The 542,914-nt window shown below is 41.2% G+C and overlaps 4 protein-coding genes, 5 long non-coding RNA genes and 1 pseudogene across 31 annotated transcripts in view; 4 read left to right on the plus strand and 6 right to left on the minus strand.

Annotated features, from left to right (window-relative positions):
* Nucleotides 1–328: 328 nt before the first annotated feature.
* Nucleotides 329–95,543, minus strand: LOC144291737 (uncharacterized). 6 transcript variants are annotated; one of them, XR_013359204.1, is made up of 8 exons: nt 95,416–95,491; nt 90,516–90,708; nt 78,974–79,119; nt 77,487–77,607; nt 55,049–55,177; nt 12,824–12,867; nt 4,220–4,300; nt 329–595 (listed from the first exon to the last, which is right to left on the minus strand). It is a non-coding gene; the product is annotated as an uncharacterized LOC144291737 (long non-coding RNA). The 6 variants fall into 6 exon arrangements; XR_013359203.1 differs by lacking the exons at nt 78,974–79,119; nt 90,516–90,708 and adding an exon at nt 2,243–2,378 and having other exon boundaries at nt 95,416–95,518; XR_013359205.1 differs by lacking the exon at nt 90,516–90,708.
* Nucleotides 95,544–95,691: 148 nt separating this feature from the next.
* Nucleotides 95,692–134,931, plus strand: SLC35F5 (solute carrier family 35 member F5). Of its 5 annotated transcripts, none has more exons than XM_077861460.1 (16): nt 95,692–95,949; nt 96,690–96,780; nt 97,141–97,282; nt 101,170–101,313; nt 104,055–104,117; nt 106,439–106,520; nt 107,300–107,490; nt 112,103–112,184; nt 112,817–112,904; nt 115,174–115,238; nt 117,894–117,998; nt 121,166–121,325; nt 125,846–125,936; nt 130,903–131,057; nt 131,592–131,685; nt 134,090–134,931. In XM_077861460.1, the coding sequence occupies exons 1-15, from the start codon at nt 95,910–95,912 to the stop codon at nt 131,665–131,667; spliced, it is 1,575 nt and encodes a 524-aa protein (XP_077717586.1). In that variant the 5' UTR covers nt 95,692–95,909; the 3' UTR covers nt 131,668–131,685; nt 134,090–134,931. The 5 variants fall into 5 exon arrangements, 4 of the variants coding, with proteins under 4 accessions (XP_077717586.1, XP_077717587.1, XP_077717584.1 ...); XM_077861458.1 differs by lacking the exon at nt 95,692–95,949 and adding an exon at nt 96,469–96,566 and having other exon boundaries at nt 96,667–96,780; XM_077861459.1 differs by lacking the exons at nt 95,692–95,949; nt 101,170–101,313 and adding an exon at nt 96,469–96,566 and having other exon boundaries at nt 96,667–96,780.
* A 30,934-nt stretch (nt 134,932–165,865) lies between these two features.
* On the plus strand, nt 165,866–174,766 carry LOC144291963 (uncharacterized). Its single transcript, XR_013359504.1, has 3 exons — nt 165,866–165,969; nt 170,941–171,025; nt 174,252–174,766. It is a non-coding gene; the product is annotated as an uncharacterized LOC144291963 (long non-coding RNA).
* A 34,125-nt stretch (nt 174,767–208,891) lies between these two features.
* Nucleotides 208,892–217,346, minus strand: LOC144291746 (uncharacterized). Of its 3 annotated transcripts, XR_013359216.1 has the most exons (4): nt 215,273–215,424; nt 214,349–214,492; nt 209,606–210,525; nt 208,907–209,002 (listed from the first exon to the last, which is right to left on the minus strand). It is a non-coding gene; the product is annotated as an uncharacterized LOC144291746 (long non-coding RNA). The 3 variants fall into 3 exon arrangements; XR_013359215.1 differs by lacking the exon at nt 215,273–215,424 and adding an exon at nt 216,849–217,346 and having other exon boundaries at nt 208,892–210,525; XR_013359214.1 differs by having other exon boundaries at nt 208,892–210,525.
* GPR39 (G protein-coupled receptor 39) lies at nt 216,057–418,203 on the plus strand. Its single transcript, XM_077861475.1, has 2 exons — nt 216,057–217,068; nt 415,674–418,203. Exons 1-2 carry the CDS (start codon nt 216,213–216,215, stop codon nt 416,093–416,095), a joined length of 1,278 nt encoding a protein of 425 aa, XP_077717601.1. The 5' UTR covers nt 216,057–216,212; the 3' UTR covers nt 416,096–418,203.
* Nucleotides 242,816–291,931, plus strand: LOC144291747 (uncharacterized). The gene is made up of 4 exons (XR_013359218.1): nt 242,816–242,950; nt 283,699–283,847; nt 289,442–289,655; nt 290,310–291,931. It is a non-coding gene; the product is annotated as an uncharacterized LOC144291747 (long non-coding RNA).
* LOC144291744 (methylsterol monooxygenase 1 pseudogene) lies at nt 333,831–335,258 on the minus strand (annotated as a pseudogene).
* LOC144291748 (uncharacterized) lies at nt 414,767–415,959 on the minus strand. The gene is made up of 2 exons (XR_013359219.1): nt 415,820–415,959; nt 414,767–415,379 (listed from the first exon to the last, which is right to left on the minus strand). It is a non-coding gene; the product is annotated as an uncharacterized LOC144291748 (long non-coding RNA).
* On the minus strand, nt 416,331–460,519 carry LYPD1 (LY6/PLAUR domain containing 1). Its single transcript, XM_077861476.1, has 3 exons — nt 460,168–460,519; nt 458,790–458,927; nt 416,331–416,752 (listed from the first exon to the last, which is right to left on the minus strand). The coding sequence occupies exons 1-3, from the start codon at nt 460,217–460,219 to the stop codon at nt 416,517–416,519; spliced, it is 426 nt and encodes a 141-aa protein (XP_077717602.1). The 5' UTR covers nt 460,220–460,519; the 3' UTR covers nt 416,331–416,516.
* A 1,468-nt stretch (nt 460,520–461,987) lies between these two features.
* The window catches only part of NCKAP5 (NCK associated protein 5), a 964,576-nt gene continuing 883,649 nt past the window's right edge, over nt 461,988–542,914 (minus strand). For 11 of the 12 annotated variants that reach the window (XM_077861464.1, XM_077861463.1, XM_077861465.1 and 8 more), the window contains 3 exons: nt 519,418–519,732; nt 516,513–516,643; nt 461,988–463,520 (listed from right to left, as the gene is read on the minus strand). In XM_077861464.1, coding sequence (XP_077717590.1) covers nt 463,239–463,520; nt 516,513–516,643; nt 519,418–519,732 — 728 coding nt within the window. In that variant the 3' untranslated portion in view covers nt 461,988–463,238. Of the gene's footprint in view, nt 463,521–513,539; nt 513,673–516,512; nt 516,644–519,417; nt 519,733–542,914 lie in introns of all 12 variants that reach the window. The other variant, XM_077861474.1, reaches the window with a different exon arrangement.

Genomic DNA, 542,914 nt, shown 5'->3' on the forward strand with positions numbered 1-542,914 from the left:
ACCAAGGTATTTTTCCTCCTTTGATTCAGGGAGTTTCTCCCACAGCAGCTGCGCTCTAAAATTCCCATTCCAGGCCCAGCCAGGATCAATAGCTCCAGGGCTCTGTTAACCCTAGGGATGGAAACGTGAGGCTTCCTGCTATGACTGTTTGCTGGAGTGCCTATCCTTCCCCAAGTTGGCTTTCCAGTCCTTCCAATGCCTTTGTAACTAATTCCTGGTGTTAAATTCCCTCAACTGAACTACCTCCCTTGGGCTCTGATTTCTAGTTGGGCCCCATCTCATATACTGAGGTCACAATACCTAGAAAGTGGCTGAGCAAAGAACAAAATGTTCATCATCACAGAAGAATTTATGTAGGTACCACAATGTTCACATCCCAAAATGTCCAGCAGAGATATAAAAAAAACTAATGAATGTGGTTGAAAATATATAATACAATGGAAAGTTATTTCATTTTTTTTTTAAAGTCACTTTCATTTAGTTCTCTTCGTTCATTAGTAATCTCCCATCAATAGTGAAACCGTAGGGAATGGAGCAGGGTGAACAAAAAGAATCATGCCCACGCCGAGCCCAAAATAATTCCAAGTAGATTTGCCTGCACAAAAGAAAGAAAGGGGTAATCAGCACCTAGGGTAGGTAACAAGACGCATTTAGCACTGTTACTGCTAAATAACAATGAAGACCTCTCTGAAATCCCCAGCAGCTTTCTCCCCAGACACTCTTTTCTCTCTCTGCATTAATTTGACCTTCCCACGACACAAAAGCAGTCAAGCTTAATTGGATGGGAGATTCTAAGATAGTTGTCAGTGGCCTAAAAGGCCTGGGGGTTGAGCCACCCTTTGAAATAAGTTTTGAAATCAGATTTTGTGCTCTTTGCAAGGTTGAGGCTGTGGTTTCACCATCTTGGGCAGGATTCAGTTCATAATATCAAGCTTCCAAGCAAATCCGTTTCTGGTTTTGTTGAGATGAAGCCCAGCTGGAAGCCACATAAGGGACTAGTTTTATTCTCCAAGGAGCGATGGGCCATGTGTTATTTTCCTAGACTGCTGTAGCCAAGTACACAAACCAAGGGGGAGGAAGGGAGCTTAAACAACAGAAATTTACTGTCTCACAGCTCTGGAGGCTGCAAGACCAAGACCAAGCTGTGGGCAGGGTGGCTCCCTTCTGAGGGCCACGGGGGAGAATGTGTTCTGTGCCTCTCTCCTCACTTTTGGTGGCTTGCTGGCGATCTTCTGTGTCCCTTGGTTTGCAGAAATATCATCCTTGTCCCTTCCTAGCATTCTCCTCGTGTGTGCAGGTCCATCTCTACCCAAATTTCCCTCTAATAGGGACATAAGTCACTTTGGATTAGTGCTTACTCTGATGATCTCATTTTAACTTGATTACCTCTGCACACGACCGTATCTGTAAATAAAGTCATATTCTAAGGTACTAGGTGTTAAGATGTCAGCAAATCTTGTTGAGAGGAATCCAGTTCAACCCCTAACTCATCACGTACACAGATTAGATCATTGTCTCTTGCTAAACTTTTCTTCCCACACCCACCTACCCATTTCTTTCCACCACAGCCTTCTGGCAGAAGTTAGTGGTCAGGAGCCCATTTGGTAAACTCATTCACACTGAAGCATAATTCATTAGAATTGCTTTTATCTACTCATATAGTGTAACAGTCCAAAAGGATATGAAGCAGCAATAAGAAACCAATAAAGTTCAATATATTGTCCCTCCTGGAAATATGTACCTTTTATCAAATCACAAGGAATCATACCCATTTTTCACTGTAATGTGAATGGTAGCAACACTTGGGATTATAAGTAAAAACTTGGCTAAGCAGCTCTTGGTCTTCATTGGAATTAACATAAAAATGGCATTTTCTATTGATGGCAAAATAAGGTTATATACCATGTTGTGGATACAATGATATGGACTTGTAATTTCTTACTGAAGATTACTATAAACTTCTTCTTTAACACTAACAAAAAACATACACACTGCTGAAGGAACTGTAAACTTGGTAGATATGGCTAATTATTTATTTCATAAGTGGTACAAAATCTACAAAATTGGGAAGATATTTGAACCCCTGAAACCAGAATGGCTTTCTTTTAAGTCTGTGCGCTCCTATTATGCCTCTACCCATGCAAAAGCCACGTTTGCACTCAATGAAAGATTTGATTTTTTAAACCGAAAAATGTGGGATATGATGGCACAGCTATCACATTTAAGAAAAACTTAAACTGACACTAAGAACTAAAAGGTAAGGTAGGAAAACTTCATGTGTTGTGCTCTGAAAGAAGCTGATTCTTAATTTTCACATGCAGGATCGATCTTCTATAGTCTCTGCCAACATGGAATTAGCAAATATGGAGCCATCGTTCCTAAGGGAAACACAGGGTAAGGTACCTGTGAGGCTCAGGTCACATTTTTGTCAACCCAATACAAAACTTTGTTTTATATGTGTTTCTATCTAAAGGCACATTCCTTAATATACATTGTTGATTAGTGAATATCGAGCTCATGGCCAACAACACTATAACTCCTTCCTGAATGAAGCTTATCTGTTTTTTTCTCCTTCAGGGACATTACAGCCTTCTTGCACTTAGGAACAGTAAGCAGCATTTCAGCACTCTGCTTGGGGCCATTTTAAATGGCAAAGTTAACAACGAAAACACAAAAATGTGAAAAATTAGCACTAGATAAACCACAAAAGGGATATTTATTTTCAGTATCAGATCCAAAATAAGAAGGCAAAGTATCCCCATGCTGGACCTTAGCTGGGAACATGCACTATCAGCAACTCAAATATTTTGTCGCTCTGTTCATACCTAGGAATGACCATGAGAGTGTCTTGAGTATTGATTTTGGGGGTTATAAAAATTTTTTTTAGCGAGTAGGAGAATCCCCAAACATGGGAGTCATGGACAGTGAGGTCCTTTAATCTGGCTTGCATTACCCATAAATTAAAAAAAAAAAAAATGACTCTATTTGTCTAATAAAATAGCTATTTAAATTTGAGGTTCATATTTGTAATGTGAGATATTGTAATGTGGTGGATAAGTATAATTAATATTCAAGCCCTATTACTGATTCTCTAAGTGACCTTGGGCAAAAAGGCTGGATTTCTGTGGACCCTGTGGGCCTAGGCGTCTTATTCCTTAGCTGATAGGCTGCGACTAGAGTTAAAAACATGTGTATGTATACACATGCATACATTCATATGGAAATAAATACAGATACTTTTTAAAGCTGTCTTAGAATTCTAATACACACAGCAATGTTCATATTTAAACGTGTTTACCATCAGGAAAACATATAAGAAATAGTACCCTGTATTAGTATAGATGGAGAACAGTAATGTGATGGGAGATGTTTCGCTGTATTTCTTATGGTGTTTGAACCGTGAAAACCTATTAACTATTTAAAAAATTAAACTGTATAAAGAAGAAAGAGAAGAAGAATTAGACTTTAAAAAGAAGGAAGGGAAAAAAGAAAAAGAAGAAGAGGAGGAGGAGAAAACGGAGGAGGAAATAGTGAAGTCGTTATTACGTTGAATTACACAAAATTGCTGATTTTTAAAGATTCTGACCTACCAAAATGTCTGTTGCTTACATTCAATCTAATATTAACATCCTCATTTTAATGATAAGGAACTCAAGGTTTCCAAAAGCCGAGTAACTGCCCAGTGGCGCACACAGCTTCAGGAGACTCTTGTCCTGAACAGAGACCTGTTCCCACTGAGCAGTGTGTACGAATTTCAGGCCATAAAAATAAATGTACAAGGACTGTTTAACTCTCTTTTTTCTATATGTGACCTTAAATGCCACCAAGTGATAGTGATATGATATCAGTTGAATCAGGATTTTCTCCTCTCACCACTTTCCACTCACTCCCTAGGATTGTGCTAGCACCAGACTCAGGGGCTCTGGTACTCTCCCAGTCATTCCTTCTGCTTTCTGCTCCTTATTGGCGGGGGAAGAGATCTCTGGGATCCCACTGCCTGTACGTTGGCCTGGGGGGCACATGGCCCCTCTGCTCTCAGGAAGTATACGTCACAGACCACTCCTTCTGAAACCACCACTGGCTTCCTTACTGGCTCTGCTGGATCCAGACCCTTACTAGGCTTAAGAAACAGAAAAGTCTAGCTCTGACCCATTGTACACAACCCAAGCCCTGAGTCCTTCAAGTCATTGGCTTTGAAATTTCAAAAGCTTTATCTTACCTTCAACAGACTCTTCCCTTTTTTTTTTCAGACTTCTCTTAAATTCTTTCTTACTTGTAGTTTCAAAGTCTATTTTTCTAACTAAAAACAAACAAAAAAAAATCAAGAGTTTGTGTTTTCTTTCATTCTTTTCTCGAGGCAATAAAGGCAAAAGAATTAGGAGCCTAAAGGGTGAGTGTCAGGGAAGGGATAGGGTAATAAGAAAGAATGAATGGGAAAAGAGGAAAACATAATTTTCAAAATACCATCCTGCCACATCTATGTGTTCTTCTTTCAACACAACTTCTCAGGTAGTTCTCAAACACGAAAAAGTGGCACCTGAGTGGCTTAGTTGGTTAAGCATTCGACTCTTTTTCAGTTCAGGTCATGATTTCAGGGTCATGAGATCAAGCCCCGCATAGAGCTCTGTGCTGGGTATGGAGCCTGCTTAAGATTCTCTCTGTCCCTTGCCCTCTGCCCCTACCCCTGCTCTCTAAATAAATAAGTCCAAGAATTGTCTAAGAAAGTTACACAGACCCTGCTTTATTTGAAGAATACTAGTCTGGACCCATGGAAATGAGTTAACCCATATTGTTACAGTAATTTTCATTTGTGACCATGTCCATATTAAAACAAGAACTTGCCAACTTTACTAAACAGAAGGGAATTTTTTAGGCAAATAAAACCCACATTTACTTTCCAACCGAGGGTTGAATAGCAACCTGGCACTGATTAAATAGGAAAACCCATTGTGGCTGCAGCTCTGTGGCCCTTTTGCTTTGCCTGTGAAGTAGTTCTTTTAGACACAGATGGGGTGCTGGGCCATTATCTAAGCAAGAATTTGCATAAAATGAAATCCATCAACATGATACGACAAATCAGAGAGGAGAGTCAAGCAAATGCAATTTAGACGTTATGCTGCATCTAAATCACAGAAGAGAAGAATGAGGCAAACAGTGCAATCAGAGGCATTAAGCTCTCTTGTAGAAGGAACAGCAAAATATACTATATATTTCAAGTTGTAGTGGGAACTTGGAGTTTTAAAGAGATAAGGATAGGAAAAAAGGAAGAAAGAGAAGCGTAGAATAGAAGAAGGCACAATATGCACTCAGAATCACAGGAAAAGTATTTAACCAGACACTTCGAAGAAGCAAAGAAGGAACAGCAAAAAAAACCCCACATTTCTCTGACAGAGAGAGATGTAAAGTTGGAGAGGAAAAGAATGAGAGGTAGCGGGGAGGATTTGACAGGGCACTAAGAAATGTAATGGAAGAAGAGTGAATATTTACAAGGGATAAAATAAAAATTGATTTTTTAAGTAAAAATATTTCACGGTACAAAGTCCCTAGGCATGCCATTAATGTTTAATTGAGATCATACAACTTTATCGCACTCACTATGTATTTTTCTAAAAATAGTTTAAAAGGCGCTACCCAATCTTGGCCACAGTTCAGAATACAGTTATGGAGTATCATATAGTCCCAGAGAGTTTCTTCTCCTGAAGGCTAATTCTGTTCTCTACCTGCCAAACTGAGAAAAGAAACACGCCAAGGAGCAACTGTTAAATCTGCTCTAGTTCCTGAAGGAGAGGCAAACATAATGTTTCAAGTTTCTCTTAGAAAGATTTCTCCTTGGGGCGTCTGGGTGGCTTAGTAGTTGAACATCTGCTTTCAGCTCCCTGGGTCCTGGGACCGAGTCCCACATCAGGCTCCTTGCATGGAGCCTGCTTCTCCCTCTGCCTGTGTCTCTGCCTCTCTATGCGTCTCTCATGAATAAATAAATAAAATCATAAAAAAGAGAAAAGTTTCTCCTTGCACAAACTACCTCTAATAATTGTGGGGTGCTTTATGCTTTTAGAACACTTTCGGAGGACCTCATTTGAATTTCAGTGAATTCTATCATAAAAGGCATTTCCTATATCACGTGTTTTTACATACTGCTTTTCCACTATCAAAACCAATAAAACATTAGACCTGGTTAATTCATTAGTTTCTTATACTCTAAATACTCTCAACCTTTCACTGTTTTCACTCAATTTTTCCTTTTTCTTTCCTTCTGACTACAGTTATTTTTATGCCTCTGGTCAGTTCTGTTGATGCCTCAAATTTCTAGTCTTTCACTTAGCAAAGTAACACACAAAACCTACAAGGCTTTAGAAAAAGTTCACAAATATCATAGCCAACTGTTCGGCCATTTATTAGTGCTCTGAGAGCCACTGTGGCCTTTTGAGGTAGTGGAAGGGCATCAGGGACTATCTATTAAAGTTTTAAAGCCAGGCTAGACCTGACTTTGAACCCTGGATTTACCGCTCAATAGCTAAGTGACATCCTACATAAAGTGGTGATATCCCCTTGATATCATTTATAAGGTTTCTAAGTGCACCACAATTCCTGCCATATAGTAGACATTGAATGAATATTCCTTCCTCTCCCTTACCTCCTAGAAGGACTGTTGAATTGCTGAGTCACACACAGTTTACGTGACAATGGCTGGGGTTTGATCTTCCTGACAGAAGTAGAGGTGTAACTCAAACCTCAGTGTAACCGTGTGTGCTGCTGAACTCTGACCAGCCAGTTATTTTTGTGAAACCAGGGCATCTGCTGACACTCAAGGGGATGACATAATCTCCTTCGGGCAGGTCATGAGGCACCTGCATACCATAATTCTGAAATAGCCCAAATGCATCACATAATTCCAAAGAAAACCATGCTAATTAGCCCCGTAACTACACAGCAAATGCAGATACCACCGGCCAAACAACATCACTCAGACCTTCTAACTTGTTAATATGGGACAGATACTGTTCAAGTTTTGGGGTCTAGAAGACCTACCCCCTTTCTCCTTTCCTTTTTTTTTTTTTTAAGATTTCATTTATTTATTCATAAGAGACACAGAGAGAGAGAGTCAGAGACATAAGCAGAGGGAAAAGCAGGCTCCCGGCTGGGGAGCCCCATAAGGGAGTCCCCAGCCCAGGATAGTGGGATCACTCTTTGAGCCTAAGGCAGACGCTCAACCACTGAGCCGCCCAGGCGTTCCCCTTTCTCCTTCCCTAAATCTCATCTGTGAGGGGCTCCTACACCTCTGCCTCAGTCTGGACAGAATTCCCTTCTTTCCCACTACAGCACTTAATCTTAGGTCTCTCAGTCTTATTTTTTCTTAGCACATAAGAAAAATTAGTGTTCACCTTTGTGGAAAAAATTTGGCCTTTTTTCCCCTATAGAAGAAAGTAGAAGAAAGCCCCTGTGAACATAACACAACAGGTGTTGATTCTCTGCATAAACAGGAGAACAAAGCTGGGAGAACTGAACTAAAAGGTAGGAAGAAGTTGCTTTGACAGTGCAACTGACCTCTGAGACAGTGGCTCAGTTTCCCAGAGGATGCAGTGTGCATATATTGGCCAAATACTGCACAAGCTACCAGAAATAAGAAGATAAATAGAACACGGTCCTTGTCCTAAGAACTTCAAAGCTTAGTGGGGAAGGACAGATGAAGCACACAGTAACACATCATGATTGCGACAGAAACTAGAAAAGACTCAAAGTGAAAGTATTCTAGGGTCATAGACAGGGGTAGTCAACTGTGATGGGGGGCACAGAGGGGAAGAGGGGACAAGAGATTTCATACAAAGGGTAATACTGATACTAATTAGGATCACCGTGTTGGTTCTAGCCAGCAGTTATTTTTGTGAAAATGAAAACATTACAGTTTATTGATATTTCTGGTCTGTCCTAATTCTTGTATTTTTTCTTAAGGAGTTTTTCACTTTATTCATAAATTTATATTTTAGAAATATATATATTTCTGTCTATGTGTTTGTGTGTGCTTTATATATTGTATGGATATGCATATATGTGTTTGTACATACGTGTATTAAAAATATTGTGCTTTCTTTTATGACTCTTGCTTGCTCCAATTTCTCTAACGTATGTTAAAAGTATTTACATATGCTCGAACCGATGCTTCTCCATTGTAAATATTAATGGTGATTTCTTCTAAATAAGTTGAAATTGGAGTCAGTATGCATATATATGTATGTGTACCCCTATTCACATTAATCCCCCCAAACCTTCCTTCTTTTCTTTTTAAAACTTGCATCTTTGTTTTCTGTTCTGTATTTTCTTCACCATGTTTGTTGTCAGTATCATCCAGCCTGTAACTCAGCAACATGCCTCAGGATTCCTTACAAGAAACACCTGGAGAGGCTCAGTATTGTGATCTGAGCATGCAGCCTCTGTTCCTGCTTTCACACCTGCATGGATGCTGCAACTTCCAAATAGGTGTGCACTTTGCAAAGTGTCACTGTCTTTAGTGTGAGGAGATGCCCTACATCCCTCATTGTTCTCTTGATAGCTCTCAAGAGTTTTCCTGTTGATAGTATATTTGCTGGAGCTTTCAGTTTCGACCTGTCGAAAGCTGTTTCCCTTGATCTCTCTCTGAGTCACACTGACCTAAGGAGAAGGGATTTATCATGTTCACATTTTAATAGAGAGAGAGCTTGAAGTAGTATAACCTGATAAGTATTCCTTAAGTGGACCAAAGACTACTTTCTCTACAGCTGAGTAAGCCCTCCCTTGCTGCTGTTACTTCATTCCATACCCACCCCTGGGGAGTGGGGCAGCCTGAGTTGAAGCTTGCCTCACAGCTCCCTATTCTACAGGCCATAAAAGCACTTTGCAAACTCTAATACATTATGCAAACATACTCTATTATGGTGATTACATTAGAAACAGCAGCCCATTAAAGACTGTCTTTTATTGTAGATCACACCCACCCCTCATTTCTTTATCACCATTTACATGAACTGCTTTGGAACTAAGTTGTCTTATTTTACCTTGGAGTCAATAAGAGGATACCCATGTGACTACAGAGGACCCAAAGAAGACTTCAACTTTTCAGGAATATTTCTTTATGAAAACATATGATGAACATTAATTCTGGATACATTATATTTTCATATCACCTGCATTTTTTCTGCATTTATACTTGTCTTCAAAATAAAAAAATTAAAGTACCCTTGACCAGAACTGCATATGTACTCAAACACACACAACTAATGTCCAAGATCAGGGACCCAATTCTGCTAAATCAACTGGCTTCTAACTCTGCCACATTTACCTTTCTCCTTCTAAAAATACTCATTTCCTAATTTTTCTTAGTATCCCCTCCCCTATTTATGGTGAGAATACCAGCTGTGCTTATAGCAGCATATTTAAAATAGGCAGCTGGAAATAAGGTGCTAGATGCAGACATTAAGAAGACTAAATTGGGGTTCCTAGCTGGCTTTAGTCATTGGAGCACGTGACTCTTGATCTTGGGGTTGTGAGCTCAAGCCCCACACTGGGCCTAGAGCCTACTTTAAAAAATAAAATAAAACAAAATAAAATAAATAATTAAACAGATGTTAAAAAAAAAACAAGAAGGGTAGATCTAATAACAAACTGTGTTAATGCAAACATGAGATTTTAATACTGGCATATCGAATTGTATATTATATTAGGATTAAAACCAGGTAAATACTGCATACATACTGTGTGTGTGTGTGCGTGTGTGTGTGTAGAGGAAGTTGGATAAAATTATGAAGGAATCTGAAGAATCAAAGCATTACTGTACAGTAATATGGGAGTATAGGTGGCTTAAAAAAATCCCTTGTAGGGATGCCTGGATGGCTTAGTTGGTTAAGGGTCTGACTCTTGATTTTGGCTCAGGTCATGATCTCAGAGTCCTAAAATGGAGCCCTACATGGAGCGTCCCCCTCCGCCATAGAACCCCCCACCATGGAACCCTGCATTGAGCCTCTTGGGTGGGTTCTTTGCCAGCAAGCCGGAAGTCTGCTTAAGATTCTTTCTTCCTCTCCCTCTGCCCCTCCTCCCCTAAAATAAATAAATAAATCTTTTAAAAAATCCTTTTAACAATTTTAAATTTGTTTAGTAATAAAGAAACATGAATGTCCTTATATTTATACCTTTATGGCATTGAGTTTTCCTTTCTCTCCCCTTCTTTTAACTCTGTACCTTGTTCTATGACAGTTGCTTCTGCTTTTCTGGCATGTGCTCAAGTGTTCAAATGCTAGATGGTATGCTTCTTCTGTTATACATTCTAGCTATAATGGATGATTTCTTCTGCAGAAGCTGAAAATGGGGTCAGTACACAGATCCCTGGCCCTTCCTTAAATTTCATGTCTCTGAAGTGTGATCTGTACTGTTAAGCACCATAAAGATAAGTCTTGCCTCATGTTCCCTGGCACTCCCTTGCTACCTACTCAGTGTGTGCAGTGAGAAAACTCTGCTAGGAAATGTCCTCTCCAATGTCAGCTCTTCGTTTCATTCATGGATTGCCCAAACTTATGTCTGCATTGGTGCAAAATTAAAAATCACTTTCCCAATTTTCTCCTTTGGTATATCCCATAACCCCTCTTAAGTCACCAAACTATTCCTTTTTACTCTTTTTACTCTTTTGTGGTATACTTTGTCCCTTGTGAGTCATGCTCTGGGAAATTTCTCCTTGCTTAGCAATAAAATATGACCAAAAATCTGAGAATTTAGAATTACTGGTGCTTCCCAATTCCCAGCAGTTTCCATGTTACTTTTGCAAATGTCCCTGTTAATATAAAATGTGTATATGTGTATACAATATATATGGATGCCAAAGTTTGTGTCAAAAATATAAAATCGTGTTAGAATGACAAACACTGAGTTAATGAGACAGATTTTGAAGCAATGATAAGCACTGAGGTAGAAGAGAAATAGGGGCAGTATTAGTATAGGGGCCCTCAATGAGTTGGTAATGTTTTCTCTTTTAAAAAAGGGGAAGAGGGCAGCCCCGGTGGCGCAGCGGTTTAGCGCCGCCTGCAGCCCAGGGGGTGATTCTGGAGACCCTGGATCGAGTCCCGCGTTGGGCTCTCTGCATGGAGCCTGCTTCTCCCTCTGCCTGTGTCTCTGCTACTCTCTCTCTGCATCTCTATGAATGAATGAATAAATAAATAAAATCTTAAAAAAAAGGGGGGGGGAGAAACTATGTTACAATGTTAAGATCTGATAAAGCTGAAAGGTGAATCTGTTTTCTCTGTATCTATGTTTGTGTTCCCAAATTAGTCTCTATTTTGCCTATGTGCATGAACTATTTCAGAATTTTAAGAATGTCATTAAAAATTTTTATTACATTGTGCTGGTCATTTAATCTTCTTTACTGATATGTTACAGAAAACATCAGTAAGAGAATTTTGGAAGGGGAGGGGACTCATACAAAATAAAGAGTTGAGAGATGTAGGTTATAGTTACTAGAACAGGAAACAACGGTACGTATGTTGAGAAAGGTACAGAGAGGAAGTAAAGTAAGGGCATTACCTATAATTACACAAGAGGAATTAAAAATAGTGAGACATTCATATTATGGGGGACGGTGTAAGTGAACTCTGCACTCATTTATCAGAAGGAAGTCCACAGATAGAGTCAGTCTGATAAATGAAGAAGTGGCAATTTAACTATATTACTGAGAGATAACAGAAGTAATCATGCAGAGGAATTAAGAATGCTCTTAAAAAGTTAAACTTGGTTGCTTCTCAAGTGTGGGTCCAGTGTCTGGGTGGAAAGCAAAGAGGGCGTAGGGCTGGGATGTAGCAGCAAAGTGTTCTGACCTTTTGCAATAAGCTCTTTAGCACCATTGACTTTTTTTTTTTTTTTTATAAATGTGCCCACGTACTGCTTTGCTTTAACAAATAGCACAATGTTAAGACCATAGAACCCAAGAAAATGTTCCTCACTTCAGTCATCTGATCGAGTTAGTATTTACTTAAGTTATGTTGCCTGCAAGCTAATGAATTATTTACATCTTCATCCTTCAATTGGTATCCTAGAATGATGCTTTGGTTTTTTTTTCTGTTTCTTTTCTTTCTTTTAATCTGTACTCTGCAAACGTTTTAGAAATGGTTTCTCTATACAAAAACTTAAAAACTATTTATCCATTTATAGAAAGCTTGTTTCTGATAGACTATTAAGTGAAACAAGGAAGCCTCCTCCAATTCAACTGGCTTAAAACATGCCTATGACAACAAGTGGTGATGGTTGCATGTCTTTGTGAATATACTAAAAGGACTGAATTGCACACTTTACAGGAGTTAATTTTATGGTATGTGAAATATAGCTCAAAAAATATGCCTATGAAAAAATACTACCAGGGAATAAACTGAAATGATAGCCATTGTGTTATATGTAGGGGGTGTTTTTGCTTTTACTTCCCTTAAGCTTTAGTAATGCAATATAACTTCCATCATTTCAGAAATATTTTAAAGTAGCATCATTAACATTAGTGTGTGGCATCATCTCTATGTGTAACTTTTCCTCTTAATTCCATAACACTTTTTATTTTCTTGTGCACTCTTAAGTGCATAATCATTTGCATTTTAGTCTATTTTCTTTATAGCTTGGGACTTGGTGTTACTCTCATTTTTGTTTGATTTTTTTCTTTTCGTCACCTTGATGCTGCCAAATCTTTACTTGTCATTTGCTTTTTCTGCTCTGTTTTCTTTACTCACTGTAACACTTTGCTGCTTTTCTTGAGAACTCTCCCTGAAATACATATAAATGCTTTAACCAAACTGTGACTTCATGAAAGAAGAACTGGACTTGCCTGCCTTGAATCTTTCTTCAGTCCAATCAAAGCTTGCAGGCAATCTGAAGGAGGGGGTAAGAAGAACAAGGAGAGTAAGAGGAGGAAAAACATATTTACTGAACCCCTTCCATGTACCAGGCTTGGAACATTCATTTCCTTGATACTCCCCCTCAAGCCGGGGCGGGGGAAGGGGGGCACTGTTTTTCTCTTCTTTTATTATTATTTTTTAAAGTTAAATTCAATTTGCTAACATATAGTATAACACACAGTGCTCATCTCATCATGTCCCCTCCTTAATGTCCAGGGCCCAATTACTCCATCCTCCCACCCTCCTCCCCTTCCACAACCCTTTGTTTCTCAGAGTTGGGAGTCTCCCATGGTTTGTCTTCCTCTCTAATTTTTTCCCACTCAGTTTCTCTCCTTTCCCTTATGATCCCTTTCACTATTTCTTATATTCCACATATGAATCATACTGTCTTCTTTTAAGTTCAGACTCTGTGACTCTGATCACCTAAGCAACTTGCTCAAGGTCATACAGCCGGTAAATAGCAGAAGCAAGTGTCAGACCTGATTCTGGCCTAACTTCAAAACCAGCACTCCCTTGCCCTACACCTTCACGTTTAGTTAGGTCAATTCTGTTGAGACATATTGCCAAGATGGCCTCCAAAGGTTGTGCCAACTTAGACTAATGATTAGTGAATTTTCATGTTTATTGGCCACATATATAGTTGCCATTAGTAGATTTTCTGATGTATATCAGCCATTTATACAATTCCTTCTCTGAATTTCCTCCTTATTCCCTTTTCCTGTTCTCCTACCATGTTATACATTATTTATAATTCTTATTGATTTGTTGCACTTGATCTGTATCATGGCTAAGGATTTTTTATTTTCTGTATACCTGTGATTCCTAGATTGCCATTCACCTCCTGACTTTGTTTATAGCACTTTCAAATATAAATTATAAAATACATAATTGTTCACATCTTACCTTGTTCCCTGTATAATTATGTGTCTAATGTTACTCCCAAAATGATTTTACCACCCCTAGGTTATAAAAACATTTCTGTGAATTTTGGTTTTAGTAATTTTATAATTTTCTTTTCATTAAACAATGTTCGGGTCCTTAATCTATCAGGAATTTAGCAGATGATATGAAAGGAAATGAACATTATTCTCTTTGTCTTAAACAATAATCAGATATCCCAAATCAATTCATTTCACTTTATATTCTGAATCTGTATGCCCCCTTTGTGATTTCTAAATATATACACACAGCATACATAGACTAAATTGAGATACACACAGACACACGCACACACACACACGTCTGTCTTTAAATTTTCTAGTCCATTCTGTTGACTTACTGCCTATTCTTAAACCAGTAGCATGCTGTTAATTTTGAAATTCAGTAGAACAAATTCTATCTTCTTATAGTATCGATTTTATTTATTTACTCATGAGAGACAGAATCTTAATTATTATTTCAGCATTATATTAAAGAGTTAGTCTTGCACTTCATATTTCATAGCCTCTTTTTCTTGCATATAAAATTTTCAAACTTTACAGTTTCATTTCTCTTTTTTAATGCAAAATAGTATCTCTTCTATATCCAAGTTTAGTTTTTAAAAACCTCTTTAAAGAGAATTCATTGTTAAGGAGCTTAAGGCTTTGTGAGGAAAACAAGGTTTAGGGAAATCAGGTCATAATTCAACTAGAAAATATATATATATATATATATATATATATATATATATAGTTTTCTTAAATGTTTATTAAAATAAAATAATACATCCATTCTGAATTAATTATTAAATTCATCTTTTTTTTTTTTTTTTTGCTTTAGGGGGACTTTCCAAGACTTCTCTTTTATGAAATTTCAGCAAGATGCATGACTATTTTATCACACATGATATTCATGAGTCTTTTCCTATTAGTTTTGATCACTACATTTCCAGTTTTATCACTTGGAGTAGTGGACTCCCACTCGCTAGTCTCAAAATGACCCTAAAGAAAGTCATTTGATAGGAGTTAAATATAACTATATATTTGGGATCTGAAGTTGTACAGGTCTGGAATCAGAATCAGCTTTGCCTCAGAATCTCTATGTGACTTTGGGCAAGTGAGGTAACCTCTCTACATTAGGTTTCTCCATCTATAAATGGGTGAGAAATAATAATAGTGCTTCATAGATTGTTGAGAAAAGTAAACTGGAATATGTAAAGTTAACAGCCAGTACTTTCCATGTGATATGTGTTAAATAAATGTTAGCAATATTTTTATTGAGATGGTTGTCAGTATCCTTACACTACAAAAAACAATGGTTCATTTGGGTGATAGAAGCAGGGATATTGTGAGGATATTCATGGAAACAGGGCTTTCAGAACCTCCCTGGAATTCAGAGAGAAGCTATGGGGTTAGGCAGGATTGTGGATATTGGCATTCATTCAGACACCAGAGGCATCCTAGGAAGAGTCACTGACCTGAGTCATTTTGGCGAGTTCAGGGATCCCATAACTGCCCTGACTCAGCAGCCCTCCATCTGCACTGCTTCATCTCTGTTCCTACTCACCAATTTCTCATCTCCCCTGTGAATACCTTTTGATTTCAGCTTACTGTAGTTTCTGCTTGTTCATAACTACTTGCTCACCTTTCCTAATAATGCAAAGCTTCAACTTATTCACAATTTGTCAGCCCCATGTCAGATTTCCAGGAGATAGAGTCTGCTTGACCTGATGATGCCCCTGTTTGGATACACTTTCTATGCCAAACCATTTCATAGGCCTCAGACACATCTAAAAATCGTTTGGGGGCTAACGCTGAGGTGGGAGAACTGGGGGTTAGGGATTAGGCAGGGGTAGGAGTGGTCATGTGGTATGGAAGATGCCCTACCCCCTCAGTAGGAGCACAGGCCTTGTGGTTCCCCCATGGGGCTATGTGGTGACCCGTTTGTTCATAGCAATACCTTGAATAAATTACATCTAATCTATTCAACATAGCCCAAAAGGAATCTATCACTGCCCTTCCTTCCATCCATAGGATTATAATTATTTAGGTTGGTTTCCAACTTGGTGTAAAATGGGGAAATTTTTGGCTCAGAGGATCTAGCAAGAATTAAAACGTAGATGCCCAACCTAGCCTTTCTTCCTGTATTACTTTGTTCTTGTTTTAAAATTATTCCCTGGGGAAAAAAATAAAATAATTCCCTAGGGGAAGCTGGGTGGCTCAGTCGGTTAAGCCTCTGAATCTTAATTTCAGCTCATGTCATGATCTCGGGGTCCTGGGATCGAGCCCCATATCAGGCTCTGTGCTAAGCTCAGAATCTGCTTGGGATTCTCTCTCTCCCTCTCTCTCTCTCTGTTCCCCCCTTTTGGTACTCAAACATAAATAAATAAATCTTTAAAAAAATAAATAAAATTAGTTCCTGTCTCTTTCCTTTCTGACCTCCATAAACTATAACTCTAAATTTGAGGGATCTAATACTACCAGAATGACCTGCTTCTGGTTTATATAACACTTGGCCCTTATGTGTATGGTTTATTTTTAGCTCTTCCAGGCTTCCTTTGAACTCCTTTTCCTTCCTTTGATTCTTAATTTTTTACTACCTTTAATCTCAGAGCTTGTGTTACTTCCCCTTCCTCTATTCTTCTGTCTTTTATAGCTTAGGCACCCTCCACAGTGCCTCTCATCTCCTTTGGGCTTCACCTCAATGGATTTCCCTGGGACCACTTTCTTCCCACTTCTTCCTGCCTCTTGTCATTGAGCTCATGAAGTTTTCTCCTCTATTGACTGAAAACAAAGGAATCTCTAGTGGTCTTGCTACTCTTCCTCAGCAAAGGTTCATCTTGGCAATCACTGTCCACTTTTTCTTATTCATTTAGTTTTATTTCCAGCATTTCCTGAAATTTATCTTCTTGTTTTTATCCAGCCCTCTTCTATTGCCCCTATATATCCTTTTTCTCTTATGAAATCAGTTAATTCCCCTGCATTCAAGGGCAAGTGAAACCAGACATTGCCTGTATTAATTTTCTAGGGCTGTTATAATAAAGTATTATGACCCACAGTTCTGGTGGTTGAAAGTCCAACAACAACATTGGTTTCTTCTGAGACATCTCCTTGGCTTGCTGTTGGCCTCCTCCCTGTGTCCTCACATGGTCTTCACTCTGTGTGTCTATGTCCTAATTTTCTTTTCTTATAGGGACAGCAGTTACATTGGATTATGGCCCATCTGAATGACCTCATTTAAAAATTACCTTTTTAAAGATCCTATCTTCAAATACTATGATATTCTGAGGTACAGGAGGGTGAGCACTTCAACATATGAATTTGGGGAACAGGGACATGATTCAGCCCTTGATATTGCCTATTCTTTAAAATACAGATCTACATTTTTCTCCTCCTCCATGTTTTCTGATCCCAAAAGTCCATAGTGACACTGTCCTTATAGAACTTGTGTGGAAGTCATTATCCCTACCATCCATCTGGTAATCAGTCGTGAGCTGTCTTGTACCATCTCTTGTTTTGCTATATTATTATGTATGATTTGTGTTGTTAATTTCTTATGTTTTATTTCCCCAAATGGGCTAAATGAAGCTGAACCATACCTCTCACTCTTTGAATCAACTGTGATATCAGGTCCAGTACTTTACATGTCATTTGTTTTCAGTAAGCAAGTGTGATAATTTTCGTCAATGTTCTCCTAAATTCAAACCACCTTAAAGCTTGTCATTAATTAATTGTTATCAGTCAACTCCAAAAAATATGTTGTCAGGATGCCTGGGTGGCTCAGCGGTTGAGCATCTGCCTTTGACTCAGGGCGTGATCCCGGAGTCCTGGGATGAAGTTCCACATTGGGCTTCTTGCATGGGGCCTGATTCTCACTCTGCCTATGTCTCTGCCTCTCTCTCTGGGTCTCTCATGTATAAAAATAAAAAAAAAAAAAGTTTTCTTTGAAAAAGGGCCCTGTTTGCCCAAATTAGTCAGAACTCAGTCAAGTAGGACCAGGGCAGTGATGAGACATGTTTGAGACTGATTTTATAAGGGTCAAAACCAACTGAGATTACTGGTAAGGTTTGGATAGGGTCAGTTTGGAGCAAGGTCCTTTTTTTTTTTTTTTTTTTTTGCAAGGTCCTTTTTAAAGAAAATATATTTTATTTTAAATTCAATTTGTCAATATATAGTATAACACCCAGTGCTCATCTCATTGCGGGCAATGTCCTTAATAAGACTGTGGTCAGGGAGGGCTGGGTGGCTCAGTGGTTGAGCATCTGCCTTTAGCTCTGGTCATGATCCCGAGGCCCTGGGATTGAGTCCCACATCATGCTCCCCACAGGGAGCCGGCTTCTCCCTTTTCCTATGTCTCTGCCTCTCTCTCTGTGTCTCTCATGAATAAATAAATAAAATCTTAAAAAAAAAAAAAGACTGTGGTCAGAGGGTGGGTGATGGGGTTCCATTTGATTGGCAAGGTGAGTATGGAACAAAGGACATGCCTAAGTTGCAAGTCAGGCTTTTGTTGGTGAAGCAGGGAGAAATCATCACTAAGGGAACAGCACCCAAGGTGAGTTTGAGAGAGAAATTCTGTCTCAATGCTCAACTAGTCAAGAATTCCTTCACTAACAGGGTGCATGGTTGGAATAATGACCCATGTATAAGATTTCATCTCTCTAGATGGCCCAGTGAGTGTAGCCTTCCAGAGACCCTTAGCTTCTATCTTACTGGAGTCTTATTCTACTGGTGCCTCACTTTCCCTCCCACCAGGCCTTGACACATCATCTCTCTGATATTTCCAAATGGCCGCCAAAGACCAGAGGGCTTGATGCCTTCTCCCATCTTGCCACATCTTCATCACAAATCCTCTCCAAGCAACATGTAACTTCTTTCTCAACAGAACCCTCCCCTCTAAGTAACCCTGGGCTTACTTTCTCAAATCTGGTCATCCAAAATCATTTCTAATGCTTTTAAGTTTATTAAGCATTTACTAAATGGTAAGCACTATGGTAAATACTTTAGAAGCATCTTTTCATTACAACCCTCTGAGATAGCGTATTGGTTTTCTATTGCTGATATTCTACAACAAATCATCACAAACTTATGGCTTAAAACAGCACTAATTTATTTTCTCACATTTTCTGTGGGTCAGGAGTCTGGGTACAGATTAACTGGATCCTCTGTTCAGGGTCTTAGAGGCTAAAACAATGTGTCTGCTGGGGCTGTGATCTCATCTGGGGATCTGGTCCTTTTCCAAATTTACTGATTTTTGGAGGAGTTCATTCCTTGCAGCATGATGACCAAGGTCCCGATTTTTCTGCTATCTTCCAGCAGGGGACTATTTTCAGCTCCAATTGGTCACCCTCAGATTCTTGCCATATAGCTTCTCTACTCATGGGTTGTTAGATTTCTTCTATGTCAGTAGGAGAGTCTGTCTGAGGCCTTATCTTCTTCTAAAAGCTTATCTGATTAGGTCAGGCTCACCCAGGATTATCTCTCTTTGATTAATTCCAAGGCAACAGATTAATAACCTACTCACAGGAGTGATATTTCATGAGATTCACTGGTGCCACCCAATATTCAAGGGGGATGGGCACGCACACCATGGGGCAGAAAACTTGAGGCCATATTTAGAATGCTGCTCATCACATGGAGGTACCACTGTGACACCCCATATTACAGATGCAAAGAACAGTCACACAGCTTATAAGTGGCACAACTGTAGTGGAATTCCAGGCATTTGGATTCCCAAAACACTGTTCTAAATGAGTGTATAAGACCACTTTTATTAGCTCAACTTCTGCCTGCAACACTGTCCTTATCCCTATTTCTCCCTGTAAAATTACATTTGTTCTGTCAATGTTCAACTGAATTCTCATGTCCCTGATAAAGTCTTTTTGATTTACCAAGCTTGATGCTGACCACAGTTTACTATCACATCTCTCATATGTTTTCAAAATAATCTGCCAATTAAGTATTTACAGGGCACACTAAGTATCAAGAACTAATGCTCCGTGTTTATGCCAGAAACCTATTGACTGCTTTCTATAACTGACCGTGGTTATCAAACTTACCGTAAAGAACACTTTATCCCTAGGCATACTTAGAAATAAAAAAATAATAAAAGATTTATTTGTTTCCACCCCCTCAAAAATACAATAAATGTTATGCCCTTAGGCTAAGAGATAAACTATATTGGAAAGAGTAAAATGTCTTTTTGGGAATTGGACCAACATGTTGTAGTATCAATGCAACTAAAAATTCAATTCCAGCTAAGTGTGTCCAGGAAAGTGGGTCCAAGAGTTTTGTTTTTTTAATGCAGCAGTTCTCAAACTTGAGTATATCAGAATCACCTGAAAGCTCATTAAAATGTAGATTGCTGAGCCCCCTTCCCAGAAGTTTTGTTTAGCAGGTCAGTAGCAGGGCCTGAGGATTTGTGTTCCTAACAAGTTACCAGTGGGGTCTGGGGACCACACTGAGAAACAGTATTCTGGAGGGAAAAACAAATAGGCAAAAACTAGAGAATAGCTAATTTTAGCTAAAGATTTAGAAGAATCTTTTCTTTTAAGCGTTGTTACTCTCCCCCAAAGGGCACTCTTTAACAAAGAAGGGAATTTTCCTTGAGTAGAAATAAGCAGACATTGGATGATTGCTCAGAGGGGAAATTGTAAAACTGACTGCTGCAGTAAGAAACGGTGTCCTGGGTCCGATCCACGAGGCCAGGACTGATCTGGGGGCATTGGTAGGGCAGAGGGAGAGGGGTATGGGATTTTTGCCAGGACACAGCTAGCAGGAAGAGAAGCCTAGGGGCTGAATCAAATGACTTTGGCACTACCTGGAAGAGAGTTTTAATTCACCAACAAGAATGGGAAGTTAAAACAATGTAACTAGGAAGCAAATATTAGACTGAGCAAGGAATATCAGACCCGCACCAATCTAGAAAGGATTATGTGGCTCATAACTGAAGGGTGGGTAGAAATGCAAAAGGTATTTCAGGATGGTAATCCACAAATGCTGGGCATCCCACACAGTGATCCTATTGCACAGGTCTGGTCAAATATTTTGAGATTGAGACAACAGGTGGAAGACTGGGAGGTGGAGAGCAATCACTGCACAGAGCAGAGTTGCTCTGGAGTTTCTCCTCAGACTCACCTGATCGTCAGTCACCAAGGGGAACTTTTAACAATGCCAGACCTCAGAGTCCCAGTGGGTGTAGGGTCGGCAATGGAGGGTCACATGTGGTGGGAGAGAGACAGGAACCTGCCATTCCCAGACATCTTCAGGTTTGTAATTCATTAGCCCTGATGATCTCTATCAACATTAGTGTTTGGTAGTCGTCCTGGAAGCTCTTTCACAACAGGAGACTTGGCTCTGTGAGTTATTAATCCTTAAGCAATTCCATCCAGTTCTCTTGCTAAGAACACACTTATTTTTACAAGCAGGACACTGAAGGAAATCATAGTGCTTCTAGTTTTACCTTTTTTTTTTTTTTTGCATTGAGCTGTGATGTGATAATTCTATTTTCATTAAAAAAAGGCTTCTGCTTTTAATAAAATGAACGGTTTGGAAACAACTGGGTAATAGTGGAGGAGGGAATGTCAAACTTTGAAGACACACAGATCAGGTTTGAATCCCAGCATTGTCACCTTGAGGGAATTGCTTAATCTCTCAGAGTTTTGCTTTTCTTATCAGTACACGGAGAAAAATAGGCCAAGTCGGTGGTGGTTCCGAACTCTGAGGTCACTGTTGTATTTCTAGTTCTTGGCACGTACGAGTTGTTCACAAAAACATTTGCTGAATGAGCTAATAATTTATATGTAGGCAGTCTAGCACAGCACCTACTTACTAAAAGGGAGTTAGTGTTATTATTGCAAGCTACCCCAACGCCCCCTCCTTTTTTCAGACTCATGCTCAAATACTACAAGTGCTTACACTTCATATTTCAGAAAAATATCATTTAAGGAGGTGTTGAGATTTGGATGTGGTACAGTTGAGATGTGGCCAAAAGAGACTTTATTTTGACCCATAATTTTTGTAATTTTGGAAAAAATATATCCGTGTATTATTTGTTCAATTAGAGAAAACATGGAAACATTTCAAAAGTAAAACTAAGAATCTCCTTCACATTACTCCGTATATGGTCTGCCAGCCAGCTTAGGGGATCTTGGATATTTTTACTTACCGCCCGCGTGTGCACGTGCACGTTCGCGCGCACACACACACACACACACACAAATGTGCACACATGTGCACAAACACAACCACACACAACCTCAACTTTCCATCTAATCAACATATTTTCCTTTTCATTGAACAAATTGCTTTGAACGTGTCTTCTACTGGAGAGACTTGTATATCTCTTCCTATTCAATAGTTTCCTCACCCTCTGCCATCTGAAGTTCCTTATCATGTTCAGAACAATTCTGATCAATTTATTTAAGTCTTTTATCTTAAGAAGGACTCTAGTTAACTAGTCTCTCTCTCAGTGCTGTACGCTATTGTATGCAACCTGGGCTGAGAGTGGTCTCTTAATCCTTTGTTGTCTGCCCCCAAATTCTCCATTTGACAGCCATCGGTCCTGGCAGGGCCATCCAGGTTGGGTCTCACTTGACCTACTGGTCTCTTTCTGTCATGCATTGACTCCTCAACTTCTCCAGCAGATGATGAATTCCTTGGGAGTAGAGCCTAAGCCTGTAACCTGCTTACATCTCTTTTGCCCAACAGTGCTTTAGTCACGTAGGAAGTGCTCCTTTGGATGGCAACTGGAGTTTTGCTCTTGTATTTTTTTTTTTTTAATAATTGATTTAGTCACTACTTTTAATCTACAATAAATAGAAGTTGTGCCCAAGGAGCAACTTTCCATTTTTATAACAAGTAACTTCTGTCTACTGTTTTTCAAGATCATTTCTGATCAAATTTTAAAAATGTGAACATTGTAACTTCCATTGGCCATGTACTTAAACCTGTCCTGGGTTTTATTTGAAGACTCTTTTTTGTTTTTCTCTCCCTCTATTAATTTGGTTAAAGACTATCCTTAACTTCTGATTTGTTCTTGCAGAATATGCTGATTTTGTAGCTTATTTTTCATGACAACTAAGTCATTGGATGACTTGGAAAAGTATGTATATTGGAGAAATTTCAACATCTTCTCATCCACAGTGTTTTTTGTTTGCTTGCTTGGTTTTTGGTTTTTCTTAGTAAAGAAAGAAAGAAGGGAGACTTCTTTAAGAAGAAAGACTTCTTCTTTCTAAAGAAAGAAAGACTTTGGGAAGTCCCGGGTTTGAATTCTAGGTCTGCCATTTAGTAGTTGTGTGGCTGTGGACTACTTATTTCACTTTTCTAAGTCTTAATTCCTTGTTTGTAATAGTAAAAGAAAAAAAAACACTGCCTATTTTTAATTATTGTGAGGATTAAATGAGAAAATGACATTAAAGACTTAGCTCAGTGGCCAGTCCACAGATAATGCTTAATAAATAGCACCTATGATTATTAACCAGTTGGATATTGTGGACTTTACTCACTCATTTATTCATCCATTAATCCATTATTATAGTGTACCTGTTATAACAAAGCCATTTCCCTAGGTATTCAGAGAAAGAATTTTTCTTTCTCAATCAAGACATTCTTCCTGGTATTACTAAATGAACATACATTTGTGTGTGTATATATGTAATGTCTTTTACTACGTCCACATATTTATGCAAACAATGGTGATATAAGTACTGGCAGTAAACATGCTTTTTTAAAAATTTAAGTATAATTAACATACAATGTTATATTAGTATTAGTTTCAGGTATATTCATGCAACAAGTCTCTATACTCAATACTCAATACTCTGAGGAACTCAGAGGTGCTACATATATAGCATTTCTTATAAGACATTTCTATGAGCCTGTAGAGATAAATATAACAAAGAAGGACTGCATATAATTAGGATATCAAGACACAAAATTGCAGATTAGTGGCTCTCAGCCTGCTCTTAGCCAGGACACATCCGAGGGATTGTGATTCACACTCTCCAGTTAATCATGGTTGTGCCAACATCTGCTCTGTCCCCTATTACTCTTGCTCAACAGGATTGAATGAGTAAGTGCAGTGCAGAGATACGCATAGTTCTGAACTAAATCTTTGGAGCTAACCGGTACAAATTATTTTGCTTAGGTTGAGAAACAGTCAGAAAAGGACCATAAACTGAAATGGCTGCAGTAAGTGGAATGAGCTGAATGTGAGAACCCACAGAAAGCTGTTGGGAAAACCATGGTGCATAGGATTACATGCCTTCTAAACAGGACTGTGCTCATGTGGCTCTATGAATCACAGGACTGATACAGACAGCAACTCTGGTGTCTCAAAAAACTCAGACATCTGGAATCCTAGGTGAAGTTTTTGGACCTGAATGTTGTTTGTTGTTTCAAACAATTTTAAAACACTGTGAGACAAATAAAATATGTCAGTTTGTGGCCAAATTTACAGACCAAATTCTATTGATTTTATACCCTCAGTAAAAAAAAAAAAAAAAAAAAAAAAAAAGAATATGCAATTCAGAATGTAATTTATAAATTATTTACATGTACTCAAAAATCTACAAATTCAATGTGAATAATGCCTCCTTTCTTTTAGGAAAAAAGTAAATCTAAATAAATGTTCTCACATTTCCCTTTTGCACCAAGGTACTTGTATACCTTGGTAAGTGGTCCTGAGGAGACCACTGCCTGAACCCTGGCTGCTGGAGGAGTTTGAAGGTTGTGAGACATAGGGAAGTGAAAAGTAAGTCTCTCTTGCTCTCTCACGCCTGACACCCAAGTTCCCAATTTCCTTCCCCAAAGCAGCTACTATAAATAGTTGGGGTTTTTTTTTGTGTGTGTATTTTTCTTCATTTATTAATTTATTCAAAAGAGATGTATTAATAGCTGTCATGTACTAGATCCTTCTTTAGGAGCTTGGGGATAAGTGCAATAAATAAAACAGACAAATATAGCTTCTGTCATGGGATTGTAGTGTAGCGTTCCTCATGAGACACTTATTACATTCTGTTGGGGGAGACAGCTAATAAACAACTAAATATTAAGTATATAATTAAATGTCAAGTGGTGCTAAGTGCTATGAAGAAAAATAGAGGAGGGTGGGGTGATAGCTAATGATAGGTAGGTGGTGTGTAGGGAGGGAGGGTCCAGAGACAGGAACTAAGAAAGTTTCCTCTGGAGAGATGAGATTTGAGCACAGATCTGAGTGAGTAGCCAGCCTCATAGTATCTGGGAAAAGCACTCTAGGCAAAGTGGAAATGAGTTGCAAAGACCCTGAGGTGAGAATGAACTAGAACAAGAAAAGCATGAGGTCAGAACCAGATCACATGATGCTAGGAGCTCCGGTGAGGAGTCCAGTTTTATTTGGTGGATTGAAAAAATGCTTTAAGGATTTTGAATAGGGGGAGAGTATGATTTAATTTCTCTTTTAATTGGATTCCTTGGGCTGCTGTGTGGAGACTAGACCAAAGGATGGAAGCAGGGAGGCCAGTCAAACAATGAGAGGCTGCTAACCTAGTGTAGGTATTGGATGATGGCTTTCTGAAGGATAAGCACAATGCAGGGGAGAGATATGGCTGGAATTGGGGTTTATTTTGGAGGTAGACTCAACAGAGATTTTGATGAATTATTCTAGGCATATAAAAACATATTTATATTTGCCACACTCTCCATTTCTAAAACACAGATAATTCTTTAGTATACAAGCTTTCTCTACTGTTGATTGTGAAATACAGCAGGTCCTCTTCCCCTCACTTACCATTTCTTCCTTCCCAGAGGCAGCAGCTTCATATTCAACCCAAGCTTGGATTCTCTCAGTGACTTCCAGAGAAAAGGTATATGAGAAATAATTTTTTAAGATCTTGCATGCCCTTTAAGTCAGCTTGTGAGCCAGCACAGAGGCCTCTCCCTCAGAATACTGACATAACTCCAGCATATTCCAAGTCCATTGATTAAATAAAGCTCCAAAATATCAGGTTCTGGCTTAATTTCACAAACAAATAAAAGCATTCCTACTTAAGGGAACAAACTTTCCCACTATCAGCAAGGAGGAACTCTGTAGAGGAAGGACCAATGGGAAAGAGCAGATAAAACACAACAGCAAACTGTATGCAGCATATACCAGAATCACTCCCTAAAGATGTTGTTGTTGTTATTATTATTGCTGTTTTGCTGGGGGGGGGGGGGGTTCCTTTTTTTTTTTTTTTTCTTTCTCATTCTTTCCCCCTTCCTTTTCTGGACCAAATGACTAGAAGGGGTAATTCATATCAAAAGAAAGAACCAGGGATCCCTGGGTGGCGCAGCAGTTTGACGCCTGCCTTTGACCCAGGGCGCGATCCTGGAGACCCGGGATCGAATCCCACGTCGGGCTCCCGGTGCATGGAGCCTGCTTCTCCCTCTGCCTGTGTCTCTGCCTCTCTCTCTCTCTGTGTCTATCATGAATAAATAAATAAAATCTTAAAAAAAAAAAAAAAGAACCAGAGATAATACTCTCTGCCATAGATTTAATCAATATGGATATAAATAAAATGTCAGAAATGGAATTCAAAACAATGATTAGAAACATACTAGTGGGTGGAAAAGCATAAAAGACACTAGAGAATCCCTTAGTTCAGAAATAAAAGAATTAAGATCTAATCAGACCAAAATAAAAAAATGCTATTACTGAGATGCCATCAAAATTGGAGTTTTTGGGATCCCTGGGTGGCGCAGCGGTTTAGCGCCTGCCTTTGGCCCAGGGCGCGATCCTGGGGAACCAGGATCGAATCTCACGTCGGGCTCCCGGTGCATGGAGCCTGCTTCTCCCTCTGCCTGTGTCTCTGCCTCTCTCTCTCTCTCTCTCTCTCTCTCTGTGTGTGACTATCATAAATAAATAATAAATAAAAAAAAAGTTAAAAAAAAAAAAGAAGTTTCTTTAAAAAAAAAAAAATTGGAGTCTTTAACTGCTAGGGTAAACGAGGCAGAAGAGAGAGTCCATGGGGCCCTGTCCAGTAAGATGGCGCTGCCCACATTGTTGCACCTGTTCTCCAAGCTCCTGTCTCCTACCATTCTCCCAGGTGGCTCTTCAGCGAGATCAAAGTTCTATGTTCAGGAGCTGCCACAGGACAGACTTGACTGGCTGAAAGTTGGACTGACCTTGGGCACCTCTGTATTCTTGTGGATCTACCTCATCAAACAACATAATGAAGATGTTTTAGAGTATAAAAGAAGAAATGGGTTGGAATAAACTATTGAAATACTAATACAAGATGATCCATGTTGTAATTATACCAGTTCCTTTGGATTCACCAACCTGTTGAGTTGTAAATGTGAGAGAAAAAGTTATATGTGAATATGTGAATGTATGTCAAATGAACATTTGTGTTTTGCATCTTTAAATGAAAAAATAAAAATACTTCTGTATTCTTCAAAAAGAGTGAGAGAATCCATGATGTAGAAGACAAAATGATAGAAAGTAAGGAAGCTGAGAAAAACAGAGAAAAACAACAACTGGATCATGAGGAGAGGCTTTGAAAAATCGGTGATACCATAATATTTGAATAACAGGTGTTCTGTAATATGAGAAAAGAGAGAGAGAGAGAGAGAGAGAGGCAGAAAATTTATTTGAACATATTATAACTGAGAACTTCCCTAATCTGGGGAAGGAAACAAGCATTTAAGTCCAGGAATCACAGAGAACCTCTGTAAAATCAATAAAATAGATCAACACTCCAACATATAATAGTGAAACTTGCCAATTTCAGAGATAAAGAGAATATCCTGAGGGCAGCTCAAGGGAAGAGGTCCATAACCCACAAGGGTAGAAATATAAGGCTGGCAGCAGGCCTGTCCACAGAGACCAGGTAGGCCAGAAAGGACTGGCATGATATATTCAAGGTGCTAAATTAGAAAAACATGCAACCAGGAACACTTTATCCAGGAAGGCTATCATTCAGGATGAAAGGAGAGATAAAGAGCTTCCAGAACAAATAGAAACCAAAATAATTTGTGATCACTAAACCAACACTGCAAGAACTATTAAAGGGGATCCTTTAAGCAAAGAGAGCCCAAAAGTAACACAGACCAGGAAGTAACAGAGACAATATACAGAAACAGGGACATTACAGGTAATACATGGCATTACATTCATATCTTTCAATAATTACTCTGAATGTAAATGGGCTAAATGCCCCAATCAAAAGACACAGGGAACAAAATTGGGTAAAAAGTAAGACCCATCCATATGCTGTCTACGAGATTCGTTTTAGACCCAAAGACACCTCCAGACTGAAAGTGACAGGGGTGGAGAACCATTTATCATGATAATGAACATCAAAAGAAAACTGGCATAGCAATCATTATTTCAGACAAATTCGATTTTAAACCAAAAACTGTAATAAGAAGGCCATCATGTCATACTTAAAGGGTCTATCTAACAAGAATATCTAACTATTGTAAATATTTATGCCCCTAACTTGAGAGCCACCAATTATATAAACCAATTAATAACAAAATTAAAGGAATACATTGATAATACAATAATAGTAGGGAATTTTAACACCCCACTGGCAGCAATGGACAGATCATCTAGGCAGAGGATCAACAAGGAAATAAGGACATTGACACACTGGACCAAATGGACTTCACAGATATATTCAGAGCATTTCATCCTAAAGCAACAGAATACACATTCTCCATGAGTGAACATGGAACATTCTCCAAAATAGATCACATACTGGTCACAAAATTAAGTCTCAACCAGTACCAAAAGACTGGGGTTATTCCCCATGTATTCTCAGACCTCAATGCTTTGAAACTTGAACTCAATTCCAGGAGGAAATTTGGAAGAAACTCAAGTATTTGGAGGCTAAAGAGCATCCTACTAAAGAATTAATAGAACCACCAGGAAATTTAAAAAGAATTTAAATAATTAATGGAAGCAAATGAAAATAAAAGCACAACAGTTCAGAACCTTTGGGATATAGGAAAGGTGGTCCTAAGAGAGAAGTGTATAGCGATACAAGCCTTTCTCAAGAAACAAGAAAAATCTCAAATACACAAGCTAATCCTACACCTAAAGGAGCTGGAAAAAGAACAGCAAATAAAGCCTAAACCCAGCAGGAGAAGAGAATTAATAAAGATTAGAGCAGAAATCAATGGAATAGAAACTAAAAGAAGAGTAGAACAGATCAACAAAACTAGGAGCTGATTCTCTGAAAGACTTAATAAGATAAAAAAAATCCTAGCCAGATTTCTCACAAAGAAAAGAGAAAGGACCCGAATTAATAAAATCATGAATGAAAATGGAGAGATAAAAAAAAAAGAAAAGAAAAGAAAAAGGAGAGATCACAACCAACACTGAAGAAATGCAATTATAAGAACATATTATGACCAACTATAGGTTAACAAATTAGGCAATCTGCAAGAAATGGATGGATTTCTAGGAACATAAAAACTACCAAAACTGAAACAGGAAGAAATATAAAACTGAAATAGACCCATAACCAGAAAGGAAACTAAAGCAGTAATCAAAAACTTTCCAATAAGCAAGAATTCAGGGCCTGATGACTTCCCAGGGGAATTTTACCAAACATTTAGAGAAGAATTTAATACCTATTCTTCTGAAGCTGTTTTTAAAAAAAAGAAAAGAAAAGAAATGGAAGGAAAACTTCCAAACTCATTCTATGAGGCCAGCATTACCTTGATCCCAAAACTAAAGACCTCACCAAAAAAAGAGAATTATAGACCAATATCACTGATGAACATGGATGCCAAAATTCTCACCAATATACTGGCCAATAGGATCCAACATTACATTAAAAGGATTATTCAAAAAAAATAAAATAAAAGGATTATTCAAAAAAAAAAAAAAAAGGATTATTCACCATGACCAAGTGGGATTTATTCCTAGGCTATAGTTCAACATCTGCAAATCAATCAATGTGATACATCATATTAATAAAATAAAAGACAATACCATATGATCCTCTCAATTGATACAGAAAAGGCATTTGACAAAAAAAAAAAAAAACCAGCATCTTTTCTTGATTAAAACTCTTCACAATATAGGGATAGAGGGAACATATCTCAATATCATAAAAGCCATCTATGAAAAGCCCACAGTGAGTATCATTTTCAATGGGGAAAAACTAAGACCTTTTCCCCTACGTAGAGGAACACAACAGGGATGTCCACTCTCACCACTGTCATTCAATATAGTACTAGAAGTTCTAGCCTCAGCCATAAGACAATAAAAAATAAAAGGCATCAAAATCAGCAAAGAAGGAGTCAAACTCTCACTTTTTCTATATGCCATGATACTTTACACGGAAAACCCAAAAGATTCCATCAAAAAATTCTTAGATCTCATATAAGAATTCAGCAACAAGGAAGGATATAAAATCAATGCACAGCAATCAGTTGCATTTCTATACACTGAGACAGAAGAAACAGAGATTAAGTAATTGATCCCATTTACAATTGCACCAAAAACCAAGATAACTAGGAATAAACCTAATCAAAGAGGTAAAGGATATGTATTCTGAAAATTATACATCATATTACAGAAATTGAGTAAGACACAATGAAATGGAAAAACATCTCATGCTCATAGATGGGAGGAACAAATATTGTTAAAATGTCTATGCTGGGGAACCCTGGGTGGCGCAGCGGTTTGGCGCCTGCCTTTGGCCCAGGGCGCGATCCTGGAGACCCAGGATCGAATCCCACATCGGGCTCCCGGTGCATGGAGCCTGCTTCTCCCTCTGCCTGTGTCTCTGCCTCTCTCTCTCTCTCTCTCTCTCTCTGTATGACTATCATAAATTAAAAAAAAAAAATGTCTATGCTACCCACAGCAATCTACATATTCAATGCAAATCCCTATTCAAATACTATCAACGTTTTTCACACAGGAGGAACAAATAATCCTAAAATTTGTATGGAATCAGAAAAGGCCCTGAATTGCCAGAGGAATGTTGAAAAAGAAAAACAAAGCTGGTGGTATCACAATTCCATACTTCAAGCTATATGACAAAGCTGTAATCATCAAGACAGTATGATAGTGGCACAAAAACACATAGATCAATGGAAGAGAAGAGATAGCCCAGAAATGGACCCTCAGCTCTATGGTCAAATAATCTTCAACAAAGCAGGAAAGAATAGCCAATGGAAAAAAGACAGTCTCTTCAACAAATGGTGTTGGATAGCCACTGCAGAAGAATGGAACTGGACCACTTTCTTACGCCATACACAAAATAAATTCAAAATGGATGAAAGACTTTACTATGAGAGAAGAAACCATCAAAATCTTGGAGAACAGTGACAGAAACTTCTTTGACCTCAGTCATACCAACTTCTTACTAGATACATCACCACAGGCAAAGGAAACAAAAGCAAAAATGAACTATTGAGACTTCATGAAGATAAACAGCTTTTGCACAGCAAAGAGAACAGTTGAAAGAATCAAAAAACAACTGACAGAATGGCAGAACATATTCGCAAATGACATATCAGATAAATGGCTAGTATCTAAGATCTATAAAGAACTTATCAAATTCAACACCCAAAGAACAAATAATCCAGTCAAGAAATGGGCAGAGGGCATGAACAGACATTTCTCCGAAGAAGACATACAAGGGGCCAACAAACACATAAAAAATGCTTGACATCACTTGGCATCAGGGAAATACAAGTCAAAACCACAATGAGATACTACTTCACAGGGGTCAGAATGGCTAAAATTAACAAGTCAGGAAACAACAAATGCTGGCGAGGATACAGAGAAAGGAAAACCCTCTTACACTGTTGTTGGGAATGCAAGCTGGTGCATTCTCTGGAAAACAGTATGAAGGTTCCTCAAGAAGTTAAAAATATAGCTACTCTATGACCTAGAAATTACACTACTCAGTATTTATTCCAAAGATTCAAATGCAGTAATCCAAAGGGTACCTGAACCCCAATGTTTATAGCAGCAATGTCCAGGATAGCCTAACTATGGAAAGAGCCCAGATTTCCCTTGACAGATAAATGGATAAGGAGGATGATATAGGGATCCCTGGGTGGCTCAGTGGTTAAGCACCTGCCTTTGGCCCAGGGCACGAACCTGGGGTCCCGGGATCGAGTCCCACAAGAGGCTTCCTGAATGGAGGCTGCTTCCCCTTTGCCTGTGCCTTTGCCCTCTCTCTGTGTGTTTCTCATGAATAAATAAATAAAATCTTTAAAAAAAAAGATGTGATACACACACACACAATGGAGTATTACTCAGCCATCAAGAAGTATGAAATCTTACCATTTACAACAATGTGGAAAGAACTGGAGGGTATTATGCTAAGTGAAATAAGTCAATTGATCAGAGAAGGACAATTATCATATTGTTTCCTTCTGATGTGGAATTTAAGAAACAAAACGGGATCATAGGGGAAGAGAGGGAAAAATAAAATATGAAATCAGAGAGGGAGACAAACAGTAAGAGACTCTTAAGTATAGGAAACAAACTGAGAGTTTGTTGGGGGGTGGGGGGGATAACTGGGTGATAGGAATTAAGTAGGGCAAGTGATATAATGAGCACTGGGTTTTATATGGAATGGATGAATAACTGAACTTTACATTGGAAACTAATGATACACTATTTGTTAACTAATTGAATTTAAATAAATAAGTTAAAAAAGATCTTGCATGCCCTTTTAAAAACTGTTGTATTTAAATGCTAGTTTGGTTGGGTGTGCCATTCTAGGTTGTTAATTATTTTCCTCAGAATTTTCAAAGCCATTCATCATTGCTTTATAGCTTTCTTTTATTTTTTCAAAGATTATTTATTTAAATATTTATTTTTTGAGAGGGAGAAAGAATCTGAAGCGGACTCTGCTGAGCTCCGAACCCAATGTGGGGCTTGATCCCATGACTGCAAGACAATGGCCTGAACTGAAATAAAGAGTTAACTGAGTCAATCAAGAGTCAATCAAGAGTCATCAACTGAGCCATCCTGTCTCCTTACTTTGGAGCTTTCAATGCTCCTGTTCAGGAGTTAAAATTCAATCTATGTCAAAGGTTGAAGAGACTCAATATCAGAAATAAAAGGAGAAAGCTGAAGTAATTGCTTGCTATAGTAAGGAAAAGCCATGCTGACCAGGCACATCTCTCCGAGCAGAGTAGACTGCCAAGCTTGTCTAGGTTTCGGGGGAAACATGGGGTTCAGAGACTGGTGGGCCTTGAAGGCTTCAGTTGCTATCATTTGTAGTGGTTGTCCTAGTTCTTTGGGTGTGCTTACTGGAGCGAATCAATCCCTGAGTGGTCAAAGGTAAAAAATGAAGGATTCATCTGATTTGTTGGCTGGGAAAGACATGTTCACTGGAAGGAGTGGACTTGGATCAATTAAATGAGGTTAAAATCAGTTTTAAGGGCCACTTGTTACCATGACTACAGAACAATAGCCTTTATTGTCTTTGCCTTTAGTATTTGACAACGTAGTTACACTAGATTGATTTATTTTTACTTGCTAAATGTTTCAGTCTGGAAACTCAGATCATTAACTATCTCCTCCTCTCTATTTTCTCTTTCTGGCCTTTTACTTTTAAATGCCACTATTCCCTGATCAATTTCCTAATTGTCTTAGTTTTTTTTTCTCGTATTTTCCATTTCCTGTTCTTTTTTTCTGGTAAAATTTCTCAGCTTTATGTTCCAATCTTTCTATTAAAAATTTTCATTTCAGGACGCCTGGGTGGCTCAGTAGTTGAGCATCTGCCTTTGGCTCAGGGCATGATCCCAGTTCGGGGATCGAGTCCCACAATGGGCTCCCTGTGAGGAGCCTGCTTCTCCCTTTACCTATGTCTCTGTCTCTCTTGTGTCTCTCATGAATAAATAAAATCTTTAAAAGAATTTTCATTTTTATTCTTGTATTTAATTTTTAAGACCTTCTTTATGTTTTTGGAACATTCCATTTATTTACCTATTTATTTTTGGGTAGAATTCTGTTCTTTTTTTTCATAATTATGGTAGCTTCTCTTTGTGAGGTTTTTGACATTTGGTTTTTCTTCAAAACCCCTTTTTTTTTTCGGGGATCCCTAGGTGGCTCAGCAGTTTAGTGCCTGCCTTTGGCCCAGGGCGTGATCCTGGAGTCCCAGGATCGAGTCCCGCATTGGGCTCCCTGCATGGAGCCTGCTTCTCCCTCTGCCTCTCTCTGTGTGTCTCTCATGAATAAATAAATAAAATCTTAAAAACAACAACAACAACAACCTTTTTTTCTCTTTATTTTATTTTCTATCTTCTCCTTTAAAGGTTTTCCTTGGATATCTCACAGTATTTGTACCTGATAATGTTTAAGACTGAGATACTAAAATAGTATCTGGAAACTCTGAGGATATGAAGAAGGGATTGGTCTGATGTGAGATTTACTATAGGAGCATCAAGGTGGGCTTATTGAAAGAGAAACCTTCCAATGTCAGTATCTTTCCAATGTTTCTTCATGGGCTAGCCATATTTCCCAGAAAAGGCTCTTTGAGTGTCTTGCTGGAACAGTGAAAGTTTAGCTTCTGGTGTCTTAGAGCAGAGAAAGACAGATGTGGCATGTTCCGTCTCTGAAGTTTATCTGTATACATTCATTTAATCCCCTATTGTTAGTACAGTTCGTTCACCCTCCACCGTGCTGGTATTCCTCTACACAAGCCAACTACTTTACTTCATTCTGAAAATAAACCATCCTTCTTTGTCAGTTAGGGAGGGGCAGTTTCTGCGATGCTGCAAAGATTATTGATGTCTAGGGATCCAATTCATCCTAAAACACATTTTCTAACAATCCTCCTTATTAAGACCATACTTAGTCTACTATCCTCACTTCCACAAGGTCCTGCTGCCATTAGTGCCTAGGTCTTTGGATACTCTATCAATCATACTAGTTCTTAGTGTTCTCTGTTGCATGATTAGATTCAGTTTCTCAGTTCTGCTTATTCTATTACTATGTATTCATCTGCTTCCAGGCTACCAAAAATTAGCTCTTCTCCAGTTCTCTCCTTTCATGAAGTTTAAGCCTTAAAATATCCTGTCACTGGTTGTGTTAGTGGGGCTTTAGGAAGATGAGAGAGTAGAAGTGCGTATTAAATCTCCTATCTTCCTACAGAACTTGCTTTGCATTTTCTATTCATGTGAAGTATGTTAATGGCTTCATAATTGAATCTAGCTTATAATTTATTTGTGATAGATCAAAAACTGGTTTATGAAAGATAGCTCCAATTACAGTAAGCTTAAAGCAATGCTTTCCTCCTTAACAATACAGAAGAGAAAAAGTAATGCACTAACCCAGGGAGGGAGACACAATTTTAAATCAAGATTAATATGCCTGGGAATATTCTTTCTACGCATTTGTATGCCCTTGCTAAAATGCATATTGCATAACCACCTTAATAAAAAAAAAAATCCCTAAGCCTGTACAAACTTGCAGGAGAGATGTAGTCATGCATAATCTCACACTAAAATCTGCCAAGGCAGTGTATACTATAGAATTTATAATTTCAGTTTTCATTCCACACAGTAGCTCAAAGCTGGAAACATATGTGCTCATGAATCTTTGTCAAGTTAATCACTTTCCCCTGCTGCACCAAAAGTTTAATACAGCCTTCCTCACAACCTGTCACTAGAGTAATCTGCTTGCTAATCATAGGATAAATCACACACAAGGTAAGTTAATGTTTTTCTCTAAGTAAATGTTGCTCTGTTAATTGCAGTCATTTTTTCCAGAACTCTGCTCTTCAGCAGCCTTTGGGGGATGACTGACTTCCTTACCCAGAGCCAAGCCAGAGAACAACACACTGTTAACACTGTACAACAAAAATAAACAAGAAGGTACGTGTAGGCAATTGTTCCTTCTCCCTCTGAAATAATAGTTCCTTATGCTCTGGCTGAGATCGTGATCCAGTCTCCCCACCTCAAGAAAATCTTCCCTGGTTGCTGCCACCTTCTGAAAGTTGCCTCTGACCTCCCAGATGTCCTTTTTTCCCTGTTTACTTCCATCTTCTTTCATCCCTAAGCAGTATTTTCCAAGAACACTTAGACCCTCTTTGTTAAAAGATAACTTCCAAAACAACTCAAACATAATTAGCCTCAGTAAGACATCTTGCTTTCCCACCTCAAATCCAAACCTTCCTTCCTTTAACCATATCCCAGGTGGTGGTAATAAAAGCTATTATTGAACAGTTTTTTGTTATGGTGCTAATTACTTTATACCATCATAATAATACAATGAAATACAATCTAGTATTATTACATGCAATTTTATAAATATGGTAACTGAGTCCAGAGAGTTCTGTAATTTGCTGCAAGAAAAACACTGGTCAATGGCATGCATGTATGGACACACGAGTGTCCAAGCACGTGAATGGTACTTTCATTCATCCAGTTACCCAAGCCAGAAACCTAGGAATCAGTATCAATTTCTTTCTTTTCCTTACTGTCCACATTCTTACCATCTTAGGCCAGGTTGCCACCATTTCTCACCTGAACCAGCTTTCCAACTATTTCTATTCATGTTCCTTATAGACTATTGTCCATATAGCCAACATGTGAATTTGATAAATTCACAATCATAATAAGAGATTCTTAACAAATTTCTTTCAAAAATTGATTCCATGCAGTCAAAGTAGTCAGATGGATAAAGATGTATCTTTATTGTGTAGCTAATACAATTAACCAACCTAATGTGTTGAACATACTTGGCAATAACACTGTCGTACCCCATGCCTGCCTCAGGCATTAACTTTATGCTGGTTGGAATACTCTAGAACTTATATCCCTTGCCCTGGCTTCTCTCCTGAACTCCAGTCCCATGTTTATAGTTGTGTACAGGACATTTCTACTTTACATTTTGAGAATACCAAATTTAGCATGGCTAAAACTAAATTCATCATCTTGCCTCCCACCTTCTAGAATTTGCTGTTCTTAATCGTCTGCCTGACCCACTCACTTAAAACACCCATCCTTAAAAAGTCAGATAACTTTGGGGGCAGAGGCTGCATCTCTTTCATAGTAACGACTTTTTGGTCCATGCACAGAGCCTGATGCATAATAGGTATGCAGTAAATATTTTCAGAATCATTGGAAGATTCTACCCTCTTACTAATTCCATATCCTTTTCTATTTTTTTGTAACTATAATTTCCTCTGAAATCCATTTTTTTTTAGATTTTAGTTATTTGAGAGAGAGAGAGTGAGAATGAACAGAGAGAGTGGCAGGAGAGGGAGAAGCAGGCTCCCTGCTGAGCAGGGAGCCTAACGTGGGGCTTGATCCCAGGACCCTGGCATCATGAGTCAGGGGCAGATGCTTAACCCGGGTGCCCCAAATCTGTTCTCTTTCTATTTTTATTGCGACTAGTCCTCTTGACCACTCACCTGCAGAGGCAGGAGGACAGGCTGAAACTCCAAGAGTTAAAATTATAAGGAATCCCAGAGTAGTGTTTAACAAAAGCCACATTAAAGGCAAAATGCTTCCTAGTCAGCAGGAAGAGTGAGACCTGGCTGCAAGGTTCTGAAAGCTGTTAACATAATTGGGAAAGAAGATGGTGATCAGAAGAGGAGCTGGTGTAAGGAAAATACTGCATAAGTTAATAATGCCAGCAGAGCCCTGTCAAGCTGTGTTCAGGATACTTCCCAGTCCCAAGGTCAGTGCTTCCTCTGGGGGCGGATATTGCCCAGTTGTTTGCAATTGTTGTTGTTGTTGTATTTAACTTTTCTAGAGCCAAATCTAACCAAGCTAAATTTCTGAAAATCCCACAACTATTCCATTACCCAAGCTCAGATTATAAAAATCATTGCTGACTCTTGTTCCCCTCTATTCTTCATATCGACGTGATTGATCCTTTTTGATTCTCTTTCCTTTCACTCTTTTTTTTTTTTATTCTTGCCTCCTTCTTACCAACCATAATTTATCAGGTGCTTGCTAAAACACAGCCAGATTAGCCCTTCATTTGTTCCTTTCCACTCATCCTGAGAATGCTGCCCATGGAGCCAGATTCCTCATCCTGGTATTACCTTTCATTATGTAATGACATAAGAGCCAGGAGCATACAAAGATACCCAGGGGCCTCTCCATCCTGGTATTTAAAGCAGGCACAACTTTCATCAGCAAACCCAGTGCTTGCTCTTTTGCTGGTATCACTAAAACTCATAGCAGTGGGTTTCAGTCAAGTGGAATTCTCTACCATTCCCTGAACAGATTATGCTCATACCTGCACACACACACACACACACACACACACACACACACACACACCACTTACCGCTCCTGCCAGGCATTGCACACTGGGTGGCAAGATGAGAGCCATTCTTCAAAGTCCCATTTCCTTTTTCAAACCTTTGTCGATATATCTGCCTTACCCTGATTCCTTCCTCCTCTGGTCTTCTTTTGGCCCAAGGGCATCTGGGTAAGGTTATTTACCTTGAAGTTCATTAAAGCTTACATTTGAGTGCCCTCTGCTTGGAATAGCTCCCTCCAAGACTGTGCACCTAATTTTTACTTATAATTTGTATTTTTCTCTTAAAAAAGATTCTTCAAGTTGCAAAAGCCTTGGGTCCCACGTAATCTGGATCTACCCCTGCATTTAGGCATTTAATTGTATTCTTTCCTTGAGATATTTTCTAATTGGCTAATGTATGACAAACTTGTTTTCTTAACTTGACCGAAGCTTCTTGCCCTGCAATGTTATATAGTGTATAGTGTGGCAGTTAAAAGGGTCATGGGTAGAAGCCCACAGATCTATATCCACAAATCACCTCTGCCACTTCCTAGGTGTGTGGCAAATTTTATTTCTTAACTTTATTGGCTTCATTTTGATTTGTTAAGTGGGAATGATTATGGTAAGGGCTGCTTTATGACTTCTAGAGACCTAACTGGAAGCACTTTGCCTGGTACAGATTTGGCATCCAATAAATATTAAGTATTATCGCTAGGGAAAGTGCTTAACTCAGTACGTGGCATGTAATAATTGTTCAAAATATGGTGGATAGTCAAAACTCCCCGCCAAAACCCAAACTATGGTAGGTATTGTTACTAACCATATTTTAAATTTCATTTTGCTTATTTTTTATACCTATAAAGTTTTCCTTGTTATTTGCCTGAAATTATTTGCAAGTATTTCTGTGTTTTAAAGAAAAGATAATCCCAAATTGAAGGGTAGTCTTCAAAATTCCTGGCTTAGACTCTTCAAAAGTGTTACTGTCTTGAAAACAAAGAAAGATTGAGACCTACTAATGCTAGTTTTGTTTTCTGATGTTGATAATCAAATATTCCTTAGTCTGAAATCATATTAAAATAATTAGTTACTAAATAAATATAGGTAATTTAGAAACACCGTGATCCATTTCTAATAGCATATAAATTGATATGACTTCCCTGAGGGATAATTAGGCAATCCCCTTCAAACACAGAAATGCATGTACCCTTTGATCCAGAAATTCTGCTTCTAAGTAATTATCCTACATAGATGGTTCCATATGTGTGAAATGATTCAAATAAAATGGTATATTCGTTGTAGGTATTCATTACAAGAGAAAGGTTTTTTTAACATTTTTTTAATTTTTAATTTTCATTTATTTATGATAATTTTTATTATTTATGATAGTCACAGAGAGAGAGAGAGGCAGAGACACAGGCAGAGGGAGAAGCAGGCTCCATGCACCGGGAGCCCGACGTGGGATTCGATCCCGGGTCTCGAGGATCACGCCCTGGGCCAAAGGCCCGCGCCAAACCACTGCGCCACCCAGGGATCCCAAGAGAAAGGTTTTAATAGAGCATATGTGCCTATCAGTAATGGAATGCTTAGGTAAACTGATATACTCATGCCGCAGAGTAAAATGAACATAATAGACTGTTCTATAGGTACTTTTTGGAAAGAAGCTCAAGAGAAGAAGGGGAGTTGAGAGAATAAAGTTTAGAAAATTGGGCAGACTATGCCCCCTGCATGTGGGGCAAATGTATGTGCGTATGTATGTGTATTGATTTTATATGCTTCTATTTGTATTTTGTGTGTATAGCACATATATTTTTATACTTCTATATGTTTACATACATATTTTAAAATATAATCATATATGCGTACATTTATAATGCATACATTTATATGCATTTATAAATGATAGAAAGGCTTTGCAATATGCTTAAGAAAGTTGAGAAAATTGTTGGCTCTAAAGAGAGGACTGCATTGCTTAGAGACAGAGAATGAGATAGACTTTCTAACATTGGTATGCCATTTTGTTTTTTTGTGTTTTGTGAAATATTCAGGCATTACCTATCAAAAAAAATCAAAGATAAAAGAAAATGTAGTGTTGGAGAGCTAATCTGAAATCGTTGAAAGGAGTGAACATTTGTTAATAACATGAGTACAAGCAGATGGAGAAGGATCTTGTACCGAACAATACTCCAAATATAGAAATAGTGTACTTTTTCCCCCCAAAGGCAGAGGAACAATGGGACAGGAAACCAAAGAAAATTGGACAAATATGGCATGTTCAAAAATCTGTTTCCAGCTTAAAGGTTATCTTTGTATGGGGTGAAGATTATCATAGAACGCATTTCTCTTTTTTGCAAAACTTAAAGTGATTAATTTTATTGGTATGTGAATTAAATCTCAATTAAAAAATAAGTTAACTTTCAAGAAGTTAATGGTAATGACACATCCATACCATGGAATACTACTCAGCAATTGAAAAAAGGAAGTATTGATGCATACAAGAACTGGATGAGTCATAAAGACATGGCCCTAATTGAAAGAAGCCAGTCTCAAGAGGTTACATGCTGTAAGATTCCATTTACATGACATTCTCAAAAATACCACTGTAGGGAGGAAGAACAGATCAGTGGTTTTCAAGGGCGAGGCATGAGTGACTCTACAGGGATAACAAGATAGAGTTATAGGGGATGATGGAATTGTTCTCTAATCGAATCATGGTGGTAGTTGTGAATATCTATCCATGTGTTAAAATTCATAGGAAAACAATTTAAAAATGTACTGTATAATCATTTTTTAAATAGAGTTTAAAATGTTGGAAAACAAAAACACTCTAAAGCGTGGGGGCTTTTGCAAGAGAATAGTCCCAAAGTAGAGTTTATAATTTTTGAATTTAAATTTTCCTTCTATACCAAAGGTCATCGAGGTTTTGATGGTGATTTGATTTTGTGGCCCTCATTATCCTGTCCCCTTCCCATGATAACCCTCTCCATGACTCTCAGAGGGAGTTAGGGAGTAATTCTAGCCCTATGTTTATAGAAGCGTAGCGGCTGCATACAGTTAATTGTCATCCCCTGTGAATGAGCCAGCCAAGTAGACACTGGTGGACGGTCACAACACATGCAGTAATATCCTTTTACAATTCACTGTCACAGCACATCATAGATGCTGATATGAGGATGGCACAAAAAATAATGACCCAGGGATTCTCAGAGTGTCAGATCTAGAAAAGCAATGCTAGTGCAAGTTCCTTTCCCCAGAGCAGCTTTGCAAGGAAAATCAAGTCAAACAAGCCTTCCTGAAGAGAAAGTGTGAATACCAGGGGCCATCTTTGTTCCTGGTGATGCTACTAAATAAGTACGTTTTGATAGGAACTATTATACAACCTCCCCACATCTCACCTAAGCAATCAAAAGTTATTATCTTCTTGGAGATGTAGATAGAGCAAAATACCGACCTATCATTTTTTTTTTATTTCCCCTGCTGGTATCTTTTTCATGTCCTACTTATTTCACACATTTACCTCAGACTTCATCCCAAATAACGCTAGAAGAAGCCACTTGTATAAAGCAAGATGGGCCGATGTTTGAATCATTCTTCCATGGGGGGGTGGGGGGAAGAAATCATCCTGAAGAGGAGGCTGTGGAAGGAACTTTTTGAGGTTGAAAGGGAGGGCTCTGGAGTTAGAAGTCTTGAATCCTAACTCTAAAATGTATCAGCTGTGTGACTTTAAGTTAGTAGCTGAACTTATGTGGCTTTAGTTTCCTTTCTGTTAGTTGTAGGTGCTAAGAATGACTCCTTGAACTGTCAGAAGATTAAAATGGAAAATATATGTAATGCACCTAGGGCCAGGTCTGAATCTTAATGTGTATTCAGGGAGTAGGAACCATTTTCATCATGCTAAGTCATTTTCGCGTGTGTGAACATGAAGGGGTGGGAAGTTCTAGGAAGGTGTTTAAATCCCTTTGGTGCCCTTTACTCTGCTTAGGGTGACCTACAACATTCTCTGGGCAACTCCACCTGCTTCCCTGCCTGGCTGGTATCCCATTCCCTTGTGGCCTTTGCTGATCTGTCAATCAATCTGGTAAATTAATCATTGCAGAGATACTAGTGACTTTGACTTTTTAGAAACTGATGATCTAAGAAGTATACTTCAGGCTAGGGGCAGCTGGATCCATTCAGCAGCTTTCAGGTAACACCTCTTCCCACACAGAGCCTGGGTTGTGGCCTCTGTGGGAGTTGGCCACCTTATACTAGTGGTTGTTTGGGTGTGTGGGTGAGGTCCTTCTTTTCATACTCCAGGTACCTTATGCACGTTCATGGCACCCATATTTCTGTTTCCCTGCCTTTCCTCTCCCTTTTCTCCCAGATCAGAGTGGAATAAGGCTCATTAAGGATTTATGGGGTAGGGCCAATAAAGAACGTCAGGAGCTGGGCTTGGTCTGGAGAAGAACCATTAGTAAAGATCAACTGTATGCTCTGGGAGCCTTTGGACAGCCACTGCTTCCATTGGTGTTTCATATTTGTTGCTTCCTCATCTTTCAGCTGTTCTGTTGTTGATTTTAGGAAGACTGGGGGAAAGTCTTATGAATATTTATTTTCTGCCCTACAATATATTTACTATTTGGCTTGAAAGTTTAAGTCTTGCATTTCCTACATAAATTATGAATAAAAAATAAAAATCATCACCATGGCTTTCAGGCCAAATATATATTATCATGGGATGATGTATTATGTACAAGGATATCACACAAATTGCGAAGGTGGGTCTTAGAAGAATTTGACACAACACAATGATAACAGTATTAACGTGTAGCTATGGATGAAAAAAAGAATCCTTACAGCCCCAGAACCCATGAATATATTAGACTACCTGGCAAAGGGGAATTAAGGCTGCAGACGGAAGTAAGGTTGTCGATGAGTTGACTTTAAGATATGATGATGGTCCTGAATTCTCTGGGTAAGCCAGAGAATGACAAAAAATTCCTTCAAGTGGAGGAGAGAGGCAGAAAAAGAGGTCAGGGAGAAATTTGAAGATACTGTACCCATGGGAACTACTGCTTTCCTATTCTCTCTCCTTTCATAGCTTAACTTCTTGAAAGGGTTTCTGAAACCCTTCTTGAAAGTTCTCTGACAGGACTTTCTTACTTCTCATTCATGACTTAGTCCATGATGCCTGACTTTCTCTCCATGGTCTACTGAAATTGTACCCCGCAGGTCACCAGTTACCTCTCAACAGCTAAGTCCAGTGACCGTTGTTTCAGCTTGTCTCTACAGACCCCTGAGAACCCCACTGTCCTGAGATACTTGCACCCATGTTTAGCTTCTCTGGTCCCACATTCCACTGCTTCTCCTCCCACCCCTCTAGCTCTTTCTTACCAGTTTTTTTGAGGCCAACAGTTTTTCTGGCGTTTCCCTAGATGATATTTGTTATGATGGATCCTCGTCTTCTTCTGCATACTCATTTAAAAATCATCTACATCCAAAAGCTCATTGAGAAAGCATATACTGATGATGCCCAACACACAACCTTTACTCCTGAGCACTAGACCTCTGGAAGCTGTACATGGTGGTTTCACAGTCACTTTTTTTTTTTTTTAAGATTTTATTTATTTATTCATGAGAGATACACAGGGAGAGGCAGAGACATAGGCAGAGGGAGAGGGAGAAGCAGGCTCCATGCAGGGAGCCTGATGTGGGACTGGATTCCAGGACTCCAGGAACATGCTCTGGGCTAAAGGCAGGCGCTAAACCACTGAACCACCCAGATATCCCCACAGTCACTTTTATCTTAGGCTCTGGCACTCTGATTTGGGAGCATGCAGTTTATTTTGGAGGGAGGTGACCCCAGGAGGCATTCTAAGGGTGTGGGAAATAAGGCAGAGAATGGAGGAAAGCCAATAGGCAGTGTGTTAATGAGCAGGTTATCCCTGTTGGCCACTGGGGCTCAGTCTCCTTGGGGACCCTCTGAGACACTGGATGGAAGACACCTCAGAACTAATGTATAGAGGGACAGGAAAGCTGAAGTACTCATTCTTCAGTTCCCAACCCCTACTGTTGAAGGTCACTCCCTGGACATTAACTCCCTGGAATTGCATGCCTGACTGTATGTGTGCTGTGGCCAAGCTTACTCTAGTGGCCAAAGAATGACCTCAGACAGAAAGATGAGGAGGCTGTCTTCATCTGTAGAAACTATGTGCAAACTTGCCTGCTAAAAAAACTATTCATCCACACTGTCCATGGAGATACAGGCCACACTTCCTAACACATTTTGCTAGACTGTTCATGACCTTGCATTTGTTTGCCACTTTTTGTTTCTCTCCCTTATCTGTGCAATTACTTTCTACTCAATCCTTTAAATATGTCATGTTCTCTCCAACCTCAGGGCCTTTGCTCATTCATCTTCTTCTGGTTAAGACCAAGTGCTACTGAGGTCACAATTACAAGCCGTTTCTTTCCGGAAGTCTTCCCTCATCTCCTCTGTTATAAGATTCCCATACTACCCTATGTGTTCTTGTTATGGTATTTCTCACACGAAACTATAGGCTATTTACCCATGTAGACCCATCTCCTGTCCCCAAGACTGAGAACTCTGTTAGGCAAGGAGCTTACATCAGTCTTGATCATGGCTCTATCATTGGCACATAATACGTATCTGTCAAAACAGGTCTTTCCTTCCTATGGCAAAAGCAATAAATATGTAAATTTGGCTAGCTGTTGACTCTTTTCCAAATACGCGAAATCTGAGAGCCCAAAGCAGTTTCTATATTTGAATACCACATAGCAAAGAAAGGCCTGTCTTTGAAGTCAGTGGGCCAGGAGAAAGTGTGAGATCAATAGACTTACCTCCCACCTGCTGCTGGAGGAATTTATCATAACTCTGAAGAGTATCCAAGAAGATATATTTCCCAGAAAAATCAAACCAATGATCTTTCCAGAGCCACTACTTTTAGTAACCCAGTACAATCAGTCTATTCATCTTTCTGGTAATGATTTTTTTCTCCTCAAAGCACTCAATTCATTTTCCATTGCTGACATGTAATCCAGAAATAATAGAGGTCGGTTTAGTATAACTCATATCCAAAAGGGGAAAGTGCCAACACCCTGAAAGAAAAGCTCTGAATTAAGTATTCCCGAAAATAATTCTCAGCAATTCAAGGGATATAAAAAGGCCTATTCAGTTGTAGATGATATTTCTCTTTGTTATTTATTATAAATATGGTTCCCCCATAGAAAATTATGTTTGAAAATACCACTTTGGCACAATCTTTATAATTACATCCTAAGTTTCAAATGTGAATATTTTTTTCTGGTTCTGTTTATTAACAAAGTCCTACCCAGAGGTGCTAAAATTTGAACCAGTCTTTATAAACTGTATATATTCGGGTGCGTAGTCAAAGCCAATGACCAGAGCCCCAGTGAATGTATAACATGAACAAGAAATAAACCTTTGTTGTTTCAACCGCTAGGATGTGGGGCTTATTTGTGTCTATAGAAGAAGTGATAATTTCCTGTCCACTCTCTGAGTTCAAAAGCAGCTGAAAATGAACACAAGAATCAATTTGAGAACAAAATACCCAGTCTTCTGACTCTGAGGGACAGTTTGGAGAACAGACACAGATAACAGCCACAAATGGGTTCTTTAATAACTTTCTCTCAGAATTGACCCTACCCATCCCAAATTTCAGCCTGCCCATTACAAGGCCAGATCCTGATGTAGAAAGCTCACTTCATGGAGAAACTGAGTGAGAAATTCTCGACAAGAGGTAGAGAACCATAAAGCACAGGGGCTAAACTGAGCATGTTCAGTTCCTTCCTCTATTCACCACAGAGATAAGGCACATCTCCAAGGGAAGCGTTCCCACACTTCCCTGTCCTGAGGAGAGGAACTTCTTTCCCCAGGATGGAAAAACTCACAGTTGAAATAATGAGATGTTAATCCAATAAATCCCAAGAGCAAACGCTAAAAAGGGACTTAACAGAGTCTTCTTTTACCTCAAATTCATTTTAAAAATGACCAGCATTGTAGATACTAGATTTGTGCAATGTGGCATCTGTCCTGGGACAGAGAGAGTGCAAGACCATCTATCTTCAGGGAAAGCAGGATCCTATACTTCCGGGGATTGTGAGATGCTAAGTCAAATAAGACCATATCTGGGTGATAATAGGTTCACCTGAGCTCCAAGACCAGATCTGAAGGAAAAAAAGTCCTAAGGGACAACCTAGATAGAAGAATGTGGAAGACAGTCCTATTATTTTTACTTAATTTAGACAAAGGGCTCCAGGTCTGATTACAGGCATATCAGCCTCAAAAATTATAGTAGCTGATGATAGAAGCTCATTTTACTCCATTTGCCTTCCTCAGTGGCCTCCTTCCTCATTTACCAAATGAATGATGTTTAAAACTATTAATTTAAATCGGGGATTTTATTGTAGATTTCATTATAGGAGTAATATGGATTTTGCCTTAGTTTATGGCAAAGAAGTGTCTTACTGAGGAAATGGGCAAGACTGAAACTGAGCAGTTTTAAGCTAGGGGAAAAGAAGCAATGATGTAGTGACACCTTGGAAAAAACAACCAACTAATCCTATGATTGTCATGTGGGATTTATCAATTGAGTAACAAACATGTGTTTGACTTCCAAAACAACAGAATGACGTTGGTATCTGCCAAGTTGTAAAGCACATTCAAACACACACACACACACACACACACACACACACACACGCTTGTAGAAAGTCAAGATGGTAGATATAGATTAATAGATAAATAAATAGGAAGGAAGAGGAAAAAAGAAAGAAAAAAGGGGGAGTGTTTCTCCTCCTTTTAACAAATTTGTAAACCATTTAACAAATTGAGTCATTTTTGGTCAGATGCCTTTTTTATGTGTAACAACTAAGAAACCACGAGGTCATCATGTGAAAAGGAAAAGGAAGACTCTGGCATTACATCTTCAATTGTAATTATCTTCTTTGCATGAATAGTGGAGAAAAGTTTTTCTTATTAGTTTATTTTTGTAAAACAGTCTGCTTCAACTGATCCTAAGACATCACTTGGATGAACTACACTGAAGCTAAGAAACTGTCAGGGTAGGCCTACATCATTGCTATTGCTCTTGAAACTTACTCTTTCTTTTGTGTAAAACTTTTCTACTCTTTGTTCATTTCCTTTACAGTTTTCTTGTTTAGTACGTGGGGGTCTGAATAAAGTTCCCCAAAAAGGTTGTTTTGTACCTATTTTCAGACCAGTAGGTTTTTTCTTCTGAGGCTTCACAAACTCAAAACATTAATGTTTCTCATTGTAAAAGAAACTATATGTTTTATTAAGTGCTGGTTGCTGATTATGAATGGATGTTTATTTCCTGGAGAATATAAATAGATTAATTTTGATAGATAAAATGGCAATCATTTAATGTTATATTGCCTCATTCTGTAGGTCAGATTTGGGTTTAGGTAGCATTCATAAATTCTGTTAAAAGGATGCTTCACAGAGCTCTGATTAGCTTCTGGGAAATTTTTAGCCAGAAAACAGCAGCTTGGAAGTCTCCTTCATTAGAATACCTTCTATCAATAGTTTTGATTTCAGGTTAGAATTTGTGGTATATTTGGTTTCTGCTTGTTGGCAAGCATTCTATTTATACTACAAATTTCCCTGTGGATTTCTAGCATGGCTCTGATATGTGAGTGACACAGAATCCTACCAGTGGTTTCTGGTGCTTTTAAACCTGAACTATGATTTGCTGTCTTGGATCATTTCTGTGCTCTGGCCATTCTCTCAAGGTGGGTAAGGGCAGCAGTGAGCCCCAGGACTCCAGGGAAAAAGAAGGGAGTCCATTTTCTGTAGCAAAAGAGATTATAACATTTTCTTGCCCCTGTTTATTATAAGAATTAATACAGATAGCCGCTTTCCATGGGCCATTTGCTCTAGATGGTGGTCCTAATTTGCCTGGCACTGACTAGGTTGACATGAGGATTTCAGTGTTAAAATCTATAAAAACCAGAACAAGCTGATCACTGTACATAGTCCCAAATTCTGAAAGATTGCAATCCCTAATTTGGAGAATTTAGAGGTCTACCATAAGGGAAATGCTGTGGCTATGCAAATTCAGCTCATTGGCTCCAGGTTTGCCTTAAAAGGACACAGGGAGACCATATCTATTCATGGCTCAGAGAGGGTTGGGGTCTTCTCTCAAAGGTATTTTCATGTCCTAACTGCTGCCACAAAACTAAGAGGTTCATTCTTGATGTTAGGAGTCTGCCCCTACACACCATGCAGGTCGCCTTTTGCTCTTTAAGGTTTTCATGGGTTTCTGTGGTAAATAATAACATTCTCAGCAATCTAATATTTACATAAGCAGCTTTCTTTTTAATTTGTAAATGGCTTTCCTAAGACATAATTCATATACTGTACAATTTACTCATTTAAGAAATACAAATCAAATTTCAATATATTCACACTTTTGCAACCATTATTACAATCTAAGATTAGAATATTTTCATCACCCCACCCCCACAAAAAAACTCTATACCTATTAACAGTCACTCCCCACTCCTCCCCCAACCCAGCCCCTGGCAACCACTAATCTGTATTCTGTTTCTGTGGATTTGCCTGTTCTGGACATTTCATATAAATGGAATCATACAATATGAAGTCTTTTTGAGTCTGGCTTCTTCCAATTAGCATAAGTTTTCAAGTTTTATTCATTTATTAGTATTTCATTCCTTTTCATAGCTGAACTGTATTTCATTGTATGCATTGTTACATTTTGTCTATCTATTCACATCCATTGATAGATATTTCATTTGTTTTCACTTTTTGACTATTATGAATAATGGTGCTGTGAACATTCATGTAAAGGTTTTTGTGTGTATTCAATCCTTTTGAATACACACTTCTAAGTAGAATTTCTGGTCATATAATAATTCAATGTTTAAACTTTTGAGGAACTTCCAGACTTATTTTTCAAAGTGGCTGCATCATATTACATTATTATCAAGCAGTGTATAAGGGGTCTGATTTCTTCACTCTCAAAATAACTCTGGTTATTTTCTTATTTTTTATTTTAGGAATCCTAGAGTATAAAGTGGTACCTCATTATGGTTTTAATTTGCATTTCCCTGATAACTAATGGTTTTGAGCATCCCTTCACATGCTTTTGGCCATTTGTATATCTGTTTTAGAGAAATATCTATTCAAGCTGTCTTCTTCTGAGCAAATCTAATCAAAGAGAAATCAAAAAATATAACACATAAGGTGAGCTAAGTTTCTAGGTACAAGATGGATAGATTTAGGTCCCCTGAGTATCTCCTTTTCTGTTACTTCTGAGATAAGTTAATCTTCTGACAATAGCACAAGTATCATGGATTTTACCTCTGGCAAAGGAGATATACAGTGAAATGATAAGCAAAAAAAAGTCCTTCACCCAGCAACTCCACCCCACTTCTAGGCAGGGTGACATTAAGAATTCTTGCAGAACTAGTAGGATTCAATTAACTTGGCCCTTGACCCCTCACTCATTGGTCAATCCAAACATGTAATGCAATCATTCCTCCAATGGCAAGTCATCAAGAAAGGATTGGGGATGTCAGCTATATGCTAGATATTAGAAAGCAGAAGATGCCTATTGTTCATCCTTACAACCTTAGTTGGTTGCATTTGGACCTGGTAGGAATAGAGAGGCAATATTGTTACTGGGGAGAGGCAATATACTAAACCATTCTTATCCATCCATTCTTGTGATTTAGTTTTTCAGCTTGGTAGCAAGCGTTATGAATACTAAGCCAAAAATTTATAAGGTGCAGTGAGGGATTAAGAAAAGTCCTAGAATACCGACTGGTTGATGAACCCTACTGGGGAAAACTTTAGGTGCCTCAAGGTGGCTTAAAATTATTGGGACACATTTCAAGGGAGACAGAAGATGTAAGGTAATTGTAGCCATTGTTGATTTAGTCAGTGACCCAGAATGTAGACTAATAGAGGTCTTGTCAGATGTTCTCTTACCATTCTGTTCTTGCTCAGAAAAAGGCAGGAAGAAGCTGCTTCTAGAGGAAGGGGATGTCTGGGATTCATATATCAATAGTATACAAAGGCCTCTTTTGGGGCACATCAATCCTGGAGTCCTCAGTTTGTAGTAGCCTGGAGGTTAATAAGTAAGGGTCCTTCAAGAATTTCCCCCGAAGTTGAATTCTTCTGGACCAAGACAGCCTGAGCCTTGGGACAGCTCAGAAACCTCTTATAAGAGATGGATGGCTTTAATCAGTATTTGTTTCCTCCCTCTTATATAGAGAGTACAAGAGTACCATGAAAACAAAACTCTTTAACTATAACAACGATTAACAATTGGTTGAAATTTTATAACATTCCAAATATCCCTAGTTTTCCTAGAATTCTTCCCTAGTTTGCTTTCCATTTCTCTGTTGATATTTTGAAATCCTTAAGGAAAAGCCACCTGCACACCAGACAGTAGGATTTGGTTTCCATCTGTATAGGACTTTCAGATGGTGAACTAAAAACAAATAGAATACCGGGATCTATGACATAGGATCTCATTCCTTCTCTTTTTAAATGTCAATTTGCAGTGTTTCTCCCTGTTTTCTGCCCCAAACAAAATGTTTGTTATATATTCTGTGGTTTTTTACTTACATAATATTAACTTTGTTAGCTATAATTCTATGGTTTAAAGCAGAAAAAGGTCATGGGCAATAAAAGTACCTGAGTTAATCTGAAACCTTAATCTATTATAATGATTCTTTTGGCATAACACTTCAACTTAATGACCTGTAGTAAAATTTTTAAATGAAGAGTACTTTTATTCCAACAATCTACCTTTATTCCATGAATCTATTTTATTCCAAGAATTTAGTAGATTCTTATTAATTTATTTTAAAAATTTTAAAAATTTACTGAACACCTAATATATGCCAGGTATTTTTCTAATTGTTGGAGATACAGCAGGAAAACAAACAAACAATGAACAAAATGGTCACCACATTAGCAAGCTAATGGACAAAAATCACATGGTTATATTAATAGATACAGAAAAAGCATTAGACAAAATCAACATTGATTCATTAGAAACAAAATTCTCAACAATCTAGAAATAGAGGGAAATTGCCTCAACTTGATTATGAACATTAACAAAAAACCTCAGCTAACATCATACTTGATAGTGAGAAACTTGAAACTTTCTCTCCAAGATCACGAACAAGGCAAGGATGTTCCCTTTGACCATTACTTTTCAATATCATATTGAAAGTCCTAGCTAACACAATAAGACAAGGGAAAACAAAGATATATAATTTGGTAAGGAAGAAATAAAGCTTTCTATGTCCACAAATGATATGATTATTTATGTAGAAAATTTGAAAGAATTGGCTAAAAAACTTCAAGAACTAATAAGCAATGATAGGAAGATCACAGGATTCAAGGTTAATATACCAAAGTCAATCACTTTCCTATATGCCAGCAATAAACAAATGGAAATTAAAATTAAAACATTTCAATTTACATTAACGTCCTCCAAAAGCAAATACTTAGGTATAAATTTAACTATATATATATATATAACTATATATATATACACACACACACATATATATATATAACTATATATAACTATATAAATATATATATGGCTATATGAGGGAGATTAAAGATTCTGATGAATTAAATCAAAGAATTTAATTAATGGAAAAATATTCTATGTTCATGGATAGGAAGACTCAGTATTGTCAAGATGTCAGTTCATTCCACCTTGACCTATAGATTTGGTGCAATTGCAGCAAAATCCCAGCAAGATGTTTTAGGAAGAAATCAAGAAAACTGATTCTAAGGTTTACATAGAAAGCAAAAGACCCAGCCAAAGTCCTGCACTTAGAGCCTAAGTGCAGGACTGACATTACCTATATTCAAGGTTTCCTATAGGCAGTATAGGTGAAAGAACAATTAGATGAATGAAATAGAATAGAGGGGCCAGAAGTAGATCCACAAAAAGTATAGTCCACTTTTCTCTGACAAAGGAACAGAGACAATATGATAGACAAAAGGCAATCTTTTCACAAGGGTGCTGGAACAACTGGACATCCACATGGAAAACAATGAATCAGACACAGAACTTATACCCTTTACAAAAATTAACTCAAAACAGATTACAGATCTAAATGTAAAATGTGAAACTATAAAACTCTACAAGATAATATAAGAGAAAATCTTGGTGATGAATTTTTAAATGTGACACCAAAAGATGATCCATGAAAGAAATAATTGATAAGCTGGACTTCATTAAAATTTAAAACCTCTGCTTTGTGACAGACACTGTTAAGGAAAAGAAAAGACAAGCCACAGACCGAGAGAAAATTTTGTAAAAGACACATCTGACATTTTGTCCAAAATACACAAAGAACTCGTCCAATTCAACAATAAGAAAACAAACAAGTTGATGAATAAATTAGCCTTAGGAGATACCTCAGTAAAGAATATTTACAGATGGCAAATAAGCATATGAAAAGATGCTTCTGGGACGCCTGGGTGGCTCCGCGTTGAGAATCTGCCTTTGGCTCAGGGCGTGGTTCCTGATTCCTAGGATCAAGTCCCACTTCGGGCTCCCTGCTTGGAGCCTGCTTCTCTTCCCTCTGCTTGTGTCTCTGCCTCTCTTTATGTGTCTCTCATGAATAAATAAATAAAATCTTAAAAAAAAAAAGAAAAAAAAGATGCTTCACATTGTATGTCATCAGGGAAATACAAATTAAAATAAGAAGATATCACTGCATACCTATTAGAATGGTCAAAATTTGGAACACTGGCAACACCAAATGCAGGTGAGGATGTGGAGCAATATTTATTGCTGGTGGGAATGCAAAAATTGTAGTCATTGTGGAAGACAGTTTGGTGGTTTCTTATAAAATTAAATATACACTTACCATTTGATCCAGCAACCATGCTCCTTGGTATTTACTCAAAGGAATTGAAAATTTATATCTACACAAAAACCTGCACGTTTTTTGGCAGCTTTATTTATAATTGTCAAAACTTAGAGCAACCAGGATCCTTCAGAAGGTTAATAGATAAATAAACTGTGGTACATCCAGACAATAGAATATTATTCAGCACTGCAAAGAAATGAACTTCCAAACCATGAAAAGGGAGAAACCTTAAATACATATTACTACTTGAAAGAAGATGATCTGAAAAGTCTATGTTCTATATGATTCTAACGATTTGACATTCTGGAAAAGGCAAAACTATGGAACAATAAAAAGTTCTCTTATTGCCAAGGGCTGAGAGGAGGAAGGGACAAATAGGCTCAGCATAGAGGATTTTTAGGGCAGTGAAACTACTCTATGCTACTACAGTGGTGAATACATGTCATTATAAACTTGTCCAAATGCATAGAATGAACAACACCAAGAGTGAACCCTAAGGGAAACTATGGGCTCTAGATAACATGTACCACTGGTGAGGAATATTGACAAAGGGGAAGGCTCACATGAGTGGAGGCTCAATTTTGCTATGAACCTAAAACTGCTCTGAAAAATAAGGTGTATTAAAAACAAAAAAAAGAAAAACGAAGGCTAAACCCTTGCCCTTGTGACACTGTTGGGAGCTCTGTTGAGCTGGGAGAGAAAGAAAGGTCAGTCTAGCTTTTTAAAGCAACAAGCCAAAAATCAGAGTTAAGTCTTTAAATCCCTTACTGTAATAGAGTAAGCAAGAACCTAAAGCTAGAGAAAATACAGACTCACTCCTGTTTCCTTTCCCTCACTAAATGGCACACCATTTAGGGTCTTTAGCAGGTTAATGGATTCTGGGATTGAGGTGAGAGCAGGGGGATGGGGAGAAGATGGTTAGGTAGGGGAAGGATAGGAGTGAAACAATACTAGGTATTGAGTCAGAGAGGGGAAAAGTGTCTTCAAGTTTCACCCTCCCTTACCCCCCCATCAGGGGGACTCAGCAGAAGCCCCTTGAAGCTCTGTGCCCATGTTCTTAATAAAGAGAAATTCAAGAATGAAGACCCCGGACTAGTAGTGCAGATCTGTGAAAGAGCATGTCTGGCCAGGGTCTCTGGGTCCCTGATGGCACCTCCCTTCAGAGACCCCCAATGCACTGGTTGTGAATCAAGTCTGCTGTAGATATAGCAGCTTTTCCCAGTGAGCCTGCCAGGTTGGAGCCTTTGGCCAGGCCTGAAAAATCACCCGTGGTTTTGAAACAAGAGCTGGACTCTTCAATCACCTTCTCGTTAAGGGGATGAGCATGTACAATAGTTGCTATATTACATAGTGGTAAGTGCTAACTTACTAAATAAATAAAGCAGAGGGGCAGATAGGGAATAGATGAGAGTTTGGGGATGGGAATGAGATAGCAGTTTTAGACAAGGGAAGGCAAACAAGGTCTCATGAAATGGTGATTGTGTCAAAGACTTCAGAATGAGCCTTGCGGATACCAGGGAGAAGAGCAGGTCGTGCAGAGGAAGCAGCAGGTACCAACTGCCTGGGCTGGAAGACTGTGTGGTGGTATTGGAGGAGGCCATTTATCTCAGTGGAGGGAGCAAAGCAAGAGAAGCTGGAGATGGGGTTATGAGAGTGAGAGCTAAGGAGGAACCAGTCCCGTGGGGCCTTGTAGCTGGTCTGGGGGTTTGGGTTTTTTCTCTAAGTGAGAGGAGAAGCCACAGGGGATCTTGTTTTTTTTTTAAAGTAGTCTCTACACCCAACATGGGGCTCAAATTCACAACCCAGAGATTAAGAATTGTACCCAGAGACCACATGCTCCAGCAATTGAGCCAGCCAGGCTCCCTTCACTGGGGATCTTATACAGAGGAATGACATGTTTTGGCTCTATGTACCTGTTGAGAATGGCTTTAGGAGAGAGGAGGTGGAGATGTTAAGGGCAGAAGCAAGGGGACCTATTAGAAGGTTATACTATCATCATCTGAGAAAGAGATGATTGATGGCATGGACCAGAGTGGAGGACTAGAAGGGAGAAGTGGTTGGATATGGGATGTGTTTTTAATACAATGCTCCCTTTGCATCCATTCTAAACACACATTTTAACATACCTGAAATCAGAATGCATCTTTGATGGGGTAGCATCTCATGATTGCTATCAGCCAAGTGGCAGTCATGATGTAGTGGCTCAGTTAGATAAAACCTTCCAGTGACATGGTATGGTAATTGCCAGCATCAATCTGTAGGTATAGATATGTGGCAACAATTTCTGATTTTAGGTGACTAAATATCAAAGTTCAGTATCTTTGCTCAGAAACACATAAGTGTGGATTCTCCACTTTATTTATGGTCCTCATCCTTTTGTACCTGGACATTCACTTCCTCCAGTTTTCTCCAAGCTTCCAGTCTCTCACATCCAATAAGCATCATAGACTGGTGCTAGAGTTATCTTCCTAAAAATCAGGGCTGGTCATGTCTCTCAGTGCCCGTGTCTCTGAGGCTGTAAGGTGCTTACAGAATCCATTCCAAACTTTGTGTTCATGCAGGACCCTCACAATCTTCTACCTATTTCTCCAACTTTATTTCCTACCATTCTCTAACTTGTAGTGCCTCCATAAACTATGCTGGACTCTGTTTCCTGTGCAGCCAGAGCCTTGCCTAATTGTACTGCTTGCACCTGTTTTTCTAACCTTTCTCCCAACTGCTGCTCATCCTTCAAGCTCCAGCTCCAAGCAGACTTAATTATTCATCTTCTCCCACAACATGCCACATTGAAGTTCTAGTCATCTGTCCATCTATTTCCTCCAAGAGGTTGTGAGTTGGGGACCTCATTCATTTATTGCCGCACAAAATCCCCTAAACACAGCAATACACTTGGAAGAGAACAAGTATGCAATATTTGTAAGAGTCTGCTTGTATCTGACAATCCACAGTTTTCTCTTTTGTAAGATGAAGAAAACAGTAGAACCTAAGATGTTTTAGGACTTTTGAAGATTATATAAGATAATGCATACCCCAGGAACAAAGAACAGTGCTTGGTACATAGGCGCTCAATAAATATTTGCTCTTTTCAAAATGTGTATTGCATTGTGAATATTACTATTATGTTTTAATTATCATAATGCACCTTTTTTTTATTTATGATAGTCACAGAGAGAGAAAGAGAGAGGCAGAGACATAGGCAGAGGGAGAAGCAGGCTCCATGCACCTGGAGCCCGATGTGGGACTCGATCCCGGGTCTCCAGGATCGCGCCCTGGGCCAAAGACAGGCGCCAAACCGCTGCGCCACCCAGGGATCCCCTCATAATGCACTTTTAACCTCATCTGAAAAGTCCATTTTTAAGCCTCATAGTGAGATTTGTCCCGTCACAGAAACTTCTGGTGTGTGCGATGAAAAAGAAAAAAAAAAAAAAAAACAGTGAAAAGAGGAGGTAACCCCATTTTATTTCTCTCTTGGTGACAAAGTGCTAGAATCTATGATTATTTGAAGATTCTAAATATAGAGCACTGATGACCCAAAAGCTCTTCTCAAATTTCATTTTTTTTCTAATAGCTTCTGAAAAAACACTCCCAGGAGTGTCAACTCATCATAATGTCAATTTAGGTAGTTGATGTGATTTATAGCAGCGTATTGCATTTTATCGCATTGACTAGATCTCACAAGAGTCTATTCATGTCCAGTCTGCTTTGGTCATGATACATGCATCATCCAATTGCTCCTTTAGTCTGTTTGCTAACATGGAAATAAGCAATTTGATGCACTGGTAAAGTCACCAAGCAGACGTCATCGGGCCTCTGTTAACTCTGTTAACTCTAACTAATATGCAGGACTCTGATCAATACTTTAATGTCCTCTATGACTTAGGAATTTTCCTGATATCTAAATTGACACTGATGAATTTCAATACATGATTATTAAATTCTTCTAAGGCTTTTAAGTAAGAGTCTTCAGTAAATTCATCTTGATTGGTGCACAATTGTTCCTGATATTCATAATGGCTCCTGCTTTGCTCTTTTTTCATGTTTGAGATGTCGAGAAACTGTAGAGTTTATTGAGTGAGAGTCTACATGTGCATAAATTTCAAATTAGTGTGATCAACATGAGATATAAAGTACACTTGGGGAATATGTTTTTAATCTCTTCTTCCCTTCCTGCTTATAGATGACCTTGATTCAGTGCTTCATGTGAAATAAAAGCAAACAGGTACTTTCTCCTCTTCCTCCCACTGCATCTCTGCAGCCTCTTGAATCAGGACCCACTCTCCACCTTTCATCTGCTACTATAGGAGGAATGTCCCTGCTCCTAGCTAAAATCAACCCTTTCCTTGAGTTCTGGATCTCATTCTCTTTCACCTTCTCTAGGACTTTTCTCCTACAAATAGACCACTCTCTTCTGCATTATTGATTTCTTCCTCTTGGGGTTTCTGTCCATCAGACAACAAACCTACATTTGACCCCTTTTTCCTCTCTAGCTGCTGCCCCATTCTCCTGGTCCCTCATGGCAAAATTTCTCAAATGAAGGCTTCCCCATTATGTTACCTACTTTCTTTTCTCAATCTATTTCAGCTAGATCTTTGTCCTCCCCTCTAAGTCTGAAATTTCATCAGTGACCTCCATGTCACCAAATGTAATGGTCACTTTTTGCCTTCATCCTACTCAGCGTTTTAGCATTTCTTCCAAGCAGCTACTATCTTCTTGAAACTCTCTATTTTGGCTTTGATGATAGCCCACTCCCCTGATATTTTTCTTATTTTACTATTAATTATAGGCTGATAATTCCCAGTATATATATTCATATCTAACTTTTCTCAGGATCCCAACCTACATATATAGATACAATTTGGCATCTCCACTTGAGCGTTGATAAGCGTCTCATACCTGTTTATTATGATCACCTTTCCATGTAAATATATACACTTAGAATCCTTCTGCTGTTCACTTTTCCCAATATTCTCTACCCTCCTCTTTCCCTTTATTTCCAGCCCTTTCTCCTAAACCAGCCTCCAGTAGAATTGATCCCTTGGTGATTCCATAGCACTCAATAGTTCTCTTTTATAATAATTAGCACACTTACAGTCAATTACTCAAATGTATTGTTATCTGCTTAATGTGAATATTTCCCCTTTACACTCTAAGATTCTTGAAACCAGAGATTTTCTGTGTTGTTTAGTATATTCTAAGGTCTCAACATAATGTCTTGAGTATATCAGGAGCTCAATAAATATATTTATTTTTTACCTTTGCATCTATGTTGTTTCCTATTTTTGACCATTATATACAATTCTACCGTCAAAATTCATATTCCTAAACATTTGGTATGTCTTTAATCACATTTTCAGAATAATCCCTAAAAATAGAATTACCGGTAACACTGATACACATTTTCTTTTTTTTTTTTTAATTTTTATTTATTTATGATAGTCACACAGAGAGAGAGAGAGAGGCAGAGACATAGGCAGAGGGAGAAGCAGGCTCCATGCACCGGGAGCCCGACGTGGGATTCGATCCTGGGTCTCCAGGATCGCGCCCTGGGCCAAAGGCAGGCGCTAAACCGCGGCGCCACTCAGGGATCCCTGATACACATTTTCAAGTCTTTGTTATAGTGCAGTAGTCTGCAAAGTGGCCACCATTAACTTCCTCCCTCCCTTTATGAGCAAGTCACTCATTCATTAACAGGTGATGTCTCCTTATCTTATTCCTTGAATGACCTACTTTGACCTTCAGAATGTAATAAAAATAGGATCATCAGAAAAAAAAAATAAAAGATGCCCAGTAAAATTAGAATGTCAACACACAGAAAAAAATGGGATATACTTATACTAAAAATGATTTGTTATGTATCTGACACTCAAATTTAACTCAGCATCCTGTTTTTTGTTTGTGAAATCTGGCAACACTAGGTAAGTATGATGATACTATGTTAGATTGGTATGATGATACTATTCCAGTTTCAGGCCTAGCCTTTAAGAAACCTGGAACTTTCTACTTTTCCCCTCTGGAAGTCAACTACCATACTATAAAGAACTTTGGGCTGGACTTCTAAATGAAGAGAAGTCACCCAGAAAACTCTAGGAGGATGAGATGTCATTTTGAATGTCCTAGCCTTAGTTGGACTCCCAGTCCTGGGAAAGGAGGATCTAACAGCATGAGTACAAGGTAGATTTCAGAACTACTACCTTCCTGTTGTTGAATGAGTGTATCTATTTTAGGTTTCCTGTTCCTTCCTCACTGTTGCATGCCTGGTAGAGGGGGAAAGAGTGAGAGGGAGTTGGGGAGGGGCAGAAAGCAGTTCACAGTTCTCCAGATCCAAAGTTACTGCACCCATATCTGGACATGATGCAGATCATGAAATATTGAACTTTGTGTATGAGGCTTTCATGGGATAAGATTTTGAGGGATCTTGGGAGGTAGTGAGTTGTTTCTCTTTTGTTTTTGCTTGTAGAAAGGATATAATTTGTGACCAGAGGGCAGACTGTGATGGATTAAATATAACCACAGATTCTTTCCCACTTTTATGATCAAGAGATGGAGTCTATTTCCCTTCCATAGGGACCCTGGGATGGTCTTGTGATTTAACTGAAAAAACAGAATGGAGCAAGTATTAAGCTACATGACTTTCAGGAAATAGTGTTCTGGAAAATCAGCTTTGACAGCTTTTTTTGTTTGTTTGTTTTTTTGTTTTTTTTAAGCCCTGCTTTATAGCATTTGCCAGTTTCTGTGGTGTAAATTCTGTCATCCTGACTGATTTCAAGCTACCAATGGAAGATCACTGAAGATGGAGTTGGAAAGAGATATTGTATCATTGGCTCTTAGGAGCCTGTGCAAGTGGGCTCTTATGTCAGCTTCCCTTTTTGCTTTCCTGGCATCTGGCTGACATGAAGATCTGTGGGCTAGTGTCCTGAATGAGGGGAGCACATGGAGAAGAAGGGAAGCTTGGACCATTCCAGCTGAGTGCAGCTACACGAGTAGCCCTGGACAGCATTACATAGTGATTGGGACGATGTAGCCAACTCAGAGAAATGTGAGGAAAAATACATTATTGTGGATTTAGGAAACTATATTTTGGAAAGATTTATTAGTCAGCAGCAGGTAACTGAACACAAATATTGCCAAGTTGGCATAAAAAAGTTATTTCAAGTTTTAGTGCCACTAGCAATGTATACGAGTGCCTTGCTCTGTACACATTCGTCCACTCTCCTCATGACTATTACTAGGCTTATAAGTTAGAAAAAGGTACATTGCTGTTCAATTTGCATTCTTTGAAAATGAGTTTGAACATCTTTCAAATGCTTATTGGCCATAAATTGATTCTGTCCATTTTTCTCTTAATTTTTAAGGGCTCTTTATATTTTAATAATAGTAAAGCAAATGGGGAATATTTTGCAGTATATTGTGGCTACACAGTTTGCTCAGAGGTTCTTTGAAGTAAAAGTTTAACCTATTTATATAAAAAATAGTGACTGGACAATTTTCTGAGTGTTTCTTGTAACAGGAGCATATCTAATTTTTGCCTTGCTTGCTTGTTTTTGGTATTCCTTAAATTATTCTAATATTTTCTCTGGATCTTCTACTAGTGATTTTCTTCAAATGAAAATTTCAGCTGAAACCCAGTACAACACATTCCCCCCTTCTTGTCGCCATTCCAGTATGAACAACACTGACTTAGGCTAGTGCAATAGGTCAAGTCTTCAGCCATCCTTGGGTTAAACCTTGTGAAAAGTCTTTGGATAAACTGAAGTTATATTTCATACCAATTTTAATCTTGCAAATTTGAAAGAGCATGATGCAAAAATGTTATTAGGTTTTTAAAAAAGATTTTATTTATTTATTTGAGGGAGAGAGGAAGGGAGCACGAGCAGAGGGTAGAGAGGCAGAAGGAGAAGGAGACTCCCTGGTGAGCAGGGAACCCCACTCTGGCCGATCCCAGGACTCTGGGATCATGATTAGAGCAGAAGACTGATGCTTAACTGGCTGAGCCACCCAGACATTCCAAAAGTGTTACTAGTGTGCACAAATTTCAAATACAGTTCGTTCTTGAACTGTATTTGTTGACTCCAATCCCTGCAGTTGAAAACTCCCCTTATAAATTGAGTCCTCTAAAACTTAATAATAGCCTACTGTTGACCAGAAGCTTTATTACTGGTAACATAAACAGTCAACTAACACAGATTTCGCATGTAATATGTATTATATGCTGTATTACTACAATAAGTAAGCTAGAGAAATGTTAATAAGAAAATCGTAAGAGAAAATACATTTCCAATACCATATTGTATTTATTTTTAAAAATTTACATATAGGGGCACTTGGGTGGCTCTGTTGGTTGAGCTCTGACTCGATTTTGTCTCAGATTGTGATCTCAGGGTCCTGGAATCGAGCCCAATATCAGGCTCTGCCTGGGTGTGGTGGAGCCTGCTTGGGATTCCTCTTTCCCTCTCCCTCTGCACCCATCCCCCCTTCCCTGCTCTCCCTTTCTCTCTCTCTTACTCTGTAAAAAAATAATAATAAAAAAGAAAAATCTGTGTATAAGTGGACCCATCCAGTTCAAACCTGTGTTGTTCAAGGGCCAGCTGTAATGTGAATCCTTCTAAAACTAAAAAGTACTTAAAATTGGATTGGATTTTGGAATAAAAAAAAGGAGCAATGGAAACTAATATTTAATGGAAAAACTGGTTGAAATATGAATAAAGTCTTGAGTTCAGTTAATAGTACTCATGCTCATTTCTAAGCTTAGGCAAATATAACATGGTAACATTTAACAATCAGGGAAATTGAGTGAAGTTAATACAGAAAGTCTATACATTATCCTTATAAACCTTTTTTGTACATTTTTTGAATTATTTTTTTAAGTGCCTAAAAATTCGCTCTAAGAAATACCATATAATGTTATAAGCTTATGTTTTCTGAGAATGCCAATTCTTACATTATATTGATTTCTCTGGGCTAATAATCCTTCTAGAATGATGCAAAATTTGAATTTTGTGAAGTTTTTAGGATCTTATCCCATGAATATAATTCACTACCGTGTGAATTATATATTTACATCCTATTTTGTAAGCTGAAATAGGAACAACTGAAGATTTATTCCTGAATCATAAGCTGAAGGAAATCCCTCCTCCCAATAAAAAACCAGAAACCAAAACTAAAATTCTGTATCTTCCAGTTTTTCACATCAGAATTGTGGCAATAAAGTCTTACCACTTCATGTGACCTTTGGATAAGTATGGGATCAAAGACCTGGCTTTAAGTGTGGAATCTGGTAACCAGGTCCCAGATAGGGCTCCATCTGACTGCATCAGGTAGAAATGTGAATGTAGGAATCCAAATCTTGTAGGCACAATCGTAAATCTTTATGAGAAATTTATCTTTTGCCCATGTAGTTGGTAGGATCCACTCTCTTTCCCCACACTCACTTTGTGTTTTTCATCACAGCATGTCTTCATCACAGCATGTCTTTGGAGTGATGGTAGTTGGGGGGGGGGGGGATGTTTGTCATCATTTCACATCCTTTGTAGGTTTCTTTGCAGATAAAATGTGTCTTTTTATAGACTCACACTTGTAAAAGAAATTCCAAACATTTAAATTCAAGATGTTTCAGGGTTGACAGTTTCTACTTTTTGCCTCTCTATTTAGAGTCTTTATCTTGAAACCATGTAACACATTCCCTATGCCTCATTTCTTATAATAGCATCTCTCTGATTTTGAGTGGCCTTTGGAAAAACAGTGTAGTCAAATTTCACACTAATTTGAATTAACAAATTTGAAACAGCAATAAAATATTACTAAAGTCTTACTTTAGCATGTATGTTGAAATAATGAGTACCCCCACACTAATACTTGTTTATTATATATTAAAGAGTAACTTTGATGTAAGGAATGCATTACAATGGCCTAGGTTTATGTGTACTGGGGCTGTTATTTCTTTCTTTCTTTTTTTCTTTTTGGACACTGCATTTATTCTTAAGGGAGATATTTGGATGTCTTATGAATATTTTGAGTTATGTGAAGTTTTCAGGAGCTATTCCTAGAGTGGCTCTCCAGCGGCTTGGATGATCCAACTCCCTACTGTGAATCTGTTTTATTATAGTTGCTGATGAGATTGCTAATGATAAAAGTTATCGATTGCTTAATACTGTGCCACGTGTATTAATCCATTATCTATGAGACAGACGGTTTACTATAATTTACCATCATTTCTATTTTGTAAATGAAAAAAAATCTCATGTTTGGCAGATTTAAGGAACTAGTGTCCAAAGGAGTATCTTTGGATTTAGGGCTGGAATCAAGATTTCTTTTTCTGTCAGTTCCAAGATTTTTGTTAACCAATCTAGTATAAAATATTTACCACACTTGCCTCCGTTAGTTCAGTCCTACGGAAAGGTAGGTAGGTCTTTGTTATTATTATCTTACAACTTTAAGTTTGAACCTGCTTCTTTATTCTTAGGTCACTTATCTGCCTTTTTGGAAGGCAGCCCTATTCCACTGAGGTGGGGATGGGACAAATAGAGTACCACTTTACCTCTGGAATTGTTCAAGACTGAAGAAGCTGTTTCACCTATTTTGTTTACTTAACTTCTTTTTGCCTGGTTCTTTTCATGTGTAACCTTTTTTTTTCACATCAGTTAAAATCGCCCAAAGTTTTGTTCTTTTCTAACGGGTGATACCCCTTATTGCTTCTTTAAACAACAGTGTCTGGAATCACTGTTTTCCTGCTTCTTAGGAGTAGCTGATATTGTTGATTATAAAATGGTAGTAAATAGCATTTCCCCCCTAAAACCTTTTAGGTTTCTTTTAGGATTAAAAAACAAAACAAAACAAAAACGGGACACCTGGGTGGATCAGATCATGATCCCAGGGTCCTGGGATTGTGCTCTGCATCAGACTCCCTGTTCAGTCTGCTTCTCCCTCTCTCTCTGCCCTTCCTCTCTGTGTGCTCTCTCTCTCTCTAATATAAAATCTTAAGAAAAAAAAAGTAAATCTACTCATCTTGAACTGAGACAATTTGGCTCCAGTGCATCTGAGGCATTCCATGGCCTATGATATAATTTCCTCCCCTAAATCTTTCAATTCAGGAAGACAGAGTAACCCCAGGACAGGGAAGAAGCTACATTTTTTTCCCGTGCTAATTTTGGTGTATGGTTAAATATCTGGAGTAAAGGAATGTGAGTTGAGCTGGAATTGGGGCTTTCACACTCCCTGCAGTTTTATATTTTCTATTTAGAAAGGTGTAATCACTTTTGTAAATTCCTCTAACCAGAGAACTAAAGTGATACTCCATTAGTGTAATAATCTCTGCAGAATCCTCATTATCATTTCATTTTCTGTCACTCATATGTGAACTTCATGAAGGCAAGGACTTTGTCATAGAAGACTGCCTGACACATAGTAGGAGTTAAGTTCATTTTCAATGAATGAGTCATGGTTCAGTAACTGAGATCTCATTAGAGAACCTCATGAAACAAAGGAAATATGTAGAGAACAGCAAAATAGAAGGAGCTGGAAAAGGAGGCAGGTGGGCTGGGTTCCTCTTTCATCTTTGCTTTCAACTGATGAAATGTATAACCTTGGTTAAGTCCCTGAACCACTCTAAAAATCGAAAAATTAAACCCTTTGTATAATGAGCTATGCTTTGCTTTAGTTTACTTTCTGAGTATTAGTTCTGATTCAAGATTTTTACAGATATGGTTTTAAGATATGGTACACTTAAACAGTCTGTATTTGAATGGCATAGATTATACATTAGCATATTTCTTTCTTTTTCTAAAGATTTTATTTCTTTATTCATGAGAGACACAGAGAGAGGGAGTGAGGCAGAGACATAGGCAGAGGGAGAAGCAGACTCCATGCAGGGAGCCCAATGTGGGACTCCATCCCGGGTCTCCAGTATCACGCCCTGGGTGGAAGGTGGCGCTAAACCCCTGAGCCACGCAGGGATCCCCATTAGCATATTTCTTAACTAACATATTAAGGTCTGTGACTTATAGACTTAGTAAACAATGAGTTTAAAATTTTTTAAATTTATGTCATATTAAATAGCAGCTGTTAAATAGAATCTAATATCTTTTTTTTCCCAATATCTTTTTTAAAAAATACATTTTCCAGGGTCTTCTATATTTGTGAGTATAACTATGTACTTTAAAAGATTTCACATTGTTCCTTTGCTAATTTAAAGGCTGCTCATCTTTGTGGAGGTTCCTTGTTGTTGGAAGGCCATGCCCAGTGGGAAAGTGTTGGCTAGATTCACCTTACAGATAAAGAAGCCAAGCCTGTGATTCAGACAACCTATCTACACTTGTCAAGCAGCCAGAGGAGAGACAATGTCCCCATTGGAACACAGCATCTTCTTATCTTCACGGTCCAATCTCCTGAAAATGCCAAAGGCAAAGGGCAAGTTGAATCCTGCTGCTAGACAGACACAACAGTGTCTATTCTGCTCTAAACTTAGAAAAGGAGGTAACAGGGACTCTTGATATCTGGCACTCCAGCTACCTTTATCCAACAAGCACATTCCTAAGAAAGGCAGGTCATCTAAAGGAAAAAAGAAAGCAGTCTTTGATGGTTTATTTATTTATTTATTTATTTATTTATTTATTTATTTATTTTTCATTTATTACCTATTTTGAGGGAGACGCTGTATTTTCAAGTCAATGTTTTACAAATTTATTTGTACATTTATGAACTGTAGAATGTTAGAAATACACTTTCAATTTCAGCCTAGTACACCTGCATATATACCTGCATGCATACTTGCACACACATACACACATACACATGGACTTGAAAATGAAACTAAGTTTCTCCCAAACAATGTCTACCCTAACTACCTTTGAGCCATCTTATTTTTTAAAATATTATTTAGTGTCGTAAACTTTTACATTGGAAAAAACACTGTTCCATATGCTTTCAAGGGATTCAAAGAGAAATTATGGCCCTTGACCAACAGAGAATATATGGTTCACCAAACAATCAATGGAAAGCTAGACATAATGAATGCTAGCTATCCTGGGTGCTGGGATCAATGGATATCCACACACAAAAGAATCAAGTTGGATCATTACCTACACTTTATATAACTCAAAATGGGTCAAAGATATAAGAGGTGAAATTATTAAAGTTTTAGAAGAAAATGCAAATCTTTAAAACCCTCGACTGGGCAGTGGTTTTTCAGGAAAGGCACTTTAAAATACAAGAAACAAGAGAAAAATGGATAAATTAGTGTTCGGAGTACAAAAGTTTCTAAGTTTGATGAAGTCCAAGTTTTCTGTATCTTCTTCAGTTTTCCTGTGCTTCAGGTTCTCAAATCTAAGACCAGTGCTTAATTAAAGTTCATGAAGAGTTAAGCCTGTATTGTCTTTTAAGAGTTAAGTAGTTTTGCATCTTACATTTAGGTGTCAAATCATTTTGAGTTAAATTTTGTATGTGATGTTAAATTTTGTATGTGAGTTAAATTTTGTATGTGATGTTAAAATCTTCATTTTTTTTTTTTTGTATATGGATATGCAGTTGTTCAGATTTGTTGAAAGACTACTTTTCCCTCATGAAATTGTCTTGCCATCCTTGTCAAAAATCAATGGCCCATAGATATATGACTATAAATGTGAGGGCTTAATTTTGGACTTTCATTTCTATTCCATTGATTTATATTCTATTTTTATGCTACTATTATACTGTCTTGATTATTGTGTCTTTGTAGTAAATTTTGAAATTGGGAATTACTAGTTCTCCAAACGTGTTATTTCTTTTTTTATTTTTTATTTATTTATTTTTTAAATTTTTATTTATGATAGTCACAGAGAGAGAGAGAGAGAGGAGAGACATAGGCAGAGGGAGAAGCAGGCCCCATGCACTGGGAGCCCGACGTGGGATTCGATCCCGGGTCTCCAGGATTGTGCCCTGGGCCAAAGGCAGGCGCCAAACCGCTGCACCACCCAGGGATCCCAACGTGTTCTTATTTCTTGAGATCATTTTGGCTACTGGGATCCCTTGAATTTCCATATGAATTTAGGATCAGCTTATCAATTTTTGCAAAAAAAAAAAAAAAAAGCTATGGAGATTTTGATAAAGATTATGTGAAATCTATATATGAATTTGGGAAGTACTGCCCTCTTGACCATATCAGGTTTTCCGATACATGAACATGATATTATTTTTCATTTATTTAGGTCTTCTTTAATCTCTTTGAACAATGTTTCATAGAGTTCAGTATGTAAGTTGTGCACTTATTTTGTTGGAATTTATTTTTAAGAGCTTTATTATTTTTTTAAGATTTTATTTATTTATTCATGAGAGACACAGAGAAAGGGAGAGAAGCAGAGACACAGGCAGAGGGAGAAGCAGGCTCCACACAAGGAACCCGATGTGGGACTCCATCCCGGGTCTCCAGGATCACGCCCTGGGCCAAAGGCAAGCACTAAACCGCTGAGCCATCTGGGCTGCCCAAGAGCTTTATTATTTTTGATGCTATTGTAAATGAGATTATTTTATTCATTTCATTTTTAGATTGTTCATTTATGGTGTTTAGACACACAATTAATTTTTACATATTTATCCTATATCCTGAAAATTTGCTGAACTTGTTAGCTCTAATAGTTTTTCTGAGGCTTCCTTTGAATTTCCTATAAATCAGGTCATCTGCAAACAGATAATTTTACTTCTTTCTTTCATCCTAAACGCTTTTTTTTTTTTAAAGATTTTATTTATTCATGAAAGACACAGAGAGAGAGGCAGAGACATAGGCAGAGGGAGAAGCAAGCTCCTGGGGATCCTGATGTGGGACTCAATCCTGGGACCCTGGGATCATGACTTGAGCTGAAGGCAGATGCTCAACCACTAAGTGTCCCTCATTCTGAATGCTTTTTATTTCATTATCTTGCTTAGGGACAATATTGAAAAGCAATGGCCAGAGTGGACAACCTGGTTTCATTCTTGACTACAGGGAAAGCTTTTAGTCTTTCACCACTAATAACACATTAGCCATGATTTTTTCATAAACACCCTTTTTGAAGTTTAGTGTGTGCTCATTGCTAGTTTGTTGTGTTTTTATCATGAAAGGATGTTGATTTTGTCAAATAATTTCTCTGCATTGACTGAGATGATCATATAGTTTTTATCTTTTACTTACAAGGTGCGTTATATTCATTGATTCTCTTATGTTGAACCAACCTTGCATTGCTGGGATACATTGCACCTGGTCATGGTATACAATCCTTTTTATATGTTGCTGGATTCAGTTTGCTACTAATTTGCTGGATCAGTAGCAAATTAGTAGCAAACTACTACTGGAAGGATTTTTGTGTCTACATTCTTAAGGAATATTAGTCTGTAGTTTTGGGGGGTTTTTTCCTGGGGTTTTCCTTGTTTGGTTTTGGAATCAGGTAATACTAGCACCACAGAATGAATTGGTCAGTGGCTCTTTCTCTTTTTTCTTTGAAAGAGCTATTGAAAAATTGGCATGAAGTCTTCTTTAAATGTTTAGTACAATCCATCAGTGAAGTTGTCTGGGTGTGGGCTTTTCTTTGTTGGTTGACTTTTTAAAAAGATTTTACTTTTTTGAGAAAGCAGGAGAGAGAGAGAGAGAGAGAGAGAGAGAGAGCTCAATTTGGGGAAGAGCAGAGGGAGAGGGAGAGAGGGAGAATCTCAAGCATACTCCCGGCTGAGTGCAGAGCCCAGAGTGAGGGTCTTGATCATGACCCTGAGATCATAAACTGAGCCAAAATCAAGAGTTGGATGCTTTAGCCGAGTGAGCCATCCAAGAGCCTTTGTTGGTAGATTTTTGATTATTTACTCTATTTCTTTTTTACTTGTTATAGGTCTAATTCAATATTCTATTTCTTGAATTTGTTTCAGCTGTTTGTGTTTTTCTAGAAATTTTAGTAAGTTGTCTTCCATCTTTCTTGGTCTGTCTAGAAAAGGGTTAACCCAATTTCTTGATTTTTTTTCCCAAATAACCAACTTTTGTTGTTGTTTTTGACTTTTTCTATTATTTCTCTATTTTTTATTTTTTTCTACTGTAATTTTATTATTTCCTAACATCTACTTGCTTTGGTTTTAGTTTGATTTTTTCACCCCCAGTTTCTTAAGGTGCAGGATTAAGTTTTATTTGAGATCTCTCTTTTCTTTAAGCATTTATATATACATTTTATTCTGAGCATTCCTTTTGCTACATGAATTTATTTTAGCATGTTCTGTTTTCATTGTCATTCATATCAAAGTATTCTCTAATTTCCCTCATCAGTTAGATTTGGGGGGGGATCATTGGTTAATTGAATTTCTTATTGTGTATCTATGAATTTTCCAAATTTCCTTGTGTTGTCAATTTCTAACTTTACTCCATTCAGTTGGAGAATATATTTTATGTTGTTTCAATCCTTTAAAATTTCTGGAAACTTATTTAGTGGTATATACATATGGCCTATCCTGGAAAATGTTCTGTGTGCACTTAAGAAGAATATATATTTTGGTGTTGTTGTGTGAAGTGTTCTATAAATGCCTGTTAAATTTCTTTGGTTAGGTCTTGTGGTGTTCGTTTCTTTGTTGATCTGCTGTCGTTTTACCGATTATAGAAACTGAGATATTGAAATATGCAACTATTATTTCTCCTTTTGATTCTGTCGTTTTTGCTTCATATATGTTAGGTCTGTATTTCTAGGTTCATATATGATCATAATTGTTATAACTTCTTATTGATTGATCCTTTTTCATTATAAAATGTGCATTTTTCTGTAACAATTTTTATCTTAAAGTCTATTTTGTTTGCCATTAGTATAGACACTTCAGCTCACTTGTGGTTACTATTTACATGATATCTACTTCCGTGCTTTTCCTTACAACTTATTTGACTTCTTAAATCTAAAGTATGCCTCTCATAGATAACATATAGTGAAATCATATGGGTTGGTTTTTATTCTGCCAAGTTTTGCATTTAAATTAGATGGTTTAGATCATTTATATGTAATGTAATTTCTGATAAGGTAGAATTTAGTCTGCTATTTTACAATTTGTTTTTTTACATCTTATGCAGTTTTTTTCCTGTATTTCTCCATTGCTGCTTTCTTTCGTATTATTTTCTAGAGTACCATTTAATTCCCTCATTATTTTTTTTCTTTTTCTTCTTTTTTAAAGATTATTTATTTATTTATTTATTCATGACAGACACAGAGAGAGGTAGAAACATAGGTAGAGGGATAAGCAGACTCCCTGGAGGGAGCCCCAAGCGGGACTCAATCCCAGGACCCTGAGCCAAAGGCAGATGCTCAGCCACTGAGCCACCCAGTCATCCCCATCCCTCATTATTTTTTAATATGTATTTTTAGTCACTTTCTTAGTGGTTGCCCTGTTGATTACAATTAACATCTTAATTTAAAGCATCAAATTTAGATTAATACCAACTTAATTACAATGTTGTACAAAATATTGTCCTATAAAAATTCATTCCCTCCCACCTCTGCAGTTATTGTTATCTAAATTACATCTTTGCACCTTGTATACCCAGCAACACAGATTTATAGTTATTGTTCTATGCTCTTGCCTTTAAAATCAGATAGGAGAAAAAGGGAGTTATAAACAAAAAAATACATTTATACTGTTTTTTATATTTACCTATATAGTTATCTTTATCTATGTCTTTATTTTCCATGTGGCTTTGATCTACTTACTGTCTGGTATCCTTTTATCTCAGCCTGGAGGTCTCCCTTTATTATTTCTTATAGGACAGTTTTGCTGAAAACAGATTCTTTCACTTTCTGTTTCCCTGGGAATGTCTTAATTTCTTCTTCATTTTTGAAGGATAGTTTTCATGGAGATAGAATTCTTGGTTGATAGTCTTCTTTTTTCAGCACTTTGAATATATCATTCCACTAATTGTAGACTCTGTGGTTTATGATGAGAGATCAGTTTTTAATCTTATTTAAGATACCTTGTATGTAATGTATCACTTCTTTCTATTTTCAGTATTTTCTCTTTGTTTTTTCAGTTTGATCATGTGTCTTGGTATGTATCTCTTTTAATTCATCATACTTGGAGTCCATTGACCTTCGGGGATGTTTAAGAGTTTTATTTTACTAAATTTAGGATGTTTTTAGTCATTGTTCCTCAAATATTCTTTCTGCCCCTTTCTCTTTCTCTTCTTCTGGACTCCTCATTATGCATATGTTGGAATGCTTGATGTTGTCCTACAGCTCTCCGAGGTTCTGTTCATTTTTCTTCATTCCTTCTATCTTCCTCAGATCGGATCATCTCAACTGATCTGTATTTAGCTGCTCTGAATCCTTGCTCTGCCTGCTTAAATCTGTTGTTGAGCTGATTCAACATGATGCTGTTCAATGTAATGATTTGATATTTGTGTATTTTATGAAGGGATCACCACAATAAGCCTAGTTAATATTCATCACTCTACATAGTTACAGAATTTTTTTCCTTATGATGAAAAACTTTAAGATCTACCCTCAGCTATTTTCAAATATACAATACAGTATTAACTACTGTCATCATGATGTCCTTTACAGCCTGTTATTATAATTTGAATTTCATAGTTCCTACTTGATCTGCTTTCACAACTTTTATCTTTTTACTGATATTCTATATTTAGCAAGACATCATTTTTATACATTATTTCCTTATGCCTGGACTCCCTTAGTTCTTTGACTCTATGTAAAATAGCCGAGTTAAAATCTTTTGTCTAGTAAGTCTAACATTGGGGCTTTCCCAGGGACAGTTCCTATTGATTTCTTTTGCTCTGTGTATGGGCTATAATCTCTTGTTACATTTTTTTTCTTCTTGTTACTTTTTATAACCTGTAACTTCTTTTTTAGCTTTTTTTAAAAATTGAAGTTCTATTTGCCAACATATAGTATAAAACCCAGTGCTCATTATATCCTGTAACTTTTGGACTGAAATTGGACATTTAACATGGAAACTCTGGAAATCAGAATTCCCCGATTTACCTCCCTCATCTCCCATGGGTTTACTGCTGTTACTGTTTGTTAGGGTTATTGTTTATTTGTTTAGTGACTTCTGAACTAATTCTGTAAAGTATGTCTTCTTTGTTGTTAGGGTCACTGAAGTCTCTGCTCAGTTAGCTTAAGTGACAGCTAACAGACATATTTCTTGATTACCTGGAAGAGTACATATTCTGATATTTGCTAAAGAGCTCCTCATCCATTAAGTAGCCTATAGTTGTTTTTGACAAATGATTTTTGCATTAGGCAAGCACAGAGTTAGGTCAGATACAAATAGCACTGCAGGTGGGGTCTTCTTGGGGACCACTAGACTGGCCAAATAATGACAATTCTTTGAGAGTAAATCTTTGAAGGAACTCTAACTTCCACTTGCTACTTGGCTGCTGGTTTTCACTTCAAGCACAAGCTGTTAATGTTTAAGACTACTTTAGAGATGAAAGCAGGGGTTGGGACTAGGGCAAGTTAAAACCTCACAAAACTTTATATTCTGACCAAGATTCACCCACTGTTCTTGTGTGATTATGGGATTTCTACAAGCCTTTATTAATTTTCAGAGTTCTGAACAAGTTGCTTCTGACAAGTTTTCCATTGCTTTAATGGAGGACAAAGTTTTAAAAAAATCAATACTCTTTTTAAAATAATGCCATCCATATTGCTTATTATTTGTGTAATACATTCTGAGCATTTTTTAGTGTTTGTGGTAGTATTAAATTTGTTTTTTAATATTGCTAAGGCAGTATCTTGGGCACTTATCTTAATTTCTTATGGAGATCTTTTCCATAAAACTTTTTCCAAATAGACTTCTCTGCAATGTTTCTTTAGAATATAATAGAGAACCCACAGAATGCAATATAAAATGTTTCACTGTCTATATTTGGTATTATTAATTGACACTCATGTGTTAATCTAACTTGACCACCTTGTTTAAAATTGCAACTCTTTCTCTAAAATGCCTGAATTACCTTCCCTGATTTTTATTTTTCCACAGCACACACCACCATTTAACTATATATTTCACTTCTTTATTGTCTGTTTTCCCCCAATCCCATGTAAGCACCATAAAAGTAAGGAATTTGACCTGTTTTTCATTGTTTGTTTATTTTTCACTGCTTTAGTTTCAAGACCAAGAACTCTGACTGGTTTATAATTACTGGCACTCAGTAAATGAATAGCTGAGCTAATAATAATTCTATTTGGGGTGTATACTGAAGACTTTTTATTTCTCAAATGCTAACTATCCTTTAGACCCACAAATATTTACTGAAGACTTGTCTGCTAGATTCTGATATGCAAAGATGCAATTGCTAATCTCCATGTGGTAAACAAAGAATAGTAATACAATATGAGTAAGTTTATAAAATAGGTTTTTACAGAAGCAGAAGTAGCTGGAGAAAGGGAAGAGAAGTTGATGGTCAATTGTATCTGAGGGCTTATTAGAGAAGGAAGGAGTGAAATTTTCCTATTTGGGCTGAAGGTGGGGCTAGGAGAGCAAAATACCTAAAAGAATTAGTATTTGAAAAAAAAAAGAAAAAAAAGAATTAGTATTTGTGTTTAGGACAGTGCAATTTGTTGGAAGTTACTGGGAGGGTGACTGTTTAGATGGGGTAAGAAGTGAAGTTATAGGGTAAACCAAGTTAAAATGTTAAAGGACTTTGCCTATCATTTTAAGGAATATGACCTCTCTATCAAGGGCCAGGGATGCCATTTTATTTATTTGTTTTTAGGGGAGTGATGTTTTTATTCTTTTTATGAGGTGGTCAGTCAGGTATAGTCACAGAGGAGACAGTAGAAAGACTCAGGGAAAACCCCAAGGTTTATTTTACTCACAAGTCCTAGAGACAGGAGTATAGAATGCCACAGAGTCCACATGGGAAAGCCACCATGGTGATCAGGAGGTAGAAGTTAAGGATGAGGGGAAGGTTAGGTCATGGCTTTCATTAGGGATTCTATGGGAAAGGCAAGACAGGGCAGGGTAAACACTTAGGACTGGCTAATTTGAATTATTTTGGTGGTCTCTAAGCTATAGGTGTGAACCTGGCCCTGGGATGATTAAGGCAGAAAAGTAGCGCCTCCTGAGGTGTGCCTGCCAGCTAGAGGAGGTATGAATCTGCATTGGTTAGTTTGCCTATCAGGGACATAGTCCCAGCTGGGCCCTTTGCTATCTCTATGAATTGGCTAGCCTGGGGGAAGGCAGTGTCTCCCAATAGAAAGCTTTTTTAAGTTGTAAATACATCATAATATAGGGAAAATTAAAACCATATATAATATAGTTTTGTTTGGGTAATGTGGAGAATGGGCTGCTCCAGATAAAACCTTTGGGTATTGGTTAATGGTGATTATTTCTGTCTACCTTTCACTTCTGATAAAAAAAAAAAAAAAATGATTGTTTTCTATCCCCAAAAGGAGTTTTGTGCTCCCAAGTTCTTGGAAACACTTATAAATAGCAGTTACATACATATAAAGCATAAGACACATAAAATGTAAGCTGATCTATTCTGGTTTTGTGGACTGAGGCAACCACAAATCACTTCAACTGTTCAAAGTATTTTGCAAGCATGTGTTACAAAATGAAACCTGTATTTATTGTGCCTTATGGTAAGAGCTTTGTTAAGAAAGGAGCACATAGAATTTTGGATAGGAAGAACCATCATTCTCATATAGAAAGCTGTATTGAATATTTGTATCATGTTAAATATTTGTATTGTTTCCTGTGTTTTAAAACGTGGCTGAAAATCTTCCGAAAAGGCAGGTAATTGATGAGTGTAGGTAGCACCTGCTACACCATGAAGATAATAGTGGCTGTTCTCATTAAGATCACTGTCATCAGAACCAGGCGACCGTGTACCTGTTGGTCAGATCACTGTCCTGAACACAGGATTTGCTGGGCTTAGGGATTATTCCTGAGCCACATTGCCATACCTCCTAATGTTGTTTCAGCCTTTTCATCTGTTCTTTCTGTACAGTACTACTTTATTCAAATCCCAAGAAGGGGGAAATAAAGAAAAATGACTTCAGAGTTAGCCACTTACTCATGATAATTTAAAAAGTAGCTAAGAATTATCAAGTGCCATGTGCAAACCTCCTTACAAACCTTATCCCATGCACTCCTTGAAACTTATGAGGTAGATGCTATTATAACACATTTTAGGAAACTGAAGCATAGACTCCATTACTTTTGGTGAAATTTCAACCTCTTGTCTTTTCTTTTATAAAATGGGGATTATATCTATGTTCACTAAATTTCCATAAATGAAGAAATGTGTGTAAAGTTTTTAGCATCTGATAGGTGTTTGGTGAATAGTAGTTGGATTGAGCACAAGCCTTTTGGGTGATCATGATATATACATGATAGAATTACTTCTCAGAAGGATAAAAAATTCCCTCTCTAGGCTCCCAAGAATTTCTATATCTTCTCATTACTCATTCATTATGTACCCTGAATGCATTCTGAAGTTGGTCTCTACGGTGGTGGTTTTTTTTTTTTTTTCTTTTCATTGAAAGGGACAGTGTTATCAAACAAAACAAAACAACAAAAAACAATCCTCAGAGGACCTCTCCAGAATGAAATTACACCCAGAGACATGAGTTATTTGACTGTGAGGAAATAAAAGGAACCCACTGTCACCAGGATTCCCAAAGCCCCAGATCCTACTCTCTTCCCAGGGGGGTCATGTGGACTACATTTACATGTGAACTCTAGAATGATTGAATAAAGGTGATGGCCAAAGAATAAAAATCAGAGGAGAGTAGACAAGAACTTCAGTGATATCGAACCCTACCAAAAAGGGAAAGCCCAGAGGACAGCTCCCCAGGGTAAAAGGGCTCAGTGTCCTAGTCTTCAGTCCTAATCACACAGATGTGGGCTGAGGAACTCTATGGTTGGCTCAATGGCATGTTAATCGAGGCTCCTTCAATGACAATGTGAGTGGCTGTCCCACATGGGCCTCTGCTCATATCTGGTTTCACCAACCAGATATCCTGAATGATTCACTTTCCTGAAGTTTATCAAAAGGAAACTCTTTTTTTCTCAGGCTTCTTCTTGTCAGATCCTCCCGGTGAAGTTCAGTTATGGGAGTGTAAACAATATATTTGGATAGTTATCATGTTTCTCATTAATAAAGAGTTGGGAAGACAAGAGGAGAATAAAACTAGAAATAACCTTAATAAAGACAATATTAATAAATATAAAAGGAAAGATAAGGAGAGGAAGGAAAGGAGGGAGGGAGGAAGAGAAAAAGAAAAAAAAGGAAAAAAAACCCAGGCACAGATACAACTCTTTCTCAGAGTCCTTGTCTGGGAACTAGGTATTTTTTAGGTCAGAAAACCGAGGTTGCAGGAAGAAGAACCTTAAGTGAATTTTAAGATCAGTCTAGTATGGTAATTCATTAGCATAGAATCACCATATGTTGGAGGAGAAGAGGACCCTGGGATCCAATTCTTTCGCTGAGTAAGGGAAAAGACAAAACCTCAAGAGGTGCAGTAACTTTCTCAAGACAACATATTCTGTTTGGAAGAAGAAGCTAGAATTCAAAGGGTTCAAATCTTTAATGAGCCAGAACAATTTCAGAATTATTATAAAATAAGAGAAAATATAGAGAACAATAGGACAAAGAAGCAGAGCACAGGGGGATATTAAAAACACAAGATATACATTTGCCATGATGATGTTTGGTCTCTTGGACATAGGCATGGGTTTTGTAGTGTTGTGAAATAAGCATTAGGATGGGAATAGCACGTGTGGATGTGAGGCCAGAATCACTGCATGAGTACTATGGGGGTTAATAATTAGAGAAATATTAGAAATATTAGAAAATAGAGAAATAAGAGAAAATTTTAAAATCACCATACCCCACTATCTAGATATAAATACTAGTGATATTTTAGTATATTTCCTTTCAGTCCCTTTGGGAATTTTTTATTCTGATACACACATACACACACAAATACACATTTAAAAATAATTTAAAAAAATAAAAATAAAAAAAACAAAAAAAATAAAATAAATAAAATAAAATAAATAAAAATAAAAATAAAAAATTGAGATCAAGCTATATATATTATATTGCCACTTGATGTTTTCATTTGTGTTATTAGCACTATTTTAATTATCTCAAATATTCATTGTCTAAAGTACCTCAATTTATTTAAATTATTCACGCTAGTGTGAATATTTTTGTTGCCTACAGTTTTTTGCTGATATAAAAAAGATGCAACTCTGAATGTCATTGGAGCTAAATTTTTGCACACATCAAGTGCTGATTGCTTACTCATGATAAATTCCTAGAAATAGGTCAAAGGTAATCACATAATTAAGCACAAATAATTAGCATTTAATTAAGGGCTTTGATAAATACTTTCAGATTGCATTCCAGAACAGTTGTGAAATTCTACAGTCCCATTAGCAATATAAAAAAAGAAAAATGTATATGTGTATTTGTGTATATTTGTTTGCGTATATAGGTGTGTGTGTTTCTTCTAGGAAGGCATAATACTAATATTTACTTAGGTGACTCTATTGAAGCAACTAGCTGTTATAATAAATAAAATCTAAAATTACAATGCTTAGTGTAACAGAAATTTCCCTTTTTCTCACGTGGCTGTCCAATGAGGAGTTTCTGGTCGGGATGGCTTTCCTCTATGGTTTGATTTAAGGACTCTGGCTCCACCATCTTGCGGCTAGGAATTACTTATTGCCTCATCATTGTTGTATCCAGCTGGTGAGGATATAGGAAAAAGATAAAGCATGACTTCATAGTCCGTTAGCTAGAGCTTAGTCATGTGGTCAACCTAACTACAGGAGAATATGGGAAATGTGTCAGAGATTACTGTTGCGGGGGCCAACAAGGATGAACCTATGTAGAACAATACAGCAAGTACATGGAATAAAAAAACCCTAATGTTTACCATATTAACATGACAGGCCAATTACAAGTTATTAGCACTGACACGTCCATGTATACACTGAAGTTGAAATTTTAAAATTTTAATTAGAGCAATTCAAGTTCTCTAAAGGTTTTGTACCTGCATATTTATAAATATATGATAGGTTTTTTATATCAATTTTAAGTTCTTCCCATTCAATATTATACTGTTAGTTTTTCAATAATAATATATGATAATAAAAAGATGTTAAATGCCTAATCAAATAATTAATCGTGCACAGAGCATGACTTTTCATTTGACAACATTCAGTTCATTTATCTGCTTTAGAGCTTCGAATGACAGGCAGGTAAATTTGCAGGTTCACCGAGTGAGTGAACTGCCTTAGATTTCACTGATGTGTTTCCTCTTGTCCTCTTCTAGAAGACAACCCATGGCTTAACAATGATATATTTAAGGTCAAGTTGTAGACGTATGACTGGCTTTCTATTTTTTCTGCTTTCACATTCAGCAAAAGTTAAGCAGTCTGCCAAGATAATCATTAAATAATCTCAGAAATGTCCTTTTAGGAGATCCAGTAAAAATTTCATAAACTTACAACACCATCCGTCTCTCCCTAGATAGTAGCCTTAGTATATAGAATGGTATATAGGAAGGTAGCATAGGAAAATTTAGGGAGAATTAAATATAATTTCAAGAGACAAAATATTGATTCTTTGCCCATCAATTCTCTGGCTTCATTGATTATATACATTTTATCCATCTGAGTTGAACTGTGATAGAAAACCATTTGTGCCCTTTATCTCAGTCACCAAGGTCTTTGCTGTGAACCAGTAGCTAGCATATTTATTCCTGGAAAAAATCTAGGTGTATGATTAAAGTAGGAAAAGAACTATCAGAGTATGAAGTGGCAATAGAGTATGCAGAATAGAGACTTAAGTGAATGGTGAGGAAAATGAGATAGTAAACTCAAAGAGAAGAGCCCATTCATTTATTTAACAAATATTTATTGAATACATACATGTGCAAGTCATATGGTAGGCACTGTGGATGGAGAAGAGTATCATCCATTGAGATCTTATTAGTGGTCTGAATAATTAAGAAGAATCAACACCTTAAGGTAGATGACTTAATAATTTAATTAACAGTAGAATTTCAGACTGTGTACTAGTCCAATAGAGGAGGTATTTTTTGACATACTTGTTTTTCCTGTCATCTCAGATGATCCCACATGTTCACGCCTATACAACACCCATGCGTTATGCCACACTTGAAAAGTGAGTTGACCTCCTCCAAACTGTTCATCTCTTTCTGTATCCTCTCATATTCCTGGCCTTTAAGAGCTCCTAGCAGAACAAGTGAACAGTAACAGCAAGAGTTCTGAAAAGTTGAGGACAATGACTCCAACAGCATTAACTGTAGGCTAGCTGCTCTGGAGCAGGGAGCTTCTTCAGGAAAATTTGTCAGTAAGCATATGTCATGCATTCATTCCATTAGTTAACATTAATTTAGCTCCTTTCATATTTTAGACACTGATCTAGATACTGGGGATGCAGCAGTGAACAAGACAGAAAAAAAGTTCCTGCACTCATAGGGCTGATAATCTGGTGGAAAACAAAATAATAAATCATACTAAGTGCTGTGAAGAAAAGTATACAGTGAGTAGGATAATGAGAAGTGATGGAGGGGATCCCTGGGTGGCTCAGCGGTTTAGCGCCTGCTTTTGGCCTAGGGCGCTATCCTAGAGTCCCGGGATCGAGTCCCACGTCAGGCTCCCGGCATGGAGCCTGCTTCTCCCTCCTCCTGTGTCTCTGCCTCTCTCTCTCTCTCTGTGTGTGTCTATCATGAATAAATAAATAAATAAATCTTTTTTAAAAAAAGGAAAAGAAAAGTGATGGATATATATATGTGTGCGGTGATGGGAGGACAGTGGATTGGGAAAAAATGTTTCTGAGGAGATGACTTAGGACATTTCAGGAACAGTGTTCCAGGGGAAGGGAATGGCAGATACAAAGGCTCTAAGGCAGGAAGGGCTAAGAATGATGGAGGAACTGCAAGAAAGTGGTGTTGTGGATGAAATCTTGTGAGTGAGGGGATAAATGGCATGAGGGGGGACAGGGGCCCCTGTATTTAGGGCCTTGTAAGTTCCATCAGAATATTGGATTATTCAGTACGATGAGAACTATGAATGGTTTTGAGAATGGGAATGATATGATTTGATTTACATTTTTAGAAGATCGTTCTAAATACAGTTTGGAGAAAAGTATGTACAGGCAAATGTGGAGGCATGTCCACAGGAAGTACTTCCTGTAATCAGGGTGAGAGGTGATGGTGGTTTGGACTAGGGTGTGGGGTGGAGGTTGTGAAAAGTGCCCCAGATGTATTCTGAAGGTGGAGCTGGGAGAACATGTTGATGTACTTGGGTGTGAGAAAGAGGTGAATAAAGGGTAATACTCTCCAACCCCAGGGTGGATGATATGCCCATTTACTGAGATGGTGAAAGACTGGGAGATGAGGAGGTCTGGCACTTATTGAATATCTGTTGAATGATCCAGTGAATCAAACAATCAACAATGCTCCAAATTGGTGTGATGGGGATGATGACTAGTTTACTTTTTCACTATGGTGAGATGATAAGTCTGTGTAATAGCTGGGAATCATTCTAGATCATCATAGAATTTCAGGCATTGGGTATAGAAACTTTTGAAAAAACATATAGGGTACTTAGGACTGTCGTGGCAGAAAAAAAATTAACCAGTAGTCTACAAGGGCTACCACTAGACTAAAGCTCAGAACATTTTCAGGGCTTGAAGTAAGGGATAGAGGAAAAAGAATTAGGCATTTGCCCTTAAGGTCTCTGATTTTTAGCTTGACCATGTTCCTCCACTGACCTGCCACTTGAGAATTTCAAGGGGGAATGAGAAAGTAAATTTTTTCTTGACTGTGCAGGAACCAGCAATTGGAATAGGGAGCTAAAGAATCTCTCCACCCAAGTTTTACAGGCTTTCATCCAAATGTAGCTTTGGCATATGTTGCCTAATAAGAAAAGCACAACACTTCCTGAATCGGCTTAACTCCATCTCACAGGTGAACCTTACTGTAGCCTCATAAGTAACTCATGCTTATAGCAGATGGTAAAGGTGTCATTTCCATCTAAGGAAACTGTCTTTCACTCTTCTTTGTTGTATGCTTTCAAGCAACTGCCAAGCATATGCTGATTTTCTTCCCAATATTATATACATATGAAATTTTTAAATTTTATATTTTGAAAACTTTAAACTTACAGGACATTGCCAAGAATTGTACAATGAATTCTTATATACTTGTCCTCTAGACTCTCTGTTGACATGCTGCTATATTTGCTTCATCACCATCTCTTTATATGTATATATTCATATAAATGCACACACATATATATTATTATTATTTTTTGTGCTGTGGAATCATTTAGGTGTAAATTATAGGTATCATAACCCTTTACCTTTTCCTGATACCCCCTTATATAATCACAGAACAATGACCAAATTCAGTAAACTTAAATTTGATACCCAGTTCTATCTAATGTACAGTCTATTGTACAAATTGTACTGGGTGTCCCAGGAATAGCCTTGATGGCATTTTTTTCTTCCGATTCATTGCACGGTATTCAGTTGTCACTTTATGACATATTTGATGTTCTCCTTCTTTTCCTATCTCTACAGTCAGTGCCTTTATGTTGATATGGGTCTTTCCTTCCCTTATTTAAGTCACTATGCATCTGTTAAATGGTTAGCATTACATTAGGCCAGGGGAGGACAAAAAAGAAGTAAAGAAGAAATTTCCTATAATGTCATTTCTTGAGAAGACATTTCTATTCATGAAATGACAAGGCTATAGTTTCAAGGATATGCATAGTCATGTGTAAAATAAGGTATATGTAAGAGCTCTAGAAATTTAGAGAAAGGAGGATAAAGAAGGGAAGAAAGGAGGAAATAGAAGGAAAGAAAGGAAGAAGGAAAGAGAGAAAGACAGTGTAGGGTCAAGGTTAGCTTCCACCTCCCTGAATTGGGCTGGGCATTTCTCTACTGGACGTGAAGTAGGAGTGTAATCTATCACCAAAGGTTTACAGACTCCACACGTAATTCTACCTTGGTCCTTAGGTTGAGCATCATTGTAACAGAACCTGAAAACATCACAGTAAGCAAAACAAATTGCTCGTCCTGTGCATTCTTCTTGTGTTGGCTGGACCTATTTCTGTTTGCAGGTCTGAGATGTCTACATTAACTTCAAAACACTCCATTCTAAGTAAAGAGTCCCAGTAGGGGGAATCTTTTGGCGAAAATTGAGTTAACTCTTCAGTAAATCTGTGAGTAACATATTTCCATTCATTACAGCAAAGTATCTCAACCTCAGCACTATTGACATTTTGAGATAGGACTCTTGTTGGCACTACCAACGTTCTTTTTAAAGGGAGTATACTAAGTATTAAAGGTTTTAGCAACACTATCTGCCCTCTACCCATAGATGTCAGCAGCACCTCCCCCATTGTGACAACCAAAAATATCTCCAGAGGTTAGCCAGATGTCCTTTGCAGGGATAAAATCAGCTCATTGAGAACCACCACATAAGACTGAACTCCTCAGGGATTAGGGGCCTTTTCTGACTAACTTATTATTGTGTGGCAAGCACTATATCTGGCACAGAATAAATATGTGATAAAGAACAAGCTAATGAATTAAAGCACTAGGTTTGTGTTCATTTGCCCAGTATCCCTATCATGTTTGTACTCCATTGTCTCCACTACAGATTTTCTTAGGGATTGCAAAAGGAAGGGTTGGGTTGGCTCCATGTAATCTTTATGATGAAAATACATTTTGATTAATGTTCAAAGCCCTATTTGACCCCTTATAAAATGCAGACAGGTAAATATAGTGCAGCATGCAATTACAGATCTCCTTGAACTTACAACAGAGTTATAGTCCAATGATAAGCCCATCATAAATTAAGACTGTAGTAAGTCAAAAATTCATTTAATACACCTAGCCTACCCAAACATCATATCTTAGCCTTGGCCACCTTAAACGTGCTCAGAACAATTACCTTTGACCACAGGTAGACAATATTATATAACACAATGCTTATTTTATAATGAAGTACTGACTATCTTATAGAATTGATTGCCTGAAAGTGAAAATCAGAATGGCTATATGGATACAGAGTGGTTTTAAGTGTATTATTGGTTGTTTGCCCTTGTGATTGTATGGCTGGCTAGCAGCTGCAGCCCGTTGCCTGGCATCACAAGAGAGGATCCTACTGCACATCACTAGTCTGGAAAAAGATCCAAATTCAAAATTCAAAGTATAGTTTCAACTGAATGCATATCACTTTTGCATCAGCATAAGAAAAATTAGAAAATATGACATACAAAATATCCACCCATTTTAGGTTGGGCACTATCTGTAGTTTCAGATTTATTCATTTCATTAAAAAAAAAAAAAAGACCACTGACAATTTAAGTCTGGTAGAGGAGGTGGTGGGATGAAGGCAGCTGACATCTTTCACTGAAAATTCCTGTGTGGGATATACGGAGGGGGAGGTTTTCATGCCTTGGGGGAGTGATCAACTTGGTCTGGCAGGAAAAATGAAGGATCAATCATCTAAACTATGATTTAGCTGCAACAGATGCACAATGTGAAAAGAAACTTTTGTTTATTTTTGTCAGACCAGAGAGGCATGGAAAAATGGCTTCTATGTAAAATCACCACATTTAATATACTATCTTAATCTGATGCAGGATGCTGGTGGAGGGTAGCGGAAGGGCATATATGGTAACTCTATACCTTCCACTCAATTTTGCCGTGAACCTAAAACTGCTTTAGAAAAATTTAAAAAGTCTATTGGGGAAAAATAGATCTTAACATTTGCTAAGACGTTATTGCTAAGTCTAGTGCTCTGCATTTTTCTGATTTTCCTATTTTGTATGTCCTCATAATGACCTCAAAAATCATACTGTTTCAGTGATAACAGCTGTGCCAAGGAGACATTAATGATTCATACTCCTGGCAGGAGAAGCTGAAGTGAAGGTCATTCTAAGATGAGGATTTCCCGACAGCTTTGGCTGCCTGGTTGGCTCACCACCCACACCTTCCTGAATTTCAAAGCACTTATTTTATATCTTAATTGAACTGCAGTTCAAAACCCTTGAAAGCACAACACAGAGGACTTTGGAAGGCGAAGCAGTACTCTAGGTATTGTAGATTTTGCAAGGTTCAGCTTTTAAAACCTAGCCTAACAATTACCACATACACGATAGCTCACTACTTAAAAAAACAAAACAAAATAAAAAATGAGACCTAAGATATAAATGCATCTTTTAGGAGGCAAATTCAGGATATTTTCAACGGGATTTCTACTCCCTCACCTCCCGCAACACAGTTTCCTGGTTGCTATACCCTATCATTAGTTGGTTCTTGACTCCTCCCATTTCCCAGCTTAGAGCAGCACTCTGCTTTGATTCTTTCTTTTCTTTCAAGATCTTAAAGCATTTTATCCTGAATGAATTTGCGTTTTAAACCTGGTTTGCAGGCCGATTTAGCCAAGTTGGCCAAGCAGGTTTCCTTTATCATCTATTATTTGAATAGTATAATAATCAATTTTATAATTTTGATAAGAGTAGAAAATCATCTGCTATGTGATAGATTAGCACTTGCTTAACTATAGGGATTGAATTGGATTGAATTTTAACTTTAGTTATTTTGAGTAGTAAGAGGAAGGATAGGAGAATGAGCAGGATATTTTTTTTAAATTTATTTATGATAGTCACACAGAGAGACAGAGAGAGAGAGAGAGAGAGGCAGAGACACAGGCAGAGGGAGAAGCAGGCTCCATGCACCGGGAGCCAGACGTGGGACTCGATCCCAGGTCTCCAGGATCACGCCCTGGGTCAAAGGCAGGCGCTAAACCGCTGCACCACCCAGGGATCCCCGAGCAGGATTGTTATTACAAAATTGAATTGCAAGATATAAAAATGGCACATTTTCTTAATTGCTCTGTCATAAATTCACTGTAGTTTGAAATTTTAGGCTTTGATAAATTAAATGAAGATCCAAAGAAGATCAAAGAAAATCACTTTGCAGATGGTTAAATGACATCTAGATGATAGGACTTCTGAGGAACTGTATGGTTGAAAACATAATTCGTCATTTGAAGTTTTGCACACTACTGAAATCAAACATATCAGTATGGGGAGGCAGAGTATCTTAAGCCATCAGGCATTTAAGTCTTCCTGTAAATGGTTGATTCATTTGTTTTTGTTTGTTTTTAATTTTTATTTAAATTCAATTAATTAACACATAATGTACTATTAGTTTCAGAGGTAGAGGTGATTCATCAGTTTTAGATAACACCCAGTGCTCATTACATCATATGCCCTCCTTAATGTGGATCACCCAGTTACCTCATCTCCCCACCCGCCTCCCCTCCAGCAACCCTCAGTTTGTTTTCTAAGATTAAGAGTCTCTGGGGATCCCTGGGTGGCTCAGCGGTTTAGCACCTGCCTTCGACCCAGGGCGCAATCCTGGAGTCCTGGGATCGAGTCCCACATCGGGCTCCTGGCATGGAGCCTGCTTCTCCCTCCTCCTGTGTCTCTGCCTCTCTCTCTCTCTCTCTCTCCCTATCACAAATAAATAAATAAATCTTAAAAAAAAAAGAGTCTCTTATGATTTGTCTCCCTCTCTGATTTTCATCTTTATTTTTCCTCTCTTCCCCAAGGACCTGTTTTGTTTCTTAAACTCCACATATAAGTGAGATCATATGATAATTGTATTTCCCTGATTGACTTATTTTGGTTAGCACAATACTCTCTAGTTCCATCCGTGTAGGTTGCAAATAGCAAGATTTCATTTTTTGATGGCCAAGTAGTATTCCATTCTGTATATATAGCACATCTTCTTTATCCATTCATCTGCTGATGCACATCTGGGCTCCCAAAGACCCCACCAAAAAGGAGAATTATAGGCCGATGTCCCTGATGAACATGGATGCCAAAATTCTCACCAAGATACTGGCCAATAGGATCCAACAGTACATTTAAAGGATTATTCACCACGACCAAGTGGGATTTATTCCTAGGCTATAGTTCAACATCTGCAAATCAATCAATGTGATACATCATATTAATAAAATAAAAGACAATGCCATATGATCCTCTCAATTGATACAGAAAAGGCATTTGACAAAAAAAAAAAAAACAAACAGCATCTTTTCTTGATTAAAACTCTTCACAATATAGGGATAGAGGGAACATATATCACTATCACAAAAGCCATCTATGGAAAGCCCACAGTATCATTTTCAATGGGGAAAAACTGAGAGCTTTTTCCCTACGTAGAGGAACACAACAGGGATGTCCACTCTCACCACTGTCATTCAATATAGTACTAGAAGTCCTAGCCTCAGCAATAAGACAATATAAAAGAAATAAAAGACATCAAAATCAGCAAAGAAGTCAAGCTCTCACTTTTTCTATATGACATGATACTTTACATGGAAAACCCAAAAGATTCCACCAAAAAAATTGTTAGATCTCATATAGGAATTCAGCAACATGGAAGGATATAAAATCAATGCACAGCAATCAGTTGCATTTCTATACACTAACAATGAGACAGAAGAAACAGATTAAGGAATTGATCCCATTTACAATTGCACCCAAAACCAAGATAACTAGGAATAAGCCTAATCAAAGAGGCAAAGGATCTGTACTCTGAAAATTATATACCATATGACAGAAATTGAGTAAGACACAATGAAATGGAAAAACATCCCATGCTCATAGATGGGAGGAACAAATATTGTTAAAATGTCTATGCTACCCACAGCAATCTACATATTCAATGCAAATCCCTATTCAAATACCATCAACTTTTTTTTCATACAAGTGAAATAAATAATCCTAAAATTTGTATGGAATCAGAAAAGACCCTGAATTGCCAGAGGAATGTTGAAAAAGAAAAACAAAGCTGGTGGCATCACAATTCCATACTTCAAGCTATATGACAAAGCTGTAATCATCAAGACAGTATGATAGTGGCACAAAAACACATAGATCAATGGAAGAGATGAAAGAGCCCAGAAATGGACCCTCAACTTTATGGTCAACTAATCTTCGACAAAGCAAGAAAGAATAGCCAATGGAAAAAAGACAGTCTCTTCGACAAATGATGTTGGGAAAACTGGATAGCCACAAGCAGAAGAATGGAACTGGACCATTGTCTTATGCCATCCATACACAAAGATAAATGCAAAATGGATGCAGGATCTAAATGTAGTACAGGAATCCATCAAAATCCCAGAGAGGAACACAGGCAGTGATCTCTGTGACCTCGGCTGTGGCAACTTCTTCCTAGACATGTCTCCAAAGGCAAGGAAAACAAAGGCAAAAATGAACTATTGGAACTTAAGTTAAAAAGGTTTTGCACAGCAAAGGAAACGGTCAAAAAACCCAAGACAACCAACAGAATGGGAGGCTATGCAAATGCCTTATCGGATAAAGAGCTAGTATTCAAAATCTATAAAGAACTTGTCAAATTCAACACCCAAAGAACAAATAATCCAGTCAAGAAATGGGCAGAAGACATGAACAGACATTCCCCCAAAGAAGACGTACAAGTGGCTAACAGACACATGAAAAAATGCTCAACATCACTTGGCATCAGAGAAATACAAATCAAAACCAGAATGAGATACCTCCTCACAGGGGTCAGAATGGCTAAAATGATCATATCAGGAAACAACACATGTTGGTTAGGATACGGAGAAAAGGGAATCGTCTTATACTGTTGGTGGGAATGCAAGCTGGTGTAGCCACTCTGGAAAACAGTAAGGAGGTTCCTCAAAAAGTTGAAAATAGAGCTACCCAATGACCCAGCAATTACCTACAGGATATTTACCCCCAAAATAGAAATGTAGTGATCCAAAGGGGCACCTACACCCCCAACATTCATAGCAGCAATGTCCACAGTAGCCAAACTATGGAAAGAGTCCAGATGTCCATTGACAGATGAACAGATAATGAAGGTGTGGTCGGTCTATCTATCATCTATCTATCTATCTATCTATCTATCTATCTATCTAATCTATCTAATCTATCTATCTATCTTTCTATCTATCCAATGAAATGCCTCTTAGACTCCAGCTAGAGCTCCTGGTACATAGAGATAAAAAGATTCACAGTTAAACCTTCAAAAATGGATACACAATTGTCTGAAATAACTTGATTATAGCAAATACATAGGCTATTTATTCAGATATGTTTATTGATTGTGGTAGTTTTAAAATATGTTCACAAATTTGACACTTCCCTCTATAAAAGGTGGAGCCTAATTCCCACACCCCTTATTCTCTCCATCTCCCCTACCCCTCTGGTATATGAGCTGGACTTGGTCATTTGTTTCTAATGAGTAGAATATGGTGAAAGTGATGGTGTGGCTTCCAAGGCTAGGTCAGTCATAGAAGACATTGTGGTTTCTTCCTTGCTCTCCCTCCTACTGCTTGCTCTGGGGGAAGCCAGCAAGCCACATGTCAGGAAGACACATAAGTAAACTGTGGAGAGGCTCACCAAGGGAGAAACTGAGGCCTCCCGCCCTCTACTGTGTGAGTTAGATATCTTAGAAACAGAGACCCCAGCCCCATTCCAGCCTTCAGAAGTGGCAGCCCAGCCTATGCAAATGCCTCTGGATTGCAACCTCATGAAGAAACCTTGAGCCAGAACCACTGAGCTAAGCCACTCCCAAATTCCTTACCACAGAAACTGTAAAATAGTAATTTTAAAGCTGTTAAGTTTTCATTTGTTATGCAACAATGTATAATTAGTATGTTTATTGAATGAGCTGGACTTTGCTGGATGCAAACAAAAAATAACATTATTCTTTCTTGCTTTTTCCCTGTAGAAACTTGCTTTCTCTCTTATTCTTTGCTGCCCAGGATGAAATAATAGGCATGTTGCTTAGCTTTTCTGGACACTTATAGATATTAAAAAGTCCTTTTTTGTCTAATAATCATATAATTTGAGCTAATATTCAATTTAAGTTTCATCCCTCTGCCAACTCAAAGATATGTTTCAGGCCTGCAAGCCTGTGGCTGGGAGGGAAGTGTGGTTGATTTATTTCCCATCTTGTTCTACTTCCTCTCCCCTCCTCCCTAGGCTGGCCTTAGGATGCCACTGCAGGTAGGCAGTGGGGTAGAGGAAGGAAGCCAGGTAAGGAGAAGGACTTACTTGACTGGTTTGGCTCTAATATGACATTGTGACTTCTGGGAATGCTACAGCAGTATGCTAGAGTTTGCCTATACCAGCTTGCAAGAACTAATTGTTCAATGATCAGGAATAGGCCTGATGATGGCTAGGTTCCTAAACCTAGCCATCATCAAAAATTAAGTTATATATAAACCTACAATTAAGTAAATGTTTTAAAATAAATAATTAGGAGGCAATGAGCATTATCTTTTAACTACATTTTACTATAATCTATGTTCTTGTCTTGAGTTTACTTAGGTCCCTCACATCTGCATGGTAGAAGTACTTTATTTATTTATCTATCTACATATCTATCTATTTATTTATTTACAGGATTTTATTTATTTATTCAGGAGAGACACAGAGAAAGGCAGAGACACAGGCAGAGGGAGAAGCAAACTCCACACATGAAGCCCGATGTGGGACTTGATCCCGGGACCCCAGGATCACGCCCTGGGCCGAAGGCAGGCACTCAACCGCTGAGCCACCCAGGCGTCCCTAGGAGTACTTTATAATGGTGTTCTACTGTGCGTCTTTTTCTGATGCCATGTAGATGCCATGTGCGTAGCCTGAAGTTGCCTGTGGTGGGAGACTGGAGTCATGAAATCATACTACGGAAGTCAGAAATGCTACAAATCTGGGCCTTTTTCTTGAAGATCTAGTTGTTAAACCCCTACCAGAACATCATTGTTATGGTATATTCTAAATGCACATCTTTATTCTCACAGTATGTCTCTGGTAATAAATGTGTTTCCTGCAGTTACCTTGGCATGGTCCTGTCTCATCCACTTTACTACTTACAATTTTCCCCTGAGGAGTTCTCTGTAGAGATACCTCATCCCTCTAAGCAGCCCTAGTAGATAGAGTCATCCTTACAAATCCCAATTTGGTCCTTCCTATGGAGTTCCCTTCTGGCCTGAGAGAAACTCCCCTTCTTTTGCACCACCTCAAAATACAGGGTGTTCCCATGAGAATTCCCTTTCTTTTATCTTGCAGTCAGAGCAGCAAGCCTTCTGAAGGCTCCAGCTGCCTCCTGTCATTCTGACTTGGGCACCAGGCCTTGTGCCCCTTAACCTTGAGAGAACATGTGCCAGGACCTTTGAGTGCTCCCTTTAAATGCCTGCCATCCTTCCCTCCCTTGGTTGGCTTGAAGAAGAGAGAACCATACCTCTCAATTCCCCGTGGGGATGCTGATGGGGCTATTCAGAACACGTGATGACTCTCTTCAAGCAATTATTTTCCCATCTTTTGAATCCTTTCATGGATTCTGAGTCTATATACAGCTTGGCTATGAGTGGTGTGCCGATGGTAAGATTGGAGTAGGTTACCCTCTTTATCAGTCCCCCATAGACTAAGACCCCACCTTAAAACATAACTGTCTTTTGCTACCTATTCTTTATTCTGTGTTTTGGGGCCTCTGCTCAAAGCAGGAGAAAACAAGAATAGTCACATCTGTTTCACATGTCTTACCCTCAGTCTGTTTTTACTTTCAAATCTTCTCAGTTGGGAGTTGAGGCAACCCAGGCTGTACATGGACCACATGAGCTGAGGAAGGGTTCCAGGGACTACGAGGCTCAGGCTGGGTTGCTTACTTAGTGTCCAGCAGTAGATGGGAGCTCAGGTGTTGATACAAATGATAAAAGAGGAAAGAGCCAAGGCCATCCTGGAGGAGTGGTATCAGATATCAGACAGGAACAGAGCACAAGCCAAAGATGGGAGAAAAGAGAACAAGTTAGAAGCTGAGAAGGTCAAGATTATATGGGGAGGTGGGTATGGATCCAGGGTCTGGTCAGCTGGTAGAAGGCACAGGGTGAGCATGGACAATGCCATTTTAAGTTCCTCAGGATTGGTTAGATGGCCTTTAGTTTCTTGTCTAGTACCTTGCCAATTATGCTGGGAAGATATGAAAGGAAGTAGTATTCAAGTACTTTTCATTTCTTTTTGTTTGTTTGTTTGTTTGTTTGTAAAACCCTTTTCAAAATGAACATCAGTTTGGTGGCCAGCACAGTACAGAGAGCTAATGGGATAATAGAGAAGTACATTTAGATTCAGTATCTTCCAGCCTAGGAAATACTTGCCTTAATTACATAATCAGTTTTGCCTATAACATGAATTCCTTAAAGGCAGGCTCCTTGTCTTAAGCTGTGTCTCCAGAGTACCACCAACACTGATAAATGTCTAATGGACAGTAATTTTTTATTTACTAGAAGTGTTTCTCTCTTATTTGAAATTCTTAGGTTCCACTATATACACAATAAAAGTCCAATCTCTCTGGCCTAGTTTCCAGAGCATGCTGCAACCCAGAACTCACCTGATCTGTTTCATTTCCCATTGCTTCTAAACATACATGCTGTACTCTACCCAATCAGTTTTGTAACGTGCCTCTGGACACACTTTTTCCAGTTGTTCATGTAGGGGACCAGACTCTGCCATTCCAAAACATGCAACTTTGGCATTATTTTCAGGATTATTTTGCACAAATGAGAATTAATAGATGCAGAAAGAAGCCTCCCAGAAGTTTCCTTTATCTGACTAAACTCTGAAACTTATGAAAAATGAGGCCTGCCAGAAATCCTCTTGCCCAAGGAAGTTTGGTGACCATGAAGAATATCTTCAGATCAGTGCTAAGATGAACCTGCATGAACCTTCATTCCATTACTTTCCCTCATATGTTTACCTTCCAATGATTTAGTGCTTTTGAAAGTTCAAAACGTTTTCTGTTGTTATTTCTCCACAAATTATTGTTGTTTTGTCAAGATGCTATATTAGTGGTGCACCTGGGTGGCTCAGTGGTTGAGCATCTGCCTTTGGCTTGGGTCATTATCCCAGGGTCCTGGGCTCAAGGCCTACATTGGGCTCCCTGCAGGGAGCCTACTTCTCTCTCTGCCTATTCCTCTTTCTCTCTGTCTCTTTCATGAATAAATAAATAAAATCTTTAAAAAAAATAAAGACACTATATTAGCCCAAGTTCTAACGACCACTTTGAGTCACTCTTCATGGAGGTTTCTCCCGAAGTATGTGTGCTGTACCTGTTAACAAATGGTTTTTCTTTTGTCAGTGTTGGTTGTGTTCAACAAATGCTCATACCTGAGATATCTCAGAACCTCCCAAGTTTATGACTTTCCCTGTAGCACATGATTTACCTCATAAAATGCAGGAAGAGACACATTCAAAAGCAGTCTTTCATATACAATATTTTTTTTAATTGCAAACCTCAATCCATTAAACTATGTCTTGGAAGCAAACAAAATCAAATATTTATTGAGCTATGTGCCCAGCATTCTGATAGGTACTGCAGAGAATAGGATACTTAGACTTTTGTCAGAGACTGAAAATAAAAAAGGACAATGACCAGAGCCCATATAAAAATAGAACTCTGACCCGCAACCTCTGCAGTAGTCAGTCGAGAAAGGCAATCACAATCTCTGTGGCAACTGGCCCCAAAAGGCCAGGACTTGGTCACTCACTGCCCGCTTCCTTAGTTGTTGGTCTTTCCAACCTAGGGCCACCTAGAGAGAGGCACTTACTCCTAAACAATCACATAGGATGTCTTGCTTCTGGTTAGTCTTCCTTGTGCCAATAATCTCTTATCAGGGTATACCCGAAGCCATTTACTACTGTAAAGCTTTACATTCCCTGCCTGCTTTTGGGTCTTGGCTAAATTCAAGTGATGGTGGCTGACTACTTGCTATAGCAAGCTCCGAATAAATAGCCTTTGCTTGTTCTCATTTAGGTATTCTTCATGTATTTCTATTCTTGGAATTTATAGGTGGTTTCAATTCTTAACTAGACACACGAAACATCCATGATATAATCATTTACAATTTTACTAGAGTTTGAAGTTGAATTGTGGTCTTTGAGGCTGGTGTACAGGAGAGTTAGCTAGTGACTGCTCTGTACACAGACAACTTTGCTTTCAAGCTCATATTGTGGCATATGTACTTTACAGGAGAAACTATATTCCTTGTATTTTGGTTGTGTTTTGAAGATGTCAGACTTAATACCGGATGAATCTTAGGGATCTACTACTGATAGATCGTGAGGAGTGATCAACTTTGAAGAGTGAAATGGAAATTGATAAAAATAAAAGATCAACCTTTTAAGCCTGTGACACTAGAATAAAGGTGGTATAGACAGTAATGCAGATTTGAGAAAGGAGTTAGGCATAAAGGTCAAGAGACAGCAGAAAGTTCAAATTCATTCAACAAATATTGACTGCCAACTCTGCTAGGTATTATTTTAGTTGGCAAGGATATAGTGGAGAATGATATTGAAAAAAAAAAAACCTTGCTTTGTGGAACTTTTGAAAATGCAGACAGCTGGTATTTAGTGCAAGACCTTGACGTTACTGAGGACTTATCCTTGAGCAAGATAGGCACTCGGGAATCCAAAGAAGGGAAGGCCTGAGATCAGGATGGTGTCACAGCACAGAAACCACACTAGAGTCTGTTGTCATACAGCAATATAGTGAAATTTCCTTCAGTGGATACTGGAAATATATATATATATTTTTAAGATTTTATTTATCCAGGAGAGACAGAGAGAGACACAGGCAGAGACAGAAGCAGGCTCCCTGTGGGAGAGCCTGATGTGGGACTCAATCCCAGGACCCTGGGATCACGATCTGAGCCCAAGACAGAGAAAATGTTAATGGAAGATTAACCTAGGTTGGAGATACTTGAAGACAGCTCGTTTAGAATTACCTTATCTTCATTATCACAAGAATATCACAGCATTTGTTCCTTAGCAGATGCTCTGGAAATAGGTGGTAATAATGGTAACTTGCATTTACCTGTATTTATAAAGTGTTATCATTTACATTATTTAATTAAGAAAAAGCAAACAGTATCCCTATATTTATAGATGGGAGAACTGAGGCAAAATTGAGAGTAAAATAATCCTTAAGATTACATAACAAGGGGATCCCTGGGTGGCTCAGCCAAGCGCCTGCCTTTGGCCCAGGGCGCCATCCTGGAGTCCCGGGGTCGAGTCCCGCGTCGGGCTCCCTACATGGAGCCTGCTTCTCCCTCTGCCTGTGTCTCTGCCTCTCTCTCTCTCTCTCATGAATAAATAAATAAATCTTTAAAAATAATTACATAACAAATTGTGGTCAAGTTAAGGTTTAGAACATGGTCTTCCTGCTCCGAGGAGGTATTTATACTGCTGTTATTTTTTTCAGTCTATGTATCCTATTATGATCTTGACATTCTAAACGATGTTAAAGAAAGAAAAGAATAAAAAAGGTGCTGGTAAAGGTATGCAACCAAATTTCCCCTAAGTAGTAATTTCAAGTATAATTTAGTTGAAACAAGTAGTTTCAAGGGGTAATTTCAAGGTTAAGATTTTTCTAATTCTGAATGATAGTTTTCTGAATGATTCTCTAGAAGCATGATCATTTATTAGAAACTGATCATAGGGCAGCCCAGGTGGCTCAGCGGTTTAGCACCGCCTTCAGCCCAGGGCCTGATCCTGGGATCCGAGATCGAGTCCCACGTCGAGCTCCCTGCATGGAGCCTGCTTCTCCCTCTGCCTGTGTCTCTGCCTCTCTCTCTCTCTCTCTCTGTGTCTCCCATGAATAAATAAATAAAAATATTTTAAAAAGAAACTGGATCCATACAGAAAACGTCCATTGGTATTATTTCATTAGTCATTTGAATATGTATTTAACTTTAGTGAAACAAGATAGGATTTAAGAGAATTAAGAAACGCACTATATCGTCAGTATGAAAGTAAGGAAATTTAAATATTTTCTGTGTGTGTGCCATCCGAAAATGTTAAAAATGCCCTGGTGGTGGGTAACTTCGGCTAAATTACAGAACCTTTTAGTCTTGTATTTGTCTTCTGAATACAAATTAGGACTTAGGCCAGGCATTTTTTTTTTTCTCATAGGATATTCAAAAGACGGTTAAAAGAAAAAAAAAAAAAAACCTATACAGCTCACTCTTTGTGTGGAGTTCTTACTATGTGCCATGAACTGCTCCAAGCCCTTCACACTTGGACCCTGCTGTAACCCTGGCACGTACAGGTGTGTACACACGTATGGGCGTGTGTGGACAGACAGACAGGCCCAGGAGGCGGGTGCTATCATTTCTGCCCGAGGAAGCTGAGGGCCGCGGAGGGAAGCAGCTTTTTCCCCCAGACACAGCGTCTAACTCCGGGGGCTGAGAGGTCCCAGAGAGTAAAAGTTCCCCGGAGCCACTTTGCTTTCCGGTCTCCTCCTCGAGAAAAACTTACGGAGAGCTTCGCGGCCAACTTCTGCAGAGCCGGAGCTGCCCGCCGGCTTCCGAGGGCGGGGCCGCGCGGCTCCCCGGCCCCCGCCCCGCCCCGCCCCCGCCCCGCCCCCGCCCCGCGCGCAGCCCCAGCCACTCACTCGCGCTCCGCTCCTCTTCCAGCGCGCCCCGGCCGGGCTCCTCCGGTCTCCGCTCCTCCCCGCCCCCCGCAGCACACGGAGCCGCGCCGCCCAGTCGCCCTGGAGACGCGCCCACGCGCGGCCCGCCGTCGCGCCGCCGTGACGTCACCCCGCGCCGCCGCCGTCGGGCCTGGGGGCCGGGGGGCTGGGGGGTGCGGGGGCGGGGCCGCGGGGCGGGCGGGCGGGCTGGCCGGCCGGCTGGGGGCGGGGCCGGGGTCCAGCTCCGGGCCTCCGCGGCCATCGCTGCCTGCGCGGCCCTTTCCCCTCGCCCGCTCCCCGCCCTGCCGGGCCGAGTGGGGCCGGGTGCGTCCGCAGCCTCGCCCCGAGGGACACCGAGGCTTCAGGGGCCGGGCCTCCGGCGCAGCGCCGCGCCATGTCAGGTACCGCGACGGCTCTGTGAGGCCGAGGCCGCGGCCGTGGCGCTGGGCGGCGGCGGGGCCGGGCCGAGGCCGCTCATGGTGCCGCCACGACGCCATCGCGGGGCAGGAGGGCCAGGTAGGCGGGCGCGGGGAGGGCCCGGAATCCCCCCGCAGCCGCAGCCGCAGCCGCAGCCGCAGCCGCAGCCGCAGCCGGGGTCTCCCCGGGCGTGAGGGGCAGGCTGACGGGGCGTGGGAGCCGCTCGGGCGCCGGCTGCGCGCTAACTGCCGCTCGGGCGGGGGAGACCCGGGGCGGCCGCCGCCGAGCAGCTGGTGCCTCGCTCGCGGGAGGCGCCTGGGATCTGAGGGAGCCGGACGCGGTGACAGGCCGCGGGGGGGGGGGGGGCGCCGGTGTCCCCGGCACGTGGGCGGCCGCCAGCGCCGCGACCCCAGGTCACCCGCCTCCCGCCCGAGGGATCGGCCCCGGAGACACGCCAGCGAGGCGGCCGACTGCAGGCGCCGCGGCTGAGGGGGGCTCCCCGGTCGGGAGAGGCCGATAGGGCCGCGGTGCTGGGGAGGCGCGGCGGAGCGCTCTGCCGGCGGCCAGCCTCCCTCCAACGTCGCCGGTCCTTGAAGATTTTTGTTGTGTTTTGTTGTGTTTTGTTTTCGCACCATGAACTTTTCTGAGTATGACTTGAAATACACGGTGAATAACGAGGCTGGAGAAGGAGGGTCAGCCCTACGCAACCTCTTTTGGTGTCTTTCTTTGATCTGTTCACTTTGAATTTCAAGAGTTTTTTTTTTATTTTAAAATATGCGATGGACCTTATTTTGAGGGGTTGATGTTTTTCATCAGCATCATTTCGCGGCCCTTCGTAGGTGCGCTGGGTTCTTCACCCCCTTTGGGACGGCGATCTGCCAAGGTTTCAGGCGCTGCCCTTGAAGATCTCAGAGAGGCCTTTAAAGTAAGGTAAGCGCCGCTTTTAATTTATTGTGTGGCTTTTCAAGCACAAACGTCAAATCTTTCTCGAAGAAACGTGTGGGAAATATCAGAAAGGGAGACAGAACATGAAGACTCCTAACTCTGGGAAACGAACCAGGGTGGTGGAAGGGGAGGAGGGCAGGGGGTGGGGGTGACTGGGTGACGGGCACTGAGGGGGCACTTGACGGGATGAGCACTGGGTGTTATTCTGTATGTTGGTAAATTGAACACCAATAAAAAATTAATTAAAAAAAAAAAAACCCGCAAATCTTTCTCGAGTAATTTTCTCGTTTTCTACGGTCATTTTTTCAAAGACCTTCTCTAATGTCTGTGTTTTCTGAAAAACAGACTGCAAATGGTGTGTGTATTTATCATGAACCGGATGAACTCCCAGAGCAGTGGTTTCACTCAGCGCAGGCGGATGGCTCTTGGGATCGTCATTCTCCTACTTGTTGATGTGATATGGGTCGCATCCTCAGAACTCACTTCGGTAGGTAATTCTTGTCGTGGAACGATGTTGCGTTACAGTGACGTTGGTGTTAATCTATGGCATTGCGCTAGTCATTTCTTTTGCAGTATTTTTAATGTTGAATTGTTTATATTTTCTTTGATGAGTGAATTCATGTCAATTCATGTTGACACAAAAAATACTTTTTCTTTTTTTGTACAAATACAAAATTATTTTTTGTTTTGCGTTTTGTATTTATGACTTTTTTCAGTCCTTTAGGGAGAGTTGCTTTAAAAATGAGACTATATTGCCTATTTTCTTAATATTTAACTGTGCATTTGTTGTTTTCTTTGTTTTGTTTTCTTTGTTTATAAATATACTTTCTAGAGGAACAAGTGTCTAGGATACAAAGCCATTTGCCACCATTTAGTGGAAAGTAAGAATGCTTTTGAACAGATGCATGAAAGTGATCAGAGCTTTCGTGTACAACTCACTGTTGTGCATGTGCATCGGTGCATGCACATTTATACATCTGCTGATTCAAACATTGTGAGATATGTGGTATATGGTGATTGCATTCAGTTAGATTTTATTTTACCTTTATCAGTATCCTCTTGATAGTAATGTGTTATTTTGAGTGCACAAAATAGTTTTTCTTTCTAATTATATATGTAGTTACTTTATTCTGTTTGGCTAACAATCTATATAAAAAGATGGGCAATTTTATTATCAGAAATTACTGCTTTTCAACTTACATGTTGTAGTCTTAAGGCCAATATACAGAAGGAAACTAGCATTTATAAAATGAACTTAAATGTCAAAAGGAGCAGTTTGCTACTGCTGGTCATCTCACATCATAGTTAAGTAAATAGTTGACACTGACGTTCTAGCCAATGAATAAATAAATTTTTAGCTGTTTTGGAAGTAGGCTCTGGAATACAACAGCCCGTTTATTATTTTTCACTCTTCTGTAACTTTTTTTTTTTTTTTGGATGAACATTCTGTAGTTCACAAATCTCTTTAATATTGACAGGGAAATAAGCTTGTCTGTGAAACTTTATTTTTGTTTTAAATAAATGGTTTGGTTTTTATTTATCAGTTTATAAAACTTAAGATAGAAGAGGTCCTGATCAAATTATAATTTAGCAATCCATATTTGTTAGAGGATAATTTTGTTATCTAGAGCATATGTAATATGTCTAATTCTTCAGCCAAATATGAGCATTAAACTTTTAAGATATAGTGTATATTTCAACAAAAAAATCAGTCTTTTATAGAAATTTTCTGACATATACAAAGTAGAAACGTTGGTATTATGGATCTTCATATGCCTAACAACTATTAAATTTCCAATATTCTCTTATCAACCCCTCCCCAGACATGTTTTCCTGGAGTATTAATTTTTTTATTTTTTATTTATTTATTTTATTTTATTTTTTTTTTTTAAAGATTTTATTTATTTATTCATGATAGTCATAGAGAGAGAGAGAGAGAGGCAGAGACACAGGCAGAGGGAGAAGCAGGCTCCATGCACCGGGAGCCCGATGTGGGATTCGATCCCGGGTCTCCAGGATCGTGCCCTGGGCCAAAGGCAGGCGCCAAACCGCTGCGCCACCCAGGGATCCCAATTTTTTTATTTTTTAAAAGATTTTATTTATTTAGAGGATCCCTTGGTGGCCCAGCAGTTGGGCGTTTGCCTTTCGCTCAGGGCGTGAACCCAGGGTCCCGGGATCAAGTCTGGCATCGGGCTCCCTGCATGGAGCCTGCTTCTCCCTCTGCCTGTCTCTCTCTCTCTCTCACATGAATAGACAGAGAGACAGAGGCAAATGCCCAACTGCTGAGCCACCCAGGCATCCCTTCCTGGAGTATTTTAAACCATATTCTAGCCACTTGTCATTTCACCTGTAAATTCTTTCATACTCCTCTCAATCTGAAAAGGTCCTAATTTTTAAAAATCTAATCATGCCATTAACATATGTAATAAAAGTAATTATAACTTCTTAAAATTATCTGATACCTGGTCCATCTTCAAATTGCTTTTAAGTTACTTTCATTCCTTAATTGTATTCTGCCAAGCCCTGCCTTTTTTTTTTTTTTTTTTTTAATCATGCTATTGAGTTGTTGGAAAAACTGAATCATTTTTCCTGTGGGATATATCATGCTGTCTTTGTCCACTCGGGGTGCCACAAGAAGACTGTGATTAGCCTGGGTGGCTCAGACAACAAACATTTATTTCTCACAGCTCTGGGGGAGAGATTTGGTATCTTTTGAGGACCCTATTCCTAGTTCTTAGGTAGCAGTCTTCTCACTGTGTCCTCAAAAGGCTGAAAGGTCAGGAAAGCTCTCTGTGATATCTTTATAAAGCACTAATTCCTTTCATGAGGGTTCTACACTTGACCTAATCACCTCCCAAAGGCGCCATCTCCTAATGCCATCACATTGGGAGTTAGAATTTTAAGATACTAATTTTGGGAGGACACACATGTTCACTCCATAACACATCCACTTCAAATATGGCTGGTTGTTTCCTTGGAGTGTCATTTAACTTGCTCCTCCTTTTCCCTTATTTCTTGTAAAATGGTAGTTAGCTGTAAAGTCCTGATTTGATTCAGGTTCAGTTTTAGGAAGAAAATACCTTGGTGGTACTGGGTACTTCATGTGACAACATATGAGGCACATAATGGCTGCAAGTCTTACTTTGGGTGATGCCAACTTTTGCACTATAAAATTTTTCATGAACTTTTAGGTAGTAGTCAAATATCTATATGATTATTGCCCAGATGGAGTATTTCATTAGGAATTGTGAAATGAAAAAAGCTAAAAAAAAAAAAAAAAAAAAAAAAAAAGGAATTGTGAAATGATGACTTTTTTTAAGAGTCATTCCTTGTGCATTTATTAATTGAATTCTTTAAGGAGAGGTTTTCACCACTACTGTTTAGTTATCCTGAAACATGGTTTTTGTAGGAAGGGTTGCATAAATCTTGATTCTTTGTTCGTTTTAGAGTAATGCTACTTAGCAACTTCCAGTAGTAACCATAGAGTATCATCATACATCCATGGATTTTTGTGTATTCGATGTGTTTCAGTCGATTGTAGTTACTCCTTTTTAATGCTTAAACTGTACTATCTTTGACCAGTGGGAGGCTCTTCAGATTGGCTCTACTGTCCTCTCAGTATGACCCTATTAATCTTTAATATCCTATTTGCTTTCTGGTGCAAGATGGCCCAGGCTGCATGTTTTGATTTGATCATTTAAGATTCTATGGTTCCTTTTATTACCAGATGATAGAGATCACCATCTGGATTCTATAGGTGCCCATTCCCCTTGGATTGTCATTTTTTCTGGGCCTTTCAATGTATATAGGATTAAATTTTATATAACTTACTAAGAACATAAAATTTCATGCAGTTTTATTCATACACCATTCTGCTTTACTGCCTTTCTTTATCCTGTTCCTCTGAACTATTATTCAGCCCTATACATACAGCTCCAGAATACCTTTACTTAGAAGACTTCCATAGTCCTTAAAATGATCTTTCTCCTTTGGTAATCCTATGGAACCTATATAACCCTGTTGTGTTACATAACATATTATACTGTGTACTTTTCATTCACACACACACACACACACACGAAAAGAAAAACTGTCTTATTTTTCCTTAGCTCATAGCACAAATATTCTTGCACAGTAGGTTTTTAATGAATGTTAAACAAAACCTCTTTTGTAAGTTGTGTGCTGGTTTGCTTGGGAATATTATCCTTTGTATACAAGCAAATATAATGTTTAGAAATAAGTGTAAAATATTTTTGTAATCCCTTTTGATCTCCCTTCCACATGAACTTTTAGAGTTAAAAATAATGTGATAGCCTTATTTTGTTGGAGATAATTAAAGTCATTTCATAGTTTATATAAATTTTTCCTCTACAGTATGTTTTTACTCAGTACAACAAGCCATTCTTCAGCACCTTTGCAAAAACATCTATGTTTGTTCTATACCTTTTGGGCTTTATTATTTGGAAGCCATGGAGACAACAGTGTACAAGAGGATTTCGAGGAAAGCATGCTGCTTTTGTAAGTTTTGGACTTTAAATTTTTGTTGTTGAGGGAATTCATTTTTTCAAAGTTTAAAGTTATTACTTTCTTGAAGGATAGTCAGATTTTAAGTTATTTAGTTAAGTGAGTGAGGATAGCATGATACAAGAAAGCTTTTGTCCAAAGTTTTAAATTTATTCTTCTAACCAACTTGGTATCAAAATATCTTATGAGAAATCAGAGGTACATAATCACTTTCTCTCCCTTACCTCATACTATCCTGTGAGTTGTTAAAAATATTGAACTAGCCCAAATCATTAATGTGGAGATGAAGATGAAAGTGAAGAATATCTGGAGTCTTTGGTCATTTGCATACTTGATGAGTATCATTAATAGTTGTAAAGTTGCTTGTTAGAAATAAAGTAAATAAAGGTTTAATTTATTAAAATGAAAATAGCTTATTTCAGGCCATCTTTCAGATGTTTGGCTAACCAAATTATATTCTTTCCATGATGTAACGTAACATGCTGATTCATAGTGTTGAAAGAAATGGCAATTTATATAGTGATAGTATCTTCTACAAGTAGAAACTAAATTTTTGAGAATGAAGAATATAAAACTGCCTCTAACTTTTTCCACTTTCTTATTTATTTATTTTTAAAGATTTTATTTATGTATTCATGAGAGACCAACAGAGAGGCAGAGACATAGGCAGAGGGAGAAGTCGGCTCCTTGCAGGGAGCCCGATGTAGGACTCGATCCCCGGACCCGGGATCACGCTCTCAGCTGAAGGCACACGCTCAACCACTGAGCCACGCAGACGTCCCATCCTTTTCTCTTCTTTGAAAATTGTGATAGAATATACATAACATCAGATTTACCATTTCATCCTTTTTTTCCTTCACCTCCTTTTTTTATTGTAGTAAAGTATATATGACAAAATTTAGAATTTTTACCATTTTTAAATGTATAGTGGCATATAGTGAACATTTTAAATGTTCAGTGGCATTAACTACATTCACTTTGGTATGCAGCCATCACCACTGTCCATCTCTAGCACTTTTTCATTATCCCAAACAGAAACTCTGTACCCATTAAATAATAACTAATTCTCATTCCCCATTCCTCCCAAATACTTTCTTTCTCTGTTAATTTTTTCTTTTATGTATACATTTTTTTGTACATCAAACTAGTATTATTTCTCATCTTTTCTAATGAACACTTTCTATTTTTTACTTTGTAAAAATAATACATTATAGAAATCCGTATATATTATAGTATTACATTTAGGGGCATATGTATATAATATGTGCATATTATTGACCATTTAGAAAATACAGAGGAACAGAAAGAAGAAAATAGTAAATTCCATCTTTCAAGGAATAACCCCAGAGTATTTTGACATGTATCCTGCCATTCTTTTCCGTGTGTGTGTTTTTATTTTATTTTTTACAAAAGTGAAACTATACTATTATTTTCTGTTTTACAATTGGCTTTCTGTTCTTAGTGGTAGGTGATGAACAACTTTCTGTGTAATTTAGTATTCCTAGAACATTTTTTAATGCTAAGTTTTTTTAAATTGTAGTAGTGATGCATGTTCATTGTTGAACACAAATTATGGTAACATGAGAAATAAGACTGGTCTGTCCATATATATATATAGATTTGATACTTTCTATAGCTATGTGTTTATGTGCATATATTTAAAATTGTAGTAGAAGTAAGTTTAGTCTATATCATTGTCTAACCTGATTTTACTTTTCACTTAATATATCATGAATACTTCTCTAGGCTAATACATAAACATTTGTTACTGTCTTTTTTCTAATTAATTTTCTGATTTATTTCCCTGATATATTGTTTTCACCTTTTCTTTTGATACAAGTAAATAGAAATATCTTTATACACACCTATAGTTATTTACTTGGGATAAATCTCCAAACCATAATTGTTGGGTAAAACAATAGTGCCATTTTTCAGGTTTTTGCCTCCTCCTGTTAAATTATCGTCTAAAGTTCACATCTGTGTTAGCAGCGCTTAAGATAGAATCCTTACCACAACCCCCACGTTTACCACTTTGATAGGTGAACAATAATATTTTGTTTAATCTACATGCTTTTGGTATTTCTTTATATATTTGTTGCACAATAGAATTCTTTTTAGAGTTGTCTATAGTTTGTTAGGTTTTGTATATTGACTTTTACTGACTTACAGGAATTTTTTTTAGAGCCTGGATTTTGGTATTTGAATCTTGTTCTGTCATTTGCTGATTGAGTGACCTTGAACAAGTTATTTAACCTCTTCACACTTTAAGCAAGGATAATGATAGGGTAACTGGGTGAATAAAAACGTGCTTGTACAGCACTAGCCTAGGGTTCTCCAAGTATAATCCAGTCCATTGATCCATTTAGGGGGCTCTTGATGTCATCACTCTTATCACAATACACTAAGATGTTATTTGTCTTTTTCACTAACCCACATCCTTTTCCTTTTCATCTGAAATGTTATAATAGTATTTTGAAAAGGTCGTAAGTTTTATATTTAGACAGACTTGGGTTTTATCCCTGGCTCTGTTACTTAGATGAAATCTCAGCCTGTTTCTTTATCAGTAAATAGAGATGATAATACCTGCCTTGCATGGTTGAACACTCGGCATTAGCTGCTATTACGATCCTATAGGTCTATTCTGGATTTTTGGTTCTATTCCTTTGAGCTGTGACTGACAGCAGCCTTGCTTTGTAACATGAATTTAATTGAATTTTATGTCCTATTATCTGTAGTTTGCAGATGCTGAAGGTTACTTTGCTGCTTGCACAACAGATACGACTATGAATAGTTCTTTGGTAAGTGCTTTTTTTCTCATCAGGAGTGGAACGGGTAGAGTTGAGCCATGACAGGAAGGACTGAAATAGCTTTATAACACCACTATATTAGGATGTAGATAAATCCTAATATTGAGTGCCCTCTGTAAGAATTGTAATTTGGTACTTTCTTTCCTGGGACCTAGAAGTAAGCAGTTCAACCTTCTGGGGAGAGAGGGGAAGAGGACATTGGTTAAGGAGTGAAAATCCTAAGGTGTAGTCCTTTATTGTTTGTTTCTCACCAATTTAATCACTTTGTTTCATTATTATTATCACTTAGAAGCAAATATACTTGCTTGACACTAAGAATATAAAAGCAGATTGTTCATTCCACAGGTTTTTTCCATAAATTTTTAAGAGCACTTTTTAAAAATTTATTTATTTATTTATTTTAGAGAAAGAGAGTATGAGCAGGAGGAGCAGAGGGAGAGGGAAGGAGAATTCCTGCTGAGCAGAGAGCCCGATGCAGGACTCCATCTTATGTGCGACATGACCTGAGCCTAAACCAAGAGTCAGATGCTCAACTGACTGCACCATTCAGGCATCCCTAAGAGCTCTTAATATGTGTTAAGCACTTGTTCTAGGCTCTGGAAATATATAGCTTATGTTCTAATATGTGAGAGATGTGTGGGGCAGAAGAGACAGATAATAAGTGAGCAAGTAAAGTAATTAACATATTCACTTATTTTCAGCATTTATAATCTAGTTGGAGAGAAAGTATGTAGAAATCTGTTTTGTTTGTTTGTTTGTTTTTTGAAGACCAAAACTAAAGCACCTCTTTAAAATGTATTGTTCCAAATGTGGCATTCTGAGAAAAATTTTAAAGTTACTCAAAAGTCTAACACCAGTTTATAAAGCATTAGCTTGGTGGCCTTATTGCCAATACAGTTTTTGGCTTGTTGGTATGTATGGCTTTTAGAACTATAGTTGGGGGCAGCCTGGGTGGCGCAGCGGTTTAGCGCCGCCTGCAGCCCAGGGCGTGATCCTGGAGATCTGGGATCGAGTCCCACGTCGGGCTCCCGGCATGGAGCCTGCTTCTCCCTCTCTGCCTGTGTCTCTGCCTCTCTCTCTCCTGCTCTGTATCTCTCATGATTAAATAAAATAAAATTTTTAAAAAAAAAAAAAGAAAAAAAAAGAACTATAGTTGGATGTGAGGTAGGTTACCAGATGCTGTGAAGAGTTTATGAAGCTTAGGGAGGATGTCATTCTGTTTCTCTGGGATCTTAAGAAAGCAAAATTCATATCAGTTGCTTCTGTCAGTATAGAAGGCAGAGTTGAGGTGACAGGCTATTCTTCTAATACTCTTCTGCTAACTTGCTATTACCAGTAAGATGGATATGTCAAATTGTTCTAGGCCAAATGCTTTAATGAGAAGTTCAGTGTAATGAAGAGACTGTGTCTGTTTTCAGATCCTGTTGCCTCTTCATTTACTGAATAGTTTTCATTGGCAGAGTTCTATGCCAAAAGCTAAAAGAAAATTAAATAAAAAACACTTTTTGTTAATTTAAGAAACAGCCTAGTTGGAGAATTGTGCCTTAAATATAGATTATTTAAAGAACATTTATAAAAACAGTAGAGGAATTCAGAACCACTTAAAAACAAAAACCTTGAGAGCTTGGTTAGATAAACCTGGCAATTCTGTTGTCTACTACTTGATTATATTTCTGTTCCTAGGGGAGTTTTTTAAAATACCATTTTATGAGCTTATCATGAGGACTAAAGAGAAAGACATATTTAACTGCCCCGGAGTTGGTAACTGGTACATTGTAAGAACTGATAAGTGGTGGCCCTTTTTTTTTTACCTATTAATCCTGTAATGGTTTTCAGGAATCTTAATCTTTAGTTGAATCTAAAGTAGTAAGAAGAAACAATTTGACAAATACATACACATATTATCTTGATAGTCTCTTCATTGTCTGCCTTCACCTTTAAATTACACCATCATCAAGGGCAGAGATTTTGTCTTCTTTCAGTCTTATATCCCTTAGGATCTAGAACAGTTTCTGACATAGTAGAAGCTCAGCATGTATTTGTTAAAAGAATAAATGAAAAAAAAAATAAATGAAAAGGAATTGGAGATAATCTGTTCGCTTGAAAGAGGTCTGGTTTTATGACATTTAAATGTTTAATATATAATGTACCAATGCTGTTTGATACATTTTGGAAAAATTCTGTGTAAACGTGGTGGACAGCTGTGTTTTGAGTGGTGTTTGCCATCAAAATGGCATCAATTTAAATTTTAGCCAGTATATCAGCTATTATACTTGCTGTTTATATTTGTTTGTGTTTTTGTTACATTCTAGAGTGAACCTCTGTATGTTCCTGTGAAATTTCATGATATTCCAAGTGAAAAACCTGAGAACACAAACATTGATGCTGAAAAAAGTAAGCAAAACTTAGAATTTTATAACTTAGAATTTAAGCCATCCTCAAACTTAGTGATTTTATGGGTTGACTGGGATAACCTGGCATTTTTTTCTTTTCTGTGTGGTATTGGCTTGGCTTGTCTTCCAGAAGTTTGACCAGAAGTTTTTATTAATTAAACCAGAAATAATTTCCAACTATCAGAAATCCCTATGGTTTCATCATAAAAATAAAATATTAACAATATTTTCTTCAACCGTGCCATTTGAGGCTCCTAATAGTTTTGTTGGTTCTGTGAATGGAGTAAAGAATGTCAGCTTCAGTGTAAGCACAGTATTTATCCATAATATTCTCTTGCAAAGAATGGACCTCTAGGGGAATGTTAAGCATTCTTGACCAGGAACATAATTCTCGTAAATTGAGTAGGAAGAAAAATCCACATAAAATTTTTACCATAAATGCTAAAACAATAATCATAGTATAATCCTGAGCTAGGCAGTTGTGTATGTACACAATTGCCAAACCCTTCTTTGAATATTGGTCTCATTTTAAAACCTTTAAAACATTTTTATGGATGAAAATGTTTTTTCTGTTAACTCTTTGAGCAGAGCTGCCCCAGGTAATAATAAAACTCTGGTTTAAAAAAAAAAAAAAAAAAAAACCTCTGGTTTTTCTTTGCTGTCCAAGTCTGATCATATATGAATTAAAGAATATGCATTTATCAGTAAATTAAAACTTGTGACTTTTATTGGATGTGAGGGGAGACGTTAATGATTTTGTATTGTACTTTTCCTTTTAAGCTCCCAAAAAGTCTCGTGTAAGGTTCAGTAATATCATGGAGATTCGGCAGCTTCCATCAAGCCATGCATTGGAAGCTAAGTTGTCTCGCATGTCATATCCTACTGTGAAAGAACAAGAATCCTTACTCAAAACTGTGGGGAAACTTACTACAACTCAAGTAGCAAAAATTAGCTTTTTTTTTTGCTTTGTGGTAGGTCTTCTCTTTCTTATATGTTTAGAACTTGAATTTTAAGATGGTATATACATACCAGCAGTATGCTATTGAAGCATAGCACTTTTAGGTTGCTTAATCGTAACTTTAAAACTCAGCTATCTGGCCATAAGAATAATTAATAGTTATTTTACACTGATATATACAAAGGCTAGAAAATATCGAGATAAGAGTTTACCGTATGCATTGATTTTGTCAAATAAGTGGTTTTGTAGTAGTATAGAAAATTTGTGTAAATGTGGTCAGATATTTTAGCAAGTACTCGAAACATTTCTACAGAATTTCTTGTATTGTTAATAGCTTTTCTATTATGTTAATGTAGAAACTAAAAATGTGCTAAAGATTTCACATAGAATAATCATACAGCAAATATTATTTTGCAATAAACTGGGATTAGACTTGTCTGAGTTAGTGGAAACTGAAGTTTAGAATTTGTTAATGAATTTCAGGGCTCTTTCCTATATATGCCATTGAAAGCAGCCTAATCCAAGGTTGTTTATATGAGCCTTTAAGATTTAAATTTAGGGCAGCCCCGGTGGCCCAGCCTTTCGCCGTGGTGTGATCCTGGGGACCTGGGATCTAGTCCCCACATCAGGCTCCCTGCATGGAGCCTGCTTCTCCCTCCCTCCCTCCCTCTCTCTCTCTCTCTCTCTCTCTCTCATGAATAAATAAAATCTTTAAAAAAAAAAGATTTAAATTTATACTGAGCTTTTTTAAACACCAGATAATACAGTGCTAATGTCAGTATCATTAGCTTGATGATAAGATTATTTTACTACAGTTTTGCCTGATTGCATAGCCCATTTTTTTCCATTCTCTTCCTGAATAACATCTAGTTGAGTGATACCTTGGTTAATATCAGAAAAAATTTTGGTGAGTTATGATAATTACATACATACTAAAATTAAAGGCTCATACATTTGGATTATGCTATTATTTTTGTTTGCTTGTTTTAAATGAATGTAAGGCATGACTAAGATTTATCATATGTTACCTAATTTTCAAATGAGACTTGAAGAATAATAAAAGCATCTACATAGTAAAAGTCAAAAACAAAGTAGAAAAGATAAGAAATTAAACGGGTAGTATGTGTGTGTTGGAAGGAAGCTGACTGTGGAATGGGATGACTATATCAGGAAGTCCAATTTAAAGGAAGAAAGCTACTTCAAATGAGCATGCAGTTCATCTCTAGGCAAATTGGTAAAAGGAAAACCTCAATTATGCAGCTTATGGCCTATTAAAAGTTAATATTTTCCTTCATTGGATAAAGCAAACTTTGTTGCAACTCACTACTCTGAGAGAATATATTACATAAATACATAGGTACTATTCCATATAATGTGCCGATTTACAAATAGATATGTGCATATTAAAAGCCCTTTAAAAAATTGTGGTAAAAATATACATGCTATAAAATTTGCCGTCTTAACCTTTTTTTTTTTCATTTTAACTATTTTTAAGTGTACAGCTGAGTGGCATTAGGTACATTCACACTGTTGTGTGACCACCACCATCTATCAACAGAACATTTTCACCCTGCAAAACTGAAATTGTATATTCATTCAATAATTCTCCTTTCCCCTAGCCTCTGACAACCAGCATTCTACTTTCTGTATCTGTGAACTTGACTGCTCTGTACCTTGTGTGTGTGGAATTATAGACTGTTTTTCCTTTTATGACTGGCTTATCTCAGCATAAAGTCTTCAGGCTTCATCCTTATAGCATGTGTCAGAACTTTTTCTTTATTTTTTTAGAACTTTTAAAGGATAAGTACCATTTCACTGTACAGATATATACTACAGTTTGTTTATTCATCGTTGATCTGCACTTGGGTGCTTCCACCTTCAGTAGTCTTAAAAAGAAAAAAAAAACTTCTAATAAGTTATAAGAGTAGAAAACTATTTTAGTCTTTAGTAAAGGCATTTCTTTAGAAAGAGTAATATAGTCCAGGTATATAGCTTTTTGGAAACCTAACTTAAGAATGATAAGCTCTGATGCGGTTTAGAGCAGTACTGTTCAATAGAAGTATAATATGAGCCTCAATGCAGGTGTCTTATGTATTTTTGAATTTTCTACAATTAGAAAAAAACTTCTAATTACATTTTTAAAATTTTTTAAAAAGTTGGGGGACAGGGCAGCTCCAGTGGCCAGCAGCTTGGCGCCACCTTCGGCCCTGGGTGTGATCCTGGAGACCCGGGATGGAGTCCCACGTCAGGCTCCCTGCATGGAGCCTGCTTCTCCCTCTGCCTGTGTCTCTGCCTGTGTGTGTATGTGTGTGTGTGTGTCTGTCATGAATGAATAAATAAAAATATTAGGGAAAAAAAGTTGGGGGACAGGCACTAAGGAGGGCACTTGATGGGATGAGCACTGGATGTTATAGGTTGGCAAATTTAATTTAAATTAAAAAAAAGTTAAACACATTAATTTTAATACTATATTTTTATTTAACTCACTATATATGAAATATTTTGATATAAAATTTATTGATGAGATAGTTTATATTTTTTTAGTACTGAAATATTCTAAGCATTTCATTTCCTACTTTATTTCAGTTTCCATTTCATTTCAATTTCAGTTTTTATTTCAATTTTAGTTGCTAAACATTTCGATTTGGACTAGACACATTTCAGTTCTTTAGTAGCTACATGTGGTTAGTGGCTAATGTATTGTACAGTGTAGGAGTTCATGATTACTGCATTTGCCAGTCCTCCTTGAATATCTTTTGTCTTGTTAGGGCTTATGATGTTTTAATTTTTCTCTGTAGAATAGAATTTAGGTCATACAGTGTTTACCTAGAATATTTTTTATGATAATTTTCAAATAATCTACCACTCATGAAATAATAAAATATATAAATTATTTGTGATAGACTATTTACTATAAATGGTTGTCCTCAACTGTGGAATAATGAAAGGAAACACTGTAAGGTTAATTTTTGGAGAATAATTGAGATGGGTCTTCTTTTGTAATGAGAGTGCCGTGTATAATAGGGTGTAGAATAGGGTGGTCTTTCCAGAGTTTATAGGTAATGATGATTTCTTGTGATTTTTGAATGGCTGTTACCTGAATGATCTGTCTTTATTTTTTTATCGTGTAGTAGCAGAGACCAGTAAGATTGTTTGGAAAATGAGCACAGTATTTATGTGTGAAAGTTGTAAGGACAGTGGGTCAAGAAAACTAATTATCACCCTATAAGTATTATTTGTTCTTGTATATAAGTCTCCAAAAGATAATTAAGAGCAGAATCTTCTACCTTTTTTCTAGCACCTCATATATGTTTGGTATTGTTCATCTTAGATTGCTACCTCATTTTCTTGTTTAGAAAGTCCAGTGAAATTGCCTAGGAAGTCAGAGGTCTAGTGATGGTGTCAGAATCACTTTACCATACTTTTACCCTGGCTTTCATCTTGAGTACAGTATAGACTAAATAGAATTGACTAAACTCAGCTATCTGCTACCTTCTAGCAGTGCTCTATGTCTTTGTTGCTTAGCTGAAATGTAAATGCTAATAATTATAGTACTTAACTACAAGTTCTGAGACAGATCAAAAGATGTCCCTCTCTTAAGAGAGGATGGATTCCTCTGTGGAGTATGAATATGTTTAAATATCAGTGATGCCAAAAGCAGATAAGCAGTAAATTTACTTTGGTACTTTGGTTGACTCAGCAGTCTGCCTCTTAGTGTATATATTAGTGACACTCGAGCACATGTGCACCAGGAGGCATGCACCAGAATGTTCATAGTAGCATTGTTTGAAATAGTCAAGAAGTATCATCGACAGGAAAATGAGTGAGTTGTGGTAATATGTATTAGAATATCTAATATCAAAATAAATGAATTTTGCAACCCCTCCCACACACCTACACCAGGCATCATAAAAAAGAAGTCATCTTTCTTATTCCTTAAATCACATTAGGCACAATATTGAGAATATAAGAATATCTTTGCCTAGATGAGCAAAAGAAAAGAAAATAATCCTTGTAACTAGAAAATTTCCTCTAATTACATCCAGTTATGAAAACTCTTTGTATTGTGTCTCCAAACTGAGAATCAGAGAAACAATCATAAATAGCTAGCAAATTAACAGTTTTCATTGGACATTTTTAAATTTCCAAAGTGCTTATGTCCTTCTATGTATCAGTCTACCTAGCTAGCTATTTTGATTCATCCCCATAGGTGTCATCTTGCTCAATAGATTTCTCATCGTGCTGTATTCATCTGTACATATTTTAATATTTGAGAATTTCCTCAAATTTAAATTTGGTTTAGATAAACTTTAATAGAATGCTAGAAATGCTTGGATACAGCAAATTTTAAAATTGATTTGATATTGTTTTATCCTCATTTTTAAAAAAACCTGAATGCTAATTTTAACCAACTATTGTTCATTTCTTAAGGGAAATTGAATAGCAAAGATCTTAGATCTAATTATAAATGCTCTCTTTTTAAGCCTGTGATTTTTCAATAGAAAGCAACTTTTTAAAAGCTCTTATGTTAAAGTATTTAGGGAGGAAAAAGAGGAGGGGCCTATAAATTAGGACAGATATAAGCATGTCATTCATTAGGTTTCCCTTTGTTTTCTTTTTTTTAGTGGTTTCTGGCAAATTTGTCGTATCAAGAAGCACTTTCAGACACACAGGTTGCTATAGTTAATATTTTATCCTCAACTTCTGGTAAGAAATTTGTCTTCAAATCTACATTATAAATTGAGAACTATTTTTGTTTTTATATATATATGTATATGTATATATGTACATATAAACATAAACACGTACATTTTTATCTTATTACAAATTATTACATTCATTCTAGTGTACATTAGTGCATTGGAACTATATGATATTTGTAGTTTTATGCTGTGGCCTTGTGCTATTTATATTCCTTTGCTTATTTTATGGTATTTTTTATTTAACAGTATTTAAAGTTTTTATAGACTGGTTCGTTGTATTGTAGTTGTCATTCCTTTCACATATTCTTTCTGAAGCTCTTTTTCTAGACCCTTTGGCTAGATGTAATTGCTTATTTCAGAACCATAATTTACCCTGTGAAAGATGTTTTATTTTAAAAATCGAATCACCTTACTAATCTGGGAGAGGAAAAGTATTTTTGAAGCTATAAAAATAACTTGAGCACACATGCTTGATTATGATGAAGTCATAATGCTACTCTGAGTGCTGAATTTAACTGTCTTATTAGTTTACAGTAAATAGGGATATATTCTATCTGTATTGTTGAAATAAACATGATTTAGTTTAAAGGCTGTATTTTGACAGTATTTAAACTGATGAATCTTTTTTCTTTCTAGGACTTTTTACCTTAATTCTTGCTGCAGTGTTTCCAAGTAATAGTGGAGATAGATTTACTCTTTCTAAACTATTAGCTGTAATTTTAAGGTAAGAACATAGCATAATAGCTAGTTATTTCTGCTTAAAAATATGATGTTTAAAATTTTTTCTGGTAGTGACATAGGATAATATATATTATAGTATACTAAATAGGCAGAGAAAGATGATAAAAGTAGGTTTAAATGGACATCATGCTACTCAGCCTGTGTCACATCCTTAACTAGTTTTCTCAATGGTCTTGGGGGAGAGTAACTGGAGGGAAGGAACCCCAAGGCAGCTTTGGCTCCCATTCATAGGAGGACAGACAGTATAATACTATATATTGTACTGATTCTTATGTTTGATATAATGTGGCAACTTAACCCTCATTACCTTCCAAGTTCCTATTTCCTTTTCCTAAAACAAATTCCCTTTTTTGTTTCAGTTTTGGGTTTTACTTCTGTTTCTGGAAGTCAAACATGCAGTCTTCTCTGATTGACTCAGCCTCAAGTGATACTTCAGTTATTTTCTGTATAAATCAGTTGGCAACTTTGCATTACCGTATAACATCAGTATTGTCAATAACTGTATTTAAGTCTTTTATTTTTATGTAACTTTGTGTGTGTTTGTCTTGTCTTTTTCACGGTTTATAAACCTTTAAAGGCCAGAGCCTTTTTTTGATAGTTATTTGTGCCACCAACATTCTAGCCTAGGGCTTTGCTTACCAGCAGTACTCAAAAAAGATGTGTCGGTTTGATAAAGCTGTTGTTTTTACTGAAAAGAAAGCAGAATCAGAGAAGGTAATAGAATGATTTAATAGAGTAATGTTTAACTGTCAGATCTGGGTTTAAATCAGGGCTTTTGTTCTTTGTTTCTGTCAGGTCCCTTAAACTCTCTGAGAGTTTCTTAATGAGAAAATGATTATAATATCTACTTTCCAGCCTCGTTTTAACATTTGGTGGAAATGTATATAAAAAATGATTATCATGGGGACTGAGGTGTACTTGGCAAAAAGCTAAAAAGTCTCACTTCATCAATCGAGAGACAAAAAAAAGTGTAGCCTCCATGTAAACTACCTGGAATTTAATCCTGCTTCCATATTACTAGTTTTGCGATTTGGAGCAAGTTTCTTGTCAGTGTCACAGTTTCCTCACCTGTAAGTTGGGAATACTAGTAAGATTTGTCTCAAAGGATTCTTATGAGGATTAAATGAGTTAAAACTTCTAAACCGCTTGTAACAGTGTCTGGTGTATATTAAGTGCTCAATATATTTAGTCGTTGTGATTATTATTATCTAAATGGAATTAAAACTTCTAATTTCTAGTATGCTATGGGTGCTCAATAATTAACAAAAAATTATAATATTTGAGACATTTGAATACTTAACATAAGGACTAAATTTGAATGATGCTGTAATTCCATTAAGGGAAAAAAATTTTTTTTTTTTTTTTTTTAAGGGAAAAAATTTTTTTAAAAATATTCCTCTCCCATGCCACTTAGGTTTTTGGATCATTAGATGAAAGAATTAGACTGGCTTTAAAAAAAATTAGCACTATTTTATCTGCTTTAAAAGTATGTACAATTACAAGATGCATGGAAATAGAAAGATGATATAAGCTCTGTGAGAACAGGAACCAAATCTGTTTTGTTTGCTGCTGTAACATGGTACTTAGCTCAACAAATACAAATTAAAAACTTTTTTTTTCAATAAATAACAGTTGAATGAATGATCTCTGATTTCTCTACACTTTTAATTCAGTCTTTTTTCATCCATTAATTTAATTAATTTAATCATTTTAAATATTTAAGGAGAGTTTTTTGCTATTTTAGATTTTACCGGTAGGCAAGAGTTAGTGCTACTGCTAGTGTGGATATACTATATGTATATCTTCAAAAAAAAAAAAAAAGTTTGGAAGAGGACTGACAAGTTGGTTACTTCCTTAACTGAAAGGCAGTAGGTAGCATAGGAGGTAAGAATACTTACCTAGAAGCAGACTGGCTGAGTTCCAGTCCCAGCTAAGTGATTTTGGTCAAGTTACTTTGTATGTTTGTACATTAGTATAAAATGGTAATTTTATAAAATAGTAGTTTTATACTAAACAGTACCTTTTTATGAGGTAATTTGTACATTTTGAATTAAATGAATACAAGTATAGCACTTACACTGTCCTGTTAATATTGTTAGATATTATTAATTAAATCACTAAATTCTTTGACAGATATAGTTTTACCCTACTTTGAGAGTAGTCTACATCGCTTATAAATAATTTTTATCTTTATTATTAGCTCCTTTAAGGAATTTATTATTTGCTCATCAGTATTACTGTTATTCTCATAGCATTGGAGGTGTTGTGCTGGTAAACTTGTCAGGGTCTGAAAAATCTGCTGGAAGAGATACAATAGGTAAGTACTGTGACTCCACATTCTTTCTCTTAAGAGTATACAAGAAGATTTTGTACATGTCATTATTTGTGTCCTTGTGTGCATGTGTGTGCACACACACACGGTAGGCACTAAATGGGGCCTTTTTGAAACTTTTCCTTTGGAAATAATGTAAAAAATTTCAAAAATAGTTCACAGAATTCCCATGTAGCCTTCACTCAGATTCTCTGCTAGGTACATAACTGCAGTACAGTTATAAAAACCAGGAATTAACATTGATTATAATATATATATATATATATATATATATATATATATATATATTTTTTTTTTTTTTTTTTTTTTAGAGGAGAGGGAGGGAGCCTGAGGAGGGACAAGAGGGAGAGGGAAGGAGAGAATCTGAAGCAGGCTTCATGCCCAGTGCCAACCCTGATGTGGGCTCAGTCTTACAACTCTGACATCATGACCTGAGCCAAAATCAAGTGATCGTTTAACCAACTGAACCACCCTGTCGCCCCAACGTTGATGATAATTAAGTTATTTAGTCTGTATATCCTTTTCAAATCTCACCTTTTTTTCCTCTAATGTTCTTTTTCTACCCCAGTATCACTTGTTGCAGTTAGTTTTCATGTCTCTTTAGTTTCCTTTAATCTGGAACTGTCCCTCAGTCGTCGTCTTTTTTTTTTTTTTTTTTTTTTAAGATTTTTATTTATTTATTCATGATAGACATAGAGAGAGAGAGGCAGAGATACAGGCAGAGGGAGAAGCAAGCTCCATGCAAGGAGCCCGACATGGGACTCGATCCTGGGACTCCAGGATCGTGCCCTGCACCAAAGGCAGGCGCCAAACCGCCAAGCCACCCAGGGATCCCCCCTCAGTCTTCTTTTGTTTTTGTTTTTCTTTTTGGGTTTTTATATCCTTAACACTTTTAAGGGATACCGTTCCAGTTGTTTTGTGGAATGTTCCTCACTTTTGGTTTGTCTGGTACTTCCTTAACCATAAGGAACCATAAGTATGTTGTGTACTTTTGGTAAGAATGCCATGGAAGTGTATCAGTAGCACATTAGCACATTGTATTAGCACATTGTATTAGCACATTGTATCAGAAGGCACAAGATGTTGTTCCGTTACAAGTGACTAGTTAATTTTAAGATGGTGTCTGCCAGGTTGCTCCAGTGTAAAGTTACTAATTTTTTTGTTTGTAAGTAGTAAGCATCTTGTAGGGAGATACTTTGAGACTATGCAGATACCCTGTTTCTGTTAAACTTGCACCCACAAATTTTGTGATTCACTCATGCTTCTTGCCTGCAACATTTACTGCTATGGTGCATACACAGTTTTGATCTGTTGTTTAGATTAAACCAAAACAAAAATAATCAGAACCCAGTTTAATGACTTCCTTATGGATATTTTGTTTAAATATTTAAAGTTTGTTGAATGGAAAGGTGCTTTCTAAACTATCCCTGGTCACTGCCCAGTGAGCCAGCCATGCCTTGAACTATATCACTATATCATCTTCTCCTCTTTCTAAGAACAGCTTTGTATATGTAAAACAATACATGTATTTGTTGTGTATGTGTGAGATTTTTTTTGATAGGCTTTCTTTTTGCTTTTTAAAAAATGTTTTAAAATTAAAAGATAAGATTTCATAAAACACTGGACTTTTGGATAATTAAAGTATTAAGTGTGGTCACTTGGCAGACAGCACATTAATTTAACTGTTTTTAAAGGCTTACTTAAATGTTTTTGAGAGTGAGTTAACACATTAAGAGAATCAGTATTTATTATGCCTGTACTATAAAGCCTGTATTATATTAGATATTTTAGAACATTAAAAAGTATAAGTAATGTGTTTGCAGTTTTCAAGGGAGTTCTTGATTTTAATTATTATACGAGCTTTATAAAATGAAACCACTAGAGAATAAATAATACTGTGTTTAGGGACACCTGGGTGGTTCAGTGGTTGAGCGTCTGCCTTTGGCTCACGTTGTGATCCCAGGGTCTGGAGATCAAGTCCTGCATCGGGCTCCCTGCATGGAGCCTGCTTTTCCCTCTGCCTGTGTGTCTGCCTCTGTGTGTGTGTATCTCATGAATAAATAAAATCTTAAAAAAAAAATAATACTGCTGTGTTTAACCACGTAAGTATTAAATCAGTCTAAAATAGAAGACGAGGATGAAAATTTAGTGGAGGAGGTGGAGGATGCTTTGTGGCAGAGGGGGATGCTTTAACTGGGCCTTGAAGATGGTAGAAGAATATATATTAAAGATGATACGTGGCAGGAGAGACTTGGCTTAGAGATGGAAAGAAACCAGTGTCAGGTGTCAAATTGTTTATGTAGAGAAAAATAGGAAGTAGACTTCAAAATTAAAAAACAATGTGCTACTTATATGAGTTTTAATATTATAACATGCATGTTTGGCTAGATCATTGGCTGTTTTTGCATGTGTTTATTAACTCTTTAAACTTCTTCATAAAAAAAATAAATAAAAAATAAACTTCTTCGTAAAAAAAAATAAAAAATAAACTTCGTACTGGAGGAGAAGTAGGCTATACTTTATCTTTCCATATTTCTGAACTTCTTGAAATAGCATCTGACACATTGTTAGATTTTAAGTAAGTGTCTGTTAAATGAGTTAATGAACAAATACTTTAATTCATTATGTTGATTTTTACAGGTTCCATTTGGTCTCTCGTTGGAGCCATGCTCTATGCTGTCTATATTGTTATGATTAAGAGAAAAGTAGACAGGGAAGATAAGTTGGATATTCCAATGTTCTTTGGTAAGAATATGTTTACCTGTGAGGCTACTTTCTTTGAATGATTAACTTAGGGTTTTGTTTTTGGAAGGAATAAAGAAGCCTTTCTCTTCTCCATATGATTCTTTAAAACACATCATATTTTAACGATTATGAAGTCCAAAATCAGTGTTTTTCTCATATCTTGCCCTGCAAAATTGTGCGCCTGTGATGGGATGCTGGTTTCCTCGGTGTGAGGTAAAGAAAGAAATTCTTTCTAAAGCCTTTTTCACATTTATGTTTTCAGCTTGTGAATTCAGATATTTTCTTCATTGATATCACAGAATTATGCTGTTATAAGAATGTGAGAGTATACCTGTTGTATTACATATTTTGCTATTTTTGAATTGTTAGAAGCATAGGATTAGAGAAACTGCCCCCAAATGATAGCTTATAATACTATTTCTAGTGTATCTACTGTTCATTAAAACTCATGGGCCACTTAAAGGCTTTCCTTTTGCACTTTAAGATATAGACTCTTAGAATATTTTCAAATTACCCAGTTATAGTTTCTGGCATCAATTCTTAATTTTGATAAACAAAATGCCTAATATGATTTATAAGTTCTGTTTGCTAATATCAGCTCAGTAGCTCAGTAAAAACCTTGTACTCTGTCGGATATCTGTAGATGCCTTCCAAAAGATACTTGAGTATCAATAGATTAAAAAGCCTGGTGATGAAAGTTCAAATTACAGCTTATAGGGAATCAGGAGACCAGGAATATGGCGGTTATAATTTCATTTATTTCATACTCATCTGCAAAATGAGGAAATTGGACTAGATGAGTATAGCTTTCAAACTGATATGCAGAGGATCCTGGGAAGGGGAGGAGTAGGTGAAGTTGCATGCATGGTTCTGGTTCTTGGAGTCCTTTGCTACTTCAGCTGGCACAGCTCTGTTTTTTGGCCTTTTGCATTGTAATTGAATTTGTAAAAAGATTTTTCTGCTAAAAAAAAGTTGAATATCTTCACCTAAAGATTGACAGAAATAAAGCATTTGGAAAGCCTCAGACCAACTAACTGATCACTTGAGTTTAAGTATGGAATTCAATAAGTATACTTTAAATATGAAGTTAATTTTAGTGATGTTTTATTTTAGCATAGAAAATTCCACTTGGAATGAAATGAAATGCCAATATTTTTTGAGTGTGTGTGTGTGTGTGTGTGTAAGATTGGCAATTTTCAGGAAAATTTGTTCAATTTGCTCTTATTACAGTATACATAGACATGTAACTTGATTGGTTTTCCTCATATGTGATGTGATATATAGCACATTATTATTTTGACCTGGGCTTTGCAATAGGCAGGACTAGAAAAGAAGTTAAGATTGGGTTGTGGAGGGTTCTTTAGGCATAGGGGTGTGAGCAGAGGGTAACAGGGAACAGTGTCGATCTGTGTGATTGTGGTGGAGGTTCATTTTAGAACATAACAGGAGGATATATAGGCCAGATTCTGGGGGATCTAGAGAATAGATAGAAGCAATTGAGACCTTTGTTTTTAGGTCCAAAGGTTGTTAATTTATGTGGGATTCCATAGGCTTGATAGTTCAGGGACCCCAAACTAGATTGGATTTTTGGTAATGCCAAATTTTGGTGTTATAATTACAATAATTTTTTAATATTGTGTAGACTTTTCAGGTCATGAGTCTTTTCTGTATGTCATTTTATTTGTTTTTATTTTTATCACTAGATGTCTTAAATTGGGTATCCTAGAAGAAGCAGGATATGAGACCAGGATTTCTTATGGGTGCTTTATTGAGGGGGTGCTCTCTAGGAAAAACTGACAAGAGAGTAAGAAAAGAGGATAGGGAAGGGGAAAGAACCATGTGGTCTCACGTATAGTGAGGTTTGGCCCAGTTTGTGGCATGGCAGGGGGCAGGAGGTAGAGGCGGGGGAGAAGAAGTGGTTTATTTCTAGGTATTTCTCAGAGACCTTCTGGCCCTGAGCCATTAGGATTTCAGCCATGTGCATCCTTCATGGGTTAGTTGAGGGCTGCAGAGGATGTGGGCTCATCAGGTTGTGAACTTCATAGAAAGGGCAAGCTTGTTTACTCTCCAAGACAGCTCTTCTTCAGAAATGGTGGATGGCTGTGAGTCTTTAGCAGCAGATAGAGAGTGGGTGTTCCAGTCCTGTTAAGATTTAAGTAGGCATCCCAAATACTAGCTTATTATTTAGCAACAAATATAAAATATATTTTTACTGTAATGTAACTTGCTTTTAAGCAAGCTCTATAGTTAGCTAATGGATTTGTGATGTTCAACTGTATAGGAAGTGCACTAAAAATGACTATAAAATTGTAAATATTTTCCTTTATGGTGTTTGTATTCACACGTAGTAATATGTAAACTTACATTTCTATAATGATAGCAGCTTACCTTTACTAACTTTTTATCAGGTACTGTGCTATATTTAAAATGTTTCATCTAATTTTCCTAATAACCTAATTAAATATGATTTTATATTTATGGCTTAGGAGTGGCTTTTGCATCTTGCATAAGGTTTATACTTCTAGTGAATGGTGAAATGGGATTGGAACCCAGGGCAATCAGATTGCAGAGCACACGTTTTGAACTACTAAATGTTACAGCGTACTTTACAGGTAGTCAGTCTGCACTTAGTTAATATGCTGAGTCATTTGTGTGTGTATGTTACCTCACCAACTAGTTTATGAGTGCCTGGAAGGCAAGAACCAAGAATGTATCTGGTTTGGAAACTTCGTCCATTATTTCCAGCAATATCACAGATGCTTTAAACATAAATATAAGTTGAATCAGAGAGCAGACTACTTCCTCATAATTAATTTAGATTACATATCCATACACAGACATATTTCTTTTAAGTTTGAAGATACTGAATTATTAGTAGCTAAACCTAACAACCTTTCTTTTTGAATTAAGTAATTTATTCCTTAGTAGTTGCTCCATGCAGTATAAATAGTGGAACCTTGAAGACTCAGTGATTGCAAGTTGTCAGTATAGTTTTTTTCTGATGTTGAGCTGTCCATAGGTCTGACCAAAAGAAACAGAAGTTTCAGTTAAGGAAATCTTTTGGAGCCCTTTGTGTAAAATCTGTGTTTTCTAATTGTAGAGTTATAAGATTGAAGAATTTAAATAAATTTCAATTACTAACTGTTGTCTCTTTTATGCATATCTAGGTTTTGTAGGTCTGTTTAATCTGCTGCTCTTATGGCCAGGTTTCTTTTTACTTCATTATACTGGATTTGAGGACTTTGAGTTTCCCAATAAAGTAGTATTAATGTGCATTATCATTAATGGCCTTATTGGAACAGTTCTCTCAGAGTTCCTGTGGTTGTGGTATGTACTATTTATTATGCTATGATTTATTAGATATCAGTTCTTGGACTTTTGGATAGGTTAAGCATTTTTATTTCTTCTGTCTTCAGATGGCTCCTCCTGTGCACCTTTCCACCCCACACACTTCACACTTTTAATAAAGTAACTCCACTAGAGCAGGAACTTTGTGTTGTAACTTCTGTGCACTGATTGTATAGAATAATACCTTACATATAGAAGGAGCTCAATAAATATTTATTGAATAAATAATTTTAATGAATAGATGCGTATAAATTATCTAAATTTGTACAAGGGTTTTAAAAGAATGTTATATAAATGAAAGGTGTCCTCTATTGGAGGTTTATATTCTAAATATGAACAACGTGAGTTCTTAGTGAGAATCTAGGGAATTTTGCTAATTTAAGAGACTGGAATATTTGATTGTTCATAGAGTGTTTTTGTTTTGTTTATTCTTAAGACTTTTCATATAAGTGAGCTAGATATGTTACCCTAAACCCTGATTAATTTGAGATGTTACCATGCTTGAAAGGTTATATCAAATATGTTGATCCATAGATCAACAGATAGATAATGATCCGAAAATAGTTAGACGACAGTATCCTGTATGGAATTTAAGAAATCTTTCAAATACAGATTTTTTTTTTAAGATTTTATTTATTTATGATACACAGAGAGAGAGAGGCAGAGACACAGTCAAAGGGAGAAGCAGGCTCCATGCAGGGAGCCTGATGTGGGACTCGATCCCGGGTCTCCAGGATCACGCCCTGGGCTGAAGGCAGGTGCTAAACCGCTGAGCCACCCAGGGATCCCCTCAAATACAGATCTTAATACTTAGTCCTATTTCCATCTAATAGGAACTGAAAAACAACCTACAAATTGTACTTAAACTCCTAAATGGATTTTATGATATGCCAATTAGAACTGCTAACTAGTTTTCCTTTGCAAAACACTGTGACAAAAGTAGCCTTTCCATGAACATTTCCTTAATGCTCTGCCTGTACTTTTTCCCCTCCTTAATTAAGGAAATTTCTGTTTTCTTGATATTCTTCCACACTTACTCCCTTTCATGTGGTAAAGATTTACTTTATTTTGTAGTAATTTTTACTTAAATTCCTTTGCCTGATCTAACATTCTGATATTAGAATCTCTACATTTACTCATTCATTCTTCCATCTTTCATTACATGGATTTTAGGTATTCAGTTTTTTTAAGCAAAGAGTTACATACTTTATTTTCTATATTAATTATATCATATACTCTCATCCTATTGCTTCCTTACTAGTCTGGTATTTCTTTTTTTCTGTCATTTCTCTACTCTTGGTTCTGGACAGATAGAACTACTTACTGATTGTTTTTTGATTGAACTCAGTTGAATCATGAGGAATTGTTCATATTCAACCATTTTTGACTACAATTTAAATAATTACATACTCCTTGTATTTTAAAGATTTTTTTTTAATTTTTATTTACTTATGATAGGCACACAGTGAGAGAGAGAGAGGCAGAGACACAGGCAGAGGGAGAAGCAGACTCCATGCACCAGGAGCCCGACGTGGGATTCGATCCTGGTCTCCAGGATCACGCCCTGGGCCAAAGGCAGGCGCTAAACCAGTGAGCCACCCAGGGATCCCCGAGAGCTTTAGTTTTAATAAACATATACAGTAGAGTTTTCTTATGTTTTGCAGAATATAATGTAGGCTTTAGGGAATGATCAAGTAGGAGTTGTGACATGTAATCTATGTGAGCTTTTTTAGTTTGCTTCCTTGGAATACTTTACATTTAAATAAATAATAATATATATATATATATATTTTTTTTTTTTAATTTTTATTTGTTTATGAAAGTCACAGAGAGAGAGAGAGAGGCAGAGACACAGGCAGAGGGAGAAGCAGGCTCCATGCACCGGGAACCCGACGTGGGATTTGATCCCGGGTCTCCAGGACCGCGCCCTGGGCCAAAGGCAGGCGCCAAACCGCTGCGCCACCCAGGGATCCCCATTTAAATAAATAATAATATATTTTGCAACTTTTTATTTAACTTTTTTAGAATGAAAAAAATAATAATACATACAAAAGTCTACAAAGTATATGGAAGGGTGTACAGTGAAAAGGAAATCTTATCCCTCTTTCACTCTAAATCTCCCTTCATTTTTCCCAGAGATAACTACTATTAGCTTCTAAACCTTCTACAAAATTTTCTGTACAGGCAGAAGTATTAATCTCCTAATAACCCCCCTCTTTTTTCTTATTTTTAACACGCAAATGGAACATGCTATGGATATTGTTTTTTTTACATTGCCTTTTTTTTTTTTTTTTTTTTTACTGATTGTCTTGTAAATCTCTATATATCAGCACTTAGGTTCAATTCATTTTGTAAAGCCTGTGTAGCATTCCAATACATTATGTTTCTCAATCTATTATGTAACTAACATACTAGATAGAATATAATATGTTTTGCCTGTTCCTTATTGAGAGACACTTTAAGTTTCCAGTCTTTTGCTTTGTAAATAAAATAGCATTGAATATCCTCCTGTATCTCTTTGCATGTATATGTAAGCATTCTATAAGATGAATGCCTGTAAGTAGAAAAGACTGAGTCAGTCATATGGACTTCAGATTTTGGTAGAGAATTGCAGTATCATTTTCCACAGAGGGAGCACAATTTATATTCCCAACTGTGTATATGAGTATGTATTGTTGAATAGTTAAATTGGACACTCAGGGTACTATATTATGATAAAACTATGTTTATCCTTACCTAAGATGGTTTTTTCAGGACCTCAAGAAGGTTTATTTTTCAGATATACTTCAGTATTCAAGTGTTTAAGAGTACTAATGGTAATAGCTCAGTAGCAGTAAATCAGTCAGTAATGAAACAAACATATCCCTTAAATTCTGGGAGTTCTTGACAACAAAACAAGCATAAGAAGCATATCTCTGTATATTTCATATCTTTTTAAATCGTAAGAAAATGCATCATTTTATATCAGAAGTCATAATCAGCATGTATGATGGATGATTCCCTTTTTTGGGGTGGAGGAGCTGAGTTATTGTGTGTTTAGCTATAAATGGAACAGTAAACTTCAGCATACGTAATCAAGTGCTGAGTAGTAATAAACTACAGATTTTAAAGTGTGATTGTGAACTTTTTTTAAAGATGTGTACTTGACACTCATTGTTTATTACTAAAAAATGAGGTGCACTGTTAAGCCCATATACTATACCATTTGTATAGATGTTGAATGATAGCATCTAGTTCTCTGTCTCAGCATTTCCTAAAGTGTGTCCCTGAAATGATAATAGATGACAAAAGGATTCAACCATCAGCTAAATTGGGAAAAGCTGGTGTAAGTCAAATAGTTTTCTTTTTAATACTTCATCTCAGACTCTTTATTATTGTACTTTATATTATATAAATCTCTAAGAATATATGCCGCATTAAAAAAAATTTGACCTCCTGAACCGTCTTTTCACAGAGCAGACCTTATGTAGTAGGAACCACTAATGCTTGAGTTCCCCTTATTGCATTAATAAGAACTAATGGTACAGCCTCTGTTGAATATGTTGAGTGACACTTTATCAAGAGATAGGCTCTTTAATTGCAGGACAGCATTATTAATTCTAACATAGAATTTACTAGCCTAGAATTTCCATGAGTCTGTAATCCTAATTATATACAATATGGTTTTATCTTTTTTTTTTTTTCAATCTGCAATGTGGACTCAATATCATGACCCTGAGAACAAGGGTGTCATGCTCCACTACTGACAACCAGCCAGCCGCCCCTGTTTTCTTTTTATGCACCCAAATTAATTCTGTATAAATGGTTCATCTACTTGGTATAATGCTTCCCTTCATTTTTTTCCTTCAACTAAATAAAAGCATGCCTGGAGTGATATTTCAAAATTTGATACAAACATTGGTAGTTCAAGGTGAAAATAAAATGAAGAACTTAGGTTGTGGTTAGGACAATTGCTAGAAAAAAAGGAAAGCAACAAGGAAGTATCCTTAAAAAATACTCAGTTATTTTCAGTGCTAAGCCAAACCAAAAGAGCAACACAAATCTTAAAACTATTTTAGTTTTCATGAGGGTGAGATATTTTTGCTTTAGTGGCAGACTCACAGGTTGGCTTATCACTTTCTTAAAAGCCTTTGTTGTGAAATATCATCCTACAGTTTAATAAAGCTATTTCCTTTGTTAGCTAAGGATCATCACAAAACTATAAGAACTCTTTTGAGTTTTATAAAAAACGTTAATGAAATAGAAGCTATATATCTGAAGTTGAATAATATCTGTAAGCAAATCTTGAAAATAGCATAGAGCACTTAGAAAGTTTTATTTTTATATGTTTGGATTTTAAATACTTGAGGGTAAACTTTAGGAATTCTCCTTAATTGCTTTATTGTGTCTCAGTCTGTTTTAAGCTTTTGTCCTTGTGCCTAATCTCTCATGCCTATATTTTCTTTGGTTGTTTTACTTTTTTAATACGAAAATGTATATTTTCTTTTTTTCCTTTTTAGGGGCTGCTTTCTTACCTCATCGTTGATAGGCACACTTGCACTAAGCCTTACAATACCTCTATCCATAATAGCTGACATGTGTATGCAAAAGGTAAGGCAAACTCTTAAGACATTTTAGATGAATTTTTTTTTTTTTCAGAGAGCATGATTTAGGGGAGAGGGGCCAACAGAGAGGGAGAAAGAATCTCAAGCAGACTTGCCGCTGAGTGTGCAGCCCCACACGGGACTCAATCTCTAGGCCCTGAGATCATAACCTAAGCCAAAATCAAAAGTCAGATGTTTAACCCACTGAGTCAGGTTCTCATATTTTAAGATTGATTGATTAATTTAAAAGATTTCATTTATTTATTCATGAGAGACACAGAGAGAGATGCAAAGACACAGGCAGAGGGAGAAGCATGGAGCTCCCTGCATGGAGCCTGACGTGGGACTCAATCCCGGGACTCCAGGATCATGCCCTAGGCTGAAGGCGGCGCCAAACCACTGAGCTACCGGGGCTGCCCTAGATGAATTTTTTAAATGGAGATAATGAAAGTTAGGGCATGTAATTAAATTACAAGCATTGCAACCATGAATAATTTGATGCCTGCTCTGCCTCTCTAATTTGCTTTACTATTTAGAGATATAAAAAGTACCAAAGAAATGGATAGTCTTACATTTTTAGCTTTTTTTCCCCTTAATTTCTAAGTTAAGGACAGTATCTTTATATGTATGTAGTTCTCCAGTATTGGAGCTGATTATTCCACATGTTCATTGGTAAGTCAGTGGTATAGAATAGGGGATAGGATATATTTTATTATGTAAGTAGTGGTGTTTTAATTTTGTAAGATAATTCCAAAGAGTCCTTAATACCACAATACTGTTATAGATAGGAGCAGCACAGGAATAAGGTTTCTCAGCAAAAGCCCATTTCTGTCTGAACTTTGTAGGGAAGGTTTTCTGTCCCTCTTCTATGATGTCCTTGTCTGGATGCGGGATTTTTATGATAAATAGTGGCAGTGGTAATATAGCAGAACAGAGAACCCTTCTCCACATCTGAAGGATGGAGTTTCTTTAGTGCTTCTGTGTGTAACTGAAAGAGGCAAGCCATATGTACACTACTAAAGAGGCAAGCCATATGTACACTACTAAAAGATGTTGGGTAGTCATTTATCACTCAGCTCAAAGTTTACAAACTTTTTTTTTTTTTTTTTTTTTTTAGTTTTTTTGGCGTTCTTGTTTTTTGTTTTGAGAGTGAAAGAACAAGAACAGGGTAGGGCAGAGGGAGAGAGAATCTTAAACAGGCTCCACACCCAGTTGGAGCCTGACACAGGTCTTGATCTTGACATGGGACTACGGGGCTCAGTGACAGCCCTGAGATTATGACCTAAGCCAAAACCAAGAGTCTTAATTGACTGAGACAGCCAGGCTCCCCTCAACTCCCAAGTATTAAGTAACAGATTTGGGGGTGGGGTGTGGTTTGGTTGAATAAAATATGAAGAGGAAATGCTTGAAAGCCCAAAGGCTTATAATGTAGAGAAGTTATAATCCGATTTTTAAAGCTGTTTTTCTTTAGATCTTTGTGCAGTTCTTAGGATAAAGGCAAAGTACTCTCAGTGATATGTAATCTCTTTATTTAAAAAACCATTCTATGCTGATATTTACTTTGTTTCATGGCTCAGTAAATTCTTATTTATTTGTCATGGTTAAAAACAGAGAACTCCTTAATTGAGAATTATCTTACGTACCATACATTATTAAAGAGTATGAATATTATAAATGTACATAACACTAAAGTTATACATCATTAGATTCTTTAAAGATTTAACTAATATCTAGGTCCTTCTACATCTCAGGATCTTGAATATCAACCAAACTTGATCTTGTGAAACTGGGAAGTGCTGTTATTAGAGAATTTTGGTAGATTGCTGTGTAAATGAACTTTTCTGTACTGATATTTTGAAAACATCAGCTTTTACAGATTTGAAAAATAAAAATTTAAGGATTTATTTTAGGATTTTTTTTTAAAAACTGCCACAGGTCATCTAATTTTATTAAATAATTATGTAACTTCTTTATTTATTTATTTATTTTTATTTATTTATTTATGATAGTCATACAGAGAGAGAGAGAGAGGCAGAGACACAGGCAGAAGGAGAAGCAGGCTCCATGCACCGGGAGCCCGACGTGGGACTCGATCCCGGGTCTCCAGGATCGCGCCCTGGGCCAAAGGCAGGCGCCAAACCGCTGCGCCACCCAGGGATCCCTGTAACTTCTTTAATCAAATATTTTAAGATAGGGTGAAACACAAGAAAAGGGAAAATGAAAATAAATGATTGATTGATTAAAAAAACATAACTAGGGATCCCTGGGTGGCTCAGCGGTTTAGCCCCTGCCTTCAGTCTAGGGTGTGATCCTGGAGTCCCGGGATCGAGTCCCACATAGGGCTCCCTGCATGGAGCCTGCTTCTCCCTCTGCCTGTGTCTCTGCCTCTCTCTCCCACATCTCTGTGTTTCTCATGAATAAATAAACAAAATCTTAAAAAAAAATTAAAAAACATAACTAGTCTTTTCTTGATTGTCTTCACATCTAGAATTAGACAACCAGTTAAGTAGTTTGGGCCTTTGGTGGGTAGGAATCAAGGGTAGGAAGATACCTTCTGGGAAGAGTGGCAGGATGTGTTCCAGATGTGTAATAGAAACAGGAGAGGGACGCCTGGTTGGCTCAGTAGGTTAAGCAGCTACCTTCGGCTCAAGTCATGATTCCATTGTCCTGGGATCCAGCCCCCAACATGAATCGCTTCTCAGCAGGGAGTCTGCTTCTCCCCCTCCCTCTGCTCCTCATCCCCCAGCCCTTTTTGTGCGTACTTGTGCACATGCTCTCTCTCTCAAATAAATAGTAAAAGCTTAAAACAGAGGAGAAATCTACTTTCATGGTTTTTTTTTTAATTCTAATATAACTTCTGAAATTTTAGCATGTATCAGCATCTTTTATTGTGCTTAAAATAAATTAACCTATTTATAATTGGTATATAATAAGAACCTCTGATTATATTCAGATTTATATTCAGATATATTCAGGTTTTAGGTATTCTTTGTAATATAGACAATATTTAATTCATTTTGAAAAATTGTCTTCATACCTTGTTGGAAATCAAATTAGAAGTTTTTTATTATATAGCAACACATAAATAACTGCATTGTTAAAGGTGAACTTTGCTTTTAAAAGTCAGCTAGGAAAAAAAATAAAAAAATAAAAAAATAAAAGTCAGCTAGGGTTTTACCTACCTTTACAAAGTTTGCTTTTACTCAGCTATAAAATAGGGTTTTAGTTAATATTCATGAAACTATCCTTGTCAATCGTATGAACATTTTTTAAAAAAGATTTTATTAATTTATCATGAGAGACATAGAGAGAGAGGCGGAGACATAGGCAGAGAGAGCCTGATGTGGAACTCCATCCCGGGACACCGGGATCACAACCTGAGCCGAAGGCAGACGATCAACCACTAAGCCATCCAGGTGTCCCTATTTCTACATTTTTAAATCATTAGTCATAAGTTTTCATACTTTTTTCTGGTCTTGGGTCATTTAAATGCATCATGGCTTTCCTAGATTATAAATATTCTGGCAAATATTCCAAGAGTATGGTATACCAGTAATCTGATAACAGTGTGAAGGCTTTTTAGTTTCTTTTACTGACTGCTCTGTGTGTATATCATACAAGCAGGACCTGCATGTTAAAAGTTGTCAGTGATTATTCTTGTGTTATGCATTGTAAGTCCCTCATAAAAAATATTTTCATAAAACCCCTTTACTCTGACTAATGGTGATATGAAATGGAGTAGTATATGTTTCCCACCAGAGGGAGTCTTGCCTGTGATTATAAACCTCACTTTTTTTTTAAACACTTAAAAGGGCAAGCATAGTTTTTCTTTCCTATTTTAAAGATAGGAGTTACTTTCATCACTATTCGAAAGCACATCACACCAGTGGGTTGCAGTAAGTCAATCAGTGCAGCCTTCTTTGACAATTATTTTTGATCCTTTGTTGAATCTCAATGGTAAAGGTAAACTCATGAAAAGAAAGAATTTTTTTTTTTTTTTTACTTTATGGCATCTCATGATTTTTAATTTTCTTGACAACCCTGATAAATGATGGATTGATGATGTCTGAGGGGCTCTTTACCACTGAGGCTCTCTGCTTGCTACTTGTCTTCTCTGGTTCACATTTCTTAGTAAAAGTATTTCTATTTGTCATCTTTATTTTATTTAGCCATGATTTGCTTTTGAAATTTTTCATTTGTTACTACAGAAACAAACTAGTTTTAAACTACTACAGAATTATAATTTGTTGCAAATTATTAATAAAAGGTTTGTAAAAGTTGCACTTAGAGTTTATCTGTTTTTGATGCAGTCTTCAAGAAGGAACTGTAACATAGCACAACATATCACAGCATATTCTAAAATAACTTTTAAAATGTGAGTTTTTAAAAACTTGAAAGGAGGATTTACTTGAATCAGCAGTAATCACTAAAGAAAAAATGGACAAAATGATGTGGAAGACAAAATGTTTTATAATTCTGCTCCTGGATGTACTATGCCTAATAAATGAAGAGCATGCCTCCTGGCTTTCCTTTAGGCCCTTTTCTTTTTTTAACAGATTGATTGATTGATTATTTATTTATTTATGAGAGAGAGAGAGCATGCTCAAGGGGCAGAGGGAGAAGAAGAAGCCGACTTGCTGCTGAGCAGAGAGCCCAATGCAGGACCTTGATCCTAGGACCCTGAGGCCATAACCTGAGCAGAAGGCAGAGGCTTAATCGACCGAGCCCCTCAGGCACCTGGGCCCTTTTCCAAGTCATATTTTTGTTGGGAATTTAAGAAAGTGGAGTCATATGTTGTAGTTCTGAATCCTCATATTTGATAATAATGCACTTAATATACTGCCAGTGCTTAATATTATCTTCTTGGTGTTTTTAACTTAACCTATGTTTTCATAAATGGAAAACTTACATTAAAGGAGAAAATTGTCTCAATAATTGTGGGCTGTTTTTGTTTTTCTATCTTTTATTTTTAGGTGCAGTTTTCTTGGTTATTTTTTGCAGGCGCTATCCCTGTATTTTTTTCATTTTTTATTGCAACTCTCTTATGCCATTATAATAATTGGGATCCTGTGATGGTAGGAATCAGAAGAATATTTGCCTTTATATGCAGGAAACATCGAATTCAGAGGTAGGCTTGGTTCTAATATAAGTTTTAAAAAGTATATTCCTTGCAAAATAAACTGGAAATCATATGCTGGCCTAATTTTCATATGTGAGGAATTATTGAAATACTATAATTTATATATGTACTATAAAATTATGTATCTATGTACTGTAAAATTAAACTAAGTTGTTCAGACCCTTTGGGTGGTAAGACAGTTTCTTCACAACTACTTTAAAAAAATGTTTTGATGCACAGGTTAAACCAAAGTGCTTACTATTTTGTGATAATGAATTTAAATGTAGAAAACTTTCACTGGTATGAATAAAATTTATAATAAAATAATGATAATACTGCCTCAGATTCTTTCAGTTTCTTTCTTAAGAGGGAAAGATTTTTATGTTTACATCCTACTGAAAAAGAACTTGGGGCAAGTTTTTGGGAAGTCTTAATCTTAGTTCTGACCTCACAGATTCAGCCAATGAAATAGATAATTTTTAAGGATTCCTTTCAGTTCTAAAGCTGTCTTTAACTATTGTCTTAAAAAAAATTTTTTTTAAGGGTTCCAGAAGACAGTGAACAGTGTGAGAGTCTCATTCCTATGCACGGTGTTTCTCAGGAGGATGGAGCTAGTTAGCTGTTGTCTGTAGTCCAGGTTTGTATGTCAGCTAGTATTATTATTGAATAAGGCTCTTTATTCCTGTAATGCTCAAATACAGAATTGATTTTCCATAATTAGCTTTTTCAGAGGCAATATAGTCTAGAGGTATGGAACAAGCTCTGGAGTCAAACTGCCTGAGTTCCAACTCTAGCTTCTCCATGTACTAGCTGTGTGACTTTATGCAGCGTTCTTAACCTGTGTGTGCGTCAGTTTTCCTATCTGCGAAATGGGGTTACAGTAGTCTCTCTCTCTTAAGATTATTGTAAGTATTAAATACTTGGTAAATTTATATTGTGCAATTGAAGTGATCCCAAGTTTAACTCGTCATGCTGAGAATCATTTTACGTAATGATATACTTTAGAAAATTTTTTCCCTCTAGCATAGAAGTAAAAAATAAATGTATATTTTAAGATTTTTATTTATTTATTCATGAGAGACACAGAGAGAGAGGCAGAGACATAGGCAGAGGGAGAAGCAGGCTGCCTGAGGGGAGCCTGTGACTATGCTTTTCAACTTAATGTTTCAGGAATATTCCCCATTCTTGAAAAATTTTAAGAAATACTTTATATTTCTGACATGACAAATGAGTATATGATATTTTATCTTTCACTAAATGAATGTTTAAAATACATCTGACATATATATTTGGCATGTATTAAAGTGGTCATGTATTAGAATCAGAGGTTACAGTAAATTACTGAAATTTGAGAGATTCAGGTCCCTTTCTTCTGAGATAACTTTAGGTGGTTTATATTGAAATATTTCCTGATTGCAACTGGGCTTCCCTTCCTCACCTAGAACATTGAACAACTCCTCTCAACTCCTCACACTCAAATTAGTCTTTGAGGCTTAAATGTCATTGTCTTCATGGCAAACTCACCTCTAACCTAGGGCTAATTGTCTTCGTTTCATGTGTTTCTTTGGTAATTTTTTATTCTAGCTTTCATTGTTGTGATGATTTTACATGCACATAGTTGAGAGAGAATTCTACAAGATTTCTTGTTGTACAAAGCAGCTGTCACTGCCTGTCCTACTTTCGTTCTTTTTTTTTTTTTTTTTAATTTTTATTTATTTATGATAGTCACAGAGAGAGAGAGAGAGGCGCAGAGACACAGGCAGAGGGAGAAGCAGGCTCCATGCACCGGGAGCCCGATGCGGGACTCGATCCCGGGTCTCCAGGATCGTGCCCTGGGCCAAAGACAGGCGCCAAACCGCTGCGCCACCCAGGGATCCCCTCGTTCTTGTCCTACTCTAAGGAATCATTTTAAATTCGTAGTCAGTTGTTACTGATCTGTGTTCCCCACCCCCATGCCACACATAGTCTCTATAAGTACCCTGCTTCTACTTCTGTATCTTGATTTCTGAGTTTGAGGCATCATCGGTCAGTTTTTCCACTCTCATTGATAAGGATAGATTACTTTCAAGTTTCCCTCTTCTCTGTCCCCACCTCACTTGCCTGCCTTCCCACCTCCTCCTAATTCCAGTGTAGTTATTGCATAATTCTGGATAGATCTATAAGTAGTGCTAACGGTGTTATGACTATATAAATGTTACTTTTATCTAAATCCTGTTGGATGGTGCCTGGCATTTCCCCAGTCCAGAGACCCTCTATTTATCCTTCTTAGAGAATACACTTCACATCTTCTGGGATGGAGAAGAGACACTCGACCAGCTGGGAAAAGTAAAGCATCTGAACGTCTAACTGCTTTTTCTATAACCCATTCTAATTTTCCTGTTTTTAGTTGTTTCTTCACCCGTCCTTTGAGAGATATCTGGTTGGCTGTTGTATTCTTATGTGTCGTTTTTCTTTTTGTGTGATTTATTCCTTTAGAAAAATCCCTTTATTGTCCATTTACTGTGTTTTGGGGACAGAGTAGAACTAAATATGTTTACTTGCCATCTTCAAATTAAAAATACATATAGTTATTCTTTAAAGCTTTTTAGTACTGTAATTTATGCATGCTGTCCCCAGCATGCCATGCCTTATTCTCATATTCACACTCATACCATACCATCCCCACTTAGGCAAGGACTCTATGCTTTTGGAAGTGAGAGCTGGATAAAGGGGAAAAGTGAAGATGGACTGCAATAGCATGTAAAGAAAGGGTGTAGCAAGAGTCTTTGTCTCCATGGGGTAATGGTGGGGTATGCCATGAATGAAACTGTTACTGTGCGGTCTTTAAGCAGTGTTGTCTTTCAGCCTTTGACATTAGTATGAAACTCACTTCCATGGGTTCTTAGTACTTCTAGTTCCAGTATCCAGTTGTTAAGAATATAAACTGTATTTGATACATATTTCAATGTCGAGATTATTTGCTTTTGCAATACAAACTATAGATAATTAAAGCTATGATAGTTGTAAACTAATGCTGATTTTGTGTTTGTTTTTATTTTTAGCTTGATAATGGAACATTATGCAGCGAAGAGACAATCTCTGGCGTTTTTGTAGAAAATGTTTCAGTGCCTAGTCTGAAAAATAATGGTTTCAGTTCTTTGGAACTCTAAAATATATTTTCTTCATATCTGTTTTCTTCATTTCATAATGAAGTACTTTGCTACGTAGCCGTGTACATATCACTACAGTTATAGGAAGTTCCAATCCACAGTCCCTGTAATGACCAACCTGCCTTACACATCTCAAGGAATTCAGCTGATGAAATAATTTGAACTAATCAAGGAATAAAATTCTAATGTTCTGCAGACTATTTTCACATATTATTTGTTAAATGCTGGACTATATTATGAAAATGTTTTCAAGAAATCATTTAAATGTATAGATCAGTGTTTCTTAACAGATTAAATGATAAAATAAGCTACCTATAATAGGTACAGATTATATTTTTGAGTTTTGTAGAGTATTGCAAATTAATAATACAGAACAAGTGTTTAATTTTATGTAGGTGTGTCCATGTAAATTTAGTGGGACTTTAAAAAGAATATTTGAAAAGCATCTGTTTCACTTACACTACATAAATTGTATTATCCTTTCATAGCATTAGGTGCCTTGTATTTTAAATCTGTGACACACTATGACAAATTTTTAAAGGGGAAGTATTATGTAAAATGAAGAATTATGTATTTCTAAAGACTGTATTGCTGTAAATTTAATTGATAAAGCTCTGCTTAATTTAGAGTTTGAAGAACTATTCTCTCTTCAATTAAGACATTTTCATAATGGAATGATTTAAATTGAAGTGATAAAGAGTATTATTAAAATAAAATGTTTATATATATATGTATTTGTGTATGATACATCTATTAATTGGTTTCCATTATTTTTTCATACATAAATGTGCCAAATTACTCTAGAACTGGATGCCTCTAGTTTTCCTAAATAAATGTTTAATGGCTAAAATACCAAAGAAAGCAAAAAAATTCTACTTTAAGATTTTCATTTAAATTTTTTCTCTACCTAGCTTAAATTAAATATAAAATACTTTTTTTTTTAAGATTTTATTTATTTATTCATGAGAGAGACAGAGAGAGAGGCAGAGACACAGGCAGAGGAAGAAGCAGGCTCCATGCAGGGAACCCAACGTGAGCCTCGATCCCGGGGCTCCAGGATCATGCCCTGGACTGAGGGCAGGAGCTATAAACCACTGAGTAACCCAGGCTGCCCAATGTAAAATACTCTTAATAACAACTCTTAAACTTTTATATGTACTTATTACACAATTCCTCTATTTACTGCAGGCATCAATGGATGAATATATCTCAGGATGCATATAGAGTTTTGATGAATTACCCATTTCCTTTTCAAGTTACGTGAGCACAGTTCATTTCTCTTCAAAATTTTCTGACAGATTTGACTTTTTAAATTCTCTTTGCAGTATTTAGCTTCAGTTTGTCTTACTCACATTCTTAAAGTTGCTTTGGTGTGACCATGAGTCTAAAATGGAGTTTAGCCATCTTTTTGCTTGTCCTGAGAACTTCTATATTAATTTAAAAGTCTGTTTTTTTATGATAATAAGTTTAAAAAACAAACAGCCATTCTTCTATTTGGTGCCACCAGTAATTCTTGTTAAGCTAAAAGTAATAATAATTTTGTTACCTTGACTCCTGGGAAAGGCATGCAAAGAATGTGGACTTCTAAGGAATTTTTTCTTAAAAAGAACTTAAGTAACATTTCAATTGCTCAGAGACAAATTTCAGTTGTGGTTTATTATCTGGATACCTTTCTGTTTTTGCTGTTGACAGCTCATCAAAACCTTCTGCAAGTTCCATGGTAAAGTAGCTGTAACAGTGAAAGTAGAATTCAACCTTTAAATTATTGTGTAAAAATGGTAGGAGACGAGGTTGAACTCAGGGTTTTTTGGTTGTTCATATTCTCTGTGTTCATACAGATCATGTGTTGTCACTCAGGACTCAACCATAGTTACCGCATAGATCGTGCAGAGGACTTCTTCCACTAGGCTGCTGGTTTCTATCTAAGAACAACCACTGTGGAGGAAAGGATCATTGAATTAACTGGAATTATGAATTATTGCTGCTTTGCTCACCTCCCTGTTAATTTCAGGTTTTATTTGAATGATTTTTGTTTGTTTGAATGTTGCAGCCATGAAGTAAGTGTAAGCAATTGACTTCTTTTCTGCACTTTTGTAGTTAAGGGTTCATCTTCTCAAGAAATAAAGTTGTGGATTACTCCCATTCTGTGATTTCCCAGAAATGTAGGTATCAAGGCTCTCGGATCACAGCAACCACAATGCCAGCCTTTGGAAATGTTGGGAGGGTTACATTCCCCTAACTACTCATGTCCTTCCTCTGTTAGAACAGTGTTGGCCCACAGTCCTATATTTCTGAATCTTAAGACCAAATAGTGATTTCTGATAGCTGCTTTCTCTCTTCTACTTTTCTTCCCAAATGTAATTTAAATCCCACTATTGAATAATACTTCAAATTATGACCGTAATTGAAGGAAGATGGTTGATTTGTCAGACTTTATGTTTGATGAATCAGACTCTACTAAAACAAAACTAAAAATGAAGCAGCCCTACAAGTGCTTAGATGAATGCTTTTTGGAACTCAGAAAAACTATAGGTGTATGCAGTGCATCTATACTTACTCGTTTAAGTAAATTTTGAGTTTTTAAGGAATTGATATATTGGTTTCTATCAGCCTAGCTTAATTAATTCCTTACATTAAACTGATTCTCCCCTGGTAGCTGGTGAGTAAAGTTTATTGTTTCTATAGAAGTGAGCTCACAAGGTTAAATGTGAATGTTCCCAAAGGTATACAGCCTTGTTTCAGGAAGAATGCTAATAACCCCATTACAATCAATCATGCAGAGCCAATTTGACGTTGCAAGGTATGACTTCTCTGGAAGCCAAGGGTTTTCATAAGTCAGTATAGTAAGGTATGTAGCACTAATCCTTAGTGTGCTGGTTGAAGAGACAAAATATCTTTAAAGAAGGATAAAGTAGGAATTAATTAGAAAATGTTTTTTTCCAGAATCATACTAGCAAATAAACGTTATTTTTATTTTTTTATTATTTTTTATTTTTTTAATTTTTATTTATTTATGATAGAGAGAGAGGGAGAAGCAGAGACACAGGCAGAGGGAGAAGCAGGCTCCATGCACCGGGAGCCCGACGTGGGATTCGATCCTGGGTCTCCAGGATCGCGCCCTGGGCCAAAGGCAGGCGCCAAACCACCGTGCCACCCAGGGATCCCCATTATTTTTATTTTAAGCAAGTTTAGTTGTTATAATCCTGCTCCATTTCTCCCTCCATTCCTTTTGAAATATTCTTTATTACTAAATAATATTTTAGGAAGAATTCACAGAAATACATAAATAGTATTTATGATATCTGCAGATGTAATTTATATACCTAACGTGTTTTTTTTTTTTAATGGTGACATGGCTAATATAAGACTTTCAGTTTACAGAATTAGAAATTAGGGTTCTGTTTTATTAGTATGTCTGTAGTGTACCAAAAATTTCATTTAGATAAATTGAGGTATATTTTTTTACATAGACTTGGAAATTTTTAGACTGCTCCCCCATTTCCTTTTTTAAATTGTATCAGCCTCATCTGCCTCTACAAAAGTTTTGTTTTGTTGTTCATATATGGTATGTACACAGGAAATGTCCCTTTAAATCTTAAGAGCTTTAAAGAAACTGGGGGCAGAAGAGCAGTTCATTATAAATTAGAAGCAAATAATGACTGTTGTGAAATTTACTGTTAACACGAAGCTTTTCTGTTTTGCCATCAGGCATTAAGATTGAAATGTTTACTTTAACCCTTAGTAGATATCTTATTTTCATTCTGATTTTTGGTTATATAGAAAAATTGTGATTTATTTTAATGTCATTATATTTAATTTTTTAAAAAGATTTATTTATTCATTTGAGAGAGAGAGTGCAAGTAGGGAAGTGGGGGGAGAGGAGGAAAGGGCAGAGGAGGATGGAGGATCTCAAGCAGGCTCCATGTTGAGCATGGAGCCCAAGGCAGGGCTTGATCTCCGGACGCTGAAAGCACAACCCCAGCTGAAACTAAGTCAGTTTCTTAACTGACTGCACCACCCAGGCATCCCATGTCATTGCATTTAAAACAAAGCTTTCCCATAAAATTTCTCATGTGCAATATACATTAACTATTGGAGTGTCAAACAATGAAATCATTGACATATTCTTTTTTTTTTATTGACATATTCTTAATTTTTATTTTATTTTATTTATTTATGATAGGCACACAGTGAGAGAGAGAGGCAGAGACACAGGCAGAGGGAGAAGCAGGCTCCATGTACCGGGAGCCTGACGTGGGATTCGATCCCGGGTCTCCAGGATCACGCCCTGGGCCACAAAGGCAGGCGCCAAACCGCTGCGCCACCCAGGGATCTCTCATTGACCTATTCTTAAGGAAAAATTACTTATGGAAAGTAATTAGTATTCTCTGGTTAGGCATATTTGCTGAAATGCTAAAAATACCTAATGAAAACATTTTGAGTTTTTGGTAAGATGGCTATGATTTTTTTTTTTTTTTATTTGGGAGTTTTCAATGGAGAAGTATGCAGATGAAGACATTTCCTGCCTGATATTTCAAAGTTGGAAAAGAAAAATTTCCAAATTGGAACTTTGGTAAGTACCTTTAACAAGGTATTCTATGAAATTTTTAGTTTTAAATTTTATAATGGTTTCATTTTTCAGTTACTTTTATTAACATTAACTTAGATTCTTATATACTAAGCCGTCAGTATTTCTCTGCTTGGTTTTTCTATATATAGTTTTAATTATAGCAAGTAATAATAAAGTCAGGCAGGTGAGAGTATTTATTAGTTTCAGTGGGTCCTTGAAAGGCAGATTTTCTGTTTCAAGAATCTTATTTTTGATACAAAGTGAAAACAGTTCTTGAGAATCTTACTACCGGTATTTGCTTATTTGGAACAGCTTTCACCTTTTTTTCCTTAGGAAAATATCCAGTGTCAGCTAAACCATGTAATATTAAAACAAATTTTAAGGCTATCCTTGTCTTAATTATTCTGGTATAAACGATAATAATATGTTTGTAATCGCTTGGTATAAGATTATTCTTTATATTCTTCAAATTAAACTTAGCCACTGCTAAAGAGCAGTGACTCTCACTGTGCATGTGTCAGATCACCTGTAGGGCTTGCTGCCCTCCCCAATGCATAGGTCTGGAGGGAGGCCTGGACTTGCATTTCAAATAAGTTTCCTAAGAATACATCTGGGACTGGTCCCAAGGCCACCCTTTGTGAATACTTATCCTGAGAAAAGAGCACTAACTTTGAATTTGGATTCTCCCCTTTACCCATTATCAAAATCGGGGAGGAATTACATAATCTGAAATAAGATAGTGAAGTCAGAAGTGCCCAGTCGTGTGTACCTGGGTGCTTTATAAATGCTGACTTCCTTGATTAGTACCCAAACACTCTTCTCAAGTGGAAAGTGAGGAGTTACATTAGTGCCTTCTAAATTCTTCCCAGCTCTCAAGTCCTGTGATTCTAGAAGTTCTCTAGTTCAAAAGAGAATGCCAAACACCTATATATATGTGGTACTTGATAGAGTAGTAATATCAGTAATACTCTATAGACCATAGTTTGGTTTTGCTTTTGTAAGGGCTAAGCAGCTGGACTCCAAGAAGCTTTCAGTTAGATTTATAAAACAGCATTACAGAAGTTAAATTCTAGCACAGTCTGCATCCATGACCATTTTACAGAGCCTGAGTATATCAGATAAATGTGCTAACTTTTCTGAGTGACTGGCCTTATTAGAGTCTCACTACATTGCCTCCTATAATGCATGTTCAAAATATGTAGTTTTCATTACCTGCTTGATTTTTAGACAGCATTAAATAGGCTGCGAAACAAATCCAAGCTGAAATTGTAAGCATATGATTTTTATAGCACATAATTATTGAGTGTTTTATTTAAAAGTAGTCACTAGTGTATTCACTATTGTGAATTTATAATCTTAAAAGCTGGGATGCTTAATACTGAGCTAAAGTACTATTAGGTTTTCTCATCTTTTATTTCCATCTTGTTAAGGAAAATAATCACAACTAGGATCCTTCTTCCTCCACTATCTTAATCTGCTATACCATAAATATGGAGAAGAGCTTGTGTAACTAATTGGTTGGGGTTTGGAGACATAGGTAGAACTTGAATAAAGCATTTGCATCCATCCAGCATGGTCTCCCTAGATTATGGACTGCTGAGTGTCTGCAAAATGAGCCCAAGGGGCATGGGTTGGGAGGGCTTTCTCCACACAGTGGGTGCTGGAACTGCATTTGAAACCCCTATTTTTGAAAACCCAAGCTAAAGAGGCTAGAAAGAATGCAGACAGGACATTGAAAATGTTAATTGCTTTTATTAGTATAACATGAAGTATGTGATAATGGCTTTCAAAAAACCATCAAGATATAGGGTAGGGTAAAGTTCAACTAGATACTCTAAAGTGGGTCTTAATATTCAGATATTTATGTGGGGGCAGGTATGTATATTTAGTTTTCATTTCTTCATAGTCATTCTGGTAAATTCTTGTGCAAGTTGGTTGACATCTGTCATATTTCCTATACTAAAATTTTATAGTATCTTCTTAATCCCTCTAGGCTAGTAAATTAAAGCTGAAGTTATTGAGTGTCAGCATATTGTGATTTGTATTTTTATGTAAGGCGAGAGTGCATCATTCTGATCAAGTTGCAACATTTAATTTTATATGATAGGTCTGTATTGAGCAATCAGGAGCTATGTGGAAATACTCCCAGGGAAGTAGTAGTTGGAATAGGAGTGATTTTCTATAAAAGATTCACTTACCAGACCCAGAAGGCCAGATAGAATGAAAGAGTACTTTAGAAAGATGAAATGTTTTTGATAAATTAAGAATACACTTTCTTAGTTATATTTTTCTTGGTGTGGATAATTTAATGTAGATTTTTACCTGAAATTTGTTATTTTAAACTTAGTAATTCTATTCCTCCATCTCTTTAATTAAATGAACATTTTAAGATCATGGAATATTTGAAATTAAATAATTATAGAATAATTATAAAATTAATTCTAATTACTGCTTATGTAACTAATTCTGATACAATATGGGGCCCAAATTATCCTGGTTTTGAAGACCATTTGAAACATTGCTTATTTTTATACTGTATTTTTTGGGAGAGATGATAGATGACGAATTAGCCTAATGTAAAATAGGTGTGATTTCTTTTAATGCATTTTTTGTGTTAAAATTATTTGCATACTCACAGTGTGTGCCCTCTATTTCAGTAAAAATACATAGAATGTTTGAATCTTTTCTTGTGTAGACAGGTATTTGATTTCTAAAGCTTCCTTTTATTAAAACATTTCTACTCATTCTGTCATAACCTAAATCTCTAAATGTATCTCAGGTGTTTGATAAAATAGATCCTGCTGTGGAACAACATGGTTCAGCTTGGAGAGACCACACATTAAGTAGAGTGAGTTGCATCTTATGCACAGTCAGGTCTAAAGCCAACATAAAAGGTGAAATTTTAGAATAATCGGATTACTCTGGGGAAGGTTCCAGGCAGGAGACCTACATTCTGTCTCACCATAAAGCCCTTCCAGTGAGTTTTTCCTCCACATTTAGAACAGCTCACTATTTTATTGAGTATAATAGCAGTCAGGGTTCCACCAATAAAATAAAAGCTATCCTTGAGTATTTTAAACAATTTAGGACAGAATTGATAGTTTAGGTATTAAAACAGTTGAGAGGACAAAGGACTGAGGCAACTCGTAAATTAGCAAGAGCAGGATGCCAGTGTGGTCCCTAGGCTGATGGGGCGAAGGGAGGAAGTGGGGCAAAGCCCAAGGCCAGGGTCACCCAGAGGAAGCCAAATCACAGCCAAGAGGAGGAAGCTTAGAGGTGATGCAGCTAGAGGCAAAGACGGCAAATACCCTGGTTTTTTGTCTTTCTGCCATTCATTCCCATTGTCAGGACTTGAAGCCAGCAACCAAAGGAGCTGGAAAACAGCTTTCAGGTGTCACCTCCTCAGAGTTGGAGAGGAGCGCATTGGTAAAAAGCACTGAGTGGCTAGCTTGCATTTGGTGGCCAAATTTTATGGAAAACATGCTTAAATAATGGAGTAACAGCAGGTGAAGATGGCATAGCACAGTACAGGAAATACCCAGGAGCTGCTGTTGGTTTTTTCCATCTCAAAGTGCACTCCACAAAGAGAAATGGAGGGAAGATGCCTGCCCTAGACTTCTATTTCTCATTCCCATTCCTCTTCCTCCACTTCTCACCTCCCATTTTCCTTTTCTTCTTCCCCTCAGACTGGGCTAACGGCAAAGATGAGCAACAGGGTTGCTTTTTAAAAACCAAATATGAAAATAGGACATGAAAAATATTTTTTAGAATTTGAGAGGAAGAGCTAAAGCACTCAGGATAGCATCTTCATGGAAGTGTTGGGAAAGAATAAGAGCAGTAATTTAATAGAAAACTCATGAAAGAGAGATAGGGACATCGTGTTCTAAACCTTGCTCTTAGTATATAAAACTTCTGTCTTCATCAGCCTAATAATTTTGAAATGTCACTTAATCATTTGTTGACCCTAACCTTTAGATATAAAAATTTAAAACAATGAGATCACTGTTTTGCAACTGGTAGGGTCTCTAGAGAATATTTAGGGGCAGAATTTGAATGACCATGTGTCTCAATTTGCTAAGGACAGTTCCAGTTTACAACCGCTGTCCTGGTATAGTCACTGACGGTGTCTCCTATCACTTAGGAGTCACAGTTTAGATAATTATGCGACCACCCTAATACACATGTTTCCTGACAACTAGGCTGCTGACAAATTTCACATTTTGTGACTCCAAATTTATATTAGACCTGTGTGCTTGTATAAATGGGAATCAGTATTGGTCAACAATTAATCTTGGGTCTTTTGATCAGGATGTTGAGTCCTACCTTGAATGCATTTTCCTCCTGGAATGGGTTGCTAGGGTACTTCATGGATGTAAATGAAGAACCAGATTATCCAGTTTACTGAACTGGCTTGAGTTTTCTTTCCTAAGGAAGGCCACACACCAGTTGTTATTTTCAGGAAATAAAAGTTAACAAATTATTTTTTTGTTTTTCAGGTATAATTGGCAAAGTAAGTGTTAATATATTTAAAATGTAGAACACGAGGGCAGCTCGGGTGGCTCAGCGGTTTGGCACCACCTTCAGCCTGGGGCATGATCCTGGAGCCCTGGGATCGAGTCCCACGTCAGGCTCCCTGCATGGAGCCTGCTTCTCCCTCTGCCTGTCTCTCTGCCTCTCTCTGCGTGTGTCTCTCATGAATAGATAAATAGGATCTTTAAAAATAAATAGTAAAATGTAGAACATGATAACTTGAAATATGTGTACATGATAAAAGGGTTTCCACCATCAGGTAAATTAACACACCCAACACCTCACATAGTTCTTTTTGTGTGCGTGAGAGAATGCTTAAGCTCTATCCTCTCAGAAAATTTTAGTTACACATAAACTTATTAACTATAGTCGCAATGCTATATGTTATTAGATCATTAGAGCTTATTCATCTTATAACAAAGTTTGTATCCTTTTAACAACCTCTCTCCATTTTCCTGGTCCCTCAGCCCTTGGCAATTACCATTTTACTCTGTTTCTATGAGCTTGACCTTTTTTTTTTTTTTTTAAGATTCCACATATAAATGATACCATGCAGTATTTGTCTTCTGTCTTATTTCATTTAGCCTAATGCCCTACAAATGGCAGGATTTCCTTTTGTAAAAAGTCTGAATAATATTCCATTGTATAAATATACCACATCTTCTTTGTCCATTCACATATCAACAGACATTTATGATGTTCCCACACCTTGTCTATTGTAAATAAAGCTGCAGTGGACATGGATAAGAGTACAAATACCTCTTTGAGACAGTGATTTCTTTCCTTAGGACATACACCTGGAAGTGAGATTGCTGGATCATATGGTAGTTCTATTTTTAATTTCTTGAGGAACCTCCTTACTGTTTTCCATGGTGACTGTCCGAGTTTACATTCCAACCAACAGTGTACAAGGGTTCTCTTTTCAATACATACCAGCTTTTGTTATCTTTTGTCTTTTTGTGAATAGCTATTCTAACCGGTATGATTGCTCTCCTGATTGTAAGCAGCTGTGCCGCGGGTGGGGTTTATGGCAGGAGTGTGTCTCAGCCTTTGCTCATTACAATGTGGGGATTTTCTGTGTCACCAAGTGTGTGTGGGCCACCAAATTAGTTTCTGGACCTCATTTGGAGGGAATTGATTCTTTGTGTAGCTTATATTTGGTGCATGATGGGAGGAGGGAACACCGAGAGTCTCCTATCTAGCCACCTTGGTGGTGTCCTCTATATGGCATCCTTAAGGGGAAATGTCTCTTAATTTGGGTCGTGCAGTCTTTCCCCTTGTCTGAGCACCTCTGTGTGAATCTTGTTGGACACCAAAAATATTTAGTGTCAAATTAACATTAAGGAGAAACAACTAGAATCAAATCTAATCTCATAGACCCAAATGACCCCAAGAGCTAAGAGAATCCAAACGGTACAACACATAACTGCTTCCATAAAGGTTAAGGAAAAAGTCCTAACAGATAACACTGTACCTTCAAACAGAAAATTAGCAGGTAGCCATGATTTTGTCAAATGACTCAACTACAGCACCACCTCAGAAATGTCTTGCATTAGTCTAAAATGACCTGAGATCTAGTCAAAATGACAAGTCCTAAAACAAAACAAACAAAAAATATGACTTTGGTAGATGCATTTGAAAAATCACTTTAATGTGGGAGCCCTATTCACTTCTTGGTCCAGAAAACATTCCTGGTGTATACCCCCAAATAAGCAAGTAGGTGGGCCTGTGTAGGGAATGATAAATTATGTGAGCATAGGCAAAGAGCCTGACAAGGAAGGTACTCAGTGAACAGTGTGGAGAATGTGATAGGGTGCTTTAATGAACATCGATTATGAATGTTCTATAAAGGTGAGGGAGAGAAAATGAAGGCTGGTCTTGACCAACAGCATCCACCTATGCTGCACTAAACCTAGTCTGAAGATATCCCAGAAGTTCAACTGAAAGTACACTGAAGCACTTCAGCAACCAAAGTAAGGCTTTAACTATGCGACCTTTTCTTTTGGACATGCATGATTCAGAACTGTTAACCCAATTTTTGTGGATAGTGTTGAGAACCACTCCATCTTGGATGTCCTTGTGTGATTCTGAATTTTCAATTCTGATCATTTTTTTTCTTGACATTTATTTTAAATGGATTATTTGAGCATACCTGCATGAAACTATTCCAAATCCTGCTGAATATTAGTGTCTCACAAGATTAACTTAGGAGCGGTTTCCCCTCAAAAATTTGTAAAGGCCGATTCCATGCCTTCCTAAAAAATTAGGAAACATGTTGCTATGCTCCTGCTTCACTGCAGGACCATGCGAACTATTCAATATCCTATAGGAACTATGACCCCCAGAGAGGATGAGGTCCAACTTGCATGTTTTTTTTTCCAATTTATCCAATCACTGATTCCCCCCCACTGATTTTTAGTTAAATCCTTATCCCTATATGTGGAGACCCTTACATTCCACAGAATATGGTTTGGAAAATGCTAATATTGAAGACAGAAAATGGCTGACAAAAAGTCAGGAATCCTTAGGTATTTTTGCTGGCTTTGAGTTTTTGCTGCAAGAAATGTTTCCCCTCCTGAGATAATGAAGAAGCTGAATGGATGACATGTTTTCCCAACACAGACAGCCCATTTGAGGATTTGAGGTGCTCTGGTGAGCAACTTTGTGTCCCTAATAAATACAAAGTATTTTTACCTTCAGCTTGTATTAAAACATCACACAGCATGAGATTGATAAGCAGTTAAAAAATAACGTATCCTATCTTTTTAAAATTAGATTCAGAAAAACCTAAAGAAGCTTTGCAATTACTGCTAAAATATTTCAGAGGGTGTTAGGTTAGCTGTAGCTGGATGGGAGTGGAGACAGAGTCAGGTGCTTGTCATCAAGAATAAGGACCCCATTTGCTATGAGGATTTGCAGCAGCAGCACTTTGTCACTGAGATTTGGTAAGTGTATTTGTTTTGAAATTGGAATTTCATTTTGTTGAATTTTAATCAGAGGCAGGCAAGTGCATTTTTCTTAGTATAAGAATATACATTAGCTAATTTGGCCCAAAATTGTAAAAATCGCCCTTAGTACATGGAACGCAACAGGAAAAATAATAACTTTGTGATACATTGTTTTCCTTTGGGAAAAGAATTTTGCTTCAAGACTTGTTGGGCTTAGCAAGGGATAGAAAAGGATGAAGATCAAGACCTGGTTAATTTCCAGATGACTACAAGATATACACACAGGTTTACTGAACTTTGAGTTTATTTCATCCAGCAGGAACCTTTGCTATTGGAAATAATTCCACTTGCATCTTAATTTTGCTTCCTCAAGGGATATGTTAAGTGTTTTGTAAAGTCTACCTTTAAAAACATCATAAAAATATTAAACAACCATTCTCTAATTGAGAGTGCTAATTTAATTCAACAGCTACTTGTGTGAATAGCTAACTGTAAAGCTTCAGTGAATACACTAATCAATAAAATAGTCTTTCAAGGAGTTTATGATCTTTAAGGGGGAGATAAGAAAAGTAGAAAGAAAAAATGAAAATCAGCAGGTTACAATGGTTGCCATTATGGAGATCTGACAAGAAATATGACTTCTAGACCATCAAAGAATGAGGAAAGGCTTCACACTAGAAGTGGCATTTGAGATCTTCTTTGAAGGTTAAGGGGTATGGCAAGTTTCTGGACCAGAGCTAAACAACCAGAGTGGTTTTTATAGTATGTGTGTGTGTGTGTGTGTGCGCGCGCGCGTACATAAGAATTCTGGCTCTCTAGGGTATTTGTCATAAATGTAAGTTCCAGGATTCCAGAAAGTGATTCAGCAGGGCCCAGGAATCCACATTTTAGGCAAGCAGCCAGGTGAATAATGTGTAGATGTTCCGCAGACCTCAGTTTAAAGAAATTCTGCAATAAAGAATGAATGGGAAGCGAGCAAGGGGGGTCAGGGAGGGAGGGAGTGGCGGGTTGTGTGTGGGTGCCAGTCCAGGTGCAATGTGGGCAACACAGATAAGTGGCCAATGAAAAAGCCAACAGGCAGACCAGAAGAGGAGAACAAGCAGAACCAGAATTGCGGAAGAAAGAGGGAAGGAAGACAGGCCCAGGCAGCCAGGAAACCGCAGTGAAAGCAGCCAATCTCTAGGAGGCGAAGTATGGAGGGTCTTTGATCTTCACTGAGAAGTAGGAGGCAAGCTTATCTGATAGAAGAAAGAGTTGAAAACTCGAGCAAAGAAGAGAAATAATCAGGTAACTCTATATTTAATGTTTTGAAGACTTGCCTAACTGGCAGGAAGTGCAATGCATTTAAAGTGGCTTTTTGGGGAGGGGGGAAAGAGTCGACAAAAACCTAGCACAGAAATTCGTTTTGCATTGGGTCAGCAGGGGGCGCTATGGCAGCACACAAGCTGATAATTGGCGATGCCAGCGCTGCTTGAAAAGGCTTATTAACCTGACCCACAGTGCAGCATTGGGGGAGCTTCATTTATTACATTTATAGCTGTGAACCTTCATAGAAGGAACTCTGAAGGTTTCTCTTTAATTATTAAGGCATCTCGTGCTTTTTTTTTTTTGAACTGCCAATTCCTATAGTCAAAATGAAATTAATTCCACAGTTTAAGGGAATTATTACCCATTATTACCCATTTTTTGACTTCACTTGAGGGGCACAGAGCCTAAGAGATTAGGAGAGCAGAAAAGACTGAGGAACAAATGGAATGTAGCATGAGTCCCAGAAGGGGGACCGCTGGGTCACAGGATATGGGCAGCGCATGTTGTGTTAGATGCTGTCCCATTGTCTTCCAGAAAGACTGTACCAGTTTCCTTTTACACCAATGATGCACAAGGGTCTTATTTCTTAACACCTTGTAAGCTTTTTAATATCTGTCACTCTGACAGGAAATACGGAATTTGGGGATACTTTTACCTTGCATTTTTCTCTTATGAGAGGATGGGCCCTTTCTCACATTTAAATCTTATTTTTACATCCCCCCCCCCCCCCGTGAACTATATTGTCATGTTCTTTTCCCAGTAGGTCACTGGTCTTTTATTTACTGATTTTTGTAGGAGCTCTTTTTATGAGGTCAATAAAAAGATTACGTTAACAACAGAATAAATAAAATGTGTTTTCCACAGATGAGCAATGAATGGCCTTCCAAGCGTTCTGCTGCCCACCTCCTCCTTGACCCACTAATCACATGACTTGTTGGCACCTGTCTAAAACTGTTTTAAATCACCTTTGGGTAGTCTGCTCCGTGGAATAGTTTGCTCCAAGAATGACAAATTTCTTTCATGTTATAGTTTACTTCAATCTGGGGAAAGGCCAAGAGTTAAATGGTGATGAACTGGGTGAATGTGATCTAAAATCATCAAATGGCAGGTGGTGCTTGCAGATCCCCAGTGGTTCAAATGGAGCATTTTCATAGAATGTACTGAACATGCTAGACTGTGATAAATGTCAAGAGTGATCTGGCCCTCAAGCGAGGGTAATCATGAGCCTGACCATTGATATACCCATTGCTACTGGGCATTCATTCCTTAGTAGTTAGATTACCTTTGTTTTGTGAATTCATATACCACACAGTTCACCTATTTAGAGTATACACTTCAACAGTTTGTAGTGCATTCACAGAGTCGAGCAATAGTCACCTCAGCCAGTTTGACGACTTTGTCATCATTCCCAGTCTTCATCCCCTCCCTTTGCTGTTACCTCCATGCCCCCAACCTACTCAGCCCTCAACAACCACTAATCTACTTCCTGTCTCTATATTTGCCTATTCAAAACACTTCATATAAATGGGATCATTTGTGGCAGGTTGTGGCTGTTTCCCTTCACTTAACATGATGTTTTCAAAGTTCTTCCATGTTATAGTGTGTATCTGTGCTTCTTTCCTTTCTATGACCAAGTAATATTTCATGGTATAGATATGACACATTTTGTTTATTTATCAGTTGATGGACATTTGGGTTGGTTCCATCAGTTGTCTGGTATAAACTATGGTGCTATGAATATTTGTGTATAAGTTTTGGTGTGGACATATATTTTCATTTCTGTTAAGAGAATTCTTGAGTCAAATGGTAACTCTATGTTTAATATTTTGAGAACTGCCCAAATGTTTCCTACAGTGCTACACCACTTCACAATTTGACCATGACCATGAATGTACAAGTGTTCCAATTGTTCAACATCCTTACCAACACTTGCTTTATTCTATTTTTTTTTTTTTCTGTTATAGCTATCCTAACAGGTTGAAGTGGTTTCTCATTGTGGCTTTTTGTTTTTGTTTTTGTTAGTGTCTATGCTTTAATATTTTTAATGCAGTAAAATATTCATAACAAAAAAATTACCATTGTAACCATTCTAAGTGGATAGTTCACTGTCATTAAGTACATTCACATTGTTGTGCATTGTTATGGCTTTGATTTGCATTTCCCTGATGACTAATGACATTAAGCATCTTTTCTTTTGCTTGTTGGCCATTTGCATATCTTTTTTTGAGAAATGTCTTTACAATCCTTTATTCAAGTTTTAATTGGATTTATTTGTCTTTTTGTTGCTGAATTGTAACAGTTCTGTAAATATGTTCTGGATATTACTTGCTTGTGTTTGGTATCATATCTAAAAATTCAGTGCCAATTTTGAGATTATGAGGATTTACCCAAATGTTCTAAAGGATTCATAGTTTCAACCCTACATTTAGGTCTTTCTTTCATTTCTAGTAAATTTTTTAAAAAGAAATTTGGGGTTTTTTTGGTTCTTCAAATTGACTGATTAATTAATTGTGGATATATGTGTGTAGGTATGTAATCTCTATACCCAACATGAGGCATGACCCCCAAGATCAAGAGTTGCATGCTGTACCACCTGAGCCAGCCAGCTTCCCCTTAAATTATTTTTTTATGTGTTATGAGGTCAAGGTACATTGTTTTTAAAAATTACATGTTATATGTTGGGTCACCTGGGTGGTTCAGTTGGTTAAGCATCAGACTCTTAATTTAGGCTCAGGTCATGGTTTCAGGGTTGTAAGATGGAGCCCTGCCTCAGGTTCTGCCCTTAGCACAGAGTCTGCTTGAGATTCTCTCGCTCTTCTCCCTTTTCTCCTTCCCCCCAACTTGTGTGAATGCTCTCTCTCTTAAATAAATAAATTAATTAGTTAAATAAAATTGCACAATATATGTTAAGGAAGTAAGTAACTCCTATGAGAGGTAATTTCGTGACCTCTATTACAAATGTATATCCCTCCCAATTCCATTTCTAGGATTGTATCCTACAGAAACAGGTGAAGGCTGTTTCTGGCTATTCATTACACATTGTTTTCAATGCAAAGCATTTCAAATAACCCAAATGTCTACCAATATAGGCTGTTAAATAAATTGTGGGACAAATGAAATACAATGAGGCCATGAAAAAGAATGAAACACTCTATGTATTCATTTGGAAGTCTCCCCCCAAATCATTGTTCAATGAAAAAAAAAAGATTAGAACCTAGTCTTCTTTTGTATGTGTAAAAAAATGGGACAATAAGTATCTATGTGCAAGCCTTGAAGTTTTGCTTGGATTCCTATGAAATCAAGAATTATAGATTATTACAGGGAGGTTTGATCTTGGATATATAAGATGAGTGAGGTAGAGTTGCTCCTTCTACATTTGACTTACTGTTCTTAAAAGAGGGAAATGTATTTTTTTTAAAGATTTTATTTATTTATTCATGAGAGAGGCAGAGACAGAGACATAGGCAGAAGGAGAAAAGCAGGCTCCCTCCGGGGAGCCAGATGCAGGACTCAATCCCAGGACCCCAGGATCACACCCTGAGCCAAGGGCAGATGCTCAACCATTGAATCACCCAGGTTCACCATGTATTTTCTTTTTTTTTTTTTTTTAAGAGAGAGTGATTAGCACATGTGCATGTAGGGGAGGTGGAAATCAAGAGTCTTGACACTCAACCTACTGAGCCACCCAGATGTCCCAGAAGATGGAATGTATTAAGAAACGATTGCAGAAATAGGTATTAAAATTTTAAAAGGACCTTTTGAAGAGGAAAAGTAGAGGCTGGGTTAAGAAAGTCACATTCTCCTGGGTATTGCATGTATTTTTTTCCCCAATTAAACACAAACATTTCCATGTAAGGAAATGTTTCTTGTGATTACTCACATACAAAACACAGTCACACTCTTGCTGACTGAGGTTAGAGCTGTGGTCTGTGGACACCGAGCAGGGCAGAAAACTGGTCCCCACGATGCTGAACTAATGGCCGTGACCTCATTTACAGGGTAATAAGCCAACATCACATGGGAAGGTTTACACATCAAGAAGTCTAAAGGAAAGCCTGTTCTAGAACCTCTCTCACTGAAAGAATACAAACCTGTACAAATACGTAGTTTCATTCTTTTACCGGTAAGGATCTTGTCACTGAATTATGGGCTGTAGGTGTCCTTGGAAATGTCTGTCCTTTAGCCTGGAGAAATCAGACACAGGTGATGTCCACCCAGGTTGACTCTAATAGCAATTTTGTAGAGATTGCTCTTTTCTTTAAATGTTGCAAAAGTGTCTCTTGGCAGTTTTTTCGTAGCCCTTTGAAAAACAGTTGTGGCTATAGTTTGTTTTTGCTGAAAGAATGTTCTTCTCTTCCACATAAAATTCTCCAATGAAAATATATTTCCCCTTTCTTTTTTTTTTTTTCAAAGATTTTATTTATTTATTCATGAGAGACACGGAGACAGAGAGAGAGGCAGAGACACAGGCAGAGGGAGAAGCAGGCTCCATGCAGGGAGCCCGATGTGGGACTTGATCCTGGGTCTCCAGAATCACACCCCGGGCTGAAGGCGGCGCTAAACCGCTAAGCCACAGGGGCTGCCCATATTTCCCCTTTCTGACTCCTGTGGTTAGCTGGTCAACAAGAGCAAAAGTGGTCTCAGATATGTGAACTTGAGACAGGAAATCTAAAAAAAACACAGTGGTCACCATGTGCCTTGAACCTTTTCAGGGCATGCTACACCAGCAGATCCGTGTTCATATGCAGTTCTGACGGATACTACAAACAGGACTGGCATTCTGGGAACAAATGTCTTATGTTCAAAAACTGGAGGCTCACAGTGTGAGGAAGGAGGTGAGTCAAATACCTCCTGTTTTGATCTTCCTTTGAGTATGGACCAAAAATATCAACTCCTTAAATAGGAAACCATGAAGAAGCACAGGCCTCAGAAAAGTGGAGAAGGAGGTGAGATGGGAGAAGAAATGATCAGTATAATAAAATCAAACTTGAGAAAGAAAGAGAACTGCAGCAGAAAGAAAAAAAAACTTAGAAATATAATAAAAATAAATAAATTACAAATATCAAATGCCACAGAGTCCCCCCCCCCCTTTTTTTCAAAAAAACTCTGGACAAAGACACATCTTCAAACAAAACAAAACTCCAGAATGAAACAGAGTCACCAGAAAAACTCTCAACGAAATAATGGATTCTTATCGCTTCTCGACCTTTTGGCTAAGATCAAGTGCAAAATAATGGATTCTTTAAAAGACCCAGGATGCATCTGTCCAATTGTAACTAGAAGTTGAAAGGAGAGCCATCTGGCTCAGCCTGAAGATGCTGACCTTGGCATTGCAGAAGCACTGGACGCCCTCCACTCCCCCCATCGCGGCAGTGAGGACCAAGAAACTAATAGATGTTGAAGTCTTGCTTTGCTGCTGCTAGGAATCCCTTTTCTCCTCAAAAAATGCAGGAGCTGTGAAGGAATAGAGCTGCTGTGAGCCAGGTGACAGTGAGAAGCTCCGTTTTGAAAACTGGGAGGGAGCATTGGATGCAGCGAGGCACGCAACCTTCCTGTGTTGCTCCTGTCTTGTGGTGGGAGCAAGACATCACATGCACTGTTTCTACTTCAACTGGAAGTAGAATTGGATTTTCTACTTTATTTTTTGAAAAAGCCCAACCATTAAACTTTCACACTAGAGACCATTTTACCAACGGTATGCCATCCTCTGGGTTTGAGAACTTGGAGGCAACTTAGAAACATTTCTTCACCCCTGTATCTCCAAAAGCCACTAAAGTGGAGCTAGTTCTCTCTCAGCAGAGTTAAGCTTTCCTTCTCAGTTTTGCAGAGGCTTAAAAGCGAGATTAAAGGGATTCTGGTTTAACCTTCTACTCCTTGCTGGCTCCCTCTTATCTACCTTTCTTTCTTTTCTTTCTTTCTTTCTTTTTCTTTCTATTCTTTTCTTTTCTTTTCTTTTCTTTTCTTTTCTTTTCTTTTCTTTTCTTTTCTTTTCTTTTCTTTTCTTTCGATTTTATTTATTTATTTATGAGAGACACACAGAGAGAGGCAGAGACATAGGCACAGGGAGAAGCAGGCTCCCTGCAGGGAGCCCGATTGGGGATTCAATCCCAGGATCCCAGGGTCATGAACTGAGCCAAAGGCAGATGCTCAGCCACTGAACCACTCAGGTGTCCCTCTCTCTTATCTTTAATAAGAAATTGTCAGCCTCTTTTTAAAAGAGGCTCACCTCTGCCAAAGAGAAGTTCAGTTCATTGTTAGGTAGCTCTTTGGTGTAATGAGCTTCCTTGCAGTTTGCTAATATTTGCTTCCTTAATAACTTCGTGTTGCCCCACTGAACGAGACTGATTCCTCTTTCTCATGACAGCCTTGTGATAGAGAAGATGGTTCTCATCATCTGTCCACACTGTGAGGTATTTACAGCCTGGGCATGTCATGCCTCTCCCTATGATTGGGGTCCCATCTGCCACACTGGTTTTCAAGTTGCCAATCTCACCTGCAATCAGTCTTGTCCAAAAAACAGCATCATCTTTGTTAATCACTTGTCAAAAAAATCCCACAGGGTCCCTGTTTAATTAAAACAAATTTCAAGCCAAGGTTTTATTTTGTTTTGTTTTGCCTTGGTGGTGGTGGTGGTGGTGGGGGTATTGTCATTGTTTTGTTTTGTTTTTTTGCAACTAACCCTAATTGGTCTATGAAATCCTGTGCCTCTATTTCCCAGTAAAGCCACTTTGCTCTGGTGAGGCCAGCATTTGCAATGGTTCCCCCCACTTATTTTGCCCATCTGTATTTTTAACCTTAAGCTTTCCCGGTGGCTCTTCACCTGGCAAACTGTAAGTTGGCTTCTCCAAAATCATCAAGTTTGTGTAGGCTTAGAGATTTGCCTTCTCCATAAGGGCTACCCTAGACAACATTGGCTTACAAAGATGCAGCATGTATTTTGAGTTCTTTCTCATAAGTAAATGTAACGTCTTAGGTCAGATCCTCTGAGAAACAAACTTTGAAATGGAGCTTTTCATACAGGAGGCTTATGGGGGACGATTATCAGATATAATACTTGGGAGGGGATTAGGGAAACAAGACTGGACAGGGGAAACATTTGAACTGTGTGCAGGTTCAACAAAGGCTTCAACCAAATCATGGGGTGCCCTGGAACTGGATTGAGCCTTTAGCATGGTCCCCACTGATGCAGGAGCCAGCCTTTGTATCCCTGTATGGACCAGTCATTGGATGTAGGCTGCCCCAGGAAGGAGCCTAGCCCTGAAAAGGTAGCTTCATTCTGCAGACAATAATTCCTAGGGCCTCTCTTTCTTGAGTCCTCATCAGGCAACACTTCCTGCACCTAAGGAAAGGAGTACTTAAGCACTGGACTGACTCTAGGTGGCAATCCATAGCATCTCTTCAATGTCCAACTAATAACAACCTACCTAGTTTGCACTTGCGTAGGTGATTCTGGTAAAATCCCTGGTAAGAACCATTGTTCTAGTCCTTTGGGAGTCATTGTAGGGGCCAAGGATTGGGATATTCTTCATTATTACCATTGCAATGCATATTGAGAGGAGACAGATGGATATGGGTCAAAATAGTTGAAGAGGGTTAAAAATGGAAATGCTACTAATATAGTATGCAGTTTGGATGTCATTTTGCCTTAAACATTAGGAAACTCCTATAATTTGTGAGAAAACAATGTCTGAATATAATCCACTTGATTCTAGGCTTTATTGTAGATCAGTTTAGTTTCATTAGTAGTATTACTGCATGTAGTATTTTTACATACTGACGTACAAATACAGAAAAATGCACATGTCTAAGGGCCCAGCTTGATAAACATTCACTCAGTGAATACATGCATATATCCAGCACACAGATCAAGAAAGAGAACTTTGCCATACCCCAAAAGTCCCCAGGTACCCATGGCAGTCCCTATCCCCTGAGAAGGGTAGCATCTATCCTGACTTTGCTTGCTCTGGATGTTTCCTTTTTATAAATGGATAATCTATCATCTATCATGAATAATGAGGCTATCTATGCTCATTCTTGTCCCTTTGTTTTAGTGAACACAAATATGTACTTCTGTTGGCTGTCTAGCTAGGATTAGAACTACTGACCTCTATGCATACATATGATTAGTTTTAATAGATAGTGCCAAATAGTTTTCCAAAGTGGTTGTACCAATTTACAGCCAACAAGCAATATATGAGGGTTCTGCTGGCTTCATATCCTTGCCACGACATGCTTTTATCTGTCTCATTCATTTTAGCTATTCTGGTGGGCAGTCATGGTTTTATTTTATTTTATTTTATTTTATTTTATTTTATTTTATTTTATTTTATTTATTTTATTTTATTTTATTTTATTTTATTTTATTTTATTTTATTTATTTTTTTGCAGTCATGGTTTTAATATGAATTTTCCTGACATGAGTAATGAAGCTGACCATTCTTTTTATTTATTTGTTTGTTTGTTTGTTTTATTTAGAAAGAGAGAGAGAGAGTGGTGCCTGGGTGGCTCAGCGGTTGAGTGCCTGCCTTTAGCCCAAGTTGTGATTGTGGGGTGCTGGGATCAAGCCCTGCTCACAGGGAGCCTGGTTCTCCCTCTGCCTCTCTCTTTCTCTGTGTCTCTCATGAATAAATAAATAAAATCTTTAAAAGAGAGAGAGAGAGAGAGAGAGCAAGTAGAGGAAAGGGCAGAGGGAGAGGAGAGAGAATCTCAAGCAGACTATGCACTCTCTGTGCCAAGCATGGAGCCCAGTGTGGGGCTGAATCTCATGACCTGAGCTGAAATCAAGAGTGGGACACTTAACCAGCTGAACCACCGAGGCACTCCACTGAGCATTCTTTTAATATTTGCTGGGCATTGTCCTCAAAAGGTTGCTAAGGTTGTTGGCCTATTTTTCTATTGGGTTATTGAACAAAGATCTCTCCGTAGGATGACATCATGAATTTATATTTATTAACATGTAAAGATGACCTTGATCAAGTAAGAGGAAAATAAAGATCGTAATGGCTATAAAGCAGCTTCTTTGGTATAATCATATTTTTATTTATGATTATATAAACTTGAAGGCTAATGGACTAAAATATGAACCCTAGCCTTCCCCGGTTGGGAAGGTTATAGAAAATTTTAGCTTTCAACTTTATAATTGTTTTTGTCTAAAGTTGCCTTAATAACAAGCATAGATTCCTTTTATATTCCAGAAAAACAATGAAGCTGTTTTCATCTGAAGACAAATAATCAAAGCACAAATGAAACAAAAGCTTCCCAGCATGTGCTAGTTGGGCTCAGCTATCGGCCTTTTCCCATCTGAGCTACTGAGAGTCACTGAGGAAAAGTGTCCTCTCTGGGCATGCTTTGAAAGTTTGAGTTAGAAGATGAGAGTGTAAAAATGAAGGATAGCTTTTATTGCATAACAGCCTGTGCTCCCTTGCACCCTGCAGAGGCTGGGAGATGATCCTGCCATAAAGACTGGCTAATTACTTAAATTGCCTTTCTTTGTGGGAGCCAACCTTCCCAGCGCCATTGACTAGGCTTATTTGGTCTGATTACTGGAGTCCTGCTGTTAGCTGGGATGAGGAAAGCACATTATTACCCTGTGCAAGTGTAATGCCTTTGTTTACACTTTCAAGGCAAACAGGGTTGCTTCCAGTCTTACATAATCCCGACTTCTGCAAAAACCAGGGCTGGAGGACATGTACCTCCCTCCCTTTTTCCATTCCACTCTGTTGGGTTTACTAATCCACAGTCCAAAAACATAGCATCAAACCAACCTACGCACTCACACAGAGTCTTTTAAATATTTTGAAAGAATTTCAAATGTATAGAAAAGTTGCAAATATAGTACAAGAACGTTTTCCCCCAAAACCATTGAGAGTAAATTGCCCCCATGATTCTCTATCACTGCAAATATTTTAGCAGTTCCTACAGAGCAGGGAATCCTCCTGTCTAACCACCATATTACCCACTGAAATTGGAACACTAACACTGACACGTTGCCGCCATCCAAATTCAGGTGTCTTCAATTATCCCAATAATGCTCTTTATAGCATTGAGATCCAGTTAGAAGTAGGCATTACATTTAGTAACTGAGTTTCTGGTGACTGTGTTGAAAACTAGCACTTCTTGGGTACCTGAGTGGCTCAACGGTTGAGCGTCTGCCTTTGGCAGATCATGATCTTGGGGTCCTGGGATCAAGATCCCGCATCAGGCTCTCTGGGGGGAGACTGCTTCTCCGTCTGCCTAGGTTTCTGCTTCTCTCTGTCCTCATGAATAAATAAATACAATTTGAAAACTAGCACCTCTTTAAAACCTGAGCTGCTGTTGCTCTGGCCCCAGGGAGCGAGGCCACAGGCAGAGATGGGGGTACCCACTCTTGAGGGAACAGATGCAGGAAGAGGATCAATGTCGCTGTCCCAGCAAATAAGGTCAGGCTCTGCATGGGGAAAGAGGGTAGAGAATCCTCCAAGGATGGGACCCAGGGAATGTCAACTAAGCCTCACCTAAAATTCCCCATCTCCACCATTTTGTTTTCTCCATGTCCTTCTTCTATCCCTGTCTCCCCTTCCCTGTCCCCTGGACTTCTTCCTTCAATTTCTTTTTATTTTCACCCCCTTTTCCATAAGTTTACTCAATTCCTGTGTTTCTTCAAAATTTCTTCCCTAAGAAAAGGAGGGAACTATTGCAAGTTGTTATCTACTGGGAGGTGGGGAGGTGCTCTGGCTTTTATACATTGTCTTTATTTTAAAAACCACATTAATTAATGTATTACCTACTTAGAGAGACAATGCATACAAACAACAAAACCAAACTAAAACCAGAATGTTTCTTCAAAATAAATCTATTTTATGAGGTTAGGGAAAAGGGCAAAAGCTATCACATTTTCGATCTTTATTATCTAGAAAATACTACAGCATTGGCATGTGTATTGCCTAACGCCCGCCTGTGTCTCTGTGCGAGTCTGCCCTCATGAAGTGAGTCTCATGAAGGCACAGATTTTTTTTCCCTTTTAAATTCCATAGCTAAGTCTGTTCTAACTTCCTCCTCAGGCTCCTTAGGTGTGGGTGTTCTGCAAGGTTCTATCCTGTCCTGCTTGTTCTCAATATTTTGCCTCACACCCTCATTCACCTCCATGATTTCAACTCTGTGGATGATTTCCAAATCTGCATCCTTAAAACTGACATCTCCCTGAGTTCCAGGATTGCATTTGCAATTACCTATCAAATTCAACCAAAATTAGTAGTAATATTTTACATCTTAGAGCAGCTTAGGCGGCCAACTGTGGTGTGAACACCGGTTGTACCTTGAATTCCTTCTTTTCCTTCGCCCTCCCGTTCCAAACTTTAGCAAAGTGTCAATTATTTCTTTAAAATATTTTTTTTCTTTCTGTGTTCATTCCCACATTGCTTGTTCCTGCAGTTCTTAGTAAACATATATTAATATTCCTATTCCTATTCTAGTACTTTTTTCCTTTTAAATTAATTAAAGGCTTTGTTCAGATATAATTTATAAGCAAAAATTTACCCAAGGTAAGTGGGTTTATTTTTGCAAATGTGCAGAGTTGAGTTGTGGAACTATCTAATTTTATGACATTCCATCAACTCAAAAAGTTCCCTTCTATCCATTTGTTGTTATTTTTTGCTCTCACCCTCAGATTCAGGCAACCACTGAACTGCTTTTTATTTTTATAGGTTTCCATTTTCTAGCAATTTCATATAAATGGAACCAGGCAATATATCGTCTTTTGTGCCTGGCTTTTTTCATTTCGCATAATGGTTTTGAGGTTTATTCATATTATGTCAGTAGATTGTTTCTTTTTAGTGCTAAATATCATTTTGTTGTATATATACAGATACATAGATATATCACATTTAATTTATCTATTCACCAGTGGATGGACATTTGGATTAATTCCAGTTGCACAGTAAATAAATGTTACTTAAAAGGTTCATAAGTCTTTGTGTACACATACGCCTTCATTTCTTTTTAGTAGATACTTAGGAATAGAACTGCTACATCACTTGTTAAGTGTATGTTCTACTTTTTTTAAAAATGATTTATTGATTTATTTGAGAGAGAGAGAGAGAGAGAGAGAAATTGAGTGCTTCAGCAGGGGGAGGAGCAGAAGGAGAGGGAGAGGAGAAGTAGACTCCTGCTAAGCATGGAATCAGCCCAGCTGGATCACAGGACCCCAAGATGATGATCCAAGCTGAAACCAAGAGTCAAACACTCAGCCGACTGAACTACCCAGGTGACCCTATGTTCAACTTTTTAAGAAACTTCCAAACTATTTTCCTAAGTGGCGGTACCATTTTAGAATCTCACCACGACTTGGCACTATGAGTCTCTCAGTTATAGGCATTTGTAGTATATGGGCAGTGAGTGGTGTCTTGTGATTTTAATTTGCATTTCCCTAATGATTAATGATGTTGAACCATTCATATATTTCCTTGGTGATATGTCTACTAAAATCTTTTGCATATTCTAAATTGCCTTCTAACTACTGAGCTATTAGAATTCTTTGCCTATTCTAGATATAAATCCTTCATCAAATACATGATTTGCAAATATTTTCTCCAAGTACAGGATTTATCTTTTACTCTTCTTGATAGCGTCTTTTGAAGAGCAAAAGTTAAATTTTAGTGAAGTGCAATTTATCAATGCTTTCTTTCATGGATCATGTTTTTGGTGTCAAATCTAAGAATATTTGTCTAACCCAAGGCCACAAAGACTTTATCCTGTTTTCTCTTATAAGTTTTATAGCTTTGGCTCCACTTTGAAGCCTATGGTCCATTTTAGGTTAATCTGTGTATGGTGTGACATAAGTGTCTAAATTCATTTATTCACATATGCATATTCAATTGTATTAGCACTGTTTGTTGAAAAAATGATCTTTTCTACAGTTGATTGTTTTGGCATCTTGCCAAAAATAAACTTCATTAATGTAGGGGTATAGTTCTATACTCTTTGTCCTGTTCTATTGATTAATACATCTATCCTTATAATAAAACACTTTTTTGATTACTGTGTTATATAATAAATTTTAAAATGAGGTAATGTGATTTTTTCTTTTTATTCTTTTTTCTTTTTAAGATTTATTTATTTATTTGAGAGAGAAAAAGAACATAACAGGGGGAAGGGGAGAAGCAGATTCCCTGCTGAACAGAGAGCCCAATATGGGACTTGATCCCAGGGTCCTGAAGGCAGACACTTAACCAACTGAGCCACCTATGTGACCCTCAATTTCCATTTTCTTTTTCAAACTTATATGGGCTAGTCTAGATCCTTTTGCATTTTCATACACATTTTAGGATCAACTTGCTAATTTCTACAAAAACAAGTTTGCTGGAACTTTGAGTAGGATTGCATTTGAATCAGCAGATCTTAATAATTTGAGTTTTCCAATCTATGAATATGGTATGCTTCTCCATTTATTTAGATCTTTTAAAAGCATTGTTTTAAAGTTTTCAGTGTATGGGTTTTACACCTATTCTGTTAACATTTCTTTAAGTGTATTATTCTTTTTCTCACAATTGCAAGTAGAATTTTTTTCTTAATTTCATTTTTAGATTGTCACTAAAATACAGAACTAGGTTTTTTGGTGTTTTTTTTTTTTTTTTTTTTTTTCGGTCTTGTACCCTACAAACATCTTAAACTTACTCATTATTTCTAGGAGATTTTTGTAGATTCCATCAGATTTTCTATTCACAATATCTGAATAAGAACAGTTTTACTTCTTTCTTACCAGTCTGGATGCCTTTACTTCTTGTTCTAGAATATTCCTAGGTAAAAGCTTCAGCAACGTTTTGAATAGAAGTGGTAAGACTGGGCATCCTTGTCTTGTTCCTGATCTTAGGAGAAAACTTTCAGTCTTTCACCATTAAGTTTAACACTAAGCTATAGGTTTTTTAGAAGCTTTTTATCAGTTTGAGGAAATTTGGTTTTTGTCTACTTTGTGGAGGGTGTTGATATTTTTTTCTTTCTATCATGAATGAGTATTGGATTTTGTCAAATGTTTGTCCTATGTCTGTTGAGATGATCATGTGATTTTTTAAAAAATATTTTGTTTATTTGAGAGAGAGAGCACATGCAAGCATGAGTGACAGGGAGGGGCAGAGGAAAAGGGAGAAGCAGGCTCCCCACTGAACAGGGAGCCCAATGTAGGGCTCAATCCCAGGACTCTGGGATCATGACCTAAGCTGAAGGCAGATGACTAACTGACTGAGCTACCCAGGTGCCCCAATGTTCATGTGATTTTTACCCTTTATTCTATTTAGCATATAATATTAATTTATTTTCAGATGTTAAACCAACCTTAACTTTCCTGAGGTAATTTCCAGTTGATCACAGTGTATAAATAAAAATATAAACATATTTATGTATTCAGTTTGCTAATACTATTTTTTGAAGAGTTTTTCTATCAATTTTCATTAGGAATATTGGTCTGTAGTTTTCTCTACTTCTTATACCTTTGCCTTGCTTTGTTATCTGGATGAGAATATGGCCTTCATAGAATGACTTGGGAAGTGTTTGCTCCTCACCTATTCTCATGAATTAACTTGTGCCCCTCCCCCAAACTCATTTGTGACCTTACTAACTCATATCATTTTCATTCAGCCTGAAAGTCTTCCATTAGTATTTTTCATGGGACAGTTCTGATTGCTATACATGTTCTCAGTTGTGTTTATCTTTGAATGGCTTTATTTTGCCTTTACTGTTGAAAGATAGTTATGCTAAATCTACTGGCTAACACTCTTTCAGCTCTTTTATTTTTTCAAAGATTTTATTTATTTATTTGTTTGTTTGTTTGTTTGTTTGTTTATTTGACACAAGAGAGAGAGAGAGGCAGAGACATAGGCAGAGAGAGAAGCAGGCTCCATGCAAGGAGCCCGAAGTGGGACTCCATCTCAGGACTCTGGATCATGTCCTGGGCCAAAGACAGGCGCTCAACTGCTGAGCCACCCAAGCATCCCTCTTTCAGGTCTTTGAGTATATAATTCTATTGCCTTTTAGCCCCTGTTTTTTTCTGATAGAAAGTCAGCTGATATATATATCATATATATATTGTCTTCTGTCCATGACAGTCATTTTTATTTTACTGCATTTGAGATTTTATCATTGTCTTTGGCTTTCAGCAATTCCAACTGATGTGTGACTCTCTTTATGTTTATTCTACTTCAGTTTGTTGGGTTTCTTGAACCTGCCTATGAATGTTTTCAGCACATTTGGGAAGTTTTCAGGAATTATTATTTCAATTGTTTTTCTGTTCCTTTTTCTCTTCTCTTTCAGGATTCCTGATACATGTATGATGGTATTCTTCATGTTGTCCCAGGGGTGTCTGTGGGTCTGCTTATTTTCCTTCAATCTTTTTTCTCTGTGTTCCTCAGAGAGGATAATTTCTATTAATCTATCTTTAAATTTATGGATCTTTTTCTTCTGTCATCTCACATATTTTCTTAAGCTCATTTTTCATTTTATTTGTTATATTTTCAACTCTACATTTTCTTTGTTTTTTTTATAGCTTATATTTTTATATTCAGAATCCCTATTTCAGTTGTTATAGTTTCCTTTAATTCTTTTGGCATATGTTTCTTTAATTCTTATCCATACTTCTTATAATAGCTGCTTTGATAACTTTGTCTGCTACTTCCAACATCTGGACACAGTCAGAATTAATGTCTATTGACTGATTTTATTCTTGAATATGGTCACACTTTTCTATAACTTTGTATGTTTCATAATTTTTGTTTAACACTGACATTTTTATTTATTTATTTATTTATTTATTTATATATTTAACACTGACATTTTAGATAGTATTTTGATAATGTTGAAACTCTAGGTCCTGATTTTCTACTCCGAGTTTCTCTTTTCTTTCTTTTTGTAATTTTCTTGTACTTAATTGTAGAATTTATCTCCTTTTTAGTACGTGGCCACTAATATCTTTGCTCAGTATTTTACACACTTTAACAAAAATTTTTTAGCTTAACTTCCTATGTTTATATAGCTTAGTTATCAACCAATGATTTATGCAGAAGTTGTGCTCAAATATCTTGAGTTTATAAAAGTTCAACTCTGCCAATGAATCTGTTCCTGGGTTGGAGAGTTCATTCAAAGTTCAGCCAGTTCTCATGTATACCTTGGCTTTCCTTTTATACCAGGTTCTCTCCAAGGATGTGGAGAGAGTTAATGTAGCCCTTCGATAGCTTTCTCATTTCTAGGATCTCCCCATAAATTTCTGGCTGGCCTGCCCCTTGCCCTAAATGGGACCACAACCTCAGGCTAGCAGAGCTTTAAGTTTTCCCCATTCTTTTTGTAACAGCTATTTTATTTTATTTTATTTTATTTTATTTTATTTATTTATTTTATTTTATTTTTAAAGATTTATTTATTTATTTGAGAGAGAGAGAGGTAAGCAGGGGAAGTAGCAGAAGGAGAAGGAGAGAATCTTTAAGCAGATTCCCTGCTGAGTAGGTAGCCTGATGTGGGGCTTGATCCCAGGACTCTGAGATCATGACCGGAGCTGAAATCAAGAGTCTGATGCTGAACCTGCTGAACCACTCAGGCATCCTCCAGCTTTGCTATTTTAATTAACAACACTGCCAGCGAGAGTTTTTGTTCTCTGCTCCAAATTAAATCTGGGAGCAAGGCTGCTGATGTTCTGAGCTAGACCTGCTCTAGTAGTAAAACCTAACTAATATTGCCAAATGAACTAGGATGGGGGTTAGAGCCCCCCTGGCAAGAAACCTCAGACCTCTGCCATCATTATAAAAAGTTTGAATAGGTTTTCACAAATAAAAACCTTTCAGTTACTTGTCTTTTGGGGAGAGGATCTTTCAACCTTTTCAGGCCACCATAGCTAGAAGTATCATCTCTAATATATTTGTAGTTTTTTAAAAAATATTTAAGTCTGTAATCCTCCTGGAATTTTAATTTTATGTATAGTTCGAGGTAGGCCTTTAACTTTATTTTTTCCCCAAATGACTGGACAATTTTCCAAACAACTTTTGGCTGATTGACCTGTCTCATTTGGTTTGAATATAATTTTTAAGTGAGACTAATGTTTGAATATGTGTATGTCTGTGTATGGTTTTTTTTTTTTTATGTCTGTATGTTGGTGCAGCTGTGGAAGGAAATGGCATGTAGGTCCTCAAACTTAATCACCTCAATATGTCATGATAAGATATGAGAATCTGCATATGATAGATGAAACCAGCTTGCAGAAAACTTCCCAGAAATTACTAATGTTTAGACTATATTAAGCACTGTATCATATCTGAATTTGACCCATTTATGACCTTTGTACTTGGATTTCATATCCTGTCTACATCTTTTCCTGTATCTAACCTCAGCCCCACATTTTGGTTTTCACTTTTCTATTATTTTGATATACTTTTGATCACAATGCAGCAGTCTTATTATGAATCCAATATCTCTTTCCCAGCTAATTGAGCTATGGTTATTTTTTCCAGTAGGAGGAATGAGATAGAAGCTAGTCTTGACACTCAGATTGCATTGGGCCTTCTCTATTTTTTGATCAGCATGTTGAATATCTCCATACATACATCAAGTGTTTCCATGGATCCAGAGCCAGTTCTTGGAAATATTTTTTTCTCTAGAGGGCATAGGAGGATGGATTTATATTGGCACTTTCACTCTTCCTTATTTTGCCATCTTTTAGAACCAATGGCTTCTAATTGAAGTGCCACAGTTCATTCCTATTGTCATGATCTTGCTTTACAGAACCATCGAAAAGAGGCTAAAGGCTGCGAAAGAGTGGGTGACTTTTGACTTACTTTGCAAAAAGTTCCTATCTCTACTTTTTGGAATGAGGGATTTTGGTTGCTGATATAGATAAAAAAAAGATGTTGCTGCACTACATAGTAAGAAGTGATATGGCTCTCTTGGCCTAACACACTGTTTTTTCCCAAAATACCAGTACAAAACATTGTCAAAATCAAGGTGCCATACCTAACTGCTTAACTCTTCCCAGTAGTAACACATATTGTGATCGAATTTGTAAATAACTTATTACAGGATGACACACAAGATTTCTCAAAATCTTACCAGATTGTTGCCTTAGGCATCATAGCATAAGTGTGTGGCATCACTATTAAGGAGTACCAAAGGGGGAAAAAATAGCCGCTCTAGATTTGAGTACTGATTATCATATTACCAGCTCTGATTTTAGACAAAGCTGTGAAACACTTATAAAGAAGAATAAACTTTTGGAAATTATCTTTCACTAGGGAATATTCACTAAATCACTGCAGAATGAGGTAAGACCCTTACCTCCTCCATAACAGTTCTTTGTTCACTTTCTTTAGGATACTCTTAAACACCACAATTCAACATGAGGCTGTGTCTTAAATGGAAAATGGGTTTTGTCTCCTAGGTAAGAAGATCTATCTCCATAATAATTAAAGGTAATGACTGCAAAACACACCATACATAACATATATTCAATAAGCAATGGTTATCAGTATTATCATAATTCTTATATGATTATTATTTTGTGTTATGGCTAATGCAAATTTATTTTTAAGGACACGAGCTACCCTTGATAGAAATGGCAGGGTTAGGTTTTTGACGCTGACAAGCTAGCGGCCAGACAGACCCAATGCAAAGTTGCCTCATGTGGCATCACTGTAATAAATAAAGCTCAGCTCCACCTGGAAGCCCCAGCTGACTTTTACTAGTTGCAGTGTCTTTGGAAGCAGCTATCTAATGCTGTGAGTGGGATGTTCTGTGGGAAAGATAGGCCTGCTTGAGGGGCCCATATCTGAAACGGTGTGTTTAAGTTGGAAGAACATCTCTGGCTGTCTATAGGGACAGCATTATAAGGGGAAGTACACAGGCTTTGAGATTTGAATCCAGCCCCATCATTTCTTAGCTATGTGAGTTTAGCAAGTTGCTTCATCTCTTAGAGAACCAAGTGTCTTATCTGTGAAACAGGAATGATGATACCTTGCAGGATTTTTGTGAAAATCAGAGATAATATATAGGAAGTGTTCAGTACACCATAAGTGCTACATATGGTATTATTTAAATGCTTTAGCAGCATCTATCTATGATCCTTATTTTGGAGGTTTTATGTAAGGATTAAAAGAAAAAATATGCATGTAAAGTACCTGATACATAATAGATCCTTAACAATCAGCAAACTCTTATGTAAATTTCAAAGAATACAGTTATTTAATGGGCTCCTTTAAGTATAACTCTCAATTTGGAGTTAAGAGGCTTATTTTAGTCTAGGCTCTAGTGGTAATACATTCTGTGCTCCTGAGCAAAACACTCTGGGCCTCAGTCTCCTCGCTTGAAAGTTAGATATTTGGATAAATAGGAAAGCAAAATGTCCCTTTTTCTACCGAAAATGATACTTTCTTATGCCTTTTAAGGAAGAAGCATTATGATATTGGGGAACATTCCAGAAGCCCAACTAACACTAACAAGTTAGGGTCATTAACTTTGTGAAATGAATAAATTCATTGAAAATGAAAGTGAAAGCAAATGGTTTATGCACAGCCAAGTTCATTCATTGAGATGTATTTGCTGTGCATCTGAGTCCTAGAGAAAATTGCACTGGGTTCTGAGCTCCTTCAAAAGAGACGTTTGAAGGAGTCGTAAATGTTTTCTCATATCAGAATAGTTAGCTTTACTTTAAATTTAGAAGGAGCCTTTTCTCTGGGTGTTAAGGAAGCAATAAACACGTCACCTGAACCTTCTTTCTAGCAATATTAGCTATTAGCAATATTATTCTGAACCCCACCTATTTTCATTTAAAAAGATTTTTAAGAATAACACCTTTTTGACAAAGATCAAGATTACCTTTAAAGAACCTTTCCTCTTAATTAAAAGTCTATTGATAACATACTCTTCCAAGCGTTTCTTTGAATTAAATATTGTGGGGGTAGGGTGGTGGTGAATGAGAAAACTTCTCTGCTTCAGGGATTTTTTTTTTTTTTTTTTTTTTTTTTGCTTCAGGGATTTTGAAACAAATGTTACTATTGGGTTACACAGAGGCTTTAGCAAGCAGATACAATCTTCAGTCTTCATTTATTTGTTTTAGTATGCTCAGTGCCAGGCACATAGTAGCCACTAAAATGTTTGTTAAACAAATGGAATGAATAAAAAAAATATCTTTTCACAGTCTCCAACAAGAACAGTATAAACTGTCTTGAATGGGGTAATGGTAGGTCCTGTTTTTAATAGAAATTAACTGAGCAGGGCACCTGGGCTTTGGGAGTAGTTAGGGAAGGGGAGAGACCGGATGGTTTGGCACCCGTTGGGACCTCTTCCTTCAGACAGAGGATGGGATGGAGTAGTGTGGAGAAGAGGCAAAATATTCATTGTTGTGGGTTTTTGCATTCATTCTCCAGCCCAAAGAAGGCCTAGTGGCCTCCTCCATCAGTGGTTTGGTGTTGGGTGTGCATGTGTTGTGGGAATTGGGAAGGAATGGCTGAGCCTTGCTGGAGCTTTTGGGAAGATGTAAAGGTTGCAAAAGGAAACTGTCTGAGACTGAAAAAGCTTTTATATATGAGATAGAGCACGTGAATGATTCTTGAACTCTCCTTTGGGACTTGATGCTGCCCTCTGTGCTGGTTTACAGCATATTGACGATGACCCTTCCTTTCTAGAGGATTGAGAACTTCACTTGATCCCTAGCAGTGTTTGTTGCTTATGGCAGCAGAGGAGGACCAGACAAGGTCCAGGTGGTATGAAGTAGAAGGAAGAGTATTGTACTAGAAGTCAATGGCCCAACTGGTAGGCTGTGTGGCTTTAGGTAAACTATTTAACCTCCTTGGGTCTCTGTGACAGCATCTTTAAGGTCAAGAGATTGGACCAGGTGCCATGTGCTCTGTGCTAGGTGCCAGGCAGTGGCACCTAGAGTTGAGTCACACATAGGCTTGGTTCTCAGTCTTGCTGATAAGGGCTGTAAACAGAAGTTAATGGAAACTTCCAACAGGTAAAGAGAAGGAAATGACTAATTCTGTTTGGTAAGGCTTAGGAGCTGACATCGAAGAGTAGGAATTTACTAGAAATTTATTAATTCTGTCATTGTGGGACACCTGGGTGGCTCAGTGATTGAGTGTCTGCCTTTGGCTCAGGGCATAATCCCGGGGTCCCAGGATCGAGTTCCACATCGGGCTTCTGGCATGGAGCCTGTTTCTCCCTCTGTCTGTGTCTCTGCCTCTCTCTCTGTGTGTCTCTCATGAATAAATAAATAAAATCTTAAAAAAAAATACTGTCATCATTCACTAAATCCACAAATCTTGGCTGGTGCCTACTGTATACAAGGAATGGAGAAATGTCTATGAAAAAACAGCCAAGATCTTTACCTTCATTCAGTGGAATCTAAGCTGGGGTGGTAGGGGAAGTTGGGAAGGAGGGCTATTTCTATATAATATTTGGTGAACATGTAGTCTTGTCCAGTACACCCACAGCCTAGATAGATTATATCCCCATTGTACATTGAGAAAGCTGAAACCTAACAGAATAAAACCATTTGCTGAGCTCACATAATAAGATGTCATAAGTACTCCAACCCTCCTTGTTTTCAGAGCTCAAGCATTTATTTTTTAAAAAGATTTTATGTATTTATTCATGAGAGAGAGAGAGAGAGGCAGAGACACAGGCAGAGGGAGAAGCAGGCTCCGCACAGGGATCCCGACGTGGGACTCGATCCCGGGTCTCCAGAATCAGGCCCTGGGCTGAAGGCGGCCCTAAACCGCTGAGCCACCCGGGCTGCTCCAAGCAATTAACCGTGTTGCAGTTCCACAGCTCACTGGGTAGGCACTGGCTGTGCCTGTCTAGCAGTCAGTCCTTCTCTGGGGGACAGCTTATCTATTTCCCTTTGGAGATCTAACCCCTCCCACTCAAAGTGCAGTTCTCATCCCCCACCCCCACTCCCCAGGCATCAGAGGCGAGGGCCTCACTCAGGCCTGGCCTGTCAGATCACGCATCCTTCTGGGCACAGTGATGGCCCAGCAGCAGGCACATGACAAGCCGCACCAGCTGGAGTCAGCGCCTAGGCTCTTGCTGAAAATATTGACAAGGAGTCTTGTTCTTTGGCCTAGGATTTTTAAACTGTGAACTGTAAGCCCAGAGCAGCTGACAGTCTTTGCTTCCACAAGGGGAGAGGGTGCCTGCCCAAGAACAAAGCTGACAGAGAGGAAATAGGCTCAGAGCAACAATTTCTAGACAACCAAATCTGAGCTCTTGGATCTAATTTTGCCTGAAATGGGCACTACTCCTGTACTTCTCAGTTCCATGAGCTAATCGGTTTCTTTTGTCCACATAACATAGTCTGGGTTATTGTCACTTGCAACCCAAGAGTCCTAAAGAATACAACCTCCAATGGTGTGTGGTAAAAATTTTTTTTTCTTTCTCCCTAGTAGATTCTTCACAACCCCTGCAAAAAGCCTCCATCAGGCTCACCTTAACTTTGTTCTGGGAGGTTAACAGGATGTGGTCTTTGCATGAGTCTTTTGCACTCTGCTATCTCAGAACTCTGTCCCCAGTGTTGTCACTAAGTAAGCCAGACTCCACAAATGAAGGGATGGATTGGGCAGCCCCGTTTTTGAACGTTAACCAGTATCTCTTCCTTGGTCCACTTCAGGGCCTCCACCACCCAGCTATGGATCCTTTCTTCTCCGCACAGGGACCCCAGACACCTGTCCCTCTCATTTTGGGGATGTCATATTGAGGTTATGTGTGATGTCAGACCAGGAGCAGCATGCATGGAGGTTAAGGATGACCAGAGGGGACAGCTTCTTCCCTGGTCCTAGTTTCTAATGTCTTTTTCAGGCTTTGAATCCTAGAACCCACCCCTGGATAGTTTGCCTAATGCAGCTCTTGTCCTTGCTGCCTGAAGGCCAAAGCAGGAGTGCTTCTTGCTTGACCAGCACAGTTCAGACAGGGACCTCAGCTGTTAAAGAGAAATTATTCTGACACTGGTTGAACTGGTAATATTCAAGGTTATTGCAACAGGGGTCTTAGGTTGCAATAAGGGTCTCTCCCCTGAACACAACAAGGACAAGTCAGGATTTGTAAACAACAAGCACAGTGAAGGGGTCAATAGCTGGAAAATCTCCAAGAGGAGGTATCAAGTGTAGGAGGATTCTAGCTAAAGACAGGAGGAGGACAGCCCTCAAAAATGGGTGATGAAGAACTTGGTCAGATATTAAGGGCAATCAGATATCAAGGATAGGGAATGGGTTTCACATGATTCTTCTCTGAGACTGGGTTAGTCTTGGGCCCAAGGATGAGGCATAGCCATAAAGAAGGACCAAGGGAGCCCGACTAAAGCTTGGTCAAGGAGAGAGTCTTTGTCCTAGCTGTGACCTTGGATGGTTTGACATTTTCCTCTGGGCATCTAAGGGCTCTCCTTTCAGCAGGGTCTAGAGTTGAAGACTACAGCAAGCGCGTTAGCATGGGACACTCGGAACCACATGTTGGAGGCACCTGTGTCCAGCGCTCTCTGTAAGTTACCAGTCTCATTACTTAAGCAGAGACTTTTAAGTCTACCCCTGGGTAGTGTTGAACATCTGAGTTGAACAACCCTGTGACTCTCACCATTCAACAAATGCCTCTGGAGACCTCAGACATTCATCCTCATCAACAAAAGTGTGGTTCACTTGAGGCCATAAATGAACTCACACGCTGGGCCTCTAAGGCACCCTTTCCATCAGCTGTCCCTTTCTCCCTTGGTCCCTACTTCCCTTGTAGCATCTAGTATGCTCCTCCAGCCGTGGATGAAACGTGCTCTCTCTGCTGTTACAGGAGCACCCCTGAGACCAGTCTCACCTTTTTGTAAGAAGGAGCTTCCCAGGGCACCTGGGTGAATTAGTGGTTGAGCATCTGCCCTTGGCTCAGGTCATGATCCCACAGGGTCCTGGGGTAGAGTCCCACAACAGGCTCCCTGCAGGGAGCCTGCTTCTCCCTCCACCTCTCTCTGCCTCTCTCTCTGTGTCTCTCATGAATAAAGAAATAAAATCTTAAAAAAAGAGAGAGCCTCCCTTTGCTCCAATGCCTGCCTGAGGATATGGGGCTGAGCTCTGGAGGTGTTTCATGGTAACATTTGCGCTGGACCAAGACCTCCAAATAAAGTCACTCTAGAAGCTTGGCGTCCCTTTGTAGCAATGAAGCCATCCTTTTCAGGAGTGTTGTGTAGAGGTCAGCTTGCAGATCAACCTCCATAATGCCTGGGAGGGATGTCTGATGGAATCCAAGATTTAGGGAGACTGAGTGAGTCCTGGGTAAAACGAATCCAGCATGGGAAGCCATATTTTTTTTTATAATAATAGTAAAGGAGTAGGATTCCCCAAGGATAGCCTGATATGCACCCTGAAACTAGCTATGGGGAGAAAGCTGTCTGTGGCCTTGTAGTTCCATCATGCTGAATCCCAGGATCCCACAAATATGGGTGCTATGCATCTTCCTTAAGTGAGTTAGGAAAGATACAATTGTTAGAGTGAGGCTTCCTTCCCAACAGACCTGTTGAACTCTTCTGAGACTAGTGACAGGTCTGCACTCTCCACTGGGTCAGAGGTCAAGGCCACTGTGGGTGATAGCCTCCCTGTGGAAAGGGACAGAGCTGTCAAGTGATGCCTCCTCAGGGACACAGGCTCGCTCACATGTAAGACATACTGTGGGGGATTTTCAGGAGTGTGTGGAGTGAGGGAGAAGACCACTACAAGAATTGAAGTTCTTGACCATGCCAGGGGCTGCTTACAGCCAGAGAGATGAGGATGTTAATGTTGTAGTCACATCTGGCTGGCAGGGGTGGGGAGGAAGGAGCCCAGGCACACTGCGGATGGAGAGGGGGTCATGAGGAATCTGTTGAATCTCAGCCCAGTGTGGATTTGCACCAAATCTAGGATGCCAACCTTCTCTCCCTGCCTTCTCTGTTGCTTCCTTCTCAGTTCCCCCATTACTCCAAGGATGGAGCAGGAATAGCAAGAGGTTGCACTGAGCTTCATAGCTCTTAGGAGGGTCCCATGCAGTTAGGATAGGAGAGCTTCATTGGGACTTTTTTTTTTTTTTTAGATTTTTAAAAAACTTACTTATTCATGAGAGACACAGAGAGAGGCAGTCACAGGCAGAGGGAGAAACAGGCCCCATGGAGGGAGCCTGATGTGGGACTTGATCCCAGAACTACAGGATCATGGCCTAAACCAAAGGCAGAAGCTCAACTGCTGAGCCACCCAGGTGTCCCTTCACTGGGACTTTTAAGAGCAATGGGTCCTGCATGCTAGATGTGCCTACAGGGGTGTGACACACAAAATTCTGGGGGGAGGTGCCTGGAGCTACAGGAGACAATTGAGTTCTGCAAGGGTTTGGGAGTAGGACATTAACAGGACCAGAGGAGGAACAGGACCCTGTAGTAAATGTCAGGGTGCTCTAATTTATCTTCCTCACTGGTCTCTCAGGAAACCCCCATTATTAACTTCTCTACCAAGGCCTAAAAGACCTCTATTAAAATGCAAATGAGATTTGTGGAGGACATCCCAATGAGCCCTTACCAACAATTAACACCTTAGCTGACCCTCCTTTCTTAGGAGGGAATTAGCCCTAGCAGAAGGGGACCTAGGGCAACTAAATTTAGATGAGAAGGGTGAGAAAAGGATCTCAGTGTGGGTGGAGCTGGGAAGGTGGCACACCAGAAAAGCCAGCAGCAGCATGACAGCATGGAGGGAATGACTTTCCAGGGGACACAGAAGAGAGGTGAGCAGAGAAGGACTCAAATCAATGGCTTCGGCTTTCAGTTTCGCGTGGGGTTGAAATTGTCCATATGACTTAGCACCAGCCTTTCCTGATACGAGACTGACCCCTCAGTAATCACAGTCAAGAGCATCAGAAGTCCAAGTAACACATGCCTTCTGCCCCCCCGCCCCATTCCCCCCCCATCCCCAGCAGCGGTCCCCTTGCCCTTTCAGATAGACAATCTGTGCTCCCTGGTCTGCCCCAGCCAGCACTCCCCCCCACCAACATGACTTAGCTTTAAACAAAAGGGCTTCTAGAAGCCCCTTGCAGAGAGACAATCTCTAGCCTGCTCACCAACCACAGCAGGTAACAGACTGTAGACATACAACAGCACCTTATAAACAATATGAGAACTGTTGGTCTTTTAGCCTAGAATTATTTTCAGACTCAAACCAGGCTGATTATTCATTTAGACTCACTCCCCTTTTGAGTTTTCTGAGCCTCGTGAATGGCCCATGTCACCTGGGGGTGAGCAGTGGAACTGCAGGGTGTGTTTTTCAAAGCACTTGCTCAGCTGTTGGCCTGATTAATGGGTCTCAGTTTGGTACCCGATGGTTTATGGAAGAAAAGAAAGGTATGTTTCAGTCATTCCAAATTGACTTCTCCCCTCATCTCAGGACATCTAAATTGATCCTCTAACTGATTCTTAATTCTATAAATCAGACCAAATGTTTAATGCTTAACGCTGGCATATTCATTTTATATCAGATTTACAATAGATTTTATGGTCGATGTAACATTTTATAGAATGTTGGGGCCCTTTAGATAATCAATATATTAGGTTCATTTATGACTGTTTTTATAAGGATAGAACTATAATTTTGCTTTTTTAATATTATAGACATTTATAGTTACTTCATTGTATATTGCTGGTCCTATCTGTAATTTACTTGATGTCGGTTTCTTGGCCAGAGTTCCTACCCTCCCTCCTCTTCTCCTCCAGATCAGTGTCTCCTACATCTAGCCAAATTCTGCTTTCTCGTGTTACAGTGAAATCAAGGACTTCCTAGATTATCTACCCAAATTGGAATTTCTTGAAATATATGAATATTGTTAAAAAAAAACCCACAAAATTCAACTGAATGAATTTTAAGGATCTCATTGGCTGTATTTGATGATTCATGAACTGGATGGCGTCCAATCCAGCACACAGAAAGGAACTCAGAGGAACAAACAAAATAAAAGACTTTTATAGGCAGAAGGGAGCAAGAACAAGGAATTATGCTGGGCAAAAAAGCGAACTGGTTATTGCAAGGTCACTTTCACATGGGGCAGATTACCCAAGTAGTGCTGATCAAGTGATTCCCGATTGGCTGGTTGAAGATTCCATTTCTGGGAGAGCCAACACCGTAATCAAGTTAAGTCTCAGTTTGGTGATGTGGGGTTTAGCATTAATGGACTCCATTTGGGGCCTATTGTCTTGTTTTTAACAGTATTAATAAATTCTGAGCAATGGAAGCCAAGAAGCTAATGTTTGTGAGACATTCTTAATATCACAGAGTGTGAGTGAATTCTTAAAATGCATCTCAGCCCTCAGCCTTTGCAATCACTCCTCTGTGCCCAGAGTCTGGGGCAGGTAGAAGGCTGTGGCCAACTCTGGGTGGGAGCACATGCCTCTGTGTCTGCCCACCTGCTGTCCCTCTGCTTCTCTTGTTTTGTTTGGTTTGGCTTCTGCTATGCTTTTACAAAACAGCTGATAGGTGTATGTTCACAAGCAGTAGCAAACAAGCAGGCTTAGTGGAAACCTGAAAATTAAAAAATGAACCCATCACCTAATGCGGGCTGTTTTCTGTGTGGTCACCTCTGAGCTTTGCTTCTGTTTTATTTTCCCATCGTATTACCTCAGTGGAGATCCATTTCCATAAGACGGGGTTGTCAGAATCCTTTGTTTATCTTTGAATCAGGACAGACCTTGAAGTTCCCTGGGGATGTGGATACCATCACTTAACTTCTTAGCTCAGGGATTTCATGGCAACTGGTGACAAATATGAAATGGTGGAAGCCCTCTGGAGACTAAATTTGGAATTAGTATTTAGCAGTGCAAAAAAAAAAAAAAATGCCAAAATAGGTTCTTCTTTTCCCTTAGAGATTAGTTTGATGTGAGATTTTCATGGTTCCAGAAAGCCACACGCTAGGCTGTAATTGAGCATAATTATTGCCCTGCGTGCTGCCAAGTGTTGGACTTGAGGCATCCTACAGATTCACATTAATTTCTTGATTGGGCTCTAAAAATCAGTGCTGCCACCGACAGGGCCAGAAGCCGTGTGTGATCTACATGGTCTGTAAATGGAGGAGCCGATGGCTTTCTGGCTGGCCTGTGTTGTTCCTCCTGACTCTGGGGCCTGCATGCGTGATCCCAGGCTCCATTACCAACATACTTTCTTGGAATTCTGTAGTGGTATCCTCTTAGCCTCGGAGGAGCTCCACACTGGAAAACAGAAGTGGACAGTGGGAAAATTCATATAAATGATTCAAACACACACCCCAAATACTCCCAGAGTACAAGATAAATCTTTTGTAATTATCTGGTTATTTCATGTGAGAGGTTTGGAACAAGCCTCAATTATCTGGGTAATTACTTTTTCCTTTTTGTTCAACGTGTTTAATGGGCCAAATTTCGGAAATGCCACCCAGCAGGCTCTCATGAAGCCAAGGTTCTGCTTCTCCCCCTGGCATCATGTGGGAGACTCCCTGGGAGTGTTCCTATTCACTCCTAAATATCACCCTCCAGAGGTTAGGTGTATTTCCCCAAGACGACTTAATCACACTCAATTGTTCCAATTGTCAGTGTTAAAAAAATACCTTTCCAAAATGTTTGTGTCTGATGTCCTGTCTTCATAAATACAATCCATCCATGGAGCAGAAGTTAATTTTTGCTGATTAAATCTGTCCAGATTTCTGGGATAATTGTTGCGAGCATTAAAACTTGTGGTTCGGGCTGGAACTAGGAAAGAAAACTGGGCAGAGTGTGTGCCGTCCCCAGGCTTTTTCTTCGAAGAAGCATGTTTTTTTTTTTTTTTTTTTTTTTTTTTTAATTTTTATTTATTTATGATAGGCACACAGTGAGAGAGAGAGAGAGGCAGAGACACAGGCAGAGGGAGAAGCAGGCTCCATGCACCGGGAGCCCGACGTGGGATTCGATCCCGGGTCTCCAGGATCGCGCCCTGGGCCAAAGGCAGGCGCCAAACCGCTGCGCCACCCAGGGATCCCCCGAAGAAGCATGTTTTAAACAAGCCTAGATTCTAGATATTTTTTCTGTATTAGATTTATCCCTTTCTCTGAGTAGAAACAATGCCAAATTTCTGGCTGAGAGTCCTTATCATGTACATTCCAGTGAATTTAAATATTACTGAATTTTAGGTGGCCCATTAAAGTCCAATAGCTGCAAAGCTCCCATGTCATCTTCTACTGCAGGGAATTTGTCCCTGTCACTTTAGCAGAAAGTTCCACCTCTCGCCACCTCTGGTAGGGGCAGCAGGGGGATTTCCCTTATGCCCCACTTGCAGGTGGAATGTCTGCAACACTATAGATTTAATAGGGTACTAAATCATTCTATCTATGGGAAAGCACATCTGGAGTTCCAGTTCTGCATGTGAGATCCTGGGAGCCCATCTCTGACCCAGCTTCTCAGTCAGGATGGCAAGAAAAGATTCCTATATACCCGGCATCATCCATGCCCCACCCTACCCTTCATCATGCCTACCACTGGGCGTGGTGGCTTCCCACATCATGACAGGGACCACAGGTCTCTAGTCACAGCCGAGTCCACGCCCTCTGTGGTTAAGTCACATGTGCTGGAAATATTTTCCTCTAGCATGGCACTGCCATTTAACACTATTCATGGTGACTTTTATCATATAGAAGTTTGCAAATATTATGAAATCTAACTATTCAAAATTCCCTTTTATGGATTCCGGGTTCCATGTCTTCTTTAAAGAATTGCAGTCCAAACTAAGATAATAGAAAGTGTAGGAGGAATCAAAATAACTTATTTCTGTAGGTGTTAGTTTTCTGTTGCTGTGTAACAAATTACCACTAACGTAGCAGATATAAAGAACATGGATTTATTATTCGATTTCCCTGAATCACGTGTCCAGCCACGGCTTAGCTAGGTCCTCTGTTCAGGGTCTCATGGGGCTGAAGTTCAGGTAGCAGCTGGGGCCAGGGGCTCATCTGAGGCTCAGTGCCCTCTTCCAGATTCCCTTGGAAGAATTTACTTGCTTGCATCTGTGGAACACATGGTGGCTTGCTTCTTCAAGGCCACCAGGAGAATCTGTGGTGTCAAGTCTGACATCTTCCAGAGGCTCACCTGATTAGGGCAGGCCCACTCAAGGTCGTTTCCCTTTTGATTACCTCAGAGTTACTGACTGATGTTCTTAATCATATCTGCAAACATTTCTTTGCCTTTGTCACTTGAAATAGGAGTGACGTCAGTTCACCATATTGGCAAGTCCCGTCCACACTCAAGGGGAAGAGATTACACAGGGTTTGTTATACCAGGATCGAGGAATCTTGGGTATCATCTCAGAATTCTGTCTACCACACTGTATTTTTATAACTTTTAAAAGAATGCTTGGAATTTAAATCATGTGTGTATGATAGCAAACACAAGAATTTCTGTTATAACACAATAAAATTTTCCTGAAAACTCTCATATTCTGCAAAATCATACACTAAAAAAGAACAGGGCTCATGGAAAAATATAAAGTCAAGGGAAGAAAACTCAAAACCTAAGCTACTTTGCAACCAGAGCACTAAAAAGACAATAAGAAGCCTAATAAAGCTACCAGCATAGTTTAAAAGACAGTTTAATTGCCCAATAAATAATGATATATTATAGCAAATATAGAACTCTACCTAACAAATCAAAACGAGCACGATCTGAACATCAGGGGAGTGAGAAAAGATGGGGACTGCTAAGTACAGCAATAATGGACAGTGTGCAGAGATTGGGGGCACCTCATAATGAGCCTGTTATCAAACAAAACCAAGAGAAAAGTGTAGTGAAAACAGGCACCGTGTACAGAATGGCCTTCCTTTGAAGATTGTGCATGGATGGGGTTTTATTTTATTTTATTTTTTTAAAGGTTTTATTTATTTATTCATGAGAGACACAGGCAGAGGGAGAAGCAGGCCCCATGCTGGGAGCCCCATGCGGGACTCGATCCCGGGACCATGGACGGGTTTTAGCATACGCTGTGGTCAGCGGCTAGCCCCTGATTGCAAACACTTAAGCCTGCTGGGGAACACCGACTCTGAAAATGACTTCCACATTACTGACTTGATTTCTTCACTTACCACGAATGTTTGCGCTAACCTGTGTGATAGAAACTCCTGTTACAGCAGAAGGGCCTGTCAATAATTTAAATCTCTCTTGAATTGTTACAACACCCTTTATTGGTGGAATAGGCTATTATTTCTCCTCTAGTATTTTTTTAAAAATTGAGGGTTTTATTTTATCAAAGTATACATAGTGCACATAGTCAAACCATTCTTATTTCAAGACATCATCTTGTGTATCCACCGCCATTCCCTGCTCTTCGGGGCAAGCACTTCAACTGTTTTAATTGATTCCTTTGGCATCTAGTTCTATATTTCTAAATACTGTGTTTACGTTGCTGTTATTTAAAAACTTTCTCCCTAGTTTTAGCCATTATCTATCGACTTCCTATGAGGGAAGATAAAGATTTAGCTCATGTTCACTCTTCTGACTTACCTCCATCACACGAAACCCACCCCCCCCTTCTTTCTTTGTCCCCATGTGATTCTGTTATAATTTTTGTTTGAGCTGGATACAGGATTTACATCACTCTGACTAGGGAAATGCTGGTCACACCCAATCCATGTAGTAGCTTGGGATTATTTTTCTTTTTTTGCCTAACATCTTGTATTGTCTAGGGTTAATAATTGACTTAAAAATTGGTTCAGTTTTCATGTACATATTAATACAACCCTCACAAAAAAAATAATAATACAACCCTCACCTTTCCCTTGGGTATACATCTCTTTCAGTACATTAGATAGTCTATTAATTTATTTTTCTTTTTTTTTTTCTTTTTCGTTAAGAATCTTCATTGGCTCCCTCTGACTTGCTTTATTCTGGATTGTCTACCTTTAGCCTTGGCTATTCTTTCTCAAACTGTCACCTTGAAACTTTCCTTCATCATCATCTGGGCTGTGTACATCTGGGCTCTGTTTTATTTTACATGGACACTTGATTGAGAATTTGACCGGGTATAGACACTTAGCTTTGAAAGCTTTGAGCCATTATTGTCTTGTTTTTAGCAATGCTATCAAGAAACCCGACACCATTCTGAATCTTGTATCCAAATATATGAAACTAGGTTTTGAAATTTTCTTTCTGGAAGCTTATAAGATCTTCTCTTTGTCTCCAGTGTTCCAGAATTTTATGGTGCTGCTACCTTGCTGTGGTACCATTTCAGTCTTTATGCTGGGCATTTGCCAAGTCCCTTCAATATAGAAACATGACCTTTCAGTTCTTAGAAATCTTCTGGAATTATATCTTGGATGATTTCCTTCTCTTCATTTTCTTTTCTCATTCTAGGAACTCCTGTTATTCAAATGACAGACCTACTAGACTGGTCTTTTCTTTGTCTCTTTGTTCCCTTCTGGGATACTTTTCTCTCTGAGCTTCTATTTCTTGCTCTGTAATTGGTAATATAGTAAGTGCTGGGCTTTTCTCTACATTCATATCGCTTCCCCCATTTGTGTAGCAGCACTGACTGACTCCTATGGTAGTTATTGGTGCTATATCCAAATATTCTGATTCTCTCTCCTTCTGGGCACCAGGTTCCCTTGTAGTTGAGTGGGGCAATATGCTTAGTCCTGGATGATATATTGTGAATGAGTTGATGTGTGTTACTTCTTTTTTTTTTTTTTAAGATTTTATTTATTTATGACAGGCAGAGAGAGAGAGAGAGAGAGAGAGAGAGGAGAGAGGCAGAGACACAGGCAGAGGGAGAAGCAGGCTCCATGCAAGGAGCCTGATGTGGGACTTGATCCCGGGACTCCACAATCACGCCCTGGGCCAAAGGCAGGCGCTGAACCACTGAGCCACCCAGGGATCCCTGATGTGTTACTTCTATCTAGGCTGGAGAATTGAATCTCCAGTGTTAGACCTTCCAGAACTCTCTTTTCCCCTATGTAGTGATCAGCAGTGCCCTAGAAGTGACTTCTCCTTCAGTCTGGGTCCCACAGTGTGAATGATATTAAGCAGGGTCCCCAGTGGACCGTAAGGGAAATGAAACCTGAAGACCTCAGAATTATTTCTTACCAGAGCAAACCTAACCTGTCCTCAAACAACCTCAGTTCCAGAAGAAGGGCCTGGAATTTCCACCTCTCTTGCTAGTGATTTGTTCAGAAATATGGGCCTAAGACAAGGAGCATTTCTCTGATCCTCTATTTTCTAAAATTGGCTTCTTCAGCCTGAAGGAACAGTTTGATGATTGATTGAAGGAGAATCTTCTCCCTGTCTCTCTGTCTCTGTGTCTCCCCAACCCAGTTTACTTACTGAGAACATACATAAATGCTAGTATGGGGAGAAATCATCCTTAAAATTCAAAATTCAATCAATAGTACAGATTGGTGGACCTACACCACCCCCGCAGCTGGAGGGAGAGCTAATTAAGATAAGATGCACACAGCCAACACTCAATAAATTAGTTGATTTCTTTAACCTAGGCTTCCTGTTTAAAGTTAAACTTATCCATTAAAGTCATTAAAGGTGAGAAGTGGTAGATTAAAGTTAGTAAAGGATGTCACTCTCGGTGTTGCTTTGTATCATTTGCTTATATTCATTTAATTACACTCACCCTGTTTCAAAAGGGCTTCGAAGCCGCTTGCTATTTGATTAATCACAGCCTTGGATTTGGGAAGGATTTCCCTAAAGGAAAACCATGAGGAAGCCACTGGAGTAGTAACTGTAGTATTAAGATTCCCAGGGTGCTGGGAAGTTAACTTAAGGCTTCTCTCCCATTTCCCAGTTTCCCATTTTGTGCTTGCTTGTCAACCCATGCCACAGATGCACCTATGTCGCAGAGAGACGTGCCCGCCCAAGGTCACGAGCTAAGTGGAAGCAGAGTCACGATGATTAAGAGCGGGGATCAGTGAGCTGGAGCCCGTGGGCCAAATCCAGCTGGGGACCCAGTTTGATACGGTCGGAGAATAAAGCCCACCCGTGTTTAAAGACTTGCAAAGACGCAAAACTAATCATCTCCAACCCTTTACAGGAACAGCACCCTTAACGCCTTGGTAAGAGCCGAGCTTTTAGTACCAGACAGGCCTGGCTTGGAATCCTAGTGAGATCTGTCAAGCTACTTAATGACCTCGAGCCTCAGTTTCCTCATTTGTAAGATGAGGATAGTGCTTCCAACTGTTCAGGCTGGTTGTGAGGATGGAATGAAATCGGGATGGCCGAGCTTCCTTGCAGAGGCCGGACAAGTGTTCCACCTCAAAGCCTAGTTATTTTTATGATTTTTTATGTGAGCCCGTCCTCCTGGCTCCTCGTAGAGCACGCTGCTCGGCTGTGCGCACGGCCTGCTGTGTGCTCAGGGCCCGGGGCGCCTCGCTGCTCCCCAGCAGTCAGGCAGTCATCGCCTTTGCCCTGGCGCCTGAGCAGACAAGTCTGCCGTTTCACACTCAGACACTGTGCGCCTTTCAGACTATTTTGTGAAACCCATATATTTTCATTAAGAGTTGATAATAAACTCTAGCACTGGAAGTTTTTCCCAAGTTCATGATTGATGACAGTGCGACCGGATGCTGAGTGGCTCTTGTCGCCAGCTCCAGGGAGAACCTGCCTGGGCAATTGCAGAGCCTCCCCAGCAGCCCCTTCCAACCCTACCAGCTTCCCACCCAGAGCCGCCTACAGACAGCCCCCTCCTCCAGGGACAATTGTGCAGTAAACAGCCTGGGCTTGGGTATCTTTGTGTCTCCCTCTTTTTTCAATACCACTCAGAAGGCAGAGTTTTCAGGCAGAAAGCAGGTTGTGATCATATCCAGGAGGTCTAGAAATTGGATCACCTTTATTTTTATGCAGCTCAGTGATAGCAAAGAACAGAAAAACAATCTGTGGGTTCATTCTTCCTTCCTTTAAAAATCTTTTTCCTTTTTAAAAAATTTGGCTCATACTGTGAGTCAGAGTGTGTTGCATCCTTAAAGACAGGGTGGAGAGGGTCCCTGTAGAGGTATTTTTCAGGAGCTGGGAACTAGAAGCCAGAGGACCAGGATCCCACCAGCAGTCAAGGAAGTCTTGTGGGGAAGGGTAGCTGGTGCCTGAAGCCTTAGTGAGGGCAGGACATGGCCACACCAATGAACTCCAGCCCAGCCTTTCTTTGGAGGCAACACCTTACACTAGTTCCCTTCTGCCAAGGCACCAAAAGACGTGGGAATACTTTAGGGAGCTGCCCATTCCCTAGTGGGAGACAGCCATTTTGATGGGAAGTTGGAGGCAAAAAAGAGTTATGGCACAGAGAAGGTCATGGCCACCCTCGTTTGGGGAGGGAACCCAGCATCAAGACTGTAAAGGTGGAAATTGCCAATTTCTGCTCATATGTACATAATTGAAAGCTCAGAGAAGTTTTGAGAGGTAAAGACTTTGGTGACCTCTGAGCAGAGGAGATGACAGAGTCTGTGAGCATGGGTGCTCTTCAGCTCTGATTTAGAAAGAGAAGGAGTGCATGTTCCCTTCCCATGACACCCCCTTGGTGGGTCTCATGGCAGGAGCCTCACCCTCCTCCATAAATGGGACTTTTTGCCACTCTTTACCTGCATCCAAAGGTGAGACCCTTGATGGGACCAGTCTGCTCAGCCCAGCTGAGGGAATGAATATCTGGCACTGACTGACCTTGGCTGATTGATGCAAACTCTGTTCACAGGCAGCCCTGGGGCATTCAGATGGGTGGTATAGAGTGAGGGGAAGTGATTGGAATTTGGGGGTCAACTAGATATGCCCTTTTTATCCTTAAACTTGGGCCATTTTTCAGAAAGGCATTTCAAATGCATTGTTTTCATTCTTCCTATTAGATTTTTACTTATTCATGTGCTGAGTCACTCATCCATGGGGAGGGGGGGGAGATAGCAAACTGCCAAAACAGGTTACCTCTGTTCCTCACACATTAGGAGAAAAGAGAGATTTACTTTTCAATCTCCATAGCAAAACCTTGGCATCGCACCTAGGAAGGCAGTGAATAGAATGAGAATGGGAGAGCCTTGGGGTGCTCCATCCAGAAAGATCATCAAGGACAACAGACACAGGATGAGATTCTGAGAGATGACTGGAAAGCCGGAAAGCCAGGGTTGCCTTGCCAGAGCTACTATTTTGCTTTGGGGTATCCTGGTTTGGTTTCCTTGCCTCAGAGATCCTAAAGCCCTAAGCTGGACCTCACCTTTGTTTTTAGCTTGTGCATCTTTAGGATCCCATAGGTGACCATTCCCTTCCAAAGTCTCTTCTGCTGAGGGGTTGGGGGTTGATGCTGAATGAAAGGGAAGAAGTTAAGAAAGGAAATTTCTTCAGCTTCAAAACTGTACAATCCCTCTCTGCTTTCATAGCCTTTCTTCCCCTCTTCTGTTCCAATTCTGCTTCTTCCACAGCTTACTGGAAGAATTCTGTGCTTTTTCTTGCTTATGTGCTTCGGAGACTTCTTAATGTTCCTGCTGTCAGGGGAAGGGAGTGTTTCCTCTAAAATATAAAGGACTGATAGTTCTTCTTTAAAAGACTTGAACAGAAAGAAAGACATTCAGAAGTGTCCTCCCTGGTGGTCAAAATTCCTGGTGGTCAAAAACAGCTATTCCAGTTTTATACAACGATGATACTGGAATTAAATGAGAGAGTTGCAAAGAGGAACAATTGCAGGACTCTTTTGCTCCCACCTCGTCCTAATAATTCCTCCTGTAACAGGTAATCATATGTTTGTCTGATGCAGAATCAGACCAGGTTAAAACATAGGACATCACAAACCAAAGATGTGTTTATGGAAGGAAGCACAAAAACATTTTCTTGTTGTTCTCAAATGCATTCAAATGGACATCAAATCATCTGCAGGGGTTGCTTTAACAGAGATTGCTAGGGCTTGAGGATTTGCATCTCTAGCAGATTTCTAGATCTTGCTCATGCTGTGACCCAGGGATTGCTCTTTGAGAACCAAAGTTTTAAAAGGATTGAGTATTTTCCATTTCATTTTTTTCCCCTCAACACAGCCCATCAAGTGCTTTCTTCACTTAAGTGTTTCTAAAAATATTTCCAGAGGGCATACCTTTTCCTTTCATTAATGTAGAACATAATGCAAATACTGAATTAAACATCTGTATTGTCAACTTTGTGGTTGCTTGCCAAGGTAAGACTGCCCTGAACCTGCCTTGTTTGAGGACACGGCTGGCAAATAGGTCCCGCTAGCAGGATGGCTTCTAGAAGGTTAAAGAAAGAATGGTGTGCTCGTTTGCTTCTCAGCCATCGCTGGGATGTTCCAGGAATTCTGAAAGTATCAGACTTTCTCCTTGCCATGCCCAAAGCAACCCTCCTCGCCTGGCACCAGTTCCAGGGAGGGTGGACCAGCAGGAGGGGAAGGAAGGTGTTCTGTGCTGAAGCCTCTGGAGTAGAATCTTCCTATCATAACAGTTTACTTTCAAGTCCTTCTTGCTTCTCATATTCCCCAGTATTCTTTCACTGGCAAGTAAGAACATACACAGCTCAAACTATCTTAACCAAAAGAAGAAAACACATCAGCTCAGATAACTAGAAAGGCCAGAGGAAGGCTTTCAAGCTGTTCTCCAATGAGATCTCCACCATCTCCCAGCTCTACTCTGTCCATATTGGCACTGTCACCACCTGTCACCTGTGTACCCACAATGAGCAAAGAATTGCTCTTGTGGGCACTGGGAAGAGGGGTCCCATTTATATTCAAAAAGAAAGCAGAGAGAAAAAGGCAAGATAATGATTTGCCATTTTTTTTTGATTTGCCATTTTTATGTTTATTCCTTCATCATAAATGTCTTTGTCTCCTAATTTGTAACTATCCAAAGCCCGTAAATCTTTCATTGCCCACATCCCATGAAACCTTCCCTGACTCCCCTAACATGAAGTCAGGTCTCTTTTTCTGAATGCCACCAAGTCTACTTATGGAAGGCAGAGTGATTATGTTAGATATCTGGGCTCTGCTGAGCGCTGCCTGGACCCTTGCTGGCAATCTGTCTTTTGAGCAAGTTACTTTAGCTCCCTGTGCCTTCGTTTTCTTTTCTCAACATAAAATGAGCATGATAAGTGTCCTCCTGCAGGTGTGAGGTGAGAAAAGCTAACCATATTCAAAGTCTAAGATGGTGTCTGGCACAGAGAAAGCCCTCAACATGTATTTCCTCTCATTATTTCATTTTTCTTCTGTGCTATTACCCACCTTCAACTTTGTATTATTAATTCTGGTAAGAGATCCTCACCCCCTCCCTTTTTATAGTCTGGGCCCCCTTGGCTACAGAAACTATCCTAACCTATGCATTGTAGATTTTGTTGATGTCATGGTGTCTGGTGACATCTCATGACTGCTAGTCATACCCTGACTGAAATGTGGTTAGAGAAGAGATTATGGATGAGTCCTTTTAATTTGTGTCTCATCTCCTCCAACCAACCTCCTTTGCCACCTCCATTTCCTCCCATAACTGCACCTTACCATGATGAATAACTAGACTTTTTTAAAAAAGAGACATCTCAGGTTGGTCTTTTCAGGGTTCGTCTTTCCATCCCAAGACTTCTTTTCTTTTAAGATTTTTAAAAATGTATTCATCTAAGAGGTAGAGAGAGAGAGAGAGAGCACAAGTGAGGAGGGAAGAGCAGAAGGAGAGGGAGAAGCAGACTAGCCACAGAACAGGGAGCAGATTCTGGATCTAATCCCAGGACCCTGAAACCATGACCTGAGCAGAAGACAAATGCTTAACTGACTGAGTCACCCAGGCACCCCCCCCCCCCAGAATTCTTAATATATCTTTATATTTACTGCCAACAATTAAGATTTTAAAATCCTTGAGAGTCTAAGCATTCTAGTCATGGGGCTGGTGGATTCTTTAAGTGCTTCCAACTTCTCATCTCTACATGTGAAAATATGTGTTTTTATATTACAATTCACATTTGATAACAGAAAAAAACAAATGCCTCCCCAAGAATTCATCTTCATGTGGAGAAACTGGAACCATTGTGCACTATTGGTGGGAATGTAAAATGGTATTGCTACTATGGAAAACAATATGGTGATTCCTCAATTTAGTCATAGATTCACCATATTGATTGAGTAATTCCACTTCTGGGTATATACCCAAAAGAATTGAAGCAGGCTAAGAGATTTGTACCTCCATGTTCTTAGCAGCATTATTCCCAGCAGTCAAAACCCAAGTATCCTTTGACAAATGAATGGTTGAAAACATGTGGCATATCCATGTAATAGAATATTATTCAGCCTTAAAAAGGAAGGAAAAATCCTAATTCATCCCATAATGTGGATTAACCTTGAGGACATTAGGCTAAGTTAGATAAACGAGTAATAAAAGGACAAATACTGTATGATTCTACTTATATGATGTAACTAGAGTAGTCGGATTCACAGAAACAGAAAGTAGAGTGGTGGTTGCCAGGGGCTGGAGGGAGGGGGCAAGGGGGAGTTGCTTAATAAGTATAATTTCGGAAGTGCCAGGGTAGTTCAGTCAGTTAAGTCTGCCTTCAGCTCAGGTCATGATTCTGGGGTCCCAGGATCAAGCTTCCCATAGAACTCCCTGCTCAGCAGGGAGCCTGCCTTTCCCTCTCCTTCTGTCCCTCCCCCTCCCGCTCACATTCTCTCTCTCTCAAGTAAATAAAATCTTTGAAAAATAGGTATGGAGTTTCAATTTCAAAAGATAAAGAGTTCCGGAGATTGGTTGCACAACAATATAAATATACTTAATTCTACTGTACACATAAAAATGGTTAAGGTAGTAAACTTTATGTTGTTTGTATCTTACTACGCTTTCAAGAAAAAGAAAAATCATACCTTATACCCTGGTTTAAGAAATACTATCTTAAAAAAAGAACCTCTAACTCTAGAAGTTTTGTGTCCATCGAAAGATGAATGGATAAAGAAGATGTGGTTTATGTATACAATGGAATATTCCTCAGCCATTAGAAATGACAAATACCCACCATTTGCTTCAACGTGGATGGAACTGGAGGGTATTATGCTGAGTGAAATAAGTCAATCGGAGGACAAACATTATATGGTCTCATTCATTTGGGGAATATAAAAATTAGTGAAAGGGAATAAAGGGAAAGGAGAGGAAATGAGTGAAAATATCAGTGAGGGAGACAAAACATGAGAGACTCCTAACTGGGAAACGAACAAGGGCTAGTGGAAGGGGAGGAGGGCGGAGGGTGGGGGTGACTGGGAGACGAGCACTGAGGGGGGCACTTGGCGGGGTGAGCACTGGGTGTTATGCTATATGTTGGCAAATTGAACACCAATAAAAAAATTTAAAAAAATAACTCGAGAAGTTTTTCACTTTCCAGGCTGATTATTGCTGTTTAGAGAAGTTTTCTTACTATAACTGGCCAAGGAGATTTTTTTTTAAAGATTATCACTGAAACAAAAACAGAAAGTAGTTCTCTATCAAGACGGGCTATGCACACTGTCACAAAGGGAAAATGCAGATGGCAGGGGAGAGAGCTCCAAATTTTTTGCTCAGGGAAAACAAAGGACACCAAGGCAGGCAATTATGGTGTGAAAAGAGCAGCTAGGGGCTGTTAGCATTGGAGACAATACTGAGCTTGACCTGGAAGTCTCTTTTTAGAATATAGAAAAGGGCAAAAGGGCAGAAGAGAGAGCCTGCTCCCATCGCCTGTGTACTCCCACTGTGTGTGGTGTTGGGTTTCCATAGGGTGGATTTTAAGCCTCTGTGACATGTTCGTTTGTTATTTATATACATTTCCTCTCTTCCCAACTAGACAATATACTAGATCTAGATCTGATTTAAACAGAACAAGCCCCTTCCTTTTATTCTGTTTAGGTGAGAAGTGATTGTGATTTAACTTTTTAACTTTTTTAATTAAAAAAATTTCTAAGTAAACTCTACCACCAACATGGGGCTCAAACTCATGAGCTTGAGATTGAGTTGTGAGTTCTACCAAAATGAGCCAGCCAGATGCCCGGTGATTGTGATTTGAAAGCTATGTCAATATTGCATATAGTTGAAGGTTCTGTTCAGAATATATGTTCCAGGTAGAACCTGAGGAGCAAAGACAGGAAAGGAAAGATATGTCTGAAGCAAGTGGCAGAGGGATTGAAGTTAGCGCAGAGGCAGCTTTGAAAGACCAGATCTAAGAATGAGGAAGAATGTATTTATTTGGGAAAGTAAGTAGTATCAACACTCTAGAGGCGGTTCAGAGTATTTTTTCCTCTAAGTTAGCTAAAAGATTGGACTTTCCTTAAAGTACATTCACAAGGAGGATTGCCAACATGAGATCTGTTATTTCCTCTCTTCTTGGTCAGTAGGATTCAATATTCGTCAAGGCACCTGGGTGTGTCAGGAACGGGGATGCCCGTGATGCAGTCTGGCTTCTGCACCTGGTTTGGGGTACCTCCAAACTGCTCTCACTAAGGTCCCAGTAAGCAGCCAGTGGCAAAATCCTATGGATATTTGTGATGCTTTGGCAATCTTCTTCTGGAAAGGGCCAGATAGTACATATTCTAGGCTTGTGGGCTACATGGTTTCTGTTGCAACCACTCAGCTCTGCCATTATAGCTTGAAAGCAGCCATAGATGAACGAATGGATGTGGCTGTGTTCCAATAAAACTTTATTTATAGGCACTGAAATTTGAATTTCATATAATTTCACATGGTATAAAATATTTTTCTTTTAATTTTAGTGAAAACATTTAAAAATGTAGAAACCATTCTTAGCTTGTGGGCCATAGAAAAACAGGTGGTGGGCTGGATTTGGCATGCAGGCCACAGTTTGCTGGCCCCTGTTCAAAGCTCCCTAGCTCATTCTAACAAGCAGCCAATGTTGAGAACTCCTAGCCTGTACTTTGAATCTCTTGAACCATAGAACTAGTTTATCATTGTATCCCCATATGGTAGGTTGGTGCTTGATAACAGTTGAATGAATTTATCTTTGTGGATTCCCTGAACCCCTTTGCTGGTGGATATTTGTTAAATGGTTAATAAATGAAGAGAATTAGGGAGCAAGGTAGGTCATGTTTGGTAAAGATGAGAAATAGAGTGGCAGCAGGTGCTTCTGGAATTCAGAGGAGGCAGCAGTATCAGGCAGCTGCAGTGGCCATGGAGTTGTGCCATTCAGACCTCCTTCCAAAAGAACCTACTGTGGGAGGTAGCCGGTGGATAGTCATTAGCTGCTGCACTTTTGGGTTTGTGCTGAGACTATGTCCTCCCCACTCTGCCCCCAGCCAATGTGGAACATGATGGAGGCCTAGAGCTGGTCTGCTCATGGCAGGTGTAGGATCCTTCTAATGGCCCGTCTTTGCTCAGGGGCTCTGAACCAGGCTGTCTGAGGCTTTCTCGAACTGCACTGCGGGATGATGCTCATTCCAGCCCCTCCACCCCTTATCCTTTCTCCTCTCTCTCTGTTCCCTGGTGTTGGAGCTGCATCCTGCCTTAAAGTCATCCCCAGCTGTACCTATTCCCTCCCTCCTTTATCCTTCATAGGTTTGTCCTCTAATACATCTCTTCTCAGAGGGGTAGGACTGATGCATCAGTACTGGGAAGGAGACTTAGTGAAAAGTAGATCCATCCCATTTTATTTCAAATTTGGGATTTCTTTTATTTTCTTTTTCTATCCTCTCCTATTTTTCTGAGGATAGAAGCAACAGGGTTGGCAAAAGGCTATGCTGATTATAATGAAATTGATGAAAGAATCGCAGTCAAGTGTGAAATTTCTTCCTGAACTCACAGGTATTCTTGGCTTGAGACTGGTAGCTCCCGAGGGATCCTCTATGTTCAGCTCTCAGCTTCAAGTAAAAATTAATCCTAGTTCTTTTCATTTGTGCCCAAAGGCATTGGGCTGCCATATCTTTGAGGCATGTGGACAGCATTCGGATGCGGCCCCTGGGAGCTTTATGAGAGTCTAAGTGTGCCCATCTCCGACAGCCACACTGACAGCCTGGTGGGGGGTGGTGGGGGGGTGGGGCACTCGCAGCTCCTGGCTTGTGTGATGCCCCAGGAGACAGAGCCTCCTCACGGATAGTTTCAGTCAAAGTCCTTAGGAGGGTGTTGATTAACTAGCCTTGGTCATACGTCCACCACTTTGTCCAAGAGACGTTTATGTGGATGGAACTACCTAGCAAAGATGTGAGGATAGTGTTTCCAGAGGGGGAGAGAAAGCAATAGCTACCACTCTGTTCTACATGCGACAGGCAACAGGTAAAAGGTCAGGTCTTCAGATGAGATCGGAAAGCACACAGATTTGGAGAGTAGTTGTCCAAAGTTCAGGTAAGCATCCTGCAATGGGAAGCCGTGGGTCAGGGAGCAGAAGAAGAATAGTTAATATAAAATATTAATAGTGAGCATGTACTAAATGCTGTATCGGTTGGGATGCTTTCACTTACAAATAACACAAAATCTTACTCAACAAATTTAAACAACTAAAGACTGAAGGTAGAGTGGCTCTGAGTTGCTCAAGTCAGCAGTTGGTTGAAGTCTTTCAGTACCCCGATCTCCTGCCTTCAGCTTTACAGGCCTCAGCCCGGGTGGGCCCTCATGCTCATACCATGATGGCAGCAGCCAAGTGTCACCTCCGGCATAACCATATCCTGGGGCTTCTTTTAAAAATTGTAGTAAAATACACAGAAATACACAGAACCTAAATGTACCATTTTAACCATTTTTAGGTGTACAGTTGAGTGCTATTTACTACATTCATATTGTACACCCATCATCACCAGGATTCTTTTCACCTTGTAAAATTAAAATTTTGTCCCCATTAAACCCTAGCTTTCCATTACCTCCATCCTTCAGTCCCTGTCACCCATCATTGTACTTTCTCAATGACTTTGACTACTCTACTTATTCAGATAAGTGGAATCAATCATTCAGCATTCATCTTTTCGTTCTACCTAATTTTTGTATGACCCATGAGTTAAAAATGATTTTTACATTTGCAAGTTGTTATATTTTATTGTATTTTATTATTTGTTTAAGTCGGCTCCACACTGGGTTGTGCAAGACTTGAACTTACAACCCTGAGATCAAGACCTGAGCTGAGACCAAGAATCAAATGCTTAACTGACTGAGCCACCCAGGCACCCCTTAGGTGGTATATTTTAAATGGTTATGTAGGTATCTACATAATATCTTCCATTTTGCCTTTTGGCTTGCAAAACCTAAAATATTTCCTATCTACTCTTCACAGAAAAGTTTACTAATCCCTGAGCTAGATCAATGGTTTGCAACCTATTCTCTGGTGCCAACTAATCTCTGGTAGAGAAGGAAAGGGGAGGGATAGGAGTTAGGGCTCTAGGGTTCCCTTCCAAACTCCCATCCCAGACCTCAGGTTTGCCTAGAGGAGTTTATCCAGTTTGCATGATGGCTGTCCATGTCAGCCTTCACTGGGAGACAGCAGTCCCAGAAAAAAACCTTGGAAAACGTCTGCACCGAATGTGTTATGCAGTTTCTCACAGATCTGACATAGCTAAGTCCTCTGTTTCCAGCTAATTCAACTCAGAGGGTTGGAGTCAAAGTTCATTTGAAGATATTTTAGTAATTTGATGTTTAAAAAATCAGAAGTAATATATACAATGAAGAAGATATTAACTGTGTAAATAAGAAAAAAAATCTTTTTTAGAGTGAAGGGGATCAGGAGATGCCATCTCCTGGGACGCCTGGGTGGCTCAGTGGTTGAGAGTCTGCCTGCGGCTCAGGGCATGATCCTGGGGTCCAGGATCGAGTCCCATTTCGAGCTCCCTATGAGAAGCCTGCTTTTCCCTCTGCCTATGTTTCTGCCTCTCTCTCTCTCTCTCTGTGTGTGTGTGTGTCTCATGAATAAATCAATAAAATCTTAAAAAAAAAAAAAAGGGAGATACCATCCCCAAACTGTGCCACTTTGGCAAAGGAATTGTTTTGAGCTGAAGGCATCTGAGTCCCTGAAATCCCTTATCTGCCGAAAAGCAGAGCCTCCCCAAAGAACTCAACTGTCATAAATCCCCTCCCAGGAAGAAACTCTAATCTTTTCTTCTTAGAGAGAGTGGCCACCACATCACAAAACTCTCAAGTCTCCCACCTAATCTCCTAAGGGTCCCTTTACCTTTTAAAAAGTCATTTGTGTTGTCTTATGTGCCCTTTCTTAAGTCATTTGTTTCCCCAGAAATACCTTACTGCCCTTCCCCATTCCCTATTAAGATGATATTGTAGGGGAGGAAAATACCTTTTTCTTCTACCCTTCTAAATTCTCAGCTGAAGCCTCTATGATGAAAAACAGATCAACAAGAGAAAAACATACAAATTTATTTAACATGTTTTATGTGACATGGAACACTTTATAAGGAAATGAGGACTCAAAGAAATGGTTAAACCTGAGCACTCCTAGGTTTGATGAAGAGTGGACAGTCATGGAAAAACTTTCGGTGATAAGACCAAAAAGGGTATGAGCTATATGATAGTAAACTGGGGGAAACAGCAAAGCCCGTTTGTTCAGATTCTTCTTGGGTGTCTCGGAGATGAGGATGTTCCTTTCCTCCATATAGGGGAGCTCCTCTCACATGAGGGTTTTATGACCTGCTTCAGGAGGTCACTAAGTCTTCCTGCACATGCTGTTTCATAAATTCCTTCAACTTAAAATACTCAATATGCCAAGGTGCCATATTTTGGGGTAGCATATCCTGAGTCCCATCAATATATAAATCCAGATTTCACATCTCATTTGGGTATTCACTTCCTTCTGGGATGCCCCTATGCATAAAATTAATAAATTCATGTGCCCTCTCTCCTGTTAATCTGTACAGTATTAGTTTAATTCACACACCCTCAATTCAGGAATTTAAGGAAATTTTGTCCCTTACAAAAGCAAAATACATGTGAAAATATCTTCCTGGGAAGTATTTTGAAAATTCATTACAACAGAAAGCATGTTTTGAGGAAAATCTTGAGAATTGCTAGCTTAAAGTTTTGGTACAGACACACACACCCCACTTCTATGGCTGGGTGCTACATCTATGGGCAGAGCCCCGGGAAGGGCTGGCAGGGTTCACCAAAGTGGGATTAGGCTTGTCAGAGTGATTAATCTCTTCCCTGCTAGGAAGTGAAAAAAACCTTCACTTTTAAAAAGAAAATAGATTTTCAGATTCCAAGTATGTTTTTTTGTTTCCCCTTAAGGGTGAATCGTGCACTTGGGGTCCCTTTCATTTTATTTATCCATTTACTTCCCTGACATTTCTGACTCCTTCTGTCGGCTCACAGAGCCCACCACCATTCATATTTAACTTGTCTCCATAATAGTCTCATTTACAATTGAGGAATGCACCCAGCCAACCATCACTGGGCCTTCCTTTTGACTTCTGTCTGCAATCCAACCCATTTGTGAGTTGCCAGGTAACAGCAGCAGGGGAGGGCTCCTCCCAGCTGTAAAACCCCGGCTTTCAAACATTTGAATGGCTGCGGTTAAACACTCTTATCAGAGCAGTGGCATTGTCCCAGAAGCTCCTCACAATAAACTTCTGTACCAAATTAATTAAAGAAAGACTTGATAATTCCATTCCAAGGCATTCCAATGAAAGTAATTTTAGATACATAATGCATAATTTGTTTTCCCACTTACCTTCCAAATGAAACATTCAGGATGTTTAGTACCGTTCACATTAATCAGCAAAACCATCAGATCCTCAGGCAGAAGAGAGAGACCTTGCCGGGAGGGTGGGGAAGAAGGTCTGTGTGAAGTGTGGTGGTCATTAGACTATTTAAATTAAAGATGAAGCAGCTCTGGGGCTGCTTGTGATCTTTCTTGAAAAAAGAACAGTTTCGGAAAGGACTGCTTACCAGACGTTTGTTAAAATGGTAGGGAAGACTTTATGCAGGACTTTTGTAACATGAGTCAACACTATCACTAGAGAAGAGAGAGACTGAGCTCAACTCTGGATACAACGAAGGTAGTTGGGGTATTACAGCCAAGGAGCAGAACAAGGGCACCCGTGGATGGAAAAATCACTAAGTGGAGACATCAAGGATAGGGGATTCTTGTTAAGCCAACCTGACAGTATTCTTGCTAAGAACAGGCCAAGAACTAAGGGTTGTCAAGAGTGGAGATGGGGATCTCAGGTAATCAGATATCAAGGGTTAGCAGTTGACTTAGCAGGATTCTTGCTAAAACTAGGCTCACTAAGGAAGGACATGAAAGCCAAGGTGGAGGCCTATTTGAAAAGAGGGTCCAAAAGAGCCTAACTAAAATTCCATCAAGGAGAATCTTTGTCATTGCTGTTTGTCTGATTTGTGATGGAATACTAGAAAGTGGGCTTATGGGGAAATTGGAAGGTAAATATTAGGACCAGGAGGAATTTTTAGTAAAGGTGGTTGCATGTAAGAAGAAGGGAATTTGTGTCTACTACAGAGCCCTCACCTCCTGGGCAGCCTTTAGAACTTCCTGTGCCACATGAGTCGGTGGGGCCATGCCTAAAGACACCTGTGATCTCCCCTCTCAACAAATCTGGGCTTGGAGCCTCCAGTCCCTTGTCGCCAGCATTGTCTGCCAGAAGCTGGGCCTCCAGTTGTTCTGCTCATCATGGGGAGGCTGGCTGAGCTCCCACTGGTTCCTATACCAGCAGAAGGCATGAAGAGCTCCAGGGAAAAGCACAGGTCTGACCCCAGCGCTCTTACACTAGCATTTCACAGCAGTGTCCCCCCTTGTCTAGCCCTGTGCTATCCCTTTGGTTTGCAAGTCTCCTATGCCCGGTTTCTGTCCTTTATTCAACTAACTATTCTTCTTTTCTATTTAACTAGCTTATTCAGTTGGTCTTTGCTGGGTTAGCATGGATTTCCAGTGCTTTGGTGCAGTCAAATGCTCTACCACGGAGCAATACTCCCTGCCAGTACTTTTGTGAATATGTTTCTAACGCCCAGAAACTCTGGATCAGATATGTTTCCTCTGAGATGCTCACAAGGCCTTACACCCTATTCCTCCAAAGCCCTCATCAATAAAGCACAAGAAGGGCATTAAATGATTAATTCGCCCTGCTGAAACTAAATTCTGACACGGGGAGATGCTACAGGGGACAGGTTACATAGTCAGGTGGAAGGCAAATGGACGTCACATCTTTAATCCAGCCCTCAGACCCTGGGACTGAGAGCTATGGGGTCAGTGACCCTGCTGTCATGGGAGGCTGTTGTGATGTATTATTAATACGCTGAGGATCAGAGTAGAAACCCACAATGGAAGTTACCCCGATTTGCTTCTTGCCACCATCTGTGTTGACTCCAGCAGCTCAAGGGGAAGCTCTGGGCTCCCCCAAATCTGCCAGTGGAGACCCAAGCACTGTTTGGAGGAACATCTAACAACCCTGACCTTTTATCTTCCAGTATATCGCGCCTTTAGCTGGCCTGTCTGGTTCTGACACTTGGCCTACCATTGACCTTCAGGATGATAATGGGCCAGACTGCAAAGGTGATTCTAGCTACCAATCCCTGTGGATTATTGTCTTTCTCCCTGGTCCTGGGTTCTTCTGTGCCTGTAGGTTACCCCTGAAGTCACATGGTATTTATCCATAGGTCTCTAAACCTCTAGCTTGGAGTTTTCCTGATAAAGATGAACTCTCCTTTCTATTTGGGAATTTCATTATTCCACCCTCAAGCCTCTCTGAAAGCTTTCAGAGAATGGAAGGAAGCTCTCCCTCAAATAAACTGTGGGACTGCTCCAGCTCAAGTCTGTGGGGGGCCTTAGTGCATTTGGCTCCCTCTGTTTCTAGCAGTGTTGACTTGGTATCACTGAAGGTCCTGTGTGCCTAGGGGAAGTGCGGGGTGATGTTGGCAGGACCATGCTGAGAGGGCTGGAGGGGGAGCTGCCTCATTGTTCATCTTGGCCTATGCACTGTCTCATCATGCAGACTTTAATTACCGAATCTTTCAATTGATTTCATAAAAGATTATAATTCATTCCATTTTGCTGCCTTCTAATTTCCTTGTTAGAGTGCCGGCTGAATGTCTCAGTCACTCATGAAAATGGCTTCTGAGGAGGCACCTCTGACATTCTCTGGCCTGAGTACTTGGCATGTATGTTCCCTCAAGTTACCATCTTCAGATCCCTTTATAAGATAAGCATGTTTCACAGATTAAAGGGGCATCTTTTACACTGTTGCTGTCTTCCCACTTCTCCATCATGGTAGGAAAATGGAGTCCCTACTGGGGAGCATATTCATATTTCCTGTGCAATAATATCAAACTTTCTCCATTAGCAAGTTGTTCATGCTCAGTGTTGCAAATGAAGCACAAAAATATGAAGGATCATGAAAAATAAATTTTACCTAGATAGCTGTGGTATAGAACCAGCTCTTGGTGTCTTCACACAAAGGCATGTGAGAAGACCAGCTTTTGACATCTGTGGTTATGCTTCAGTCTAGAGTAAGACACAGGTGAGTAAATGGATTGAAGTTATTGACGCTTGGGGAAGGTGTCAGAAAATGTTCTCACTTATCAGTGCCTTCAGAGCTCCAGAAGAAGCAGAATTCAGGGTTCTTAGATGCTCATTTTTTTTTTTTCAAACTAGGGTAAAAGTTCAAACACTGTTTGGTAACAACACTTGTAGCTGAGAACTCAGAAGGCAGCCTAAATGGTATATCTGTTGAACATTGAAAAATGCAGGATATGTTTGGAATGTCCAGTGGGGCTTCAAAGAATGGAGGGGGCTTATGAGAAGGAATCTATCCTAAGGGAGACAGAAGACAAGCATTCAAACTGGGTCTAAAAACAATGGGTTAATGAGGAATAGCTTTATTGGGACATACTTTTTTGCAATAGCTTTATTGGGACATAATTCATATACTTTACAATTCACCTATTATTTTTTTAAAGACTTATTTATTTACTTTGGAGAGACAGCATGTGTCAGGGGAGGGGGAGAGAGAGAGAGAGAGAGAGAGAGAGAGAGAGAGAAAGAGAGAATCTTAAGCAGACTCTGCGCTGAGCACAGCCCAACTCAGGGCTCGATCCCAGGACCCTGACATCATGACCTGAGCTGAAATCAAGATTCAGACGCTTAACTCACTGAGTCACCCAGGTGCCCCTACAATTGACCCATTTAAAGCTACAATTCAATGGTTTTTAGTATATTCACAGAGTTGTACAATCATCACCACAGTGAAATTTAGAAAGTTTTCATCACCCCGGAAAGAAACGTTGTAGCCTTTGCCTGTCAATTCCTCCAACCCTAACAAATGCTTCTCTACCTTCTGTCTCTATGGATCTGCTTATTCTGGACATCTCATATAAATGCAATTAGACAATATGTGACATTTTGTGTCCTGTATCTTTCATTTAGCGTATTTTCAATGTTCATCCATGTTTTAGTGTATATTAGCACTTCATTCCTTTTTATGGCTGAATAATATTATTTCATTGTGTGAGTACAGCATAGTTTATCCATTTGTCAGTTGATTGGATCATCAATTTGATTTCTTTCTACTTTTTTGGTTATTAATAATGAGCTGTTATAAACATCAGGTTCAGTACAAGTTTTTGTGTGGATGCATGTTTTTATGTCTCTTGGTATATACTTAGGAATGGAACTGCTGGATCATATGGTAACCAGGAAAAATAATTTTGAGTAGAGTATGATATATGCAGCTCAGATTGTTCTCGGAAGCCCCAATCTTGGATTCATTTATGCTGAATCCTAGAAAGAAGAATGTCAAGGGAAACAGAAAGTCGTAGGACTGCAGTCTCTGCAAGTCATGGTAAGCACAGGTGCCCTGAACTGTGGGCTTGTTTCATGGGAGATGTTACCGACTGGGAGTGACTGGGACTGATGAGGTGGCTGAGGACCTACCAGGAAGAAATGTGAGCAGAAGGCACACAGGAGTTGTGTATATCATGTGTCAGGCCAGTTTACCTCAGAGAGGCAGCCAGGAAGCCCTAGGAGGCTAGCAGCAGATGGGGAGAAAATGGAAATGCTCAGGAGTAGCTCTAGGGACTTCCCAGACCCATATGTAAAAGCTTCCCTTGGGCTTTCCCAAGTTCAAGGGAGGGGTGTGTGTAGAGACAAGTTCTCCATAGAGAAGTAGAGAGTCTGTAGGTTTCATGAACATGGTCCTGTGACAGAACTCTGTCTGTGTGTCTGTGGAGGTGGTGGTTCTCACAGGGAGAGCAGCTTCTAGGCACAGGGCTTGCAGCCTAGGCAAGACACGGGCAGACTGCAGCTCCTCTGGCACGCCTGGAAGAAACACCAGAAGAGACGGGGCCATGAGAACCAGGAGAGTGGCCATCTTTGTGATCATCTTCATCATCGTAGTCCATCTCCCTACCTTCATGTTTTGCCAATGTGTAACTTTCCGAAGCCTTTACATTTTTCTAGGATTCAGGAGAATCCTCAGAATGACCGAGGAAAGTAGCTAAGGATAGAACATGCTGATTGATAGAAAGTGAGAAGATGTGACATTTCTCACACTCTTGAGTTTATGAACAAGACCCCCATTGGGTACTGATCCAAAGTGATATATTCCAGGGGACGAAAAGTAGATCTGTTCTGTTGGACTGAAGACTTCATGTAGGGAAAAGAGGAGTTGAGGATGTAAATCAGAGATTGATAATAAATGGCTTTTGATACCATGAATAAATTTTGATTTTATTCTATAGCCGAGGACAGGCATTTGAGCCTTCGTCTTGAGCACAATGCAGACAGAGCTTTATCCTCTAAAGGAGTTAGTAGCTTGCCAGAGCTCTCATGTTCTCAATAAGGAGGTTCAGTACAATGACATAAACATTTATTTTGAAATTTAAGTGTTATAGCCAAATAAGAATGTGGAAAATGCTCAGCATCATTAGCCAATAAGGAAATGCATGTCAAAACCACAACATGCTGCTATTTTCCATTTACTAGAATGATGATAATAAAAAAGACAAATAAATGTCAGCGAGGATGTGGAGAAATTCAATTCTCATACATCACTGGCAGGATGTGACATGTTGCAGTTGCTTTGGCAAAGTTCTGTGATTCCTCAAAAAGTTAAACACACGGTTACCATATGACTCCACAATTTTATTCCTAGATGACCACCTAAGAGAAATGAAACATAGAACTTGTACATGAAATGTTTCTAGGAGCACTATTTGTAGTAGCTAAAAAGTTGAAGTAATTTCAATGTCCATCAACTGATGAATGGATAAACAAAATGTGGTCTATCCATACAGTGGCGTATCATTCATCCATGAAGATGAATGAAGTACTGATTCATGCTACAAGATAGATGAGCCTGATATCATTATGCTAGATGAAGGAAGCTGACACAAACACCATATATTATTTGATGCCATTTATATGAAGATTCCAGAATAGACAAATCTAGAGATAGAAAAGAGACAGGTGAATGTCAGGAGAGGAGGGGGTGGGGTTGGAATTGGCACTGACCGCTAATGAGTTCTCTTCAGTGTGATGGAAATCTTCTGAAATTAGATTGTGGTGATGGTAGCACCATCTTGTGAATGTCAAATCCTAGAGTATGGAATTAGAAGAATGAGACCTTAGTGGGGCTCTCCTGGCCCAGAGATCCCAACTATGCAGGCAGGTAGGTGGAAACCATAGATTAGAAAGAACCCAGGACATGTCACCCATCCCAGGACAGGGAATGAAGCTGTTAGTCTTTGTTAACCAACGACACAGCTAAAGCAGTGCAATGGATCTAAATTGCCCCCAAAGGAAGCTTGTAAGTGTGGCTTTGAAAAATGTGCTATGAGCACACACACACACACACACACACACACACACACACACACACACAAAGAGATCAATCCAGAATATCAACCTTACATTTGTTTTGCTTGTACCCATTGACTGATGGGGGTCAATGGTATCCCATAAATGTACTGGATACCAAATGAAAGTTCCCTTGGCCCTCAAGATAGCCCTTTCTCTTATGCTTTATTAAGTAGTGACTATCTTTATAGGAGTTATTCTTTTTTCTTCTTTTAAAAAATGGTTTGGATGGTTCCAAAGAGTAGTTAGCTGCTATTCAATCCCGATATGAACCCATTAAGGAAGGAAGTTGAGAGGGAAAATGAAAGGCCCTTGCTGCCTGGATTGTTCTTCTCCGTGACTGATACCCACGTTTTATCCTTTTATCAGAGTCCGTATTCACAAAGTCACTCAAAATGCCCTGTTTCCAGCCTTTGGCATCAACCTGCAATTAGAATGTTACCTTTGACCTTCCTCATAACATGCACTTCTCATTAGTGCCGTTTTTCTCTGGTAAAGTCACAATTTAACACTAATTACTTCTACCCAAAGTTCTACTTTGCCTAATCAGATCACGTCACAGAAATGACACATGAATTTTCCCCCATAATTTAAAAAAGTATACATGAAAAATTACAATTTAGTTTTGGGCTCTAGGACTCCCCAGAACCTTGGAAATTTTGGGGCTGATACTTATATTTCTTGAAGATATAAAGGCTCTTACCTTTTAGCTCTGAGTCATCAAACTTGTGCCTATAGGCGGCTTCCAAGCTGCTGAACTACTTTGTTGACAGAACATGAAAAACTGAGAATTCCATCTCCTTCTAAAAAATAAAAATTTGGCAACAGTTAGTTGACCTGAGTACTGGGCAGCCCCTATCTGACACACATGGGTTCTCTGTAGTCCCTATTGACAGCCACAGCATTTGGTGATGGTTATCCACCCTGGCCCTGGAGGAAGTTCATTTCATGAGTTTACAAAATGAACACTTACGCAGAACTGCTTGATGAATGGTGGACAAATCATTCTGTCGTTTCTTAAGTCCCATTTGAAAAAATCAGAAGTAGGGTGACTATAACTCCCTTCCTGCTCACTTTTCTGGTTCTTCTGGGTTGTTTGGATTCTTCTCTTGACCAGTAAGTCCTCATCTTTAGTCATTGGGGTCTTGGTTTTCTCTCTAGATTTTCATCCTGAGATAGCTTCCACATTCCTGGGTCCCCCCAGCTGATTCTTGGCTGATGACTCCCAAATCTCTCTCTAGCTCACCTTTTCTCTCAAGGTCTTATTCCTGGATTAAGCTCAGAGGCTTTAGTATGTGCAAGGTAGCTCTGAGTCAAATCCTGGGTTAGTAGGGGGCCAATGGGCAAACATTGAATGTCCCTGAACTGCCACATGCATGAAATGGACACAGCATAACTTCTATCAGTGTATTGAGAGTATTTTTTTAAAAGATTTTCTTTATTTATTCATGAGAGACACACAGAGAGAGAGAGGCAGAGACACAGGCAGAGGGAGAAGCAGGCTCTGTGCAGGGAGCCCAATGTGGGACTCGATCTTGGGACTCCAGGATGCCCTGAGCCAAAGGCAGATGCTCAACCGCTGAGCCACCCAGGCATCCTAGTGGTTGAGAGTATTAACAATAGATTGTAGGAGTGCCAGGTAATTGTTTCCCAAGCCCAAGACCACCGGATGACAATGCCCTGTCCTTTCCACACTCACACACTGCCTCAATCCCAGAAGGCCTTGTTTTCAAAAGTGACTTTTTACATTGAGTTGTCAGTGTTGTCTTTCTTTCAACTGCCAGAGATGAGGCCCACCAGGGAGTCAGGGATGGATGAGTGGGCAGGTCACCCTGAAAAATGGGACAAGATAGAACTTGCTGACAAGACAGATTGCTCAGAGAGCTTTGCGGGATTCTGCAAGTGCCAAGAATGGCAAACTTGCCCGGTGGCACCCTGCAATCCTGCCACATTACATCGGAGCCATTTATTTCAATCATTAGCAGCAAAGTAAGCAAATGAATGCTCTGGAGCTTCCTTATTAACAACTATGACCAGCAGATAAACAAAGGCAGGGGAGCGAAAAGTGTCAATGGCAACCCTGAGGCTTCCTCCACCAGCCATCACATTGCTTCCCAAAGCACAGTTTTCCCCTTCATGGTGGCTTATGAACACTTTCAGAAAAGTTTATATCAATGTTTTGATATACTCTCATTTAATTTTTAAAAATTTTTAGGAGTTTCACAGACGTGGGAGAGGGTTAGTTCAGGAAGGAAGAGAAAGAAAAGGCAGGTTTGATACAATCCTGGCACTGGGCTTGATGCGCTGCATTCAATATTCCATTTTCTTTTACTTGGGCTTATCTTTATAATATCCTGGGTTGGGTTTGATCAGAGAAATACAAAGTTGTAAAATTTTGTGTCTTAGCTGATCTAATCTTTTGCTTCTACTGATGAGAGACACGTCACAGGACTGGTCAGTGATTAGAAACAGGAGAAGTGGTACGTCTTGCTCGCCTCACACCAGTCTCCCTGCTCCTGAGAACCAGAAACATTTAGCTCAGGGGACATTGGTGAAGATAAGTGTGCAGAAGATAAACATTTCCTTCTGTTCATAGAAAGAAAATTCTGTCTTCTTTGCATGTGAGCCAGTGTATATGTTCTGAGCCTGATGAAATACATAGGTATTAAAACCAATGTACTAAAATTTGTGCTGAATTTTTTTCTGATAAAAAAAGATACATAAAAAGATACATAAGTGGAAACTATTCCATTTCTTTTGCTTATTAGACATTATCATGTCTGTGCTAGGTGACTGAGACAGCCATCCGTGGCTGTTAGGGGTATTGAGCCAGCATTCTGAGATGGCAGCAGAGAAGGATTGTAAGATTCCAGGTTTCAGAGATGAATATGAAGAGGGACGTTAACCATTCTTGGAAGTGAGTGCTTCCAGATTTCTTTTTATGTGAGGTATTGATTTTTCCTTATTTTTAAAGGCAATGCAGTCAAAGTTTTATGTAATGCCAATGAAAGGACCCCAAGGAGACTCTGAACCTCTGACCCACCATCTGCCAAAGGGACATAACAGTAGTGTATTGGAGCTGGCTCATATGAGCCAATTGTTGGCACCTCTTCCCTACTTTACATTCAGTGACATCACAGTGTTAGTTTCTGTGACATCATGTTGGTGGCCTGAAATAAGTCATAGTGGGAATATTTATACCACAGAAATTGGCTAAAGATACAAATCAGGGAATTTTTTTTTTTTTTTGAGATTGGTTTACCGGCACCTACTGGTAAAAATAACATCATGCAGAATCATTAAGATTATTAGAGATAATATGCCTAAAAGCATCTATTAGTGTGCTTCCTACAGGTAATAGGATTTCACATATGGTGGGTATTTTTCTTATGTATATAGCAGTGTAATTATCCCAGGTGAACAAAAAAGTTACAATACAAATGCATATGATTTCCCAGCATACACACATGTGTGATACGTGTTAGAACTGCATTCTAAAGGTTTGAAACAAAATTAGTCCAGTTCTTTAATGGGTTAGCCTTTTGTTATCCAGAATATTCTACTTCCACAGGGACTAGCACTGAAGAGCTATAGTATCAGATTTAGTCTCAGGGTGCAGTGAGCAAGCTGACCAAATAACCTGTCTGAAGGAGAGGCTGGATGTCATAATGGTGTCAATGCTGGACTAGAGTTGTGGTTCTGCCTATCAAAGAAGAGGGGGGCATGGTTTCTGAAATGGGGTAGGTAGATGTCTTATTTTGGGTTTCCTGAAAAACTCACTTTGATGGATATTTGTATGCGGAATAAGACTTGTGAGAGTGAAAAGGAAGCCCAACTGTGCCAGGGAAGCAGCTGAACTAGGGTGCTATGACATTCAACACTCAGCTGATCCCACAGAGGGGTCTGAAGCTGGGGGAATCCTTTAGAGCTATTCCCAAAAGAGAGTAGGACTGATGATGATCGTTGAATGTGAAATGTCCCTGGGGAGGATGCATTACCATTCCTTTGCCTTTGGCTGAGGTGAATCCCAGAGAGGATGCAACTGTGATCCATCCATCTGCAGTCAATATTCTTGGTAGCTGGGGAATTGAGTACCTTGGTTTTTAAGGAAACCTGGGTCACGGATCACAGCATCCATGACAGTGGGATTGGGGTAGGTGTTTTTATAATGTCTCTCTGATCCCTCTTGCATGTCAGGCTAGGCCTAAGTAATTAATCAGCCAATCTATTATTTTCATTTGTTAGCTCATACATTTAAGACCCAGCTAGAATCTCACCTGTCCTCATTCCTTCTGTAATACCCATCTAGACTGTTTATTTTCCTTGCAATAAGTATCAGTCAAAAGATCTTGGTTGCAAGGAATGGAAACCAACCATGGATAACTTAGGCATTAAAGGAATTTATGGGAAGAGTGGCCAGTAGCTCATAGGAGAAAAGCCAAGGGAGGAAGGACAGCAGAAATAATACCGATGGGAAATTGTGTAATTATACACCCTGCTGATCCTCAACCGACCTGCCTACTGTACACGCACTGCTTCCAAGCACAGCTCCCACTGTAACCTCTCTTGTGGCATTCAATCCAATTACCACCACTGTTATATATGGCTGCCACTGCACATCCAATGCAATTATATCTATTATGTATCTGCCATTCATTTGGGATTCAGAATCCTTCTATGAGCCCTCAGTTGTCTGAGCTGAGGCCACATGCCCACACCCTTAGTACCAGGGCTTGGGAAGAAAGGTGATCTTTCTGTTATGACTGTTCCCTGCCCACCACCAAGATTCACACTTGCAGGGGAATCCAAGAACTAGGAAGGAGGTTTATGTGCTAAGTCAGAACAGAACCTGATAAACATCCACTACCCAATACTTCTGTAGCAAATGAGCCATATTATTGCTCTATTGATATGTTTTCTGTGGGTGGTATTCTAGGAGGTCTCGGGTCTTTTTACTCATGTACCTCTGCAGATAGTGAGTGCCTAGTCTAAAACGCACACCCGTTTCTCTCATAGAGAAGAGCAAACTTTATTCCGCTCCATGAAGATATGTTCTAAAATATCTGTGAAAGATTTCTCAGTTCCAAGAAACAGACTTATTCAAGCCAGCTGAGGATAAAGGAGCTTAGTGCTAGGAAACAATGCTACTATAGGCAAGAAAAAGGGTGGCTCCATCCACTCCATCCATGGCTTTTGTCTTCCAGAGTGGATTTGTCTTTCTTTTGTTACTCAAATGGTCTTTGTTACTTGGCATTTCTTGACTCATTCCACTCTGGGAAGTCTTCCTGGATGAAACAAGCCTGAAATAGCTATAGATGATTCATATGTATATATCATATATATATGTGGAGTGGCTGGTGGCTAGCTTTGGAAAATAAAAGCTTCTACATGCGGTACCTGCAAGGTTAGAAAGTCGGGTGAGGACAGGTTGGAAGAGATCCTGAATGTCATTCTAAAGAGTTTGTTCTTTTCCTCTTTTTGAAGCGATTCACTTACTGGTTGCTGATTATCCTCCAGGGTTTCATCTGTGTAGCTGCATCATCTCCAGTGCCTGTAAGATTAACAAGCAGCAGCAATGGTGTCTTAGTATCTTTTTTCAAAAGAAAATCTTCCTAACTTGTCAGGGCTTTGCATTCGATTGCTCCTCGGTACATGAAACACAAGTCCCTGTCTGCCTAAGCAAGCAACGATGGCAAATCAGACCAGACACTACACGCTTCCTGCCTATCTCCAGCTGGCACAACCCACATGTGCTAGCACACTTGAGCTGGTGATAATGATGTGGCCCATGATGGGATATACTGGTGACAACACTGAGTAACAAACTGCCAGAGCACAACCAGATTGACTCTGGGCTTATTGCCCACCTGCTCAAAGAAGAGGCCAACCCTACAGTGTCGATTCCTGCAGAACGTGTAATACTTAGTGTTGATTCCATCTGCCAGGGAATACTGGATTCAGACCAAGTGCAATCTTCATAATCGTGGATCCCAAGCCACTAGTTGCTTCCATTCAAAGCCTTGGTCTCACCTTTGCAGGGTCTCCATTCAGTCAGCTCAAAGGGTGAGAGATGAGAATATAATTCGCTTGGATTGCTTTTTCTGAGACAGAGATGGGACAGAGCTGCTACTTGAGTTTTGGATTAATGTCCTCTATCCTCCATTCATTTTTACGTTCCCTGTTGCAACAGTGGGGAATTTGTTTATTGCTAGAAGACAGTTGTTGGAAGGAATTATGAGAGAATTTATTCTTCCTTATATTTGTTTAACCGCAGACATTTCCCATAGAGAGAAGATGCTTGTAAGAACAGGGGAAGATATTATAAATAATAAAGTCTTTCCTTTTGGTCCCAACCTGAAATGGGTTGAGTTCAAAAGTTGAGAAGTCAAAACAAACAACATCCCAAGAAGCACAGTGCTGGTCAGACCCACAAATGTACATTTCATTCATAATGTAAGCTGAGGGAGGAAGGTAGACCTCAGCCAGCAGGCAGGTTAGTTTAGCTAAAACACTGGAGGCAGCTACCTTAAGCCAGCCCTGCCTTCCACAGCTCAGGGGGAAGTGGATGTGACGGTGTTGCCTATTCTGAAGCCTTTTGAGTAGGCCAATTAACTGTACCAGCACACATGGATGGCAATGTGACTAGGGCCACACTAGGAATCCCTCTTAGAGTGGCTGTTGCACTTCGCACTTAGAAAAAGCACCGTAAGGCCATGTTTATGCTGATCTGTTGCCACTTGATTGTTACCACCCCACAGACCACACAAAGCTCTTATTTAGGGAAGATAGAATTGGACAATTCAAAGTCCCTGTTGTTCAGTAAATTCTGTGTGTTGCATGGTCTGTTTCAAAACAGGGAGTTCGTGCTCGCTTCGGCAGCACATATACAAAACAGGGAGTTCTGCTGGGTGAAATACCTGGCTTTTACAAAGATTCCCTATGTGTCATACATGCGTCCTGATTTTCAGAGACTAGGAATCTTGTCTCTCCTGTGGGGACAGATGCCATATTTAAATATCTGTAGCACTTACTGCCACCACCAAGAAGCTGGCAATTGCTGTCTTATCATAGCTAACAATTTACATGCTCCTGGCTTGACTTGTAGATAAACTCCTTTAGAGAAGTGCCTGTGTTCCTGCCTTATATTCTCCATAGTACTTTCCAGAAAGGATAGGCTAAACTGGTTATCTGTTGATTTAGTTAGAGTAGAATTCAGTAAGATGTACTCGGCAATCAAATAATCTAGCTCACACCATTACGATACCTGGAGTGTTTGGAATGGGCCTCAGGACCTTGCTGTGCCCCAGGTGCCACAGTATGAACAGCAACCACTAATGGACTATGGACATGACATTAATGATAATTAACTCCTGCCTTGCACTTTCCCTTCACCTGATGTTGTTCTAAGTGCTTTACCTACATTATGTCATTTGATCCTGCAAATAGCCCTTTCAGGTGGGTGCTGGTTTATTTTCCTCAAGTTGGCAGATGAGAAACCTGAGACACAGAGGTAAAAAAAAAAAAAAAAGTGTCCAAAGTTATGTAACTAGGGAGTAGCAGATGCAAAACCAGACAGTTAGGCTGAAGAGTCTGCACTTTTACCCACTGTTCCATATTGTTTCTTTGATAAGAGCTGGTTATATGGGCTCATATGCCTGACATTCTTTATGTAAACTCCTTCAATCCTCATAGCAAACCCAGGAGATAAATGCAATTGTTATTTGAATTATACAAATGAGGAAACTAAGGCATAAAGAAGCTACATGGAATGGCCCAGATACAACCCCAAGGGTTCTGGGTTCCAAGTCTATTGTTTGAATCACTATGCTATAGCATTCTCAGAAGAGCCCATGGATGAATACGATGTCAGTCCTGAATCAATCTGTGTAGGTTTACATAGCAAGAGCTGTTGGCTCATAGGCTACTTTATCAAAAGACATCCCTGAAATTTTCATGAAGGTTGAAAATCATGATATCCCTGAACAATCACTGGGGCCAGGGACCTGCACAATTTCTGCCTAAGTGGGCTGGAAAAATAGTCCTGCCCAAGAAAAGATAGTTTGTTCTCTGCTTGGAGTATTTTAAAATAAAAACACAAGGCCTGGAGGTATTTGCTTCTTCATAAGTGTTTGGATATGGGAGAAGCATGGAAAGCTGAGGCAGTGCTTTTTCCCTGGGTTCTGAGTGTGCAATGTGCAGAGAATGCAGCTAGGAGCAGTCCAGGTGGTAGATGTTTTTAGTCTGCACTGGCCTCTAGCAACCGTGCAAAAACATAGGGCATGGAGAAAAGGGGATGACTACAAGTACCCTCTGGATGGTTCTTGATTGAATGGCCAATCCCATGGTTCTCTCCCACCTCCCAGGGATGAAGAGTCTAACAGGTAACAGGGAGACTCCCTTATAGATAAGGAGCCCAATCTAAGGAGCTCAAAATATCCACGTTAAAGGAAGAGAAAAGGTATGTACTAAACTAAAACCATAACTCATCGGCTTACCCAAACCAGTGGGACTATTTTTCTTTTCTTCATCACTTTTTCTAGATGGGAGAAGAACAGGAACCTGTTAAAAGGTGAGGGAGGGGCAGTAAAAAGTATCCCCCAAACTGAGAAGGCTCTTTGAGACCAGAACATGAAGCAGCTGATTCTGTAGAGTTTACACAGTTTTATTTTATTCAAGATAACTTACTGACAGGGAGGATTGGGTGGGCGACAACCCAGGCGGCACTATTCACGAAGTCTGGACCTCCGTCCACAGATTTTATAGAGCTATGGGACACACAAGAAGGGCACTGTAGTGAGATCAGAGGGCTTGCACCCATCAAATCAACAGCTTCCCTTTAGTTAGATCTTGTGGTGCCATCTGTGTGTCAGAAAGGGGAAAGACTATTTTATCTTCAACAAATTTATTGAGGGCCAAAGCAAGCATCTCTGCTTCTGGCCTTGGTAGGCATTTCTAATGTATGCATATTAATCTCCAAGGGGCTGGAAACACATAGCCCCCAGGGAGGACATGAACAAGATGGAGGGCCAAAGATCACATCAGTATTGCCAGTCCTTTCACAGAACCTAACACATAAAATGTTTTTATTTTTATTTTTATTATTTTTTTAAAATTTCATTTATTCATGACACACACACACACACACACACACAGAAAGAGAGAGAGAGAGAGAGGTAGAGACACACAGGCAGAGGGAGAAGCAGGCTCCATGCAGGGAGCCAGAGATGGGACTCAATCCCTGGTCTCCAGGACCACGACCTGGGCTGAAGATGGTGCTAAACCGCTGAGCCACCTGGGCTGCCCCATAAAATGTTTTTAAAGGAGAGAACAATTTCCCAGAAATCTGGAGCCTTTTGGCAAGGGCTCACCTATGTATTGAGGTGGTACAGCATTCATCTATTCCATGGACAGTATCTCAACCCTCTGAATTTGTGAAACTGGAAGCCTCCATAAAGATATACACGCTTCATAGAACCCCTGTCAGAATTGTTTTTGTGGTCCAGGAAGCTGGATCCTGTTTGCTAGATGGCTGTCCAGGGGTGAAGGAAGGAGGAAATCTTCAGGTTACATAATATGGCTTCTCAAGGCCCAACTTGTCATTACTCCTATACCCATCTAGATATTGAGCACTGTAAGGAATGAAAGACATTCAGGCTGTAAAGATACAGGCTGTAGCCATAGACCAAGTCCAAAGTCCAGGTAGGCTGGAAAGGAGGCATGTGATGGGTGATTTACAGACATTTACATTACATAGGAATAATGACAGTCAACTTGCATGACTATTTTGAGCATTGAATAAGCATGGTTTCTGGTCACAGTAGGTGTTTAATCATGCAACTTGTTACTATTATTATCACTTGAGAGTGTTCTGGCTGCAGCAGAATGGCTGCGCAACTGGCTGTGCAGGTTGACTGAACTTACCCAACTGGCTGTGTGTGTATTCTTCCTTTTTAAAACATTTCATTTTACAATATTATGAAATATACCACTCACAAAGTACATAAGACATAAATAACTGCATAATAAAAATCATAAAGCAAAGCATGATGCAATTACTATCATGTAATTCCTACCCAGGTTAAGAAATAGATATTGGGGTGTCCGGGTGGCACAGTTGGCTGAGTGTCTGATTCTTGGTTTCAGTCAGGTTGTGATCTCAGGGTCATGGGATTGGGCCTCAAGTTGGGTTCCCGGCTCAGAGTAGAGTCTGCTTGAGATTCTCCTTCTCATTCTTCTTCTGCTCCTCCTGCTTGTATGCTTTCTCTCTCTTTCAAATAAATAATTACAGCTTTAAAAAAAATGAAATAAATATTGTCAGCACTGGGAAGTTCTCACCTCCATTCCATAGATCCTTTCCAGGTCATGTACCTCCCCATCTCACAAGAGGTGACCTCTATCTCTTCATGGAAATGACATTTTTGCTTAATGAATTGCTTCATAATATGTATCCCCATATAATGTATAATTTTTCTCAATATTATTCTTTCATCTATGTCTAAACATTACATAAATGGGCATAATTATTTTTTTGTCTTGCTTCTTTTATGCATTGTTATAGTTGCTAGATTCAACCACATTCTTTTTGTAGCAACAGTGTATCTATTTTCATGGCTATATAGTAGCTCTTTATATAAATATGCTGCATTTTGCTATCTATTCTTCTACAGATAGACATTTAAGTGTTTTTTTAGGCTGGGGTAATTACTGACAATGTTGCTATATACGTACTTGTATATGCATTTTGGTGACATGAGCTGTAGGGTAAATCCCAAGAAGTGGAATTCCTGGGAATACATGTAACTTTAGTAGGCCCTGCCAAACTTTTTTCCTAAGTGGTTGCACCAACTGACTCTTGCAATGTCCAAGTTACCATTACTTTGCAGCTTCATGACAGATGGTACTGGTCATCTGTGAATGTTAGTCAGTCTGGTAGGTGTGTAGTTGTATTTAATTGTGGTTTTAGTTTGCATTTCCCTGACTGCTAAAGAGGTTGGATAGCTCTTCATTGTTTATTGTCCATCTGGATTCCTCTTTGTGAAGTGCCTATTTATCTCTTTGGCTCATTTTTTCTAAATTGGGTTGTCTGTCTTCTTTCTTAATGAATTTTATCCAAATGGATACTCAATTGTCTCAAATGGCATTTACTGAGTGGTGTCCTGGAACTCATGAGAGTTGATTGTTCTAAAATTTCAGGAATTTTGTGAGATTTTTAACGTTTGGGTAGCTTGAAATAAGCCATGCTGGGAGTATTTGCACTATGAATATTGACAAATGCTACAAATTAGGGCATTCCTTCACTGTCTGTCTTCAGAGTGAGGCAACTACTACACCAATAGAAAAGACCATCTCTTCTGCACTGCCCTTTTCATCTCTGTCATAAATCTTCTTTGTATACATATGGATTTATTTCTATGCTATGTCTTCTGTATCATTCTTTTCTTTGTCTATCATCATGTCAAAACTATACTGCCTTAAAAAAAAAACTATACTGCCTTATAAACTATAGCTTTATAATACATCTTGATATTGGGCAGAGCAAGTCTTCTTACCTCCTAAGAGTATCATTTTTGGCTCTTAATATTTAAAATTTTAGAACCAGCTAACCAAGTTTTTAAAGAAAAATCTGTTGAAATCTGTCACTTACCTTTGGCTACAGTGTTTCTTGCTTTGCAGAACTTAATTTTTATGAAATAAGGTTTATCAACCTCTTTCTTTATAGATTCTGGGAGTTATGTCATAAGATTAAAATCCAGCTTAGTTTTTAAAAATTCTCTAGTGTCTTATTCTATCATTTAATGCTTTCCTTAATGATTAAAATCCAAAGACTTTAATCTTTGATTCACCTGGAATTTCTATTATAATACAGTGTGGAGGTAGGTACCCAACTTTCTTTCTTTTTTCAAGATGGCCAACCTATTATCGCAGTAAGAGTTATTGAACAATCTCTATTTCCCTATTGATTTTAATTGCCACCATTATCATGAACAAAATTCCTGTAAGTATTTGGGTTTTTTCTTGGACTGTCTCTTTTGTTTCATTATCTGTTTATAGTATCACTGTTCGATAGAAATATCCTGTTAGGCACAAATGCAAGCCAAATACAATATAAAATATCCTAGTAGCCACTTTAAAAAAGCAAAAAAAAAAAAAGAAATTATTTTTAATAATATATTTTATTTAATCTGCTATAGCCATTGTATCACTTCAACATGAAGTCAATTTATAAAAACAAATTTACATTCTTTTTCACATATAAAGTCTTCAATATTTGGTGTGTATTCTATACTTGCAATATATCTCAGTTGGGACTAGCCATATTTCAAGTGTAGCTAGCTAGCTATGTATGGCCCGTAGCTACCATACTAGACAGCTGAGGTCTATTTTAAAAAAATATTTTATTTATTTATTTATTCATGAGAGACACACAGAGAGAGGCAGAGACATAGGCAGAGGGAGAAGCAGGCTCCCTCTAGGGAGCCTGATGCGAGACTTGATTCCAGGACCCTGGGATCATGACCTGAGCCAAAGGCAGATGCTCTACCACTGAACCACCCAGGTGTCCCTGAAGTTTTCATTGTAGCTTAGAATAGTCATGGTGATTACACCATTAACCTTTCTAAACAAGATTTTACTCACTTTTCAGAGAATAAATTGTTGATTGAGTCAATGTTAACAATTTGAACATCTGAAATAAATTTAAATTTATAAAAGTACAATACATATTGTATGCATAAATGTGCATGTGTGTGTATATGTTTATGTATTTACTTTGGGTGCCACTGTAAGATTTCATTTTAAAAATGAGATTTAGTGCCAAAAAAACCACGTGAAAGCCACCAGCCTACATGACCTCAAAGGCCACCTAGAATGTGTAAAATGTGAGTATAAATTTCTGAAGACCCTAGAGTGACCCTGAGTAGAGATGATATCAAAAGTTACCTAAAGTATTCTTTTGTCTCACTTTCTATTCCTTTTTCTTTTTTTTTCTCTGTACAATATGCTAATAAAAAAAAAATCTAGATTACATAGATCCAGGCCAGGTGTTACACCAGTCTGTTATCAACAAGTGAGAGCACATTAAACAGTTATTAATTGGTCTTAGGAAAAGCAAAGGTGAAATGAAAATTTAATTCTCCTGGACCTTGGTTCAAAATGCATGTTTCCATCTGCACTGTAAGGCCCAAATTTTAATTAGCTTGATTCTCACTGTTTGGCCATGCATTTGTAATCTTTGTTCACACTTTGGGAACGAAATTTTTGATGAAAGAAATTGGACAAATAATGGAAATCTTGTATAAGCAGAACGAATTGCAATTAACAAATATGTTGTGGGATGACTGAGAGAGAAGAAAACAAATTCCCATGCTGCAACTGGGGAGAGAAGAAAAAAAATTCCTTTCCCTAACATGCCCCTGTCTAGCCTGCCACAGTCTGGTGCTGCACACAGAGAGAGCATTTCTGAGTGGAAAGAGTTGTAGTGCCCTGCCGACCTGAGTTCGAATCCTACTTCTGACTCTAGTAGATCACTTAAGTCTCCTGATCGTCAATCATTTCATCATCGTATAATAATATCCTCCTTCTAGCCTCATGAGGATTGAAAGAAATGAATTATGTGAGAATGCCTTGCTCGGAACAGGGGCTCAGAGAATAACCAGGAGGAGCATTTCAAAGGAAGGGTCTACAGGGTCTCTGGTTGAGCATCCACGTTTGCCTCAGGGTGTGATGCCTCAGGGTGTTGATGCCTCAGGGCGTGATCTGGGGCCCCAGGATCAAGTCCTGCATCCAGCTCCCCACAGGGAGCATGCTTCTCCCTCTGCCTATGTCTCTTCCTCTGTGTCTCTCATGAATAAATAAGTAAAATTAAAAAAAAAAAAAAAGAAAAGGAAGGATCTACAGCTGGAATCCTTGTGAGGTTCCCAGCTTGTTTTCTATCGAGAAGAAAGAAGTGCCCAGGGCTGAGGATGAGGGTATCTGCTGCTGCTGCTGGTGGCGGCAAGGTTCTTCTTAGAACTTACTAGGCTCTCTGGGATAGCCAACAACCAGCACCTCTAGCAAAGCAGTCCATTTAGGACTCTGATGGGCAGTCATGAAAACTCCGAGTCCGTACTTACCCTATGTGTTTTGTGGGACAGCTTTAAGGCTTTTAGCTCAGCACAGTGCAGTAATTAGGAAATGAGTTAAGAGTTTCCCAGCCAGCAAGTAAGTCAAATAGCACACGTGGAGGGGTGGCTTGGCAAAACCTACTATTGGAGGAGCTGTGGAGAAGGAGGAGAGAGAGATCTTGGCTTTGGAGTTTGTAATTTAATGCAGAGAGCACAAACGGACAAAATAAGAATATTATATTAATTATAAGGATCCAGTGGCCATACAGCTTCTTCTTCTTTTTTTTTTTTTCTGAGACAGTGTCAAAATCAAACATTTGCTGAGATCCACAGACTGTGTGTCCAGGTTTGGGTTCAGAAAACACAATCCCTGTATCTCTACGTGCATCATTCAGGACTGAATCATTTCTGTAGCCCTATCCTGCTCCCAGAATTTCCTCCCTGTTAGGAGCGTAGACTCAGGGTTTGATAGATTTGGGCTAATTTTCAAGTTCCCCGCTGACTCTCTTATGGTCTTGGGGAAGCACCTATCCTCTGGACACCCCAGTTTCTTCATCTTTAAAGCAATCACATCATAGGGTGGTCGCTGTGATGTTTTAAGGATGGTTTAGGACAGGGCCTCAGCTAGGCCCTTAGGGTGGACACATAAAGGAGATCTATTTTCTTCCTTCAAGGTGGTGGTTCTCCCCCTGGGGTGATTTTGTACCCCCTTCCCCCGCCCAAATAGGACGTTTGGGATGCCTGGAGGAAGTTTAGGCTATCACTGTTGGGGTGGGGGTGGGGGTGACGGAGGTGCTGACCGCTCCACAGTGCCTAGGACAGGCCTCTGCTCTGCCTCCATTGCCTAGGATTTTGGAATTAGAAGCTTAAACAGGCCCATTAAAGGTTTTCCTCTCCCTCTCTCTCTCTCTCTCTGAAGGGAGGAAACATGACCTGATGCTTCGTGCCATTTTTACTCAGTGTCCCTCTTGGGGTGGCCTCGATGTCTTGGTCGCAGGTCCCTGCGCAAGGAGGCGTCTCCCACCAGGGGCCTCCCGGAGGAGGGTGACATCCTCGCCCGTCGCCTGCTCCGGGTTCAAGTCTCCCCGCGGGGATCCCTGGGTGGCGCAGCGGTTTGGCGCCTGCCTTTGGCCCGGGGCGCGATCCTGGAGACCCGGGATCGAATCCCACGTCGGGCTCCCGGTGCTTGGAGCCTGCTTCTCCCTCTGCCTGTGTCTCTGCCTCTCTCTCTCTCTCCGTGTGACTATCATGAATAAATAAATTAAAAAAAAAAAAAAAAAAAAGTCTCCCCGCGGCCGCTGCGGGTCCGGGCCCGCGCCCCCAGCGGGGCCCCCGGGGTCGGGGTGGGCCAGGGGCGGGGCTCCTGGGGGCGGACTTCGGGAGCCCGGGGACCCCCGGGGGCGCGCCGTTGGGGGGACAGCGGGGCGGGGGAGGGCAGGCCCGGCGGCAGGTCGGGGGCGCCCCGGGGTGCGCGCGGGGCGGCGGGGGTGCGAGCGCGCGGGGTCCAACCCGCTGGCCGGGCCGGGCCGGGGCCGCAGCGGCGCCGCGGAGCAGGGCGCGGAGGTTAACGATTAACCCGGGGGCGGGGGCGGGGGCGGGGGCGGGGGCGGGGGCGGGGGGCGCGGCGGGCCCCGGGCGGGGCGGCGGCGGCTGCGGCCCTCCCTCCCGCGCCCTCCCCGCCGCGCGCACCCCCGCCCCCGACTCCGCCCCCGGCCGCTCCAGGAAGTCTCCCTGAAAGCACCAGAAAGTCCAAGTCACTTTTTCCAGGTGAGCGCGGGTGAGGAGGCCCCGCGGCGCGCACCGGGCGGGTCGCAGGAGCTTTGGCCTCTGCGCGGGGCAGGAAGGGGCCGCGGACCTGGTGGCCGCCGCCCTCATGGCTTCACCCCGGGGCCCCGGCAGTGACTGCTCCTCCGTCATCGATCACACCCACGTGCCCGAGTTCGAGGTGGCCACCTGGATCAAAATCACCCTCATCCTGGTGTACCTGGCCATCTTCGTGGTGGGCATTCTGGGGAATAGTGTCACCATCCGCGTCACCCAGGTGCTGCAGAAGAAGGGCTACCTGCAGAAGGAGGTGACGGACCACATGGTGAGCCTGGCTTGCTCGGACATCCTGGTCTTCCTCGTTGGCATGCCCATGGAGTTCTACAGCATCATCTGGAACCCCCTGACCACGCCCAGCTATGCCCTGTCCTGTAAGATCCACACTTTCCTCTTTGAGGCCTGCAGCTACGCCACCCTGCTGCACGTGCTGACGCTCAGCTTCGAGCGCTATGTGGCCATCTGCCACCCCTTCAGGTATAAGGCCCTGTCGGGGCCCTGCCAGGTGAAGCTGCTCATCGCCTTTGTCTGGGTCACCTCCACCCTGGTGGCGTTGCCCTTGCTTTTCGCCATGGGAGTCGAGTACCCCCTGGTGCACGTGCCCAACCACGCGGGTCTCTCCTGCAACCGCACCCGCACCCGGCACCACGAGCGCCCCGAGACCTCCAACATGTCCATCTGTACCAACCTCTCCAGCCGCTGGACTGTCTTCCGGTCCAGCATCTTCAGCGCCTTCATCATCTACCTCTTGGTCCTGGTCTCCGTGGCCTTCATGTGCTGGAACATGATGCAGGTGCTCATGAGGAGCAACCAGGGCACGCTGGCCAGGAAGGGGCAGCCACCGCAGCTGAAGAAGTCAGAGAGCGAGGAGAGCAGGACCTCCAGGAGGCAGATCATTATCTTCCTGAGTGAGTCCTGGGGGGCGGGGGGTGCGATCTCGGAGCTGGCCTCCTCCTGCCCCACCCAGCGGCTGCCTGTGCTCCCCGTAACCAGAAATCTTGCCTTCAGAGTGCACAGCCGCCTTTGTTGAGCCTGAAGAGGCATTGATCTGAACCTCTGGATGTTTCTTTTCTATGTTTTGGGAACCTGGGTTACAGTGAGAAGAGCCCAGGGCCAGGAATCCGCGTGTGCGTGTATTCCAGAAAAGCAGCTCTGGGACTCTGGCCAGCCACACAATACCTGGAGTAGAACGGAGCTAAACAGACTGAGAAACGTGAGGGTCAAATTAGGTAATGTAGGGGAGGTGAAAGTCCTCCGGCAAGGACCAAGGTCTGTGGAGATAAAAGGGAACATTCTTATCTGGCCCATCTTTTCATCTTTTCCCAGGAGCCTGTTTCTCAGGCAATTCGATTTTGTTCCCATTTTTCTGCTCCTTGGAGGAGCAAGGCTGTCTGGGGCTTGCACTCCCCGGGCTGCAGCTGCCTTCCCCCCACAGTGACTTCCCAAGTCTTAAGAAACTGGAGCTCCCAGACCCACGCCCCGGGGTGCTTGCTTGGGTTTCTGCTGCGGTGGGTCTGGTCCTCACCAGAACTGGGAAGTGTGGCTGGGACTGCCCGCCTATTTGATCCAGAAACTCTGCTGTCCCGGATTCCTGGGACTTGATCGATCATCCGAAATAGTCGATTCTGGGCGGAGAAAGCTGCTTGCTTTCCAAACTTCCGTTGTAGTGCAAGTAAAGTTGGGTCCTTCTGTGTGTCAGGGAGGAAGGAGCCCACAGTCCCCCAGGGCCCTTGCCAGTGTGGCATCGGGGAAAAGGAATAAATCATGGTGCTGTTTGTTTTGGTGTGGGAAACTGGAGTAACAGGTTTCAGGGCCAGAGGGTTGATATGAAAGAAAAATTTGAAGGTGCATGAAGAGGGAGGGGAAGAACCTGGTCTTGTCCCAGCGCTGCCCCTGGCTCTGCTGTGTCTGTACAGCTGACTTGACCTTTCTGCGTCTGGGTGAAATGAGAGGAGCGAGCTTGCAATTTCTGGTTGCCTATTCTGCATCAGGAGCTGTGCTAGGTGGTTTCTATTTCCACTTCAAAGAAGAGGAATTTGAGGCTTAGAAAAGAAAAGATGTCCTTCAAGTAAGTATAGGTCCTACATTCTGACCTGGCTTCTCAGGGCCTGGAAGTGAGAGGCTCTCGGGCTTGCACAGGCTCATGTTCAAGGGAAAATGAAACAAAACAGGACTTGGACAAGGAAGGTGCTACCCGGATTAGATTGGTGGTGTTGCTGCCTCCTAGGGCCAGCCTTTGTGGAAGTTGGTGTAAGGAGTCTGTAGCAGGTGTCAACATCCGGGGATTTGGAAAAGGCACCCAACCCCACTGTCACCCACCTCCTGCTGCCCAGAGTATTCCAGGAAGGAGTGGATATTAGGTTGGCTTGAACATCATTGAAAGGCTAGTTCTCTCTTCCCCCATATACCCTTAGGCATATCTGGATCTTTTAGCAGTAATTTATACTTTAGTGTAAATGAATCCCCCCTCCCCCTTTTCCAAACACAGCGTACTCTCTCTCACTCTAATTTAGGAATGAAGATTTCACTTGATCAAGGAAAAATAATTGATATATCTTTGTTCTCTGTTGGACCAATCTCTGTTTTTTTTTTAAATTATTTTTATTTCTCTGAATAGTGTTTTTTGTTTTGTATTTCCCCCCGGTGGGTATTGTTCCAAGTGGCAGTCAGTCTTCATTTTGTAGCATCAGATTGGAAAGCCACAGACTTTTACTTAGAGATGAATAGGATCTTGGGGATCATCTCATCCAGTTAGCAATTGCTTGGAATGAGTTTGTTCTCCCTGCTGCTCTCTTTCTTTCCTTCTAGTTCTCTCCTTTCTTATAACAAGTATGTATTAATCGCTCACTGGTTTCCCAGGCGTGAAGATTGTTGGCTGGCAATCAGGTGCTCAATGTATGATAATGTCTTAGGGGAATTTACCGCTTATATTTTAGCTCATTTCCTCTGCAGTGGGTTTTCAAAGCGGTTCTTGCAAATGTCCCCCTCTCCCTGTGAATTTCAAAGAGCTTTTAAAAATAGGAACCTCACTAATTAACTCAAGTTAGGAAATAAATTAATGGAGTGAAGAGGAAGAAATCATGGCCTGCCTCTATCAGATTAATACAATGCAATTTACTTTGTGGCTTTCATAAAATTTAGGCTTTGGGGCATTTTTAACCCAGAACAACTGCATCTATAAGTTGTTTACAAATCGCTGAATTTAGTATAGTGATTTAGCTCTCTTTTTAGCATTTCTGTTAACAGATGTATCAAATTAAAGCAAATATTTGCTCATTTCAAACATATTTTGCATTTAATGTGAAATGTAAATGACGACATAGCACAAGATGTCTTTGGAGCTCTTGAGGCAATAAAAAAACAATTAAGGATTTTTCCCCCTTCATTGTTAAAAATGCTAGCTTCTGCATAACAAGCAAAATTCATAAATCTACTCAATTGAGGGAGTCTATGTAGAAAATATTAATTTTTCTTCCTGCATCTTTTGCTGTTGTGCCTCAGTCTGGTCGAGGTGCTGGGCTGAATCATGAAAAGAAACTTGGAAATCAGTGAGAGAAAAGATGCAGGGACTCCTCCTGGCTCTCAAGCAGTTTGCAGGAAAAACAATAATAATGTAAAAGTGCACATTCTGGAAAGCGTGAGTGTCTCTTGCCTCTAGTCAGTTCGGTGAGAAACCAGTACCAGGCTTGTTTCCTTTTGCAAGGTTATGGCTAATTCAGCCATGGTAATACTTGCCTGATGCCCAACAGAGATTATTGTTTTGGAGAAGAGGAACTGCTGCATTTGGCTCTTTATTCCTTGGATGTTAAGGATATGCAAAATAAACTTTTCTTTCCAAAGGTTTTCCCAGACCTTCCATTATAATCATGGAGTTATTCACACTGCATGTGGCATCTGGGTCCTCGGGCTCCCATGTTGGTATCTGTTGCACATGTGGCCTGCTGTCAAATGTCACCCACTCAAAGTGGAACTACAGAATAGGTTAAAAGAAGTATAATTTTAAGTAGTAACTTTAAAGAGAATAGGCAGTTGGGACTAGGTTACAGTTACCTCCTAAAGATCTGTAGGCAGGATTGGCTTTCAACTATAGTCATATAGGAAGTTTTATAGATAATTATGAAATTGCAAAATTAAAGAAATATAAGACTCAGAACTCTATAATAATCACACCCCTTTGCACTTTGATTTGCTCTCCTGAGTCAGGGAAAGGCTGAGTCGAATGTAGGGGCAGGAATTGCAATGTCACCTTGGGGTGCTCATAGGAGAATATCTTGAATGGTGACATCATCATGTGTATCTGGGTGGAAAAAAGATTAGGGGTTGCTGCTATGATGGACTCTAAAAAGGTTGATGTGTGTTTAGATGGCCAGGGAGAAGCAGAAAGGAGGAGCTAAGAATCGCATCCTCTGGGTTTCAGAACCCAGCTTTGGAGGTCAAGTCATGTCTTCTGTATGTGCAAGTCAGAAAGGGCGGGGGGTGATGGGGAGCAGCTGAGATGGTGACAGTGGGTCCTCTTTATCTGAAGATGGTCGGTACCTAAAAAGAACTATGAAAGTTGGCTCCTTAAAATTGAGTCCCAAATTTCATGTGGAAAGAGGTTTGATTGAGACTTCATCGTGAAAAACAAAAGGAAAAATCATGAAAAGAAATTTGTCTTCTATTTTATGAAACATAGCTTATAATTAGATGTTAATTCTCATAATAATTTTTCCAGAATGAAACAAACGTGGCTTTTTTGAGGGCATAATTTTTCTGACAAAATTATGTGATCGCCTTTGTGTTCGATTTTCTCAGCAAGATGGGAAAGAGAGCTTTCTCCCAAGGGCTTCTCCGAATTCTTTGCTATTTAAATCACCCTCAGCGAAGCGCATCTCTTGGCATCATTCTTGTCAATTTTCTATTCTTTCAGGATTAACTGGTCTAATTTGGCCAGACCTTCTTTTGTCGGTGGCTTGCCATGTGATTCATGTGTTTCTCCAGCTCCCCTGTCTCTGACTTGATGAAGCTGTGCAACTTGTGTGTAGACCATACCCCCCAAATATAAGTAATTGAAAAATCAGTCCCTATACCCTAGTGTATACCAACTGATTACACGGAAACGGATGCCTTAAAATGCTTCTAAGAGGGGGACACTTGACGAGATGAGCCCTGGGTGTTATACTATATGTTGGCAAACTGAACTCCAATAAAAAAAAAAAAATACGTATAGGAAAAAATGCTTCTAAGATGCCAAACGGATTTTGGGTACAGTTGACCCTTGAACAACACAGGTTTGAACCGCGCAGATCTATTTCCATGTGGATTTTTTTCAGTAAATATGGTACAGTACTGTATGTTTTCCCTTCTTTATGATTTTCTTAATAATGTTTCCTTTTCTGTAGCTTACTTTGTTTCAAAAATACAGTTTTAAAAAAAAATCTATTTATAGAGACAGAGAGAGAGAGAGGCAGAGACACAGGCAGAGGGAGAAGCAGGCTCCATGCAGGGAGCCCGATGCGGGACTCGATCCCGGGTCCCCAGGATCACACCCCGCGGTTCCGGCAGCGCCAAACCGCTGCACCACTGGAGCTGCCCAAAAATACAGAGTTTAATACATATAACATAAAATGTGAGTTAACCAATGGTTGCTATTAGTAACCTTCTGGATAAAGGAGGCTATTAGTTCAGTTTTGGGGGAGTCCGAAGTTGAATGCAGATTTCTGAGTGTGTAGGAGTTGGCATCCCTAACCTCTGCATTGTTTAGGGGTCAAGTGTAGTTGCTTTTTCCTGATAAGTTTAAAAACTAGTCTTACAATCATGGTGCGATGAAATTTCTTATCAAAAGCTATTTCTTTGTCGTGAAGGCCCATCCCAGTGCGGTCTCACGGAGAGATAGTGCCAAAATTAACTTAGTGACTTTTTAAAAGTAAGATATTATTTTGACTCAAATGTTTGGATATTGCAGGAGAAAGTTTTACCTCAAGTATTCAGGTTACCGTCTCTATTCTGGAAGAGAATTTATTGGTGTAGATGTGGCTGTAATAAATAGTATTTCATGTGTATTTTTCTCTTCGTGATATCTGTCGTAAATCGCAAGTGTCCTGTGATCAGCCTGGCAGACAAATATAATAATGCCGCTTTATTTTTATAATCAGGCTGTCTCAAAGATTTCATTTCTCTGTTGGAGAGATGCATAGTTCCCGTAGAAGGGGATATTGGAATCCCAGTCCCCATTCATTAGCTTGGCTGTCCATCTGTCTTAGTTGCATGCCTCACGGGGGCTGCCAAAGTGTAACAAGGCAGCAGAAGCCTCAGTCGGGCAAAGTATCCAGCTTATTAATGCTAAAACCACTCAGAATAACAGCCATTTGTGAGTGGAGACAGCACAGAGGAGGAATATTGAATTAGGAGCCAAGGATCCCCCCCTGCCCCACTAGCCAGCGTCCCCTGATCTGCCACTTGGATGACACTGTCATCTCTCACTGCCTCTTCCTTCTGTCCACAACCCGACTGACTCTCCACCTCTACCCCTTGCCTTCTTCACACTGGAGGAAAGACTGATCATCACTGCTGCTCTGAGGTCCTGCGAGCAGGTAAGTGTTCAGCCTCACCTCGGCCCTCTCTCTGGTGAGCACCTTCCTTTGCAAGAGGAGGGCACTTGACGGGATGAGCCCTGGGTGTTATGCTATATGTTGGCAAATCGAACTCCAATAAAAAATATACATACAGAAAAAAAATGCTTCTAAGGTGCCAAATGGATTTTATAGTTGAACCTTGAACTTGGAAGAGCATGAGGTTCTGGAATGCCTCTCCTGCTTTGTTTCCGGCCTTGCTCTCCAGGTGAGAGACCCCGATGCCTCCGTCATCACTGGAGGAATGGCCCTTGTCCCGGATCGCACCGCCGCCCTCAGCCCCAGCCCCATCAAATCCAGACCTCTGAGTGGCTTTCCATGGCTCTTACATCAAGGATCAAAATCCTTAACATAAGGTCCCTCATGGGCACCTACTTCTCCAACTTTATTGAGGGCACTTCTCCCCTTCTGTTAGTCAGCATGGCTGTCATAACAAGGCGCCACAGACTGAGTGGCTTGAACAGCAGATAGGATTGTTTTCACAGTTCCAGAAGCTTAGAATTCTGACATCGAGGTGCTGGTAGGGTTGGTTCCTCGTGAGACTTCTTTGGTTTGCAAACAGCTGCCTCCTGACTGAGTCCTCCCTTGGCTGTTCCTCTGTGTGCGTGCACAGAGAGACACAGACAGAGACACCTCTAGTATCTCTTCTTCTTATAAAGACACCCATCCTGTTGGATTAGGGCCCCAGCCTTAGGACCTCATGTAACTTTGTTACATCCCTGAAGGTCCCATTTCCATATACAATCACAGTGGAAAAAAAAACAAAAAACCAATCACAGTGGAGGTTAGGGTTTCAACATAGGTATTTTGGAGGGACATGATTCAGTCCACAAAACCCCCTAACTGCTTCACCCTCCAGACCCCCTTCAGTTCCTACAATGGCTTGTGGTCAGGCTCCATCCCACCACATGGCCTGGGTGTATATCCTTTCCCCTGGCCAAGATGCTTTTCTGCCTTCCTCGGTGCTCTGTCTGCTTCCTCACGTGCCCCCCTCATAGAGTTAACATCTTCGGATCTGCCCCTTGGAAACCTGGCCCATCCTCCCAGGCTTGATTAAACTTCCCTTGCAACAAGCAAGACTCACGGTCAGAATTTTAGCTATCTCTTTTCTTCTGTACTTTTCCCCCCCTAATTTTTCTCTTTACAAGTTGAGTTGCGAGATTATTTGATTGATGTCTTTCTTCTAATTCCCTGAGGGCAAGAGCTCTCCCTAAGTTTGCTCGACACTGTACCTCCATCCCAGCATAGTCACTGTGCACAGTAGATATTCGATGAGTACCTGCAGGCCGCATAAAGGAGCAAAGGAGCCTCAGCTTGGAAGTGGGAAGGGATATTGTTTACCCCTGGGCATGCGCTCCTATAAAAGTGGATCATACCTCACAATGCTTTTGGTCAGTCTGAACCTAAAGATGCTCTCTTTGAAAGGAATCTGATTCCTCCCAGCCTCCCAGAAAGTCAGGCCATCATGGAGGGCACTTAAGATTTTCTCTCCCCTGAGCTAAGACAGCATCTGTGTTAATCAAGCCTCAAGTACCAGCTTTCACCGTATGTACCTGCTGGAGGTAACCATGGAATAAAAGTGATTAGGCTCATGTTTAACAGTCCTTGTTAAACCCTATTTAACAAGACGTTAATGCAGCGAGAGAACTTTCACAATGAATTCTTAGGAGGCCCTTTTGCCACCTGTTAACAGGGGGGAGGGGGGTACTCAGGGTTATGGGAAGAGAACGTGGTGGGGGTAATATTTAAAAAAAATATTTGGGATCCCTGGGTGGCGCAGCGGTTTGGCGCCTGCCTTTGGCCCAGGGCGCGATCCTGGAGACCCGGGATCGAATCCCACGTCGGGCTCCCGGTGCATGGAGCCTGCTTCTCCCTCTGCCTGTGTCTCTGCCTCATTCTCTCTCTCTCTCTGTGACTATCACAAATAAATTAAAAAAAAAAAAATTCAACCCATATGTTTCTCTTTCCCCTGAAATTGCACACACCAGTAGTCATCTCCCTCCTGTCTGAGCCATGAGGCTTCTCGCCCCAGGGGCACAGGGCGCAGGAATCGCCTGGTACGAAGGTTTAGGTGATCAGCTTTTGGCCCGGGAGCTGGATTGCTTGACCTCTCCAGCTAGACAACTGTCGTGAAAGCCAGGCTTTAGTAAGTGATGAAAAGGGGCCACTAAACTGTATACATCTTCTTTACTGGATCACCAGCTCAGCCTGTGGCCCAATCAGCCACCACACAGCTAGTTTCAGGTAAGACCATAGCTAAGTGGCTTGACATTTCTCCTTGGAAGTCACTGGAGGGTATTAACGAGTAAAGTGGTACTCCAGATTGAAAAAGGGAATGCCCTTCATTGGGCCACAGTCCTGGTAAAGCAGCTGCTGCCAGTTAATTCTTCCTGCCGTTAGACCTCTGGCTCTTGGGTTTGTCAAGTCTTGCTTCCTTTGCAGATCTCCTCGGCCAGGGACTAACTCTCAGCTTCTCGTGTTTTCCTGGCACAAAGGGTCCAACTGCCCAGCATTGCTTGGGCTCAAGTCAGGAGGCAGCTCCACGTTGCTGAGTGAGTAGCTCTGTCTCTGTTGTGCGATAGTCTGCTTGTTCTTCACAATTTCAAGTCCTCATTTCTTCCCTGAAGCCTCCTACACTGATCTTGCTACAAATGATGAGCCATCTCAGACGTTTCTCAGGTGAAGGCATAGATGTGGTCTCCCAACTATTCTTGGAGCTCCATGAGACCAGGGACGTTACACACTCATGTTTTTTCAACCTTCCCTATTTAGGGGCTGGGGATGTAGTGGCTGTGGGCTCTTTTGTGGGTTCAAGGATTGAAATCCCCTGACACTGGCTGCTGTTCCTGGGAAGGATGGAAACCACATCAACTATGATCCTTGGGAAGTCACTGTGGCTTTATCTGCTTTTTTCCTCTCCTTCCCTGTCTAGGTAGGCAGAAATTGCAGATGGCTCTGGAAATTCCCAGACCTTGGTGTCTATGCACTTGTTCCACTTACTCAGTTGAAGTGTTGCCATGAAGGGATTTTGTAGAAGTAATTAAGGTCCCAAATTAGTTGACTTTAAAATAGATTTTCCTTGTGGGCTTAATTAAGTCACATGACCCTTTATTTTTTTATTTTTTTGGTTTTTTTTTTGTTTGTTTTTTGTTTTTTGTTTTTTTCACATGACCCTTTAAATCTGGATCTAGAGGTCAGGGAAGGTCAGAGACTCAAAGAGGTTTGGTAAAGGAGTTTGATGAGCAGGAAATTCTCCACACTGGCTTTGGAATTTGAGGGGACCCATTGTAGGTAATGTAGGTAGCCCAGAGGAGCTAAGAACCAGTAAGGTAATGGGGACCCAAATGAGCTCAGGTTTTCCTGAGGATTTCCCCTAAGAATCTCCAGAAGAAAACTCAGGCTGGCCACTAACTTGAGAGCCTGAGCAGAGGTCCCAGCCATGTTATGTCTGGAGTTCTGATCCCCAGAACTGTGAGCTAATAAATAGACTTGTTTTAAGCCACTAAGTTTGTATTATTTTATATGTAACATTTGAAAACTAATGCATTCCCTGAACACTGATAAGGGGGCCCCAAGGTAAACATATGGCCTACCTTAGTTATTTCTTTCAAGACAGGCCCAGTCTCTAGAACCTTATCTCTGATAAGTCTCACCTTCCAAGAACTACACCCTTGGCCCAGCCATTCATTGATTCACTTCCCGTTAACTGACGCTCATGTGAAGCACTCCGCAAATAGGAAGTTTATTAAGCCCCAGGGCACCACGGAATTTTCATTACACTTTAGATTCTCATTTGGGGAATTGGGAATGTATAGGTTTGGGTCACACCATCTGGAGTTTTGGAAACTTGGATACCTTGGTTGTCAAAGAGGAAGACTGTAGTGGATTGATTTTCTAATTATTATCCTTTTTGGTGGCTCTTTTTCCTCATAGCCTGGCACTTAGTAGGCACTGGATAAATGTTTGGTGAAATGATGAATGTCTAGGCTGCTTTGCTGCTTCCTGGAACCTTCCTCACCAGCTCCAAGTGGAAAAAGCGAGGAGGGAGCACCAAACCCTGTGCTGAAAACAAGTCTGAATGAGAGAGATGTCTTGGGCTAACAAACTTTACCATTTTCTGACATGAGGGTTTCTGCCAATTGAAAAACTTGACAAAATTTCCTATTTATACTTCCTATGTGTATAAGAGGCATTCAGGCAGCCAGAGGCTTTTGAGATGTCTCATCATACTGCTTTGCACATCTCGAGGGTGGCTGTATACTTGGAGAGCAGTGGCGTTCCCAGAATCTGACAGATGGGGATCAGGAGGCAAGGCTGCAGTGTCAGGTTGCTATTGTACTTCTGAAATGTCTAACTGGCTATGAAACCAAAGGCATGCAGAAATGGGAGTCAGGCCCAGTTGGGAGCAACGAGGTTCATTGAACTTATAGAGAAAAGCCATCTTCTTTCTCTAGTGAAGGGGGAAAAAAATCCAAATTACCTTAGAAATAAAACATCATACACAGGATGTTTGGGCAGAGCTGAAGTCATTTGGTCTTTGACTTTATGTATTATTATTCTTTGGAGGACATGATAAACTCACCAGAAACAAAGCTTTCTGGGAAATTTATGGATTTGCTTTTTATATGCTACAATTCTGAAGGATTAAATATCGTGTTGAGATGACAGCTGCATATTTTGTTTATTTAGAGGATAGCTGATGGTTGTCACAGTTTTTCAAGTTCAAGTTTGTCTCTACTGAGGAGGCAAGTGGGAGGCCTTGGTGACTGAAGGTTGTTTTCCAGAGCATAAAGGAAACTTCCGTAGAAGCAGGCTGTGTTCCTTCTTGGATTTGGGGTTTCGTGACTACCAAATCTCTTGGAAGGCCCACTTCCTCTGGGAAGCCTTCCTGGACTGACTTTCCCCTGTTCCTCCAGCAGGCCTTTGAGTTTCATTTTGGTGGTTGATCCATCAAGTATGTATGAAAGCCTAAAATATGCATGATATCATTTGGACTTCAGAGATCAAGATACTGACTGATTTTCCCCTTCAAGGAGCTTGGTATTCCTCTAGTTGGGGCATCAAGATATAGACGTGAAACTTTATAGAAAGATGCTGTAAAATGCTCTTGATGAAGGATGGGGGTAGTGGCTCTTTTAGAAGTAAGCCAGTTCTGGGCTCCAGAATTTTTAATAGAGTAATTAAGTGGACTTCACTCCACCCAGAGGTATTGTCTGCAGTCCTGATAATCACACCGTGGTATATGGATTTGCAGCATCAACATCAACTGGGAAAATGTAAAATACCGAGTTTTGTGCTACACTCATACCAACTGAATTACCATCTGTATTGTAAACAAGACCTGTGATTGCTATGCACGTCAAAAGTCTGAGAAGCCCTCATCTAGGACACTTGGAGGGGATTCTTTAACTCAAATAGAACAGAAAAAGATGAGCTGGGAATGGCTAAACTCACCATTTGTAATAAGAACTATGAAAGTTTGTTGTGTAGTTGTAACAGGTAGGAGTTGTTCTAGGACACTTGGCCTTCAAGAAACTTTACATTACTGTTTCTTTGTTTATTTTTAACACTGGATGTGGAGTGCGATCTGGGGCTTGAACTCATGACCCTGAGATTAAGACCTGAGCTGAGATCAGGAGTTGGAAGCTTAACTGACTGAGCCATCTAGACGCCCCTCATATACTCTATTTTTATTTATTTTTAAGATTTTTAAAATTCATTTATTTTACACAGAGAGAAAGCATGAGTAGGCTGGTGCTGGGGGGTGGCAGAGGGATAGGGAGAGAAACTCAGGCAGACGCCCCGGTGAGTGTGGAGCCTCACACAAGGCTTGATCTCATGAACCATGAGATCATGACCCAATTGGAAATCACAAGTTGGATGCTTAGCCAACGGAGCCAGTCAGGCACCCCTACATTCCTTTTTTAAAAAAGCTGGACCCCAGCCTCCATTTGCAGAGCAGTGAATACTCAATCTCAGTCAACACAGCCATGGTGTGTGTTGCAGGCAGGGGAGGCAATGTGAGGAGCATGGGAGTGCAAGTGGCACTGGTGCCATGGGTCCTAATGATGGTGAATGTATAGGTTTGACTGTGAAGTGTTATGACAGGTGGTAGTTGTCAACCCCGAACACAGAATCATGTGTGGAGTGTGAAGCCATGCCCCTCTCCATTTATGTCAAAATCTTTGGAGATGAGGCCCTGGGCATCTGTATTATATTAGTTCTGTAACTGATGCCAGTGGGGTGCCAGGACTGAGACCTGGGGATGAGGGACTTGGAAAAGCAGGCTGGGCCTGGAAACCTTTTTGGTGGCTGTGCCAACATTCCTTGACTGCAAGCCACAAAACCTGATCCTGACTTATTCAGAAGAAAAAGATAGTTTCTGGAAGGATAAGGAGTAGCTCCCAGAGACGAAAGGCTAAAGAACCAGGCTTGATCTAGGGGAAGAAGTTTGTGGCCAGCCTGCTCGGGCTCTACCCTCAAGGTGACCTTAGCTTCTGGCATCCTCTCTTCTTTGTCGTCCCTGTATCCAAGGTCAGATTCTCAGGGGTGGCTCTTCCTGGACTGGCCTGGGTTGTGCTGTGCTCCCTGGGGAGGCTACAAATTAGGACAGTGCCAGCAAGACTCTCTGTGAGGGGAGGCGTGTTCCTCACAGGAGAGCCAGCGACAGAGCCCAGAGCAGGAACAACAGAGTTGAGTTGAGTTTTTCCCTACTCTCCCTACTCTGTTCTTGTGGGTTGAGTTTTGTGGAGTTTTTCCCTACTCTGTTCTTATGGGTTATCTCTCCGTATCTCCTCTTGTCCCTTACTGAGTCCCCAGGAGTGATGTTCCCAGGAGTTGGGTCATCTCAGTGTGCGAGCCAGCTGGAGGCAAGGGACAGAGCCTTTCCCTTCCAAAATGTGGCTGTTTGGCTGGTTAATGCCAAATCCATGAGGCGGGTTTCCTGCCTGCGAACCTGACTCATTCACCCAGGTCGCTGACCAGGTATTAGATTGTGGTTTGTCATCACCACAAAATCAGTTTCTATCTGAACCTTGGCCTGGAAAACAAAGGTCTCCAGCCATGCCTCCAGGTCACATATGCCCTCTGCTTCCTTGGGCATTTTCCAGTTAGGTCTTAATACTACGCTCGCCTTCAGCCAGGACTCCTTGTTCCAGTTGTAAAAGCCCATCTTTGATGTTCAGTATGTTTACCATGCAAAATAGGGAGGAAGTGAACCACATTCATTGCCTTCTGGAAATTGAAACCATTATTTGAGAAAGAAAAAAGTCACTTGGGAAGAGCTTTGTTTAGCAAATGTTTTAGTCTCATGTTGTAACCCTGATTAATCTTTGGTTTTTAAATCAGCTAGATTCCGTTACTGGGGCAGTGACTGCCTCTCCCAGCAAGGTGAGGAGCAAGCGGGCTGCTCTCCAAGGCACAGTCTCACAGTCTCTCCTCCTGATGGTGTTTTGGGGGTGGGAGTCACAAGCACCCTGAGCCTTCTCTGGGGAGCCTGACTTGAGCTGCGTCTAGAGGTCAGGTGGTGGGAGTGGGACATGTGTGGCTTTCACAGTCAGCAGCTGGGTTCTAAGCGTGCAAGGACTCTGTCTTGAGTGGTGCGATGATGGTGAGAGTGGTGTGTTAGCTTCCTGTAACAAAGTACCACAGACCTGGTGGCTTAAAACAACAGAAATGTGTGCTCTCACAGTTCTAGAGGCTGGGAACCTAAAATCTGTTTTACCAGGCTGAGATCAAGGTGCCAGCAGGCCATACACCCTCTGGAGCTCAGAAGGAGAACCCCCTCCCTCTTGGGCTCCCCCCAGTGTTTGCTGGCTGCTGGCCTCCTTGGCTCCAGTTACTCCATGTTACTCCAGTCTCTAGGGCCAGCATCTTTGAATCTCCACCTGCACCACCTTTACGTCATCTTCTCCTCTGTGTGTGTCAAATCTCTGTGTCTCCCCTCTCCTAGAGGTATTATCTGAGGAATTATGGCCCACACTATTAATTCAGGATCATCTCTCTGGCTTAGGATCCTTAGCTTAACCACATGTGCCAAGACCCCTTTTTTTTTTTTTTAATTTTTATTTATTCATGATAGGCACACAGTGAGAGAGAGAGAGGCAGAGACACAGGCAGAGGGAGAAGCAGGCTCCATGCACTGGGAGCCTGACGTGGGATTCGATCCCGGATCTCCAGGATCGCGCCCTGGGCCAAAGGCAGGCGCCAAACCGCTGCGCCACCCAGGGATCCCAAGACCCTTTTTATTTATTGGGTAACGTTTATCAATTCTAGGGATTAGGACTCAGTATTCTGGGGGGACCTTCCTCAGTCTACTATAGGTGGCACATGGATGCAGAAGTATAAATTGAACGTGGTACGTGAGCATAATCTCCTGAGCTATGGAGAGATGCCACGGAACATGAAAAAAGGCATATGTTCCAATCCCCGTTCCATCATTTCCAAGTATATGTGACCTCGGGCAAAGTGGCTCAGAACTTCAATTTATCATCTCTAAGTTGGACAGACTCTGACCTCAAAGGCTGATATGAGCTTCAGTGGGAAGTCTGTGGAGGCTTCAGGGCAAAGCCCGGCAGAAGTAGGTCCTCAATAAAATCTAGTTTCCTATAATGACCTGGCCATATTGCAGAAAGAATTCTGGTGGGAGACTAAGGAGGACTTTGTTTTAGTTCTCGCAAGCCCACTGGTGTATGATTGTCAGTGCACGGAGGGGGTGAACTTGAGGAGTTTGTCTGAAAAGTCGCCCTAGAAATACACAAAAGGAGGATCTGGGTTCTAGTCTTTAGTACTCCATGGAGTAGAAAAACTGTGAAGTCTCCTCTCTATTGTAAAGATGCATGGACGTTTGCATTTCATTCCATCATGCAGCCCTGCCTGGTAGAAACATAAACATGTTTTCAGTTCCTTTTCACAGAGTAAAAGTGGCAGCCCAGGAGAGGGGATTCTTGATGGCTTTGAGGAGCCTCTGGAACATTCTCAGGTAGCCCTAGCTGTGTGCTCATCCCAGTTGGAGAGGTTCAGGCTCAGAAGCTCCCTGGAGTCCCTACACTTCTGAAATTGTTTGCCTTTGACCTTTCCTCTGTGGGAAGTTACTGGAAGAGCAAGAGCAGCTCCAGGCCCTGGCAGCCCATTCTGGGCAGGAGCTGTTGATAAATGAATGTGTTGATGTTTTCTTCACGCACCTGTAAGGCCAGGGCATTATTGGCCATGGCAATCGATATATCAAAATGAATTTTTGGAAGAGTGTCATCAAGCTGAGCTTTATTTCCAAAAACACACAAAAAACTCTGCCCCAGGGAGGGAAAGATGACTTTCATAGTGAAATAAACAAAGTTGATGGCTTAGACATTACTTACGTCGTGCTACTTGATCTGAGACGTAGGCGCTGGGGTGACCAATTGTTCCCAGAATCCACATTCCCGACACCCATTAAAACTCGTGGCGCTGAAATCATGTTCTCTCCATTTTGCCCGTTTTAATAATAATAATGAGAACGTTAAAATGACATTCTGAATTTATATTGCACTTGTCTGCACGGCGCTCTGAGCACTTTCCAGACAGTGTCTCATCAATCCTCGTCACAAGGCGGTAGAATGTTGGTGGCAGGTAACATTTGCAATTATATTCAACTTAGTAGAGACCCCTGGGCTGGAGGAAATTCCGGGGATATGGGATGACGCTGCCTTGTGGGTAGAGAAGAGGTGGAGACTCTTGAGTTCTGGTTTGGCTCTCTGCTTTGCCCTTCTCTCCCTGCCTCTATTTCCATCTGTCAGACAGGATAACAATACCCTTCAGCCCCCCCCAGCAGTGGGATGTGGAAGGATTGCGAGGGCTAATCCTGTTCGCTAATTTTTGGTCTTTTGAGTACTTGCTTTGTGCCCCGTGTTCTAAGAACCCCTTGCGTATTCATTCATTGGATTCTCACAAAGATCCTACGAGGAGGGTACAGTTATCTACTCTACAGATAAGCAAATTGAAATGCAGGGAATTTAAGGAACCTGCCTAAGGTCCCACGGCAGTTAGGTAGCAGAGGTGGGTTTGACTCTAGGTGGGCGGCCTGCAGAGCCTGTGGTATTATCACTTTGTTAAGAGTTGCTTGGACTTCTAGATTGCAAACAGTGCACAGGCACACCTGTGTATGCTTGCACACGCAGCAAACAGAAGTTTCACCAAGCAGTATCCACCTGCCCTTACCTGAGAATGAGAAAGGCAGTTTGGTATTTTTTATTTATTTCATTAATAAAAACGCCAGTCTGAGCCACTAAATTGATGTTATGATTGCAGGTAGGGCTTGACCTACAGTTCGAAAAGCTCTGCACTGCACCGTATGCCTTACGGATGCTCAGAGGAATGAGCCTGGGAAGAGAGAGGTGGGGGGTGCATGTGGTGGGGTGCATGGAGGCTCAGAGGAGGCCCGAGAGTGTGGGCTGAGGCCCTGGGTCTGCCCCCCACAGTGTCGCCTCCTGGGGCGACCAGTTTGTGTCTGAAGGAGTGTACCCAGGCCTGTGAGGGGGCCCAAGTGGTAGCCACCTCACAGCCTTCTCCTGCCCTGCTCTGTAAGGGTCTTTATAGCGTCTCCTCAGCCTGCATGCCTGTGCTTCACCTCTGAGGGAAACCAAGGTCTTTACGGAGCAGCCATCATGGGCTGGGCCTGTAGTTACCAGGCTCTGTGTGGGAATGCTCCAGAGAAGCGTCTGAGGCCTGGTTTCTGACTCAAAGGAAATTGCAAGCCCTCAGGACGGCAGGCAGACAGGTGAAGGGACAACCAGAGGCACCTGAGAGGTAAAAGGAGCCAGATAGCCTCAGATTCGAGTCCTACTTGCCTCCTCCTACTGGTGAGACCTTGAACAACACACTTGGCCTCTCAGAGCCTCTCTCTCTCTCTGGCTACACTGAAGCTCTAGTGAGAGAATGATGGTGGGAGGGTTTGGTGGAGCATAAAATGTTAGGAGGAGGTGAGCAGCCACTGTCATAAGCAATATTGCCACGTTCTGAGAACCTAGTGTACCGGGGAGTGGCAGGGGTTAGGGGAAGGGGTGAGTGTGCTGTAATAGTCCATGAAGACTTCCTGGAGGAAGCAGCATTTGACCTGAATCTGAAGAGGCATTTTTGGCCAGAAGGATCATGGTTGCACTCAAGGGGTGGACAGAGATACTCGATCTCTGGCTAGTCATGTGCCGTTCATGCTTATGTCTGCCTCAGATAAGAGGATCCTGAGCTGCTTTCCTGAGTTTTACATGCCCCATTGGCCTGAGGTCACCGGCACACAACCACTTAGTTTGTTTAGGCCAAGGGTCAGCAAACACACGGGCAAGGCCTGTTTCTTACAGTTCCTGAGACCTGTCATGTAAGCCTGATTTTTTTTTTCTACAGTTTTAAAGAACTGTAGAAAAAAAAAGGAATATGTGACAGTGAGTATGTGGCCCTATAAGGCCTAAAATATTTACTATCTGGCCCTTTAAAGAAAAAGTTGGCCAACTTATGCCTTAGATCCCAAAGTGCATGATCGTTGTTTTATATTGAAGGTCTTACTTAGTTCTGAATCACCCTTTACTCATTCTTCCTGTCCTTCTGCTACATCCTAAGGGCACTGGAGAGAAGGGAAAAATATGCACATAATTGCTCATTTTCTTGCTGCATGGCTGTCAGGAATTCCCTTGCTTTCCTCTCATGGCATATTAATATGTAGCACTGAGCATGTATATATTTAGTTCTTTTGACGTGTGGCACATCAGTGATTAGTGCCAAATGCCAAAATGCTGCTACAGCCGTGATGCCATTTATAATAACATTCATAAGAATATTCCCCCGTGATACAGCTTTCCAGTTCTCCAACATAAATAACCCGGGAGGCCAAATTGCAAACATGATTTCTCTTCATGCTCCACCTGGCCATTTGTAATAGGCAGGCAATGCGAAATTTGATCTTAAACAAGCAGTTCAACCTGGAAAATCATAATGTAGTCAGGCCCGTCATTTATTTTAAAAATCAAAAGAAAACCAAAGGTGAGTGGCTACTGTGTGTGTGTGCGTGCGCGTGTGCGCGTGTTTGTTTTAGCAATGGTGCCTTGATGACAAGCTAATGTGGGGCTCAAAATAAAGGTATTGTGGGTAGAAATAGCCTTTCAGACACACTGAGACAATATGCCAAGAGGCTCTTAGCAAATGGCCGTGAAGGAGGATAGATTACTCTAACAGCTCTGTTGAAAATATAGAGTTGTCCAGTGCAGGTGCCTCAGACACGGCTACACTTGACAACGGTGGGACTTTTGTTACGGGAAGATTAGATGCCTCTGGATGGGTTTGAGATTGTCCTTGTCTTTTCCATGTAGAAAAATGCTACCACTTAGAACACAAAGTTGAAGAAACATCCTGATTGAACGCCTTCAAGAAAAGGGATAGTTTTGGGAGAAACACTTTAATTTGCTTCTGACGATTGTTTGGGGGTTCGTTCCTGAAGTGGTTTCATTCCGATGTGGGCTCAGATGGCTCTGAAGAGAGAAGTGAATTGTTTTTATTAAATCCCAAGGAACACAGAGTGTTCGTTCGTGCATTTTCCTGAGTCCTCAAGCACGTCTTCCAGAGCACAGCCTAGAGACTAGAGGTGGCCGGGATAGGTTTGCTTGTTTGACCAGTGCTTTGCTGTCAGTTTGTTAAAGAATTTGAGGCCTCTCAGCTAGCACGAGCTGCCCCCAGCTTGCCACAGGTATCCCTGTTCAGAGGCACCAGACTGTTTCACACATTTGTCTATGAAGGGATTGGGAGTTCAGGATACACGGTCAGGGGCTGTGGGCTGCACCAAAACGTGGCACCTGCTTATGTCCTCCCTACCCAGCCAGCTCGTGACTGCGGAACCCCAGCAGGCGAGTCCGAGAGGCTCAGCCCTTCTTGTAGGGAAACAGCCCTGCGTCCCACTGTGCAGATGGCAACCCACAAACCCCAGCCTCCTCCAAAGGACAGAGTCCTTCTCTTGCTGCTGCCATCCCTGGAGGAAATGTTGGCTGAAGGGGCAGCAACTGTTTTCTGGCAGTGGCTAATTACAAGGGGTACTGTTGTGACAGAAAGTTGTGGAAAGTGGGGTGCCTAGGTGGCTTGGTCAGTTAAGCATCTGACTCTTGATTTCAATTGAGGTCATGATCTCAGGGTTGTGGGATTGAGGCTCTCATGGAGCCCCTGTGTCCGGCCCCATGTCTGCCCCATGTCCAGCCCATGTCTGGCTCTGCCTTCTGTGGGAGGTCTGCTTCTCTCCCTCTCCCTCTGCTCCTCCACCTGCTTGCTCTCTCTCTCAAATAAGTACATCTTAAAAAAAAAGTAAGTTCTGAAAAGCCCCTTCTAGCTGCTCTACAATAGGCTGAACTGTGCCTCTTGGCTTGACTAGGCCAAATGCTTGCTGAGTGGGGAGTGTGGGTTGCTGGGCCCCAGTCCTCTCTCTGTTCCTTCTTGGGAGTGTGAACCGAGAGGCCTGCACAGCTTCTCAGGGGAGGGGCGTGGTGGGGTGGGTGATACATTGCTAGAGGGAAGGGGGAATAGTAACTGGAGATGTCCTTGACATTAATGTGAGTTCCAGAAGTGGGCAACTAAATGCCAACCTGGTGCTTGGATTAATGACTTGATGGGCACAAGAAAGAGATTGACCAGTTAACAAAGCTTAATGACTACTGATGTCAAGGTCAATGGGGAGGAAGGGATTAATGGTGAACACAGTTTAAGTGCTTTAGAGCATATTCAGGTTTGGAACTTTTTCAGTCATTGGGATTAATAAAAAAATAATCGTAGGTTTGTCATTAGTGAGAGAGAGAGAGAGAGAGAGAGAGAGAGAGATGAAAGTGTCTCCATTACAGCCGGCACCAGGATGGAGATGAGAGACACACGTGCCCTGCGTAGGGTATATTTTCAGCAACTCCAGGAGCCTGGGAGCTCTCAGAAGTAACGTTCCCTCTGGCCTGCCCTCCTCTGTCCTCCTGAAGGACACCGTCCTCTGCCTTTTGTCCCTGTGAGTGAAGGCCTTGGCAAACAGGCATAACTATTGCGATTAAAAGCCCCAGCAGGCTCACTTTTAGCTTGTGTGAAGCCTGCCTTGAGTGACCATTACTATTCATCATTTCTTGATTCTTTCCCAAAATAAGTATGATGTTCCTGTTTCTTGCCAGCCTCTGCTCTAGGCCTCAAAGTGAGGGGAATATTGCCTCCCCACCCCCACACCACCGTGTGCTCCCTAGAAGCTTCTAGTACAGGAAATGAGAAGTGTATATAAGTGACTAGGAAGCGGGTCCCCGTGTGGTATGGTGGTCAGGGCAGGCAGTTCCCTGCTTACAGATACACTGCATTCCACAAGTTAGTTTATAAACACTTGGTTTAGAAACTGGGCTCGTTTTCCAGTAGAGACCTTGTTTCGTGCATGAATGTGTTTTTTTTTTTTTCAGACAGGATATTTACTGAATGCCCCTTGGAGGGAATTGAGAATACCAGGAGGAATAAGACTTGCAAGGTCCTTCAAGCTGGGAGGATATCGGCACTTAAGAAAGAAATGCAATGAACTGCGAGGGTTGGGGCTCTCTACGGAGGGGTCTGTGTAGAGGTACCAGGTGGGCTCTGATCCATGGAGTTGTTGATACACCTAAATGACTTACTTCATCTTCTTCCTCTTCTTCATCAACTCCAAGCTTCCATTTCTTCAGTTTATCCATTGTGCTAGGTGTTGGAAGGAAGTCAACTTGCTTAATTTGAATTGACACGTGACTAGGACTTATGGGGGTGTCAGTAACCCCCTGAAAGGGAATTTTCTGTGTCTTACTGATGTAAGACGCAGATCGTTTAAGGTCTAGGCCTGGAAAGAGACTCTTCAGGCAAGGGAAGAGCATCTATCCTGTGTTCTGACCCAAGCTCATGAATGAAATTGTACCTGCTTCTGATTATTTAGCTTCAGGCCCCATCACACCTCCTACTGGAGCGTTTCTCTGCCATGGAGGAGTTCTCATAATTGAAGACGAGGTTCTTTTTTTTTTTTTTTTTTTTTTTTTTAAATGCTATTTCTACTTGTCACTAGTGTCTTGTGATTTTTCTTTTTTTTTTTTTTTTTTTAATTTTTATTTATTTATGATAGTCACAGAGAGAGAAAGAGAGAGAGGCAGAGACATAGGCAGAGGGAGAAGCAGGCTCCATGCACCGGGAGCCTGATGTGGATTTCGATCCTGGGTCTCCAGGATCGCGCCCTGGGCCAAAGGCAGGCGCCAAACCACTGCGCCACCCAGGGATCCCTGAAGACGAGGTTCTAAAGTCAGTGTAAATGCAAAAGGCCTGCGTGGTCGCAGTTGCTCTTGAAAGTCGGAAAGGCCCCACATTGGAAACCAGATTACCCTCTTTTGGTAAAGGCCAACCACTTTTCTTTTGTGTAAGAACAGATCTGGTGATTTTTCATGTGGAAAGCAGGCGAAATAGTTGGGTAGAAGAAACAAACAGAAAAATACCAATTGTGAAACACTAAAATTGCAGGCCGTGTGGTGGTGGCTCACACCACTGGAGGCCGTTGGTGACAGGAGCCTGTTGAGACCCGTGCTGATTCCCACGAGCCATCTCAAACTCACTCCTTGCCTCAGGTGTGGGGAGATTCTGCTGTGTAGTCCTGATATGTGGGTCTGAGGGGCTCTAGCCCTGGGCCTGTGCTCCAGAAGGCCCTACAACTCCAACCACCCCCCCTCCCCCCCCCCCCCCTACACACACTTAGTAAACACAGACACTGCCACTCAGAATCTGGTTCATGACCCATGACTTTAAACATTTGCTCTCTCGACAGTGCTCAGATCCCCTGGAAATGCCTCCCCACAGCTCTTGCTCTGTGTCCTGGAGACCTGGGGAGCAGGTCTGATTGCCATGAAGGTTTTTGCCTTATACCCTTCCAAGAGCCAGATGCTGCTTTGGAGAGCAGGGAAGATTTGAGTGGCAGAAGTGTTTAAATAAGAGGAAAAAAAACAAATTAATTATCTTGTCAAATTTCTCCTTTCAGATAGAAGAGATGCAATGGATTCTTGCATAATGAATATTGGTTTTCTATGAGTGCTGACCACCCCCCCCCCCATTTTCTTGCTTCTCTTTTTGTTCCAGTTTGTGGTACCAGAAGTAGTAGGCTGGAACTAAAATTAAAAAATAATAAAATTTGAAAAATCAGCATGCTAAAGTAGCACATTTTCGGGCAGCCTACCCTTGGCTCCTATGGTTCATTTTTCAATATTAACAATTTCATATCACTCTGAACTCTGTATAGTTTTAGGTAATAATTGACACATTACATCAGAAACTAGAAAGGCACTGCTATAATTAGGGATAGTCTTTATTTTATTTTTTATTATTTTAAAGATTTATTTATTTATTTGTGAGATAGAGAGAGAGAGAGAGGGAAGGAGGGAGGACCTCAAGCAGGGCCTGATGCAGGGTTCGATCCTAGGACCCTAAGGTCATGACCTGAGCCAAAAATAAGAGTCAAACAGTCAACCAAATGAGCCACCTAGGCACCCTGGCATAGTCTTATTTTTAAGCTATTTAATTTGATTTAATTAGATTAAAAAATAAATTACACCGAGCTTTATTTATTATTTTTAAAAGATTTTGTTTATTCACAAGAGACACACAGAGAGAGGCAGAGACATAGATAGACAGAGAAGCAGGCTCCCTGTGGAGCCTGATGCGGACTCCATCCCAGGACCCCAGGTCACAACTGGAGCCAAAGGCAGATGCTTGAGCATTGAGCCACCCAGGCGTCTCTAACCCAATTTTATTTAAATAACCTTGATTTAAATTGTTGGTATAGGGATGCCTGGGAGGCTCAGCAGTTGAGTGGCTGCCTTTGGCTCAGGGCATGATCCTGGAGCCACAAGATCGAGTCCCTCATGGGGCTCCCTGCATGGAGCCTGCTTCTCCCTCTACCTCTCTATGTGTCTCTCATGAGTAAATAAGATCTTTAAAAAAAAGTTGCTATACATTCAATATAATTAATACTTTGTTAATTTCAGTAGAAAATTCAAATTTTGATATTTACTGTAATTTTAATTTTTGGAAAAGTATATTCAGATTTAGTATCCTGAGCACATATTAAAAAAATCATTTAGATCCTAGTTATTGATAAAGTACACATAGTACTAAAATGCTTGATTTTTTAAGTTTTTATTTAATTCAGTGTAGTTAGCCTACAGTGTTATATTAGTTTCAGGTGTACAATATAGTGATTAACATTTGCATTCATCACCTGGTGTTCATCACAGCACCTGCCCTCCTAATCCCCATCACCTGTTTAGCCCATTCCCCATCCCTTCCCTTCTAGTAACCAGAAGTTTGTTCTCCGCTTCTTGGTTTGCCTCTCTCTCTCTCTCTCTCTCTCTCTCCCTCTTTGCTCATTTGTTTTGTTTCTTAAATTCACACATGAGTGAGATTATATGGTATTTCTCGTTCTCTAACTGGCTTATTTTGCTTAGCATTATACTCTCTAGCTCCATCCCTGTTGTTGCAAATGGCAAGATTTCATTCTTTTTTATGGATGGATAATATTCCATTGTATGTATATACACCACCTTTTCTTTATCCATTCACCTATTGATGGACATCTGGACCGCTTTCATATCTCGGCTATTCTAGATCACGCTGCTATAAACATCAGGGGGCATGTATCCCTTGAATTGGTGTTTTTGTATTCTTTGGGTAATACCTGGTAGTGCAATCGGTGGATTATAGGGTAGTTCTATTTTTAACTTTTTGAGGAACCTCCATCCTGTTTTCCCATAGTGGCTGCACCAGTTTGCCTTCCCACCAACAGTGCAAGAGGGTTCCTTTTTCTACATCCTCACCAACACCTGTTGTATAAAACACTTAATTTTTAACATAACTGGCATTTTTACTGAAATGAAGGAAGATAAATGAGTTGTATGAAAAAATGTATAATCATTTATGAATTATTTATGCTTTTATTGTAATACTCATTCAGCATTGCTGGAGTATTAACAATGACATGTTAAATTTGTTCATCTTTGATATTTTGCAACTCTCAGTCCTATAAAAACAAACACATTTAAAATATTGTCTTTATGAAGGTGTATTGGTCAAGGAAGGGAGAACACGTTTTATCGAATAATTGGGCAGTTTGACTTGTAACTTGAATATTTATGTGGCTTCCACTTGTACTCTTGGTCTGTGACACCAAGTCAGAATCACTCAACAGTTCAATTATGCTCTCCTGTCACAGCAAAGAGTTGAATTCTGTTAGGGTAGGATTGTGAAATGCTCCTCTTACACTGATCCAATGAACCTAGCAGCATCATCCATTTGCTAGAGTCTGGAATATGCCTACTTGTGGAATGGAGAGAGGGCATTTTGCAGCTACTTTTGAAAACTTGGTAAGCCTGGTGATTGTTTCAAAGCTGTGCATTGATGAACCGCCCAGAGCTGTCACCTGGGAGTGCCGTGAAGGAGGAGGGAATGGCGTCACCATCTCCAGTTTCTTTTGCCTTCACTGTAATTTAGTTCAGAGTAGCAGGGGACCTTCCAGATTGGAATCAGCTGAGAACATTGGGAAGGGTCCAGTGAACAAATGTTGAGTCAAGCCTTGTTAGTGAAGAACAAAATCTTTGGGTGACATATCCCACTTACTGAGAACCAGATGACTTGAGATCAGCTCTTGGGTTATGGTCTCAGGTCCACTTAATGACTTCAGCAGTCCCACTTCTTGGTCCCCTTTTAAAAATTGGATGGCCCTATTACAATTTTTTTAAAATGATAAAACTGTCATTTCAAAACCATTCATGATTCATTGTCCTGACGTGTTGTTTTCATCGTGACATATTAACACGCACATATATATTTGTGTTATTCTAATCAGCCTGTGTATATTATTTATATTTTTAAAATTTTGTATGTTCTCATATATTTTTCCTGGTTCCCATGATCCCTACGATTTTCATTTTTAGAATCTGCATAATATGGTAGGATGATGTTAAATGTCTTTCTGTTAGATGGAAATTTGAGAGGAAAAGAAGGAACTAGTTCATATCCCTTAAAGAGCTTTGAGTTTTTATTAACCCTGTGGCATCCCAATCACTCCTTAAAACCCTTCCTGATTTAATTGTGGCAGAGAAAATAATTTGGTAATCAAAAGGTTAACTAATGAATGTACATATCAGAGCGGATTTATTTTCGGTCAAAATTATGATATAATAGACTTAACCTTAGTATATGAAGCCCTCATATAATTGACATATATAGGACATTTAAGCCTGTTTTCTAAGTCTTTTCTTTCATTGTTTTGTGAGGCTTTTAAGCTGAATACAGAGATTTATTGTTGTGTCTTTGGTTCTATGACAAATTGTTGGTCATACCTGCGATTTATTTTTTACTAATTCATTCTCAGAGAACAACCTTGAAAAGTAACTCTCCAATGCAACACTCACACTATGGGGAAATGAGGTCTGTGCTATGATGATCTGCCTTCTAGAAATTTCTGGGTTAAAAAGTAGCCACTGCCAATATTTGTACCGGGTACAAGTTAAAGACAGGCCCCCTGTACTGATGAGAAGTGATGGTTAGTGGTCAAGAGGAGCCTCAGAATTGTGTGGTATAGCTTCTTCCAGAAGCATTTCATGCAGTTGTAGGCATCTTTCAGGAAAGTATAGGAGGGAAGGCAAGCCAAGAGAGGTGGGGGCTGTTTTAAGGAAAGGAATGGTGTACAGAGATAGGATTCATTAGAGAAAGATGTGGGCAAGTCTTGAAATAATATGGAATGGATGGTGAGTTAGTGGATTAAAACAGATTTTTAAATCACATTTTCAAGATTGTCTTAATTGATGTGGGAGGCCTCTAGGCTGAGCAGTACATGCATGTATTGGGAATCTGTACCAGGTGCCCAACATAGTAGCACTGACATGCTGTGTTCAACCTTTCATTCACTCATCCACTGATGACCATCCTCTTTGCGCTGAAAATGTGCTTTGTACTGGAAATGGGCCTCTGAGACACAGATTCATTAAACCTCTACTTTCTGTTTTCTTCAGGTTTAATGGGACAGACAGACGTGCAAACCAGATGCTACAATTCAGAATGAACAGAATCTTGACTGAAAAGTGCTAAACCAGAGTCTCAGCAAGGTGCCATGGAAGCACTTGTTCATTCAGTGTGGCTGTTGAGTTTCTCTTATGTCCAGGTACTGGGCTAGGTGCTAGGGATACAGGAGAGAACAAAATAGGTAAAAATCTCTGCCTTGTGGGACTTACAGCTCAGTGATGCCAGAATCCTTCCCAGAAAAAAGGATTTTTTTTGCCTCTGCCTGGGTCCTGTGAGACTTCCTGGACCAGATGCTGCTAAGGCTAGGTTTAAAGGGAAGTAGGGGCAGCCCGGGTGGCTCAGCGGTTTAGCGCCACCTTCAGTCCAGGGCCTGATCCTGGAGACCCAGGATTGAGTCCCACATCGGGCTCCCTGCATGGAGCCTGCTTCTCCCTCTTCCTGTGCCTCTACCTCTCTCTCTCTGTGTCTCTCATGAATAAATAAATAAAATCTTAAAAAAAAAAAAGGGAGGTAGGAGTGGAGTAACAGGAATGAAGGGGTAGGGGCAGGAATGGGGTGGCGGAGTCATAAATGGAAGAGGTGAGGCTGGAGGTAAAGTAGGAGGCAATAATAGAAGGATGATGGAGGTAGAAGTAGGATAGAGTGAGTGAAGGATATGAGTGAAGGTAGGATGGAGGTTGCTGATGGATATGAGGGGGGGCCAGGGGTGGTGGTGTGTTGGAGGAGCAGATGTTTTTCTAGCACGGTGTGTGTAATGGTACCAAGAATCAAGGCAACATGGTTTAGGCCTAAACATGTTCTACTTCTAAGGGGAGAGATGACCCGATCCTGGTTCCACGGGGTATATGAATGATGTTGGGCAGACAAGGGGAATGCATGAAACAGATGAAGTACTGTGTGGCCTGGCCAAGGAGGTGCTGAATTTTGCAGCCCTGTTTGTAAATCGTTCAGCAGCAGGATCCGAGTAGTCAGCCTGTTGTAGCAGCCCCTAACCTAGTCTCCACAGCTCAATCCTTACCCTGCCTATCCCTCCAGTCTTTTATTAAATGTCTACTAGCACCTCTGGAGTCCTGCATAGTAGATCCTGCCCACACAAAGATAGTGATAATTTAAAAACAGGGCAGCCCGGGTAGCTCAGCAGTTTAGTGCCACCTTCAGCCCAGGGCATGATCCTGGAGACCCAGGATCAAGTCCATGTCGAGCTCCTTGCATGGAGCCTGCTTCTCCCTCTGCCTGTGTCTCTGCCTCTCTTTCTCTCTCTCTCTCTCTCTCATGAATAAATAATTTTTTTTTTTTTAAAAAAGCCTAATCTGGAACAAGGCCTTCACTCTCTTCAATTCTCTGAAGGCTGAGAGAGGTGAAGAAGCTTCAGAAGAAGAAATGGAAGCTAGCAGAGGTGGGTTCATGATGTTTAAGAAGCAGTCTCCAGGGCAGCCTGGGTAACTCAGAGGTTTAGTGCCACCTTCCGCCCAGGGCGTGATCCTGGAGACCCGGGATCGAGTCCTGTGTCGGGCTCCCTGCGTGGAGCCTGCTTCTCCCTCTGCCTGTGTCTCTGCCTCTCTCTCTCTCTCTCTCTCTGTCTCTCATGAATAAATAAAATCTTAAAAACAGAATCTGTCCTTCTTGTGCCTTGTAGCTATTAGGAGACAAAGGTAAATGTGTACAATACCAAAGAGTTAAGAGCATTTTGAGGAATAGAAGCCAAATCTGAGTGGAACATAGAGGGGCTAACATTTTTAGTAGGGCTTTGTTGCTGATAACATGTGGTTTTAATTTCTTAATGCTTCATTTTTGTCTGTCGTTTGCTGAAGCCTGCTCTCCATCCTCTTGCTTATGGACATCCTTAGCTGCTGGTCTGACCGCAGTCCAGATTCACACATTTCTCAAAAGTTTAGTATTCTAATAATCGATTGAATTTATGTCCCAGCTAGACTGCAAGCTGCCTGAGGATAGGAAACTTCTTTCAGAGCCTTAACTGAGTACAGCACAGGTGTTGCAAAAATATTTTTGCACAATTGGAGTCATTAGGAAGAACTCACAAAAAAATCTATAGAATGTAGAAGTAAAACGATTGTCACTTTTTGATAAAGCTATTAATTAATTCTTTGATTCCTTTTGTTGAGTGCCAGCTTTCCAAGTATCACTAACACAATTAAATCTTTTTTTTTTTTTTTAAGATTTTATTTATTTGACACAGATTGAGAGAGGGAATAAGCCGAGAGAGGAGCAGAAGGAGAGAGAGAAACAGGCTCCCGGCTGAGCAAAGAGCTTGATGTAGGGCTCCATCCCAGGACCCTGAGATCATGACCTGAGCTGGAGGTAGACCTTCAACCAACTGAGCCGCCCAGGAGTGCTGCGATCTGTTGATAGGACACAGCTGAGTTTATAATTTGTGCAGGAAGGGACAACACCTCCACAGCTTTGATGGCATCTTACAGCAGGAAGCCTGGCTGGAATTTGCTGAGAGTCAGAAGTTTGGCTCAAAGCAGATGTAGATCTTTCAATGGGAAGACTTAACTGGCATGGGTGAGGATCCCAATACAACAGCTCAGGAATTGTGGAAACAGCGAGGCAAGGGTATTGGAAACAAGGGATGCAGAGTCTTAGGGCGTAAACTGTCTGTTGAGGAATGCTTTCTGTGGAAAAGTTGATAGGTCTTTCAGGAGGTTCCTATAATGAACAGTCATTGTATACCTGAGCAAGAGTCTTCTGGAATAGTAAAGTCATAATGATGACAGTGGAATGGCACAGTAATGCCAACATAGACCGTAAGCAGTGTGCAGGGTGGACAGCTTTGGATCTCAGCCAAGCACGAGGTAATTGATGGCAGGAAGACAAAAAGGCAGGAAAGGCTTTCTGGAAAGTTTTGTTTGGGATCTAGGTTTCTGCTTAGGCACACGCCGTGGCAGTGGGAGGCCTTCCGCCCATGGAAGTGTGCTCCAGGGATGAAAGGAGATTTGTTGACACATTGCTGACCCCTGGAGGCTTGTCTTGTGTAAGTGGCAGCCTGACCTTCTGTCCTAACTCACAGCTAATGCCAGCCCGGCTACAGTTGAGTGACGCATGAGTCTCTGTCTTCCCTTGTTCCTGTGTCTCCTCTTTCTCATGACATTTATCCTTCTAGAGAATGTCTGCTAACGCAGAGACTCACTGGATGAAAATGTCTAATAACCTCAGGATACTTTATTTCGTATTTCATGAGCTCAGAACACTGCAGTGCCTCTTCCATTTCATGCCTGCTGACACCAACTCACCTCTCTGCCGGGAGGGGATCATTCCTTTCTTTAATCATATCACAAAATCTCACCCCAGGAATCTGAAATTGATTTTTTATCCTTTGTGTCCAGACAGTGTAGCCACCAGACACCGTTTTGGTCATCTCATGGTGAAATGGGAGGTCAGCCCCTTATTATATGGGCTGATGCAAATTTCAGGAAAACAAAAACAAAAACAAAAACGACTTTAACTCTCCCAGACCGCTGCCTGCAAACCCCTACAGGCTGTTTGCAAATGGCAGCTTTTCAAATACCACCACAGATGGTATTAAACCCTCTTCGTGCAGTCCAAGTTGAGCAGTAAATAGTCAAAATAAGTGCTTGAGTTTCTGAGTAATAGCAGGTGCGCAGTGACTGTGTGGCCAGAGCAGTCACCACTGCATGCAAGGTTTCTGCAAACATCCTTCCTCCCCAACAAAACCCATGGCCACTCTGCTTCTGCTCCTTTTCTGTTATAACGGGACTGTTTGAACTTTTATGTGGTTATCTGGGGTTGGAGGGCTTCTCACCAGCCCTTTTTTGTTATTTTTACTGTTCAAAAACATTCTATTTCAGTCCTCATCATCTTTGTTCCTTAGCTGCAGGGAGAGCAAGTGTATTTTTAATGAAGCGCTGATCTTTTTTTTTTTTTTTTTTTTTTGAGTGTTTTTCACCAGGCCTTGATGATTGGCATTATTATCCTTTTCTGTCTGCCTTCTGCCTAAAATATAGAGGAACTTTGGAAATATTTTCTCTCCTTTCCCAGAGGCCCAGTGTGTCTCCTCTTCTCTCCCACCCCCACCAATTTCTCCTACTTGTTTTCTTTCCCTAAACCTTTCAGCACCCCCTACTATAATTTTCTCGAGGCCCTTCATAATCTTTAGTCCAGCAGAAGTAGCTGGGCTGACTCAGATAGTTGAAAAAGAAAGAAGGTCCACATATGGGGGATTCATTGTAGAATTTGCTCCTTGTGGTTTGTGGCAAGATGCTGTCAGGGCTCCCATTGTCCCTTATTGGTGTCACCATCCTTTGGTCATGAGGCAGGTTAAGAAAGGCCTGATGTGACAGCCTCTGGGGCTGAAAGTTGTAAGATTGTGCTGGAATCACAACTCATAGGAGTCTGGATGGAGCTCTTTAAGACGCTCATGCTCTACCGACTAAGCTAGCAGGGTGCTTGGATGGAGCTCTTTAATCCCTATGCTGTGACTCGGCCTTCAGAGACATCCACCATGGATCAGCACAGAATTCATGGGAAGCAGATGGCCACTACAGTTGTATTTTCTGCTGTCTTCCTCCCCTGGTTGTGCTTTTCAAAGTTAGTGGAGATGACCTCCATCTTTCTGCTGGCACCCACTTTGTATTTTTTTTAACTGAGAAAATAATTTTTTAAAAATTGGGAGCATAAGTAGCATGTAGTGTTATATTAGTTTCAGGTGAAAAATATAATGATTCAGTAATTCTGTACATTGCTCGGTGCTCATCATGATGAGTGTGCTCTTAACCCTCTTTGCCTATTTCACCCACCCCACCTCCCACCTCCTTCTGGCAACCACCAGTTTTATGTATTTAAGAGTCTGGGGATTTAAGAGTCATTGTTGTCTGTGCCTTCTTTTCTTTGTTTGCTTGCTTTATTTCATAAATTCCACATATTAGTGAAATCATATGGTATTTGTCTTATTCTGAGTCATTTATTTCACTTAACATTATAACCTCCAGGTCCATCCATGTTGTTGCAAATGGCAAGGTTTCATTCTTTTTTATGGTTGAGTAATATTACATTTTATATGTATACCACTTTTCTTTATCCATTCATCTATTGATGCACACTTAGGTTACGTCCATATTTTGGTTATTGAAGATTATGCTGCAGTAAAAATAGGGGTGCATATATCTTTTTGAAATATTGTTTTCATATTCTTTGGGTAAATACCCAGTAGTGTAATTACTGGATCTTAAAGCATTTTTATTTTTAACTTTGTGTGGAACCTCTATATTTTTTTCCATAGTGGCTGTACCAGTTAGCATTCCCACCAACAGTTCACAAGGATTCCTTCTTTTTTTCTGTCTGCCTGTCTGTCGCCGAAACACAACGTGTCAGCTGATTCTTTCTTTTTTCCTCACATGCTCACTAAAACTTGTTATTTCTTTTGGTTTTGATTCTTGACACTCTGACACCTGTAAGGTGGTATCTTGTGGTTTTGATCTGCCTTTTCCTGATGATTAGTGATGTTGAGCATCTCTTCATAGGTCTGCTGGCAACCTTTATGTCTTCTTTGGAAAAATATCAATTCATGTCCTCTGTCCAGTTTTTAATTGGACATTTCTTTCTTTTTTTGTTTGTTTTTTTTTGGTGTTGAGTTGTGTAAGTTCTTTATATATTTTAGATATTAACCTCTTATTGGATATAGAATCTGCAAATTTCTCTTCCCATTTTAGTATGTAGCCTTGTTTTGTTGATTGTTTCCTTCACTGTGCAAAAGCTTTTTGTTTGGATGAGTCCCAATAGTTTATTTTTGCTTTGAAAAGACATGTCTAGAAAAATGTTTCTATGGCCAGTGTCAAATAAATTACACTTGTGTTTTCATGGCTTCAGGTCTCACATTTAGATCTTTAATCCATTTTGAGTTTGTTTTTACATATGGTATAAGAAAGTTATGCAATTTCAAACTTTTGCATGTAGTTGTCCAATTTTTTCAACTCCATTTGTTGAAGACACTGTCTTTTCCCCATTGTATGTTCTTGCCTCCTTTGTCATAGATTAATTGACATTATATAAGTGTGGGCTTATTTCTGGGATCTCTGTTCTATTTCATGGATGTATGTGTCTGTTTTGGTGCTGGTGCTATTCTGTTTTATAATATTAGTCTTGAAATCTGGGATTGTGATACCTCCAGTTTTATTCTTCCAAATATTGCTTTGGCTATTCAGGGTCTTTTGTGATTCCATGCACATTTTAATATTATTTATTCTAGCTCTGTGAAAAATACTGTTGGCATTTTAAAAAAAGATTTTATTTATTTGAGAGAGAAATAGAGAGAGAGAAGAAAGAACTGAGCAGGAGCCCAATGTGGGGCTTGATCTCAGGACCCTGGGATCATGACCTGAGTGAAGGGAGATGCTTAACTGAGCCACCCAGGCACCCCGAATGTTGGTATTTTGATAAGAATTTCATTAAGATTGTAGGTTGCTTTGGGTAGTATGGACATTTTAAAATATTGGTTCTTCTAATCTGTGAGCATGGAATTTATTTCCATTTGTGTCATCTTCAATTTCTTTCATCAGCAATTTATAGTTTTCAGAGTCTAGGTCTTTCACCTCTATGGTTAAGTTTATTCCTCAATATTTTCTTCTTCTTGGTGCTGGCACCCGTTTTGTAATAGCCATTTTATTATAGGAGCTTGGCTGCAGTGTTTTACATTTTTTGACATTAATCTTCTGAACTTCCATTTTCTTACCTGCATTAGTGTTATTAACTATGCCTGGGATTTGTAAAAGTTCGGTGGGAAAGCATACATTAATACCTGGTACAGAGCCAGGCACTTGGCAGCCTCTCCATAATTGTTGATTCCTCCCTCCCAGCTTTTACTTACACTGTTTGAAGCTCCAACCAGGCTGCTAGGTGCTAGTAGGTGCCTGGAGAATAGGCACCAAAGTGGGTGCCACTGGAGAATGGACAAGAAAGCTTTCTGTATTGTGTTTGAACTTCTTCCCTCTCCTCTGCCAGCCAGCTGAGCTAACATACGATCAATAACAGCCAGCCATTTCCTTTTAATTGGTATCTCCAATTCCAAGGCTTCAAACAGCTCCAGCAGACTGCAGGGTTTAGTTTTTAGTTTGCTTATAAAATACTCTGAAACCAATTTGGCAAAAATTGCCTAAGTTTTCCTTAGCAATCCAACTCTGTTTGCCATATGTGCTTGATTTTCTCTGATTTTCAGCACAGATTCTAGCTTTTCTGGTACTCACAGGTAGGCCCAAGGCAGGGGGCTGGTGAGTCTGTGAGCTGCCTCAGAGAGCTTGAGTAGAGGTGATGAAGACAAAGATGAGGGGACCAGGAAGCTGTGGGAATCAGGGGAGGCAAACAGCAGATTTCCACTGTGGAGGGTGTGAGTGTGTTCATGTGTACTTGCATATATGTGTGTGCATGCATGTGTGTGTGGGGGTGGAGGACTCACATGTATGGAGCTGAGTAAAGCACTGCCTAATTGTGGAGAGGAAAACACAGCTACCTAAATTCTGGGCCTAACTGGTTCAGGCATCTGCTACATCCTTATCTGCCCCTAGACGGTTGCCCTTGATGGTGCATTGTCATGGAAAGCTCACCTGTCCTTTCTAACCTCTGACAGTTTCTCACCACTAGCTTCTCATTATTCTCAGTCCCCCCCTGCTTTATTTTTCTTCATAGTGCTCACTGCGACTTGGCATATATTCCATAGCTATTTGTTTGTAATATGTTTCTCCCTATTAGATGTCTATAAGCTCCACGAGGGCAGGAATCTTGTCCATTTTGCTCATTGCCTGATTCTTAGCACTGGCACATACTAGATATTTAAGGAATATTTGTTGGATGAGTGAGTGGTTTGGTAAATGTTTGAGTGTCTGGGGCAGCAGGCAGCAAGGTGAGAGGTTAGTATATGACAGAGGCTTGACAGCAAATGGGACGGAAAGCTGGCAGATTGACCTTTTTCTAGTAAATTCTTCATCTCCTTCCCTTTCCTTTCATCTTTCACTTTATGTTATGCTATTATAGTTTAATAGTTATACTATTTCTCTTAGGATTTACCTTTCTGCTGTTAAATAAATATATTTATTAGCTTTTTTTAAAACTTTTATTTATTTATTCATAGAGACAGAGAGAGAGAGAGAGAGGCTGAGACACAGGCAGAGGGAGAAGCAGGCTCCATGCAGAGAGCCTGACGTGGGACTCGATCCAGGGTCTCCAGGATCATGCCCTGAGCTGCAGGCAGTGCTAAACCTCTGCAACACCGGGGCTGCCCTATTTATTAGCTTTTAATATCTTCTCAACTATAGAAAATAATGAATATTGTAGGTTCTTCCTTCTTCCTCTTCTGTTAGTTAGATTAGATTGATGCTCTCAGGGTTTATGACATTTATAACCGATTATTTAATCATAAATCCAAACTTGTTTGAGTTCTATTCCTATGTTTTTAAATATATTCAGTGTTTCTTCCTAGAACTTTGCTATTATTTTCCATTCATCTCTTGGATAGTTGGAAAGTTCTCTTAGTTTCTTTAGGACAGGCTCATGGGAACAAAATGCATTATGTTCTTGCATGTTCCAAAATGTTGGTTTGTTATCAGTGTAACAAATGATAGTTTTTCTGGGTATAAAACTCTTGTTAGACTTTGTTTTCTTGAGAATAAACTACGAAGCTATCAGCCGGCTATCTTCTGAGAGTGAATGATGCAGTGTTAGAGTCTGAGGCCAGTATCTTTTTATCCTCATCATCAGTGAGGGATGCCTGGCTGGCCATAGATTCTTTCTCTGAAGTCTTATAAATGTACTAGATTATTTTGTCAATTTTTTTCCTGGATACTCTGTAAACCTCAATATATCCAAGTTTTCTATTTCTGGGGAGATTCATTGAATCTTATTTTATTTTTAAAAAAATATTTATTTATTCATGAGAGACACAGAGAGAGAGAGAGAGAGAGAGAGAGAGAAAGAGAGAGACATAGGCAGGGGGAGAAGCAGACTCCCTGCAGGGAGCCCAATATGGGACTCGATCCCAGGACCCCAGGATCACGCCCTGAGCCAAAGGCAGGTGCTCAAACACTGAACCATCCAGGTGCCCATGAATCTTATTTTAAATATTCTTTTCTGCATTCTGCCAATCTTCCTTTTCTACCATTTTCTCTTTAACCCCTTTAAGTTCTTGGTGTATATTTACTTCTTTTTTTCACTCATTTTCCTATTATTATTTTTTCCTTTCTAGTTCTTTCTGTTCTTAGGAGTGTCTTGTTTCCTTTGTGCTGCTTTCAAATTTAGCTTTATTTCTGTCTTTTTTTTTTTAAATTGGCTTTCCAGATTTCAGCTAGTTTATGCTTTGAATTCTGTGTCTTACCTCATTTTTCCATGGTCTCTTATGTATTTGCTCTATTTTATGTATATGTTTTTGATTGCTTCATTAATTTTTAAAAAAATTCATGGCAAAATATTTAGTCATGTTTTTTGTTTCTGTACCATGGCAGTATTTTTCTCACAAATACCCTTTGCCATTATTTTTCCTCTTCTTTACCTTATTTTTCATGCAATATTTTAAATAGAACCTATACTAGTTTCTTCTTAAAAAATTATTTATTTATTTATTTATTTGAGAGAGCGTGAATAAGAGAGTGCTTGGGGGAGGGGACAGAAGGAGAAGCAGATTCCTCACTGAGCAAGGAGACTGATACAGGGCTCAATCCGAGGACCCCAGGATTATGACCTGAGCCAAAGGCAGATGCTTAACCAACTGAGCCACCCAGGCACCCTTAATTTTGACTTAGGTGATTTATTTTTGTTGTTCCAGACCAGCTATTTATAATTTGTAGGAAGTTTGTATAAGGAAGAGATCAGTATTCAAGGAGAGATTTTCCTTCACTCCAGTGTTTTCTGTGAGCCCCTTTAGCTGTCACCTCTGTCCAGCCAATGAAGCCAGCAATTGTAGAACCATTCACACTGGTGAGTCTCTATCCTCTTTTGTCATGTGGAAAGACTGCTTTCTGCACACATGGCATGTCTATGTGGCTCCTTATTCAACCCATTCTCATCTGCTTCTTAGAACAAAAGTGGGTCTGGAGAGGCTCAAGCTGACAGTATTTTGCAATCTATTTCCTTTGTATTGTTCAAAACAAGGTATTTTGATGTTTTACTTCTTGAGTGCTCCTCACCTTATAGAATGCTATTCTTCTTCCACAGTGGCAGCCCAAGTGTATCTTCTCTCTACTTCTGGTTTTCCTTCTTAAGGTGTGTTCACAGTTCCTTGTCTTCTGGGTTCATCATGGGTGGAATTTGTGTTTGTGTCTTGGTTCATGGTTATTGCTGAAAGGGAAGAATGAATCCTGTGTGCTACCACATTCAAAGTGGAGGACCTCAGCCCTTTCTGAGTAGATTTCTTTTTTTCTATCATAACGTCTGATTTTTTACACTTCTGGTTCTCCCAAGAAGGAGCTGTTTTCTTCTCTGTTTCTGGCCCTCTTCAGGTTTCCAAGTGAGGTCAGATTTTTTTTTTTTTTGTCCCCAGAAAACCCTGACCATCTCCTTCTGGATCCCCATTATGCATATAGTCCATACTGGGTGTAACAAATACTGCCTTCTATTGTACCATCTTTTTACATGTGTGTATACTTCTTTAACTACATAATAGGGCATTTGGGGGCATAGTCTGGGGCATGAGTGCCCTATGTCCCTTCTAGTACTAGCACAAGGCATTGTGTTGTAGGTGCTAAATTCATACTTATGGATTATTCCCTTACTCTTATGGTTTGTATTGATAGTTGAAGTACTTTAATTGTGCCTCATTAATTCTGAGTTTGTGTACTTTCTTCCTTTCTTCTTACTGAATTAGATATCTGTGTACTTGGCATGTATTATATATGATATAAACACAGTCATAAAAATTTTATAACACATTACTGCCTCTGATTACAAACTGGGTAAACACCCTTCTTGAATTTAAATGACTTTGGTCAATGCCATTAGAAATAACTTAAGCTTTTAGTTGTCTTAAGGATTATGTAGGTCAATGTTCCTTTTAAAATCACACTGTCTAGAACATGAGAGACTCCTAACTCTGGGAAACGAACTAGGGGTGGTAGAAAGGGAGGTGGGCGGGGGATGGAGGTGACTGGATGACGGGCACTGAGGGGGGCACTTGATGGGATGAGCCCTGGGTGTTATTCTATATGTTGGCAAATTGAACACCAATACAAAATAAATTTATAAAAAAAAAAAACACACTGTCTAGGTAGAGCCTTTGTCATCATGTGATCATGTTCCTTACAGACTACATCCAATAAATGTTAGTCACATTCCAAGTGTCATACCTAAAAGTAAAAGAGACTCACTAGACCAATGATTCTCATAGGGGCTCTCAACTCTCCTTAAGTACAGGTTTTCAGAATCTAGGTTTATAGAATAGATAGGTTGAAAAACAAACAGAAATTCTCCACGTGATCCTGATAAAACCTCCTAGGGAAATGTGTCCCCATCTCTGCTCCCACTCCCAGACTCCTAAAGATAACTGATTCAGTCTAATGCCTGTGCTTTAGCTGCAGGAAGCAGCTAGGCACAGAGAAGAATTGACTTGTTCAAGGTAACATTTTCCCTGTGCATTCCTCCCAACCTGCTTTGCTGCCCTTGCCTTTCATATGATGATCCACAAACCACAGACAGTTTTTCCAATGGATAAATCTGATGCATCTGAAGGTCAGTGCATGCTAAAGTCAGTCTTGGTATCTGGGCTGGGTTGAGTGGAGGGAGAAGACACTATTTTAGGAAAAAATGGAGCCAGTAGGGCAGAAGGGAAGATGTGCATTTGACACCGATCAATGAACCTGTGCTCAAACTGAGATTTTCAAATATGATAAAGGACTAGAGAAGCTAAAATGGTAATTCAAACCAGAGCAGCCTCTTTGACCTCAGCCAGTTGGAGACTCAGTGGAATAAACCATTGCTTCTCCAAAAAGGAAAAAGAGGAGGAAAAGGTTAATTTCTAATTTCTGGGAAGGTATACCTAAAACATGACAGATTTTAAAACTCTGCCAACAGTTTCTCTTTATTTGTCCTTTTTTCCCTTAACTTTAACTTTACTACTGCTGAAATACTAGTCTTTTAAATTGCATTTAATGTCAATAAGGCAACTACTACTGTAACCCCAGATGGGAAAAAGAGGCATAGCTAGGGAGCTTAGCCAGCTTGGGACAAGGGCTTGTTCTGGGTTAAGACTTTGGGGGTGTGGGTCAACGAAGCCAGTAACACGTTGCCAGAGATATCCTGGAACTCATTGGCACAGCTTGTGCATATCTGGCAGAGGAACACACTTGGGGGAGGGATGGAGCATCTAAGACATTTGGCCTGTATTGAGTTTTGGGATGGGGAGCTGGGATGTATGAGGAACAGAGTGGGTGCTGACCCTGCCAAGAAAATTCCAAAACCATCTGGCCTCCCTCCTTTGATGACTCTTGCCCTAGAATAATAATGTAGGACCCTGGTGGATATTATTCTCATTTTATAGATGAAGAAAACGAGGTGCTGATTAATGAGGTGGCTTGCCCGCAGTTACAGAAGTAGCTGCTGACAACCCCGTTTACAGCCCTTAACTCTGGGCTCTTACCTCCCAGTCTTCTCCCGTATATCACAGTGTGTTCTCTCTCTCTGTCTCTCTGTCTCTCTCCATGGCTAGGTATTTCCTAAGCACTTGCTAAAGCCTAACACCATGCTAGAGGTATTGTGATGTAAAAAGTTGTTACAACAATTCCAGCCTAAGAGGAGCTTACTTTAAAATATTATTGACTACATTTTCTATTTTGAAAATGACATACCACATTTTGGAAATTTTGGGAAATAGCAAGAACAAGAGGCATTTAAAATAATCTCAGCCTGCTAACACAACTGCTATAATTATTTTGGTCTATGGCCTTCTGGTCATTTTCGTCACACGTTCGGCTTTTTAAAAAATCTAGTGGAAACTACATTGTACATACAATTTCATTTCTTGCTGTTTTCACTTATATTTTTTGTTATAAGTAATTCCCCCCATAACCACTTTAATGGCTGTAGGATATTTTCAGAGAGCTTAATCACAAAGCAGTTCCTAACCACAGTATTAAAGCATCTTATTGTATTAATTCAATAAATATCTATTAAATGCCTGGTACCCAGGCTCTACTGGCAGCCATCAACCTAGTGATTGTCCCCTTGGTGTGCCAAGGGATTGGGACACTTGGAATCGCAGTACTGGGAGCCTCATACAAAGTAATGGAAGCTCTGGATTTCTCTTCTGATCCTTCCTACATTAATGGGCTGCCTGATGGCACAGACCACACTCAGGCTGGTTCAGGCCAAGGTGCACCAAGACTATCATGGATCTATTGAAAGCATCATCATGACTGTTGTAATCACCTCCCATTGAGCTCTGTGGTGAGGGAGGGGTTCCCTGTCTAGAGTTACAGGGATGGTCAAACACACAATACCCAACACTAGATGGATGAGGTCAGCAGTTCACAGTCCTTACAGCTTGGTAAGGAGGACACTACCTGCCACTCAAGGCCAACAGGAGTTGGACTCAGGAGTAGGGGAAACAACCAGAGGTAGGGGAGGCAGACCTTGTAGGATCAGAAGGTAGGGTGTCCCCGGTTCTTCTGGGAGGATGCAATTTGCTTGTTTGAATATTCTTGTGGGCTGGTGCAAGACTGAAACCTACCAGTCAGCAATAAGCAGGAACTGCAGGTGGTCGGATTAATAAAGAGGATGGTTTGGTTAGAGAAAGCACCTAACAAGGAGCCTTAATTTTAGATCATATACCCCAAGGACAAAAACCGCTTTTCCTCCCTATTTTTGCCATTTTCTCCAACTCTTCCCTCATAGATACTGTTTTTTTTTTTTTTTTTTTTTAAACACTGAGTTTTGCTGAATCATCTTTAAGAGACTATACGATGTGGTGGTGAGTAGTATAGACTCCAAGACAGCCTGGGCTCATATCCAGGCTTGGCCATGTGCAAGCTGGGTGGCCTTAGGCAAATCACTTCCCTTTTCTGTGCCTTGGTTTCCTCATTTGTGACAGGAGATGCATGTAATGCCACTACTTACCTCACAGGGTTGTTGTGAGGAGTTGAAGTTAGTATATGTAAAGCATTTAGGGCAGCCCCGGTGGCGTAGCGGTTTAGCGCCACCTGCAGCCCAGAGCATGATCCTGGAGTCCCAGGATCGAGTCCCACGTCAGGCCTCCTGCATGGAGCCTGCTTCTTCCTCTGCCTGTGTCTCTGCCCCCACCCCACTCTGAATAAATAAATAAATCTTAAAAAAAATAAAAAAAATATGTAAAGCATTTAGGCCAGTGCCTGATGTGTGCCATGTAAATGCTAATATTAATATCTTTACTTGGGTTCAGTTTATAAGTTTTATTGTGTTGTTTATAATAATATTATTCTGCTATTTTCAGCTTCTTTTCCAACTTTCTTTCTCCAAGGCCAAAGTTAGTGTCAACTCATTTCCAAAAATGTTCTCTGTCTGTTTAGTCATTTATAAATTCATCCACTTGTTCATCCATTTAGGCAACAAACATTGGAGAGCCTCTGTCTGCTGTGTGCCAGGTTTTCCAGGTGATAGGATTCATGGAAGAACAAGACAGATACACTCCTCAGGAACAAAGACTTATAACCCACTGTAGGTGGAGCTGAGGGTAGAAAATAGGCAATTAAATAAACATAAATAATTATGGCTGGCAATATGTATTCTGAAGGAAGAAAGAGAAATTAAAGGAGACCATCTCAGGGACAACTCCATTCCCTTGTGCAAGGCAGCTGGGAGAAAGAGAGTTTCTCTTTTGTTGGGGGCATTCTTTTTTATTATGGGATTGGTCCAAGTGCCCAGAGGGGCCATAGATCTTCTGTTTCTTCTCTTGTTTGGTGAGAGTGACAAGATTTATTAATATCCTCTTCCAAAGAGTATCTGTGTTTCTTTTGTCTTTCCTGACGTCATCCCTACACGCCCCCCCAACCCTCCTCTCACCCAGTCCAGGAAGGTTTTATCTTGTTAACCCAGTTTATGCTTCAGTTTTGGTATAGAATCAGGAAAATGGACAGAGGAGGTGAGGGATAGAGAGATAAGAAGAGAAGAGGAAGGACTTATTTGGTCAAGTTAAACTCTATTTATAAAAAAGAAGTTTTACAGAGGTACAGAGAAAGGCTGAAGAAAAACAAGCCCCCCCCCCCACATATTATTTATCACTTATTTATCACTATATAGCAAACCACTCCAAAATTTACTAGCTCAAAACAACAATGATTTCTTATTTTTCATGAACCTGTAGGTTGCTAGTTAATTCTGCTGATTTTGCTCGGCTCTTTCATTCAACTGCAGGATCCCTGGAGTTGGAAGATCCCAAATAGGCACACATGTCTAGGAGTTGGTGTTGGCTGCAGCCTCGGGCACATTTGTTTCCCTCCCCCGGGACCTCTCCCACAGGAGGCCCAGCCAGCTTTCTGTATGGTGGTGTCAGGGCAGCATTCTAAGAGGCAAAGGCAGAAATTGCAAGGCCTATTGAGTCTTCGGTTCTAGAACCCATAAATGTCACTTCTTCTACATGGTATGTGTTAAAGGAACTCATGAGGCCAGCTGAGATTCTAGCTTGTGAGACAGATATTCAATAAAATAAAATCACACAGTTCTTGTTATTGAAGCTGACATAAGAAAGCTGAAAGAGGAGTGCTATATGGATATATCTACAAGGAGTGATATGCCAGTGCCAAGCCATCCACTGGATTGATCTTCCTCTTCTTGGTTGAGACGATATATGTATAGACATGGTTTTTGGTGTTTAGTTGTGCAAAAAAAGGTTAGCATAGCAGATGCACTGCTGATATCCTTAGGAAAGCCTGCTTGCACATTGATCCTTGACTGGCATCTGGGAACTTGGATTTCAGAAGGATTCCAGTTCTCTAACTGATAAGGATGGTTTACTGTGTCTAGACTCTACACACTAGATGGTTTATGCTGAACACCTCCTTTCATTATGGGAGTCTGGAATCTTGATATATTAAGCAGAGGGTATCCATATGACTAGCCCTCGTAAAAGTCTTAGGTACTAAGTTTCTCGTTAGCTTCCTTGGGCAGAAGCATGGCACACATGCTGTTGCATTTTGTTGCTGGAGGAAGAGTGGAATTGTGTGATTCCTTTTGTGAGGGAGGGAGGGAGGGAGGGAGGGAAGGAGCAGAAAGAAGCCCGTACATGGATTCCCCCAGACTCTGTCCATGTCCTTTTCCCTTAGGTTTGGGTGGTGGCCTTCCTACATTGCTGTAATGAGTCAAATCCATGAATGCAACTCATATGTTGTGTCTAATGAGTCCTTTTAGCAATTCTCACAACATAGGGGCAGTCCTGGGGATCCTGGCATGTTAATTATTCTCTTATAAATGTTCTCTTCTAAGAATATAGAAGCCAATTTCCAGGTTTCACGTGATGATACCAGAAAGTCACCTGAGGGCTTTTACACCCGGATAGAAAGTGACATCACGTTTCCTGGGAGCCAGGAGGTCCCATCAGGCCCTCTTATAGCCAGTGTTTTAAAGTGGTGATTTGATTTGCTTATTTACAGGATATGTTTGGATTTGTGAGTGTAATTTATTTAATTGGCAATAAGTAGGTGGTAATTTGGAATATGTGGAAGTGATTGGCTCCTTCTATACAGCATCTTCCACTAAGTGGGAAGAAATTGATTGAGACAAGAACAAAAACAGAAACAAACATAAAAGAAGTCCACTTACTCTGCCCAGAACTGGATAGTCATTTGGAACAAATATAGAAGAACAGTTTACTGGACCCGTCTCCCGTAATCTGCCTATCTCTCTGTCCCTAGCTCTTAAACCAGGTGGCAGGAACCCCGTGGTGGTTGAGATGTGTCACTACAATAGAGGGAAGGTCAGCCATGGAACTCTTTGCCCTGCATCCCCATACCCCATGTCTAGCCAGTTGCACTGCAATTTTTGCCAGTGAAGCTGGCTGTGAGAGCATTTGCACTTCAGGCTATCACCCGTCCATGTTGCACCCATTGCTGTTTCCTGGGGAGTTTCTGGTGGCAAAGAATCTGGTAGCCGAGAAGAGGCATATGGGCCTCCCTAAGCAGGTTTAGGGTGGGGTCTGTCCAACATGCTACAGTAGTCACAGCTTCTGAAGAAGTACTACTGAATGTTTAAGAATGAGAAGGTTGTATAAAAAGAGGACTGTAGGACATAGATTTTAACCAAGATGGGTTCATTCTTTTGCCATGCCACTTAATAGCTTTGTGACCTCTAGTAGATTAATTGATCTCTCGGATCCTTAATGTTGTAAACTCAGAGCAGTAGCGCAAGAAGAATGAGGTAGTGTATATAATGCATCTAAATTGGTGCCTAGCATAAGATAAATACTTCCTAAATTGGAGCCCCTTCCAGGTGATGGAAATCTAAGTGATATATTTTTCTTTGTGTTTCTATGTGTAATGTTGGCCACATTCTCTGTAACGAATAAATATTTACTTTATAATGAGAATAAGAGTATTTGAAACTTAAAGTGTAAAACCCATCTCCTTGCCATGGCTCACATCTTGTCTCCTGGGCTGAACCTTTCCTGGGTCACCCATTTTTAACATATACTTCACCTTGGGTCTCTCTGGGCAATCATAGTACATTAGTGTCAGTAGGACTCAGAAGGGTCTGTTAACTGAGTGAGTGAAGAACTATTTGTCATGGACATAGGGACGTACTTCAATTTTTTTCCTCAATTTTTCAGTAATTATAATTTGAATTGATTTTTTTCACCCAGAATCATTTTCTCTTAGCAGGGTCACTCCTAGGATATTTAAAAAGGGGGGGTAGGAAAAGCACATTTCTTTTATAGAATTGTCCTTTTTTCCGACTTTATATTCCTTGTGATTTTGTTTTTGTTTTTCTTCCACCAAGTAATGAAATGCACTTTGCAGGAAAGGTCAGGGAGGGCTCCAGCAGGCTTTGCTGCTCTGAGGACTGTTCACGGGCTCAGGGTCAACTGAGTTCTGTGGAGTCTGCTAAGAAAACCTCTGGGGTGCCAGGCCTCTGGGCTGCCCCTGTCTTGTAGGGTAGGTACCAAGAGGGCAGTGTAACCCCCAGCCTGATAGGTCTCCAATTTTCAGGAAACTCAACATAGAGGTAGACTGAGCTGCGTAAGAACTCCTACTGTGTGTAAATTAGTCGCTGTGTCTCCTCTGGTATTCTCTTCAAGTCTGTCAAACTTTAGTTGGAGAAAGACTGGTGGAGGATTTCAGGGCTGTCTTTTTTTATGAGAAAATTCCAGAAAGTAGAGGATGGTATTTGTACTCAGCACTTGCTTTTTCAACAACCTGTTTGAGCTAAGCACACCCTGACTTGCTCTATTGGGTATGTCGGAGTTGTTCCTCCCATCCTGGACTATAAACTCTCTTGTCCTGCATGGCATGGCTGCCCAAAATCTGCATGTTTTGTAACTTTTGATGGATTGAGTGAAAAGTACCTGTCAAAAAACAGTGTTTACATATGTTTGTTAATTGACAGGGAAGCCCTAGTGGGAGTTGTAGTAGTTGGAAAAGCATTAGGCAATAGCAGACATCAAGAGAAATTTTTTTCCAACCTCTTCTGGAGCCAAGTGCAGCCACTATAGCATCTCAGTCTCTACGGGAAGCCCATGAGGAGTGAATGAGTCCATTGGTGGCTTTTGCACACAACTCACACCTAGCAGCCCATTGGTCACTGGGGAGCATTCAGAAGCTTCAGATGTAATCTCTCTGTAGTTAGGTTGGTGTGATGGGGTACTGCCTATGGAATTTTGATAGAGAACAAAGGCCATGTTTAATTTAGTTCTAAGCTATTTGGTCCTAAAGTCCATGAAGGCAGAGGACATAATGGCCCAGACTGTTATAGAAGGCTAGCATGAAGCTCGGGTCCAAGGATCAGTGTCTATACTGATCACCTCCTCATACCCCTTTAGAGTGAATTCACATCCATTTCTCTTAAGCCTCAGAGAATTTCCCAGGAGAATTTAGATGATTGATGGAGTAGCCCTGAGCTGATAAAATCTAGTTGTTAAATTCCACCCTTTTCTCACCTTCTCTCAAGTATTTTGTCTGCCTTTCTACTTCTCTAAGCTTCTGGTATTCTCTCCTCAGAAGTCTTGCCCCTAACGCTGCCTAATGCTTGCTGCACGATTCTTTTCTCAGCTAAACAAAGCCAACTCTTGTGCAAGCCCCACAAAATAAACACTCTTCAAAATTAAATTCTGCCCAACACACATCCATCGAGTACTTGTGGTTTCTGTATGTGTATATAACTCAGATGAAACAGTGAATAGATTTTTGACCTCAAAAGAGTGTGCCTTCCAGACTAGGAGGAGGAAAGAACTCTATTGCACGATAAAATGTGAGGGAAGCTATAACAAAGTAGAATGAGATTAACCCCAGAGGGTGAAGGCTTCATGGAGGTAGAGGGATTGGCACTAGTACATATGGAGCTCGTGAAAATTATGAGTACGGAAATGCAGAGTGAGGGCAGGAGTGCTTGGCCATTCCATCCAGAGGGCATGTTGTGAACAGGGGGACACAGAGCTCACAGGAGTAGGGTATAGTCCAGGTTTGGTTGGAGCCAGGGATGTGAAAGGGGGTCAAGGCAGTTAGGTTAGAGTGATAAATGGTGTTTGGAACATGAAGCTGAGAGCTTGGGCCCTATCCTTGAGGCCTCAAGGAGGATGCCAGCAGAATTCTGAGCAGAAAAGGGGCACAAACTTTAGGCTAGTTGTTCTGGCATGTGTGTGGAGTGGGAGGCTTGTGAATATTGAGGGTGGGAGGTGACCCACATGGGGGAGGAGGACAGGTTAGGGTTCTTCTATCGATCAGTCACCTGCTCAGGTAGTAAAGGAGGCTGGAAGTAGGGCAGGGGTGATGGGTCTGGAAGGGAGGGGACAAGTGAGAGCAAGAAGGCAGGGGAACCTTGTGCTTGTCTTCCTCCCCCCTCCCCCCCAGCTAAGGTGACACTGTCACTTAGGCAGTCATTTCAGGATTGCAGGAATCTGATACTTTTCCCACAAAGAGAATGCTGCCCTTGAGAGACTTGACAACGATGACAACGAGGGCAAGAGTCTGTCTTGCTGGGAAATTATTTAATTGATTCAGAGGCCTCGGAGGAGCATCTGGGTGTCTCAGCCTCTCCCTGTGCACCTCTTCTAGAAGCCACTCCCTTGCCCTGTGCGTGTGGCCAGAGGCCCGCTCCGTTCGTCGGGCAGACAGCCCCTGCAGATGCAAGCGAGAGGCTAGTCTCCCATTTTTATCTTATCGCACTCTACAGCTTCTACTGACAGATCCTATTCAAGCTAAAATGAGTGGCTGGGGGCAACTCATACATAATTTCCTTCTATTTAGTGACTTCCTACACCATGGGGTCTGCATGATTTCTGTTCATTTAATTAAAGGTTATATTGGCAAATTGTTATCCTTGGGAGTGTGGGTGTGCAGGGAGTGCTTTTGGAATACATTATAGGGTAATTCCCTTTGCCCTTTATTGCCTCTGCAGGCCATGTGAAATTGAATCACAAATAACACATTTTGGAAACAGGGAGACCGAGGCCTCAGCTTCCTTTGGCTTTAATAAGACAGTGAGTGTGCGTATGTAAACGACTCTGTGGTTATGCAGCAGAGGTGGAGGATGGAGAGTTGTAGAACTAAGGGGAATGATTTCCGCACCCCAGACAGTGAGCTCAGCAGCTTTCCCTCCCACGGGAGGAGCCTGAATCCAGTAGTGGGCTCTGCCTCTGAAACATCCAGGGGGCCCATTACTGTTGATGGGAGCCTCTTATGAGTACCACTAGGAGATGAGGTCTCACTTATATTCTGACTGCAGGAGAGTCAGTTGACCCGACTTTCCCTTACAGATCTTCCCCTCCCTCTGAGGTAGCTGCAACTCCCAAAGCTCTTATGCATGAGGGATAGACCAACAGGTGAATACTCTTAATGCAAAGTTACCCCCGTCAGAGCAGATAACAAAAGTCTGTCAAATTCAGATAATCCAAGGTCTTTAAGTACTGAGAAGTGATGTGGTAGGGTGGAGTATGGGCTGAAGGCATGCAATGACCATACGAGATACTGTGGCTCCTTAGAACACTCACCTCCATGTGGCCAAGGACATGTGTGGATATGTTCCTGAGGCCAAGGGATTGGTGTTAATACCTTTGTGTCCTAGAACATCCTCAGATTCAGTGAGCAGTTCTATAGAGTAGAGGTGTGGGGCTGCCATCTTGTTTACGGTGGGGATTGGGAATGCCATGGAGGGTAGGCAAGTGTTCACGTTAAGTTGTGTCCGTAGGGTAGCCTCCCTGGATAGGTGACATGAGAACAAAGTCACAGAAAATGTGACTGGAGCAGAGAGGGCAAGGAAGAGAGGTCAGAGGTGCACTTGGGGACAGATTACAGTGTGCTCTACTGGCCTCTGTGGGGACTTTAGTTTCTACTCTGAGTACAATTGGGAACCATTGTGGTGGTTGAATAGTGGAATGATATGAAGCAGATATGAAAATAGATAATTTGGTATGAGGCAAATGTAGGGATCCAGCTACATGAAGGAATCATAGAGAACTGACACCTCTTCTGGCCTAAGAGGAAGAGACAGAGGGGTAGGAATGGCTTCCTAGAAGACGTATCCCAGCATTTAGCCTGGGTCTTAAATGATAACTGACCCATGACCTCCTTGCTCCTTCACATCTGACTTCTTTTGTGTACCTCTTATCGAGGCAACAGGGTTTCTCTCCTTTGGATTCTGGGCCTACCAAGGTGAACCTGCTTGCCTGTGCTTTGTCTAGAGTCTATCCAAGCCTCGTGTAGGACTCAATCCATGCCTGATGCTTGGAATCTGTCCACTGTCTCCTGGCAGGTCAGGACTCGTGTAGCTCTCTCACTTACTCTGGATTCTGTACCTGCTAATGCTTTCTTGAGGGCTGTGATCCCAGGACAGTCAGCGTGTGGGGGAGAAAGGAAGTGAGGAAGGGAAGGAGAAGTAGAAACAAGAGCATCTGCTCCCAAGCTACATCATCACAAGAAGATATAGCTACTTCCTTGGTCACATGTGACATCTCTGAACAGGCCATACAGAACTCTTGGAATAGCCCATCAATGTGAAAGAGGAGGGGAAAGGGTCTATTTCTTGGCAACATCGTGACCTAAGCATTACTATTACTATTTCATCTTGGTCTTATAACACTGCGGATATAGTAATGCTTAGCTCATGATGGATAGCTTAGGTCACATAGGTACTGGGTGTCCCAAGGTCAATGTTAGTTTCAGCTAGGACCCAGGAACACACAAGGAACTATTTTAAAAACAAAGTATTTCTTTTCTGCAGAGGACATGGTCTTGTTTAAGAACTCTAGAGGTCTGTGCTGCTGATCTCGTGTTGGAACCGGCCCAGCATCCTGATCCACTGTGGATTCTGTCTGCACCACCCAGTTGGCTGCTACATTTGATTCAAGTGTCAGGGCAGTGTATACCACAGTCTGAACCTGCTATGGGCACTTCTCTTCTTCTGTCCACCTTCTAAGTCACCAGATAAATAAATTTGAGTTTTTCCCAGTGTGCTAAGTGCTGCATTAAAACTCAAGGAATTCCAACAAGTACTGTGCTGATTTTGTAGTAATAGTTACACAAGGTGGACCAATTTCTCCTTTACTTTAGAGCCATGTCCAGGAGTGCCCCAAACCAGTGGAAACTCTAGAAATGTCACTGATTTGGCAGTCCCCAAGTTTTTGTGAAGTTTATATCTCATTTTCTGACATGTGTGTATTCTCTTATTAAAGTATCTAAGATACTCCCCAGGGCAATTAGTATGATAATCATCAAAAATAATGGACCAATGTGTTTTTCTATAGAATGTCAAGTTCCCCAAAGACTAGATTATGACAAAAGAATTAACAAGCCCTGAAGCTATTATGGTGAAAGTGTACTGTAAGTCAAAATTACTTTTGATTTTGTCTCTACTGAGTATTGAAAGGAAAAAAAAAAAAACATTCATCAACTCAGTAGCAACATACTAAGTACCGGAGTCCATATTGACCTACGTCAGGGATGCTACGTCAGGGAGCATTACAACTAACCCACCATTTAGTATTGGTTAATTTTACTGTAGCTTGTGGTCACCTAAAATGATACATCTGGATCCTGCAGAGGCCAGTTGGATAAATTGGGAGATACAATGTGGACCACTATCCTTCCCTCTTTTGTGTCTTTGATTGTGGCATTAACCTCTTTGGTTCCTTCAGGAATGTAATCTGGCTTCCAGTTTATAATCTTGGTAGGAAAGGAGGCAGTTCTAGGGGATACATTTGGCCCTTATTACCACAATGGCTACTATTCCACAAGTCACCGAGCAAATGTGAGGGTCCTGCTAGCTACTAAGTGTATCTAACCCAATTATACATTTAGTGAAGGGGGAAATAACCATAGTGTGAGTCTTGGGACTCATTAGGCCCACTGTGACTCAGGCTAAAACTGCATTTATAAGCATAAAACATGGCTTCAGTAAGTCCTCACTCTAACAGAAAGAGTATGGTGGCTTATCTTAGGTCCTTTTGTATCAGTGTCGCTTAAATCCTATAGTTAAGAGTTCTTGAAATTTTTGGGTGTTCCTCTTTCTCAAAGGCTAAGTTACCTAGGCACAGGGTCACAAGTCTCTTTCAGGGAGGAAGGAGAGGTATATTTTCTGCTTCAGCATATACTTATGCTGGTATTGTAGGGTTCTTCCTCAAGGAGAGCTAGCCTCCTTTTCCACCCGCCTCTACTACCCCTCATGGCTGCCAGACCAATAACCACTGCTAGGACTTACTACAGTGTGAACAGGGCTAAATGGGCCCTGTTCTAGGAAGTAATAGAATGTATGTATGTATGAGTATATATATACTGGACTTATATATGGCAAAGGGATTCTAGGGTACGGCTAATGTACACTTTGGGTATGGAGTTTTGGGTCTGTGGACTGGCTTAAATCTGGAAAATAGACAAGAGGACTGTTTCTAATTCTCCATTGTGGTTGATGTCAGCCTTCTGCTGCTCACCAGCTCTCGTATCTGTGTATGAATGTGTTTATTTTTGATTATACAAATCAAACAACACCCTAGTCAAGCTGCCCAGCTTTCCCCTGGGAACACTGTGATCTATTACCTATCACCATAGACTGCTGTTGGTCAGTGCAACCCAAATGCTCTTCCAGCCTTGCTGAGGATTATGGAGATCACGTCAAACGTGTCTCTCATTTTTGAGTTCCGCTTTCCGACCTTTGCTGTTCTGGGATCCCAACATTCTCTTTATATCAGGGATCTTGGTTCAATGGCAGCATATTCATGGCAACTCCTGTCTATAGGGGGCACCATCATAAAACATCTCAGCAACTCTTGGTACATTTCCCACTACCTGATTGAAGGAAGTGTTTTTTGAGCTCTCCTAGAGAATTTACTCACATGGTGGAGTTTCAGGTTTTATGTAGTAAATACATTCTAACAGTTCACCTCTCGGAGCCTTCTGATCCCTTCTTCAGAACGATGCCAAGGAAGGTCCAGTGTCTTCACCCCACCTTCTGTAGGCCACCAGTATACCAGTGTTTCTGGGAGTCATCCTACTACGGTATTAGGAATGGCTTCCCATGTCCTTGTCAGCTCATTGAATCCTCAGCCTGAGATGCATGACCTCATGTTAATCACCATCCCTTATCTGTCCCTAGACTCTGCCCTGTCTGGTCTGTCACACTCAAGATTCACTTCTGCACATGTGCAAAGTCCTGCAATTCATTTGGTGTATAGTCCGTTACTTCCTGGGGTAGGGAATCCCTACTTACACTGTGTGGTAAGCCCCGGCACTGGTAATTGACCTAGAGGTCATGAGTGGTAGTAGGGGGACAGATCTAGAGAAGAATAAATGTCATTTGCCATGCACCATTGCATGTGCATGGTTGATAGGAGGAGGTGAGGGGGGTTTCCTCTGGTGTGGTGAGAGGCATCTTCTACTGGCCAAGAGGGTCCAAGAATCTCAGGCTTAAACACAAAGATGTTCCCATCCCAGGTTTCACAGTCCCACTCTCACCTATGGGGGCCCTAATGTCAATGTAAGAGATATATTGGGGCTACATGTTTAATCTTTTTTGCAAATCTGCCACATGTAAAAATCATATCCTGGGACTGACTTTCAGCATAGTCTGCCCTGGACTTGAAGTCTCTTTTAAAATAATGTAGCATCTTAACACTTTTAAAACATGCCTTAAGTTGGCAATTAGATGCCAAAATTTTCTTTTTTGCAAAGCCACAAATGCCTTCAAAATAACTATTTCACACTGCCATCTTTTTAGTTATCATTATCCCCATCCATCAAGTGATATAGCCGTTTAACCTTTCAGGGTGGCACTTTACCTGGACCTCATCTCAGTCAGCTGAAGGAAAAAGCTTTATTAATTGTGATGTCACTGTATGCCAAGGCTTACCACCATCCCGTTGTCACCAGCAATGGGGTCCTTCTTTTTTCAGACAGGTGTGTGTCAGGAACTGTGAAGAGGAAGATTGGACTCAGTTGCAAGTCAACGACTTAATCTGACAGTTTCATGGATGTGGGCAAAAGACAAAATCCTTGATCTTTGGCCCAGCAGAGCCATGTTGTCTGTAACAAAGACTCATGGAGAGTTGTCTCCCAGCAGTGGACATTCCAGCTTCAAAGTCTTAGACTGAGGGTCTCCTCTTCCCAAGTTTACTAGCTCAATGTCCCTAGAAAACAAAGCCTGAGGCCAGGTTTATGCGTTCATGTTTTATTGAGGAATATAATCCTTAGGGCCCTGAGAATGTAGAGGGAAAGGAAATGAGGTGGGGCTGGAGGGAAGGCAGATGCTGCTTTACCACACTGGCCACAATATCACAAACAAAAACAAACAAATGTAAAATATTTCCCATGTGTAGGACAGCTGGATTGGAGCAGTCATTTGCAGGCAGGGAGGTTGAACCTGCCAGGTCCTTTCCATGGGTGGACTCCCTATCCTGCTCGTCCTGGATGTTGTTGCCTGCCTCTTGCATGGCCTCTGGGGAGGTGAAGTTCAGTGCCCCACATCTGATTCTGAGCCTGGTGGGAAGAACCACAGTCTCTGTGATCCATTCTCCTCCTGTTTTTCTGCTTCTGATTCTTAAGAGGTATTGCTTTGGTTTCTCATTCAGTAGGAATAAGAATATCTATCTGCATTGTCTACTTTGAAAGATTGTTGTAGGAAAGAAAAAATTCTGGAAAAGTACAAGTGCTGTAAAAAAAGCTAGTTACTATCCAAAGATTTCTTAAAATTGAATCAGAAGAGGAAGAAGGAGGACTTGAATAGGGCATGGAATCATGGGAAGAAGGCGCCTCGATGAGGGCACAGTGAAGGGCTTCTCAGGCAGAGCGTTTAGCAGCAGCAGAGACAGTGATGGAGATGCTGTAAGAGGAGGGTTGGCAGACACGGCCCCCCGGCCAAATCTGGCTCTCCGTATCTTTCTATTGGAATATAGCCACATCCATTTGTTACTCACCTTTGGCTATTTTTATAGTATTATGGCAGAATTGAGTAGTTGGGACAGGGATCATATGGCCCATAAAGCCTAAAATATTTACCATCAGGCCCTTTGTAAACTCCTAATGTAAAAGAAAGTACCAAGTATAATACAGTGTAGGTAATTAATATGAATTGCCTTTCTTCTTTTTTAATAAATACTGATTAGAGGTTTTTGCTCTTTAGGAAGTATTTGATACTACGATTTTTACCAAGTAAAGAGTTAATTTCAACATTTTAAATATTTAACATTATGACAATAGCCTGCAAGGAATGGAGGCAGTTTGTTCTATCCCTTTTGCACTAACCATCTTAATAACTGAAATACTGTGACCTCATTCCTTAATTGGGTATAGGACTAACTATTTGAAGTCAGACTGTTCTAGAAAATCTGGATTAATTTAGGCTCAGCTTTACAATGACTCTTAAAAAGCTGTAAACTGGGCAGCCCGGGTGGCCCAGTGGTTTAGCGCCACCTTCAGCCCAGGGCCTGATCCTGGAGACCTAGGATCGAGTCCCACATCAGGCTCCCTGCGTGGAGCCTGCTTCTCCCTCTGCCTGTGTCTCTGCCTCTCTCTCCCTGTATCTCTCATGAATAAATAAATAAAATCTTTTTTTTTTTTTTAAAGCTGTAAACTATGGAATTTATTTTATTTTTTTTATTTTTTAAAGATTTTATTTGTCCATTCATAGAGACACAGAGAGAGAGAGACAGAGAGAGAGAGGCAGAGACACAGGCAGAGGGAGAAGCAGGCCCCATGCAGGGAGCCCTACCTGGGACTCCATCCCCGGTCTCCAGGATCACACCCCAGGCTGCAGGTGGCGCTAAACCACTATGCCACCAGGGCTGCCCTAAACTATGGGATTTAAAGATTATGTTTCCATAGCCACCAAGCACAAGTCTGAAACATTTCCTAGATTCCTTGAGGGGAGGAATCACCTCTTATGTGACTTAGAATCCCCAGTGCCTTGCAAAATGCCTGGCAAAGAGAAGGAATTTAGTAGAGGTTTGATAAATAAATAGAGTGTCTGGAACAGTGCCTGGCACAGTTCTTTGGTAAAAGTTTGTTGAATTATCTGACAAAATTCTGCATTCATGGGCAACCCCTGTGGCGCAGCGGTTTGGCGCCGCCTGCAGCCTGGGGTGTGATCCTGGAGGCCCGGGATTGAGTCCCACGTTGGGCTCCCTGCCTGGAGCCTGCTTCTCCCTCTGCCTGTGTCTCTGCCTCTCTCTCTCTCTCTGTGTCTCTATGAATAAATAAACAAAAATCTTTAAAAAAAAATTCTGCATTCATTCAAATGAGAATTTTCAGGCCACAGAACACAGAACCATAGACCCAGGCTGACGTTCTCTGTAGGGTACAAGAGATTTAAAATCTACACCTCATTTATTTGTCAGAGTTTTGTATCATCATTGGTTGGCCCCAAGTACTAGATGAGTTATCCAATCAATACTATCTAACAGGAGCAGCTATATGGCAAAGATGGAGAGCTCAGTTGGGTGGGACCTCATGGCTAAGGTGCTTTAAGGTCAACTAACTAGTACCTGACATCTTCCAGTAAATCTAAATGAAACACATTCTTGTGAATTCTAATTTCAAGTGAGTTTACTTGAACTTGAGAGAGAAGCTACTATTTAGTGAGTAAAATGAAAATGAGGTAATTGAATATTTTTCCAGAATGGTATTTGAAATGTGCTCCATCAAATGTTTCAGAGCCCAAATGACCAGCTGCACGTGGTTAATATTTGGAAAGGAAGAAGGAGTATTGAAATGTCAGCCACTAGGAGGGTAAATGAAATAGCTGGCTGTCCAGTTACTAGACGTGGGCTCTACTTGGCATTCAAAAAGTTTTCTTTTCTTCTTTCTTTCTTTCTTTCTTTCTTTCTTTCTTTCTTTCTTTCTTTCTTTCTTTCTTTCTTTCTTTCTTTCTTTAAGTTGGAAGCTAAATAATGTGGTCAAGAGAATTAGGATGAGTCTGGATGACTGAAAAACAAAAATTAAAATCTTTCCCGACTCCTATATCCCCCTCTTCTAACACACACGAAAAGAGAACACCACTATTGATGTGAAATTATAAATGCTTTGATGGGTTTAGCTGGGTGGTTGCACATTGAAATGTGGAGTCCTTTATTCAGTAACTATTTATTGAGGGCCTACAGTGTTTTAGGCATTTGGGAGACAGATGATTGAACAGGTCTAGTCAATGAACCTTCTGTTCAGTAAGTAAGAGCAGACCCAGGAATAAATTGGGGTGGAAGAGGTAAATGTGACCCACAGGGTAAGTGCAAGCAGTGATAGCTGAAGGGATGTAGAGCTCTGATGGTGCAAACACAGGACTCCACTTAGGGGAAATGTAATCTGAGCTATAAATATTTGCAAGAGGAAAAGAAAACATGGGACCTGTTTGGAACATGATGAGGCATTTCATGGGCCTGATGTGGAAAATTTGTGGAATGAGAGATTATGAAATAAGACAGATATGGTGCAATTATGCAACGCCTTGAATGGATTTGTACCTTATTCATTGGCAGCCTCTATGAAGGGAAGGGGTTTGACCAGAGAAAAGGAACAAAAATGTAAATGCAATGCTTGATATCATTCATCATTAGAGAAATGCAACTTAAAACCGCAGTAACTACCACCTAACATCCATGAGGATGGCTATTGTCAGAAAAATCAGAAAATAACAAGTGTTGGTGAGGAGAAATTTGGAGCCCCTGTATCCTGTTGACGGGAATGTAAAATAGTGCAAGCGTTATGGCAAACGCTATGGAGCTTCCTTGGAAAATTAAAAACAGAATTACCATATGGTCCAGCAATCCAACTTCTGGATAGCCAAAAGAATTGACAGTGAGCTGGGAACAGATATGTGCACACCCTGTTTCATAGCATCACTATCCATCACTATCCAACTAAAAGCCACCTAAGTGTCCATTGATGGATGAATGGATAAACAAACTCTGATATACACATAAAATGGAATATTATTTGGCCTTAAAAGGCAGGGAAATCCTATCACATGCTACAGTATGGATGGAATTTGAGGATATTATACAAAGCAAAATAAGCCAGTCATGAAAAAACAAGCACCGTATGATTCCGCTTATATGACATATCTAAAGTAGTCAAACTCAAAGAAACAGAATGAGGATTTCCAGAGGTTGTAGGGGAGGAGAGAAAGGGGAGTTGTTGTTTAATGGGTACAGAGTTTCAGACTTACAAGGTGAAAAAATCGTGGAGATGGTTAAGGTGATAAATTTTATGTTAGGGAGTTTTTACCCCAATAAACAGAGAATACAGATAGAGCAGGGTGGAATGACTCAGATTGGGATTGGAAGGGAGAGGAAATGAAACTAATGAAACTAATGAAATCAGTCATTAGTTTCAGTAGTTACCTAAGTGAGAAGTAACTAGGGCAGGAACAGGAGAGGGGAGAGGAGTTAATCAAGGTAGAATTAGGAAGAGTTGGCTCCTGCTGGACGTTGGAATGAGAGCATAGGAGTCGGGGGTACCTTGGAGGTTCCCCAGCCTGTGCTAATGAGAACATAATGCAGTTTTTCCTCAGAAACAGTGACTTATGTGGGTACATAAGACATTTGGTTTGGGATGAATTCTGACTGCAGCCTGTGGTTGGTTGTGCAGGAGCTGGTCTGATTATACTATGTTTTAAGAGCTGTTGGAAACTCTTTTTTGTTTATTTTACATGTTCTCTCATTTTTTCCCCTGTGTTTGACTTTTGGTTTCATAGTTGACCTTGCTTGATGGTTTATCCCTTACTCTTAAGGTTAAGGGTGGGTTACATATTGCAGAATCTGGATCTCAGAGGAGTTCTTTTCACCCAATCCTCAATGCAAGGTCGAATGTTCTGGAGGAGTTGTAAAAATTAGGGAGCTGTGAGGCTTCCTTTACTGAAAAAGACTATTTGTTAATCCTTAAATTTTTTTTCCCCATTCCTTTTCTTAGAAACTTTATTTCCAAGTTTGTCAAATGGACACAATACCCTTACCTTTTTTTTTTTTTTCCCCATGGTGTCTCATTCATCTAAGCTGGAAGCCGCCTCAGAGGCGTGAGCTTACTTTTTTTTTTTTTTTTTTTTTTTTTTACTTAAGGCATTTTCCCAGTGACCAGAAGTTTACAAAGGTATTTGTGTTGTGTGTTAGAAGGTCACCACCTCCAGACTCCCGGAGTGGTGGTGCGAGCAAATGTGTAATTCCAAATCTGTGTGTTCACAGCTACAAGAATTGTATTGAGAATGGAAAGGAGAGCATTGAAATAGCCATGTGGATTGTTCTACAGAGATAATCATCCATTTGAGTCCAGCAAATTATCTTCTTAATGCTTGTGAGACCGGGAGGTGAAGGAAACATTTGGGATGTTTCAAAGGCCAGACTCTGAGATCGTAATAGAATGCGCTTTTGTGGGCTTCATTGTGTCGCTTATGTCAGAAAGAATTTTTATTCCTGATATTTGTGGACCTGTGATTACAAATGCCGAAGTGAGGTTGAGCTTTGTTTAATGCCTTGACATAAATATTTCAGCCCTAGAAGGTTAGAATTCTTAGAAAATTCACTGTAGGCTTTGGGGAACAGGTTATATGCTGAGACAAGAGTTTTAATAACCATATCTGACTGCAAGAAATTGTAAATAACTCTTATTTTGGAAATTGCAAATGTCTGTTACAGAATTTTTAGAAAATATAGATGAATACAAATGGCCCAAATCACCACCACTGAGCAATGACTCCTGTCAGCATGTGTCATCTGTCCTGGTATTACGGGGGTGTGTCTATGCCTGTGAGTATATGTGTATTTTGAGAGTGACCATATTATGCATATTAGCTTGCAATCTGATTTTTTCTGTTAATATATCAGGTATATCTTTCCATCTGACTGAGTTTTGAGTTTTCTCTTTTAATATTTTTTGTAAGGTTATATATATTAAAAAAGTTTTTATTTAGATTCAACCCAGTTAACATACGGTATATGTTAGGAGGAGAGGGGAGATATTTTAATATTTTTTGTAAGGTTATATATATTAAAAAAAGTTTTTATTTAGATTCAACCCAGTTAACATACGGTATATTATTAGTTTTAGGGGTAGAATTTAGTGATTCATCAGTTGTATATAACACTCAGTGTTCATAACAGCAAGTGCCCTCCTTAATGCCCATCACCAATTTACCCCATCCCCCCCACCTCCCCTCCAGCAGCCCTCAGTTTGCTTTTTTCAGTATTTTATTTGTTTATTCATGAGAGACAGAAAAAGAGGCAGAACAACGGGCAGAGGGAGAAGCAGGCTCCCTGTAGGGAGCCTGATGGCGGGACTCAATCCCAGGAACCCAGGATCACACCCTGAGCCAAAAGCAGATGCTCAACCACTGAGCCAACCAGGTGTCCCCCTCAGTTTGTTTCTTATAGTTAAAAGTCTTTTAGGGTTTGCCTCCCTCTCTGTTTCTAATCTTCTTTTATTTTCCCTTCCCCTGTGTTCATCTGTTTGGTTTCTTAAATTCCACATGAGTGAACTCATATGGTATTTGTCTTTATCTGACATATTTTAATTAGCATAATACTGTCTAGCTGCATCCATATCATTGCAAATGGCAAGATTTCATTCTTTTTGATGGCTGAGTTTTATATATATATATAAAACTTTATATAAATATATATATATATATATATATATATATATATATATATATATATCACTTCTTTATTCATTCATCTGGGCTCTTTCCATTGTTTGGCTATTGTGGACATTGCTACTATAAACACGGAAGTGCATTTGCCCCTTTGGACATTGCTACTATAAACACTGGGGTCTGGGATGCCTGGGTGGCTCAGTGGTTGAGCGTCTGCCTTTGGCTCAGGGTGTGATCCCAGGGTCCTAGGATCGAGTCCCACAATGGGCTCCCCTCAGGGAGCCTGCTTCTCCCTCTGCCCATGTCTCTGCCTCTCTCTCTGTGTTTCTCATGAATAAATAAATAAAATCTTAAAAAAAATACTGGGGTGTATGTGCCCCTTTGAATCACTATTTTTGTATCCTTTGGGTAAATACATAGTGCAATTGCTGGGTCATAGAATAGTTCTATTTTTAACTTTTTGAGGAACATCCACACTGTTTTCTAGGGTGTCTATACCAATTTGCATTCCTATCAATAGTGTAAGACGATTCCCCTTTCTCTACATCCTCACCAACACCTGTCATTTCCTGTATTGTTAACTTTAGCCATTCTGACAAGTGAGGTGGTATCTCATCATGGTTTTGATTTGTATTTCCCTGGTACCAAGTGCTGTTGAGCATCTTTTCATATGTCTGTTAGTAATCTGGATGTCTTCTTTGTAGAAGTGTCTGTTCATGTCTTCTGCTCATTTCTTGACTGGATTTTTTTTTTTTTTTTTGGTTTTTGAGTGTTGAGTTTAATAAGTTATTTATAAATTTTGGATACTTGCCCTTTATTTGATATGTAATTTGTGAATAACTTCTCCCAACCTATAAAGGTTGCCTTCTAGTTTTATTGATTGTTTTCTTTGCTGTGCAAAAGCTTTTTATCCTGATGAAATCCCAATAGTTCTCTCTCTCTCTCTCTCTCTCTCTCTCTCTCTCTTTTTTTTGCTTTTGTTTCCCTTGCTTCTGGAGATATGTCTAGCAAGAAGTTACTGCAGCCAAGCACAAAAGTTGCTGCCTGTGTTCTCCTCTAGGAATTCAATGGTTTCCTGTCTCTCCTTTAGGTCTTTCATCCGTTTTGAGTCTATTTTTGCGTATGGTGCAAGAAAGTGGTTTCTTTCTTTCCGTTTCATTCTTCTGCATGTGGCTGTCTAGTTTTCCCAACACCATTTGTTGAAGAGACTGTCTTTTTTCCATTCTTTCCTGCTTTGTTGAAGATTAGTTGACCATAGAGATGAGTGTCCATTTCTGGGTTCTCTATTCTGTTCCATTGATCTGTGTATCTGTTTCGTGCCAGTACCACACTGACTTGATGATTACAATTTTGTAATACAGCTTGAAGTCCAGAATTGTGATGCCTCCAGCTTTGGTTTTCTTTTTCAACATTCCTTTGGCTATTCAGGGTATTTTCTGGTTAGATACAAATTTCAGAATTGTTTATTCCAGGTCTGTGAATGCTGGTGGTATTTCCATTGGGATTTCATTAAATGTGTAGATTGCTGTGGTAGTATCGACATTTTAGTAATATTTGTTCTTCCAATCCATGGGTATGGAATGTTTTCCCATTTCTTTGTGTCTTCCTCAATTTCTTTCAAAAATATTCTATAGTTTTCAGAGTCCATATCTTTTACCCTTTGTTTTGATTCCTAGGTATCTTACAGTTTTTGGCGCAATTGAGAACAAGATTGATTCCCTCAACTTTGCTAAGTTCCTGTATCGATTCTACCAAATTTTTTGTGGCATCTTTTGTTTTTTTTTTTGTTTTTTTTTTTGTTTTTTTTTTGTAGATTTTATTTATTTATTCATGATAGTCACAGAGAGAGAGAGAGAGACAGAGAGAGAAGCAGAGCGAGAAGCAGGCTCCATGCACTGGGAGCCTGATGTGGGATTCGATCCAGGGTCTCCAGGATCGCGCCCTGGGCCAAAGGCAGGCGCCAAACCGCTGCGCCACCCAGGGATCCCCATCTTTTGGATTTTATCAAGAAAGGATGCTGTATTTTGTCAAGTATTTTTTACAGCATCCTTTCTTGATAAAAACCCTCCACAATGTAGGGATAGAGGGAACATAACATCATAAAAGTCATTTATGAAAGACCCACAGTGAATGCCATCCTCAATGGGGGAAAACTGAGAGTTTTTCCTCTAAGGTTAGGAATACCAAGGATGTCCACTTTTACCACTATTGTTCAACATAGTACTGGAAGGCCTAGCCTCAGAAATCAGACAACAAAAAGAAATAAAAGGCATCCAAATCAACAAAGAAGTCAAATTTTCACTCTTCACAGGCAACATGATACAGGAATTTAGCAAAGTTGAAGGATATAAAACCAATGCACATAAGTCTGTTGTATTTCTATACACTAGCAATGAGTCAGCAAAAGAAAAATCAAGGAATCGATACCATTCACAATGTGTATACTACCCACAACAGTGTGCTTCTTCATTTCTTATTACAGTCTTTGGTTTAAAATCTAATTTGTCTGATATGAGGATTGCTACTCCAGCTTTCTTTTGATATCCATTGTCATGATAAATTGTTCTCTACCCTCTTACTTTCCATCTGGAGTTTTCTTTGAACCTAAATTATTCTCTTGTACGTACCATATCTATGGGTCTTATATTTTTTTAAATCTATTCTGATAACCTTTATTCTTTGATTGGAGCATTTAGTCCATTTACATTGAAAGTATTTTTAGAAGATATGAATTTAGTGCCATTGTATTACCTGTAAAGTTACTGTTCCTGTCTCTGTTCCTTTCTGGTTTTTGTTACTTTGGGGCTCTTTCCACTCAGAGGGTCTCCTTTAGTATTTCTTGCAGGGCTGATTTAGTGTTCATGAATCCCTTTAGTTTCTGTTTGTCCCAGAAACTCTTTCTCTCTCCTTGTATTCTGAATGGCAGCCTTGCTAGATAAAATTTTCTTGGCTGCATATTTTTCCCATTTAGCACAGTGAATATATCATGTTAGTCCTTTCTGACCTGCCAGGTCTCTTTGGGCAAGTCTACTGCCAGCCTTATGTGTCTCCCCTTGAAGGTTACGGACCTCTTTTGTCTTGAGCTGCTTTCAGAATTTCTTTATCTTTGTAATTTTCAAGTTTGACTCTAATATATGATAGTGTTGACCTATTTTTATTGATTTTGAGGGAAGTTCTCTCTACTATTTGGATTTGAAAGTCTGTTTCCTTTTCTAGATTAGGGAATTTCTTAGCTATAATTTGTTCAAATAAACCTTCTGCACCCTTTTCCCACTCTTCTTCTGGGATTCCTATAACTTGGATATTATTTCACTTTATGGAATTGCTGAGGTCCCTAAGTCTACTTTCATGATCTGGTATTTTTATTTTCTTATTCTTTTCAGCTTATTTTCCATAATTTTATCTTCTGTATCACTCATTCACTCTTCTGATTCATTCATCCTCATTTATATGGTCTCCACTTGGGACTACATCTCAGTTATAGCATTTTTAATTTTGGTTTGATTCAATTTTAGTTCTTTTATCTCTTCAGTAAGGGGTTCTCTAGTGTCTTTTATGCTTTTTTCAAGCCCAGCTAGTATTTTTATCATTGTTGTTTTGAATTCTAGTTTAGACATTTTACTTACATCTTCATTGATTAAATCTCTGTCTGTCATTTCTTCCTGTTCTTTCTTTTGGGATGAATTCTTCCATTTTGTCATTTTGGAAAGGAAAGAAAGAAAGAAAATAAAAAATGGAAAATAAAAAGGAAAAAATAAGAAATAAGATAAAATACATAGAAGAAGCTAGATCCTAGGTGTGCTTTGGTCTGCTTGTTACAAATAGCTTCTGCAAGTCATTTTTCTGGTTTGTAGGTGTGCAGCTTCATCCTCCAAGATTTCTGATCGATTTCCAAGGTTACATAGTTTTTTTTTTTTTTAATTTTTATTTATTTGTGATAGTCACAGAGAGAGAGAGAGAATGAGGCAGAGACACAGGCAGAGGGAGAAGCAGGCTCCATGCACCGGGAGCCTGACGTGGGATTCGATCCCGGGTCTCCAGGATCGCGCCCTGGGCCAAAGGCAGGTGCCAAACCGCTGCGCCACCCAGGGATCCCCATAGTTTTTATTTTACAAATTCTCCTTGCTGGGCATTTAGATTGCCTCCGTGTTGCACTATTGGTTTACACCTGTTACTCCCTGCCTTACTGATTAATAGCATTTCCTTTTTATCTCGGAAGTGTCCCAGTTTGGGCAGCAAAGAATATGGCTACCTTAATCATTAAGATAAATGTTGGAAACTGATATAATTTAATTTTTGTGTATATCTGTTAATATACCCTTAACATAAACCTTTTAAAAATAGAATGTCTTTGGTAAATGGCTTAAGCTTTTAAAGGCATTTGATGCATATCAACAAATCTCCCTTTAGAAATGTTAGAAGGAGCCTATAGCTTTGGCCAGGACTAATTAGCCTGCTAAATATATATGTATTCTAAATATGTACTTCTGTTGACTTAGCTCAAAGTCATTTTGATTCTTAGCTAGTAAGAAAATAAGCATAGATATTGTAGAGTGGGAGATGTTAGGGAGTGGAGGGCAGAGGGAGATAGTGTAAAGTATGTTGGAGGTAACGGGAGAGTGGCTCAGTTATAATCCTAGAGCTACTGGGTGGTAATGATGATGTCAGTCATCATTATCATAATAATGGCAGCTCTGTTTAAGGAGGGCTGAACACCTGTGATAAAATATTTACTTCTCAAAGCCACTTTGCAAATAAATGTTATGTTACTGAAGGGGGAATGGAGATACAGAGATGTTGAATAGGCATATGTAACTAGTAAGCAGCAGAACTGGAATCTGAACCCAGTTTGTCCATTTCCCACACCCAATTTCTTTCTGTTTGGCCATGCTTTCCTTCTTGGTTCTCTGATCTGCCTTTTCTTCTGGATTTCCTTTTTTTTTTTTTTTTTTTTTTTTTTTTACCATCAGACATTAAATATGGACAAGGAGAGAGGTTGATAAAGGGAGCCACCAAATCCTCTGTGCTAAAAAGTTGCTGCCCACAGTTCTCTCTAGGCAAACTCAAGAAACCCACTTCATTTAAAGGGCTACCTAAATTTCCTTATGGATTGGTCACATAAAAAAACTCTATTGTTAATTCCTCAGTAGTGTTACAAAGAGGCAAGATGATGGGGAATGCTGAGGTCATTGTTTGGCTGTCTTCATTAAATAGCTGAATTTCTTACCTGTGAAAGGACAAATTGAGATTCTCTGTTCCTTTGAGAATCAGAATATTAAAAAATAATTGTAGTTCAGACATAACAGATGCCATTTATATTTTAAAAAAAAAAAGGATATGCCCTTGACAATCACAAGCAAGCATTTGTTAGACTCACACTTAACAACAGGTTGAAGATTTTGAAGCAGAGCATCAATTAGGTGATAGAAGTGGGTTTATATGCAGAGTAATAGAACTTTGACTTATTTTATTGCATTTTGATAGAATATCTCCCATGGAAAATTATCCTCCATTTATAGTCATTATCAAGTTAAATATTGTGTTAAAAAGGAGCCACTGAGTTATCATGTACAGAAAATGGTTGAAATGGGACTCTGAAATGGGTTTAGAGTTGAAGGGAAACTCTAAAATGAAAGTCAGGTTATCTTTGGATGCAGTTCCTAGCCAATGGCCTTCATGGTGGCTGCTCAAGCCAGGATAAGAAAATGACACTCACAGCAATGTCCCAGCCACAGCTGCTCTCCCTGACCCTCCTTGTAAACTTGTTGGGAAGTTATTCCTTGAATGAAAGCTATAAATACAGAATCTGGGCTAAGGGAAACTGTCTCATTTAAGCCTACCATATTGACACAGCAAAGGGAAGCTGATCATCTCTCTAGGCTGGACAGTGACTTGTGGATTCTTCACTCAGTGTTGTTGATTTTCCGCATAAGATGGATCAACATTGATCTTGGCTACTGTCCCAAGTGGGGTCAGTGCTCAGCCCAGGTTCCTGCTCATATGCCTCTGTTTGCATCCTCACAATGAACTGATTAAGTCCAGACTTTAATATTTGACCTATGTCCTCTTCTCTCTCCCAGTCTCATGAACTCACAGATATTCACTGATCTTGTCCCAATATTCACAGGTCTTTACCCTTAAAGTGTCTCTGATTGGTATCCCTAAACTCCCCATTCACAAGATGTCTCTGGCATGTCTTTTCCTCCCCAAGATCCAGAATTATGGATCAGTCCTTTTTTTAAGAAGTCGCTGGGTTTTCTTGGGTGAGAGATAGACTGGGGTGGAAGCCTGGGAATGCACAAGTACACTGTGGCTGTTGGGAGCAGGCAGCTGGCTCCAGTGATGGTAAAGCTTAATTCCAGAATGGGGCAGGATCTTTTATGCATGGCGTTCATGGATTTCTATGTTTTTTTTTTTAATGTAATGATCAGTTTGCTAAGTTACCTACTAGATATAAACCAAGATCATCTCAGTTTTTATTCTTCTATTTTTGTTTGAGCTGTCAACTTTCTCCTAATATTCATGTACAACATCCTTACAGCAGATTTGACAAACTATATTATGTATCATTACGTTAATCTATGTTAATATATGTTAATCTATTGCTGTGTGACAAACCCCCCTAAAACATAGGGCCTTAAACCAACCATGATTTGTGATTTCTCATGATTCTACAACTTGGGCAGGGCTTGGCTGGTGATGTCTCTGCCCCACCATGGTGCCACTTAGCTGCCATTAGCTAGCAGCTGGGCTAGGGTAGAGGCCCAAGAAGGTTTCATTCATGTGTCTGGTGCCTCAGGGCTCCTCCATATGTCTCCTTCATGTGGCTGGCTTGACTTTCCTCATAGCATGGTGGTTTCTGTATCGCTAGGTTTCTTAGAGGATGGACAACTTCTAAGAACACGGTAGAAGTTGCCAGTCCTTCTTCAGGCTTACGCCTAGAACTGACACAGCATCATTTCTACCACAGTATGTTAGTCAAAGTAAGTAAAAGGCCAAGTCAGATTCAAGGGGAGGAAAAATAGACCCTGTGTCTGGATCAGAGAGGTCCTAAGGATGAGGAACTGTGGCCTTCTTTGGAGAAAACTATACTATGTATTGATTTCTTTGGAAGCACCAATATTTTGATACCCAACAGTTAATACCTTTTGGGTGCCAGTGAGCCAATATTTTCAAGGCTTTGGATATCTTTGCCCTAGATTCCCTATAAATAGTAAGTTACAAATCAGATGGAGTCAAATTATAGCAATGCCAATTTCTCCCTCTCTGCTTTATCTTGCTTTAACAGAATTGAAAGTCATTCACATGTCCTCTAAAAGAAATACCATGTAAATGCTTAATGACAATTACAGCTGACCTATAGAGTTATCTTATGTATAGCATTTAGTTCTGCAAGAATATACCTCGGTGTATGGCATTGTAGTGTAGCAAGTGAAAACAAAGATGCAGGAACCATTGCCTGAGTTTGAATGGGAACTTTATCATACACGAGCCGCATAACCTTGAATCAGTTTCTTAAGCTCTTTGTGACTCCATTTTTTCATAAAATAAAGGAAATAATAATACAAGCATATGTCATTGTTTATAGGGATTAAATGTGGTCAGAGCAGTAGTGGACATCTGAGGAGTATACAGGATGTGCCAGCCATTGTTATTGACCAAGAATGGCCCCTTAGGGGCCGTGTGTGAGACAATTTGGAACAGCCCCAGTACAAGGTCAGCTCTCATCCATCAGTAGAATCCCATGGATTAGCCTGTGTCCCATCCCTTTTGCTTCATCCAGCTCACTGGTGGGTACATGACACAAATGTCAGGGGTCTGGGCAGCCCTTTATATTGGTTTCACATCCAACTAATTATGGAGAGCTGCTGTAGTCATCCCACATGTACAAGTCCCTCTTGTGTTAGAAGAAGTCTATTTCTGGCACCCAGGCTGCGATCCACATTGGTTATATGGCCAATGCCAGTTTTTTTGTGCTACCCCAGAGCACAGTGCCAGGTAGTATATGGCTCTCAAAAAGATCTCTACCCTCAGTCGCCACTGACATTGTTTGACTCCAACACCTGATTGCTCTTTAGTGTTCCCCCTCGTGGAGATCATAAAGACTCTACACTGCATACAAATTGACCACTGAGAATTCTAGCTCTGCATTCTCTTCCAAGGCTTATGGCACAAGCCCAAAAAGGCCTTTCAGTGTCTGGAGAGCTGCTTCTTGGGGCAGGAATCACAACTTTCCTGGGTACTTTAGATAGAGGCTACTTTAGATAGAGGCTACTTAAAATTCTCAGATTAGAGATGGCTGGGAATATGCTGTCCTGGGAATCCCAATGGTATATCAGCTGCCCTCTTGTTAGTTGGTGGATCAGATGTAGGAGTTTCTCTTGACCTTGAAAGGAATGTCTCCACTCAGCCTCATACACTGAACCCCAAGGAACTGAGTTTCTAATGCAGGCTCTGGATCCTGTTCAGATTAATGACCCATCTTTAGTCCCTTAGGTCACTCTGTAAAGCTAAAAGTGTACTTTTTAGTGCAGTTTCACCTTCACTCATGATCACTGGTGTGTTGCACTAGCTACAGGCTTGTGGCCAGCTCCAGAGGCCAATATTCAGTGAACATGCCTATGGCCAATTGCATGATATTAACATGTCCCTGGGGCTGCATGGTAAGGAGAATTCTGTGTCTTCCTTATCTAGCTGCTTAACTGACCAGAAACCTTGAAAACAAATTCCCTGTTTAAAAGAAGTGAAAACTGCTGCCTAAACAACTGAGAAAGATTTCAGAAGGCATCGGTGAGCTGGCAAGGAGCAAAAACACGTGAAGGCCACAGACTGAATGGAAGCAGGTATTAGAGAGGTACAGTGGTCCCTTGTGGTTATTTGCCAGATTAGACAAACTTGACCATTGGTTTGTATGGGCATGAGAGACCCCCCCCAAAAAAAGCCCCAAATTAGAAGTTCACTTGGTCTGTCCAAACTGGGAAGTCCAGTCAGTGACTGACTGTCCCAACATACATTAAGTCAGGATCTCAAACAGTTATAGCCTCAGAGTAAGGATGAATAAGCCCCAGGGGACAGTAGGAAGTCTTGTCTCAACTCCTGATTCTGAATGGAAGGGATGTATTCTCCTACAAGTGGTAGTACATCTGAATGTCCTCATGTAGGCTTGCAGCCTGGACTCACACTATATGGGACGTTTGAAAAACCTCAGGTGGAAAATTGAGTTTTAAGTTGAAGTCCGCATTGGTTGTACCACAGGCACTTGGCAGAAGGAAACACATCTTCTCTGGAGGAACTCGCCTGTAACCCAGGCCTCGAGGAATTCTCATAGATAACGTTCTGGGAAAAAAATGAGCTTATACTTTGAGAAGAAAATTATAAAACCACATATGGGAGTCAAAGTACTAAGAGTGAAAGCCTGAAAAACCAAGATGGCTGACGCCTATCCAGAGTGGTTTCAGACATTGGTACTAGAAGGCGCAAATTATAAAATAATAAGCTTAAGGTGAGAAACCAAGTGGCTTAGAAAATAAAAAAGGAAAATGAGATTTTAGGTAGTCATGCAGATTTGACAAGGAACCAAATAAAAACTTTCAAGGTGAAAATTATAATAGTCAAAATTTAATAATTCTGTTTAACAGATTTAATAACCAATTAGATGTAGCTGAAAAGAAGATTAGTCAGCTGAAATAGATTTAAAGAAATTTATTCATTAGTGCAGTCCAGAGAGGCAAGGAGATGGGAACATGAGAATTAGCAGTCATGAAGGATAGAGTGGGAGTTGCAGAAGAATACTGAAAAGAGACTATTAAAAGAGATAATGCGATGATTTTTCCCAAACTGATGAAATTAAACAGATTCAGGAAACTATGATGCCTAGATAGCTGTCCAGGGCAAATGTAATGTCAAAGACAAATGTAATTAAAGTAGCTCAGGACAAAAATGTACATAACTTTCTAAAAATCAATCCATTTCTAGGTCCTAGTTGCTTTCCACATTGGCCAGCAGGGAAACTGAATGTTAAGTAGGCAAATTACTCGCTTCTTCTGGACTTTCTTGTTTGTGTGGTTATAGTCTTAGTTATACCAGAGGAATTTCTGGTGAACATTTTTGAGAGCTCCTCGGACTTCACTTTGGCTCATTACAATGACTTGCATGTCCTGGGTGAGGAAACAGTCCCGTGTGTGAGGGTGGGAGGTAAGGTGGGGGGGGGGGGGCAGGACACCTTTATTTGATCAATAGTCATTGAATAAGAGTATTTTTACTAGGCAGATCAAATCTTTGTTCTAATCCTTTTCTTCTCTATGTGCACTACCATGCAACAAATTTTGCTATGTTAGGAGTGACATAGATTTTGTCAATTTTTAATACCTTATATACCTAATCTGTCTCTGGAAGGTGAAAAGCTACATCAGAGGGTAGAAGAGGCTCAGACCCCAGTTTCTTTGGACACATACCCAGGGACTAGGAGCTCGTTAGCTCTGATGAGACCCCTGTGAGAGTCTGAGGGGAGCTGTGTGTCTCAGCAGGCAGTCCTGTGGGCACCTGCTTACAGCTGCCTGTTTGCCTATACTCTCTCCTGCTTTCCCTCCTGCCCTGTCAGCAAGCCACACTGTTTTGCTGAAGCCCAGCTCACTGAGGGTACAGAGGCCTTCCCTTCAGTGGAGAAAAGCCAGAAGAACTCCTTCTCTCTAAGAAAGGAGGGGGAGAGAAAAATGGCAAGTTGGAGGTGCAGCACGCAGCCTCTTAATGCACATATACTTTGCTTTATGCTGGCATTGGAGACAGCCAGGAGATGGAAAAGGAAAGAAGGGCAGTTTTCAGGCCAAATCCTGCTTCTCCTCAGAAATCTCTAATCATAAGCTCTGGATTTAGACTAAGGGGATTTATGCAATATTTATCGTATATTTAATGGACTTCTGTTATATTCTGGGCAGTATTCTAGACAGTGGGGGGTGGGAATCATAGTGAAAAAATAGACAAAAATCCTGACCTCCTAGAGCTGATAGCCTAGTGGGGGAGCCAGAGCACAAGCCAGTAGCTGCTGGTGGCTGGTAAAAGCTGTGGAGAGGAATAAAGCAGGGAAGAGAGAGGAGGGTCTGGGGAATGAAGCTGGCTCTTTTCAGGATGTTCAGGGAAGGCCCAGAGGCAAGGTGCTGGGAGCAGAGCCATGCAAGAGGGAGTGCTGGTCCCAAGGTGGTGGGCAGGCTTGCCTCGCACTGGACGGAAGCCCACACAGCCTGTCCTCAGTACGGAGACTGCCCTGACCATGGGCCCCCAGCTCTAGGCAGGCGCTCCTGAGCTGGGGAGCTCCCAAACATCACCCCAGGGTGGAGGGAGTGGAGATGCGCTTGTGAAGGCGGACTGGCTGGGAAGGCTGGGGTGGGGTTAGGCCAACAACCAGGAAAACCAGGCCCTGGAGCTGAATCTGTAACTGGGTGCCAGCTCAAGTGTGAACCATGGCAAAAGGAGCTGCTATAATTTGCGAACCTTGAACCAAGCTGAGCCCCAAATTAATCTTTTTTTTTCCCCACTGAGCTGAGCATTCAACCAAGGATTTTTCAAAACAGCAACACCTAGTAAGCCAGTCTGAACCAGAACCAAGCCTATTCATTTTCTAAAAGTATTGAACTGGAACAATATAGGAATATTAAAGTATCTTTCAAACTAACCCAGAATTGAACGGATCATTCACAAGTGCCCAGCCTGAGATGGAAAAAAATCTCTTTTTAGAGAGACCATTCTGCGTGTATTAAATGTCTGGCTGAAGAGTCTGTCCTCTTCAGCACTGCCTTGTGACCTCTTTTAAATTGTAATCTTCAGCTTAATTCTTACATTTAACTTTTCATTTGCACAATTTGTTTGCCTGGTTTTTCAACATGGTCTTGACAATAGGAGCCCCATCTTGTATTGCCCAGAGATCTTAGCACAATTCTGGGTAGGTGTAGGATAGGTGTATGAGTGTGTGTGTGGGTGGGTGGTGGGGAGGAGGGGCGGGCTAGGGGCATGAAGCTACTGAGTTTGAAATTTGTTTTGCAAGCCAGAGGAAGCCAGTGGAAAGGTTTTAAGCAGGGGGTGGTGTACTCAGATTTGAGTTTCAGAAATCACACTGTGGGGCAGAAATGTTGAGAAGGGGCAGGAATGGAGGCAGAGAGTCTGGTTAGGAAGTGATTGTAGTAATCTGAGTGAGGAGTGATAAAAATGCAGTGTGTGGTGCCCTGAAATCAGAAACTGGGTTGGAATCCTGTCTTCTTTTATTTATTTTTTAAGATTTTATTTATTTATTAGAGAGAGAGAGAGCACAATTGGAGTGAGGGGCAGAGGGAGGCTTCATATTTCCTTGCCTTGTGACCTGGGGCAAATCATACCACTTGTGCATGCATTAGTCCTCTCTCCTGTGAAGTTGGAGGCTAATCATGCTCCCTGCATCATGTGCATGTGATTTATATGACACAGTATGTGCAAAGTATGGAGAGCTTCAAAATAGTGCCTGACAACAGTGGGCACTTGGGTCATTTTCATTAGTGGCATAGAGAGAAAGTAATAAGTAGGAGACATATGTAGGTAGTAGAATCAATAAGATTGAGTATGGGTAAGAGTGAGAAGGAGTTAAGGATGCATCAGGTTTCTGATTTAGACAGTTAAGTAGATGGTGGCCACATGAGGGTAGGGGGATTTGGGAAAGGAACCAGATTGGAAAGGCAACAGTTGAACGTGTTGTGTGGGAGGTGACTTAACCTGGTAGGTCTGAGTTTTAGCAGAGCAGTAGAGGCTATAACTGGATACAGACATGGGCTTTATTTGCAGAGCCCCTGGATATGTTGAATTCACCAGAAAGAAGATGCAGAGCGGGAAGACAACATTTGGGGCAGGTTGATATTTCAGAAGCAAATTTAAAAAGACAAGGCTATAAAATAGAGGTTAAGGAAGCAGCTGAAGAGGTAGGAGGAAAACCAAGAACAAACCGGAATCGCAGAAGCTGGGGGAAGGAATTCCAAGTAGGGTGTGATCATTCAGAAATGAACACATTTCCAGGGGTGATACGGCTTCACTGGCCTCCATAGTCTGTTTTTTCTGGGAGGGAGTAGATAGATTTCAAGAGGCTGAAGAGCAGCTGGGAGGGAGGATTGGAGAGAGCATGAGTAGGCAACTCTTTCAAGACTCTTGGTCATAAGAGGTGGGGCAAGATATAGGCCCTCACAGAACTTCTTTCCCTGAATCAGGGTTTGGATTTCCTTGCCAAACCAGGCGACGTTACAGAAGTGGTCCGAATCTTTACCTGGCTGAGGCCTCTGCAACCCTCTGAGGGAGACCTACCCCTTTCCCAGTCTCTGTTGAACCAATACCGCAGGAACATGTTTATTGTCTCTTTTTTCGAGTAAAATCCAAGGTCCTCAAAGGCAGATATCTTTCCTGTCAGTGCTCTTCTGTTTCTCCCTCACTAATTAATGCCTAGCGTTATGTTGGCATTAATTCCCGTTATTCACCCTATCACACAGGGCTCCCCTTGTGGGATCCAGGACAGAAATTTCCCTCCGGCTTTTATTCCAGGCATGATTTTCCCTGAGCAGTGGGATTGTTTCCATCACATGAACACTGCCTCGTTTCATGTTTCCCTCTGATTATGCTCCTCTCTTTGAGGAACTGAGTCAAATTGTATCCCATTTTAGCAGATGATAGAACATTCAAGCACATGTTGTAGTATGAATCATTCAACACATCCCTAGCTTCAGCTTTATTTTTCCTCACTTTATTTTTCATCTCCCTGGTTTCCTCATTTCCTAATATTTAGTTTCTTACCCTGAATGCGTTTTTCCAGGTTCTTCAAATACCTTCCAAAACAAAGTGAGTTTATACATCAATAATAGGAATGATAGGGCGGTAACCAGAAGAAGCTGTGAGGAATTCTTTTTGAGACTTAGGAGAAGTGAAGTAGATAAGAGGCTGAGATCACAGGTAGTGAGAGGGGATGTGATCCACATCCTTGGAAGCTCTGTTGGGCTTCCAAGGGATTTCAGCCTTGTTGGAGACAAATCAGAGACAGTAGGAAGAGAATAATAATATAACAAGGCCATACAAGAAGAGTATGTCTCCATAAATGGTTCAGGTGAGGAGACATATGGGTATCAGAAAGGAGAGGCCATCTTATGTGATTGGCATGTTCTAGAAGGCTTCATGGAAGACTTGGGATAAGTCTTCAGCCTTGAAGAAGAAATGAGATCTAAAGAGTGCACATAAACCTTATGTTCATTGAGAATGGGAGTAGCCACCATGCCAGATGGCTGGACATCTAGATCAACTCATGGCGGGAAGGAGGCACCAGCTGGCATTAGGACTGTGACCCGTAGGGATCAATTTGTGGACCTCGATTTGGAAGCCCTGGGTGGTGGTCTCTGCCAAGGTCAGAATAGGACAGGATCTGCTCTCTCTTTCCTGGTAGCTTGACCTGCGTTTTCTGGCCAAGGTTTGTGGATAAGCGTGCCCATTCCTGCCCATTCCGATCTGCCTTCCTCGCTGACCACAATGTCCATAGAGAGGGCAGGCTGGACTGCAGTTCTACCGAAGGCTCAGAGAGCACACCTTCCTTGCCAACTCATCCATCAGCAATAAACGGAACTTCTTGACAGTTTTAAATTTCCTGCCAGGAGCAGCTGGTGAGTATTCCTCCAGAGAAGCAGTCTTGGAGAAGTTTTAGCAGCATCTAGCTAGAGAACGTATTTTCTCTCTCCTCCTCCTTCCATCTCTCCCCCCACTCCCCTCCCCACTGGTCTCCTTCCCTTCCCCTTCCCTCCCCTGGTCTGATTTACCTTTAAAGACCCTGCTCTTCTTGCGTCCCTAGTCCCTGGGAATTAATTTAGGGACAAGGGAAGGCTTTCTCTGCACAGCCAGCTGAGTTACTACTCATTACCATCTTTAAGATTCAGAAAGCAGCCCTCTCTTTAAAGGTTCTTTTAATGAGCCAGTCCAGCATCGGACTTCCAATTTTCGCCCCTGCCAGACAACAGCCGCTGGGAGGGCCTGGGAAACCAGTCTTGCTTCCAGACACTTGCAGCTTTTGGGGCCACAGGAGCAATATAATTATTCCCCATTAGTGCTCTATGAAAGTGCAGATGGTGTGCAGAGGCCGGATGCTGTTTGGCTTGCCTTTTTCCCTCACTGAAACATTTTGGTTTATGCCCCTTCATTTCAGAAAATAAGGGCAAGGCCTGGCTCAGCGTGTTTACCAGTCTCTCCTGCTGGACAGGTTAACAGCAGAGCGCAGTGCTGTAAATGTCCTATATGGAACCTCTAATTACTTATTTACCCAGGCACATGAAGATACGTGTTCTCCTCCAGCAGGAAAATGTGTGAATCAGAACTCCCTCTGCTGCTGCAGGAAGCACAGTCCAAAAACCTCCGTCACCTGAAACCAGAGGCAGAAGCCCGAAAAATAACCCGGTGATGATTTTATCAGCGATCGGCAACAAGACCCTGAAAACAGGAATGTGGATGTCCTGTAGGGTGGAGGTTTCAGGGCTCCCCCACCAAGCTCAGCCGGCCCCCCTCCCCCGAACCAAACCGTTTTTTGCTTTCTCTCCACTTGTCCCTGGCTCTGTTTGAGATTAGAAGTATTTCTGACATGCTGTGCAAATATATGCAAATTCGATGTGAGTTCTTGTCAACTCCACTTTGCCCAGTGTGGCTGGGCTGCTTGTGCGGCGCTGGGCGACTGGCCTCCCGGAATCCCAGCAATATGGCCTGCCCGGCCCGTGCCAGGAGCTATTAGCAGCCTTGACGAATGGGATGAAGGAGCTCAGAGAGCCCCACCGTCCCTGTGAGTAATAAATACCGGGGCGCTTAGGGTGCGGAGAAGCACGAGGTACTGTCAGAGGCAGGAGGGAAAGAGCTGGCTTTCGCTGATTTTTTAAAATATCTGTTTGGTTTCTGAGTCTTACTCTCATTTTTATGCAGCCTTGGTGGAAATTTGCTATTCTGACAAGAACAATTATTTGATGACATCCTTATTCCTGGGTCTTTTTTCAGAGCTGGTCTTCCGAGGCTGCTGAGGTTGTCCAGAGGCAGGCATCCTGATGCACGTGAGGCTGGAGGCAGAGACCGTGTAGAGATACACACTCTAATGTCTATCCTCACAGGGCCTACCCCTCATTTGCATCTGAATTCCAAATAGCCAACATATGGCACTTAAAATGGACATCCTCGAGCAACTGGAAATCTGTCTCCGTTTTCTTGGGATCGTCATGGGTCATCCCCCTTTTTCTATCTCTGGGGTCTCTCCCTCCTTTTTCAGTTACCTTAGTTGTCTGTTCTTTGTAGGCTGAATATGAGAGGAAGAGTGGGTTCTGGTTAGGTTGGGGAGGCCAGAGGAAAGGGGGCAGGTGGAGAAGTCTCTGTACTCATGTGACTACTGCTACCTTCAAACTTCGCTCTTCATAAACCGGCCCTGCTAGAGAGCAGAGGATCCTTTGTGCAATCTGTGATCTTACCGTTCTTGCCCATGCATCCCTGTGCAAACGGCAAAAAAAAATAAATGTTGGACTCCTCTAGGACTTTTATGTAATTGTCATAACTAATTAAGAGTCATAATTATTTCCTACTTTGGAACAAAGCTCTTTCTCACACTCCACTTAGTATGCCAGGTCTGGAGTGTGTATGAATAAATTCCTGTTGCTCCTCCCCCTGAAGCTGTCCAAGGAAGAAACAGCTCAAACACACCTTAACCCCCCGCATTTGGAGTGTGTGCCCTAATGACTTACTAATGGTTCTTGAGAAATGGATAATCTCTGCAAATGTCTGAAAGAGAAATGAGTGGTTTGAAGGGCTCAGCAGAATCCCAGGAATATGTTACGATAAAGGTTTCTTTCAACCATGTCCTTGAAATGCAGAGCTGTTAGCTGTAAAAGGATCTGTATTCTGGGTCCCTGAAATAGGCTCCAGCCTGGCGTCATCACTAAAGCAGCACCATGGGCAGCCCGGGTGGCTCAGCGGTTTAGCGCCGCCCTCAGCTCAGGGTGTGATCCTGGGGACCTGGGATCAAGTCCCACATTGGGCTCCCTGCATGGAGCCTGCTTCTCCCTCTGCCTGTGTCTCTGCTTCTCTCTCTCTCTCTCTTTCTGTGTCTCTCACGAATAAATAAATCAATTTTTTTTTAAAGCAGCAGCATTTAGGCTCACATGTCAATTACAGGTGACCATTGTGTCCAATTTTTTTTGTGTGTGTGTCCAATTTTTAACATTAAATTTGTGCATGAGTCTTTTTTTTTTTTTTAAGATTTTATTTATTTATTTATGAGAGACAGAGAGAGGCAGAGACACAGGCAGAGGGAGAAGCAGGCTCCATGCAGGGAACCTGATGTGGGACTCGATCTCCGGACTCCAGGATCACGCCCTGAGCTGAAAGCACTTTCCACTGAGCCACCCAGGCGTCCCTGGTGCATGAATCTTTAGCTACGAAGAGCCTAAAACCATCATTTGTGTTCTTTTGCACAACATCTAAACATTATTTTCGTGTGTCTATTGATTGGCAACAAAACATCTCTCAATGGAACTTTGGTTTTCCATTAATTGAAAGAGCAAAAGCCACTTCTAACTGGTGTCAGTTGATTCTAGTTTGGGCCCTGGTTCCAGAAACCTTGAGTGGTGACTGTCTATTTTTTGGATACCCGAATACTCCTTGGACTTGAAGCCCTCAAGAGAGACCATTTATCTCTGTCAGCTTCAAAATGCTCTTCTGGCAGGTGCCGCCTATTCACAATTAGAAGGGCCTGCTTCTCCTAACAGGCCCTCACAGAGTTTCCTTTCCCCTCAGATGACAGTAGGACTCTCATCTTTTTCAGTTTCAGCTGTGAGGATGGCATTGTGTGTGGCATATTTTCCCTATGTTTCCACGTAAACAAGAATTAAAGCCATCGCTTAGAAGAATTAATGAACATTGGGTGACTCCCTGTCACACCCATAAGATTCTAGCACAATTAAAAAAATACATAACCTAGCTGTTGAACTCATTTGTTGAACTGTTTAGAAGAGTGTTTTCTTGATGTGAAAAACAATTGCAGTGCGTCACAGGTTCCCCAAAGTGAATTTTTTGTAAACTGCTTAGCCTGGGATTTGTCGTGACATCACCTCAACGTAGCTCTCCAAATGTGCTGAAATATTGTCCAGTTGTTTCTCTGTTACACGCTACTAAATAGGTATATAAAAAGGACATCATTTTATTTATATGTAGATATGAGATATAAATAGAATAATTGTATGCAGTGCTCGGCAAAATGTGAAAAGGGGTGCGGCAGCCCAGAATATTCTATATTGAGTAGGACCTAAAAAGAGACTAGGAAGTCTTTAGCAACTGGGAGTCTGAAGATAAGGAAAGATCAGGGCAAAATTTCGTGTCATGCAGCTTGGCAGCCGGTAGGTCTCAGTAACAATAAGTAACATTTATGAGCGCTTATAGATATCAGGACTGCTCTGAGCATTTTACATGTGTTTTCTCCCTTAAGTGATTTAGATGTAGGCACTGAGAATTGAAAAGGATAAGAAAAGAACTTGCCCCAGTGAATGGCACAGCTAGAAAGTCCCAGGGTCGAGGTTTGAACCCCAGGAGTCTGCGGTACAATTCTAACACTGTCTATCTGGAGTTAGGTCAGATTTCACAGGTTAAGGACATAGTCCCAACAAGCCTGCTCTCACGGCAGACACACCTTGGGGACTCCCAGGTCACTCACATCTCTGACTAATTAGCTACAAATTCTGGTATCCTCTGACTCCCTCAGGTTGGATAATTCACTAGAATAACTCCTAGAACTCAGGAGAGCTCTATACTGTGATGATGGTTTTATGATGAAGGGTACAAATCAGAAACAGACAAAAGAAATGCCTGTCGGGTAAGGTCTGGGAGGGTAGGAAACACAAACCTTCCACTACTCAGAATGTGTCACCCTCTTGCAGAAGTCTCCACTGAACCTAGAGTCCAGAGTTTTTATTGGGGTTTCCTTATGCAAGGTAGTTGGTTGAACCATAGGAGACATGATTTAATTCAATCTCTGCCCCACGCTCCTACTTCTTCCCAGTACTTAGGTTAGGTCACATCACTTGGCTCTAAGTCCCAACCCTCTAATCACATGGTTGGTCGTTGGCACAACCAGCCCCCATCCTGAAGCTGTCCAGGGGCCCTCCCAAGAGCCACTTCATTATCATCAACTCAGGTGTGGTCTGAGGGACCCACCTTGACTAACAAAGACACTCCTGTTACTTAGGGGAATTCCAAGGGATTAGAGGCTTTCTCCCAGGGGCCAGAGACAAAGGCCAGCCAAATTCTTTATTATACAACATAGTCTAACTGCAGAGGCACGTCACTCACTATAGGAGGTCTCAGCTCCTTTCACTCCCTGGGTCCTGCATCAAGCCTCTGCAATGTGCCTCCCAGGTGAACATTGACTTTTCTGTTTCTGAGGTCTTGCCTGAGCCCTGGCCACGGGTAAGTAGAGGGCTGCCTTCTGAGGATCAGAGGCTGAATGTTCAGGGCCCTGCAAGTTTTCTTTTTCTTTTAAAGGTTTATTTATTTGAGAGAGAGAATGCGTGCAAGTGGGGGGAGGAGGGGCGGAGGGAGAGAATCTTAAGCAGACTGTGTGCTGACTCTGGGCTCGATCTCACCACCCTGAGGTTGCCACCTGAACCGAAACCAAGAATCTGACTCTTAACTGGCTACACCACCCAGGCGTCCCTGGGTCCTATCAAGTTTTCTAATGAGAAGGTGTAGATTTCCCCAGCAAAGACAGGAAGCCACCCATTTGGATAACAAACATTGCCATACATTTAAATGCAGCAAGCTGCAAAAGTTTTTCCCAGAGACCAAATGCACCACCTTGCTAGGTGCAAAAAAAAAAAAAAACCATATTTATGTGCCACAGAGGGCAGTGCTGGCCTATTACCTGCTATCAGCAGCTGGGAGCCCAGAGACGCCCCTGTCCCATCCTTTTGCAGACAGAAGTGTTGGGGAAGGAAAATGGAATCACAGACCGCCCGAGGAGAGAAATGCCTTTTCACACTTTATGTTCCTCTGCCCACCAGTCCAGATGGCCTCAGACCATGGGACCCAGCTTCTCGGGTACAGGGCTCAGAGGGGTGCTTGGATCAGCTGTTAAGTCCCACAGGCCTCTCAACTTCCCAGGAGAGGGAAGGCAGATAGAGAGGGAGGGCTTCCTAGAAATCCAGAGGGACTGGACAGTGCAAGGAAGAGACAGGAATCAGAAACTGCTGGGGAGTCAGAAGATGGGAAACCAGAATCTTCCCTGATGACTCTAGCTTCTCCCCAGTATGATTTATACCCTCTCACCTCCAGGCTTCTCCCTGACAGCCCAGAGGCAGGACAACTCTTGCTGTGCTGTGATGGGACTAGGGGATGAGCAGCTTAATATATGGTGTTGTCTGGATATGCAGGAGGGAAAAAAAGAAAAAAAAAAGTTGGAAACCTTTCTGATTGTTAAAATAATATATGAACACTAGAGAGAAAGTGGAAAGATGTGCAGAGCAGAAAAAAAAAACCCTAATTCCTGCCTATTCTCAAAGAGAGCCACTTGATAAATTTGGTGTTTTCCTATCTAAAACCAATACTGACCTAACCTCAAACACCTCACACGCGCACACACACACACACACACACACTCAGAAGGCTCATATGTATCCACACACATGTGAACATGCACACACGTACATGCTCGCATACACCCACATATGTACGCATACGTGCATGTGCACATGCATTTATACCTGCCATATGTGTTCATTCTTGTGTGCACACACACACACTCACATACACACACACTTATCTCCTCCTATCTGATTACTCATTTTCTGAACTTGGGAACCAATTACATGTAGAAATGGATACATGCTTCTAATCGTATTTGAAAAATTTTCATTACATTATATTGCAACTATGTTTGCATTCTTCATAATTCCTTGAAAACAAAGTTTTGGATAGCTGTGGCCTTGAGTGAATCTCTTCACTGCCCTGACTCCCTGGTTTTTTACCTGCAAATAGGCACAGGGATTCCCACCTCACAGACCAAATGATAAGAGGTCTTAACGAGATGGAAGGTGAGGAGGTGCTGGCGCTGTGCAGGTTGTACCGCAGGTGACACCCCACCACTAGTTCTCTCTCTGATTCTGTCCGCATTGGCTTTGACATTTTATCTCTGCCTCAGTTTGGCTTAACTGTCTGAAGACACCTGGCCAGGTCCTGAAGCATCTGAATGGAAAATGTCACACACAGCTCAGAGGGGAGAGGCTCTCAGGAGGCTGTTGGCCCTGGGTGCAAGAAGGGTCACCCAAGATGGGTAGGAGGGAAATATTTCCCAAACCAGTAACTAATTTTTAGAAATCTGTGCATCCCCCATGAGAGACTTCATGGCACCAATGATGTGGATCAAACGAATGGACTCACAGTCAAATCAGTTGGTCATGACATTTGTACACACAGTCCTGGTACGTGTGATCAAGTAACCTTGACAGCTTACTTGAATTTTGACTCCTTAAAAATTAGCCACAATGGTGACTTAAATTGCTCTATAGAATTAAATTCTTTTTGTTCTTGGTTTTATTGTTTGCTACCACAAGAGATCTAGTAAGAGAAGGCACACTGATGTTGAAATATGTGAAATGAATGACGAGCATAAACATGATGATAATTCTTCAAATGTGCCTCAAGATGGTCCTTATCTGACGGCACCTTGCATTCATCGGAACACCCGATGCATGCAGACCCGATGCATAAGGGTAGCTCTCCACCTCCAAAAGCCATTGTTAAAAGGAGAAAGTAGAGTGATGATTATATCCAATTTGGCTTTTGATTTATCCAGAATAAAGAATACCTTTACCCCAAATATATTATTTGCAGGTACGGTTAAAAAGAAACCCTAAAAATGAGCATTCTTTATCTCATTATCTAAAAGGAAAACACAAGAATCATAAAAATTAATGAGTTTACTTATAAAGTGCACATTGCAAGAATTCCCTGCGTCACATCGTGAAGCAGGGTTTGGTTCAAATGTGGTGATGAATTTTAATATATATTCAGTCCCCAAATCAACCCTGATATATTATAACACTTTGGAATTTATTGTCAACAAATCACGTTTTTCTTACATAATTAATCCAGAGTAAATTAAACTTTGTGCATCACTTGGTAAGTGCAAATATGTACAAATTTGACTACATATTATGAATATGATTAAATGTGATTAAAAGTAAAATTTATAATGCATTCTTTAATACTGTACTGATCTGAATGAGATATTTTAAACTTAAAATCCGTTCATACATAGAACCACACTGCTACGTATTTGTCATAAAACACACAGACCCATGGTATATGGTTTGTCATTTTTTTCTTCACCTTCAACTCTCAGCCCTCAGCCCCAAATCCAATTCCCTGTCCTTGCCAGGTATAAGGAGCTTGTCCTGCATTAGCCTGGGCTCTGTCCTCTCCTGAAGGAATTAAGCTGTACTTTGGCTCTTTGTCAGTCTAGGGCTAAGTGTGTAAGTCAGGAGTAATTATTGTTCCTCATTCTTGCCTCTACAATTCTGCACGTATCAATTTTGCAGGAGCTGCTGAGTTGTAAGTCAATCCAAAGCATATAGATCCTAGTGTACGTGCTATACACTATTTACTGGGAGAATAGGCCTAGGCTAACTGGGACTAGCATAGCACACTACCCCAGCCTAGCAGTGGGGAAGATGGAAGGTTCTGGAAGAGTTACTCATGCAGTGACAAGGACACCCAAAGGATGACCCCCTTCTGTCTTGGCATTCTCTCATGACTTCTTAATAGCTCTGGTACTCTCCATATGGATATATTCCTGTCGTCCTTGGTGGTTTTGATTTGTCTTTGTGAAACTGAGGTAGTTTCACAGAGGTTGGGGACTCCAGCTTAGGCTTCAGGTTGGAATTTCTCTTCTGTCAACTGTGTGACCTTAGGCAAGTAGCCTACCTCTCTGAGCCTTTGTGATCTCATCTGTATTCTAGGGTTAATGATAGTTTTTACCTAACAGGGTTATTATGAAGATAATGAGTACCACTCAGAGTAATTATAAAGAGCCATTGTATACTTGTCTACCCTGCATTTAATTGTTTGCTTTCTCTAATATCTACATATAACACATCTGTACGCTGTAACACATCCACATCTGTATGTATGATGCATGCATGTGTTTCTTCTTTTCTATCCCTCTGTGTGCCTAGGATACTTAGACTTACCAATTAATATCTTCTTACAAAAACTTGACTACTTATAGCCTAGTGCTGACCGGAAGTGTTACTGATGACATAAACAGTCGATTGACACGTTTTTTTTGTATTGTTTATGTATTGTGTCCTGTATTCTTACAATAAAGTAAACTAGAGAAAAGACAATGTTAATAAAATGATAAAGAAGAAAAAATACATTTGCAAGACTGTGCTATATTTATTGGAAAACATCTGCATATTAAGTGGTCCCGTCCAGTTCAAACCTGTGTTGTTCAAGGTCAACTGTAATAGCTGCAATTGTGGTGGTAATTATCTCTCTTCAAGATCATTCGCTCACTTCTTGGTGGCAGGTACCAGCTCTGGTTACTCTGATAATGACCTGCTGTGTGACTTCCACAAGCCACCAGTAGAAGGTGAGATTCTGCGGATGTCTCTATCTCGCCCCCAGGCCCCTTCCAGCTTGCTGTCCCTCATTCTCTGTCGGCTGGCCACAGAGACTGCCACTGCCAGGGGGCAATGTGTAAGCAGATGGGAGCTGCTGACCAGCTGACACTTAGCAGAACTCTTATTTATTTATTGATGAGCCATCTCTCCAACTAGAATGTAGCCTCCCAAGGGCTAGAACTGTCACTGCTGAATCCTCAGCAGCTAAAACAGGGCCTGGCACATAGTGTACACTCAGGAAAAGTTTGTCGAATATTGAGCGAGTGTTGACTCCCTCCCGCTGGTCCTCCCTGGGCACCTGTCTCATGTGTACCTTTGTTTACACTTTCTGGGGCCAGGCCAGCCCACAGAGGCTCACTCCCGTGCCCTTTCTTGCTCACCAGGCTTTTGAGGGGAGTGAAATTCTCAGTGTTGTTGCCACTAGCTATCCTTTGTAGGCCTCCTTAGAGAGATGTGAGTTGAGGTGATGCCTCCAAGGAGGGTGGCACATTTTCTGGCTAACTCAGCTTCTCAGCAGATGGCTCATTTCTGGGGACTGAGTAATGGGCTCTGCTTAGACTTTGGAAGCAGGAGGATACCTGGAATGGCCCAGAGTTTAAGGTAGTACCTCAGGCTGCTGGTCAGCCTCAGGAGGAGGACTTGGCTATCTAATATGGGGCAGGAAACTACCTTAGAATGATAGAGTCTTTTGGGGGAAATAGGAGGCACAGATAACTGATATTTCCTATCCGAATATTCTTCGACCGCAAGCACAGGACATAGAAGGTCAATGCTGGGGGCTTGTCCACAGACAAGTAGGTCAGAACTTTTCCAATTTTTTTAGCTGACCACCACTCTGATAACCTTCAAGCAGAGTATTCTCCTATCAGTATCTACAAGGACCTCCTAGAAAAAATCTAGTGTGGGTTGTGGGTGATTTGCCCTCTGTCTCCACATATAACTCTACCCTCCTTTCTTTACTGAGTGGTAATGGGCCAATGTGACATAACCTTCACCGTCTACTGGGGCGTCTTAGTGCAGCACCTGGCACAGGTGAACACACAGTGGATGTTTATGAGCAAATGAGTGAATGACAAAAACTGAAGGGAGAGAGGGAAGAAAGGAAAATTATTTCATATGGATGGTGTCAGTGCTAGTTTAGAAGGCCTTAAATTTTTATGATAGCAAAAAACTAAAAGGAACCCGAGTGCCCATCACGGGGGCCTGGTTAATTGCATAATGCCACATGATGCAGCAGTTTAAAAAAATGCAGTTTCTCTGACACTGAGAAATTTCCAGGCACTAAATGTAAAAAAGCAAATCACTTGTGTGTGTGTGCATGTGTGTGTGTGTGTGCACCCGTGTGTACTAAACTACTTTTATGAAAAAAAGAAATGGTAGGTGGGACAGGAAAATAAGACCTATGTATTTACATGTCTCATATAAGCAAGAGAGACTCTGAAAGACTACAGAAGGCCCAATAAAAATTGTTACTCCTTTTTAGGATGTGGGGAGCCTAGTGGGGGGAGAATAGGAGATAGGAAAGGAAACTTTTCATCATGTATGTGTTTTGTGCCTTTTAAAATGTTTGCACTTGGAAAATGTATTACTTCTTCAAAAAATACCTTTAAGTTCCTCAAGTCAGAAGCCCATTCTAGTCAACTTTTCTTTATCTGGTGCCCAGCATAGCAGGTGACTGGAGCTCTCCCTTGATCATGACAAAATTGATTTCCTTCTCATTCTAGCCAAGTCTACCTCATCTGAATTGTTTCCCTTCACTTAGAAGAGAAGAAAGAACAAATGGTCTGGCTTGAAGGAATTGCTTAGTTTCCGATACATCTTTTCACTTCTCAGTGGGGGTGAACTATGTTGCTGATCTTCAAACTCGTGGGAGGTTTCTAGCCTCCAGAAACACTCAGTTTTACAAGTAAATGTCTTTAACTGTTGGGGGAAAAAATGGTAAAATTCGGACGTGGATACCACTTACCACACTTTCTGCAAAGATGCCAAATCAGAAACCAGCCTCCGTTTCAACACGTTCTCTGTCTGTTTCCTTCACGTTTCAATCTTTCTGTGAACAGCTAGGTGTTCAACATCTTTTACGGGAGCGACTTTAGAGAAACAAAGTCAGGTCCATGTGTGGGTGTGTGGAAACCATTGATATGTCCATAGGAGCGTTCTCTTTTTGCTATGTTTTTGAGAGGAGGGTTTTAAATTATTGCGCTATAAACGTATTGGCATAATAAGTGGCTTATACTCTTTAGTGACAATTGGTAATTTCCTGAGTCATTATAATCAGGTTAACATATTAACTCAGAGAACACTTGATCAATGTCCTTATTGAAAAAATATGTTACGACCTAGCACATTTCCATCTATTACAGTGTTCTTGGTCAATAATCATAATTTTTATTGTAATTATTGAAAGCTAGTTTCCCCTCTTGTGCAGAAGATTGTGAATGCAGAAGCACATAATTGTGCGGGATCAAGGTGTCATCCATAATAGCACATTCAGCTGAATTTATGTCCCTCTCCAATTAGGGGACAATCAAGCTCAAATTAATTTAGCTCTCAGCTAAAGAGCAACAGCAAAATCAGCTCACTATAAAAATTGTTATTGAATTTTATTTCCTTCAACCTGACGCACCTCAGTGCATGGGGAGATAATACTGGCTTGAGGTCTGGGGGTGAGGGACCTTGGGATTGCATTACCTGCTCTGTCTGTGGGCTTCATGACAGCTCCGTCCTCTGGTGGACCAACATCTAATGAATTGTTAGAGGTCCACAGAGATGGGCTGCTTTTGTCAACTCCTCCTTCACGGCCGCTTTTGGAGTGAATTCTGTTGTCTAGACTGTTGTCCGGCGTCACTTGAATTCAGGCCACATCTGTAACTTAAAACTTAAATGGTAGCCTATTTAAAAGAGTTTAGAAAAACAGGTGAAATTAGTGTTGGTGTGCTTATTTAATTCAGTGAATCCAAAATATTATTTTAACGTGTAAAAAACTATAAAAATATTTATTTGTACCAGGTCTTCAATGTTTGATGTGTTCTTCACCGTCGCAGTATTTCTCAGTAACCTGGCCTGAGTTCAAGTCCTGTGTGGCTGGTGGCTGCCTCGCTGGATGGGGCAAGTGTGACTAAATTTCTTCAGTTGTAACAAGGTCATTAGGGTTTGCTGGGTGGGGATAGACGGGCATGCTTTGGGTGCTCAATGGCAATAAAACACACACAAAACATACAAGCAGGAGAAGATACCACATTTTCATTTTTACTGTTAGTCTCAGAAGTCGTTGGCAGATTTACAATCTCTATGAATTGGCTTACAGCTCCTGTCACCATCTACCTTCTACACTAATAAAGGCAGAATGGATCCTCATAAACATCCTGTTTCCTCATTATCAGAGCTTGGCTTCACCAATTGCTGTCTCATAAAAAAGAAGGTCTAAAAAATATTATTATTATTTGTTGCCCTGAAAAATGCACCTTTTATTTTTGAAGCCTGACTCTAGTGCTTCTGCTTTGATATCAAACAGAGCATGAAGCATATTGGCAGATATATGTTTGGGGAATAAGGAGCTGTGGAGTATTTTATCTCTCTGGCCGTGTTCCTGAAGAAAGCACAGACTTAAATCTAGGAGAGTATTTTAATTGTTTAATATTATAAAACTTTAATAGGCATTCTGAGGCGTAATGCATGGACATCATTTGTCACTGAACTTGATTCCTGCAAACCCGGAGATGTGAGATATAAGCCTGGAGCTCTGGCATTTTTGGCACATGGAGAGCCTCACGCTCTGATGAAATGGCCCAGGTGGGAGAGAAGCCACTTGGACGGCTGACCCAGTGGACGTTTATAACCTCCAATGAGGCTGCTGCTTGCCAGCGCAGGAGGCCCTCTGATGCCTCCCTGACAGGCTTCCACCCGGCACAGTCTCGCCACTGCTGTTCCTACCCTCTTTCCTCTCAAGTGAGTAGGTGTGCCAGATTCCTGACTGGTCTCCCTGTTTCCAGCCATGTCCTCCTCAAATTCATCCTCCAGAGAGATCTGTTTAAAGTGCAAATGTGGTGGTGGGGCTCTTGGTTTTGGCTCAGGCATGATCTCAGCATTGTGAGATCGAGCCCCACATTGGGCCCTGTGCTTTGTGCAGAGTCTGCTTGAGTTTCTCTCTCCCTCTCCCTCTGCTCCTCGCCCCCCATGCTTGCTCGCTTGCTCTCAAGTAAATAAATAAATAAATAAATAAATAAATATTTAAAGTGCAATGGGGAGCCCATCCCCCACTGCGAAGCATATTTTAATGGCTCCCCATTGCCCTTGGGTCATTTAAGTTATGGCCTTCAATTCTGCAGCTCCATGTTGCTATAACTGGATGCTTCTCCCTTTGCCCTCCTCAGGCTTCTTCCTCGCTGAGAACTTTAGTCCACCTCCTTCATGAGACTCTAGGCTCCACCTCCTTCAGGAAGCCATGTCTAGGGCTTCCCCACTCCACTCCAGGGAGGTTAAATGTCTGTGCCATATTCAAGGCTGTAATACTCTTAGCAGATTATATGTGCGTATATCATAATGCCTGTTTGTGCATTGTCTGTCATCTGAATAAGACCTCACCTTGCTAGTTTTTGGAGTCCCTTGTGCCAGGTTCAGTGCCTGATACAGGTGCTCTGTTGGAGTCTGCTGGTGGGTTGGGCCAGTTCTGCGAGGCACAGGTTTCTGGGCCTTTCCTCTCTATTGGCAGTTGAGGCGCGACATCTCAGTCAGTTCCTGGGGAGGGCCAGCCGTTCCCCTTCAAGGCCGAGCCATCCAAAGCCTGCTTTACCTGGAGGCCTGGCCACATACAATGCATGGTGGTGAAAATGGATTGCTTTGGCTCAGTTTGATGAGGTCTCAGAACTTCACCAAGAAGGTAGTGTTTGGGCATGGACAGGAAGGGGGCGGGTGATATAAAGAGGTGATCCTTGAGAAGTCGGGAGTATCATCTCCATCTTAATGGCAATGGGAACATTTTTAGCAAGTAGGGGAGGGTCAGGCTTGCTGTAAGGAGCAAGGGGGAGGGTCAGCTTCTTAGAGCCCACTTTCCACTGCACATGTGTGTTTCTGTCAGTCTCTAATGGGGGGGATGAGGGGGACAAGGCCAGAGTTAGGGACTTATGTCAGTTAACAACTGCATTATGTTATGAGTATAAGAAAACCAAAAGACCAGTGCCTTAAATAAGATTGGGGGTTACATTTCTCTCATGTGGCATGAAGCCTGGCCATTCAGGGCTGGTACAGGGACCATAGTGTTTATCAGTGTCTGTTGTCCTCTGCTGTTCTGAGCACAAGGGGCTTTGTTCTCAAGGTCACAGGATGCCTTCCCCTTTCAAGCTGGAACAAAGCGAGAAGTGGGTGGGAGGGATTAAATTCAAAGGTCAAAGAAAAAAGCTGCCAAGTCTCTTTTCTGGATGGCCATCCAGTGATGTCCGGTGGCACCTCATTATCTGGCTTATGTCACATGGACACTATTCCATGGACACTGCTAGCTGTAAAGGAACCTAGGACATGTTGCCCCCCACCCCAAAACTGGGGTTCTATTAATCAAGAAGGAATGAATTAATATTGGGTGGGCAATCTGCCTTAACCCTAATTTTCTAACATCTTCCCATGAGGTCTTTTTATCTTCCCTATAACATTTGGAATTATCTTGCTTATTTATTTGCCTGTCTGTTGGCTGTGCCCACCCACTAGAACATATGTTCTGTGAGGCCTTGTCACGCTTGTTGAGTCCTGCCCATTTCGCCTCTCATACCATGGAGGGGGGCCTCCTGTATTTTCGTGCCTCCAGATCCAGAATAAAAATCCTTAACTGGGTTCCCCAGTGGGTTATTTGGAAGAAGACCCCATCTCCCAAAGGGTCAGGGTCTTTCTGACATTTTTCACATGATTGATTTTACCAGGCTAGTTACCTCATCTCCATCTCTGGGACCTCTCGCTCTCGCTCTCTCTCTCTGTTGTTACTGAACAAATTAGCCAGAGTGACATACTGGATACTGATTAGCAATGTGTATAGCAGTTTTGTTTTTTAAACTGGCAGAATTCCACTGTTTTGCTCTTTAATTCTTAATTTACATTTTAAACGCACTATGTCTTCATTCATGTGAGAGTGTCCTCTTCTGAGTATGTCCTTAGTGGGACAAAGCATCCTTCCCCCTCAAGTAGTTATGAACATTGATGAGTTACTCAAATTATTCAGTCATTTTATGATTTGAGCTGAGAATATTTATGGCCATTTCTCCCCTGTGAGGTAACAGTCACTTATGTAAGTGGGCTTAAAATGTAGAGTGGCATTTTGATACTTCTAGAACCTTTTTTGGGGCCCTGCATGCGAGGTTTTAGAGCCCTTGTTCTATTGGAGATCCTCTTTAGGCTTTTGGTTGGCTGTGCCCCGTGATGGTCAACACATATGTCCTACCTCAGAAGTCCTCACTGTGCCCATGTCCTCCTCCTGGCTCCCATGTTTTCCTGTGCTTCTACAAACATAGTTCTTACTTTATTTATTTTTTTAAGATTTTATTTATTTATTCATGAAAGAGAGAGAGAGAGAGAGAGAGAGAGAGAGAGAGACAGGCAGAGGGAGAAGCAGGCTCCATGCAGGGAGCCCGACGTGGGACTCGATCCCGGGTCTTCAGGATCAGGCCCTGGACTGAAGGCTGCACCAAACCACTGAGCCACCTGGGCTGCCCTAGTTTTTCCTTTATAATGAGATCACTCATTTATTTGTCCAGTGGAGGTTTTAGGCAGGGAGGGTCTATATCCTATCCATCTCTGTCTCCCTGAAACCCTCCTAAGGGTTGGTAGGAATCAATAAATGAGCATGAAGAACTGAATGATAATAAAAGCCTACATCCAAATGCATTCTGTATGACAAGTACTGTTCTTAGTTGCTTTAAATATATGAATACATTTTATCTTTATAATCACCCTATCAAGCAGTTACTGTTGCCTTGATTTAATGGATGAGGGAGCTAAATCAGAGGGAGCCACTGAGTAGCCTTCCTAAGATTACATGACTGATAAAGAGAGGGGCAGGATTGAGCCCCAGCCACGTGACACTAGAGCCCACCTGCTTCCACCCTGCACCACAACTGACTTCTGGTGTTAGTGGAAGCCACCACTCACGTACATGGCATTAGGGCTGGGAAGCAGTGCTTTCCTCTGATTCGGGGGCCTCTAAGTGGGGATACTGATACCCAAGGGGATAACTTGACTCCAACAGCTATCTGAAAATAGAAATTAGTAAAGATCCAGGAAGTTGAATTGATATGGACCTTTCCTAATGCCTGAAGGACTGCCTACTAGATGAGACTCCTCATACTCCCCCTAGGCCTATGCCTGTGGCTACCAGCAGCCCTGGTAAAAGGAGGATCGCCTCCATATGGGACAGGGCACTCTGAAGAACCTGTAATAGGACTAATGGGTAGAGGACTGGCCTACGGTGTATATGGCTCTGCTGCCACCTACACATGTGACAAGTCACTCTGAGTCACTCCATAAAACACAGGTGCTCATTAGCTGCTGGGAGGCAGCATGACAGAGGGCTTCTGCTAGGAATTTCACAGACCAGAAATTTTTTTTAAAAAGAGAAGGGCCTAAAAAATTAAAAAAATAAATAAAAAATAAAAAGAGAAGGGTCTGAAATTAGGTCTTTACATATTTATTTTGCCAAGTAGCTTTTAGAAAGGGAAAAAGACAAAGATCTCTTACCACCATCATTTGATTAAAGCATTTTAACTCCCCAAAATATGAGTGGGATTATCTTAGAGAAAAAGGCACAATTCATTAAACTGAGTTCAGATGGTTAATGTAATGAAAAACTCACAGTTTTTGTTTTATTCAATTCAACCCGGACCTGTGAAAATTCTACAGCCATTGTTGAGGGCCAGCTTCTTGGAACAAGCAATGGAAGAAAAAAGAGGAGCCCTGCTGCCCACTACTTGTGTGACCTCAGGCAATTTATGTAGCATATCTGATTTGCAATTTTCTCCTCTATGAGTTGGGGACTGCTTTCCAGGGGCTCCGTGAAGCTCGAATGAAGTGCGTGTTGAAGATCCATTACGTGGGAGGAGTTCAGACCATGCTTAGAGTTTTTAGAGCAGTGATTCTCAAATGGTGGTCCCGAGCAGGAAGTATGAGTATCACCTGGGAGCTTCCTCAAAATGCATATTATCAGGCTCCACCCCAGGCCTGTTGTGTCAGAAACTGTAGAGGTACAGCCCAGTGGTTTGTATTTTAAGCAGTCCTCCTGGTGATTCTGATCCACGCTCAAGTGGGAGAGCCAACACTGTAGAGGACCCTGTCATCTTTGTAATGGTGGCAGCTGCTGCGGTGGTATTTGGGCTCTGGCAAATCTCCCAGAGCACCTGTGAGGAGGAACGCTGAGACTGTGCTGGTATTCCTGATAATTATCCACCTCAAGTTGCACTTTCTTCACCCATCCATCCCACCTGAAATGAGGCTTTACCTGGACATGTTAATCATGGATTACTCACCTGCCTGTCTCTGTTAGATTCCTCATGAATGAGCTCAGAACACCAGTGGCCACCTTCTAGTCTGGCAGTGGCTCTGCAGAGTGGGGGGTCCCACCTCCCATCCAGCTGTCTCTGACTTCCATATGCCAGGAGTTAAGGCAGGCTACACCCTGCACTTTGTCGTTTATCATTTCTGCTGGATGAAGCTTGAAGGTAGGTGTTGTGGCTTGTGTTCCAATCCACACTCTGCTCAAATATGGTGCTATAGGACACTCTCAGAATCTTTGTCCCAATGGACAGCTTTGGTCATGCTTCTAATCAAAATGGTCCCTTCACAAGGTACCTGCAGAATAAATCCAAAGAATTTTGGGGGCACTTGGCACTTGGTTTCTCTCTGAACCACATGAACTTAGCTGGGGTGGCTCAAACACATATTTCTATCATATTCTGTTTGTCAAAGTGCTCTGAGGGCCTGACCAGGTTCAAGGGGGAGGAAAATAGACCCCATCTTCTGATGGGCACAGCGGGATTGCATGGCAGGGGCACATGGGATGGGGGATATATTATTGTTTTTTGAAAATACAGTCAGCAAAGGGGGCTTCCAGGCAGATCAGATGCCCATGTGGATCAATCTGTAATTCTAGTCTGAAGAATTATGATGGAAACAACTTGTGGTGCAGAGAAGGCAAAACAATATTGTTCTTCACATATGTATGGTTAGAAAAGAAGGTAGTCAGTGTTAGGAGGATCAAGAAATTCCCTGTGCCGCCCTCTGGCCTACATCGTATTCCCTCCCCACCCCCACTTCTCCTGCCCCAATCCTCAAGGTGTTGAAAACACTCTAACACATGCAGAATATAAAAATTAGAATATAAAAGTTACTACTACAAAATATAAAAGTTAGAATTTAGTAATAAGGTCTGCCAAAGCTGATAGCAAGGGTTCCCCAGGGAGTTAGTTGTGCGAACAGGAAGGCAGCTTGAGTCCCAAAGCCCTGGACGATTAAGGATGAGAGGAGACAGTCCCGGCAGAGGGAGGTGGTCAGGAAGGAGGAGACCCAGCTGTCCCCATCTCACAGGAGCACCAAGGAGGTACTGCTGGGTCTAGTGCCTGCCAATTCCTCAGCTTCCCCTCTTCTCGGCACAGTATTACCACCTGACTTCTTTAGGGGAGCCCCCCATGTGCAATGTGAACCTCAGGATTGCAGATGTCTGTGAGCTGGAGGCTAGAGCATCATGTTTCAGAAATTTGGCTAGATTGACAGGCAGGAGAGAAACTCACCAAGGAGCACTTTGATTTCATCGTGTTAAAACAATCCTCATCTGGCCACCTGGGCTTGTGTGTGGGGGGGATGGACTGTAATTTTATCTCAGCTGCTGCCCATCACTGCAAGTGTGCTATTAAAGGCAATCTTGCTGCCACTGCTGTGAAATGCCAGCTGAGAGCTGCCAGTTTCCTGGCTGACCGGTGACTGGGGCTCCCATATCCTTTCACTCCAGAGTGTGGTGTGAAATTGAAATTGAGTTGGGACTGGATTCTTTCCTCCAGATGAGCCTCCTTTGAAAGGAAAAGAATTACTTTAAAACCAGGGGATCAGTCTGACTGATGACACTCCCACACTGGCAGGCAACTCCCGGACCTCCCTGTGGATTATCTGCATGGTGGCATCTCTGGGGTGAAAATCCTGCCCTGGCTGCCCTGCCATTCAGCTTCTCCTGTCCACACACACCACCACCCCGGCCCGACACTCCCACATTTGCCTCTGTGAAATGGGGTCTGCTAGTTTGGATAACGGACCCATTAAAATCATATCCCGAATTTTGGGGTCTACAGAAGCACATTTTCAATATTTTGTGGGTTTCTATTATCCATGCCACTAACTCTCTCCTTCATCACTGACAAGATTCTCATCGATGAAAAGCTAAGGAAAATAATGTGGTGGGCTGGCTCTGTGGACTGTGGCAGGGAAAAGAGCAGGAGTATGGGAAATCCCAGAAGGAAAATAGGCAGGAATGGGCCAGGTGATTTGGGGTGGAGTGTGGACAGAGGACTTAAATTTTTTAGCTCATTAATTGTTACACCATTTATGAAGGAGGTAGAGGCAGTTGGACACATTTATTTTTCCAATCTGGTCATCGGTGTTCTCAACAACAAAACAGAGATAATAGGAATATCTTTCATATAGGGTAGATTGGAAGATTCAGTGAGATAATATGTGCAAAGTGCTAAGAATAGTGCCTGGAAACAAAGGAAATAACAAAGGTTCTTTGTCACTGCTACTATTACTATTTGATAGAAGAATAACTGAAGGTACAAAGAAATGAATGAGAAAAGGAGCATGGTAGGACAGAAAGTCTGTGTGTCAGATGCACACGGGCAACCTTGGGTCTGTTGGGGAGGAAAAATTTTCCTCTGTAATTCAAGCTTCTCCTCGCTGGTCTAAGAAATTGACATGAGACAGATTAACAGGAAAAAATTAAATTTATGCATATATGGGGAATCTACATAAATATGAGATAGCAAAGATAGGCGAAATGAGGTATATATGTCATCCTAAACTAAGGAGAAGGAGGTGGGGGTCTGGGCTTCAAAGGGAAGGATGACAATTCACAAGGAGATGAAAAAGAGTAAATGTTGGGTAAGTAAATAATTTCTGGACCATATAGAAACTGTAGGACACAGAGAAGAATTTTAATGAACAGACTTTGCTAAATTCCTCCCTATCATCCCTAGTTGATATTATAATGTAGTTTTCTATGATGATAGCGCCTTTCCTGGAGCTGGCACTCTTTTTAAATTTTTCTAGGCAGTTAAAGAGAAAGTCAGAGGTTCTTCCTGAGTCTTTTGGGCCTTGATTGTTTTTAGCATGAAATACTCTGCATGCCAAAGTGGCATATCATGGGGCAACTTGTTCTGGTCCTAATCCCAAATCATGTGACTTTGGCAAATTATTTAACCTCTTTGAGCCTCGGTTTCCTCCTCCTGCAAGAGAAGATTGGAGTCGCTGGTTCCTAAGCCCCTCCAGTAGAAATATTATGAACCTTCTATGAAGAATCAAGGTCAAGTAGGATTTCCCATTATATACCTGGAGGAGGGAGGAAGAAATGAGAGTGGGATGGGCATGGGATTCCAGAAGCATCTGCGCTACTTCTGGAGTTCTGCATGGTCTGAGATGATATGGCCCTGTGCAGGGGTGGACAGAGCTGGCTGTGTTTTGCAGTGTGTGTTGGGAGGGGTGGGCAGGATGGCTGTCTGGGAAACATCTTCGAGTAACAGCTTTCACCACAGACTCTGTGCAGTTGTTCTGAGATGCTTTTGAAATGACCTTGATTCATTGGGTCAGCTCGTCTCCCCCTTGTTGAGCACCGAAAGCTTCTGTGGAGTCCAGTCCTTCCTCTGACATCCTGAAGGAATGAGCCGATGCATTTATTCCTCGAGCAGGTTGTACTTCTGAGACCCTGGGGCTACACTAAGAGCTACACTTTTGGGGCAAAAGGTAATGGAAATGCTGGGTCTCTGGAGTCCAAGGAGGAGGAGACTGGAATTGGAATTCTCCAGACAGAGTTCACCGATGCTCAGCAGTAGCTTGGACAGGGCCCATGGGGGGGAAGCAGAGGAAGCTTCCTCAATGAAGAAGCCTACGCTTTCCAAGCCCAGCTGTCTTGTCACCCAGATAGGAAAACTGAACAAGTGTGGAGAAGATGCATAAATCTGCATGACCTGAGGGTTATGTGTGTGTAAGGCTTTTGGGCACAGAAACAACAGTTTGATATTTGTTAATATAAAGAGTCATGAATTATATTCAAATGTAGAAGAGGGTCTGGTATCTCCTCTTCTGCAACCCTGTCCTGCTCTCTCTGTCCCATGTCATCCTTTTCACTCCATTAAAGCCTCAAACACGAAGCTCTCAGGTGGCCTCATCTAATAGAGAAATATGGGGCTGTGGGTAGACAGTGTCCCTCAACGTCTATTCTTCCTCCTTCTCTTATTAATAGGGTCCCCTTTGTTTGAGTTGGTAATAGATCATGTAGGTAGAGTGCATTTCCCAGCCTCCCGGGCTCGATGAGGCCAGTGACTGAGTCTTAGCCAGGGGCACGTGGGCAGATGTGATGCGTGTAGCGAAGGGCCCCATCCTCAAAAGGAAGTTGCTTGCCTTCCTCCGTACAGTTCTACCCTCCCATGGCTGGAACCCCAGCAGGGTATTGGAGGTCCAGTTTCCACCATGTGCATGAAATGGCATTGTAGGGATGGCAAATCTGGGTGGCCACATGGAACAGAGCTCTTTAACCCCTGGGTCATCTGATTTCTTGGACATTTTCATGAGACTAATAGAAAACTTCTGTTTTAAATCCCTGTTATTTGGTCTTGGGTTAGGTTTTAGCAGTCAAATAAATATCATTAATCCAGGGATGCTGTGGGGTGGGGGTGGGTAGAAGAAGAATTTGTGCTGGGTGTTGAGACAGTGATAGTATTTAAAACATAGCCCAGTCTGAAGTCTGGGCTCTAGCCCCTGCTCTGCCGGCCTAAGAAGCCTGGGTGGTGGTCATTTCACCTCTCGTCTGTGACTTGGTAGAGCCTGACCTCCAGGACTAATGTCCTCTGACCTTCTAACTTTGGATCCTTCAAGATAATTCCATGTCAGTCACTTCTAAGTGATAGTCTCTCACTTCTTCTCCCAGAGAGGTAGGGGAATCATCCAGGCAGTGCATGCCAGGGAGCTGCTTTACAGCCTCTTTGTGACCTCATTTGTGACCTGGCATGTGATGTGACTGAAGAGTCCCCATCCATAAACTCCCCGTGGGCCTTGAAAACACACTTTTAGAGCTTATTCCTGGATTGAGTCATCCCAGGCTTCATAAGGCCCTCATTCAGAAAGAAGTCCTTGGGGCGCCGGGGTGACTCAGACACTCAGTTAGGTGTCTGCCTTCCGCTCAGGTCATGATCTCAGGGTCTGGGGATTGAGCCCTGTGTCTGGGTCCCTGCTCAGTGGAGGGTCTGCTTTTCCCTCTCCCTCGGCTCCTCCCTGCCCTTCTCCAACTCTCTCTCTCTCTCAAAATAAATAAATAAATAAATAAATCTTAAAAAAAAAAAAAACTGAAAATAAATCTTTGATTCACTGCTATCATCATTCACTGGACATGTATTCATGCTGAACGTGGATCTATCTGGTCGTACTCTAGATACCAGAGACCCAGCATTGCATAAAACCTCCAGACTGCCCTAAAGCTGCCTCTGTCCATGGAGTGTGTGTGTATGCACGTGTGTCTGTGAGTGTGCAGATAGCACCCAGCTATGACAGTTCTCCACCTTCAGTGTGTTTCTGAGTCAAGCGGAGGCCTGGCTAGATGCAGGTTCAGATCAGCAGGCCGGGGGTGAGGCCAGAATCCTGGTTTCTAACAAGCTCCCAGGAGACGCTGATGAGCAGGCCCAGGACCACAGTCTGCAGCAAGGCTGCGATAACTACGGTTGCCCATGCAGAGGGCTCACACAGGGCAGAGGGAGGGAGTTTTCCAGGCCAGTGGCTGGAGGATTGGGGCAGGTCTCTCCCGGGAAGTTTCACATTCACCCAGGCCTTCCCTGGATGAACAGGCCATTAACAGTAATCGGATTGGTAGGAAGAATAGTTTTTCAGCCTTCTTACAACCCCCCCCCCCCCCCAATCTGCATTAATGAGACCTAGCCAAGAGTCATTTCTGGTTGGGAGGTGGCTCATGGAGAAAAATGGAAGATATTTACAACAATGGTTCTGAAACCAGAGTATGCATCGAAATCTCTGGACGGCTCGTGCAACCTGTTTGGCTGGGCCCCACCTCAGGGTTTCTAATTCAGTGGGCCTGGGCCAGGGCCCAGGAAATTGCACTTGTGACAAGTCCCAATGAAATTTTGAGAACCACTGGCTTATAGTAAAAGCCCCCTCAGCCCATTCCCACAAGCAGGATTAGCATGCTGTGGTGGGGTCCATCACCGGGCGTATCAGGGGGTGGGCAGAGAAACTCAAAGAGATGAGTGTGTCGGGAGGGATTGCCGGCCGGGGTTTTGCTAAGACTTGTTCCAGTACAGTTGGGGTGGACAAGATGCTGAGGGCAGGCTGCTGAGTTGTGAACTGTGTTAGAGCAGTGGTGCTATCCACCCTGGAATTCCTACCTCGCAGCACAGAGGACGCATGATCATCCCAACCAAAATTACTCTTCCTCCTTCCCTCTGCTCTTTCTGAAGCACCTACCTTCCAGAGGCCTAGCTATAAAAATGGGGATCCAGTCCAGATCCAGGACTCCAGTCCAGTCACCAGGCCTCAGTGGACATTGGCGTGGTGGGGATTTGTTGGCAGGTTGAGGGGTTCTAGAGCTTGGCAGAGACTCCATCTTTAGAGGCATTTGAGATGCAGCAGCCTCAGCAGGAAGGAAGAGGCATCATGTACAGTTCTCAAAGGAAGGGATGGGAGGGAGTGACGGGCTGACGTTTTGGCTATTACTGGATCTTCAGAGAAGGAAAACCATTAGTGCTTGAATTAGTGTTAACTCATGGAATATTCTCGTAAAGTGGTCCTTGGGGCAGCAGGACGACGTGTTTCATTCTTCTGCCTCTGGCCAGCCATGCTGATGGAGGGTCACAGGGGTTACTGTAGGAGGAATCCCACTAATTCCATTATAAGGGATGTTTGCCCATTAGCTCTGATGGGATTGTCTCCTAACAGAGTCCTTTGGGGAGGGTGGTGCTACTTCAGGTGGGGGATGGAAGGAAAGGGAATTGCAAAATAATCGGAATGTTTGCCAAGGGCATTTCTTTGCGGCCCTGACAGAATGGGTTCCATACATCCAGCGGGGGGCAGCGATGCACAGATGTTAATTCGGGTCATGTGAATCCCAGCTTGGAAGTCGTCAATTAAACAGCAAAGCAGTGAGCCTGGCTGAGGCCTCTTCCAGAACATCTCCAAGACTGGCAAAGCTGGGCCTGTCACACCCAGCCTTTCCCCCACAAGCAAACCTTCAGGTTTTCTCAGTATGCCGGGAAGTCAATGAATGTTTAGGTCTGCTGGGTTTTAATTCCGGAAATTTTCTTTTAATCTGTTGGCTGCTTTGTGTAATTTAGAGTTTCTGCAGCCTGACTGAAAATTATAAGTAAACGAGGATTAAGAAGTCGGCTTTATTAATATGATAGTTTCAGTTAATACACATTTAAAAATTGTCATGCCACCCATCTCCTTCCCCTGGGTTGAAATTTTATTAGGGCCATAATTGATATGACACTCACACTCCAAAGTGGGCAACTTACTTGTCGATATCCATTTTAAAGTTGAGGAAATGTGACTAACAAAATGCCAGAGAGCGAAGAACAGTTGGTTTTCCCGGATTTAGGGATAGAAAAGACCTATTCGTTTGTCCATTCCTAAGACTAGGATATGTGGCCCATAATGTATTTTCTAAGCAATTTGTCAAGTTTGCTTGTAAATGACTTTAATGATAGATGGCTTTGCCTGCTTTGCTGTGCTGGAAAATTCTGCAGCCCAGCACACTTTTCCTTTGGGAAGCTTCTCACATCTTGCATAATATTTCTCCCCACCATCCTCTGCCATTATCCCCCCCTCCCCAAGGTTAATTTAATCCTGTTGTTCTTAAATGAAACACCCTAAATCATCCTCCTCCCCTTCCCTGTCTTCCTCCTCACTGTTTAAACCCTTCAAGGATGTAATAGTCTGGAAAATATTTCAATCATCATGTCTCCTTTTCAGCCGGCCAATTCCATTTGGTGTGTTCTCAGCAGCTTGTGGTGAAGTGCAATTTTTCACAGCATTGTTTTTAGTTTAAATAACATGCAGTGCACAATTGCGAAAGGTCTTCTGGAACATTCCACTTGGGGTCTTGCCATTAAATAATATTTTGATGGAAGACTAAACCCAACTTTCCATAGGAGGAAATGCTATTGGCTCCCAGCACTAATTGGCTATAAATTTAGCTAAAGGTCCATCTGCCTTCAGAGTTAGACCATCTTCTCCCAGCTCAGAGGGTGCCCTGTATCAGACGTTTAATGGATAGACTTAGTGAATAAATATGTATTTGTAAGTGCATCATTTAGAAAACAGTCAAGTGAAAGGAATTTAACTCTGCTAAGCCAGCAAATGTAATTTTTCTCATTTCTTACACTATCTTGCCATATGTCAGCTCAATTTACCAGCTCCCTGACCTTGCATATATTATTCAACCTTGCTGAGTCTCAGTTTCCTCAATTGCAAGATAAGGAAAGCGAGATCCGCCCCATAGGTCTGTTGTGAGGATCAAATAGAGGTGTACAGTGTTCAGCAGAACATATAGTAAGTCTGCGAGACACAGCAGTGCCTTTTTTGCTCTTTTTATTATGATTGTCACTACTGCTCCTACCATCATGTGGCCTAAATCCCATGCTCGGATGAGATTTTTATCCAAGTCCCCACCTGCCTATATATACATTTTCATTTCTCAACAACACACATTTTTTAAAAAAAAGATTTATTTATTTATTAGAGAGAGAGAGAGAGAGAGCCTGCACAGGGGGAGGTGCAGAGGGAAAGGAAGACTCAAGCAGACTCCTTGCTGAGTGGGGAGCAGTGTCCACCCGTGAGACTACCGGAGAGTGACATCTTTGCTTCTGGGAAAGGTCTTACTCATATTTGGTGCCCACTGCATGTCATACCTGGAGCCTGTACCTGGTGGGCGTCAGCGGGGTTGCCCTGCTAAGGTTGTATGTTTACCAAGCTGTGCCCTTCCATATACTTCATACGTGGAAGTAGGTTTCCCCTTAAGTGTCTGTTTTACTATTTAACATGACTGAAAGGCAGCAAGACCAAATCCCCACATTATCTCACTTTGTGGACAATTTCCTTAATTAAGGGCTTTGGAATGACATTCTAAGGTACTTGCCCTAAGAATCTCATGAAACAAATGGCCCAGAACATGACTTCTTTTTAGTTAACTTATGTGGATGTCAAGAGATCAGCATGTCTTCTTGTGATGTTCACAAACAACCTGTTTAACAATCCATGTTGCATTTTTAAGGAGGACTTAGATCAGGATGAACTGGCTACATTCTGGAATTAGCTTTTCTTTCTTTGTGGAACTGGGGCATTTGCTCAACTACTGTCTCCAGGCTTCTCCAGGAGCCCATGGGGATTACTAACAGATTCTCTGAAATTTTTCTTGAATATTCCTCCCCACTTCAAATGTAATTTTGCTAATCTGGCACCAATCACGTTGCCATAACTTGACAATTCCTTACTATCTCCCTGCTTGATGAGGATTTGGGTTGTTTTCTAGGACTTTGGCTCTACTCTATCCAGTTTTCAGAATCTTCTCAGTGTCAGGGAACATAATAGCCTGGTTGGAATTATAACACTTTGTTTTGTGTTGCCTATTAATTTTGCTTTCAGCAATCACTGGGTCTGTCCCTTTGTTCTTCTTTCTCCAATTATTTTAAGATTTTCTGTCACTGTTTTTACTTCTCATAAGCCTCAATAACTTTTGGGCTTTTATCTGGATATGATTCTTATAAGACCTTGACATATAAAAATTCATCTCTCTCCATCTTTCGCCCCTGACTTTTAAACACCCAAGCTGAACCGAGAGGACCCCGCATAGCTTCCTTGCTTCCTTTAGAGGTTGTCCCTCTCCCGCCTTTTCTTTCTTCCAGACTTAAGAGGGGTAGTATGGTCAGAATTACATTTTAGAAGCAGGAAATTCTAATTACCACACAGTCGCAGCTGGAGCAACTTATCTATATGGTCCTCCTGTCCTCCAAGAGCAGTTGCTAAGAGGATGATGATTGTATGGCATACATGGTATGAATTTTCTCTCCAGGGGGGCTGGTATGGGGAACAGGAGAACAAATGGGGATGGTCCTGTTTCCCTGGAAGGAGAAATAAAGAAGGCAGTGTTCAGGGATCCCTGGGTGGCGCAGCGGTTTGACGCCTGCCTTTGGCCCAGGGCGTGATCCTGGAGACCCGGGATCGAATCCCATGTCGGGCTCCCGGTGCATGGAGCCTGCTTCTCCCTCTGCCTATGTCTCTGCCTCTCTCTCTCTCTCTCTCTCTCTGTGACTATCATAAATAAATAAAAAAAATAAAAAAAAAAAGAAGGCAGTGTTCAGGAATGGTCAGGCAGGGGAGACATAGCTACAGTAGGTGCCATAGGAGGTTTGCTTTCCAAACACTTGTGACCCCTGGCCTTTCTGCACAGACTCAGATGGCAGTTGGGGTTTGTGCTGGGCTTCCACACCAGCAGTGACCAATCACTGTCCCCAGGGAGCAGAGTCAGTGACATCACTCAGTCTTCGGTTCACCAGAGTTTCACCTGGGTCTGTTACCCAGTAATTCTGTCAGAAACATGTGGATTTGAATTATTTTACTGTCTTCCTGGGTGAGGTTCTGGTGTCTCCAGACTTCATTAAGATACTTCTCAACGGGATCCCTGGGTGGCGCAGCGATTTAGCGCCTGCCTTTGGCTCAGGGCGCGATCCTGGAGACCCGGGATCGAATCCCATGTCGGGCTCCCGGTGCATGGAGCCTGCTTCTCCCTCTGCCTGTGTCTCTGACTCTCTCTCTCTCTCTGTGTGACTATCGTAAATAAATAAAAATTAAAAAAAAAATAAATAAATAAAAGATACTTCTCAACAAAAAAAAAAAAGAAAAAAAGATACTTTTCAAATCCCGGATACTCCTCTTTCTTTTCTTCTTTTCTCCATTCTTGGTTGTGTATATTCTATTTTTTTTCTTCCCAAAAGGCCAGATGCTTCTCTGGGCTTATAGCCAGAATTTGGATCACCCAGAGTGTACAGTCTAAGAACCCTCATCCTGTTTCCCGATCTCAGACTCTTCTGTACATTTCCAGGTACTAATGTCTTCCCAAACCAAGACTTGTAGTTTCAGCTGAGAGAGTTCCTTAATTACTGAATCAGGAATCACTTCTATGTGTGCATATTGTTTTAAAGATTTATTTATTCACTTGAGAGAGAGACAGTGCATGAGCAGAGGGATGGGCAGAGAGAGAGGGAGAGCGAGTCTTAAGCAGACTCCACTCTAAGCATGGAGCCTGATGCAGGGCTCAATCTCACAACCCTGAGATTGTGACCTGAGCCAAAACTAAGAGTCAGATGCTTAACTGACTAAGCCACTCAGGCACCCCTGTGTGTACATATTTTTATATTATTTCTTCTGCTTTGAAGCTAAAATATGTAAGTAAAGAGGCAAGGTAGCAATAAATATGGAAGGAATGATCGAATTGGGAAAAATCCCCATTTTGTAGTTTCTGGTGAAATCATTGATTCAGGCAATTGTCAACTAATGGTAGATGAAACCATTAGTTAAAGATGGTGGGGTACTTCACACGGGGAGGAGTCTAGCTGTCACCTTTTGAGCGCACTCATTTATGGTAGCATCACTGAGAAAAGAACTGCAGGTCAACTGCCTCTTGAAACACAAACCAGTCAGCCCTAGGAAGTATTCTTGGCAAAATAAAGCTGAGCCTAGGTTTAATCAAACTGCATAGCTGAATTCCATTTAATGGAGAGAGAGGGAACAGAGGAACAAATAAAATGATACTACAGAGGCAAGTTGACAAATTTGGAATGTAAGTAATTCTACAGATGTCACTGTAGCAAAGGCATAAGACTTCAGAGTGTAACAACTACATGTAACCCAGTGTAACATGGGTCCTTGCCACGATCCTGATTTGAACAAGTCACTTGTGAACTAGACAGTTGTGGACATTTGGAATTATTGCTAATTTTGTTTGACATATTTGTTTTATTTTTACTTTTTTATATTTATTTAAGTATTCTCGACACCGAATATAGGGCTCAAACTCCCAACCCTGAGATCAAGAGTCGCGTGCTTCTCCAACTGAGTCCGTCAGGTGCCCCTCGACATATTTGTTTTAAATTAAGGTGATGGGGATGCCTGGGTGGCTCAGCGGTTGAGTGTCTGTCTGCCTTTGGCCCAGGGCATGATCCCGGGATCTAGGATCAAGTCCCACATCATGCTCCTTGCCGGGAGCCTGCTTCTCCCTTGACCTGTGTCTCTGCTTCTCTCTGTGTCTCTCATGAGTAAATAAATAAAATCTTTTAAAAATAAAGAAATAAATCAAGGCGATGAGTATAACGGAAATTTATTGTTTATATTAGTCTATTTTTCAGTATGTTTGGAAATGTTTATAATAAAATATGCCTTTTGTAGATTAAAAAATGAAGTGAGCTGGACAGTTTACTTCCTAAGAGAGAGTGTCTAATATAAAATGACCACAGAGAGTAATCCTGCCTGATTTATATCCAATCTGTTTTTAATTAATTAGGATTCTGGTTTCTGAGTTTAAAAGGATGGGGAGGTAGACATTATTATTAGTAGGGTGATTGGATTTTTATAATAACGTGTTTATTTTACATAGCCTTGGTTTTATGATAGAACCCGGAGATTACATAACTGCTTTCTTAGTAGCAACCTGGGCATCCAGGTTCAGCCAGCCTTTCCTCTGAGCTGGACTACTGTAAACCATCCAGCAGTGATGGATCATAGGTATTCCTTGTAAAGTCTTCCAGAAAGGGGAGTATGTTATCTGCCCAGAAACCCCAAAATAACAGTACTCACTGTCAAGGAAGTCTTTCTGAGATACCAGATGCTTCGAGGAACCCTTTGTCTTATCCTGTCAACAATGAAGAGGGGAAAGAGCCTCTCTGCAATAACCCTTCACATCCAGAAAGACTGATACTAACCACAGGGATCTTGGTTTCTCTTCCTTCTCTTCCTTTTTTCTCCCTCCTCTCTGGGGTTTATTCTTTAGCCTTTTTAGCCATCAGGAAGGTTCTTCTCTGTGGCCCCGTGCTTTCCTTGTCCCTTCAGAGCTGTGGGGGCTGTCAGCATTGAGAACAAAGTACCAGTTCCTGGGTAGGCTCCCACCAGCCCCACACGTTCTGGCCACCCTCTTGGACTTGCCCTTTCCTGTCCACAGATCTTTAGAGACCTCCTAGGAAGTCCCAAACACTCAGCCTCCACTCTGTTCATTTAGAATGTGTCCATATAGTACAAAGCCTTGGTTGTTTGGATCCTATACTTCCAGAATCCACAGGATTGTGAAACAATCCAACACTAGGCCTCCTCAAAGAGGACTTAGGAGGAGAGCCAAGGTGGGTCCCAGACATAGGGTCAGATGGCCTGGAGGAAGCAGGGCTAGCTGGTTGGGTAGTGGTGTCTATAGAGTGCTAGCTTTCCCCACACAAGCTGAGGAAGTGAGAGCCAGTGGGGAAGTGGAGAGAACACAGAGAAGACAGGTGGTGGGTGAGGCTGGAGTGTGGAGTTGAAACATTAACAGCTGTCCCTCTGTGAACACACTGGAATATGCCATCCTGCTCTATTCAAGCTCTCCAAATAATGGTCTTCCATTAGGGGGAGGAGAGCTCCCCTGATCTTCTCCCCAATTCAGTTAAGGAGCCCTCTCTGGACTTAAGATGCCCTATCCATACTTCTGTGCTGCCCTCACAACCTATAATATCTGTGTCTTCCACTTGACCATGGGCTCCTGAGGTCAGGAGGTGCCCCTTTGATCTCCGATAGCCCAGCACTGAAATATGCCCAGCCTGATGCCTGCATCTCTGTACAGTGACTTTGACAGGCTTTGTGCAGGTGTGTGAGACAAAAAGAAGACATCAGGGTATCCTTCTGAAAGCCCACCAGATGTCTAGTTCAGAATTCACCACACAGCACAAAACAAGTTAAATCACGGAATAATAAAACACTGTAGCCTGGACAATAATGAATATGCAAGCAGCATAACATAGTGAGCACTGAGAACATTCTATTGTAGATAGTTTAATCTTACTTTAGTGAAAGATCAAGGATAAAAGCACAAAATGACTGTGCTAATTTGAAAAAGAGAAAATGGATAACTAGCTAACATGGGCAGGGTGAATATAGGGAAATGTTGGATCAGTCCATACATGAGGTTTAGCAATTCTGGAGGATGGCAGACCTAAGTCTTTGAATACTGAGGAGCAGCACTGAATCTAAGAGGTACCTTCCATCTGGAAACCATGTTTGGACTCTGCATTGCATCTGTAGTTTGCATGGTATGAAGCCACCGCTACCTTTGTCCCAATGTACTTTGAAAAGATAGGTCATATTTATCACCAAATGCAAGTGGGCTTGTCCTTTCAAGCCTACACAAGATATTAGAATGTCAACTCTAGAAGCTGGAAAGCAGCCAGCAAATTAGGAGGCCACAGAAGAATTTTGTGAGCTTTTATTTGTTCTTAGTTCACAAAGAAATTACATAGAATGTCAAACCTGAAGGGGACCCCAGGGCTACCCAGTTAACTCCTTCATTGTAGAGATGAGAAATGAGGCCCATAGAAGAATAGTGACTTGCCTAGGAGAACAATGTTAGTAGTAGCTAGAACTTGAATTTATGATTCCTGATGCATGTATCAGGGATTGTTGCATTATGCGGAGTTGTACTTCCATCCAGAACATTTTTATAATGCTGATTAAACTGGGTTATTTGGTGAATTTTACCAACACATCCTAGATATCACTAAGGTTAGTTTTGCAAAGGTGACTTGTAGCAGTTTCTACTGTAGCAGTTTCCCTGGCTTAAGTGGAGAAAGAGCACTGACTGCATTTTCTGTTGTAGTAAGCTCGGGGGTAATATATTGCCATCGGTATTATTTAGGAAAGCTTTTGTCTTCACGAAACAGATAACCTGAACATAATTGCTCGAATGGGTTCATTTCTGTGATATGACAAGAAGTCTAGATGTAGGAGGCTTTGGCTTTTGTTCGGCAGCTTAATGATGTCAGGACTGATGCCTGATTCTCTTGGCCTTTCCCTCATGGTCACAAGATGACTGCTGCAGGTCCAGCCATCGTGTCTATATTTGATGCAGGAAGAAAGAGGAAGGGGTGGGGTCAGGTATATCTTTCTTGCTACTAGGAGAGAAAACACTTTCTCCTAAATGCCCAAGAAGTCTTCTGTTAGGATCTCATCGCCAGTATTGGGTCATGATGCAAAGAATTTGGGAAAATGGGAAACAGGATGGCCCTGATTGGCTTACACCAGTCATGATCCATTCCCTGAGACTGGACACATAACCGAGGCTTTCTAATGGTGAGAAATAAGAGGAAATAGCTATGGGTATCCCATATCACTGTAAAACTATCAAGGCCCCTCATATGTGTATGATATGATGCTTTCAGACTACAAGTTTGGTGTAAAGATGGACAGTAGGGGCAGCCCCGGTGGCGCAGCGGTTTAGTGCTGCCTGCAGCCTGGGGCATGATCCTGGAGACCCTGGATCGAGTCCCACATCAGGCTCTCTGTATGATGCCTGCTTCTCCCTCTACCTGTGTCTCTGCCTCTCTCTCTCTCTCTCTGTCTCTACGAATAAATACAAAATCTAAAAAAGAAAAAAAAAAGACGGACAGTGGGATTTTTTTTAAGTATTCGATTCTGTAATCTTTCATGCCTTTAGTGGTAGATTATTTCAGTAACAAAGGCTTATCTGAGGATAACAAAGCAATTCCATTGCCAGACATTTATAGTGCTTAACCAAACAATAAATGATAGGAACACTTTTTGTCTTAACTGTAGTTCCACTTTAAGCCTAGGTTAAAGGAGAAATTTTATAAAAAGTTCATTAAGGGCAAAAACAGGACAGGTCTTTAAGTCTCATAATATAAAAGATCTGATTTTTGAATGTTGCTAGAGTCTGTTAGGAGAAATAACAGTAGCATATCAATGACACTTGAAAATTTTCAGAACTCATTCAACAGGTATTTGAGTGCAGCTATGTGCTGGGTTCTCTTTAGGCACCTAGAGAGTTACATCAGTGAACAAAAGAGAAAAAAACTGGGCAGATGAATGGATAAAGAAATTATGGTATTTGTGTGTGTGTGTGTGTATATATGGAATAAATGGAATAAATGGAATACTGTTCAGCCTTTTAAAAGAGAGACATTCTTAAATATCTGTGTATCATGGATCATAGATGAACCTTGAGGATGTTATGCTAAATGAAACAAGGCAGTCACGGACCGATACCCTGATTCTTTTTTTTTTAAAGATTTTATTTTTTTATTCATGAGAGAGACACACAGAGAGAGAGAGAGACAGAGACAGAGGCAGAGGGAGAAGCAGGCTCCATGCAGGGAACATGATGTGGGACTCGATCCCGGGTCTCCAGGATCACGCCCTGGGCCGAAGGCAGGCACTAAACCACTGAGCCATCCAGGGATCCCCCCAATACCCTGATTCTAATTATATAAGACATCTAAAACAGTCATATTCATTGAATCTAAGAGTGGATTGGTGATTTTCAGGGGCTGGGGGTAAGGAGAGATGGGGAGGTACTAATCAATGGGCACAAAGTTTCGGTGAAGCACGGTAAGTAAATTCTAGAGATCGGCTGTGCAGCATCATATCCCTAGTCAGCAATAAGAGGGAGATCCCATGGTAAGTGTTCCTCTCACAATGAAATAAAGTTGTAAAGGAAAAGAAAAATTCAGCCCTATGGAGTTTACATGGGGGGTGCAGATCTTGGGTGAGTACCTTATTAGGGTTCTCCATAGAAACAGAACCAGCAGTGTAGACACATGCACATGCACGAATGCGCACACACAAACACACTATTTTAAGGAACTGGCTCACACAGTTGTGGGGTTTTCCAAGTCTGGCATCTGCAGGGTAGCCTGGCAAGCTGGAGACGTGGCAGGCCCAAGTTCCTGTTCCTGTCTAGCCCAAGCTCTAGACCAAAGGCCATCTCAAGGCAGAATTCACTCTCAGACAGAAGGACTTCAGGCTGTTTGTTCTTAAAGCCCTCAACATATTGCCTGAGGCCCACCCACACTGCAGAGAGGCGTCTGCTCTACTCAGGGTTCCCAAATTTAAGTGTCAATCTCATTTAAAAAATACCTACACAGCGATGTGGAGGCTGGTGTTTGGTGAACATCTGAGTACTATGGCCTATCCAGGTTAACACATAAAACTAACCCTGAGACGGAACCAGACAATAAGCCTAATACATAAGCAAAGTTTGTAATACTTTAGAAAACATTAAGTACTATCAGGAACAGAGCAAGTTACAGTTTAAAACAAGGGAGTCATTCACTTTTCCAAAGAAGACATCCAGATGGCCAGCAGACATATGAAAAGATGTTCAATGTCACTCATCATCAGGGAAATGCAAACCAAAACCATGATGAGATACCACCTTACCCCTGTCAGAATGGCTAAAATTAACAGCACAAGAAACAACAGGTATCAGTGAGGATGTGGAGAAAGGAGAACCCTCTTGCATAGTTGGCGGGAATGCAAACTGGTGCAGCCACTGTGGGAAACAGTTTGGAGCTTCCTCAAAAAGTTAAAAATAGAACTACCCTATGACCCAACAGTTACACCATTAGGTATCTACCCAAAGGATACAAAAATACAGATTGGAAGGGGTACATGCACCCCAATATTTACAGCAGCATTATCAATAATAGCCATACTGTGGAGAGAGCCCAAATGTCCTTTGACTGATAAATGGATTATACCATATAATCTCATATGTGCAGTTTAAAAAATATTTTATTTGCTTATTCATGGAAGACACACAGAGAGAGGCAGAGACACAGGCAGAGGGACAAGCAGGCTCCCTGCGGGGATCCCAGGACCCTGGGATCATGACCTGACCCAAAGCTTCAACCACTGAGCCACCCAGGTGCCCCTCAATATGTGCAATTTAAGAATGAAAACAGATAAACATATGGGAAGGGGGAAAAGAAAGAAAGAAGGAAACAAGCCATAAATGACTTTTTAAAAAAGATTTTTAAAATCTATCCATTCCTGAGAGACACACAGAGAGAGGCACAGAGACACAGGCAAAGGGAGAAGCAGACTCCATGCAGGAGCCCAACGCGGGACTTGATTCCCAGACTCCAGGATCACGCCCTGGGCTGAAGGTGGCGCTAAACTGCCGAGCCACCTGGGCTGCCCCATAAATGACTCTTAATGACAGAGAACAAATTGAAGGGTGATAGAGGTGGTGGGTGGGGGATGGGCTAGATAAGTGATGGGCATTAAGGAGGCCACTTGTGATGAGCCCTGGGTGTCGTATGTAAGTGACAAATCATTGAATTTCAGTTCAGAAACCAATATTGCACTAAATGTTAACTGGCAAAATTTAAATTAAAAAAAAAAACAAAAGGGAGTCATTAATAAAGAAGATGTGGCATATATATATAATATATATATATGATTCCTATATATTATATATAACTGAATATTACTCAGCCATAAAAAGAATGAACTCTTGCCATTTGCAATGACATGAATGAAGCTAGAGAGTATTATGCTAAGTGGGATAAGTCAATCAGAGACAAATACCATATGATTTCACTCATATGTGGAACTTAAGAAAGAAAACAGATGAACATAAGGGAAAGGGGAAAAAATGAGAGGGAGGTAAGCCATATAACAGACTCTTAACTGTAAAGAATAAACTGAGGGCTGATGGGGGATGTAGGTGAAGGATAGGGAAAATAGGTGATGGGTTAAGGAGCGCACTTGTTGTAATAAACACTGGGTGTTGTATGTAAGCGATGAATCACTAAATTTTACTCCTGAAACTAATATTACACTGTATGTTAACTAACTAGAACTTAAATAAAAACTTGAAACATTTCCCGTAGGAAGAATGCTTGAATGTATGGAGAAAGATTTTTAAAAAGTCTTTAAGGAGTATTTCCTGCATGTCACATGCTGTGCAAAAGAGAGAGAAGCGGGGAGAAACACGGTCCCTGTCCTCAGGATGCTTCACCACCCTTGAGATGAACAAGTGAGAAGACCCTCATGATGCTGTATGGTGGGTGTGACTCTGAGGAACACAGAGCACACAGGGGTGTGGAAACAGGCACAAGTGTCCTCTCTGCTTTCATTATCCCTCTAGGGTAGGTCCAGTGTGAGGTCCAGAGAGCTGGACTGATTTGGCTCACGTTCATACACCTGGAAGCTGAACCCAGACCATCGGGCTTTTTTCTTCCTGCATCACTTTCCAGTAAAGAAGACCCAGCAGGTGTTGGCATAAAGTCTCTCTGAAACCCCCAGGGAGGGCAGGTCCTTTACTCTGCATGGAGGAAAATAATCCAAGCACAGAGGAGAGTAAGCAGCGGGTGATGGCAGGAGCCTGGGGTCCTTGGGGCTGGCATTACACTGGGTACAGAGGACACTGGGGAACTGCTCACTGCCACAGGGAAGAGCAGAACATTCTGGATGTGAGGAAACAACCAGAGATGAGGCTGCTTCTGCTCTGCTTCCCTCATTCACACTGTTCTCAGCCCTTGGGAGAAAGGCTAATGATAGAACATCTCTAGGTGGACACAGGAGAAACCAGTAGCAGTGGTCCTCTCCAGGGAAGAGAACTGGTGGCTACTGGGGTCCCCAACTTTGATATCTTTCGGATTTTGTACCATGAACATATATTAACTTCAAGTATTTCGTTACACAAGGCAACCCCAAAGACTTTTCTGAAGGCAGTGAGTGCTCCTTGAAGGCCACGTGCTAGATTACAAATGGCTTGGGTTTTGAGACAGACTGTTCACAGCTCTGCCACTTATTAGCTGAGTGACTTTGCTGCTTTGCTCCATGTTGCAGCTTTCTCAGCAGGAAAATGGGACAGTGTAAGGACAGTGAGTCTGTGTCAGGAATGAACGAGAAGGTTTATGAAGGTTTATGAAGACTCCGCAAACCAGCATTTGGTCTTGTCCATTAGGCTCCTCAGTGTGCTGAGGGCAGCCACTGTCATGCAGCCCTGGGCCCCCAGCCATCTGCACTGACAGCCGAGATGACATCTGTGTGCCCTGAATAAGTAGTTTTCACAACACACACCTTACTTCATCAACAGCACTGACTTCTTATCCCTTCTGCTTAAAGAGCTCAGGGAGGGTATAGTATATTTAGAAAGGGGACAGATTAAAGTGCTGTTCGGGGGTTGCCAAGGGGCTGGAAAATTTGACTTTGCAGCATAGCTTATCTTGCAAAGAATTTGCAGGATCATTTTTTCCTCCTAGACTTGTGATCTCTTAATAAATAATACTTCAAAAATGTTTACTTTTAGTGCATATGTATCTTATCACCCATATAAGCAGGAAACTTCTTTTTGGGAAAGACCGGGTTTCATGAAGCTTTGTACCATTCAAACCCCTCACATATAGCTGCCTTCAAGCACTGTTAGTACAGTGCGCATTATCTGCTGCTGGTTATCTAGTGCTGTGTAGCAAATTGCCCCAGACTTAGTGTCTTAATTCCCACAGTTTCTACGGGTTAGGAATTCAGGGGGGACTTGGTTTGGTAGTTCTAGGCCACAGTCCCTCAGGAGATTGCAGTCCTATGTCAGCTGGGGCTATGGCAGCTGAAGGCTTGGCTGGGGCTGGAGGACCCACTTCCAAAGGGGCTCACTCACATGGCTGGCAAGCTGGTGCTGGCTAATGGTGTCTCAGTTCTACTCTCATGGGTTTCTCCAGAAGTCTACTTGACTATCCTCATAGCATGCTGGCTGGGTCCCCCCAGAGACAGTGGCCCAAGAGACCAAGAGGGAAGCTATACACCTTTTGTGACCTAGCGTCAGAAATCATACATCAGCATTTCTGACCACTCTCTTGTTCACACAGACCACTGCTGATGCAGTATGAGAAGAGAGGTGAATACCAGCAGGCACCCTGGAGGCTCTCTCAAAGGCTGACTAAACACAGATGTTATAGCACATCACAGTGCTTAGAAAGTATGTGATAATTTTTCTTTCTTTCTTTTTTTTTTTTAGAGATTTTATTTATTTATTCATGAGAGACACAGAGGGGGTTGGGCAGAGACACAGGCAGAGGGAGAAGCAGGCTCCATGCAGGGAGCCTGACTTGGGACTCGATCCCAGGTCTCCAGGATCACGCCCTGGGCAGAAGGCAGACGCTAAACTGCTGAGCCACCCAGGTGTCCCAATAATTTCTGAACTATGTAGAATGAGTGTGTACAGTGTGCATACGATATATAAATGGTAGAAGCCGAAAGTTTTACTTTTTCAGGACAGATACCGCAGTCCACTGTCTCAAACTTGAGTGTGCATTGCAGCCACTTGGAGGGCTTATGAAAGGACAAATGGCTGGGTCCCACTCATGGAGTAGACTGCTTCAAGCAAACACCTCCTTGGTCTCAGAACTAAATGACAAACAGTTAAATTCATTATGCATATTATTTTAATTTTTGCTGAATGATATGGAGGTAATATACAAATCAGAGAAAGGAGAGTATATGGACAGCTTTAAGCAATGGTGTGCTAGCAATTCTCCGAAAAGAAAAGAGAAAAAAGAAAAGTGAAAAGAGGAAAGAGGAAGGAGGAGGGAGGAAAGAGGAAAAGAAAAGAAAAGAAAGAAAAAAGAAAAGAAAAGAAAAGAAAAGAAAAGAAAAGAAAAGAAAAGAAAAGAAAAGAAAATAGAGCTTTGATTTGTAACTGTTGCCGATTTCCACAGTGTAAATGCTCCCGCCATGGCCAATTATCACCAGATTCCTAAATGTTTCACAGCTGACCCTCCCTTGCTTGTACACACCAGCTGCAATACACCACTAGCTCTGAGCAAATTCTTTCCTTGTCGTGTGTGATTCTGAAAAGCGGTGGCCCAGGTGAGGGCTGGGCATGGCCAGGTGACCCTAATAGCAAGCCCTCTGCCTGCTGAGGCTGTTAAGCACCAGGCTTGGCTTGCTTTCTACCCAGAGTGAGACTTTCTGAGGCAGCTCAAGTGACAGGATATAACTGTGCAGACAACTCTACATGGCATAGGCAAATGCAAAGTGGGGCTTCTCAAATTCTCCCCAACACTTGCCACCCCTACCTGGTACAATTTTAATGACAGCTCCAGCCTTTCTGTTCTAATCAGGCTCAACGGTTTGGCGACTCCTCTTCAAAGTCCTCTCTAGCTTTCCCTCCCTTCTGGCAAGACTCATTTCCTCAGGGTGGGTGACAGGAGCTACTTTAGTGAATTCATATTTTGAGCTGCCAGGAGGCCCATTAGGGGTATAGTGTCGGAAGGCCTATAGAAATTATGTAGAAATTTCACTTGGCGATTCACCTTGTAGGTGAACACCATGAGCTATTCTGTAGATTTGAAGTGACTATTTAACTTGTAAGCTTCTTGAGGGTACAAGGTTTTGTGTGTGTGTGTTCCCCACAACGTCTATCATGGGCCCTTGGGAAAAATAAACCCTTATAAACATTTAATGAGTTCTAGGTTGGAATTCTCATTACTGAAAACATTGTCATCCCAACAGAGAGCTTTCGTTGACTTAATACCAAAGAGTGAGTAATTTGGGAATTTCAATTACCATGAAAAATAAGTGGAGCAAGATTCTTTGGTAGGAAGTCCTTACATCGTATCCCATAATACTTCTTTTTTGTCATGTAAAACACATAGTCTTAGAAAATAGGACTCAATGACAATTTAGTGCAATAAAAAAACAAAAACAGAAACAGAAACATAGCTTTCAAAGTAGGCAGAACATGACCCCTGTGGGAACTCATCCTTAAGAGCTCTCCTAATCTGGGTAATTTTCTTAGTCTTTCTGAGCCTAGTTACCTGGTCTCTAGAATGAGACTGGTAATAACCACTTTGTACGTCTTTTGTGAAGATGGAATTAAATAATCTGTGAAAAGTTCTGGAATGGAGTCTTGGGAGCAGAACTCATGGTAAGCCCCCTACCCCACATCATTAGTTGAAGGAAGCCCACATACATGTTCCAGATACAGCCAGGGCACCTTGACTGAGTCCCCTGACAAATTCTCACTTTTTGATGGTACATGCTTGGTTTTGCTGTGAATTTCTAAGGTGTGTGGGGTTTTTTTGTTTTTTGTTTGTTTGTTTGTTTTTGTTTTTGTTTTGATTTCTAAGGCAACATTAGTGACACAGAGATAAAGGTCTTTTTCCACACAGAGACTGGCAGGTCTAATGAGCTGGGGGTGGGAAATGGGGAGGAGGGAAGCATCTTGAGTATTAGCATCTCTGGAAATGTTTAGGGGGAGGAGAGAAGCTATTTCTTCAGGGCCCAACCTGATTAATAAGATGATGGGTTTGAGATTCTGTGGGATGGATTTCTCTCCTTTCTACTTCGTGAGGTTTCTAGGTTTCCAGGTTATTTTAATGATATGGCAGGTATCAAGCAGGAGTGATCAGCCACAAATCCCAGGTCTAGAAAGCATATCTCTGAAAGATAAGGGCAGATCACTCCATTGGGTACTTAACAGATTGCCCCACAATTAATATATGTTTCCTGGTCCAATTTAGCTGTGAATGGTAAAGTAGGGAAGTAGCTCCTCTCCACTTGGTTGGAAACACATTGAGCACCAACTATGTGTCAAGCCCCAGAGGGATAGTAAAAAGGCAAAGGGACTTTATTTCCATACCCAGGACCTTACAGGGTAGATTAAAAGGCTATATATGTTTGTTATTTAGTTGATCTCTTCCTATATTAGAAAATGGGTTTCCTACTCAGAAACAAGCAGAGGGGTTTTCTTTCATTCTTGGAAAAGTAACTAATGGGCAACTTCTGATGTTTTGAAATACTGCATTTCTTTACAGCCACTAAAGAAGTTTGGGACCTGAGTCCTGACCTTCACGTGGCATGCAAAGAAATCTGAAAGAGTGAGATAAATGGCCTTTTGAATTTTTACAGAAAACGACAAACCCAATGCTTTCCCAAGTTTTGGGGCAATATCAGGCAAATGCACGGTGAGGAGTTTGAGGCTTCATCTACAGCTTTATTTGCTTATTATCTTTCTTTAATAGGCATGACTTTCTATGTGCACAAAATGGTCACAGTGTATGGGTTAGGACACAGGAGTGGGAATCAGGGGTCTGGGTTTCATTCCAAGAACACGTGAGCACCTTACAGAGCACTGGCAACCAGTTGGGTGCTCAGGATAAATGAAAGCAACGTGGCAGCACCTAGATGAGGTCTATGGAAACACATTTGAGGTAGCAAATAGTTCTTCTCAGTAGGGTCTTAGGAGAAATCAGAGAGAAGGTAAGATAGAGTCTTAAAGGAGGAGTAGAATTGGCTAGAATGAGTGGGAGACCAGCGTTCCAGGCAGAGTGAACAGTGGCATACACATTTCATGACATTGAGAAGGCAACAGGAACTATAGACGGGAGAGTCTAGACCAGTGGTTCCCAAGTGTAATGTACATTCCTAGGGATCCTGTTACGCGAGGTCTGAGGTGCCAGTTCTAACAAGTTCCTGGCTGATGCCCATACATAGTATAGGGTGGTGGTAGAGCGTGGGGTGTAGGAGTAAACATGGGGCTGGATAGAGGAAGGAGTGAATGGCAAGAGCAAGGGCCTGCCACCTTGGGCTGACTGCTCCCCCCTGGCATGTTTCAGCTGTCCCCACTGTCATACTGGTGATAGTATTTATGTCATACCCAACCTCCCATGGGCTCTAGTGAGGCCCTCAGTCAATACCCTCTTTCACTCGCAAGAGCAGTGACACTAGATTTTTAGCGTTTTCCTGAAATTTTCTGCCCACCCCCTACCACCATGGCCTCATCAAATACTCTGCCTCCTAATTCATAGACAGAAAAGAGAGATTATGAGATAGAGTTTTCTTAAGGTGCCAAAGTCCCTACCCAGAGCCCACCTGTGTTTTTCCTTTTTTCTTTGTCCTCTTTACACCTGTCCTTCCCTCTGCCTAAGGCTGAGCCCTCTGCTGCGCCCTGGAAGGGGTCCTCTCTTTCCTTTCTTTCCTTCGGCTTCTTGTGGTCCTCCATTCACCCATCACTCTCCTTTTTCATGTGTGTCCCACCTCTCCCTTCCTTTCTTCTGCTACAGATGTGCTCAGGGCTCTCCTTTCTTGCACCTGCCCCCCTGAAAAAACAACCTTGATCCTCATCCTCCCCCAGATACGCTCTGACCTCTCACCCTCCTCCCATAGCTTGATTTCTTCAGAGCAAGTCAACACTTGCTGATTCTCTGCTTCTCCTCATCTGCTCTCTGCAAACTACCATGATCTGACTTCTGCCTTCCCCACTCCAATGACCTGTCTGAAGTCAACTGTGCCTCTCCAATCGCCCAACCAAGGAATTTCAGTCCTGGCCCTATTTGTTTTTTAATTTTCAGTGTTGATCACTGGTGCCTTGTCTCCCATGCCTTGCTAGATGTCCTCTCTCTCTTTTTTCTAAAATTTAAGTGAAAAACAAAAGAGTTCACCCGTTTCTGTCACCTCCGACTCCCTACCTCTGACAACCACCAATCTGAATCTGTTCTCAGTCTCTATAAGCTTGGTTTTTTCCCCCTAGATTCCACAAATAAGAGAGATAGTATGGTATTTGTCTTTCTCTGACTTATTTCACTAAGCATAATGTCCTCAAGGTTCACCCATGTTGTTGCAAATGGCAAGATCTCATTCTTTTCATAATACTCCATGGTATATACATATCATATTTCTTCATTCATTCACCCATCAATGGACACTTAGGTTGTTTCCGTGTCTTGGCTATTGTCAATAATGCTGCAGTAAAAATAATGTGTATATATCTTTTCAAATTAGTGTTTCTGTTTTCTTCCAATAAATACCCAGAAGTGCAATTGTTGGATCATGAGGTACTTCAGGGTTTAATTTTTATGAGAAACTGCCACACTGTTTGCCACAATGGCTGTACCAATTTACATTCCCATTGATGGTGCACAGTTTCCTTTTCCCCTATATCCTCACTAACACTTGTTATTTCTTGTCTTTTTACTAATAGCCGTTCTGACAGGTGCAGCTTTGATTTGCATTTCCCTGATGATCAGTGATGTCAAGCACCTTTTCATATACCTGTTGCCATCTCCATGTTTTCTTTGGAAAAATATCTGCTCAGGTCCTCTGACCCTTTTTAAATTGGATTGTGACCTTGTTTTAGTTTTTGTTTTGGCGTTGAATTTTATGAGTTCTTTATATATTTTGGATATTATCCCCTTATCAGATATGTAGTTGAAAATATTTTCTCCCATTCAGTAGGTTGCCTTTCCATTTTGCTGATGGCTTCCTTTGTTGTGCAGAAGCTTTTTAGTTAGTCTCACTTTTTCCTTTTTGCTTTTGCCTTTGATGTCAGAGTGAAAAAATCAATGTTAGGACCTATGTCAAGAAGCTTACCACCTATGTTTTTTTTCTAGGAGTCTTATGGCTCTAGGTCTTTTTTTTTTTTTTTTAAAGCAAAATTATTCCTTTTATTACAAAACTTAGTGATTTAATTACTTCTGTACTTTTCCTTTTAAGAATAAGATATATAAAAAAAATCACTACTGATGTTCAAAACCGGAAACCAGATAATCAGACCAAAAAAAAAAAATCACATTTATTTCAATAGTTCGAAGTACAAATACAGCAAGTCAGTTCACAATGTTTCAATATACAGTTTTAAGTATAATGAAAACTTGATATACAAAAATGAAAGGGTAAATAGCAGAAATAAAGCTCAATTTAAAAAAAAAAAATTCAAGTAACCCGAAAACCTTTAGACTGAAATATGCCATTTATGACAATTCGGAAACGCCTTAATTTATAGATACCAGTAGCACATTGCCATCTGAAAGGGCTTCTCAAAGAAGGAGAATCACCCCAAACCAGTGAGCTCGGGACCAGAGTGGGGGCGGGCTATTCCAGATTTGGCTGCCTCACTCTCACTGTCGATCCATACGGTTTGACCTATGATACTTGGATGTTTAGGCAAATTCTAGAAAATGTTTAAAGTTCAATATGAGGCCAACACCCTGCTAAGAGATACTGAAATGGCCACTATATATTTACAAGATTTTAAAGACCCATCTTAGCTTCAGGTCTCTGGTGTTACGGGGGAAAGACAGACTGATACTTCTTCCATTACTTAGAACCTTTCTGTAAGGTTAGCAACACGGCCTTTACAACCTCCTTGCGAAAATCATACTTCATTATAGATTTACTTATTTCTACACATACAGAACTTTTATGTAAAGTAGAAAAAGTTCCCGCTAGGAAGATAATTAAAGGTTGTTAATGTTCTTTGTATCACTTAGCAGCCAAGACACAGGTGTATTTCTGCTCCGCAGAAGCAAGGTTAGCTATTCGCTTCAATTCAGGGAGGTGTGTGCTTTCAGGATGGTGGAGAGGAGATATTTATTGCATCTTTTTCTCAATCTTCTTCATCTTTTCATTATAGGCAGTAAATTGAGAGTCTGTTCCGAAAATTCTATCCCACCATGTAAATGTGGAAGCATAGTTTCCGATGAAGTTCATGTGGTGGAAATCATGAGGCCGAGAACCAGCATAGAAAGGGATCAGATTTAAAGGGTTCAGGGGAATGTCATAGCCACTATGGACATCAATAGTTTCTATCAAACGAATGGTCACTCATGCCCAAAGGAGAATGACATGATCACATAAAAGCATGATTGCAATGAAAAATCCAGTTCCAAGAATCAGAGTTTCCAAAGGATGTGCATATTCAGCTTCCATTCCAAATGGAGCCTGAAACTCATGATGAACTTTACGAATATATTTATATATTCTTTTGTGATGCAAGAGCCTATGCAGGAAATAGTGCCAGGTGTCCTCAATCACTGCACAGCCAAAGCATCTTGCCAAAAGCATATACCATCTTGGCATTCTTTCCCAATCATAAGGTATATTAAAATACTCTGTAAAATAATAAGTTCCACAGATCAAAGGAAGCTGGATACAAAAGTGATTAAAGAGAAGTACTTTAAAACATTTCCATTGGTTTTCCCAGGTTTCTGGTTTATCCTTTTGAATTTTGTACTTTTTCATGAAAGGTATAAATTGAAACAAAAATCCAGGTAAACAGAATAAGAAATAAAGAACTTCGTGAACTATCAAGGATCCCCATGTTGCAATCTGGAACTTTGTATAATTATGCAACATATAGTTCCAAGCATTTTTAAATGGTTCTTGTAGAGGGTTCTCAGGTAAAAGTGAATCTACATACTCCACAGGCGAGGATGCTGAACTAAAGATGCTGATACTTTCATTTGTTGCCATTTTTCAAATCTCTGCAGAAAGCCTTAGAATTCTGGCCGAGCGGCGGGAACGCCGGCTTTAGGTCTTATGTTCGAGTCTGTAATACATTTTGAATTTATTTTTGTGTATAGCATAAGATAAATGGTCCAGTTTTCCCAATATCATTTATTGAAGGGACTATCCTTCTTGCTTCCTTTGTATACTCTTGCCACCTTTGTCATAAATTAATTGACCTTACGTGCATGGATTTATTCCCGGGCTCTGTTCCATCGAGCTATATGACAGTTTTTATGTCAATACTATCCTGTTTTGATTATGATAGTTTTGTTGTATAGTTTGAAATCAGGGAGTATAATGCCTCCAACTTCTTTTTAAGATTGCTTTGGCTAATTTTGGGGTCTTTTATGGTTCCATACACATTTTAGGATTATTCTATTCTTGTGAAAAATGCCACTGGAATTTTGATAGGGAGTGCATTGGATCTGTAGGTTACTTTAGGCAATATGGACATTCTAACAATATTAATTCTTCTAATCCACGGACATGGAATATCTTTCCATTTCTTTGTGTCTTCAATTCTTTCATTAATGTCTTGTAGTTTTCAGTACATAAACCTTTCACCTGCTTGGTTAAATTTACTGTTTTTGTTTGTTGTTGTTTTTAAAATGCAAGATCCTGATTTCTTTTCGGCCCTTCTCAGCCTCATTTCCTGGTTCCTCTTTCTGTGTTCAGTCTTTACTAGTTAACATGTCCCAGATTTCTAGTCTCAGCTTTCTTCATTTCCAACCTTAAACATTCTCCCTTAGGCACCTCACTTACACTTGACACTCTCTCTGCTGTTCACAGGAATCTAGTCCTCAGATCCTTAAATCTTTGTGAGTTGGTCATATATGTGTATGTACCTCTCATTTTTTAAAAAACTGAATCTCCCCTTCTCTCCTAAATTTGGTTTTCCTTCTCAGTCGCACTCTAAGTAAATTGTACCCCTGCTTTCCCTTTATCATGAACCCCAAACTTGGGAGTTGTACTTGACTCCTCCCCTTGCCTCACCTGCCAGCAGTAATGGTCCTGTTTTGTGCTCCCTTTGACTGCTATCTCATTGAACGAGATAGCTTTACTCCATTAGTCAGATTATTTCTTTCACCTCTACATGACCTTTCTGCAAATACCCATGGCTTCTGACCCCAGCCACACAGAATCACTTGGAGAACTTTTAACAATCCTCATGCCCAAGTCACACCCCAAACCCATTACATTCGAATTTTCAGAGGCGAGGCCCAGATTATTCCAATGTATAGCCAAGGTTAAGGCCTTGGCTTTTGTCTCTTCTCCCTCAAATCCATCCTCCACACTGACATTGAGGTGTTTTTCTTAAAACTCAAATTGGGTTTTATTCAGTTCCCTGTTCAAAAAATCCTTCAATGACTTTGTTGCCTTTGGAAAAATTATTTAATGTGTTATACAAGTCTTTTTTGGCTTGTTATATGAGACCTTTCATGATTGGCCCTACTTCGTGTCGGTCTATCAAAGGCACCTTACCCTGGCCTTTGTGATCCACCCCCACAGGCTTTCTCAAAGCTCTGTGCATGGGCACAGACTCAGTCCTCTGTCTGGAATGCCTGGCCAACTCTCTCTGTGCTTCAATATCCTGTTTAGGTGTTCTCACTTACAAAAAGCCTCTGAGACTCCCCTAGATTAGTTTGAATGTTTCTTCTCTGGGCTTTCTAGCAGCTAGGCTTCTTCTGCTGCAGAGCCTTTTCTCTTTCTCTGCCATTAGCACAGCCACTTGATGGTAGGGACTATCTCCTGTTTACACAGTAAGCACTCAGTATGCGTACAGTGAATTTATCCATCCATCTCTTCCCACATCTAATAATAAGCTCATGTAGCAAGAGAAAAACAGAGTTGAAAGCTCAATGAGTTGTTATAGCAATGACTTAAATCCAAAGCATAGGCTGTTAGGACATTTCTTCTTCTTCTTTCTTCTTTCTTCTTTCTTCTTCCTTCTTCTTCTTCTTCTTCCTTTTTTTTTTTTTAAGGTTTTGTTTATTTATTCATGAGAGACACAGAGAGAAAGGCAGAGACTTAGGCAGAGGGAGAAGCAGGCTCCCCATGGGGAACCTAATGTGGGACTCGATTCCGGGACCCTGGGATCACAACCTGAGCCAAAGGCAGACACTCAACCACTGAGCCCAGGTGTTCCCTATTAGGATATTTCTCATCCTTATACAAGTGTGAACCTAACACAGGAGAAAACAGTTCCCCTTAAAGCAGCGGCATTATCCACAGAGGCCTAACAGAGCTGTGTTTCCTGGCACAGAAAAGGTGGTCCTGTCCTCTGACACCACTGTTATCAAATAGGTCCCATTACATCAAGAGTAACGTTTGCTCTGATTTCAGCCCTGAGGTTAAGAGCTCATTTTATATAGGAATGCAAACACAGATGCAACAAAATTTCACTAGTTCAGAACACAGTTTGAAAACAGACCAACTGTGTGGGGGGGTGATGATATTTACAAATGGATTCTTTTTTTTTTTAATAAATTTTTATTTATTTATGATAGCCACAGAGAGAGAGAGAGAGGCAGAGACACAGGCAGAGGGAGAAGCAGGCTCCATGCACCAGGAGCCCGACGTGGGATTTGATCCGGGCTCTCCAGGATTGCACCCTGGGCCAAAGGCAGGCGCCAAACCACTGCGCCACCCAGGGATCCCTACAAATGGATTCTTAATTGTACTGAAGATCTATCAGCCCGGGTACCCTTTCAAACTGATGCTTCTCTTGAGCATTTAAAATTAGCATCCAGCTTACAAAAGTGTGGGGTGTGTGAAATTGCTCAGGTTCACATGCTTCACAAAAGAGATCCTGCTGGACAGTGTCTCCTCCACTTTGTGAAAATGGGTATGAGAATCACCTGGAAAGGTAATAAACTGGGCAGGGGCCCAGGCTTACCAAGAATGGACAGGGTCTGGACCTTCTTTCCAAGTTCTCTGGCAAATTCTGATCCTTGCCAAGGTTTTGGTGAGGGTGACCACCATTTGGCTATGGTCAGCTGCCACCCTCCAGCCCAGTGCTTTTTAACACTGGTTGCATATTAATATCCTACCTGGGGGACTTTCAAAAAATCCCAATATGCAGGTCTTACCCCAGGCCAATTAGACAAGTATTTCTGAGAGTGGGACATTGATAGTTTTAAAAGCTCCCGGAGGATCCTAATGGGTCACCTGGAGGTTTGAGGATCATATCTCTAGCTTACTGGTCCTCAGACTTGGCTGAGCATTAGAATCACCTCAGGGGTTTCAACAGCTATGTCAATACCTGGGTAGGCAGGGTATACAATAGTATCAAGAGATACTATTGTAATTGCTGTGGGATGCAACCACCCACATCAAGATTTGTGAAAGTTCTCTGGCAATTCTAATGTACAACAAAGTGTCAGAACTATGACTACAGCTCATCCTCCCACAGTTCCTAACAGAGCCCATTTACCTTGATAAAAAGAATCCATTGTCATGAGAAGATGAGAAACCCAACCTGTTGGGAACATATTTATCCTCCGGGCTTACCTAAAGTGACTGAGGGGGGAGTTCCCTCCAGAAAAACAGTTATGGAAAAGGAGCAGAGTAAGTTTATAGATTAAATTCATTAATACCAGGAGCCCAGCTGCCTGTACCACCAACTGAGCACCCCTGAGTTCCCCAGCTGCCTGAGTGACCTCAGTTGCCTTGGCCTTCCTGAAAGGAAGGTAGCCATGCCTTCCTGAAAACATGCAGAGTGGCTTTCCAAATAATAAACGGATACTAATGGACTCAATTATTGTAAATTTCTGAATTTACAATAATTTACAATGCATTCTAAATGCATTGCTAATGGCATTTTCCTCCCTTCTTTCATCATTGTTTAAGACACTTCTCCTTATACTTCCCTATTAACAGATGTCAGACTTGAGTTAGTGCCCTGTCTTGGGTAGGTAGGTAGCTGTCTCCACCACCTTGAAAAAAGGCATCTTGTGTCATCCAGAAAGGGTCCAAGTGGTACTACTCTCCATCTTATCTTAGAAACTTAACACTACAGGGATGTATTCACCTAACAGCTACAGTGAGTCACTGGTGAGGATTCTCATATAAAACTTTTTTGGGGGACATCTGGGTGGCTCAGCAGTTGAGCCTCTGCCTTCTGCTCGGGGCATGATCCCAGACTCCTGGGATCGAGTCCCATGTCAGGCTCCCTGCATGGAACCTGCTTCTCCCTCTGCCCATGTCTCTGCCTCTCTCTCTCTCTTTCTCTCTCTCTCTGGTTGTCATGAGTGAATAAATAAAATCTTTTAAAAAAAAAAAACCCTTTTTAAAAAAAATTAAGGTACTCATTGGTTTACTTGGATGTTGAATATAGGATAGTGGTTTTCAACTTTGGCTACATACTGGAATTATCTGGGGAGCTTTAAAAACTATTGATCCTTATGACTGCCCCTTACAGATTCCAACTGAATGAGGTGGTGATGGGCTAGGGCAATGGGAATTTTTTTAAGGCTTCCAAGGTGATTCCAGTGTTTAGCAAAGGGTGATTACACTGATATTTATTAGTAAGAGAGACTGAGAAAAGAGAGGCAGAAAGACCCATAGAGCATCTCTCCTGAGGACTCTGTGAATCAACAGAGGCATTTGTCCTATTTAGAATCTTTATGAGCACAAGTGGTTGGGTGAGTTTTCTAGGAGACCGGAAGCAAGATTAGGCCACAGAAAATAATCTCAACCTGGAGTCTTTCTTTTCAGTGGCCTTTCATTCTTCTGGGAGTGTTCACCTAGGGCTGCTGTCCCATGGGTCCTGCTGGCTCCCCCCTTCCCCATGGCCCATCAACCTTTGTGCAGTGTTACCTGAGAGTCACGGATGCAGGAGAAAATTTTGGTATCCTACTGAGGATAAGCCAGGTAAGAGGGAAGTGTGAAGTGTGAGATCCTAAAGTAGCTCAGGATAAATGCTGGGGCCCCACACATGGTGTTGCCCTATCAGGGAGACACTCCCTGGTCATAGTTATGATTTTTCCTTCCATCAGCTTTCCCTCCTATCCCTTTTCCTTTCCATGAATGCTTTCCTGTCCTATATACAATATCTTCTGAGTCCCAATGATGGAACTGGCTGTGACGGCCATTGTTGATGACCTACCCAGCTCCCATATCCCTCCACCTCTTTCCTGCCCACAGAATCCATAATTGTCTCCAGCCTCTGGGCCAGCAGCAGGTGGTGAAACTTGATATTAGTTCAAACAGGAGTTTCCTATATTGGTTGCATATTAAGAACACCTGAGGAGTTCTTGAAGCAATGCTGATACTTGGGCCCCACTCCCAGAAACTCTGATTTAATTGGTTGCTGATAGATATTCAAAGCTCTCAGGTGGTTAAAATAGTCAGCCAGGAGTGAGGCTCACTGGTCTGGGATAGTCATGGCATTTCAATTTCCCATACTACTGGTTGTTTCAGGATTGGGCAATGATGCCATTTTGACCAAAGGAACACGAGAACATAGAGGCGGGGTTGGGAAGATTTCGAAAAGATTTTGTCGGCATTAGGGAAGGATTCCTTCTTCCTCCTGCATGGTTTTAGGAGTTGTTGGGGAGAAGGAGATGCTTGGAGCCACTGCTGCTGTCCTCTGTGAGTATCCCTGCCAGACGGCATAGACTTTCAATATGAGTGTTGTAGAGTAGAGTGTTAGGAAGAACCGAGGAAACGTGAAGGCCCTGTCTTCCAGGCTTCTTGCTTGGCAGGGCTGGGTGTCTTCCAAGCCTGGGTCAGAAGCGGGTCGTGATCCCAGGTTCAGAGTTTCCAGAGAGGCATTTGTGAGCGTGCCCTGTTAGACATGCACAGCACCCCTGCTGAATGTAAAGCTCCTCCGACTCTGATGAAGCTGCCCACCCACCGCAAAGGGGCCTCCAGGAACAATGGTTTTGCTGGGCAGACTTTCTGGGGAAGGGAATTCTGCTGCCGAGAGCTTTGTGCCATGATTGAAGGCAGTTGGAAGTCTTGATAGAGTCTGGCTGATTTGGCCTTGAATCCTGGTTACTGATTGTGTGAATTGAGTCAGTGAAACCCTGTGTCTTGGTTTTACCATCTGTACGAGGGGTTAACCTCTACTCCCAAGGGTTGTTGCTGTAGTTCCTTTAATAGATTGAACGCAGTGTCTGGAATTCTCTAAGTCTTTACTGTTGGTGGCAGTGTTGGCTAGTTTTGACCTATTGACTCTGTACTGCAATGAGCAAGAGGTAAAATCATTGAAAAGAATGAGAACAGAACTGGTTACTATTCCTAGACCTGCTTTAACTGCTTTTAACCTGCTTTTACTGCTTGAACAGTTTGGAAAGACTGAACAAGTTTTTCCTGTAGTCCTCTCTGCCTGAAATCTGTCAACATAATTTGAGCATGATTTGCCAAGTCAGCACAGATGCCGGGTCAGGTGTAAGTGAGCTCTGTTTCCAACTCAACCACTGATGGGCTTGACTGACACACGGAGCCCATGACCGCCTGCTGCTGGTTAGGCACAGACAGCGGCTGAGCTTGGGGTCACGCTTTCCCTGAGGCTGCACCCCACTGGGAACAGGAGCTGTGATGGAGAGAGAAGGCTGGGGAGCCTGTCAGGGTTGGGTCCTCCAGGTTTGGAGGTGGAGCCCTAGAATTGGGTGTCTCCCAGTTTCAGAGTGGAGGCCACACTGGGGCAACCACTTTCTCTCAGGGTTGACTCTCAACTCCCCCCTCCCCCACACACACCTTGAAGCAGGGCTGGGATGTGGGTATCAGATCATTGTCTCCAGCTGGTTGTAAGGGCTTCACTGAGATTTCCCAGAAGCCTCACTGCCCTTGCCCCCTCCCCACCCAGACTTTTCCTTCTTCCTCCATGTCTGTGTTCTCCCTTCCCTGGGTTTCTCCCTAGCTCAGCTTGACTCTGGGATATCCTCTCTTTTGCATCTTTCTGTAGGCTCGGACCATCTTATTCCATGTCCCTTCTATCATTTTTGCCCCTCTTAGCTTTCTGTCTTTTCCAGGAAGCTTATTTCTGGTACTTTCATGAGCATCTTCTTGGGAATCTAAAATGTCCTTTACTCCCTGCCAGCGCCCCCCCCACCCCACCCTTCATCTTCTCTATTTGGGCTTCATTTCCCTGATCTCAGCTCCTGTGTGGTTTCTCCCTAGTTACATCTTCCCCTCCTCCAGCACTATTTTGTTTGTTTGTTTTCATCATTGTTGTTTTAAATTCCAATGTCTCTGACTTTGGTCTACATTTAGTTCCAATATTTTCCCCTTCCATCTTTCTGGGGATCTTACTGTATCACTTTATCAACCATCCTTTTTTCTCTAAAACTTTCCATTTCTTTCTCATGCTTTTTCAACCATTTTTAAATATGTTCAGGTTTCTCCTATCTTAAAAAAAAAAAAAAAACACGCACCCCACACTTGTGTTCCTATACCCACTAGAGCTGGGTGTCTCCTTTCCTCATGGGACTCATCCAGACTCCTTGTATCCCCTTCCACTTCTCTCCACACACAGGAGTGTGGCATCTCCTCTCACTACTTCTGATATTGCCTCTGCAAGGACACAGGGATTGCCTTGGGTTTAAATCCAGAATTTTCCAGAGGCAGTGCAGCCTAGAGGAATAGGTGTGACTCCGGACCACCAGCCAATTTAGAATCCTGGGCCACCACTTAATCCAGGTTTGACCTCTGCTAAATTCCTTAATTCTTTCAGTGGGTTTGAACCTTCTTGAAGGGCTGGGATATTGTCTTCCCAGAGTCTAATAGTAATCGTGGTGAATATCTATTCCAGGCCCCCTGACAGGTCTTCGACTCGGTGGATACTGTGTGCTTTGTCAGTGGAAGCTTAAACATTTTTGTTGAATGAATGAATTTTGCCCAAATAGTCTTAATTGGATACTTCATATTCCTACTTCCACATTTACCCCTTCCCTTCACCAGGTCCCTGGCATATTTTCTGATCAAGAGATTATTAAACAGAGACTGTCTTCCTCGTGGCCAAGTTTGAGCTGTCTCCTGAACCACCATCTTGTGTGGATAATTTGAATCTATGCTATGAAGGGAGCAGAGAGGTGCCTTTGGAGTGTCAGCTCATAGGATAGGCCACATCTTGATTTGGTATTTAATTTCAGGATAGCTAATATCACTCAACACTGAAAATTTGATCATTCTGGTGTGATCAGTTAAAAAATGTTTTAAATTCTAGAACCCAAGCCCTCCTCTGTAACTTGTGAACATAGAAAACTAGGTTGGAAAAATTTATCTCAGGGTCCTCGAATGAAGATCTTTGTGTGAGAAGGAAAACTACTCTGTAAAGATAAGCATGTAGACAGAATGGGCAATTAAAATCAAACAGTTGGGCATTTTAATGGAAATTTCATTATCTTTGTCCTTGGGAGTGATTATAAACCCTGGCTGAGAAATTGGGAGTGGGGTCTTAATCAGTGGGTGGTAGGGATTGCTGAGGCCCACTTAGTGTAGCACCCTGCAGGGGTGGTTTTGGGTAGCACCTAAGCAGTGGGAGCAGAGGCCAGATCTTCCCACAACTTTCAGCCTTTTTTTGAGAAGATTAAACTAACCCCATAAAAAGCAGAGCATTTGATGTGAGACAGTGTAACTAAGAGCTAAATCATGGCATAGGTGCTAAATGCTAGCAGAAACCGGATAAGAAGATCCATTAACCCTGGAATAGCCTATAAACTCCTAATGGGGATGAAGGATTCCAGCTGAGTCTTGAGGAATGGGTTAGGCTTCTATGACTCAGGACTGGACAAGCCAAAAAGACAGGTGAGGGGTGGTGGGCAGGTATCTTAGAGTCATAAACAATGTATGGTGGGGCTCTCCCAGTGAAGTGATGGGATGGGCTGTACATCCTTGGCCAGAACTCTGTCCACAAATCCCTGTGGGGTGCTGATGTGGGCTTCTTCAGCCTGTCCAGCTGCACTGGGGTATTTTCCTCTCCTGACCTACCTTCCGTGGTGGCAACTATGGGCTACTTTGGTGACCTCAGGTTTTCCAAGCCAATCAAGCTCATTCTGATCCTTTTGCCCCTCTTCGAGCTTCCCCAAGTCATGCTGGCCACCCATCAGTATCTCTCTTTTAACCTCCTGGTGATAATAAATCCCTTCTCCATAGGACTCTAGGACAAGCCTCTGAGGGGCTGGAAGTGCCATGGAGGGTCTTCACTAGCCACTTGATGTGCTCTTCCTTTTCTTCTTACCCCTAGCTTTATGATCCAGATCCACCATTATGTATGGTGTTTGTAGGTGACTTGTTTTCCCTGAGAGGTTTTATTAGTCAGAACTTTTGGGGTTAAAAGATGAAAAACTCATTGTAAGCCAGATCTTGAAAAGGAGTGGATTTGCTGAATCTTGAAACCAAATATTATAGGCATTTATGTATGGCTGAATGCAGGTGATCCCAGATAGATATCCTGCCCTAAACTGTCGTCTTCCCCAGAGTCCTAGGGAAGAAATCATTGAATTGATTGTGATTTGTCTGCCTTAGATCATCAATCCAACCCTAAATCTTTTTGGCCAAGGAAATGAAATCCCACCATTCACCAGGACTGGGTCACAGGCCCAGTGGAGGTAGACTCAGTATGAGGTATTTCCCTAAATGGAAGATGTGGGTTGTTACCAGAAGAAAGAATAATTGTTAGGCCCAAAGTGGTGTCCAGTAGAGAAGTAAAGCGGTGGCCCTCTCTCCTGATGGCCAGCAGCTGTTATGTCTAGTTATGGCTCCTCTATTGCCCATATGTAGGGCTACTGCATCAACTCTTAACCTCCTTCAGAAATGTTCAGAGGCAGGCCTGAGGTTTCCAGATTGGAAGTCCAATCTGGATAAAGCACACAGATAGATGATGTTAGAAAATGTGAAAAAGATTATTTTCAAAGATTTTGGAAGATCCTTAAAAGCTTTCATTTCCTCCTCTTTCCTTCCTTCCTTTTTTCCCCCCTCCTTTGTGGCAGTAGTTGACCAGGGAAGCTGTCATGATCACCCAGTTCACTGGTTGTTTCTCATTTTGTTGAGCGACATCTTGGATTCCCAAATAAGAAATGCAATCAGGAAGGTTTCAGAGTGATATGGAGAGAGCAGAAAGGGGAGCGGGTCAGGCATTTTTCAAGCAGAACATTTGTTCAAGGACAGAGTGCCAACCTTCCAGCAAGGCTGGCAGATGGGGGCCCCAGCAGGCAGAGTGACAGAAAGGTAATCAGAACCACTTGCCACTTTCCATTGAGGCAGACATGGGAACCAAGGTGGGAGCAATGTGTGAATGATAAATTGGTTTTTGCTCTTCCTTTGAACTTCAAGATCTATCCCCCTCGGTCCCTCCCACCTTATGGATTGATTGACAAGCTCAATGGGCTCAGAGAGGATTCCATATCCAAGAATCTGAGCTGTGTTAAGAAGACTCTTTGAAACTAATTGAATGTGAATGCCAGCTACCACTGATACTGGGAAGAGGGGAAGAAAAGAAATACCTTTAGCAAGGGAGCTTTCAGGGGCTGAGAGAAAAAACAAACGGTAAGAGAAGCCTCTTGTACCTCAATGCCACCTCTTTGGAGCCCCAGCAAAAGTCAATTAAATACTGGGTTTTAATCATTTTAAGTATATATTGCTTTTCTGCAATCAAGAAATTGAATGCTAGAGAGCCATAAAATTTTAATTGGCATAATTTTATATGTTCAGTTTTACATGCTGATGTTTTTATTCTGTCATGAACATTGTAAACCAATGCCATTTTTCAAAGTCATCATAAATGGCTCTGTAGTAACCTAGAATAAGATGTGCTATACTGCATGTAAACATTTCTCTCTCTCTGGTCATTTTGAGTATTTCCCATGTCTGATGACAAGTTGTCCCAGTTTATGTTCTTACAGCAGTGTAGAGCTGTGTTGATTGATTTTTTTTTTTTTTTTGCCAGCATTATTATTTTAAAAATCTCTTAATCTCTTGCCAATTTGATAGACAAAATGACTTCTTTTTCGACAGATATCTTTGATTAAATCAGGATATTATTTTGCAAGTTTATTAATCATTTGTATTCTGACATCTGAAAGTCCTCTTTATGCCTTGGCACATTTTTCATGATGTTAACAAGATAGTTATATAAATATGTTCAATAGATATTAATATATGAAGGATCTTACACTCTTTTATAAAATTTATTACTAACATTTTGTTCTTTATATTTATTTTAAAGATTTTACTTATTCATGAGACAGAGACAGAGAGACAGAGACACAGGCAGAGGGAGAAAGCAGGCTCCATGCAGGGAGCCTGATGTGGGACTCGATGCCAGGATTTCAGGATCATGCCCTGAGCTAAAGGCAGATGCTCAACCACTGAGCCACCCAAGTGTCCCTTGTTCTTTATATTTAAAACTTGTGTAAATGATATAACTTGTATTTTTTTTGATGCTTAGTAATTATTTTTTGAAGACTAGTATATTGACATGGTGCTAATACTGATCAGGTATTCAGTGAAGTGTCTCCTCTCTAGTCTTGTCTTCTTATCACTTAGCTCCCACCCACATGAAGGGCTATTGCACCAACTCTTACCCTCCTTCAGAAATGCTCAGAGGCAGGCCTGATGTTTCTAGATTGGAAGTCCAATCTGGATAAAGCACACAGATAGATGATGTTGGAAAATGTGAAAAAGATTATTTTCAAAGATTTTGGAAGATCCTTAAAAGCTTTCATTTTTTCCTTTTTTTTCCCTCCTTTGTGGCCGTAGTTGACCTCAGCAGGTCAACTGAAATCACTTGTTACCAATCTCCTGTGTATGTAGACTTCTGCATGTTACACACAAATTTTTAAATTCCTTTTTGCTTTTATACAAATGATAATGTAGTATTTGTACTCTGCCACTGTTTTATTTCCCTTAGTTTTGGAGTTCATTTTTTTGTCATTACATGAAGCACTTCCTTGTTCCTTGTATGGCGACCTTGTATTCCATTGAGTGACTTAGGGTAGTTTTTTGACTTATAAAAATTTTTAAGGATTTTATGGCCCTATCTAAATCTTTTTATTTATAAATGTATCTGTTAATTTTATGCTTAAGATTTCTGTTCCAGTATGCAATCCTTTAAACACTTGCCTGTGTTTCCTTCCTGTGGGGTTTTAGATTACATTTTAAAAGTAAAATACAGAGATGTACATGCAGTTGTAAAACATAATACAGAGAGATTCATTGTACCCTTTACCTAATTTCATTGTTAACATCTTGTAAAACTATAATAAAATACCACAACTAGGATATTGATATAGCTAAGGCAAAGCCCTTCTGTCATCTCAAGAATTCCCCATGCTGCTGTTGTATAGCCATGCCCACTTCCACCCCACTCTTGTCCTTAATGTCTAGCAACCAATAATATTTACCTTATGGAGTTGGCTTTTTATTCTTTTTTTTATAATAAATTTATTTTTTATTGGTGTTCACTTTGCCAACATACAGCATAACACCCAGTGCTCATCCCCTCAAGTGCCCCCCTCAGTGCCCGTCACCCATTCACCCCATCCCCTGCCCTCCTCCCCTTCCACCACCCCTAGTTCGTTTCCCAGAGTTAGGAGTCTTTATGTTCTGTCTCCCTTTCTGATATTTCCCACACATTTCTTCTCCCTTCCCTTATATTCCCTTTCACTATTATTTATATTCCCCAAATGAATGAGACCATATAATGTTTGTCCTTCTCCAACTGACTTATTTCACTCAGCATAATACCCTCCAGTTCCATCCACGTTGAAGCAAATGGTGGGTATGTGTCGTTTCTGATGGCTGAGTAATATTCCATTGTATACATAGACCACATCTTCTTTATCCATTCATCTGTCGATGGACACCGAGGCTCCTTCCACAGTTTGGCTATTGTGGCCATTGCTGCTAGAAACATGGGAGTGCAGGTGTCCCGGCGTTTCACTGCATCTGTATCTTTGGGGTAAATCCCCAACAGTGCAATTGCTAGGTCGTAGGGCAGGTCTATTTTTAACTGTTTGAGGAACCTCCACACAGTTTTCCAGAGTGGCTGCACCAGTTCACATTCCCACCAACAGTGTAAGAGGGTTCCCTTTTCTCCGCATCCTCTCCAACATTTGTGGTTTTCTGCCTTGTTAATGTTCCCCATTCTGACTGGTGTGAGGTGGGATCTCATTGTGGTTTTGATTTGTATTTACCTGATGGCAAGTGATGCAGAGCATTTTCTCATGTGCATGTTGGCCATGTCTATATCTTCCTCTGTGAGATTTATCTTCATGTCTTTTGCCCATTTCATGACTTGATTGTTTTTCTTCGGTGTTGAGTTTAATAAGTTCTTTATAGATCTTGGAAACTAGCCCTTTATCTGATATGTCATTTGCAAATATCTTCTCCCATTCTGTAGGTTGTCTTTGAGTTTTGTTGACTGTATCCTTTGCTGTGCAAAAGCTTCTTATCTTGATGAAGTCCCAATAGTTCATTTTTGCTTTTGTTTCTTTTGCCTTTGTGGATGTATCTTGCAAGAAGTTACTGTGGCCGAGTTCAAAAAGGGTGTTGCCTGTGTTCTCCTCTAGGATTTTGATGGAATCTTGTCTCACATTTAGATCTTCCATAATGAGTTTATCTTTGTGTATGGTGCAAGAGAGTGGTCTAGTTTCATTCTTCTGCATGTGGATGTCCAATTTTCCCAGCACCATTTATTGAAGAGACTGTCTTTCTTCCAGTGGATGGTCTTTCCTCCTTTATCGAATATTAGTTGACCATAAAGTTGAGGGTCCACTTCTGGGTTCTCTATTCTGTTCCATTGATCTATGTGTCTGTTTTTGTGCCAGTACCACACTGTCTTGATGACCACAGCTTTGTGGTACAACCTGAAATCTGGCATTGTGATGCCCCCAGCTATTGTTTTCTTTTTTAAAATTCCCCTGGCTCTTCGGGGTCTTTTCTGATTCCACACAAATCTTAAAATAATTTGTTCTAACTCTCTGAAGAAAGTCCATGGTATTTTGATAGGGATTGCATTAAACGTGTACATTGCCCTGGGTAACATTGACATTTTCACAATATTCTTCCAATCCATGAACATGGAATATTTTTCCATCTCTTTGTGTCTTCCTCAATTTCTTTCAGAAGCGTTCTATAGTTTTGAGGGTATAGATCCTTTACTCCTTGGTTAGGTTTATTCCTAGGTATCTTATGCTTTTGGGTGCAATTGTAAATGGGATTGACTCCTTAAGTTCTCTTTCTTCAGTCTCATTGTTAGTGTATAGAAATGCCACTGACTTCTGGGCATTGATTTTGTATCCTGCCATGCTGCCAAAATGCTATATGAGTTCTAGCAATCTTGGGGTGGAGGCTTTTGGGTTTTCTATGTAGAGTATCATGTCATCGGCAAAGAGGGAGAGTTTGACTTCTTCTTTGTCAATTTGAATGCCTTTAATGTCTTTTTGTTGTCTGATTGCTGAGGCTAGGACTTCCAGTACTATGTTGAATAGCAGTGGTGAGAGTGGACATCCCTGTCTTGTTCCTGATCTTAGGGGAAAGGCTCCCAGTGCTTCCCCACTGAGAATGATATTTGCTGTGGGCTTTCAGTAGATGGCCTTTAAGATGTTGAGGAATGTTCCCTCTATCCCTACACCCTGAAGAGTTTTGATCAGGAATGGATGCTGTATTTTGTCAAATGCTTTCTCTGCATCTAATGAAAAGATCATATGGTTCTTGGTTTTTCTCTTGCTGATATGATGAATCACATTGATTGTTTTACGGGTGTTGAACCAGCCTTGTGTCCCAGGGATAAATCCTACTTGGTCATGGTGAATAATTTTTTTAATGTACTGTTGGATCCTATTGGCCAGTATCTTGTTGAGAATTTTTGCATCCATGTTCATCAGGGATATTGGTCTGTAATTCTCCTTTTTGGTGGGGTCTTTGTCTGGTTTTGGAATTAAGGTGATGCTGGCCTCATAGAACGAATTTGGAAGTACTCCATCTCTTTCTATCTTTCCAAACAGCTTTAGGAGAATAGGTATGGTTTCCTCTTTAAACGTTTGATAGAATTCCCCTGGGAAGCCATCTGGCCCTGGACTTTTGTGTCTTGGGAGGTTTTTGATGACTGCTTCAATTTCCTCCCTGGTTATTGGCCTGTTCAGGTTTTCTATTTCTTCCTGTTCCGGTTTTGGTAGTTTGTGGCTTTCCAGGAATGCGTCCATTTCTTCTAGATTGCCTAATTTATTGGCATATAGCTGTTCATAATATGTTTTTAAAATCGTTTGTATTTCCTTGGTGTTGGTAGTGATCTCTCCTTTCTAATTCATGATTTTATTAATTTGAGTCTTCTCTCTCTTCTTTTTAATAAGGTTGGCTAATGGTTTATGTATCTTATTAATTCTTTCAAAGAACCAACTCCTGGTTTTGTTGATCTGTTCCACAGTTCTTCTGGTCTCGATTTCGTTGAGTTCTGCTCGAATCTTAATTAACTCCCTTCTTCTCTTGGGTGTAGGATCTATCTGCTGTTTTTTCTCTAGCTCCTTTATGTGTAAGGTTAGCTTTTGTATTTGAGTTCTTTCCAGTTTTTGAATGGATGCTTGTATTGCGATGTATTTCCCCCTTAGGACTGCATTTGCTGCATCCCAAAGATTTTGAACGGTTGTATCTTCATTCTCATTAGTTTCCATGAATCTTTTTAATTCTTCCTTAATTTCCTGGTTGACCCTTTCATCTTTTAGCAGGATGGTCCTTAACCTCCACATGTTTGAGGTCCTTCCAAACTTCTTGTTGTGATTTAGTTCTAATTTCAAGGCATTATGGTCTGAGAATACGCAGGGGATGATCCCAATGTTTTGGTATCGGTTCAGACCCGATTTGTGACCCAGTATGTGGTCTATTTTGGAGAAAGTTCCATGTGCACTTGAGAAGAATGTGTATTCAGTTGAGTTTGGACGCAAAGTTCTGTAGATATCTGTGAAATCCATCTGGTCCAGTGTATCATTTAAAGCTCTCGTTTCTTTGGAGATGTTGTGCTTAGAAGACCTATCGAGGGTAGAAAGAGCTACATTGAAGTCACCAAGTGTATTATTATCTAAGTATTTCTTCATTTTGGTTATTAATTGATTTAAATATTTGGGAGCTCCCACATTCGGGGCATATATATTGAGGATTGTTAAGTCCTCTTGTTGGATAGATCCTTTAAGTATGATATAGTGTCCCTCTTCGTCTCTCACTACAGTCTTGGGGGTAAATTTTAGTTTATCTGATATGAGGATGGCTACCCCTGCTTTCTTTTGAGGACCATTTGAATGGTAAATGGTTCTTCAACCTTTTATTTTCAGGCTGTAGGTGTCCTCTGTCCAAAATGAGTCTCTTGTAGACAGCAAATAGATGGGTCCTGATTTTTATCCAGTCTGAAACCCTGCGCCTTTTGATGGGGTCATTAAGCGCGTTCACGTTTAGAGTTACTATTGAGAGATAGGAGTTTAGTGTCATCATGGTATCTATTCAGTCCTTGTTTTTGTGGATTGTTCCACTGAACTTCTTCTTAAAGGGGAATTTTAAGAGTCCCCCTTAAAATTTCTTGCAGAGCTGGTTTGCAGGTCACATATTCTTTCAGTTGCTGCCTGTCTTGGAAGCTCTTTATCTCTCCTTCCATTTTGAATGAGAGCCTTGCTGGATAAAGTATTCTTGGTTGCATGTTCTTCTCATTTAGGACCCTGAATATATCCTGCCAGCCCTTTCTGGCCTGCCAGATCTCTGTGGAGAGGTCTGCTGTTACCCTAATACTCCTCCCCATAGAAGTCAGGGATTTCTTGTCTTTTGCTGCTTTAAGGATCTTCTCTTTATCTTTGGAATTTGCAAGCTTAACTATTAGATGTCGAGGTGTTGAACGGTTTTTATTGATTTTAGGGGGGGATCTCTCTATTTCCTGGATCTGAATGCCTGTTTCCGTTCCCAGATTAGGAAAGTTTTCAGCTCGGATTTGTTCAAATACATATTCTGGCCCTCTGTCTCTTTCGGCGCCCTCGGGAACACCAATTAAACGTAGGTTTTTCTTCCTCAGGTTGTCATTTATTTCCCTTAATCTAACCTCATGGTCTTTTAATTGTTTGTCTCTTTTTTTCCTCAGTTTCCCTCTTTGCCATCAACTTGTCTTCTATGTCACTCACTCGTTCTTCCGCCTTGTTAACCCTTGTCATTAGGACTTCTAGTTTGGGTTGCATCTCATTCAATTGATTTTTAATTTCTGCCTGATTGGATCTAAATTCTGCAGTCATGAAGTCTCTTGAGTCCTTTGTGCTTTTTTCTAGAGCCACCAGTAGCTGTATAATAGTTCTTCTGAATTGGCTTTCTGACATTGAATTGTAATCCAGATTTTGTAACTCTGTGGGAGAGAGGACTGTTTCTGATTCTTTCTTTCGAGGTGAGGTTTTCCTTCTAGTCATTTTGCTCAGTGCAGAGTGGCCAAAAACAAGTTGTACTGGGAAAAGGAGAAAAAGAGAGAGAAAGAAGGAAAGAAAAGAGAAAAAGAAAAAAGGAAAAAGGAAGAAAAAAAAAAGAAAAAGAGAAAAAGAAAAAGAAAGGGAAAAAAGGGTGGGGGAAACAAACAGAAATCAAAAAAAAACCACGGGGGAGTATCTTCTGATTCTGTGTACTTCAAGTCCCTTCACCTCCCCTGGAACTTGTCCGTCTAGCTGGTCTTCTGGGGGAGGGGCCTGTTGTGCTGATTTTCAGGTGTTAGCACTTGGGGGAGCTGCTCTGCCCCCAGCCTGGTGCAGGGCTCAGTGGGCGTTGTTTACCCCGTGAGGCCCCAGGAGGAACAACCGCAGTGGCGGGGCCAGCTCTGCAGCCCTGGAGTCAGCTCCCGCAGTAACTCCGGAGCTCTCGGTCTGCAGGGCCTGGAGGCTCCGGGGCGGGGCCGCTGATCTGCTCAGCTCGGGGCAGGGGCGTCCTCGGTGTCCTGGGCCCTCCCAGCCTCTGCCTGTCCCGGGGGCGGGGGTGGGGGGAGGCCGGATCCTGGGCTGTGTCCCGGCGCCCTGTGCTCCTGGGCCTGCGCTGTTGGATTCGCGCTCCCGCCCTGCAGCCCCCTCTGCGGAGCCTCTTCCTCCACCCGAGCCACCCGTCCGAGCTGCTCCTGGAACTGTGCAGCCCCCTCCGCAGAGCCGCCCCCGAGCCCCCGAGCTGCTCCCACCCCGCAGCCCCCTCCGCAGACCCGCCCCCGAGCCCCCCGAGCTGCCCCCGCCCCGCAGCCCCCTCCGCCGAGCGCCCCCGAGCCCCCCGAGCTGCTCCGGGTCCCGCCGCGCGCTGCAGCCCTTAGGGAGCTCGGTGCACTCTCCCGGGGCGCAGGTGTCTGTTAGTGTCCCCGGGAGCCCGAGGGCATCCCCGCCCTCCTGGGTCCTGCTCCACCTCCCTGCGAGCCCCTTTCCCCCCGGGAAGGTCGGTGCAGCTCCTGCTCCTCCGGGACGGGGCTCTCCTGTCCTGGGGTCACTCGCCCCGGCCTCAGCCCGGCTCCTCGCGGGGCCCCTCCCCCTTGGAGGCCTTTTGTTTCTTTATTTCTTTTTTCCCCGTCTTCCTACCTTGATAGAAGCGCGAACTCTTCTTACTGTAGCATTCCAGGTGTTCTCTCTTTAAATCTCAGGCCGAATTCGTAGATCTTCAGGATGATTTGAAGGTTATCTAGGTAATTTGGTGGGGACAGGTGACTTGGGGACCCTACTCTTCCGCCATCGTGCCCCTCCTCTGTGGCTTTTTTATTCAACATAATTCTCTGGGGATTCATCCAGGTTGTTGTGCACATCAGTAGCAAGTTCCTTTTTATTCCTGAACAGTATTTCATGGTATGGATATACCATGTTTGGTTAACTATTTATTCATTGAAAGACATCAGAGCTGTTGACAACTTTTGGTTGTCTGAATAAAGCTGCTATAGACCTTTACGTAGAGGTTTCTGTGTGGACATAGGTTTTTATTTCTCTGAGGTAAAACCCAAGAGTACAAGGAAAATGTTATATTGTAGTTGCAGATCTACCTTTTGAAAACCTCAGATTGTTTTCCAGAGTGGTTCTACTCTTTTACATTCTAACCAGCAATGCATGACGATTGTTTCCCTTATCCTCTTTGGCATCTGGTATTGTCCCTGTATTTTGTTTTAGATGTACTGATAGTTATGCATTGATATCTCAATATGACTTTAATTTGCATTTCTCCACTGGCTGATGAGATTGGACCTATTTTCATGTGCTGATTTGCCATCTATATCTCCTCTTCATTTATTTCAGAGATTTTTTCTAATTGGATTGTTCTTTTACTGCTGAGTTTTAGGAGCTCTTTATATATCTACATACTAGTCCTTTGGATATGTGGTTTGAAAATAATTTCTCTCAGTCTGTTGCTTGCTAAATCTTAATTTTTTTCCTAAAAACTACATAGTTTTACATTTAAGTCTATGATCCAATTTTATTTTATTTTTTAAAAGTAGGCTCCATACCCAAAATGAGGTTTGAACACTCAACCCTGAAATTAAGAGTGTCATGCTCCACTGACTAAGCCAGCCAGGTGCCTCCTATGATCCAATTTTATATAAAGCGTGAGGTTTAGGGCAGTATTTTTGTTTTTCTTTTGGCCTATTATGCCCAACTACTCCAGCAATATTTGTTGAAAAGGCTGTCTTCTCCATTGAATAGTTTTCGCATCTTTGCAAAAATCAGTCAGGTATATTTGAATGGGTCTATTTTTTTCCCCTCAATTTTGTTCCATTGCTCTATTGACTAATATCTCTTCCAATACTACACAGTATTGATTATTATAGCTCTATAAGTTTTGAAATTGGTAGATGTATTCTAGTTCCTTTGCCTCTCCACATAAATGTTAGAATAATCCTGTCCGTATCAACAAACACGTTTGTGGAGATTCTGGAAAGAATTGCATTAAATCTGTCATTTGAAAAAAAATCTGTCAGTTGGAGGAGAATTGACATCTGTACTATGTTGAGTCTTCCAATCCATGAACACAATATGTCTCTTAGATCTTTGATTTCTTTCATCTGCACATTATGTAATTTGCGGCATACAAGTCTTACACATGCTTTGTACATTTATACCTAAGCAGTTTCTTCCAGTGATTGTTTTTTTAAGTGGCATTGTCTTAAATTTTGGGCTTTGTTATTAGTGTGTAGAAGTGTAATTGATGGTCATGTGTTACTCTTGTATCCTGTGAACTTGCTGAATTCACTTGTTAGCTGTAGATATTTTTTTGTGGGGGGAGGTTAGATACTTTAAGAGTCTCTGTATAAGCAATCTTGTCATCCTCAGATTGGGACATTTTTTTCTTTTTAAAAAATTTTTCAGGTTTTATTTTAATCTGTATGATTCTGATCTCTTAGACTTGCATTATTGCCCTAGCTAGAACTTCCAGCACTATGTTGAGTAAGAGTGGTGAGAGCAGACATCCTTGCCTTGTTTCCCTTTTTTCACTGTAATGTTAGCTGTAAGTTTTTTGTAGATTGTGTTTATCAAGTTAAGGAAAATCCTCTTTTCTATTTTTCTAAGAGTTTTTTAAAATCATGAATGGATATTGGATTTTATGAAATGCTTTATCTGCATCAAAGGATATAATGATGTGCATTTTCTTTAGTTTGTTGATGTAGTGGATTACTTTGCCTTTTTTTTTTTCTCTCAAATAATGAATAAGCTTTGCATCTCTGGAATAAATCTTATTGGTCATAGTGTATACCTTTACAAAATATATTCCTGAATTCTATTTGCTAATACTTTGTTAATGATCTTTACACCTATACACGTAACTGATATTGGTCTTTAGTTTGTTGTTCTTTGATTTTTGGTTTCAGGATACGAGCCTGACAAAATGAACTAGGAAATGTTCCTTCCTCTTCTCTATGAAAGAGATTGTGTAGAATTGTTGTTAATTCTTTAAACATTTGGTAGAATTCTTCAATGAAACCATCTGCACTTGTAGATTTCTTTTGTGGTGGTTTTTTTTTAATAAAATAATTTCTTTAATAGTCCCAGGTTTATGCCAATAATCTTATCTTGTGTGAGTTGTGGTAAGGTTTTGTGAGGAATTGGTCTGTTTCATCTAAGTTGTTAAATTCATGTAAAAGTTGTTTATAGTATTCTCTTAATATTTCTTTATAGTAATATCTCCTGTTTCATTCCTTATGTTGGCAATTTGTATCTTTTTTTTACCCCTTACTCTTTGTAGAGGTTCTTAAATATTCTGATATTTTCAGAGAGCTAGCCCTTAATTTATTTTCTCTACTGCGTTTCAGTTTTCAGTTTCACCTATTTGTTTTTTATTTCCTTCCTGCTGCTTGCTTTGGGTTTATTTTGCTCTTTTTTTTTTTTTTTGGATCCTTGAGGCAGAAGCTTAGATGATTAATTTGAGGTTTTCCTCTTATCTAATGTGTGTTGGTGCTAAAAATCATCTCAGCACTATTTTAGCTGTGTCTCACAAATACAGATATGTGGCATTTTCATTCAGTTCAAATCAATGACTTTTTTTTAATTCCTCCTGAGACTTCCTTTTTGGTCCATGGATTTTTAGAAATATGTTGTTTAGTGCCCAAGTATATAGAAATTTTTTTGTTACCTTTCTGTTACTGATTTCTAGTTTGATTTCATTATAGGGGAGGAGGGGGCTGGAATATGGGTTATTTTCAGTATAGATTTTGTAGGAACGTAAAAGAGGGGATTTTGCTGTAGTTGGGTAATCTATAAATTTCGATGCAATTTTGTTGATAGGGATGGCGGTGCTAAATTCTGTTTTCATGAAGATTTTCTCTTTAGCTCTTTTGTTGAGGGAGGATTTAAGAATTTGTAAATTTCTCCTTCCAGTTCTATCCTTTGCTTCACATGTTTTGCTGTTAGCTCCTATTCTGTTGGCAGACATTTTAATTAGGAGGTAGTCTAGTGGATTGAGTTGTCATTGTTGGATTTCTGAGCAAAGATTTTTTTTTTTTTTTTTTTTTTTAGAATCTGTTGAGGAAGTATGTAATTTGTCTTCTAAAATAATGTCTTCTCCAGCATGAAGTACATTGTATTTCTTAATTGTTCTTAAATGTTAACATTCAGCTTGAAGAGGGGAATGAAATGGCTGCGGTCTCTGTGACAAGACCGAAGGGTTATGTGATACTGGGATAATTGGTTGTAAAATACCTAAAGTTTCTGTCTGCTACTGAAATGTTTTCTTCATTCCTCTTAGGTTAACTTTTTTTCCTAAACTATCTATTGCTGTTCATTCAGAGCTTTGGGAAATTGTGTTACAAAAGGCTGTGTTAGCAAAATGATTAGAAATAGGGAGGCAAAGATTCTTGAGTCTTGGTTCCACAGGTAAAGTCTCTAATAGTTTCTTCCTTGGTGAAATGGGAATTGGAAACCTTTCAGGATTGTTTTAAGAATCTAGTGAGGGGCACCTTGGTAGCTGAGTCAGTTAAGCATCTGCCTTTGGCTAAGGTCATGATCTCAGGGTCCTGGGATTGAGCCCCTTGAAAGATTCCCTACTCAGCAGGAAGGCTGCTTCTCTCTCTCCTTCTGCCCCTCCCCCCTTGCTCACACTCACTCTCTTTAATAAATAAAATCTTTAAAAACAATCCAGTGAGTAACCTAGTGCCAGCATGTAATGTTTGTTTGTGTTACCTCAGTTAGAAAAGAGGACTGCATTAATGAGTTTGCAATTGGCTTTACTTCCAGTCCTGAAAAATTTGCCTATGACAGAACCAGCTTCCTTTCACTTGACACAGAGGCCTTCTGCCTATCAGGGGGGATGCTTGAGCCAGAAGGTGCAGATGGCTGGGAAGTAGTCTGTCCATTTCACCAATCCATGTTTCTCATCATGGGTCAAAACCAGCATCTTTAGAAAGTAAAGGTATGTTACTTGTATGCTTGATCAATAATTGGCTATGATACAGAGAATCCATCTGCATGTATCACTAGCTGTACCCTTAATCCTAGAGAAGTTCAGCCATGTCCGAAGCCAGGTATTAGAACCAAATACAGCGTGGGCTATCCAAATCCTGCTCTGTAATTACTCCTTCTGATGAGACATTAACAGGAAAACTAACTGACTTAGTCCAAAGATGAAAAAAAAATTCTGTGTTTGGCTTAGAGGAACAAAAAGTGTGACAGTGGTCGGGAAAACCTTTGAGGCTGAGCAGGTTTTGTGAAGATGGAGTATCTTAGTTTTGCAGCAACTTTCTCTCTGTGGGTTTCATTTTGTTAAATCATTTTGATTTAACAGGAGACCAGAGCAAGAGCAGCCAGTTGGCAGGAAACCTTCAAATACTCCTTTAGGTATTTGTTTCTGTCTGACACAATACTCAGTTGGAGGTCTTCACAGGGTTATTGGAAAGTAGTGACTTCTCCCCCCCCCCCCCCCCTTTTTAAGGGGAAGAATGATCTTGGTTAAATCTAGACGAACATCTTATAGGTCCAGGGGTTCCAGAAGCCATGTGATGGCTTTGGAAGGCCTTACAGATATTTTAAAATATTACCTGGGGACAAAACATGTCCTTTGGCTAGTGACCTCATTATCTTTTCTCCTGCTCCTTCCTCCACATCTTTCTACTGCTCTCTATATCCAAGATCAAGAAACTAGAGTCAGATGTTTGGGGCAGACACTGACCCCACAGCTCCCAGGACTTGACTCCAAATATTCATGGGAAAATGCAGCTTAGACCAGGAGGGAGCAAAGCCCTGAGATATATGGGCAAAATAGATTGTCTCTAAAACTAATGGGAAGAAGTAAAAATATTTCAAGAAACCAAACTGGTTTTCAGTCACCCTCTTTAGGGAAGGAATTATCACCATTGAGAAGGTTTTATTAAGTGACTAATGAACTATGATGCTCCCAGGGCCCATTTTCCTGTAGGAGTGGTTCCCTTCCCCTGTCTCCTCCCCCCACTCCTCCTCCTCCCCCCCTTTCAACTAATTACCCAAATATGTGTGTGAACCCCAGTTTTACTGAGTTCTTAACTGACTGTGGTATTTACTGTCAGTGTTTCAAAAAACAGGATTCAAACTACCTAGGGCAGTAGGCCCAGTGGCTAGGAGACAACTACTGATTGGCTTGGCCTTCTGCTGGGGCCACCTGGCAGCCATCTGAGCAGATGATTAAGTGACAGGTGTGCAGGGGACAAGGGCCAGCCAGCTGTCCTCACGGCCTGTTGCACCCCATGGCAAGTGGCCATGACTGGGTGTGAGTCAGCGCTACAGGTTATGAGTGAACCTGCCTCCCTGCAGCTGCCTGGGAGGGCCACGTACTGCTTGGAGGAGGGGATGTGCAGGGAAGAGGCTGTGCTTTAGTTCCCGAATAAAACCAAATCCGCGACAGAGTGACGGAGACTTCATTTTTAAATATTCTAGTGAGCTCTGATATTTCAATTCATGATTCTGTGAGGAAGAAGTTGTACAATATAATTCTTAAGTGATTTACAACTTGCCTTTCAGGAAGGCTTTATTTCAATTCTGCACAAAGCCCAGTCTCAGAGCTGCTCTTGGGGGCTAGATGCATGTTTGCTAGCTCTGTTCTCCAGTTAGGGAAGAACTACATAGACCATGGGGCTGGTCAAGTCCTGCCCTTAGATCCTCACAGAGCCAGGGGAGTTATCTGTGGTGGTAGCAAGGTCCAGTTGGCTGAGCATCTCTGAGGCCTGGGGTCCAGGTGGCAGGAGGGAGTGACAGGGCTGGCAGGCAGTGCCTCCAGGCCTCTTCCTAGCTGTGCCAGCTTCTTCTACCTCTCTGGGACCTCACTACTCAAAGCAGTGCTTTCCCAGCTGGGGGTGACCACCCCTTAGTGAGTTGGGAAATGGATTTAGTGGTTTACAACAAGCATTGGAAAAAGCTGAACAGAGGATCCGCATTATTCACAAGTAGCACTTAGGGTTTCCTGACTGTATTCCAGGCATGCCCTGTGTGTGTTTACTGGGTCACGATATAAAATGTATCTCTTACTGTGGGTTAAAAAGTTCCAAAGCTCCAGGACTTCTTCCTAGCAATGACGTCTTTCTACCTGAGATTTCTCTCCCCTAGCATACACACATACCCCTTTTAATTAATTTGTTTATTCATAAGAGACACACAGAGAGAAGCAGAGACACAGGCAGAGGGAGAAGCAGGCTCATGCAGGGAGCCTGATGTGGGACTCCATCCCAGGACTCCAGGATCATGCCTGAGTCAAAGGCAGATGCTCAACCATGGAGCCACCTAGGCATCCCTACACATACCCCTCTTAAAGAGGTATCGCCAGCCCCCCAAAGTCACCAGTCCCCCTTTCATCTGCCTTAAAAGGAAGACTATTCTAAGAACCTGTCAATGAAGGTTAATTTTCTCCAGTGCCCTGTGAAGTCATACGAACTGAACTTCAAGGGAATGAAAGGGTTTGGGGGACATTTCAGTCCCCCAAATGCAATACAAATCACCCCAAAACGTAGTGCCTAGGGGTGCCTGGGTGGCTCAGTCCATTAAGCCTCTGATTCTTGATTTCAGCTCAGGCCCTGATCTTAGTGTTGGGCTCTGTGCTCAGTGGAGAGTTGGCTTGGGATTCTCTCTATCCCTCTCCCCTTCCCCACTGCTCACGCTTGCTCCTGTGCAATCTCTCTCCTCTCTCTCTCCCCCACCAAGACCAGTACCATGGATGGGGGAAGGTTGGGTGTGGGATTCTTGGCTCCACTCTCAGGAAGCCAGGTCAGCTTTTTGGGGATGGGGAGGCCTGGCCCAGTGTCCAGCTCTTTCGGAAGGAAGATAGAGTTTCATTTCAAAAGCGAAGCTAAAAACAAACACAAAAATCTTAAAAACAAACACAAAACTTATTGCCTAATTAGTATGGGCCCATTTTATTCTGATGAATTGCCATGTGTTGAGAATCAGGACCAGGCACAGCAGGGATGACTTTGCTCCTTTTTGTCACAGGCCTTAGGTAGGAAATCTTCCTGGCTGGAAGTGATCTGACCCCTGGGGCCTCCAATCACCTGGAGCTATCTTCACTCACACATGGAGCAGCTGTGCTCCTTGTCTGGGAAGCGTCAGCTGAGGCTGTTAGCCAGAGCCCTCCCCTGGACTGTGTGTGTACTCCAGGCTTCCTGGGGCTCCTTAAAGAACAGTCTGGGGGCTCTGGGCAGGTATTCCAGGAAAAGCAGGTGGAAATTCCGTGGCTCATTTTGACCTAACCTCAGAAGTTCTGTTGGATTCAAATAGTTATGAGCAGGTCATGGCAGGAAGAGACCTACAAAACACATTTTCAGGAAGGGAGTAACAAAGAATTCGTGAGAAGTTTTAAAATTGCCACAAGCAGATGAAGTTTTCTTTTGGGGAGGGGAAAAGATTTTTTAGTGGCTTTTAAAAGAAAAGCTATACTTGAACATGGAGAGACAATGCCCATCAAGCCAAGGCCAGAGGGCACATGACCTCTGTGCAGAAGGAAAGGCTAATAACGGAGGCCTTGGAACCAAAGAGCTGCGATCAGACAATTTATTTTTTAAATGTTAGTTGGAAGGCATCCCCCAAAGGTCTGAGCATTACTCACTAAGGCAAACAGACTGTCAGAAAGCATTCAGCTAATTAATAGACAAACGAGTGAAGAACAACCACTGCTGCAGGCCACCCCACATTTGAGCAACTTAATATTCTGTAGGAGCAGGAAGATATGGAAGTGAGAGGCGGCGTAGATGCTACTTGGATGCTTAGGGTTTTACTTCATTGCCTGAAAAGCCAAGAGCGGTACCATGGATGGGGGAGGATTGGGCCTGGGATTCTTGGCTCCACTCTCCGGAAGCCAGGTCAACTTTTTGGGGATGGGGAGGCCTGGCCCAGTGTCCAGCTCTTTCAGAAGGAAGATAGTTTTCATTTCAAAAGCGAAGCTAAAAGGATTGGAAGATCTACCCACTTGTACAGGCTTCTAAGAAAGAACACCCTGTTTTGAAAAGCAGATGAGCTCGATGCAAATGAGGCTTTCAGAGGCAATTTGGTAGGAAATGGGCTACCTATTACAGGATTACCAAACGGTGCTTGCTCTCCCAAACTTGAATAATCCTCTTAATCTACCGGCATTCATTTGGATAATCTGTGAAATCATGTTTAGGGACTTGGAACAACTGGAGAGAGAATTCCTGGGCGACTGCTTTCAACAGATCTCACAAGCCTTGGCAACAACCTGGATGGGAGGGGATGCTGGTGACCTGGCCAGGTTATTCTGTTCCTCCCATCGCTCCGATCAGGGTGGGGTAGGGCCAGAAAGGCCATTCATAGACCACCTGAGAGGAGTCAACACAAAAGTACACCAATATTTTGGCACTGCTTTCGTATCTCGGCACTCTCTAGTATACTAGGAATGTAAATGATAATAAACCTTCCACCCGTGAGAGATGTTGCACTGACTTGGGATAATGCTCCTCTCCATCACTTTCCCCAGGTACTTCTGTGCTCTCTTGGGGCCCTCAGAAGTCACATTGCCAGGGCACCTGGGTGACTCAGTGGTTGAGCTCCTGCCTTTGGCTCAGGGGGTGATTCCGGGCACCCTGGATAGAGTCCTGCATCAGACTCTCTGCGGAGCCTGCTTCTCCCTTTGCCTAGGTTTTAAAAAAATAATAAAAAAGTTGAAAAATCGCATTGACCCTGGGCTGGCCAGGCTTACCGGGATCCTGGTTTCCAAGGCCTTCCCCTCGGCCCTACCTCTCCTCCAGCAACAGCAGGGATTTCTTTCCCTCCAGGCTTCAGGGTGGTTGAGGGGAGTTGCCCTTGCACACATTTCCAAACTTGCCCCGAGGAGGCTGCCTCTGCGTGGGATCCACGGTGTGTGTCTTGAGGACCCAGCCGTGGCAGCGTCATGCAGCCCCCCCACCCCTTGCTGCACCGCTGCTGCCCCGGACCCAGCGCAGGGTGGGTCTCCGGGCCCTGGGGGTGTGCGCCCTGGGCGGGAGCAGACCCCCGGGCCAGCAGGATGGAGCTGGTGCTGTTCTTGGGGCTCCAGGAGGCCAGGCCAGCAGGGGGCTTTCCAATTAGCAACCTCCTGCCACTCCTGATGTGGAAGGCACTGCAGGCCCGGCTGCCACCGACGCCCCACGAGGGAGGCAGGGGCTCTGCGGGCCACGCTGGTCGCTTTGATGTTGGGGAGGGAGAAAGGGGTGTGGGAGGGAGGAGCCAAGTCCCAGTGCTAGGGCTCCCACGCAGGTTTTGGAGTGCCGGTCTCAGAGCTGCAAATTCTGGGGTGAAACTTCATTAACCCGCGGTTAGTGCGCTCGGATCCCGGCCGAGCCCGGCAGGAAGCTGGAGCTGCCTCTGCGGGGCCAATGGCTTGGGCTCCAGCTAATGCAAGTGTTAATCACGCTGGTGTGCGGCATTCCGTAGTCCTCAAAGAAAGACAGTGAAATATTTGTGCTGTCTTGGCCAATACTTAAAAAAAAGAAGCAACAACAACAAAATAGAGCTGTCCACTTGCAACATTTATAGTCCATGTTGAAGGACGAGAGCAGCGGGTTGGACAAGAGCAGCATCCCAAGGGTACCAAGCCTACACACAGACCCGGGCTCTGCATTATTCAGAGCCCCACTGCAGAACCTTCTAGTGTGGAGGAAGAGTCAGGCATCTGGGTTAGCAAGAGCATGCTGGCTTACAGAAAAGTTGCTTCTGTCCTGTGATCTCTTCCTTAGGAGGAGTGTGATGTACCATCTGTTGGTGGCACCCCTGAGGATTCACCCAGTTGAGGTACCCTTCAGGGTTTCCCTGGAAATCCTATGTGGCATCAAATAATTAAGCAGCTTCGACTACTGCCTTTTTTTGGATAGAGATCAGTCAGGTTGTTTCCATAGCAAAGCTGCTGGAATTGGTCTGACAAGCAACACATTCCATATCTACACCACAGGATGATGGCCTTAGACCTTAAAATTAGAAATATTCTAGGGGCATTACTGCATGGAGCACAGAATCCTGGGTCTTGGAATTAATACGGTACTGGCTGAAATTGTAGATCTGTGTTCATTGTGTGGGATTCTTGATTTGCTTCTTCGACCGGGCTTCAAGTGGCTTTCAAGCAAGATTTCTGGTTTCCTCAGGAAACGGGTCTAGTTTGGTTCTTTACTTTCAAGTTACCGCTACGAGGGGACAGGAAATCTCTCGAACATAATGAACTGGCTGCAGTGGAGAGTGGAATGTTAAAATTGGGGAATCTCTCCAATTGTGTTAAGAGCACGTTTGTACAGTGAACCTGGTTTTCAGGTTGGCAGCATTAAGAGATGGAGATCTGTTCCCACGGTGAAAAAGATTTCTCAAGCCCTCCAGTGGAGACTGCATTTAAAAGTTGTGGTTCAAGAGGGATGATGGTGGTCTAAAGTGATACTAATCCGGGTTGGTCACTGTGGTGTGTCATCAGAGCTCTTCCTGCTGAACGTGAAATCTGTCAAGTGTTGCAATGAAGTTGTGCTATTTTTTTTTTTCTCTTTTCTTTCTTATCTTTTTTTACTTTTCTTTCTGTTTCCAGACAGACAAAAGCATGGATAGTAAGATCATATAGCACATGAGATCTGGGCTCTCTGGATGTTTCTTTAGTTACTTTTAGCTACCTCTCTGCATACTAAGCCAAGAACCAGGATACTATTATAATAAAGCTCTCATTGCTGGGACCAGAGTTAGGGTAAGGTTCTTCATACGAGTAAACATTTTTCGTGTGTCATTTGGCCTTGCGCCATGGTAAAGTACTTGAAAAAAAATTAGAACGTGTTTGCTTTCTGGTTTAGGTTGGTCTTGAACAAATGTTAAAATAAGTTATCTTCTCCTGGTGGTATGCTTTCCTGTGATGGAAAATAGAGGGCAGTTTATGATGAACATAAAGAGCTGTGACAAAAGTAATGTAAAGCAGCTTTCTTAAGTCTCATGCATTTCATGCTAGTGGTGCCGAGGTCTCTTACCCAGGGCTTTAGCTGTGTGCGGCTCGTGAAGCATGGGGTCTCTGCATCTGTGGGAAGGCTACGGAGTTAGTCTAGGTGAGTGGGTCTGGTGGCTGAGAGGACAGGAGGTAGGGGAGGAGAGGAGAGGCCGTGGTGACTTTAGGGGATAATGGTGGAGTTCATTAGGGCACAGGGTGGCTAGCAGTCTTAGGACCCAGGCCAGTTCCCAGAGGCCTGTGATGCTATCTGCATCCCTGTTATAAGAGAATCTCACCCAGGCCTTCTTCCCCAGAAAGCACTATGTATAAACTCTGTGTCCTCAGGTGAGAGGGAAGGGTGGCTAACGGCAGACTTTCTCTATTCCTAAGATTTCTGATGCCAAACATGTGAGTTTTCCACACCAAGCAATTCTCCAATTCTCTATGGACATCAACTGGGTGACCTACAATTTAATTCAGTGCTGACACTAACCAGAGTTAGTACCAACCCCTCATGTTCAAGGGTCGGTTCCAAAAGACTGACTGTAGATGCCAGATGGTTTTCCAAAAGACCATCCCATCTATAGATGCCAGGCACAAGTAATGAGTTTCTACATTACCCACACTTCTATCTGACTCGGCTACAAATCGGGGGTTCCCATGACCCCCTCCTCAGGTTTGATAATTTGCTCTAACAGTTCACAGAACTCTGGGAAATGTTTGATTTGCATTTATATCCATTTATATCCATTTATAAAGGATATTCTAAAAGATACAAATGGACATCTGGATGAAGTGGTCATAGGGCAATGTGTAGAAGAGTTCAGAGCAAATGAGCTTCTGTCCCTGTGGAGTGAGGGTATGTCACTCTCCTGGCATGTGGATGTGTTTACCAACCCAGAAGCTCTCTGATCCTCATTGCTGAAGGTTTTTACGGAGGTTCTATTATATAGGCATTTTTGGTTAAATCATTGGCCATTGATGGTTAACTGAATTGCCTTCTAACCCTCCCAGATGTTGGAGGTGAGGAGGGGCCTGAAAGTTGCAACCCTCTGGTCACTTAGTTGGCAACCAGCCCCATCCTCCAAGAGCATAAACTCAGGTATGGCTGAAAGCTTATTGTGAAGAACAAAAACACTCCTCTCACCCTTGTCACTCAGAAAATTCTAAGGGTTTTAGAAGCTCTGTGCCAGGAATCATAGGACAAAAATCTGTATTTCTTATTATATCACATTATCTTAGTGGTTAAGGGTCTTATTTTGGTTATTGTCGCCGAAAGACAAACTACCTCAAAATTTAGTGGCTTAAACCAACAACCAGTTTATTGTGCTAATGCTTTCTGTGGGTGGCGACAGGGCAGAGGCAGAGTGTCTGGGACCTCAACTGGGAAAATGTAGAGGCTGGGGGCTAACTAGGTGGTTGGGGGCTGGAATTATCTGGGGGCTGCTACACTCCCTGGTGTGAGACCGGTTCACTGGAACCAGTGAGATGACTTGTTCCTTGGCTTTGTCACAGCATTGTGGTCTCTAGGGACTCAGACTAACTCCTTTTAAATTGAGGTGCAGGGCTTCAAGCTCCAATGTGCCAGTGAACAAAGCAGAAACTCCATGTTTTGTGTGTGGCCCTGGAGGTCACACAGCGTCAGAACCACCATCTACCATTGGTAGAAGTAGTCCCAGTGTGCACCCCTGGAGAATAGGCTTGGATTTCACCTCTTGATGGGGACACCTTGCAGAAGAGCATTTGGGATGGGAGATACTGTTGCCGTGACCTTTGGAAAATACAGTCAGCCACAGGTAGGAAGGTGGAAGAACCAAGCAGGAGAGACCCAAGGGCAAATATGTTATGCCCTTTCTCCCACCGCATCTTAGAATCCCTCTAACTTTAAGATCTGTTTGTTCAATGCTGGAACAACTGATTGGTCAAGTTGATCAATTTTTAAAAAAAAAATTTATTAGACTGGTCATTATGGGTTGTGTAAACCAAAGAAAAATGGACTGACAGAGAGCTTTTCCCCTTTCCAGCAACTCTGTTGTATTAGGTAGGCCCAAGTAGGGAATCGTGGGCCTGGCGTGCAGCAAGAGCTGAGATGCCTTTCTGCCTCCTTGGTTACTAATGGGTTACCTGGCAACCAGGTTTCCACCACATCAGGTACAGAGCCAAGTGGCTCAGCCTTCCTCTTCCAGCTCTCAAATCTCCCATGAATCACTGGGGACAAGATACATAATGAGATTTTAATTGTCACATAGTATCTGATCTTTTTTTTTTTTTTTCTGTGTGCCTATCTTCTAGGCTGAGATGTAATTTCAATTAATTTTGCTTATCTGATAAAATTTTCATATCCTTTAAGCTAATTTTATTTGAACTAATAGGCACTATGCTCCCCTTTGAGTTCCAGCCTGGATGTCTTATCCAGAGCAGAGATCTCCTGTGTACTCTATCATATCCAAGAGCATTCGGACTGTGCATGCAGAAGTAACCATGAGAAGTGGCCTCTGTTCCTGGACAGAGCTAGTTTGTGGGGCTGCTGCTGCTCCTCCCCTCTCCCCCTTCTCCCTTGAAGAGCATTACTAAAAACTGTATTGGCTTTACTGTTTTTCAAATAAAGACATCATTATTTCCCAAATAATAGGTACGCTGTTGCATTAAGTGTCAGACTTAGAAGATAAAAATTACTTGAAGGAGTTCTTCCTTTCTTCTCTGCTTCTGTAAGAAAAGGGGCAGCTCTATCTCAGTGGTGGGTTTGGGCCTTTGTTTTATTAAGAAAAGAGAGGAGGTGGGGAAGCCTTGTAATTTAATATGTAGTGTAAAGGGCTGATGTCATTTTTCCATATTCCCTTTGTTTGTGACACTTTCTTGTGAAAATTCATGTGAAGCAGAAGTATGCCTTTGTAAAAATCAAACTATTCTCACTTTTTTTTCATATGGTAGAGCTAACTTAGCTGTTCGCTTACGCCTTGATGTGGTACTGAGTTCAAGTGAAAATTTGAAGTTGTGAAGGAATAGAAGGTCAAATGCAGAATGCAGAGAAGTAATGCTTTAAGAGAGCGCACATGGACTGATCTTTGGTTTTCATTGCTAGTATTTCCTAGCTAGCAAGTTTACCGCTTATCAGATCAGAAAGAGAAATCTAAGGAACAGGAATGAAAAGGAAAGGTTTAGAAAGAGGAGAAAACAGAATTAGTGAAGTTGAGGATACATCTACCTACGTAGACCCAGACTCACTCCCACACATGTAACAGGGATGATTGATGGTCAGGCCCTCAGAGGGCCAGCCCAGACCATCAAGTCCAGACTGTCACTGGTTAGTGGTGTGACCTTAGACAAGCACTGAGAACCTGTTCATACATGGGCAGAATGAGGAGTAGAGCAGGACCTGTGGGACGTATGGCACATGAGGTCTAGCAATCTTGGATTCAAAACCTTGGGACTGGATGTTGCATTAACACTGCAAGGGCAGGCACTGAGTTAGGAGCTCTCCAGAAGTCCAGAGATTGTTGCAAAGTGAAACCTGTTTCACAATATCACCCAAGACCATGCATTGTCACTCACCCTTACCATCAGCAGGGTGAGAGTGGGTTCACCTCGCAGGGATGGACTCCCACCAATCAGCTGGAGAGACTGGTGTAAAAAAAACAAAACCCCCCAAATGCCAGTTTGATCATTTATAATGAAAATGTAGAATAAAAAACACATCTATTTAGATGCCAATGTTTAAGTTTACAGATCAACACACTCATGATGGATAAGCATGCTGCAGGGGAAGCTAAATTGTATTTGTCCATTCACCTGTTGAAGGACATGTTGGTTGTTTCCAGTTTGGGGCAATTATGAATAAGACTGCTGTAAACATTCACATACAAGCTTTTGTGTGAATATAACTTTTTAACTCATGGGTAAATAGGCATGGGGACTGCTGGGTGGTATGATAGGTATATGCCAATGTGTGATTGGTTTACAGCCAAGCTGTCATTCTTTCAAAGTGGCTGCATGGTTTTTGCCTTCTCATTCAATAGTGAGTGAGAACCTAAGTTCTAGTGATACAGCTACTTGCTGAACAGAGATTCATTGTGCAATACATATTTGTCAAAGTTTCACTAAATGCCAATTGGTATTCTAGAGTTGGAGAGTAAAATAGACAAATTCCTGTCATTATAGTATACAGTCTAATGAGGAGGTGATAAAATTCAAAAATACTACGAATATTAGGTAAATGGCCTGCCAAAAGGTGATTAGTACTAAAGAGAAAACCAAAACATGGTGTTTGCTTTGAAATAGGGTGATCAGAAAGGGTGCATTGAGAAAGTGACATTTGAACAAAGAGCCAAAAGAGGTGAGAGGATGAGCGAACCATATGGGTATCTAGGGAAAGAGCATTCCAGGTAGAGAGCATGAAGCTACAAAAGAATGAGAGCACACTTGGGATGTTCAGTGGCTAGTGTGGTTGAGCAGAGTCCGGGAAGAGGGGTTGTAGGAAATGAGGTAGAGAAAAGTAGTGGTAAGGGGACCAGATTCTGGAGAAACATGGTAAAGACTTGGTATTTTTCCTGGGGTTGGATGTTGAGCCATTCGAAGGTATGAGCTGAGGAGTGACCTGACCTTATTGAGGTTTTAACAGGCTCACTCTGGTTGCTGCGTTGAGAATAGCTGAGATGGATGGACAAGAGTAGAAGCAAGGAAGATGATTTGAAAAGCTAATATGGTAATCCAAGTGGGAGACATGTGGTTTAGGCCAGCATGGAACCCATGGAGATGTGGCAAGTGATCAGATTTTGGAGATACTTTGAAATTGGAACTAATGGGATTTCTTGGCAGCTAGGATGGAGATGTAAGAGAAATAGAGGTATCAGAGTACCTGGAGTTGGGCCAAATTTCATAGATTCAGGGCACAGTCCTCCACACAACTATTCTTGCTTCAGATACCAGATGAAAATTCAGGGGTTCCCAGGGATCCTCTTACTCTTATCCAGCTGGCTGGAAATTTGTGGGTTCCCATGAGCACTCTTAGGCCTGATAATTCAGTGACAGGATTCCTAGAACCAACCGGAAGCTCCATACTTAAGATTATAGTTTTATAATAGCAAAAGGATACAAATTAGAATTTAAAATAATTACATAGGGTGAAGAACGTGTGGGTTCTAAATGTAGAGCATTCACTGTAGGGATGCATTGCCCTCTGAACACTCCTATATGACATTACTTTGAGCACTGCTGGTCAGGGAAGTTTACCTGAGCTCAGTGTCCAGAGTGTTTATTGGGGTTTTATTACATGGGCTGGGTTGATGGAATCATTGCCCATAGGCTCCACTCTTGGCTTCCCCTCCCTCCTCCTGGACCTCAGGCTGATCTCACATGACCCGAAGTCCTAACGTTCTAATTGCATACTTGGTCTTTCTGGTGTGACAAGCCTCAGCCTGAGTTAATCACAAAGATACTCCTGTTGCTCCAGAAATTCAAAGGGTTAAGTCCCAGGAGTTGAGGATTTCTTATTACCCACAAGACAATTTCTAAGATTTTTGACCTGAAGGAGAAGGAGTATGGGATTGCCTTTAACTGAGGTGATTGGAGAATGAGAATCACAGGAAGCATATGGGATCTACAGTAGAGCCATTCTTGAGACTTTGAATCCTACAGTCCTGTGGCACTGGAGATGGACATTGTTTATCTGGCTCTTTGGGCAGTTCATTTCTGTTCTCCAACCATGACCCTTGGCCTTGAAAGTCCTCCCTCCCATCTTGTGTCTCTAACATTTCATCCAGGTCACTTTGATTAGAGGTTTGTCTGAGGGTTCCAAAACTGCCCAGCCAAATCTTTAGAGGTAGTCTCTGGGTTTTCTGACAGGAAAGGCAGATTACAACCAGCATGGGAGACTCATGCTGGTTTAGGCATCAGGGAATGACTTGCTGCCGTTTACTGGTATCACTGGCAAATACTTCATACTCCCCCTGTGCTGGGCAGTGAGGGGCAGTGGATCGGGTGACTTTGGCACATCACTTCAGTGCACTAGGGCTATTTGACAGGACTTGTAAAACAGAAATGTTGAATTTGGTGAACTCCTAGGTCTCTTTTAGCTAAAATGATCTTTCATGTTGCTACTGATTGTGTGTATCTCTGGGTAAGTGTGCCTACACTTATGTGTCCTGCCTCCTAAAAAGATGGTCACATTTTTTTGATACGGATATTAAGAGATCCTAGAGCAGAGTAGACCTGACTTTGCTTGGTCCCATCTAGCATTTCTCTCCTGTATCTCCAGGCATAGAAATCAGCACATAGTAAATGCTCACTAAATATTTAGTGGTAGTGAATTGAAACTTAAATTTCACCCATGCCTCCCATCCAAGTCAGACCAAACGCTTTGGGCTCTGGATTCAAAATCTTTTACACACACACGTACACGTGCACATACAGACATGCACACATAGATGCATACACACACAAAGGGAGGGAAAGTGGAAGGCAGAGAAGGAGGGAAACTTTTAAATGCAGGATAGAAAGGCAAGAGTCAGTGTCTGGCTGGGCTTTATCCCAAATTCACCCAGCTAGCTCTCTTAGGGAGTGAATGACTTTCACCACTCTGTGCTCTGATCTCCTCATCTGTAAAATGAATCTAATGACAGGACTTTCCTTATAGGTTTGATTTCAAGGATTCAACAAATTACCCTCTGTGGAGTACTCAGAATGCCGGGAATAGTGCATGGCCCACAGTGAAGGCAGTAGAAGTGGTGGTCCTAGTGGTGGCTCTGTGGTGAGCTTTCTTTTTGGTCCATTCAGGGTCAGGACTGGCCAGATGGGCAGGAACACCTGTAGCATAGAGCATATGTAGTTAGTGCCCTAAACTCAGGTTCCTAAGGGCCTAAATTTGTTTTTTTTTTTCAAGGGAGAGAGGAGTTCCCTCTCTGTTTCTTCAGAGCTGCTGCCTGTAGGACCCCATCTGGGTTGCCAGGGGACTGTAGGTGAAGATGTGTAGATGTGGACAAACAGCAGTCCTGCCAATAACTGCTCAGAGAGCATCTCCTGCTAATTGTGGGTCCAAGTCATTGGACAAAAACAATGGTTCCTTTCATTTTTAGGAAATAATTCTTCATGTGTGAGGAGAGTGTACAACCAGGCTAGTATCAGAAGCATTTACCCCTCATTATGGCCCAGTTAGCACAATGTTCAATTTTTTTGTTGTGATCAAAGCAAATTTCTGCTCCTACTGAGACCCTGAGCCATAAGAAGCAGCACAGCAGCCTCGGTTTTACTGCTGAGGTATAAACCACTAAAACAGGTTTCTAATGAAAATGCTAAGGAAACTTTAATTATAACTGTGCTCTTGGGCTCCCTTGGCAGCCTCTTCTTTTTGATTGTTTTCAGAAAAGGGGAAAAAATGGAGCTGCTGTTGAGAGTTCATTTTCAGGAGACTCGGTGAACTTGGGGCTTTGCAGAGCCGCTGAATGGCCCACCCCCTCTGAAGAAGCAATTCCTGCCGGGTCCTGGGAGCTCTGCTTCCCTCTCAGTGGGCCTGTTCCCAACACAGTGCAAGGAGGAACATCTATGGATGTTAGAAACTTAACTGCATGAGGGAAGGAAAAAGACCAGGTTGTGCTTAATGAAAACCCTGGGGTTGTGGCCCCTACTGAGATTTTATTGAAATGGGTCACAAAGTACTGTTGACCAGGCTTTGGGGGGACAGGCTATAGGTGTTGGCTCAACTTTCTTCATTCCTGCTATGAAAATTCACTTTTTCCCTCTTCCCTTTGTTGCCTTTGTCTCCTTACTCTTTATCTTTGCCCTCTACCTATCCCTGGCTCCCAACCCCCCATTCCTCTGGCAAGACCCCTGGCTCAGTGGGCCTGGCACACAGTAAGCTCTCAGGTACTGTACCTTAGTGTGCCTTCTGGATCTTTTTTTTTTTTTTAATTTATTTTTTATTGGTGTTCAATTTACTAACATACAGAATAACCCACAGTGCCCGTCACCCATTCACTCCCACCCCCCGCCCTCCTCCCCTTCCAACACCCCTAGTTCGTTTCCCAGAGTTAGCAGTCTTTATGTTCTGTCTCCCTTTCTGATATTTCCCACACATTTCTTCCCCCTTCCCTTATATTCCCTTTCACTATTATTTATATTCCCCAAATGAATGAGAACATATAATGTTTGTCCTTCTCTGACTGGCTTACTTCACTCAGCATAATACCCTCCAGTTCCATCCACGTTGAAGCAAATGGTGGGTATTTGTCATTTCTAATAGCTGAGTAATATTCCATTGTATACATAAACCACATCTTCTTTATCCATTCATCTTTCGTTGGACAACGAGGCTCCTTCCACAGTTTGGCTATCGTGGACATTGCTGCTAGAAACATCGGGGTGCAGGTGTCCCGGCGTTTCATTGCATTTGTATTTTTGGGGTAAATCCCCAACAGTGCAATTGCTGGGTCGTAGGGCAGGTCTATTTTTAACTGTTTGAGGAACCTCCACACAGTTTTCCAGAGTGGCTGCACCAGTTCACATTCCCACCAACAGTGTAAGAGGGTTCCCTTTTCTCCGCATCCTCTCCAACATTTGTTGTTTCCTGCCTTGTTAATTTTCCCCATTCTCACTGGTGTGAGGTGGTATCTCATTGTGGTTTTGATTTGTATTTCCCTGATGGCAAGTGATGCAGAGCATTTTCTCATGTGCATGTTGGCCATGTCTATGTCTTCCTCTGTGAGATTTCTGTTCATGTCTTTTGCCCATTTCATGATTGGATTGTTTGTTTCTTTGGTGTTGAGTTTAATAAGTTCTTTATAGATCTTGGAAACTAGCCCTTTATCTGATACGTCATTTGCAAATATCTTCTCCCATTCTGTAGGTTGTCTTTGAGTTTTGTTGACTGTATCCTTTGCTGTGCAAAAGCTTCTTATCTTGATGAAGTCCCAATAGTTCATTTTTGCTTTTGTTTCTTTTGCCTTCGTGGATGTATCTTGCAAGAAGTTACTGTGGCCGAGTTCAAAAAGGGTGTTGCCTGTGTTCTTCTCTAGGATTTTGATGGAATCTTGTCTCACATTTAGATCTTTCATCCATTTTGAGTTTATCTTTGTGTATGGTGAAAGAGAGTGGTCTAGTTTCATTCTTCTGCATGTGGATGTCCAATTTTCCCAGCACCATTTATTGAAGAGACGGTGACATTCTTTTCAACAAACTCTTTTTATGCCTACAGCCTTCCAAGCAGTGAAGGCCACTGAGGACCAGGAAGACACTGGTATTTAGGGCTGCTGTAGAAACAATGCATTATAATGATGGAAGAGCATTGGATGTGGGAAAAGAGAGAGACCTGGAGAGATGGGTGCACACTTGTGAGTGTGCACATGTATGTATTTGTGGTGAGTGTGTAGGTTTGAATGAATTTCAAAATACAGCTTAGGATTTGCCACCTTCCAAAGCCTCTTTCCTAACCAAGACATGCCGAGTTTGTATCCTTCCTCTACCTGCTGTGTGAACTTGATAGCCTGTGTGACCTTGCTTTTATCCTGGGTCTCAGGCTATTCCTTGTATGTGTGAAACAACATATCACATGCGAGAACAATTAGGTCAAAGCACTGTCCTCTAGCTGTGAGTTCTATATATTCCTTGACCAGGCAACTGACCTCAATATTTGGTACACTCATTCCTTCTCTCTTTCCATGGCAGGCAGCTCATATCTGGGCATATGATAGACCAGTAGCCCTTTCCAGAATGATTTTGAATTTAAAAAAAAGAAGGAAGAGTCATTTCAACTTTGGTAACTCTAAGAACTGCCTATCAGATGTTACAGTTATTGAGGGCATTCATTATCACCACAAAAACCTTTGAGTTCTGAGCTATAAAGACATAAAGGCACTGGCTTTGGCATCCCAAGAAGCTGAGCCAACAGTCCTGGGGAGAGAACACAACCTATACACAGAAGAATCCAATTAAGCCCAGCATACAGCTCCGAGCTCGGTGCTGCAGACATAAAGATGAATGTAAGTCCTCTCTTGAGATCTGCAGTTTGATGGCAGATATAGACTTTTAAAGAAGTAACCATAAAGCAGGAGGGTAAGTGCCTCTTATGTATAAGGTTATGTATAAAGTTTTGTGAACACATGAGAAGGGACCAAGGCTGTTTGGTTCTTAAGGAAGGCCTCTCAGAATAGGGCCTTATGAATTGGACTTCACAGGATGACTAGAAGTTTGCTAGGCAGAAAAACAGCAGTAGAGAATTTCAGGCAAAGAGAATTAAAAGAAGACAGGACCTGTAGAAATGAATGGTGTTTGTTTTAAAGCCTATGATGTGGGTACTGTTGGACTCATTTTACTTTTGGAGAAATTGAGGTAGGGGTACAGTACAATGACTGTTAGGAAAGAAACGTTCAGAGGGTCACATAATTAGTAAAGGGTGGAGCTGGGATCTGATTCCAGGCAGCCTGAAACCAGGCCTTGTGCCCTTTACCACTCTGCCAGTAGTTTGTGAATATTCCAGAAATTGTGAGGGTTCTTGATAGGTAGGGTTAGAAAGACATGACTTCAGGGAAGAAGGAGGCATCAGAAAAGGGGTAAACGGAGAGGAGGTAGGTAGGGGTGGAGTAGGAGGAGATGGGGTGTCGGGAAGGAACCTCCCAGGCAGGGAGGAATGTTGTGATCAAAGACAGAAGTGAGGGAATGAATATGTTCCAGGGACACTGGTGGGGCCCATTGGTCTGGTCAGTGGCTCAGTTTTTCTTGGCACAGACCAAGTGAACATGTCACTGGAAGTCCCTGAAGCATTTTTACTCTCAAGAAAGTTCCAGGAAACTCGGTGTTTCTCTCTGGTTCTTTGCTTTATACTGGCCTAAGAAGAGGTGGTCACACAAAGGAAGACAGAGGCTTGCCGGAAACCACAGGCCAGTTTTCCCCTGTGTTCTGTGTGGTTTCAAAATATGTCTTCTTCTTCCTGGGTGAGGACTGTTGCTATTTGGCGGTGGCATTTTATGAATCCAGCAGCGTCTTGCTCCCCATTATGAATCTCTGAGGAGTGTTCGGCCTGTTGAGAAGGTTCCAGCTGCCCACATTTAAATAAGAGAGACGTTAGGGCAGGGTAGCAGAGACCAAAGGGAGACTGCTCCCCAAGTGAAACTGAACTTTTGTAGAGTTAAATTGAGATGCTGAGTTGCATTTTTACAGGCACATTCACGGGCCTGGCTGTCACTTTAATTCAGTGGGCTTGTCATCTGAGCTCTGGCCCTGCGATGGCTTCCCCTGCCCCGAATGCAAAGCCTCGCCCCTGAGGACCTCGGAGCCTTGGTGCCTTGGGGATTACATAAGGAGGGACAAACCCAGAGGAGGGTCTCACTTGCGACTGCAGCTACCCCTGCCAGCTCCTTCTACCCCGGCCTGGCCAAGGAACTGCAGAATCAAAATTATAACCTGACACAGGAGAATAAGCATTCTGGTTGCACAGACAAGGGGTGAATAGCTATGTGGACCTCGGTGAATTATTGAACCCCTCCATGACTTTGTTTCCTCCCTTAAAAAATGAACTTGAAAATAGTTTCAATTTTACACTCACGGAGACCGCTAAAGCCTGTACTAAAACTTGGGAAGTGCTTAGTTCAGTGCCCAGCCAGAAGTAAGTCTTTAATAAAGGTAGCTTAAGGCATGTATGCTAAGTGAGTCCTGAGCATGGGTAGGTAGGAAGGCACTTGTATTTCATGATATCGGCCTGGCACCATTTCTGAAATTTCATCCTTTGCAATACATTCCTCATCCTGAGGCATCGCCTTTTTGAGTCCTCTTTGTAACGTCCCATCTGCTTGGGAGGGAGCCATGGATCATGTCCAATAAGGAGGAAGTGGGGAGTACTTGGTCAGTATACCGGGTAGGGACATGAGTTAGGTGAGGTGGGGGAGGTCCTCACAGATGTGAAAGTGAGACAAACTTTATAATTTGGTAGACAAAGGCCTGGGTAGTAGCATCACAATCCTGTTAGGGCAGGAAATTGAGAACAAAAGCTGCGGCGGTGGGGGGGGGGGGGGTCGTCCTCTTTTGATGTGCAAGGTTTTCTTTTTTTTTTTTTTTTTTAATATTGAATACCAATTTAATAAAAAAAATTGTATTATAATCAAGAAAGGATGCTGTACTTTGTCAAATGCTTTTTCTGTATCAATTGAGAGGATCATATGGTTCTTGTCTTTTTTTTTTTTTTTTTTACTGAATTGTATGGTATTTTTTTATTTTTAATTTTTTGAGGAATCTCCATACTATTTTCTGTAGTGGTTGCAACAATTTACATTTTTTTCCAACAGTACATGAGAGTTCCTTTTCTCCACATCCTCTCTTAACCTTTTTATTTTTATTTTTATTTTTTTTAATAATAAATTTATTTTTTATTGGTGTTCAGTTTACCAACATACAGAATAACACCCAGTGCTCATCCCGTCAAGTGCCCCCCTCAGTGCCCGTCACCCATTCACCCCCACCCCCCGCCCTCCTCCCCTTCCATCACCCCTAGTTCGTTCCCCAGAGTTAGGAGTCTTTATGTTCTGTCTCCCTTTCTGATATTTCCCACACATTCCTTCTCCCTTCCCTTATATTCCCTTTCATTATTATTTATATTCCCCAAATGAATGAGACCATACAATGTTTGTCCTCCGATTGACTTACTTCACTCAGCATAATCCTGTGCAAGGTTTTCTGTAGGAAAAAGGTATTGAGGGTTTGAACTGAAGGTACAGTTCTAGGCCTCACAGGAGAGATTCATGGGATGAGTGTAGGGGTGGTCTGAGGAGTGGGTGTGGGGCAAGGTGGCAGCAAGACTTTCTATCTGTCCTTGTTAGTGGTAAGTGCTTCTTTCTCTTCTAAGGGTGGCTGTTAATGGTGATGGTAACTTGAACAATGTCAAGACCAAAAAGGCAGCTGGCAGGGTTTGAGATCCTGGGACTTGCTTCCAGAATCATGGCCAAGAAAATCCAAGGCCTGGGTCCTCTAGACTCTTGCATTGTGACCTTGGGCAAGTGACTTCTGCTCCGTCGGCTTTTGTTCTCTAACAAAGGAGCCAGATGAAGGGCCTCACACTGGTGACCAGGACAGCAGAATGAACATGTGTGCCTCTCTAGGAGCTTGGTGCTTCCTACCTCATTCAGCCTCAGGTGGAAGCTCACTCTGTTGTCCCGGCATCTGGCCTCAGAAGGCACATGAATTTGCGACCCCAGACTGGCCTGACCAGATAATCTCTGAGGTCCCTCAGTGCTCTGCTCTGCCAATAGTCTACACCTAACTACAAGCACCCTCTGCTCTTAATTTCTGGCTTCCTAACCTGGCCTCCTCAGAGCCATATGGCTCATGGGGCAGAGTTTCAGTGGTTCATGAACCTGGATAGAATAGAAAAATCTCATATCTTTAATTTCATCAATTTCTAATGGAGATGTAGCACTTATATTCCCTCACTCATGGTCCAGGCAACACACCGTATCATAGTAGCAGTACCTGCCACTCTGTCACCAATAGAAATCACAGGTATTTCCTGTTCCTATTCCATGCCCTTGTAGAGCCCCTCCCTCAAAAATAAGGGCTGGGCTGGTCACATGCTTTCACCAACTGTGAATGTAACAGAAATAATGCCTCGTCAGTCTTGTACTTAGCCTTAAGAGAGTCTGGCAGTTTCCACATCTGTGCTTTAGGGGAGCCTTGAGAAACCATATAAAACATCTGGCTATCCTGCAGAAGAGACCACACAGAGAGGTTGTGTGGAGAGAGGGAGGCCCTGGGACTACGTGGAAATAGAGAGCATCCTACCATTCCAGGGCCCTAGCTGAGCTCCGCCTTCCAGCCACTCTCCCAAGATGCAAGATGTGAGAGATAGCTATCTGGAATATTTTTGCCTATTCCAGCTCCCAGATGAGTGTAGCCCTAATCTCTGTCATGTGAATCAGAAGAACCATCCAGCCAAGAACAGTCCGTTCACAGAATTGTAGGATGTGTTAAAACAGTTTTCATTGTAAGTCACCAAGTTTTGGGATGGTTATTGCAGCAAAAGGCAATTGCAATAGGGCTTTTACTTTTTAGTTTTACTGAATAGAACTTAAATTGAGTCCCAAAGTGTCTGTAATCCATTTGATCTCCCACATTCCCCTGCAACCATCTGTTTTTTTTCTCAGTATTTATAGGTCTGATATGCTTTTTGTTTGGTTTGTGTTTTGGTTTACACATATAAGTGAAATCATATGGTATTTGTCTTTCTCTGACTTACTTCACTTAGCATCATACCCTCTAGGTCCATCCATGTTGTAAATGGCAAAAGTTTTTTTTTTTTTTTTTTTTTTTTAGTGCCGAGTAATATTCCATAGGTTGTGTGTGCACATGCATGTGCACCCATGTGGGAACACCCCCCCCCCCCGCCCCCTCACTTCATCTTTATCCATCTATCTGTGGACATTTGAGTTGCTTCCACAGCTTGGTTTTTGTAAATAATGCCACAGTAAACATAAAGGTACACATATCTTTTCAAATTACTGTTTTTTGGGGGGGAGGAATTCTAGCAGTGGAATTTTTGAATCCTAGGGCAGTTCTATTTTTTAATTTTTGAGGACCCTCCATATTGTTTTCCACAGTGGCTGCATCAGTTTACGTTCCCATCAACAGTGCATGAGGGTTCAAGGTTCCTTTTTCTGCGTGTCCTCACCAACTCTTGCTATTTCTTTTTTATTTTAGCCATTCTGACAGGTGAAAGGAGATATCTCATTGTGGTTTTGACTTGCGTTTCTCTGAGGATGAGTGATGTTGAGCATCTTTTCATGTTGGCCATTTGTATGTCTTCTTTGAAAGAATGTCTACTCAGGTCCAGTAAAAGTGCTTTTTGGATGAGATTTACATTTAAAATAGGGGATTTTGAGTGAAGTGGATTGCCTCCCCAGTGTGAGTGGGCCTCATCCAACCAGTTGAAGGCTGGAATGTAGCATAAGGTTGACCTTCCCCGAGCAGAGGATCTTCAGACTTCATCTTCAAAATCCACTCTTCCTGCTGTTATAGTAGATTGCCTTTGAACGTGAACTGCAGCTCTTCCCTGAGTCTCTGGCCTGCTGTTCTCCCCCTTCAGATTTTGGATTTACCAATACTCCTTAAGCCCTTGAGCCAGTGGCTTGAAATGAATTTCTATCTATAAACAAACACATCCTATTGGTTCTGTGGCTCTGGATAAGTGAGTAATACAGTGAAGGGGGTATTCCTAATAGAAGAACTATGAGCAAATTCCCAAATCAAGGCCATGCATGTTCAGAATTCAATAAATTCTCTTTGTAGTAGAGGATTTGTGTTGGCCAATAGAGAGTTTGTGTGGTGTTAGATCTAGGGATCTCAGGTGGTAGATGTTTGAATGTTTTCTATTGGTAGAGGAAGCAATGGAAGGTTGGAACAGTTGAAATTTAATAAAAAGTATTTAGCGGATGCCAAATATCTATTCCTAGAATCCAGACCATCTCCTATCTATCCTCTCTGGTCAGCCAAAGTAATCTTATTGAGCCACAAAGTCACTCCTGGGATCTTGGGACCCCAACTTTCCTTCTGGAATCCCAGACTGTCCTTTTGGGGGTGAATTAAGGGGTGAGGCCCAAGAATCGAGGATGCCGCCACTCCCGTCACAAGGCAATGATTTGCCACCATCGGGGCAAACAGCTCAGTGGGACCTTGCTCTGATGGGCTTGTATAATTTTCTCTACCAAGTCCTTATCTGCAAAAGCTATTGAAAGGCTGGGGGCTATGTGGCTGGGAGCCTCCATGATGAGCTTGAAAAGGAAGCAGAGAGTATATGCATGCAAAAGTGATTTGGGTCTTATTTTGTATCTCAAGTATTAGCTCGCTCTGGGCTGTAGATTTCAGTAGGTGACAGTAATTACAAAATTTGCAAGATGTTAGTTGTTTAGAAATTCTCGCTTGTCCTTTTCCTGTCCTTTGCTGTCTGTGTCCATTCATTCATCCTTCATACATTCATCCTATGTTGTCTGAACCCCTGTGTAAAATTTATTGGGTTGACCAGAAAGTCAGTCTCCTGCTCAGCCCTGAAGGAGTAAGAGACACAGAGTTAGATGGAGAGGAGGAGTAAGCAGGGTGGCTTTAGGCTTTGCAGGAAAATGTCTGTGATTCTATTTCTAATGGCCTCGGGGGCCAGACTGAGTAGAATTTGCCCTTTTAAAATGATGCCTGTCTATAATTTAGGGAACCTTGAGGGAGGTTCTCTCCTGCAGTCTGAAGTTATCCTTGAGGTCTGACATCAGCAAGAGGCAAGTTTTATCTGGGGAAACAAGCCGTTCATCCGAAGGAGATAACAACAGCTGTGAGAAAAAAAATCCCCCAATGCTGGTCCTGTTGACTTATGTTTCAAAGGAGAACAATTTCAACATGGAGTTGCACTTTCCCTCGAGCTGCTGATGGAATAAAATGGCTGTAGCTGCAAAAACTCTTTCAATATGGCATGTATTAAACCTTTCAGAGGTAGCGCTTTGATTTTTAATTTTACGCTCTTGGCAGGCAATCAGGGTCTTTAATAGTATGGAGGCCAGAGGGAGAATGTTTCAAAACAGTGAGGATCTTATCATAGTGTGCAATTAATGAATAATTATTAAAACCCAGAAATAGCTGGAAGAGAAGGCAAGAGGTGCAGAGCAATTCTCTGGTTTCAGGCCTATAATGAAATCTCCAGAGAGGAGAAATATGATCTACAGTTCCATGCAATTAAATCTTCCCCTTTTCCTTCACTGGAAGATCAGCAAGCTAAAGAGAAAAATAATGCCCATCACCTAAAAAGAAGTAAAAGTCCTTTGCTGACAATGATGCAGTCGTGAGTTTTATTTTCAGCGCGTGATTACACTTAAACTGATAAGAACAAGGGCAACAGCGAACCACCTCCCTGAAATCAATTTCTGGAAGTGACAGCCGAGCTGGGGCACGTTGGGGACCCCAGTTAGAAGGGTTAAACTGTTGCACAGATTTACTGCGTGAGCCACGCATGTCCTGGCTGTCACAAAGGGAGCCCCTGTGCTTGTCTTCTGAACACCGGTCCCCTGGCTGCTATTCTTTCCAGGCCCAATTTTGTCAGCCCCTTGCTGTAAGGATCTCTCCTCTGTAGGTCTCAGTCCTGCTGTTACCTTTTTGAGGCAGCTCTAGAAGACCCTGTCATCTGTCAAAGGGCTGTTTATGGTTCACACGCCAGCCTGCCCGCTGAGCCGTCCGTCTCCTGCCAGTCAAGCGCACCGGCCACCGCTAAGCAGGTACAAATGACCACCACTCCTCAGAACCCCACAACCCCCCAAGCCTGCCCTGTATGTAGGCAGCGGGACCAGATGCAGCAAATCTATTTATTTTGGAGCCACTCGGCCACCCCGGGGTCCCCTGCTGGGGTGCGGGGGCATCTAGGGGGGCAGCTTGCCTTTCTGCAACCATTGGCTCCCCCAGCTGCGAGGCTGGGAATCGAGGGGCACCTGAGATGGCATTTGCCCGGCGTGGGGTAGCTCGTTACTGAGAGCCGTGGTGCAGACCTGGCTCTTCCTGATTGCTCTCTCAGCGGTGTTCCAGGGACCCTTCAGCATCAAGGGGCTCATAGGTGGAGACACAAATAAGCAATGGTACAGGATGCTCTTGTTGAAGGAGCTGAGAGAGGATTTTTTTTCCCAGTGTGCCACCTGGTACATTAGATGTGCCATATGGATTGGGTTTTTTCCCCTCATTGTTAGCTGCATCCTTCCCCAACTTTCGTCAGGCCACGCACTTTCTCTCGATAGCTACTAAACAATGCTCTTCCTGAGCCGTGTGCCAAGCACTGCGCTATGGGCTTCATGGGTGTTAGCTTTGAGAACAATGGAGAAGAGCTTAGAAGGGTGAAGTCACTTGTATAAAGTTAGGGACCAAGGGATGCATTTAACTTCTAAATCAGTGTTCCTTTTTAAAGATTTTATTTATTTATCCTTGAGAGAGACAGAGAGGCAGAGACACAGGCAGAGGGAGAAGCAGAAGCAGGCTCCCTGCAGGGAGCTGAACGTGGGACTCGATCCCGGGACTCCAGGATCACGCCCTGGGCTGAAGGCGGCGCTAAACCGCCGAGCCACCCAGGCTGCCCTAAATCAGTGTTTTGTTTTTGTTTTTGTTTTTTGTATATTTTTAAATTGGAGTTCGATTGGCCAACCTATAGTATAACACTCAGTGCTCATCCCATCAAGTGCCCCCCTCAGTGCCTGTCACCCAGTCACCCCATCCCTCCGCCCACCTCCCCTTCCACTACCCCTAGTTGGTTTCCCAGAGTTAGGGGTCAGTGTTCTTAACCACTTTTCTAGACAGCTTGTCAGGCCTTCTCAGCCTGCCCCTTGCAGCCTTCCTCCAGCAGGGGACACTTCTGGGGCAGTGAATGTGAGCCGGCTCTGGGCTCCCAGGGATTTTTACTTGTCCTCGTTCCTGGTCAGAATCTCTGCAGCCCCTTCCTAGCTGGGGCCCTGTTGCTACTCTCTGCTAATGTACCCTCTATTCTCACTCTGCCAAGGGCACCCTCAAAACAGCTCTGCTGGGTCCTGTTTCCTTGTTGGACAGCTCCATCCCTTCCCCCATTCCTCTCTCATCTCTACCTGGTCCCTGCTTGTTCATTCTTCAAGACCAATTTCAAGCATCTCTTGCCTGGAAAGCCTTTCCTTGTTTTGCAAAGACTATCTAGGTGAATCTCCTGTGGCTCTGAATACATTCACGGTAACCATCTGGTTACCTGCCTCCCTTATTGACTGAACTGTTGATTGAATGTGAGTGCTTCACCGTTTTGGTCACAGACCCTCTGTCAGGTCCAGAGACTCTAAATGCGGGTGTGTTCCTTGTGGTTTGTTCTTTTCTTTTGTTCAGTGCTAACAGTCCAGAATGCCCTTGGCTTTCATACCAAAGCTCTCAAATCACCCAAATGTTCTAGACATCGTCATCATGCAGGAACATTCCGTATCACTTAAGAAAACATTAACTGCTGTAACAAACAACTCCAAAATGTATCATGGCTTGATGGAAGTTTATTTCTCCCTCATGTAAAACCCAAAGTGGTTGTTTCTGACTGTTAGCAGGCTCCCCAAGTGATGCTCCTTCTTGCTTGGGATCTGTCATAGTCAACGCATGGCTCCCAGAGTCGGTGAGCTGTTAGAACTGAATCAGGACAACAGAAGGGGAAAGACTGGAGTAGTAACTGTGGGAACCTTCCAGGGCCAGGCCTATGGTGTGTGTGTGGGGCGGGGGAGACGCCGCAGGTAATGACCTCTGCTTTCATTTCATTGGCTAGGTCACATGGCTCTGCCCAACTTCTAGGGACTCTGAGAAATATTGCTCCTTAAGGGCCCGCTAGCAGTCTCTGCTATACTATTTACTTCACTGTAGTATGGTCTGCAAGATTCTGAAGCACCCAACTTCCTGTGTTCGAAGTCAGGGCAAAGTGTCTCTTCTTAATTCCTTACAGAAGAACATGGTGCAGGAAAATCTGTCACTTCCAGCTTGCTCCACTGGTGGCTACATCCTGTGATTTTTTTTTCTTTTTTTTTTTTTTTAAGATTTTATTTATTTATTCATGAGAGATACAGAGACATAGGCAGAGACATAGGCAGAGGGAGAAGCAGGCTCCATGCAGGGAGCCCGACGTGGGACTCAATCCTGTATCTTGGGGATCATGCCCTGAACCAAAGGCAGATGCTCAACCTCTTAGCCACCCAGGTGTCCCTCCTGTGATTTTTCTTTTCTGGCAACCTAAAGAGCTGAAGAAGGACTGGCTTCTAGATTTATTAGGCCTCTTTTACTTGGCTGTCAAAGATTTCCCACTATGCCAGGTGGTGAAGATGGATGGCCAAGTTGGCAAGTTGAGAGTAACTCAAGTAAAGCACTCTTTCCCCTTTGCTGTCTTCTAGAAGCAGTCTATCACTTGATTTAGTTTTTATTTCGAGTAACAGAGCAAGTGCAAGTTTAGGTGAGAAATTAGTAAGTCTCAGAACACTGGGGAGACACAAAGTCATTTACATGTCTCAGCTTGGGTCAGTTAAGCCTCCATCCATATCTTTTGGTTGCGAGGACCAATTTTCTTCTGGGAAATTGCTCTGACGTTTCCTGAAGACCTATTATACTGATTTGCAAAGCAGGAACTCCTAAGACAGGGCTCAAAGCACTCATCCTCTTAGAAGCTTGATCTGACAATGTCACTTTATCCTCAGAACACCCTGACTCCCTATGTCCTCAGCATGCAGACCCAAATTATATAGTATCAAGTATTGAATTTGATTTGATTTGTTTTAAAGTGATTTCCTTCTGTGGGCATATGTATGTAGTAAACATCTTCCATTATCCTTCCTCAGGGTCAATTAGTGAAGTGTTTAATTCGAAGCATTAGCTTTTATCATGCTGAATCAATTGAATGCCCTTATGACCAACACTGGGCTTTTTGTCTACAGGCATGCTTACCTTGCAGAATTATCAGCCTAAAAGCAAGCAAATATGTGAATTCAGTGTGCTTTTTCTTTTACCCAGAAACTCATCCTGTACATGGTTGCTCTAGTGTTTTTTACATCCATCCACAGTTGCAGTGTCCTGCATTGACCTCCCTAAATCACTGTGGTAAACTACAGGAGCTCAGGCCAGATAATTTTTTTTTTTTTTTTTTGCTTTAAGACACCAGACTCGGGATCCCTGGGTGGCGCAGCGGTTTAGCGCCTGCCTTTGGCCCAGGGCACGATCCTGGAGACCCGGGATCGAATCCCACGTCGGGCTCCTGGTGCATGGAGCCTGCTTCTCCCTCTGCCTATGTCTCTGCCTCTGTCTCTCTCTCTGTGTGTGACTATCATAAAATAAATAAAAATTAAAAACAAAAGACACCAGACTCAAACATCCTTTTCACGTTCTTCAGCTTTCTTTCCTTACTAGAAATGAAATAATTTTCTCTCCATCTCAGAGACTTCTCCTGGACCCATGCATCTCTTTCCTCCCTTATTCTTGTTCCTTGTCTCCCAATGAGTCTTGGCTGGTTTGCTCCTGGCTGACACAAGAGGTACATTTTTAATTTTCTGACTCTGGTTTTAATCAGATCCTGTTTCATTCAGTTTATGAAAATAAGTCTTTGCTTACACCAGAGCTTGAGGTACTTCTCTACTTCCTTCTAAAAACATCTTTCACACTCAGATCAGCAGTTGTTCTGGAATTGATTTTTGTGTATGATTTTAGATTAGGCACAAGATTTATTTTTGCTATTTGAAGATGTAAAAGATCAAGCCTCATGTATTAAGTCCATTCTTTATCTACTCAGAAATGTTAGTTTGTCATGAATCAGGTGACCATAGATATGTAAGTATATTTCTGGATCTTTTCTGTTCAGTGTGTCAGTTTCTTTATTCATATACTAATATAAAACAGTTTTAAATATTAACACTTTATAATAGGTCACAATATCTGGTAGTGTAAGTCCTTTATCTTTGTTTCTCATCTTCAAGATTGTCTTGGTTATTCTTAGCTCTTTGCATTTCTATATATATTTTAGAATCACCTTGTCAATATCTACAAAATACCTGCTGGGATTTTGATTGATCTCAAATCGGTTTGAAAGGAAATTATATCTTTAAAACATTGAGTGTCCTAATCCATAAACATGGTATACACCTTTTATTTAGGCCTTCTTTAATTTCTTTCATTAATATTTTTAAGTTTTCAGTATAAAGGTCTTGGCAAACTTTTTTTTTTTTTAAGATTTTATTTATTCATGAGAGAGAGAGAGAGAGAGAGAGGGAGAGGCAGAGACACGGGCAGAGGGAGAAACAGGCTCCACACAGGGAGCCCAATGTGGGACTTGATCCCGGGTCTCCAGGATCAGGCCCTGGGCCAAAGGCAGTGCCAAACTGCTGAGCCACTCGGGATGACCCTCTTGCCAACATTAAAGAAAATTATTTCTAATTGTCTAATTTTTAAAAATGCTATTGTGCCATTTTAAGATGGACTATCCAGGGATTTTATGAAATTCACTTACTAATCTGAACAATTTCTCTGTAGAAGCTTTTAGATTTTCTGTATATGGTCATGTAGTCTGTGAATAATGAGAGTTTTATTTCTTCCTCTTCAGTCATTTTTTAAAATTTCTTGTCCTGTTGCACTGGAGCCTGCTCCGGCTTTGTCATGCTCCAAATAGACACTTAGGCAAGAGTAACAAACATGTCTGTAAAACTTTAAGTTCTCTGTTGTATAAGATTAGCTAAGTGCTGTTCCATCTACCCAGAAAACCCTCCCTATTTTGATTTTGCTTAGGTAAAACTCAAGTGCCCTTCAGGTCTCAGCTCAAACTCTTCCTTCTATGGGAAGACTTCATTGATCCTTTTGGGTGTAGGGAGTGGGAAATTGGCCATTATCTGAGGTGATAGAGCACAGCTCTTAGGAGACTAGGCTGAAATTGCTTGTTTATGTGTCTCCTCTGCTGAACTGTAAGCTCTTCAAGAGCAGAGACTACACTGTTTACTGCTATATCACCATCACTTAGCACACTGTGTAGCATATCATAAGCACTACATATATGTTAGCTTGTCATCATCCTTATCCCTATCCTAATCCTTGTCTTCCTCCTCCTCTGGATACTAGAGCATGGTCCTCATCAGTATCAGGGTTTATGGAAGTTGTTATCTATCCCACTTTTCCACCAGACCATGATGTCTTCAAGGGAAAAAATCTCTTATGCTTGTATCTCCAGTATTTCACACAGTGTCTGCCTCTTTTTAGACACTTAACAGAGGTGTGAGAAAGTGAATGAGTAAATGAATGAATTGGTGGCAGAGTAGCCCTTGTTATATGAAACTGAGGGCCATACAGAATGACTTGGGTAGCAATTTATGTTACTTATACTGCAGAATTACAAGCCTAAAGCAAGAGCTAATTATTTCAACATGAATTTTCCTTTGCCCAGAAGCCCCTCTTGATGTCAATTCTCTTCACATTTCTCTCCACCCATCCAGAATTGCAGTGTTCTGGGTGGCTTTCTTAAAACATCATCTTAAATAACAGGAGCTCCAGAACACTCAGACTAGATATTTGTCATGCTCTAAGAATCAGTGCTTTATCTTAATTTTTAAAAACCTTTGGCATTCTTTCTTCCTCAGAATTAAAGTTTGTTTTCATTCTTGGGACCTTTCCCTGGACCCATGCATCTCTTTTCTTCCTGGTTCTCCCTGTATGCCCCTCTCTTCACTTCAGCTTTGTTGATTTGCCTTTTATAAATTTAAGAGGTGAATTCTTAAGTTCTCAGACCCTGTGGATTTAGTCACATCTGTAGGGACCTGAAAAGAACACGGGAAAAAACTATTTTTCATGATCTGTCATCAGGAACTGTGATAACTCAACCACAAGCTTACAACCCAGAGACCTCCACTGCACACATTTGAAAGCCAGAATGAAGCTCTGCAGGGTCCTTCTCCAGAATACTTCATCTCCAACAGGGCAGGTGACTTTGCTTCCTTCAGTCTCACCTGGAGGCCTGCCCCTTCTTTGGTGTTACTTTCAACTTGCATGCCTTTCTAGACGACATCATTGCACATTGCCTTCTCATCTAAAACCTCTGTTCTACCCCACTGAGATAAGCCAGGTAGCAGGAGAGCTCCTGACAGCAGCCTATACTTTGTTGGCGAGAGTGAGGCCCGGGATGTGTTAATACCAGCTGACTAGAGAATTGGAGAGAAGGGGGTAGGGCCAATTAAGGGGAGATTGGGAACTTTGTAGACACAAACTCTTGCTCCAGGCTTGCTAAACCACTAATTATAATTGCACTCATCCACCTCTCCTCTCACCACTAAAGAAGCATGTCTATCCAGGCAGGGCCAGGGGTTGCTTGCTTTTCCCTGTTGCTTTTCCCTGCTTGCTTCCCTGAAGCAATCTCACTGTTTAACTCAAGTCCTGCTTCTTAGAAGTTCATTTAGAAGTCCTGTTTTGACCTGGACCAGGACTAGGGTAAGACAAGCTTACCCTAGAGAGAAAAGTTTAAGGAGACACACTCCCAGGTGCTGACTCTGCACTTGAACTGCTCTGAGAAGGAGGACCCCCTTAAATTTCTTGCCTTCGACACCTTTTTGTCTCTCCCAGCTTCTAGCCCTGGTTTGACCCAAATGTTTTAAGTGGGTGATCCTTCCATACAGATTAAGTAATCATGGTAAGGTTGACGGGAATGTAGAAAACCTTCACTGTGATGTTTCTACTGAGCTCTGGAAGGTTTTGTGAGTCCTTACCTGCCCTGCCTCCCCTTGCAGAAGAGAGCTATTTGTTGAGAGTTTAGTAATATGCTGGATTCTTGGCAACGTCTTCTCTTGATGATTATTTATTGTTCTCCCAACAACCCTGTGAGGCTGGTGGTGTGGATGAGAAAAATGAGATAGAAGAGGTTGTTTGCCTAACTAGCAAGAAAAATAGAATTTGGCCCCAATTTGTTGGACACCCTAGTATTCATGCCTAAGATGGCATCTGCAACCACACAAGATAAAAAGCCCTTGTGCTTTTCAGTGGCAGGGATTTGCATGTAGGGGGAGGCAAGGGGCCCAAGAAAGGAGTGTAGAACGGAGATTCCAGAGGTAATGCAAAGGGAAGAGGAGAGAAGCCCCACTCTGCAGTCTGAATTGTTCACAACAGGCTTTAATCGTGGGCCATAGCGGGTGATGATGGGCCACGCTGAGCCTACATGGATTCCTTCGGCAAGAGGGTGACCTTCTCTCTGCTCAGCCCATCTGTCTGTACCTCCCCTTTCTCTGGCAGCAGCCCTACCCTCATTAGGGCTTGCTCACCTTGGATATTTTTAGCTCAAGCCTAGACCAAAGAATGAGCAGTCCCCTTGGCTTTACTCAATGAAATGACACTTGACATTCTCTTAGTGCCTTGCTCATGTCCTCCCTTGCTGAACACCTTTTTCTTACTTTTCAACCAAGCAAAATCCTATTTCTGCCTCAAGGCCCTTTGTGAGCATCACCTCTCTTAGAAATTTTCTTCAGCTTTTCACTTACCCCCTTACCTTCTACAGAATGAAATGGTTCTCTCTTGCCATGGTCGTCTTCTGGTTTTGGGAGCCTCTCCTACTGTAGAGTTTTTTAATTTTTATTTTTATTTATTTATTATAGTCACAGAGAGAGAGAGAGAGGCAGAGACACAGGCAGAGGGAGAAGCAGGCTCCATGCACCGGGAGCCCGACGTGGGATTCGATCCTGGGTCTCCAGGATCGCACCCTGGGCCAAAGGCAGGCGCCAAACCGCTGCGCCACCCAGGGATCCCTGTAGAGTTCTTTGTCTCTGAAAACAAGTCTGCTTCTGATCCATCATGAGCTACTTGCAGGCAGGGAGAGGGATTGCTTTAGTGCTGCTCTGCAGTGTTCTGCTGATACCATGCATCAACTTTGGGCTTCTTTTACCACCTTCCCAGAGAATGTTCTGTTTGTCTTAATGGTTTTAAAGAATCAAAGCACAATGAAGACTACAAAGTGGAAACTGAAACTCCCTTTTCCTCTTCCAATTCTATTGCTCAGTGGCATCCACTGTGGTGCCTGATACTCCTTCTTCCAGAGGTTTCCATATGCAAACACAAGTGCACAGATGCACATCTACCCATAGACACATTCCTCTGATGTTTTTTTCCAATAGCACAAACCATGCATATGTTTTGTGGATTTGTTTTTTTCTATTTAATAGTGTAATGTGGTCATGGTCCATTTCCACGCATACAGAATTGGTTCAGCAGCTCTGTGTAGATGTACCATAATTATTAAGTATCCCTTGTTGCTGGATATTTGTGTTATAATATTATCTGGCAGTGAGCATCCTTGTACTAAAATACATGTTTGAGTATTTTTATGGCTTTGAATCTTAGAGATGGAGTTCTTGGGGAATCTAGTGTGTGCCTTTGGATTTTGGAGGATACTACAAAGTTGCCTCCAAAAGGGCTATGCAGATTTTCTCTTCAAACAATGAATGAGAATGCCCTCTCCCTACATCCATACCAGAAGCTAACAATGTATATTCCCCATCTTTACAACCTTTGTGAAAGGTAAAAATGAGATTTAATTGCTGCTTTGATTTACATTTCTTTAATATATTGGTAAAGTTAATTATTTTTCAATGTTTATTACTATTGGTATTGCTTATTAACAGCCTTTGTTTTTCTTTTGGACTATTCATCTGTCCCTATTGATTTATTTTTTAAAAAAATTTATTTTTTCATGAGAGACAGAGAGGCAGAGACATAGGCAGAGGGAGAAGCAGGCTCCTCATGGGGAGCCCAACGCAGGACTTGATCCCTGGACAGGGATCATGCCTGGAGCCAAAGGCAGACACTCAACCACTGAGCTACCCAGGCGTCCCTGACCCTATTGGATTTCTAAGAGCTCTTTTTATATTGGAGAGATTAGGCATTTGTTTGCCATATGTATAGGAAATATTATTCCCAGTTTATCTTTTAATTTGTTCTCTGGGTTATTACTATTAACATTTTTAATGAAAGTCTTTTTATACTTAAATGCTTCCTAAAGAGTCAGATTTTTTTCTTTGCTGTAAAATAAGAGTGTAAGCTTTGAACTTGGATCAGAGTTCAAACACGGGCCACACAGCTTTCTTGCTGGACTTGCACAAATCTTTTAACCTCTCTGAGCCTCAGGGTCCTCCTCTGATACATAGGAATAGTGCTAGAAATAAATCGGGTGTAATGTAGCCATTGACCAAAATGAATGGAACTGGTGGAGAACCACCTCTAAACATAGGAAGTGGGTTCTCTCTGGCCCAGTGCAGCTCACCTTCTCTCTACTCCCCTGTTGTGGTCCTTCCCTAAAACTCTGCTCCTTGGTCTAGGGGGTTGCTTCACCCCCTACTGATGTGCCCTTCCTTTTCTCGCCCTGAGAAAACCTGGGTGAGAAGATTCTGGCTTTCTCCCCCCTGAGTAATAGTGAATGAATGCCTTCTTTTTCCACTTTCCCTACATTAAATATCTGTTCCTCCAGCCAGGCCAGCTGGCCACCTGGCAAAGGTCACCCCAGCATTCTCCCACTGACATCACTGGAACTTAGTGAACCTCATCATTTCAGCCTCATATCGATTTGCTAGATTTTCATTTAGTTTTTGAGTTGTTCATCCCCTCTTTCATTGAGACTAGTAATTTTGGGGGCTGTATTGTAATTTCGAGATGTTGCTTTAGAAGCATTACAAAACATTAAAGTACATTTAGCCTTGAATTGTCACTTAAGATTATTGCAGGAAATGAGGGCTTTCTGGATCATAAATGTGACAATAGATGGAGAGCACAGCTTCTATTATGACTAAATGGGGACAAAGAGTAAAGAAGTGCTAAGTACATAGCAACTGCTTGTGTGGGTGCCAAGGAACCCGGGGGAATCAAGGCTGCTGGATGATGGGGGCTGGCCTGGGCTGGGGCGCCTGGGAGGGGAGCAGACCATCCCTGAGCAAGGGGCGCACAGAGCCCCTTCCCTACCTGAGAAGCATACTGAGTGGGTTGTGGAGCATCAGGGACACAGACTGGGCTTTCTTTTCACGTCCCACTCCACTCCCATCCTCCTCTACCTTTGTGTTGAGCACCGTCTGTGCCAGGACTCAGAATGCCTTCAACGGCCAGTTTCACTTAATGTCAGGCTGTTTGCCAATGGCCTCTAAGGTCCCCATGGAACCAGAGGCCTTTAGAAGGTGGGAAGGAGGCCTGGGGCACTAGCAGCCTCTGAAACCTACTATGTGGGGGCATTAGGGCACCCTGCCCTTGCGTGTGTCTTTGGTTTGGGGCAGACACCTGCCAAGAGCCTGTGGTGCTCCCTGGGAATCTGCAGGTGTTGCAGCCAGTCACACATCCCAGCTGAAGCACCCCCTGCAGGTGGCAGCCATGACCTCGAAGGCCTGGCCTGGCGTGTGGGCTTCCAGCACTGCAGACAGCATTTATATCTTCTGTCCTCTGAGGTGCTGGCCGCTGGGACCCACCACAGGCTTTTCCAGGGTGCTGGGTTCCTGAAGTGGGTCCTGCTGCCCAGTACATTTTCTTCTGGACTTGAGGTCAACGTGGCCTGGCATGGGGCTACAGCCAGGCCCGCACAGACCATCTTGTGTGCAAGGCTCAACGTCTCCTTGCAGTGGGGTTGGGACACCTATGTCCTCAGCGGCCAGCCGGCAATGTGAACGGCAACTCAGGTCCTGAGCAGAATGGCCAAGGAAGCCAGTGGCAGATCTGACAGGTGTTACTAGTATCCGTGTAGCAGACTTCTTCCACTCTTGGCTGGAGTACAGTAGAGCAGGTCTCCAGGCCATGGCACCGACACAGGGTACCAGCAGGAAGGGAGAACTAACTTCCTTGCCCTCAGCACCCAGAGGCTCAACTCCTATAGCAAGCAACAGTAGCCCTGTTTTATAGATGAGGCACAAAGAGGTCAAGGAAGCAGGCTAGACAATGCACACAGGTCAGAGAGAGGAGAGCTCCTTGGGGGTCCCAGAAATCAGTCACTTTAGGAGTCCTGGTGACTCAGTCACCTCTGTGCTGAGTTGTCCTGCTGCAGACTCTACCAGCCTTCAGTCCCCCCCACCCCTTGCCCAAGCGAGACCACTAGCTCCTGAGAACCCACGTGTGTCCTGTGTCTTTCCTCATGGGCAGGGAGGGAAGGGGCAACCCTGTCCCCACTAGGACTTCCTTGCCATCACACCATTCCCTTGGCATTCTTGCCCTCTGATCCTTCTCTTCGCTGTTCACAAGCTGCCTTTCTTCCTCCCTAACCTATATATGGGCACAGTCCCATGGCTTTGGGTGGGGCAAGGGAGGGCAAGCAGTGCCTGGTTCTGATGTGCCTTGGATGGATGCATGATGGAAGCATGCCCTGTCATCTCAGCCCTTATTTGGCTTTGGTGGAGCTTTGCCCTTGTCATCTGCTGACTGCGTCCTACTGTCTACTTGAGTTCACACGTCCTTTTAGGGCAGGGACAAGTTCTGCTCATCCTACACTCTACCCTTTAAGTACAGCTGTTAGCTTGGAGAGGATTTCCAGGGGCCTGGGGCTCTGCTCTCCTGAATCAAGTGTAACCTTGTTTCGGGTCCTTAGATATGCTGGGTACTTGGTGCCCAGGGTCCAGTTGCCCAGCTGGACATCTCTCAACAAAGTTTCCCAGATGCAGAGTGTAAGTAGCCTGCTGTCCTGTGCAGAACCCATCCCCTCCAACAGTTTCCCCCTCTGGCACAGGAGACCCCCTATTCCCCATACACTTGGTCCTAAGATGCCAGCTTAGGGCCTCAGGTAAGTAAGCCCTTTGCATGGGTGGCTTTCCCAGGATGACTCCTGATCCCCTGCACCAGGGCTTCTCAACACCATATAGTCTATGACACAGTCACAAAAGGGACATCCTAGGGAAGGGAGAGGGCTTCTAACAACCCACTCAAGCATCTCCTCACACAGTCCTCACATCCCTTTCTCCACTGCACTTTCCTGGGACTATGGAGCTTAGAGGCCATGCTGTCCCCAGGCTCTTTGCAAACGGCCCCATAGCACCTATGCCTTGCTACCTGGGGGAGCCATGTATGCAGCTCAGAGCCTCCTTTTCCCCCCAGGACAGGATCAGTTACTCTACATCGGAAAGGGAAGGTCTAGAAGGGGGATTCATGCTTCTGCAGCTAGTCTTCCTACCCACCCTCCAGTGTCTCTTGGAGTCAAGTTTGCATTATTTGTTTGTGCCCAGATACTTGCCATCACCTCATCTTTTCCTCTTCATTTCTCTGTTGCTGGTGGGTCCTATTTAACTCATCAAACCACAGTCTTTGCATTTTTGATATATCCAGCCTCCAGAGAAATCTGGAAAAGCCTCCTATGCATCTCTTCTGCTTCAGTGGTTTTCCTTTGGCCACAGCTGTTACCTGGCCTCTGCTCCAGCCCTGAGAGCTCTTTGCCCAGCTGCCACTGGAAGATTTCCAAGTTCCTGCCTCCTGTCCAGAGATGGCCAGCTGAAAGCTGGTCCCTGAGCTCAGGTGAATTCCCTTAGCTCATTACCAAAGTGTCTCTCAAAGAGCACATTAACACGGAAAGAAGCGTGTCATTGGCTTACCGCCGCAGATGTCCGTGACTTAGAGCTTACAGCTCCCGGTGATGGTGTCTAGAGCTGCCAATGCCCAAGGACTGAGCAGGATGGGTGGAGTGGGTCAACAGCACATTCTGATTTGGGATAAATACTGCTTCAATTTCAATGGATTCCTCCAAAGCAGGCTATTTTGTCATCATTATTGCCAGATCTTTGTGGGACAAGCAGTGCCTGAGGGATCTCTCACCACCTGTAGTCCTGGGCACATAACTCATCTATACAAATAATTGCCAGGTTGCCATTTGAGGTGCAGAGCAGGGATCGGGACAGTTGGGGTGTAGTAGATTCAGGGAGTATGGTGGAGGCAGGATTAAACCCTGGCCCTAGTCCGTCTAGCTGGTGTTTTTGGACAAGTCTATGATGTCTACCAAGTGGATTGAATGATGCCCAACTTCCCAGGTTATTGTGATTATTGAATTTATAAAGCCCCTTAGCTGGGCCTTGGATAATTCAATTCATCATGGCTTTTTAGTTTCCTCATCCTAAATAAGAAGGCTGCTTGAATGTTTCCAGCCGCTTCTGTGGGTGCTGGTGTTAGAGAAGCCCCATTGAAGAGTTCAGGTTGGAGGTGAAAGGGCCGCCCTATCCATTTCTGTTCATGCTCACTGACCCCCCCTAATCCCTGGTGGGGGAGAGGGGAGGACTCCTGGCTGGGGAGTTTTCAGAGGCTTGTCCAGCCACCCAAATATCAACAGGTGCCCATTGGGCAGATGAGGAACCCTCCAAAGAGTTTCAGAGATGTGCCCGCAGCCACACAGGTGGAAGAACCCAGAACCCTAGACTCTAGATTTCAGGTACCTCCAGGAAATCCTGAAGGGGAACTGAGGGAAGAGCAAAGAGGGGATGGTGGGAGAAGGAGAGTGGGGGGGGACATGGGGATAAAAAGCTTATGCGGGTGCAGCTTTAAAAGGTAAGGGCAAAATTAAAGCTTCTGAAGGAAGCTAAACCATTGCTTCCCCACCTCCTGTTCAGCCTACCCTCCAAAGACAGGATGGCAAATGATTCAGTGCATAAGCTCTGGTTTGGGAATCAGAGTATGGAAGCAAATTTAGCTCTAGCTCTACCACTAACTAGCTCTGTGACTTTGGGCAAGCTTCCTAACTTCTCTGGACCTTTCTTTGCTCATTTCCTCATTCATTCTCATCCAGAAAGCTGGATTAGAGCACCTGTTGTCTCTTCTAGCTGTAAAAATTTCTGTGACCATTCAAGCAAAAACCCTGGAACTTTACTGTAACTGCTCTTAGACGGGAAGCCAGCAAAATTACCTTAGAAGTGGCTTGCCAAGGCCCTGGAATGATGGAAAAGCCAAGAGCAGCCTGCATCTGATGCTGGGGTAGAGGAGCAATCTCCTACCCCTAATCCCCACCACTTCCCTTCCATCCATGCAGCCCAAGACTTTTTTAGCTCTCACAGAAGGGCTTCTATCTCAGTAACCTGTGTATAAGAGGAGGCCACAAATAACCAGAGTGACTGTGCCAGTCAGCTAAGGTGGCCATAACAAAATACCACAGACTGGGGTGGCTTAAGCAACAGAAATTTCCTTTCCTTAAAGATACTCTAGAGGCTAGAAATCTAAGATCAAGAGATCACCAGGTTTGGTTTCTCCTAAGCCTCTCTCTTTGGCTTGCGGATGGCCACCATCTCACCGTGTCCTCATATGGTTTTCCCTCTGTGTTGTCGGTGTCCTATAAGGATACCTGGTCAGAGCTGGATTGTGCCCCTCATAGTTGGGGCACTGTAATCTCATTTTAACTTAATTACCTCTTTAAAGACTTTGTCTCCAAGTGCAGTCCCATTCTGACGTACTGGGGGTAGGTAACCATTATCCTGACTTCTAATACCATATGTTAGCTTTTCCTATTTTTGTACTTTGTACACACAAAATCACATATCATGTAACCTTTTGTTTCTAACTTCTTCACTAAACATTGTGAGTTCATCCGTATTGTAGGGTGTGTTTGTATTCTGATCCTCAAGGCTTTCTGTAGTGTGAATATTCCACAGTTTCTAGTTCAATCGTTGTGCTGTGAAGTAATTTCCAGTTCGGGGCTATCATAGACAAATTCCTGTGAACATTCTTGTACGTGTCTTCAGCTGTTGGCATATCTTGCATTTCTGTAGCTGTATACCTAGGAGTGGAGTTACTCAGTCCTAGGGAATGCATACAAGCAGCCTTAGGAGAGACGGTCAAATAGCTTTCCGTGGTGGTTCCAAGTTTCGGTACCACCAGCAGCATTTGAGTGTGATGGTTGTGCCATAGCCTTGCCTATACGTGTTTTTTTTTTTTTTTTAAATTTCTGTGTGTGTGTGTATATATATATAAATAAGCTAAACTTTATTAAAATTAAAAACTTCTGCTCCGTGAAAAACAATAGGAAGAGAAGTAGAAGACCAACCACAGAGCAGGAGAAAATATTTGCAAAAGACACATCTGATAATTTCAGCCATTCTGTTGAATATGTGGGGATATCACATTGTCATTTTAATTGGCATTTCTCTGATTCATAATGTGGAACACTTTTGCATTTGTTTACTGGCCTTGGGGATGGTTATTTTTGTGAAGTGCCTATTCAAGTCTTTTGCCCTTTTTCTTTTCCTACCGAATCATCTGCTTTTTTTCTTATTTTATAGTAATGCTTTATACATTCTCTCTGAATCGCCTTCTGATTTGGGGACAATTTTGAGAGTAAAAGCAGGGAGCTAATGATAATTAAGGTACAACAAGTATTTTAAGCCAGGATCACCTGAGGCAAATTGGGTAAACTCTAATTTGATCAACCCGTAGTGTATTTGAGTTTTAAAAAGATTTTAAAAGGCAAATAGGAAGGCACCAAGGGCTTCAGGAAAGAAAAAAAAAAAAAAAGAAATTCATGTTTGTAGTACATGGTTTTTCAGGGCTCTCCATTCCCTCTTTTCCTGCTGAAGATGTTCACCTTCAGAGTCCAGTATTAGAATGAATTTTATTCCCATGTGGTGCTGATTCAGCACTCTGCTTTCTCTCTGCCCACAATCTGCTTTAGGGTCATTAAACTTGTGACATTTTATGATCCTCTTAGTCCAACCTCTGACTTTTTATTAATGAAGAAACAAATCTTGAGTGATTAAATGACATTCCCAAGGTCACACAGCTGGTTAGTTACAGAGCTGGAACTAGAACATAAGGTTGCAGTGCTTTCTTCAAGAGCATTTTGATAAGTCTCAATATTTAAATCAGCCCATAAATACCTTTGTGCGCAAGGTTAAAGGAATTGATATCTGTTGAAATATTAGGGGGTGGAGGGAGGGCACAGACCTGGAAGTCGGAGGCTCAGCCATTGATGGTGTCAGGTTTACCGTTCACTCTGTTTTCTCGTTGATTAAATAGGGTTCTACTGGAATGTCCTCTGATACACCTTCCAACTTTAAATTCTACATCCAAAAATATCTTGCATAAGGGAGGACAAGGGATATTCAACAGAAAGTTTTTGCAACAGGAAACAAGTAAATGAGTATAGATTTCCTTTGAAAGGAACGGATTGGGTTGCTTCAGTCAATAAAGAGAAAACAGAGAAATTAGGCTTCAAGTAGATAGAGTCCCAGTGGTATGAGTGGTGGAGAGCAGCCACAGCTGTCTCTCTTTTACCTCAAATAGGCAAAAGAAAATGTTTGTTTATACGAGGGCAGGGTTCGGATTATACCTGAGAGACTGAGTGATATTACCTTAGGAGGTTGAAAAATCTCCTCTGTAGTTCACTAAAGACATTTATATAATTGGGATTGTTAGGGTTGGAAATAAAAGAAAACCATATTAAAGTGGCTTAAGCAAAATCTGTTTGTGTTTATATAATTTTGATTGGCTTATGTAATCGAAAAATCCATGGATAGATCCTTACTTCAGGCCTGGCAGAAACCAGAGTCAAGTAATGTCAGAGACCCATGCCTCTCTCTCTTGCTGTGTCTTCATTTCGCTTTCCTGGGCATTGGCATCCATTTCAGATAAGGATTTCCCATATTAGGGCAGTGATGCCACTTGCTTGCAGGTTTATGTTGTTCTGGCTTAGCAACTCTAGCAGAATATTTCTTTCCTAGTGGTTCCAGCAAATGTCCTATGGCAGGCTCTGGCCTGATCTGGGTCCCCTTGCCCCTCACTGAATCAGCTACTGTAACTCTGATTGTCCACTCTTTCATTATCTCTCTACCTTTGGCGGTTGAAGAGTGGAGTCCACTCCCAACCTGAACTTCAGGGATGGAGTCCGGGACAGTTGTTCCCCAAACGACTATCAGGGTTCTCTCACTGGAAAGAGGGAAGATTAATTCTAAGCAGACACAAAAACTGATGTACTTTACCATCTGTGATACTGTGATTTATAAGAAATATATGTGAACTTTGGAATTTATAGAGTGAGGAGAGCAATCAAGGTATCTTTTGTCATGTTTATGAGGGGACTTCTGGAAAGCACCTCCGGATGGGGGCTGGTTGCCAGCAGAACCAACTTTGTCATTAGGAGGGTGGGACTGAAAGTTTTCAACTCTGGGAAGGGGGAGGAGCTGCTGCAGATTGAATCAATCAACAATGATAAAAAATTTAATCAATCATGCCTGTGTAATGAAGCCTGCATAAAACCCCAAAAGGATGGGGTTCACAGAGCCTCCTGGTTGATGAACACATGGAAATGGAGGGAGAGTGGTGCCCCAGAGAGACCATGGAGGCTCCGCATACCTTACCCTACCTCGCCCCCTGCATCCCTTCCATCAGGCTGTTGCTCAGTTACATCTTTTTTTTTTTATAACCAGCTGGTAATCTAGTTAAGTGAAATGCTTCTCTGAGTTGGGTTAGTTGCTCTAGAAAATTAATAGAACCCAAGGTGGAGGTCATTGGAACCTGAAACCTATAGCCAGTTGGTCAGAAACACAGGTGACAACTGGACTTGTGATTGGCACCTTGAAGTGGGGCCAGGGGCAGTCCTATAGGACCTAGCCCTTCACCCATGGGATCAGGTGCTATCTTCAGGTAGACAGTGTCAGAATTGAGTTGAATGGTTGGGCACCTGCTTTCAAGTTGTGCAATCCAAGTGCAGCAGGATGCCATGCTCCAGGCACGATGGTGACAAAGGTATTAATTTGTCTTTCCCCTCAAATTCACGATTCTAGGAAACACAGAAGAAGGGAAACAATGTTTATTGAGGAACAATATTCCAAACACTGATATAGAACCTCATTTTATATATCTATAAGATTTTTTTTTTCAATTAAAGACAATGACGCGCAAGAAGGTTGAGCTACTTCTTCTGTGGGGTCACATTACTCAGCAGCGAAGGAGCCCAGTTCTCAGCCAGGGGTTCTAATCCTAAAACCCCCCTCCCTGCACAGTGCTGCCTTCTAAACTGGGGCTTCGGTGCCTAGAGATGTGAAGGTCCTAAATGTTAGAGTGGAAAGACAGAGCCTTGGCTGTAGAAAAGGATAAAGGGGTCTGGCCTAGGTCCTTTCCCGCCAGCTGGCCAGTCCAATGACCTGGGAAGAGCCTGTCACTTGTTCTGGACCTCCTTGTTTGTATCTATATAGTATGGGGCAGGAGGATTGATGGACAAATCTATAAGGTGCTGCAAAGCCAAGTATGACCAGTCTATGATCGAGTTGAAGCGGAGGGCCTAGCTGTGCTGGCTCTGGCCTTGGCACAGACCTATCCTAAGGAAGCTTTGGAGTTATGTGTTGGGCTTCTGACCAGGTTCATTCCCAGCATGTGCCATGACATGCCAATCCCCCACACCCATGAGTCTTCCCCTGGTGCTTCCCCGCCCACTCCCACCACCTTAGATGCATCTTGCAGTGTGTACTCTCCCCACCACACACATCTGGACCTTGCTTCTGCCAGTGGACACTCCCAAGTAGAGCCTTGCCCTGGGAAGCACTTACTTATTCTCAGAGGAGTTCCAGAGTTGATGCCCAGAGGCCTCTGTCATCCCCTGGATTCCAGCCTGCCTTTCCTGGGTTGAGCTGGTGTGCCTGAGGGCTTGTTTGGTCTCCTGCATCTTTCTTCATCCTCTCCCAGACTCCGCTCAGAATGCCCATAGTGTTGCCCCTTAAAACCTGAGAGACCCGCACATTCTAACGTGGCCTCGAGCAGGGCACTGGCAAGAGAGAACAGAGTCTTGTTCCTTTACCCACCCAGGACCACAAGCTGGTCTTCCTGGGGAAGAATAGGGCTGTCTCACCGCCTTTCTGCCCTGTCTCTCCAGGTTCTAGACCTATCCGAAGCCAGGCTATTCTAAGTGTATGTTCTAGGGTTGGGAAGGTAGCATCTGATTTTTCTCTTAAAACTCCAAAATCACTTTTCAAAGTATTATGCTAAGTGTGTGTGTGTGTGTGTGTGTGTGTGTGTGTGTGTGTGTGTATAAAATCAGTGCAGCAGGGTTCCAGTTAAATTAGAAATTCAGGGTAGGACCTTGGCACATATTTTAATGGGATTCAGTTCTTCCCTACTTTCAGTAAACTTGTGATGAGGGCCTACTAGGCTATGCTAGGCATGAGTTGATGGCTGGGATACATGTGGCCTTTGCTCTCCTGATCATCGCAGTAGGCCAGGTATTGGAAACTTATTAAAATAGTGTGGTTGCACTGTCAAGGAAGCAGGGACAAGGTCAAGAGAGGTTCTTTCTTTTGAATGAATAGGGAGCCCTTCCCAAAGGAAAGAATATTTGGGCAGGTAGGAGTTTCCTGGAATTCATCTTAGGCAAAGTTCTGGTATGTCTTGGAAATTTGAAAAAGCATGGAACTCAGCAGGGGAATGTTTGTAAAAAGCCTCAGGGGACAGGCAGTAGGAGAGTGGGGGAAAAACTGGAATGCTAAGTGATGCTAAGAAGCTTACATATGGTAGCACAGGCCACACATCAACGGGATGTCTTGTTAAAATTGCAGATTCTGATCAGCAGGTCTGTACTGGGGCCTAAGATTCTGCATTCTTAGCAAACCTTCAGGGGATGCCATGGACCACAATCTGGGAAGGATGAAAGCATTTGGGTATCACTGAAGACTTTACATAAAGGGATGATTATAATCCTTTGAATGTGTATACCTGGAAACACTACAAAGTATAAGAATCCTGTCTAGGCTTTAGAGGAGACTCCTGGAGTACAGAGGAGTTAAGTAATTAGAGCCTTACAGGTGGAAAGGGCCTCAGAAATCTGACAAACCATCATTTTACAGGCAAGGAAACTCCTTTGTCATCTCTGAGGTGGTTCTGGGTCAAACTTTCAAGCCCCACTTCTGTAATTTGACTGTGTTGCTCAATTAACATAGGTCCCTCCTTCCAGACAAAGGTTGGATGCAGATCTTTAGTCCATCCTTGGAAAGGTCCCATGCTTGCCTCCCTCTTTTGGTTAAGCTGTTGGAAAGGGTGTGGGACTAGATCTCTGGAAGAGAGGGTTGCAAACATGGACACATGATGCTGGAAGGATGTACTTGAAGTTGTGAGCATCTTTGCACAAGATCCCAGGTTTTAGGCTTTGTCTCCAACTCATTTTCGTTGTAACCTGAACCAAATTGATTCAGGGTAATGCTTGTCACCCTTTTCATCAGTTAAAAATAGAGATGACAGCCTCCCATCAATCCACCTCACTACATGGTTAGGAGCAGGAAACTGGTAGGTCTTTCTGCATGTATTGGGTACCGACTGTGTGCCAGATGCCGTGCCACACACTGCACACCAAGAACAGGACGGACCCAGCTCTAACCCCAGGGAGCTCACATGGCTGAGAAGACAGACGTGAAGTGCACACGTTCCAAGTTAACTACATCCAATTGTAGAGTGCGGCCAAGAAGTATGGGGTAATGGGTGCTTATAACGGGGGTCCAAATGTGAAATCTCAGCTTCTAGGAAGAAGCAGTCTTTCAGCTGATGACTAAAAGGTAATGTAAATTAGGAAGATGAGAGGAAGGGAAGCAGCCTTGCTAAGAACTCTGAGGCAGGAAGGGATTGTCTGGCTCCAGGAAATGAGAAAGTGTTAGGTGTTCCAAACAGACACAGAAAACAGAAAGTGTTAGGTGTTCCAAGCAGAAGGTTGTATGAGGAGAGTGCGAAGGAATAAGCTAAGTCAGATCCTGTTAGGGCTTGTTAGAGACTGGGGATTTATTCTCAGGCCAAATATAAGCAATTGGGAGGTTTTAAGCAAGGGGATGACATAAACCTTTTAATTTAACAAGATGATCCTGGCTTGTGTGGAGAGTGTCTTGGGCAGGAGTGGTTTTGAACAAGACCAGTTAGGGAGCTAGTCCATGCATGAGAAAATGGCAGCCCCTATTAGGGGTCTCACAATGGGATGACCAGAAGGGGACAGGCTGTGGAGGTGTGTGAAAGGCTGAGGAATTTGAGGATGGGAAGGAGGAGGCTGAAGTAGAACGGGGTGGGGTGACTTGCGTGTTTTCAGTTGGAAAAACTCAGCGAGTGATACTAGAGTTGATTGAGGCTGGGGGCAGTGGAAGGAGGGCAGGTCTGGATGGATGGCTGGTCAGTCAGTCAGTTTGGACATGTCCCATCACAGATGCAGATGAGCTCTCCAGGCCATGATGTTGAGTAGGCATTTGGCTGTAGGGATCTGGCTCTGGATGTCTCCCGAGGCTGGCAACACTAGCTTGGGAGTGAATATCCTTAGCGAGGGTATCTCAGAGCAGAGGCATGGAGGAGGCACCCAGGGAGAGGGGGTGAGAAGGTGGTGGTAAAGACCTGGGGACAGTGCCTGGAGGTGCTCTGCCATTTGGTGGTCAGATGGAGGAGACAAGTGAGATAACAGATAAGGACCAGCTTCAACACGGAAGCAGGATGCTGTGATTGTTGGGCTGCACTGGATTTAGCGTGTAGAAGAATGCTGCGCATCTTTGACAGTTATTGCTACACTCGGATAGAAGAACTCACGCTTCGTGCTCCCAAATCTGCAAGGCTATTTCCTCGGAGTATTTTTTAGCCCTATGAAAAGAAAAAAAAAAAAAAAAAATCCTACCAGAGGGATTTATTCTTATCCTGTCATGCAACAGTAATTTCATTTTCAAATCATTAACAGGAAGGCATCCTTATCTGATCATTCCTGATACAAAACCCTATCTTGGAAGCCCGATACCATCTCCTCAACTTCCCCGAGAGCTTTACTGATTTCAGTTGAGAACCCTCAGCTCTAAATAAAACACGGTATGAGCCTGGCTCCTTCCTGAACCTCTTTTGGTATCTCTCCCATCAGCTGAATCCTTTTTTTTTTTTTTCTCCTGTCCTGGCATTTTGCTTTAGATTGTTCCTAGAATTTCATTGCTAACTTACATGATATGAGCAGATAATGGGAAACTGAACTTATTTTCTAATTTACCTTGAAACCAAATTTTAGATAATATTTATGAGGAGGGAAAGAGCCAGCCTATGATGGATGAGAGTAGCCTTTACCTCTGAATGTAAATGACTTTTTATAGGAAAGTATCCTTCTCCAGAACTCTCAGTGTGCATGGGAGTGGGGGTGGGATAGATGCATTTGCTTTCCATAACATAATTGCAATCAAAAGCAGATCTTCTCTAGTCTAGCCTCCCACACTCCTATTCAAAGCTAGTTTGTTTCTTTGAATTCCACCAAGCTTTTCTCTTCCTAACAGGAAACTTCATTGTGTTCACCTTAAATGTAAAAAGGCCTTTTCAAGATGACTCATGCTTTACCAGAGAGATGTGCTTGGGGAGGTGTTTATTTTCTGACAGCTAAGATTCTGAGACACCCATGGAAACAAATATATTTCAGAACTTGTGGCCATTTGAATTGAAATGCCTTAATTTGAATTTGGGACTCAGAAAGCATTTGATCTGTCACCCCCACGCCCCCCATGGGGCTCCACAGCTGAGTGGCAGGGTGGGCAGTAGAGTCAAGAGCACCAACTCTAGATCAGACTGCCTGGGTCTAACCTCTGGCCTGTCCTGGCCAGCTGTGTGTTTGGCCAGGAGATGTAACCCATCCTCGCTTCAACTTTCTTAGCTTATGATAGCAACAAAGTCAAGGCAAGTCATGGCCACCTTGTGGGGCTTGCTGTAATGTTTAAATAATCAAGTGTAAGTTAAGTGTTAAGAAGGGTGTCTGAAATATACACGCCTTAGGTTAATTTTAGCGAGTATTACCTCCACCCTGGAGCAGCCGATGGGATTAGGTAATCAGTAGTAGTTGCTGCCATTCATGCCCCACTGCTGTGCTCCTTTCGGGCGTGTATGTCCTTGAGATTTTCTTACAGTCACTCCATGAGGCAGATACTATTATTTTCGCCATTTAAACCCAGATCAGTCTGACAACAAATCCCAGCGCTCACCCCCTCCACTGTATGGGAGCTCAGCCTGGGGGTTACATGGCTATGGGGCACTGGGTGTGGGTTGGGATGTGAGCTGGAGGGTGGAGTACAGTATGGAGAACAAAAAGCAAAGATTCTTAGCTTAAGTGACCAGATGATCGGACAGTCATGGAGCCTCCCTGCCCCTCGTCATTCTTCCTGGAGAGGAATTGTGTGGGAACAGTGAGCCAGGGAGGGGCTCGGGGCTCCTGTCTTCCTGTGATTTGGAATTTGTCCTCCTTGCAATCCTGCTGTCCATCAGTTGTTTCTTTCATTATGGCCTCTACTCCTTGCCTCTCTTCTTGAAACCCCAGCTTACCCCTATGTGTGTATTCGGGGGAGAGATAAAGCATTCAAGGCTTTAGAGCAGAGTGGCAAAAGCTCTAAACCCAGGTAGGGGAAAGAGCTTTGACCTGGAAGTGAGGAGATTTAAGTCCTGGTCCTCTCTTTGCTACTGTTGAGCAAGATAACCCTGCTAAAGTCATGGAATTGTTCTGGGCTTTGTGAGTTTAGGATTAGAAGGTGTCTGATATTCAGTGGTTCTAGTCAACCTTCCCCTGGATCTCTGACCTTGGGGAGCTATGTAGGTGGCAGTGAGGATGTAATGGAGATGGTGATGATGGTGGAAATGGTGGCAGAGAAGGGTGATGGTGTGGAGGTGACGGTGATGATAGAGGAGACGGTGGTGGCAGATGGGGTGGTGGGCTGGAGGGGCTGATGAGGGTACTAATGGTCATAACTATGAAGAGCCCTTGGCTGGCAGCAGGCACTCTATCGAGCACTTTATTTCCACGTTTCATCATCTCAGCAGCTCTTGCTGGGTCCATTTTGTAGATAAGAAGCTCGACAGAATAAAGCTGAGCATCCCTTAGTGGGTGGAGTTGCCTAGGTCACATGGCGGCCAAGCCAGAAGTGCCAGGAAATACATTACCAAAACATTTGTGATGGGCACAGAGCAGGGAGGGGCATAATCTGGCCTCCCTTGTTTTCTCCCCACATCCTCTGCCCCTAAGGCCAAGTTGTGTCCAGATGGAAATTGAAGGTTATAATTGCAGGATTGCATTTTTCCTGGGGACACACGGCAGGTAACATAGAAATAGTCCTCCACCACCTTTACCAAATGCTCTTCTAGGTGCTTTCTCTTCATCTCTGAGTTACCACTTTGGCTGCTGACCTCAAACCTTAAGCTTTGAGTTTTGGCCTGCAGCCTCTCTAACAAAGACTGTGGCATCTTCATGGAGGCCATGATTTATCACATGATTTGGGGACAAATGAACGTCCTCCAACTTGTCTCTCTGGTGAATGTGGCTCTTCTATATCCTGTCTTACCTGCTGACCCTCACTGTACTCTGCTTATATCCATCAGGCCATCTTGGAGAGAAACCGGATAACATATTTTTAGTGTAGATAAGCTAAGGATTGGTGAGTAGCAGAGGGCTTGGGACACTAAAACTGCAGACCTCTGAAGACACTTGTCAGAATCGAGACTTCTCAGTCCCTGTCTAGACCTCTTTCTTGGGCTCAGGGGTTCTTGTCTTGCTTGAATGAAAAGGTGATTTTTTCTTGCAATTCCCACTGTCTCCTTCCCTTCTCATCAGGATGGGGGGGGGGGGTGAAAATCATGCAGGCTCTAGGCTCCATGTCAGGAGGGTTTAGTGTGGACCCTCTGGACAGGGCAGCTAGCTTCATATTGATTCTATATACATTAGATGAATTCAAATGCATTTAATATACATTAGATGAATTAGATGATTTTATATACATTAGATGAATTAGATGAATTCAAGTTTTAAATGCCCTCTTGCTCAGCCCTTACCTGGAACCACCAGCACTCTCCCTACCTCCCACAAACCTTTACAGTGGGGAGGGTTTTCTGTTCTGTGCCAAGGATACAGTGGTGAATATAAAACATCTTGCTTCCATGGAGTTTATGGTCTAGTTGATGCTGCAGTGTTATGATGACAGGGACAGGAGTAAAAGGTGGCGGTGAACTTGTAGTAGAAAACTTGATTTAGCTTTGTGGAGCTAGGAAGGCTTCCTAGAGGCATTGACAGCAGACACTTGTAGATTAAGAGCTGGACAATGCATGGGAAGTCGGGGAGGAGGAGAGAGGAAGGGACGGAAGAGAAGGAAGAGCAGAGGAAGAGAAAGATATGGTCTGGATCTAGGCTTGTGCAGGGTCTTGGAGTCTGGGGAGGACAGGGGGCCTGCTCACCCCACCTGGGCCTAGCCTGCCTCAGTCATACTCAGCACCAGTTTCCCCAGAGACTCTATCTTGCAGCACTGAGGAGGTGCAAGCAGCGATCTTGGAAAGAGAGAGGCAGGACCAGGTGATCTGCAGGCACATTTGCTTGTCTACACGCTCCCAGAACGCCCATGTTGCCTCTGCTGAGCACTTGGCTGAGTACGGCATTACCTAAGGTTTGTGTGGTTTCACTGGGTTCTGAGAGGAGCTTATGGCCAGTGCAGACACCACCAGACTGGGAGGCCCTGTGTTTGGACTTGTGGGCTGTGTAAATTTTGGGGTCCTCATCCTAAATCTCTGGGGATTCTCCTGGTTTACCAGTAGACTCAGAGCTTCTGTTTTTCTTTCAGTGCTAGTGTTTAAAGCTTTGATTCTCTACCAGTTGCAGGAAACTAAATTCCATTAAAAACTGCAGGCTTTCAGCCATAAAAACTGATGAGTGTTTGTAAATGGCATGGCTGGCTGGGGGGCTGGGATGAGTTGATCCACGGAGGGGGGCCTGGCCATCCCACAGTCTGCAGCTTCCCCTGGCAGACTTAGAGAGCATCATGGCCCTCATTATCACCACCCACTCCTGTGCTGGGTGTTCCCAGGGAAGAAGCATTTCTTGCTGAGGAACAGCTTTGGGCTTTTATAGCCACGCCACACACGGGGACCTAAGTATCAGTGGATTCCAAATAGACTATTTGCATAGAAAGCCACACAGCTGCATACAGTTGAGATCACACAGAAAAATATTTATTCAGTGGATTCCAGTTGATCATTTAGCATGCATTCATAAAGGAACAGAGACACTAAGCCATAATGCTGACCCTATATGCCGCTCACTTTGAATACATGTGGCTGTCCTACAGCTCCCAGACAGGAGGGCTTGTTTTAGAATTATATATTTGCAATTGTAGCGATTTATAGCTTGTCTTCTTGTCCCGGAGCTTGTAGAGCAGAATGAGATGGATGTAATGCCTAGCAAATTGCAGGCCATTTTGGAATCTGGGTCTCTGGCCTCAACATGGTGGATGGAGCCACACTGGGGACAGAGTCCTTTCCTAGGCTCCATCAAATAGCTGGGGCAAAGATAGGACATCCAACTATCTGTCTCCATGGACAGAAGCGGCCATGTGTGGCCTTTACATCATTTTAAAGTTGTGGCCTGTGCCCTGCTCTGAAAACAAATTCCAACTGCTCTTCTGTCTTTCCCTAAACATTTTTCAACAGGAAAGAGGGAAAGAAGGCAGATGGGTTTAAACAAAAGTCACTAAGCCCACAGGCCACAGGAAAAGTGACCGCAAGGTATCCAGGCACGCCCTGGCAGGGTCAGAGAACACGGGAGGTGGAGCAGGATCTCAGAGGGTGTATGTCCAGTGCTCAGCCAACACCCAGGCCCCTCACATCCTGTCTGCATTCCTTCCAAAACCTTTCTGCTTTCCTTTGGATAACGTAGCAGTGTGTGGCAACCACCCTTCCAGGAAGCCACCTGTTAGCTGTTAGGAACTTGCCTGCTGCTGATGTAGTCACTTTCTCAAAGGCATCAAGGAAAGCCATGGAGAGGGAGAGGAGTGTGTGGGCAGTGTAAGCAAGGGCTCTATAGGGCCTGTTTATGGTGACCTTGGGAAGAGATGGAGGGGAGAAGAGAGAAGGCAAAGGCAATACTCAGGAATGAGGGAGGGGTTCTCAGTTCCTGTCAACTCAGTCTGCAGACACTCGGGAAAATGGGATGCTTCAAAATGTGACCAACGTGGCAGTCATAGGGCCACAAATACCCGGTGATCCAGGCTCTCCCTCAACTTGTGCTTGTCTTAGACTAGTTCTCAAATTTGAGTAAGCATCAGAGGTTTCGATGCTGCTGTTCCAGGAACCCTGCTTTGAGAACCACTGTCTCAGTGATGAGAGACTAAACCAAGGTTGGTGTTGATTTGGGCTCGTTGGATGCGGTAAAGTCAGAGAGATCAGTGTCTCAACTGGCTGACAGAGGCAGATTGGCAAACACAAAGGTATAAATCGAGAAAGTGCTAAAACCTTTTATTGGATGTATTTGTCTTTTCCTGGCTTTTCATTCAACTAACCATATGCTTGCTTTCCACTGACAATTGCTATTTAAATGTCACTTGACAAGCAGCTGTTCTTTATCCTACTATATGCTGGTTAATTTATTGTCCACAAAACCTGATGGAGTGGTCTCTAATGGGCCTCATTTCCCACTGTCTCCACCCACCTCTTCATTCTGGTTCTGGCCCCAGCCGTACTGAGGCTGGCAGTGGTTTCCTCTATCCCCTGCTCATGCTCTGTCTTTGCCTGGGTGCCCTTTTCCAGGCAACTCTCACTCCTCTTTAATTTTCTGAGTGTTCACCCCCCATGGGGAAGGTCAACCAGCTCTTTGCTACCATAAAACTGTGGCCAGATGGCTCTCATGGCCCTTTGCAAACTACCCAGCTGTAGCTGCCTCATCCTCCTCAGCTTTTTATTGTTAGTGCCTAGGACAGGGTGTGTCAATGGCTTCAGCCAATCAGGGAGGTGGTTGTTGAGTGAGTCAAGTCCAGAGGACTGAAATTGAGGGTGAGAGGCACGGAAGGGGAGATATCTAACGCCTCCTCACTGTGGTCAGGTTAGAGAGACCTTGACTCTGCTGGCAGAAAGAGGATAGAAAAGCTATTTTAAGCACAGAAAACCTAAATGATTCTCCATAAGCCCCTCTGTGCTCCCAGGGCTTCAATGATTCAGTACAATGGGACTCCCAAGGCCAGGTGGAAAAGCAAATCTTTGGGATTCCTTTAAATCACAAATTACCTCTGCTGGAGAAAGTTGGAATATTCAAATCTTTTTGGCTTAATAAGAGACTAAGTGTTCTTTTCTAGCAAGTACCTAAGAAAGATGAACAGACTGATGGATAGATGGGTCCTTGCTGGCTTGGTCACCAGGTCATGACCTGGACTCCTATCTTGCTTTCCAAACATTGCTTCAGCTCCCCTTGGCTACATCTCACCTTTCTTTGGAGGGAAAGTATGTGTCTCAGGGCTTTGTCGTTGTGCCTGTGTTTGGGTGCCCGGTTCTAAAATTGAATCCAGAGAATGACTTCAGCTGGGATTTGAGACTGACCTGCCTCACATTGCATTCCATGCTGTGGATAGACACGATTTGAGCCTAAAACTGGGGCAAAGAAAACTCCATTGGACTGGAATGATAGGCTTGTTTGCCAATTCAGGGTGGAATTCCATATTCAGAGCAGTAAGGCAAGATCTCCCTGCCCTTGGAGATCTTGGGGGAATGACTTAGCCTCAGTTTCATCATTTGGAAGACAAAAGGGTTCTATGCCTGGTCTCCAATCTGCTCTCCCAATCTCGGAGGATGCTAAGATGAATTCTGGGGAGCACAGGAAGAGCTACCTTCACTTGAAAGGCTAGAGGGGAGAAGAGAGAGCCCAGAGTTAGATGAACAAATATGGCCATGTCCCAGGTGGCATCGCTTCACCTCTTCCTCAGATTGCACCAGGCAGGCTGACTCAAATGCTGTTGAAACGTCAGGCTTTAGGATGAGATGTTGTTGGACATCGGTATTAGTTCTGTTTTTTAAACAACATTACGCTGCCAAGAATAAATCTGTGTCCTCGTCTAATGGTGCCTGTCATTTTAGTGTAGTGATCAAGGAGGAAAAATGGAAGTACTTTATGTGGAAGAACAGATAAGCTATGAAGGTGTTTCTTAACCCAGAGTGCAAGGCTGTCTGGAATATAATACAGCTCTATCAATAATGCAGTTAAAATAGTTTACCTTCTTAACACGACTGGGTTCAGTTCACTGATCTTCATTCGAGTTCACCGTAAAGTTATTTAACTGTGGGCTACACATTATACCATACAGACCAAAGCATTATAGATTTTTCCAAATGTAAGTCCAGGCTGATCGCAGCGAAACATAAATTTTCAAATCTTTAATATACTCTATTAAGGCACGAATAAGATTTTAAAGCTTTGTCTCAACTAGAGTAGCTAGGACTCGAGCTGAACTAGTTGCAAAGAGCTCAATAAAAAAGTTTACCTTGGGACATGGTAGTTACTCTCAATGGCATCTAAAATAATGCACTTCCCGCCCCCCCCCCCCCCAAATGTGAAAGTCAGCAATCACCTGTCATCGTAAAATGACAAATTTCAAAAGGGGGCTGGTTCGGTTACCAGAGGCTTCCCACCAGAGGCTGACCACGGATGCACACTTCACATGTGCCAGGGGTGGGCGCCGCTAGGCCTAATGCTCCATTTTCCTAGAACAAAATTATCTTTCAAAGTGCGGGAGGAAAGACACCAGCCATTTTTCCCAAACTCTAGTTGCTATGGGAGAAGTATATTCCAACAACCCTGCAGGGTATTTAGTACAATCTGTTATTCCAAAAGGACTAGGCAGGATTTAGAAAGAGAAGTGCAAAATATCATTTTGTGCTCTGAGAACGATTTAGACTATAGATAACTGGCAGTCCCCTCATACAGAGGCTTTTGATGGAAAGACTGGCTAAACCCACTCTACCCTAGGCTGAGAATTCCTACTCAGATATGGGATCGGGATCAAGTCGGCTGCATCAGAATCTTAGGAAGAAGAACACAGGTGGGATGAGGGAGCCCTTGGTTTGATAGGGATCATACACTGGGTATGTGGCTGGGAAGGGGGGACATTAAGGAGTCGTCTTGTGGGGACAGGTGCTTTAACTTGTACTATCGATGCAGCCATGTGTGGCTGGTCCTAGTTGAAATGTATTGTAAGAATAAAAACCACACTGGGTCTTCAAAGTATGGGGGGGGGGGGATGTTAAAGCTCTAAATTTTAGTTTGCATGTTGACATTGCACGTGAAATAATATTGGGAGCTGCACTATAAGAAACATTCAGCTTGATACCTTGTTTTTCTGCTTTTTGAATGTGACTATTCAAAATAGTAAGTTTAAACCCACCTAGGTAGCTTATACTTCTAGTGGTCAGGGCTGCTTTATATCCATTTCCTGTCTTTCAAATAGAAGAACATGAGAAGCAATAATGGGTCTCTCAGGAAAGATAATAAGTGTATAAAGGATGTTGGAGCCTTGGCAAGCACATGTCCCAGTTGCAGGACGTGGGCAACTGACCTGAGCCTCAACTTCCTCCTCTGTAAAATGAAGATAGTCACAGCATTGTGTCTCACCAGGGTATTGTCAGAAGTGACAAATGCACAGGGAAAAAAAAGCACGGAGGGCTTAGCACAGAGCCTGACATAGGGAAAACTCGGAACTTTACATCATTTTTGGTTATATGTAAAGACTTTTCTGATGCCTAATATTTTTTAAAATGATTCTATCTTTTTGAAAGAAAGCATGAGCGGGGGGGGGTGGGGGGAGGGAGAGAGAGAAGCAGGGAGCTGACCCAGGCTCATCCCGGGACCCTGAGATCATGACCTGAGCCAGAGGCAGGTGCTTAACTGACTGAGCCCCCCAGGCGCCCCTCTGATGCCCAGTTTTTCATCCCTGTGTATTTCTAACTCTGCTCTGGTTCTCCGGGTCTGTATTTGCGATCCTGCCTTGCTACCGTACACCCACAAAGCTGAGATTCCCCCTTTCCTTATCATTGGAGAATCTTGGGTCCAGTCTCTATTTTCAGCAACTTGTTCAGAATAAGGCTCCCCCAGCTTACTGACCTCAGCTCACTTGGATTGCAGAACAAAAATTTTCTCCTGGCTAAGACTGCAAAGTCAGGCCACAACTCTTCAACTGCTCCCATCCCTTGCCTCATACCTGACATACTCGGTCTTGCTTTTTACTGAACTTCTTTTGATGGGAAGGTCAGTCAAGGACAAACAGATACCAGCAAAGGGGGTGAGGGTAACAAGAAGGGTCATGCAGACAGGAGCTCAGTAGAACAGGGCCAAAGCCAGGATGGAAGCACAAGGACTTCGTAACTGGCCCCACAACCCCAGCCCTTTATCTCACTGCCTTTTCCCCCATGGGCTTGAAAAGCTGTGCTAGGTTCAACCCGAGTCAGTACAAGTGGGTTCTGTCGCCTTGCTAGATTCTTGCCTCTTGAAGCTTCCCACAGAGCAGGTCAGCACACGTCTGAAACCCCGCGCTCGATTTCCATATCCTGGGAACTAAGTCTTCAGATGAAGGTGGTTGTGCTCGTGTGAAAGGTAGTGGCAGAGAACAGAAGCCTCAGTGGAGACACGAAGCTTCCCTAGGCAGAAGCTTCCTAGCCTTTTCAGTTAACGAGACGAACCTTTCAGTCGGGACCATCTCTGATAAAACACGAGGAGGAATCACTTACCAATTACTTCGAACAGCACACATGGCTGGAAGCATCCGCGCTTCTCAAAGCGGGGGGACAAAGGCTCCCCATTTCCTATGCAAGTATTTTTTTTTTTTAAACACAGGAAAATGTTGATTTTTGTTTCCACTCAGCAGCTGTAACTGGAGGTGATTCAGACTAAACTCTTAAGGGGACTTTTTTTTTTTTTTTTTTGGCCTTTTCATCAGATCGATGTTACTTTGCTCATTTTATTTTTAGATTTACTGAGTGTTCTCAGGGAAGCGACTCAAAGGAAAGAAATAAGCAAATTGGTTTGAGTTTTAAGCTTGGGCTGAGGTTTGGCAAGAAATGATCAGGGCAGGGGAGTTTCCAGGCCACCATTGCTGACAGCTGGGATTTGTGGAGGATTTGAGGGAGCTGGGTCATTTATTTCAGTGCAGAGAATATACCTAAGGCTACTCAGACACCCAGGTAAGGCTTGCTCAGGTGAGTGTGTGTGGGAGGGCCGACCCTGGATGTGCAAATGTGGCTGGTTTCCTGGAGCATTTATTAATGAGGTATGTACCATGGATCAGAGGCAGAAAGGGATTATTGCCAACCACTGCTTCCCTGTGGTTTCCTAGAAAATACAAACGTTTGAAATGTGAACAAATCTTCTTACTATGATAATCAAATTTAGGAGCAGGAGGAAGCATTTCTAAAAATTCAAAACACCGCTTTTAAGATCTCAGCTCTCCACACAGGAACTTAAATTCTGGTGTCTTGGCTCAGGGCGAAGAGAGCACACGATCTGTTGATTCCTGCATAGATTCCTGATCTTCCTCTTTTGGGACGTGGTGACTTGGTTCTGTTTTTTTTTTTTTTTTTTTTTTCGGTCACCGTAGATAAATTCTCCTTTTCTCTGTCAGAGGTCATAGAAACAGAGATGAGCATGTAGGTTGAGATGCAAGTATGTGGGCATGCAGACATGTCCATTCATTCAGGCAACTCTTGACCTGCATATGGGTCACTAAGTGGTGGTCTTCCAGGGCCTAATCCTTTTGGAGGCTGCTGTGACTCTGTGCTGCAAAGGCATGCTACTGGCTGAACTTGAAATTTGCTATTTTCCATTATTTGAGGATAATTGTCTCCCCCCGCCCCCCCAACCATGAGGGTGGACAAGATGATATAACTAAAAAAAAAAAAAAAGAAAAATCTGAAAATGAACAAAAGTCCTGTTGGAGATAGAAGCATTAGAATGACAGGTGTGCACACCGAACAGCATTCTCAGCGCGGGGCTTTTCTTGATTTTGTGTCACTTGAAATGGAAAGCACAACCAGCGTCCCTGGCTACGCTGGTTTGTTAGCAGGGACACCGTTTCCGCTCATCCTGAAAATACCGCGGGGTGTTCACGGGGACGTGGCCTAAAGATACAGGTGTCGTCCCACCTGACCTTCCAGAGAGTCTAGGTCGATTTCCTGAAAAAAGAGACAGAACTGGGTGGCTGGCCTGCCTAGTGAGCTTCCTGGATACCCAGCAAGGAAAACGGGTTTTAAAGTAAGAGCTATCAGAAAGGGAGACTCCTAACCCTGGGCAAGGAACAAGGGGTGGGGGTGACTGGGTGGGGGCCCTGATGGGCTGAGCGCTGGGTGTCATTCTGTATGTTGGCAAATCGAACACCAATAAACTTAAAATACAAAAGGTAGGAGCTACCCCGAGGTGCAACGGGGCCCAGCCTTCGGGGGCCTCACGCGCCGCCCTCTCGCCCGCAGGGCTGATCGTGGTGACCCTGGCGCTCTGCTGGCTGCCCAACCAGGTGCGGAGGCTCATGGCCGCGGCGCAGCCCAAGCACGACTGGACCCGGCCCTACTTCCGCGCCTACATGCTGCTGCTCCCCGTCTCCGACACCTTCTTCTACCTGAGCTCCGTCGTCAACCCGCTGCTGTACAACGTGTCCTCGCAGCAGTTCCGCACGGCGTTCGGCCAGGTGCTGCGCTGCCGCCTGGAGCTGCCGCCCGCCCGGCACCGCGGGCACCTGCGCGGCCGCGAACCCGCGCCCTCGCCCTCGGGGCGCCGCCCCCTCCTCGCCGCCGCGCCCCCGCCCGGTTCCCCCGCGACGACCCGCCAGGTGCGCTTGGCTACGTTCCAGAGCGAGCCCGAGCCCCACAACGGTTTGCAGGAGCAAGAGGTGTGAATGTCCAGGATGCGACGGGCCTGGAGGCCGACGTGGCACCCCCCACCCCCGCCCCCGCCCCCGCCCAAGCGACGTTAGCCTGCCACGGGGGTGACACCACACTGTGCCTGGGAGGGGCAGGGGTCTCGGAAGAAACTGGATGCCCCCCTCAGTGCCTTCTAAGGGCTGATGACCTGGACTCTGGGGACAGACTTGGGGTCCAGGCTCTTGCTCACCCCTTCCTTTAAGTACACACTGAAAATTCAGACCGAATTTATTCAGGGCTTACAAAAATGTTTCACACGGAGCTCTTTCACTGGCAAAGGAACGGAAGATGCTGATCCTACTCCCCTCCCACCCCAGAATCAAAGGACACCCAGGAGAAGCGGGGGGAGCGAGGGCCCCAAGCACGATGCAGGAGGCGCCAGGGTCTCCTTCACCTTCAGCAGTGAGCCCAGAGGAGGGCGAACTGGAGGAGCAGGATGGTGGTGGGGAGCCCCGGCCGAAGAGCCAAGGCCGAACTGCTCCGCTTCTTGGGCCGGGGCCCATTGCACAGAGGGGTGTTGCAGCAGCTGATGCACACTGAGTTCAGTTTCCCAGGGGAGCAGAAGGATTGGTACCCGGCGGAGGCGATGAGGCAGGCTGCGGATGAGGCACACGACTTGCGGTACATGATCCCTGCAACACAAACCCAAGGACCTGGGTTAGCTGCTGTTTCTTAAAGGACAGCTCATCTTCTCCTCCCACAGCCCAGGAAGTTGCTTGGGGTGGTTTCATTGAGCGCTCACCCCTCCCCCACCAAACTATGTAAGTAAGAGGACTTCTTCATCCTACAGCTCCCTTCCTTGTTGTTGTTGCAAAGACCTATTAAAATCAAAGTGCACTTAAAATTCACACAGAACTTTTTATTTACCTTTTTTTTTTTTTTCTTTAAATTGCTGTCTCATGCCAGGGAGAGTGATACTATACTTTATGATGGCTCTCACCTATGTGTTTATTAAACCCTAAAGTTATCTGAAGAACTAATACATAGAAGAACATGATCCCTATTGAAGGAGCCCTGATTTTTCTGAGGTTTCAAGGTCCACCACATTTTAGGGAGGGGGTGACCTAGTGTTGACAGTGTACCCAGGAGAGCCTTTTTCCAGGAAACAAGCTTTGCTCTCAGAATATATGGCCATCTGCCTATTTAGCATCACCACCTTTTAATAACCTAGGAGCACATATGACCTGTCCGAATTACAGCACTGTCATCGAATAATCAGCTCTTAAAGCTGGAACCTTCTTAAAATAATAGCTAACTTCATTTTTATGCTTTCCTGTATGCCAGGCACTTTACAGAGGGCTATAGAATACAAGTTCATTTACCACCTGCAGTGACACTACAGGGGAGGTCCCCATTTCAGAGATGGGGCACATTAAGGGCAAGAGAAGTCGAGGAACTTACCTGAGGACACACTACTGGCCTAGAGAGGAGCTGGGATTTGAACGTAGCATTCTGGCTCAATTCTGTCAAGACCTTATGACTATATATGTGCCAAAGCAGCCAGTCGTAAACTACAAAAACGTGGGGTTTTTTGAGAAGGGGAGATAAATAATACGTCTACAATAGCCAGACCTGGAAGTAAATGGCTTTAGCTTGTGTGCTGCCCTGCACAGCTGAGAGCTCAAACGTATTCCACTAGTAGCCAGGGCTCCCTACTTTCTGACTCCCTGCAGAGATGTTTTTTTGCAGGCATTGCTTTGGTTCGCACCCCCTCCTCATCAATTGTGGCTTTGAGTTATGGAGAAATAGTACAGAATTGAGCAACCTAAAACTTCCAAGTGGAAGGTAAAGAAATACTTAAAATTATATGTTTTAAAGTCATTTTTGTGCTATAGCTGCACATTTGAAAGGATGGAGTTCCTAGTAGTGTTTTAACACTGTAGACAGTAGCTGCTCTGGTAAGATGTATCGGGAAAGATAAAGTCCTTGGACAAAGAATGTGTGCATATGTATGTGAGAGGCACTGATTTGTTTAAAAAAAAAAAAACCTGCTGCTGGGCATTGCCCGTTAATAGTTTCCTGTATTCTCTACAAATTTTACTGCCTTTTGCTAGTTTAACTTCAATAAACTTTATTAAGTGAATTTTTACAGTGAAAAATTAAGTATTTTTTATTTTAAGAAAAACTCGATAAAAATGTCTCCTAACTAGCTCCACCTCAGAGGTTAGCACTCTTCAGTGTCTGGATGGCCTGTTTCTATACATTTACATATGACTCCATGGAAAAATTATGTGTGTGTACACAGCTTTGTTAATGGTATCGCGTCCTATATGCGGTTTTACAGTTTGCATTTTTAAGCCTAACTCTGTAGGGCTAAGGGATGATGATGAGATAGGTTAGATAAATAATACACAAAAGGAGCCCTGATTTTTGTGACTGCCGCCCACAAGACATTGGTGGCAGCACCTATTCTGGTGGCCAGTGGAACTTATGCTTGTGTTCCCATAGGACTATATATAGGTCCATTCTTTAAAGTTGGTGCCTCCAGGTCTAACTTCCAGTTAGCCTGGATCAAAGCACTGAGAGCCTCTCCTTGGGGACACTGACCTGTCTTGGCACATCCTCAACTTCTGGAAACTATTAAAATGAAAATAGGCTGCTTGAGAAACACAAAGAGGAATGATGTAAAGAAAACAGAGGAGAAAGACTTAGATAAAGCTTCAGAAAGAACCTTACAGAAACATGTAATTTACCTCACAGAGTTAAAAGTAATGGTCCTAAAGATGCTCACCAAACTTGGAGAAGAATGGATAAACATGGTGGGAACTTCAACAAAGAGGCAGAAAATATAAGTATCAGGTAAAAGTCACAGAGCTGAAGAATACAGTAACTAAACAGAAAATAATACCAGAGGAGCTCAACAGCAGGGCAGAGAAACTTACTCCATCAGAGCAGCAAAAAGAAAAGTATAGGTAGATGAAGGGACCTGAGAGACCACATCAGGTAGCTAACAGTCTCTTTTTTAAGAGACCCCGAAGGACAAGACGAGGACAAAAACATAGGCTGAACATTTCCTGACCCTGGGGAAGGAAAGAACCATCCAGGAAGCCCATAGAGTTCCAAATAAAGTGACCCCCAAAGAGACACACACCAAGACACATTATAATTAAAATGGCAGTGTTAAATGCAGGAAGAGACTCAAAACCAGCAAGAGAAAAACAACTTGTTACGTACAAGGAAACCCCCATTACACTATCAGCAGACCCTTCAGAAACTTTGCAGGCCTGAAGAGGCATGATACAGTTCAAGTGCTAAAAAGGGGGAAAAATTTCCAACCAAGAACACATGGCAAAATTATCCCTTAGAAATGAGGGAGAGTTTCCTAGGCAAGCAAAAGCCAAATGAGTTAATCATCACAAAACTTGCCTTACAAGAAATGTTAAAGGGTCTTCTTTAGGCTGAAAAGAAAGGGTGTAAAATAGTGGCAAAACAGGGATGCCTGGGTGGCTCAGTGGTTGAGTGTCTACCCTTAACTCAGAGTGTGATCCTGGGATCAAGTCTTGCATTGGGCTCCCTGCAAGGAACCTGCTTCTCTTCCTAGGTCTCTGTCTCTCTCATGAATAAATAAATTTTTTTAAAAAAATAGTGGCAAAACATATAAAAGGCATATATATCTCACTGATAAAGACAATATAGCAAAGGTAGTAGATTAATTATAATGCTAGTGTGAAGGTTAAGGGTTACACAAGAGGTAAAATGTAACATGTAAAACATAAAATGGAGGGGTGGGAAGTACAAATGTAGAGCTTATGAATGCCTTCAAGCTTATCAACTTACAAAAGACTGCTGTAGATACAAGTTGTTATATAAGATAACATAGCAAAAACCACAAGTAGATACACAAGAGAAAGGAATCTAAGCATACACTAACCAAAGTCATCAGATGACAAAGGAAGAGAGCCAAAGAAGGAACAGAGAAACTACTAAACGGCCAGAAAACAACAAAATAGCAGTAAGTATATATCTCTAAATAATTTAAATATAAATGCAAAATTCCCCAATCAAAAGATGTTGTTGTTGAATCCAGCCACTCTACAAAACAAGACCCATCCATCTATACACTGCCTATAAGAAACTAATTACAGATATTCCCTGTAAGTGGAAACCAGAAGAAAGCTGAGAAAGCTATACTTGGCCAAAATAGGCTTTAAAACAAAGACTGTAGGGCATTACATAAAGGGGTCTATCCAGCAAGAGGAGAAAACATTTGTAAATATTTATGCACCAACACAGAAGCACCTGAATAAAACAGCAGTACAGTACTACTCGGGGACTTTAGTATCACATTTACATTAGTAGAGCATACACACAGAAAATCAACAAGGGGGATTCCCTGGGTGGCTCAGTGGTTTGGCGCCTGCTTTCGGCCCAGGGCATGGTCCTGGAGTGCCAGGATTGAGTCCTGCATCAGGCTCCCTGTGTGGAGCCTGCTTCTCCCTCTGCCTGTGTCTCTGCCTCTCTCTCTCTCTTTCTGTGTGTCTCCAATGAATAAATAAAATCTTAAAAAAAAGTCAACAAGGAAACCTAGTCTTAACACTGAAAGAGATGGAATGTTCTGTATATGTTAAGTCCATCAAACAGCAACAGGGCAGATGGAGAAGATGGTACAGTAGGAGGATCCTGAGCTCACCTCATTCCACAGCCATTCCAAGGCAATAACCATATCTATGCAACTAACTGAAAATTACTTGAAAATTGGCAGGCCAGATATTCCACAACTCCTCAAAGAGAAAAGGCTACAGGGGTAAGGGTAAGAGAGAGAGAGAGAGAGATGCAGTTGAGAAGCAAACCCCTGGAGCACATACTCACAAGTGGAAGAGAAATCACAAGCACAGTGGAGTGAGGGGATTAGACCCCACACTGGGTAACCCAAGTCCTAAGGACTTGCACTAAGAAGATGTCTGGCTTTGAAAATCAACAAGGATAAACTCTGGGAGAGCCAGAAGGCAGCAGCAAAGAAAATCCTCACCCTTAAAGAGACAGCATGCTAAATAAATTGGCCTGAGACACAGCACAGAAATAGTAATTTGCAAAGCACCTGGGGTATACATAAAGGAGATTTATTTACTAATCTTAAAACTTGTGCTGGAGGGGCAGGGATCTTTAAGAGAGTTCTCTAGGAAGAAATACTGGGGCCACCATTTTTCTTGTCCTTCCCCAGCCTAGACAACCATCACTTGCTGGAGCCAGTTATAACATTCTCCATCTAATTTGCTAGTATCAGAATGACTCCTGCTCTGAAAAGGGGAAGAGATAAGCCTACATAGTGTGTCTGGAGTTCTTGCATCCAGGAGTCTTAGCTAGATGCATAGGAAGCAAGCCCTGGCATTTGGTATAGGCAAGACAGAGGCTGATTGCAGACAGCTAGGTTGACTGCTGGCCCCATCTTCCAGGAAGCTCACAGTGGCTGTAGCTGGGTTTCTCAACAGCACATCAGGCAAACCTTGCCCCGTGAGCAACACAGCAGCTCAAGTGGCTTACTTTAACCAGCTGGACTGAGGCCACCTCCATCCCCACCATACCCAAAGAAAATGTGACTCAGCCACAACAGGAAGGCCTGGTTCTGTTGTACAAGGTAGGATTACACTTGGCCTGGACCTCTTCTGCACAAGACTACTGCTTTCAAGACCAAGGGATGCAGTTGACCTACCTAATAGAAACAAACACAGAGAGCTAGAGAAGAGTCTGAAGAATATGTTGTAAATGAAAGAATAAGACAAAATCAAAATAAAAAAGTGAAACCGAGATAATATGCTTGAGAGAATGGATAAACTCAGCAAGAACTTCATAAAGTGGAAGATATAAAAAGAGTCAGAGCCAAAGAATACAACACCTGAAATGAAAAAATACACTAGAGAGCATCAACCGTAGTTCGGAGGATGCAAAAGAATGTATCAGCTACCTGGAGACAGGGTAATGCAAATCACCAAGCTAAATAGCAAGAAGAGAAAAGGAATGGAAAATGATAATAGGTTAAGGAAACTCTGCAACATTATGAAGTATAATAAAAGTTGAGTTATAGGGATTCCAGGAGAAGAAGAGAGAAGGGGGCAGAAAACATATTTGAAGAAATAATAGCTGAAAACTTGCCTGATCTGGGGAAGAAAACAAACATCCAGATCTAGGAGGCACAGAGGGCCCTAAGATGACGAACCAAAGGCACACCAAGATACGTAGTAATTAAAATGGCAAAAAGTGGGGACAAAAAGAGAATCTTAAAAGCAGCAAAAGTTATATGCAAAGGAAACCCCACAAAGCTATCAGCTGATTTTTCAGCAGAAACATTGCCAGATGTAAGGGAATTTCATGATGTATTCAAAGTGCTGAAAGGAAAAAACAAATAACAAACTTAGAACAAAGAATACTCTATCCAGCAAAGCTATCATTCAGAGTAGAAGGAGAAATAGTTTCCCAAACAGAAATCAAAAGTTTGGTTTTGACCACTAAACTGGCCTAGCAAAACAATTTTAAAAGGAATCTTTTAAATGTATACAAAAGGCCATAATTAGAAGAAAATTATGAAAGGAAAAAATTAAATAAAAGCAAACATACAGTAGAGGTACTAGATTAATAACTTATAAAGCCAGTATGGAGATTAAACCAAAAGAGTAAAATCAGTTATATATACAAAAATTAGTCAAAGGATACACATGATTTAAAAATGTAAAATATAACATGATATGTGTAAAATGCCAAAGGGGAATAGAAATGTAGTGTTTTTACAATGTGTTTGAACTGAGTGAACATCAACAATATAAACTGCTGTGTATGTAGGATGTTATATATGAACCCTATGGTAACTACAAAACAAAAACCTGTAAAAGATATACTTGGCTTTATTTTTGTGTAATACTAAAGAAAACCATTAAACCATGAGAGAAGAGAACAGCAAAGAAGAAACAGATATAACTACAAAAGCAATCAGAAAATAATTAAAATGGCAATAAATACATACCTATAAATGATTACTTTAAATGTAAATGGACTAAATGCTATGATCGAAAGAAGGGTGACCAAATAGATTTAAAAAAACAAGACCCATCCATATACTGCTTACAGGAGACTAGCTTTAGACCTAAAGACACATACAGAGAGTGAAGGGATGGAAAAAGATATTCCATGCAAATGAAAGTGGGGTGGAGGAAAGCCAGAGTAGCAATATTTATATCAGACAAAATAGATTTTTTTTTTTTTAAGATTTTACTTATTCATGAGACACACACAGAGAGAGGCAGAGACATTGGGAGAGGGAATAGCAGTCTCTCCATTGGGAGCCTGATGTGGGACTCAATTCCAGGACCCTGGGGTCATGACCTGAGAGCCAAAGGCAGACACTAACCACCGAGCCACTCAGGTGCCCCAGACAAAATAGGTTTTAAAACTAAAGTAAGAGAAAAAGAAGAGCGTTATATAATAAAGGGTTAACTGAACAAGATGATAAAACCATGGTAATACGAATCCATCATAACAGCACCTAAATACATAAAGCAAATATTACAGACATCAAGGGAGAAATTGACAGTAATATTAGAGTAGGGAATTTTAACACCCCACTCAAACTGATGGATCATCTAGACAAAATCAAGGAAATGGTGGCTTTCAATGACACACCAGGTCAGATGGACCTAACTGGTTTACAAAAAACATTCCATCCCCAAACAGCAGAATACACATTCTTTTCAAGTGCACATAGAACATTCTCCAAAATAGATCATATATTAGGCCACCTTAATCTTTGAAAAGATAAACCAAGTTGATGAACCTTTAGTTAGACTCAGCGCTGAAATAAAATCAGAAACAAAGAATAAGTGAGAAAACAAAAATACAAAGAATTAGAATACTATGAAAAATTATATGCAACCTAACATAATTTTATTTTAATAAATTATTAAATAAAATAAAAATAATTCTGTTTAATTTTAATGAATTATTAATTATAAAATAAAAATAATTTTGTTTAATTTTAACAAACAACCTAGATAAATTCCTAGAAAAATATAATCTTCCAAATCTGAATCAAGAATAGAAAATTTGAACAGACAAGATATTGGTAACAAAATTAAATTAGTAATCAAAAACCTCCAAATAAACAAAAATCCAGAACCAGATGGCTTCTCAGGTGAATTCTACCAAACATTTAAAAGAGTATCTATTCTTAAACTATTCAAAAAAATAGAAGAGGAAAAAACCCTTACAAATTCATTTTGAGCTAGCATTGCCACATGAGTTGAAACCAGACAAAAACACTGCCAACAAACAAACAAAACAACAACAAAAACAAGACAACTACAAGGCCAATATTCCTGATGAACATAGATAAACAAAACATTAGCAAAGCAAACTCAACAATATATTAAATGACTAATCATAATCAAGTGGAATTTACTCCAGGGATGCAAGGTGGTTCAACATTCACAAATCAATATGATACATTAACAAAAGGAAAGATAAAAACCATATGACCATCTCAATAGAGATCAGAAAAGCATTTGACAAAAGATAACAATGTTCATGGTTTAAAAAACTCTCAACAAATTGAGTTTAGAGGGAACATACCTCAATATAATAAAAGCCATATATGAAAAACCCACAGCTGACATCATACTCAGTAGTGAAATACTGAAAACTTTTCTTCTAAGATCAGGAATATAACAAGGATGTCCACTCTCACCACTTTTATTAAACCTAATAATGGAGGTCCTAGAGGCAGCAATCAGGAAAGAAAGAAAAGGGATCTGAACTGGTAAGAGGTAAAACTGTAGCTATTCGCAGAACACATGACACTTCATATAGAAACCTTAATATTCTACCAAAGAGCTATCAGAATAAATGAATTCTGTAAAATTGCAGGGTTCAGAGTTAATATACAGAAATCTGTTGCATTTCTATACACTAATAACAAAGTAACAGAGAAACTAAGAAAACAGTCTCATTTACAACCACACAAAAATATAAAATTCCTAGGAATAAATTTAATGAAGGAGGTGAAAGGCCTATACTCTGAAAACTATAAAGCATTGATGAATACAAACAAATGGAAAAATATTCCATGATCATGAATTGCAAGAATTTTTTTTAAATGTCCATACCACCCAAAGCAATCTACAGATTCAAAGCTGTCCCCATCAAAATACCAATAGCATTTTTTCATAGAATTAGAACAAATAATCCTAACATTTGTATGAAACCACAAACGCCCTTGAACAGCCAAAGCAATATTCAGAAAGAAGAACAAAACTGGTGGTATCACAATCCCATATTTCAAGATATACTACCAAGTTACAGTAATCAAAATGGTATGTACTGGCACAAAAATAGATGTATATATCAAAAGAATAGGATAGTGAGCCCAGATATAAACCCACACTTATAAGGTCAATTAATCCATGATAAAGGAGGTGAGAACATTCAATGGGGAAATGACAATCTTTTCAATAAATGGTTTTGGGAAAACTGGACCACTTTCTTGTATACACAAAAATAAACTCAAAATGTATTAAAGACCTAAATATGAGACCTGAAACCATAAAACTCCTCAAAGAAAATATAGTCAGTAATTTCTTGGACATTAGTCTTAGCAATATACATATCATTATGTCTCCTCAGGCAAAGAAAACAAAAGCAAAAATAAACTATTAGAACTATACCAAAATAAAAAGGTTTTGCATAGCAAAGAAAAACAATAAAACAAAAGTTAGCCCATTGAATATTTACAAATTGAAGATATTTACATGTAATATATCTGATAAGGGGTTAATATATAAACAACACACAACTCAACACCAAAACAAAAAAATAATTCAATTAAAATAGGCATTGGACCTGAATAGACATTGTTTCAAAGTAGACATAGAGATAGTCAACAGACACATGATAAGACACTCAATATCACTCATCATCAGGGAAATGCAAATCAAAACCATGGGGAGATATGACCTTACACAAGAGTGGCTAGTATCAAAAACACAAGGAATAATAAATTTTGGCAGAGACGTTAAAGATACCTTTATATACTATCAGTAGGAATGTAATTTGGTATAACTATTGTTATATTTTGAGTTTCCTCAAAAAGTTAAAAACAGAAATACCATATGATCCAGTAATTCAACCATTCAGTTTTTACTCAAATAAAACAAAACACTTAAGTTAAAGGCTATACACACCCTTATGTTTATTGCAGCATAAGCTAAAGTATGGAAGCAACCTAAGTATCCATTGATTGATGAATGGATAAAGAATATGTGCTATATATGTACAATGGAATATTAGCCATAAAAAAGAGTGAAATCTTGTCATTTTGACAATACAGATGGACCTAGAAAGTACTGTGCTAAGTGAAATATACTAAATTATCTCACTTATATTGTGAAATCTACAAAACAAAACAACAGTGCCTGGGAGGCTTAGTCAGTTAAGTGTCAGCTCAGGTCATATCTCAGGGTCGTGGGATTAAGCCCTGCATGGGCTCTATGTTGGTTGGGCGCGGAGCCTGCTTTAGATTCTCTCTCCCCTTCTCCTTCTGCTCCTCTCCACTTCCCACACACTCGCTCTCTAAAGAATGAAATGAAACCAAACAGATGCTTAAATACAGAGAATAGACTTGTGACTACTAGAGGAGCAGTGGGTGGACAATAGGTGAAACAAATGAAGAGGGTTAAGAGTTACAAACCTCCAGTTATAAAATAAGCCACAGAAATGAAAAAGTACAGCACAGATAATAACATCACAAATATTGTAATAATGTGGGGTGGGAAAAGCAACAAAATATTTTTTTTTTTCTCAAATGTACATGGAACATTCTTCAGGATAGATCTTATGTTTGGACATGAAACAAGTCAACAAATTTGAGAAGAGTGAAAATATTTCAAGCATCTTTTCAGACCACAGAGGTATGAAAGTAGAGATCATTTAGAAGAAGAAAACAAAAAATTCACAAATATGTAGAGATTAAACAATGACCTGCTGAACCACCAGTGAGTCAACAAAGAAATCAAGGCAAATCAAAAAATACCTTAAGACAACTGTTAATGGAAATACATCATAACACAACTTATGGAATGCAGCTAAAGCAATTCTTTTTTTTTTTAAGATTGTATTTATTTATTCATGAGAGACACAGAGAGACAGAGACAGGCAGAGGGAGAAGCAGGCTCCATGCACCGGGAGCCTGACGTGGGATTCGATCCTGGGTCTCCAGGATCGCGCCCTGGGCCAAAGGCAGGTACTAAACCGCTGAGCCACCCAGAGAACCCCAGCTAAAGCAATTCTAGGAAGGAAATTCGTCATGATAAATGCCTACCTCAAGAAATATAAGAAGCCTCAAACAACCTAACTTTATGGCTCAAGGAACAAGAAAAAGAGTTCAAAGTCAGCAAAACAAAGGAAATAAGAGATTAAAGCAGAAATAAATGAAATAGAGGACAGAAAAACAACAGTAAGGGATAACCAAAGTAGGAATTGGTTCTTTGAAAAGATAAAATTGGCAAACCTGTAGCTAGATAGACCAAGAAAAATGAGAAGACTCAAATAAATAAAATGAGAAATGAAAGAGGAGACATGATACACAGAAACACAAAGGATCATAAGAGACTACTATGAATAATTACAGGCCAAAAAAGAGCCAAAAATATTTAACCGGGAAACAGCAGTCTCTTCAATAAATGGTGTTGGGAAAACTTGATCAATATCTAATACCAAAGACAAACATTAACTCAAAATGGATTAAATACTTGAATATAACACCTGAAATCATAAAATTTCTAGAAGAAAACATGAGAGGTAAGCAACTTGACACTGGTTTTCATGATGATTTTTTGTATTTAACACTACAAAGGCTACAAAAGCAAAAATAAGTAAGTGTAAGTACATCAAATTGAATAGCTTATGCACAAGGAAACCATCAGCAAAATGAAAAGACAATTTACTGAATAGGGAAATAAATTATGTAAATCATGTATCTGATAAGGGATCACTATCCAAAATATATACAGAACTCATATAACTCAACAGCAAAAAAAAATAAAAAATTAAAAAATTAAAAAAAATAAAAAATACACAAAGGCTCAAAATGGACATTTTTCCAAAGACATATAAGTAAATGGCCAACAGGTACATGTAAAGATGTTCAAAATCACTGATCATCAGGGAAATGCAAATCAAATCATAATGAAATATCACCTCATACCTATTAGGTTGGTTATTACTAATAAGAAATAACAAGTATTTATGAAAATTTGGGGAAAGGTAACCCTTGTGCACTGTTGGCAGGAATGTAAACAGAAGCAACCATTATAGAAAACACTATGGAGTTTCCTCAAAAAATTAAAAAACAGAAGTACCATATGATTCAGTAATTCTACTTCCAGGTTTTTTTTTCTGAAGAAAACAAAAACACTATTTTGAATAGATACATGCATCCCTATGTTAATTATAGGGTTATGTACAATAACTAAGATACGGAAACAACCTAAATGTCCATCAACAAATGAATGGATATAGAAAATGTGACCTATATACAATGGAATATTATTCAGCCATAAAAAAGAACAAAGTCTTGCCATTTGTGACAACATGGATAGACCTTTAGGGCATTATGCTAGGTGAAAGAAGTCAGACAGGGAAAGATAAACACCATATGATCTTACTTATATTTGGAATCTGAAAACAAAAACAAAAGCAAACCAAAATCATAGATACAGGGAACAGATTAGTGGTTGCCAGAATAATGCATAGCATGGTGACTAGTTAATAATACTGTATTGCCTATTTGATAGCCGCTAAAAGAGTGCATTTTAAAAGTTCTCATCACAAGAAGAGAAATTCTATAACTATGTATGTGATACATGTTAACTAAATTTATTACTGTGGTGATCATTTCACAGTATACAAAAATAGAATATGTTGTCCATCTGAAATGAAGAGTTATACATAAATCATACCTTAATAAAAATAAAAAAAACTTTAAAAATAATTTTAATTTTAAAAAAACCTTGAAAAAATTAATGCCTGAAGGTACAAAGAGATGTGCCAACAAAGCCACAATCTGCACTTTTGCTGATACCCTCACATCTTTAGTCAGAAACCATTTATCTTTGTAAGGGAATTGTGTGTGTAGTGGGGTGTGTGTGCAGATCTGTGGCCACGTGGAAGCCCTTAAGAAAGTGGTTCATGAATGGACAACACAAAAAAGATGCTATGAATGAAAAAGTTGTGAGCTCCACCCCTCACAAAGGGTATTCATTGTACTAAGAGGGGGGGAAAAAGGATCTGGTGCTAGAGAGATGTGTCAATGGATTGGCTAGCTACTCCAGGCAAGAGCACCATGAGGAGGTCTAGGAGTAATGAGAGTGCCAGAATGATCCCTGCATGAGCCATGAGGTTTAGGATAGCTGTCCTGTTCATACACCACTGTGAGCTTCCCATGAGGGAGTCTAAGTTCTAGAGACTAGAGCTAGAGATACTGTGGATGAGATCAGAGGTGATTAAAAAGATTTCTAACCAGATGCAAGGACATTTGGGCCTAACAGACATCAAGAGTAAGTGATGAGTAATTATCTGGTGTTGGGGTATTAAGGCCCTGGTTTGCAGATATTCAAAAACAAAGAAAAAAATGCTCTAATATTCAAATATTAGCAGAGGTAGAGGAAAAATGTAGGTATTGTACTAGTGGGAATGGGCAAAGTAATATTTAAAAAGACTTTTGACTAAACAGAAAGCCATTTTACTCATATGTTTGAAATCAAAGTGGTAGAAATGTCTGGGTAAAACTGCCTTTGAGAACCAGGTGATAGGGCTGAGGGTTGAGGCCAGGATAGAAACTTGATGGTTCATAATCTGCAAAAAAGTGAAAACAAACCTCAGAACCTCAGCTGGAGAAAGAAGGGGATTCCAGTTCCATTCTAGGCTCTACAGCAGGAAGGATGGGGATGGAGAGGAGGGCAAGGGACAAACCGGAAGTGGTGGGGAATACTGAGAATTTCCCTACAAGGAGCATGTGACTGAACCCCACACAGGCAGCTATGGGTTTTTAAAGAACTGGTTAAGAAAACCACAGGAGAAATCTTGAAGAAACAAGGGGTTGACATTCATAGAATAAGAGGCTGTAAAGGAAATAGGTAGGTAGGTTGCTAAGTGTGGAGGGTCAGATCACAGCTTAGAACTATTCCATCACTCATAGTTTATCTAATCCCAAGTGGATCTATGATTTAAATGTTGAAAAAAATCATAAAAGTACTAAAAAACACTGTGGGGCCTGGGAGATTTATCATTTAAGAATAACGAAGGCTATGGGTGCCTGGGTGGCTCAGTTGGCTAAATGGCTACCTTCAGCTCAGGTCATGATCCTGAGGCCCTGGGATCAAGCCCCACATTCAGCTCCCTGCTCAGTGGAGAGCCTGCTTCTTCCTCTCTACCTGTCCCTCCCCCTCACTCATGTTATCTCGGTCTCTCCAAATAAATAATTAAAAAAAAAAAAAAAAAGGAGTGAAGGCTCTTCTATGATGCACATTCAGAAGCCATTAAAGAGAAGACTACTAAATTAGACCGCACAAAATTTTTTAAAAATTCAGATTTAGAACAAACCATCCTAAAATTTGTAGGGAACCACAAAACATCCCCTAATAGCCAAAGCAACCTTGAAAAAGAAAAGCAAAGCTGGAGGCATCTCAATTCCAGACTTCAAGGTGTATTACAAAGCTGTAGTAATCAAAATAGTATGGTACTGATACAAATAAATCAATGGAACAGAGTAGAAAACTCAGAAATCAACTTACTACTATATGGTCAATTAATCTTTGATAAACCAGGAAGGAACATCCAATGGGAAAAAGACGGTCTCTCCAACAAATGGTGCTGGGGAAACTGGACAGCAGCATGCAAAAGAATGAAACTGGACCAATTTCACACTATTCATAAAATTGAACTCAAAACGGATGAAAGGCCTAAATGTGAGAGCTGAAACCATAAAAATCCTAGAGGAGAACACAGGTAGTTACCTCTTTGACATTTGCCATAAGAACTTTCTATTTATAGCTCTGGAGCCAAGGGAAACAAAAGCAAAAATAAACTCTTGGGACTTCATCAAAATCAAAAGCTTTTGCACAGTGGGTACCCGGGTGCCTCAGTTGATTAAGTGTCTGGCTTCAGGTCAGCTCATGAAAACAGGGTCCTGGGATTGAGCTCCATGTTGGGCTCTCTGCTCAGTGGGGAGGCTGCCTCTTGCTCTCTCACTACCTTTCCCCTGCTTGTGCTGTCAAATAAATAAAATCTTAAAAAAGAAAAAATCAGAAATATGAATTGGAACTTTCTTACAGCTTAGCTCATGTTCTCTCTCTCTCAAATAAATAAAATCTTAAAAAAACCCCAAGCTTTTGCACAGGAAATAATCACCAAAACTAAAAGGCAACCTAATGAATGGGAGGAGATATTTGCAAATAGCATATCAAAAAAAGGATTAATATTTAAAATATGTAAAGAACTTATAAAACTGAATACCCAAAAAGCAAATAATCCAATTAAAAGGTGGGTAGAAGACATGAATAGATATTTTTCCAAAGAAGACATCCAGATGGCCAATATACACATGTAAAGATGCTCATCATCACTGATCATCAAGGAAATACAAATCAAAATTACAATGAAATATCACGTCCCACCTGTCAGAATGGCGAAACCTAACAATACAAGAAAGAACAGGTGCTGGCAAGGATGTAGAGAAAAGAGAATCTTTTTACACTACCCAGGAGGATGTAAACCGATGCAGCCATTATGGAAAACAGTATGGAGGTTCATCAAAAAGTTAAAAATAGAACTATCCTCTGATCCAGCAACTGTACTACCACGTATTTACCCAAAGGTACAAAAATGCTGATTCAAAGGGATACATGGATCCTGATGTTTACAGCAGCATGATCAATAACCAAATTGTGGAAACAGCCAGTGTCCATTGACTGATGAATGGATAAAGAAGATGGTATATGTATACACAATAGAATATCACTCAGCCATAAAAAAGAATGAAATCTTGCCATTTGTAATGACGTGGATGGAGCTAGAGAATATTATGCTAATCAAAATAAGTCAATCAGATAAAGACAGATACCATATGATTTCACACATGTGGAATTTAAGAAACAAAACAAATGAGCAAAGGGGATAAAAAAAGAAGGCAAACCATAAAACAGACTTTTAACTATAGGGAACACACTGATGGTTCCCAAGGTGGTTGGGGGATGGGTTAAATAGGTGATTGGGTACACTAAGGTACACTTGGGATGAGTGTTGTATGGAAGAGCTAAATCACTATATTGTACAACTAAAATTAATATTACACTGTATGTTAACTAACTGGAATTTAAATAAAAACTTAAAAAATTAAAAATACAAAAAAATAAAAAGGAAATTATTAGAAAAAAAAAAAAGAAAATAGCATCAGTGATCAAGCCCCTGACATAAGATAATCTGAAATCCATGACAGCAAAGATAGCAAGTTTCTGTCATCAATAAATGTATAACAAAGGTATGGGAAGATAAATGGATAGCAGCAGAGGTAAACTAAAGGAAAATCTGTTCTTATGGGTACATTTAACATTATACCATTTTACAAAGAGCATGATTCAAAGTGATAATATTTCATATTCTAGGAAAAGTTCATAAGATACTACTTCTGTCTCTTAAAATATACAGTTATATAAGTTGTTGTAGAAGTTATTCTATAAGTAGAATGCTTGATCCAAAAGAGTGCTATCAATACAGAAGAGCAAAAATAAAACTTCTGCTTTAAAAAAAAAAATCTGGTAAAATCACTAAGTAAAAAGACAAGTTAAATTTGAAGAAAATAATTGTAACCCAAATCAGAAAGAACGAATTTCTTTAATATGTAAAAAAGATCCTAGAAATCAGTAAGGAATAAATAATAACCCATTAGAACAATGCAAAAATCAAATCAACAGTTTCTAGAAACGGAAATAAAATGAGCTTTGAAACAATGAAAAGAGATTCACTCTCATTCAACAAAAAGAATTACAAATTAAAGCTGCACTGAGATCACATTATTATTAATCACTTGTGCAAGGATCAAAGTTAATCAGCAGAGTATTTGTTAGTCTTGGGAAACAGTCCCATTCCCCCATTGTCAATAGGTATAAATTCCATGAAGGTGGGACACCTGGGTGGCTCAGTGGTTGAGCTCAGGGCATGATCCTGGAGTTTTGGGACCGAGTCCCACATTGGAAGCCTGCTTCTCCCTCTGCCTATGTCTCTGCCTCTCTCTGTGTCTCTCATGAATAAATGAATAAAATATTTTAAAAATTCTGGGGGATCACTGGGTGGCTCATCAGTTTAGCGCCTGCCTTCGGCCCAGGATGTGATCCTGGAGTCCCGGGATCTAGTCCCAAGTTGGGCTCCCTGCATGGAGCCTGCTTCTCCCTCTGCCTGTGTCTCTGCCTCTCTCTCTCTCTCTCTCTGTCTCTCATGAATAAATAAAATCTTTTAAAAAAAATAATTCCATGAAGCTGATACTGCAGTATCTATTAATATTGCTAAATTTGATCCAGCAATTCTACTTTTATGAATTTAAGTTACATACATATTCACATACATGCAAAATGACTATATACAAGGTTATTAATCTCAGAGTGGTTTGCAGCAGCAAAATAATGGACAATCACACTATCCATCACCAGGGAATTTTCATCCACACAATGAAATACTATATAGCTGTAAACAAAGGAGGAATAAGTTTCAAGATATTTTGTTAAAAAATGAAATAAAAAACATGATAAAAAGAGGAAATGTTAAAAGTTCTTATCATAAGAAAAAATCATAACTGTGTGGTGATGGGTGTTAACTGACTTTCTGTGTAAATCATTTTGCAATATATACAAATATCAAGTCAGGTTGTACACCTGACACTAATGAAATGTTAATGTCAATTATATCTCAATAATAAAAAACGTAATCCTCAACAGAATATTAGCAAACCAAATTCAATACATTAAAGGCATCATATGCCATGATCAAGTGGGATTTGCTCCAGAGATGCAAGGATGGTTCAACATCCACAAATCAGTCAGTGTGATACGTCACGGGAACAAAATGGAGGATAAAAATCATATGATCATCTTAATAGATGCAGAAAAAATCTTTTGACAAAATTCAGTATCTATTTATGATAACAAGTCTCCAACAAAGTGGGTATAGAGGGAACATACTTCAACATAACAAAGGTCATATACAACAAGCTCACAGCTCACATCATACTCAGTGAATGGTGAAAAGCTGAAAAGTTCTCCCCTAAAATCAGGGAAAGACAAAGTTGCCTACTCTCATCATTTTTATTTAACACAGTATTAAATAGCTTCTTGGCCTTTTGGCTAAGATCAAGTGTAACATAGCATTGAAAACCCTAGCCAGAATAACTAGGCAAGAAAAACAAATAAAAGGCAACTAAATTGGGAAAAAAATAACTTGTCACTATTTGTAGATGACATATTACATATAACAAACTCTAAAGATCATACCAAAAATCTGTTAGGACTAACGAATGAGTTCAGAAAAGCTACAGTATACAAAATCAATATATATAAATCTGTGGCATTTCTGTACATTAATAATGAACTAATAGAGAAATTAAGAAATCAATCCCACTTACAAATGCATCAAAATGAATAAAATAGCTAGGAATAAATTTAACAAAAAGGTAGAAGATCTGTACACTGAAAACTTTAAGACATTGAAAGGCGGCCACCTGGGTGGCTCAGTTGCTTAAGTGTCTGCCTTTAGTTCAAGTCCTAATTCCAGGGTCCTGGGATTGAGCCCTACAGTGGGCTCTCTGCTCAGCAGGGAGTCTGCTTCTCCCTCTAAGACTCCCCATGCCTGTGTGTGCACTCTCTAACTTTCTCTCTCTCTCTCAAATAAGTAATCTTCTTTTTGGTTAAAAAAAAAAAAGACACTGGAAGAAATTGAAGAAACAAATGAATAGAAAGATATTTCATGCTCATAGATGAGAAAAATACAGTTGATGCCCATACTACCTAAAGCAAGCTACAGATTCAATGTGATCCCTATCAAAATTCCCAGGGCATTGATCACAGCAATGGAACAAACAACCCTAAAATCTGTACGGAATCACAAGAGTATCTGAAAAAGCCAAGGCAATCTTGAGAAAGAACAAAGCTGGAGACAAAAGACTTCCAAATTCACATTATATTACAAAGTTATAAGAATCAAAACTGTATGGTATTGGTATAAAAACAGATATATAGTTCAACAGAACAAAGTAAATAGCCCAGAAATAAAAATATACATATATATATATATATATATATATATATTCAGTTAATTTATGACAAAGGAGCCAAAAATTACAATAGGGAAAGGACAGTGTCTAGAGTAAATAGTATTGGGAAAACTGGGCCACTATTTTACATCACCCAGAAATATTAACTCAAATATTAAAGATTTGAATGTAACACTTGAAACCACAAAATTCCTAGAGAAAAACACAGGCAGCTCCTTGACATCAATCTTGGTAATGATTTTTTGTAGATCTGACTCCCAAAGCAAACACAGCAAATGCAAAAACACAGAAATGGGACTACATCGAACTAGAAATTTCTGCAGAGCAAAGGAAACCATCAGCAAAATGAAAAAGGCAACATAAAGAATGAGAGAAATATTTACAAATCTATATCTGATAAGGGATCAATATCTAAAATACATAAAGAACTCATACAATTCAATGGCAAAAAAAAAAAAAAAAAAAAAAAAAACACCAAAAACAATTCTATTAAAAAAAGCAGACGACCTGAACAGGTAGTCTTCCAAAGAAGATATACAGATGGCTAGCATGTACATGAAAAGAGGTCCAACATCACTGATGATCAAGAAAATGCAAATCAAAACCACAATGAGGTATCTCCTTCTATCTGTTAGGGTGGTTATTGCTAAAAAGACAAGAGGTAACAATTTTTGGTGAGGATGTGGAGAAAAGGGAACCCTTGAGCACTGTGGGTGGCAATACCAACTGGCGTAGCCCCTGTGGAAAACCATATGGAGCTGTTTTCCAGAACACCGTATAATCTAGCAATTCCACTTCTGAGTATTTGTCCAAAGAAAAATAAAGCATTAATTTGAAAAGATATATGCATCTCCATGTTTACTGCAGCATTATTTACAACAGCCAAGACCTGAAAACCATCTAAGTGTCTCCTGATGGATGAATAAGGAAGATGTGGTACACACACTGGAATACTGTTCCCCCATAAAAAGAATGAAATCTTGCCATTTGTAACAACAGAGATGGGCCTTGAGGCAATTATGCTAAATGAAATAAGTCAGAAAAAGACAAATACCATACTGTCTCACTTATATGTGGAATTTTAAAAACAACCACTAACAGAGCTCATAGATCAGAGAACAGACTGGTGGTTGTCAGAGGCCAGGCATGGGGGTGAGTGGAATGAGTGAAGGGAGTCAAAAGCTACAATCTTCCAGTTATAAACGCAGTCCTGGGGCTGTAATATGCAGCGTGGGGACTGTAATAATACTGTACTGCATATTTGAAAGTTGCTAAGGGAGTAGATCTTAACATTCCTCATCACAAGGAAAACACTGTAACAGTATGATGATGGATGTTAACTACGTGGTATGGTGATCATTTCACAATACCTACAAATATCAAGAAAGAAAACATAGTATAGACAATTTTTTCCTTTTTTTAAAAAGGACTATTTAACAAATGAGTCCTTACATGGTTCTTACTATGTTCCAGATAGAATTTTAAGAGCTTTACAGATATTAAGTCATTTAATCTTTGTTATAAATCCTAGCAGTAATCCTCATTTTGCAGATGGGAAAACTGAGGTAGGAGAGATTAAGTAATCTGCTTAGGGGCCATGCAGGGTGTTATAAGGTAGAGCTGGGATCTGAACTCACCTGCTATTAAGCACTGTGCAACATTGCTTACCAGGAGTGGCAAAAATTACACACACACACACACACACACACACACACACACATATATATATATATATATCTTGCGTACATACTTATGAAATATTTCCAGGAGAGTACATAAGAAAGAGATGATATTGGTTGTCTCTGGGGAGGGGTCCTACGTGGCCATAGATAGGGGTGATAAAAAACCCTATAGAGATGGTTTTTATCATTTGAAATCAGAACAATGTAAATGAAGTACATTTTCTTGTAAACCTTCTATAATAAACAATGTTGGGATGCCTGGGTGGCTCAGTGGCTAAGCGGATGCCTTCAGCTCAGGGCGTGATCCTGGGGTCCAGGTTCCAATCCTGCATCGGGCTCCCTGCGAGGAGTCTGCTTCTCCCTCTGCCTATGTCTCTGCCTCTCTCTGTGTCTCTCATGAATAAATGAATAAAATCTTTAAATAAAGTAAAATAAAAGAAGATAAAATAAAAAGTCCCCAACGAATCATTTTTATTAGATGCCTTCTCTTCTTGGAATCTAGCACAAATCCCTTCCTGGCTGTGTCCACCAGAGGGCTCCTGAGAATAAATACACCCCAAGAAAACAGTCCTGAAGATTTGGCCCCAAGCCTAAATCTCAGGGTCACTGGACAGGGGTACAAGTGTCTGTCCTTCTTTTCATTTTACCTTGAACTCAGTCCTCAGGAGCTTGCATCAGGACCCAAGAGAGGAGAGGCTGCAAGGGAACTCGAAAGTGCCCTCTCGTAGCTATTGGCAGAGTATAAATTGGCCTAACAGCAACATGGAAGGATCTAGACTACTTTGAAATCTAGAAATCCAAGGGTTCCACTTCTCAGTGTTTGCCCTTTGAAACAAAATATACTTTCACAAAATATACTTTCCTTTTCACAGGAAAAGGGTGTGTTTATACTATGGGGTGTTAAGCAGCAGTTGAAAGGCATGTCCAGAGCTCTCTCCGTATCTAGCTCAATACACTGAATCACTCCATATACTGTTGGGGTTCTCAGGAAGAAGAATGAATTTCCAAGTTTTATAGACTATTTATGTAAGGGAATAAAAACCCACAAAGCAAGACAATATGTGCTCTTGCAGTGCGTGTGTAGGTGTGTGTGTACGAAACTGAGTGGGTGAGTTTATCTCAGACAGAGAGGTCCAGAAGGCCCCCCCTAAACAGAGGCTGCCCCTTTGGGAATGAGCCACAGTCAGGAAGCACTGTGATTTATTCATGATGTTTGAATGTTGTACAGTGGGAAGACTTCTGTGGGTTGCATCTTCAGGACAAATTAATAGAAATGAAAAGTATAAACCGAGTAAGCCACTTCACGGACCTGAGACTTGAAGCCGGCAGCAGCACAGAGCACCGGAGTGGAAGACCAGGGTCCACACCACCATAGCCAGAGGACAGGCAGGTGTGGCTAAGGGGGCCACGGCTCTGCGTGGGCTTCAGCAGCACTGTGGGCGGGGGGTGGGTTTCCCTGTACTCTTGCGGCCACCCTACTGCTCCCAGCAGCCACCCCCTGCTGGAGAGGCAGTGTTTAAGAGCAGCAGTGAGCCATCTTCTGGAGACTTCCCCAAATAGCTGAGGGATGCCCCCTCCTTATACTACTTTTCTTTTAATCACTTCCAATACCTGATGTAGTTTTACTATGATATCTTCATTAATAGAATGCAGCTCTGGCAATTAGAGCAGCACCTGACACATAAAGGCCTGAAAAATACCGAATGAATGAGGAATGGAAAGGGAGAGCACAGAAGGAGAATGGATCATCTAAAGGGGCCCATGACAGTGGGTCCTTTTCTGACTGGTAGCAACCAAAATTTTATTCCTAGGCTGCTGGGGCCTGGGTAGCAGAGGTTACAGGAGGCTCAAACAAAGCTGCAGGTGTCGGTTCAAGCAAGCAGGGCTGTGAAAGGCGATGCCTTGCTAGTGGGGATTCTGACCCAGGGCTGGCAGGCTCGGCAGGTGATGAAGTGCTGTCCATCACACGAGGCCAGGCTAATCCCAGATTGGGCCAGCCCCCAGCCATTCCATCCTGCGGAGCCACTACCTGTCCTGTGGAAGGCTGCGTCATTTCTCAGGGTTCTCAGCGGTGGACCAGAAGTGTACTTCTATCCCACTATCACCAAATTAATCAAGACACCCAGCATTTAAAACTTTAATCCTCTTTAAGTCTTTAGAGGGAGGATGGCGTCCTGTGTGTGTGTGTGGGGGGGGTGGCTCTTGGATTTAGATGGGTGGCTATGCTGGCTTTTTAAAAAGACCACAAATTGTCCTCCTGGAGGAAGTCATTCATATTACTCTGTCTTATTTAGGATGTGAATGATAGGCATGCAGAGGAATAAAGGAAAGGTAAAGTAAAATACTGAGCTTACTTCCAAGGGAATTCATTTCACCTATTCCCTGGGACCAGCGAAATTAGCCTTTGAAGGCAATTATGCTGTGCGAGTTATGCTGAAGACATAAAACAGGAAAACAAGGAAAAAGGAATTAGATCACCTGTGACCTACACACTGGAATTCAACATATAGCAGGATTGAAATGCATCCAAAGAGATGGTACGAAAACATTTCAGTACCACCACGTGTCCTCCCTATTTTACAGACACTAGGAACTTTTTTTTCCAAGTTAAGGCAACTTGAAAAAAGCACCTGGCACAAAAGTATATGTAAGTGCTATATAAGTGTTTGCTGTTGCTATTATTTTTACTGTTACTATCTGTCCACGGGGCATTTTCGCATACCCTGAATTCACAGAAATAGCTAATTAACTGAATTTATGCACATCATGGTTCATCAGAGGGGACAATGACATTAGTCCTCACTGATGTGCTTCGACATTTAAAATGACTGGCTTTTCCCATTCCGTCTCCATTCCTCTGGGCCTACATATGGGCCGCATTCTAGCTAACGTGCTCACTTTGCATTCAGAGGAAGAAAAACCAAAGGCAGACCAGGAACAACTGAGACAGGAGGGACAGAGCAAGCAAGAAAGAAGTGTTCGAAGTTGGTGTGGATGCTGGATGGCCCCTGTCGTCTTCTTTGCAGCAGGCACTCCATCAGGCATCGGGCTTGCTTTAAAGGGTTGAATTATTGATTACACCAGGGGAAGAAGAAAGATGGTGTTTTTTCTTGGAGCCCAGCTCTTTCTGCCTGCCCCTAACGCAGCTGGGTCACCACAGACTAAGCAGGCCAAATAAAAGGCACCCAGAACAACTTGGCTTGACATCAGCCCAGGAGTGGTCTGGGTTTTGGGATTCACCATCCCTGAGAGTTACAACATGGTTTCAAGGCTGGCATTCTGACCCAGAAGCCTCTAGGCCGACCTGGAGGGTGGCCCACGGGTATAAAATCTTTTAATGTACTGAATTGCTGGTGTGGTGCTACCCACCTTCAGCCCAGACATTCCACCGAGGTTCTTTCCTGCACGCTTCATTAAGGGGCCTGTTGTTAACATGCACCCACTGCCCGGACGGGGACACTTCTAGACCTTCCGTAGGTGAAAACTGCTCAAGCAGTGGTTCTCAGGCATCAGTGTGTAGAGGATTCTGACAACAGGTGGTCTAAACTTCCAAAATGCCACGTTGGGCAGGGAGAGGGCACATGTAGGCTCTGGATGCACAATACAGTTTATCGAGGGAGAAGGCTTTCACTACAGGCAAAGATTTCATTCAGCATTACAACCTGGCTCCTGCTGTGCCCTGCGCAGCCACGGCTGAGACACCCCTGATGATCCACAGCCATGGAGAGGGAGAGAAGAGCCAGTTTCCTCTTCACTGCTTTCCACACTTCTCCTTGACCACATTTGCTCCATTTCTACCTCCCTGTCATGACTGATCTGTCCTATCAGCCTCATTAGAGGACAGGTTCCCCCATGTACCTGTCCAAAAACTTCAACTATTGATAGTGGGAATATTCACAATCAACCATTAGCTCATGTGTGAAAGGACCAGCTTAGAAGACCAAAGACACCCATGGAGGCGATCAGGCCAGTGCTGAGTTGAGCACTGCCCAGTAGGCTGGTTTCCTCCCTTTGGCCCTATCATATTCCACTGGGGTGGCTTTTTCCATTCAAAACCTACAGTTTATGTGGTAAGTTTGTAGGCAGGAGTTGGCACACTTCTGTGACAGGCTAGATAGTAAACAATTTGGTCCTTGAGGGCAAATAGTCTCCACTGCAACTACTTGATTCGGATATTTTATCATGGAGGCTGCCAAAGATAATACGTGACATATGAGTGTGGCTGTGTTTCTATAAAATTTCCATTATAGAAATAGGCCAGATTAGTCCACTGAGGCTGTCACAATAAAATAGCCCAGACTGCATGGCTTGAACACCACACAATTTCTTACACTTTTGGAGACTAGAAGGCTAAGATCAAGGTGCTGGCAAATTAAGTTTCTGGTAAGACCACTTTCTTGGCTTATAGGCAACTGTGTCCTAAGGGAGCCCTTCCTGTATACAGAGGACTCTGGTATCTCCCTCTCTCCCATAAGGAAGCCAATCCCATTGGAAGCCTTACCCTCACACTCATCTAACCCTCAGTATTCTCAAAGGCTCCACCTCCAATGGAGTTCATAACATAGGTATTGGGCCAGATTTGCTCACCTCTGTTCTAGTCTACAAAATCCAATCATCTTTGCATAACGAAACCTAACTTTCCCATCCAGTCTTTCCAGTTATATGAGAGACGCTCCTTTGGAACGTTAGCTTTTTGGAAAATGTCAGAGAGGATGTCTCTGGGTTCCCAGTGTGCCAAGGCTACTCTACCAAAGATCTTTGCTGGTTTTCGACTATTTGTGGAATCTTATATCCATATTTTTCAATTTTAAAAAATTGAACGGTCTCTGTAGAAAGTACATTCTTCATAGCACATACAAGCCCTGCAGTGGGAGCGGCCAGCAGGAGCTCCATCCTAACACAGAACAGGCACAGCTTGAAGGCAAAAAAGAGGAATAAAGGGCAGAGTGAGAGCTACTACAATAACGCTCTTTCCAGTATGGCAGGATGCAGGTTGACTGAGTAAAATTAACATTTAGGTGTCTTACGGTTGTGTTATATTTAAAGCCAAAACCCTGCAGGAAAAGCAGAGCAGACCTTGCCCCTGAGGTAGTCAATTTGTGCAACTGTCTCTAGCAGTCAGCCCTCTCTGACTTCCTGTGTCACAAGTTCCTGGGTTTTTTCCTCAGTGTCTGTGATATAACCAGAAACCACCTCATCTAGTCAGTTTTAGCAGGTCTTGTTTTGTGTGATGTCCTGAGTCTAACTATGGTAGATCCAGAGTATTACTGGGGCTCGACTGTTCCCTTTATTTTCTGCTTTGAAGAAGCAACAGTGCCTCTTACGGCACCATATAAATACTGATGCGGTAACTTGTTTCCCCTCTGAGCTTAATTATGTTTTTCTAGATGTACTTTCAGAAATTTAATGATTCTCTAAGTCTTCTTTAAAACATCATAGTTGGAAAGAAAAAAAATAACGATTTTGTTTCTTTCCACAAACACCATTTTTTAAAAAAATTATTTATTCATGAGAGACAAAGAGAGAGAGAGAGAGAGAGAGGCAGAGACACACGCAGAGGGAGTAGCAGGCTCCTTGCAGGGAGCCCGATGTGGGACTCGATCCCAGGACTCCAGGATCATGCCCTGGGCCAAAGGCAGACGCTTAACCTCTGAGCCACCCAGGGATCCCCCCAAATACCATTTTCAAATGAATTTTTATTGCCAAAGAGACAATTTGGAAGTTAAAGTGGCAACACTACTTATTAAGAAGGCATCCAGTAGTATGAAGGACTTCTGTTCAGGGTTTTTGGGGTTGTTGTTTTTTGACACATTATTTCTTGACCTATCTGAAATGATCTCTTAGGCTCAAAAATGAGCTGGAACTCATAGTTGCTGGCAAACCCAACGGGAAATTGTATTTGTTGGTTTTTTTTATTTTATTTTTTAAATTTTATTTATCCCCCCGCCCCCCACAGTGGGAAGTTGTATTTGATCATAAAACAAGGAAAGGAGGGATCCCTGGGTGGTGCAGCGGTTTGGCGCCTGCCTTTGGCCCAGGGCGTGATCCTGGAGACCTGGGATCGAGTCCCACATCGGGTTCCCAGTGCATGGAGCCTGCTTCTCCCTCTGCCTGTCTCTGCCTCTCTCTCTCTCTCTCTGTGTGTGACTATCATAAATAAATAAATTAATTAATTAAAAAAAAACAAACCAAACAAACAAGGAAAGGAAGTTTCAGTAATGGACTAAAATTGTTAGTCATTTTACCAATGGAAATCACCTGAGAAGAATTACTCACAGTGTTAGATGTAAAGAAATACTAGCCTTGGTGAAGATCAGAAATCAGATCACTGATTTCCTCCATTAAGTTCTGGCTCTTGAAAAAGTCTTGATCTTCTCATTTACAGACCGGGTGGAGAGCAAGCTGAAGTAGATAATATCCATCTTTCATTTTGCTTCTGAATAATTCTTCACACAGTTGAAAAAACATTAACCCTGGAGTCCAACAGACTTAGACTAGAATTATCACTGAGATCATGCACTAACCTTCTTGAAGCCTGTTCATACTTTTGAAGAGGGAGAAAGGTATACCCATCCAACAGACTAAAATGTGAAGATTAAGAGGACAATGCCTGCAAAGCACCCAGGACTGTGCCAGCCCATGATGTATGCCTAAGAAACATCAACTTTCTTGACATGAGGTGTTCTGTTTTTAATTTAAAAAACACAACTGCCAGGGAGAAGTGATACACAGGGCCAAGGGAGGGAAAATCTAAGATGAGCTTGGAGTGTCTTATCTTGTGATGCCAAATAGAGGCAAGTGTTCCAAAATAGGACGGGGCATGTTGAAACGACAGAGGTCAGCCTCCCAAGGGACAGCCAGAACAATCTGAGCAATAAAATAAAGAACAACAGTACTGTATTAGAACCCATAGAAGGAAGGGACTATTCATCAACTGATGGATACAGATACAGATAAGTAAATGAGGAAATAAATATTTGGAGAAGGGACAGCTCTACCTTACAGAAGGATTCCAAGTAATAAACGCAGAAGAAATGAGAGAACTAGAAATTAAGCAATAATTGCTGAGGTAGAGATACACCAACAGGTACTGAAATTATTGAGCAAATTTTGAGGAGAAATAGGATGTACGTATATACATAGATATACATGTATATGTAATTTGTATACATACACACAAATGTGTGTATGTATGGTTTCAAAGAGTTTTCTTCGAGTAATCTATTCATTACAAAGGGAAAAACAGTCACTATGCTGTGGAGAAGCCCAGCAGACACCATCTTAATTAAGTGATCAAAGTTAACATCACTCGTAATAAGACAAGCTGACATCACACATACCTCTTGATATAATTCACTGAAAAGTAATAGCATGTCACTTCTGAATATTCCTATAACCACCATCTGACTATGAGAACACATCAGACCAACTCAAATTGAGGGACAGGGTGCAAAAAACTGACCAGTCCTCCTCAAAAGTGTCAACATCACGAAAGACAAAGAATGAGGAATTGTCAGAGATGAGCAGAGACAAAGGAGGCATGACAATGAAACGCAATGTGTGATTCCAGATAGGATTCTAGAACAGAAAAAGGAAAAACCGGTAAACTATAAATACGAACCATTGTTAGTTAGGAGTTATTTTTTTTGTTTGTTTGTTTTGTTTTGTTTTTAAGAGTATTGTACCAATATTAGTTTCCTAGTTTTTGGTCATTGTACTACAGTTATACAAGTTATTAACATTAGTGGAAGGTGGGTGAAGGGTAAACAGGAAAGTCTGTACCATTTTGCAGCTTTTCTGTTAAGTCTCAAATTATTTTGAAATAAAAAGGTTTTATAAAAGACGTCAGTATGAGTGAGGGACAAGTCTGTATCATTTTTCTATGTACTACCCCAACACGCACTTCAGCGAAACACCTGGCCACTGCGCATGCCGATGGCCAATATGTGACACAGGCAGCCCGAAACATCTGTGCTATTTAACTACTTCACTCTTGCCTCAAAGACTCTGGAGAATCCTGAAATGACCGTTTTTCAGCGGGGTGGGCTGGAAGATTCCTAGGGGAATCTTTGGCAATCTGTTTCTTTCCTTAGGAAAAGAACTCAATGTAACTCCTGGCCTCTCCTGACCTCTATTCCGTCGTCCTCAAGGGAGTGACACATCTGATGCATAAATTTGGGAAGAATACAGCAGACACACATTGCTCATCTGCTTTCTCGTCCTTCTTGGGAGTGAATGGGTTAGAGCAAATAGGTTTTCTGCTCTGCTCCTTGGGATGAGAATCTTCCCCTCTTTGGCCTTTACAGACTGGATTAGACCAGCTCATTTGGAAGCCCATTTGACCCTCAACCCAAAGAAATTCCCTTCAAGTCTGTCTTTCTCAGTTACTATGGTATAGTTTTGCCCTCACCTGCCCTGGTTCTTTGTTTTATTTCTCAGCTTGCTCAAGGCCTGGGTAAGAAGAGAGGCTGTTAACCATCAGGCACTTTCTAGATGCCACCAGGTTCCACCTTTCCCAGTCTACTCGGTGTCCTGGAACTTATTTCTATGGCCACGACTCTCTCTGGAGTCGGGAAGCATTTTCCAACCAATCTCTATCCCAAGTAGCCTCTGGACTTTGAACATGATAAACAATAACCATTTAACATTGTTTTTGCTGGATGAATTGAGCCCTACTGTCACAAAAAGAGGATCTAGAGCACCATACACCAGTCCACCTCCAAGCACACACAGATATACAAGTGAATTTGGGGCATCCCAAAGAGTATATGGGACTTACACTTCTTTTATGACCTACTGGCTCTAATTAGGGTTTTTTTTTTTCATTTTTTAAAAAGATTTTATTTATTAGAGAGAGAAAGTGTAAGGAAGACAGAGAGAGCATGGATGAGTGAGGGGCAGAGGGAGAGGAAGAAGCAGACTCCCGGCTGAGCAGGGAGCCCAATGTGGGGCTGGATCCTGGGACCCCAGGATCATGACCTGAGCCGAAGGCAGACGTCTAACCAACTGAGCCACCAAGGTGCCCTCTAAATATATTTATAAAATAACCTATTTTCCTAGTTTTCTCACTTTAGCCTCTGCCCCAACAGCAATTCAACAGAGGCATAAAGCATTGTTCCCTCCTCTTTACAGACCATCGTGCATTTATTTTTTCCAACAGTTTCCTTTGCATCTGCTCTCTTTGCTCGCACAAAGATAGAAGTTTCTAAACAGGGCCTTTAATAGTCCATTACTTTCACCCCACGTTGTACAATTCAGTTTTAAAGTCAACTTCTATGGAAAAGTGCTACTTGTATGAATGCCCGTCTGGGAGTGAGACTAATCTTCCTCTACTCAAAAAATAACCAACACTTGCTGCACCAGAGTTATGATTACATCACAATAAATATTCTATGCAGAACTAGGAACAGCTCCTCAAAGAAAAATGCTTGGAAACGGGTAATTGGAATGAACTATATGCATTTTCACTGAGCTTTGAAAGAAACTGTGAGAAAAAAGATCTTCGATCTGTTCCCAAGTATATATTTTTTTCTCTTAAAGAACACCATGTGAGGAATTTTGACAGTGTCTGCATTCTAATGGGAACATCTCAGGAAGAAGAGGCTTATCTATATTTTTGCCTCGTTAGGGCCATGATGGGCGCCGTTTATCAGGCATAAAAAGAAAGGAGAAAACCCAGAAGGTAGTTCTTTTCTGGACAATTATGTGTTCTGGCTCTTAAGTACTTTCCCTTTGCCATGGATGTGAATATTTTAAAAGCCAAAGAAACCCCTCCACTTGAGCTACAGATGGCCACAGGAACCAAACAAGAATGCTAACAATCCATTCCAAAAGGCCAACAAAACACCCCAAAAAAATAAAAACATGGTGAGTGCCAAGTTCTACACTGCACATCCATACTGACGCCATGTCCATCTAAATGGTGCCAGTAGGACTGGAAAGTGACAGTAATGTGAAGGAGCGGCAGTGACCCTGAGGGTAAAAACCAACGTGTCTGTTGAAACCATCACCACCACCACCACGACCCCCCACCACAAAAAAGACATGAAACAAGATGCTGCAAGAACATTCTTTTTCCTTCTAACAGGGATGTGTTAACTTCATTATTCAGAATCCTTTGATTACCCTTTTCAAAAGTTTTTTTGTTGAGTTTAATTTTCAAGGCTGTTAACCACTGATGCCAACTTAATTATAGCAAGCAAGCAACCAACTCATAATGTATGATGCCAATTGTTAGTTTTACTTTAGCTTCACATTAGATTTGGACTTCTCTGCTCATTTGTAACTTTCTGAGCCAGGAAGGTTTCTGCACAGTCACTTGTTTTTTCTCAGGTGGTGTCTCTGTGCCCCCATTTGCCATGGGGGATTGAGGAAATAGATATTTATGACTTATCTCAGTATTAACAGTGCCCTTCAATAATTTATGAAACTGTGCCTTTGCAGTTTTAACCTGGAAGTCCTTCTGCTTATTGTTCTGAAAGGGTAAGATTAACATAGAGGGGCTCAAACCTGAATCATCACTTTCTTGCACAAAAATTCACCCAAATGAAGGAAAAATAGAGTCACTGGTGGCATAATGGCTCCAGATGAGATAAGCCAAGAACATCTAAGTCTTTAACCCAAACCCTTGTACCTGTTGCCAGAATATGGCATTCTCTTCTGTAGAAGATATCCTTGCCCTAGAATGGAGTTACACTCTTATAGCTCAGCATTCAGTGAACCCAAATTCTGGAACGTCACAGAAATCTTGAATTAAGCTTCAGGACATCACTCACTAGTGTTATGTATTCCTTTCCTTTTCCAAGACATGACAGTGATTTAGGATGAAGGTCCTTTGACAATGCATTTCGGTGTTCACTTTAGGCAAAAGAGGAAGTGATGTTTGGGAGAGAGAATCATTCCTGTTCTTTATCCCAGGCCTCACAGAGGCATTGTGCTCGACTTTCTAATTTCGTGCATGGATTTCTCAAAAGCTGATTTGGCAGCCACTATAGTTGGCCACCCAAAAGCCACTGCCATCTTCCTTACATCAAGTCATGGCCATGAGACAACATTCTGACCAACGGAAAATAAGCAGAATTCTCTTAGGGACCTTTGGGAGAGCTTTCTTTTTCTTAGTCAAAGGAAAAACTGAAGATAAAAACTCCTGATGCTATACTTTCCCTTTACCTTGGACACAGCAGACATCTTATGACCAAGAGGCAAAAAGCCTTGGAAAGCCAACATGCTTTGGAAGTGAGAAGGCAAACGGAGAGAAGCTGATTTTTGACAGCATCACAGAGCTATAGGGACCACCCCAGGTCCACCTACGACTGGACTGCCTTGATGGCTTCAGTCCCTGCTTGTTACTTGCTGCCAAAAACAGGGATTCAGTAGGTGAGGTCTGGAGTGTAGGCAAGAGTACATGGGAATCTATCGGCAGCAATAGCTGGTTATTCTCTTCTGAAGCTCAGCCCCATAGACTAAGAAGGGGGAAAGCACAGTGCTTCTTGAGGCCTAGGAGTTGTGCAGCCAGAGCTGGAGAATTGTACTTAGGTTCCAGGACAACGATATTAATGATATTCAATAATGGGGCAAGAATACAATTAGTTGGCTCTTAGAGCTCAGTGAAACAGTATAAGTGGGAGGCAGAGAGCAAAATCATGGGCTATTTCCCATGACCCTGCTTCCCTTCATGCTTTAGCTTTCCCAAATTAGTTTAGAAGTATGCCCTCCACCCCCACAACCCCCCTCCCCAGGCCGTGCTTACAAGTCTGGATGGCTCTTGTCTTGTGGAGCATCTCCATTTGTATTTCCAACTTGCATCTCCTGTGTGAGAGAGGCCTGGGGGTGGGGGGCAAAGGTCTGCTGGGGGAGTACAAGTATGTGTCTGTGTGCAGGGACGCGAGGTGGGGGTACTTTCTCCCTTAGGAGGTTCACACCAAGATAGAGCTCTGCAGTGCCACAGAGTTCCAAGTAACAGAAACCTCTGGCTGACCGGACTGGCTAGGCAGTGACCCGTCCCCAGCTGGCTTGACTACCACGTGGCTGGACGCTGTAGAGCGAGGTGTGTGTGTGTGTGTGTGTGTGTGTGTGTGTGTGAGCGCATGCGCGCAAATGCGTGCACTTTCAGAAAATACTCCTATGCAGATCTCAGCTAGATTGGCCCTGAAAGTGAGCTGATAAACTAGAAAAACTGAGGTGTGTGACACTTCAGATTGTTCCTTAAATGACAACTGTGACTAATAGGCATCAGTCAGCTTATTCTAGTTTTTTTCTGAGAAGCAAATAATATACTAAACTTACCTTTGCTCTATTTTTCTTCCTATGCTAGGGATTTAAGCTCCCTCATTTCTGATCTAATATTTTTTAAATGCCAATCAATCTATCTGGTTTTGCTTGGAACTTGATTTCTTCAAGTACACTCATTCAGCAAATATTTGTTGGGTGTCTACATACCAGGGAGTGAGTCTAAGTGTGTGAGTGTGTGGGGGGGGGGGGGGGAGGGAGGGGGAGAGAGAGAGAGAGAGAGAGAGAGAGAGAGAGAGAATGAATATGAGACAGAGACAGACAGACAGGAGGAGGAGGAAGGTGGGGGAAGTAAGCCACAGGGATGAGCACTGTATCCAGAAATGAAAGCCATGAATGCGCTCTAGTGCATAAAGCTGTAGTTTAGTTGGATTAGGGCAACATATTCTAAAACACTGAACGGTTCCGGCGCCAGGCACACTGCTTGGCTGGAGAATGAACAAAGATAAAATTGTCAGAACACCCTGCTGTCAAGTCCAGCCTTCACCTGCACCACGAAGGTCAAGTCTGAAATGCTTCTCCCCAGGCACAGGTAAGCAGGGGCCCTGGCTGGCCTTTCTACACCCAGCCTCTTTCTACAGGGGGTTGCTTTAGTCTCTCTAGACCTTATCCCACTCTTACATAAACCGTCTGCATCTGCCTTGCCTTACTCTTCTTTTGCTTCCAACAGCAAGTGGCAGGCTGCGTAGAAAGTCGTTTGACCTTTCAAAGAAAGTTAGCTCAGGCTTCACTCTCCAGGTGCGGCTCCGCCCACCTGCTGCCTTGCCCGCTGAAGGCCGGGAAATTCTCCAAAGACTCTGGGCTGGCTTTGAAGCCCAGATCTCTTTGCACTCCCAGCTTGGATGTCTTCACTGGGTGGAAAACTAGTCAACCTGCCCAGCCTCTCGTTGTTTCTGAACAGATTCTCTGAAGTTAACGGGAGACCCAAGTGGTTTGCTAGATTTTGCATGAGCAATAAAACAGTGCATAAAACCCACGGCCCGGCGTCAGTTAATACACCTGCTTCCGCAGATGCTCTTTGAAGAAGCCTCAGCGGAGGGCACTGTAAACTGCTCTGCACATTCGCATGCGTGCTGAGCAGAGCACGCACGGGCGACAGTGGGCCCAGCGCGGCGCGCCTGGCGCCACCCGCCTCTGGCACTGTCTCTAGTCGTTTCTCCGCTCCCGCCAACAAGTCCAAGAAATAGAAAAACATAAAAAGCTATTGTCCATGTCCAGTGAGAAATGAAATGCACTGGACCAAGTATCACAACTTCCTTAAAATAATACAACACTTCATCACTTTTGCATCTGGATCCCTCTCATGGCTTGCAAAGTCATAAAGCTCGAAATCAACGTCGTGAACCGTCACTGCTTTTTTCTATTTAAAATGCATTCCTTTAAAAAAGCAATTTATTAGAAGCTCTCTATGGTTTCACCTTATCTAAAGCACTTAATTCAGTTCATCTCCTGCTTTGCTTTGTACTGTTGGAAGCAATCAGAAGATTGGAAGCAAAGTATTAATAAGAGAACATGCCCTGCAGCTCTGGCCTGTGCAAACAGCTCCTGAATTACAATGTAGCCAAACCCCAAAGTTTAGCACAGATAGAAAGAATTGATGGCATATCCCATCATTCTTTTCTTTATATGCAGGCTGATTCAACCCAGGTTGGGTTGAAGCTCCTAAATTATAGGCAAGGCCTTTTGTAGAATGCCCAGGGGAGGAAACATATTGTTCTTCTACCAGCAACTCTCTTTACCCCAAAATACTATCACTCCTACCACAATGAAAACTGTAGGTAAGCAAGAATCTAGCTTAGTTGTTAAGGAGGGAATAACAGAGAAAAAAAAAAAAGACTTCTCACTTTTAAAGGAGTACATAATTCTGCCTACTTAAAAGCTGTGATCAGTGATTTGGTCAGAGAGAAAAGATTTGCACATGTTCCCTGAGTATTGGTTGTGGGTGACCTAATCACACCAGAATCTCATCTCCTTAATCAAAATCCCTCCCCGCAATAAGTCTCAACCGGCTCTACCCTCAAGCTTTCTCAAGGGAAGAAAGAGAAATGGACTGCTCAGGAGGTTTCAAGCTTCAGGAAAGAAGACGCCTTTCTTCTCATCTGTACAATTATAAATTAAGATCTCTTCTGGCCAACACGGTGCACGGCCCCTGGGAACCCTGGCCTATCAGTGAGGTCAGGTGTTGGGACAGGCAGCTGGGATCCCAGTAAGACAGTCAGGAATTAAGGAATAGCCCATGCAGATGCCTGAGGATTCTTGTGGTTGACACCTACCAATTCAAGATCCTCTCCTGGAGAAGCACATTAATCTTTAAAGATGGCAGCGGATGGAAAGCCCAGTGCTTGGCCCATGGATGCTTGATGAGTGGGAACTCCTTTGCCCTGCAGCTCACTGGAATGACTTGCTTTTGGCAAAGCCTCAGTAAGTAAATCGGCTCATCCATCTGTGAAGTTCACAAGCATGCCCCATCCCACCCACCCTGTCTCATGTCTCATCCCCTCCAGGAATTTAGGCATTTTCCAAACCTGAGCCTTCCTATCAGTCCCCTGTACAAGTAGGAGGAAAGACATCTCCAAATGAGATGTGAAATGGATGAATTAAAAAAATATCACCCTAAACCAAAGAAAGCCAGTCACAAAAGGCCACATATTCCATAGTTTCATTTATGTGAAATGTCCAGAATAGGCAAATCCACAGAGACAGAAAATAGACTAGTGGTTCCCAGATTAGTGACTGCTAACAGGTACAGGGGTTTTGGGGGGGTGATGAAAATGTTCTGGAATTAAATATCTGGAAGTAGGTTATACTTACAACTCTGAATATACTAAAGACCACTGAATTATACACTTCAAAAGGGTGAGTTTTGTAGAACCTAGATTATATCTCAAAAATTGTTATTAAAGAATGCAAAAAAATGGCATTTTAATGATGGAAGAAATCCTAGGGAAGGGAAAGGACCTGAATTTCAATCCCACTGTCTGTGTAGTCTTTAGCAAATTGCTCAACCTCTCTGCATCTCAGATTTACCAACTCTCAAGTTAAGATATTATCTCACTGTGAACCTTTTAAGCTAATTATGAGGGTCCTGTTGTAAGGAATTCAAAGTTACATTCAAGGACTCTCAGTCTGAGAACGGAGGAGATAGTGTGCAAAGTAACGAGATAGTGTGCAAAGTAATGTAGGCTAAGATATCTGGGCCGTCTTCAGAGGCAGGTACAGATAGCAGATGAAGCAACTCCTGGGGAGCATTCCGGCAGCTTTCTCCTTTTAGGATTGATTCCAAAAGGTGGTTATGCTGACAGCATTTCTCACTGTCTCACGTTGCACAAGAAAACTGGTGGCCTGTCTCTACATCTTACAGGAGAGGAAACTCAGCCTGTGGGACATTAAAAAATCTCTTTAAAGTTACCAAGCACAGGGAGCCAGGTACGTGGGCATTGTCTTTTCCAATAGGGCTAAGTGCCCTTCCCACTCAAGTACTAAAAACAGGGGCTGGGGTATCGAATCCTTCTGCAGAGCGTGCTAATAAACCTTTTCCAGATTTGGGCATTAGAATTTAAGTCATTCAATCATTCCAATTTTTTTTTGAAAGATTTTATTTATTCATTCATGAGACACACAGAGAGGCAGAGACATAGGCAGAGGGAGCCTGATGTGGGACTCAGTCCCAGGATCTGGGATGATGACCTGAGCCAAAGGCAGATGCTCAACCACTGAGCCACCCAGGGGCCCTCATTCATTCTAGAAGTTTGAAAGTAAAAAGAAAGGGAAGGATTAAGGGTGGGAGGGAGGGACTCAGGAGGGAGAAGGAGACAGGGCAGAGGCAGGCAAGAAGAAAGCAGGGAAGGAGAGAGAGAGAGGGAGAAAGGGAGGAAGCAGGCTGCAGAGTCAGATCTTTTTGTTTCAGGAATATATCAAGGAAGCAGATTTCCTTCCAAAGTTCAAAGGAAACGGTATGTTTTGTTTTCATACTCCGCTCCATTTTTCACTTGGGAAAAAACCTCAGCTTTGAAGCCTCTCTGTTTAAACTCATTAGGAAAACCATCAATGATGGAAGCTTTTGTGAAATTGTAGTGGGAGGAATTAGTGCTATGGGAGAGCTGGATCAATCTTCAAACATTTCATCTATGGAGATGGGAGGTCTGCGCTAGCTGCTTGTTCAGCTGGGAAGTTAACATAAACAAATGCTTCACTTACTGGAGAGTCCAAGGGACTAATGACACTTGGTATTTACTCTCCGAATACTTCCTCAGCAGCCCCCTGTGCCTGCCACCTGAAAAGGATGGATGCTTGAGGACTAACTGAACAAACCAACTGGCAAAATGACTTGCCCGGAAGAGAGAGGTGTTCTTTTAGTGTTCTGCTGGAAGAGACAGAGTGCTATTGACCTCACTGCACAGAATCTTTTCCTGTGTAATTCATAGCTTGATCAAGTTTGACATGGAAACCTTTATAGCAGGACTGTGTTAACATTTGAGGATATCTTTCTTGGCATCTGAGGTTTTTTTTTTTTTTTTTTTTTTAAAGTTTTGCAACCCGTTCAAGTCTCCTTAGCAAAATTAAAATAGGGTGATTGGGTTTTGACTTGGGTTCTTCACTTCATTCTTAGAGCACAGTGCATAGCATGTGGAATTGATCCAAAATGAATTTGAGAGTGAGAAAGTAAGGACTGCAGGTGGGATGCAGGAGATGACAGGAGAGAAGAAAGGTAGACAGCGGCAGACAGGGAACAGTGGAAGATTATCAGATACTATTGGTGCTCTTAACAAAATTGTTCTAGAAAAAATGTTAGAAAATGTCTTTGTGCATACAATATAAGGTAGATTAATTTATGATCTGAATGTCTGCAAAGGAATAGGACTTAATAGTTTTCTTTTTCTGACACTAATTATATAGATGTACATGCAAACATATATAGGTAAGAACATAAAAAGACAGCACATACATGGACATGCCATCTGGGTGCACGTACATGCCTGCGTGTGCCTTAAATAAATGAATCCATGTATAAAGGAACTATGATATAATACTAATTAACAGAACTGACCCTTTTTCCTTTCGAGTCTACTCCAAGGACAAACTAGAGCCTATTATTTTAAATTGTGGGAAAATTAAGCAGTGCATAGACACAAGAAAAGATAGTAGAAACGAGAAGCTAACCATAACCGAACAGTAGATGACTGATTATTCTGGGGACATCAGGTCCTCATTTGCTTTCCCTTATTTAGCTCGTGAGAAAATAGGGCATAAAATTAACCTATCCGAGGCATGGAACCATCCCTGCCCAACTGAATGGGCAACTAACTAATCCAAAAGGAAAACAACCATTACTTATACAACCATAATGTAGATGCAACATGGCATATAAATCAGTAACTCTTGTATTGCAAAACAGACAAATAGATTAATGCATGTTGCAAAGGATGGGTGAAGAGATCGATTAGGTTACTGATTCAGACCATGAACTTTCTCTCAATATACTGCATTTAACTTTTAAATAAGGTTTAGGAGAACCTGTAACATTTTGCTCACTGACAGAGCTATATTTTACTTAGGGCAGAAATTGGCTAGTCTATAAAAATTAAATTATGCCCCTTTCACTGTATCTAGTCAAGAGGAAAAACTCTAATTACAAGATTGCACTGTCAAACAAATGCAAATTCACATGCTTTATATCCTGGTTTAAAAATTCATATGGGGGGAGCTTCTATTCTGAACCGAGAATCAATATTTGAAATATTTTTCAGAGTGCAGTGATAAGCCAGGGCAAAAGAAATGTCATTATCAAGGGTGCTGGTAAGTAGATGCTAACTCATTAAGAGCAGAACTTGTGAGAACAAGTCATTTGTTATGCAAACATTTAAATATCAATTAGTAAGGACAATGAAAGAAAGTTTTCCTTCCCCCACAGCCCAGTGCCTTATTACTCTAGAAATGACCAAGGGGAAAAAGAGCAGTGGAAAAAAATCTCCGCACCTAATAGGAATGTCTCTCTGGGGAATAGGTAAAGGTTAATTTTAAACGTACTTCCCAATTGAAAATTAAATGTACCTGCCTCAAAATTCCTAAGAGCTGAGTTTGCAGGCTTAATCCAGAAAGGACTAACTAAAGGCCTGAGTATATTGCATCACTGGTATTTTTTTGGAAAGAGAATGCCTCTTATCACTGCTTAATGTCAAACGTGCTTGGTTCATTACAATCTCTTATTCTGTTAAAAACTGTGCTTTTCCTAGACCTATGAAAACTGCCAGTCCACAGAGCACTAGGCTTTAAAAATCCTACTGGTTGGTTCTCATCTTCATTTAAAATCCATTTCGTGGCCTGTCCAGTCAACCAGTTCACTAAGCCTGTCAGGTGAATATGGTGGACATGAAGACCATCTAAATCTTTAGCACTCGTCCTAAATTATCCTTCCGGGCAAACCTCAGTGGCATGTTTTACTATAGAAGGTGCTGGTTCAGGAAAGCAGGGGCCTCTTGGTAACAGTCGGCCAGTGGACATGGACCAGATCTGTAACTTTTCTGGCCCCTCATTTCCTCCTCTAGAATACAAAAAAGTTGGTCCAGACTCAGGGCACCCCAGAGTCACTTGGGGAGACCCACAGCTGGGTATTTCACAGACTTAGTGAACTGGCTTCTTCAAGGGTGAGGGGAGGCAAAACTTCCAGGACAATTCTGATGTGCACCTTTAATTCTGTGTCACTGGGACCTTTTAGTTCTAATGCACTAAGATTCTCAGAATAAGAGGTTATTGGTCCAATGAAAATAATTCTGACTTCGGTTCCTAAGGGTATGATGTAACAGGTGTGACTTTCTTTCCCCAGAGTGGAAAAGCTAACTCTGCAAACGCTGGTGGGTCGGGGCCTAAGGAAACAAAGGCTGCAAAAGAAGACTACCAGATTTCCTGAGATGCTCCACGCGAAGCACCCAGAAAAGTACGGGCTGTGTAGGGCATGCACGCTCTTCGGACTGTGATGACTGTACTACCTGTGGTCACTTCACAGTCAAATCTGAGTTTGGCTCTCCATCCCTGCTAGCACGAGAAGGGTTGAGAGCCACTTAAATTGATTGGTCTGACAACTACTAGGAGATGAAAATGGAAGTGCCTTGGAAGGATCACACCCCTAAACACTGTTCTTTTGATGCAGGGACATGCATTTGGCTGACTTCTACTGAATTCAGGCTTAAAATCTGTGTCCCTCCCCTTATAACAGGTTTTTCCGTTGAGTCCGTCAACTGTTTGTTTTTCAGACTTCACAACTGGTGTTGCTTTATTATTTCACTCTCTGGTCCAGGACACATGCCTGAGGGAACTGAGTTTGGAGAGAAGGAGCCCACCTCAATCTAACTAATAGCAACTTCAGGCCTGGCACTTAGAGACTATGCTAAAGGGTTCCCATAGATAACATTGGCATTATGATGCCCGCTTTGCCTTTCTTACAGCATTGTTTGGAGCAGAGAATAGAGCGAGAGGAAAAACAGCACTTTGAAAATGGAATGTGTGATATTTATCTTACATACACTTCTAGGAAGAAGTAGCTCTCTGAAAAAGGACACCTCATCTGGCTGTAGTTTGGTTCATATCTTTCTCTCTTGTCTCAAACATATCCCAGCTTATAAAACACAATACCCAGATAAGCAGTGGCCTAGAGGATCCCAAGAAAGTTCCTAATGTGTCCACAGTTTATCCCCCCGTCCACATTTTTTTTTCCTGGCTCTAAACTACCACCTGGAAGAAAGCTGCAAATATTTGGAAGAAAAAAAAACAAAAACAAACACTACAGTATTCAGAGCGATTCCAACTAAAATCAAAGCAGTTCCTCTAGTAGGAGGGCAGAGTTTTGCTCAGGTAAAATGCTCAGGAATGCAACACAAGGAGAATAGAAACCATTATCAAAATCATAGATATCAATCTTAGCTACAAAATCGTCACTAAATTTTGTTTTGCTTTTGTGATAGCCCCAATCCCAGGACAAATGACAAAACAACAGTTGCGGCTTTTCTTGGGACACGTTATCCTTGAGAGCAGTTATGTCTCAGGCTTCCCCAAAGAGCGATTTGGGTGGAAGGAAACCATACCTAATGACCTATAAAGACCAGCTTTTAAAACTGTGCATGTGGGTGGCCCTGGTGGCGCAGCGGCTTGGCGCCGCCTGCAGCCTGAGGTGTGATCCTGGAGACCGGGGATCAAGTCCCATGTCGAGCTCCCTGCATGGAGCCTGCTTCTCCCTCTGCCTCTCTTTCTGTGTCTCTCATGAATAAATAAATAAAATCTTAAAATAAAATAAAAAATAAACTAAAACTGTGCATGTGCACCACACCATGGCACAGTGATGAGCTAGCTATCTGATCCTCCAATATCCCTGTGGTTGGCAACAGGGCATTTCCAGGCCCTTCTCTGAGAAGAAACTACTTTTCCAAGGTGCTGCCTTTAAAACTGGAGCCCTGGCATTCATTTGCTAGTGGATTCAGAGAATCCCTTCCCAGATTTAATCCCTTCAACCAAAAGCTCTGTGGGCCCCTACAGTTCAGCAGATTAAAGGGGAGCAGAATTTTGGCTCAATCTACATCATTCACCACAAGATGCTATTTCCCATATGTTTATTATCCTGAAAATGGCAAGGTCTCTGTTGATGGATTTGACCTTGGAATGGAAGCTGGAGTTCCACCCATTTCCCCAAAGGTGTACTTGTGGGAGGACTCTGATTTCTGGTGAGTGGATGGGGAGGCGGACCTGGGGAGTTACAGGAAGTGGACAGTAAGACAACTGGGGTCAGAGGGAGTAAGTGAGGTTTCGCCTCACAAGACCCGCTTCCGCTCTGCACAAAGCCCAGCACCTCTCATCAGCTAAGCTTGTGAGGCTGGAAACTACATTCCTTTGAACAATCTTGGCAATTTGTGCCTGAAATTTGATGCAGTAGCTCTAAAATTAAATAAAGATCCTGTAGTGTTCTTCTAAGAAATATGGCGTGGCTTTGTGACAAAACACATTTTTCAAGCTCTGACCTCTGGGAACTTCAACTAGCTTCATATTTCAGGCTGACACTGCTCACAGGCTACTGTCTAGTAGCCCAAGCGGAGCTGGTTATCCATATATTTTCCAGTCTCCTGATCAGCTTTTTAGCAGAGGGAGGTGAGGGGAGTAAATAAAAAGAGGAGAGCCACTAATTTAAATGCACTTCCCCTCCTGAGTCCCTTGGGGAGAAGCCCTGGTAATTAACTCTAATGAGATTAAAGTGACTCGAAACTCTTCATTTTGCCAGCACCGTAAAAGTGAACCTGCGATAAGCGGCGTGTGTGCATTAAATCAAAGTCGGTCCCCTCCCCGGTAAGGAGGTGCCCTCCCTCCCCAACTCCTACCGCGGGCCCGCGCGGGCCTCGAGGGGCGCTACCGGGGTCTCACCCGCGCTTTGCTCCATCACTTCTTTCTGGCACATGTCTTGCACGTTCACCGTGCAATTCACGATGAACTCGGGGGAGGAGCAGTCGTTGTTCAGCTGGAATTCTTCACACTGGTAACACTGGATTTGCAGCGCAGAGCCTGCGGGGACAGACGCAGTCGGGCTCGGACGCAGCCCCCACGGAGACCCCTCGGGAATCGGCGACCCGCCCGGGCCCCAGCCCGCCACGCACGGATCCCGACCCCCGGGGGGCCCCACATACCGACCGGGGAGGGGGGGGCGGCGCGGCCGCCGGGGTCCCGCAGCAGCCCGACACCCCCACACCCCGACACCCCGGGGGCCGTCCCCCACCGCACCCGGCTTGGCTTCCCCCCCACGCAAGTTGAAAGGGCCGGGGCACAAAGCGAGAGTGAAGTGGCTCCAGAGACTTGCTTCCGCCCCCACCTACAGCGAAGGATTCGCCTAATTGTTAATTGGTTACAAATCACTTAATTGCTATTTTGGCACCACTCACGATTGCGTTCGCAGACGCCTCCTCGGTTCTGAGGCTCGTCGCCAGCGTCCCCGTGCCGCGGCTCCGAGGACCCTCCGCGAGCGCCCCCGAGCCCCGAGCCCCCGAGCCCCGAGCCCCCGAGCCCGCGCCGGCCGCCAGGAGCTGCTGCGCCTCGAGCCCCCGGCCCTTCGCGGGACGGTCCCCGCAGCGGCAGGGGGTCCCAGCCCGGGCCAGGGGCGTGTGCGCGCAGCCCGAGCCGCGACGCCACCACCATTTGGTCCTGGCTCTCGGGGCAGCCGCTTGGCCGGGGCGCGCGGTCGGGGTGCGCGGCCGGGGTCCGAGAGCCGCTCGCGTAACGGAGGAGTGAGCGGTTCGGCCCCGCTCATCGCCCCAGCCCGGCCCCCCTACTCGGGTCTGGACCCAACTACCCCGCTGGCGGACAGACCCGACCGCCGCGGAGCCCGCGCCTCCCCGCGCCCGCACGCCCGTCGCGCGCCCTGGGCGCAGCACCCCCGCCCCGCCCCGCCCCGCCCCGGCGCGCCCCGGCCCCGGCCCCGGCTGCGCAGCCCGCAGCTCCCCTGCCCGCGGCGTCCGGTACCCCGGCGGGGTCGGGGCTTCACCGCGCCCCCCGCCTCCGCGAGGCCGCACCCCGCTCAGACCGCCCCGGCCCCCGGCCCCGCTGCCTCCCCCGACCACGCAGCCGAGCCTCCGCAGCTCGGGTCCCGCACAGCGCCGCCCCCGCCGCTCCGCCTGCAGCGCGGGACGTGGACACTTCGCCTCGCGGCGCCTCGGGGCGCCCCGCCGGGCAACCCCGCGCACCACGGCCCCGGAGGTGGGTGCCCGGGCGGCGAGGGGCGGGCGGGGTCCCGGCCCCGGCGCCCTCCTACCTTGGAGCAAGAACAATCCGCAAAAAGTTGCCGCGATGCCGAGGACCCACATCCTCGCGGAGCCGCGGAGCCGGAGGAGGGCGGGCGCATCAGAGGCGGCGAGCGCGGCGGAGGCTGCCCGGGCCGCAGCGGCTGTGGCTGCCGAGGCTGCTGGGGCCCGCGCTCGCGTCGCCGAGGCCACCGCCGCCGCCAAGAGGAGCCGCAGGTGCCGCCGGCGGCGCCAGCATCGCCCGCGCCCGGGCTCCCGGCTGCGGGGCGCTCTCTTCCCGCCGGCGCTCCCGGAGTTGGCGGCTGACACTGGAGGAGCCACTGGCGAGCCGGAGCGCCCAAAAAAGTCTCGCCTCCTCTCCCCACCTCCCACCCCAGGCACCACGTGACGGCTGCCGAGTTGGCGGGGGTGGCGGGCGCGGAAGGCTGGGACCGTCTTTCGCGTCCCCACCCCCTCCTGTCGCCCTGGTCTCCCGCCCCCGCACGTCCCCAGGACCGGGACGCCGCGGGGAGACGGAGGGCGTCGTTGCCCGGGGCCCGAGGCTGCAGGCGGGGCGCGGGGGGGGGGCAGCAGGTGCGGCGGGGCCGGCCGGGCGCAGACCGCTGGCCGCGCGGGGGTCGGGAGGCTGCGCGCTCGGCCGCGCCCCGCTGCCGGGGTCCCCGGGCTGCCACCGGCCGGGGACGGCGCGGGCGGGCAGCGGGGCCGGGGCCGCCGGCTGGAGGGGCGCGCTCCTGTGCGCCTGGCAAACTTGCACACCTGCCGGCGCCCTGGGGTGGCCGGCGCAGCTGCGCCTCTTTTCCCCCGGCCCCGGGAGCTCCCGGGTTCAGACCAGGCTTGGCCGCAGCGGGGGGGGGGGGGGGGGCGGGGGGGGGTGGGGGTGGTGGGGGTGGTGGGGGGGTGGGTGCCGAGGCCCCTGCCCGACGGGCGCCGTCACCCCCGGGCAGCCCTGCTCCAGCTGCCGGCGCGCGCGGCAAGAGGGCGCAGCGACCCCGCGACGGTCGCCCGGCCTCGGACAGGGGGGCTCCGGGACAAGTGTCTCGAGTTCCCCCCCGAAGGCAAATCGGGGTGAAGAAGGGGCTCGCTCTCCTCGATCCCTTTGCTCCAAAAGGCCGGGCACCTTCATCCTGCTGTCATCGAAGTCCCGCGTTATTGGCACCAACGCCGGGTCCTCTCCGGCGCGCGCCTTCCCAGCCCGGGACTCCGGCTTAGGCTGCCCGGTCCCCTCCCCATGCCCGCTCCCCGCAGGCAAGCGACCCACCTTGAGTCCTCCGGGGATGCGCAGGTGCGAAGTTCGCCTTCCCACCTGCCGAGCCCGGCAGCAGGTGGAGCGGGAGCCTGGGCGCCCCCACCCCGCTGGGCGCGCGCCCTCTCGCCGCCCCTCCCCCAGTCCCGGTGCAAATAGCTTCCCGAGCTCTGCCCCCCTTCACCCTCCCACGCCTGGGTCACCCCCTGGAGGAAGCTCTCCCTGGCCGGGGCGCTGATTGTTTATTTCCCTATCCTGCCGGCAGAGCGGGTCTGGAAATGGGCTTAAATGACTTTCTTGTAATTCCTCTGCAGAGATCCTTCCCCATCTGCCTCAGGCTCCTTCTGTCCCTTTGCCCCCCCTCTTTCTTTCATTTTTAGTGGGTTAACCCCTCGGGGAGACTGAATGCTTTGACCATTACCCGCTTGTCTGCAGACTCTGATCTTACAATTGGCTGAATTACTATCTCTGGAGCAAAGGGGCCGGTTTATTTATTCCTTCCTGGAATTGATTGTTGTAGCACGTGTGAGATTCAAAGAACTGGGCCAAAGGGTTCTTGAACAACTTCTTTTAGGATTTCAGAGGGTGTGACGGTGATAGGACTTTTATTCAGAAATGAAACAAAAGAATTTTCAGAAGTCTGAAAGACAGTGAGACTTTACATAATTTTCATTTAACAAAATTCAATATAACAAATTGCACAAATTAACCAAATAACACTGATTATACAATGCTCTTTGAACAAACGAGTGTGTACTGAAGTAACCATATAGATCCTAAAAATATTTCTATTGGGCCTAGTTTACAAGCTCCTGTACAAAAGCAATTATAAATAGTTCACATCTAGAAAAAATACAAATAACCTTTAAAATAGAATTTATCCTCACATATAAACACTTTGTAGAAAAAAAATCTTAAAAAGTAAGAATTTTTTTTTGTAGCACCAACCATTCATTTTATTTTTGAAAAAGTGAACATTACAGATAGGAATTTGCTTTCATTTCTAGATTGCCCACATTGTAATAGAAAAAGTAGGAAGATAAAAATCAACAAATACTGTTCAGAATCCTAGGCAAGCACTAAGTAGAAGAGGATGTAAGGAAATGTTTGGAGGGAAAATCTGCTTTTGAAAATAGAATTAGGTCACTTCCGATCCACTTCTCTTCCCGTCAATGTCACACTTTGAGTACCTGTTACATTTTTCAGTGGAAGCAGAATTATACTTACTACTAGAACCTGAATCTCTCTGGCAACAATTTCGAAATTGCACTGGAATTAAAGTTTGTATCACATTGAGATTGTGGGTTGGGGATGACCATGAGCCCTCTGGTTTTTGGCAGGCCCTGTCTTAGCTTTACAGAGTGTACCCACGAACAATTTGAGTACTACGATAGTGAAGTCAACAAACACCCCTAGCTGGAATTTTTAAAAAATATATTATCAACTTCTAACACTTAGTACGTCATTTCAAGAGCATGGCACGGATTCAATTTATTGCTGTCTTTTTTTTTTCTTTTTGCTACAAATATAATTTCTCTTCCAAAAATTTACAACTTCTGTACAAGTATTCAAAAAAAGTGCAAAATTAAGACTTCTGTATTGTGGGTGTGTTTACAGTTCATCCTCGTGACACACAACTAATGGAGCCTATCTTTATTGCCCTGTCAGAGAAGGAAGCTCCAGTGGGTTGTTTCTTGTGAATCTGACAATGGAGTCTCTGGTGTTGCCAGGGTTTATCGTTCGTTGCTGTCTCTATTCCCCCCCACACCCCCTCCCCGTCCCTCTGTTGCTTAAGTGCTCCATTTTCAGCTCACTAAGAAAAATAAAAAAAAAGGTCCTTTATACATCATTTGAACCCTGACTTGCACAGGAAGAGAAGCTATCATATAAAGAATCACTCAGTGATTCCAAATTGTCTACCCCAGGCCTATCTGAACTACTCAAAGATGCCTCTTCATTTTTTTCTTTTTCTTCCTTTTGTCCTTCGACCTTGTTCAGAGAGTTCTTCTCTCTCTCTAGCAACATCATAGTTTTGCTGTTATATTTACTGAATGACTCCAGGGAAATTTTGGATAATCTATTCTCAGGATCTTCTTTTGTTTCTTCAACTTGTTTCAATTTCTGTAATAAAAAGACAAAAATATTAGAGACATATTTCTTTGGAAAATCAAGTTATTCTATCCAATATTCAATTATTGTCTGCGTAATGTGCAGTTTAAAGGGATAGAGAGAACCTACAAGTCTTTAACAATCGTCTAGTATAATTAAAGGTAATAATAAAGCCAATTTTAGGGATAAATCAAGACTTTATTCATTTTACTGAGATAAATAGGTCTCGATTTGCAAACCAGTAAAGTGCCACTTAATTTCATTTTAAATGGATCTACTTGAAATTTGTTCAGGTAAAATGCCTTATATGTCTTCATCAAAGTTTCAAACTCCTCTCTTTTCTTACTAAGTATTACTAGTTGTCTTATTTCTAAATATAGATAAGGATTGAATTTCAGCCAGTAGTTGGGGTTGTACAGGGAGAAGAAGGCATATAATCCTTAAATTGCCATGAAATTTCAATACCTGTTAGACTTGTCAGAAGCATTGTCATCTTTCTGTTTTGTCCCTTTACAAGTCTTAAGATATTTGAAAGCGATCTCCAGGTCTGTGGGTCTAGATTCCAGAAAGCCCAAGGGCTTAAAAAACCATAATAACACTTCTGCCCATTAGTAACCTCTCCCCTCCAGGAGGCTCCAGTAATACCAATTACTGGATGTCTCTAGGACTTTATAAAACACTGCAGTCATATTCAATTATTCAATTATTGTGGGTAAACTCTGTAAACCAATGCATTTTCCAACTTCTGTTCTCTTTCAGGCAAAAATTCTATCCAAACACAGGGAAGAAGTAGGGACAGGGGCTTAGAGGTAATGATAGCTCCCGTTTAATAAGCATCCACTATGTAAAACTCACTGAATATATATTCTTTGGGAGCATTTTCACAGAGGACTTGCAAGTTACACAACCTCATTTTAAAGAAGAAATCAAGGCTCAGAGTGACAGAGTTATTTGGCCAAGGTCACTCAGCAAGTGACAGAGAACAGGATTTGAATTCCAAGCTGCTGGCTGCCTTCCATGCTCTTGTTCCTACTAAACCATGCTCTTATGTAATAAAGGACAAGATGTCCTATTGTTTTTTTTTTTTTCATTTTGCCACCCAAATATTCCACTTAAATAATTTACCAAACTGTCTCTATTACTATTGCCCCGGGCTCTGACAAATGCATTTCTGTTCTCCAACCCACCCCCTACATTGTTACGCTGGATGCACAAAGGTACAATGAAGAAACTGTGTTTTGATCGAGGGAACAACACACACAGCCCAAGCCTATGATTCTCATATGCTAAATATTTAATAGAAAGGGAAAAGAAAAAGAGATGGCAGTGGATGGCTTTGGCGTCCCAAGAGCAGACTGAGAGACAGTTTCTCTTTCCGTTATGGAAATGGCATAATTCTGTAAGAATAGTTGAAAATCATCCTTGAAGTGGTGCTTATGTCATTACACTGTTGATATCAAGGAGAATTACTATTCACAGAGTTAATTTTCAACCTCAGATGGCTGCCTTGAAACCAGAGGCAAGAACAGATTTCTAGGTGCTTCCAGGAAAGTGGCTCCATAATTAGGAATAACACCATGCAAAAGCCCCTTTTCATGCATGCCATGCCAAGTTTTAGACATTTCTTAAAAAAGATTTGAGAGAGAGAGAACAAGGGGGAGGGAAAGATAATCTTTTTTTTTTAAGATTTTATTTATTTTTTCATGAGACAGACACACACACACACACACACACACACAGGCAGAGACACAGGCAGAGGGAGAGAAGCAGGCTCCATGTAGGAAGCCCGATGTGGGACTAGATCCCAGGACTCCAGGATCACGCCCTGAGCCAAAGGCAGGCGACAAACCACCGAGCCACCCAGGGATCCCCAGAAAAGAGAATCTTAAGCAGACCTTGCCCTGAGTGCAGAACCCAACTTGGGGCTCGAACTCAGCACCCTGAGGTCACAACCTGAGCTGGAACCAAGTGGATCACTTACCTGACTGTACCACCCAGGTGTTCCTAGGCATTTTTTTTTAATTTTTTTATTTATTTATGATAGTTACACAGAGAGAGAGAGAGAGAGGCGCAGAGACACAGGCAGAGGGAGAAGCAGGCTCCATGCACCGGGAGCCCGACGTGGGATTCGATCCCGGGTCTCCAGGATCGCGCCCTGGGCCAAAGGCAGGCGCCAAACCGCTGCGCCACCCAGGGATCCCCCTAGGCATTTTTAAATAAAGATTTATATGGTACAATACAAAAAATAAATGGAGAGCAGGAAATGCTTTGGTGTACCTAATGCTGATACATAAAGGATGTTTATTGCAATTTTCTCCTTACCTGAATATCTTCTCCCATTTTCTTTATTCAAGAACCATGAGCATTTCCCTTGCCTATGTCTGGTCACAAATGGATCTCAAATTAATTCAATAAACACTCACTAGAGAAGCTAGCATGACACAGATGGAAGGTGTTGGTGTTGAGGATATACAGCGAAATAAAAGTGTGGCAGGTGTTGGGGATGGGGGTTGAGGCCCTGGAGTCAAACACACCTGAGTTTGAATCATAGCTTTACCCTTTTATTGGCTGGGTGAGTGCCCTTGAGCTCCCTTCTTCAGGTGTAAGATGGTCATAAGATATACCTCTCTTTCACGATTGTTGCAAGCAGTAGAAATAAAACACCTTGAGACACAGAGTAGTAGGTGCTCAATAAATGGTACAATGAATAAATTACAGCGAGGCAGGATTCTTACTCTAGACAGTGTTGTTGAAAGTGTTCTCCAGGCCAGCAGCATCAGCATTTGGGGGGAGCTTGTTAGGAATGCAAATTCTCAAGCCCCACCCAGACTTACTACATCAGAAATGCTCAGGCCTAGCAAATGTTGTTTAACAAGCTTCCCAGGTGATTCTGATACCTGCTAAAATTTGACAATCACCTAGTCGGGAAGAACCTGTAGTCTGGGAGGGAAGATAGATGATAATTCAGTGTATTGAGGTAGAAATGAGGAAGGAGTTATTTACCATGAAAACACCCACTGTGTCAGACATAAATAGTTTGCACCATGTTTTCCCAATGTTTCATGCTTGTCAGTTTGTTTCTTCAGTCGATTATAACAGAGGCCTATGGAGGTGATGAAAAGGAAGGAATGGCCCAATAAGAAAAATCACATGGCCTTCTCAGCCTTGCTTTTTATTTTCACAGTTTTTAATGAAAGGTGGGTACAGAGATAGTTCTTGACTATAAGAAAAACATTAGTGCCAGAGGGACCCATATGGCCACCTGGCATTTGGCCTCAGTGTTGGGGAGTGGTGAGAACTATGGTCAGCTAAAGGGCATGTGCCTGTTCTAGAGGCAGGAGCAACTTACTCCCGCCACACAGAAACGTGGGTCCAGAGCTCTTGATTTTAAAGAGGAGGTCATCAATCTAGAACAATATTTGCTTATGTTTCAGATCCTCTGATGTTTAATTTATTTGCTTATATTAAGAAACAAAACAAAACAAAACAAAACAACAGGGACGCCCGGGTGGCTTAGCCATTTAGCTTCTGCCTTCTGCCCAGGATGCGAACCCAGGTCCTGGGATCAAGTCCCACACTGGGCTCCCTGCATGGAGCCTGCTTCTCCCTCTGCCTGTGTCTCTGCCCCGCTCCCCTCTGTGTCTCTCATGAATAAATAAATAAAATCTTTAAAACAAAACAACAGCCCCAAGCCCCACTGTATATCTCAAATCACAGTATTTGCATTGACTATCTGAGGTAGAAATTATGTTTTATACGTCTATGTCCTGCCTGACTGCCTCACCCTCCTTTCCCTACCAGCTTTCTCCCTAAAGGCCTCACCTCTTGCTCAGTCATCAGTAGATTTTCAGTGGAGACTTACTTGATGGGTTAACCCTCTCTGGCATCAGCGGAGCCTCACCTGTTTGCTTGGGTTTCTCCAGGGGTCCTGCCCATTAAGAATAAAAGCACCAAAGCAGCTTACTTCCTTGCCTCCAGTTAGAAGCATACCAAGCTGGCCTCAACATTATCTGGTCAGATCTCAGGTATTCTGCAAAAATGCTGAAGTCCTATAACGTTTACGCTTAAAATACAAGGAGGGCTTGAGGTCACACAATACTGTGCTAATGATGTATCTGTCAGGTGGTAACAAAACAGGGCACATTAGTTTGCAGCCACTGTATGTGAAGGTGCTTTGCAAACTAATCATGGTAATAACAGTTAGCATTTAATTGAGAGCCTGTTCCGTGCAGACACTCTGCTAAGCACGATGCACGGATTATCTGTTTTCATCCTCCCATCAATTCTGTGTGGTGGGTGTCATTAGTATGTCCATTTGGAGCCAATGGAGGCTTGAGGAAGTTAAGTCAGTTGTTGAAGGTCATGCAGTTGTTGAAGGTACATGGTGCAGTCTGGATTTGGACCCCGGGGAAGTTTGCCTGCAGAGATAAGGCTCTGGGAAAAGAGCTTTGCAATGAGCAGCCACTGTTAAATCTTTAAGAGGAGCATCTGAAGTAAGGGTTACAGGGCACAATGATAGTCATGATGACAAGCCCTGTAGAGATTAGGATTTGACAAGGATTGTGTAGGTTCCCTCGGACATCCTCATTTCCTTCATATACTGTGCCTCATCAGAATTCTGATAAAATCAATATACTACATTTGTCACCTATAGGTGGCAATAGTTGTACAGTTCACTTTTCGGTGGGGCTTTCTGTTGCACTTGGGGACCAGATAGGGCTAAACAGGGCAGGCAAAGATATGTTTTCATGTTTCAAATATGTGACTTTGCCATATTCTTAAAATCGTTTCCTGCCTTTAGTGTAACCACGGTGTTATGAGTGATAATTCAAGCAAGTAGACAGTGGCATCGTTTGCAGAAATCCCTTGGAATGAATTATATCTTAACTAATTTAATTCCTTGTAGTCAAACGTTAATCAATCAGAGCAATCTACTATGCGACTGGCTGTGTGTGAATAACTGTGTGGTCTTGGTTCTCAGAGGGAGTTCCATTAGAGGAGGGGGCTCCTGGAATGATTCTGACAGGGGGATAGGATGAGAGGATACAGGAAGTTGTAGGGGGCATTCCATGGAGTTCCCACTAAATACGCCCCTGTTGCTTTCTCATCCCGTTCTGTGTCCACTTTAGGTCCAGTGGCGGCTCGAATAATCTCTCTCTTGCCCTTTTGGATTCTGTAAAGGACAGAATCACTGCAAAGACAGAAATAGCCATCAAGAGGTACCTATCTTCAGGGGTTTTAGGAACCCCAACCAGACTCGGTTAAGTGTCGCTCAGTACCTGGATTATAAATCATAAATAGCTTTTATTTCCAGAGAGTTTCTCATCCAAGATTTCACTTCACTCTTACATCAGTCTGGAAGGTGAGGGAGGCTGGTGTTGGCTGTACTCTCCATGAAGTATTTATGGAATTTGCCTTTCACACAAATTCAAATTCAGGGGAAATTAGACCTAGAAACTCAGTTTCCTGATTTTTCTTTTTTCTTTTTTTTCTTTTTCTTTTTAGTTTCCTGATTTTTCAACACAGAAATGCATCCCATTTTTTTCCAGCACAGTCAATAATGATCATGGAGTAGAGAGTCTGCCTAGACAAATATCCTAAACATGAGGAAGGATAATACTGGAGGTGATGTGGGCCCCTGCCATAAAGGAAAAGGTGAGGAGAATTATATAAGGTGATAGAGAAAAACTGAAGTGATAAACCAGAAAAAAATTATATACATGCTTGCTGATATCAGCTTCAAAGAGATACATGTTGTACATGTATATAGCCAGACACTCCTGCCCAGAGGGGAGAAATAAGTAGGAAATCATGAAATAGTGTAATGGATTAGTGTTTAATGATGAAAGCTACTCTTTCATTATTTCAAACAAGTTCCCATCTGTTGATCATATCTTGAAAATATTGGTATGTCTACTGTAAGATGTCAGAAAGAGATTCAGATCATCTTAGGAAATTCAAATGCAGCATCATTCCTCAGCTGGGCATTAATACAAAGAGGACTGGCATCTTTTAGCACAAATTAATATAACCAGTACCTTTATCAACATAGTCTTGTTTCTCTCTATTGCTATAGAGATGCACTGCCAATCAGTTCAGGAAGACATGTGGTAGGAAAATAGCTACGTTTATGAGGTGTTTTTGCTATGTGTCATGTACTGGGTTGAATGCTTTGAACGAATTATCTCCTTTAATTATTATCCCCATTATTTATATAAATAGGAAAATACTCTGTATTTTCTGCAAATACTAGCCACACACACCTGGCTAATAAGTTAGGGAGTCAAGATTTAAGCAGAAGTAGTCTGACTGCAGAATTGGGGATCTTAATCACTATGCACTAGACCAGGTGTTTGGAAACCAGGGTTTAGTTCTCTGGGATTGTGTTAATTAGCTGTGCGACCCCTCTATACCTTAGTGTCTTTACACTAAAGTTTTTAGTATCTTCTTGCTCTATAAAGCTCTGTGGCTATAAAATATTCTTAATTGGGTGTCTTCTGTGCATCTATTATTGGCACAATAAATAGCTCTCTTCCCCACCTTAGTTCTGAACAAACTGAAGACTAAGATAAAAAGAAAAGGCTGGTGGGAGAATAAAAAACCAGCTTTATTAATGAGAAAGCTTACATTGGAGAATGAGGTTTCCTGCTGCAAAGATGTGAGTTTCCTAGTACTCGTCCTAGAAATAGGCCTGGGAATTGGCAACCCTGGGCTGGGGGCAAGTGTCTTCCCATAGAGCCTGTAGCATAAAGGAACAAGACAAAATGTGTGCTTCTCACAGCCATCCTGACTCCAGAGAGGGGGTGGGAAGAGCAGGAAGTGAGTTTAACATTCCCTGTTCTCCTCTTAAACTTGCTAATTATTTTTTATTTTTTATTTTTTTTTGCACTTGCTAATTAAATAAGCCACCCCTCCTTCTGACCAGGAGAAGTATATGGGGGGTGGTGGGCAGAGAGGCCAGGAGTGTTACCCTAGGAAGATCCTCCCACCTGAAAAGAAGCACCTGAAATTGGAAAGAAGTGTCCCCACCACGCTCCCTATCACCACCCAAACTTTTTCATTATGTATGATGATGCAGATTTTAACTAAATAGTCAAAAACGTAGTAAGGCCATGAAGATGCAAGAAGTAACCCTCGGGGGGCGGGGAATCAAGCTTATGGATGCTTTGCCACTTAGTTGTCATTAAAAATAATTTTTAGGGATCCCTGGGTGGCGCAGCGGTTTGGCGCCTGCCTTTGGCCCAGGGCGCGATCCTGGAGACCCGGGATCGAATACCACGTCAGGCTCCTGTTGCATGGAGCCTGCTTCTCCCTCTGCCTATGTCTCTGCCTCTCTCTCTCTCTCTCTCTCTCTGTGACTATCATAAATAAATAAAACTTAAAAAAAATAGTTTCTTTATAAAAAAATAATTTTTAAAAAGATGCAAGAAACCTCAGACCGCAGTGAGTGGGGGTGGGGCAGAGAAACTTCTTCATGGGCAAAGAAAGAGGAGAGAGGTGATTTAGTAGATGTGAAAGACACGAGCTGCCAGGTGGGCACAGATAAATCTAATAGAGGAGACAGTCTGGCTAATCCTGGATGTTGGGTTCAAGTAAGATATGATTTCTCTCATCTGTTTCCTGGTGAGCCAATCTTGGGCACTGGGAGGACGGATTCATAGCAGAATTTTGTGTTATGCTCTTATTGCAGGAATGGGGAAGAGGTATTTTAATCCAGGGTTTCTTAGTCGAAGGTCTGTGCACATTGCAAAGTCTACGTTAAGTGATATTTGCTGGGGGAAGGCCAATCTCAAGAGAAAAGATGCAGCTAAAGTCATTTCTCTTTCCTCAGAGGCACTAATCTCTTCTTTAATGCCACCTCTTACTGTATTCCTGGCGGAGCTACTTTCTGAGTGAGACATAAAAATAGATAGAATGACCTTTGGTGAACACTAGAGACCCTCCAGACTTTTCTCGAGAGTTGTGGTGTTAACCCGGTTAACCGGGTCAAATTCCAACCCGGATAATTACTTTCTCCCCGTGCTCAGTTCCTTTTATTACCTCAACTGGACACATTACTCTTCACTTGCCCTTCTGAAAAATTAATGTGACGGATCAGTAATAGAGAACCACTCTCTCCATCCAATCGCTGGTGGGGAGATGCAATTCAGCACTTGGGGGCACTCTGTTTCCTTACGGGTCCTGAAGATTCTTCAGTATCTCCAGGGCAAACTGGTTTTATTAGGTGAAAGAGTAATTTTCAGCTGAGATGTGTTTTTCTGACTATATTATTAACTATACTGCTGTCCTCTACCAGGATCAATGACTTTTAGTGACCTGTGCTGGAACCCCTGAACCCAGAAGGGAAATATGCGAGCTTACTTTTTGGAAAAAAAAAAAAAGAAAGCCAAGCAGAGAGAAGGTCAGTAAGGAAGGAAACAGGGCGGGTAGAAAATTATGCACCTTGTAGAAAGGAAAAGAACTAACTCAGAGATAAACAATGGCCCCACGGACATTTAAAAACTAGATCCAAGAGGCAATAGGAGGGGGATGTCATTTTATCACAGAGATGGGAAATGCTCCCATATGGGGAAAATGGGGAGAAGGTGTGGGTCCAGGTCTGTCAGCCAGAAGAGAAGAAAAAAAAAACAAACACAGAAAATCACAAGTGTAGCTCATGGCAGATTAAGGCATTTGAGAAGAGGAAAGGCATGTAAATATAAGTTTGGGTAAAACTGTTATATGAACATGCAAAAAAGGACATGTTTGTGAGTTCTGCAAACTAACATCAGTGCCATCACTTGAAATGCCCATTTGAAAACATATTTTTTGATTTTTGTTGTCCAGGTTGTGGATGAGTCTACAGATCTAATTGAAAATGTAGGTTGAAAAAAAAAAAAAAAGAAAAAGAAAATGTAGGTTGTTCACCTGAAGTAATGCATCAGATGTGATCAATAGTGTTCAATTTCTCCAAAAGCAAAATCTCTACTGTTTTAAAGTGACCTAGAATCAGGAAACAAGCCAGCTCATTGATACCAGCGTGTGTAATTAGCTTAACTAAATGCAACATACTTATCTGTGTTCCTAGATTCCTTTTTCTTCTTCCAGCACAATAATATTAACTAAAATTTTTATTCAGGAATGAGAATGGAGCAGGATCTGGCCTGGGAACTTCTAAATCTGCTTATTTTAGTGTCAGGGTTAATGATTCTGGCTCATAAGAGTGGAGGCATCAAGCCTTTCTGCCTTTAATTTATAGGTATTCTTATGAATAAAAATAAGTATATATCGTACTAACTTAAAAGATTGATCAGACATTTTTCTTTGACTAATCCTTCCATCATCGTTTCATGTCGTAAATCTGATACCTAACTGTCTAGCAAGCTGGCCCATGTCTGGCGTAGATGTCAGTGTGTGTCAGCATGAAGACGCCATGAACTTTGTCCGAGGAAAATACAGCATGAAGGGACCACTGTGTATCCCAGTGCCATTTTCACTTTGGAGTGACAGATTTGGGACTACTCTTGTAGGAACAAAATACACTTATGTGGAGGATCAGATGACTATGAAAAGGTTATACTATTTCTTTCCCCCCATGGAAGTTCTCCTTCCAAAGAAAGATTCCCCAATACCATTATAATGCTGGTCATCATAAAAGTGTATCTGGAAGCGCTAACCTTTTATTCTGAGGTGTGCTGTGAGTGCCAAAGCCAGGAAGCAATATTTCATATTATTCATTAATCTATAAATAGGCAACCTGAAATTACTTCTAAAGGAATTTGGTAGACCATTTAAGGGTCACACTACACTATGGCATTCAATCTATTGGGTACTTTACAATAGCCATCAAGCCTAATGGGACTGCAAGGTAAGGTTTATCCAGCAACACACAGATGTTTGTGGATGTTAGAAAGTTCACTCTTTTCATATTTATACTTCATCTCCTAATGCAATTCATGTTTTGGTTTTAGGGCTGGTCAGCCTTCGCTTTGGATACAGTTATTCCCCAGGATATGTGACATAGTGACTCCTAGGGCCAGGGCACATCAGAATCAGCACCTATATATTGATCCTTGTTCTAAAGAGAGGATTCCTTGGTGGGAATTGTTCTAAAGACTTAGGAACATTGAGCTTTGCGTTCCGTGTTGTAGTTTGGTTTGTTGCAACAACTGTAAGATGTTCTTATTTCTCATTACCCGGTAAGCATGGGGTGGGCGTGGGGGTCTAGGATGGAAGGATGTGCTAGTTGGGAGAATGCTAGCAGGAGTCTGCTTTCATTCCGGATTCCATCCCTTGCTTTGCCACAGTATGACAGTGACATTCATTATTTCAACTCTGTACCCAGATCTTAATATTTAAATAGAGATTATGCAGCTCTTGCCACAGCATTTATTTATTTACTTACCTATGTATTCAACAGATATTTATTGAGCATCTACTTTGTTCTAGATAGTATTCTAGAGACCAGGGATAGAGCAGTATATGAGATAAAACTACTGCTCACATGGAATGTACATTTAAAAAATTCTTTAATACGATATCAATATAGAACAGAGCTTCAGATATTTTAGGAGATGGATCCCTGAGAAATGAGTTGGAATAGTCTATCCAGGCTGCTCTCTGGTTCTTAATAATGGCACTTAGAACACGAATTATCTTGTCAATCTCAGAGCTGTGGGTATGCCCCTTTTGCCCCAATTCTGTTTTTGAGTTAATGCCCTCAACTTGCTTAGCTTCTTTTGGTCTCCTTCTATTCTTTATCTGTTACAGCATTTGGGCCAATGTTTTTCACAGGTTAACTAATTACCGTTTCCATTCACCTTTCTCAACCTCTCTGTGGCTAGTCATCTCCTAAATTCAACATGCTTAAATGAGAATTTCTTCTCTTTCCTCTAATTCCATGTTTTTGCCAATAATAAGTTTTAGAACTTCATCCCTTTTTTTTTTTTTTTTTTTTTTTTTTAGTTATCCAGAGCTTGTTCTGTTTCTATAATAACTCATCCACAGGATCTTTTTTTTTTATTTCCACAGGATCTTTTTCTCTGTGAATTCCTGTCCATTTGACTCTGAACTTACATCTATTCTATTATACAGGCTGTTTTCATATCAATGTCCCACTTCTCAATTGGATTACACACTTCTTGAGGCCATGGACTAGATTTTATTCTGCTTTCTTTCTCAGATTCTGACACTACGTCTTGTATCTCTTGGAGTTGATATTCATTGCATATCAGTAAAGGTAGTCAGTCCCTATTAGATCTGCCTTTGCTACATCAGTTCCTCTGGAGCTCATAGACTTGACTGAGTTTTCTGTAACATCTGCTTTTCTGTGATGAAGAGATATGTAAAAAAAGATTATTTCAGACTTTCACTTGACTAATGATAGCACAGTTCCCAGACATATTAGTGGTGGCATGGCCTCTAGGATTCCAGGTTAGCATCAAGAACCAGGGCTACCCTTGGATTAATGGATGTGTGACAATTGTCTACTTTGGCAAAAGCTATTTCCTATCTGTGTCAAGAGCAGAGACAGGTGCACTTATATACGATGGCCATCCTGGTCCGGCAGCTGTGCTTTGACTTGTCCCCTTTCTTCTCTACCCCCCAGGTGGGCGTGGCCAGCAAGTTGAGTGAAGCAGCAGCTGCCATCACTTCCTGGAAATCCAGGAGCAATAGCCAAGACAATAAAGCTTCCCAGGGGGTGAAATGTTATTAAAAAAGATCAGGTCTATGATGGATGGCACAGATATTGGCTCTGTCCTTTTCTTAAGTGCTTCCTTTAGCCAGCGAGTACTACCTCACCTGATCTGAGCAAAGTGCTCAAATTCAGATTTTTATATCTAAGACAGGGGTAGAGGGGAGCCTGGTGATGTGAGTGACAGTGTAAACATGACAATGATGACATTCTTAGGGGCAGCAACAAGACTGTTCAGGTGATAAACCCACCAATATTACTGGCTATATCAAATCATGAAGTTAAACTGTAGGGAGATTAAATTACAGCTGCCTTAGTACAAAATTCTAGTGCTGGACAGCATGCAATGCTTTTTGTTCTCTCTCTGCCACCTATAATATATTCAGTTGGCAAACTGACTCCTGCATTATAAAAGGTATTCTCTTCATAAACCACATAGGCTGGCTCAATGCTACTTTATGAGGTTTAATTCAGCTATCCACTACAATAAAAATAAACTTTATTTTTGTCTCACATGCACAAAACAATTTAATTTTTAAATTAATGTCAAAACGAAAGGCGCCTTGCTCCGGGTGAAGCATGTTTGCCCCACACAGCTGCGTAAACACAACTCGATCGCTATGAGAATTAAATGTGGATCAACAAAATCAATAGTTAATTGTATAACTCAGGGTCTTTCATTTCAGATCTAATCTGGAAAGAAGGTTCAGGGGATGTTTGCTTTTGATTTTCTTAAGATATTATTTAAAACCTTGCTGTCAGGTGGAAGAAGAGTTCACTAGGTCTTCACATCATTTCCCTAACTTGTTGGGCTTGTGAGCCGTCAAGATCATATGGACGGTTCGGCCTTTCCAGTCTTTACCTTCAAGCTCGGTGTCTTTATCAGCCAAGCTGCCTCGATTGGGCTCTCTGGTTGGCACTAATGTAAACAAACTTTATTGCAGCAAATAACCCAACTTAATAGGTGTCTCGGCTCCAGACATGGCTGTTTTAGTTGTATTATGTCCCAACTTTTGGTCTATTTTGCCATACTATCTATGGCGATTAGTCAGCCACCTTCACCCCCACCTGTGTCAGTAAAATATATTATCCTGTGAAGATGCACAATTTTTTTTGTGACATGGCAAGAAGATGTGAGTTGGACCTGTATGGGAAATATGCTATCTGTTCCGACAATCGGAAAGGGACCAAAGGGAGGGGGTGCTGCTGGAATAGAACCTATAAAAAGTCATCCAATCTCATTAGCCCAAATGGATGAGAAGGGAAGGAGGGCAGGCAGCCTTCCTTTGCAAAGGGAATAGTACAATAACATCCAGAAGACCATGGGGGTAACAGAAGGACCGCCTTGACCCTTGTTATATTACTGCAGAGCTAAAAATGTACTGTTTGAACTTCGTTTCCCTTTAAAGTGTAACCTTTCATATAATAAGTTAAGCCTTGCTCTCTCTTACATATTGTTAGAAGCCTTCATCCATTTTGGGGAGTGAAAGCAGAATAATTCTTGAAATAATGAATCATTTTTCTTTTTCCAGCTTGTCTAGAAATCCCATGATTATTTTGCTGTTGCAGACAATGACCTTCTCAAAGGAGGCCTATCAAACGTTCAAGATAAATAATGAGAGGGTCTCTCTTTCCTGCCTCAAGGAAGAAATTGCATGGAGGGAAGATGTTTGTGAAAGCCTCAGTATGCCCATTCCAGGAAGGGCAGCAGCGTGCTCTGAGTGAAACGGAGCAGTGCATCCATTTCCGTGTGACCAGCGGCCCCATTCAGCAGGCATCCCGGGCAGCATCCTTGGAGGGATCTTGGGGAAGACACCTAAGTTCTTTACCCAGTAACGCTGGAATCAAAAGTTTCGGTGGTGACAGAGCACATTTTAAGCCTCCTGACTTGTTAGCAAGTAACCAAAGAGAGGAAGCTCTGGTTAATGCTCCTTCCAATGATAGAAAAACATGGTTCAGATGTAGTAGGTCCAGGAGCTAAGACTGACCATAATGAATCCCCCCCTTCCTCCCACACCCTCATCTTCCCACCTAGCACCAGATACTCAAAGGGTAAAAGGAGCCTTTCTTTTGTTCACCCCATGGAAGCAAGGTCTTACAAACTAGGTAGAGAGCTGCAGTTGAAATAGCAACTTGCCTATGATTCAAGTGCTTTGGGGATGCACAGGAGTACAGACCAGCTTCTCAGGGCAAGCGTTGCGTTATCTGTCCACCCTTTCATGGCTCTTGTACAGCTGAAGTCTCTGTGGACAGCTGAAGACACTGACCTTAACTTTGGAAGTAGGTACAAGACCTTCCCATATATGCCCCTCAGTCTCCTTATCTTTGTAGAAATTCCTCCCTTTCCCCATAGATGGCTGAGGGATGGCCAGGCTTGAGACTAGGGGAGGAAAATCCATTGCCACAGGGGGGGAACCTGACGTATGCACAAATGCACAGATGGTAGTGGGGACCGTGGAGAACTGCAGAGCCCCTGCCCCAGTTAGTGGGGAAGCTACTGCTTATTTAACAAACATCTGTGTAGCACTTGTGCTTGCCCTAAAGACTGGACAGGAGGCAAGTATCATTGGTTACACTATGTATTACATGAGAAAAAAGAGGCAGAGGAGCTACGTATCTTGCCCAAGGTGGATGTGAGATGCTAAGCAGAGCAGGATTCGCATCCAGGAGGCCAGCTGGAACTCTCCAGCTCTCAATCACTAGTCCTCCTGCCCCAGTGCTGGCTGACCTTTACCCCTGAGGGGAATGTGGGCTTGGTGTTGCTGAAACTTCTCATTTCTCAAGAGCAATGGCAATCTGGAATTCACATACAAAATCTCCTAATGTTTATTTAAAACAAATGTGTGGGTCAAACAAAACCTGTTTGTAATTAATTTGTGGTTCTCCCGTATTACAACCTATCAGCATCTTAGGGATTTTAAGGGGATGGGGGTGACCTGAAGCTACTGGCAGGATGGTTAATGATGAGACTTGCCACCCATCCTGGGGCAAGTGCATTTTAAACAGACACTAAACATCCTCATAATACTTCAATGCCCCTTGCCCTTCCCTTCACGAACAAACAAAACAAAAATTTCAAAAGCCCCTCTTCAAGCATTAAGAATAGCAAATGAGAACTTTCTGAAACCTTTAAACTCACGCCTAACACATGAACCACTGCCTGGTCTGTCACCACATAAACAGCAGGTAAATGGAAGATGCTTCTATTCTAAATATTAATGGATTTTCTACTTTTTCTTTGGCCAGAATTGGTGGGGAAGGCCATGTCTCTTGCCTTTTGACCCATCATCAGGAAACCACATACTTAAGATATTTTTTAAGAGAGGGAAGTGCATGGGATCCCTGGGTGGCTCAGCGGTTTAGCGCCTGCCTTTGGCCCGGGGTGTGATCCTGGAGTCCCGGGATCGAGTCCCACATCGGGCTCCCTGCATGGAGCCTGCTTCTCTGTCTGCCTGGGTCTCTGCCTCTCTCTCTCTCTGCGTCTCTCATGTATAAATAAATAATATCTTTAAAAAAAAAAGAGAGGGAAGTGCAAGTTATCAAAGTTGGTTTTAATGAAACGGGCCTTCCTTCAATAGGAGCTTCTGAACTTATTCACACATAGGGTAAGGAACAATCAAAGGGGCACTTGGGTGATGCAGTCAGGTAAGTCAACTTTTAGTGTCAGCTGAGGTTGTGATTTCAGGGTGGTGAGACTGAACCCCACGTTGGGCTCTGTGCCCTGTGTCGGGCTCCACACTCAGAATCTGCTTGGGATTTTCTCTCTCTCTCCCTCTGCCATACCCTCAAATAAATAAATAAATCTTAAAAAGAAAAAAGAAAAAAAAAAACAACCATAGTTTCACAATGAAGATCCTGTGAATTTCCACAAGCTTGCATTGCTTTTGTCACTGCCTGGCACACCACTTTCTTCCATTGTTTTTTTTTTTTTTTTTTTTGTCTTTCTTTCCTTTCTCCTTCCTTCCTCCCTTCCTTCCTTCCTTCCTTCTTTATTTCCTCTTCTTTCTTTCTTTCTTTCTTTCTTTCTTTCTTTCTTTCTTTCTTTTTCCTTCTTTCTTTCTTTCTCTTTCTTTCTTCTTCTTTTTAATGTATAGGTTGAGCTCCATATCTAAGAATATGACAGGTCCAGTCATTTGTGTTTTCTGTGTCAAAATGAAAAGCCAGTGATGAAACAGAAAGACATTTCAAAGATGTAGGGTTCCCTATGGAAGGGGGAAGGAGAGAAAGAAAGTTCTCTATTCCCAGGCAAGCTCAGGAATCAATGTGCTCAACCAGGCAGTATCCAGTGGCAATGCAGGGGCAAGGGTAAAAAAGCAATCTCAAAAGTAATCAGGATACAAATGATCCAGGGCTTTAAAGATAAAATTGAAACCGCTCAGCAACACCTTGAAAACAAGCCAGTAAGCATGCAGATAAGTATCAAGCACATTATTTAGCTAGCCAGCTGAGGATGGCAACTGGCTGAATTCTGAGCCAGGCAGTTAGTACCCCTGTGTTCTGGCTCGCATATCTTCCTCTCTCCAGAATGTCCTCCTCGCCTTTCATGCTAGCCAATACCCACTCATCTCTGGAGACATGGACAGAGGAAAATATCCTACAAATTTTTTTCTGGCTGGAGTCTTGCCCACTGCCCCTTTTGCTCTCCTTTCATTCTTTGTGCAGACTATGATCATGGCATCGTTAAGCTTTGGTTGCGCACAGTGGTGGCCATGGCTCAGTCTCCCGTAGAGGCGATGACCCTTTTTATGGTTTCATCCCTTGTACCCAGAACACACCTGGACATAGGAGATCCAGAAATGTTAGTGGACTAAAGGGAGAATGCTAATTATATTTATTTACTGGGCATCTTCTTTTCTATAACATTTCCTTATCTTTTACCTAATGCCTTTTATTGCCTTTGAACGTGATTGAGTCCCAGGTTATATAAGATGCTGTACTACTGTCTGTTAGGGAGCATTCATTTATTTCCTGAGGGCTAAGGGATGCTCTAATTCTAATCACCCAGAAGACACTTAAGTTTCCTTTATTCAGAAAGTGGAGACAGTAACTTCCCCAGTAAACAGGAAAATAGATTTCGTTTTTTTGAAAAAATGTAATTAACACAGTTTTCTAGGAGCATTTCTATCGCCACAAACCAAGCTCCTTGAAATAATCAGCAGCACTAAAGACCTCAAGGTTACAGATGAAAACCCATGAAATAAGTGAGGATTGTATCTAGCAGTGGGAGGACTGAAGATGGCAAGGATGCTTTTTAAATATCCAAGTAGTTTAATGTGGCAGAAAAGAAAATCCTCGATGTGCACAAGATGAGGGAATTGCCTCAGAATGAACTTTTGAGAATACTGAGAGGAATTTCAAGGATACTGTGTGTCCCGAAAGAATACAAGAGATTTTGGAGAGTCCTGGAGTGGCCGCATCCCATAGATACAGGACAGAGTGACACCTTGGGGTCACCTCGGAAGGCGCTTGGCCTGGGCTGTATCCCTAGGCCCACAGAGGACAAACACGATGGTGGAAGCAGACCACTATAACAGGGAGCAAGTCTTCCCCACTTCAGAACTAGCATTGGCTCCAGTAGTGTGGGTGGGGAATAATTCTCTCTTCCTCAACTCTGTGAAAACCCAGTTTCAGTGAGTTAAATGTGAGTGGGCTGGTGTTTCTCTTTGCTGGATTCAGTGCATACGGTTTCTCCGTCATGTGTATCTACAATTATCTCAATTGACTGTAAAAAATACTTTTCTTTCAATTAGTGTTAAAGGAGTCACAGGCAAACTGTCCCTTAAATATTTCCATTGGGTGATAGCGAAGGATTACTGAAAGGGTATTCCCAAGGCTATTCCGCATCGGAAAACAGCTAGGAAAGAGAGATTTAAGTCCAGGCCTGTTCTGCATGGATACCTACATACACACATATGAACACACGCACACACGTACCCTTCTGACGCTTTCAGGGGATGGCTACAGAAATGTCATTTGAAGCAAGGAGGGGGAAAAAGAATCTCCCCTCATAAACATGTTTAATGGCATCTTGGTCTCTTGGTCAGAGCCAATAAAGATCTCCTGCTGTGAGCCAGCTCGAAAATAGGAATGTGGTGAAGGATGTTCCACTTTATGTGGTCTGAATGTGATTAGTGATTAGCACGGGTAGCCTCAGTCAGCTGGGAATAGCAATCAGGGTTTCTTTCCTGCAACCCTGAAGGGCTGCAAACACAACTGGCTTCCATCCCATACGATGATGGGATACTAACTGAAAACCCAATTAATCTGTGAATGAATTATGGCCTAAGAAATACACTGTTTTATAATCAATTTTAAGTGAGTCCCTAACAGAAGATAAGAGGAAGAAAAAGCTGTAAAATTATGAGGTTGGTACATTCTGTTCACTATGACTGATGATTTTGAGGGAGATAATTTTACAATCCATCAAAGTTTTGTCATTTCAAAAATCATGCCTCCCAATGTATGCTGTAAATTAATTTTAAAATTTACATATTCATTAAAAATCATATTGAAAACAGCAGGAAGTGAGCCCCGTTTGAATAATAAAATAACTTGTTATTCCACTGGAGATAAAAAAAAAAAACAAAAAAAATTAAAAGATTTTTATTTGGTGGTAATAATAACAAAAATTGCTATCTGAATTAGTTAAACCAAGAATTCATATTCACTGGAGGCATCAATATAGTATTACAGATGATCCCCCAAATTTTCATTTTGGGTGGATAAAGAAGGTCTTACAACACATGAAAGTCCTGGGAAATAAAACAAGAAGGAGAAGACCAGGGCTCTTAGCCTGCTGGGTGTGCATGTCTGAAGCAGGCTACGAGCACCCAGGGTGGGGGCAGTGGTCTGTTAGTCTGTTTGGCTGAATTTCCCATAAAAAATGGAAGGCTTGCCTGAGGTATAGAACATTCCAGATGTCTGCATTAGCCTCGATTGCCAAGGGGCTGGTCACCAGAGGGGGTTGACTCCAGAACACGAGGGACATAATTGGAAGGACACAGAATTGCAATTAGAGAGCGAAGCCATGCTACATCTGAGTGACCACAACCATTTGCTCTAGATTAACCTCATAATAGACCATCAACTCAAAGATCTGGCCCCATGATATGAACAGCCTGGATTCATCTACAGAACTATGAAAGGGTCAAAGGGAGCAGAGGGGGTGTGGGGCACCATGCCAACTCGCTAGTAGAATGCATAATCCACCGGGCAGAGCAGACACAGGGGATGTTCTCTTCAAATTCCAGAGAGAGGAGAGGGAATGAGAATACCTACTTCCCATTAATTTTGTTTTTTTCTTGGCTTTTTTCTTCCATAGGGGATTCATGATTGGCTGCTATCATTATGTTTGAGAAAATAAGCGGTCCCTTTATGAGGTACTATAGGTAAGGTGCTTGGCTCCCTCTTCCTCTGCTCCTCAGAGTTCAGTGAATCAGCCACCTGAGTGGCTCAGTCAGTTAAGTGGCTGACTCTTGGTTTTGGCTCAGGTCATGATCTCAGGGTTGTGAGTTCGAGCCCTGCATGGGGCTTCAGCTCACTGTGGTGTCTGCTTGAGATTCTTTGCCCTGCCCTCTTCCATCCCCTCTGTGGCTCCCCTTGCTTGCACATGCTCTCTCTCTCTCTCAAAGAAATAAATAAAATCTTAAAAAAAAAAAGAGAGAGAGACTCTTAACTGAGCCACCCAGGAGTCCCAGTATATGGAAAACTTAAGTTATCTTTGACTGCCTAAGTTATCTTTGACTCCCTTCTTTCTCTCATACCCGACATCCACCAGTTTTCTGATAAATTGCTTGTTTGTTCTCAAATGCATTCCTTTCCTTTTCCTTGCTTTACTCTGTAGCCCAGGGAACTACATTTTTCAGGCTCTCTCTTTCTCTGGCTTCTGGAGAGATTTGGCCAATGGTCAGCAGTGGCAGAAGACTGGATGGGGGGTGGTTAGAAAACAAAACATTTCTCCCCTTCTCTGTGACCTGTGGTGTTCCTGGCAGCAGCTGCTTCTCTAAGGCTCTATCTAAGGTCAGCCCCTCCCACCCATTGTTGTATTTCCTATCTGACTGGCCCAGTTTACTGGGCTTTAATGACACCTTTTGCTAGTGTCTCTCCATCCCTAGGGAATGATTGTCACTTCCCTGCTTCTACTAATCTCTGGATTGCCTGACTTGACCCCTGTAGAGCTCATTTATTCCATTATCTAAGTAAGTGATTCCTTGTATTAAGTTTGCCCATAGAAAGACTTAGCATCTAATTCTGTTTGCTCTGCTTTAAAAACATATCCTAAATCCAATCACTCTTTACCATTTGTTTTCTGCTACCTTGCAAGGGCAGGATACCATCATCTCCTGCCTAAATGACCACAGGGGTTTCCTAAATGTTCAGCTCACTTGCACTCTCATCTCTTGGTAGCCGAGTCTCCATACAGGAGCCACGGCATCTCTTAACAGCCATCCATCAGGTCAGATCTCTCCCCTGTTCAAATCCTCCAATGGCTTCTCTTTGCCAAGTCTGAAACCTGACATTACTGCCACATCTACAGGGTCCTATGTGGTTGGCTCCGGTATTCTTGTCCACCCTAATTTCCTTCCTCTCCTTCTCTCTGCTCTAGCCACATCAAGCCTGGGGGACACATCTGGGGACGTATCAAGCCTGTTCCCACTTCGGGCCTTTGCTCTTACTGTAATGTCTGCTCATATGCTTCTCCTTCAAAGAGTCACATTTCAATATTTCATTTCATTCAACCCTCTTCAAATGTCCCCTCTTCAGACAGACTTATCCAATCACTCTCTCTGAAGCAGTACCCTTCTTATTTCCCATCTAGTTATCCTGCTGGATTTTTAAATAATGTAAATCATTACCTGACCTTATATTATATTTTGCTTGTTTATCATCTACTTTCTCTATAAAACATAAAATCTATACAGGCAGGGACTTTGCCTTTTGTATTTTTAATTTGCTTTATTCTTTTTTAAAATTTTTTAATCTATTTTTTTAATTTGCTTTATTCTTAATGCCTAGAACATTACCTATTAAATAGTATGAACTTTATAAATATTCTTGAATCAATGAATATAAATGATAAGCCTGTATCAGACTGTGAAAAGCAAGTAACACAAAGGAATAATTAGTTGTATTATTTAGAACATGAATAAACATATAAACACTTTTCTAATTAAATCATATACATAGAAACTCATTGCAAACCAGGGCATTGCTTGGTAGTTATGACACAAGCCAAGTCAGTGAGTAGACTATAGCCAGGGGCAAAGTTCTCAGATTTTATTCTTTACCATGTTCACAACCCAGTATTTGTCCTTGTTGGGAACCTTTCCTTGGGATGTATGTTTAGTGCACTTGCAGAAGATGTAGAAATGCTTTGAAACTCCCATGTGTGAAAGGGAACTAGATAGTCTGTAGATAAAGTCCTTTGGTTTGCTTGTTTCAATTATATAAAATAGAAAAAGATATCTGAGATGTCTAGAATTATTGTCCTACCAACAACTTCTTCTGGCCAGGAATTATAGCTAGGAATGACCTCTTGTATAAGGGATATGATATTGACAAATCCTGAGAACTTGGTAGATCAAAGCTGATTTCTTCCTACTGAGGTCACAAGTCTTAGTAATTACTCTATCCTATCGTCTTCTGCTTTGGGGCTTTGAGTATTCTCATGAGTTGATGTGTCCCCTAAAAAGGCTAGCCTCTGATACCTACCTATGAATGTGACTTTGTTTGGAAATATGGCCTTTTCAGATATACATTTTCAGATGTACATTAAGAGGAGTCATGCTGGAATAAGGTGGATCCTCAACCCAGGATGACTAGTATCCTTATAAAAAGAGGAGGAGAGATACAGAGGCAGAAATACTCAGAGGGAAGAAGATGTAAAGAAATACAGGGAGACGCACACACAGATGGAAATGTCATGTGAAGATAGAGACACACACGGAGGGAAGGCAACCGTTGATGACAGAGACAAAGATGAGTGTTCTGCACTTGCAAGAGAAGAAATCCTAAAGACTGTTGGCAAACACCAGAAGCTAGGGGAGCACAGAGGGCCCTGCTGACATCCTGATTTCAGACTTCCGGCCTCCAAAACTGGGAAAGAATGCATTTCTGTTGTTTTAAACCCCCGGTTTGTGGTGCTTCATTACACTGCAGCAGCCCTAGGAGACTAATACAGATACTCTCTAGAATACCTCTTATCATTAACATTATGCCATTTTAAGGCATTAAAATTCCATCCTAGGTTTTATAAATACATAGTTATTAGGTTTGAGTTTTTCTTTTTTTTTTTTTTTAAACTGATGGGAAGAAGGAAAGCAAGATTTTTTTGGTCATTTTTTAAATTGGACTTAAAAATGTGATGCTGAGGATTAAAAAATAAGCTTTTCTTTACCTGTGCCATGTGAAATTGTGAAATTATGATTGCATTAATTTTGTAAAATATTAAAAAATACTTCATTTGAAAAGGAAAATAATCAGAAAGGAAGTTATATTTAGAGTATCAGGAAAAGATGGAATGCAACATTTGTGGGAAGCTTCTTTTGATGCTAAGCTGTGTTAATGTGTTAGCTACCCTGCTTCCCTTTTGGCTCACTCCTTGAGTGATAGAAAATTGTAATCGACATTTCCTTGCAAATGTGTACTTGGCTCAAAACTCCTAGAGCTCTAAGGTTCTTTTTCTTTAAAAATAAATTTAAATTCAATTCTCTCTTAAAATCTGAAAATGCTGGAATTAGGTACAAAGTTCTACTCCTACCTGGAATTTCTCCCCACAGGATGCTAGGGGAATATATCTGGTAGGCTGTGAATATAAAGAGCTTAACTTTCTCTACTCACTTAGGGACAATAAGCAAATGGGGAAGTTACAGAATAAGTTAAATCAATGCCAACCGGAGGGCCATCTGGCATAATGATCAGAGTATGACCAACTCATTTAAAAAGGTTTTTTTTTTGTTTTGTTTTTTTTTTTTAAATCAAATAAAATATGTCCCTTCTTGGAACAGGAAAGGCCATTTGCTATTTTCTTGGTAAAGAGCAAAAGGCATTAGAATGAACATTATTTCTGCCCTGGAAGGTATGTTGAGAGATACCTGGTACAGTGATGGGAAGAACAATCTAGAAGGATGCAAATGTCAGAGCCTACCATGTCTTTAAGAGAGGAGTGACCTTTTGATCCCGAAGCTTCCTTTTTATTTTTTGCTTGATTCCTGGCCATAGCTCTCCCCTTGTGCCTCATAATCCCTAAATAAGTGATAGGTGATGACAAATTTTTAATGGAATCGCCTCTATCAAGAGGAAATGTGTCAATCTTAATTCTATTGGTTTCATATCATGACCTTTGGTGCATAAGTGGGAATGAATCCAAAGAAAAGGAAGCCATAGAGATTTGGGGTCTTGTGATATAAAACTGTGCCTGTATTTGAAACAGGATATAAGGATAGTTTTTGCCATTCCTATTACCTTTAGTCATGTACCTTTACATTTCCCTCATCTGACTCTTAACCTTTACACACCATACAGTTTACAGCTTTACATCCTTCCTAATGACCTATTATTTTTCATTGCTTTTAACTCTAAAAGCCTTTAAAATCATCTCATTTCAGATATGTATACCCTTCTTCCTAGTTTTGCTGAGTTTCTTTCTCTACTGAATATTAAATGTATTTTCACATGCCATTTACAGTAGCAGTTAACTTTCATGTATTTGGTTTCACCCCACCAAAGCTAATAAATCACAGTTTTGTTTGTTACACTAAACACTCAGAGAAGTCAGTTTGCAACAAATGTGATAGTGCATGTACTTATTTTAAAGTTGCAAATAGGGCAGCCCAGGTGGCTCAGTGGTTTAGCGCTGCCTTCAGCCCAGGGCGTGATCCTGGAGACCCAGGATCGAGTCCCATGTCAGGCTCCTTGCATGGAGCCTGCTTCTCCCTCTGCCTGTATCTCTGCCCCTCTCTCTCTCTGTCTCTCTGTGCATCTCTAATAAATAAATAAAATCTTTAAAAAAAATAAAGTTGCAAATATTTATTTACATGGACATAGTGTAACAAATAAAATGCACTGCATTTGTATGTAAAAATGAGGCCATCATGACCCCACAGAAGGAAAGATTTCATGGCTTCTATTTTTTAGTAGTGAGTATAGATTTCTGTTGGCCAATCCATTACATAGAGTCTAGTTCTCCTTATGATCAGGAGCTTACACTTATAAAAGTTTTACTAGCATTGGGATGTTCCAACTTTTGAGAGCAGTTAATGCTATTATTTTTATTAAAGGCTAATTGGCCCTTTTTTAAAATTTTTTATTTATTTATTTATTTATTTATTTTTATTTATTTATTTATTTATTTATTTTTAACATTTTTATTTATTTTATTTTATTTTTTTATCTTTTTTTTTTAATTTATTTTTTATTGGTGTTCAATTCACTAACATACAGAATAACCCCCAGTGCCCGTCACCCATTCACTCCCACCCCCCCGCCCTCCTCCCCTTCCACCACCCCTAGTTCGTTTCCCAGAGTTAGCAGTCTTATATTAACACCTATTAAATACTTCCTGCATTCAAGGTACTGTGATCAGGGCTTCATATACACCACCTCTTTTAAATTTCCACAATTTATTGGAGATAGATTCTCTTGTGCCCGTTACAGAGATGAGAAAACTGAGGTTCAGCAAAGTTAAGGAGTTTTTGTAAGGACAGAAAGGGCTGTCTGATTCCAGAGCTCATAATCTTTTCATTGGGATCATTAGCAGAAAGTTTAATCATCTATATTCACTGGCCATAAATGTGGACAGATTTTAGAATTCTCAGAATTGAAGGAGAGAAAATCAAAACTAAGGAAGAATTCTCCTAGATTGACAGTTGGCAACTCCTTAAATGATCACATTAACTTAAGTCTACAAAGCAGGACACACTAGAGTAATTAGAAGAGGGCAACATAAGTAGAAATCAGGATGGTGGATGGTCTCATGGCCCTGTGCTTCTAGTAATGGTCCCTTGAAGAGCAGTAACCCTGGAGGAACTGTCCTTGGGTAGCCTGTAAGGATGTGCTCCAAGGTGTATCAGGTCCGTATAGATCAAGAACCATGATTAGTGCCACTTAAGTTTATATTGTACTTTAGATATTTTGTGCATTTAAATTGCAGAGTTGTAAACTGCAAACTATCCAAATCCAAACTATGCCATTCTTTATTATTAAAAATATTCAACCCCCTAAGAGGATGTCATATTACATCATTTTCCTATTTTAAAACTTGTAGGTTGCTCAAGAAATGAGAACCACATAGGAAACACTAACAAAAGTAGAAAGAAAAATGGCATCATTGTTTTCTCTTGAGCCTTTGTGATCTTTCTAGAGGCTTCCACAGGTCAGCTTAAGGTACCATCTTTTTTTCCCCAATATCCTGAAGAAAGCTTGGTGTATATATGATGACATTTTTCACTTTAATATAGTTGATCTATTTTCCAGATTGTAGAAAACTGAGAAATGACTTTTCATTTAAATATAAGTTGAAACCCTTTGGGAAAGTAAAAGAATTCAAGAAATATGGAGAAATGGCTGTTTCCAAGCCAACAGGAGAAAGGGAGAGTCTTTTTGGTTTTCAAATTAGTTGTTAGGGAAAACGTTTTTCTTCTCATCAAACTTTCGCTTTTCCTTCTTTAAAATAGATTAATCATAGCTGTGTAGGTTTGGTTTTCTGCCTGCTTGTTAAAATGTGGAAAATATGAACAGTGGCTTCAAACTTTCATGAGTAAATTGTCATTTTGTGCCTTTTATTAGCCTATATTTCAAACCTCACATTGTGGGAGCTCACTCCTTACTTCTGAGCCTTTCACTGGTAAGAATATGCTAATGGGTTATGCAGACCATGTCTTTATGAACCGACAGCACAATTCCAGAGGACAAAACAGCCTCCAACCATAATTCAGTAGCGTGGAAGTGTTTTGCCACCAATTTGATGGGTTTTTGTAGTTCACATATTTTAGGATCTAGTACTGCACAGACACCTGTGTATCTTCCTGCTTTAAAAAGACTAAACTAGTTCTGCTTTTTAAAAATTTATTTATCTTTTTTTTTAAATTTATTTATCTTTTAAAAATTATATTTATCTTTTTAAAAATCTGAAAAGCACCACTGTAAAATTATACGACCTGTTTTAGTCTTCAAAATAAGTCTTTAGAGCACAAAAAGCAGCCATATTTGGTAGAACTGGGTATGAATTGGCTATGTGACTTTGGACATGTCAATGTACTTTTCTAAGACTCAGCATTATTATATTTAGGATGAGAAATAATACAGAGTAGCCAGGAAGCAGTATTTCTCAAGCTGTGATCCCCAGACCAGCAGTATCAGCAGTACCTGGGAACCAGTTAGATATGCAAATTCTAGGGCCCTATTCCAGACCCACAGAATCAGAAACAAGTGGGAATGTATTGTGTGTTAGTTAATCTGTGTATTTACAAACTTCCATGGGATTCTGATGCTCACTCAAATTTGAGAACCACTGCCATAAATATTAGCCATTATACCTATGATATGTACATATATATGTATATATATGTAGAGAGAGAGAGAGACAGAGAAACAGAGAGAGAAAGAAACAGAGAGAGAATAAACCTATGTAATTCAATGTTTTTTGTCAGATGAGAAAACTTAAGGGCCAGAGAAGATAGCCTTTAGCTAATACCTCATAGTTTATCAATTGCAAAACCAAACTGTTCCATCAATTGTTGCTTAATGGACCCCTTTCCTTTTTCTGAGCTATATAATTCAGGAATAGGAGGTGCTATGATCCTATTTATAAAGTGTTGGACAATCACTTAGCAAGTCTCTAAAGTTATGCCAGACACTCTGCAAGGTGTTGGGCAAAAGGATTAAGAGGCTGTTTTAGCTCTTAAGGAGCTGATACAGGAAATAAAACACAAATAGTGTTGCTGTCTTTAGAAAAAAAGCCACTTATTTCTACGGCTTATTTCCTACATAATTTGACTATTCAAAGCATTTTTCTTTGATCCCAAAGATAAAAATGGCAAGATTAGAAGACAACACTGGGTTTCCCAAGGGCAACTAGAGGGAACCTGGAATCTAACCTAAATTTCCATTTTGAAAGTTAAAGGAATGAAGAATATATGATGACAAATGACATGGGGATGATTGTATTGTGCTCTGGTGTGGTTCACAATGGCTACATCTGCCAGACTTTTTGACAAATGGCCTCAAATGTTCTACAATTAAGTGAACCACATAGAATTTAACAGTTGTAGGGAATAAAAGAATGTATCCTTCCATTTTGGGGAATAAATTTACTCCCATTCACATGAGGATGGGTAATCATTAACAGTGTTTCTGTGCCATAGTAAAAACTAAAATACAAGTAGGCATTGGATGGAATGGAGGTAATGCATCCTCCAAGGACCTCCCAGCCAGTGTCAATTTGGCAGAGTTTTTGATGGGCAATGAGGAATGACAGCTCCTCCCTGGTGCTACTCTTGGATGCTAAGGACCCAGAAATTAAAGGGAACTCCAGTTTCTTCTCCCTTACTCCCAAGCTATGGGAAGACTTTTTCGGTGATTAGTTGGCCTTGGGGAAAGAGGTGGAAGAAGCAAGACTAACAAGCTGTAAATAGGTCAGTCTTGAGGGGCAAGGGAGCTCCAGGTATACAATTAGCTTCCCCTGAGAGTTTGGACTCCAACTAGTTCCCAAGCCTCACACAGTGTAGGGGAATGGCAGTCTGTTCACATCACTTACAGGACACTTATCAATTTTGTAGTTCTTGGCATTTTCTGTGTTTCATCATTGTATCTCTGCCAACCAACTATCACCACCAACCCCACTGTCTCCTCCATGCCTTTAAGTTTCCTTATGGAAATTGCCTTTAGCTTTGATTCCCAAGCATCTCCCTTACTTTTTTTCAGAATCACCATAAGTCTAGGAACTTCAGAGTAGGAATCTCTAAGTTACAGAGTGATTTCTAGGATTTACAATCAGTCTGTTACCATTTGAAGATAAAGAAAATTTATTATTAGTTTCCCACAGAGTTATGAAAATTTTTCAAATAATTAACATCCTCAGTTGCATATATCCAAGCAAACACAGTTCTTTTCAAGATAGCCATTTTGGACATATAAAAATTTATTCTAATCATTCATTTTGGATTTTTTTCTTCTGAGGTTCTTTTCAGAATCTGTTTAATCAGATGCCTTACTTCATAGTCATGTTTTGGTTTTGACCAAAATGATATTATTGCCTGCGTTTACCAGATTTGCATCTGAATGATGATATACTGATTCTAAAAGTCAAATTCACCTCTAGTGGATGAAGATATGCTCTCCTGAAGGGAATAGGGACATAATATTAATCAATAGGCTGGATTTTCCTTCTTAGTCAATTAAAATGGATAGACATGAATTGATTGAGTCATTAATTCATTCATGGACTCAATAAACATATTTTCAGCAGTTGTTTTGTGTGACCACTGTGATAGGTTTTAAGAATACTAAGTTAAATAAAATATGAAGGAGTAAGCTATATGGTCCTTTCCAGTTATACATTTCTACATTTATATATTTTTAAAAAATTCATAGTCTTTTAATCTTTAACACTATTTTGAACAAATTCAGCATAATTCACATAATTACATAAATGTGTATTTATGCCACTCATTTGGATGCCTGAGTTCTGATTTGTTAGTTAAATATACAGTGATTATCATTTGAAGTAATTCCTCATTCATATGTGATCACAACTGTGACAAAGACAATTAACTGTCATCCAATATGTAAGGCTAGTTTTTCCTTTTAATATTTGAACCTTCTGAGGTTTAACTGAGTTTCTTTTTCTCCCACCCATAGACCACATTTTATAAGTACCTTTGTATCTAGGTGTAGCCATATGACTAAGTTTTGACTAATGGGACCTGAGTGAAGTGATATGTGTTTCTTCTATGACATACTCATAAAATAGAGAGCTTTGTCTTCTATTTCCTCCTTCTCCCTTCCTGGAAAGTGGAATATGGATGAGATGCTGGTGAGTCAGCTTTGGCTGTAATGATGAGGATAACTATTCCTACTTCGGGACTGTAATTGAGTGAGATTTTTATCTTGATTTTATCAAGATTTTTATCTTGATTGACTGTGCTTTGGGGTCTAACCTAAGGCTAGTCTATATTTCGAATGATGCGTCAAGCACACCCATTTCAAGTCAACTGTCTTTTCCCTCTTTGAACCCTTAGAGGAAAACAAATTAAATCCTTTCATTCATCTCTACTCTGTGCTGGGTCATCCAGATATAGCATATGTCTGCTTTTTCAAGAACTTTCCCACCATGAATGAGAAAACTATCCTTCCTTTGGTTTTTACATCTCTTTCAGGAGCTCTGACCTCTCCTAGCAGAACTACTCCTCCACTTTCCTCTACCAGCTTTGTCAGGAGAGGCTTATTGCAAAATGTCCTTCAGATAAGAACACACCACCATCAAATTCTACATCATCTCTGGTAGAATTGCTTCTGGAAAGACCACTCCATCCTCTTGGCTACATTCTAATATCCATAGTCTTGGGATATTAGATTTTCTTTGGGATCTCATGATTAATCTCATTGAACCTCATATATGTGTTTTTATCAGTAACCTTAAGAAAATTGAGGCTTTAGGGTCATTCATAATTTCCTAGACTATCATCTTTATTTGTGTCTATATAACTCCCTTTTTGGATCCACTTCCCACCTCTCCTATGCCCCTATGCTCTTGAAACTCAAGGCCAATTAATGGAAAAATGTCCTATGTCATCTCAACCTTTTTTTCTGAATATTCACTTAACCTTCTAGTTCTAACAGAAATCTGACCTCTGGGGAAATGGCTTCCCATGGCCCTCTCAAATGGTGGCTACTTTCTTCCCTCTACCCTCTATATTACTGGACATGGAGGTGGGGTAGGTCTTCCTCTCCTTCCTTGTTGCTCCAGGATTGATTTTCATGTTATTTGCCTGCCATTCACTTCTCATCTTTGTTATAATCATCTGTAGATTTCCTTATCATTTCTTCTAATTCACTGAAGGCTTTACTTGTGTATAGTACAACTCTGCTCACAAATCTTGATAATTTCAGTGTCCATGCAGATGATCCTTTGAATAACCTGGTGTCCTCTCTTTTCTTTTCTTTTTCTTTTTTTTTTTTTTTGTGTATTTTTTATTGGAGTTCGATCTGCCAACATATAGTATAATACCCAGTGCTCATCCCATCAAGTGCTCCCCTCAGTGCCTGTCACCCAGTCACCCCATCCCCCTGCCCACCTCCCCTTCCACTACCTCTTGTTCATTTTCCAGAGTTAGGAGTCTCTCTTGTTCTGTCTCCCTCTCTGATATCTCCCACTCATTTTCTCTCCTTTCCCCTTTAATCCCTTTCACTATTTTTATATTCCCCAAATAAATAAGACCATATAATGTTTGTCCTTCTCCAATCGACTTACTTCACTCAGCATAATACCCTCCAGTTCCATCCATGTTGAAGCAAATGGTGGGTATTCATCCTTTCTAATGCCTGAGTAATATTCCATTGTATATATATAGACCACATCTTCTTTATCCATTCATCTTTTGATGGGGTGTCCTCTCTTTTCTACAGATCTTGTCCTCTATCCACTTCCACCATCATGAACTAAACCACCCCAGAGCCCCAATTTCAAATTTTCCATCTCCCAGTTTCCTTGTTTACCAGTTTACTTCCTTTAATGCTTCAACTCAATAATCGTTTGACTGGAATCTAACATCCATTGATTCTACTAATGTTTTTATAGTTCCTCATATCTTTCGTGTCCACATCTCATTCTTATTCAGCTTAGTCTCCAAGGGTCATCACTGTGATCACTTCCCTTCAAACAGTCTCAACTCTATTGCTCCTTTCTTTGTTGTGCCACCTAACAAAACCCCAACTTTTAAGTTCAACCTTCTGCCTATTTCATTACTGTTGCTGAATAAGCAAGTAGCTAAACAGAAAACCCTTTTTATTGGTCTTATTTAATTCACAATTACTAGCTTCAAGTTGACGATCCTGCTAAATTTCTCATGTCCCCGCTTCTAGACTATTTCACACTTTCTCCTCTATCTTCAAAATTTCAACACCTCCTTAACAATAGTCTTGGCTGATGACCTGAGAAAACAGAAGCAACTAGAAGAGAATTTTTACAAGTTCCCATCCATATCTCATAGCATCTGACCATAAATTCTCCTACCCTTAAATCACCATGGATAAGAATAACATGCCTATGTAAGAACAACCCCTCCACTTGCACGTACCTCCTGTAGCATCAATTTTTCTCCCACTTTCTGGGATTATTTCTATCAGCATGCAATGTGTGGCAATTTCTCCTAGCTTAAAGAATTTCCTCTTCAGTGCCCCATTTATCTATGCCTAGTTATTGAAAAGGCCTTAAAAAGATTTATATATACCACTGTCTCCAATTCCTCTCATCCCACTCTTTCTTGAGTCCTCCCTAATCAGATCACCAGCCTATTATTCTACTGCTACTTCTGTTAAGATCTTCAGTGTCCTCCAGATTATTCCAAGGGTTAATTTTTAGTTCTCATGTAACTTGACCCTATCAGTATTATTTAATCTCTTTTCCACCTTCAGAACTCTTTTATAATCATAATCTCCATTGAAAATCTAGTCAGGTTTAATGTAAGTTGCTATGCAAAGTCCCAGTGGTATCAAATTTTGAATTAGAAGGTATTCACTTCTACATGGAAAATATTGGAAGGAAATGAAATAAATAATGAAGAAGAACGAAGACCCAAAAGCTTGTCTTTAAAATTGATGTTGCCCACATTCTAGCACAGAGGTCTGAAAGCTAGAAAAAAAAATTTAGAAATCATATAGTCCAATGGTCCTGTTTTACAATGAGGAGGTCGCTGAAGCCCAGAGAAGAGTAATGATTTCTCCATTGCTACAGAGTGGCAGTCGGGACTAGCACCCAGGTCTTCTGCCTTGAAATGCTTATTCCAGTATTCAGTTTACACTGCTTTACCTGTCTATACATACATACATATATATGTGTATGTGTGCGTGTGTTTTAAATACTCTAGAAGCATATATATGGAGATATATATATATAACTATATATGCACAAATATATAAATATAATATATATGTATACACAGATAGAAATATAGCATATTAAACATATGTACACATATATACATACATATAACATCTATGTATATATATTTTTTCATATTATTTTTTCCTAAATGAAAGAATTGTTGGGGAGAGGTCATGTTGGGGACAGGTCCCTCTGTCTGCTGCTCTCCTCTGATATAGTCAGGTTCCTTACTTGGCTTCCCTGGGATCAAGCCCATCTCCCATGAAGATAGGACTGATACTGAAGCAAAGGACCATAGGAGGCCCTTGATTTAGCAGACCACTGGTTGAATATAAAATTCACTGCACTTCACCACCTTCTCTATTCTGCTGATGAAAAAGAGGCTGGATCTGGGGATTAGGGAGACAGCTTTGGTGTTGGCTAACTCACTGAGTGACCTCACATCTTATTAGAATACAGGAGATGCTGTATTAGGTAAAGCCTTAATTCTTCCTTTCTATCTTCCTGTGCCCTGAGGTGCCTATAACCTCTGCTCCTAGTTTCTGTTCCCTCTCCATGACTTACTACCACCTAATCTCTGAGCTTCTTGCCTACCTTAAATGTATGCTATCTGCTTGTCTGTCTTGGTCATCTGAGCTGACCATTCTAGGTGGAATTAATGGACCATATTATCTGTTTTGTTTTGTTTTTTTTTTTTTTTGCCAACATCCTTCCTATCTAATTAGACTCTTGTTTCAGGCTACACTTAGATAGCTACCTCCTAGGATCTGACATGACATGAAAGAATGAATAAGCAATGCAGAAAGCTGGTCTTGTGAGGCAAGAGAGACAACACACAAAAGCACTGGAGAAAAAGGAAAGACGAGAGGAGGAAAGATGAAAAGAACAGCATTATGATGCTGAGGCATAACACTCTATGTTAGTGATTCTGTCCTAGAAGAATAGAAGAAGCCCATTGTAATATGTGACTTCTGACTAATAAGAGTGTGGCATTTGATACTGATTAAAAGTCCCTCTCATATCTAAGAAGGTAGCAGAGAACAGAAATTGGAGGCAGATAATTTTTGTGTGTGCAACTCATACAAAATGGAGCATTTGAAAACCTAAAATTCTAGAAGTCTCAGATCATGCTACTCTTTAATGGGCACTTTTCTTATAATCATTTTAATATGAAACAGAGAGTTAAATAATCTTGGTTCTCAGAGTCTCAGAATTGGATTAATCACAATCTAATATTCAAGACACATTATCAGTAGACTAAGCATGGTCCTTTTTATTAATGATATTTATTTATCATAATATAATGAATGATTGTGGAATTATTGCCCAATCCAAGGACTAGAATACTTTTAAATTGCTTACATCTACTGCCTGTTCTTCCCACATCCCATCCCCTGCCTTCCCTACAGAAGTAACCATCATGATCAATCCTATTACCATTTCTCGCTTCTTTTTCTTTTTTTAGTTTTATCACATACATAGGTATGCTAAACATATGCTGTTTAATTTGCTTGTTACTGAAATTTATAAAGAGGGTATCATACTACATTTGTTTCTGTGAGACTTGTTTTATTAATTAGTTATGTTACTATGATAATTCCATAGAATTGCTTTTAGCTGTGGTTCTTTCCTTTTTACTGTTGGATAATATTTTACTGTGTGCATATATCACAACTTAATTTTCCATTAATCTGTCAATGAACATTCTGGAAGTTTCCAGATGTTTTTACACTTACACACTGCTGTGGATAGTTTAGTATAACCTTCCTGATGGCTATGTGATAGATGATCTCAAAGGCATGTTTCCAGGAGTGAAGTCAGTGGGTAAAGGAGCATAAAAACAATCATCCTTAAGAGACAATGCCAAATTCTTTTTCAAGGTGATTCTGACATTTACATCTAAATGTGTCTAGTCACCTTGCAAAACTTTCCTGTTATTTCTAATAGTTTTTCTGTAAATTCTTTAGGGTTTTCTATAGACATTCATTCCATAATATCTAAACTAAAAGAGAGAAACAGTGGTATAAAAGAGGAAAGAAATGTTTAAAAAAAAAAAAGAAAAAAATCCTCCCCAAACCAAAAACATTTGATCACAAAAAAGAAGAGAAAAAAATCCCACAGAAACATAAAAAATAAGTAAGCTATGTGTTCTTGTGAAATAATTAGAAGAATAAAGGATATAACCAAATATGAAAGAAAGAGATGATAAAAAATAAGAGTAGAAATCAATAAAATAGGAATTAAAAGTTGTAGGTTTAGCAAAGTTAAAATTAGTTCTTGATAAGACTTACAAGATTGACAAACCACTGGCACGTTTGATTTGAACAAGGAGAAAGGTTAAATAATTAATATTAATAATAAAAAGGGGATATAACTATATATATAATAAGAATTAAATAGATAATAAGCAAAATCAATCAACTGGTATATGCCAATAAGTATGGAAACTTAGACCAAAGGTCCATAGTCCTATAAAAATTTATATTTATCAGAACTGACAGAAGATGAAACAGAAAGCCTGAAAAGTTTTATACTATTAATGAAATTGAAGCAATCATTAATAAACTTTCCACAAAGACTATATCAGGTCCAGATATACTTATAAGTAGGTTTTCTCACACTTACTAAAAGATTAGGTCATTCTAACTAACAACTTCTTAAAAAACAAATAAACAGGAAAAGAGTGAATATTCCCTGCTCATTTTATGAAACCAGTATTATTTTAGTAGTAAAGTACAAAAAAGTACAAGATAAAGAAAGCATAAGAAAATAACCTCACTGAGTCATTTTAACCCATTTAATAAAATTAATTAATAATATATAAAATAAGTATATTAATGGGTTAATACATAAATATAGATTGTAGAAATATTTGGCAAAATATCAGCTATCTAAATTTATCAATATACAAAATATATTATATTGTAGCTAGATTAGGTTTATCCTAAGGATTTAAGGCTGGATTAATTATTAAAATATATAAATATCTTTTACTTCATTAAGAGATTAAAGGTAAAAACCATATGATCATCCAAATAGATGCATATATAGTTTATGATTTAAAAAAATCAACATGAATGCATGATTAAATAAAAAAATCATTCTTAGTTAACTAGATTAAAAGAAAATGTCTCTAACCTAATAACGTGAATCTACCAAAAAATAAAAACAACAATAAAAAGTTACAATGAACATCATCATCCTAAATGGTGAAACACTGGAATTAATTCATTTAAAAACCAGGAATAAGACAAGAATGCCTATAATTATCACTTCAATTCAACACTCATTGGAGATTCTTTCTTCTAGAAGCATTCATGCTTTTCAGCGATTCTCCTATCAACCTCCCCTTTAAATTCTAGAAACCTCCCCTTAAGTTCTAGAAACAGATGTTTTTAGACTCAAGGTAGAGTGTTTGGAAAAGATAGAACAGTCAACCTGCCTCCAAATCATTATCAAGTTTCCTTTCAAAAATAATTTTCAGCAGCATGGCATATTTTAGCAGTCAATTTAAAGAATGGGAAAAAAGGGAAAAGTATAGTTTAACAAAGTTAGTTGTAAATCCAGGAGTATTATCCAGGCTAAATATCATCTCACTCTGGGACCAAGGAATTAAACTCATTTTGCTTTTTCTTCTTCAAAAAATGCAGAGCTTAAAACGCTGTTTTAGCCATAATTTCGTTCATCTTATGATCCGACTGGCATTATACTGAATAACATTTGTAATTTAGCTGTATTATGTTGTGAACTTTGCACTCCAAGAAGAACTAAAGAGACATTTTATGGCACTGAAATGATAATTTTTTAAAGTTTTATTTTTTTTTCTTTTTGAGAAAGGTACCAGAAAATCTGTTCATTTATGCTTTGAGTTTTTAGTGAAGAGAATGACTTATTTCAGGACAAATGCATTTCATTCATTTGACAAATATTTATTAAGTGTTTCCTGTGTGCTAGACACTATTCTAGGCACTGGTTATGTAACAATGAACCAAACAAAATATTCAGTCCTTGTGTTGCTTGAATGTCCAGAAACACGAGTGCTGTTCAATAATAAAGGGATGAATCCAGGAGGTTCTAGAATAAGGACCCCTTGTCCCACTACATGCTTTCCTTCTCTCTCTGAAAACCTTCCATTATTACATTTTAGGAACAAGGAAAGTATCTGGTTGATCACCTTCCAGTTTTCTCTCACTGCTCCACACCAGAGCTACACCTCACTGAGTCTTCCTTAGTAAATTAATTTATAATAATAACAATAGCCTCTATTGAAAGGACACCTTTCCAAAAGGTATGGTGCATATACTGTCTCATTAAAATCCTGCAATTAGGTATTATTATTATTATTATTATTATTATTTTATGGATGAAAAACTGAGGCTCAGAGAAACTCAGTGATACCACCAATGAATAGTAATTTAAATTTTTCTGACTCTAAAGAATTCATGAACATTTTCTACTATATCCTGTTGATCTATGCATTCCTTCATTCATGCATTCATTCATCCTTTCATTCACTATCTCAGCAAATGCTAAATTATATATCAAAGAGCATTTTGGATTTCATGTTGTTTTCCTGAATGTGGAGTGTAGTCTTTATCCACAATCCATTCCCCCACCTATGTAATACTGTACAACCCAAATGATAGATTCTTCTCTCCTCTTCCCTCACCAGTGTATGGTATAGAAAAACTCAGTTAAAAAAGAGTTTTAGGGACATCTGGGTGGCTCAGCAGTTGGGTGCCTGCCTTTGGCTCAGGTCATGATCCCAGGATCTGGGATTGAGTCCTGCATCGGGCTCCCTGTGAGGAGCCTGCTTCTCCTTCTACCTCCCTCTACCTCTGTGTCTCTGCCTCTCTCTCTCTCATTCTGTGTCTCTCATGAATAATAAATACATCTTTAAAAAAAAGAGTTTTAACAATTTGAGTTTTTTTCCAATAGAATAATGTCATTCGTAAAATGGTGCATACCCAGATTATCTACCAATGGGGGAATCCAAGCAGAGGCTAAATAAGGAGAGGATGGGGAAGTTTCATTCATTCATTTGTGCATTCATTCACTCATTCATCAAATAAATATCCATTAAATGCCAGGAATTATGAGCCGAGGGCACAAAACAAAACTCTCTGCCCTAATGGAATTTACATTCCAGTGAGAGAAAAGATAGACAAGGGAACTTAGAAATTCTCTTCCAACACAAAATCTCTAGGTTACTAGAAATGAGGAGAAGAAGCAGAAAGAGTGGCAAGTTTTTTGTCTGTTGGTTTTCAGCAAAGGCTATAGGACAGAGTCAAATTTAAGGTCAGATTCTGGGAAGAGCAACTGCAAATGCAAGCCTGTTCATCATCTGTGTTCTGTGCTGGTCCTCTGCTCACCTTTCAAACTCACTGGCACACATAGATCACAACCACTGCCAGTTGGCACCACCTTTATATTATAAATTACTCTCATAAAACCATATGTCCTTCTGTTCTGCTAACTGCTGAGGGGGAAGGCTGGCAGTCACTGCAAGTAACTGCCCTCTTCTGACCCTCCCTTCATTCCCCAATTCATTCACTTGTCCATAGGAGAAATTCTCTTCTCCTTTATGCCCACTCAAATTTGAGTCTTCAAGGCTCACCCTAGAAGACATCTTGATACTTTATTCCTTTCTCTGGTTACCTGTTGGCACTCAATTTCAAACACCTAGACCATTTAGTTACCCAGCCCTTCAATAAACATTCAGTAAACTCTTGCCATGTGCTAGAGATTCAGTATAAAAGGTCATAATTCCTGCCATTAAAAAACAAGTAGGGGAGACAGATAATAGCAATTTGATGGTCATGGGAGACTAGAGTACCATGTAATCACAGAGGAGGAATATAAGCCTATAGGCCTACATCTAGAGTTCTGACTTTGAAATGATCTACTCCACTTGCAATGGGAATATAAGTCTTCATTTGACATAGGAAAATAAGACCCTATGATAGATCATGATGTAAGGTCATACAGAAGGAGTTATGGGGACAGGCAATCATGGGTAGAGGTAGGAGTCTTGGTACCATCCTTTTGGGAACTTAGTTCAATGAAGCTGGTTTTATTAGTGGATTTTTTTTCAAAGCAAAGTATAATTTTCACACAAGATCTTATAAGTTTCAGGTGTACAACATACTGATTCAATATTTTTATGCATTGCTAAATGATGCTCATGATACGTGTTGTTACACCCCCATGACTTATTTTACAACTGGAAGTTTATATCTTTTAATTCCGTTCACCTATCTCACTTACCTTCCAACTCCTAACCACTCTGGTAACTGACAGTTTGTTTCCTGTATCTATGAGACTGTTGTGTGTGTGTGTGTGTGTGTGTGTGTGTGTGTGTGTGTGTGGTTGGTTGGTTGGTTTTTTTAGATTCCATATATAAATGAAATCATATGGTATCTTTCTCTAACTTATTTCACTTTGCATGATACCCTCTAGGTCCATCCATGTTGTCACAAGTGGAAAGATCTCATTCTTTTTTATGCCTGAGTCATATTCCAATGTATATTAATACCACATCTTTCTTATCCATGCATCAATCAATGGACATTGGGTTATTTCCATATGTCAGCTATTGAATGGTGCTATGAACATAGGGACATATATATGTCAAGTTTCTAAGTTCTCTCTACAAGTAGACTCTAAGCTCCCTGTGGGAAGGACCATGTCTCATGCTTCTTCTCTATTCCTCACAGCACTTAACTTAGTGATAATTCATGGTAAGTTTCTAACAAGTACCGACTCTACCCATAATCATAGACAAAGGAGATATTTCACTGCCTTATTGGCCTAAGATTCTTCTCTTGCACATTTAACTTCCTTCTCTTGCATACATTCAGACTGGCAATATAAGTACTTCAAAGATTAGTCAGTAATAAGACAGTGTGCTCTACGAATCACCCAGAAGGCTCTTGAAAACAAACATTCCTTTTTCTGCAGTGGGTCCTATGATCCTTTCTCATTAATTTGGCCTGATGGTGAAATGACTAACATAGCGAACTCTAGAATATGGGGATGATAGGCTCAGGCTGGCTAGTTAAATCACTGTAGTGGAAGTAACTGGGATCTCTTTGTTTAATCCAGTTACCAAATTGTCTCCCTCACAGATGGTCATAAAAGAAACTGATCAATTTTTTCTTTGCTAAATTATTCCTTTAAAATAAGACTGACTTAGAACAACTGAATAATCAAACTAAGAAGTTAAATCCATATGTGAGGACAAAATCCCAAATTGTACGGGTTCAAGAGGAAATATGAGGATTATTTTTTCCCTATAACTTTGCAGTCAGAAAGGATCTGTCACAAAACAAAAGATTTATGAGTTTGACCATATGAAAGTAAAATCTTCTACATTCAGAGAACATTGCATGTAATGTCACAAGCAAATGAAAAACAGAAAATTTAGTTTATATTATAAACAAAGGAATAATACCCCTAAACTTTAAAAAGCACTTAGAAATTGAGATGAAAAAAGGCTAACAACTCAACAGAAAAGTGAGCAAAGGTCACAAGCAGATGATTTACAAAGACAGAAATACAAATGACATTTTAATAGATTTAAACAAAAGCTTTCGACCTAATTCTTAATGAGATACATCAAATTCAGACCACACTGGAAAATCATTTCTTGTATGTAAGACTGACAGGACACGAAAGCTTGACCTTGAATTTATAGGTGAGGCTTTGGGGGACCAGGCACATCAATCACTGCAGGTGGATGTGAAAACAGCACAACTCCCCTGAGGATACACTCACTTTTGACTCAACAGTCCTATTTGGGAATCTACTCCATAGAGGATTAAACTAATTATGGCACAGCCACACAAGATAGCCACGCAAGATAGCAGAAGAACATAGAAGATTTTTATGTACTGACATGGAATGGTCTCCAGGATATATTGTTAGATGGAAGAAAACAAAATCAAACAGGATGCTGAACAGTATAGTCAACTTCCTTCTGAATATGAAATATTTACCTGCATTTGTTTGGTGTGCACAAAGACTAAGGGGAATAAACAAGAAATCAATAAAAAATGGTTACTTTGAATGGGGCTAGAGGCACAGAGATTGGGCAGGGACTTTTGTGATCAAAACAATAAGACCAAATTTTGAAAAAATGTACCTGAGGGAAACTGCAAGAACTTCTCCAAATAGCAGAGACTTGACGTGAAGCATGAAGCTTGACGACCAAGAGACTGTGGCATTTGTGCACAGTAATAGAACACTGGGAAGGGTAGGAGGGTGGGATCAAAAGATACCTAGCTCAACAGAGTCTGAAAGAGGGAAGGGAGATGCTTGCTCTGGATCAGTAAGTAAGTTATGGTTCAAGAAGACACCTGCTTGCTTTGAGTATCTGGGTCTTTTCACACCTCTCAAAGATTTCATGGGCACGTGGTACAGTGAATGATGTCAGCACAACATTGGGCCTTCCCTAAACATACTGATCCTATAGATTTTCCTTCTATTAAATCCGAAGCTCTAGAAGGTACCTGATTATTTTTGGGAGAAGGAACATCCTAGGATGAAAAGGGTCAAAATGACAGGATAGCACAGGATGGGCCAAACAAATCAAGATAAAGGAAAGATTTTTTTAAAAAAAGTGACAAGGACAGGGGCAGCCCGGGTGGCTTAGTGGTTTAGCACAACCTTCGGCCCAGGGTGTGATCCTGGAGACCCGGGATCGAGTCCCACGTCGGGCTCCCTGCATGGAGCCTGCTTCTCCCTCTGCCTGTGTCTCTGCCTCTCTCTCTCTCTCTTATGAGAAAATAAAATCTAAAGAAAGGAAAAAAATAAAAAAAAAAAGTGACAAGGACAAGAGTGGAAGAAAATAGTCTTTAAGATGCTTTTGGGAGCTCATAAATAGGGAAGCTGGAAGCCAACCACCAGACTTCTCTGCCTGCACAAAACGGAGAGCAAGCTTGGCCAATACTAGGGAAAGGATGCTGTCTCCTTTTCTAATTAAATTCCTTAAAGAGTGGGCTGATTTATTCATTTATAATAAAATTCCTGGTCTAATTAAAAATGGGACTTTCTCCCACCTGATCTAGCCTCACCATATTTCTGAGTCCCATGTAATTGAATCTGAAAACAATGATGCTGAGTGATAGCTTGGGATATTGCTACTTATTGTGGAAATAAATAATAAGGAAGGAGAATGCTGCTTGGCTTGTTTCAGGGAAGTTTAAATCACCTCTTTTTCACTTCGACTGAATTTTAACAACAGATAAAGATAATATGATATTTCCCTTAATGAAACTGTATAATGTTGGCTAATTTATGAGAGAGGTTTACCTTTCTGAGGCTTTAGCTTCCCATTATTTTGGCCTGAGGTTTGCAAGGTTTCTGATATCCTCAACCTTACATTCCAGGAATTGCTCTTTCTTTCAACCCATTTAACATAATATTGCTCCTATTTATTTTGCACTCTGTAGACAGCTTGTGATATCTAATGTCACATCTGAGCTACTCTGGGAGAGACAGGCAAGGTAGCACCATGTGGCATGTGGAACCAAGGCTCAGAAAGGTCAGCACTATTCATCCAAGATCACAATGTCTATTTGCAGAGCCTGACCTAGAACCCGGGTGTCCTGACTCCTGATTGTGGGCATGTCCAATACTGCCAGCCAAACGACCATAGCTTTTGGTTTCTAGGTTCCAAGAGGTCCATAGAGCAGCCAGTTGTGTGATTCACTACATGATGGTTGACATTTTTTTCTTGGCAAAACTCCTGGTTGCTGTTTAGGGAGGAACTCTGTTTGTTTTTGTTTTTCCTGAGCTCATCTGCTTCGTTGTACAATATGTATATGTTTCAAGGTTTTTGGCTGGTTGAGGAGGGGCAGTTGGGATGGGAGAATCTGAGAAATGATTCCTTTCTTTATCCTTGAAGTTTGAGAACAGAGCACTCTAAATAATTAAATAATTAAATATATCCATTTCCTTTCCCTCCTACTTCAAAGGTTTGCACACTGCATTCTTGTTTTGCGCACTATAATAATTACTTCTAGAAGGAGCTACTTCTGAACACTAAGACCCTTCTTTTTCTTTCTTACCCCTTTTATTCAACAGGGCTTCTTCTATTGACCCCAGCATTTTTAATCTGGAGATTTATGTTAATCTTCTGAGTCTTAACCATTCAGAGGGAAGAGTTCTGGCAAAAGGCCCTTTCCAAATGTCACTATGCACTTTTTAGCCAAAAAAGAAACTCTAAGGTCCCCAAGGAAACCCAGACACCTGTTGACTATGTTTTTACTTTATTTTTCATCTAATTGCAATTTACCTAATTCACTAGCACAGTGTGAGGATTAACTGTCCTCCGGTTACTTTCAAGTCTGTAAAGGATTTCCGCCTCCTCAGGGCACATGTTCTCTAAGAGAGACAGAAATGAAATACTAATAAGAGATTTAATGTGTAGCAGCCTCAAATAATCTGTGCTCTGTGTTACCATTTTCGGCAGTCGGTGTCTCCCTAACACGCTCTGACAAAGGCGCTGGGAACAGGATCAACAGCCAAATGTGAAAGTCCCAGACGGAAGCATGAACTTCCTTTTCAAAGCCCCTTGGAGGAAGGGCATCTTAACCACCCAATTAGGTGCTGGGCCGGGCCTGGGGTTCCTGCTGGGCAGGCAGGGGGATTTGGCAGCTGTCATATCTTGGCACAAATATTTGACAGCTTGTCCCTCTCAATGAACATTTCTGATGCCTAAAGAGTAATCTTCTCTTGGCTTCTCAGTATTGTTGACATTTTGTGCGGGATAATGCTTTGTTTTGGGGGGCTGCCCTGTGCACCACGGGCTCCACATCCCATATAAGAGACCACCCACCTCTGAGTATGAAAACTCCAAATGTCTCCAGAGATTGCCAAATGTCTCCTGGGTTCACAACCATCCTGTTCGAGAGCCGGTGGCCCACATAATCCTGTGTGAACACTCAAGGTATTATTTGGATTATGGGCAACCTCTACGAAAAAGTCATCCTTAGACACACTCATGGGGCTGTCTCAGAGGACTAGCAAGCAGTCCTCCCTTCTCCCCACCTGCATGAGGCTGAGAGGGCACACAGTTTCCCAAATGACACGTCCTCCAATTCACTGCTTAAATATTTAGTTTTGGATCCTTTGCCCAGCTTTCTTTCTTTGCCCAGGCAGCCAAAGATGGATAATTTGCACAGCATTAGGTATTATTTGCTTCCCCTGCATATGCCATGACAACCAGGGATTTGTTTTTTACTTTGAAATCCTACTTTGCAGGCTCGGGTTTAAATGTTTCAGGCTACCCCAAATTCAAACTTGAGAGGGTAGCGCTGGGGGTGCCATGGTAATGATGGGGGGAGAATGTCCATCAAAGAGTGACAAACTCTGGGGGGCATCTCTTCCTTCCAAAATGTCTCATTAGGGTCCCAGACTTCGCCTCCCTCCCCTCTATATCCCGCAGTCCAATTTAATTGAGCGACGGCCTCGCCACGGCACAGTGCTCTTTCGACAGGAGGGTAAACTCATTCTGTCCATCATGACATTTGCTTTCTTAAGGGCCTCACAATATGCAGCTTAAATAATTAAATGCAGGTCACATCGCAGCCTCCCTTTTCAAGCCTGTCTGAAGACACGGTGGGTTTTTTTTCTGATGCTTACCTTATGACCACGTGTCTTTCAGAAGCCAGTGGGCTTTTTGTTTGTTTTGTTTTATTATGGTGCATGACACTTCTCCCCACGGAAACCCCCAAATCTCAGCATAGTGCAAATCCTATCCGAATAGCTTAAAGGGCTGTGGGTTTTCTCATGGTGGACAAAGGGGGACAGAGAGAAACTTGAGACCCTGGTTACCATGAAGGGTCTCCGCAGCCTGCTTGTCATGGTCAGTACTTTTCATTTGTCACCCGAGACAGTTTATTGCTTGGAGATGAATCCCCTGTGTTTTATTGCCTATGTCCATTTACCTTGAGTTGGGATGAGCTTGTCAAAAATAAAGCAAATCTTTAAAATGACCTAATAAGAGTGAAGTTTCAGGAAGGACCAAGGATAACTCTTACCTGGAGTGTCCATTTTAAACAGATTTCTCTGGGGGAACTTGGGAGTGATTATAATGAGTCTGGATTTCGTTTAACCTAATGCTGATTTTGCACATTACAGAGATTTGTCATCTTTAAGTCATATGCCAGATGAATGCTTTAAAATAGATGCAACTTTGTGTGAATTTTCTATAAAATAGCAAAATCTGATTGCTCTATTAATAGCCAAAGTCCTTGGCCTTGGGAAGGCCGGGTGGCAGTGTTTTTAAAATTCATCATCTCTGCATAATTAGTTGTGAATCTCTAAATATTCAAGCTGAGGAATTAACCAGGAGCTAGAGCTGTTACCCTTCAGGGTCCCTTTTAATATTGTTCCACAGTCATCATTTCCTTGTGTTTTTCTAATTACTGCAAAACCAATTGTTTTTAACTCAATGGCCCTCGCTCTTTGTAATTTGTTGAATGTAATCACCTTCAAAGGAAGAAAATGTACTTCTGGTTCAGGAAATTGGGGCTTGATTAGGTGAGCATTACCAGGTGGTTGTGGGACCCTGGTTCTGAAACTATAATTATTTGACCCAATCATTACATTTTGAGGGTATGGGGCTCAAGGAAGGAGGGGGTGCTCTTGAAAGTGAGCTCCAAAGTGTGATCTAGAGACCCCAGTGGGCTTTACTTTGGAGGAAGAGAAGATTTAGGAAAACTAAAAAGAAGTATAAATTCTGCTTCCTTCCTCTGTGAAGCCCACAGTATGGCCTTGGGCAATAGAACACAACTGTGTAGGGTACCTGATTATCTCCTCGCTCAGATGGAGCCTCCAGTGTAGGTCTGATTGGAAGCACCCAGGTAGCAGGACTATGTCTCTAACCTGGCCTCAACCCCTGGTGTCCAATGCTGGTGTGGACACTGAGCAAGTGCTGAATAAAGCAAAATGAACTAGTTTAAGGTCAATTCTCTTCTTTGCTTTCATTCTTTGGCCAATCTCACTTATCTCCTAACCAGTTCAACTTGGAAATTTTCAAAGAAATATGGCAAGAACAAAGGTTCTTAATCTTCATTTTTCTCTTTCAGATCTCAAGGGTATGATGTATTTTCATCAATGAGAATGACTCCCTGTGATGGTAATTCCTCAACTGGGGCAGATTATGAAAATTAGGCCAGGGTACATGGAGCCATCGAAAAAAACCCACAAAAACAAAAGATTCTTATGTGCCTCCACAGCACCCATGAAGAAACATCACTGAAGGGTAAACTTAAAGTCTACATCCTTGAGAAAAATGGGAAAATGGATTCATTGCTTTCTCTAGCACAGCCCTCAGCAGTAGGTGGCCACCCTGGGTCTTTCTTCTTCTGGACAAGGAAAGGTCCAAACATTCCCGCCTCTTTCCTGCAGGCAGGGCTTTGGAGAAGGCATGAACAAGGGATAGAGGTGGAAGGGGAAGGGGAGAGAGAGCAGGCCAGGGACACAATATTTGTTATGCTCAGCTTGGCAAATCAGAGTGGGCAGTTCTGTGGATCCAAAGCCACAAAATTGCTTCTGAAACCTCACCCACTGGGCCACCTACCCAGCTCCTAAATCCTGCTCCTGCCACTCTGTGCTAACAACCTAGACTTTTCAAACATATTTCAAAGTTAGGCTAAAGAAACTAATCTTGAAAGAAAAGACATGTATTTACTTGAGTGTTTTATGAGCCTGTAGGCAGGGTTTTGGATAGCAGGTTTTTTTTTGGCCATATTCAGTGTGATTCAAAGAAGCAAGTGGGCAGGAGGAACCAGGGAATGTGTCATAGGAGACTGTTTGAAAGGAAGCCCCCCCACCCCCCACCCAGGCATGCTGTGATTAGCAGGGCAAGTGGCTAATGACTGAGCAGTCGCCTGGGGGAGGGGGTGGTGTGGAGGGCACAGGGTGAGAGGCAAAGGCTCCTGACTGTGCATTTCCTACAAGCCATGGAGAAACAGATTGCCACTGTCAAGTGCCCTTCTCTACCTGCAGGAAATTTCAAGGACCCAGGAAGAGAGGGTGTGTTGAGAAAGAACAACTATCTCGGAGAACATCCAATAAGGCTTCCAGGTCTGCCAGCAATTCCATTCTGCAGGTTGGGGACCTCTATTATAAAATCATGTTCCCTAAAGAAGCAAGGAGGGTGGGGTCACTTTCACAGGTGCAGGTGATGAAAGCCAGGCCGAATGGTGACTGGCAGGGAAGAAAATCTCAGCCACACACACACACAGGACATGTACTCCTTTTCATCTTTTTCTCTGAATCATTTCTATTTCTTTTCAGATCAATTTTACCAGCATTTCAAAAGTTAATGCTGCTGAGTCCACCCTACCTGCCCCTTCCTAGGGTTTGTTGGAAGCCAGCATGCGCCCACAGCCACGCCAGCTGTCTGCACACCTTCTTTCTTCCTGGCAGCACTGTCATCAGCCGCCGGCTCGGTCAGGATGTGCAGATGACTGAGCTCTGGCAACAAGTTCACTATTAAAAGCAGAGGGCAGGTGCCTGGATAGAGAAAAAGCAGCTTCTGCTGGCAGTGCTGCTTCCAGAGTCACTCTATCTAGCCCTCAGCCTCTTATCCAAAGAAGCACCCTTCGCTCAGAAGCTATGGCAATAGAATGCAAGGAGCCTCTTCTCTCACACAGGGATTAGGTCTGGTTAGAGGGAACAGGATGGACACAGTGAGTATACTGAGAGAAGAGCTCAGGCTGAGACCCACTTCCGTTTGCAAAAAGAAAAGTTAAAGGAGTAGGTTCACTGTTCACCAGGATCCCTCGCCAGCCCCTAATGTTTATTCCTGATTGCTTTGCACAACACAGTTAAACAAAGCAATGTTAAAATGTGAAGCCTAAAGTACGTTCTTTCATGCTCCCACTTGTTCATTGGCAGAGTTTGGCTTGTTTCCTTTTCCAAGGTGTTTTCAAACTGCCTCTGGATGATCCCTCCTCCCCTCTCCCATTGCCTACCCTCTACCCACCCCTGGAAACCCACTGCCAGAGGGAGAGACTGGACCACTGAATATGAAGACAGTATCCTTCTTTTTATTAACAAGCCACATATGGAATCATGGAACTCCCCCTCCATTCCTGACTTCTTTCTCCACCTGTCTCTCCTCCTCCCGTCCTGCTTGCTCCTGCTCCGTCCTTTGCTGGCTCTTTCTTTTCTCCCTGACCCCTTGGGAGGATGGAGTCCTCTCTCTATCAATACTCCCTCCCCTCCTGACCTCACGTGGACCCTCTACGTGCTGACACTCAAATTTACATCTCCAGACGTCCACGGCCCACTGCCTACTCAGTTCCTCCACCGGCTCCACGGGCAGCTCACACTGAGCATGTCCGAGATGCCCCACCCCCCCAGCTCCAACCTCAGCCTTCTCCATTTCAGTCAGCAGAATGCTGTCCCTTCTGGGACCTGAACCTTGGAGCTACCCTAGACTCTAGTTCCCTTACCCTCACCCTCTAATCTATCAGTCAATTGTGCTGTCTTTTTACTTAGAACAAGGGGTGGTGGAAAGGGAGGTGGGCAGGGGGTGGGGGTGACTGGGTGATGGGCACTGAGGGGGGCACTTGATGGGATGAGCACTGGGTGTTATGCTATATGTTGGCAAATTGAACTCCAATAAAAAAAAAAAAAAGATCTGGAATCCGACCATTCTTACTCCCTGTGTTATATATGCCACATGCAGCTATGGATATTTAAATGGATGGGATCCCTGGGTGGGGCAGCGGTTTAGCGCCTGCCTTTGGCCCCGGGCGCGATCCTGGAGACCCGGGATCGAATCCCACATTGGGCTCCCTGCATGGAGCCTGCTTCTCCCTCTGCCTGTGTCTCTGCCTCTCTCTCTCTCTCTCTGTGACTATCATAAATAAATAAATAAATAAATTAAAAAAAATAAATGGAACTTAGTTAAGATAAAAAAAATAATAATCAAATAGAGGAAAAAAGGGAATAGACCAAGTGAGAACTCTTAAGAAAACAGTAATGAAAATTAAATTTAAAAGTTTTGTTCCAGGCAGCCCTGGTGGTGTAGTGGTTTAGCACCACCTGCAGCCCGGGGTGTGATCCTGGGGACCCGGGATCGAGTCCCGCGTCAGGCTTCCTGCATGGAGCCTGCTTCTCCCTCTGCCTGTGTCTCTGCTTCTCTCTCTCTCTCTCTCTCTCTCTCTCTCTCTGAATAAATAAATAAATTTTAAAAATCTTAGAAAAAATAAAAGAAAAAAAATAAAAGTTTTGTTCCTTGCTGGTACTGGCGACATTTGAAGTGCTTATGGGCCACATGTGGCTAGTGGCTCTGGTACCGGACAGCGCAGATACAAAGCATTTCCTTCCCTGCAGAGAGCGTTACTGGCCTGTGCTGCTCACTCCTTTCCCCAAGACCACCCTGTTTCAGCCACTAACATCTCTTGCCAGGGTGACTGCAATAGCCTCTGGGCTGATCTTGCTCCTATGGTCTTCAAGACACGATAGCCAGAGAGATCCTTTGGGAACATCTTAGGTTATGCCTCTTCTCTGCTCAAAGTCATCCAAAGACTCCCATGCATGTCTATCAGAGGAGGAGCAAAGTCCGCGGAATGGCGAGCGAGCCCTTATGAGCTGAGCTCTAGCTCCTTTTACTTGTCTGGCCTCATCTGCCCGCCCCCTTCCAAACTGCTCTGGCCACAACCACACTGGCCTCCTGCTGCTCCCGCCTCCAGGCTTCTGCACTGTCTCTTCCCTCTGCTGAGCATGCCCTTCCCCCCTTCCCCCCAGATATCCTCCTGGTTCACTCCCTCTCTTCTTTCCAATCTCAAACACTACCTTCTCAGGCTTGTTTAGACCGCTTTTTAAAATGTTAACCACCCCCCCACACCCGCAGTCCTGGCCTCCTGTACCCTACCTGCTTCACCTTGTCTTTTCCACAGCACTCATCTCTTTCAACAAATGATAGACATTTACTAGTTAATCATAGCTGTTGTTTTCTCTCCAGCAGGGAATTTTGTCTAGTTACTCACTGCTGGAAAGCTGGGCCAGAGGGGGCTCTCAATAAATATGTGTTCAATAAATAAATGGGGTTTTAGAGCTGGAAGGAGCCCTGGAAATCATTCTTGGGTGGAGCAGCTGAAGGTCAATAAGGTGAAATTAGTTGCTGTGGACCCACACTAAGTTCAAGGGAAGAGGTGGACAAGGAGCTAGCTTGGTCTTAGGCGTCTTTTTAGGGCAGTCCCGTGATGATCACCTCCCCTTCTCCTTTCTTTGCCACAACCAGAAAGGTGCTGACAAACCACAGAGAGCCAAAGGGAACAACCACCTAACTACGGTGCCAGTGGTGTTTGTCACTTTCTTCTTGGTAAGCCAATGTATGATTTCACCGTGGGTCCTGCTTCTCTGATGACTTGTAGGAAGCAGGCAACAAGGTGGAAGCTCAGGCTATTCTCACCCCCATATGTCACAGTGCTAAGACTCTTGGAAAACTGGAAACACACAAGGTTGCTAGGTTTTCCCTAAAGCAATATATATCAGTCTTGTTTTTAAAAAAGAAAGCCATGTTTTCATCATGTAATTGCTAAATTAGTATTTGAAAAAAAAGTCAATTTGTATGAAGAAATTGATTCTCCATTGCATCACTGAAATATGCCTGACAATCCAGAGTAGATTAGAAGGAAAGTAGACCCCAGGTCCCACTTTGTATTAAGGGTTCATCTTTCCTCCTATCGCTGGAAGGAAATGCTGTCTGAATACACATATTTTAAATGCCTCGAGATGATGGTCTTTCTACTGCCAATTCTGATTCAAAAAGAAAATACAGTGAGTTTGGACTTCATAAACGACCTGTTCATAACGGCCTGGCTCACAGGTGCAGAGCTACACAGCACGATATTAGCAAAAAGCCTGGAAGACTCCATCCATGGCTCACTGGACAATTTAACTTGCCAGAGGATGTAATTAAAAACAAAGTTATCTTTCTAGTCATTCCTTCATTACCGAGATAACTCAATTGGAGGCTTTTCGGGAGATGCCAGATTTGGAAATAAAATCCTCACAGACTGCACTGAAATGTCATGAAGATTATACCAGAAAACAAATTGATGTGCATAGACAATCTTCTGTACATACCAGAAAATTAGATCTCAGGAGAGATGTGGGGCTAAGATGTGAAGTCGAGGGTGGGGGTGGAGGCAGAGTACAGTGAAAGGCAAAATCAGCGGCTTCCCGGAGAGAGGGGAGCCCCAGATGTCCAGGTTCTCCCGTAAGTTACCTTGGGTGGCGCTCTTCATTGCTTTCACTAACTTGCCCCTTCCAGCTCCAAAACCATTATTTCCATAGTCCAGGTCACTGTCACTATCACTGCCACCACTGGCAGAGTACGCACACATTCTGGGAACCTTGTCCTAAATGAGCAATACGAGACTGTTAAGATTATTCATGCAAGTCAAAATGGGGCGGAACAACCCATGAGGAGGGGACGTGGGTTCACAGTTGGCTGTCATTCCACGCACAGAACTCCCTTCTGCTGTCCCCCCCACCCCCACCACCACCAAGAGCAACTCTGCTTCCCTGTCGATCTGTCTCAGGCGGAGCTGGCGCGGTCTACTCAATTACTGGAGCTGTAGAAACAGGGCTGTGATGATGAAGCCATTGACCACTCTGCCATTGTCCCAGGCACAGGGAAGTCCTCACAGTTACCCGCTCTGCATTTTGCACACTTCTTTATGGGGTCTTCTTTTTCTCAATTGCCTATTATGAGCTGCTGTTCCAAGCCTAATGGCTTATTTGTTTAACTGATCTCATCATTGGCTTTCAAGTATCAGAGGGTACGGAAAAAAATCAACCTTGAGAACAGAAGAATAAATGCTTGCCTAATGTATAATTTTCTTCTATCCCTGGAAAGTACGGGAGCCTTTAGGAAAGTATGCAGTTTCTAACCCTGTACGATCCTTGAATCGACTGAGAGTTCATAGGGGGAGGGACTCAGTCTCCCCTCTTGCTCACAGGCACACCCAGGCTGACCCTCGAGGTGTCACTGATGTGGTGAAAAGGCCCTGTCAAGAATTGCTGAGGTGGTTGATGCTGTATAAATAGTTTCCCCTTTGTGCACAGAATCAGAATACTAGATGTAGGACTGCAATTCTGTGTATAGAATTATAAAAGAATGTCCTTTTCGTTTGCAGGCTGCCCTGTTAGAGCCTACTATTCCCCACCCATCCCGGACAGTTCAGGTACAGATGTATAGGGGATGGGTCTCTAAAGTTTGTTTGGGAGGGTGTCATTCAGTTGGAAATGATAAAAACAGATTTTAGGGTGTAAAGTTCTTCACCTGGAGTCATAAGTTCAAGCAGCTACTCATTCCTTTATTTCTTTATTCATTGACTCATTCATTCACTCGTTCAACAAATGCTTATTGAGCACCTATTCTGTGCTAAGAGGAATGCTAGGCTTTGAGGGTACAGAGTTCGGTATGAGGGGTACTGGTAGTCCAGCAAGGATGGTGTCCATGACGATGACTAGTCTCCTGTCTGTGGTGCTAGAGGAGCCCCATGTCTAGAGTTCCAGCAGGGTCCCTGTAACACTTTCTGGGGTAGGATGAGATGAATTTTTTCATCACCCTGTTCAACAAACACTAATGGAACCAGGCACGGTTCTAGCACTGGGTGCTAGAAATACAAGCTAACTCTTTCTTCCAGCTTTCCCTCCCTGGCAGTCAGCAAAGCAGGGTTCTAAGTTCTGAGCCACAGTGGTGACTCTCAAATCAGAGCAAGCTTTCCAGTGGGCAGAGCTGGGGCAGGATGATGAGTGAGAGAACCCTGGAGAGGGCCCTGTGTTGCTGGTGTATGTTGGGTGAAGAGTGTCCTGCCATCATATGTAGGGGGGCAGCTCTCACCTGGCCAGCATCAGTTGTTGTTGTTATTATTTTTACTTTCTTGGATTTGCCTGAACCCCTTTGCCACTGTCACCACCTTTTGTTTTTGAAAGATTTCCTCCTCTCACTCTGGGTGTCTTTAGGGTTTCTCAACTTTCCAGTTCCCAAAGCAAGCACAGAGTCCTTGAAACAGTGCTTCTCAAAGAATTTTCCGTGGCCCAACAGCATAGCATCACCTGGGAATTCATCAGAAATGTTTGGACCTCAGTACCAAATCAGACAGGGTGCAGGTGGGTGTGTAGCCCTCTGAGTGGTTCTGATGCCCACTCAAGTTTGGGAACTACTGCTTTGGAGGAGTCTTAACATTTTTATGTTTACACTGAGGCATGATAGAGAACACTGGTTTACTCTTTTGCCTCTTAGGCTCCTGCCTTATAGAGGCTGCCATTCTGAGTGTCAGACATGGAATTCAGAGGGCTGAGTTCTAGTCCCGACTCATGAGTATGAACCCTGAATATGGTCCAGCATCTCTCTAGAGTTGTGTTCTCTACTGTAAATTGAGGCTGTGGGCTCAGAGAATCTCATTCCCTACTAATCCATGACCCCATTCTGAGGTGGTAAAGGCTAAAAGAAGGTTTGGCCCCACTGGTTGTGGGGAACCCCAGATGTGCGCTAATCCAGGTATTTTCTCATCACAGCTGGTAGAAACTCTAGTACAAAGAGCAATGGGGACAGTTGAACATGGCTCAGGTAACTTGCTGGAAGAGGTAAATAGGAGGAAACACAGGAGGGCATACTAACTAGACCCCGAGGGATGATAGAAATGTCCCTGAGCCATGAGCAACTTCTTGGGTCCAATAACATGTCAGGAGGCCTATGTGTGCCATCTCAGGGTGGATGAAGATCTCACAGCAAAAACGGTAGGGGCTGAGGAGACGCAGGTCTCATTGACACCAGCAAGTCATTTGACTACTCAGGGGTATAATTATACCTTCTGTACCTGCCTTGGAGGTAAGGCAAAGGTTAAAGGAAGAATAAGATAATGGAAAAGTATCACTAAATCATTCTCAATGTACTCTTATGGCTTGGGAAAGTGAGTGCCAGCTCTGTAACATCTAATCTGGGAGACCATCCATGCCTCAAAAATCTAGGTGCAAGTCTCGGAAACATTTCAATTCCTCCCAAAAACCCAGGGCGTTACTTAATTGTGCAGGAAAAAGGGTGAGCCTTGGGCCTTAGTTTTTATTCACTGAGCCAACGACAAATTTGATGCAAAAATTGGATCTGTTGTAAAAGTGTTTAAGGAAGTCATTTTTCACCATCAGGAGCAGCAGGTGGAGGGTACCCTCCTCCTGTTAGCCTCCCCCTTACCTGGGTCTCAGCCGTGGGGTCTTCACTGCCCCACTCTGGAAGCTGCTCACTTGTGATTGTGTTTTCGGCATATTCAAATGACGAGCAGGTCTGAGGCTCTGCTTCATTCTGCTTTTGGGAATTGATTTTTCCTAAATGAGAAAATGTACATGAAATCACAATCTGCTTTCTTCAACCCTTTACAAGTTAAGGGAGGGAAGTGGAGAGACATTCAGAAATAATAAAAAAGATCCAAACACAGTTAAAGCTGGATTTCCCAACATCCTGTCCCCTGCAAGTCTGTGCCACCCAAAACATCTGCATTGCACTGCTATGACTATCTCTAGAAGGTGTCCATCTCGGAGAGCTGAAGGCAAACTTTTCCACAAAATATTGACAAACTTTTCATGTTAGGAAGGGGTTAATGAGCAAATCCTTTGGGAAACACTGATTACTCCTCAAATAGTGTTAATCATCAGACAACAAACAGGTTTCCTTTTGGGAGCACTTCTCAGAGCCTTCATTGTGCTATTGAAAATTGTCATAACGTCCAAAGAAAGGGTTTGATTTAGAGCCCTAAATAATATGCCCTATTCTGAAGACAGTACTGTAACTTCAGAGAGAAAAGTCTTTTCCGGAACTTTTTTTTCAGGGTTCATATTTAGAGTATAAGTATATTATGAGAATGTTAGGTTGTCTGATTTCAAAAGCAGACCTTTGTCCCACGCTTCTTTTGAACTTGTGGTATTAAAGTAAAAAAATCTTAAAAAAAAAAAAAAAAAAAGGAAGAAGAAGAAAAAGCCCTTCCCAAACATATTTGGGCAGGGAACCCTTATTTTCCTAGAATACTCATTAAGGTCATTCCCAATGCACTCAGAATGTATTTTCGACAACTGCGCTCTTAAAGATTTTGAAGGGCAGTACTCCCAAGCTTTTATGTGTATATGCATCAGTTGAGCTTTTGTTAAATTGCAGCGTCTGAATCAGGAGGTCTAGACTGTGGGTCTGAGATTCTGCATTTCCGGAAAGCTCCCGGGCAATCTTGATGATACTAGCCCATGGATCACACTTTGAGAAGCAAGGGTGTAATTAGCAGGGAATGATTAAAGTTCCCCCATTATCCTTAATAGTAGATTAACCTGCAGAGTGAATTCCTTCCTCATGCCAGAAAGGAGAATCGCTGTTATTACCCTCCATCCTCAGTGATTACCAACAGGACATGCTGTGAGAGCCTCTCAATAGCATTTTGCTTGTGAGCAGAAGCAAAGTCACTATATTTTTATCAGCACTGTGAGACTTGTCCAGTTACGTTTTTTTTTTTTTTTTGATTATGGGAATAAGTGAAAAACCCATGGAAATACATGCATTAAATAGGAAGTGACTCCTCTTAAGTGGGAATGACCTCACTTTCCTTTTGCTCCAGCTTGTCCTCCCATTCCCTGATTTTTCAAGTGAGTCACTGATGGCCACAGAGAAAAGAGCAGCCTTGGAAAGGCGGCCCTGCCTCAGGACCACAGTGACGTTATCATTTGGTAGACAGGAATCTGCAGGGTGGGTGACACAAAAATACCTTGTGATTCTGTTGACCTCATTCTCTACCATATACTACTTTCTTACAACTCTTCATGACAATTTAATTAAGACACAAACCTCCAAAAACCAACGCAGTGAATATTAGCAGCATGATCAGAACAATCTCCTTCCAATCCCCTTCTTATGAAGCAATTCAAGGCTTGTGGTTTCTATTCAATTTGTTATAATGACAGTGTTTAATCATGAAGTCTACACGGCAGCCCCTCCCTGAATTGAGGTCACACATGTGACTATTCAAGCATGGAGCACATAATCTATAACTAAGATTTCGCCCCTGAATCTCTGGAGGCTGTCATTAATTAACAATGCATTTATTTAAAAAATAATATGCATTACAGCCTTTTAAAATGTAGCCTTGGCTTGGAATGAGCAGAAGTTTGTGATGAAACATTCATGGCAGTTTGCATTGTTGTATGAAGAACTCAGCTGTGGGAATAGCTCAATCACATATATTCAAAGATATTTAATTAAAAGTCTTCTTTTCTAATTTCTCAAAAGCCGATCGTATAATTTCTACTTGTGGCTCCTTTCTAAGTCATGAAATTATAAAAGAAAGTCTTTAGAGTTCTTGTTCATATTCTTATGCATGTCGTTAGTGCAACATAAGCCACGCAAGTTAAAAATTATTTAGTGTCATCTCACACTGCAATAAATATTTTAAATCTTGAAGGAACAATGAAAAAACTTTGACCTTTAGCCTGGTCCTATCTTTAATCATGGAAGCTTGTTTCAATTACTGTGGCGAAGGGTGGTGCATCTCACTGAGGAGGCTCATTCCACTCTATTGCAGTTAATGCACAATCCACTGCTGATATATCAAACTAAGTTTTTTATAGTTCAACATATAAATATATTTGAGCAGGATAGGAATATGTCAGAAGACATACATTTCTGGTTAGAGGGCAAACAACATTTCAGCTAAATTTATGTCTCAGGCCTAAACTGGTCTATATTCAGAGTTAGGCTTTAAAAAGATAAAATCCTATGTGTGTGTTGTGTGGCTTTTTTCTTTATCAATTTTTTTTTTTTTTACTTTTTTTTTTTTTCTTTATCAATTTATATGTCCATGTACCTGTGCTTACGTGCTTGTTTCTTTTATGCATGTGTTTACCCCCTATCGTGATATTAAGAATAGATGATGTTTAGTATTTGTCTTTTTACTTTTGTTTGAGGACATATAGGGATTTTCATGTATCCACATTCCCATTGGGTGGAGGTCACTGACTGGACCTCCTGGTGGAAACCTTTTCTGCTGCCTGTTTTCCATTTTTGTCAGAAAGTACATTGTTTTGGTGTGGAAACAGTCTAATTTGGAAGGTCACAGGTGTTTTACCTGAGGAGGCTGGTTTGGGGAGCCGACTTTCCAGAGGCCGCATCCCCCTGGCGGTCATGATGGGGTCAGATGTGGAATGAACAATGGTGTTATCTGCAGAGGCGTGGCTGTCTGCAGAGGAAGGCACTTCTCGTTCAAGGGTCTGAGCCCTGATGGAAGAAGCTGCACAAAGTGCTGGCTGGAGAGACAGGATGGGCTCTGTGTCCTCTGGGGAGTCTGGGTGGCAGATGTATCGCCCTGTGGAGCGATTTCCCGAGTCTGGGAGTGGGAAGGTTCCAATCCCACTGTCCAGTGTCCTCATCAGGCAGTTGGATTCTAGAGAGAATAACAAAGTGAGGATTAGACAGCGTTCACATAAAAGGATAAAAGGATCATGAGCATTTTTATCCAATCTGGAGGAAGGGGGTATCTAGAAGGAAGAAATACTATTAATGGGATAGTACATTTCCAGTGAGTGGCACCAGAGACATTTAATTGAACACGGAAATATCCCCTTCACATAATATGAGGTAAGACAGCTAGCCATTACTAGCATTAAGAGTCACATGTACATATATTCTGGATGGTTCTCTAGAACTGTCACACAAAAAGAACAGCCGTTAGAGACCAAAAGTTATTTTTAGTCACCTTTATTTCGATTGGGAATCATATGACTTCAACCAATTAGGTGAAATTTATTAACCGAAATATGATGAGTAATGAGCACACATAACACTCTGAAGTGATGTCCTAACAAAGGTAATTGTGCATCTCTTACATGAATTATTATCCACTTGACAGTTAACTAAGTCTCTGGCCTCTCAATTTAACTGTGAAGGCAAGTAATTCATATGCTATAAGGGTCATCCCAAAAGATACCTTACCCATGGTATTATCACTTTATCATGTGGGCTTCATTTGACCCAACTGCCATTTAAAGTCAATTAATTGAGAGCCACCATCTGTCTTTCACTCTCACTTCATGCAGTGACACAACCCATTAATACTTGTTGGATTTCTTGTCACTCTCAGAGATCTCACTATTCCCTAAAACAAATTGAGTTGATTTCACCACACATGTGTAATATATTCTGCTGTGTCTCATCTTTAAAAAATTTTGTGGGCAGCCCCGGTGGCTCAGTGGTTTAGCGCCGCCTTCAGCCCAGGGCCTGATCCTGGAGATTCAGGATCAAGTCCCGCGTCGGGCTCCCTGCATGGAGCCTGCTTCTCCCTCTGCCTGTGTCTCTGCTGCTCTCTTTCCCTCTCTCTCTCTCTCTCTGTGTCTCTCATTAATAAATAAATAAAATCTTTTTTTTTTAAAAGAAATTTTGTGTACAAAAATACAGTATCTGAAAAAATTATTGCTGTAATGGTAGTATGGTTTATTCAAGCCAATGAGACAACTTCCAAGATCTGCTTATCACTCCAAAAGCTTCCTGTTTATAGGATAGTCTTAGAAGAAAACATCCTTAGTAAAGTTTGTGTCAGCAGCTTGTAGTTCTAACATGCAGCAAAACTTAGTACCGTGTCAGGCATGGTGGTGAATATAATAGAATATGACATAATCTTCGTATCTCAAGGCTCAACAGCTAACATTTCAGTAGTGTTTTATGGAACAATGGCTTATAAAGTGCAAACTGCCAATAACTATTGTGTGACCTCTGACACAGGATTCTTAACCTCTGGAGCTCTCAGGTTCCTTATGGGATTGCTGTGAGGATAAAAATGTTTGCCATCCAATCTCTAGAATTTAGAACAATATCAAGCATTCGGTGGGAGATAGCTGAAAGTTAAATAACAAATAGTGACATATGCAAAATGTTCAGCCTATTTATCAGATTTTAGAGATACTTGGCAGGCGGATAGTTTATCCATAAGTGCCTCTCTTACACAATCTCATTTGATGCTGAGCAATTTATGTCAGAATTCCTGAAACTCTCCCTTCCCTATTCTCTTCCTCAAAAGCTCTGTGCCACCAATGAGTAGTAGAATTCTGGGAATTTCTTAACAGTAAGGTTAAAACAAAGGTGTAGGGCTATGGACAGTCTTTGCTCTTATAGATTTGGTGCTGGTTTTGGAAGTACTAGGAGACAGAGTCCTTATCGAAAAAGAAGCTTCTGTTTTCAACGGGATATTTAGTGGGAAGATGCAGATACCCTCTACATTTAGCAGCCATGAGATCCTAGAAAGTGGTCAGGAACTGCCTGGGCCCTGATTCATATAGCTATGGCCTGGGGTGGGGCTTTTCTTTTTCAGGATTACAAGGGCTAAATTTTAGCCCCATTCATTTCAAGGTCTCCACCTGGCCAGCTTTACTCTCAACCAGCTTCAAAGATTGTTCATTACCTTCTCCATTCATCTTCTTCTCAATTAAGGGGACCTGATTATTTACAGAGGGGCCTTTTTGAGAAATGAGCAGCTGTTTGCATGGGGAGGCATTGCCAGAAGAGTTTAAAAAGAAAGACCCCCGGCATTGGCATTCAGATTTCAAGGTCTTTTCTTCATTTTAGCCAAGAAATACAAAACCCCTCAGAGTTAGCATGTCCACATGTTGTACTAAGGAGCAATTCTAAGAGTCGAAATTATTTCAGTCTCACACAGGAACAAATGGATCTTCATCAGAACTGACCCAGTGTTTGGGAGCAGGAAGCAGACTCATTGGCTTTAACAGCTGAGGTGTGTTAGTCCTCACAGGCCCCAGGCTCCCTCCTGTGATTATTTCCTCCCAGCACCTGCAGGATTGCTTAGCCCTGAACTAAAGAGTGCTCAGCAGGATGAAACATGGGGAGTTCTTTTCCTTTTGTGCACTTGAACCATCAAGTTTGGCTGATCATTGTAGCCACTTAGTACTTCACTTCTTTCTTTGCCTCCTGTCTTCAGATTCTCAATCTTATAAGGTTAGGAACTATCATCACCATCTACAAATGAGGAATCCTAGTTCAAAAGGGTTAAGTAACTCACCCAAGGCCATGAGCTATAAAGAGCTTGGATTTGAATCCAGTCAAGTATAACTACAAAGACCATGCTTTTAGCCATCAAGCTATCCTCATCCTTCCCAAAGTACAGACAAATCCGGAAGCAGAGTCTACTCAGTTACTAGCCATTGAGGCAGCCTTGTGAACAGAAAGCTCCCAGAATGCCTCCCCGCCTCCCCACCCCTGCTCCTAGGTAAAGGCATTCAGCTTGTCCCCTGGAATTGAAGCAGGTACCTGAATTCTAGCTGGCTCTCTTGCCCCCCATCCTGAGGTCTGAGTCTACCTTGATGTTTCCTGTATCTAATGGTTGTTGCCCGCACTCAGGATGCCCGCACATCCCGATCTGCATGGGTTCTGAGGACCATGACTGCACAGTAACTCTTCCCCTCTGCCTTCTTCAATTGCATCCATAGACTTTCAGGCCCAGGTTTTTAAGGCATTAATTTCAATTCTCTGGATTAGGTGATAGGCATTGTCTCCAAGGGCAGTTTTCTGGCTTTGTCTGAGAACTCTCTCCCCTCCAAGTATCTGATGGCTCAGAGAGCATTGAATCCAGTCCTCTCAAATGGAGACTCAAAAAGCAAAATGAGATCCTTGACTGCCATTACCGTGATTTTTCTAGGGAAAGCTCCAGCCGCCAAGGCCCGTGTGCTGGCCTGGACTATAACAGAAGGCTGGAAATAGGGCGAGGAGAGGTCATAGGAAAACTGGTGAAGACAGGCTAAGTATGGTACCCTTCTGAAAATACCAACATTTTCTGGTTTCTGTCCCCTTAAATGATTTTCCTTTCCCTTCTTTCCTTTTATAATATTGTCATACCAGAATCTAAAGAGGACTTTTGGTATTCCTGAGTTCTCAGATTCTCTGAGAACTGTGTGCTCTGACACTAAACTCATAAACCACCTGCTATTAAAGCCATTTTTTATTTCTAAAAATTACAGATGCCAAATGTAGTGAATTTGAAGAACTCATTTGTAAGTACCTATGAAATGAGGTGTAGACAGTCAGGGACTCAGGCACCATATGCCAAGTTTCACCCTCAAGCAAATTTCTCCAGAATGCATAAACCTTTGGAAATGGAGTTTATATTGAAAATGCTGACACCTTCTTTATGCAGTTTCTTTAAGGTTCTGTAAGTTTCTCACAGTTCATAAAAATACTGTAACCTGAGAAAGTGTTAGATATTGTACTTCTGAAGCCAGCTTTTTTTTTTTTTTTCTCAGAGAATTAGAAGAACTCACAAAGTAATTAAATGGCTGTGATAGGAACAAAGTTCAAAGTGGCAAGCTGACCTTGCATCTCGAATGAGTTGACAGTCTTGATCTCGACAAGTATAAGTTCACATTTGTGGCTGTGAGAACAGCTGCCAACAGGGCCTTGCTAATGAGTTCAAGGATTGGGTCTCCGGATGACCAGCAGGTTTCATTCTTCCAAGGTTACCAATCGTGCCTCTGACCCTGGTCAGCCCTTCCACCTACTTCTCATTGTCCCATTTGCCTACTCTCTCTCTCTCTTTCACTCTCTCAAGGTTAAGTTCTCTTGCTTATTGGCACCAACAAGCCCCAGGAGTTTCATGGGATGACTCACAGTGGTGCTTCCCAGTCCTTTTAATGTCATAGCACACATAGAAAATATGAAGCTCTCTGAGGAAAACCCTGGCTACTTGAGAGCTGAGGGTTCAACATCTCAGCACTCCTGGGATCCATTCAGGGCATCAGCAGCAGACTGGGAGGGAATCTCTTATGTACAGGTTGGACTCAGATTCTTTTACTCACACCTCAAATGCATCACCTTGTGGATCTCCGGCAGGCAAGGGGATGGATACATTTTTGGTCTCTTAGCAGCTGATACACACATTTCTAGGCCCTTCTTTCTTGGGGAAAAAGTGCAGAGTGCTTAGATTAGGAGTATTTTCTGGCATTGAAGCTTCAGTAACTTCAGAGGGAAGTTACTGTGCCTAAGAGGGAGACAAACATTCCAGGAGTGGGTGAGCAGCCAAAAAGGGTGAGGTTCTGCATGAGATGATGGCAGAAAAGAAGTTCTGCAGAAACATTTCCACTGGGGATTTGTCAACTCAAGGTGCATGATATAAAAATCCCCACTCAGTGCACCAAGAAGCTTTAGCACTTATGCTCCTGGTACCTGGGGTCTCGGTAGGTGGTTTTTCAGTTTCCTCATCTGAAAATTAGGTCATACAGCCTTCATGATGGGGGCGCTTTTAGGCCTAGAAACACAGATAGCATCTAATAAGTATAGCATGATGTCTGGAATAGGTACACAGTTATCATTCAGAAACTAGCACAGTTCTCTAAACAAGTGTTAGTAGGCTGTAAGCATTCTGAGGCCAGACTGGATTTTATTTATGTCCATGGTATTCTCATGTAAGTCCATTCCTGATTCTATATTGTCCTTTTTCAAGAATATGGCGATTATATGCTGATAGAGCTGATACCAATTACAGGCTTATCAAGTATCTGATATATTTTCTATCACCAGGTTCAGCACAGGGCCTGACACACAGTCAGTTCTCACTGAGTGTAATGAAAAGAGCAGGTGGAGAAAAAACATCTCTAATCTTTAGAAAATGCTTCTTGAAATTAAATTGAATACGAAGCTTTCTTTTTGAAACCCCAATGTGCTGCCTTTTGTTCTGACTCTAGCAACCAAAGAAAAGAGCTGTCTTCCTTCTTCTCTAGGGCCATTTTTCACATACAGTCAGACTTCATTAATTCAGATAGCCAGAGGAATAAGATCATTCAGAATTATTGAATATTTTAAAGACCAATTTCTTAATACTTCCAAGCCCTTAGAGTAAGGGTCTATGACCAAGATGAAGGACAGCTCCTAGAATGGTGTTTTGGTGTCTTTCTCAGTCTCCCACCCCCTCCCTCCAAAGCATCACTGGCCAGATATTCTCAGGTTTAGAAGAAGCCAGAGTGGCACCATTGCTTGGCCCTCATCCTCAGGGATTCTGGATGCCACACTGAGTGTTGGTATCCTCACTTAACACTGGTGTCCACTGTAGCATAAGAACTAAGCTAGGACAGAGTCAAGTTCCTGGGGATCATTTGTTGTGAGTAGATGAGATTATTCAGTAACGTCTTACATGGATTTATGCAAAACAGTGAGTTTCTTTCTTTTAAAACAATTTGTTCCCTCAAGTGGATTATTCCAAACTTGTTTTATATTATTTCTTTACACAGTACTGTTTATCTTTAAAAATAGCTGCAAAGGGAAAAGTATATTTCCAGCATTGTGTCAGCTGATACAAACTTCCCAGTTGGTGGAATCTGACTGAGGAATGATCTTGAGTGTTTGGAAAATGCCACTAAATCCCGCCCCCCACCAGCCTTCTCTTCTACAGATTAAAGCGTCTCAAACTTTTTCTCACAGATCCTATCGCACAAATCCGTGATCGCCTGAATTTGTAAACCCAAACTCCTGGTAGTAGTAATGTATTTGTCCAAAGAGATCATTGGATAGGATAGGTTTGAGGAAATCTGACTTGAGTTCTAAGTTACCCTGAATATTCAGAAGAAGGAAGTGAAGAGAGAATAGTAGACATCGGAGCTGGAAAGACAAGGTTTGAAGACCCATGTGGCTACCTGCTAGCTATATGACAACAGGGTTTGAAAACTATTCAGAGTGTGTACAATGACAGCTCATTTGTAATAAGCCTGGCACAAAGTTTCTGACAATGCAGGGGCTTAATATGTTGCCACAAGTGGTTGATAGGGAAAGGTAGGGGCCCCTACCATACACTGTCATGGAACTCAAAGTAAACCAAACTTCCACCTGCATGGTTAGTATTCTATGGCAGCACCTGGTCTATTTTCCTAAACAACTACCATGTGGTGATTTCCTAAGCAATCACCTTTTGGTAACCATTTCTTTGGGCTGATTGTAATCATCAATGAGCACAGTGAGTACAGGGCAAAGTACTTGGAATTGGTGGCAAGCTGCCTCGTGCATAGAAAAGTTGGAGTCCATTCTCTCAAGAAATCCATTTTGGAGTTGGCACTGTGTAAAGCTTTTTAAAAAGCCTAAATGAATGATATTTACCTATGTTCCCTTGCTCGCAGACTTATTACATTCTTGGGGAACATTTGCAAATTAGTAATCCATGATTTTCAGTTAGCAAAGGTACAGCACATCTATCCTATAAAGCTGTACTTGGTCTTGAGCAATGATTTGCCCTCTCTTACAGGTTCAAACAAACTACTTTAGTAACCATGGGCATTTTTTTCCTCTTCAACAATAATAAATTCCAGGAAAAGAGAAAATTTAAAAGTCCAAGTGATTTTTTGCTTTGAGCATTTCTATCACATCTACAAGTTTTAGCCAAAAATGCAACGAGGACCCAATACAGCTCACCAGCCAGAAAGGGTGTTTATATAGGTGCTAATATCCATGCCATAGTACCAATTGGCATGCTTTCTTCTAATGCAAGTGGTCATGTAAAGAAGTCTTTGTATGGCTTCTCTCCAGGTTCCTAAACATCTCTTAGCTACGTGTGGTATTGGCACCAGAAACTTAAACCACAGATGGGAGAACAGATCTCTTTATTTGCACATCCTTCTCTTCATCTGTATGGCTGAAACAAACTAAAAAAAATAAGCCTGTTGCCAAAGCCACATCAATTACATGTAGGTTATTCATTCTAAGTTTACTCCGTGGTTTTTTTCAAAGTAGTCAAAAATGACTATATTGGCTATTTATTCACAACTACTGGGTAACTTTGGCTGTGGCATTAAGATGACCTTCTGGAAGAGTAAATTCAATTTGATGGCTTTGGAATGCATGAGAGTACTCAGCCGTTGAATTCCAAGTGGATTTAAGCTTTCTGAGACTTGAAAAGTATATAGAAGAATGTAAATTTGTTTTCCAGTCCCCTGTGCTCTCTTTGATATCAAGGAAGACCTGGATGTTGGGGGTCTGGTGCACTGCTACACAGAGAATGAATATGAGAAAGAAATAGGGAATTAACATGACAAAAAATTAAAGGGAAAAACCAGACCATTAAATTCCTTTGTAAAGATGAAGGACAAGTTATTTAAACCAATACAAAAGATGTGCCACCTTAGGCTGGGTTGGTAGCCAGTGAACAAATATTCTGTGTCTGATAGCAGTGTCACATAAAATATTGTGGTGGGATGTGATTTAAGGATATAAACTGGAAAAGGTGAGATTTGCGTGTCGTATGTCCATGTAGACCATGAATTTATAGAAATACTTCTTGAATTTATTTACATATCCAGCTGGTAAAACTCCTGAGGGGGAAAAATTCTTTAAGTTTGCTGTAAGATGTGTTCCTTCCTGTCAATAATATTAAAACAACCTCTTCTAAGGTTCTGAGGGTGGCTCTTGGTCTAGAATTTTGGGATTTGTTGTACAACTTTCTGAATCCTTCTTTTACAATTGTTAATAATTATCTCTATTCTCTTAACCCTCCAGACTGAACTATCTTGAGATCATCACATAACTCCTTAATGTCATGCTATGCTACTATGCTTGTCATGTAAAACAATGCACAGACTTGTATGCAATATTTACTGTAATACAGAAGAGTAGTCTAATGTGACCTGTATGGTTTAACAGCAAACACTTGTTCAAATTTTTCAGCTGATCTAGGAACTGACTTGGATCCCAGACTCCTACATCCTATTTTGCAAGTTGACACTTTAGGTCAAAGTCCTTGATGATGAGCATACACACAGATCCCTCCCAACTCCCCATAAAGTAATGACTACCCCTTGACTATTTTCCTCTTCATATGTCAAGTCTTGTCCTCTTTGCTTTGATATTTTTCTAACTTAAAAAACAAGACAAAACACAACATTGTACTCTCATTAGCTAAACTTTCTAGAGTACAATAAAAATGTAGAATCACAATGGTTCCAGTCCTGATCTGTGATCACCACTTTTTAAAAAAGATTTTATTTATTTATTCATGAGTGACACAGAGAGAGAGGCAGAGACATAGGTAGAAGGAGAAGCAGACCCCTCAAGGGGAGCCTGATTCACGACTTGATCCCAGAACCCTGAGACCACACCCTGAGCCAAAGGTATATCTCAGCCACTGAGCCACCCAGGCGTCTCTGTGATCACCATTTTTTTTATCTGAAGAAATCCTCTTGTTTCCTGCTATCTTTGCTCATTCTCTATCCATGGCAAAAATAGTCTATCCTCTACATGTTTTCCTCCCAATCTAATTATAATTTAGCTATTTGTTTGTATCTTCTTCTAAGATACTTTGGGTTGGTGCTTATGAAAGGCATGTTAAAGATCTACACAAATGGTGTTGACTGATTCTCCTCAGTTCGCAGATTTAAAACATTTTCAGATTACATTCCCAAATTACTAAGCCATGATTTCCCCCTTAGAGAAAGTACAGCATATCTGTCCCAAAATGTTATCCTTGTATCTGCTCAATGATCTACCTTCTCTCATGCATTCGCTCCATCTCTGTTCTGCCAAAAGGAAGTGATAAGTTAAACAATTACCTCGTGAACCTGATAGACATAGATGACTATTACAAGTAATTTTGTCTCTCTAAATCTCTTTTACTCTATATCAGGTTTTCTGAATTGTATGGACTACTGCCTCTACTCTCCATTTCACCTGCTTGGATAACATCTGCTTTGATAAAGCAACTGAGGAAAGGGAGGAAAGAAAATAAATTGGGGGTAAGTGCTGCAGGAAGAGATTCAAAACAGCTTGATTTGGCGACAAGTGTATAAAAATAGAGAAGCATGGGGAGACTCTTATGTATCAACTTAGCAACAGATAAAAATTTAGTAGGGATGTTTACAATATATCCTACATATTATTACCCTAACTTTTTTATATTAAATTTTTACATGCTCTAAAGTTAAAAATTATTTTAGTTTGTTCATATTACTGCAGTTATAGATATTTAATGAAAGCCTCCAGAAAGATAAACATTTAAAGTTCATAAATGTTTTTCTCCATTTGTCTCTATATTTAATCATTCTCAATGATTTTTTAAATTATATGCAGAAGGAAAGCCCAAGTCGTCATACCTCTGAACTTTTTTTTCTTTAATATTCACCTTAACATGCCTTACTTGCTTGGTTCAGGATTTTAATTATTATAAGGTAATCTATTTTAAGTGAATATTTAAGGATCATTTATTTTTCTTTTATGTGACTGCAGCTGAAATGTGGGTAAAGAGGCTGAAGTTGAAGTGAGCCTGTCTTTCTATTTCAGCTTCCACTCTCCACTCACCAATATTCCATGGTTGTCTTTACAGAAAGGTAATAAAGAAGTAATGAAATCCAACAGACCAGTGGATATGGATATAGGTAAAAATACAGAGAGATTTTTGCTTCTGACCATTAAGGATTAATTACAACAGGAATACACATACGCTGTTAAACACTGTTTTCAGATATTGGACAGTAGGCAGCATAGAACTTAACCTCAGAATCACGGGAAACAAATCAGGTGAGCCGTACAATCTCCCCAGCCACCTTTCTGATGGCAGTTTCCAGACTGAAACACAGAAAGTGGGAACATGGAGTTTGTGGATCCTGATGAATTAAAGAGATAAATATAGGTGTGTGTGTTTGTGGGGTGGGGCAAGTATCAAGGTTGCTAGAATTTGCAGGGTTGTATATTGGAAAGAAAAAATAACAGAGGTATGCCTATAGCTTTTGGTTATATACTAATCTGAATATGCATGAGGTAAAACTCATGATGTCAGAGAAACAATTGCTGTGAGACACTAAGGTAAATTTCTTGAGCTCATATAGGCTGAAAATAGTTTTTTTCTACCATTCAGAGAGGCTAGGCCCTCCAATATGGACTATAAGGTAGAATTCTAAGAAGAGTCAAACCTTAGTAAGAAGGCTAAATTGCACCTAGAATAAAGCCTTCTCTGGACTTGTCAAAACAAAACTTAAGAGTAAGCCTTGACCACGATAGCCAAACTGTGGAAGGAGCCTCGGTGTCCAACGAAAGATGAATGGATAAAGAAGATGTGGTTTATGTATACAATGGAATATTACTCAGCTATTAGAAATGACAAATACCCACCATTTGCTTCAACGTGGATGGAACTGGAGGGTATTATGCTGAGTGAAGTAAGTCAGTAGGAGAAGGATAAACATTATATGTTCTCATTCATTTGGGGAATATAAATAATAGTGAAAGGGAATATAAGTGAAGGGAGAAGAAATGTGTGGGAAATATCAGAAAGGGAGACAGAACGTAAAGACACCTAACTCTGGGAAACGAACTAGGGGTGGTAGAAGGGGAGGAGGGCGGGGGGTGGGAGTGAATGGGTGACGGCACTGGGGTTATTCTGTATGTTAGTAAATTGAACACCAATAAAAAATAAATTAAAAAAAAAGAAAAGAAAAGAGTAAGCCTTGGAAAATAGAACTAATCTGCAAATACTTTAAAAGCACCCCAGAACAAAGTCCAAAAATTTGTATAGGAATACTGAAATCCAGCACTCAATAATATAAAAGTTATAATCTCTGACATCCAGTCAAAAAGCACTAGGCATGCAAAAAAAACAAAACAAAACAAAGCAAAACAAAACAGGAAAATATGATCCATTTTCAGGAGAAAAATCAGACAACAGAAACAAAAAGTAGTAATGATATAATAAAATTATAACAAAGAACCTTAAAAAACCACAGACATTGTAAATGTGAACATAATTGATAACTTGAACATAATTAAGATATATTAGAATAATAAAAATACCTAAATGAAAATTGTAGACAGGAAAAAAACCTATTTAAATGGAAAAAATACACTATATATGATTAATAACAGATTACCTATCAGATAATAGATATTAGATAACAGATCTGCAGAGATATCAGGTATGGTAGGAAAAAATAGTGAATTTGAAGGCATAAGGATATAAATGATCCAAAACAAAGTATATAGAGAAAAAAGACTTAAAGGAATAAATAGAGCATCAGTGACCTTAGAGTCAATAAGAAGTAGTTTAAATGTGTGTAATTGGCTCTCCAGAATGAAAAAAGAAGAGAAGAAAAACTGTGACAGAAAAACCAAAAATGTACCATATTTGATAAAAACTGTAACTCCAAATCTAAGACAATCAATGAATCCCAACCAGAACCAATATGGAGAAAAACCACTAAGGAACATGATAGTTAAATTGCTGAACATCAACGATAAAGACAAATCTTAAAAGCAACTGAGAATAAAGATGCTCTACAGAAGAACAATGATAAAACAGACAGCAGACTTCATGTCAGGCATTACACAATGCAGAAGATAATAAACATCTTTAAAGTGCTGAAAGGAAAAAAAATCCCCCAAACATATTAATCTTATAAAATTAATTTCAACTAACCAACTTTTCAATTATTTTAAAAATAAAGGAAAAAAGGAATAATTTTAAAACAAACAAGAGCTGAGTGGTTCCTGGTGGCTCAGTAGGTAAACTGGCTGACTTTTGATTTCAGCTCAGGTCATGATCTCAGGGTCCTGGAACTGACCTCTGCATCAGGCTCCGCATTCAGTGGCAAGTTTGCTTAAGGATTCTGTGTCTCCCTTTCTCTCCTTCTGCCCCTCCCTCTTCTCAGGCTCTCTCTCACAAATAAATAAATCTTAAAAAATAAAAACAAAAACAAAAAAACAAAAACAAAAAAAACAAGAGCTGAGAGAACTCATTGCCAAAAGCATTTTAGTATAAAAAATATTAAATGTATTTCCACAGGCAGATAGAAAATGGATATCAGGTAGAAATTTGGGAGTAAAGTAAAGAGCACCAAAAATGATAAATACATGTTATATTACAAAATATATTTCTATTTTTAATCTTTTTTTAAAGATAAGTAACTAAAGCAAATACAAGAGCATATTGCAAGGTTTCTAACACATGTAGACATAAAATATAATAATGGCATAAAGGTTGGTAGAGGTTATATAAAAGTAATCTGTGACACATTAAGATAGTGCTAAAGACGTAATTAGACTACATTTAAACATTAGATCAATCACTAAGGGGTACAGCTAATAATCTGCAAGTAGAGATAAAGGGGAATCATAAAAAAATATTCAAGAGAAGGCAGAAAAAAAGACAAAAATATGAAGTACAGAGGGGACAAGTAGAAAGTTACATATTAAGATGGTAGATTTAAGCCAAACATTTAGATAATTACATTAAATGTAAATGGCTTAAACATGCCAATTACTAGGCTGAGTTTGTCAGATATGAATGCAAAAATATAGCAAAACCTAATTATATGCTGTCTAGAGAAATCCACTTTAAATATGTTTATGGATCAGAAGATTCAATACTATTTAATTCTCTACAAATTGATTTATAGATTCCTGGCAATCTTAATCAAAACACTACCAATCTGCCTTACAGATATGGACAACCTGATTCTACAAGTATTTTGGAAGCACAAACATTTTTTAAGAAGTGAAACAATGTCAGGACTGATGCTACCTAAATTGTATTTGGCTATATACTAATCAAGAGAATTGGATGAGGATTTGCATATAGATTAGTGGAACAGAGCAGACATTCCAGAAATAGACTCACATATATATTGTCAGTTTTCAAAGATGACAAGGTAATTTAATGGGGAAAGATAATGTTAGGACAAAAGCTACTAGAAACACTGAATATTCCTATGGAGAGTAATGAACCTCATCTCTTTCTTCAGACTGTATACAAAAACTAATGCACAGACTAAAACAGAAGAGGCACAATAGTAAAAATTCTAGAAGAAAACAGAGATTATCTTTGTGACCTTTGATTAGGCAATAGTTTCTTAAATAGAGCGCAAAAGCAAAAACCATAAAAGAAAAAAAATGATACATTAGATTATCAAAATAAAATAAAAACTTCCTCTTCAAAGACACTACAAAGAAAATTAAAAGGCAAACAACAGTAAAAAGTTACCTAATAAGGGGCTTGGATCCAGAATAAAAATAACTCCCATAACTTGATAATAACAGAACAAGCAATTCAGTACAAAATTGAGCAAAATTTTGAATGTCTATGTCATCAAAGAAGATATATGGATATCCAATAAAACTAGGAAAGGATGTCCAACATCATTAGTCATTAGGGGGATGCAAATTAAAATCATAGTGAGATATCACTGCACTCCCATAAACATTGCTAAAACTAAAAAGACCAATAATAATAAATGTTGATGAGAATGTGGAGCAAGAAGGACTCATATATTGTTGATAGGATCACAGAATGGTAAAACTACTTTGGAAAATAGTTTGGTAGTCCATCCAAAGACTCAGACACACAAATGTTAAGAGCAGCTTTGTGCATGATAGCTCAAATGAATTTCATACAATGAAATGCCAACTGGTAATGAAAAAGCAGAAACAAAAACATAACTGTGAATATATACAATGTGGATGTTTCTCAAAAGCATTTACACTCATTAAGAGAGCCAAACCCTAAATACTATACAATTTTTCCATTTACATTAAATTTTAGAAAAGGCAAGCCTATAGTGATAGAAACAAATCAGCGGCTGTCTGGGACTATCGATATTGAGAGTGAATTTCATGCAGAGGAACATAAGAAAACATTTTAGGGTGATGAAAATTTTCTGCATCTTTTTAAAAAAATGTATTTACTTATTTATATAAATAAGTAAGTAAGTAATCTCTACATTCAACATGGGGCTCAAACTCATGATCCCAAGATCAAGAGTCACATGGTCTTCTGACTGAGCCAGTAGGGTACCCAGAAAATGTTCTATGTCTTGATTGCGATAGTGGTTATACAACAGTATATATTAATCAAAACTCATGGAACAGTGTATGCAGAAAGGGTATATTTTGTTGTATGTAAATTAACCTCAGTATACCCGATTCTAAATATTATATGTTGACCCGGCCAATAAAGATCTACTGAAATCCAAAAATTCAATCCTGATTGAACATGGCTGAACAGAGGAACTGGGATTTCCCCAGGTATAACCTCAAATTCTCCTTAGAGGAATCTGAACATGATGCTGGGAAGGAAGGGGCTTCAGGAGTCCCCAGGGAGCACAACTGGGGCTATTCCTTAATTCCAGATTGAGCAACACACAAGAGGCTCTGTTTACTCCTTCATCCTTTCAAATATCCTGACTAATAGCTACTAATATCCCCATTTGATAGAGGAGGAAAGCAAAACTCTGAGAAGACAGTCACTTAACAGTGACAGTCTGACTCCAAGGCTCAGTATCACTCTGTTCATAAACCTGCCTCCCAGTGTGGGTGGAGATCCCCAGTATCAGAGAGCCTGCCAGGGACTCTATAGGCCAGTACTTCTCTAGCTTGGGGAGTGGTGCACAGACCCCTGGATTCTCTGGCTATGTGCCTGGTTCTCCTTTGCAAAGAGGGTCTTAGATAAGAAGTCACTAAATGATGACTGGACATGCCCCATGGACATGCCTTTGTCCTTCATCATACCTCATATTTCTGTAGCATCACAACATTTGCTGTTTGCTTACCACAGGGTAAACGCTTTCCTTGCATCAGACCATGATAAAATATGCAGTTGACACATTTTAGATACAAGGAAACAGAGATTTAAAAAGGGAAATAAAGTTGCCCGTGTTCATACAGCTACAAGTAGGAGAGCCAGGATTTGGAGCAAGGCCTATACAAACCACAAAGCTTGCAGATCTGACTGCTACATGATTCTAGTATTGTCTTCTGACCTCAGTTTGCCAAGCACTCTGAATCAATAAGGATACTTTGGGTGGAAAGTGACATATTAAACAGTAAGGATGCATTAGCTCAGAGCCCAGAAGTAGAGCAAGCCTCAGGGCTGCCTTAATCCAGGGCCTCTGTCTTCGTTTCCTTGCAGTTGTCTTGGCTCTGCCCATCCTATCTGTCAGCTTTGGCTTCATGTCAGTAGGATCTGGCTCTAGCAGCTCCCTACCCATCAGCCGTACACTCCCAAATCTAGAAGGGAAAGAGAAGCTAGATCTTTGCATGATTTCTTTCTACATCTCCAACCACTCTGTCCACTTAAAATTAGCCAAATGAGGTCACAAGCTTATTCATGGACCAATCCAGGTCACTTGGGGATGGCCATTCACTGACTGGCCCAGGGCATAGCTTCCCCAGGCCAATTGCTTTCAGAGAAAATTACCATAAGTGTCCTAATAACATCATACCCTTGATGCAGAAATGGCTATTCGGAGGCCAACCACAACGTCTGCTATATTCTTTCTTAGTCATTATTTCAACTGAATCTTGGAGCAATACTCAGTGGTAATCTCTACACTTGAGGAAACAAACAGGCAACATGTATCTTTCAGGTAACAAGTACAAATGCAGCAGCCAGGATTCAAAGTCATGTCTTCTCATTCCAAGTTGACATTTCTTTCTACTATTTGGACAACTACTGTGACCATACCCCATTTTCTCTCTTCAGACCAAATTCTAAGAAGTTACTAAGAAGATACTCATCTTCAATCCTAGATCTCCTGGTATTTATCATCATTTTTTTTCTAATTCAATAACCACTACATTATGGACTCCAGTAAGCCATTTATAACCGAGTAGGGAGGCTTTTTTTCCCCCAGGACTTCCTTTCCAATGAGGCTTTGTAGGTACCATTTAAAATAAATACATAGTCTGATAACCTTAAAACCTATTTAATGTGATGTAGACTTTCTTCTCTTCCCTCTTCAATCTCACTTTCCAAATAAACTCATTTTCAAAAAGATTTTCCTTTTCAACTTCTTTTTCCACATCTACCATCAACACATACCCGCAGGCCTCTGGCTCTTACTAGCTGTATTCATTCTCCATAATAGACCCAAAGAGAAGGTTCCGGCCTTTGGGCTTTTATGCAAAATTGTCATAAAGGTAGCATCTGTTTCATTAAAAAAGAAGAATAAGAGAAATAAGAAGGGAAAAAAAAAAACCCTCAAATATCTACTGAACTACATAGGGCATTGTTTCAATTAGAATTCCAATCAAAATGGGGAAAGAACTGGATGGTGGATGACTGGCTACTAAAAGGAATCCCTTGTACCTCGGACCCATCTTACATATAAGATGTGCTGCCATGAACTTGCTGTCTTTTGATTTTCCCGACAATCATGTGCTGAGTTGGGGAAGGCATCAGCCAATATGTCCAATTTACAGACACAGAAACCCAGGCAACAATCAGTTTAATTAATAAGGGACAAAATTGTTACCAAAACTTAGGTATACTGCTTCTAGGTTCAGTGCTGCTTACACTACAATATATTGATTCCTGAAAAGTGAGGGAAATGGTATGAAAGATATGAAGGCTTAGGAATTAATTTAGCACCCCTGACTCTGGATTTTAAAGTTTGAATCCTACATATTTTTGGACTTTCTTTGGTGTTCAGAAAAAGTAAACAAGACTTGACAGAAAATCTGATGAGAAGCTGCAATCATTTTGACTCAAGGCCAATATATAAAAATTCAAAAGATGTTATCAAGAATATATGTTGGTACCATCTATGGCAACTGTCATAGCATGGCCTTCCACCAGACATATTATCATTGCATGTTGAATTATATTGAATGTGCTATTGATTCTTTAGACAGAGTGTCTCTCCACAAGACCAGAGGAAAGAGATGAGAAAGGCATCAAGGAAGACTCTCGTTTTTCTAAAGGTGAGGAATTGGGAGTAATGGGGGAAGGCCTTTAAAATAAGGACCCAAGTTAGAGCATGGGGAAAAGATCATAATGGGGAAGGGACCATGGTGAGGAGGAGGAGATGAAGAAGCTGAATGGAATCATGATATTGGAGGTCATACTGAAACATCGAGCTAAGGTTGGAAATTTTGTTTGTAAATAGAATCACTGGAGGAGCAGAAATAAAAGTTACAACATACAGTGTTATTGAAGGTGGGGTTTAGGGGGAAGCAAAAGACAGCTAGAAGAACTTCAGGATATAGAAGCTGGAAATGTCTCTGGCAAGCTCGAGCAAGTCAAACACTTAGTGATCCCCAGGCCCTCCCTCTCCCCAGCAGATTGGGAAAGGGTCAAGGATGATGCAGAAAAAGGAGAATAAGGCAGAGATTGAGTGGATTTTTCTGTGGGATCCTGAGGATTGGTAGAGTAGAACATGCTAGAGCATCAAAGGTTTTTGATAGCTAAATCTTTTTAAGTGTGCAGGGGAAGGAGAAGCTTTACTCTGAATGACATAGCTCAGCCCATGTATTTCTGAAGAATCCCACTCAGCTTCTATTCTATATGCCTGCAGAACATCACCCTACAAGTGGAATTTATTATCCCTGTAAATACAGACTCACTAATGGGGTATGGCTTATTGTGAAGCAAGGCACGAGCCCCACAGCCTGTGTCTTATCCTACTCCAAGACCTCCATCATCCCAGGACACTTCACTCAACGTGGCAGGGTTCACACATTTGATGCAAAATCTGACTGGATTCAAGGATCTTTGTGCAATTAAGGAAGCAGGAGCAGGTGTATGGATGTGACTCTAAGGTGTTGCTTTCTCATTAAGAGGTTGGTGAACAGTAGGAATTTTTCCCTCTATGCACAACAGATTGCTCTTCTGTCTGGCAGTTTCATTACAACACTCTATACAAGTCATATCTATAAATGAAGACCTAGCACACACTCAGCACAGCACCTCACCCAATACAGAATCCCAGGCATACTGGCTTGAGGAGAAGAAGGCCATTTAACCCCGTTCCTTGGCAGCCCAGTCTTCTTTTAGAGCAGAGCAACATGCCAGTTGTGCAGTGTGCTAATTGTCATTCGTGACTCTGGCCAGTCAGTACAATTATTTACATGGACAGCAGCTCCCACTGATTCCAGCAGGAGCATCTCATGAACACCTGAAATCATCATTTTTGTCCTTAGAGGAGCTTTGCTCTAAAACACAAATTCTCTCTAATAGGGATCCATTACTGTGTAATGAATAAACATACCATGCACATGCATGCATATTTCCAGGGGCCTTGGGCCATTTGCTCACGCACAGGCCTCTTGAATCTTTGTTTCCCCTGGGGTGAGGGGAGCTTATCTGCAGAGGGCACATGCCTCTATGAAGAAGTTCACATCTTACATCTGAATGAGTCTGGATTCCAGGTTCAATTGAAGCAAAATGTCTAGCTTTGTTTGCTCATGTGAAAGTGGACTGCTAATCTGAAGGGCTCTCCGTAACAGGGGGTCATTAGGGCCACTCGCTCCACTGTTTTACATAAATGGTGATGATGTAGGCTGTCTGATATTTGACACCTGGCATCTGCACTCTCCCCAGCCCCTACCCTGCTTATAGGATACATTCACCAGCTCACTTTTCCTTGGCCTGGGTGAAGCAAATTGAAATCTGTAGTCATCTATAGATGACAGCCGTTCAGCTTCCTCTAAGTAGCTGATATTCTAATCATTCTGTTAAAACCTAATTACATGTAATTATATTAGGTTTCTACAAAGAAACAGAACCAGTTGTGTGTGTGTGTGTGTGTGTGTATGTGCGTGTGTGTGATTTATAAGGAATTGGCTCGTGCAATTACGGAGACTCAAGTCCCAAGGTCTGCAGGGAGGGTAGGCAAGCTGGAGACCCAGGAGAGCCAACGGTTTAGTTCTAGTCTAAGTCCTAAGGCCAGAGAACCGGGAGAGCTGTCAGTGTGATTCCAGTGCAAAGACCAGCAGGCTTGAGACCCAGGAAGAGTTACCATTTCAGTCATTTCTAGTCTGAAGGCAGGAAAAAAAAACCTGACATCCTAGCTCCAAGGCAGTCAGGTGAGGAGAATTCTCTCTTACTTTGAGCGGGGCCAGCCTTTTTTTCTGTTTGGGCCTTAGCTGATGGGTGAGGCCCACCACATTTAGAAGGGCAATCTGCTTTACTCGGCCTGCCAATTTAAATGTTAATCTTATCCAAAAACATCCTCAGAGAAACATCCAGAATATGTTTGATCAAGTCTCTGGGCACCCTGTGGCCCAGGGAAGTTGACATACAAAATTAACCACCACAGTTATTAAGGAGCTGTTATTTGTGGCACATGGTAACAATTAAAAAGTCAAAATGTGTGTGTGTGTGTGGCGTTTTCTAATTAAAACATAATTTTTATACCCCCTCCAAATAAACAGTTGGAAGATGGCCTACTGAAGATGAGCTTAATGGAAACTATCCTGCTGATACCCCCTTCTCCACCCTAAGGCTTTGAGAGACATTGCTGTTACTTTGGAAAGAAATCATTGTTTTAAAACTGCTTTCCCAACATTTTTCTAATATAGACTTCTCAAGCCTTATGGAAATAGAGAATAATTCTAAGTCCTCTTCCCAGATGAGGTAAATGAGGCACATGGGGGGAAGAAATAACCTGTCTAGAATCATAATATTTGGAAAACGGATGTGCCTGATTTTAAGAACTCAGGATTGCGAATCCTCCCATTCCCTTTTAAAAAGAATATAGTGGAACTTTCATACGTGGATGATGATGAATATCTTGATTATTAAAGAGCTGACTAAAAAGCAGGTGGCAAGCAAAGGGTTTAGGGGATATCACTTTTAAAGAGTGAGGTCTGCAGGAGGTGTCCCTTCGACAAGGTAGCTCACTTCTCAAGACACGTGGTGCTGGCTTGGGGCCAGGAGATCCCGCCAGTTGCTGGCGCATCCACCTTCTAGAGGCTTTCTACTGGAGCGTGCCACTGCTGAACTTCTGATTGCCAGTAACTGCATCTCTTTGCCTGAAGGCAATAACCCCAGAATCAGCCCTTGACTCATCAGTGGTGGGAGGTGGTGATGAAGACCCAACTCCCTTACTCTTCAGGTGGGGAACCTCTGAGACTTGGATGCTATGCCCTAGGATTCTTCTGAGGTTAAGCTTCTGTCACCCACAGTGGTAGCCCAGTAACCAGCATGTGTGTGTGACCTGTGCCCTGCCGTCTCTATCTTGAAATGCTTAATAACTTTTGGATAAGGGGCCCTGTGCCTTGCAGGGCTATGGGAATTCTGTGGCCAGTCCTGGGGGTAGCTGGCATGAGAATCTGCTCTTCATTGGCTGGTCTACTTCCTCTATCTGACTTTTCCTTCTTCCTGACAATTGTCCTTAAATCCTTTTCACAGGGTCTCCTTCCGCGAGACCTCAAACTGAGCAGTTGTAAATGTCACTGGAATCATGAAAAACACCTTTAATTAACAAAAGCCATCTTACTAGTTTTTAAAAATAAAACAATAATGCACATGGGATTAAAACTTACTAAAAATAGTGTAGTGATTATATAAGCGGTCACTACCGCCCCATATTGTAACACCCAGGGAGGTTTTATAAGGAAGTAATACCCATCTAAGCTTCCCGACTTCCCTGCATCGCAGACCAAGTGCCCAGGTGAATCCAGCATGCAAATAACTCCCTGAAGAAGTAGGGCAATAACTAGAGCTGGCATTTAAACAGCGGCTCTCCATGCCATCTGTTTTAAAGAAATTATTTGTCTTTGCCAGCATGTCAGGAAGAATAAGTTCACATAATTCAGGAACTACTAAGGCATATAAATTCTTGATTATTTACAATGACACGATTATCTATAGCCATCAAGTTTCTTTTGGTAATGTCCAGCATAATTTCTTACAAAAGGGTCAGGGAAATTGACCTATGAGGAACAGAGTAGAGGATTCAATCTTCAACTAAACTGTAAGAAAGAGATGTAAATAAGGATTCTGATGCCAAATCAGATCAGCTGAGCTCACCAAATCCAGAGCCATGAAGTCTAGGTTTGTCCAGCACAATGTTTGGAATGGAGTCAGTGCCTAATAAATAATTAGTAACTGATTGAACTGGGTTTATGGCTGTGCCTTGAGGCTTGAGAACCAGAAAATGAAACTGCCTTACTTCTCCCAGTGAAGAAACTCTAGGTAGCCACTTCTTACACCTTGGAGTTTATTAAATGGGTACCAGTGCACAAGGACCTGGGGAGAGGAAGAGCCTCGGGTGGGACACTGAACATGACTGGTGGTTGTAGGTTAGGTCTGTTGGTATATGTGGGGGATGCAAGACTTGAGAACTGGCTGGAGAAATAGAAAGCCATCTTAGGCCTTTCCGTGTGTGACATGTACATTGGGAACTTCTGCAACCAAATCCAATCATCCTGAAGTCATGTTAGTTTTCAGGATGAATCTTGTCACCACCTTGAAGTGAATTATAATCTCATTGTGACTCACTTTCCTCATCATTCAGAAAGATGATATCCAGATTATTTGTTTTGCAACAATGGGCAGATATCCTGACTACTCCTCTCATCTTTCTCCTGGTAGACAAACTCTAAGGGCAGTTTGATGGTTAAAAGCAGCGGTCCCCAGAAAGGCTAGGCTTTGTAGGTTGCTTACTGGATAAATAATCAGGACAAAGGGGGTTGGAGGTTACATAAATCCATTTTGAAAACATTTTAAAATTCAAGTGTTTGTCCTGGCCTGTTTCTGAACATGATGTATCTTTCTGATTAAGTTGTATAAAAACATTTTTTTGGTGAAAATTCTTTTGTACCTCTCACATACAACCAGTCCAGACAAAAAAAACTCTCAGTAAGAATTTATGGATGAAAAAAGGGTAAAGTTTTGATTACTAACTAGAACACATTGATTTTGTACCACTGGGAGAAAACAAAGCCCCGGTTCTTGGGGGAAGCATGAGAGTGAGGTAGGAAGGGAATTAATTATCTTTTTTTTTTTTTTTTTTTTTTCAGAACTGTTCCTGGAAGCTTTCCCTTTTTCCTGAATGAAAACTCCCCATGCTACCTTTCCAAGCTGCTGTGAGGACCTTGGATGCAAACTGGCTCCTGAGCCTATGATCACACCTGACAGTATCAATCACAAGACAGTGAAGGTGGTCCAGCTCCTGTATTTTCCACACAGGACACTCCAAATGTTATCTACACTCATGTCATTGATGATGGCAACTGATGCCATGGACAAGTAGAGCTGTTTGGAGCTGAATGCAATATCCCAAGGACTAACCTGAGTTATTTCTGACTAGACTGAGAATCATAGGGTTAGAAGCTCCATGGTGGGTGGCCATACTGGGGGTCCCATTAACCCATACATCTGATTAATGTTTGTCCTGCCTGGCATACCTTAATGATTATAAGTCTTGATGTCCAAAGTACCATAGACTGCCCATGGGAATGTCCTTCTTGTGTCCATAGGAATGACACTATCAATAACTACCATGATACTATCTCAGCCTTGGGTGGAGGCATTCAGGTCAGCTTCAACCTAATTGAGAACCTCTCAATTATTGAAATCAACAGGTTAGTCTCACACTGCTGTATGGAGTCCTACTGATAATAATTTTCCTGTAAAGATGTGTTGGACATGAGCCAAGGTCACAGATTGTGAAGAAAAGAGTTATCATAGCAGGTCTGAAAAGGCTTACCTTTAGCAAGGCTTGATTGCAATGACTGGTCCTTCACTAGCACCTGGGAACTTGGATTTCAAGAGGGTTCTCATCACCCTAACTGATAAAAGTGGCTCACTGTGCCTAAATTGTTCATATAAACAACATGGTTTATGCTGAACATGTGCTTTCCTTGGGGGGATATGGGATTTT

This window comes from Canis aureus, chromosome 20, assembly GCF_053574225.1.
Source record: "Canis aureus isolate CA01 chromosome 20, VMU_Caureus_v.1.0, whole genome shotgun sequence".
NCBI lineage: Eukaryota > Metazoa > Chordata > Mammalia > Carnivora > Canidae > Canis > Canis aureus.

What these genes read in the sequence shown, in the direction of transcription:
- SLC35F5 (XM_077861458.1), top strand. Translation starts at nt 96,484, where the DNA reads ATGAACTTTTCTGAGTATGACTTGAAATACACGGTGAATAACGAGGCT. An exon ending in GCCCTACGCAACCTCTTTTG is followed by an intron (nt 96,567 to 96,666) that starts GTGTCTTTCTTT and finishes GTTTTTCATCAG; the next exon opens with CATCATTTCGCGGCCCTTCG. An exon ending in AGAGAGGCCTTTAAAGTAAG is followed by an intron (nt 96,781 to 97,140) that starts GTAAGCGCCGCT and finishes TCTGAAAAACAG; the next exon opens with ACTGCAAATGGTGTGTGTAT.
- LYPD1 (XM_077861476.1), bottom strand. Translation starts at nt 460,219, where the DNA reads ATGTGGGTCCTCGGCATCGCGGCAACTTTTTGCGGATTGTTCTTGCTC. An exon ending in CGGATTGTTCTTGCTCCAAG is followed by an intron (nt 458,928 to 460,167) that starts GTAGGAGGGCGC and finishes CTGTCCCCGCAG; the next exon opens with GCTCTGCGCTGCAAATCCAG. An exon ending in AGTGATGGAGCAAAGCGCGG is followed by an intron (nt 416,753 to 458,789) that starts GTGAGACCCCGG and finishes TTTGTGTTGCAG; the next exon opens with GGATCATGTACCGCAAGTCG.
- GPR39 (XM_077861475.1), top strand. Translation starts at nt 216,213, where the DNA reads ATGGCTTCACCCCGGGGCCCCGGCAGTGACTGCTCCTCCGTCATCGAT. An exon ending in GCAGATCATTATCTTCCTGA is followed by an intron (nt 217,069 to 415,673) that starts GTGAGTCCTGGG and finishes TCTCGCCCGCAG; the next exon opens with GGCTGATCGTGGTGACCCTG.